Source organism: Panthera tigris, chromosome C2 (assembly GCF_018350195.1).
Source record: "Panthera tigris isolate Pti1 chromosome C2, P.tigris_Pti1_mat1.1, whole genome shotgun sequence".
Lineage (NCBI taxonomy): Eukaryota > Metazoa > Chordata > Mammalia > Carnivora > Felidae > Panthera > Panthera tigris.
Window position 1 is genome coordinate 80,879,673 of NC_056668.1, and position 547,344 is coordinate 81,427,016.

Sequence of the window (547,344 nt, forward strand, 5' to 3'; positions counted from 1 at the left end):
TCAAACTCATGAACCACGAGATCATGACCTAAGCCAGAGTTGGGCGCTCAACTGACTGAGCCACCCAGGCGCCCCAGGAAAATAGTTTTAAAAAGAAAAACAAATGAACAAAAGAACAAAAGAAAAAGCCACAAGGAGGATTAGGTACACTGGACATGAAAACGTACTATAATGCCTTTCTAACTAAACAGTGTGGTATGGGCAAATGAACAGACCAGTAGAAAAGAAGATCCAGACAAAGAACCAAGTATCTATGAAACTCTAGTATGTGATAAAGTTGGCATCTAAGAATACCCAGCTAAAAGGAATACCCAGCTAAAAGGGTTTTTTAATACATATACTGGAATAGCTAGTTAGTTATTTGGAAAAAAGGGTAAACTTAGATCCATACCTTATACCATACACAAGAACAAATTCTAAATGGATCTGAATATACAAATGAAGCCGCATAAATTTTATTTTAAAAAACGAGTGAATTCCTCTTAACCTGGGTGTAGAAGAAAATTCTGTAACTATAACTCAAAATCAAATGGAATGAAAGAAAAGATTGATAGACTCCATAAAAGCAAAAAATTGTACATGGCAAAAAACACCATCAACAAAGTCAAAGAATCTGGGAGAAAATATTTACAACATGTATCACAGATAAAGGGCTGCCATTTCTCACATTTAAGGAACTCATAAAAATTGAGGAGAGGGGCACCTGGGTGGCTCAGTTAAACATCTGACTCTTGATTTCAGCTCAGGTCATGATCTCCCTGTTTGTGGGATTGAGCCCTGAATCAGGCTCTGTGTTGACAGTGCAGAGTCTGCTTGGGATTCTCTCTCTGTCCCTCCCCCACTGGCTCTCTCTCTTTCTCTCAAAAATAAAATAAACATTAAATTAAAAAAAAAAAAGAAAAAAATTGAGGAGAAACATAGATCAAAACCTAACAGAAGAATGGACAAAAGACATGAACAGAAAATATGCCCCCAAAAAGGAAATAAAGGTGATTCTTAAAACATATGAAAAGAAGTTCCTTCTCACTCATAATAAGAGAAATACAAATTAAAACTACACTGAGATACCATTTCTCACCTATTAGACTGGCAAAAATTAAAACGTATAATCACACACCTTGTTGGCAGGCTGTAGGGGAATGGGCACTTTTATACACTGCTGATGAGAATGCATATTGGTATAACCTTTATAGAGGGGAATTTTCACAACATATGTTTAAAACACTCATATGCATATCATTTTTTGACCTAGCAATCCCACTAAGAATTTACCCTGAAGATAAACATCCAACAACACAAAAACGTAAAGGTTATTATTCATAGCATCAATGTTTGTAAAATTAAAAAATACTGGAAACCATTGACATGCACATATATATGGCATACAAGTACTAAGCAGGTATTAAATAAAAAAGAACGAGAAAGATCTCTATGAACTCATATGGAGTGACTTCCAGGATAAATTAAGTGAAGAAATCAAAGTGCAAACCAGTATCTGCAGTACGCGATCTTTTTTATGGGAAAAAAGGGGAATAAAATAACCATACATATGTATGTTCATTTGTGCAAAAAAAAACCACAGGAAAGACAATCCAGAGGTATTAAGATTGGTTCTTCTCAAGAAACAAGACTCTTAACTATAGAGATCTGATGGTTACCAGTAGGGGGTGGGTGAAGGGTTAAATAGGTGATGGGGGATTAAGGAGTGCACTTGTTATGCGGAGCACCAGATGATATACAGAATTGAGTCACTATATTGTATACCCGAAACTAATATTTTTTAAATATTAAAAAAAAAAAAAGACTGGTTACTGTCAGGGGCTGGGTAGGAATGGGTTGGGTAGAATAGACGTAATGAAAATCATCTAATTATACCTTCTGTGTTGTGGAACCATGTTAATGTTTTATATACTCAAAGCAACAACAAAGAAAAAAAGAAAAAGAAAATTAACAATGATGGGGAGGGCAACTAAAATGTGCAAAACAAATGAACCAACCAAATTTCAAATGAATAAAATAGCCTACGCTGAAGGGGGAAATAAAACACAAGTAACTTCTGAACACTATAATTGGACTGTATACTCTCAGACTAAACACAAAAGAATTCTAAACTAATATTAGATAACAGGAAATCAGTTAATAGACTTTCTTTTTTCATGAAGGCATTGGTTAGCAATTCCATGTATTTAAGGATGAAGCAAGTAAGTAAATATATTGTGGATAACGGGAGCCAGTTTTCTCATCGTTGAGAGTTACAAATATGAAGCGGGAGAGAACAGAATGAACCCTATAGTGTTTCACTAGAATCAGAAGTATCAATATGAACACATGATTTTTAAAATAGCAATAAATTGGTCAGTATAGACAGGCATACATAGATCTGCATGTGTGTATATTTACATAATCTATCTCTTAGACTTTTTGGTTGAGAGGGTCTAGAATCAACAATATTCCAGAAGCAATGAGCATATCTAACATGCAGATCTTTGTTTCTAAATACTGTTCACTGCTAAAGAAGCACCAGGGCTCCCCAGGTAAATAGCTGATTATATAGGACTGAGGCAGAGAAAGTACAAACTGGGAACAAAGTCAGAAGTTTACACGAGTCAGCTTGAAGGGGTTCTTACTAGCTAAAAGCAGGACAATCTGAGAATACTTAACGACAGTAAAAGTTTATAACACTTTGAATAAAATATGAATCCATACTGATGTATTAAATGGGGGACAAAGGAAACCTCTTCCTTTCAGTAGAAAGCCAACTAATACAAAAGGAATGATGAAATTAGCATCACCATTTGGCAACCATAATAATAATTCGTCTAGGCAAGAATCAATAATAGATACTAAAACTAGTGGTTGAAATTATGAGGAATAACAGAGTATCTCCCCAAGAGTAACTTTATAATAGAGAAACCTGGTGCACACCACTGTCAGCAAATGAGCAAAATTTTATCACCAAAGTTAGTAATGGGACAGATCAGTATCCTAAGCCTACTGATACAACATACAATAATCACTTCTGTGGTATTCCTGCAAGGAAATCTAGAACTAAAATCTAACCATGAGGAAACATCAGACAAACCCAAATTGAGGGGCATTAAAAATAAGTAAGCTTTTTTAAAATCAGTAATGTGAAAGTCTTGAAAAACAAAGGACTAAGGAACTGTCCAGATGAAGGAAATAGACAAAAGAGTGAAATGTAACAAATGATTTGGAATTTTCTTTTCTTCTAACAAATATGATTGGCACAATTGGTGAAGTCTGAATAAGGTTTGTAGATTAGATAATAGTATTGTTTATTTCTTGTTTGTTTTTAACAATTATAATGGGGTTATGTAAAGACTGCTTTTTTAAAGCAGATATAAACTGAAGTATTTAAGCATAAAGGGACATTCTGTCTGCAGTTTACTCTCAAATGTTTCAGAGAAAAGGATAAAACAAATGTGATAAAATGTTGACATCTGGGCAATCTGGGTAAACGGTACATAGGACATCTCTGTACTATTTTTGCCACCTTCCTGCAAGTCCAACATTACATATATACGTTATGTATGCTTATAAATTTACATATGTGTATACATAAACATATCAAGTTTTTATATATGTTTAAACTAAAACAACTTTTGGTTTTTAAAAAATGTAGATTCCTGGGCCCCATCTCTGAAATTTTGGGTTCAGGAGTTCTAGTGGTAGGTGTTGGGAATCTGTATGTCTAAAGTTTTTCTAGTGGTTATGATGTTTAATCTGGTTTAAGAATCATCCCCTGCCAGACAGTAATAAAAATTTTACTACTGAAGAGGTAAAAAAGAGCACCCATTTATCTGCCATCCAGCTTTCAAAACAAAAACAAAACCCAGTCACAATGGAAATTCCATGTATACCTTGCCATCTACTCATTTTTTTTCCCTCCTAGAGGTAATCATCCCAAATTTGAAGTTTGTCATTCCTATGCATGTTTTCATACATTTATACCATATAAATATGTTCATATCAGCAATAGAATTGTTTTGCATGTTTTCAGACTTTATAAGTGGTTCATAACAAACACTTCTTCCTACAATATAACTTTTCATTCAGCAAGATATATTTTGGTATTTAACATTGATACAGGTAGTCTATTACATTGATTTCATCCAGAAGAGAGGGAAAAACTAAGGATTCCAGAAAAAATGAACATGCACATTCTTTGACCTGATGTAAAATATTCAATTTATGACTATACCACAATTTAAAAAAAATCCATTTTCTTGATGACGGATCTGGGTTCCATTTCTTCATTAATCCTCATGCAAAAATGAACCTCGTATATATTTGTGCATATATAGAATTTCTTTAGAGGAGAAATTGATAGGTCAAAGGGGGTGCATGTTTATTCATTTTCTCTGGAGTCATCAGTTTTTTCCCCCTTTTTTGGATCATGCATGGTTGTCCACAGCAATAGGAGAGAAGGCAGTGTCTACGGGCACAGATGCAGGTATGTGGGCTGATAAATTTGTTGAAGCGTTCTCATTGCTTCTATTTTCTTGGTGAAACAGAGAGCAAGGTTATCAGTTGAGACCTAGGGTGGATGAAGAGCAATTGGAGGGTAGAGGATGTGGAGAGAGGTGAGATACATAAAGGTGATCTAGGAGAATAGGAGATTGCCAGGGAGTGCTATGGGCCTAGGTCTTCGGTCCTACTATTGACAAACTGTTCTTCAGAGGAATTATACCAACGTACACTCTTACCAGCAGTGGATGGAAGTTTCTGATGCTGTACATCTTCACCAATCCCTGTATTCAGAATTTCATAATTTTTGCCAAGTTAATGTTTGTGAATAGTTTTAATTTCCTCAATTTCTCAAGAGTTGAGCTTATTGTCCAGTTGTTTCATTTTCTGTGAATTAGTTAATTCATGTTTTTTCCCATTTTTCTAACAGTTGTCTTTTTCTAATTTGTAGGTTCTCTTTATGCAGTTTGGATAATATACCAGTGTTTACATTATGACTATACAAATATTTTCACTGTTGAGCCTATGACCATTGCTCCTTTCTTCTATGACTATGTGTTTTTCCTAGAGTTAATGATTTCCTTTTCCATCTGCCTAGTTTTCCATATACCTATGATTTTTTCCCCAAATGCTCCAACATGCTTGGCATCCTATTAGAAACAATTACTATGTGTTCATACAGAAGTTCCATCTTTTCGTTCCTTGAGGTCCTCTCTTACTTAGCCGCCTATCCTCTTGTTCCAATCTGTGTTGGTTGCTCTTTGGAAAACTGCATTGGTGGCATTCTGGATCTTCTATTCATCATCTCCTGGGTTGGATTCCAGATTTCCCAAACCTCGTATCTTCTTCTTCCATGGTTTGGCTGGCACTTATTCTCTGGTAGCTTCCCTCAAAATGAGGATATATCTGAATCCTTGAATGTCTTTTTTTCCCAAGTAAACTCTATGCCCAGGGTGGGGTCAAACTCAGGACCCCAAGATCAACAGTTGCATGCTCTTCCAACTGAGCCAGCCAGGTGACCGGCTCTGATCTTTTTTGCTGTGCTTTCAATAAACCCTTTCAATCTGAAGAACTAGGTCTTTAATTCTGGAAACTGTTTTTGTTGTTGTTGTTTTGGTGGGAGGCATTATTTTCTGTTCTCTTTTTCTCAAAGTTGTTTCTGAGTCAACATTTGAATCTGATTTTAGGTGTGGAGCAGATGCTTTATTATGTCTCTATGCTTTTGCATTTGTTATTCCTTCTGCCCAGCATGCAGACTCCTTCTCCTGTCCTAGCAAATCCCTGCTTATCTTTCAAAACCCATTTCTGATATCAGTTCTTCCATGACGAACCCCTCCCTGACCCTAGACTGAATGAGATGATCTTTCCTCTATGCTCAAAGTCTTTTATGGCATCTCTAATGCCATTCTATAAAGTGTTTATATATCTGCCTCTGCCCCTTTCCCCCCACCCCCCACTGATCCTAAATGCTTTGATAGGACAATGTTTATCCATTTCTGTATCCTCAGTGCCTAACAGTGTGTAATGGCATGAATAAATGAATGGATTCAATGAGGGGAGAAAAGTGAACATTTCCTCCCACTACATGGTAAGCATTGCACAAGATAGGTACAATCTCATATGCCTTCATTTAATCCTTTGAGCAAATCTCGAAGGATGTATAAGCAAATTGCTTATACAATAAATATTACCTGAACTTCTATTATGTGCAAGGTTTGATACTGGCCAAAGGATGAAAAAAAAAAAACAACAAAATTTCATTTCTCTAGAAATTCACCATATAGAAGACTTCTTTTTCCTCATATAATTTTTAAAAATTGACAATTCACATACCAAAAATTCACATTTAAAACACACACTTCAATGGCTTTTAGTATATTCACAACGTCATGCAACGATCACCACTAGACAAGATATTTCTTATCTGTATGAAGTGCTGTGTGTATTCTGGGGTCAAGTCAAGGGAGGAGGCAGTCTACCAGGGGAACAAACATTCCAGAGAAAGGAGATGTGCAAAGAAGTAGAGCTGAGACAGCCCAGTATTTGAAAAAAATATGAAAAATACAGAGAAGCTGGAGTTTATGTTGAAGTAGTAGGTTAGACTATTTTACAAATGAGGAATCTGAAACTCAGAGAGGTGAATTAACTCAAATAAGGTCAAACAATTTTTCTTCTACTAACTCAAGAAAAGCTGCTAAAAGACCTTACCCTACCACTACATCATTCCCAATGAGCAAACAGGTGCTAATGCCACCAAATACTGAATTGGTTCCAAATATTGCTTTCCCCCCAGCCTTCTGGCAAGCAGGCTTCATTTTCCCACCCAACTCCGTGCATTACCTAGCACCATTGGCCGTTCAGACCACCATCATTAGTTGAGCAAAAACATTTCTGGTGTGTTTTTGTAGATTCAGAAGGTTAAGGTGACCACAGTGATGCTATCAGAAGGTGCTCTGTCGATAGACAGAAATATTTTGGTCATGAAAGTCCAAGGGGTGCCTGGCTGGCTCAGCAGGTGGAACATGTGACTCCTGATCTCGGGGTTGTGAGTTCGAGCTCCATGTTGGGTGAAGAGATCATCAAAAAAAAAAAAAACTTAAAAAAGTCCAAAATGAAGACTTAACACTTCACAGACTCTGTTTAGCTAAAATATGCTTTCCAGTCCTGTTTCAATCTCTCTGTATGACCAGGAAGAAATTTTACTTTTCTGGACCTCAGTTCTCCTACCTGCAGAGTGACATTAGGAAATCTTGTCCCAGCTACCCCACTGCAAGCTTGCCCAAAGGAATCACTGAAAAAACACGAGGATCTGTACTACCTTCAACATTCTTGAGGAAAAGGTTAATATGCCTAAAAGTAATATGCCTAATATAAAAATGTCTCCAAATTTTTGACCTCAGTTAAACATTCATAAAAATCTTGGCTTATTAGGCTTAAATTCAGTCTAGACTCATCTCCATTTCAACTCTCTAGGAGGGGATAAGTTAGGGAAACTCAGGAGAAAACAGGAGAAAATAAAGTTTTGTCAGGCAGGGGCAATGACTTCTGGATTTCTGGTTTTCCAAGTTGAGGCTGTCCTGTTCTCTACCATGTGAAAGAGCAACCCTCATTCTAGGATATGAAACTGTGGGTGCTACAAATCAGAGGGATGGTGGAAACATGTCCTCCTTACAAAATGCTGGCATGACAAAAGACACAAAGTACAGCAGTGAACAGTTACTTCTCAGAAACAATTTTCAAAGTGACCAGGTGAAACATGCTAAGAGAGTTCACCAGAAGCCACCTTGGCTAAGAATCTTTAGATGCTTGCTGCCCGCTACAGAATCCATGCTAAAACGTTTGTGGTTTTGCAGTAGGACCAAGGAATTGATATGCCTGAAAAAATTACACAAAAAGCTTTACTAACCTTTCAGAGAAGAGCAAGATTAAGTACCCCTGCCACTCTCATTTCTCTTAGAAGATGCAAATTTGAATTACTGGAAATAAATACCAATTAGGGGCATCTGTGTAAATAATCTGAAGATCATTACCTCTTGGTCTGCATAGGTTTATATACACACAGTTTTCATTTATGATTCTCCAGTACATTTTGGTAGGAAAGCATCTACACTCAGTTTATCCCACTCCAGGAGCAGTAAAATCCAATCCTTTTTTAGAGAGAGGAAATTTGAGAATATTTGAGAGCAAAGCCAGAATTCAAATAACTGCAATATCTAGGTAAAAATGTATCCATTCTTTCTCCTCTGGACAACGAATTATTTAAGGAGATCTCCCTCTCCAAAAGAAAATATTTTAAAGCTCATCAGCTCCTAAGAAAAGCATTAAATGTGTTGCCACTGTCTCAACACCCTACTCAATTATCTTTCATATGGACTTCAAAACAGCCCTTCAAGATTTGGTTGTTTTCTTCTCTTTTCTTTCTTCCTTCCTTCCTTCCGACTGATGAAGAAACTTAGGCTCACAGATGCTGGAACGTTCTAAGCCACACAGCTGGGGGCAGAAAGGAGGAAGGTCTGAGTTCTAAGCCTATAGGCCTTCCACCTGCCAGGGCGTCCCAAACAGGAATTACCTGGGAGTACTTAAGGAAAATACAAACTCCAGGCTCACAGTCAGTCTTCAAAGAAAGGGGCCTGGAAACATGCTTTTAAAAAGACAAACAAACAGACAAAACAAACAAGCCGTGCTCCCTCCTACCCCTTGGTTAATAGAAAAGCTTAGGAAAGACAGTACATCACGACCCAGCCAAGAGATCTGAAGCTGTTCCATTTTCATCAAGAGACCCCCAACGTCCCCAAGAACTCTTATTTCTCTCGTCAAGCCATCACCCCCACTAAAGCCCCCACAAGTCCAGATCTTGGAATCATCTTCTGCCCTTTCTTCACAACTGAAACCTGCCAATTTTCTTCTTCCCTGCAGAATTTTATTTCCTGGCTGGGACTAGGCTCTAACCACCAGACTTCCAGCCGGGCCCAGGAACTCCCAACCGCCTCCAGCCCTTCTGGCTCCTTCCCTAGCCCCTCGGCTCGGGCTGCTATCAACGCAACCCTGCCTCTTCCGTCGGTCACGTTGTTTCCTCCGCTTGGAAGGACCTCTTTCCTCTCCGGGCCCTTCCCAGCGGTTGGGGAACTCCTACACAGCCCAAGCGCCTCCGCTTCCAGCCACCCTCGCCTCCCACCACCCCTGCTCTGGGACCGAACCCGGCCTCGAAATCCAGCAGCAAGCGTCCATCCTCCTGGCCGCAGCCCCTGCCCCCTCCCCGCTGGCCTCCCCACCCGCCACCTGGCTTCGCAGCGGCCGTTCGGGAAGCCCTCGGCACTTCCCAGAATAGAGAGCAGCTGCCAACGTCAGGCTGCCGCCCGCCGCGGGGTTCCGGGCGCACGGGGTGCGGGCGGAGGGGACGTGACTACGCTCTGGCCTTCCGTCTCCCCCAACGGGCCGGGAAACTGAGGCCCAGGGCTGGCGGCAACTTCTCCAGTGTGCACAGTCCCGGGCCCCAGGCGTCCCGACCCCCGTCCGCGATCCCTCGACCACACGCGCCGCCCGGTCGCCCCGGAGAGCCGGGCGAGGAGCGGGTCTCCGAGCGAGCGCTCCGCCCGGGACCGCGCAGGGCGCCAGACGCGGCCAACTCGCCGCGAAAGTTGTTGTCTTCCAGCCTGCCCTCGCCTCTCACCTCCGAGACACACCTTCCCGCGGGCCCTGGCAGCCGCACTCTCACATCCGGTCCACCTTGCGCACACCCCTCTCCACGCTCTCTCACGGCCCCTCTCCCTCCCACGCCTGCAGCGGGCGGCCGCTCCCCCGCGCCCCCTCGTGCACTCCCACCCGCGGCCGGGGCGCGCCTTCCCCGCCCCGCCGCACGCCTGGCCTCCGCGCCGCGCCCGCCCGGGCTTCTGGCGCCCGGGAGCCCCAGCCCCGGGCCGCGACCCGCTTCCGCCCGCCCGGCGGGCGGCAGAAGCCAGGGTAGCCGCGCGGGGGGCGAGGGGCTCGGCTGCGCGGGGCGGGGAGGGGGCGCTCGCTCGCTCACTCTCGGCTGCGCACACGCCCGTACAAACTCTCACACAGACACACGCGGGGTGCGCTGCCGCCGCCCGCCGCTGCTCCTCCTCCCGCCACCGCCTTGAGAGGGAGAGAGAGGGAGGCAGAGAGAGCGCTTTGTCCGCGCGCCGCCGCCCGGCCCGGGACTCTGCCCCGAGGAGGCAGCCGCGCCGAGTCCCCGCCTCCGCCTCTGCCCCCGGGCGGGCCGGGCCGGCCGCGGTGGGGGGAGCCAGGCTGAGGGTGGGGGTGGGTGGCGGGCGGGCGGAGGGCGGGGAGGGGGGGCGGAGGAGGAGGAGGAGAGACGAGGGCAGCGGAGGAGGCGAGGAGCGCCGGGTACCGGGCCGGGGGAGCCGCGGGCTCTCGGGGAAGAGACGGATGATGAACAAGCTTTACATCGGGAACCTGAGCCCCGCCGTCACCGCCGACGACCTCCGGCAGCTCTTCGGGGACAGGAAGCTGCCCCTGGCGGGACAGGTCCTGCTCAAGTCCGGCTACGCCTTCGTGGACTACCCCGACCAGAACTGGGCCATCCGCGCCATCGAGACCCTCTCGGGTGAGCAGTCGCCGCTGCCCCCTCCCCCCGCCTCGCCCAGCTCAGGCCGGGACGGCGCCCGGAGGGAGGCCGAGCCCGGCGGGCGGCGCCCGGCGGGGGCTCCCGCGCCCGCACACTCACTTCCACGCACCAGACCCTCAACTCTCGCCGCCGGCCCGCTCCCGGGACGGCCCGCTCCCCTCCCCCCACCGCTCCGGATTCCCCCCTTGCCCTCCCAGCCGCAGCCCTGGGGCGACCCCCGTGCGGCTCCGAGGGTGCCTGGGGCTCGCTCGCTCTCTGGGGGCACCCCTCCTTCCCTATGCTCCCGGGCTGCTCTCCAGAGTTTCCCCACCCCCATCCTCAGAGAACCCCCGTTCCCTCTCTTCCCTGACCTTCGCGTCACCCCCTTTGTCAGGGACCCCCTTCCAATCCTGCATCTCTTTCTCTCTTGACCGGACCTTACCCCTATCCTTGCCTCGTGCCCGGGACCTCTCGCCCTCTGGCGTCCCCTGAGCCGCACTCTCCTTTGGAGCCCCCTCCCCACCTCGCCTCGCGGTCCCCCACTTTCGGCACCCCCTCGGCGCCACCCTGATGACCCCCTCCAAGGTTTCGGGACTCCCCCAACCCCAATCCCTGCACGACGGCACATCTCTCTCGGTCCTCTCCCGAACCTTAGTCCCCTCTCGCTCGTCTCTCAAGCGCTCCTATTTTTCTCTGAATTTTTTGTCCGATTTTATTGAGAAGAACTCGGGGCTGGGGGCTTTCCGCCGCCTGTCCCCCCGCCTCCCGCTCGGCCAGAAGCACCTTTTTACGAGGTGCCCTGTCTCAACTCGGTGGGGGCCCGGGCTGAGAACCGGGAAAGAGGCGACCGGGGGGCCCGCGAGAGCGCTGGAGCCCAGACGGGAGACGGAGAGCGACACACACACACTCGCGCGCGCGCGCACTCACCAACTCTCCCTCTCGCACACGCACCGCTCGGAGCCGCGCTCGCCCCAAGGCCGGGAGCCTGTGCCCCCCGAGCCCCGGCCCGGCGGAAGACCCTTCCCCACGGGTGCGCGGGGTGGGGGCGGGGCGGCGGCGAGGCCAAGGTGACACCCTGGAGCCGGCCGGGACTGGGCTCTCGCAGCTGCGGCCCCGGGGTGGGGGGAGGTGGGTGGGGGGCTTCGGTGCGTCTTCTCCGGGCCACCGGGTGGAGAAGTCAGGGAGGGGAGCGCAGCGGAGCCCTTGGGGCCCGGGTTAGCGGAATGGAGAGGTGGGGGCCGGGAGAGGAGCGGGGCCGCGCCAGCCCTGCAGCTTGAGTTTCAAATGAGCTCATCCTTTCAAATTGGCGCCGCTCTTTATTAAATTTGTTTTTCCGGTAATGCCACCCACAGCTATACCTGGGGTCGGATCCGGGCTCGCGCCCTTCCCACCTCGTCCCGAGACACGGGGCGCCCACCTTGCTTCCCACTGGCAACCAAGTTTGCCCAGCTCGAGCCCGGTAGGAGACCCCTTGAGGGCGCCCGAAGGCGGAGCCCGAGCGTGGAGTTCTGTGCGTGCCCCTCCTAGACCCCCGCCGGTTTGATCTAAGGAAGGTTCTGAGTGCTTTAATTTCTGTTTTAAAGGTAAAGTGGAATTGCATGGGAAAATCATGGAAGTTGATTACTCAGTCTCTAAAAAGCTCAGGTAAATATATTTTGCTTAGTTATTTTGTGATAGGGCTTAACGTATAAATACCACAGTACACTCAGTTTTTTTTAAATGTGCTTTTATAGTTAAAAAACTGCTTTTGTTTGTTTTGTTGGTGGAGATAACGCAGTTTAGAAAGTTAGATTTTTTACTTTCATTATATAAGGTGTTTACTGTACTTGGAAAATATCTGGTGCCTTATTGGGGGGTGGGGGGTGGCGAACTCTAGCTGTGTGAAATTCGCTGGGACCGTTAAACTTGTTTATCAAAACTTGCCTCCCACCCCTCACTCCCACCCCTACCCCCAGCACAGTGGCTACAAATGCTTGTCAAGACTTCCTGTGAGATGTTAAGAGTAAATATTTACTTTGTCAACTAAATTGCTTAACTAAACTTCGCGATTAATTAGTTTTCTTTTTTAGATAGCTTAATGTTGAATAATAAAATAATTCAGTAAGAGGTCAGTATTTTGCATAGCACTGTAAAGAAGTGGGTTGTTTGGAATGGGTGGCAGTTAAAAAGCCAGACTTTTTTAGTCCCTGAGACTACTGAATATTGCTTCTGAGCGTTTTGTTGTTGTTGTTGTTGTTGTTGTTGCTTTTGAGATATGTTTGAAGCTAAACAAGTATCTCTATGAGTTCTGTAGCTACATTTAAGGGCACTGTTGTTAATGAAGGAGTAAAGAATTTTGTGGAAGTTGGATTTCTCCACAGTGATTTGCCTGCAAGAGAAATATCTCTGTGAGGAGAGAATGAGGGAGAACATCTTTGTTTAAAGCTTATTGTGGACTTTAAATTGGGCCCCTTTATTACTCATTCTAGATTTTTTTTTTTCTTCTCCCATGTGTTGTAACTTAGTTTATATCCCGTTCACATACATTTCTTCACCATTAGTCATTAAGTAGCTGGATTGAAAACTTTTAAGTCTTTGATTTGCCACCTTTACATTTTCTGATACTCAATAGTGCAACCACTTACTTGATTTTTGCCAGGATTGAATAGATTCTAAAACAAACCATAATAATTTTATAAATACTTAGATGTTTTGTTGAAGAGGTTTTAAAGAACTGTGGGCTCATTTTCAGATACTTTTATTTTAACTAAGCAACAGAATATCTTCTTTGAAAATGATTGTGGCGTATCAGAAAGCTTATGCCTTTAAAAAAAGGCAAAAGTTATGATTTTCAGTTTCAAATGAAATATAAAGCTAGTTTTTCTCTCTAGGAACAGATGTAATGTGTAGCTGATTGGTTTTTCAGTTAACTCTTCTAAATTTGTATACTTCTATATATATATGTGTGTGTACTTTTTTTTTACCTGAGAAATCCAAGTTGAAGCTTTCTGATGTATTAAGTATTTATTAAGAAATTTAAATCACTCATCTTTTACAACACTTGAAAATTTGATGAAAATATTGAACAAGGTTTGAAAGAACCACCTAAAACATTTGAAGGGCTATTATTCTATAAATGCCTAATTCTATTGGCTGTATAGCTGTTCTGAGTCCTTTTTTGGGTTATAATTAATAAAAAAAAAATCACTAGAATTTTAACTTTGGTGAGTTGGTGTCTCATTTCATGTTATGAAGTGCATTATCTCATGTTGCAATGTAAGTAAAATACTAATTTAAAGTTACTAACATCTCCTAAGACTTCTCACAAGTATACTTCTTCTAAACTTTTTCTTTCAAAATGCAGGAGTTATTTGCTGTTAGCCAGAGTGTCATTTAACTAATTTTGTTGTGTTTATGTAAGAGTTCAGAATTAAAAGCATGTCCCCAATTTTTAGTATTAGTTAAATAAAGAACAAACTAGGACTTAAACAGCCTTATTAGTACAAGATTTCTTTGAACATGTGGGCAATATAAAATACCTAGGAGGTAGATTAAAATGCGCTGTGTATGATTCACTACACTGAGGACGTCTGACATACCAAATGTATGCATAAGCTGCTGTTTTAGAGGGTTGCATCATTTCTGATTGGATGGCTTTACTCTTTTTTTTTCCCCCTTTACTTTATTGGTTTAAAATGCAGGAATTAGTTACTTGTTCTGCAGGCTAAGGGAGAGATGTCTAATGACTGGTGTTGTGTACTGAGCTCAGACCCCTGGGATGAAGCAGCTGTATGTTCTCATGTACAGGGCACTACCACGGTGCTGGCTTTCAAAAAGCAGGGTACTGTGACATTTGAAACCAAAGCTTTTATGTTATATGGTGACTATTTTGGTGTTCCTTTGTTGCATTTCCATGAAATTTAACAAGTTAGAAGCAAATTTGTCAGCGTTAAGTCAGTTCTATATGTGGTTTTTGTGTTAGTTGAAGTGAAAATGTGAAGAAAACAATTCATCCTCATTGCTTGCTTACTTAAAAATCATTCAACAACTGAGTGCTCATTTTCTTTATATTGTTCTGATTTCTTTCTGCTCTCAGGAATGAGTTTTAATATTTACATTCCAAATAGACTTTTTAAAGCTAATGATAATTTGGGAGGAGATGTTTTTATCTTAAGTTATGAAATTATTGGCATGCCATTTGCTTACCAATTGGGTCTTTTGTTAAATGTCATTCTAGCATCATTTTATATGTGCTATTATAGTAGACAGACTATATAACCATTATATTCTCAGGGTCATCAGAAGTAGAAGACTCTTGTTTTTTTTTTTTTCTTTTTGGCACATGTGTTTCATTCTTATTAGATGCAAATTATTGTAATGTAAATCATAGACACACCACCTATTTTTTACTTTCTAAGTTGGTTTCAGGCTCTGCTGAATAAAAATCTTTGGATCTTTTTTCTCTATTCATATTTCTTGGTAGTGTATATGAATCAAAGATTGCTTAAAGAGGAAGAAACTGGAAATTGGTTTAAAAATCTGTTAAAAGTTGTGGGAAATGCCTTGACAGAAATTTCATTTTTCATGTTGACTTTTTAGTTGGAAAAAAATATATATGTACATGTCTGTATATGTACCTACACACTTGCACACGCATACACACACACACACACACACACACGCGCGCGCGCACCCACATCACATATATTGTTTGGAGCTAGAACGTACGCTAACCTGAATGTGCTTTGTAACTAAAGTTGAATGATTCTGTGAGAAACAAAACTTTCAAAAATGTGATTTCTGCCCACTGCTAGGAAGTAACCAAGTGGTGTAGACATGCTTTCACTGAGATGGTGTGAATACTATGAGATAGTGTAGGAAAAAGCTATGAATTTGTCTTTCATGAGTTAAAAATCAGTAATTGTGTTGTCTCCAATGCAAATGAATTCAGTCTCCTATAGGAATGTTAAAGAAAACAGTATCTCAATTGTATTTTGCTTGTATGTACTACATTGTGTATAGTTGAATTAAATACCAAAAAGAAAAAAAAAAAACAAAACAAAAACAAAAAAAACCCATCCAACCTCAATCCCTTCCTGCAACAAAGGCTTTTGCTGCATCAATTTTTAATTTTGAAAAGATTTTTTTTAGGTTAAAATTATATGGTAGGCTTCTATTTAAAGAATTTGTTGAATTAAAAATTGATGCCTGAATTTAATTAAATAGATTCCATGTGTGGATATAATGTATATTAATATAAAATACATGTCAAACTGTAAGATAACTTTAATTTGGCTTTGAGTTGGACATTACATTTCCCATTTTAAAAAAAGCTAATAATTTTTTCATATGGTTCTAGGCTATGCCATAAACAATTACACATTTTTGTAACCTTTAAGAGATAAGTATTAGAATTAAAATAGAAGCAATAAAAAAAACAGTTGATAATTCAGGTGGTAGTGTAGGTTTAAAATTCAAGCTTACAAATATTAAAAAACTGGTCATTTGATGTTTTTACCTTATTTAGTTAAATATTAAAAGCCACTGAAATCTACAAATCAAAATAGTTTTTATGTACTGCTTGATTTTCCAATTTGTCAAATTCATCTCCATTTTAAATTTGTATTGTAGCAATTTATGAAAGTTTTAAATGGCTACATAAACATTAATTCTAAAAGGTGATTTGGTGATATGTGATGCATTTGTCAAATTGTGTTTTTTAAAATAATATTTCCTTGTAATTATGGCTGGGTATAAGATGACCAGTAAGGGATGGTCTCAAAGTTTTATTTTTTATTATTTCAACCTGAGATTACATAAAGATGAGAGAAGATTAGTAATATTTGTGTAGCACCTTTTATACGTAATGATATAATGTATTTTCTTTAAGAAGAGTTTTTATAAAGGACATTAGGCAGTTTGGAACTAATTGCATATCAAAATCAACATTTCACTATTTTGAGTAAATGTTTTTATTTTATGGAGGTTGATCCAGTTTTTCAAGTGGGGGGGTATGTAAATGATGTTGAAATGTGCATAAAAGGATAGGAACTTGGGCACATTTATTAAAAGTCAAAACTATGAAACTCAGATTTCTACAGGAACTATTTACACATATTTGATACTTCTCAGCTTTCTAAATATTTGCTGTCTATCGCTGAATCACTCTTCCAAGTCTTCTAATGGAATTCTCAAAAGTAGATGAGCAATTGGTCAGTTGTGAGAGGATATTATTTGAGCTAAGTGTGTCATCTCTGTGATTCAGTGGGGTGTGTGCACATGGGTGTCTGTGTGCGTGTGTGCTTTGTGGGGGACAGTAGTTTCAGACAGATGGCATCAGGAGGGAAGAGAAGGAAATCTTTAACTGAGCAACGATTGCTCTGGATTTCAGTCTTGACAGGGCAAATGAAAATTGCTAGGTGTTTGAACTTTGTGACAAAGGGAATCAGTATTTGCTTTGAGTGATGCATGACTCTTATAGGTGCTTAACCTTGTGGAAGCCAGGGCTCAGGTACCTGTGTGGCTTCTTCAGTGAGCTTGCTGCTGGGAGGACCATCCAATGCACAATCTATTCTTCCTTTCTTTTGCTTGGATATCCCTTCTCACTAGTAGAGTTAGTTAGCTCAGTGACTCTGTGAAGGCTCTGATGATCTATAAGCCATTTTTATAAATGCTAGAAAATTAAAGATTTGAGTATGCATTTTCACTTAGGAATTCTATACTGTGGAAGACAGTAGATTATTTTACATAACAAGTACTCTGACGGAATCAATTTCATTAGAAGCATAGTATTAGACTGGTTTCTTTGGAGACTTAAAAAAGTTGAACTATAAGTTTCAAAATATATTTTTAAAAATTCCACTTAGATGCCACCAACGTGTCTTCATTGTTCTTTTCTGCGTTGAAGAACAGAGTAGTGTGACTTGGCTGAGCCGGTTTTTTAAACCAGTTTCCTAAATCTTTTAGTCAAAAGCATCATGTCTCAAAAGTTATGATTGACTTCTTAATTTGAAGGATGGGATAGTTCTGTTGAACAAAACATGCCCAAATAGTTTATTAGTCAAAGTTTATCCTTTTTACACTGAAATTCAAGTCCAATTACTTTGGGTAGTCATTCAAAACACTATCACTGAAGAAAAACATAGTAGCAAATAAACAACAAACACCTACTAGTAAAGATAACAGTGCTTCCTCCCAGTTATCATCATTAAAATATTTTAAAAAATCTTTTACTTTATAATTTAACTTCATGCTTACAAAGTTATAATTTTCATTTGGTGGCATGGACTCTATGGGTTCTATTTTGGGCAGCAAAATTGCAGAGTGCTCAAAGCATTATTTTTAAGGTTTTTCTTTTCCTGTTTTGATCATGTACTTTGGTCTTTCCATAAAATAGTGAAGAAAAATTATTTTCTTTTATAGAAAAATTCAGATTCTGTTGTGCTTTGGCTTCTAAAGATGAGGGAGAATATAGTAATTATTTCTTTAATTTGGTGTAAAGTTTGGTGGCATATGGAGGTAAAGATTAAGTAGACCAGAGAAAATGGATGCTTTTGCACTCATAGCAGGCAGTCAAATCTAAAAGCTAACCCAGCTAACCCATCATTTAATAGATATATGTCTCCTTCCCAAGCCTCTATTTCTCACTGCATAATAAGGTTGCATTTTTGAGATACATTTTGTTCATTTATTCCTGGATTTCCTTGCTATTTATCTGTTCTATACTTTATTCTGAAGATGTGAACATTAGTTAGAATTGTTTACTCTCAAGAACATTTCATAAAAGAGGTGTTTTAATAAGTCCAATAAATGAAAAGAGTTCTGATGCATATTTTAGACTTTCTGATATTTACCTATATCATAAGAAATGTTGTTACCTAATGACCAGGAAAATATGCATAGGACCATTGCAGTGAGAATAGTATTTTCAGTTTTTCTCATTATCATATAATTAATGTGTGCCTTAGGGGGAAGCTTCGATTTTTAATTTTTGTTTTAAATGTGCTCAGAAAGGTGGTTTCATGATTCCATGCGTTGATATGTGAATAATGCTATTGTTATCTCAGAGAGATACACATATTTTTTATGGGCCTGCATCTTATATTCATATAATACTGATGATGTCCCAGCCTCTTCACATTATTTCATTTATTCCAAATAATTATGGGAAGAAGATGGGACAATTAATATCATCCCCTTTTTCAGATGAGGAAACTTAGTTTCAGAGAAATTTAATAATTTGCCTGAGGACACATACCCATTAAATAGTAAAGCTAGGGCTAGATCCTAGTCTTCTGATCCTCAGTCCACAGTGCTGAGACTTTTTTTTCTTCACTTGTTTAAATTAAAAAAGTCAATCTAAGTGTTGTATGGTTCAAAAGGTGCCATTCAAGAGTAATGGAAATAACTGAAAATAGATTTGTTTGTGAATGACCCTTTGCAACAATCTTACTCTTACATCATTCTGAATGATCTGTACTTTGTTATTTTTTTTAGGAAAAAAATAATTAGAACAGTCAATTTAAACATTAACAGCAGCATTACCTCCTTTTATCACCATGTTTGCCCATAGACAGAAATGGGGTTGGATTTTACTGTTGTTGTTACATTGCTTTTTTCAGTGGCTGCATTCCTTGTGTTAAGAAATAGAACACTGCCAGGGAAGATGTATCTCTCGACATCTTGAGCCGCACGCATTAGGCAGTGAGCTGTAGCCCTGGTTAAGACTAGAAGCCATGTGGAAAAGGAAAGTCTAGCTTAGGGAATTGCTTGGGTGGGTTTTTCCCAGGTTTTAACCAACCCATTGCTGGAGATCAGGACTGTGTTCTGGTTTGTTTTCCTGGTAACTGTCAGATCTTTCCCTAGATTTGGTGTTTCTCTGCTTCAGTTTCTGTACAGAATCTGGCCTTTGGCTTCTCCGTGGGGATGGAATGAGTATTAGTAGGACAGCATCCATGAGGTTTTCAGAGTTCCTCATTAATGACATAATCACTCAAAAACATATACTAAATAAGCATGTTAGGTACAGTCCATTTCCCCTTAATTGTAAATTTTTCCTGTATTTATCCTCTTGTTTCCTTTAACTGTTTTGTGCTATCATATTTATATGGTGGTGGAGGGAGGAAGGCATGATCAAGAAAACAATAGGTGAAAAGATTATTTTCAACCCCCCCCCCCCCCATTTCTTTAAGTTAGTATAGTCTGGTGTAGGGTGTTGCATGTTCTGTGCACTTCTGACTTGGAAAATGGGCGAAGGAAGGTAACTAGTAGTTAAAAAGCAGCTCGAAGGGTGGGTGATGTGTATTGAGGAGGGCACCTTTTGGGATGAGCACTAGGTGTTGTATGGAAACCAGTCTGACAATAAATTTCATATATTGAAAAAAAATAAAATAAAATAAAAAGCAGCTCTTGTCTTAGGTGCTACACCAGGCCTTCTGTGTATCTTATTTTATCCTCACCACAGCCGGGGAAGATCTGTACCTCATCCCTTTTACAGATAGGGCTGTGAAGCTTCTGACTCAAAAGCAGCCCCTCCTTTCACCTGACAAAACCTGCTTGCTTCAAAGAAGCAGTGGCCCTATTGCCTTTCCTGCCTCCTAATTGGAACATAGTAACAGCACTACTCCTCCAGCAGGAGCTGTGATAATGTTTGCATAGGTCACAGGGTAACTTTGTATATTTTTCCCAATGCAGAACAAAAAAATCTACATGTATACAACAGATATGCTGAGGAAGATAAGAGGCTGAAGTCCACTATATATTTAATTTAATATAATTGAGAAACAACTGAAAATGTTAGTCATAATTGGAGGGCACTTTCTGAAGTAGTCTTACTGTAGGGGCATTAGTAATTATAAAAGATAGATGTTTTAAAAAATCATTGTGGCTGAAAATGAAGTGTAAAAAAAACCAAGACATAATGTGTATGCATTGTGGGGAGAGGTCTGTATTCATGCCTTTGGCTCAAGTATATTTTCTTAAATCCTGAAAAATACAGCCTTTTTTGTCTAGGACCTAGAATGTTGCACAAAGTTTGGCATGCTTTCATTTTTATCTGTACATAAAAATGGCTTAGAGAAGGAAAATGGGGGATTCTCACAAATTGCTTTTCATAAGATGATTCATCTTATTAACATTAGAAAATTTTAAACCTTTTTGACACATGAAAACAGTGAAAGCACAAGGAGTAGGAAGATCTATATGTTCTTTTTGATACAATATTGAAACCTACTATACAGTACATTGGTGACTTTGTTTTAGGTAAACAAGGTGGAAGTTACAATCATACTGTCAATGAAATAGATATGCAAGAGTTGTGCATCTAGATTTAGATGTTATTTTTTTGATAACATAACTTTATGAACTTAATTATAATTAAAAATAAAAATAATGACTTTTCTCAGTCAAGAACCTCTAATAGAGCTTAAAATGTTATCAGAGAAGACCTTTCTATTAACTTGCTACCTCTTCTCTTTACTCTTTCTTTGCCTTCAAAAAGCACACCAAAAAAAAAAAAAAAAAAGGTAATTGAACGGGGATTCTGTGGACAGGTTAACCTCAAGCCAATTCACAAAATAGAAGATACTTTGAAAAAGCTCATGTGAGGACAGGCTGTAACTAACTGTGTTATATGGAGACCTTTTACTTGAGTCCCTCCTGATCTTTGTGATTTTAACAATGCATATTTGAGAAATGAATGTTTTCCTTGTCATTGTGTGGATAAGATTTTGGAGTAAAATGTGCATCTTTGAGAGAGTAGGAGATAGAAGATTAGACAGTTTAACACTGAAAAAAAAAATGCACTTTAACCTCTTCAGTTAGAAAGAAAGAAAGGAGGAGGGAGGAAAGGAAGGAGGACAGGAGATAGGCAGCCATAGGAACACAGGTGACTGAGTGGACAGTGTCATGTAGCTTGTTCATTCTCTAATTCCAGAGCATGGGGAAAGACTGGTACTCACTGATAGTGTGTACAAGACAGTAAGTGATTCCAGCGGTGACAGCAGGACTGGAAATCTCACGCAATTTGTTCTTTTCTTTGACATTTAAAAACTCTAGGAGTATGTGGCTGGCTTGCCCCACAAAAGGTTTTGCATTTCTTTCTATGAGGCCCTGTACTGGCCACTTCCTCTCTCTCTCTCATTCTCCTTCCTCTTTGCATTTCTGTGAGGATGGCTGGGCAGGGCTGGAAGGTGCTTGGTTTGTAGGCCTGCCTCCAGCTGAGTGCCCCCTAGGTGGCTGGGTTTGGGGAAGCCAGGAAGGCATGTGTGCGCTTGCTCAGTGTGTTGGAATGTATGGGTTCTGTGGCATATGCTTACCCGGAAAGTGCAGCAGGCAGGCAGACAGACAGACAGACAGGCGCACACACACACACACACACACACCACACACACACACACCCCACACACCCCCCACACACACCCCACACACCCCCCACACACACCCCACACACACATTCCTCAGTGGTAGTGGGGGTCAAATGTTGGCTTTTTGTGAGGAGTTGAAAGTTTGGGAAGGAATTTCCCAGTGTTGAAAGTTTGGGCTACTTTCCCGCCCCACTAAAGTGCGATTGTATTTATTCTTTGTAAAGGGAAAACATCTTGGGGTGCCTGGGTGGCTCAATTGGTTGGGCGTCCAACTTCGGCTCAGATTGTGATCTCGTGGTTTGTGGGTTTGAACCCCGCATCGAGCTCTGCACTAACAGCTCAGAGCCTGGAGCCTGCTTTGGATTCTGTGTCTCCCTCTCTGCCCCTTCCCCGCTCACACTGTGTATCTCTCTCTCTCTCTCTCTCAAATAAATAAACATTAAAAAAAATAAAGGGAAACCTTTTTTGTTGTTTTTTATTTTTTGAATACTGTTGAAGGATAGAAAAAAAATTTGTGGATGCATAAATAATCTGGCCCTTCTCCTAGATCTAGATGTACTCTTTCCTCCTTTCTCTTCATACTAATAGTAATGTCTTTGAATAAAGGACACTGAATTTTTAAAATAAGCTTTTGAAAACTTTGAGTTGTGCTGCTGCTAAAGATGATAAAATCAAGGATCTTTAGAAACCAAGTTTTAAGCTCAGAAACGTAGGATTTAGTCTCCCTCTGAAGGAGTAGATACTCCTCAACCGAAATACTAGTTGGTGAATATTATTTTTATTTGTTTGCCCTTAATATTTTTTTTTAAAAATTTTTTAACGTTTATTTATTTTTGAGACAGAGGGAGACAGAGCATGAACAGGGGAGGGTCAGAGAGAGGGAGACACAGAATCCGAAACAGGCTCCAGGCTCTGAGCTGTCAGCACAGAGCCTGACGCGGGGCTCGAACTCACGGACCGCGAGATCATGACCTGAGCCGAAGTCAGCCGCTTAACCGACTGAGCCACCCAGGCGCCCCTGCCCCTTAATATTTTTAAAAACTTACATTCGTTTTTTTATTCACAAAAAGTTTGAGATGACAGAAGTGCTGGTTACTCAATTATTTTAAATAAAGGAGGTAGGGATTTAATTTTATGAAGTAGGTAAGTGAAACCAACGTTTTGTTTTAAGGGTTCTAAAAGATTGGGAACAGGTGGTTTGTTCTAATATAATTCTTTTTACATCTTAGGAGATTTGCCAGGGAAGAGTTAGCTCTTTGGCTCATTGATTTTTGTATTAATGGTTTGCTGTGCATGTCTGTTTCAATAATGATTTCAAAACAACAATTTTGATATTGAAAATTTGTGGCTTTAGTTCAAATGTAATGATTATGGTGAAGATGTTAACACTACAGCCTTAAAAATTTCCAAGCCAAAGTGCTTTTATTCCTTATGGCAGTACTTTTAACAGTATGTTCCACAAAGCCTTAGGATTCTGAGGAGATGTCAAATTTATGGGAAGGAAGGAGTGGACAATGTACCTGGGAGACCCTGGCTTCTTAACTACTTTCAATCAGAACACAGCTACATTCATTGCTGTTTTATATATTGGAGTTCAGTCTAGAATTGGGTTCAGAAAATGGATTTGCCACTTTGAGAAATAGTTTGAAAGTTATCTGTCATATAATATATAATTTTGGGCCTTGAATCCATTCCTTGTTCAGGCATTCCCGAAGATCCAAAGCTCTTTCTTGAGGAAAGTTTAGACCCTACCTTTGCTACTTCTGAATCTACTTTCTGTGGAATGGCCTGTCACTTTTGCTTTAGTAACAAATGTTTGTTTTGCCAACTGCATGCCAGACTACTAAATCTTTGGATTTTTCTATAATCAATAGCATAGAATGTTTGCCTGTCAGGAACTTTCTAGGGAACTCCTTGGCCAGTGGTTGCACTCCGGTTCTCAACAGAGCCATTAGCGTCAACTGACTTTGTTGAGTGATGGGTCTAGTAACATGGGATCCACTCACTCATCAACAACAAGTTTTTGCTTCAGGAGGTCCAAGCAGGTTGGCCCACCTGCCTCTTCTTCAAGCAGAGCATCCCTACTTGATATGGTATCAAGCAAGGTATATGGTGTGGTTCTAGGTATGAAGCAGTGATCTTCAAAATATTTTCGACTGGTGTGAATGGACTCCTAAGAAGTCAGAAAGGACATAAACCATTATACTCTAATACATCCTTGCACAGTATCAGTTCTGCATGCATGAGTCTTGTTCAAAAACAGGATGTTACTTCAAACAATATATATTATTCTCTCAGTGATTTCTTAACCTGTGATCAAGGACTCTTGGGGGCAGTCCTTAAAGTCCTTGGACTTTGCTTTCTGTGTTATTTAAAGAGCCTCTTAGATGGTTTTCATGCTGAGAGAGAGAGAGAGAGAGAGAGAGAGAGAGTGTGAGAGAGAGACAGACAGACAGACATGCACATGGAGGCTTTCCCCTCTGAGCTCTGCTCTTTGCCCTGTACTCCATTGTTCCAGCTTCCTGAAAACTGGTCTTCGAAGATTGCTGATGTCACATCATATATCCAAGTTTTGTTGTAAGACTGTTACAAGAAACCACCATATATTTACCGGGATCCACACTCAAATACTGGCAGGTGATATAAGGGGTAGTGAGGGGAGGGGTTTCTATGAAGTACAGGATGGCTATCTCTTCAGTGGGCTTCAGCCAGCTACTACCATGTGGAAATGTAAGGCCAGTGTTCTCAAACCTGGTTTTTCAAAAGAAGCTGGAAGTCAGAGTTCTTATGTTAAATATTGGCAACAATTCAAACATTTTTGTAGATACTGTGAGGGTCAAAAAGATGATAACTTGTGGGTTGAAGCTGGCCCATGGCTTGCTGGTTTGCAGTCTCTGCCCATGAAAATCTGCAACTTCTGTAAAATACTGTTGAAGACTCTCTCCATTATGTTTAGTATCTCCTACCCTTAAGGCTTGTCTGGGAGTGAGAGGGAAAAGTTCTTCTCTTCATAAACTGGTTAAACTTGTATGTCTTATCTAATGATGATGATGGCTCTTTGGGAGCTCATTTGCAGCAACCATCCTTAGTCTAGTTAGTTTTCTGGAATAATTTTTTTCCATTATAAAGTACCTTATACTTTTGGGGCGCCTGGGTGGCTCAGTCGGTTAAGCGTCTGACTTTGGCTCAGGTCATGATCTCACGGTCCGTGAGTTTGAGCCCCGCGTCGGGCTCTGTGCTGACCGCTCAGAGCCTGGAGCCTGTTTCAGATTCTGTGTCTCCCTCTCTCTCTGACCCTCCCCCGTTCATGCTCTGTCTCTCTCTGTCTCAAAAATAAATAAATGTTAAAAAAATTTTTTTAAATAAAAAAATAAAGTACCTTATACTTTTAATTTTATGTAATAATTTATTGTGTTTCTGTTATATTAAATCATCTGAAATCCTTTTTTTTTTTTAATGTTCATTTTTGAGAGAAAGAGAGAGACAGCACTAGCAGGGGAGGGGCAGAGAGAGAGGGAGACACAGAATCCGAAGCAGGCTTCAGGCTCCGAGCTGTCAGTAGGTCACAGGGCTCGAACCCACGAACCGTGAGATCACGACCTGAGCCGAAGTCAGGCGCTCAACCAACTGAACCACTCAGGCACCCCTGAAATCCTTTTGTAAATTTAGAATGTATGTATGCTGAATATGTGACAATCTTAGTTTAATGTATATGCTATTTCATAATGCCTGTTCATGAGAAAAAATTAGTCCCTGTTTTCCTATAATTGGAGGAACATATTTCCACATAAGTTTCAATTATACACTCTCCAGTTAAACACTGGGCCAACTATAGGTAATGTTTTAAACCACTTTCTAAGAAAATATGATTCTCATATGTCTGGCAAACATTTTTTTAAGTAAGAACTTGAGTTCTGCCTCCAAGTGAACATCTAGGATAAGGCAGGTAGTTTTAAAGCATAGAGTGTACTTGGCAGGAAAATTCAGTGGTGAAAAGTAGGGCTTTTAAATATTTTGAAAAATGTTTTGGTTACTCTTGCACTTTCTTGTATTTAAGTTGACAAAATTGAAAGCCATATAGATGCTGCTTCTAGGTCCGGGGTGCAGTAAATACTCATTAAGGCCAAAGTAAATGAAAACTACCAGTTACCTAAGGGACCTTACCAAAAAAAGCCAAAAAACAGACAAAACCACCACAAAACAAAAAAGCTGCTAGGACAGTTGGATTAGCATTTTAAAAATGTGTCTTTTTATTCTAAAACTTACATGAATGAAATAGCTCATTAGCAGTCACTATAATGGTGAGGTAAGTATATGTCTTGGAGAATGTGAGTTCTCAGTTCATCTATGGTAAGGCACAATAGAGTGACATGTAGGTGTCTGGGAATTCAGGATTTCATTTGGCTTCCTTCATTTGTAAAGGATCGAATGGTCATCGGTTCCATTAAAATAGCCAACTCTGTTTTTTGGACTGGTCTTTTGAACCTTACCATTTTGAAGTTCCATGAGATCTTGCTCTTGTCTTATTTTTTAATTCCACTGCTGCAGCTTGAATGCCTTGAAAAGTGGAATGAGCTGCTCATTAAATATCTTTCAAGTTTTAAAAATTAAAGCCATAATGTATCATTAATAATTTGCTTTTATTTCTTCTTTTTATTTTCAAATTGAGGGCAGGGAGAAATAGCAGTTCAAAGTTTTTACTCTTGTGAATGGGTTTTTCAGTCTTTGTACTGAATCTTTGGCTTAAGTGGAATGAAATCTTCATGGGCATTTTACGTACAAAGGCCCTTTAAAACATGAGGTATGTGGGGAGCCTGGGTGGCTCAGTTGGTTGAGCGTCTGACTTTGGCTCAGGTCATGATCTCACGGTCCGTGAGTTCGAGCCCCGCATCGGGCTCTGTGCTGACAGCTTGGAGCCTGGAGCCTGCTTCGGATTCTGTGTCTCCCTCTCTCTCTGACCCTCCCCCGTTCATGCTCTGTCTCTCTCTGTCTCAAAAATAAATAAACACTAAAAAAATAATTAAAAAAAAAACACCAAAACATGAGGTATGCTGCAAAGAACAGTTGTACAGGGCTGCAAAATGAGTATTGGAAAGCAGAACTTTAGATTTAGTGTAACCAGAATAAGTTTTGCAAATCAGTCTTTTTAAAAAAATTAAGGGTGGGTTGATCTTAGTATTGTTAGACTCAATGTGATTACACAAAAATACAACTTCCTCTCTAGGTATTTCTTTCTCCAACCCAAATTACATTAAAAATCTGCTGGGAGGGGTGCCTGGTGGCTCAGTCGGTTAAGTGTCTGACTGTTGATCTCGGCTTGGGTCTGGATCTTGGAGTCGTGAGTTCAAGCCCCGTGTTGGGTGTGAAACCTACTTAAAAAAAAAAATAATAGAAGAAAAATCTATGTATATTTTTTAAGAAACAAAAACAAACCAAAACACAGAAATAGCAGTCCTCTTATTTCAAGATAGTAGGAAGATACAAGCAAGTTAAGTTGTGTTTTTATGTAGTAACTCAAAGATGATCAAGTTAAGCAGACAGTATCTGAAGTTGTTGTGGGAAAAAATAGACAAGTGCAAAAAATGGCAGAATTTACCAATGGCTGAGATAATTCATACCCAAGGAAATGAATGATCTTAAATGTTAATTGCAAAACAAGATACTGTCAGCTGTTCTGTATTAGTAATCTATTGATGCATACAGATTACCCCAAAACTTAGCAATTTAAAGCAGCAAACATTTATTATCTCTCACATTTTCTGAGGGTCAGGAATATGGCAGCAGTTTAGCTGGGTGGTTCTAGCTCAGCATCCTTCATGAGGTTGCCATCAAGCCCGCTCATGTGGTTGTTGAAAGGCCTCAGTTTCTCTGTAGCTGTTGGCTAGAGCTTTCAGCTCTTCACAACACGGGCCTCTCCTGAGGTCTGCTCACAGCATGGCAGCAAGAGTAACCCAAGAGAGCTGACCCCACACTGCCTTGTACCACCTAATTAGTGAGTTGCACATCAGCACTTCTGCCTTATTTTGTTTGTCAGACATGAGACACTAGTCTACCCCATGCTCAGTGGGAAGGAGTTACTCAAAAAGAGAATACCAAGAGGTGGGAATCATTGGGGGGAGCATCTAGGATTTAACTAAGTCAATCAGGAAAAGTCAACAAATCAAAGAGAGACTTGCTTAGTCTGGGGCGTATACTGAGGAGAATAATCTTCTATTAATACTCAGCCCCTTTTGGAATAAAATGAATTCCTTATAAAACACCAGTAATAACAATTGTGGATTACTGAATCCTTTTATAATTCTTATTTAATTTTTCTCAACACCTTCTAGGGTGAGGAAGACACTACTGTCCTTATTTCGCAGATTAGGGAACTGAGGCCCAGACTGTTCACATTACTTAGACGGGATCGTATGTTTAACATTCAACCCGAAGTGTTCCCCCCCGCCCCCGCCTTTTTGACTCTTTCTTTTCTCTCCTCTAAAGAGTGAGTTACTTTCTCTTTTATAAAACGCAACTTAATTTTTTCCTTTCAGATTCATCTGAAAGAGCTGAGTTTTTAAATGTTTAATTGAAAAGTTGAAAACCCTGTTCTTGTATCAATAAAGATGTTAGCTACTTTTCTGCCAGCAGTAAAATAGCCTTTTTGCTATTTTTGTAATGGGTGAGGTCTGATTTCTCCAAAATTGTGCCATACTGTGGTTAGCCATAGTCTACAAGAGGAAAATATATTTACCCTTCTTTAAAATCATTGGTTTTCTAAGAAATATGCTATTTACCACACCAAATCTGAGTAAATCTTTCTGAGACAAAATGCAGTGGTCACTTTGATACCAGACAAGGCCAATTCTCTCCCCCACTAAAAATGCAGAACATCAGGCCTTCAGATCTTTGGTATCTACCTTTATTATACATTTATCTCTTGAGGAAATTTGATAGTGTTTTTGGTGTTAGTCATATCCATATTGGTGCTGAAGGGTTCACTCTGTAGCGGTGTCTTGCTAAACTCATGCAATCCTATCAACATTGCCTGTAGAATGTCCTATGACTTCAGTCAAATATAGTATTTTAATAGGCCCATCTTTAAATTTTCATTGAATCTTGGTGCTTACTTTACTTGCATTGTGTATTCCCATAACCCATTTAACCTTTTCTCCTAAAGGTCCTGATAACATGATAGTGTGGAGTGAGGAGTTCTTTTGGTTCTTTCCTTCTGAATTTGTGTAGACTGAGGTTTATGGAGTGTTAGGGTCCTTTAGGAGTTACTGCTCTCTAGGAAAGATAGATACTTTTTATGTTGTTAAAAAAAAAAACCTTTGGGGTAAATACTGAATTTTTTACACACTGTATATTCTAGTTAAACAAAGTTTATTCTGAGTTATCCTTTTTGAGAGAGGATTGCCCCTGAGTGGGTTCTTGACCCCTCCTTAGTTTAAAATCTTGATGTATTTTTTTTTCACAAAACAATCAAATGATTACATTAAAAAATTTTTTTTCGGGGCGCCTGGGTGGCTCAGTCGGTTAAGCGTCCGACTTCAGCTCAGGTCACGATCTCGCGGTCCGTGAGTTCGAGCCCCGCGTCGGGCTCTGGGCTGATGGCTCGGAGCCTGGAGCCTGCTTCCGACTCTGTGTCTCCCTCTCTCTCTGCCCCTCCCCCATTCATGCTCTGTCTCTCTCTGTCTCAAAAGTAAATAAACGTTAAAAAAAATTAAAAAAGGGGCGCCTGGGTGGCGCAGTCGGTTAAGCGTCCGACTTCAGCCAGGTCACGATCTCGCGGTCCGTGAGTTCGAGCCCCGCGTCAGGCTCTGGGCTGATGGCTCGGAGTCTGGAGCCGGTTTCCGATTCTGTGTCTCCCTCTCTCTCTGCCCCTCCCCTGTTCATGCTCTGTCTCTCTCTGTCCCAAAAATAAATAAAAATAAATAAATAAATAAAAAATAAGGGCTCAGAAACTGAGCCCTTATTATAAAAAAAAAAAAAAAAAAAATTAAAAAAAAAAATTTTTTTTCTCCAGAGATTTTAGAGAGACCCCCCCCCCCCCAACTGCTTCAGTGGAAGGACCAAGTTTAAGATTTATTTCAGATTTTTGTCATCTTCAAGAGTTAGGAGTTTAAAGGTGAGCATGAACAATTCTGGGAGCTCAGAGGACCAATGTGATATGTAACTCTACACCTTTTTTATTATTTCTGTAATGTTTAAATGCCAGTAGATATTTGCCCAAAGAAGTGTATTTTTTCTTATTCTTCCTCAGTGACTTATCCTCTTGTTATAATCCTAGCCTGGGGAAGAGGGAGGAGGGAAACAGTCAGAAGCCATCTAGTGGGCTGAAGTGCCTCAGATGACCTGCTTGGATCTCATATAATCTCAGTTATTCCTCCTCAAATTGCCTCTCCAGTTGGTTTGTTTTCCAAGTCTTAGAAAAGCAGAATTGCAGGTAAAAGAGAATATTTCCTGCTTGGTCACGTGATGGAGCCTGGTTCCTCACAGAGCCATGTGGGTGTCTCTACCTGCAAAACACCTCAACATAAGAGCTGTCCATATAGTTCCAGTTAGGACATCATTCCTCTGAATGTCCCTGGGTATGTGTAGTGGCCCTTGTGTATGGTTGTGTGTTTTTTGGAGACTTACATGTCCTGGTTTTTCAGAAGTGCTTCTGGGCTAATTCAGTTGTTATCTGACCCTCAGACATTCACTATTGTGTCTAACAGCCTAGGGACCACATAATGTAGAATGAATGTTGTTGGGCATTTTTCATCATCAGATGCATCGGGTCCTCTCTGAAAACAGAAGTATCAATTTTTCTGAATTTGGTTGATGCTGTTCAATTCTCAACCTGAGTTTATGGTTTGAATTAAATACATTGAAGCTTCATTGATGCAGGTTAGGGAAGATCAATGATAATTCATCAAATGTCTGAATGGGCAGATTTTTTTAAAATTTATATTATCTTCAATTAAGTATTGCAACCTGAGTAACAAAATTTTGCTAAAGAGCAGTCCTATCAGACCTTTTTATTGGATATAAAAAATGATTTCTATTCATCATATCAGTTATATGTAAATACTTCTGAAATGTGTTTAAATAGCTTATACTCTTGAGTACTTTAAATTTCCCTCTTATGATCTTGTTTGTATTGATTCTTTGGTTGAATAAGCACCCCTTCCCCTCTTTTTAAGAAAAAGGTAGAGTAGATTCCAGTTTTGTGCTATAACAATTAGAATTCATGACATTTCACTCTTCAGTGGGTTATAATATAATCTCAGTTTTTTGTAGGTTTCCAGTGCCCTTGAGATGCAAATAATTTAATATCTGAGTATTATCCTGTCCTAGAAGAATTTAGGATGATGCCTTTGTAATTTTCACATGACAAAAAGCGGTTAAAAAAATCCATCCATTCAGAAGAGAGTTCAATTCAAATCATGGCAGTCCTGTGTCACTTAATTGCCAGAAAATGAAGGTAATTTTGATCAGAGTAATTACACCTTAATAAAATGGAAATACCTCTTTCAGTACTTTTATTTGGTTAATATTCATCAAGAAGAATCTAATAACCCAATAGAACTTTAATTTGGGGGCTGTTGTAATATTAAAAAAAATTTTAACATTCATTTTTGAGAGAGACAGAGTGAGTCAGGGAGGGGCAGAGAGCGAGGGAGACACAGAATCTGAAGCAGGCTCCGGGCTCTGAGCTGTCAGTGCAGAGCCTGATGTGGGGCTGGAACCCACAAACATTGAGATCATGACCTGAGCTAAAGTCGGACGCTTAACTGAGTCACCCAGGCGCCCCTAATTTGGAGGCTGTTTAAAGTATCCAATAGAACTTTAGTTTGGGGGCTATTTTATTCTTTTTAATTTTTTTTTTAATTTATTTTGAGAGAGAGTGTGCACACACACATTCAAGCTGGAGGAGGGGCAGAGAGCGAGAGAGGGAGGAAGGGAGGGAGGGGGGTGGAGAATCCCAGGCAGGCTCCTCAGTTTTAGCACAGACCCAGAACGGGGCGGTGGGGAGGGTGAGGGTGAGGGGGTGCTGGCTGGATCCCATGAACTGAACTGTGAGATGATGACCTGAGCCAAAATCAAGAGTTGGATGGAGCCTAATCGACTGAGCCACCCAGGTGCCCCTGGGGGCTGTATTAATATTTGATCATTTGACATTTGATTCTGTACTACCTTTACAGGTAAAATTTAAATACATTTTAGTTTTGAAGGAAATACTGTGGGTAACTTCTAAGATTGAGCCTAGCAAGCTACATTTTTAGAGATAGGATGATAACCTTCAATATCCAGCTGTTAAGTAGAAGAGGCTGCCTGGGAGTTGTGTTCTAGTGGGAGGTATAGAGCCTGTGGTCTCCTAACCCCTACTACATCAACACTCCAAAGGGTACTTCCGGTGTTTAACTTCTACATTCATTTCAGTTCTTCTAGCAACGAAAAAGTGTTTGTGGGTGTTTTCATCTTGAGAAAAGCTTTTACTTCTGGATTATTTTCTCTGTCAGGGGTCTTTAGAGACCTAAGCTTTGTTGATAGTGCTTCAATCTGGCTGGTGGGTAAGAGTTCCATACCTAGTTGGTGATGTTGCATTTGGTTTTGAAATTCACTGCCTGCCAGCTCTCAATACCTCAGGTGAATGTCACATAATGTCCCAATAATTTAAAAAATGTTTTTGAGACTCAGTAAGGAATTCAAGTTATTTCAACTCAGAAGAGCATTACTTGAGCACCTACTGTGTGTTTAGCCAGAGTGCAGGGCACGGTATATAGGATGCAGAAGAAGCCAGCCCTCAGTCTCCACATTAATGAGCTAGGTTTGGAGGAGTCTTACTCTTTCCAAATTCACAGAAGCAAACCACGAGGAAACTGCTGCTTTTCGCCCTTACTGTCCCTGTACCAGCTTAACGGGTTACCATATTTCTGGTTAGTCAAGAATACTTCTCAGATGTCTGTGGTGTGTTAAGTTTGGAAGAGAGCAAGACTCTCAACCTGAAATTGAACCTACCCCCACCTTCCCCACCCCACCTGTATGCATCCCTGGGTGCATTAGGTTTCCCTTTCAGATTACATTTTTTCATCACTTACTCCCAGGTATTCATCCACACTTATGTGTGAGGCATTATGTGTTAGGCAATTATTGTTGTAAAAAGTACAAAGGTAGATAAACCATAGAATCTGCCTTCAGGCTGGTAGTAAAATTAGCCTGTAGTTCCTGATCACACCTCTAATGCCCAAGGACAAAGTCCAGGTGCACCCTCGTGGGGCAGGAAGTACACTGCACTGCTATTGTTAAATTTGTTTGGGCAGTGGAAAACTGGCAACTGGGCGATCCCCTTGAAGATACAGGTGTAAGGTCCTCTCCTGTGTAAAGATCCCCCAGCTCCTTCTGAAATGTTCCTCTCAGGTTCTCACTATTTCCTCAGCCGTCACCAGCCTGACAGTGTAGTTATCTGTGTGCACAGCAGGCCTGTCTGATAGTCTCCTCACTGCTCTAGGAAATAATGATTTACTCATGGTGTGTGCCCAGCCGTCACATAGCTGGTGCTTGCTAATGGTAGAAGTGAATTGTCCGATTTTTATCGTGGTTTAACTTTAGTAACTCAAATGCTTAGGGAATGGTACATTCTGATAAACTAAGTCATCTGTGGTAACTGATGATTAAGCAGAAAATCCTTTCTTTGGCTTGCACTGTTGAAAGCCTTTCTAAAATCTTAGATCTCACCGTATGGAGGAGTGGTCTAATATATTAATCATCAAATTAATTTAGAATAAAATTAATTTAGAATATTGTTCAGCTAGAGAAACTTTAAGGCAGTCCTTTTGTGTGGTCTTTTGACCATCAGTATCACCTGGAACTTGGTAGAAATGCAGATTTTCCACCATAGCCCAGGCCTCCTGAATCAGAAATTCCTAGGTGGGTCCAATAATCTGTGTTTTAACAAGGCCTTTACGTGATTCTGATACACTGAGTTTAAGAGCCACTGGTATAGGTCAATTGTTCTGAATCCTGGATTCGTATTGTAACTACTTGGGGAGCTTTATTTGAAAAATGAAGTCCCTGAGCTCATCTCCAGAAATTCTGATTTATTTGGCCTGGATAGGCCTAACATACCTATTTTTTAAGTGCCCCCAGGTGATTCTGATGTCCAGCTAGAGTTGAGAACCAGTGATGTAGGGGTGGAACAGAAATTTGGAACTTACTCCACATTATCCTCTGCAGCTCTCTTAAAAAATAAATCCGGGGCACCTGGCTGGCTCAGTTGGAGGAGCATGTGACTCTTGATCTTGGGGTTGTGAGTTCGAGCCCCACACTGGGTGTAGAAATTACTAAAAAATAATAATAATAAACTTAAAAAATAAATCAAAATAATTCTTCTTTCACCTAAAGAAAAATTTACATTTATATTTTGCTTATCAGGGTCTCATTGAACAAGCAGTCCCTATTTTTCATGTCACTGCCTTAATAAAAAAGCAAGTGTTTTTATGCCAGTGGTATTTTCCCACAGGAATAATGTCATATTTGGGTGTTAACTTCCTGATCAAGGCCTTGGCATCAAATAAATCATAGATGGGACCAATAATATATCATAAAATCAATGATACAATAATTATAAACCTCTATGGTCATTTAAAATCATAATATTATGCTCCATGTCCAATAAAATCATCATAAATGTGGTGTGCAACCTAGGATTGCCCCAGATGTCTCAGGGCCATAGAAAAATGCATGTGGTTGTGGTAAACACAGTTTCCTGAATCTATTATGTAATAAATATTTATTAACACTATTTGTATGTACTCTTAGAATTTGGAGAGGAAAGATTCACATAGGCTAGGTCTCTAAAAATGTCCAAGGAAGTCTTGGATGGATGCCTTTTCTACCAGTAGACTGATCAGGAGTAAGCTTGAGGGTAGATAAAAATACTGGGGTCCAATCACCGTCTGCTGTTGGTGGAGGTAGTTAATGTGGGTGTTTCTATCCCTGAAAAGCTCTTCTTAATGAAAGGACTGATCTAAGATTTCTCCTCTTGGCCTTAGTTCCTTCAAAGTTCTGCCTCTCAGCCAAAATAAAGGTAAGAGAAGAAATGATGTGATCAGTACACTTGACATTTGACTGAAAAGCCGTAAGTTGTTAAATTGTTAAGGCCTGCTTTTTGAGGGAGAGACTTCAGATATTCTCTTCAGGGTGGTCCAGTTGGCATAGCGAGGTGAGAGTATGGGGGAATGGTGTGGTGGAAGGATCCCTGGACTTGGGGCCTGAACACCCAGTTCAATCTGGCTGCGCTCCTTAGCACCTGTGTGACTTTTTTTTTTTTTTTAACATTTGTTTTTGAGAGACGGGGAGGGGGAGGGGAGAGGAAGAGAGAGAGGGAGACATAGAATCTGAAGCAGGCTCGAAGCTGCGTCAGCACAGAGCCCAACATAGGGCTCAAACTCAAACCGCGAGATCGTGGCCTGAGCTGAAGTTGGATGCCCAACCGACTGAGTCACCAGGTGCCCCTTGTGTGGCTCTTGATAGAACACCTCTCTGAGCCTCTCTCTTTTTTCTTGTAATGTGAGCAAGAACACACCTTACTCCCAGAATTGTAAGGATTGAATAGGTTAATATAAATAATTGTACCCAGCAAGGGAAGCTTTCCATAAAAGTTACTTTAAGTAGTTGAAATATTGACTGGGGAAATAGATGAGGAATTCTGTCTGTATAATGCCGCTCTTGACCCTCGAGTAGAAAGCCTGCTTCCTGATGGGTACTCAAGCAGATAGAGTTCTGGGAAGCTAGGGAAAACAAGGTGCAAATCCTTCCTGAGAAAGACAATAATAACGTCCATAGCTTGGGTCTTGGAAAGGCCCAGGAATGGCTGGAGTTTGAGTGTGTTGTCATACTTGTAGCCAGGTCTGCATGTTGACTCTGAGCGCATTGTCAGTTAGGGATCTTGGTGACTGTCTGTTGCTCAGTAACTAAAGTGTTGTTTGGACCAAACTGTTGTTTCAAACTTTTCATGGCAGGTATTCCCTGTTGATTCTGAGCTCAGTGGTGTGCATTGATATCAACTACTATAAAATAACCGCAAATTCATAGTGACTTAAATGAATCCACAGTGACTCAGTATACAGGTACTACGTTCTAGAAAATTGTAAAGCAATTATCCAATGTACTGCTAGGGAAGATTATTGCCTGTTATATTAGTCTCAATGATTTTTTTTCTAGCTCAAGTGTTCTCCTTGCCCTTGGACTCTTGTTTCAAGAATACATTAAGTTCTTTAACTAGAAACAGTTCTTTAATTTTTAATATGCTGCTTATTCAAACAGAAGTAAAGGAAAGTAAAAAATGATGAAGGAACGTAGTACTTCTCCAAGGTTTTCCATAGATTCCTAGAACCCAAAGAATCCATAGACCTTAGGGATTACCTAGACCGCTCTCTCCTCCTACTGTCTCTCCTTAATGCCCAGAGAGGTAAAAAAAAAAATGTTACATTGGACATTAATACAAAGTCATTCTCCTCATTGTCATTGCGATGCTTTTTCTTCTACCTCACACAGCCTTTAAATGAGTTCTCACAAAATTTTTTTTTTTAATGAATATAATTTATTGTAAAATTGACTTACATACAACACCCAGTGCTCATCCCAACAAGTGCCCTCCTCAATGTCCATCACCCATCTTCCCTCTCCCCCACCCTCCCATCCACCCTTAGTTTGTTGTCTGTATTTAGTAGTCTCTTGTGGTTTGCCTCCTTCCCTCTCTGTTTGTATCCGTTTTTTTCCCTTCCCTTCCCCCATGGTCTTCTGTTCAGTTTCTCAAAATCCACATATGAGTGAAAACATGTGGTATGTGTCCTTTGACTGACTTATTTCACTCAGCATAATGCCTTCCAGCTCCATCTACATTGCTGCAAATGGCATGATTTCATTCTTTCTCATTGCTAAGTAGTATTCCATTGAATATGTAAGCCACATCTTCTTTATCCATTCATCAGTTGATGGACATTTAGGCTCTTTCCATAATTTGGCTATTATTGAAAGCACTGCTATAAACATTGGGGTACACATGCCCCTATGCATCATCACAGAATGGGAAAAATTTGTTTTTAAGTAAAGCTAAGTTCAGGAACAAAACAGTATTTTTCATTTTCTTGAAGAATTCATCAACCAAGATGATTTAGTTTTTTTTGTTTCCTTTGAGATGCATTTCAGAATAGCACTGGTATACCATACAATCCAGCAATTCCGTTTCTGGGTATTTACCCAAAATAATTAAAAGCAAGAACTTGAACAGTTATTTGTATACCTATGTTAATAGCAGCATTATTCACAATAGCCAAAATGTGAGAGCAGCTTATATTGACAGGGGCGCCTGGGTGGCTCAGTTGGTTGAGCATCTGACTCTTGATTTCTGCTCAGGTCATGATCATAGGGTCATGGGATCAAGCCCTGTGTCAGGCTGAGAGTGGAGCCTGCTTAAGATTCTCTCTCTCTCTTTCTCTCCCTTCCTCCCTCCCTCCCTTTCTCTCCTTCTGCCCCCTCTCCAGCTTGCTTTATCTCTCTCTCTTAAAAAACAAAAAAAGTCCATTGACAGATGAATGGATAAACAAGATGTGGTATATACATGCAATGGAACATTTTTCAGCCTTAAAGAGGAAGGAAATTCTGACACATGCTATAACATAATTGAACCTTGAAGATATTATGCTAGGTGAAATAAGCCAGACACAAAAAATAAAATACTGTATGATTCCACTTGTGAGGCGCCCAGTGTATTCATGTTCAGGGAGACAAAGGAGAATGGTAGTTGCCAGGGGCTGGGGGAAAGGGGAGAATGGGGAGTTACTATTTAGTAGGTACAGAGTTTCAGTTGAGGAAGATGAAAAATTCCTGTAGATCGATGGTGGTCATGGATACACCAGACTACCACTGTATTTAATACTGTTGAACTATACATACTTAAAAATGGTTTATAGAGCGCCTGGTGGGCTCAATCAAAAGAACATTTGACTCTTGATCTTGGGGTCATGAGTTCAAGCCCCACATGGGGTATAGAGATTACTTCAGTTTTTTTTTTTAAATGGTGTAAATGGTAAATTTTATGTTCTGTATATTTTGTCACAGTAAAAAAATGTTGGGGGAGAAAAAGAGGTGATCTTCCAAATAAAGTCAAGACTCTGAAAGACTTAAAAAAAAAAAACAACACAAGGAAGGGAACTAACTGGCTGAATGAGATGATAAAGTCTGGTGGAAGGAATGCTGGTCTAGGCTCTAATTCTGGTTCTGTCTTTAACCAGCTCTGTGACCTACCCATTTGGCCATTACTTTTGTCACTTTGTCATCAAAGTGAGGTTGTCGGCTAGGTCATGTCCAACCTTCCTGCCTGCTCTAGAATTCTGTGAGTCTATAAGTCCTTTGCAAAGAAATACTTTTTTAGGAACAACTACTCGTGTGAAGGTTAGGAGCCAGACACATCTGTGAAATGAGGGCAGCTCAGTTCTCTAGGATTTGTTCTGACCAACCCTTGACTCAGGCATGTTTGAAAATATAGTAATCTTTGTAATCTGTCCTTCCTGCCACGCTGCTCGGAGGCAGGACCAAAACTCCAGAGTTGTCAGATTCTAGAGCTGTATTTTAATGTACCTGCTTTGATACCAGGCCCAGAGAAAGGGGCTGTTTCTCCCAATGTTTTTGACAGAGTGTGGCATCAGAAATCAGTTTCTGGGGGCACCTGGGTGGCTCAGTTGGTTAAGTGTCTGACTTCAGCTCAGGGCATGATCTCATGGTTCATGGGTTCGAGCCCCACATCGGGCTCTGCGCTGACAGTGCAGAGCCTGCTTTGGCTACCCTGTCCCCGCCCCCCTCTGCCCCTCACCTGAGCGTGCTCTCGTTTTCTCGCTCTCTCCCCAAAATAAATAAACATTAAAAAAAAATAGTTTCTGCCTTCAAAGATAGAGCTATTCCTCCTAAGTTGTCTTTATTTTCACTAATCGATGGAAAAGGGTTCTCTCTTACCTGGGCTAGTGTATCAGTTATGTAAAAGTTGTTTCTTTAGGCTTTGGAGCATATAGTTTTGTATGAAGTTAATCCTTCCTCTTAGGTTTCACGCAGACTTGTGTTAGCAGAGCTTTGCTTTTATTAACCATACACAAGCTGATTGGCAGGCTGAAGCTTACCTTTAGCACACTGTGAGTGCCATGTGTGGGCAGCATGTGGATATGTTGGGTGAGAAGAGGTACAGACAGCCTGGCGTGAAAAATAGAGGCCATTGACTGTGCTGGTTGTTTATATGGATTATCTCCCATCTCTCGATAGCACTGTGAGGCATGGTGGCAACTTTATTCCTCAGAAGAGAAGATAGAGAGGTTCAGGAGGATTGCCACTCTCCCAAGGCCACCAGCAAGAAAGGTGACAGACCTTAGATCTGAACTTCTGTCTGATTGCAAAGCCTGTGTAGTCTTTCTGCTATATGACACTTTCTAATATAGGAAGACATGTAGCCATGCTATTTGATAATGTAGAACTGAAAGATTATTCCAATTCAAGAAGGCAGTAATAGAATCACTAACTAGTTTCTGTTTTTAATTTTTATCCCCATAAGGCTGAGATCTGAATAATCTGTGACTGGTGAGCCATGTTTGTGATAGCTGTGACAAAAAGCAGAACTATTCTTCCATGCCCTTGTATCTTAGGACAATAGAATATTCTATTCCTCTATAGAATGGAGGAGCAAGTGCTGTAGGCTGCTTAGGAGAGGGTCTCAGGTGGTTCAGAGCTATCCTAGGAGTCTAATGCTGGTAGTTCTTCATAAGTCTATTTATGGTGTCTTTTAGGAATGCTTATGGTGTGACCAGATACTCTTCTCATTTTTTTGCACCTGTGTATTTCTAAGTAATAGTGACTCTTATTCCATCTATTTTTAACTTCTCCTCTAACAGTGTAATTTATTATAGCATAGGACTTGGAATTTATCTTCCCTTCCTATTCCACTCATTAGTCATTCATATAGATTCTAACAAGTCAAGAGAAATAGAAAGAATGCTATTTGATATTACTAGTTGAGGTTGTGTCCCCTTTGTGTGTTCCTCCCTCCCCCACCCCCACCCCCCAGTATTTTTTCTTAAGGCTAATGTGGTATCTGACAAATAATTTGTGTTCCATGGATGAATTTGATGAATAGGTGAAGGAGCTTGCAGTTTTATAGAGAATCGCTGTTTACGTCTTTGATAACACCTATGCTAAATGAATGTATATGTAATCTCTGTCTCTGTCTTTGTCTCTCTCTCTCTTTACTTTTGGTATTGGGGGAAAAGGGCAGATACCCAATTCCAGAATTAGTTAGACTTCTATTCTGTAAATCTGTGTTTGGAGTGGTCATAATTTGATGGTGTTTGAAACCAATAAAATAACGATCTGCTTTTTAACAGGATTCGCTATGATTTGATGAGTGATTTGTCTATGATCATGCATTCAAGCTGTTGGCAATAATAGTAATGTCTTTACTAAAATGGAATTCAGTATGAGAAGATGAATCTGAGTTTAATGAAGTTCAAACTTAAAGGTATAGCCACTCCCATCTTCAAATACTCAAATAGTCCATATATATAGGAATATCACACCCACCCCCATCTTTCCTTCTCATATTTTCCCACCGTAGGAGACCCCCATTGTCAAAGATGCCCTTTGTTTCTGGAGCAAAGCTTCAGAGGAGGAGAGAAGAGAAATTGGGAATTTTGAGGGCCTGTTCCTGGAACTATATAGCCTCCCTGTTAAAAATTTTTTTAGAACATATTTCTCTGTAGAAGCAGTATTATGGGAATAATTGGTTATATGATACTGTGAGCTCTTAATGGCTACTTAGGATACTTAGGTGGGTTTACAAATCACCATTCTATTAAGTTTTCCATGCCCTTCTCTCCCTCTTCCCACTTTTACAGTCCTACCTAGGATGAACCTCCTGGTGAGCTGCTAGGTCCTATGAAAGCTGGGCCTCCAGCTGATGTCAGCCCATTCTGATGTGCACATTAGGCGTAGGGGCTCTGTCATCTTTATCTGTGTGTCTCTAGCTCCTAATTTGGTGCCTGGCACAGAGGACATGCTACCCAATGCTTGCTGAATTAGGTTAAATTTAAGGAAGAAAAACATTTACATTCTCTATTTTCATCCTCATCAGTTTCTCCAGAACTTTCTTATCTAGAACTTGTCAGCACGAGAAGTAGAATATGGAGTGGGTTTATTCACTGATCCCTTTATTTACTTACTCAGCAAACCTTTATTGGTCATCAGGCACTACTAGGCTCTAAAAACATGGCAGTGGACCAGTATGGTTCTATTGCCTGCTCTCTTGGAGCTTATAGTTTGGTGGTGGGAAAGAAGTGCCATCATCAGGAAGGCATTCACTGGGTTGGGTGGGACGGTTACTGGAAATACATAAAATGGCTATTTAAAAAATACAGGGACTGGCTTTGAATTAGCCTGTGTGTCTGATGGCAAAATCTCTTTTCTTCTTTTTTTTTTTAATGTTTATTTTTGAGAGAGAGAGAGGTGGAGAGGCAGAGAGAGGGAGACACAGAATCTGAAGTAGGCTCCGGACTCTGAGCTGTCAGCAGAGTCTGACACAGGCTTGAACTCACGAACCGCTAGATTGTGACCTGAGCTGAAGTCGGATGCTTAACCGACTGAGACACCCAGTCTCCCCACTTTTCTTTTTTTAAGTTTATTTATTCATTTTTGAGAGAGACATAGCACAAGAAGGGGAGAGGCAAAGAGATAGTGAAAGAGAGAGAATCCCAAGCAGGCTTCATGCTGCCAGTGCAGAGCCTGATGAAGGGCTTGAGCTCACGAAGCTGTGAGATCATGACCTGAGCCGAAACCAAGAGTCATACGCTTAACTGACTGAACCACCCAGATGCCCCCAAAATCTCTTTTCTTAAATATCAGTGATGAAAAAGTGACTTTTACAATTATTTAGAATTGTCCTTAAAAATAAACTAATGAAAGATGTGATGTGGGCAGTCTGTTTTTACATTTTGTTTGGTTACAGAGTAATGCCCATTTACTTTCTTTTTAAATAAAGTCTTAAAGTCGTAATCTGCAATATTAAAAAATAAACTTTTTCAAATATTCTGCTAGTAAATTATTAATTCTTTGAGTTTTCTATTAAGGCAAGCTATCAGTTTTCCTTGCGCCTGGTGACTAATTCAGTTGCTTATTATTTCTATTCATAGTTCCCCAATCTTAGGTAAAACTGAGCGGATTTAATGTGAATAGCTTCATCAGTTTCATACAGGTAAAAAAAAATCATGAAAAAGAAAGTTAAGAAAATCATAATATAAAACCAGCAAGATAAAGGGTGATTAGGCTGGTGCCTGGGTTCAAAGAAAGTGAAATTTTTTCTTGATATTCTCTCTGTGATGCAAGATTTCTTTCTATAGATTAGTAAATTTACATGAGCTGTTTGAGGAGATTACATTCTTACAGGTCCCTTAAAGCTCTTTATTACGTACAGCCTGAAGCCCAGTCACTTCTTCACACTTGTTTCTGTGAGTAAATGCTTTATTAAATGTAAAGGGGCTTTCAAGATAAAAATAATTCTGTTTGTGGATTTTTGGGGAGCTTCTTTCTAAGACAAATGTGGGTAAACAGTACCTCCTGTCAAATCGGCCTATGTAAGGGATTCAAGCACACCTGGTAGCAAAGAGGTTTAACCTAGTTTCTCAGATAAAAACTTGAGGCGGAGGAAGGATGAGGAACCATCCAGGTGAGCTGAAGAGCTGTCACCTTTAGCCTACTTTCCCTTTGATGGAGAACTTTATCCTCAGGTCAGTTAGCCTCCTCAGCCCACCTATTAAGGTTCTTGGTCGCAAGGAACAGAAACTCACCTCATCTAGCTTAAGCAAAAGGGAGGATTTTTTTGCTTACTTAGCCACCTTGCAAAATGAGCTGGGATGACATAGGTCTTAAGGACCTTCAGAATGAGGGACTTGAACACAGCTGTAGGTCTCTGTTTGGCTCCTTCCCTCTTTGTTACCACCTTTTGTCTCTGCCTATCTGTTAGTGTCATCATTTTTCTCTTACCTCAGATGGGCTTTCTTTACATGGAAGGTGGTGCCACATTCAGTGTCAGCCTGTGGATGTTTTAAAGCCTGTGATCTGGGAGAAAACAGCTTGTGTTCTCTACAGTTTAAGTTTGAAAAATCTCAGTGAAGAATTCTGATTGGCCTGGCCTAGGTCATGTGCCTGTGACAGTTTGTACAGCCAAAGGGATGAGATATATGATAGGCTTGGCTTGTATCCCACACCCAGGGAGGTCACACAGACATTGCCCTGAGGGAATTGTTAAAAACAGCCAGAGCAGTTTCTTGCTTTTTTAGTCCATATAGGACCTAGTTCAAACAACTAGTTAAGATTCTTTCTCTAATTCATTGAAAATCATTTAAAGTATTTTGCTGTTGTTGTTTTTGTCAGGTTATGGACTTTACACCCAACTAACCTGTGGTTCCTCTTTGATTTTACTCTGTTTTTTCACAAGAGCACAGACTAGCACTCTGTGCTGTAGTGTGTTCTTGAGAATTATGGTTGATTTGACTAAATGAATACCACCGGAGTAAGTAGTAAAACCTTGGTTTGCGAGCATAATTTATTCCAGAAATGTGCTTGTAATCCAAAGCACTCATAATATCAAAGCGCATTTCAAGAACCATTGGCTCAGTTGTGATCATGTGGCATTCAGCATCTCATACCACTCTTATTGCAACACATCGCTCATTTATCAAGTTGAAATTTATTAGAAATGTTTACTCATCTTGTGGAACATATGCAGAACAACTTACTTGCAATCCAAGGTTTTACCGTATATGGAGGCATAGAATCATAAAACTTGAGTGGTGAAAGAGATACTAGATTCCATCTGCCTTTAATAGTTTCACATATATTATGGGGTCTCCAAAACACAAAAGACCCAGAGATAAGAGAGGGTGGGTACTTACAAATGTAGGCCCTATTCTGGGAACTGAGGATAGTGATATGAAACAGATAAAGGTCCTTGCCCTCGTGACAGTAAATTTTTTCTTTCAATATTTTATTTATTTTTGAGAGAGAAAGAGACAGAGTACAAGTGGGGTGGGCAGAGAGAGAGAGAGAGGGAGACACAGAATCAGAAGTAGGTTCCTGGCTCCGAGCTGTCAGCACAGAGCCCGACATGGGGCTCAAACCCACAAACTGCGAGATCATGACCTGATCTGAAGCTGGATGCTTAACCGGCTGAGCCCCCCAGGCGCCGCCCCCCCCCTTATATTTACCTAAAGAAAAATATTTATGTTTTTTTTTTTTTTTACCTTAAGAAAAATCTTTACAGGCTAACTAAGGATGCCAAATTTCTTTGATATTTGGCTGAAATCATACCAGGTTAGAACTTCTCTTTTAAGAGTGGGCTGACCCAAGGGCGCCTTGGTGGCTCAGTCGGTTAAGCTTCCGATTCTTGGTTTTGGCTGAAGTCATGATCTCAGTGTTGTGAGTTCGAGCCCTGCATCAGGCTCTGTGCTGGTGACGTGGAGCCTGCTTGAGATTCTGTCTCTCCCTCTCTCTGCCAATTCCCCACTCACACTGTCTCTCTGTCTCTCTCTCTCTCTCTCTCTCTCAAATAAAATAAACCTTAAAAAAAAGAATGGGCCGACCCAGGAACAGAACTGAAGCTCTGATTGTCAATATGTATCTTTGAATAATTGTTTAAGAAGCCAAACAAATTATTAGAGAATGATGTTTGTTTAGCAGATAAAATCTTTTGAGGTTATGGTGTCTGTTGGAGAAAATAAATAAAAAGAGGTCTTGGTGGTGAGAATGACTAAGAGCTCAGTCTTTGAAACTGACAGACTAGGACTCCAATCTGAGCGCTCTGCTTGCTGATTTGGTAATTCAGGCAAGTTGCTAAATCTCTTCTAGCCTCACATTCCTCAGCTGTAAAATGAAGATATCTGTTTCTTTATGGCTTCTTGGTGAGTGTTAAGTGAAAGTTAAACAGTTACTTTTTTTAATATTTTTTTTTATTGTGGTAAAATGCACATAGTATAAAATTTACAGTTTTAACCGTTTTTAACTATACAGTTCAGTGGCATTAAGTACATTCATATTATTATGCAACCATCACCACCATCTATCTCCAGAACTCTTTCATCCTGCAAAACTGAAACTCTATACCCATTAAACACTAACTCCTCATTCCCCTCTCCACTCAGCCCTGGCAACCACCATTCTACAAATAGTTACTTTTTTATAAATGGTAAGATCTCAAGAAATGTTAGCTGTTATCCCTCTAGATCAGGAGTCAGCAAACTCCAGCCCACAGGCCAAGTTTGGCCAGCAGCCTGTTTTGGTAGGGTCCTTGAGCTAAGAAAGGTTTTTTATATTTCTAAAGGGTTGTAAAAACAAAGCAAAAACAAAATAAGAAGAATATGCCACAGAGTATGTAGCCCACAAAACCTAAAATATTTACTATCTGGTCCTTTATAGAACAGAAGCTGTTCTAGATTTAATGTATGTATATATTTTATCATGGGGTTCTTTATGAATCTGATTAAAAATGAGTGTGTATGTGTGCATACTCTTCCATGTATCTTACGGGGGTTATATGAACCTTTACCCTAGACCATGAATTCTTAGTGGGGCCATGTTGCCCCAAGGGAATGAAATTGGTTCTTGAAGGATAAGAAATGTTAGATATTATAAGGATTTGCGGCCTTCCAAAGAACCACAGTATGTAAACAGATATATAGTGTACCTCTGGTATTAAAATTTCTTGGGGAGAGGGGCTGGGGTGATTAGAACAAATGTCTAGTTAGGTGGTTAGGCTTGTTAGGGGAGTGATAATGATAAAAAGTTTTAGAAACACTGCCCAAGACTGAATTCTGGAAAGAAAGACATGCATCTCTTTTAGTCTCTGAATATACCAGCATTTAACAGCAGATCTAGAATATTTTCTTTGATCTGTTAAATTCGTTGTAGCATAGTTGAGTGAATGAAGCCTCTGATCTAGCTCAGTGATCCATTCTGTCTAGAAGTTGCTTTCATAGCAAACTGTATAGCACTAGAAATTAAGTTCTTTTTAACCTTAAATAAGTTAGTGAAATGATTAATCTTTCTGATATAACAGATGGTTCTTGCTTACTAGAATAGCATTTTTATTCTTATTTTTTCTTAGACTTGTTTTTTACGCAATAAAATGAGTGTAGGTGTAAAGACCTCTAACCTTATATCTCTCTGTAACAGTTATATCAACTCTAAGTTGAAAAGAAAACACAGATATATCATTATTTTACCTGAAAAAATTAAGTCGGACTTAGAATATACAGATTTTGATAGCAGGCCACTGAAATGTCAGGAACTTAAGTGATCCTGATCTTGCCTCACAGGCAAAGACTGTCTTAGGTATCTCTGTATCCCGAGAGCCTAGGACATGGCAGGTGATTGGTGAGTGTGTTTCTGGTACTGACTATCCTGGTGATATTTCTGTACGTGCTTCATGGTATCCTGGGGTTGTTTCTACCAGCAGGTTACATTCCTGTAGATACAGTTCTACCTGTCTCACTTGGGTCCCCAGGACCAGTTGGTCTTTCCGCCTCTGTCAATAGAGTTTGAGGATGATGAACAGCAGGGCATTGTTCAAACAGCAGTCATTGCACAGAGAAAGTTTTGATGGTATAACAAATGCTAATGTAGTAGTGCCCAGCTCTGTGGTTGACTGAAGAGTGTGGTGTGGTGAATGGTACCGAAAAAGGCAGAGCCAAGGCTTCATGCCCCGTCTGGGTTGGGAGCTGGAAGTGGTGTCTGGAGAGGGGGACCTTCCATTCCAGCCTGAGTCTCTGAGGGAACAGCCTACAAGACCCAACAGGCCATTACTCAAATAGCTCTACTAATGTTTCCCTTGGGAATCAGGAGCTATCTACCAAGAAGACCTTTATGAACATAAAACTTGTCTCCTGGTACATATTCTTTTTAACATTTCTATGTGTCTACCATATATGTATCTGCTTTCATATAAAAATATCAAAAAACATTATAAAACTTCATAGGGAATTAATATTCCAGAAGAATTAACATTCATTCATATCCTGAGCCCACTATTTAATGAATCCCTGGGAAGACTTACATTATAGATGGAGAAGCATAGTTAGGCTATTGATTGGGCATTAGCCACTTGGGCCAGTCAGATCTTGGAAGTTGAAGTGTTGTCACATAAAATTATACAAACCAAGAACTAGCTGCAGAGGCAGTGGCCTATGGTTAGAATGACAAAGTGATAGCCCTCTTTGGGTCTCCTTGGTTTATGTCCCAGAGTTTGTAATCAACTGCTGGAGTGGAGTCTCTGGGAACCCTTTGTCCTGCTCTCAAAGATGAGAACTCTGGTGACCGTGGCAGTCCCAGTGGCCCTGGGGCTCCCCGTCACCTGAAGTCCTTCTGCACCTCTGCAGAGCTCCATGCAGCCCCAAGGGGCCCACCACTATTCTTGCTGAGGGCCAGGGTGGAATTAGGCCTTCTCAGAGTAGAGGCAACAATCTCTTTTCAGTAAGAGTCCAAATGTTCAGACACCTATATATGTGAGGGGCACACTTACTTGTATTACTGTTCATGGGTCCGTTGTTGGTTTGCAAGTATTTCACATGTCTCAAATTTGAATCAAATGTATGATAACCTCCAATCTTACAATTATCCTTTTCTATAAACCTTAAATGGCCTAGTTTCACTATGACATTTTAGTGGAATTAAACTTGAACTAAAAATTATGTAATTAATTACAACTACTAATTGAATCTAGCCTGTAACTTGATAACACAAGGCCCCCAGCTGACAGGTGGTTAATCCCTACTGCATAACTTCTTCATATGTGTTCCTTAAGATAGGATTTAAAACAAGACTTTTGGTAAAAATCTCAAGTGAGTGTTATTTGGTGACCAGGCTGGAAAACCAGTGACTTCCACCTCCCAAGCCCTCAGCCTGAGGTCCTGGTCTACCTTCACGGAGACTTCCCTCTATGAAAGTCTTGCAACCCATGAGGCTTGCACGTTTACATATTCTAGTTACTGTGTGGACACAGTTAGTCATGGAGCTATTTTCAGACAAGATCAGTGTAGCCGTGCCCATTGATTTACATTCTGAGCTTCTGGGGATGGACTGAAATTACTAGGAATAACCATTGTTTGATGACTACCTTGTAAGTGCCATGGTGTAGTGAAAAGGCTTCTTTCTCAAAATGAGTGTGTGATAATATAATTTTCAATATGAATGAATGTGAACTTTTAAAACATGCTACATTGGAGGGGCGCCTGGATGGCTCAGTCAGTTGACCGTCCGACTTAGGCTCAGGTCATGATCTCATGGTTTGTGGGTTTGAGCCCCGCGTCAGGTTCTGTGCTGACAGTTCAGAGCCTGGAACCTGCTTCAGAGTCTATGTCTCCCTCTCTCCCTGCCCCTCCCCCAATCACACTCTGTCTCTCTGTCTCAAAAATAAACAAATATTAAAAAATTTTTTTCAACATGCTACATTGAATAAAGCCATGGTCAAAAGATGAATGCCAAGCAGAGATGGTGTGCAAAACTTATTTCCAGACTATCTGAAGCAAACATATGGTGCCACTGGTCTAGTTGAGTGTCACTGTGGTGGAGAGGAAAGGTGGTAGGTTTTGGAGTCAAATAGACCAACGTTGGAAATTAGCTGTTTTCCTAAGCAGGTTGGTCTTCAACCAGTTTTTACTCATTCAAAAGAAAGAGGGGGAAGGCTAATAATTCTCTACATCATCAAAAAGTTCCTGGCACATGAAGTTCCTGGCACATAGAGGGTGTTTTTAGCAGTCTTCTGTGTTGGGGCGATCTCTTTCACTCTTCTCTCCCCAAAAGAAGAAGGAATGACTTGTCTTACTCTACTGAGTCAGGGTTTAAATTTAGTAAGATCCCAGAGTCAGTACATATATGTTTTAAATGGTTATGTGAAATGTGCCTAATATTTGAAATGAGCCGTACATGATTCATGTTTTTAGCAATCTATATATTCTGCCCAATTCTAAAAAAAAATTTTTTTATAAGACAGTTAATTCATTTCTTAGACACACTATGAACTCCCAGGACCTTATCCCACGAATGCAGTCCTGGTTAGAGCTCTTCATAGAGCCTTGAATGTTTCAAACCCACTAACCTCATTTTGTACATTTCCCAAAAGCAAGCACACACACACACACACACACACACACGCACGCACGCACATACATACATACATGCAATTTATGATCCAACTTTTGGGAACAATGTTAAAACAAACAAACAAAATTCTTAGAAAGTTGTGAGGTGCCTAAAATAGTTTGATTTTTAAATGGTTTAGGAACTTTTCCCATAAGACATGGTGCTTGCTGCTATAAATAGAGGCATGCATGTGTGTCCAGAGTATTCTCTGTAGTCCCAGTGCTTAAGAGGATCAAGAAGTCAGTTGTATTATCTTGATATCCAAAGTCCATTGTGAGCTTTTAACCCTGTTAACTCTAAACTTAAAAAAAAAATTATTTTAACTTCACAAAACCTCCCAATTGAGAACATTTCACATGAGAAGTTTTCAGATATCTTGTCACTTTCCCTTTTTTTTAATTAATTTATTTATTTTGAGAAAGAGAGCATGCAGGGGAGGGGCAGAGAGAGAGAGAGAGAGAGAGGGAATGAATGAATCCCAAGCAGGCTCCACACTGTCAGCGCAGAGCCTGATGTGGGGCTCCAACCCATGAACCATGAGTTCATGGCCTGAACTGAAAACAAGAGTTGGCTGCTTAACTGACTGAGCCACCAAGGCACCCCCTTTCCTTTATTAAGGGCAAAACAACTAGTCCCCTACCCCCTTCACCATTTGCATCGCCACTAGGATTTTCTAATGGGCTTTGATAATTGTTAAAGCTGGGAGTTGGGTACATGGTATCTACCTACTTTCATATTTTTTTCTATATAAATTAGAGCAGATGCATTTTTAATAACTCAGACTAGCCAGAATTCACCTTTTTTTTTTTTTTTTTTTTTTTTTAATCTATGACTGGAGTAAGGTGGTGGTATTATTTTCTTCAGTCTCCTTGGGTTGTTCAAGGTAAGGTATTGGAAAAGAAAAGAAACTAAAAATAATTAGGTATGAGATCCCTAAAGTGTACATACTATTTTAAGATTTCTCCAATATCAGTTCTCTAATAAGCTGAGAGTTTCCAGTCTGAAGCTACCTAAAAACTTCTGGAAAATGTGGGTAAGAACCATATTTAAGTATGGCAAGATGACCAGTGTAGTGTAATTGAAGGGCAGAGGACTTGGAATCACACGTGAGAGCCAAGGCCTGGCTTTGCCACTTACTAGCTAAAGGGTCCTTGGGCATACCACCCAACCTTTCTAAGCCTGTTTCTTCAGCTATAAATTGAAGACAGTATGTGTTCTACCCCTTAGGAGTTTCTTTTTAGCTATTACTATTATACAGAGGCTGGTGAGTTACCCATTTATCTAATGTGCACCATCATCTGTTGAACCTAGAAACTGGGAATATGTAGCAATAAAAGCAATCACATAGGTAATTTATTCTCAGGTAGCTCATAGACAAATGAAGGGAATACAAAAATACACAGAAAAACAAATACCACTTTTGAAGATATTTTTAAATAGTGCAAAATATGCCCAGTACCAGCTGAATGCATGTATTGAAGAAAACAAACAAAAATGGTCCACCATATATGCAAACAAAACTAATTTCTAAATATCTTCAGTTTGTCAAAGGTCTTTAAACTTCCTATCCATCTATAGCCTTACCTTGATCATATTTTCTCTAGATAAACTCACTTGGTGTAAGAAGCTGTATAGCTACTTAAAAAATATTGTCCTACAAGAGGTACATGAATGCATTCTCCTTTCCACAGAAGAGCAAATAGATGCCCCTTCAACTCCCCATCCCTACTCTTAGTCCCCTTCATCCCTTCCCAAGTATAATCACTCTTTCCTTTTGGTATCTGCCCTTCCATACCTTTTCTCTTTCTTTACACATGCATATATGTATCCAGAGAAAAATACATAGTGAAGCATCTGTTTTTCTTTTGTTTTAAACAAGTGTTGTTACACTAAGTGGAACATCCTGCAACTTGCTTTTTTCACCCAACAACATGTCCAGGAGAACTTTCCATGATCTGGCTCATTCATTTTAACCTCTCTGTGTCCTCTTCTGTACTGGTTTGTTTCACCATTTGTCTACTGATGGACAGTTAGGTTGTTTCCAGATCCAGACCATGCTGTCTACACATGTTTGTAATATCCTATTGAAGCATCTATGTAAATTCTTCATGTGTTCTTTAGGGTAGGTATCGAGAAGTAGAATTGCTGTGTTATAAGCTATATACTCTAAACTTTGACTAGTTAATGGCAAATGGCCCTTCCAAGTAAAATGAACACTATTTTTCACACTTCAGTTTTTGGCCCACCTCCTCTGAGCCACTTAAATAGTGAAAGATTTGCAGAGTATAGTGATGGTGGTCTAGAGTAGAGCAGCGCTTCTTAAATTTAATATGCAGACTGATTACCTGGGGGTTTTGTTACAATTCAGATTATGATGTAGTTTGAAAAGGGGCCCACGATGCTTCATGACTTAAAAGCTCTCAGGGAACACAGACACTGCCGATCAGGGACCACACTTGGAGTAGCAGGAATTTAGAGAACAGATCTCACTCCAGCTTGTTTCTCTGTATTGCCGAAAGTTACAGTTTTTATGGGCATGTATGTCTGTGCCTTGACATGTGGACACGAGCTGTGTCCAGAGGAGGCTCTGTTTTGCCAGAGTATTTAAGCTCTGGCCCTAGAGGTCTAGATCTTAAAGCCCTGTGAACATGTATAGTAAAATGTTGACGGTTGTTGAAACTGGGTGATGGGTACATATAGGTTCCTTGTACTGTTGTCTGTACTTTTGTGCAGAGCATTTTGTAGAGATGTTCATAATATAAACTTTAAAACAAAAGAAAGATCCTTTGAAAACTGAGTTGCTCCTAAAAATTTTCAGCTTGGTACATGCTGTTATGCTTTTCCTAGATTTCCTCTGGTAGATGATGTGAAAGTATTTTATGTTAAAAATAAGTGCAAAAAGAACTTTGTTCTGTATCTACCTACCTTAGCAGCTGCAGTCAGATTCCCCCTTCACTATTCAGAGAGGATGCCTTCCTCATTCAGAGAGGATGCCGCGAAATACGACGGATACCACGATCACAGCATGGTAGTGTGTGCGTGTGATAGCATGATAGCTCTGGAGGTACTTTGAGAGCCTCAGGGGTCAGAATGTGCATGTGCTAGTTGACTGGTGGTTATTTGGAACACTATTGGCAGGATTCTGAGGTCTTCTCAGGATTCAGCAGGGAAAAAAAAAACTCTTATGATTCATTATTAGCAATGTCTGTCAGGTGTGCTGGATTAGAGAATGATAACACAAAGGCTGTCTGTGGTTGGTTGACTGTAACTCAGTGAAAGCACTTGTTTTATAGTTGAGAAAACAAGACTCAAAGAATTTCATTGATCTGCTGTGGGTTCGCGGTTAGCGGAAGAACTAAGCCTCCGGATTCCTAGTCCGGTTTCTTCCCGCCGTTCCATTTTGATAATGGAGATCCAGTTAATGCTGAAGGGAACTTGCATATTGAAGCCGTTCGGTAGAGTAGAAGGAGCCGTTTGTCTTTTAACTGGGTGATCTTGGGCAAATGGCTTAATCGTAAGGAAGAGTATAGTCTGATCTTACAGAGGTAATTGCTGTCTTTTTACTTGAACAGCTAGGAAGCTCAGAGCCGAACTTGCACCTTTGCAGTAGCCACTCTCTAGTCCCCCTTGGCCTGCATAATTGTATTCTAATCCTCTTTTCTCTTCCAGCCGGCCTCTGCCTTCATTTCCTAATCTGATTCCATATTTTGTAGCTCTGATGTATTTGTTTCATTTTTATTTGTTTTATTGTATGTCTTTACCATAAGCTGCCTCAAATATTTGTGAAACAGATGGTATATGAATAAAGAACATTGGAATGTTTGAAAGAGTTGTTATTGACAAGACTGATGGGGATGAAAATAGTGTCCTAGTTTCGAGAAAATGTTGGTGTCTGGGGTATCTGCTCTTTTTTACTCCCTGGTCCTTAATGGACCCATCTTGCTCACTTCCACCCCCTTTCTCTCACTGTGGCTTTGCACCCCGAGCAGTGATGGCTTCATCTCCACCCTCACCTGAATTTACAGATACACGTCTATATTTCTGACTTCCCTCTTACCAGATGGCTCCATCTGAATATCCCACAGGTACCTCAGCTCAGCATGTTCCAAATGAAGCCCTCATCTCCAAAAACGAAGCATCCTTTCCCCAAAACGCCCTGTGCCTGGATTCCAGTGGCACCACCATCCACCTCGTTGCTACAGTCAGTGACCTGTGCTCACTTTTTACTTTTTACATTCTATAATCCACTACATCTAATCAGCATCTAAGACCTGCGACTTTCACTTCTGCACAATTTTGGGGCCTATTCGCTCTTCTCCATCCTTTCTGTAAGACCCTTTGGGGTTTTCATTATTATAGTAATGAACACTCAGTCTCCTTCCTGTTTTGTTCCCCCATTCCAGCCCATCCTATGTCCTGAAGTCAAAGGTCTGCATTTCTCTTCAGGCTGAGGTTCAAGTTACTTAGGCCTTTCATACACTTGGCTTTGCTAAGCTTATTAGTCTTATGTTTTGCTGTTCCCCAGTCTTGCCCAGAATGACCTTCTCTTTCCTTGTCCTTTGATGCACTCCAGTCTGCCTTTTTAGACTTGGCTCATCTCTCTTTCTCGGACTTCTTCAAGCTTCTTGCTTCTCAAGATCCTGTACACATCTCTATTGTAGATCTTACTGCTCTGCGACACATTCTGGCATTTGATTGGATGCTGTTTGAGGGTCTGGATTGTGGCTTTTGAGTCTGTACCTCTTGTGTTTAGCACTGTATGGATGACACATATGGTAAGTGCTCATTAAAATGTTTGCTGAATGAAGGCATTACATTCTTGGAACTCTTTTAGGAAACAACACTAGTAATAGTAGTCACATCAACAGCTATTACTACCATTATTTATTGAGCTCTTACATGCCAGATACTCTTCCAAACGCACAATCCTTTGTGGTTAGAAATTAAGCTAGCCTTATTTTACAAATAAGGAAACTGAGACACAGAGTTAAGTAACTTGTCAGAGTTTACCCAGACATAAGTGGTGGAGTCAAGATTTGAACCTAGGTTCCCTCTTGACTGTCACATATGTTGTCTATGAGACCTTATCTGTGAGAAGGCAGGACTTCACCCAGTAGTTACTTTTTGAAGTCACTTCTATCAGTGTGTGATTTTGCAGTATAGGAAAACAAGAGGATATTGGAAACCTAGTGAATGTCACTGATGCCATGTGAGCCCTATATAACAGGCTCTTTGCTTCACTCCCTTCTATTCCGGACTCTTCACTCTCCTCAGCTGTGTGGATTGGAATAAGGCTGCTGCCACAATTCTTTGCTTTTCTAGAAAGCACACGTTCTGGAGCTCCTCCAGAAAACTGTGTTCAGCACTGTATTAAGGAGAGGTGGAGAGTGGCAGGCTGCCCTCACCCCAGCGTATCAAAAGAGATTTGTTTCTCCCCTTAATCATCAAAGTCAGGACTTCCTGGAAGGGAGGGCCAGAAGTGAGAAGTCTGAGATAGTGAATGGAGCTGGACGAGTATTTGCCTTTGTCAGATCACTTACGCAAGTGTGCTCGACACGTTACAAGTATGACAAAGGGCTTCCAGAGCACTTGCTTTTTAGAGTACTCAGACTGCAAGGAATTACGATTGAGCTGATGCATTGCCATGATATGAAAAAAAATTATTTAAGCCTAAGAAGTTACATTAAGAAATTAAAACAAGAAAGAGAATGTGGCATGAAAATGAAATGATAAAAGGAATTGTAAGAAATTGTAGGGATAAGGCCAGTTGCTCATTTATCCATTTGTGATGATGTTTCTTTCTGCTGTATAAATAAGCCCCTCTTTGATTTCGCGGACTTGGTTTTTATGTTGGGAATTTAAACTTACCTAAAGTCCGTTGTTGTTGTTGTTGTTGTTGTTGTTGTTGTTGTTGTTGTTGTTTTTAACTAATTGATTTTAGATGTTAAACACTACATTTTAAAACTATATATTTGGAAAATTTTCTACTTAAAATCTTAACCTTTTTCTTCATTATGTTTCCATTTGAATGTGTAATCTGGACTTGAACTTTATATAGGAGCAATTTATGTTTCTTTAGCACTTCTGCTTTTTAAATTACTTACAAATCTAATAGATCATTTTATCTTAGCCAGACATTTAAGTTTGTTTTTTTTTTAATGTTTATTTATTTTTGAGACAGAGAGAGACAGAGCATGAACGGGGGAGGATCAGAGAGAGGGAGACACAGAATCTGAAACAGGCTCCAGGCTCTGAGCTGTCAGCACAGAGCCCGACGTGGGGCTTGAACTCACGGACCGCGAGATCATGACCTGAGCCGAAGTCGGCCGCTCAACCGACTGAGCCACCCAGGCACCCCCATTTAAGTTTTATAGTCTGGGTGTTATCATAGTGATTGTTCCTTCTTAATGATACACAGAAATGGGACTGATCTGTTTTACTAATCAGCACACAGAGCAGTTAAATGGCTCAGTTATAGGAGCCGGGTCAGTATCTAGGTGGTGTAAAGATTTGGCCAGCTGTCTTTTTGCAGTTTGCATGCTCCCCACCTCAGTGAAGGGATTTACAGGTGTATTGACCTGGTTTGGCCTACCGGGTGGCAATCACATGATTCGCAGTTTTTGAGAATCTGATTGAAACTGTAACAGAGTCAGCAGGGCTCCCCCAAGCACCTCCTTGTTCCCTGGCTGGCATTATTTAAATTCTGGAAGTTGTGAAGCAGGAACAAGGTCTTCTGCCCATTTGTTAATAGATGGCCTGGCCAGTGACATTATTGAGAGCAGGCATTTGGAAGGATAAAAGAGAAGGAAAGAAAGGGAAATGTAGGGATTATCTTATTGTGATGATAATAGTACAGTGCACTGTATACAACAGACGTAGTACTAAAGTACTTATCCTTAAAGGGAAGAGGAGAATCTTTCACAGAATCACAGGGAACAGATACTTGCAAAAGGGTGAATTTGAAATCTTTCAGATACCGTGTGCAAGCATGGTAAAGACCAAACTCTGCAGGGGCTGGGCCTTCTTCCTTCCACAAATGGAATGTATACACTGAATAAAACTTACTAATGGGGAAAACTAAGGCTCACAATATTCGTTATTTAGCAAACATTTTTGAGTATCTCCTATTGGACAGGCATTGTGTGGGCACTTGTGATATAACTTGTGAATGAACAAAACAGATAAAAATCTCTACCCTTGAAGAGCAAACATTTTAGGGAAGTAGAAAATAAATACATAAAATCTGTGACTTAGAACCTTTTGGTTCTGTGGTAGAAACAGAATTAAGCTGGTTTAAGCAAAATGAATTGCTGCAGGGATGTTTCTGATAAGCCATCTTTGGGACAGAGGTCTACTCCAGATCAATCAGATATGGACCCAGAGACAGGGTTCCAGGACATAAACATAGCCTCTAAGAGCCCATTCCTGAGATGAAGAGGCAGTTCTTGAGAGTGTGGGGAGCAGTACACTACTGAGAGGCTCAAAAATGTGTCTATTAGAGGCTTTCTATTTTTCCAGTTCTGTTGCTTTCTTTCATTACCAAGGATGAGTCTTGCAATGCAAATAAGCTGATAGGATTTGAAATGTACTGTCTTAAAAACTCCCAAGTTTGTGGGGCGCTTGGGTGGCCTAGTCAGTCAAGTGTCTGACTCTTGATTTGGGCTTAAGTCATGATCTCATGGCTGTGAGATCAAGCCCCGTGTCGGGCCCCATATTGTCCCCCACCCCTCACCCCCACACTGAGCGTGGAGCCTGCTTAAGATTCTGTCTTGCCCTCTGCCCCTCCCTTGCTCGCTCGCACTCTCTCTCTCTAAAAAAAAAAAAAAAAAAAAAAGGCTTAAAAACTCCCGAGTTCAAGACTGCTTACTAAAGCTGTAGGTAAATAGGGAAAACAAGAACATAGGAAGCAGAGAAAAGGATTGAAATTGCTGAAAAGAGAACCTAAGTTATCTGGAAGGTTTTGCAAAGTTTACCTCCTTGAGCAAATGTTTTAGTAGTTTTGGGTAGTAGTCTTTCTAACATGAATTTCTCACTTTCCTACTTCTTAATAATGAACATATTTTAACTGTAATACATTGATTACTAAGGTTCTTTTCAAGTTTTGTAGACCTGTTTTTCCCTATTCTAAATGGTCTCAGACTTCTTGCTTTTTAATTTCTGCAGCTGTTCCTTGGATTTTGAAATGTTTTTCCACCATGTCATTTGCTACCAGTCCTTCTCAGTTGCTCTGTGACTGCCTATGGGAGTTCCTTCTCTCCTCCCATAATGTATAGTTGCTGCTAATTAAGCCACTTCCCGGTGTCACAGGTGCTGTGGCAAATGCAGTAGACCTCAGGGTGAGTCTTGAGAGTCCGCTAACTCGCCAGGATATGCAAACAAACCATTTAAGCTTCTCAGAGTCTTCTCTTCCTAATTTATGATGTTGGAATACAGGTACTTTCTCTATAGGATCGTAACCAAAGGAGCAAATGAAATATTTGCCAAAGTACTGTTAAATGTGTAAAAAAAAAAAAAAAAATCTACAAATAGAAGCTACTGCTACTGCTGTCACCAATATGATGGTCTCTGTTCTCTGGTTTTGCTTATCCTGCCACATCCCATTTCCCCGAGAGAACTAGAGAGTTTCTGGTAAATCACTAGACGTGTTCCCTAGGTTTGGCCAGTCATACTTGACCAGTCCTGAATCCTACTCTGTGGTTGTATTCCTGCAGACCAAAGATGTAGACTTCATTTTCTGATGTCAATTATACACCCACCCACCACATCCCTTCTTATGAGACATGGGTTTTCTTGGCATTTGAGCTGAAGAGGGAGACAGTCTTCCTATTCTACTTATTGAGGGATGTGGAGAAGGGAGTTGTTTCTCTTCCGGGGGTAGCTGGACTTTGCCTGGTTTGTGTGGGCCTCTAGTCTACAACAGCTGAATTGTGGAAAAAAAATATATAGTGGCTGCTGCTATAGGCAGTTACCACTTTGTTAGAGATAAAATATGAAAAGATGGTTCATTCATCCTTATTTTGTGGTTTTTGCCTAATAGATAGTAAGCATGGCAGAGACATAGTCCTCTTGGTTCATGTGGTTTTGTGACTGAGATGAAATCATTTCTAATCTTTGAGGCTGTGGTTTGTCTGTAAAATGGACTTGAGAGCAAATCAAGGAATGGCCTTAAAACTGAATACCCTTGTTTGATCATGGCTTTACCATTTAAGAGTTACAGGTTCTTAGTAATGTTTGCCATGTCTCCATAACTTTGTTTTTGTGGCTTCAACCTTTTAAAGATACTTATTGATCTCTCAAAGCCTCAAAGTGAAAGTGTGATGCTCCACCACTAGAGGGCAGTGCTGCCTTAGTCACATGATCTCAACCTGCAAATAGCTGAATTTGAAGCTCCTCCCTTGAGTCTTCCACTTAAAATTTCTATTAGTTCTTTATATATGTTAAATATATATAATAAATACAAAATACAATAAATGTACAGAATACAATAAATAACTGTATGTAAGTAATATGAAATGATCTTTTTTTTTAAGTTTATGTATTTGTTTTGAGAAAGACAGCATGAGCGGTGGAGAGGCAGAGAGAGAGGGAGAGAGAGAATCCCAAGCAGCCTCCATGAGGTCAGTGTGCAGAGCCTAATGTGGGACTTGAACTCACAAAACCATGAGATTATGACCTGAGCCAAAATCAAGAGTTGGATACTTAATCAGCTGAGCCACCCAGGTGCCCCAATATGAAATGATCTTTTAAAAAATACTTAACTTTAAAAAATAAATATTTAGCATATAGCTCTTTGTCATGGTCTTCACCAACTTGACCTGAATCCTAGAGTAAACCACCTGTCCCATAGTTTTGTGGTTTATCGTCAGCCTTTAGAGGAGCTTAGGATCATAGCACCTCTAACTACATTATCTACATCACCTAGGTTTCTTCTCCCTGCTTCATTTATGGAGATGCGCTGTGTCTGGACTAGGATGCTTACATTAATGGAGATATTCTTGGGAAAGTTTTCAACTTTACTTGTTCCTTTTTATGCAGAAGTTAAAGAGCTGAATAAACATTTATATAGTGCCCTAATGCTACTAAGAATATAGAAGCACCTTTTTCTCTTTTCCCTGCATCATAAGGAGGTCCTTTCTCTATCACCTGATTGGAAAGATGAAGTGTAGCCCCTCTTTGTGTTTTTCTCAAGTCAGAGTGTATTGTTTTTCTTTTTCATAGACTGACAAAGGTATCATAAGAACTGAGGATCTGGGGCGCCTGGGTGGCTCATTCGGTTAAGCGTCCAACTTCGGCTCAGGTCATGATCTCACAGTCCGTGAGTTCGAGCCCCGCATCAGGCTCTGTGCTGACAGCTCAGAGCCTGGAGCCTGCTTCAGATTCTGTGTCTCCCTCTCTCTCTGACCCTCCCCCGTTCATGCTCTGTCTCTCTCTGTCTCAAAAATAAACAAACATTAAAAAAAATTAAAAAAAAAAAAAGAACTGAGGATCTGACATTTGCCCACATTTCATATTGTCTTTTTTAAGATAAATTTCTAGAAGTGGAATTAATGAGTCAAAAATCATAAGTATTAGGACACCTGCTAATTATTGCTAAATTGCTTTCCAAAAAGGTTGTACTGATATATATCCCTCCAGCAATCTATGAACGTATTTTTTCATTGTACCACACTCCAGAATTGGGTTCCTCTTTCTACAGCCTTCTTTTAAAAAATATTTTAAAACTGTAAACATTTGTTTCTATAAACATTCAAATACTGGTGATCAGTATTTCCAAAGATGTATTACTAAGTTAATGAGAAATTAAAAAATTGTTCAGTGGTCCAATAAATTTTTTAAATGTTGCATACTTGCTCATTTTTGAAGATTTATGAAGCACACATGCATGTTAAGGCTCTGAGAAGTCATGTAGTAAAGAAATCTATTTAACTCGGTGTTTCCCAATATTATTTATCTAATTACAGAGTCTTCTTTTAAGAATAACATCTGATAATATCTTATGAAAACAGGATTGTATTTTGGAAAGTGGTGATAGCTCTTCTTGAGGCATTTAGGAACCATTATCGTATTATAAGGATTTCTTCTCAAGTTGTATTCATCTCTGATCTTCATTCTGGAGAACAGAACCCAGAGCAGCTTGATCAAGTAGAAGATAATTTATTAAGATATATAGATAGAGCACGAGATGGTTGGGCTGACTGAAGAAACAGACTCTGGGTTGAGCTACCAGGAATTCCACAGAACTGGCCGGCCAGGGGAGCTGCTGCCTTTGCTACCATCAGGAAGCTTCCGCCAGAGCTGTCTCTGCCAAGATGGGAAACCACTGAGTCCACATTTGTGTGTCTCTGCTCAAGCAAAAAGAGGGGTTGGGGGTGTGGTGTTTGGGATCCTATTTTAGGGAGGAGGGATTTTACGCTATGGTGAACTATCAAATATGGAGAGAATGTTTAAAAGACTTTTGGCAGCCGCTGTTGGAAGACATCCAAGAGGACTAGTTGTGTAATGTGAACACCTCTGGATGTAGGTCAGAAAATTGGAGTCTAACTCTAGCCACTTAGCAGCAAAATGACCTTGGGCAAATCCATTTCAAACCTGTGTGTTCTCATCTCTTCCGAGGGGATAATAATTTCTGCTTATCCAACTTAGTCTTGGAGTAAAGGTAAAATAAGAGTAACAAGTGTGAATGTACCTGGAAAAACTATAAAGTATGAAATAAGTGAAAGGTATTTTTTCACACCCCAGATATGTCTCTGGACCAGGGGTTGGCAAACTTTTTATGTAAAGGGCCAGATAGTCTTTGCAGGCCATATAGTCTCTTTCTTACCTACTTAGCTTTACAAAAGGAGCCGTAGACAATATGTAAGTGAATGAGTGTGGCTGTGTTCCAATAAAATGTTATTTATGGACACTGAAATTTGAATTTCATGTAATTTTCACTTGTTGTGGAATAGTATTCTTCCTTTGATTTCTTTCAACCATTTTTAAAAAGTGAAAAACATTCTTAGATTGCAGACTGTACAAAAACAGGTGGCTTGGTGGCCTATGGTCCATACTTTGCTGACTCCTGTTTCAGAACATCATACTGAAAATACTTTAAAACGTAGAGTTATTTTGCCTTATTGTAGTTAGCAGATAAATTTGTGGCTTTTTCTGATATCGTCTAAACGAAGAGTGTGCTGTCTTCATTGCTGTCTAGATTGGACTTGATAGTAGCTGCCTCTTTGATAGTAGAATTAAGTTAATTTAGTTGGCATGTATGGAGACGGGGGTACATTGAGGTGAGAATATTCTGTGCAAGTTGAGTTTCCTACCCAGCCATTAAGTTCTTAGGACCTCCACATTTTCTCTCTTATCTTTTTCTGTGCCTTTGTTTTGGGAAAGGGATGAGCAATCAGGTACTTGTTTTAGGGAAAATGCTAAAGTCACATTTGGTGCCATTCCCTTTCCATGCCCACAGTTCATGCCCCCATTCCTTCTTCTAGAATGTTCTGTATTTGGAGAAGAAGTTTTCCCCCAAAGTCTTATTTTATTAGTCTTTGTAGTCTCATTATCCTTATTGGAAAACCAGAACCAGAATGTTTCCCTCCGTGGTCCTTACGTCCTAAAGAAGTTCCTTCAGTCAACAGAAGCCCACGATCAGTTTTAAATAAATCAACTAAGGTAAAAAAAAAAAAAAAAAAAAAAAAAGCGATCCTGTAGAGCAGTTTTGGTGGCATGCTTCTGAACTAGCTTGGTTTAGAGTTTGTCACCTAAGTACTTCTCTGTGCTTCCTTTCATTTAAATGTACCTTTTTCAGTTTTTCTCTTTTCCTTCTAGGTGGAGGCAGAGAGTTGAGGGTGGTGTAGCTATATTGAAATCTAGAAGTGGAAAGCAGAGACATGGGGGTGGCAGTGAAGGTGGGGGGTGGGGAGACGTGGGAGCAAGAAGGGAAAGGGGCAGTCGGAGATTAAGATGGGGGGAAGACGTGCTTGCCTTCCTGGTTGTACTGCCACTTGGTGAAGCATGGGAGGGTAGAGGCTACCTTTGGAGAAGGGCAGTGCATCTTATGAGTATATGTGTGTTCATATGAGCTTCACTTTCTTAGCTGCTGCCATATAGACTAACTGTGGGATTTACTGATTCAAAGAAACTATATTTAATTTTGCTTTGCCTGTATCCCTTTTATTTGGGCTTTACTAAATATAGCTGGATGGAAGGGAGGGAAGGAGAAAACAGTGTGTAGAGCAGAAGTTAAAACACGCCAGAGCTTTGGCAGCTTTGGGACAGAAAAATAAAACTTTAAACCTGCTTTCTATTTTGAGGCCATCACAAGATGTTTTGTGCTTACGTTCATTCCTAAGTCATAAACAGGGGTAGGAGGGGCTGGGGGATTAAGTAAGTTATCTCTTGAAAAATATTAATTTGAAATTGAGTTAAAATTAGCAAAGGGAAGAAAGGGGAGGAATAAAACATTGGACTCAGCCTATTTGGAAGCAAAATAATAAACACCTCATGGGGGTAGAAGAGGCATGCAAATTTCCTTCCAGTCTTTGGCCTCTGCTCCTGCACAGAGCCCCATTGTCTCTGAGTAGGGGGCAAGACTGAGTGCTGGGAGAGCTGACTTGGCAAGTAAGGCCTGTCAGTGAATTTTGACACAGGTCAACCTCTTCTCCTTAAGGCTGGGATCTTAGAGTCAATATGATTTCCGATTAATAGGCACTAGCTCTCATACCATGAACCAGTTCATTGTAATATAATTATCACATACTAGATGTGGTAATTGCCTATTTTTAGGCATTTCTGTACTGGGAATCCTGCGTGGTGAGGATGGTCTCTAGCAAAGCATTCTCTAGTCCTATGAAACAAGGCCCCTTCTGGAGAGGAGACTTCCCTTCCTAGAAACCTACTGGTGCTTTGCAGATAAGTCTTTCCACTCTTGCCAGGGCCTTTCAGCTTTGCTGAAGGTAGGAGTGCTTACATAGGCTTTGGTTTTGGGTTTCCCCTTCAGGTGCCACTTGCCCCTTAGGATATATTTGTGGGTCTGCCCTAAGTAGCCAACGCTCTCCTTACTTGCACAGGTGCAGAAACATAAGCAGGAGAAGCTGTGAACGAAACATGTATGCGAAAGCCTCAGCCAGCTACCTCCAGACCCAGAGAGTCTATTTTGTACTTAGACCGTCTTGTAGTTGACCTTCCTAAAGCATAGCCCTAGTGATGACACACTCCTGCTCAAAAATCTTCTGTAACTATACACTAGAGAAAAGGCTGGAAGGGAATGTGCCAAACACATTAATAATGGCTTTCTCCTTGTGATGAGCTTCTTGTGATAACTTTTATTTACTTTATGATTTTTAGTCTTTTCCAGTTATTTTCACAAAAAAATATATAATAGTGTTTTTTGGGAAAACAATTTTGTGATGATTAAAAAGCACCATTTAAAAACCTTTAGTGGCTCCCAGTTGCTGATCATAAAACTCCCCACCCAGCATTGAAGGCCTTTGCAATACTGCTCCAGTCTGTCCAACGTTTCCTCCTCCTCTCTTGGTCCCACCTTCCAGGTTACAGTAAAACAGAGCTACTCATGTTGCCAAGTACATTTGGTGCCTTGTCTTTGCTTGTGTTCCTCCCTACCTGTCAATTTTCCATTCTTCAAACTGATTTCAACTTCTTTAGAGAGTATTTTTATCATGTGCTCCTTGTAAAAGACTTGGAAATAGAAAAATACACTTGATCTTGGCCAAGAGGCCGAGAAGTGATGGAAATAGAAATATACAAATAACAAAATCCTTAATCCCACTTCCTACAGATGCACTCTGTTAACATTTTGATATATGTCTTTGAGAAATATTTTTGAGCTCTGTAGCTAAGAGTGGTCTAGCACCTCTTAGATGTCTGCTACAGACTTCATGTGCCAACTTGTGCTGTTATTCTTACCTGTCTTACATCCATTCAGGATTTGAAGTTCCTTGACTGTAAGTATAGCTACAGGAGTGATTTTTCATCTTTACAACCTCCACAGGCTTTGAGCACAGTGATTTTCACATAATAAACAGTCTCAAATCATCTAATAAATCATATGAGAGTGATATTACAAGCATGTAGGTTCAGCACAAGGCGTGGTAACAAACACAGACAAAATGGTTACATTATGAATATGATGCTGAATATATTCATAAATAGTCACAGGAAAAATACAAAAACCATAATATTGGAGGTGTATCTGGAATTGTTAAATGACTAGGGTCCTACTGAGTTAGGACCATTTGGGTACATTGCATGAAGGAGATTCATCTTTGAAGGAAGGAAACACTTACTTGAGGCATCTGTATAGATCATTGACTCTCAACCCTGGCCCACATTGGAATCATTGGGGAGTTTTTTTAAAATATCCGTGCCTAGGCTGAATCCCGGGCTATTCAGTTAGAGTCTTGGGTGGTGGAGGAGGGGGCTTAGCTGTTTGAGAAAGCTGTCCAGGTGATTCTAGTGTGCATCAGTGATTGAGAAGCACAGTCAAGGCAGAGAAATCTTCCTTTAAAAAAAAAAAGTAAACGTCTTGCTGTGACATTGTTAGAGAAACGAGGAGGTGGTCATCTTGACGATGGGAGAGCTCTGGTGTTGGTAAGAAGAGCTGGTGCAGATCATTCTGTGCTCTGTGTACTTGAAAGCATTTGGATAAAATTCATCTGTTAGCTTTTATTAAGATAATAGCCTTGGGGTGCCTAGGTGGCTCATTTGGGTAAGTGTCCAACTCTTGATTTCGGCTCAAATCATGGTCTCACGGTTTGTGGGTTGAAGCCCCATGTTGGGCTCTGTGCTGGCAGCGTGGAGCCACCTTGGGATTCTCTGTCTCTCTGTCAAAAATAAATAAACTAAAAAAAAATACATAATAGCCTTTATGCATTTCATTTTACCCAGACTTCCCCCTCACCTTCCAAATGCTGCTTTGTTCTAGAGCATTAACTGAAATAGAATACAGCTCATCCAAGTTATGTTATCATGTTTACCTCTATTATATCAGAGGTTCTTCCAAGGATTTGGCCCCTATTCAAAAACTATCAAAATCATGTTTACTCTCAGTTATGATTTTTCCCACTTTTGTGTCTTTTTTTTCACATATTAAAGCCTAACACTGCCTGCCCAATAAAATAAAACAAGAGACCGCCAAGTGAATTTTTCTTCAAGCTTTTCTAAAACCACAAAGCATGGTGGAATACCTACTGCAGTTTATCACGGGGAAAAGGAGACCTCAGTCCCTTGCTCCAGCTGTCAAGTAGCCACACACCCTAGAATAACACTTTCCACTGTGTGCCCCCTTGGATTTAATAGAGGAAATGTTATTTTCCTGAGTTGTACTTTCATGTTCTGAAACATGTTTGCCTGTTGTCATACAGTAGTGTTTAAATCCAAACCAAAGTGATTTTGTTGCAATGGAAATATTTCAATTAATGTTTATAGTTGGAACATATAAACAAAACTTGAGTTGAAATTAGTTGATTAATCATTGCATTCCTGGGTGCGGGGAGAGTTTTGTTGAACTCTATCAAGGGAAGGATTACTGTGTTCTGTCTGTGAGGTCCTTCCATGAAACTTTTCCTTGGGAAAGCCTGGGTTTTAGTGCTGCGTGGTACAGGATATTTTTCTTTTGGCAAAAGCAGAACAACCAATACCACTAAGTAAAATATGCCAGCACTTGGAACAGGGATGAATACGTCACACCTCTATCAGTAAAGGTGCAGTTCTTACCCTGAAATTCACACACACACATCCTTCCCAGTAAATGCAGGAGTCAGTTATTGAGACACCAGCTCAGCGGCCCAGAGTGATACCTGCCATGTCTCCTTCCTTCTTTTTCTTTATGTCCTCTGACCATCACCTCGGTCATGTTTAGTTCTTTAAACCATTGAATCACCCAACTTTTCCTTCACAGATTCTTGCCGTATGCATACACCTCTTCTTTGCGAGTACAGGAATAAACTGAACATATTCTCACTCAAGTCACCTTTTATGCATTCATTCTAGGACCATATTTTTGGGAATGCCAGCCTAAGTATGCATCATCAAAAGGAAATAATTACGGCCATACAGGAGAAATTTTCCTAGGCTTTTAAGGTATGGTAGGATAGTACCAAAATGTCTGGAGAAAAATTTTATGCATTCAAATCTTGTTCCAAAAAAGTATTAAACATAAATACAGAAATTCTTGAAATATAAGCAAAAAAACAGATGAAGAAAACAAAAGGAAAATTAAGGTAGTATACTCAAGTGAAGACAGAGGGAGAGTTTGGTCAGAGAACTGTATATGACAACATGCTACATAGTTATAAAAGTTGGGCCGCAAATTCAACTCTGAACTTTCTAATAGGAAAGCAAAAAGAAATGGCTGATTTTTCGCTCCCAAACTAGGGGGGAGGGGGAGCCCCTTACTGGGCCATCTTGCTGCCATGACGAATGTCAGGTACCCCAAATACCCTCCAAGGATGACGGTTCCTGCCTTGGTTGGGGGATGGGTGAGCAAACACCTAAACAATTTTAAAATAGTGTGAGAGTAAAGTAAGAATCTCCAGAAAAGGCAAAATCCACAGAGACAGAAAGCAGATTGGTAGTTTCCAGGGGCTAGAGAAGGGAGAGTGGGGCATGACTGCAGATGGGTACTGGGGTTTCTTTTGGGGGGCAGTGAAAGTGTTCTAAAGTTAGATAGTGGTAATGTTGCATAACCTAGTGGGTGCACTAAAAATCCCTTTAAATGGATGAATTTTATGGTATGTGAATTATATCTTTTTAAAAAAAAATTTTTTTTAACGTTTATTTATTTTTGAGACAGAGAGAGACAGAGCATGAACGGGGGAGGGGCAGAGAGAGGGAGACACAGAATCAGAAGCAGGCTCCAGGCTCTGAGCTATCAGCACAGAGCCCGACGCGGGGATCGAACTCACGGACCGTGAGATCGTGACCTGAGCTGAAGTCGGACGCTCAACCGACTGAGCCACCCAGGCGCCCCTAAATTATATCTTAGTAAAGCTATTATTTTTAAAAAGTTGAACATTGCAATTATAAAAGTAAAATAACAGGAGGAAAATCAGCTCATGAGTCCAAGATTCACATCTTCTACAAGATGCACACTTCTAAGGGACAGTGTCACTGCTTTAAGGAGGTTTGGGTCTATTGGGTAGAAATTAGACTGTGCCGCATCTCTAAATTTCTTTCCATTGTGAACATTCAGTGTTTGACTAACTGTAAACTTTAAGTTTATTTATTCTGAGAGAGAAAGAACAAGCGGGGGAGGGCCAGAGAGAGAAGGGGAGACAGGATCCGAAGTGGGCTCTGTGCTGACAGCAGAGAGCCTGATGCAGGGCTTGAACTCACGAACCATGAAATTATGACCCAAGCCGAAGTCAGACACTTAACCGACTGAGCCACTTTTGACTAAACTGTAAAAAAAAAAAAAACTATTAGGTTAGGAGACAATTGGGACATATTTGAACACTGGTGACATACTTAATAATATAAAGGGATTATATACTCTTCATTGTTAGTACATGATAATGGCATGGTGGTGAGTTGTTAAAAGTCTTCGAGAGATGCATACTGAAGTATTTCTAAATAGATGCTGGGATATCAGGGTTCAGCTTGAAAATGATCCTGTGGACAGAGTATAGATGAAACAAGGTTGGTCATATATTGATAACTGTCCAGGCTGGGTCCTTTATGCTATCTCTCAACTTGTGTGTGAGTTTGAAAATTTTCACAGTAAAATGTTGAGACCGATTTTATCATTCTCTGTGAAATACAGAAAAATCTAACAACATAGCCGGGTTTCTTGCTCATGAGAAATTATGCTGTTTGCAGCACCTGCCTCATTTGCTGATTTATGGGTGACTTCTGAGAGATTGGAAGCCTGGGTGCTGGCTCTAGGTCACACATGGAAGTAACCATGAAATTCTAGTAAGGTCATCTGCAGCTTTTTCAACCTTCCCTGTGCTTCTCAGATAGTGCTGCATGGGCTGTGGAAGGAATAGTTGCTGCTCTTCAGAAAGGCAGAGGGGAACACTTGTATCTCTTAAGGGTTGTTTTTCTCTTTAGGTTTCCTTGACTCCCTTTTCTCCCTGCTTTTCTGTGGAATTTGAGTGCTAACGTACTCAAATTTAATATCTTCTTGGGAGGGGAGTTAAGAGAATAGCATTTATCTTTGACCTCCTCTATGAACTTGAAACCCATGCAACTAAAACCATGCCCACACCCCTAAGACTGGAAAAAACAGGGTCATGTTGACAGTGGCACATGATTGCAAGTGAATGCCAGCTTCTCTTGTAGTAATTTTTTCAGGTACTTTTTGTTCTCAGGAGAGATTGAAGCTGGCCATTTACATTTCCTTCTGTGATTCTAAAGATTGGAATTGTTAGAGAAACATTTATTACATTGATATCCCAGGTGTTACATTAGACTGGGTGTACAGGGTTCTGTACATGTACTGAAACTCGTTTTTATGTTCCACAAACATTTGTCTACTGTATGCTAGGTGTGTCCTCTTTACAGTGGCTTCCATGGGAGCTGAATTCTTATACTGGTTTTGGATTCCCTCATTAGCTTCTCTAAAGAACCAGCTTTGGGTTTGGGAACAACACTGGCTTTCTGGTAGTTTACAAGCTATATTTAACTAAAGGTAAAATAAATGGAAGTGCTTTGAAGTACAGGCAAATGTTCTACCACTGACCTGTATTCCCCAAAGTGGTTTGAATTGTTGAAGGTGCCAAGCGACTGTGATGTCACCGTAGTTGGAGATGAGTGTTTTGCTTCATAATAGTTAGGGATAATATCGCTTGTGATGTCATTGAAACGTCTGAATCTCTACATGACTTGGACTTGAATGACAGAGTTCCAAGGCCTAAGATAGTTTTATATCTGTCCATCTTAGTTCTCTAAGCCAGGTTTTCCCTCGAGCTTGTCTTGTTGGCAGTGCTAATTGGCAGCAATGCTAATGAAGCGCAGTCCCCGGCACTGTGAACACCTCTGCTGCTTGCTATTCTTCTCCTCCAACTGTAGCAACAACTTCCCATCTCCTGAATGGATACCTGTGCCAAGTTCTTTGCATGCACTACCTCATTTAATCCTCAAAGCAGCCTTGTGAGGTTGGTGGCCCTCTCCTTGTTTTCCAGAAAGGGGAGTCAAAGCTAAGCAAGGTCAGATGTCTTTCCACACCACTGGTTAGTGTTACATCTAGGAATCAACCCAGGTTTTCTTACTTTTAAAGTCCATACTCTGTTCTATAAAGTGAGTTCCCTCCTCTTGGTGTTTGGTAAATATTTGCTGAATTGATTCGTATTCTGGATGTTGGACAGAGCTTTTGCGTATCTCCTAAATTTATATGAGATGAAATGGTTAGGAGTCTATAAGAAATATTGAAGGCATTACATGAATGCCGGGAATCTCTGACCAAACCCATGCCTAGACATACGAAGGCCAACCCACCATACTGTCTTCTGTTGCCATTCAGAAGTGTGCCTTCTGCTGCTGCATCAGGGTTTCACAAAGTGGTCTCAGTGCCTAAGGCAAACTACTCACATTTTCTGTGGGAAGGAAAATTATTGTTCTTGGGGGAGGTGGCCAGTTAGCCTAGTTGGTTTTGGAGCATCGTGTTACTGAAGGTTTGTCTCTTCAGATATGAGCCAGTTAGCTTGGATGCATAAATAGCTTCTGTCACAGGCAGGTCAGGGTGTGTGTGGGTGAATAGATTGGCTCTATAAGCGCTAATCAAAAATCAATCAACGAACATTTACTGACCATTTGCCACATGCCTGGCACTATGCTAGGAGTGCTGAAGGATTAAGGAAAAAAATGTGTGAGATACAGCCTCTCAAAGGTTTACACCCAATTGGTGCAAATGTGACTCACACAGAGAGAAAAATATGAACACGGGAACCATATCTGTGTGGTTTTTTTCATCTTCTCATACTCAGCAACCAGCTTAGTGCCTGGCACATCATTAGAATGTGATATTTTTTAAATGAAAGTGCAGAGGAGAAAGATTAGTAGCTTTTTTGATGGCTTTGTAGAAGTTGGATTTTAGCTGGACATTTAAATATGGATACAATTTAAGGAAGAGGAGAGGGGTGGGAAAGTGGGAAGGATATTCTAATTCCAGGAGACATTGTCAACGAGTACTCTGGAAAAACAGGAGTGCATGTACAAATGTGCCCAGAAAGAGAAGATACCAGTTTTGCTGGGCCAGAGATATCACTGGAACCCTGGAGTATCTTTAGTATTGGATGAAGACATTCAGATTTTATTCTGTAGCTATCTGAATTTCTGATCAGTGGAAAGATATGATCAAAACTGATGGCCACGGATGGAATGGACTGATGGGTGGGGAGGCCAGTTAAGAAGCTACAGTTACATTTAGGTGTTTGGGTAATAAAGACCTGAACTAGGATATTGACAGAAGAAGCTGAAAGAAAGAGACAGATGGAAGAGTTATTGTGAAGAGAGAAGAAACAGTGCTTGGTGAGTAGTGACTGGCTATGTGAGTCTAGAGAAGGCTAGGAAGAAGAATAATCAGAGATGGTCCAGTGATGCTGAACCAGGGATCTTGGGAGAAGGGCGATGGTACTGTTTTATTAAGTGTAACATGGAAATCAGAAGAGGGAGGTGGGTTTGAGGAAATAAAGTTTTAAATTCGAGGCACTGGGACACATTTGCTTAGTAGTAGGAGAGGATAGCTGTGCCCTGCTGGTGTCTTTGGACTGGGCAGTTGCCTTATCTAGGCATGGCAGGATGGCAGATCCGTGGGTCCCCCAGGGATGACTTGTTACCAGAAGTGATAAATTATTTATAAATAAGGGTTATTTGAAGTGATTCTATTAGATAATAGATATAATGTTTTTTGCATCTTTCCTAGTAATATTGGTCCTCCCAAAATGGGAAGGAAGACGTATGCTTTGAAGCAATTAGTGAGAAATGAGACTTGGAGGGGTTGGGTGGAGGGGGCAAAAGGCCCCTGTCAAGCATAGTGCATCCCTGTAGGTGCTTGAAGTGATATCCGTTGTGGATGTGGAGGCCATGCCTGTACGTGCTTCCTGAGAAGAATGTTGTGTTGCAATGATGATTCCTGTGCTCAGGATCATCAAGTTTTATGAGAGTGTTTTTGATAGGTACAGCATAAACAGGAAGAGTTGGATTTTTCTTCACATGGAGTCTTTGATTCTTTAACAACATCAATTAATTAAAATGTGCAGTGTTAAGACTTCGATTTGTCTCTCCCCAACCACTCTGCATTATCCCTGTAGTGAATACAGAACTGAAGCATAGTAAATAACTTTCATAAGTCTTCATTCTTTCTCTTTTTTATTAAAAAAATGTTTTAAATGCTCTTCTTCTCGGGGTGCCTGGGTGGCTCAATCAGTTCAGCATCTGACTCTTGGCTTCAGCTCAGGTCGTGATCTCGTAGTTCATGAGTTCAAGCCCTGTGTCGGGCTCCGCGCAGAGCCTGCTTAGGGTTCTCTCTCTCCCCCTTTCTCTCTGCGCCTCCCCCACTCACGCTTGTTCCCCTCTCTCTCTCAAAATAAACAAACTTAAAACAAAAATGCTCTTATTCTCTTTAGACCCTGAGGGATGTATGTAAAGTATATTCTGATTTAATTTCATTGACAAAATGAAATTTCTCATTAAAACAAAAGTGAGGAAAAAAATGTTCCACCTCCATTGGAGTATAAGTTTGTGATTACCTACCTGTTCTCCAATATTAGAATATATAGAAACAAATAGAAGTGTTCTTAATGAATTCACGTTTTCCTCTGATTTAAGAACGTCAGTCCACAAGTTCATTAGTTAATAATTTTTTTAGCTTTATCAATCCAACAGTTCTATTCTTTTTAATTTTTTTTTAATGTTTATTTTTGAGAGAGAGAGACAGAGTGTGAGTGGGGGAGGAGCAGAGAGAGAGGGAGACGCAGAATCCGAAGCAGGCTCCAGGCTCTAGGCTCTGAACTGTCAGCACAGAGCCTGACTCCAGGCTCGAACTCATGAACCGCGAGATCATGACCTGAGCCGAAGTTGGACGCTTACCGACTGAACCATCCAGGTACCCCCCAACAGTTCTATTCTTACACATGGCTCAGTGATGGAGAGCAGGAAGAGTAAATACAATATTTATTCTGCTGGGTCCTAAATGTACAGAGCAGCATATGCGAGAGAAAAGGTTCCAAAGGGTTAAATAGGTTGTTGCCAAACCATGCCATGAAATCCTTTGCAGCCATTAAAATTAATGGTGTAGAAGAATATTTAAGGACCTGTACAATATACTACGTGGAAAAGATTGCAGAACAGAAATTGTATGATCCCATTTTCTTTTTTTTTTTTTTTAATTTTTTTTTTCAATGTTTTTTATTTATTTTTGGGACAGAGAGAGACAGAGCATGAACAGGGGAGGGGCAGAGAGAGAGGGAGACACAGAATCGGAAACAGGCTCCAGGCTCCGAGCCATCAGCCCAGAGCCTGACACGGGGCTCAAACTCACGGACCGCAAGATCGTGACCTGGCTGATGTCGGACGCTTAACCGACTGCGCCACCCAGGCGCCCCTCACATTCCATACTTTTAAAAAATGTTTCAGTTTTGTAACATTTTTATTAGAAAAGTGATAAATACAGAAATTAGAAAATTAAGACCACTAGTGATTCTATCACAAGATAACCACTGTTAATTATTACAGTTGTGTACGTGTTTATGAAAATGGGATCAGGGGCGCCTGGGTGGCGCAGTCGGTTAAGCGACCGACTTCAGCCAGGTCACGATCTCGCGGTCTGTGAGTTCGAGCCCCGCGTCAGGCTCTGGGCTGATGGCTCGGAGCCTGGAGCCTGTTTCTGATTCTGTGTCTCCCTCTCTCTCTGCCCCTCCCCCGTTCATGCTCTGTCTCTCTCTGTCCCCCAAAAAAAAAAAAAAAAAAAGTATGGAATGTGCACTGAATTACATAAATTTCAAAGGAAATGGCATGCTTTCAGGTGGTGTGATGGTTTGCTTATCTTCGGATGACTGAATTAATAATGGCCCACACCCTTCTTCCCTTTTTTCAGAAAGATGATGTTTTGAACAGTGTTGACAGAATATAGGATGCCTGGAAGAGTTAGGTGCAAGTAGCCCAGGGAGAGATCTCATACATTAGCATATATAGAGGGTCTGGATTGGAGCAGAGGTACAAGGATGGCAGGAGGACAGGAGATCCAAGGGGACTGGTAATGATGTTTTCTCAGGAGATGCTCTTTCCCATCTTGGCATCTTGTTGCAGTCTGGGTAGGTGGGAGTCGTCAGCGGAGGAAGAGATCCTGGATTACAAATGTGAAAATTCCTAGAAATCTTCAGCAAGGAGTAGGCATGATAGCATCAACCCTTACTGAGTTTTCTACGAGTTAGACCTTGGGCTAAGAGCTGTGGATATACAGTTGACCCTTGAACAACATGGGTTTGAATTGCATGGGTCCACTTATGCAGTTTTTTTGTACTACGGTATTGTAAACATATTTTCTTTATGATTTTTAACATTTTCTTTTCTTGGCTTACTTTATTATAAGAATACAGTATAGAACTCATATACAAAATATGTATTAACTAACTGTTTATGTTATCAGTAAGGTTTCCAGTCAACAGTAGGCTATTACTAGTCAAGTTTTTGGGGAGTCAAAAGTTGTACCTGAATTTCTGACTGCATGTGGTGGCGGGGCAGGGGGGTCAGCGTGCCTAATCCCTGCATTGGTAAAACGTCAGCTGTGTTATTATTTCATTGAATTTTCACAACCATACCGTGATTTATAGGTATTATTATGAGTTGCATTTTACAGATGAGGAAACAGTGGCTCAGAGATGAAATACCTTACCCAAGGGCTCACCATTTGATAAGAAAAAGAGTCAAGATTTGAATTCAAGTCCATCTCACTCTAAGAATTTATAGGGGACGAGATGCATGTTGTTCCAGGTGAGATGATTCCTAGGCTGAGGGAATTGCTCTCTTTTGCTTTGGAAGGTCTCACAGTCATCCAGAGAGGTTTATAATACATAGATTAAAGATCAACAGATAATAAATTCTCAGTGTCAGAGTGTGGGCCTATGTGGGCATTTCCTGGAGGATCCTTCACCTTTCAGCTTTCCAGTGCTGTTGAGGGAATGTTCCCCACAGAAAAGTGTCCTCTCATGTTTATACACCCCATGGAGCATAGAAGCCAGGATAGTGATTCTGAAAGTGTGGTCCCCTCACCATCAACTGGGAATTTTGTTGGAAATGCAGGTTTTAGGCCTCACCCCAGATCTGTTGTACCAGAAACTCTGGAGCTAGGTCCTGCAACATGTATGTTAAGTCCTCCAAGAGATTCTGATGCAGGCTGGTTTGAGACAATTGAGCTAGGATATAGCCCCACTTTTAAAGAGTTTATAGTCACATATTAAATCAGCGAGAGGGATAAAAGCCAAAATGCCAGTGTGGTTTTGGTGTACTTTTAATTTTTGTTGAAGATGTGTACATGCCTGATTTATCTCAGGAACAGGCTCTTTTCTCCCTGAGCCAAGCTAATTCATGTTCTTGGCTTGGTGTCAGGGACCCTTTTAACACACCGCAACTTTGCTAATTGTAATAATGCCTTTGTCTTTCAGTGAGAGATGATATCCTGGCTAATTCCAAGTCCAATTATAAGCCCTAATTCCGCCCCCCCCCCCCCCCCAGCCTCTCCACACTGGTTAATGAAAGAACTTGAACTTTTCTCTCAGAATTACCCAGAGGAAGAAGTGATGGTCATAAAACAACAACAGCAACAGCAACACCTTGCATTCCAGAATATTATTAGTTTCCAGAGTTTTTAAATATGTACCTGGAAGGAAGTGGCATGGGAGTTACCATAGAGATTCCAGGATAGATGGTCACAAAGACTTCATGAGGAAGAGGCCAGTCTCCATTCAGAAAAGCAATTCGCCTGTTCATTTCATTGTTTACACTTCCTGTATCAACCTTAGTTACTTGTTTGCACTATGGACTCCAGCATAAATTATAATCATTAGTGTCTAATCAGTTGATTATATGTCCTGATATCTCTGAGTTGAATCTTCAAATGAAGACCCCCACTTCTTGTTTGTTTTTTTGTTTTTTTGTTTTTTTGTTTTTCCGCTCTTGAGATGTTAAGGCCAGGAGTCTAATAAATAAACTACAAGGTAATTATATCATTTATAGCACAGCCTTGGCATGTACATGTTTAGGTTAAATTACCATTTTCAATACAACCAAGCAGGAAAAGGGAGAAATTCTTGAATTACTCTACATATTTTTAAATAATTTGGATGGCTGGTGAGAGGTAAAAGCACCTTATGGAATTTCTGAGGTTATCAATGACTTTGGTGTTCCTTGTGTCAACAACTTGGGGAACAGGTTTCTCAAAATGTGATTTATCAGACTGATTTTTAAATTGTGTGGGGATAGCCAGACCTGCTGGAACAGGGTTGCCAGACATGAGGCTGTGTGGGTAGGCCTAGGTGGGGTGACAGTTGGTATATTCTAAACCAAGGCTTGGGGAATTCAGCCTCTAATAATTGTTACATAATATGCTCTACCGCTTCCTACTGCTGGCCTAGAATTTGCTGGTTGGGAATTTTTAGAAATAAAACAAATTCTACAACTTGGAAGAGAGCTTCTGTATAACCTATTGCTGGGGGCAGGGGGATTGATATATTGTTGCCATTTGACTTTCCACCATAGTAACGGCCACAGGCTTTGTGGTGTATTTTTCTGTTTGCTAGTTGCTGCTTCTGGTGTTAAGGCACAAGGTACTTATTTACTGACACACTGAGCACAGGTAGGCAGTACATCACATATCTGATGGTGTGTCCATTATGCCAATCCATTAGTCCTTCCTTTGACTTTTTTGCTGGTGCTGAGGGAAAGCTGAATAGGACTGCTTAAAAAAGTGATAGGAAGGAAACTTTTATAATTTATGTTTATGATACTCTCAACCTGTTAAAGAAACTAGTTGTCCATATGTATTTTTTTAACGTTTATTTATTATTGAGAGAGACAGAGCATGAGCATGGGAGGGCCCGAGAGAGGAGGAGACACAGAATCCAAAGCAGGCTCCAGGCTCTGAGCTGTCAGCACAGAGTCCAGCGTGGGTCTTGAACTCACAAACTGTGAGGTCGTGACCTGAGCTGAAGTCGGACGCTTAACCGACTGAGCCACCCAGGCACCCCTGTATGTATTTTTTTACTGTTTATTTTGAGAGAGAGGGTGTGCATGCGGGGGAGGGGTAGAGAGAGAGGGAGAGAGAGAATCCCAAGCAGGCTCCATGCTGTCAGCGCAGAGACCCACACGGGGCTCATTCCCACAAGCCATGAGATCATGACCTGTGCTGAAATCAAGAGATGCTTAACTGACTGAGCCACCCAGGTGCCCCAGTCCATATGTATTTTTTTAAATCCTGTAAGAACAGAGCACCTAGACCATAAATACCGAAGACCATCTCCAAGCCCAGGGATGGTGTCTGTACCAAAACATAAGGATAGTAAAAAGAAGTGATTTCACAGTATTACTAGCTTTCAGAGCCTTTAAACATGTTAACATCTTAAAATCAAAATTTCTTCAGAGCAGTAAAAGTGTACTTGTTTATACTTTGTATGTCTGAAGCTACAAATAAGCAGATAATTAATGTTGAAAGCATAAGAATCCTAGAAAATTAAAATGTAGTAATTTCATTGGTACTTGCTAGATAATTGATAATTCCATGGGTAAATTGTCCTTAACTGCTAGTGACTTGAAAATGATTTATTTTGGAGTTTTCTGTGTCTCTGACTTATTTCTGTGTTTTACCTGGTTTTGCTTTTGTTTTTTATTTTGCTTTGTGCGCAATCACCCTTCCGAAAGAAGGCAGGTCCAGGATGAAAAAGAGCCCACACTCAAATTTAGCACAGCCACCTTTGGGTACCCAGATCTTTACAGATCAACTTTTCAACTTGAAGCATCAAAGAGATCCTTTTTTTGTCCTGCTTCCAGACATTAGGGCATTTTCTCTTCTCCCATAAAATATTTTGGGTAATTTCTATAGGAATCTTTAGCTCTAGAATCTATCATTTAAAATTTTTTTTAATGCTTATTTGTTTTCAAGACAGAGGGAGACAGAGCACGAGTGGGGCAGGGGCAGAGAGAGAGAGGGAGACACAGAATCTGAAACAGGCTCCAGGCTCTGAGCTGTCAGCACAGAGCCCAATGCGGGGCTCGAACCCATGAACTGTGAGATCATGACCTGAGCTGAGGTCGGATGCTTAACCGACTGAGCCAGCCAGGTGCCCCTCTAGAAATTACCATTTAAGTGGAAATCTAAAGCTGGGCGCCTGGGTGGCTCTGTGGGTTAAGCGTTGACTTCGGCTCAGGTCTGATCTCACTGTTCGTGGGTTCAAGCCCTGCATCGGGCTCTGTGCTGACTGCTAAGAGCCTGGAGCCTGCTTTGGATTCTATGTCTCCCTCCCTCTCTGACACTCTGCTGCTCATATTCTGTGTGTCTCTCTCTCAGAAATAAATAAACATTAAAAAAAATTTTAATGGAAATCTAAATAATAGCTATATTATTATATTATATCTATAAATAGCTATCGTGCATAACGTGGTATATGTTCTTATTAGCTTTATCCCCACTTCTGTTCCACTCCTATATAGGCTTCCTCCTAGAGGCTCACAAAGCGTATAAATCCAATGATGCTTCATACCCATGTGAGACCTGCCTTTTTTGATCCAGAAGGGAGACATTCAGTTTAAGCTAGGGGTCCAGTGCTGGAAAGACTAGTAAGGCTAGGAAAGCTTTTGAATTATATCCTACCCTGGCTGGCCTCCCCAGTGCTGCTCAGGAAGATAATTAATCACCATCAAGTAGATCAATACTATTGTTACCGGGGGGATGCAGAGTTGCCCGCATGAGAAGCAGCTCCATGGCAGAGCAGTACCTGCCACTGAAAGCCCCTGCCCTTCGAATGCTGACGTTTGGAACCAGGATATTTTATGTCCACAGTTACTATGAACAGTCAGGTACACCTGGCCCCAGTAGCTCTGAAAGATGGCTTTCTGTACCATCGAATGCCCCCCACTAACTCCGGATGTCCCCAGGCAAAATGTGTCATGCCACATACACTGTCTTTTACATTCTATGGAAAACGGGCTTATGTTTCAGAATGGGATGAGCTTAGTATTGACTCAGGGGCAGAAAGGGTGGCTTTCCCAGCAAACCGTAGCTGAACATTTTGGTGTTTTCAGGTAGGTTTTGGAATCACTGTCTCTGGGGTCCTTAGATGATAGAGTAGATTCTCTAAAGTCTGGAGTGGTTTAGCTGTGGTACCACCTGAAGGAAGGTCATCTTCCCAGACCTAGGTTCTTGGCTCTTCAGTTAGCAAGGAGTGTAAAGGAACGGACATGGCCTTGCCAAAAAGAGAACTTTCAGACCACCCACCAAACCAGAGGTAGGCTAGGACTTTTTTTGTATGTACAGCCTTCCACAGCTCATGATTTTTATTGCCACCCAGTGGCATTTGCAGTATAAAATGGTGCCAGTGATATTTCAACCTGTTAGGAAACAGCTAAACTGTGTATTGCAACCAGAGCTATTTGTTTGGTCAGCTACTCCAGGCTCTCATTTTTGTGGCCAGTGTTTTGTTTATGAGTGTCCTCTCCTCTATGGTTTCCGGCTTCAGCGACCAGGGGTGGGAGTTGTGGGGGTTCGGGGGAGAGGACAGACAGAAGATGGTTGGGCTCATTTCATTTCCTGAATCATGTTAGGCGTTCTTGCATTTCTTGGTTCCATCTTGGCTGGGCAGCATTTCCCACTAGTTTGTCAGACCAGCTTTCCCAGCCACCTCCGGGGGCGGGAAGGAAACCCACACCTTGCTCTGTGTCACCAGTTAACAGGCAGAGTTTTGTTCAGTAAATATTTATAGAACCTCCCTACTAACCTCGAACCCTGCGAACCTTGTACCTTTGAAAAGTTTATTCTCCCTCCCCGGCCTCCCAAGTAACTGTTTGGACCTGGGCAGTACATCTCAGAAGGACAGTGATAGTGCCCTTTATCTCAGGCTGGGCACCACAGAAACACATCCTTCCTGATCTTAACCCTGAACTTGGTGTACTGTGCCCTTTTTTTTAGGGTGAGAGAGCATTCATGGGAAAGGGGCAGGGGTAGATTGTCTCTCACGACTTCCCCCTTTGATTTGTCAAGTTAAAACCTGTGTGATCAAAGGAAGTGCAGAGCAGTGTATGGAAAGGAATAAGCCTACAAAAACCCAGTGAACTACAGGCTGTCCTGGCCCCGTACATAGCAACAATAAGATTACCAACCTCCAAGAGCTGTTAACTTGTCCGTGAAAGAGAAAGAAATTAGATACAACCTGAATATCCAACAATAGGGAATTGGTTAATAAACTAGATTTTATCTTTAAGAAATACCACATTGAATCTTTAATGCTGTATAAAAATGTGATATGTGGGAGAGAAATGGAAAGCATGATTCCAGTTTTATAAAAACAAAGAAGGGAAAGCATCAAGTTGTTAATAGTTTCCTTTGGGAATATGAGAGATTTTTAACCTTCTTTTCCGATTTCCTGCAGTGAACATTTGTTACCTTTTGTTCTTTTTGTTGCAGACTTGTATGCAAAAGTACATAAAACACATAGATGATGTTTAATGAATGAGTCTAAAGTGAATACCTGTGTAACCACTACCCAGGTCAAGAATGTTAAAAACGGCATTACTTTTATCATTGGAATACTGATAATAAAAATTTTATTAAAAATTACATTTCTGGAGGCCCTCACATGGCTATGGGAGGAATAAAATAAGACTGTATGTGAAAGTGCTTATGCTTATTAAGTCCTAAAACATCCATCACACATAAGCAGTCATCTCTCTCCTCTGAGGTGCCAAATAGGACAGGTGCACATGAGCAATAAGTCATTGCTGAAGTCTAAGGCTGCTTGTGTCATACAGAGATTTGCACTGAAAATGTATCAGTGATACCACTTGTCCTTATCTGCGTGTTTCTTCCCTCACAGGGAAGTTCTGCTGCACAGTCTTGGACACCAGGAGAGGTATTTGTGATGGACTGGATGTAAAAACCTTTTCCCTTCATTTTAGACTGGATACCCTTGGTTTTCTTTTGATTCTTTGGGTTATTGCATATGGTGGAAGAAGGGTGTGTGTGTGTGTGTATTAGTTGATTTCACCAAAGTCAGAATTCCAAGCAGTAATTTTTTTTTTTTCTTTATTGAATTATCTAGTCTCTCACCTCTTGATTTGAAGTTTGATTGGAAACAGGCAATGAAATCGCTCATAATTTAATCCCTTCATCTGTTATTGTTGTCAAGACTGCTCTGCAATTTGTTGGGCCACGTGCAGAATGAAAATAGGAGGACCTTTTTTCAAAAACATGGGAAAAGTGTTGTTAAAGGTACTAAAATATAAAGCTTTTCCCTTTCTTCCATGGTCTCTTTCTTGACTTGTCATAGTGTATTTTATTTGCTATTCAATGTCATTCTAAATAAGAGAATTTTATGGGGCGCCTGGGTGGCTCAGTTGGTTATGCGTCCCGACTCTGGTTCAGGTCATGATCTCATGGTTTGTGGGTTCGAGCCCTGTGTTGGGCTCTGTGCTGTCAGCTCAGAGCCTGAAGCCTGCTTAGGATTCTGTGTCTCCCTCTCTCTCTGTTCCTCCCCTGCTCACATTCTGTCTCTCTGTCTCCCAAAAATGAATAAACCTTAAAAAAAATTTAAAGAGAAATTAAAAATTTTTAATTATTATGAATTTTAGTGTTTACCTTTATTTAATACGATGCCAATTTATTTTATTTTTATTACGTTTAAAATTTTAATTCCAGTGTAGTTAACATACAGTTATATTACTTTCAGTTGTACAATATAGTGATTCAACAATTCTGTGCAATACTCAGTGTTCATCATGATTAAGTATAGTCTTAATCCCCTCCACCTATTTCCCCCATCCTCCACCCTACCCCCTTCTGGTAGCCATCTGTTTGTTCTCTATAGTTCAGTGTCTGTTTTTTGGATTATCTCTTTTCCCCCCTTTGTTCATTTGTTTCTTAAATTCCACATATGAGTTTAAAATGCAAATCTGAGCATTTAATTCATATGCAGAATCACCAAAATTATAAAATTTTTATTTCATAGCTCATACATAGCTCTTACTAGAACAGTGGAAATACTGCACCAAACTAACTTGGCTGTTTTTATTTCACTTAATATGTGCATGTTCTAGCAACACTACCTTTGGCTTACTGATAAAGGAGTGCCCTATCTTTTCCTTTCTTTTACATCAAACATCATTTTCAGTGTAAGGGGTAGCTAATGTGGGAAAGTAAAATGAGTGAAAAAGGATATTATAGGGTTCCTTGGTCATTCATGTTTCTTAGGATGGTATTGCCTTCTTTCCACCTTCAAAACAAGCTCTGGTGCCAATGGAAAGCATGCTTTCTTAGGTCTGCACCTCCACTTACTCAGTCATAGACATTGCATGCTTACCTTGAACTTGCTCTGAGTCCGGCTGAAATCGTACATGTGGTGGGTCCACTAGAATGCTGTGTTCATAGGACGTCATGAGTGCTGTATGCAAATGGAATGACAAGGTATGGCAATATGCAACATTGCATGTATCTCCTCTGCTTGCACACCTGCTCCTGTTGGACTTCACTTACAAAGCCCAGATTCAAAGACAAAATTATTAAGAATTCCTGTGTAGTACCAGGAGAGCATTAAACCAAGCACAGGCCCTTTAGAGTTCAGGGCCCTGAGTGACTGTACAGGTCGCCATGCCCAGGAAGCTGGCCCTGACTATTGTTATTTTTGTAATCCTAATGACTGGTTCTTGTTTCACCCTTCCCATGGTTTTCTATTCTGGGTTTTGAGTCCTCCTTATCTGTGATCCTGTTGGGCCCAGAATTCTGTTCGTGGTGAATTCTAGGTTTTTTGACAAAGATAAATAGCAGTTACTCGTAGTACAAGGTACACTTGCTGTTAATACCAGTTCATTTTTCATTATGTGTTTATCAGTCAGACACATTAGCCCAGGGATTCTGAATAGGAAAGAAAGAAAGCTGTGTATAAAAGGTCAAGCTCTTAGAATTTAACAAGTTTAATAATAATCAACATTTATAACTAGCAGCTTCAAAATTATACTTTTGCTGGTAGCAGGGTATTCTCCCCGTGTTACTGTTGGGTTTATAAAATCGTTGGTGGACTGGTAAGATGTTTGCAAACCAGTAACTTTCTGAGCTTATCTCTGAGACGTTTTTGGAGTATTTTGCCCCTGCACCTTGGATAGAAGATTCCTCAGAAAATATTCAAAAATTCTTTACATTTGTAACTAATCTTGATAGTCTGTTGAGTAAGTGGAGGCCACAAGCCTGGTTGTTAAGAGCACAAATTCTAGGGGTGCCTGGGTGGCTCAGTCAGTTGAGCGTCTGACTCCTGCTCAGGTGATGATCTCATGGCTCTCGAGTTTGAGCCCCACGTTGGGCTCTGAGCTGTCAGCACTGTAAGAATCTGGAGCCTGCTTCGGATTCCTTGTCTCCCTCTTTCTCTGCCTCTCCCCAACTCGTGCTCGCTCTCTCTCTCTCTCTCTCTCTCTCTTTCTCACAAAAATGAATAAACGTTAAAAAATTTTAAAAAGCAAGCACAAATTCTGGTTGGACAGACCCTAGTTCACATCCTGGCTCTACCTCTTATGAGGTATATAACTTTGGGCAGGTCACCTATGGTTCTGAGTGTGGGTCCCTCACTTATGAAGAGGCAATAATAGAGTAGCTTAGGTCAAAGGATTTTGCTTGATAATATACAGAAAATGGGTTAGTTTGATATTTGACACAGAATGGGCATTCACTTCTGACTATTATGCTTAGTAGTATATACTGGAAAAAAAAAAAGACTACAAATGACTGTAAAGTTAGAAGGCGAATAATATAATTATTTTCAGATTAACATATGGTCTGGTTTTGTCAGAAACCCAGCAGGTAGACATGAAGCACAAAGGAGGAAATGGTATTGTCTGTATGAAACAGAGTGTTTGAGAACAGAAGTTGTGAACTGTTCGTTTCAGTATCCTCAGCCCAGCACAGTGTCTAGCACATAGTAGGTGCTTAATTAAATGATGAATGAATAAATAGGTAAATATTTTATTTTTCACCTTGTATGACATCTGTCCTTCTAAATTTACAAATAAACCAAGAGATAGATATACTTTGTGGTTTTCTGTGTGTTTTTTGCGTTTTGATGACAGAAAAAAAAAAAGAAAAAAGACAAAACCTGGTGGCATCTTTACTTTTAATAAAGACGGGATAACTGATAATTTCCCATATCTGAATACAGGTTTGATCTCTGAATCCTGGGCTCAGTGGCAGATGGTCTGAGCCTCCACTAGGATCTGGGCTGCACTGTGGGCCTGGACAGAAACTGAAGCTCCATGTGGTTGCTTACCTGGGCTCTGGAGTCAGCCTTCCCTACAGCTCCCGGGCCGGGCCAGAGAAGCCGTCCCCATCATGCATGCAGCGTCAGAGATGTTAAGTGTGTGCTCCCAGCCAAGCCCAGCTGCATTCCGGCAGGTGGTGGTGATTCCTAGGGAGACAGGAGAAAGCCAGGCTGTCATTCAGATTGAGGGAAGGTCTGTTTGCCTTTTGATAACAAAGCCTTTAGGAAGATAGTTGAGCCATAGGGTGCAATTTGAAGGACTTAAATTTAAATGAAAATAATTGACAAAGTAATTCAAAAGCCATGTTCTAATAATTTATAGACCAGAGAGGCCCTTTTGTATGTGATTTTCTGCCAATTCTATTTAAATCCTCTGCACTTTAAACATCAGAGGATTAGTGACCTGGAGAGGTGTTTTCAGCTTTGAAAATTATGGAGTAAGTGAGAGGCTTTTGACTTAGTACAGTTGCAGTTGCCCCTCAACCCCAGTTTACAAGTGTGCTACAGAAATTCATGTTCTGCAAAAGTATGTTTTTCAGAACAGTTAAATCTCAGACACGGGTATTTATATTTGCCACTAATGACATGTGAAAACATGTAAAAGGGTAGCTTTTACGGATATTTTTATTATTTGAAAGTGATATGATGCCAAAATAGATTTTTATATTATTTCTGAACTGGGTTTTGTGTAGATCCAATTGACACATTTTTTTAGGAGTAGAAGGGAGCTTTTAATCTCGTTTATATTCCCTCCTACCTTATTGAGAAAACTATTTTTTTTGTTGTTGTTTAAATTCCAGTTAACACAGTGTTATATTAGTTTCAGGTGTACAATGTAGTGATTCACCACTTCCATACATCACCCTGTGCTCATCCCAAGTGCCCTCCTTAATCCCCATCACCTATTTAACCTCTCCCCTCCCCTCCAGTAACCATCAGTTCTCTGTAATCAACAGTGTGTTTTTTGCTCTCTTTCTCTCTTTCTCATTTTTTCCCTTTGCTTGTTTGTTTTTTTTTTTTTTGAATGAGGAAAAAACTAAGGGTCATTAAGGATTAAATATCCTCTTAAAGCTTGACAATCTAATTTTTAAAGATTATATTCAACAAAATGACTTCCTATTCATTTTTTGTGCAACAGTGTTCTCTGTGAAGGAAGCAGGAGAAATCTTGCACCCTTAGTTGGTGAATGAAGTAGCAGGAAGGTTTGCTGATTGCTTTTCCATGGACAGAAATGCAACTGCAAATGATAGAGATGAATGATAACAATAGAACTACCCATGAGTCTTGAATCTGGGTTGCTAAGACTTTATGTAATAAAACATATTCATGGGGAGAATTATAGCAGCTGCACAAACCGGCAACTGGTTCCTGTGCCTGGATTACTCTCCTTTTTCCTTCCTTTTCTGGTCATGACCTGCTCACCCTTCAAAATGCAACTCGGATGTCACCACTTCCTTGAAGCCTCCCTGACTGCTCTGGGCCGCTTCTTTGCGTTGCTTTTGTACATTAGATGTACTTCTCAAGGAAGGAGCACTTTCCACAGTGTTCTCCCATTATTGGTGTTTATCTTTTGTATTGGATTTATGAGCCCTATGAGGGCAGAGTAACCTTTGTGGTCTAACCCCCAGTATATTGCCTGGAAAGTAATAAGCACTCAAAGCTTCTGTTGAACATTCAACTACCAGAAGGCAACACCGAAATAGGTACCAGGTGGGAATATTTTGTGTTGGTAGAAATGAATTTATTTTAGATTTTCTCCTGTTTTTATTTATGATTTCTAAAAGCAATCCATTAGATGAGAAAAAAAGATAATACTCAACATGGGCAATAGTGTAGTAAGAGATACTCATACATTGATGATGAGGGTATAAATTGGCGCACACCCTTTCTGGGAAACTATTTGGAAATTTGAGGCTTAAATATGGGCATAACCTTTGACCTAGTAATTCTGTTTCATACAATTTGATTCTAAAATAATAAGTCAATCCAGTGTTTTAAAGCATAATCAAAGGAACAACAGTTATATGTCAGTTATACCTCAATAAAGAAAATTGTTTTTAAAGTCCAGCAGCAACAGCTTTCTGATATTATGTGATCCACTGCACGTATGTAGTGAGTTCCTAAGAACTTGAGGTGATGATGATTAACTTCTTAAAGTCCTTCTTTTATGTTCACCGTATCATCCAGCCCATTGCCTTGCATATAGTAGAGTTGAATAAATACTTTTAGTGAGTAAATAAATAATTCCATACATTGAAATAAAAAGCGTCAAAGCCTTAGAATAATGTAACCATTACTCCTGACACCGCCACTGGGTTTAATAACCATTAACTGACACACTTGTTTCCAATCTTATTTTTCTTTGTTTAGGCCTTTACAGTGATACAACTAATACGTGCACATTCTTCACACATAGTGCTGTATAGTCTGCAGAATGATTTTGTATTTTATCTTCTCGTAAGCAAGTCAGAAGTATCACCCCCATTTTACAGAAGGGACAAATGAGGTTTAGAGCTGAGCCAGGATTAGAACTATCACTTCTGACTCCTGGCTCAGTATTCTTTTTACTATAGGAGTCTTTGGGAAACTCTTAGCAGACTGGGAGTACCTAGAATGTTTATTAAGGGAGGGTGTGCATCAGTTCCAGAAAGATGTTGACAGATTAGAAGGAATTTAAAGAGGAGCCAACACTGCTGGAAGGAAGGACATAGGAGAGATGAAAGGAGCTAAATATGTATAGCTTGGCCAAAGGATGATTAAAGGGGATATGATAACAGTCCCTAAGAATGTGAAGGATGTAAACATCATGGAAAGAGAAAAATGTATTTAGAACCAATCAAAGCAGTGTATAGAAAGAAATAAAAATTAATGCTAAACATCAAGAAAAGCTGTTTCATGGAGAGACTTGCTAGCTGGTAAATGGGAATCCCAAGAGAAGTATCAGAAGCCCCATATATAGGAGGCATTTACGACTGAGCTTTCCTGCCTACATTTGGGGAGGGCTTTCTAGTTCTAATTTTGATGACTGAGATCATGGCCCTTCCTAGAATGGATTTGCCACCCAGTTTCTGATTGCACAGTTTTGCATATCAGGGTCAAAAGAAAGAGTCTTGTTACACTCTTGTAGAAGCCAAACTCAGGCACGTCCCCGGCGTCATGCAGTCCAACCTTGCTGACTGTCCATGAAGCCTAAATTGAAACCCTAAGAGTGTAGCTGTTTTAACTCTGCCATCAGAAGTTGAGTGATTTCCTCCCTCCATGGTGCCCCCTGCTGGGCATTTCGGGTTGTGTGCAAGAGGAACCTCCTTACTAGAAAATGAACAGCCACATTGGGGAAGCAAGTAGAAACCTTCTGAAAGAGCCTGGGAGGCACTGCAGTCCTTCTCCTTTGAACGCAGTAAGACACTGACATTGCATGGGTAGGGAGTGATCTTGCACATATTGCGTGTGTGAAGTCATGTCCCCAGGAGAGGCACCAGAACCCATGGGGACATGAAATAAAATCTGAGGCTGAAGCTGTAAAAGGTATTCACCATTCAGGGGCGCCTGGGTGGTGCAGTTGGTTAAGTGTCCGACTTCAGCTCAGGTCATGATCTCATAGTTTGTGAGGTTGAGCCCCATGTTGGGCTCACTGCTGGCAGCACAGAGCCTGCTTCAGATCCTGTTCCTCTCTCTCTCTCTCTGACCCCACCCCTCACTCTGTCTCTCTCTCAAAAATAAATACATACTAAAAAAAATTTTTTTAAAGACATTCACCATTCATTGGGATGTAGCCACAGAATTATCTCTACCCACAGGAGTCATGCAAGAGAGATGTCTAAACTAAACAAGAATTTAGAGGGCACTCTTAAAAGGAGGAGAGTGATATTTAGAATGGGAAAAGATCAGAGGTCTGTGGGGGGCCCTTGGAAGGAGCTGGAAGGGACTGAGACCTGCAAGAGTGGGCCACCCTACCTCTGAGTCCACCTGAGGCTGGGCTCAGTGCCATCTTAGACCAAAAGATCAAAAGGTGCCAATGTAGCTTCAAGCTCCTGGTGCAGGAGCACCCAGCCTTAGTGGTGTGGTGAATTTGATCTAGAAAATTGAATAGGACTGAGAATGGCAATCTGGAGTCTCTTTGGGGCCTGTAACAATAACACTAAGAAAACGTCCTGTGAGGGAGGGAAGATTCTTAGAAATCAGACCCAGCAACCTGGCCAGGCAGAACTGATTTAGGACTGGAGTTAACAAGCGTATGCTTGTTGTTGGTAAACTACCCTTTTCTTCTGCCCTTGCAGCCTTCTTCAATGCTACTATTCCTTCCCGTTTATTCACTCACTTAAACTCAGTCAGCCCCACTTCACAGCCAGCGAGGAACTCAAGGGTGAGGATCAGGGGGACACTGGGTAGTGGCAGAGCTGTGAGTATAAGCCAGGTCTTTAGGTTTCTAGGGCAAGGAGCTTCCCCTCTGCTGCATAAAGCTTATTATCTCCTCCCAGGGGAACTCTGTCATTTAGTTTTTCTTTCCTGAGGACTTGGCATCAAATCAGCCACAGATAAGACAAACAGTGTCATAAGCAAGGTAGGAAAGCTATATACTCCTTAGCAATTTATATTTATACTCTGAATCCTTTAAGATAGAATTTGCTGTGCACTTAGGTTATTAAGGAATTTCAATATATTTTCACATGTATACATTGTCATAAAATGCAGTTCTGTGACATAAAGCACATTAAGTTGTTTTCTTGAGCAGTCACTGTGGTTCAGAATTCTGTCTGTCCTTTTAGAATAAGGACTGCCTTTTGTGGCTTGAGAGCTTGCTGTGTGCTCTTTCATGGATGGGTGGTATTAGGGTCTTCACTGTACCCTGTGAGGGAGGAGCAGCTCCTCTCTCCATTCTGCAGCGGGAGACTGAGACACGCTGGAGTTGAGTGATTGGCCAAGGTCACAGGGTAAGTGGCAAAATCCGGATCTGAACTCAGCCATCTGGCTGCCAAGACCTTAACCATTGTACTGTGCTGTCTCTCACAAGAGAAGGCCTTTGGAGTTACGTTTTAGCCTGAATCTCCTAAGATCTGTCCAAGAAATCTGAGTTTTGAGTTAACTTCCCTGTCCTAAGCAACACTTAACATTATTCTAGTTCACGTTAATGCTGCCATAGAACACTGTAGACAAGTGTCAGCACACTTGTCACCTCATTGGAAACCCATAAAAGTAATTGCCAGGTGTTAACACACACTTAAAAAACAAAACAAAACAAAACAAAACACCTTTAACACTGCAAAGGCGAGCATAGTCTCCTAGATCTACCCAGTGTATAATTCTTTGCTGAAAGTAAATGGAAGGGATGGGTAGAGGCACTGAACCATTGAGGTATGGGTTTTGATTATGCTCTTAAAGGGAAAGGAAAATACATATAGGATTTGGAAATCAGAAGACATTAATTTGAATTTGGACTCTCTTGTTACTCTGTCTTTACCCCTGGGCCAGTCACTTTATCTCTGAGTGTGTTTCCTCATCTTTAAAATAAGATTGGTAATTTTCACCCTACCCACCCTCACAGAGTTACTGTTAGAATTACATGAGATAATATATGCAAAAAGGGTTTAACCTGCATAACTGTGCAGATACTCATTATCTTGAGGCTCAGAAGTCCGGGAGAAGAGGTGCTTGAGCAGAGGTGGGAATTTAAGTTTCTCTTGGCTACTGTGTTAATAAGGAAGTGTGCACCCTCTTGTGGTGAAGTGTGGGGTGAAGGGAACCTTCTGAAAAATACTGGAATATTGCTATTGGAGTCTTTAAAATTTGTCACTAGAAATCCTTTCCCAGTAACGAATATACACACTCTTTCTAAACAGATCCTTCAATTTCAGTGTGAATAAATTGGTTTGTCTTTACTCAGTTTTGTTTGCAAGTGAGAGATAACTACATTTTTTTTCTCCAATCAGAATAAATGTTATGTTTTCCTCCATTTCTTTCCTGTTCCATTCATAGAGTCTTGCTGTGTTTTTTTTTTTTAATTTTCCTAGACTACTATATTTTATTTTGGCTTTCATTGTCTGTTTGCATTTACTTTTTTTTTTTTTTGCTCTGATTTATTATCTGTTACATTTTTAGTGTATAGTTAGAGTATATTATGCCTGCTTGTGCTAACAAGGGCCTCTGGCACCCACCGTATAGTAGATACTCAATAAATGGTCTTGAAGGGATGCTGACAATCTTCTTAAGCTTTTCCTCAGTTCCTTTCCCTTTTTTACCTGTGGGTATCCCATTTTCCTTGACATCAGTTTTCTTGGAATATACAGAGATAAATTAAGAAGTGTGGCATTGCACTCACTCACCATTATTTTTCTCCGTTCCCTTGCTAGTAAAATGAGGGTGTGAGAATAGGTGATTTCCAAGGTTCATATTCTGTAGGAGTAAGGAAATAAGATGACATTCCTTGGCAGGACCTACGGAGGTTGTGAATGTCTTATTGTGCTTGTCAGCTTTATTATATCCTCCCTCGGTTCCGAGGCAAAAAAAAGGGAGGGGGCATCAGAACAAGGTATAGTGAGTGGAAGGAAGGGAAGGGGTGGGTTGAGCAACAAGATAAGAGAACATTGTGTGTTGGGGTGGGGGTGGGGATTAACAGGACAGTAGCAGCATTCCAGAAAGAAGCTGTAACATCCTGAGCTATGTGAAAATTTTTCATAACTTATGCACATTGTATTGTCTGTGATGCTCACAGGGGATTATCTGACTCAACATCCTTTATTCCCACACATTGCTTACATTAAATTTAGGGGAAAAAAATCTTTCTCTGATTGACTTATAAAGTCCCTGATCATGTAGCAGTTCAGACTACAGCAATGCTTTTTAATTGGCTTTATATGCTCTTCATTTTACTAAAAATTTCTTCTTCAAACCTGATTCTTTGAAAGCATTTCATTGGTTTTAGAGGACTTAGTACGCAGGTATCGCAGATAGAGGCCAGTGTCCTTACAGGGAGGGACCTTGTAGTGTGGGGAGGGCGCAGGGGAAGACTGCCTTGAATTTGGTCTCCGTTTTACAATTTCAAGATTCATACCAATCTAATAAAAGACTTGATAGTCAAAGTGTCAGGTGAGTGACATGCTGAGAAGCACTGTAGCCCTGCACTGTTACTCTTGGCTAGCCGATAGTCTCTCCCCCTGGAGAGGTCAGGTTGCCGCTACAAGATTGCTTGGTGCGTGGTGGGCAGTTAATTAGTTTCATTAATTGAACAGATCTTTTTTGAGTTTCACTCTGTGTGCCCAGTACTGAGCAAAATGCTGGATTTAAGACAAAATCCTACCTTTCAAGGCCTTATACTTCCAACAGTGAGCCACATAAGCAAATATTATAGCCACGTATGCTTGGTGCTGCAGAAAAGGGACGTACACGGTGCTTGGAGGCAGAAGGAAGAGATGAGCATGTACTGTGCCAGAAGTCTCCTTCAAGGAGAGTAAGAGTTTCTTGGAACAAGACAGAGAATGTGTACTCTCTGGGAATTGCAAAGAGTTGAGAATGATCTTTAACACTTATTGTCATTAAGCCATAAAACCTGATGAGAAATGGAGCCCTTGAAACTTACTAGCTGTGAAATCTGTGAAATGCATGGTGGCTAGTTAATGTATGCTCTCACCTGGAAAATGATGCAGCTGTACCATCTGCTCTTTGGGCTTCTCTTCTAGGTTCCATGCTGTACAGCAGCAGTTTTCAAACTTCTGGTGTCTGGACTTTATGCTCCCACAAATTATTGGGGACTCCAAAGAATATTCACCATATGATATTCACCATATGTGAAGTTAAAACTAAGAAAGTTTGAAGATATGTATTAATTCACTTAAAAACAATAGGGGGCGCCTGCGTGGTGCAATCGGTTAAGCGTCTGACGCTTCATTTCGGCTCAGGTCATGATCTCACAGTTTGTGAGTTTGAGTCCTGCATCAGACTCTGCCTTGACGCTGACGGTGTGGAACCCGCTTGGGATTCTCTCCTTCTCTTTCTGCCCCTCCCCCGCTCTTTCTCAAAATAAATAAAAATGAACTTAAAAAAAATAACAATAGTAAAACAATTACATGTTAATATAAATAATGCTTTCTTAAAAATAGCTATATTTTATAAGGCCAGAAAATTGAGAATATTGGCTTTGCTTTTGCAAATCTCCTTAATGCCTTGCCTAAGAGAAGGCATATACATTTGCATATCTGCTTCTGCCTTCAGTCTGATATATTATTTTGGTTGAAATACATGAAGAAATCTGGGCTCATCCAGATATACAGTTGGAAAGAGTCTTTCAAAAGCCTTTTCAGATAATTGTGGATATTCTTCTTTGATACTACATCAAAAGTTGATTTTTTCTTCAAGGTTAGTTGCCATATAGTATCTGAAACCATACCAATGAACTTTAATATTCTGTTACATTAGAATCTTTTACTAATGCAGAAATTTGTAATATCATACCTTAGTTGGTTAGAAAATATTGGTTCACTGGGTTATTCAGATCTTCCACATGTTGACGTGTTATATTTTACAATATCAAAAACTCACAGTCGTTGGTATCATGACCAATCTCATCTCCGAAGTCTTTTTTCTATTATTTTTTTAATGTGTATTTATTTTTGAGAGAGAGAGAGACAGAGACAGAGATAGTGTGCAAGCAGAGGAGGGGCAGAGAGAGAGGGAGACACGGGATCCAAAGCAGGCTCCAGGCTCCGAGCTGTCAGCATGGGAGCCTAATGGGGGGCCCAAACTCATGAACAATGAGATCATGACCCAAGCCAAAGTCGGATGCCCAACCGACTGACCCACCCAGCTGCCCCAGATTCTTTAAATGTTGGTAAGCTGCAAGCTCATGATGGTAAAATACAATTTTCCCCAAATCCCGCTTTTTGCTGGAAAGGTCATATTCTCATCATTAGCAGCATGAATACTGTCAGTTGTCTTCTGTGAAGTAGCAGTTCCCCTTCATTTATTTTCAAGAGCATGTCAGGTACCCAGTTCTGAATAGTTTTCAATTCTGAATAGCTGTGGTTGCCTGTCAGGCGTGTTTTGTTTTGTTTTGTTTTGTTTTGTTTTGTTTTGTTTTGTTTTTTCAGATAGAAATGGTATTCCATGAAGAAAGTGGCTATTGCAGCTCACAGCTCAGTCACACAAGTTCTTTTCCTTGAGACACCATCTTACTTCAGTCTGCAAAAGCGCTTTATGTGTCCTTTCCATTTGAGCACGCAATATTTTGGAAGACCAGTGCTCCAGGGTCAGGATTTTTAAAAATTAGTAATTTTTGACCAGTGGATCAAGGGCTCTCTTAGGGAATACAGAACAGTGAGAATGCAATGGCTGTTGGTACATTTTGGTGCCATTGCCTTTATTCATGCTAAAGTTTCAGCAGGTGTACCTATGAATGCTTTTGCACCATATGTGCAAATGCCAACACAGTGAAAAAGGCAACATTTTGGTATTATTAGGAAAATAGTTTTAGCCTTTTGCAACTGCTGAGTCTCAGGGATCCCAAAGGTCTGCAAATCACACTTCAAGAACTATGTGGGGGTAGTGGTTAAGAGCATGAGGTCTAGATTGCCTGTGCTTAATGCCTTTCTGCTACTGATTAGCTGTGTGACTTTGGGAGGATATTGAACCTCTGTGTGGCTGTTTCCTCTCTGTAAAATGGGTGTAATAATAGTACCTACCTCATTAAATCAGTTAATCAGCTTAATAGTTAACCCATCAGTAGGTAATGATAAAACTTTATTACCTAGTTGATTGATTATCTAAGGAAATGCTGAGTTGCCCAGAAACTGCCTCTTATGTTAGTCTTCCACGATGCTGGAGATGTCCACCATTATAATTAGTTTTTGGTACCCTTATGGTGGTAAAATACTATTAACTGAGTTAAAACCCACATCCTAGTGAGGATAATGTATCAGCTAACAATTTAGCAGGGGGTTGGTTTATCTAATTAACTCAACACTCTTGCCAATGGAGTCAAGACTGAGGGAATGGAGAAGAACAGTGCTTGATGAAGGGATGGGGATGAGAAAATCCACCCCCAGGAGCAGTGAGGGGTCCATTGGACACCTAGCTCTCTGGGGAGGGGATGAATGCCTCCCATTCATTGGGATTGGTCCTGATCACGTCTTTGTCCTTCGTGAGTTGCACACATAGTTCAGGCATATGTAATGTAAATGCCCCTCCCTGTGCATTCTCCAGTTCCGTCCAAGACACAATCATCTCTGGGCGGTACAATAAACTCATTAGTTCAGACCTGACTAATGTTGAACTTGTGACTATTGGGAGGTAGGTGGTGCAATGCACAGAAAAGAACATGAGCTTTGCAATGAGGCATGTCAGGACTCAAATCCTGGCTCTCTTGTAAACTAGCTGTATGGCCTTGGGCAAGGGGTGAACCTTTCTAGGCCTCGGTTTTATCTCTGTGAAATGGGGCTGCCATTACCACCAGAGGGGGTTGCAAATATTAAATGAGATAGCTGATGGTAGGTATTCAGTAAATGCCTATGACCTTCTCCATGCCATCTTCATTTATCTCCAGCTCCACCACTGGTAATTTATATTAAGGCTCTAACTACTGGTCAGTGTCATCATTGCTTTTTTCACTTTTATTAAGAAATTGAGTTTTTGGAAAAAGGTTGATACTGTCCTGGAAGGATTATAATGTGGCTTCTTCTCCAGGGATTTCCAGTAAATATTTCACAAAACCATGAGCTGTCTTCTTCACTGTTTCTGGGGACCCCGGAGGTGCTCTGATCCAGAACCCCTTGGCTCCAAGGGTCTGCCCTTTTGTTCACCAGCTCAGCCTGGAAGTAGCCCCGTTATTGTTGAGTTCATCCCAGCCACTTTCATGCTAGCTGCCCAAAGTGAAGAAGCAGAAGGAAGCCATGTGTGGGACAGCTGGCACACAGCCACCTCTCCAAAGTCCGTCCCCAGTCACCTGTTCCCTCCTGATTGCCACCCACACTGATTCTTCCCCAGTGCCTTGTCTCTCTGGCTGTTCTTAGAATCCTCATTGTTCCTGGAATGTCTTTTATTGTTTCTAGACTCTGGGTGGCTGCACCTTTTTTTCCATATCACCCTTGGTGAGTTTCAGAAAACCTTATGGTCATTAACGAATCTATTTTCACCGCCTCCCCAGAAACAAGCCTCTTCCGTGTTACAGATCAAAGAACCTATTACTGACACAAAAGGAATCTAGCCAACTGGCCTTCCCCGCCACGGGAGGCAGGCCCCATTCTAATCTTGCCTTGGCTTTTGACTTGCTGTGTGGCCTTTGTTTCCTCATCCAATGATAATATCTACCTCACAGGAATGTTGTGGAGTTCAACAAATCCTAAGAACTGTTCCTCTTCAAGGCTGAAAGATCAGTATCTCATCTACTACAATGCCAGAGAACTCAAAGCACTTCGTAGGAGTCTAATCTGTCCCTTATCTTGGTAAGGTAGATTAGTGGCAGGTGTTGTGCCCACTTTGTACCCTTACAGACATGCCTTTCACCATCCAAACTCACAGGAAATTGTCTATCTGAATGGATACTAAAGACTGATGTACTAAGCAGGCTTTGTGCCATTTCACTCTTCTGTTTGTATGTCTGATTCCACTTTAGGTCAGGGGTGGAGATGGTCTCCATTGACCGTGGTCCTTTCCTGGTCTCCTTTTTGGTTTCAGTCCCTTTTTCTCAATACTTTATCTCTTTGACCTCTTGGCAGCATCTGGCACTAATAATGATCACTTTTTCCAAAACTTGTTTGTGATGTTATACCTTCAGGATTCTGCCTCTGTGACTTACCAAACCTGGTCCCTCTCACCTGTTGTTCGTCTAAGTAAAGGCTGAGGTTAAAACCTTTCCTCAGCATAATCTCAGAGGTAGTCTCATCCATTTGCAAGGTTTTAACCAAAACCAGTGTTCCACTTCTAGTCTTAATTTTTTTCTTGCTTGACACTTGTTAGATTATCTGTATATCATGCAGATTCAATATGTTTAGAATGGAATTTACTGTCTTCTACCCACCAGAAAAAAAAAAAGTAAGTCCCTCTTCTGGACGAACTTAATTCTGTCATGGCCTCCACCATTAATTCAAACATTGGAGTCATTTACGCTCTCTTTTTCTCAGCCCCCACATCTAAACTGTCCCCTGTAAACATCCTCCCCACCCCAGTGTTCAGGCTTGCATCATATAAAACATGCCATATTGTATCACTGGTTCCCTACTGGGTCCCTCTACCACCATTGCCAGTCTACTGCATTCAGGTTAGCCATCTGGTGAAAAGTACTTTCAGACCTTTCTATTGCCTTAAAGCAATTGTAATGATTAACTGTCGCTATGTAACAAACCCAAACTAAGTGGCATAAAACAGCCACCATTTTTTTAGACTCAGAAATTGTCTGGGTCAGGAATTTGAAAAGGACACGGTGGGTTGGCTTGTCTTTGCTCTGTGATGTCTGGGCCCTCTGGTGGGAAGATTCAGAGGCTGGGGTGTGACTTGACATCTGAGGGTTTACTTACTCACATGTTGGGCGATTTGATGCTGGCTGTTGGCTGGGTCCTCAGCTGGAGCTGTCATCCAGAACACTGGTCTCTCCATGTGGTTGCTTGTGCTTCCTCACAGCATGGTGACTGGGTTCCAAGAGCAAACATTGATAAGAGAGGCAGGATACAATCTAGCTTCAGAAGCCATATACTGTCACTTTTGCTGTGGTCACAGGCCTGCTGGATTCAAGGGAGGGAACATAGAACGCCATCTTTCAATGGAAGAAGTATTCAAGTCACATCATAAGAACATGTGGATGGTTTTGTTGCTGTCGTCGTGGAAAATACAATCTGCCTTTAAGTTAAGACTCCCGAATTAATGGGAATGCTTTTAATTATGGCCCAGCTTACCTTTTAAACAGAACACGAGAGTTTCTACCACACATGAGCACTTCTCATGTGCCAGGCACTGTGTTGAATGCACTGTGTGCATTCTCACCTAATCTAACAATTCTGAAAGTCTAGATGAGAGAACTGAGGTTAAAGAAGCTTTGTCAAGGGTCATCCAATTAGTACATAGCTGGGTAGGGTTTGAATGTAGAACCTTTGACTCCAGTCTTAACCTCCATGGTGTCTCCACTTATCAGGCAAAAAGCCCAAGTACAGAAAGAGATGGGGAAAATGATAGCCGTTATAAAAGTTTACTAGGAATTAGTTTTAATTTAGACACTGACCTCCCCACTTGGCCAGTTGTAGTCCTGCAAGGTTCTCAACTCAAGGGAAGGAAGACTCTTGTTGGCTGATAGTTCAGGCCAGCTTAGTCCCTGGACTGCACTGGCCCCTGTGGATGGGAGCCCAGGGAATGATCTCAGTGACTGTCTCTGTGTCTGCCCTTTCAGGCCTCAGCCAAACTGTTCCACTCATGTGCTCTCTGGGAAGCTTGCTTTCTCTTCTGTTCTCTCCCATCTGTTCATTCCTTCCTGGTCCCGGTGCCCATTTAGGCCTCCCTGCCCCTACCGTGTGTTCACTTTGACCTCATCCTCATTGCAACCCCATTGCTCCCCTCCCCACTTTTTTTTTTTTTTTTTTTTTTTTTTTTTTTTTACCTGGATGATGCCTACTCTTTCTTCAAGGTTCAGCTCAGGTTTCTACTCCTCTCACTCATGGCTGGTTGTGGCCACTCCTCAGAGCTCCCAGAGTTTCCTGTACATTCTTGTAGAATGGTTTCCCCTCCATTCTGTACTTACCTGTTGTTTCGTTCCATGTGACCCTTACTAGCTTGGGAGTTCCAGCAGGGAAGAAACTGCCATTCATCTTGGAGCCCTCAGTGCCTGTTAAGAGTTGAGCGTATCAGAGACACTCAAATCCTCCTGGGGTGGTTGGTGCCGTGCCTGGAACACCAGCGCTTGCTCATGTCTGTTAATGGATTGACTGAGGTGGGTGCTACCGACAGAGGTATTGGGGTGGGAAGAAGCTTCAAGGATCTTGAGACTCAGAAGATGTGGCTTCTTATCTACAAAACTGTTGTGTGTCTTTGGACAGATCACTTCTCTGGGATGCAGTCTTTGAGATGAAAGGGTTTCCTCTAAGGACCTTCCCAGCCTTAATACTCTATGAAGATAACTTTATCTGATAAGCTTTTGACTATCTATACAGTACCATGGAGCTAAGTAGTGAGTTCTAAGTATTGGAAATACGATCCAATATCATTATTTCCTAAGGATAGGATTTAGTTACTTGCACAATTTTGTTTTTTTTTTAATTTTTTAAAAATGTTTGTTTATTTTTGAGAGAGAGAGAGAGAGAGACAGTACACGAGTGGGGGAGGGGCAGGAAGAGAGGAAGACACAGAATCTGAAGCAGGCTCCAGGCTCTGAACTGTCAGCACAGAGCCCGACATGGGGCTTGAACCCACAGATGGTGAGATCATGACCTGAACTGAAGTCAGATATTTAACTGACTGAGCCACCCGGGCACCCCACTTGCACAATTTTGATTGTGCCCTTGGTGGGGGACTGTGGCTGACTGGATTTGATAGAATCATAAACACATCCACAGTCCATAAACCCTTTTCCTTTCCCACATAAACCTCAATGGATCCTAAATCTCATAACTTACAAGTCTCCATTGAGTTTTATTGTCTTCTCTCCAGGTTAGCCAGTAAGAAACATTTAGCAATTTTTAACTCTTAATTATCAAAGCAAGACAAAAGGACATACCCTTTGGAAAAAAGACAAAAACAGTGTTTTTATGGCTAACAGTTTTATAATGAAGTCTTGTTTTGAAAGCATGCCAACATAGTAGGTTCTTATGACTCAGTTATGTACATATATAAGATGTACATAATTCTGTGTACATTACTATCCATTTACTGTATGATTACGGTATGTGTGTATGCACGTGTATTGTGTGCATGTGTGTGTTGGGTGCACACGTACAGTCGATCCTTTAACAATGCAGTTTGATCTGCACAGGCCTACTTAAATGCTTACATGCACATTTTTTGTATTGTAAATGTACTTTCTCTTCCTTGAGATTTTCTTAGTATTTTTTCCCTATCTTAATTTATTATAAGACTATGGTATATAATACATAGAACATACAAAGTATGTGTTAATCAGCTGCTTATGTTGTCCTTAAGGCTTCCAACCAACAGTAGGCTATTAGTAGTTACAATTTTGGTGGGCCAAAAATTATGTGCAGGTTTTTGACTGTGTGAGGTGGAGGGTCAACACCCTTAATCCATGCGGTGTTCAGGGGTCAGCTGAATTTACACAATTACACAGCATCAGGCCTGAATTCTCCACCCACCAGCCCTGATGTAAAGAGGCCACAGAATTTTCCAGTGAGCTTACATGTGAGTACAGCTGAGGGTCATTTCCTGGAGCTTCTTGTAGAGCCTCCATCATACTGATCATTCTTAGCTTGATTATCCCAGTCTGGATCTCACAAGCCTCTTACTTTACTTTTCTGTCTCCACCCTCCCACTATATCACCTGTTTCCAAGCTCACTCTCCCTCCTCCAGAAAGCACAGAATTGGCATAAAATTGAAAACTTAATAAATCTGTCAGGGTTGCCCCTCATTAGAGTTTCATTTCACAGTTGAAGTGTGAAGGAAGGCAAATACTGTATGAGGTTCTTGTTACAATCCCTTCTTCAGTTTTTGAAAATAACCCACGAAGCTGAATTACTCTTATCTTGTATCTTGCTCCTGTGGCATGTCTTGACAGTGATTTCCTCTTCTTGTGCCTCAGTTTCGCCCCCTACAGAATGGGGATAAACAAACACCGCCACCTGGAAGTTCCTAAGGGCCGCCAAGGAGGCTGGTTAGTGGTGAGTGAGTGGTTGGTAAATAGAAGGCATTATCTGCCACCCAGAAGAAAAGTGCCTCACAGACAGACCCAAAGGCTGCCCTGACTTGCCAGAGGAGCATTCTTTGTAAGCAGGAAGAGTCCGGAAGGAAGCTAACTTGGTGAATTTTCCCCAGGGTCTGTTGGTCCTGATGACAGGGAACTCACAAGGTGGGTGTTCCTGTCTTTTCAGATGAAGGTGAAGGGAGTGGTGGTCAGAACGGGAGGAGGAACACAGGTACCTGAGAGACATACTTGAGGTTTTGACTGATAAACAGCATTTTATTAGTCTGAAGGAAACCAGTGTGAAGTACAGTTTTTGGAGGAAGAATTGATTTCCAATAAAATCTATAGTTCATTTGCTGAGATGAGCAGGTAACAAAATTCAAAGTTTTAACCATAAAAATAAAATGAAGAGACAGGAAAAAAAAAACCCACCTGGAAGAAGAAGAGAGTATGAACCTATCCTTTCACATGTGATTTTACCTGGTTAAAATTTACACACTAACTTTTTGTTATTTTGAATAAGATCCTTGGAGTGTTTTGCTCTATTGACAGTACTTAGGAAGTGGCACTTGAGAATGCTTTGTGACATCTACCCACTTAACATATGCGCGCGCGCACACACACACACACACACACACACACACACACACACACAGCTTCTAGGTGTCCTCAGTGAACTTTCTTTTCTTTAACCAGGCTACCCATGGAGTACTCTGCCAGGTCTGTATTAACTGCACTTGGATGTGGCCTGTTTGTAGCCCACCTTCTCACTCCAGAGGTACTCCCTTTTTGGTTTCAGAATTTGTTTCTGATCGTGCAGAGCATGTTCCCAGCCCTGCCACATAGTCCAGCATGAGCAGTTCTGTAGCTCTGAGCCTGTTTCCTTATCTGAAGAGTGAAGTTATTCTGAGATTTGGAAGCAAGCTTCTTCATAAACCTTTGGAGAATGTGCCCTGAAAGATTTCAGGCTCAACAACTGTGGGTGAAGTAGCTTCAGCAGCATGACCTCATGCCCTGTGTCCTCTCACGTCATCTAGGTAAGAGCTGACGTAGGCAACGTGCTGAGTGTCTTGCTGGTTTGCTGGAGAAGGCTCGCTCTGCTCAGCGGAGTCAGGTGCATCCCTGTCCAGCTTCCACTTGGTGATGTCATGTTAGTGGCTTTAAATTAGCAGTGCTAAGAGTATTTACACCACGGAAAATGGCGGAACTACAAATTGCTGCCCTTCCCACCGGGTTTATGTGTCAGTCAGTGGCCCTTGGGTCCAGTACAGTTTGCCTCTCTCATATGAAGTCGTCTTTGACAAGGCCCACTTATTTGCAATCCATCCTTTACTCCCCAGTCAACATTCCTGGTCACTTCAGAGTCATCACTGTCTTGTTTCTGTTTCACTCCTAGAAATGTCCATGCAAATGAGATGAGGCACATGAAAGAAGAGGTGGCCTTGGTGTCTTGAGCCTGTGGTGGCAGCAGATTCCCACACTCCAGTGATAGACATCGTCATTCTAGCAAACCCAGTCCATTTTGGGTTTTACATTATTGTTACCCAAAGATAGGTGGTATTTCCCCGTCTTGTTGAGCTTTGTCATGCCCCACTATCTGCCTCACAAATAACTGGAATTGCAGATTACTGCCCAGCTCAAATGCCTGCAGTGATCTCCCATAGCCTGCTGTATTAGTGCAACGCCTCACCCAATAAGATAAGGCCTCTGCAGTTGTCCCAGCCTAGTGTTCATCTGTCTCCTCATTGGGTGTACCCATTGGCCCTTGCTTAAATGCAATCTATTATTTCTTCTCCGTACCCAACCTCACGTGTGACCATCACAATCCTATCTTGGTTCATGCAGAATATCACCTGGCAAGGCATGACTGGGGGCCTGGTTTCCCAAGGATGGGGCTCCTTTAAGCTGCAAATGGCAGCAACTTGGGAAGGTCTGGGAAGCCCAGAATAGCCCATAACAAAGGAAGTTCTTGACACCAAAAGATGCAAAACCATTATCTCTGGTGTTACCTTGCCCCTTGTTCATCTTTCTTGCTTCTCAGGTTTCGATCATGGCTTTGCTCTTCCCCTCTTCCTGCTTCAGTTTTCCATTTAGATTTCTTACCTATCTACCAGTTCCGGGGCGGGAGGGGGGGGGGGCAGTTTCTGACTTAATTTCTGGCAGAGTTATTGCTTTGGCCCTTGAACTACACTCAGCATTCTTCCTTGGCTCTAATATACAACACCTGGCCTCCTGGGTGCAAGGGTCAGTTTTTTTGTTTGTTTGGTTTTGGGTTTTTTTTTTTTTTTTTTTTGGTAAAGAGCTAGGTAGTAAATGTATTGGGCTTTGTGGCACATGGTCTCCATCACAGCTACTCAGTGCTGCCATCGTAGTGGCAATATATGTGTAAACAGCATGTTTACAAGGCATACAGAAATGGGAGTTTCAGTAAAACTTTATTTACAAAAATAGGCTTTGAGCTAGGTGTAGCTTGCCAGCCATAACTTTCTGGCCTTACTCTAGTCAAACACTTGTTAATATCCACTTCTTACACTTGTTCATGTAACTGTTTGCCAGCCTGGATACATGATGTTCGTTCCTGTAGCCCATGCAAGAGATCATGTCCGGGACATGTCAGCTGGGAATCCTGCAGCCTCGGACTTGAGAGTTCTAGAGAACATTACTTGTCTCATTTAATCTACTCGCGAAGGAGTACTAATTCAGAACTGGTGAGAAGCCAGAGTACTTCAGTACTACCGAAATGAAAGTACTGGTGACTTGGACATCAGATCTATGTTCAGATTCCTGGCTTGTATTCTGAGGGCTAGTGTGACGTAGAGTAACATTTCCCAAATTTCAGCCATCAATGTTTTCTGCTATATCTCCACCACCTGCATATTAACTAGTTTATTTTCCTTTAAAGTGATCCCCCCCTTTAAAAACCTTAACGTAGGGGTACCTGGCTAAGCTCAGGGGTACCTGGCTGGTTCAGTCTGTAGAACATGTGACTGTTGATATTGGGGTCATGAGTTCAAACCCCACATTGGGTGTAGAGCTTACTTAAACAAAAAGCTTAAGGTAAGTTTACTTTTAAAAGAAACTTTATATTATTTATCTAAATGGAAAATCAGCCCCATTTGCAATAAATAAAAAGTAACCATAAAAAATAAAATACACTGTGAATAAAAGTGTAGCTACAAGAAATCTAGCTACTGTTACTTGTTGAAAGGTTCTGAACCTGACATCATCTGCTTTTTTAAAGAGAGAGGAGCATTAGTATTGGAGAGGTATTAAAAACCGTCCAGCTGCAGCCTCAGACTTTTTCCTTGATGTACAGAGAAATATTAGAAAATAAGGCAAATGTGATATGTTGTTTTTTATTGCTGGATCTGCTCACCTCCTGCAGTTACTGCGTGGAACCATTGGTCTCATGTTCCACCTAAAAATACTACCAGAATGAAAGGACTAATGACTTGGGCATCAGATCTATGTTCAGACTCCTGGCTTCACCTTGGATTCCCCAAGTGCAAAGTGAAAGCAGTTAATACTTATTTCACCTTCATGCATGCAGCAGATAGGAGCCACATAATGACAGGGCCAGGCTGAGCAGCAGTGTGGGGCTCTTTTAGGCACCTCACTTAGTGTTCATAGGATACCCACCACAATGCCAGTCCCTCCCATGGGCACTGTTGTCCTTGGAACCCTGTGACTTCAAAATGTCTTGTGCAGTTCTTACGGTTTCATCTGTGAAATTTCTATAATCGGCCCCATCACATCACAGCTGAGGGACCTTGGGCAAGTTACTTTCATTCCCTGCCAGCACGCTGGCCTGTGTGAGAATTAAACAAGATGGGTGTGGGGCACCTGGGTGGCTTGGATAAGTGTCCGACTCTTGATTTCAGCTCAGGTCACAATCTCACCGTTGGTGAGTTTGAGCCGCACGTCAGGCTGTGCTGCACTGGTTTTATCCTTGGTGGTACCTTGGATGATAGGTTTTGGTGTCCGGTCTCTTCCTCGCCTCCTGGACTGCGTTCCTGGAAGGCAGAGAGTAGGACAGGAGTCTTTCGTCTACATCACCACCCCTTTGCATTTACAGCCTGTGCACACCTGTCAGTGAAGGGAATGGGAAATGTAATTCCTGTTCATTTTGACTTCCTTCTCTACCTCCCGAGGCTGGAGCCTTGGCCTTACAAACTCTAATGGATCTCAGTAGCCCGTGTGGAAAATACTGGTATGGTAGACGAAGCTATGCCCATTGGTGCAGGCCTGGGATGAAACTGTGTCTGCTTGTCCTCTGCTGGCTGCGGGTGCTGGAGGATTTGTATGTGTCACCTCCCGCAGTCCCATTCTGCACCATTTGCCCTTAAGCCGGTTAATTCTCTGCCATTTCAAAGCTCACTCCCCACCTCCTGTGATCCTGCTGATTCACAGTCTTTCCTTTAGAACTTTTGTTTGTTACAGATGTTTTTACAAGTTCTTAGCCATGGGGTTCTTTTCTTCTAGCCTTTACAAACCATTTTTCTTGGCTCACAGATTAAAGTCTGTCTATCTGTGTCATTGAATGAAGATTTCTAAGACTTCTCTGAGTCTTATTCTCAGGATAAACCACTCACAGCATAGAAATTCTTCCTTCAAAGGTTTTCTTCTCTTTTCTTTTCTCTTCTCTTCTCTTCTCTTCTCTTCTCTTCTCTTCTCTTCTCTTCTCTTGCCTGGACAACTTAGTTCTAGTAGATTTCTATGGGAGGAAGAGACATCTGTGTGTTCTTGAGGGAAGACAGCAGGCAGGACTGGAGAATTCTTGACACAGAGGAGGTTCATAGAAGAGGCCATCTGGCCCCAAGAAATTAAGTAGCCTGCCATAGTCGTATATCTGGGTGGTGACCCCATGCTCAACAGTCCTGGTGCCTCACCACTCTGCCTGTGACCTCCCAATAAACTGGGGTCTAAAGGCATCAGGAAATGAGCTTTCTATCAGAGCTCTCTGTCCATCAGAGTGCTGCAAGGAACGTGGCCAGAGATGGAGTGGCCTCTTCACATTCAAATGACCTGTCCTGCCCAACGTGGGTTGAATTGAGAGGTCCAATTACGTGGGTTTACAGGGCAGCTCCTTCTGATACCTGTTCATTTGTTTATAGTCATCCCTTGAGGATGGAAAGTGCTGGGTAATGAGGTGTGGAAATCACAGGGAGCAGAGTCTGGCTGGGCAGAAAAGATGTAAACAGCGGGTGGAGATAAATGCAACAAAGAAGGCAGAGCTAAGGGCTGGGAGCACTGACCTTGCCAGGATAGGCAGCCTCCCCCCAGTTAAGGTAAAATTTTAATGCTGGCACCTACTGTTAACCAGATGATACCTGGAAATGAAGAACGTCCCCTGCCCTCATTCTGATGATCAGCCAACTCCGATGAGGTTGGTTTCCCCATGTACCAGCCTGGCCCTGAGTAAATACCCTCCATAACCAGATCAGGGAGCTCAAGACAGCCAAGGGTGTGCTCCCTGGTGCTGCTCCTCTACACCCTCCCTGAAAGAAGGTAGGAGCTGAATCCCCTATGAGGATAGGTTGGTGACATGGATATGGTGGCCAGCCCAGCAGTCCTGGCATCTAAGGAGGGCTGCAAAGTAAGCCAGCCTACTCTCCAGAGTTCGGTTCTGTGTGCTGTTAGCAGAGGCGTTAAGGAGAGACCTCTGAGTTTTGTTTTGTTTCTGTTGAATATAGAAGGAGGAAGATAAAGGAAAAGAGGCATATCCATTTTCAGCACCCAGCATATTTTAAGATTGCACTACAGACCAAACGTAGATCAGTGTTTGTTAGATAGCTGCTGAAGAAAATATCAATTAATCCAAAACACGGGGCACCTGGATGGCTCAGGCAGTTGAGCATCCAACTTCAGCTCAGGTCACGACGTCATTCATGGTTTGTGGGTTTGAGCCCATTGTCAGGCTCTGTGCTGACAGCTAGGGGCCTAGAGCCTTCTTTGGGTTTTGTTTCTCCATCTCTCTCTGTCCTTCCCCCGGTTGCATCCTCTCTCTCTCTCTCTCTCTCTCAAAACAAAATAAACATTTAAAAAAATATTTTAAAAAATCCAAAAATATGTTGGGAAGAGGAATCCTTATTGGGATAAGTAAATAGTCTTCTAAGGGCATTACTTTGATGGAGGCATTATTTATGTGGATTAAAAAAAAAAAGTGCTAGTGCATTTGTTTAAAAAAATCAATTGTAGGGGCACCTGGGTGGCTCAGTCAGTGGAGCGTCCGGCTTCAGCTCAGGTCATTACCACCTGGTTCATGAGTTCAAGCCCCGCATCAGGCTCTGTGCTGACAGCTCAGAGCCTGGAACCTGCTTCTGATCCTCTCTCTCTCTCTCTCTCTCTCTCTCTCTCTCTCTCTCTCTGCCCCTCCCCAGCTCATACTCTGTCTCTTTCTCAAAAATAAATATTAAAAAAATTTTTTAATCATGTTATTTAATCCTACCTTTCACTAGCCTAAAACATAAAACAGTCTTACTATTTTTAATAGATTTATCTATTGTAATCTCAATAGGTATGGTAAATACCTGCTAGGAACAGAGAAGTGTATTATAATGGTAGCTGGTGGCACTTAATTTGTTGGTTAAATATGCCTGGCAGCCCCATGTCAAGGAGAAGTGAGGAAGGGTCAGCAGATTTCCCCAGTGGTGGTGTGCACACGGCTGCAAGAAAGGGTATAATTAATGCTCATACCCAGATTTTCAGAGCCTCAAGGCTCTTTTCTCTGAGGAAGGAAACCAGCAAGAAGAAAGAAAGCAACAGCTTCTGAAAAGAAAGTTAATGCTGATGGCTGTGTTTATGTGTCTCCAGTGTTTCACCCTGGTGGTCACCAATCCTGCAAAGGGCCTGACGTTTCTTTTCTGGGTCTTGGTGGAAGGTTTATCATTTTCTTGTTTCAACTCAGGAAATAGTTCCTGCCAGCATCTCTAGCCTGCTCTCTTGACCTTCCTTGGAAGCATTCTTTGCTCCTCTCAAACAATGTGACCTGGCCACCGTGCCTATGTATACCTCATTGCCTTGACTAGGAAGGCGTTTCTGGACCTTTCTCTACTTGTGACCTTGCTTCTAGACCCCTTTACACTCCCAACCCTTACCTTTGTTCACGTGGCCCACTCTGTCTCCTACTGCTCAGGACTTGGCTGAGGTGACTCTGGGGGCCCTTGCTGGGTTCCCCTCCTGCCTGTCTGAGCACCCTGGCGCCCTCCAGCATTACGCAGGCCTGTCTTGTAGCAGCGTGGCTGAGAGCGCACTGGCTTCTTGAGTGGCGGTCTTCCCAACCAGACTGTTGGTGCTTCATGGTAGAGGACTGGCTCTTCATTGGTCTGATGTCTAGCATAAATGCTCAGCAAGTATTTGTCAGGTAACTGAAATGAGTGGGGTTACTCAAATCCAGAAGTCACCTTCTAGAATCCTGAAGTAAAGGAAGAATTCTGTCAAGTTCCCCAGTGAAGTGAGGGAGGTTCTTCAACATACAAAGAACGATCGACCTCATAAGTAATTAAAATGCAGGTAAGATAGTACTTTTCATCTCTGAATAGGCAGAAATAAAAAAAATGATAAATGTGTTTTCACATATGTGAAGAAACATCACTGCATTTGTATTTTAACATTATGTGACCCAATAATTCTACTCCCAGGGGCTCATCTTCCAAGATACAGTCACACATGTGCAAGATTAGTAGCTGGCCAGATAGATACTAATGACAGCGTTTAGGTTTTTGTTTTTGTTTATTTGTTTTGAAATAGAAGAATAGAAGCATTATATGTCCGTCAGGAGACCAGTTAATTATGGTACTTTCATAAAATTGACTATTCTACAGTCATCAAAAAAGAATAATACAATTTTATGTGTTTTAGTATGAAACAGTCTCCAAGTGAAAAAAAGTGTATACAGAGCACTAACATTTTTATTTGGGGGAAAAAAGAATATATACATATCTGTTTACATATAGAATATTCTGGAATTATTTTTTAAAAATTGGTATCAAGAACCAGAGGGTGGAAGAATAGGTACAGAAGGGAGAATTGTTCTACTATACCCTTGGGTATCTGCTGAACTTTGTGCGTAGAGTATCTTCCTTCCTTCCGTCCTTCTTTCTCCCTCCCTCTCTCTCTGTCTCTCTGTCTCTGTCTCTCTCTACTATTTTAGAGGGAGAGAGAGAGAGTGCAAGCCAGGGAGAGGGGCAGAGGGAGACAGAATCTTAAGCAGGTTCCATATTCAGCTTGGAGCCCAACACAGGGCTTGATCCCACAACCTGGGGTCATGACCTGAGCTGAAATCAAGAGTCAGGCACTCAACTGACTCAGCCACCAGGCACCCCTGTAGTAGTTGTTTCTAAAAAGTACATTTGTTTGAAAGAAACCTGTTGAGCAGTAGGTGTAAGTGTTCAGATTTGCTGAAATCTGCAGAATCGCTTTAAAAGTCACCGGGAAGAACTCTGTAATACAAACACTTTTCCTCCTGATGTTCCCGCACACCCTCCCACCCTCTAGCCCCTGCCTTTGAAGTCTCTCTTACTTACCTGTTTCCTAGTCCCTTGTTCTAGAAGAACCTTGGACCATTCTCTACTGGTGTCTGCATTAAATCAAGCTGAACATGGCTGCTTTTCCAATAAATGTGCAATGCCTTAAGTTTCTCTCACCTGCTGTTAAAGCATGTTGCTTTAAAAATATGAATGTGGGGGGCGCCTGGGTGGCTCTATTGGTTAAGGTTTCAAATCCTAGTTTTGGCTCATGGTTCCATGAGTTCGAGCCCCGAATGCAGCTCCATGCTGATAGCACGGAGCCTGCTTGGGATCCTCTGTCTCCCTCTCTGTCTGCCCCTCTTTCCCTCTCAAAATAAATAAACAAACTTGAAAAAATTAAAATATGAATGTGGGCTCTTCAGAACTATTTAGATCAAAGTTGAAATAACAAGTAGAGTATCACTACTATACTAATTAACTGACATCTGAATTATGGGCCAGAACTCTGTTTCTGTGTAGTGGAAATACAGGCTTTGATCTGGTGGTTTTGACATCAGTGGAATTCCTTGGAAGCAATTATAGTCTCCTCATTCACAGTCCCATGCCAAGACCAACATACACCTATAGGAAATGGGCAAGCTCCTACTTAGCTGTGCGATACCCTCCGTTCCTAGTAAATATCATGAACTAACATCACACATTCAAAATCCAGATACCAGAGATTGTGCAAGAGTAATGCTGACAGTAGTGAAAGTGTGAACATAACACTTCTGTAATAAGGTAGAAAAGGGAATAAATGGGGTAAATTGTGGCTGTTGGAGTAGGCTATGATACAAGTACTGTCAAAACCCCTCTTTTGGGATCGCAAGCCATCCAGTTATAAAACACTGTGGACTCTGGGGACACCTGGGTGGCTTAGTCGGTTGAGCCTGCCAACTCCTGATTTCAGCTCAGGTCACGATCCCAGGATCGTGGGACTGAGCCCCTCATCAGGCTGTGCGCTGACAAACAAATAAATAAATAAAATGACATACTATAGACTCTGTCATCTAACTTATTTATTGATTTGTTAAAAATTGTGATGGCAAACAGGGGTGCCTGGGTGGCTCAGTCGGTTAAGCATCCAACTTCGGCTCAGGTCATGATCTCACAGTTCATGAGTTTGAGTCCCGCGTTGGGCTCTGTGCTGACAGCTCAGAGCCTGGAGCCTCCTTCAGATTCTGTGTTTCCCTCTCTTTCTGCCCCTCCCCACTCGTGCTCTGTCTCTCTCTCTCTCTCTCAAAAATAAAAAAAACATTAAAAAAAGTTTTTTTTAAATGTGGCCCAAACAAAATGCAAGCTTTGCTGAATTGTTTGGTTTGTGGGGTTTTTTTTCCCCATTTCCATTTGTAGCTTAGATTCATGAGATATCTCTTCTGTTTCTTACCTTTTCTTTGTTACAGTTTTGTTTTGCTGCTAAAATGGAGTGAATTTTAGTTTGGAAAAGCATTTGGTCTATTATCTTGTCTAACTGTCTCATGTCTGAGGCATTAACCAGAGAGGTTAAAGGACTGGTCCAACATCTGTCTGATAATGTGTCGGAAAGGGAGCGGGATTCAAACTCAGCTGGGTGCACCTTCCACTCTGCTTCTCTCTTGTGCTGCAATAATGGCAGTCTCTGGTAACAGAATGTTTTATTAGGGATGGGGAGAATGATTGAGTTAGAAAATCCAGGGAACATATTTAAATTTATATTTTTTTCTCAAATCATTATTTCCCTAAGAAATCAGGTCCTTTTGCTTCTAGACATTACTATATAAAGTGTTTGCATTTCCACAAGTTTCTAAGGAATTCTATAAGTTTTGTATTTTCTACCCAGGAACAAAATTGCTCTCACCAAAACACAATAATCAGGGTGCTCTTAGTTTGCCAGTTGTACTCCTCAGCTTCTAAAATTATCCTGAAATGGATTTTTTAGCCTGACTTCTAAGGTGACTCTGTGTAACTTCAGTAGCTTCTGTCCTGGCTCACTGCTAGTGACATAGTTGTGACTCACCAGATGAAGTCAGATTCATTGACATTTCCTAGGAAAACCAGCTCTCCTGGGCACATCAGAACCAAAGCTGGGAATGAGAGAATGTTGGAGGCTGTTGTGCATCTCTCACAATAGCCCTACTGCCCACTTCATAGTGTGCACGCAGTTCACGGAATGCTTTTTCATAATTCCTAGGGGTGGGGCAAGGGACACATTAAGAGGGGAGGGCAGTTGCTCATCACAACACTAAGGAGACTGGGACTCTGTGAACAGCGGAGGGGAGGGCGCTCACTTATCTCTCTTCCCTACTCCAGTCCTGTTGCTGAGGACCTGACCCCAGGCAAAGGAAGAAGCAGGGTCCTGGGGTTGGGGGGCAATGCTGGGCTGCATCCAGGGAAGGGGAAAGAAATGGGGAAAGGAATTTGAAGCTGTGGTCACAGGACCTCCTATGGCCACCTTCCGAGCCAGGTAGGTTGTTCACCTTTATTCAAGTCAGGTGTTGAAGCCTCTGTGCCACTTCCCACTGATGGATCCTGCTGGGGCCCACCCAGCCAATGGTGCTGGCTTAAGAGGAAGTGATGAAAAGTCAGGAACCAACCGAGACAGATGCTCTGTTTACAGTCTTTGTAAAACAGGGAACTCAGAAGAGAGTGAATCAGCAGCTGGAAAGAGTTCTGTGTTTAAGTGCCAGAGACGTTAACCCTGTCATGCACATTCATTTGTTCATTCATTAAGTTTACGGAACGACTCCTGTACAGGCCACCAGGCTAGAAGCTGTGGCTGTGCAGGGGTAGTGATAGGGTGCGCATAGTTGAGGAAGGATACAGTTCACGAATCTTGCGTTTCTATTAGTACTCCTGGGAAAAGTTCTCTGTGCAAAAATCTAGCCTCTCAAAATTGGTTATAAATCAAATTTGTGTATTTGAAGTTTTCTCCCTGCTCATTTGTTTCATTTCAGAATTGATGTAAGGTGATCACAAAATGAATCCTTTTTAAAATAAGAGCAATTTATACACTCTTTCCCTAGTTTCATTCATATATTTTTATTTTTTTTTAAAGCTCTGCATTTTCTTTTCTTTTTTTCTTTAATGTTTATTTTTGAGAGAGAGAAAGACAGCACGAATGGGGGAGGGACAGAGAGAAAGGAAGACACAGAATCCGAAGCAGGCTCCAGGCTCTGAGCTGTCAGCACAGAGCCCAATGCAGTGCTCGAACTCACAGACTGTGAGATCATGACCTGAGCTGAAGTCAGATGCTCAACCGCCTGAGCTACCCAGGGTCCCCTCATTCATATGTGTTAAAGTTGACTATTAGAGGATTTAAAAAGCAAATTGCATTCTATTCAAATCATGTAATTTTAAGAGCTAGTGATTTTCCTTTCTTTTTTCATCAGTACTTTATGAGATACCAGTTGGTCACTGATTTTTTTTTTCCTTTGTATCCTGTGAACTGTGTTTGTCTTTTTATTGACATGTGTGAAAAGTTGGTTTTCTTACTTCTCTCCCAATTTTGATACAAACTTTTCCCATGACCTTTTTTTTATCTTCTCCAGAGCATCCTTTTGTATAGCAGAGAAAACTTTAGTGGGTCCAGTGCCACGGGGACTGCAGGTACAGCTGCAATGAAGAATACTGTGCAGAAATAGGTGCTTAAAAATACTTGGTTACTTCTAGCTAAACCCTAAAAAATTTAAGTTAGCAAAAAGCAGAATTAGCCTTTTTCCTTAATTGTTTTAGATCAAGGCACCAGCTTTAAAGTGCTTTCTTGTTTTGTTGAAATTAAGTTGAGAGTCCTAAGGCTTGCTGGGGTCAGTGTTGTCTCCTTTTTACTCTCTAGAACCTAAGCATCATGAGGATATTGGTTGTTGTTGTTTGCTAATATAATGCAGAACCTAAGACAAATGCTTGGCATACAGCAGGTGTTCAGTGAACGTTTGCTAAATGACTTTGGAAAACTTTTAACTTTAATCTTAGAAATTACCCTGTTCTCCAAAATCGGATAAGATGTCCTCTATTTAATCTCCTGTCAGAACATTGGGTAGGGGTGGTTTGGATTGCTCACACCATCCCATCTCCCAATATAGGTGAGAGGTTACTCTTTTTTTTTTTTTTAATATTTGTTTTTAAGTTTATTTTTAAGAGAGAGTGTGTGTGAGCAGGGCAGGGGCAGAGAGAGAGGGGGACAGAGGATCCAAAGCAGGCTCTGTGCTGACAGCAGAGAGCCGTATGTGGAGCTCGAACTCACAGACTATGAGATCATGACCCGAGCCGGAGGCAGACACTTTACCAACTGAGCCACCCAGGCTCCCCGTGAGATGTTACTCTTGTGTGAGATGGTGAATCCTACTTGCTTTGCAAGGCAGGGGGAGGGAATTCCTTTGTGAGGGAGGAATATGTGACTTGGCTGACCCTTTCCTGCCTTTCTCTGCTTATTGGGATTTAGGGCTATAGTGGAGATGAATTTAATTTTTCTTAATCATTATCATGACTATAATGAAATGATCAAAGTCTTTTATAACTGCTGGGAATAATTCCTTCTTTTCAGAAGTAAAATGTTGTTGGTTTATCACTCATTCCCAGACTTTGAGGACTCAGAACTTCTGGCTTGAATTTTTGTGTTAATTGTGAAACTGTTTCTTCGGTAAGTCAAGGCATGCTGACGCATTTCTTGTCTTGAGGGTAAAAACACCACCTCTATGTGAGTCATTACATCTAATCACGGGAAATGTATGTAGTGGCTACTGTGTTAGGAAATATCTTGTCCTATATTTTTCGGTCCGCAGCCTATTGCATTGAGTCGATGAGCATAAACTGGAGTGGAAAAAAAAACCAAGTGGCTTGGTTGAAGACCAGTCTGTGTCTTCAGTAAGCACATATTCCTCTTATAGTTGGAAGTTAGAATATGGGATGGAGTGAGCCAGGAAAAAGAAGCCAGCTGTCAGCAACAAATGCTTCTGGTGAATTTGCTGATTGCTGAGCACCTGCTCTGCTCCAGATGTTGCTTTGGCTGTGGAGGGGAGAAAAAACGAAAAAGGACCAGGTAGGAAGGAAGGAAGGAGCGGGACAGATTTGTGTGCTGTTTGGAAAACTAACGAAAGCAGTTATTGAAAATGGGTTGAAGAGTTGCTGGAAGGATGTCACAGTTGTGGGTGACGAAGCATGTGGCTCCCTTTGCCTTTACAAAGATGATTTTGTGTTTACCATGCACCACACAAGGCAAACATTTATATACTCAGATTATAACTTGTGTTGCATCGTGTTTATGTATATCATTTATCTTGGCTCAAATTATGATGTGTAAATATGTGTTTTTACCCTGGTTAGTCTTAATTACAGATAATGAGTTTGAGGGTCTTGTAAAGAGTAACTAATCACTTCTGTAGAAACACAGTTTGGTTTTGTTAACTGGAATCTCCATCACAGCCGAATGAAAATATTAAGGAAAATCCTTACTCTGTTTAGATCTTGAAAAGCTGGAAGTTGGTGTGCAGAGTTTTAGTTCACAAACACTCAGCCTTACCCTCTCAAAATCTCACCTTCCTGAATTCAAATTCATGTTTGTACTCTGGCACACATAAATGTTCTAGCCTTCTGAGGACCTCGTCTCCCTGTCTGGGATCCACTCTGCCTTTCCCCATACAGCCATCTGTATTTGGGAGAGGGTTCTCAAGCTTTATCATGCCTCATGAGGTTCAGCACAGCCCTGGATTTGCCCAGTGTTACTAAGCAAAACTATGAGGCAAATCTTTCCTATACTTAGTCCCACCCTCAGGCCTTTACAAAGAGGTATGTATGGCTCCCAGCCATGGGCCAAGAGACCCTGCCTGTCAACCAGGAGTCAGCTGACCTGGTGAAGGAGTTTACTAGGTAATGCCTTTGTTACCTTTTCTAAAAGGCATTTGTATGTAAGTAAATTCTTTTGAGGAGCAAAGAGTGAGCAGCTTTGGTGAAGTTTTCAAAATAACCCTTCCTAGAGGAGGTGTTTTTGGTCAGAGTCCATAGCGAGGTTGACACTGAATGGGAAAGGCTAGATAGAAGTCCAATCCTAAAACCCATTTTCCTAGAATTTGCCTGAAAAGGCATATCTTGTCCAAAATTCATTGCTCTGTGTGTGTGTGTGTGTGTGTGTGTGTATGTATATGTGTGTGTGTGTGTGTGTATATATACATGTGTATATACACGTGTTATATATACACACACACACATACACACATATACATACATATACATAAAGTGTAAATTTTGTTACTGGTGAATCAACAATTCCAAAGCAATGTTTTAGGAACAAAGATTTAAACTTGCAGAGCACAAGTCAAAAATATCACTCCCTACCTGTGAGATGTAGACAGGGCACTCATCAACTCCTCAGTTTACTTATCTGAAAAATGGGGATAGCAATGCATACTTCATGTAGGGGGTGGTAAGGCTTAAATGAGACACTTATTAGAATCCATTAAGGTAAGTAGTAGTGGTTTGAGGATAGCTTCCTGCTGAAAATACTGTGATGAGTGTTTCCGGTGTACCTCTGAACCTTTATTAGACTTCCTTAAATAAAATAACTTGTATGAGGAAGAAATAGTGTTCAGTGAATCACATGGAGAAGTTCTGGTAAAACTAGAGCTAAATCTATTTTTTTTTTCTCTGTCATGTCACAAAATGAATTAAGGAGGGAGATGGTAGATGGGAAAGGTGGCATTATCTGTAGGAAATTGTACACAAACCTTGATAAGAGTGGGTCACAATTTTCCTGTGTTTTTTTTTTTGTTTTCATTTTATTTTAATTTCCTAAAGAAGTTTTTGGCAAAGAAAAATATTAGTTTTTCCCCAAATAATTGTTTAGATTTTTTTCTCTTTCTTTAGTTCAAATTGTTCTACTCTTTGCCACCATTCCAGTAAAAGGACCCCCTTTGCCAAAAAGTGAATATGAATCAAAAAAGAGAAAGTTTTAGGTATTGACTTCTTTTTTTTTTTTTTTAAGTTTATCTATTTACTTTGAGAGAAAGCAGGAGGGGCAGAGAGAGAGGGAAAGAGAATCCCAAGCAGACTCCGTGCTGTCAGTGCATAGCCGGATGCAGGGCTCGAATTCATGAACCATGAGATCATGACCTGATCCTAAACCAAGAGTCTCAGACACTTAACCAACTAGGCCACCCAGGCACCCCTTGACTTCCTTTTTACAGAGCTAAAATATCGAATTTCTGAGAAATCTGGTTGTCTGCTTTACTAGAACAGTATATGGTCATTACAGCGTACATAGTAAATCCTGCTGATTCCTTTTTTTTTTTTTTTTTAAGATTTGATTTTTAAGTAATCTGTACACCCGACATGGGGCACAAACCCACAACCTCAAGATCAAGAGTTGCATGTTCCACTGACTGATGGAGCCAGCCAGGTCCCCCATACTGATTCCTTTTAACAGGAGATTATTTTAACCTTACAATTTCCAGAGCATTTGTAGAATCCTGCAATTGAAATGAAACTTAATGATCTTTTAATGCAAATTACACTCACTGTACCCCTTCCCAGTAGGGGAATTACTTCACCATCTTGCCCAGGAATAGCAGTCTGGCCAGTCTTCTCATGAACATCTAATCATCATAAATCATCCCATTCACTCTTCTCTTTCCCCTTCTCCCTGTTTCAGCAACAAGTAAGAATCCCCAGTGTTTTCCTCAAAAGGGAAATCTGGAATTGTGTTAGCAACTTCTTAAAAAGTCAAGGCCTTTCTATAAGCTAGTAGACTGGTTAGGAGGGTGTAGGAGATTAAGTGAGTTACAAAGTCTTGGGCTACTGCTTACCATATTCACTGACTTTTGTCCTGTTCAGACAGTGGACTTTTCATGAGCTCCTGCCTCTGAATGTCAGGAAGCATGAGTATGTTGGGGCCACTTGGGGATTTATGGTTTTGTGGACTTGAGTTTATAGAGGAAAGGAAGTTGTCAGCTTTATAACTGCAGTTCTTCTGGCTCAAAACCCTTTGTAGTAGGTCACCACAATAATACCTGATTTAATCTTTTTATGATTTGGCCCATAACACTGTTAATATTCACAAAGACTTTGATCACATAATTTTTCTTCCTAAAAAATCCCTAAACTTTTTTTTTTCACTTTTTAGCAGTTTATATATTGAAAGCATCGTTTTCTGATAACTATTATAATACATTTATTTTAGATCCCATAGAGGCAAAGGCAATTGTTCTTAATAATTTTGTAACAAAGTGACTAAACAATTTGTTTAATTGACTTTTTAATCATTCCCTGTCCCCTGCCTGTGTGTGTGTGTGTGTGTGTGTGAGAGAGAGAGAGAGAGAGAGAGAGAGAGACAGACAGACAGACAGACAAAGACAGAGACAAAGAGGGGGATTTAAGTGACAGTTGGGTAGAGGATTGGACTTGGCTATCTCTGGTGATTCATTTGCTTCCCTGAGCAGCCCTAGGTCGTAGTTCAGTTTAGCACAGAATATCCCTTGTACAGACTGTCCAGAAGTTCTGAGTTTAAGGTTTAAACACATACTAAGGAGTGCATGGGATACAGCACTATACTGACTATAGCACTATATGCTGGGGGAGGGCAACAGGAGAATCATGGTGGGTTTAGTCTTAGCTCTCGCACAGTCCTTGGAGTTGGTTAGCATACTTGCCACTCCATAGGTAATCCATGGTGCTCTAATTTCCCTCCAAGGTGAGGACTGTGTGTCATCTGATGGCACCCAGAATGACTATGGAAACAGATGGGACCTAGTTAGGTAGAATTCTTCATTGAACCCCACAGAACTCTTTCATAGGACTCTACTTTCTATGTTGCCTCTTTTGTCCACAGTTTACCTGGGGATTCTCTAGTCCCTAGATGACCTAATTTTCAAATGGAACCTGAGATCTTATAAGCTGGGTTCTCACATTTGTGTTAACTTTGTTCTCCACTCAAGTCCCCATCATGGTTAAGGCTTGGGTTAGAGTTCCCAAGGTGGCTGATCAGACTTGTGGCTCATTACCATATACCATTATCCTCTGCACATGCAAGCATGTGTTTTACCCCCAATATAGGTAAAATGGTTAAACTTTTTTTACCCCCCAAATATAGGTAAAATGGTTCTTCATAATCACAGAAATTCCATGACAATTAAATATGATTGTATTTCCCAAATGCTTGGCCACTTATTTTTAAGCTACAAATTCTACCACACAAAATAATTTCTGCCAGGCTATTGAAATTTATAACACTGGACATCTAGTTTATCTGAAATTCACTCAAGTTGGAACTTTCTATTTCCTCTGGGCATCTACACTACAAAGATAATAACATTTATAAAAAGTATTCTGAGGCACTTAGATGTTGAAAAGCTCTATATACCATCAACCAGGTCGGTTAGAATTAGATGAGCTGGGGTTAAGTGTATTTTGTTTTGTAGTTAAGATTTTATAGTCTGTACGTGTATACTGCAATCACTGATTAACCAGAATATAGAATTAGAGTAGCCAAGTTCCCCAGTCCATCCCCAAGATGGCTGGAGGGCTGTATTACCCCTTTCCTGGTAGTGTGGAGGCCGAGCTTGTTTCCTTTTCTCATCCTAAGTGCTTGCTTGAATTATGAGAGTGGGAAATTCTAAATTCCTAAATCCCAAAGCCACTAGGGAAGACCCTGTTTGTCTACATTAAAGAGTACCCTCTGCTTGACTATGGGTCTTGCTCTGCTTTTCATTAAAATGAAAAAGAAAAAAGTCAAAACCGTGCTCCTTACTGCCCTCTTTACTCTTGTTCCCCTGTCCCCCTTGGTTTTTGGATCTCTTTATTCTCTTTTAATCTAGAGCAATGTTTGGATTTTTTATGACATTGACATTTTGAAGAGTCCAGACTAGTTGTCCCCTAGAAGATTTCATATTGTTTCCTTTGCATTGCTCTTTTTTTGTATAGTACTTTTTTTACGGTGGTAAAACATACATAACAAAATTTGCTCTTTTAGCCATTTTTAAGTGTACAGTTCAGCAGCATTAAGAACACTGATGGTGGTGTTGTACAACCATCGCCACTATTTTCAGAACTTTTTCATCATCCCAAGCAGGAACTCTGTACCAGTAAATACTAACTATCTGTTCCCTCTTCCCCCAACCCACTGATCTAGATCTAATTAACTTAGCCAGTATAAAAGTCTGGGTGGATTGTCTTAAAATTGGTAAAAATCCAAAACATTCCTTCATGTGAAAAAAAAGTTAAAAGGAAATAAATAGAAGACCTTAACAGATGGGGCACCTGGGTAGCTCAGTCGGTTGAGTGGCTGACTCTTGACTTAGGCTCAGATCATGATCTCATGGTCATGAGATCGAGTCCTGCTTCAGGCTCCGCACTGGGCATGGAGCCTGTTTAAAATTCTCTCTTTCCTTCTGCCCTTGCCCTGCTTGTCTCCTCTCTCTGTCTCTCTCTCTCTCCCCCTCCCTCCCTCTCAAAAAACAAAACAAAACAAAACAGACCCTAACAGATTAACTTTAGTGTATGTATTGCTGAAGCGGCCACACTAACAGATTAACTTTAAAAAGCAGTGCATTGGGGCGCCTGGGTGGCTCAGTCGGTTGAGTGTCCGACTTCAGCTCAGGTCACGATCTCGCGGTCCGTGAGTTCGAGCCCCGCGTTGGGCTCTGGGCTGATGGCTCAGAGCCTGGAGCCTGCTTCCGATTCTGTGTCTCCCTCTATCTCTGACCCTCCCCCATTCATTCTCTGTCTCTCTCTGTCTCAAAAAAATAAATAAATAAATAAAAATAAAAAGCAGTGCATAGAATACAGTTTTGATACGTGCTACAACATGGATGAACCTTGAAAACATTATGTGAACTGTCATAAGCCAAACTCAAGAGGACAAATACTGTATGATTCCACTTACTGAGATATCTAGAATAGACAAATTCTTTAGTCCTGTTTTTAAGGTAGACTGAAGGCGTCAAAAGCATGCATATAAACTGCCGGTGTAACATACTACTTTTGATGAAGGGAGAAATGCATAAAGTTTGGGCAGTTTGGCAACATAAAGAGATGGGGAAGGAGACAGTAACTGGGTCGTGAAAGGGAATTTGGATGTGGTGACAGGGAGTCAAAAACGGCAAGAGTAACCAGTCATATTTGTGCTTTAGAAAGTCACTGACAGGGACACCTGGGTGGCTCAGTCGGTTAAGCATCTGACTCTTGATTTCAGCTCAGGTCATGATCTAGTGGTTTGTGAGCTCGAGCCCCACTCGGGCTCTGTGTTGATGGCGTGGAGCCTGCTTGGGATTCTCTCTCTCTTTCTGTCTCTCTGCTCCTCCCCTACTCACTCTTTCTCTGTCTCTCAAAAATAAATAAACTTAAAAAAAGAAAAAGTCAGTCAGTCACTGGCAGCCCAGGAGGGCTGGCTGGGAGAGGAAGGAGTGCAGTACTGGAAGACAGGCCAGCTAGGAAGCTGCTGTAATGCTTCTGGGCAGTGAAGATGAGAAACATCATTATGTGTGTTTAGGGAAGGTTGATTTCTTTTTTAAAATAAAGGAACTGTGAGATTATTCCTTTTTTTTTTAAGAAACAAAATTATTTTCTTAAAACCAATAATTTTCCTGAGTTATTGTGTATGTTTGGCTTCTTTAAGCAGGGCATACTTTTATGGATTTCAAAAGGGAAAGAGGGTAAAGAACCATTCCCTCTTCTCTTGACTACCTGGCACAGGAGAAATAAACAGTTGGCCTTCCAGGGTGGGGTCAGGGGGATCCACATCATAGGCATGCTACAGCCAGCATTAGGAGTGCTTTTCCCAGCCCTGGGGTGCCATGTTCTGCTTTTACACTAGACACTTGGCCCTGTGCTGGACAGAAGACTAGTAAATAAAGAGCTTGTCCTTGAGGAAATTACCATCAAGCAGAAGGTTGGTGGGGGAACATGACAGCCCCAGCAGAAAAATAATTACAGCAGAGAGTGAGCTGTTATAAAAGCTGAAGAGTGCAGAGGAGACAGTTCTGCCTGGAGACGCCCTGGAAGCCTCTGCACATGTGAGTGGGGTTTGAAGGACATGTGGAAGTCCCTCCCTGGGGGCTGAAGGGGACAAGCATCCCTGGCCCCTGAGTAGGAGGCATAGCATCCAGATCACGCTGTGGAAGTTAGCAGAACTCACAGGTCCTGCCCACTCCTGATCCTGAAAGATAATAGCTCAGGATAATCTTCCCAGTTACCTAAGGATCAGTGTAATTGGTTCTCCTATAGTGATCTCCAGTTCCTTTTTCAGTTCTCAGTTCTTTTTCTTTCTTTTCATCGAGACCTAAGATTAGAGATGCCACACACTAGCTTTTTTAGGGATTATTTCTCCTGGAATCGTGATTAATGAACATTCCAGTTCCTGAACTGATTGCCTGATGTGCATTCTTTACATGAGGCATTACAGGGAAACATTATTGTTTCAGACCCAGTTAGTTAGGATTTGCAGTAATCTGGATCAGAGTTTGATGGCTTATACATTAGGAACAGAGTTTGCTAAATAAATTAGTATTCTGTTAAATACGATTTCAAGAATACCTAACCTAGTTATGGAAAAAGTGAGGTGTTTGGTTTTTGTTCTTTCCTTTTTTTAATTTAGTAGGTTCTAGTATACTTTTCAAAAATAAATCTTGTATATTCATTAAAGCAGACTTAGTAGGAGTTTTAATTGTTAATTTTTTAAAGCAAGTAAGGCATGAGTACATTCTCGTTTTTTAAAACAAATGACAGAAGTAGCTAAAATTAAAAGTATATGTCCCCTTTCACCAACTGCCTGTACCTTCCTTTTTTTATGCGTTTACAAGCACATTTAATAGCATGTTGTATGTTTTGTGCACTTAAAAAACATGATCTGCCTTGGGCACCTGGGTGGTTCAGCCAGTTAAGCGCCCAACTTCAGCTCACATAATGATCTCACAGGTTCGTGAGTTTGAGCCCCACATCAGGCTCTCTGCTGTTAGCACAGAACCTACTTCAGATCCTCTGTCCCCTCTCTCTCTGCCCCTCCCCTGCTTATACTGTCTCTCAAAAATAAACATTAAAAACATTAAAAAAAACCAAGATCTTCCTAATCTATAATTAGCTCTTTTCTTACAACGGCATGCAGTGGATGGTTCCTTATGACCGTGCCTATATGTCGACCCCATTTTTTTTTTTAAGTAATCTGTACACCCAACATGAGGCTTGAACTCAAGACCCAGAGATCAAGAGTTGGATGCTCTACTGACTGAGCCAGCCAGGCACCCCTGCTTCATTCTTTTTATTTATTTATTTTTTTAACGTTTATTTATTTTTGAGACAGAGAGAGACAGAGCATGAACAGGGGAGGGGCAGAGAGAGAGGGAGACACAGAATCAGAAGCAGGCTCCAGGCTCTGAGCCATCAGCCCAGAGCCCGACGCGGGGCTCGAACTCACGAACCGCGAGATCGTGACCTGAGCCGAAGTCGGACGCTCAACCGACTGAGCCACCCAGGCGCCCCACTTCATTCTTTTTAAAAGGTGTATAATGTTCCATCTTGTGGCTGTCCTGTGATTCATTTACTCATTTCCCTGTTGGTCAGTATTTAGATTGTTTGCCATCTTTGCCGTCACAAACAATGCTATGGTTGTCTTTTTTCAAATCTTTGTGTTCATGAATTTCTTCCAGTAAGACTTATATACTAGTAAATTCTTGGTTAGTATTTAGAGTTGATGTTTATATTTGGAGATTAAAAAAAATAGTTTTCTTTAGAAATATTCAATTTCTTAAAGATATTTATGAATGACATATCGGATAAAGGGCTAGCATCCAAAATCTATAAAGAACTCCCCAAACTCCACACCCGAAAAGCAAATAATCCAGTGAAGAAATGGGCAGAAGACATGAATAGACACACTTTTCCAAAGAAGACATCCAGATGGCCAACAAACACATGAAACGATGGACAACGTCACTCATCGTTAGGGAAATACAAATCAAAGACGCACTGAGATACCACCTCACACCGGTCAGAGTGGCTAAAATGAACAAATTAGGAAACTATGGATGCTGGCGAGGATGTGGAGAAACGGGAACACTCTTGCACCGTTGGTGGGAATGCAAACTGGTGCAGCTGCTCTGGAAAACACTGTGGAGGTTCTTCAAAAAAATAAAAGTAGAATTACCCTATGACCCAGCAATAGCACTGCTAGGAATTTACCCAAGGGATACAGGAGTGCTGATGCATAGGGGCATATGTACCCCAGTGTTTACAGCAGCACTTTTCAACAATAGCCAAATTGTGGAAAGAGCCTAAATGTCCATCAACTGACGAATGGATAAAGAAGATGTGATTTATATATACAATGGAATACTACTTGGCAATGAGAAAGAATGAAATCCTGCCATCTGCAGCAACGTGGATGAAACCTGGAGGGTATTATGCTACGTGAAATAAGTCAGAGAAAGACAGATATACGTTTTCACTCATATGTGGATCTTGAGAAACTTAACAGAAGTCCATGGAGGAGGGGAAGGGGGGAAAATAGTTACAGAGAGGAAGGGAGGCAAACCATAAGAGATTCTTAAATACTGAGAACAAACTGAGGGTTGAAGGGGAGTGGGGGAGAGGGGAAATGGGTGATGGACATTAAGGAGGGCACTTGTTGGGATGAACACTGGGTTTTGTATGTAAGCCAATTTGACAATAAATTATATTTAAAAGAAGTATTCAATTTCTTGCAAATTCTGATGTCTTTTCTGTAAATAGACTTGTGACATCTTCTGTGGAGCATTCCGTTGAGCCACTACATGGGATAGTGTCAGCAGTTTTATTGTGAACTATTGCCAAAGGCAGTGTCAGGAAAGGGACTTCATAGCATAGAGGTAGAAATTAGTTCTTGGTTCATCTTCCTCCTTCCTATCCTGATACCAGATTAGAGGTTCCATAGACTGGCTTGCCCTGTGGTAAAGCATGAATGCACTCTCATTTTTTTAAAAATTAGAAGTACTGTGTAGGATCTAGAACATAGAAGTGCCCCACCTTTGCATTCAATAAAAACCATGAGAAAACCGGAGCCCCTGATTTACTTGTTTGTTTTCATGTTTCCTCTGTGTACCTCTCTTTCTTTTCCTCTCTGCATGAATTGTTAGCATTTCTTTCTGGGGCTATTGCCCAGATTAAAGCCATGGAAAAACTTGTGGCTGTGTGTAGTTCCTCTTTGGTACCTCTGACACCAGAAAAAAAGAAAAAGTAATGGCAGGTACACTTTTGCCATTACATCCCTTTTCTTACAATGCCCCAAAATGGATATTTAGGGGAATCAGATGTCAAGTCCTTCCATTAAAATATACCTCTCTATTATTTAAATGCTGATTTGTGTTTTCTTTCTAGGATCTGACATATTCTTAAAAGATAGAAAAATTCTTATGCTTCCATTTCTTTCCTTTTCCTATGTAATTTTAATGTTTACTTAAGAAACAATCTAAATCACTTAGTTATCAGACCAGCAGGATGTCCCAGAAAAACAGAAAAATCCTCTGACTAAAAAGGTGAAAGAAGGCCCAAGGGGGATGGGTTGAATGCACTTTGGTACCTCCAGATAATATAAAATAGAATGAAGTCTCTGTCAGCATGGGAAGATCTCCAGGATTATACTGTTCAGGTGAAAAAATCATGCAGAGAGTTTGTAGAATATGTAAATATTTCTGTAAGAGGGGGGGAGAAATAAGAATATTTGCATTTGCTATTATTTGCATAAAGAAACTGAAGAGTACACGAGTGATAAGTAAAAGTGTTTATTTCTGGTAAAGGAAGGGAGTGGGTGGGAGTAAGACTTTTTCTAGCACACCTTTTTATAGTGTTCTAATTTTTAAATTATTACTCTATTACTTATTCAAAGAATAAAGTAATTTTCACATTATTAGGTAAAGGGTGAACTAAATCTGACCTCATTTAAGTCCACTATTTATGTGACCTCACCTGTCACATTTGAGCCTTAGTACCCACTGGGGTCGGGTCAGTTGCAGGACCATCTATTTGGGGGAGGAAGGTACTAAATTCTATAATTAGAATCTGTATGGTAATTTAGGTTCTAACTGCTTTGGCAAGAAATTGAAAAGGCACATCTGTATTTAAGCTGTTTCACTTAGCGTATTCACTCTTGTTGGGTTTATTCTTTTTTTCCCCAAAGTAATTGAAAACCTTAAAACATGATGCTCATGAGTCACAGCTGGAATCTCTTGCCGATGCCTCAGTAAACAGTGAGAAAGTGAACTCAAGCTATGGTCTTGAGACATTTTGTTATTTGCTGAAGTCTGTGTCCTAGAGAAAGTGTTATAGTCTGAGCTGTCATTTTTACAGGAGCAGGAAAATTCAGATCCGAAACATCCCTCCTCACCTGCAGTGGGAGGTAAGCCAGTGTCACCTGTGTGTTTACCGTCTTCCTGCCCTCCATCCTCATCTTCCTTTTTAATAGGTCAGCAAAACCGCTCTCCCTCTGTGAGTTCCCTGGGGAATTAGAGGTCCTCATACCTCTCCACAAAGCTCCTGCGTGCTCTGTCTCCTTTTTCAGTATCCTAATGTACGTGATCTGTCACAACTTTAGGGTTGTGCTCGTCTTTTTTGTTGTGCAAGATGTGTGCTTTGAGCCCTCCTGTTCTGTCTTCTCAGGCACCAAGCACTGACAAACTATGAAACAAAATGTATACCTGGTTTGTGATTTTTCGGTCATGATTTTGTAAAAGACTTTTTACCTTTCCAAGTTCTGATTTTGGAAAAATAAGATCAGTGGAAACCCAATAAAAATAGAAGATTGTTAGTTTGAGTAGGTTTTTTGTTGATTGTGAATGAGTTGCTATGAGTAATAGTGAAGATATAGTTTCAGAGTTGTAAAACTTCTTATAAGATTGCTACCTTAAAATTCAAGAAGACAGAATGTGAGGAGTGGCCTCATTGCATTATTTAAAAACAAACTGCCCCAATGTTTATTTCCAACCCAAACAAAATCAAAACAGCCTTAAAGGAAATAGAATGTTTTGTCTGACATTTTTATTACTTAAAAAAATCCTTTATTATGGAAAATTTCAAAGTAAAAAAAAATATATATCCCACTGCTTTGTAAAATAAGGAGATCCCTAGAGAAAAACAGAAGGAAGAATGGTTAAAACTTGTAAGAAGGACAAGTAAACCTTGTCCTTTATTCTGCTTGTCCTAAAGCATTGTGCCCCAACCATCACGATGGATGTGGTTATTAACAGTAAGACTCTGAAATTCTGCTGTGTCACCTTAGTGGACAGATTACTTGAGAGCTAATAACCAAGTGCAAGTCCCATATATTTATTCATTTTTAACTGTTTTGATGGAAGACCTGAAATATCAATTTAATTAGATTATTCCTGTAACTGTCCTTGTTTTGTTTTAGTTCATTTGCTGGGAGATATCACTATACTATTTTTGTGTGTGTGAGTACAATCTTATCTTCCTGTTCTGACATGGGATCTCTCTTTTTCAGGTGCTGGATGGACTTTTGGCTCAGTATGGGACAGTGGAGAATGTAGAACAAGGTATTAAGTGAGCAAATTAGCCTATTGAATTTTGAGTGGGATTGTTATCTGTTATAGGCTGGGTCAACTCCAAAGACAAATAGTAAATTCAAATTCTTTTGAAACAAGCTTTCTCTGTTAGAGATATTCAGATCTTTTTATCCATATCTATATAATTTATTGTTTCAAAGAATATGACTTTCAGGTTTGGTTTATATATAAAGTATATATATATTCTGTTAATGTGCTCTCAAACACTGTCAGGCTGGGGTAAGCTTAATTCACTTGGAAGTAATTGAATTTATGCTGTCACAGTTTTCCTTTTCCTGGCTAAGAACAACAGATCACTAGTGTCTTAGACTGAGTGTTTCTCAAGGAGTAGGACTCCTATACCAGAATATCCCACAGTGCTTATGAAAATGCACATTCCTGGGGTTCACCATAAACTGACAAAGTAAGACTCTTTGGGGCAAGAGTTGATGAATCTGTATTTTAAACAAGCACCCCCAACTGATTTTTGTGTGTACTCAAGTTTGAGAGCCACAGGCTTAGGACATCAGTGTTGGACATCCACAGAAAATATATACCCTTCTTTCTGCTGCTCTGGCTTATATCATCTAAAACATGAAATGCTATGATTTTAAACAGTAAAAAGTTTTTCTTTAAAAAGTTTATCTTTTTAAAGAAATTGATACCTCACATAGCTCTTTAAGAGTCCCCGAAAAGTAGATTCCAAGCTCCTGATGTGGCAAGCAGTAACATGTGATAAAGATTTTTTTCTTTTGGCCTAAAAAGCAGAATGTGAATGCAGTTATTTACTGACTGTGAAGCCCTGGGAAAAGTCACTTAACCCTCACTGACTCAGTTTCCACATGTATAAAATGGGGAGAATAAATTCTATCCCTTCTATATCGCTGAGTAGTTGTGGCATCCAAAGTGAACCTGTATAAAAATTTGTAGGCAACAGAGTCCTATATAATCTCAAGGGATTGTTAGGATTCACTTGGGAATGAATAATCACAGAGAACCAATTGTCTGATATGCAATCTGTTCTATCTGCCAGTATAATTAAAGTAATCATTTTAAAGTAGTAATTATTCAGCTGTTCTCCACTCCATGAATATTAAAAATATTATTATTCAATTTCATGCTGCTGACTGCCCATGCCCAAAGGTGAAGGGAAAGAGCTCAGAAAGAAGACATGATTTACAAGGATTCTGTTTCTCAGTTCTTGTTATTTCCCTCAACATGGAGAAGAAGACATTCTAATAAGGATTGGATGTAGTAGGCAAGATGGCCTCACAGACATGAGCCTGTAAAAGTTACTAGCTAAGACAATCTTATAAATTCAGGACACTGCCATGCAAGGAGGAAATACTGCAGGTCCCTGGGGCAGTGACAGCTCCTAGTGCACCTGTGCCCTGGAGACCATCCAGTTTCCAGCCGCCTCACAACTACAGGATAGAAGTGTTGGGCTTTTGTTTTGTTTTGTTTCATAGGTGATTCCTGATTCAGCAGGAAAATATTTTCAGTAGAGTTTTAAGAAACTTTTTAGAGCTTTTATGTCCAGCGAAATAAATTATTCGAATGGAGCTCAGTTCTTTCCAGAATCACAGAACTGTCTGATTTCCTGAAGACAAAGGTCTTTGAATAACAGAATATGACTAAGAAGTGAGAACAAAATCTGAGAATCTGAGAATCCTAGTGGATAGATTTATTCAGGAGGTTCAAAGCCATCCCTTTCTCCCTTTCTGGGAGTCGACAGCCTCATCTGGAGCACTAGAAAGCAGCAAATAGGAACCCTCTGGTACATTCTGTGTGTCAGCACTGAGAGAGGACGGTTGTGGGCTACTCATCCCCTGTTTTGCACTGTGAGAACTTCTCTGGGTAAGTGTGAATTAGAGGCAGCAAGAACACTCCTGGGCAGAGCCGGGCTGGGCTCAGCATTTATGACGTGTAAATCTCAATATCACCTCTTTCCTGAAGACTGTGCATCCCTTCCCTTTGAAGGTTGCAGCTGTTTTGAAGTTACTGAATAAACAATATTTTTGACTGTGGTCTTTAACCTCTTTGAGAGTCTTATGGAGATTATAAACCAGAAAAATTCATATATCCATCCACACATTTGAATCTTTGGTTGTGGTGGAGGTGGGGGGAGGAGGAGGTGTTCGTGATGGTGGTGGTGGTGGTGGTGGTGGTGTGAGGTTATAAAAATTCTGAAGCTCTAACATGGATCCAAATTAGGAATCCCTATACTACAAGGTTTTATTATTACTTTGGAAAGCAGCTTCATCATGGTTTTCTTGAATTAACTCTATCATTAACTTAATATGGTTAACTCCAAGTCTCCCAGGAGCTTAAATATTTTTTTAAAAAAATTTTAGTATTTATTTTTGAGAGAGAGAGAGAGAGAGAGAGCAGGGAAGGGTCAGAGAGAGAGGGAGACACAGATTCTGAAACAGGCTCCAGGCTCTGAGCTGTCAGCACAGAGCCCAATGCAGGGCTTGAACTTGTGAATGTTGGGATCATGACCTGAGCCAGAGTCAGACACTTAACCAATTGAGCCACTCAGGTGCCCCATAGCTTAAGTGTTTTTTAAAGGGAGGATCTGACTTAGTCATAGCTACTTGTTTTGGGGGAAAAACAGAATTTTTGGTTTAAGTTTACTGGCTTAGATTGAGAAAGTTTTATCTTGACTTCTGAATTTATTTTTAACTTCTGATTTTGGAAGAAGAGGCAATTATGAACCAAGATAAGCCAGCTCACAAGAGTTTAATATTAGCCACTCTTAGAGTTTGTGTTCTCTCCTTCAACCAAATGACTTGCAACTTTTCTTTATTTATTATACAGTTACTAATTTAACTCAGAGTCATGGAGCTCGGTCAAAGGGAAACAAAAATATTAATAATTCTACTTTAGGAATAAATGAAGAATTAAAATACTTTCTTATTTTGTATGTATATCCAGTTATTTAAAGATAAATGCAAACATAACAGACTTCTACCTTGATGGTGGTACAATAAATTGACATAAACTTTTAGGAAAGTAATCTAAAAATATGCATTAAGAAGCATTATGTTCCATTACCCAGTTATTTTTCTTCATGATTTAGCCTAAAAGAGTAATTCAGAAGAGAACACAATTCAAATGATATTTGCAGTAAAGCTGATTTTTAGCAACACGACTTAGAATAGCAAATATTGGGAATAACTCATTTGTCAACAATTGAGGAATGGCTTGTCAAAAATCATGGCACAATTACTAAAATTTTGTGTAGACATTAGAAATGGAAAATACAAACATAATGAGCATATACATATGCACATGCAGTGGTATTATAAGTAAAAATACAGCTTTGAGCTGTATATACAGTTGATTACAGATATGTATATACAATTGATTACTATTTATGAATGCACATGAATAAAGATAGAGATTCAGATATTGTGGAGTTAGGGTGATGAGTTTTTTGTGCATTCTTCTCTAAAGTTAGTCTGTTTACATTGAGCCAGAGGGTGACAGCTTTTTTTTTCTATGACAGTATAGTTTTTGCTTCTTTCCTAGTCAACACAGACACAGAAACTGCTGTTGTCAACGTCACATATGCAACAAGAGAAGAAGCAAAAATGTAAGTGGATTTGGGCTTCTTTCCTTTTAAATTTTTGGAGGGTTGTCTTTGAATTCCAAAAAGATGCCTACCTTTGACCTGCCTGAGGAGCCTCAGGGCATCTGTGCATGCCTTTGACAAGTCAGTGGAGCTTAGGGCATTTATAATGGGATGGCTGTTTGTTGGTTGTACAGAGACTTTATCGTGAAAAATGTTGAGCCTTGGCATCAAAACTGAGGTGGGACCTGTGTCTGGACATGGTCACGAATAGAGGCACCAGCTCTGTGACATTCTGTCCCTGGTCCCTGTTGACCACAGAGCTTTTACCTGGAGCTTCCTCCATGCACTATGAGGAAGAAGCACACGCCTATTTCTGTCCACACTTGGTGAAGAGATCATGAAACACCCATTTTTCCTCTGTGTAATATTAAAAAGGGGACCCGTCCCCATGACATCAGCAACAGGGGGAATTGTCTGGGAGTGGTTAGTCAAAGATCACCTGGCTTGGGTTCTCATTCCTAACCTCCATTTACTTCCTAGTCCCCATGCATGAGTACCTTGTTTCAATGATGGTTAATTTTGAGGTTGGCAATTAATGGGCATGGGATTGAGTTTTTAAAACAACTACAAGAAAACACGTTCCTTTTTGTAGGAGGTCCTTAAAATGAAATGCCTGTCAGGTCATTGTAACTACAGTTATGGTCACACATGTTTCATGCATATGGCATAACCTTGGTTCTACATCCCAGAATTATAGTTTTATTTATTTTTCAAGGTTTCAGCACACATGAAGACATATTTAACCCATCCTCATACCACTAGTCTTTAAAAAGTTAATTTTGCATTGAAAAAGGCAATAGATCATTTGCTGTTGACTTTAGCCACACACATATAAGCAAGATATATGCCAGGAACTCACCTTTAGAGTTTGTATCCAGCTGCCACTTAGGTAGGACCTCCCATAGGTGATATTACTTTGTTGCTTTTATTGAATTCAAAGGTGCTGCTTTGTAATAAATTCACAAACACTAAACATTAATATAGTAGAATAGCATTGTTGTTTTCACATATTGCCAGAAAGCTTATGAAAAAAATGTTCTACTTCCTATATAATTTTAAAAATTCAATAGTGGGATATCATTTATTCCCTATCAAATTGATAAATAATTTTAAATAATACTCCAGTTTTGAATACTCAAGAAACAAATGCTGTCTTAACTGCTATGGGATAGTAAGTGTTGAAACCTTTACAGAAGCACACTGAGGGGTACTTAATAATATTGGAATTCTGCATTCTTTCTGACCCAGCAATTCCACTAGGAATTTGTCCTGTGTGCAGCTGTAGTTGCAAAAATGCCCACGACACTTAATAATAGATAAATAAAAATTTTTATTATGACATAATAAAAGATTGGATATAGATATATATCTAACGATAGGGAATGAGTTGCAAAAACTATGATAAATCAATAGTGTTAAACAGCCAGTAAAAATTAAATTGCAAGACATTTAGTGACTTGGAAAATGTTTAGAGTGCTAACTCTTTTTTAAAGATTAGAAAATAGTATATGTAATATTAATCCATGTTTATAAATGATAATTATATTTAAGAAAATAAAGATACAGGATGGACTAAGATTTTTTTCTAATCTGTACTTAACCATTTCTGAATTTTCAATGATAAATATGTATTATGATCAAGCTGAGAAAAAAAGTGAGTCATAATTTTATACTAGTATTTACAAAGAGTTTTTGATGAGGAGGATACAGCCTCAGGCAGTGGAAAAAAAGCAGAATGCATAGATGTGTATCAAGTCTGACCAGGCCTATATTTTGTGATAATTTAACTGTTAACCATCAGCTCTGAGGGAGCAAAGCAGGCACCTGCCTTGCTCACCAGGCTCTCCTCAAGGGGTAGTGCTGCTCAGGTAGGCAACTAGGAAAGCAGACTGATTGACCCCGTCCACTGGCCTGAGGGTCTTCTTTGACGTCAGGGTCTAACAAGGCTCACTTGCTGCTGCTGCGTTTCAGAGCCATCGAGAAGCTAAGCGGGCATCAGTTTGAGAACTACTCCTTCAAGATTTCCTACATCCCGGATGAAGAGGTGAGCTCCCCTTCGCCCCCACAGCGAGCCCAGCGTGGGGACCACTCTTCCCGGGAGCAAGGCCACGCCCCTGGGGGCTCTTCTCAGGCCAGACAGATTGATTTCCCGCTGCGGATCCTGGTCCCCACCCAGTTTGTTGGTGCCATCATCGGAAAGGAGGGCTTGACCATAAAGAACATCACTAAGCAGACCCAGTCCCGGTACGTGCCTCCGGGGCTTCCTTTGCTTCCTTCTGACAGGCCCCCTGAGTGCTGGTGGGCCCCAATCATCCTAGGTGGCTATCGCTTGCATCAGCAGGGGGGCTGTGCTAAATGGGATGGTGGCTTCTCAGAACTACTAACAGACTAACAAAGCTGGGGACTTCACGTGCTTTCATGCCAATAGCCTAAAGGTCATACCCTGAATTACTAAAGGTTCTTAAAGCGGCAGAGAATTAGTCTCATAAGCTTACTAGTGCTTGTGAATATATCACTTTCTAAAACAGCAGAGGTATGGGGCTGAACTCTGTGGGATCCCAGAAAGCAGTTACCTTAGTTCTTACATCCTCTCTTGAGTTGGAGCCCTGGATGGTAGTCATTCTTTGAGATCACTTAGGTGATCCCATAAATAGCTACATAAAAGGAGTAAGCGAGTCTGCTGTATTGAGTGAGAAATGAAGTATATTAGCCTCTGTTTAGTCATCTAAGGAGATGGAACTGGTAGTAGGAGTTGTAGTGGTTTGTTGGTTTTTGTATATTCTTAAGAACACAGCCTCATGTAACAAAGTACAGGATGCAAAGACCCCTGTTCAAGATTTACCACTAAATGTATAATCTTGGGGAAAAAATTAACTTCTCCGAGCATTAATGTCTTGTTCTGTAAGCCAGGATTATTGTTAGAATTAGGACAGCCAGGCAGACTGAATGAAATAATTGCTATGAAAGCATTTAAATTGCAAAACACCAAGTTACTGGCGAACATGAGTTCCTTACACGGCCTAGTGCACTTTATTCATGTCATTCAATGAGTATCTTGTAACCCGAAAGAGAAAAAACACTGTTTTCTTCAAAGTGTCTGAGTTACTGCCAACTAATGGACACTTACAGGTATGAGTCTCAAGTTCATGATCATAGCAGTGAAATGATGACCTAGTAGAAAGAAGTACTGTCTGCTGTTCCATTTATTTTAAATTCAGCCCTTTCTTCCCCTGCAAGTTTGCTTCACTGCAAAAGTAATTTTTAGTTGTATGTCTTTTTGTTCCAAAAATTTCTTAAAGTGGCTTCAAAAGTGCAAAAAGTTTAAGTAGAAGTGTAACACGTTAGTTCTCAAAGTATGTGCCCATTTTTTTTACACGTAGGTCAAAGACTTGGATCTGGGCTTTCTAACAGCCAAAATAAGAAGGGATATGATCAATTACGTGATTTTCAGAGTCAACAAAAACAAGTAGGGCCACAACAACCCCACGGAGTCTGATAAAGTCATCAAGCTTTTGAGTCATTAGTTTTAAGAGCCTGGAAGAAGGCAGGCTGCCAGGGGCAAGGAAACCAAAAACTTAGGCAGAGAGAGGGCATGCCTCTGTTTTTAATCCACACTCAAATATACAAAGCTTGCTTGAATTTGGTGTTTGGATTTGGATTAACATGTGGCTTTTAAAAGCTACAATCAGTGCAGAGACTGGCACCATGCCAGCATGCAGCGTTACCCTACTCCCTTTACCCTTTGCTTCTATGATCATTTGAAAGACTACACAAAATACTTCATTTACCAAACTGGCTTCATTACCAACTGGGCTCAGTGCCTTTGTCCCACAGCACTCCTGCAAGGAATACTCCCTTCTAAATGAAACTGCAAAGTATTCAAGTTTGGCACAAGACCTCCTGCACTGCTTGCCACCTTATTGAAGAATGGCATTGGTTGCAAACGTGCTAATGACACTTCATGGTCTCTGTCCTTTTGCTGTACGTTGGCCCGTGCGACGCTTTCTCAAGACTAGGATCCTGTCCCAGATGACATTGTATTATGGCTTCTGATTCTTTCCCTACAGGGTAGACATCCATAGAAAGGAGAACTCTGGGGCTGCAGAGAAGCCCGTGACCATCCATGCCACCCCAGAGGGGACCTCTGAAGCCTGCCGCATGATTCTTGAAATCATGCAGAAAGAGGCTGATGAGACCAAATTGTAAGTTTGCATGTAATGCCCAGATCACTTAACAGAGAATAAGAGTAAGTTCTCAGCCTTTTAAGACAAGAAATTTTTTAAAAGCTGTAATTCTGTTATTTAGTAAAGGGACCAGAGGACAGATTATTTTTAAGAAATTTGTTCCCGGGGCGCCTGGGTGGCTCAGTTGGTTAAGCGTCCGACTTTGGCTCAGGTCATGATCTCGCGGTCCGTGGGTTCGAGCCCCGCGTCGGGCTCTGTGCTGACAGCTCAGAGCCTGGAGCCTGTTTCAGATTCTTTGTCTCCCTCTTTCTCTGACCCTCCCCTGTTCATGCTCTCTCTCTCTCTCTCTCTCTCTCTCTCTCTCTCTCTCTCTGTCTCTGTCTCAAAAATAAATAAAAACGTTAAAAAAAAAAAAAAAAAGAAATTTGTTCCCAAGAAGGATACAGTAGGAAATAGATGTTTTATGTTTATAATATGGCTGTTTCTCCACTTACATGTTTCTTTTGGTGACCTGAAGCTTCCATCACCCATTACTAACATCTGTTTGTAGAAACATATAGATGCGTGCTAATGTTGTGCAGTGACAGAAATGCTGTATATTTGCACTGTTCAATGTGATAGCCGTAGCTGCATGTTGCTACTGAGTGTTTGAAATGTGGCTAGTGCAATGGAAAAGCTGAATACTTATTTTAATTCATTCAAATTAAATAGTCACATTCATGGCTAATGGCTGTCATACTGGACCGTGCAGGTATGTATGGAATGTACCTTGTCATCAAAACCCATCAGTTACTGTTCCGGAAAACGTTTTTACCACCATGTTGCACTCGTGTAAATTTTCCTTAAGTAATAGAAACTGGTATCCAAGTAACTACTCTTCTTCCATCTACTTCCTTCCTTTTCCGTTTTTTACAAAATACTTCTTAGGATTTCTGAGTGTCATACCAATCTGAATGGCAGGTATGGTTCTTACTAAACCCGTTGACTTTGTATTGTAAACGAATTAATGTTAATGGAATAGACAGCATAACGAAAAAAGTTCTGTCATTTTGGCAAAAATCCATTTATGGGTAGTTTGACAGAGAAGCAGTGAGGGATGAATCAAATATAAAATTAATTTAGCAAATACAGTAATCTCAAATAAGAGTGTTTTAAAACCAAGAAGATGGAAGTAGTCCTTAAAAGGAAAACAGGAAAACATTGCAAATCTCTTCTCGGATTTCATAAGGGACTCTAACATAGGAATTATTACTTATGAATTATTTACTCTGGGGCTTTCAAAACCCCCCAGATACCATGGCTTAATTTGAATAAGCCCCTCCCTCAACCAGGGTATTGAAAACTTTTAAAAATAGCACCTTTTTTGGTCCCTCAACCTCTGTACAAGCAACTTAGAATATTCTAATTAATCAAAAAGACTGAGTTATAAATTAGATTTTTAAGTTTTTGTGTAGAGCCGACATAGAGTTGGAACATCTTTGAAATTAATGTTTTTGAGTGCCACAGTGTGGTAAGCCCTGTGCCCGGAGATGAGGCTGTAACCATAAGCAAGACCCAGTTCTTGCTTTCATGGAGCTTACAGTCCAGTGGGAGAGTCCATTTGCTAAATGGATAGTTATAGGTAATTAAGTACAGCCACAAGAAGTGTGAGAGTAGAAGGTGGTTGCCTGTAGTTGAGACCTAATCAGGGTTTTCAGAGAACAGGAAGAGATTTTGGGGGCTTCAGAGAAGACCTCCCTGGGTAAGGACATTTAAGCTGAGCCCTGAGAGGGATGAGCAGAAGGTACAGGATGTAGAAGAGGGATCCTAAATTTTCTTTTTATTCATTTATCAAGTGTTTGTTGAGCATCTACTATGTGCCGGCACTGTTCTGTGCGCCAGTGAACAAAGCCAACAAAAATCCTGCCCTCTGAATACATTCTGGTGGAGTTTCTTTTTTACTGTTCATAGTAGCAATGCATCTGGTACATGCCTTTGGTCCTAACTAGCAAAAAAAACATAACAAGTGACTTTGAAATTAAGAAACAATATTGTTCTGTAACATAATGAGAAGTCGAAAGATGGGTGGCTCCAGGGTCAGTTGAATCATGGACTCAGAGACCCACAACCTTTCTTTCTACTTTGTCTTCCTCAGAGGTATCTGATGCTCCCGTGGTGATGACAGGATGGGTATAGTAATTTCAGACCTTGTGTCCCCACAAAAAAAATAGTCAAAAGTTGAAAGAGAGGGCATCCTTGTTCCTTCTGTTTTGAACATTTTTTGGTTCAAAAACACATAAAATTTATCATCTTAACCATTTTTTAATTGGGGTATAATTGATAGATAACACTATATTTCAGTTATCCAATATAATTATTGAGTATTTGTATATATTGTGAAATGATCACCACAATAAGTCTAGTTAACCTGTGTCATCATACATAATTATAATTTTACAATTTTTTTCTTGTGATGATAACTTTTAAGATTTGCTCCCTTAGGAACTTTGAAATATTCAATACAGTATTATCTATAATCACCATGCTGTACATTATATCCCATGACTTATTTATTTTATAACTGGAAGTTTGTAACTTTTGACTCCCTTCACTCATTTTGCCCACCCCTCATCCCCTACCTCTGGCAACCACTAATCTGTTCTGTGTACGTATGAGCTTGTGTTTTGTTTTAGATTCCACATGTAAATGAGATTATGCAGTATTTGTTTTTCTCTGATTTATTTCACTTAACCATTTGTAAGTGTACAGTTCAGTAATGTTTTATATATTCACATTATTGTGAAACAGATCTCCAGAACTGTTTCATCTTGCAAAACTGAAATTGTACCCATTGAACAACTCCCCTTTTCCCTCTCCCTCTAGCCTCTGGTAACTACCATTTTACTTTCTGTTTCTATGAATTTGACTACTTTAGAGACCACATATAACTGGAATCATGCAGTATTTGTCTTTTTGTGACTGGCTTATTTCACTTAGCACAATGTCTTCAAGATTCATCCATGTTGTAGCATGCGAAAGGATTTTCTTCCTTTTTAAGGCTGAATAATATTCCATTGTATGCATACATCACATTTTATTTATTCATCCATGGATAGACTTTGGGTTGCTTTCACCTTCTGGCTATTGGGAATAGTGCTGTTATGAACATGAGTGTGCAAATATCTCTTTAAAATCCTACCTTCAATTCTTTTGAATTGAGAAGTGAGATTGCTAGATCATATGGTAGTTCTATTTTTAATTTTTGGAGGAACCTCCATACTGTTTTCCATAGCAATTACATCATTTTATAATACCAGTAATGCACAAGGGATTCAATTTCTCCATATCCTCACCAGCACTTGTTATTTTCTGTTATTTGGATGGCAGCCAAAAGAACGGGTGTGAAATAATATTTTGTGTTCACAGTATCTCTTTGGTTTTTACTTGCATTTCTCTGATGATTGGTGAGATTGAGCATTTTTCATATGCTTATTGGCCATTTGTATACATTTTTGGAGAATGTCTGTTCGAGTCTTTTGCCCATTTTTAAAATCGGTCATTTGAGGGGGTTGCCTGGGTGGCTCAGTCGGTTAAGCATCCAACTCTTGGTTTTGGTCAGGTTGTGATCTAACAGTTTCGTGAGTTTGAGCCCTACATAGGGCTTCTTGCTGAAGTTCAGAGCCTGCTTGGGATTCTGTCTCCCCCTTGCCCCCCCCCCCAACATATGCTATCTCATTCTCTCTCAAAATAAATAAATACACTTTAAAATTTTATAAAAATAAACAAAATGGGTCATTTGATTCTTTTGTTGTTGAGTTGTAGGAGTTCTTAATATATTCTGGATTTAATCCCTTATCAGATATGTGATTTGCAGATATTTACTTCTTTTCCCTAGGTTGCCTTTTCACTCTGTTGATTGTGTCCTTTGATGCACAAAAGTTTTTAAATTTGATGTTGGATTTTTCTATTTTGATGTTTGTTGTCTGTGCTTTTGTGGTCTCATGTCTAAGAAATTGTTGCTAAGTCTAATGTCATGAAGCTTTCTCCTGTGTTTCTTCTAGGAATATTATAGTTTTACATTTACATTTATTCCATTTTGAGTTAATTTTTGTGTATGGAGTAAGATAAAGGTGTAGCTTCATTCTTTTTCATGTGGATATCCTGCTTTCCCAGCACCATTTGTCCTTTTCCCCACTGTGTTATCTTGGCACCCTTATCAAAGATCATTTGATCATATATGCAAGGGTTTATTTCTGGGTTCTGAGTTCTGTTCCATTGATTTCTTTGTCTGTCTTATTTAATTGTAGAGAGAGAGAAAGCACATGAGCAAGGAAGAGGGGCAGAGGGAGAGAAAGAGAGAATCTCAAACAGGCTCCACACTCAGTGCAGAGCCCAACACGGGACTCGATCGCACGACCCTGGAATCATGACCCAAGCCGAAATCAAGAGTTGGATACTCAACTGACTGAGTCATGCAGTTACCCCTATTTGTCTATGTTGATGCCACTACCATGCTCTTTTAATTACTGTAGCCTTGTAATATGTTTTGAAATCAGGAAGTGTGAGTTCTCCAACTTTGTTCTTCTTTTTCAAAATTGTTTTGACTGTTCAGGGTCCCTTGCAATTCCAAATGAATATTTCTGCAAAAAATTCCATTGGGATTTTGGTAAGGGATTGCACTGAAACTGTAGATCACTTTGGGTAGTGTGGACATTTAAACAATATTAAATCTTCCAATTCACGAACATAGGATGTCTTTACATTTATTTTTGTCTTCTTTACTTTCTTTCACCAGTGTTATATAGTTTTCAGTGTATAAATATATTACCTCCCTGGTTAGGTTTATTCCTAAGTATTTTATTCTTTATGATACTATTGTAAATGAAATTATTTTCTTAATTTTCTTTTCAGGTTGTTCATTGTTAGTGTATAGAAACACAATTGATTTTTGTATGTTGATTTTATATCCTGCAACTTTGCTGAATGAGTTTATTCTAACAGTTTTTGTTTTGTTTTGTTTTGTTGGAAATTCAGAGTTCTCTTTATATAAGATTATATTATCTGCAAACAGAGTCTTTAGATTTTCAATTTGGAATTGAATCAATTTCAATTTTTATTTCTTTTTCTTACCTAATTGCTCTAGCTAGCACTTCCAATACTAAGTTGAATACAAGTGGTGAAAGTGAGTATCCTTCTCTGATTCCTGATCTTAGAGGAAAGCTTGCAGTCTTTCAGCATTGAATATGATATTCACTGTGGGCTTTTCACAAATGGCCTTTGTTAAGGTAGTTTCCTTCCATTCCTAGATTGTTAAGTGTTTTTATCATGAAAGGGTGTTAATTTTTTGTCAAATGCTTTTTCTACATCAAGTGAGATGATCATGTGGTTTTTGACCTTCATTGTATTAATGTGGTGTATTACATTGATTTTTATATATTGAAACCACCCTGCATTCCAGAAATATGTCCTACTTGGTCATAATGTATCATCCTTTTATGGTGTAATGCTTTTGGATTCTGTTTACTTGTATTTTGTTAAGGACTTTTGTATCAAAGGATACATCAGGGATATTGGCCTGTAGTTTTCTTTCCTTGAAATGTCTTTGTCTAGCTTTGGTATTAGAGTAAAGCTGGCCTCATAGAATCAGTTTGGAAATGTTCCCTCTTCTTCAGTTTTTTGGAAGAGTTGGAGAAGGATTGGTGTTAATTCTTTTTTTTTTTTCATTTTTTTAATGTTTGTTTTTTTGAGAGAGAGACAGAGCACAAGCTGGGGAGGGGCAGAGAGAGGGAGACACAGAATCTGAAGCAGGCTCCAGGCTCTGGAGCTGTCATCACAGAGCCTGATGTGGGGCTCCAAACCCCCCAAAGCACAAGATCATGACCCAAGCTGAAGTCAGAGGCCTAACTGACTGAGCCACCCAGGTGCCCCTGTTGGGAGGTTTTTAATTACGATTCAGTCTCCTTACTCATTATTGATCTGTTCAGATTTTCTATTCAAGGTTCAGTTTTAGTAGGGTTTGTGTTTCTGGGAACATCCATTTCTTCTAGGTTATCTATTTTGTTGATGTACAACTATAAATAATATTCTCTTGTAATGATTTTTATTTCCATGACATGAGTTACACTGTCTTCTCTTTCACTTCTGATTTTAGATATTTGCGTGTTCTTTCTTTTCTTAGTTAATCTAGATAATGTTTGTCAGTTTTGTTGATCTTTTCAGAACAGTTCTCAGTTTTTCCTTTTTTCTCTCTCTCTTTTGCTTATCTTTGCTCTAATCTTTATCATTTCCATCCTTAAATTAGCTTTGGGTTTAGTTTATTCTCTTCCTAATTCCTTGAAGTTGTTGATTTGAAACCTTTCATTCTGTTTCTTTGTGTTTTTTTTTTTTTTTAAATCCATTCAGCCAATCCATGTCTTTAGATTGGGAAGTTTAATTATTTTACATTTAAAGTAATTACTCATCAGAAAGACTTACTATTGCCATTTTGTTGTCTGTAAGTCTCATAGCTTTACTGTCCCTCATTTTCTCTCTTACTGCTTTCTTTTGTGTGTTTTTTTCTTTGTTCTTTGCTTTTTGGGTGTTTTTAGTTATACTTTGAGTCCCTTCTCATTTCCTTTTATGTGTATATCCTATAGACATTTTCTATGTGGTTACCATTGCAATTACATAAAACATCTTAAAGTTATAGGATTCTATTTTAAACTGATAGCAACTTAACTTTAATAATATTCAAAAACTCTGCTCTTTTACAGCTCTATCCCTCCACTTTGTTATTGATGTCACATATTACTCTTTATGTATTTTATACCCACTAACAGATTTATCTTTTTTGAAATGTTATTTAAATTCTATGCATCAGAATTCTTATAGTACAGGTTATATTCTATTTGTGTGTTTACTTTTACTAGAGAACCTGATATTTTCATATGGCTTTGTGTTGCTGTCTACTGTCCTTTTTTTCCATTAAAGGACTCCTTTTAGCATTTCTTATAGAGCAAGTGTAACAATAATGAACTCCCTTAGCTTTTGTTTATCTGGGAAAGTCTTATTTCTCCTTCATTTTCAAAGGACACTTTTGCCAGTTACAGTATTCCTGGTTGATGTGTTTTTCTTTAAGCATTTTGAATATATCATCCCACTCCCTTCTGTCTTGCAAAGTTTCTGTTGAGAAAACTGCTAATAATCTTATGGAAACTCCCTTGTATGTGACTAATCACTTTTCTCTTGCTGCTTTCAGGATTCTCTCTTTGACTTTGGACACTTGAATTATAATATGTCTCAGTGTGGTTCTCTTGGGTTTTGTCCCAGTTAGAGTTCTTTGAGCTTCTTGAATCTTTGTGTCCATTTCTTTCCTGAGATTTGGAAAGTTTTCTGCCATCTTCAAATGAGCTCTCTGCCTTCTTTCCTCCTTCTGGGATTCACATGAGTATCCGTTAGCATGGCCCATAAGTCCCTTAGCCTTTCTTTGTGCTTTTTGGGGGCTTTTTTCATTCTTTTTTCTTTTTCCTCCTTTAACTTCCTGATTTCAAATGACCAGTCTTCAAGTTTGATCAGTCTTTCTTCTGCCTGTCAAGTCTGCTTGTTGAACCTCTTTAATGAGTTTTTTTGATTTGGTTATTATATTTTTTAGTTCCATTATTTGTTTTTATAGTTTTTATCTTTGTTGATATTCTAATGTTTTCATGCATAGTTTTCCTGATTTTGTTTAGTTGTCTGTCTGTGTTCTCATTGAGTAGCTTTCTGACAGTTATATAAATTCTTTGTCAGGTAGCTCATAGATCTGCATTTCTTTAGGGTTGTTTTCTGGAGTTAAATTTTGATCCTTTGATTGGGCCATGTTTCCCTGTTTCTTTGTATGTCCTTTAATATTTTGCTGGAATTTGAACATTTGAAAAAACAACCATCTCTCAGTCTTTGTGTACTGGTTTCATTCAGGGGAAGACCTTCACTTACCAGCCCTGCTTATGGTCTTAGGGATTCTCAAACCTTTTCTCATCTCTTTCTTCCCCTGGTTTCTGACTGTAGAACTGCAGCTCTAACATACTGCTCACTTCTGTTTTCAGTGCCTTCCAAAACTCTAGCACCAGTCTCCTAAGTGCTCCAAGTCAGCAAGACAGAAACCGACCCCTTGGTGGCTCCTAGATAAGACATATGTTGAATATATGGTCAAGTCTTTGGTTTCCATCCCATGGGAGGATTCCTGATAAGGGGTATTTCCTCCCATTTGCTCCTAGCTATGCTGCATAGAGGAAGGAGCATGTACAGGCACACCAAATGCTGTAAATTTTCCTACTCCTTTTGCTAGAATCCTTTCTTGGCTTTACAGTGGCCAAGGTGCTATAGCTTCTCAGCTGATCTCTAGAATTCTCACAGAGGTGTTCTAGTCTCTCTGTTGTTAACTTGATGTCTCTGTGGGGTTAGGAGAACCTGTGGCTTCCTACTCTGCCATCTGGCTGGTGTTCTTCCTTGTGTTTTTTAAGAGCAAGGAAACCTTCCTAAAGTCCTGTAACAGACTTCTCCTCTTACTTCCTTGGCTAGATTTGCCTCATGGCACCCACTTCCAATCAGTCTCAACAAGGGAATATATTATTATGATTTGGTTTATGTTAATCAGAACTCATGTACTCTGGATCACCATTTGATACCTAAACAAAATGGCTCCCATTTGTAAAGGGAACAAAAGTGGTTTAATAGCTATTAGGAGACAACCAATGTGCCCACCATAAGTGTTAAATTGTTGTTTGTCTCTTTTAGAGCCGAAGAGATTCCTCTGAAGATCTTGGCCCACAATGGCTTAGTTGGAAGACTTATTGGAAAAGAAGGCAGAAATTTGAAGAAAATTGAACATGAGACAGGGACCAAGATAACAATCTCATCGTAAGCCACCCATTCAGATTAATTGTGCCCAAAATGGAAAACTTGAGCATTTTGATATGCCCAACTCCTTCATCTACTTTTCCTTAAAATGGGAACATAATTATAAACGATGTAAATATATCTAACACCATCAAAACAAATACATAAATAGTTACAGTCAGACATTTTCTACTATGGATATGAGCTAAGTCACCTCTAAGACGCGAGATCAGATGGCAAGTATTTGATAACGACAGTGTGTGGTGAGGGAATCCAGTTTTCTCCCCACGTCCTCCACCAAGACTTGTTTGTGATCCTTCTGGGATTTTATTTTTCCTTTTGAAAAAAGGAAATCTCTCTTTTTTCCCGGTGGCCAGCTTGCAGGATTTGAGCATATACAACCCTGAAAGAACCATCACTGTGAAGGGCACAGTCGAGGCCTGTGCCAATGCAGAGGTAGAGATTATGAAGAAGCTCCGTGAGGCCTTTGAAAATGATATGCTGGCTGTTAATGTAAGTGCCAATGCTTTCTTCTCTACTGGTTTTCACATGTGTTTTCAGGCAGGACACAAGCCTCTCTAAGAATAGTTGTCATTCAGCTGGTGAGGAAGTGCCTTAGAATAGATCTGCAGAGTTATTCCTGCCTTCCTGGGGCAAGAGCATTAAAACAAGCAGGAAACCAACTAGTAAATTATGATAAATGCACTGGACAAAATAGTGTGAAGCTATTAAAATCTTAACTTTGAGGATTATAAAATGACGAATTGCTTACGATATTCATTAAGAAAAGAGCAGATAGAAGTGTATTTAACTAGGGTTACAGTTATGTAAAATAGTATGGAGCAAAATGGAAGGCTACCTACAAAAATAAAAACAGCTGGTATATTAGGAAAGTGGGATTTTTTTCTACTTTACAAACTTTCTGTCATGTTGTCCTGTTACTTTTTAAATTTAAAAATGCTTCAAAAGTAAACTCTGATTTTCATCCCTGTCTTACTGATGTGCACTTCTGGATCACCCGGGAAATGTCAATCACCTTGGCTGTCCCTGATTGTTCCGGCAGACGTCTGGATTTGGGCTTGTCCTTCCTGTTACTGCTAACTGATTCTCACTTTACAATGGGGAGACACCAGTCTGACCTTCAGAAATCTTAAAAATCTCGTCTGTCAGCAAAGCCCAAGCCCAACTCAGAGGAGTCATTTGTTTCATTGTTTTTTATTATAATGATGTTCTGACATAAAAGAGGAAAGGATACTGCAATAAGTCGTTATATGCCTATAGTCCATCTTCAGTGGTTATCAACTCATGGCCTGCTTTGTTTCACCTAAGCCTCCATGTGCTTTCCCAGCCTCCCTGAATGACCTGGAAGCAAATCCCAGACCTGGTGATGTTTCATAGAGGAGTAAATGTTGACAAAGAGTTACGTAGGCTAAAGCCAGTGCCATCAGTGCACCTCTTTCTAAGGACCCTCCTGCTCAGGTCAGAACACTATCCCCTCCTCGCCCCAGCACCCCCTTAGCAGCCCACATCACATATGGGACATGATGAGTACAAGATCACATTGTCACCTTCTCCCCGTTTGTGTGTATTTGTCTGTGGAAATATCCTCAGATGGCATCACTGTCTTCTTTTGGACTCTTGACATCATATGATGTCATCCAGAAAAGCTACAAAAGGGTCTGGGTGCTCTAAGTATCTCCACTTAGCGTATCGTTTAGATTCATTCATATCTGTACCAAAGTCACGCGTTGACAGATGATTAACAGAATTACTGGATCTTATATATCAAATGGGGTAAAGGTTAAAGAACCCATCTCTCCTATTCCAAACATCCTAAAAGAAGGCAAGTTAATGGGTGACCCTAGTCACAGATAAGAAAACAGAAAATGTTAGAGAACTGCTTAGTGTTCAGGGAGATGAAGGTAGGGGCAGGGTGGACACAGCCCAGATGACTGCATCCCTGTGCAGTTAATACCCACCCCCTGCCTAGGTGAGCATCCCCATGTTGAAATGTGAAATAAGTAAGCAAGTGAGATAATCACAACACTCGCAACTAAATGGTGAAAAATTCAAAGTTGTGAACCATCCTGAACCTGAGAATGGAGTTTACATGTGTTATGGTATCCTAGTGAAAGATCTGATCTTTCTCTGGATAGAGTTGGAAAAACATATTAACCCAATATTTTTTAAACATATTCATTCCACAAGTATTTATTGAGTACTTACTATGTACCAGGCACTGAGCACACAACACTGAGGAATATAGTCTCTGTCCATGAGGAAGTTATGATCTAAAAGGGAAGGGGCAACTATACAGGCAAGTCAAATACCATGTGATGAGATTTCAAATATTATTTGAAGGAAACACAGGAATGTTGGTGGGGGCACACAGAAAGGTCACTGGAGTGGAGACCTTTGGAGTGAGGAGACACCTAAGCTCAGGTGAAACCCACATGGCAAGTAGGACTTAGGTCAGGAGGAAGAGAAGCAGTTTCCCTGCATGATGGATAATGTGTGCAGAGGCCCAGAGGGGAGAGAGGAGTGGGACTGGGCATGGTGGGGATGAGTGGTTAGCAGGAGAGAAGATATGGTGGCCTGGGTCCCCCAGAGGAGCGTTGTTGGCTGTGTTAAGATGTGTAGACACTCTCAGAGAAGCTTTGAAGGTCAGCTTGAGGTTTGGAGAGCCCACCCCAGCAGCAAGGGGGTCCGTGAGGCCAGGGCAGAGCTGATTAGGAGACCGGACAAAAGATGGAGGTTGACTCAGGCAAGCTGGGCCTCTCTGGTCTCCTCCCCTCATCTTTTTCTCCATTTCTGTTCCCAGCAACAAGCCAATCTGATCCCGGGGTTGAACCTCAGCGCACTTGGCATCTTTTCAACAGGACTGTCCGTGCTGCCTCCACCAACAGGGCCCCGAGGAGCTCCCCCCGCTCCCCCTTACCACCCTTTCGCTGTAAGTAGCTCAGCACCCAGAGGTTTGCTCATGTTCTGGGCACCCCCAGGCAGCAGCGTTACTCTGCTATGTTGAACCAGCGAGCTAAAGCTTTAATTTGGAGGCTGTGCTCATAAGTGATTGTAGGATAAATCCAACATTTCTTAGGACTTCTTCCTAATGGACAGATAAATATTATTAAAAATCCTCTAAATACGTGCTCTGAAACATAGTATATGTCATACCTAGGAAAGAAACTACAGTGCTAGCAAATTCACTAACTAGAAGCCTATTATAAAAAAGGAAATTTGAATTTCTTAATTCAAATAAGAATCATGAGTATTGTTCATTTATTAAAATAATAGGGTACCTGGATGACTCTTGAATATATATATATATGTACATATATATATACACACATATATATATTACATATATTTCTCGCCTGTGTCTACAACTCAAATGCATCATATTTTATTAATAGACATTTTTTAAAAGAAAATAATACACAATATTTGTTTCTAAACAGCACAATGCCTGGCATTTAGTAGGTTCTCAATAAGTATTTACTGAGTCCTAATTAACAACAAAAGAAGAAATGTGAATGTTCACAAGTTTTCTAATTGTTGCTTCCATTTACAAGCATTATAGATCAATACGTTATCAAATTGGGGTTCAGGATACTTGACAGCTTTTTTTTTTTCACTCCTAATTCTTCTGTATACGTATTGCTTATTTTTTAAGCAAACTTTCTTTCCTCCAACGTTCATACTTTGTAGTGGGAAGAATTAGGTTGATGAACGCTACCTTGGCCACTCTTTTCTTTTGAGAGGTGGTCCCTAGTGTAGGCATTGCAGTGTGAGCATTCCTAGTAGCTCTTTGGATTATTTGTAGAGAGACTGAAACCACTGTGCTCTTCTGCCAAGAATATACAGACATGAACAGGCACCCACATTTTTAGTCACAAGAATGTACACATTCTGCAGTCTTGTTTATGTACAGATCTTCTGAGCCATTTCTAAATCTTCATACCATTTCTTTGGAGTTATATCCATTTTCTCTTAAACTAAAGGATGGGGCCCAGTATTGAGCCATGTGTGTGGAGATGAGAGCCGGGATAAGTGGGATCTGGGATGTGACAAGAAGGATTGTGGCAGCTGTGACAATCATGTGTCTGCTCCAGGGACTTAGAACAGTGATGACAGGTGCCTGTCCCCAAGTCTTTGCTGTGAGATTTAACAATGACCAAGCTTGGGACATTTCAGTGGTGTTGAGACACATCTCCTTTTCTTAGGAGAAAGGCTGTGTCTACTGCCTACAGAAGATAACCTCAGAACTTGAGATAAACAGTGGGGGAAAGGTATGTTAAAACAGGCCACTTCTAAAATTGGTAATCTGAGGGGGTAAGCAAACCCTTACTCTGAGATTTGGCACAAGGGCCAGACTCCCCCACCACTTATTTTTGTAAATAAAAAAAATTTTTTTAATGTTTTATTTACTTTTGAGAGAGAGAGAGCACACACAGGGTAGGGGCAGAGAGAAGGGGGGACAGAGGATCCAAAGCGGGCTCTGCACTGACAGCAGTGAGCCCAGTGCAGGTCTTGAACTCATGAACTGTGAGACTGTGAGCTGAACCAAAGTTGGACACTCAACCCACTGAGCCACCCAGGCACCCCTGTAAATAAAATTTTATTGGAATATAGTCATGACCCTTTGTTTATATATTGTCTATTTGTTTTTTTTGCTATGATGGTGGAGTTGAGTAGATGCAGTTAGAAACCTTGTGCCCTGCAGAGCCTAAAATATATATTTGGCCCTTTACAGAAAGAGTTCACAGACCCTTGAAATAAAACCAGGGGAGAAGCTCTCATGTGATAGCAGGATATTTTCTAAACTTGAAAATAAGGTTTGCCAGTTGGAAAGCTCCTTTTCATCTGAGATTTTCACTAAAACAGTACAATAACCATTTTACTAAATAAAATACATAGTTCCTGTTCTTCATCAAATAGATTTTACTTTCTTTATGAAGCTAAAAGCCATGTGGTTCTGATCTTGATCACATAGATCAAGATTCAATTCTAACCACAGCACATAGTTGCCCCAACTCTCTGTGACTCTCCTTTCCTGGGGCAGCTGTTGAAGTGCAGAGCCAGGGAATGGAGGTGGCCATCACTGCCTACCTGTGCAGGACCTAGGACAGGTCCCCAAAGCCACACCTGCAGTGTGTGCATTGCAGGTTGATGGGCCCAGGCATCCTGAGGACAGAGTGGGGTGGGAGCGATAGGCATGTTTTAAATACTTCTATTATTTTCTTGTCATGTAGGCTTTCAGATTTTCAGAAACCTTGGGTATTTCTTTCCTTTTATGTATCACAAAACACCAGTACTTTTGCTCTTGGGATCCAAAGGTCAGGAAGTCTCTGTACCTCTATACGTGGAGCTTACACGTGCCAAGGTTGGTCTCTAACCTCTTCAATTTTGAAAGCATATGTGTATGTATGAAAACTTACTATTCTCTGGTTATAAAAGTAATATGTACATAGCATTTAAGAAGCAAATAATACAGGGGTGCCTGGGTGGCTCAGTCGGTTAAGCGTCCGACTTCGGCTCAGGTCATGATCTCGCGGTTTGTGAGTTCGAGCCCTGTGTCGGGCTCTGTGCTGACAGCTCAGAGCCTGGAGCCTGCTTTGGATTCTGTGTCTCCCCCTCTCTGCCCCTCTCCTGCTCATGCTCTCTCTCTGTCTCTCAAAAATAAATAAATGTTAAAATAAATTTAAAATAAAAAAGAAATAATACAGAAATGTAGAAAGTGCAAGTTTTTTCTCAATGTAGAAATAACCAGTGTTTGCACATATGAGTGTGTGTACATATAATTTCTAAATGTTAAATACATGCTACATGTACCTAAAATATATATATTCAAGGCATTCACTCTGCTGTGGAAATCCTTGTACGTTGGCTCTTTTATCCAGTTATTTCCTCAGAATAAATTCCTTGAAATAGAATTGCTGAGCCAAAGAATATATAAATTTTCTACATGATATATAATTATAAAATACGTAAATGTTGATACATAATACATAAATTTCAATACATGGAGGATGTATACTACTTTTCCCTCCCACCAATGTGTGATACAGATTTTTTCTCCCATACTCTCATAACCCATGTGATTATCCCTTGCAGTCTGATACTTCATACATTTCTTTTGTTATTATGAGGCTCAACAGTTTTTACTGGCCATTTTTTCCCCTCTAATGAATTGTCTTTCTATATCCTTCGCCCATCAGTCTTTTGAAAGGCAGTATAGGTTCTGGAGCCAGACCACTTGCATTTTAATCTGTCTACTATCACTTGCTGTTTTTAACCTCGGACAAATGCCTTAACCTCTTTGCATCTCAGTGTCCCTGTCTATAAGATGGGGGTGGTAATTGTATATATCATGGTGTTGTTGTAAGGGTTTTTGCGTAAGTTAAAACCTGCACATAATTCTTTCTGTGTAAAATTAGTGCTATTGTCATCATCTTTATTTTCCATCTTTTTGTTACTGATTTGTAACAGCAATTACATATTAAGGCCATTATCCACTTGTCATACTGTAAGTATTTTTCACCAGCTTGTTATTTCTCTTTGCTTTATTTGTCGTGTCTTGTGCCATAATAATTTTAAATATATTTTGGACAAACTATTGTATGAAGAAAATTGTAAACATGTCCCGTGGCCTGCCTTCTCTTACCCAAATTTTACCCAATAACCACTCCCCCCCAAAGTATAGCACCTTTATGTTTCCATTTTTCAAAAATGTTTTCTAAGCATATATACAATCATATTATTCAAAACTATAAGTGGAATCATGTCATACACACAGAATTACAAGGGTTTTGTTTTTGTTTCACTTATTATGGGCATCTTTTCACAATTAAACCTAATTCTCTTTAATGTCTACATAGTATACCATTGTATGAATTTACTGTAATTTTTCTAACCAGCACACTATTTTTAGACATTTGAATTGTTTCCAGGTTTTCTCTACTACACGTAGGGTCAAAATGAATATTCCTTTTCATAAGTCTTTGCACAATGTGTGAGTATTATCCAAAAGTAAATTATCTAAGACTAGGATTATTGCATCAAAAGGTATATGCAATTTAAATTCTCACAGATTTCTCTTCACCAGAATTCATGTAGAAATTTTAAGAAGTAAAGTAGTTAAATCAGTGACGTTTTGTATTTTGGCCTTTGGTGTCATGCTAAAGAAAACATGTCCCATCCAACACTGTAAAGGTATTCTCCCATGTTTTCTTATAATAATTTTTAATTGTTGGATTTTGAGGATTGTTATTTGTATCTGTAATTCATAGGGAATTTATCTTGACTTAAACTTTGACAAAAAGATCTTTTTTTTTTTTTTTCCAAATGGATAGCCGGTTTTCCCCAAATCACTTCTTGAATAATGTACCATTTAATCACTTAGTTTGAAATTCCAGGTGTCTCATACACTAAATTCCCACTTAGTTGTCTTCCTGGACTCTGCTCCATTCATCTCTTTGTCTATGCTATAATTACTGTAGTTGTATACTCTCTTCGACAGCTTTAACAGCAGGATTATTTTTTTCCCTAAAAGAATGAATTGGAGAGATGACCAACTTTTAATATGCTTGGGAAAATTAAAGAATATGTAACTTTTCTGTTCCTTGAAGATTTTATCCATAAAACATCTGGGCCTACCACCTTTTGGAGACAAATCATTTATAAACTTTTCAGTTTATTATAAATTATTAACTTGGTTTTATTGGTTTTTATTTGTCCATAAAAGTATTTGTTTCATCTAGCTTTCACATGTGTTGGCATAACATTGTACAAAGTGGACTATTGCCTTTTAAGTCTCCCAACTTGTGTATTACTCTTTTGTAATTCCTAGCATCATATATTTGTGTTTTCTTTTTTTCCTTGACCACATTTGCCAGGGCTTTGTTTGTTTGTTTGTTTTTAATTTCTAAGTAGTTGATGGGTTCTTTTTTGTTATCTTGCAGTTCTTTTCTATACTTGGTATTCAGACAGTGTTATGGCAGCATTTCTGATTTTTGTGACCTTACTCATGCATGGTCAGTATTTTAATTCGTGGGCATTTGGAAGGATGCACCTTCTCTGATGGGCTTGAAGTTGTGTTTATAGCTATAAAAGCAAGCTTCTGATTGGTGGCTCATATCCTCTATCTGATTATTTTTATCTGTATGACTTATTATGGGAGGAGTTTGCTCTTCTCCCACCATGATTATGGTTTTGTCAGATTCTTTATTCTAATAAGTTTTATTTCATGTATTTTGGTCATAGCACTCTAGAAATAATCTGGAATTTTATTCCAAACTGTTCAGCTTCTTTTCCTAATGAATACACAGTCTCATAACCTGTGGTTTAGAATTAACTAAACTGTAACTGGTTACTTTGTCCACTGCAGATGGTTTCTTGTGCTCCATATCCTCTCATTTTTGAGTTATTTGGGGGCTTTTTTGTTTGTTTGTCAGGAATGCTTCCTTATACAACTTTTTTCAGCAATTGCACTTATGTAATATAAATTCTAAACCTTTCTAGATCTGAAAATGCCCTTCTTTTCTTGTCCCTTCACATGAATGAAAGTTCAACTGGGTGTCTAGAATTTCTAGAGTAATAGTTCCTCTACAACTCTGAAAACATTACTTTTAGTATTTTTTTTTCAGATAAATGTGCTACCAGCCTGATTTATTTCGTAGATTGCTTTTTTTCCCTTCTGTCTGTAAGAGTTTTTTTGGTTTGTTTGTTTTGTTTTGTTTTTGCCTTTTTTTAGTATTTTGCCTTTACACTTGAGTTCAGAAATGTGAGTCTCTGCCCTTTGATCTGAAGATTCAGGTCTTTCTTTGCTTCAGGAAAATCTTTTGCTTCTGTACTTCATGTTAGTATTACTTCTCCCTCCCTCCCTCCCCCCACTTCATTTTGTCCTTCTGAAATTCCCACTTTATGGATTGTAGCTCTTCTTCTCCATTCTCATATCCAGTTCCTTCTTTTTGTTTTGCATGGGTTAATCTTCTGATGCACTGATGAACTTTTTAGGAGTGTCTTTTCTGCTATTTATACAGCCTTTGTGGACTTTTTCCTTTCCAAATCCATCTAGGTCTCTCATTGATCTTTTCTCATAGCAGTATACTTACAGATGAATGAAGTCAAATCAAATTTTTTTTAAAAGTTCTGTTTTCTGAATGAATTCACTTGGGTCATTTGTTTGCCTTGCTCGGCTTTGCTCCCTTCTTCCATGCTCCTGATTCTTAATACACATCTAATAATTTTAATTGTCCATTCGTATACTTAAATAAACTCAACAGAAGGCATATTGGAATCCTTAGGGGAGTTTTTTCATAACATGCCATGGGCCCCACCTGAACCAGTGAATTCAGAATGTTCCAGGTGGGGCAGCATTGGGGGTAGTAGTTGAGATCTTGGGCTACAGAGTCAGATACAGATCTGTGCTCAAGTCTTGGCTTTGCCTCTTGCTAACTTAACAGTTTCTAGTTTTCCTCAGCTCCTGAGGTTGTCCCTTGAGAACACACAGAGGTGGATAAGCAGCCATTGTGGAGAGGCCCTTTGACAAGCTGGCGTAGAATGGTGTACCTTCTGAATCTTGGAGAGCCTCTGCCCATGACACTGACCCCTCTGGCCGAGTCCACTCCATCCCCCCAGGCCCATGCCCACATTCCTGGTTCCTAGGGAGAGCATCCACCGTCTTTGCAATGTGGCATCAGTCTTTCTTCACAGTACAGCTGTTTCAGTATTTGAAATTTGTATGCCTGACACTTGCTCTGTCCACTGCTCATTTCCCAGCCCTCACTCTTCCCACCCCTCACTCTTCCCACCCCGTGATTTCTTCATGCTTCAGTTTGTCACCTAAATCATACATCATGATTATGGTCATACATAGCAGCTTGGGACTAAAGACTCTGAAGTTCTTCCAGGAAAAGCAGGTCCAACTGTTTATAATTGCTTTTTAAATTTTTACTAATGCATTTGATATATACTCCTCTACCTAACCCCCCCCCCCACCGAAGAGTGAAGCATAAAGGAAGAGCAGACACCAGTTTCCCTCAAACTGAGAATATAACACAAACCGGTGGATAATAATGACCACCCACCTTGCAGCCTCTGTTGGCAGGGGGTGGGGACACACTTGGCAGGGTCACCTTTACTGTAACACCCCTCCCCCACTCCCTAGTGTCATAATGCTTCTTAAATTCTTAAAGATAGAGGAGCTTTTTCACCACCCCCTCATCTCTCTGGCATTGGAATTCTTATCTTGGGATTCACCCTAAGACCAAAAACAGCTCATGTGGTTCCTGGTGGCTTCTAAACCTTCAGATGGAGGGTCTGTGGGAGCAATACATGGGGAAGGAGGCGTCTAAAAAAATAGTAATTAAAAATAATAAAAGAGCTTCTCCTTTGTAAAATAACTAGGGACTCTCAAACTGGGACAGTGAGACCGACTGCCGTGTTGGGTTGGGTGGGCTTCCTTGCCGATCTCCCCCTCCTTGGGCTCTTGGTTCATCAGATGGCTGCAACCTGTTTTCCCATTAAAGAGAACATTTATTCAAGTCATCAGCGGGTGATTTCTCTGACGGTTGTGATGAAGCGTGTTTTGAAAACCTTCCTCCAGTTGAGATTGTAGACTCCATCCATAGAAGGTTGGGAAATCGTGTGCTTTAAGCATACATTTCATTATAAATAAGTACTCTTTTAACACTAACAATTCAGTACTACAGTACCCAATGATAGATCCTTCCACTCCTGTGACCCCACTCAGTGCCACGTAACGTCCTTCAGGGGCATCCATGGTACTTCATAGGGTCAGATCCAAGTTCAGACCAAGGCCCACAAGCCCTGTGTGATCTCAGACTGCCTGCCCCCCATCGTTTGCAGCTTTTACCCTACCGGCCCCTTTTCTGTTTTTCCAAAGGCCAACCCCTGTCCTAGCTCAGCACCTCTAAGAATCTTGCTTACAATGTTTCCTTCCCCAGTGCCTTGTGTGCAGTTCCTTCTCCTCCATGGAGCCCAACTCAGAGGTCACCTCCTCAGAGAGTCTTCCTGGGCCGCTCCAGCTATATTTGGCATCCCAACCCTAATCTCCACAGCTTTGCTTCCTCACGTCGTCCTGTTCATTTCTTTCACAATACTTGTCTGTCTCCCCAATAGGACGTAAGTCCCATGGTAGCAGGGACCTTTTCTGTCTTAATAGCTGTGTCCCCAGCACCTAGAACAGTGCTTTGTATGTGATAGGTGCTCAGATATCTTTTTCATAAATGAATGAACGATTGAAGGAACCCTCACAACATATTAGAAGATCTAATTTCTAAAAGATCTAGATATTTTATTTTCTAGATCTAGACATGATATTTTAACCCATTTGTGGATGAGGCTCAGAAGAGTTGAATAAATTATTCCAGCTTGTATGGAGCTGATGATTCAGACTCAGGTCTTATGAGTATTCTGATTCCGAAAACCAACTTACGTACATAAAGCCAGCACCTCTGCTGGAAACGATCTCCTGACTGCCAAGTTTGGGATTCTTTCCCCACAAGTTTTCCCACTGTAGTAGCTCGTGAACACAAGGAGGAGTGGGGAATTAGTCCTTTTAATACTTTTATAGCTAATTCTCTCTCCTAACCCAAGTGGTAGGTCTAAATTTGATACAGTGTTTATGTTGGGAGTATTCAAACCCAGAATAGGAGTCACACTGTGGCTGGTCTATTCTTGGTCTCATGTGAGTTTGTGGAGGAAAAGGCAAGTCACAATTCAAAAGAATTATTGCTGCTCTGAGGCCTGAAAGAAAGGATGTCCTGCAAGAGGAAATGGAGGGGGAGCAAGGGGAAGCATCCTTTCCCCAAGGTAGAGCTTTGAGCAGAAAGCCACAGAAATTCTCCCTTCACCCTCCATGGCTCAGGACAGGGACCTGCAGGAAGGGTCTGGAGCTGAATGCCCTTCAAGGAAGAAGCAGGACCAGGTAAGCCCTCTTCACTCAGCTTCCAGTCAGAAGTGGAAAGTGCCAAGGCAATGCTGGTCTCATAGCACCCTCTTGTGGGTGTGAGGTGTCACTACAGCTTCCTTCCAAAACCTGAGAGCAAAGGCTTGCGTCTACACAATAGTTCCTAAGCACAGCCCTGTGATCACCTAGGCCCACAGTGGGGGAAGCCCCTCCTGCAGTGCCCATGTCTCCTCTTTCCCGAGGCCAGAAGTCCACTCTCCAAGCTCAGAAAGGGAAACCCTTTCATTTGGTCCCTAGTGTTATAAGATGAAGTTGTGATATGGAACTCAAAGTCCATCTGGAGATCTGGGAGACTGAGAACACAACGGGATTTGTTCAAGGGCCCTCCAACAAACACTAGACCCCTGTAAGAAGCCTAGGAGGTCATCTTGCAGGGCTGGTCCACAGACATTGACCCCGTGGTGCTCTGAGCCATTCACCTCCTTTCCTGTAACAGGTGTGCCAGCATTTATGTGGCCTTATGCAAAGTGCAGTTAACTAGACTGTGGATTCTGTCAGTGTCCTGTCTGTACGAATGTATGATATCAGACCTATTTCTGTCTTGCAGGCCTGTTATGAGGATGAAGAGTTTGTGAATAAATTACCTACCACAGTGCCTTGTATATTAGATATTCAACAAAAAGCAGCTACTTTTTTTTAAGTTCATTTATTTTTATTTTTTTATTTCTTAAATTTTTTTAACATTTATTTTTGAGACAGAGACAGAGTGTGAGTGGGGGAGGGGTAGAGAGAGAGGGAGACACAGAATCTGAGGCAGGCTCCACCCTCCATGCTGTCAGCATAGAGCCCGACACGGGGCTCGAACCCACAAACCATGAGATCATGACCTGAGCTGAAGTCGGGCACTTAACCGACTGAGCCACCCAGGCACCCCATAAGTTTATTTATTTTTGAAAGAGAGAGCAGGGGAGGGGCAGAGAGAGGGAGAGAGAGAGAATTTCAAGCAGTCTCTGCACGGTCAGCGTGGAGCTCGACGTAGGGCTCGAACGCACAAACCGTGAGATCATGACATAAGCTGAGATCAAGAGTCAGATGCTTAACTGACTGAGCCACCCAGGTGTCCCAAAAGCAGCTGCTTTTTAAATGTTATTGTAATAGCTCTTTTGTTTTCTATCCACATTTGTCTTCCTGTTCCCTCCCGGCCCTCCCTCACACTCACACATGATGCTATTTATTCACTCATTATCACTCCTCTCTCAGCCTCATTTTCAATCCCTCCATTCTCAATCTCTCCATTCCTTTCAAAACTCTCTGAGGGAGCTCACAGACCTGGCTTCCCAGGAGCACATTTGCTGGCCGTGAATAACTCCAGATTTTGTCCTACTGTCTCTGTGCCTTTTAATCCACAGTCCGTGGCTTCCCAGAAAATAGAAGCCACTGGGCCTGCCTGTCTGAGGGAGGGCAGGTCCAAAGAGTTACTCCCGTGGTGGTAAGTTCCCAGGGGCCTAAAGCATGGTGCAGCTTAACCGTGATAAACATTCAGCCAGGCATTCAGTGCTGCGGTGGGAGAAGTGGAGCAGAGATCTGAGCTGCCAGGGACCAGGTGGAGCCAGGTGACGGTACGCAGAGCCTGTGCTGTGTGCGGGAATCTTGCCTCCCTGAGTTTGGAGAATGTCCCTGTAGGCAGCTGCTGACTGACCGACTATTTCTTTCATGCTGCAGACTCACTCCGGATACTTCTCCAGCTTGTACCCCCCTCACCAGTTTGGGCCGTTCCCGCATCACCACTCCGTAAGTGCCCCTCGGTTCAGCCCGTCGGCCACTTTTCCCTCTCCTTTGGCGGGTACCACATAGGCTGTGGTGGACTGACCAGTGAATGTCCTGGCGTGAGTGCTGGGTCCTATGTGTCCAGGGCTTCTTGTGAGTGACACCAAACTACCCCAACAGTCAGCACTCCTGCCAATGCTTACAAATCCACAGGTGGCAGGAAATGGGTACATACGAATGATCAAGAGATAAAATTAGGAGATAGTATTTAGCAAAGAAGAGCATTTCTAAAGGTCTTTGAACAAATGGGGTCATGTCATTCCCACAGACCCCTATGGGGACGACCCCTGTTCTCTTTCGGCTGTCACCATGTGGCATGGTCACGGCAGGTTTACTTATCTTCTTTCGAACCTGATGTCACTCTGGTGAAGATACCAGTCATGGCTACAAGGTGTGCAGAGTTGTTTCCTGTTCTTCTAACAAAGTGCCTCAGGACCCTGTCCTCAGGCCAGGTATATTTAATAACAGTATTGATTTCTTGGATAAAGACACAGGAGCGAGCAGTACTTATCACATTTGCATATGACAGAAAGCCTGTGAACAGACAGCTTTCTGAATCCAGCAAATTCAGAGCTGCTCAAGAGGAGTTCCCATTTCGATTGTCATGTAGTGCTCCCTGTGCCCAGGTTTGTTCCTTAGGCCTCACACCTGCAGCTCCTAGGCCGCAGGAGCATCCCATGCACCATTTTGACCATTTCCTTGGGTATTAGGGCTCCCACAGCACACAGCTCATCGTAGATGCTAGGTACCTGCTGAGTGCCTGATGGAACAACCCAGTGGGAATGATGTCTTGTCTTGTGCTGCCCTTCCAGTACCCAGAGCAGGAGATTGTGAATCTCTTCATCCCGACCCAGGCTGTAGGTGCCATCATTGGGAAGAAGGGGGCGCACATTAAACAGCTGGCTCGATTCGCTGGGGCCTCCATCAAGGTAAAGCTGCTCTCCACAGCCACCTGTTTCCCGCCTTCTTCCATCACCACCTTCCCACCCCATGTGCCTTGTTCCTTCTGCTAGTCCTGAGCAACGCTGACTCCTTCTGGGGACAGACTCCCACAGGATCTGGCAAATTGGCCCCCAAGATTAATCCTATCTGCTCTCATCTTTACCTCTCTCATTCCTTTCTTGCTCAACTAACAACTGAATTAGAAAAATTTCTAGTAACAGACAAGCCAACCCAGTCCTGTTTGGGCTACCATAGTCTTCTTCTTAAGAAGATAAAGCAAAAAAAAAAAAAAAAAAAAAAAAAAAAAAAAAAGAGAGGAAGGGAGGGAGGGAGGAAAGAAAAAGGCTGAGGGTTTTTTCCCCAACCTAAGGGAGCAGACTTCAGCAGAGCATCATTTTCACTTCGCTGTTATCAGTGCTTTGACGCTTTAGTTAGTCTCTCTGCTTCACAAATTCTCAAGAAAGTAGTTGGGATGAAAAACTCTTTGGAAAGTGATAAAATTGTAGGTAAACAAAAGCTGGTATCACAGCCGGACAGGCAGTCCTGGGACTGCACAGAGCGGCTCAGGAAGGAAGGCCCCTTGATTTATGGAAATGGTGGTGAGTGTAGTTACAGACCCACATCCTGCCCCTTCGAGCGCCATGTGAAGAAGCGCCCGAGAAGCTGAAAGGGAAGGATTATTCGACCCTGGTCCTGCTCCAAGCCCAGCTATCGGCTCTGACTCACAGGCAGAATGCTGAGCACGTCCCAAGCCTCATGAAACTCTTTTGAAAACAGAGTTTCCGTTGTTACGTAAAATAATTTGCTACCATGGGACAACCCGGAATTCCGAGCGAGAAGTCTCATGACTTGGAGAGAAAGAATGCTTGCGCTTTCTCCACAAGAAGAGCTGGAATTTCTCCCACAGCAAGTGTGCTGAAGAAAAAGCAAAAACAAAACATTCTGAGTAGTACAGCACAAGAATTGCAGCGAGACCGTCAAAGAGTATTATTTGGGCAAATCATTTCCCGTCTCAGGCCTCAGCTCTGTTACCTGCCAAGCGCAGAGTCTAGGCGGGAGCCCTGAGGTGCGGGCGGACTGCAGTGCAGCACACGGGGGGCCATGGCTTCTAACAGGCTTGTTGCAGCTAAGACCCCAGTCCACATGCCGGCAGCCGTGGCAGGACAGGTACAGCGTGGAGGACCACTGGGCCGGCTGCCCCCAAGGGCCTTTCCCTGTGTCCAGTCATGTGGCCTGAAATACCGTGCAGGAGACAGAATGAGATGATTTCAACTCAAAGGGGCTCAAGGGATTATGACATGAAATCCTCTCTTTTTCCCTGGGAAAAGTGGGACTTAGAGAGGCCCAGGGACCAGGCCAAAGCACGCAAGTGGCAGGACTGGCCCTGACCTCATCGGTTGTGCTGCCCTATAGTGTGCTGAACACCACTGGGACTGGCTGGAGCACTCCCTTCCCACTTACTGTTGCCCGTGAGGAACAGGGCCCAGAGGGTTTCACTGAGTGTTGAAGGTCACGAAGGTAAAGAATACAACAGCTGACATTTGACCAGGTGATGTGATCTCTGGTCCAGTGTTTTTCCACCTCAGCAACCTGAGTGCTATACCAGAGTCACTCCCTGCTGGCCTTCAGGAAACTAAGAGAGAGGGCAATCCCTTGGGCTCCACTCCACGGCGTCCCCACCATCCTTCTATGTCCCAGCAAGGTTGAGCAGTGGTGTATCACCTGACTCATGGCCTCTGATGGGCAGACACAGCAGGGCAGGACCAGGGGAACAGAACGGGCTCTGCAGGCTGGCAGTACCCCATCATCCTTTATGCTGCACACAACATCCTGCTTCTCCAGCTGCTGCCTTCTTTCCCGATCCCTGCCTGTCTCCATAGCAGTAAAGGAGAGAAAACCACAGAAGCCAAGTATTGGTGAGACAAGCTTTCTACTTTTAAAAATCAGACCTGGCTTTGTTATTTTCAACAGGACTGAAGAAAGCATTTTCTCTAAAGCAAAATGGATAATCTCACTCTAAAGAACCCTCCATTCCTGCTTTGCTTGTCTTCAGGGACCACAGCTACAGGCACAGGGAGATGCTCCCAGGGCAGGGAGAGAGCTGTACACTTATATGTGGGAGCTGAGTGCTGGCAGGGGCTGGGTTGAGGTGAGGTCGGGAAGATAACACCCCAAGATGCCTGGGTCACAGACAACAGCTGGGCTCCCGTCACTCTGCCCTGCAGAGCATCCGGCAGGCTTCAGAATGCCACACAAATCTCCTGAGCCTTACTCCAGCCTGTGCTCACCCTGGGATCTCAGCAGTCACCTCCCCTCCGGGTCCTGTTTGTTTCAGTGATAAAACAGGGTTCTCCTTCCTGGTGCTCTCGAGGGAGTTTGCCGGTGGAATGTCATTCCAAAGCTGCAGGAGCATACGAGTAGCTCTTGGACTGCTGGTCTTGGCTGGTGAATGTCAGACAGTTGTACTAGCCTCACGCTTGACTCATTCCTAAATGGTGTACCCTTAACTCATTTTAAATTAACTTTGGTTTTGCTACACTGTTTTCCTTTTCAAAGCTACCTTAATGATTTTCAGAATAAGGCAGGGTATGCAGAAAAGAATATAAAATGAGTCTAACGACAACAACAAAAAAAAACCATGCTTGCTTGGTCTGTCATTGAGTTGTGTTACAAGAGAACTCAGAATCACAAATAGAGCAGATAGACTCACAAATAGAAGGCAGCATTGAGCTTGCCAGATTTCACCTCCAAATTTCACAGATGAGGACATGGAGGCCGGGGAGGGGAGGGATTTGCAGAGCAGACACTGGGACCAGGGTGACCTCATCCTTGCTCTGGTGCTGTCACACTTGGTTCCTGTGCCGTGGAGGAGCTGGTTCTGGCCACTCATCCTCTAGCTCAGCTCTCCCTTGCAGCCAATTGCCTCTGTGAGCTGAGAACTAGAACCAGGGGCGCCTTTCCTGCAAGTTGGCTCCACAGTAATGCCTCTGTGGACTTAGCCCTTACCCCCTCGGGGCCCTGGGTTGGGCTGGCTGAGCCTACACCTCCTTCTTCCTCCTAGAGCTCTTGACTCCCTTGGCTCGGTAAAAGGAGGCCAGTCATTGCAGGTGCTCGGGGCAGGGACGGGCAGGAACTCCTTGCACTGCTTCCAAGTCTGCCTGGATGGTCAAAGACCCAAATTTGATACTGGGCACTATGGTGGTATCTTCCTAAGACCCAGAGTGAAAGCAGCAGTTGCAAAGGCAGAAACCACACCATAATCCCTTGCTAGTATGTGAGAGGGGACTGGGGACCACAGCCCGGCAGCAGCATTTTCCTCTTGCCTTGTAAACTGCAGATTGCCCCGGCGGAAGGCCCAGATGTCAGCGAAAGAATGGTCATCATCACCGGCCCACCTGAAGCCCAGTTCAAGGTCAGTGCCAGGGGCCACCTCAGCCCTGCAGTAGCTAAGGGCCTTTAGCAGGTGGCGGCCATCTCAGAGGCATGTTCAAGACTTCTTTGAGAGGCCCAGCCTCGATTTTTCTTCCTGCTGCTGCTCACTAGTCTCAGACTCATGCTGTCTTGCCTACCTCCAGGTTGTTCCCTGGAGCTCTGCTTCCTGGAGCACTCCTTCCCTTCTCTCTCATGGAAATGTAGATTGTCAGTGCCTAGTTCAAATGACACTCCTCTGGGCTATCTCTGACCCCTTAGCCACAGTTTTGAGGATAAGTGTCTCAGACTCCTTTAGTATTTTATACCCTTCAAGCTGTGGGGGCATAACCATAGGGTGTAAGGGGAAAGACCAGTAGCTTGTTGGGAGTTTGGTCGGATGCATTTTGTTTTTGCCCTTTTTTCTCCCCTGGGAAAATTATAAATTGAGTTTTCTAAAAGAAACATATTTATAAAAGTATAGTCCTTATCATTAAAAATACTGAAAATTTGAGAAAACATTAACACATGTGAAAACATTTAAGAATAATAGCCCTTCAGCTCATGAGTGGATAAACAAAATGTGATCTATGCACTCAGTAGGAAATTAGCCATAAAAAGGAGCAAAATTCTGATGCATGCTACAGCATGGATAAACCTAGAAAACACTGCATGAAGTGAAAGCAGACACAAAAGGCCGCATATTATGAGAGTCCCTTTGTACGAAATGTCCAGCAAAGGTAAATCCAGAGACAGAAAGTAGGGGTTGGGGAAGGGACGAATGGGGACTGCCTGCTAGGTATGGAGTTTTGCTCCGGGGGACTGGGATGGAGATGTCCTGAATAGTGGTACTGGCTGCTTAATGTAGTGAATACACAGAAAACTCCTGGACTGTATACTTCAAAATGATGAATTTTAGGCTGTAAGAATTATATCTCAATTGTTAAAGTTTTTTTGCTTTTCTTTGTCTTAAACCATAACGTCTCAGCTTCCCTGGCTGGAGTTAAGACATCAGAAAGCATCCCCAGTCACCACCTACCTCGCCTCCATCCTTTTGTAACCCGGGGTCTAAACATACCATGATGGGAGGAAGTTAAGAGTCCCCTGGACAGGTTCATTCAGCCAGGCGTTTGTAGGTGCTGTAGATAAGGGAACTAAGACCTAGTTCTGCCCCATCACCACCACCCCCGGCCCCACACGCAAGCTTCCAAGAGGCAGCGGTCAGGTACGTTCCTTGAGTGTGGCAGGAACAGCCAGGTCTCTGAAGGAGGGAAGCAGGGTACGCAGCTCCCCCGTGGTGGCCCCAGTGAGTTCGGGGCTGGGGGTGTGCAGGCCTGGGCTCCCCGGCCGGTTCTGGCAGCAGCACGGCGAAGCGGTCACGCCTTGCTCTCTCAGGCCCAGGGGCGGATCTTTGGGAAACTGAAGGAAGAAAACTTCTTTAACCCCAAAGAAGAGGTGAAGCTGGAAGCGCACATCAGAGTGCCCTCTTCTACAGCTGGCCGGGTGATCGGCAAGGGCGGCAAAACCGTAAGTTTGCTCTGAGCTGGCTTCATCTCCTGGGCCCATTCCCTGCCCCAGCCTGACCCGATTTCCTTGAGACCCCCACTGGCTCTGGAAGGACATTCTTCCAGAGCCAAGGGCCCCGAATCCGTGGTACTGGGCCAGGCCACCAAAAACACCAGGGTTCTGTGCCTAGAAATAGGACATCTCAGCTACATGCTGGGAAGTGAAGGTCCTCCCTGAAGAGGAGGTGGCTGCCTCCTGCCCCCTTTAAACCCACACAGAACAGCAGGAAAACACTAGGGAATAGAGCTCCACCCAGTGTATACCTACTTAGCAGACTGTCATCTTCTCTAAATTCACGTTCAGAGGCCTGCAGGGTCTGGAGTCCTACACTCTCCCCTCACTTTTCAAACTTTCCATCCTGCAGATTCTGTCTTCTGGCTCTTTCCCAAACCTGCCCACCTGTTACAAGGGAGCTAGGTTAGCAACCGCGTGGTGGGTAAAAAAAAGGAAATACTTTAAAACAAAAAACAAAAAGCAATGAAGGTTTTCAACATGAAGGTGGCAGCAACACAAAGTAATTTGAAAAGTGCCAGAGGATCAATTCTGAAGCCTGTAGGAATGAGCAGATAGTTCTGTCAGACACAGAAGTGATCTGGAACATGACTTACGTGGTGGGGATATGACATCCCCCTTACGTGCATAGGGGATATGAGCCTATGCACACTAGCAAGGTGACAGTGTTGAGTGGCAGGAATTTGAGGGATCTCTAGAGTCGTATGTGTGTGCACGTGCACACGCCTGCTATTTGCTTTACACAGAAATTCTTACTAAGGACTCAAAGCTAAGTTCTACATACAGTGAGTCACCTTTATACAAAAGAAGAAAGTTGAATGGTTTGTGGATTACTCCCCACATCCAGGAATGTGACCAGTATCAGAGGGCACACACCGGCTCTAGGCCGCTTGGGATGCCCTAGGCAAGAGAGAGCAAATGGCCCATGGGGGATTAGACTCCTGAGCCCTTTGATCTCCTATTTGGTCGTTTTAGAACCTGTCAGTGAATTCTGTTCATCAAGCCAACACTGCCCCCCAGAGACTGTGAGCTGTCCACCGGGCCTTGCAGACCCCACCTGTGTGTTCAGCACCCTGCCAGGGCCTGGGGTGAACCCCGGACAGTGTTGGCTTGTTGAGGCTGGTGAGGAGGAGCACCGGAGTGCAGGAGGTGGGCTGCAGGTGAGGGAGAGCAGCACGGGCTGGCCACTTCCCGCAGGTGACCGGCACGGAACTGGAGTGGCAGGGAGAAAAGGTAACAATCCAGCGGCTGAAGCAGCATAAGTAGGACTCGGAGGCAGGGACGAAAATGAAGAGCAAGCATCAGAGCAAGGTCTGATTAGAAAGGAAACTTTACTTTGGTGATTTTCCTTCCTTGGTGCTGGGAGAGCCTGGGTCACTGCGAGCGTGTGCAGGAACCACACTGTGGAGACTCCAGAATAAGAATTCAGCCCCAAAAGGAGCTCCAGGCAGTCGGAGGCTGGACCCTCCCTGGGCCTCCCATTGATCCCATGTGATCAGGGACTGGGAAGCCCCCAGACATGTTCTAGACTGAAGGAAAGGAGAATAGCCTCTAGCTGCCTTGCCCTCCAGCACGCCCCTCTCCCACTGCCTCCTGACCCCACTTTTCTCCCTTCACAGGTGAACGAACTGCAGAACTTAACCAGTGCAGAAGTCATCGTGCCTCGTGACCAAACGCCGGATGAAAATGAGGAAGTGATCGTCAGAATTATCGGGCACTTCTTTGCTAGCCAGGTACCTGTGCTGTGAGGGTCTGGTGTCTCGTGCCGGTCTCTTTTCAGTTCTGAGCTACTGGTGGCCTGTTGGGTTGGCCGTGCCCTGCACACACACCCCACGACAGATGGAACCTCTACCTGGCTCTACAGGGCAGGGGAAATTGTTCCACACCTTCTCAGCCCTGCTCTCCCCCAGGCATGCTAGGGGAGCTTGAGGAAGAGGCTAGCACTTTGAAGTCAAGCCAAGCACATCTCAAGCCCCCTGAAATGCTAAAGCATGAGGTCTCCCCTTCCTCTGCCGTCTCCTCAGGCCTCAGTCACCACGTTCCCCTGGCGGGAACTACATACCAGGCAAGGACCCTGCCTCAGGGTGCCCCAGTCAGGCTTTGAGTGCCAGAATTCCACTGTTAAGAGTTAAACATGCTCATTGCTGGAGACCTTCATTTCTCTGCTGTCCTTCTCCATCTCACCATGACCTGCCCCGTCAGAGCACAGGGCCACTTCTGTTTCATTCAGAAGGACCAGTGACCTCCTGGTTCACTGGCATCATGTACTCCTGGTTATTTTTGACGCCTTTATATACATACATTTATATACATACGTATTATATACATAACATACATTTATTTATTGAGAGAGAGAGAGAATCCATGTGTGGGGGGGGGGAGGGGCAGAGAGAGGGAATCCCAAGCAGGCTCCACACCATTGGCGCAGAGCCCAACAAAGGGCTTGAACTCAAGAACCAAGAGATCATGACCTTGAGCTGAAAGTAAGAGTCAGATGCTTAATTGACTGAGCCACCCAGGCGCCCCTCTTTTTGATGCTTTTTGTTGTTTGGGTATGGAGATAGAGCAGTCCCAGTCCTTGCCCTAAACGAGTGAGGGGGGTCAAAGCTTACACTAAAGCCTTGTCTGAGTGCTCCACTTGCTCTCCCAAAGCCATGCCAGGGGACCTGTGTGGGCAAGGCACTTGCACACAGCTGCTCTCCCGTGCCCCTTCCTCCAGCCAGAGCCCCGGCCACACCTCCCTCTTCTGCCGTTGTGTCCCAGCTCCTCAGGTGCCCTGGGAATGTGTGTTAACTGCCAGGTTCTCACAGGCGTGCAGCCTCAGGGTTCTCCCTGTACTGGAGTACTGGGGTGGGGTGAGGGGTCAGGTTTGGGCTCACATGTTTTCTCTAGTGCAGGATAGAGTGTCTTGGCCAGTTTCTCACTTCTTCCTCATCCCATTTCTTGTCCGTCTTTCCCAGCATCACACTCGTGTTCTTCCTAGTGACTCCAGAAAGGTGGGGGTGGGGGGGAGGGAAGGGTTAAAGCTGCCATGTGTATAGTGGGAGGGGGATTGCTGTCTGACCTCCATGAGGCCCCCTCCTCACTGGTTCCCTGGCTCTGCTGCTTGGCTTATCTGTCCATCAGCCATTTGGAAGCTTCTGGGCTCCCATCTCCTTATTCCACACCCAGCTGCCTTGAAGTAGGGGTGGGGGGAACCCCGCCACTTTAGGCAGAAAAAGCCCCCGGAGTGAGGGCCTCAGCGGGTAGACAACAGTTTTCTGAGCTTCCCACTTCCTTTCCCCAAGTCCCAACCCCACCCTCCCACCCCCCGACCCCCACTGCTTGTCCTCAGAACCGGGTTCCTTTTTCTCCCCTGTCCCCTCCTCTCCCTTGCTGCAGACTGCACAGCGCAAGATCAGGGAAATTGTACAACAGGTGAAGCAGCAGGAGCAGAAATATCCTCAGGGAGTCGCCTCACAGCGCAGCAAGTGAGGCTCCCACAGGCACCAGCAAAACAACGGATGAATGTAGCCCTTCCAACACCTGACAGAATGAGACCAAACACAGCCAGCCAGCTCGGGAGCAAACCAAAGACCATCCTGAGGAATGAGAAGTCTGCGGAGGCACCGGGGACTCTGCAGAGGCCCTGAGAATCCCAGGGGCCAGGAGGATGGTGGGAGGTCAGACTGGGTCCCTGCCCGGCCTCCTGCCTTCCCCCAGGGCCTCTGCAGGCTTCCCAGCCATCCACTGCACCATCCACTCGGATCTCTCCTTACCTCCTACAACGCTATCCCTTTTAGTTGAACTAACATAGGTGAACGTGTTCAAAGCAAAGCAAAATTCACACCCTTTTCTTTTTGTGGAAATTGTCTCTGTACATGTGTGTACATATTAGAAGGGAAAAGATGTTAAGATATGTGGCCTGTGGGTTACACAGGGTGCCTGCAGCGTTAATATATTTTAGAAATAATATATCAAATAACTCAACTAACTCCAAGTTTTAATCAATTATTAATTTTTTTTTTTCTTTTTAAAGAGAAAGCAGGCTTTTCTAGACTTTAAAGAATCAAGTCGTTCTTTGGGAGGTCTAATGGTTTAGTAAGGAGCTTCGAGACCACCCACACAAATTCACCCGAGGGGAATCTCGGAAGGACACTCACAGCAGTTCTGGACCACCTGTGTATGTCAACAGAAGGGATACCGTCTCTCTGAAGAGGAAACTCTGTCTCTCTTCATCCCTGTCTAGCTCACACACCCATTTCTCTTTGCTTCACAGGTTTTAAACTGGTTTTTTGCATACTGCTATATAATTCTCTGTCTCTCTCTGTTTATCTCTCCCCTACCTTCTCTCCCTCCCCTTCTTTTCCATCCCCATTCTTTTTAATTCCCTCATCCCTCTTTCTCAATTCCCAGTATCTACGCACCCCCCCAGGCAAAGCAGTGCTCTGAGTATCACATCACACAAAAGGAACAAAAGCGAAACACACAAACCAGCCTCAACTTACACTTGGTTACTCAAAAGAACAAGAGTCAATGGTACTTGTCCTAGCATTTTGGAAGAAGAAAACAGGAACCCATCAAACCAACCAACCAAACAAAGAAAAATTCCACAAAGAAAGAATGTATTTTGTCTTTTTACATTTTGGTGTATAAGCCATCAATATGCAGCGAAATGATTTCTTTCTTTAAAAAAAAAAAAAAATGGAGGAAAATAGCAATTTACACGAGGTCGTTGGCCCAGGGCGTTAAATTTACAGATTTTTTTAAACGAGAAAAACACACAAAAAAAGCTACCTCAGGTGTTTTTTACCTCAGCACCTTGCTCTTGTGTTTCCCTTAGAGATTTTGTAAAACTGATAGTTGGAGCATTTTTTTATTTTTTTAATAAAAATGAGTTGGAAAAAAAATAAGATATCAACTGCCAGCCTGGAGAAGGTGACAGTCCAAGTGTGCAACAGCTGTTCTGAATTGTCTTCCGCTAGCCAAGAACCTATATGGCCTTCTTTTGGACAAACCTTGAAAATGTTTATTAGAAAACAAAAAAACAAACAAAAAAAAAAGATGACAAAGAAAAACAGAGAGAGAAAATATTGGAGATGTCCTGAATTTCAATAGGGTACGCGCCATTAGGGCTTTTTGCGCTAAAGGATGAACATGTACTGGTTTATGTGAACAAGCCATTTTACCACCAGACTGCAATGCCAGTTTCCTCTACTGCAAACAGTGTTCTGTGACAAAAACAAAAAACAAAAACAAACAAACAAAAAAAAAAAATGAAATATATCCAGCTAACAAGATCCTGGTGTCTTGGTCTCTTATTTTACTAAGCATTGCCTGTCCCAAAGTGTCAGCAGAATTCCAGCTCTGAAGGACTTAGGGGAATGGGCAGCCATACTGAGGAGGCAGACTTCTCCAGGACACTTTCTGGAAGAAGCTAAACTAAGTCAGTGGTGCTTAAAGTGTGGCCCCCAACTGGCAACATCAGTATCACCTGGGAACTTGCTGGAAATGCAGATTCTTGGGGTCCACCTTGAATCAGGAATTCGGAGGGGCCCCTCAGTCTGCTTCAGCAAGCCCTCTGGGTGATTCCTGTGTATGCTAGAGGTTGACAGCCATGGAACTGGAGGGACGGACTGGCTGCGTGTCAAGGTAGGTAAGGCCAGCCCCTAGCTTTAGGGAACTGTAAACCTGGCCAGCACGGAGTTGATTTTTATGTGGGGGAGTGCAAGAGCATAAAATGGCTGACAGTTCAAGGGAGGAGGTAGTCATCCCTCCCCGGAAGCCTAAGTTGTAAATATTCCAGGAGATCAGACAGGCAGGTGTAACGTTGGATTGGAGGGCGGGGGGTGCGCTGTACTGGACACATGAACGTATTGTGAAAAGGTTGGAGGGAACGTCCCTGCTCCATTTATGAGCCTTCGTTCCTAGACCTGTGGGGTCTACTAGAAATGGATGCTAGCAGTCCAAGCAATCTTAGGAATTGCGGTGAAACTTGACTGCCAGTGGGGGTCAGTCAGGCTTTTGGGGGTGATCAGGGCACAGCAAGGACAGGTGGAGGGGAGCTGATGGGACTGCAGAATAGCCACGTCCCCCTTGCAACAAACTTCGAGGGCTCTCGAATCACTTAAAATTTGTTCCTCACTGATGTCCTGTCCCCATACCCCACTGTCTCAGAATTCCAATTTCTGTGATGCTGTTTGTACTTTTAAAGTTTCTGGCACAACGATGCCAGCTGATCCTCTCCCTGCTATGGCTGACACGCATACAGGCAGGAACAGACTGTCCATTCCTGTGGCTCCACCATCCCTCCTCCTCCATTTCAGACTCCAGCCCATTGCCCTCTCAGAGGGAGAAATCAACCACAGGTTGACGGTGCGAGAGAAGCCACAGGGTTATTTCTGAAAGCTGTGCCCTGGGTTGAGGGGTCTTTCTTAGATGAACAGAGAAACAGCACATTTAAAGGGCTTTAAATATAGGACCATGGGCCTGGTAACCATTCCATCAAGATGAGAAATCAGGGTGAGAGAAGACACAGGAACCTCCAAAATGCACTCTTAGCTCTACTTCTCTGGTTGCATTCCTTGGCCTTTAAAATTGCAGGTGGCACAATCTGAGTTTTAACTCTAGTTCCTAAACTACCCATTTGCACAATCGTCCCCGAACACGTGAGAGAAAGACAGGGAAAGGAGTCCTGAGGTGATGCCTGCCCTGCCCCGGTACAAAGCACCCAGAAGTTGTCCTGGGGTTACAGAAATGAAGGGGAGGTCACATGGAGAGGAAGGAGACAGCTGGCCTGGTTCCTAAGCAAAAATGTTCTCCCCACAACCCATTTTCTGAGAACCTCAGTGCTGGATGAAATGCTGTCCCACCTTCCTGTAAATAACAGCTTTGCGGGTATGTACTGGACCCTGATGAAGTAAATGCTCGCCAAATGGGCGTGAGCTCAGACTGTTGCAAACTTTGTATCCATTTCTTTGAATCCCAGACTTCCTGTCTTGACAAGACGTCCTGACATCCCAGAAAGTCCTAATTGCATGATTTTATGCAAAATAAAGGACAGTTGTTAAATGGAGACTTAATAACAGAGGGGTTTCTTCATTAGCCTGCACTCAAAAAGCACTCCCCCCACTCCATTGCCTTGAATCGAACCTCTTTAAAACCCATGACCCATGGTGGTTTTGAAGGTGCTAGCATCTCCCTAGACTGGGTGAGTAGCCTTGAACATCCCTTCTGCCCTGGTTACATTTCCCTCTAACTAGGCTTCTAGGTGTTCTTGTTTCTTCCAGCATGGAGCTCTGGAAAAGGATGACAGAGATTGGTTGCAAATTAGCAGAGGGGTCCGGCATGGAGGGGGAGCTTAAAAACAGGAAAAGAAGAACCCAAAGAAAAGTTTGGAGGGGTTTTGACAAAGAATCAAAGGAAGTGATTAGCCTAGGACAGAAGGAAGGCATCCTGACAAGAGGTGAGGAGGGGAGAAAACACGGACTTCTAAGGGAATAACCTGGCACCAAGTGAGGATGTGAGCGACTCAGTGACTCAGCACTGACTGGTGGGATGAGGACGCGAAGAGTATGAAAAAGAATTGGGCCTCATCTTATTCCTACACCTCTGGGGAAAGATGCGGGCAACAGCGGTGGGCCCAGGCTAACAATTAATGAAAGAAGCCCACAGTGTATATTTTTAGAGACTAGCCCAGCCTGGTGTACGCGCATCCAGATGTCTGTCTTAAAGCCTCCGGAGGTTTCTTTGGCCTGCTAAGCACACGCGTCTAGTAACACTATTAGCATATCCCCCAGTCAGTTGTCACTGCTGCCTTTTATTTCCTTTCTACATTCCCCTTAAGGTGCTGCTGAATCGGAATTTAAAACTTTCCCCATATGCAGGTTAATTTTCTATTTTAGCTCCCATCAGCCACAGAGTCACTGTCTTTCTAGAAGCCGGGATTGCTCTTAATAACTCTTCCTCTCTCAGAAACAGCAGGCAAGAGCAGGATACCTCGTAGAACAAAATTATATTCTACCTTGATCTCAGTACCCTCTGTAGTCTTTTGTAAAAGCAGTGATTCAGTGATACATCCCCAGGCACTTGGTTTGTTTCCATTTTAGGGCACTGCCTCTCATCTCAGATACAGCTGACCATAAAGTGAAGAATATATTCATTTGTCCCCAATAACCTCTAGTGACCAAACTATGAATGAAAAACTAAACAGTCTGATCCCTATCAGTTTATCTGTAATTTCAACAGTTTCCGATATGAAAGATTCAGTGACTTCTATGACTCATGAATGTCCCTGCTTCTCCCATAGTTACGAAACTGCTTCCAGTCACCCTCTGTGAAGTCAGTAAAACCTATCCTTTAACCCTGGATTCACAGAACAGTAGTTATGGCAAAGGACCTTAGAGATCACTCAGTCCTCTTGACTAATGTAGAACATGAGTCATAGAAAATCCTCAAATCTAATAGCTGAAGGCACCATGGGGGAGGGGGCGGCAGGCAGGTCTGCCCTCGCTCGGCCCCTCACGGCTCTTCCTTCCATGATCAGAAATCTCTCCCAGCAACCACCCACACACAGTGCCTGCTCTGCCTTCCTGAAAACAACCTTCCTACTGTCTGCAGACAACTGCCTGGTCCTCCCTTCTCCCAGCTCCTCCAGGCCTCATCTCTAGGACTTGCTTTCTCTCAGCTCTTCAACACCATCTTGTGGAGAAATACAACCGGCCCCTGCATCATCCACCTTCAAGTGCTACATAACTGGTGGTAGGCATGGGAGGCCTTGCTCAAGAAACAGGAAGAGGCTGTGGAGGGAGCGGGACAGAGCAGAGCTCAGTGTCACCAAGGGCTGTCCTGAAGGGGGGGACTGGGACTCTCCTACCATAGCTCCCTTTACTGGGGTCTCACTGCTTCATCAGAGAAAGCTCAGGCCCAGAAATTTTCTCCCTGCTTGCCTGTACTCTAGCGGTATAACCTTGGAGACCTGTCTCCTTATATATAAAATAAAAGTTTAGGGGCACCTGGGTGGCTCAGTTCGTTAAGTATCCAACTCTTGGTTTCAGCTCAGAGGTCATGATCTTATGGTTCATGGGTTGAGCCCTGTGTTGGGCTCTGTGCTGCCAGTGTGGAGCCTGCTTCAGATTCTCTCCCTCTCTCTCTCTCTCTCTCTCCTGCTCTCTGTCCCTCCCCCTCTTACACACACACTCTCTCTCCCTCTCTCAAAATAAATAAACTTTAAAAGTTTAAGCATAACAAAGTCCTTCCAAGTAAAAAATGGCTTCTGGTGGGGCACCTGGGTGACTGAGTCGGTCAAGCATCCAACTTCGGCCCAGGTCATGATCTCACCTTGAGTTTGAGCTCTGCATCAGGCTCGGCTGACAGTTCAGAGCCTGGAGCCTGCTTCGGATTCGGTGTCTCCTTCTCTCTCTGCTCCTCCCCATCACACTCTGTCTCTCTTTCTCTCTCTCAAAAATAAACATTAAAAAAAAAAAAAGCCTACTGGTTACCAGCCATCAATGTTTCTTCTCATGGTTTCTTGTTAAATATTGAACAAAATGATCGGGTGCCTGGGTGGCTCCATCGGTTAAATATCAAAAATGATGAAAAGAGCACCAAAAACAGAAAACCAACTAAACAAAAAGCAAAGGGAAACTGACAATAATTATAAGCTCTACAGAACTATAGTGGTTCCGTATAGCTTATACATACAACCTTCAATGCATGCCATGGTCTGGTTTTCATGGAACCACTTTCTTAAAAGAGAAAAACAATGCATACCTGCCATCTCCAGGATGTACCCACCACTTCCCACTTCCCGTGGGGCGGAATGCAGATGTGGAGGTGAGAGCAGGGATGGAGTAGGAAAGGCCACCTTAAAATGCAAAGTGGCAGCCAAGTGTGAAGGAAAGCTCTTGACATTATGATGCTGCTACATCAGACTGGAGGGCTTAGGCTCAAATCGGTACCTGAGAGAGAAAACTGGTTTTTAAGCCACTGCTATTTTATGATCTTTGTTATAGCAACAAAGCAGTATCTTTATACAACCAGACAAAGAGATTTGGACCTAGATAGATTCTGGCATATATTTTTGGATAGTACTAAAATTCTAATAGGATACAGACCCCAAAAGAATGATTTACAAAACAAAATAACAAGCAAAAATGAAGCTAGTTTCAGCTCTCTCTGCTCCACTACAGAGTGCCAGAAAGCACGTTTTGAGAAGAAAAAGGGCCGTGACTCGAGAATTTGAATACCCAGTCATCTTTCAAGTGTGAAAACTTCAAAAAAGTTCTGTTTGCAGGGGCTCAGATAATATTCCTATGTCTTTAAAAATATGTGAAAAGGTTTCCAACTAAAGCCAAATAAAACCCATGTTTAAAAAAGACTAAAAGCATCGAAACCAATTAAACTAGAAATGCTTAAATTGTTGCAAATCTACAATTATAACTAAGTTTAAAACAATTTCAGCATCAACATTACCCTTGAAGAGGCAGCAAAATACAGTAATAATAAAATCCCAAAACTTACGTTAACAAAGACCAAAAATGTATGAAATATATATATGAGGAAAGGGTGGGGGGGGGCGTCAAAGTGTCATAAACAGGACAAAATTGATAACTGTGACAAGGTGCTGGCTGCAGAACCAAAATCCATGGTTTCCTCTTTGTAGACACCCAACCCCACTGTCTCCTAGTCACCCTTCCCTGGCAGACCGTGTGGACACATGACTGAGCACGAGATCTGGGCCACTGCTACCCTGGCCCATTGAAAACTACCTCCACGACCTCCCCCCATGGGCTCTCTGCTGGCTGGCCAGACCTTAAGGATTGCAATAAGGGGGTTGGCAACCCTTTTCTGTAAATAGTAAATATTTGAGGCTTTGTAGATAAGACTATGAGGTGACACACACGATGCTACCTATCCCTGAGAAGGGAAATTTGGCAAATTACATATGCTAGGTATTTGACCCAGCAATTCCACTTCTAGGAATCTATCCCAAAGAGAGGTCAGCTAAAACAGAAAGTGACAGGCACAAGGCACCTGCACTGCAGCATTATTTGTACCAAAAAAAGATTGATAGCCTAAACATCCATCATGAGCGGACTGGTAATGAGGCACAGCCTCCTGAAACAATGGGTTATTTTGAAGCTATAAAAAAACTGAAGAATGAGGGGTAACTTATTTTGTAAAATAGAAGTTTTTTGAAAAATCAAGCATGTGGTTATTTTTTAATGTTTTATTGGTTTTGAGAGAGAGTGAGAGACCGTGCTAGCAGGGGAAGGGCAGAGAGAGGTAGGGGAGAGAGAATCCCAAGCAGGATCCGTGCTGTCAGCGCAGAGCCTGCTGTGGGGCTCAAACTCATGGGAACTGTGAGCCAAAATCAAGAATTGGATGCTTAACCACCCCAAGCATAAGTATTTTTAACGTGGTATTTTTACTAGTGTAAAAAAGAATTATGAATGCATATATGTCTAGCTGTATTTTCAAAAACACGAAGATTAAGAGATGACAGGTTATCTAAAGGCACCTGGGTGGCTCAGTCAATTAAGCATCTGACTCTTGATCTCAGCTCAGATCTTGATCTCAGGGTCATGAGTTCAAGCCCCATGTTGGGCTCTGTGCTGGGCATGAGGCCTACTTAAAGAAAAGAAAGCTAACGAGTTATCTCGACAAGGAGAGTGAACAGGTGAGGCAAGTAAACTGTGAATGTATCTTATATAGTTTTGCTCTTGGACTAATGTTTGTTTTACATAATTAAAAAAACAAAGCAAAAAGCAATCTCTCAACACCAAGAACGAATTAATCCAACTGTGTATCAAGTTGATGGCATAATTACTGGGAGAAAAAAGTAAGTGATTTTAAGAGGGTATTTTCACTGTGAATCTCTAGTGAGACATGGCCTAAAAATAAAAGAATTGCAAAGAAATCTTAAGCTGTATTTAGTGGCCTAGTTGTTATGCTGGTATTGATATTTTGAAATTATTTAAGTATACTACGGGGTAAAACAATTATGTTGATGTTGTTAGCAACCAAGATTTTCAAGATTACAATATAAAATCAAGAAAAATCTGATACTCTTACCTTGGAATTGGAAATCAGTAGAACACTTTTTCCCTTTGAAGAAAAAGTAAAGGCCTAGAAACACAAGTTAACCCAGTAGTAATCAGCATTAATAGTGCCCAAATTCTGGTCTCTAACATTTCTCACTAAAAGAAATCCTTCAATAAATGGCCAATTCCAGGTCTGGAGCAGGAGATGTGTAAGATGAGCCTTTATCATACCAGTTAAGCGAGAAAGCCATCACAATCAGACTTGTGGGATTCTGTCACAAGGACACGGAAACCTAAAATAAGGCAATTTGAACATCAAAGAGTAATAATGAGTCAAAACATACATTCTTTCCTGTATGAAATGCATCTCAGGGTAACCAAATAGTTAATAAGTTTCTTTTACAGAAGAATTCAAGAATTCGGTGAACACAGAGGCAATGATAGAATTTGTAAAGTACCATTTTGGGCCTCTTCAAGAAATAATGGGTCGGCAATTAAATTTAAAACCAAGACGAGAAAGACGGATAGGAACCCTTACAGCCCGACCACACAGCTCACAATCTTAGCACCGCTAAACACCAGACATTTTGTGCCACAAGATTCAGTACAACAGGACACTAATGAAGTGTCCTTATCCAATTCAACCTGAATCCAATCAGGCCTCTAGATTAAACTTAACCAGTTTATATGAAATACAAGTGCTTGGAGGAAATTGTCAAACACTACCAAGCAGCTATAAGCCAAATCTGGAATGTGGGATCTTCCACAGGAAAACCCAGTTTCTCAAATAATAGTACAAGAAGGGAGACTATTGCTGAATAAGAGTCTCAAGAGCTACCATAATCAAAGACAATGTATACATCTTATCTGGAACCTTCATTAGATTTCTGATACCACTGTAACTACCCCAAATTTATTCTCTCACAGTTCTGGGGCCAGAAGTCCAAAAGCTAGGTGTCAGCAGGGCATTGTTCTGTGGAAGGCTCTTCCAGCTTTGGTGGCTCCAGGCTTCCTTGGCTTGTGGTAGCATCACCTCAGTCTCTAGAGGCTTCTGTAGTCTTATTGCCTCTTTTTTTCCCCTTAAACTCCAAAAACAGGTTTACAAAGTAGAAACTAACAGCCTATCCAGACCACCATTATTAACACTTGGTATCTTTTTCCAGATTTTGTTTCAGAGATGTGTAAACAGAATTTTTTTCCACAAAAGTGGGCATAAAATATAAACACTGCCTAGGCCCATTTTAATACCTCCTCTTCTTCTGTCTCAAAACTCAGTCTCTTGCAGCGCCTGGGTGGTTTAATTGGTTAAGCATCTGACTTCGGCTCAGGTCATGATCTCTTGTGAGTTCGAGCCCCGCGTCAGGCTCTTTGCTGACAGCTCAGAGCCTGGAGCCTGCTTCAGATTCTGTGTCTCCCTCTCTCTGCTCCTCCCCTGCTTGTGTTCTCTCTCTCAAAAATAAACATTCAAAAATCAAAAAACAAAAAACTCAATCTCTTATAAGCCCTCTGATTGCACTTAGGACCCACCCAGATAATCCAAGATAAATTCCTTTTCTCAAGTCCTTTAACTTAGTCATCTTTTGACACAGAAGGTAATATTCACAGGTTCCAAGGATTAGGATATGGGCCTATCATTTGGGGGAACACCATTCAGCCCACTGTATATCCTCATTAGAAGAACATAATAAAACATTTGTTAAAGGATCAGGAAAATTTGAATATGAACTATTAGATGATATTAGCAAATCCTTATTTTGTTAGATGTGAAAAGGACACAGTTTTTTGTTTTTGTTTTTTTTTTTAATTATTAGGGAGACATCCTTAAGTGGTTAGGTAGAATGAGATGTTAGGGTTTTGCTTTAAAATACTCCAGACTCTTCCCTCCCCTATGAAAAAGTAAATCAAGATTAGTCATATTTTAATAATTGCTGAAAAGGGGGTGATGACTGTGTAGGTCTTAGGATTCCGGTAGTAAAAAGTTTTTTGTAAAGTAGTTGGAAAAAACGTAAAATTGTCCACTAAAATTAGACAGTAAATGTCTCAGAATGAACTTATCCAGAAGATCTACACATGAAAAATATTACAAGACTTAAATCAGTGGAGGGGCAACTGGGTGACTCAGTCTGTTAAGCCTTTGATTCTTGATTTCAGCTCAGGTCATGATCTCATGGTTTGTGGGATCGAGCTCTATTTTGGGCTCTGTGCTGACAATGTGAAGCCTGCTTGCAATTCTCTCTCTCTCCCTCTCTCTCCGCCCCTGCCCTGCTCGCTCTTTCAAAATAAACTTAAAAAAAAAAAATCAGTGGAGACGCAGATCATCATCTTGTGCAAGCAGAAATAAGTCAAAACACCAACAGGTGACTTTTTAAAATACACCTAACCTTAACTCCAAAATTTTAATTAGGAATTTCTCCTAAGAGAATAACCCACACATGGTGCCAGATGGTGCAACAATACTGGATAAAGTAAATTATGTTATAGCCATATTCTAGAACACTATGCAGCAACTAAATGATGTCAATATTTATTGACCTGAAAATATGTTCAAGATAAATTAAGTAGAAAAGGAGTTATATAGCCATATAGAGTATGATTCCATTATTTGTTAATAAAATATACGTGTGAACATGTACAACTCACACCTTTATTTACACATATCAGAAGGGGCAGTATACCAAAGGCCAGGATATATACCAAAATGTTAATATTCAGTTATTAACTCTGAATGGTGAGTTTGCAGAATTCTTATTCTTTACCTTTTATCAGCATTTCATTTTTCTACTATGAACACCTATTACTGATACAATTAAAGAAAAATAAAAGTGTGGCTACAGACTTTATGATCACCATATGCCCTAAAGAGGCAGTGGGGGGTGGGGGAGACAGTGCTTCCCTTGCCAATGTATTGTTGAAAGTTCTAAGAACTTTATATTACTTCTCCTGGCACTTTCCAAAATGTGTTCCATAGAACAGTTCCACGGGTGTCACACAAAGAAGGGTTCAATGTCCAAGTTTTCAGAAATGTGAGGTTAAGACATTAATCTGTTGTTTGCTAGGCATTCCAGGAGGAAAAGACATGGGTCACACACATTCTTTGGGCCACAGAACCTCTTCTTTTACATCCTACATAGTAGTAATAGGACTTGTATTTAACGTATTTTAGGAAATGCCAACATATAAACCTGAAGAAAAAGGACTATTTCCATACTTACATTGAGAATCTAAAAGCTTCTGGCCCATTTTTCCTAGACTTAGATTGATTCATCTCAAAATAGTCCCAAACTTATTATATTTTTGTGGTCTCAAGCTTTATAGTTTTAAATATAATTTGCATCCTGCCGTCAGGTGATTTAGAGCCATGTTTTTTAAACTGGATTTCTACCAGGTGTTGAGAAATCAGCTTGGTGGTCACAAAGTACACTTTTTTAAAAACTGAAATAAAACTCAAGAGTTTAGTAAGGGTAATGTCTTTGTGAGACTTTTGTGTCCACATATAATCACATAAAAAAAATATATATATATATAATCACATAAATATATATATATATATAATCACATACACACACACACACACACACACACACACACACACTGTGTACTGGTCACAATAAAAAATGCCAAAAAAATTTTTGCCTTAAAAAAAATTGAAAGCCACTGAACTAAAGACATGAATTTATTGGTAAATGAGTTAAAATCAACACCTACTGATTTGATAAAACACCTATTCATCTATTGGTAAATAGATAAAATCAATACCTATTTCAATACACCCAAACATTTCCTTGTATATGTTAGGTGAATTAAAAGAAAAAGAAGTTATCAAAGCAGTATAGCCAGCTAGATCCCAGACTTACAAACAAGTACCAAGTGTTTGAATATTAGGTGCTTAGAGTTTTTCCTCAAAGTAACTAGAGATCAGGTTTCCAATTAGTTCACAAAAGCCAATTTAAACTATGTAGCTTAACTATAGTACTAAGGTTATCACAGACTTAAATTGATCTTATTTATTTGTATCTGAGGTTCAATAGATCTCTAGGGACACATTCTCTTACACCCACACCACGGTCCCAGCACCCAGCAACGCCTTACAGTGCAGGCAAACATCCACCACTCGACGTGCACTCCCCAAGTTGTGCTTAGGATTTCAGGAGAGGAAAGGATCAGAAGTTCTAATAGTCTTAGGCAACTGAGGTAGACTATGGGGGTCTCCAGAACATCTTCCAAATGCCCCAGCTCCGTGTCCCTCCCACCACATCCCAGCTCTGGAATAAGCTCAAACATGAAAGACGCTTACCAATGGTTTTTGTGTGTGTTTTTCCCATCTTTACGAATCTTTAGGAGAGACTGCCTACTAAAAACGAACGGTGGTCCATTCTACTTTTTCAGATCCCCAAACTACTGCAGTTTAAAATATATACATCTCACTGGCTTTATGTTGATAATTTGCTACCAGTAAGATCAGCTGTTGATTTTATCACCTGACTGCTTTTCTCATAAGCTGTCTAGATATAAAAATTCTATTACCAACAGGTTTCTCTGCACCAAGAGAGACAGGTCAGTGCCTAGAGAAGCACGGCCTGTGGGATCTCCTATTAAATCCAGGAACTCAGGGTAAACTAGAATGCTATTCTCTAGCTTAACGCTCTGCTCTTCCTGATCTCATGATGTCCTGGGAGATAATTAAGAGCCATCCTGAAGAGTACACATCAGTGGAAAGCTCAGTGAAAGCTGCTCGAACAAGCCCCTGGGATACTCGTGTAACACGACTGCGTCACTCACCGGGACAGAATACAAACCGCCACTCCTCACAGGATGTACCCAACACAGAACGGATCTTAACAAAGGTGCTCAATTCTCAGGTGAAACCTAAGACAGCCAAGCGGGCACCAGGTTTTTAGTATAAGGCTGACCCAGTCAATCTCTCGGCTTTTTGGCTGTGTCAGCCGCCTGATCCCAAGACTCACCGGTACAGCTCCAGCAGCCTCAGGAAAGGGCTCTGTGCAGCCTAAGCTTGAGGCACGAGCAGCTCACTCTTTTCATCACCATCAAGCACACGGCCTCTGGTGTGCCTGTCAAGTAGGCACATCAAGTTCAGTGCAGCCCCAGGTCCCATACCATGACTTCCCCTCAAGGGAAACCCGCTACCGGACCCTGCCTCCACCACCAGCGGCCGCGCCCTCCGGATGGCAGACACATGGATTCACGAACACGTGGCCAATATTCCCGGTTTTACACCCCCTTGCTTTTGTGCACCAGGGCAAGTGTGGGAGGTTTAAGTAAGGGAAGGGTTAGAAATCATCTCAGCATATCCTTTTCAGGTTCTGCCAGACAACCTTTATTACATCGGAAAAAGCAACACTAGGCACTAGATCTTGCAAAATATGTTCTGACCAACTCTAAACTTTCTGAAATTAAAAATGCGTAACCACTGTAAAGTTTTTAATGAACAAAAAAGTTAAATACAAACTTTCATATGCAAAATAGATTATTGTATAACTGGCAGCCTCACAGCCAAGTACTAAATTTTCTTCCAAATTTCCGTGGGGGTGGAATGGGGGGGGGATGTAAATCCTAATGAGTACAAAACTTAATTTCGGCTTTATATATAGAAAAAAAAAACAAACTTTGAGGAAAAATAGCTTTTACATTGAATAGTATCTCTTGAAATAAACAGCCCAGGCCAGCCCTTACAATTCTGAGGTTTATACTCAACCAGATCTGGGATGAAAATTAAGCTTTAGGGTTTATAGTTACTTCAAATCCAGTTTCAAGAGTAGCCAAGTCAGCTCATTCCCAGAAAGAGCAGTCTCTTTAGGATGACCACCACTCTTCTGAAGACTCCTGGATCGCCAGAGTTCCTAGGCCACCGTTCCACTTTTCCACGCCCCCAGGCCAAGGCCTTAGTGTCCGACGTCCTCTGAAAGGCAATGAGAGCCCTACCCAAGGAGAAGGCGTTTCTCCTCTCTGGCACTTCCAAGCCTCAAGAACGAGAGCTCCAGCTTCAAGTTGGCAGTTTCTGCTCCAGCCTTCGGGAAGTTAATTGACACTTCCTTCCTCCCCCCACTGATTCCCCTCCTGATCTTCAGCTGGGAGTGGAGCTTGATTAACATTCCTTTCAAAAATAAATAGTTCAAACAGGTAATTCAGAGTTAACTGTGGAGCAGCAGCAAACAGCCACTGCCATTATGTTTGTAAATGAGTGAGCGAATGAACACACGTGAACAAACACACAAAAAACAAATCATAGAATAAATCCTGCATTTCCCACATTCATAGGGGAAAAAAAAAATCTTAAAAAAAAAAGTGTTAATTAGCGTTTGTTCTTGTGTGGGTTGAATAGTCCAGGGCTCTGAGCAGGCACAGGCTCACACACAGGGTCCACGCACCAAGGCGGGCCCAGGGTGCAGGGAGACGCCTGCGTGCGCGTCCTACAGCCCAGTACCTGTGAGCCAGCAGGGGCGATGCGGGGACTGTTGAACCCACGATGCATGAGGTATATGGAAACATCCGTCCTCCGTGAAAGAACCACCAGCAGCTAGAGGGACTGGGCGGGGCATTCTCACAGCAACTGCTGATGAAGGATTTCCCACACCATCTTCTTCCGGAAGAGAGGCATCTGGTGCTGCAGAGGACCCACAAACGACACGTATGTTACACATTACCGTGCACAGCGTCAACCTGCAAGTGTAATCAAGTAAATAACCCATGTCCTTTCTATAGCCTTGACTCTCTCATGTCATGGTTCAGACTTACAAAGCCAAAAAAAATGAGGCTATAATGTTATTATATTGCATGTATCATAAGCATCTGTACATGCTAAGGAAAATCTGAGCAGGATACAGAATTACACATAGACTCCAACAACTACCTCATAACACAAAAACATGTGCCAAAATGGAAACACCCAAGTGGTGGCATAATACCAAACTTTTCTACTTACGTACATTTTCAGAACATTCTAAAATGAGTATCTTCTGCTTTTTTGAGAAACAACATGAACTTTATTTAAATAAAGGAAAAAACATTAAAAATTTTCTGTTCTACCAAATGTTGTACACTGTCAATTCTGTTCAAATGGCAACTTCAGCCCTTCAGACCTCACGTCAGCAGGTTCAGAGAGCAAATAACTCCTTGTATTCAGAAGCATCAAAGAACAGAATGCCTTAATATTCTGCTTTAAGATCATCACTGCAGGAGCCAATTTTCAAAAGCAGCAGCACGCAAGACAAATCCAAATCACCTGTAATTCGACTAGTCCTCTTTTTAGTGAAATCAGAAGTTCACACCCTTGAGGTACTCCTGATGTCTCATTATAATAAGATGAATACACCACTTTATTATAAACTAGGGCTTTCCTACCTGGAGGGGCCTAACACATCTTAACACATGGATGCGTAAGTTATTTTAAATAGCTCGAAACCTGTAGTAAAAAATTACACATTTATTCTTAGTAAAACTACTAAAACTAACCAATTAATAAGTGCCTTTATTTTAGACTAGAGTTGTCTTAATTCAGCATGGGAGCCCTAGAAGCATGAAATAGGGTTATTAGTCCTATTCAATAAGTACAGTTTGGTAGACAACATTTATCAAAATGAGGTCTCTTTAGGAAAGATGTGTCTTACAGGGGGTTGTCTTCAGTTACACAAAGGTCGAGAATCCGCTATTACAAATTAATTCTCAAGAGTTCCCAACACACTCTAATAATCCCTGCCCAAATGGAGAACCCCAAAGAACCAGCACAGAAGGGAAAAGCAGTATTTGTAGTCACAGCTTACACCTGTGGCTTAAATTCTCTCGAGGCCTGATTTTCCAGAGGGAAAAATCTTACATGCCTCCTCCTTTGGCTAGAAATATCAGTAATACTCAGGAGTTAGAGAGCTCCAGAGTCCAGACATATGCAAATTGTCTCACTGGTCACCAAAGACTAAACATAAGAGCAGTGGCAGTGACAAACCCGGATACCAGCAAGAGCAGGGCCATGGCCAAGGGTTACGGCAGTAACAACAGTGGCACAGCCACCGTTATTAAGACCTTAATGTGACCCAGGCACTGGTAACATGCTCTAAGTTTATCTGGTTTAGAAACAAGTAAGTAGGTGAGGAGGGATCTTCACTCACCTGAGTAAATGTGATAGGTCTGTCCCTAGAGATATAATCTGCATATTTACAAGTAAACATTCCACAATCACTCCCATTTAACTGTTGAGGAATCTCCTAAAATTACAAAAAAAAAAAAAAAAAAGGGGGGGGGGAGAAAAAGGCATAAAATTTCATCACACACAAACTCTTTTGACTTCTTACAAATATTCCCGTGGATAAACAATATTATAAAGGTGTACGTTAAAGGTACTACACAAACAGTCTTTATGTTGTATAAAAACCCTAACCATGACATGAAGTATGTGACCCACACAGAAAATATTTTTTTGGAAAGAAAAAAAAAAGCAAAGTGAGAATTCCTTCTCTCAGCTCTCATATCAAGAAACCAAACTGAAAGAAAGTTTACTACTAGGAACAGGAATTCTAGTCAGAATGGTTTCAGAAGCACTTTATAACTTTTGAAAAGGGCTAAACGTAAGGAGCACCTGGGTAGCTCAGTCGGTTAAGCTTCCGACTTTGGCTCAGGTCATGACCTCACAGTCTGTGGGTTTGAGCCCCGTGTCGGGCTCTGTGCCGGCAGCTTGGGGCCTGGAGTCTGCTTTGGATTCTGTGTGTGTCTCTCTCTGTCCTCCCCGCCACTCACACTCGGTCTCTCCCTCTCTCAAAAATAAATAGGGGCGCCTGGGTGGCGCAGTCGGTTAAGCGTCCGACTTCAGCCAGGTCACGATCTCGCGGTCCGTGAGTTCGAGCCCCGCGTCAGGCTCTGGGCTGATGGCTCAGAGCCTGGAGCCTGTTTCCGATTCTGTGTCTCCCTCTCTCTCTGACCCTCCCCCGTTCATGCTCTGTCTCTCTCTGTCCCAAAAATAAAATAAAAATTAAAAAAATAAAAAATAAAATAAACATTAAAAAGTTTTTTTTCTGAAAAGGGCTAAATGTGGCACAATCAGAAACACATACAACACAATGAACCTACTTGAAGACTGCACGGTTTAGCTTCGCTGGCCAAGAAAATAGGATGAAAACTTTCAACCCCCACAACTACAAGCAGGAGAAAGAAAAAAGCTTCTTGATAGGCTTTAACTAACCAAGATCCTGCTCTGATGGCTCAATTTTGTCCTAAGCAAGAGCCCAGCTTCCTGCAAGTAGTGCTAAAGGCATCATAAACCGACCTAAGTGAGGTAAATTCACACACTGCCCAGGCCTCTGCTGCCCTGATCTTGGCCAGACCCTACACACTTTGGCTGCCGGCTCAGCGGAGCACAAGACAATAATAAGAGAGAGTCTGAACCCCTGCTGGAAAACATTCTAGATGACAACAGCTAATTTTTATTCAAAGAAATACAGAGGATTATTGTGAAAAAAGAAGACTGTTTGAACATGTGTGACACCCACGCACATGGTAGGTAGCTCGTGCTTTTCTCCTGAGCACAGCAGCTCTCACAGAGTGGAGAACTATGGACACTGATACACAAAGGAAGAGAAGTTGTTTTCTTTTTTTTTTTTTTTTTTTTTTAATTTTTTTTTTTTAACGTTTATTTATTTTTGAGACAGAGAGAGACAGAGCATGAACAGGGGAGGAGCAGACAGAGAGGGAGACACAGAATCTGAAACAGGCTCCAGGCTCTGAGCTGTCAGCACAGAGCCCGATGCGGGGCTCGAACTCACGGACCGTGAGATCATGACCTGAGCCGAAGTCAGACGCCCAACCGACCAAGCCACCCAGGCGCCCCAGAAGTTGTTTTCTTTATCACGTTCCCCACACGAACGTGGCATTCGTCCTAACAGACTCTCCTTATATCTCTCCTCAGGAAATTTCAAGGCTCAACCTTTAAATCATTCAACTTAGAAAGGAAAATCCTGTGGGACAGGTGAGCCATTATACACAGGTGAGGGCTAACATTGAATTCATGTGGCTTACTTTTAAAAGAAGCCATTAGGACTCAACATGTATGCAATCTCCAACCCCGAATGAGATTCAAATCTGGCAAGTATAATACAAAGCGTATTCACAAACAGCGTACTTGACTCTTTTGAGAACCTGTGGCACGGGACCCTTAAGATCTAAATAAACAAAATTCTCAGAGAAGTAACAAGAACTTTAAACCTTCATTAGCACCAAACAAGAAACGTGGCTGACTTTAACGTATTCGCTTTTCTGAGAAACATGCTAGCATGCAGTTAACGTTTACAACTTAAACAAGAAATAAAGGCTAAGAAGCAGACATCTTAGTAAAATCTTGCCTTTCTAAAGATTTAGAAGTAGGTAATAATTCTTAAGAGTACACTTCAGGAGAATGCATCCCTAAGGGTATGAGTGAGTGAGGGGAGGGAGGAAGCCAAGTCTACTAACAGGCCTCTGTCACTAAATGCAAGAAAGCACTTCAGATACAGACGGATCATTACTTACATGTGGCTTCATGCTGTAGTGGGTCCACTCTAAAAGATTTAGATCAATATTTCTTTTGGTCTTACTTTCATCCTGTAAATACTGACTAAAAAAACAACAAAGAAGGAATATATTGATGAATGCCTGTGGAGACTTACCATTCTGATTACAAAGGACATTACAAACGATGTTAACAGACATGCTATTCACAAATCCATCTCCATTAGCTTTTTTAAAAATGTGATTGCTTCCGGTTTTTAAATTGAAGTTTTTCCTTATAAAAACTGTACATGCTTTAGAAAATTAAAACCTGTAAAATGTCATATGCAAAAGACCTTATAATAGCCACTCCAGAAGTAATTACTATTAATAGTTTGCTGTGTATTCTTCTAGCTCTCCACCCCTAACACACAATGTAAAAACATACACTTTATCCTATTTTTATAAGGACTTCATTTTACAACTCGCTTTTTCTCACTTAACGATAGACATAAAATGTGGTGGGGGATGGGTGAAGCAGGTGAAGGGGATTAAGAGGACACGTATCGTGATGTGCACAAATAATGTTCTATAATTGTCAAATCACTTAGGTTGGCTGTAGTGCACACCTGAAACTAATAAAACACTGTATGTTACCTATGCTGGAAGTTAAACAGAAAGATAAAACAGAAGGTACCTATATACTTGTGGTAAGCACAGCATAGCTATAGAGATGTCAAATCACTAAGCTATACACCTAAAACTAATGTACCATTATATGTCAACTGTACTTCAATTATAAATAAATAGATTAAAAACAACGGGCCTAGACTCAAAACAAAAAGAAAAACAAAAAGAAAAAAACAAAAAAAAAATGTCATTGCCATGAAAAACAAAAAAAGGAAGACTATTTTAAATTAGACTAAAAAGACATTAAGTCCATATGTGAAACTGACTGGCTTCCTGGATTTGGAAAAAACTATAAAACATACCTGAAGAAACCAGAACATGAACCATATGTTACATATGACCGATTGCTAATGTTCTTAAGTGTGATAATGACATTGTGATTATGTAAGGAAACTTCCTTGTTCCTAAGAGATATATACTTAAGTATTAAGAGTGATTTAAGGGGCACCTGGGTGGCATAGTTGGTTAAGCATCTGATTCCTGATCTCAACTCAGGTCATGACCTTGTGGTTTGGGGGTTCAAGCCCCACATCAGGCTCTGCGCTAATGGTGCAGAGCCTGACTGAGATTCTGTCTGTCCTTCTCTGCTCCTCCCCTTCTTGCGTGCACGTGTGCACTCTCTCTCTCAAAATAAACAAAAAAAAAAACTATTTACAAAAAAAAAAAAAAAAAAAGAGTGATTTAATTTTATCCAGATCTCCCAAGGGTCATCAAATTCAACCCAGGCATCTGGGTTCTCACCCTAAGCTGCATGAAAAGTAAACCAGCATGGGTTTGCTAGGGCATGCACTCTCAGTGGGAGCATTACCAGCCCCAAGCTGTAGAAATTGGTTCTGGGAAGGCAAAAATCTTACATATTTCAATGGTTTGTAGCCCTCTAAACCCAACAAAACAAAAAGTCTTATTCCTTAGCACTATTTTGTCTTGCCATGGAGGAATTAAATTTTTCTCTGGGCAGGGGAACTAATAATACAAAAAAAGTTCAGAAAAGCTGAACCAGGAGCATCAGGAAAGGGAGAGGAACTCGGATACCCACAGGAGGTGGGGGGGGGGGCAGAGAAAGAAGAAGAGTGAATGTAACAGAAGTATGATTTTTTTGTAACTTTTTTGTAACTGTAACAGCAGCTTACTTTGCTGTATGATTTCAGTGAGAACATTTCTGTGTATGTGATACTACACATGTGTATGTGCACATGTACGTATGTGTGCACATTTTATATACATCCTAAACAAAACAGACTAGGAGGAAATAACTGCTTTATAAACAATTTGGTGTATCTTCTGATTTTTGTAAATCTTTTTTCTCTTCTGTTTAAACTTTCTATTCAAGATAAATACCTATAAATAAAGGATCTTTTACACTAAAATAATATTGAAAAAGAGAGAATTGAACTGTTGTTAATAACAAATTTCCTTGTCGTTCATTTAAAAGGCTCCTTACTTAAGTATCCTTATGAAAATTATCCAAGTATCTTTACTAAAATTACAAACAAGAACCCCCATTTGTGTCTGGTGAGCCAAAGGGGTTCCAAATAGACTGCTCTTAGTGAACTACTTCCTCACTGTGAAAATCACGTCAGCACGTTACACAGCTAATAAGTGGCTATGGTTTAAAGGCAGGTTTCTAGCAATTACTGTTTGAAATAGTTGCCTACAAACCATATCCATATGCTTGAATTTAAAAGTTACCTCTTGGTTCTGAGATGAACCCAACCATCATGGAAAGCAGGGACATGACTGGGTTTAAGAATCAGAGAAATAAGACTCTCTAGCTAGGGGTGCCTGGGTGGCTCAGTCAGCTGAGTGTCTGACTCTTGATTCCAGCTCAGGTCATGGTCCCAAGGTCATGGGATCAAGTCCCCATTGGGCTCCAAGCTGAGCATGGAGCCTGCTTAAGACTCTCTCTCTTTCTCCCTCTGCCCCTCTCCCTCACTCGTGCTCTCTCTCTCTAAAATAAAAAATAATAATAAAAAAAAAAGACTCCCTAGCTAACAGTTCTTTAGAACATTCAGAAGAATGTATCAATCCCAAAGAAACCTAATTCAAATCACAGGATTCTAATAAGATATATTTTATATTATAACACATGATAAACTTGTTTCTAATGATGCTACTAAATAAAACTTCTCAGTTAAGATCAGATATTAGGTTCTTTTTCGACAAGAAGATGAATTCAAGTCAATTCCTGAATAACCGAGAAGATAGCCTTCACTTAACATTAGACCGTCACCCAACAGAGCCTCCTAGGATTGGATAGAAGATAGACCACCTAACAAGAGCATAATGACCAAACAGTGAAGTTTTTTAGCCTTTACTTACAGGAGAATCTCACAGATCCTGTGGCCCTTTTGTCCCATAGAATCCAGATATTTGAGACACCTTTTTCGTAGGTCTATCACCTATAATGGAAAATTACAACATCCAGAAACATCTTAACCACAACAGGAGAATTTTATTTCTAAAAATAAAGCCTCTTTTAAAAAGTCAATACACATTCAACATAAATGGATGTCTAAGACACATTTTTTATAAAATATCACAGATGATATGAGCTTCATTTCTATAAAGTTATATATTTCAATTCCTGGAGAAAAGCCTAGAAATTTACCAAAACATTAGTGGTCTTCTCAAAGTGAAGAGATTTTTTTTTTTTTTTTTTTTTTGCTTTTTGCTTTATATCTGTACTTTTCTATAATAAATCTGTACCTTCTTATAAACAAAAGTAAGGAAATCAAATAAAGAGCACATATGTGTTACTAAAACCCTTTCCTGTCTTCCTGTATGCCATCTAGTTTTCTAAGCTGTTCAACTCAAGAACAAAAAAGGACTCTACAGAGTACACTTTATATGTACTACTGGACTTTAACTGGACAGAAAAGGGTAGATTTCATTATCCAAGAAAACAGCTATTACAGAGGTGCCTGGATGGCTCAATCAGTTAAGCGTCTGACTCTCGGTTTCAGCTCAGGTCAAGATCTCATGGTTTGTGGGTTCCAGCCCCACATCAGGCTCTGTGCTGACAGCATGGAGCCTCTTGGGATTCTCTCTCTCAAAAATAAGTAAATAAACATTTATTATTTATTTATTTTTTGTTTTAAAGTTTATTTCAAGAAAGGTAGTGGGAGTGGGAGTGGGGGGCAGAGAGACAGGGAGAGACAGAATGCCAAGCAAGCTCCGCACTATCAGCACAGAGCCTGACATGGGGCTCAATCATGACCTGAGCCCAAATCAAGAGTGGAACGCTTGATCAACTGAACCATCCAGGCACACCAATATATAAACATTTACAAGAAGAGAGGAGGGGAGGGAAGGGGAAGGAAGGGGAGGGAAGGGAACACAGCCATTATATAAACTCCAACAATTACCCCTCTCAACTTACCACCAGGCTCCAATGTACCTTCCGATGAATAGGCACCAGAATAAGTTCCTGTTCAAAGAGATTGACCCCTTTGGTCCATCTTTTCACTGCTTGGTAACCACCAGACTTTAATTTGGGATAGAAAAAAGTACTGAATGCATGAAGTGCTGGATACCCTTGTTTTTTGTTTCTTTCCACCAGAAGATTCATGTAAAAATTAATGACCTGTAATACCAAGGGAGTAAACATCAGAACACAGCAAGTACATTACCCAAACTACATTTCTACCTAACTGAATTAGGATGAATTGGAGATAAGAAGCTCCAAGAAAAGAAGGTACTAGAGATGGGGATGAAAGGGCTGTTTACTGCAGAAAATGGAAAATAAAAGATAATCAGGGCAAAATGGGAGGGACTAAGAAGGAGTGAAATTGTACTTTTGAACCATGAGCCATGGGAAGGAACTCAAGGAGAAAGTCTGCAATAATGAAAAGGTGTATGTAACTATATCACACACAATAATATGCAAAATATGAAACAGAACTGAATTTTACTATTCATAAATTTTACTATATATAAAAATATTAACAGGAAGAAAATATACCTAAACATTAACATTTTGTTTATCTTTGGTGGCACTTTTGAATATTTTTCTTTTACCTTTCCTGTATTTTCCCAATGTTCTATAATAAATATATAACATTTATAATGTAAAACAAAAATTCTAGTTTTACAAGAATGTGTTTATGGATCATTAGTCATTGGGGGAGAGAGAAGGCAGGCAAAGGGGGAAAATGCAGGGACTTTGGGGAGTTAGGGAAAGGAAAGCTAGAAAACATGCAAGAAGTAAGAACTCATTTTAGCTAAGTATGTAAGGATACAAGACGACAATTAGGCAAATCTTTGCAGTTATCGCACAAATAAAGAAAAAAGACATTTTACATATACATTTATGTGCAATGGTCAATCTATTTATTATTGAAAAGATAAAATGGCTCTAATAAGAATTCATCTAAAATGAAATATCACTTGCTGCTTCCTTCAACTCATCAGCTACACCCAAGGTTTATCAAAATGTCACTGAACAGGCACCTGGCTGGCTTAGTCTATAGAGCATGTTGACTCTTGATCTCAGGGTTGTGAGTTAAACACCATGTTGGTCATAGAGTTTACTTAAAAACAAATAAATCAATCTGTAAAAAAAAAAAAAAAATGTACTGAAAACTACCAGTAAATGAAGTGGTGGATGAAACAAAGCACCGATGCAGAAGAGGAAACCATTATTAATTAAAGGCAACAAATAATCAGAATTGACTACCATTTTAAGGTTTGAAATGTTTCTGGTTTGTTTTTTATTTTTTTTTTTTTTTATTGTTTTGAGAGGAGGAGAGGGGCAGAGAGAGACAGACAGACAGAGAGAATCACAAGCAGGCTCCACACTGTCAGCACACAGCCTGATGTGCTGACGTGGGGCTCAAACTCACAAACTGTGAGATCATGACAAGGTGCCCATTTTGTTTTGTTTTAATGTTTATTTATTTTTGAGGGAGAAAGATAGACAGAGCATGAGCAGGGAAGGGGCAGAGATAGAGAGGGAGACACAGAATCTGAAGCAGGCTCCAGGCTCTGAGCTGTCAGCACAGAGCCCAAGGCGGGGCTCGAAACCACAAACTGTGAGATCATGACCAGAGCCGAAGTAGGACACTTAACCAACTGAGCCACCCAGGCACCCCATGAAGTGTTTCTGTTTTAAATGAAACTAAAAGTGTGTTATTATAATTGGGTAGAAATCACTTTGGCTGTGGACAGTAACGGTTAAGCATAATGACAGAACAGGGAGGGGAGGGAGAGACAACTTACTTCATCATTGAGCCAATGATAGTTCTTCAAGGTCTGTATATCTCCTCGAGTGATTCGCAACTTGAAAGCGCTACTTAGGATCTCATCCTGTGGGCCATGACCTAGGGCATTACTGATCTCCTTTTCCATGTCCTGAATTAGAAAGTCCAGAAGTTATATTTTAAATAGAACCAACAGTCAGATTTCAAAAGTCTGAAATTTAAAAAAGCTTTTCATCTCTGTAATACAAAGTAGATTTACTAATGGTTATAAAAACTGTTAGTTCAATTACTAGCTTCTGGAAACAATAATTTGGTAATAACATTTATATTTATAATTTCAATTATCTCACTACCATTTACTGAGCACTCTGAGCCAAACATGGTACCAGATGCTGAAGCACATCATTAATCCCTGCTTGTGGGGAAAGTATTATCACCATTTTACATAAGAAGTAAAGCTCAGAGGACTTAGGTTACATGTTCACAGTTATTAAGACCCCAGCCTGGAACCCAGGGGTGTCTAACTTACTAGTCTTTGCTCCTTTCACAATACTCTTAAAGTATTTTGACACTTTCCTTATTTATCTACTAGACTTTTATTTAAACATAGCAAAGTAATAAAATTAGGACCCGTAAGAGATGATACTATGCAGTTTGGAAATGAAGGAAATAAGCAAACAGGGAGAAACTGGAAAACAAGGCACTGGTCCAGCAACTGAGTCCTCACTGAATAGATGGCTTCTTTACTCTGAAGAATTACACAGATAAACGCATATTCAAGCTACTGAGACTGAATCTATAAACCGAATAGAAATTATTTTCATTCCAGTATTTTAAATCCTGCTTCTCCCACTACACACAATTGTGCTATTTTATGGATCTCTCCACTTGCATGTCCAATATACAGTAGGTGCTCAACAGGTACTCACTGCTTAGGACTGACTACCACCTACCAATACAACATTGGAAAATAAGCCACAATGTGGGCTCACCTTTAAAATGAGAATTTACAACTATTTTCATTTCCTTAGTTTTTCACTAATCACTTTTAAAAAATACAATGAACTCATTTCTAATGCTAAACTCATACTATATAACCCAAAATATTTGAAGGTTAGGAAAAAAAATTTACAAAGAACCCATTATATTCTGAGATATGTGACACATATGTCTGCTCACATTTGCTGAACATTAATCTGATCCTTTAGGTCACCTTCACAGATCACTAATGATCAATGTAACCAGTGAATGGACAGCCCTTAGGCCTGATTTGTTTCATACACTCATCCCTAGCCTGGAGAAACGCCTCAAAACAAAACATTTGTTCAAGTCTTGAATAACTGGGGCTACTTAAAAACACACCTCTTATTCTGATCAACACAAGAAATAATACCTCTGTAAGTTCAAGAAGATCATCCATCCTTTTATCCCTCTCTTTGCCCGAGCAATGTTTTTCTTTTGTCTCAAGTATTGACATTTTCCTCCTGAGTAAGCCATTGCTCCCATTGCCCAGGCGGAGTCGGGCCGACACCTCTTCGGATAGGTCAGGTTCCAGTTGGTGTCCCCTCCTCTGATCAAAAAAGTTTCTATATTCTATTGACATGTTTGATATTTACACATATAAACATACATAACACATGAAACATAAAACAGTGCCATTATCCTGAAAGAAGAGAGAAAGCAAATCTCCCAAATAAGTAAAGGAGATTTTGTGTATCTATCTCTGCAAGATGAAACAAAAAAATGTTCAAGACCTAAGGTTCACAGGACACCTCAATTACAAACCATGAAAAAGAACACTCATCACTTTCCCTGGAGGCAGCAAGGAAAGTATTTTCAGCTCTCTTATGTCAGTGGAAAAATAAGACGGTTATAGGACATTCTGAAATGTTTAAAAAAAGCAAAAAAAAAAAAAAAAAAAGACCCATAATCCCATCACTCAGAATAAAGCATTACGATCTTTATAATAAGTAAACTTGTTCTATTTCATCTTTTAAGAAAAATAATTACTCATATAGAAAAATGTACATTTATGTACCACTTAATTTTTTGTAAAATTAACACCTATGTAAGCACCATTTGGGTCAACAAATAGAACTCTGCCAACATTCCAGAAACTCTGACAATATCCTTCCATATTGTGACCCTATGTAATGTTTAATATTAAATTTCAGTTATCTAGTAGACCAACTTTTAAAATTAAGAAACTGAGTTACAAATAGAGCTTCAGACTAGGACCACACTAGTCTCAGCATGCTTAGCCTGTACTCTTCACTCTAGCTGACTGCCAGGTATACTGGTCCTAGGAAACTAGCAGCTGCTGGCCCCTCCCCACATTCCTGGGCAGCAAAGCCTTCAGGTTCAGCAAGAATAGAAGCAAGAGATAGTCGGGTTCTTTTGTTTGTTTTGTTTTGTTTTTAATGTTTATTTATTTTTGAGAGAAAGAGAGAGACAGAGTGTGAGCCAGGGAGGGGCAGAGAGAGAGGGAGACACAGAATCCAAAACAGGCTCCAGGCTCAGGTGTCCGCACAGAGCCCAATGAGGGACTCGAACCTATGGACCACCAGATCATGACCTGAGCTGAAGTTGGATGCTTAAGTGACTGAGCCACCCAGGCGCCCCAGCAGGATGTAGTTTTTAGCCAGGTTCCAAATATGCTCCCTCTCTTTCCTCTCTCAGGCTTAGTTCCTCTCTTCTTTCAGTTTGTGCTCCATAGGTGATAAATGCTAACTCAATACAAAAGGCTTCGCTCCAAATTACTGGGGATGGGGAAGTTCTGAGACCTAGAACTTAACGAATGACTTAGCCTTCAGACTAATTCTTACAAAAAAGTCTAATGGGAGAAGAAAAACTTGATTAAACTGGTACTTCACATAAATCAGTGTCCCAAACTCTGGCATTTCCATGTATCTAAAATGTGAAGTAATCTAAAACTTCAAGCTCGCATTTAATTTAGTAATGTATTTCTTTTGGATACAGAGTGTTTAGCAAAGCGCTCTACTACTATTGTTTAAAATGTTAGTGTTGGTATGGGGATCACTGGAACACTTTTTGTTCCAATACTTACATAGAAAAACATTAAATCCAATTAAGCCTAAGACTGCTAATATTTTCAAATAAATCTGAGATCTTGACTCTGAAAAGAAATCCTGAACCTATTTTTCCTAGACACATACGGTTTTAAAAAATTCTCCAAAAGAAGCCAGGCAACACAGATTAAGGGTTGGGATGGAGGCAAGTTGGTCTCTCTCACAAAAAAAGGTGAATACCATACAGAGGTAAAACCCCAGGAATTCAGAAGGAAGCCAGAAGTTGTGTATCTTCAATGCCTGCTGCTTTTTCAAAGAAAACAACAAAACTAGAAATCAAAGTAATATTTTTCATCTTTCTTACTTGTCATGAGCACCAAAACTTTAATGTGAATCAGCTGAAAGAGTAAAATGATATAAAATTGAACTAGGGTTTCCACTTACACCTTCATTTTCAAGTCTGAGTCCAACTGTCCTCTCTGTATCAGAAATTTTCCCCTTTGAACAACACCTGAGGAAAAAAATTGGGAGAGTGTAGACTGGATATATACTTTTTAATGTTTATTCATTTATTTTGAGAGAGAGAGAGAGAGAGAGAGTATAAGTGGGGAAGGGGCAGAGGAAGAGGGAGAGGGAGAATCCCAAGCAGGTTCCATGCTGTCAGCGCAGAGCACGACACTGGGCTCAAACCCACAAACCATGAGATCATGACCTGAGCCGAAATCAAGAGTCGGACACTTAGCCGACTGAGCCACCCAAGCACCTCTAGACTGGATTAATTTTAACCTGTAAATGATACACTAGTTTTAGAAATAAGACTTAATAATTTGTAAATAAAAACTGCCTTGAGTTTATCTAGTCCTCTAAGCCAACAGTCAGCAAAGTTTCTGAAAAAGGATCAGATAGTAAATATTTTAGGCTGTGCAAGTCTTGTGGGTTTTTTAAGTAATCTCTATGTCCACCATGGGGCTCAAACTCACGACTCTGAGGACCCCAAGATCAAGAGCCACATGCTTTACCACTGAGCCAGCCAGGTGCCCCAAGTCTTAGAATTTTTGTCACATTTTCTCAACTTCCATCATAGCTTAAAAGCAGCCAGACAACATGTAAATGAATTAGCATGAATGTGTTCCAATAAAACTTTACTTAAAAAAATAGGCAGGTGGACCAGATTTGGACAATGGTCCATAGTCTACCCCAAACTCTGTTATCAAGGAACTATCATCCAAAATACTAAGGGCACACAGAACTGCCTTCACTGTTCTTATACTAGAGGTGCTAATGCCTAAAGATGCCTACCACAACCACACTCCTATCCAAGTGGTACCTGCCTGCATCTCCCAACCCCTAAAGCCCAGAAGAGAAGAGCACCCTCTGAGCTAGGGTGGGCATTAGACACAATAGCTACCCGTGTACCCATATATGCTAACCAGCTACCAGAGCTGAGTAGAGTTCTTAAGTCTTTAGACATAGTTATTCATAAAAATAGCTTACAAAGAAAATAATCCATCAAAAGAAAACTTAGAATGAACTGAACCATGTACCTCTTCTCACTTCTCACTGAGCATAGAGGTCCCCTTGTTTCAACAACTCTATCTGTGAAGATGACAAAGAAAAGATTGAATGTTTCCTTTATTAACCAACCATATAGCTAGAATTTCAACTTATGCACTTTCCAAAGTATCAAGACATTCACTTATCATTTAGTGCCGTTAGTGAACAGCCAGTGGAGAAATATGAAGAAATTAACAAAATAAATATTAAGAAACTAACTCTAGGCTCACAAAATACTTGCTATGTAGAAGCTAAGAATAACAATCAAGAGGTATTTTATGAATCTACTTCATCTTGAAATCGCTTTTTTACTAAAGTACTTGTACTGAATAAGACCAAGTCAATGCCCTGGGTCAGACAATGTTTTAAAGTTTGGTACACCATCTTTCACTAGCACATCATTTCTCAATTTCGTATGCACATGAACTAAGGTCAATACATGGAGACAGGGCTAAATCTGGGAACTCACACTGTTTTGGAACAAACTGAGTTGTTTTGACTCCGTGACTTTGCTCTTCCCCCCAGCCTTTGGTCTTTAATGTGTCCATGTGACTTCTTTGAGAGCTTAGAAACATAAAAAGTGAAGAAGGTCAAATACAAAAGGAAAGTCCATCATAAATATTCATGATCTCTGACTGACAAGCTTCTCGAAATAGGAGTTATTGATTACCCTGTAACTTCGAAATTATGAGAGGATGCAACATAGTAACATCTGGGACTTGGATACAAGGAGTGTAATCCTGATTCTAATACCTCAGCCAAGTTACCTAACCTCCAGTTTCTCTGTAAAATTGGATGTTCTCAATCCCCAGCACCACCCTGACTAAAAAAATCTCAGTGTGGTAAAACTCAGGTTAAAAGATGAAAAATTTTAAATGATATAATGAAATGGACCCTGAAACCAAAAGCAGGGCTGTAAACGGCAAAATAGTTTGAGGATTTTGCCAACATGACAAAAGCAAAAGCTCAGGAAGCATACTGCTGCTTCCAACAGTGGCTAATCAAAACGGAGAAAATATTAACACTCTGCCTAAGAGAATTAAAAAAAAAAAGCTCACAGCAAAAGTTAAAATTCCTAGACAAATAATCTTCTGCTATTTGTACATTCAACAAGCTAGACAGTCCCGTGACTTTTTCACCTTCAACTTGCCGTTACATAATTTCCAGGATCTTCCCCACCCCCACTGTGTATTCTCACACCACTTGTTAGAATTATCACCTGTGCCTCAATCCTGAGCTCATATATTTTTTGTCCCTTTTTTACAGGCTAATATAAGGCCAGACATCAGCTCCTTCTGCCACTGTCATCTATTTGCCCAAAGCACTAGAATATTTAATTAACAAACAAGAAGCCTTATAAGGAAAACTTTCTATGACCTGGGGTGACTTGAATCTTGTCTCTGAAGTGGAGGACTTCCAATTGTGCAAAAATGCATTCACTAACATGCCACTGGGACTGTGTGTATATCTGACAGAGAAGCTGGGGTGGGAGGGAGAACTGGGCTGAAAAGGGGAAGGAGGGAGAAAGGGACAGAGAAAGACAAGAGATTGTGGGAAATGTGTGTGCTGGAGTGTTCGAAAAACCTCTCTGCTCAGTAAGAACCTGACTTCAACCTGTAATTCTACTTTTCTATATCAGGGTTTCAAGAGTTCATGTGAACAAAAGAATCTAAAGCTGACAGAAAATTCTGTTTTGCAAAACCACTGCTGTGTGTCTCATTACTAGATACAACGTTCAGGCATAGAACAAGGCTAATCCTCTCAAAGCTAACCTCTTTTTTCAACAAAGCCCTTCTCACCAATCCCCTCTCCAAAAATAAGGAAAAAGATGTCTGGCAAAGCATTTATTTTGTTAGCTCATTTCTACCTGTGATAAGTTGAAGTTACAGAAGGAACAGAGTTTCCATGACCACCTTCTTTAAGTCGCTCCAATAACCTTCGGTATTTCTCTCTTTCCTCTTTCTGAACACCCTAAGTAAAAGAAAGCATGTTAGTTAAGTACTGTAACATTAAACCTATCATTAAATCCTAAACAGAAACTAAGAGGTCAAATGCCGCCCACAAACATGTTTTATTTGTCAGCATTTTAAAAATTTCTTTGAGTTCCCAACTTTATAAATCTGAAAAGAAAAATCCAAACATCTGGCCTGTTTCAAAAAACTGAATCAGCAATGTGGAGCTGTGTAGGGCTATTCTCCTTCGATGGGCCATTCACTCCAGCCCACTTCACTCATTTGTGTTACCTGCTTAACTCAGATGGCATCTAGGTTTTTGACAGCAGTTTTTTGTCAACCACAAAAAACTCAATGGAAATAATCCAACCTGCATATTTAGAACATTCAGCTTCCACAGTGAATATGGTCTCACTAAGTCACCAATGACTTCCATGGCCAGACCCAGCATACACTTCTTCAGCCCTCATGTTACTCGACCACTGTCTCTGGCATCTTACCCTGCTGACCTCACCTTGCCTTCCTAGACTATACACTCCTGATTTCTTATCTTCTTAGTCTCCACTGCCAATTATTTCTCCTTCTGCCTGCCCTCAAATACAGGCAGTCTGCCTGTCATCTCTTTTCACACTACATTCTCTCCCTGAGTCATCTCTCCCTTGATTTATTGAACACCGATACACGGAAGATACAGAAATGTGTCTCTAACCCTGCCTTCTTCTTATAACTCCCATCACCTATATCCAAGAGTCTACAGACAGGTCTTGCGGTTTCACAGGCACTTTAAACAATGTCCCAAAACTGAAGTCATCAACTTCCCCCTACACACACTGGGTATCTTGGTCAGTGACCAAGACTGAAATCTGAGACTCAGGCTCTTCTCTCTAGCTTTGTATTACACTTAACCAATGAAAATGTCCTTGCTAATATTACCTTCTAATATTTCTAGAATATATCCTGTGTGCACCTGATATATATTTGCTCAGTCTCATCTCTGACTTCTCACCTAAGAGGTACTGAAGCCTACTTCCATCCCTTCCTCCCTCTGCTTGCCTCTGTTGATTCACCTAGTTAGGCACAAGCTCCGAGAGGATGGGGGCTACATTTTATTCAATTTTTGAATTGAACTGAATTGAATTTGAATTGAATTGCTGACAACTAGCACAACACCTGAGCCTCAAATAAGTAATTCTTAGACAAATTGAACTAAGTGGCTCAGAAAACCATCCAGCGAAATGTCCTGAGAAATGCCATGGATACACGAATAATTCTAAATTTTCCTAGAATAAGCAAAGATTTCAAGAGGGAAGTAAAAAGAAGACTGTTGATGAAGACATCATGCTAAGTACCCTGAAAAGGGAAGGAAAAAGCAGACGTGTTCACCATTTACTTCTCTTAATTAGCCACAGTTATTACACCTTATGAAAGAAACAAGTTAAAATAATTCAAACAGCAAAAAGGAATACAATCTCCTCTCTTTCTAGCATGATTCCTTTTTCTGTCCCACAGTGAAAAAGAATCTGAAAACTGACTAACTTATATACGTATAGAAGCCTCCAGAAGTATCAGTGGTTACTTGTTTAGCATCAGACATGGTGGTGGGGCCGCGCACTAAAAGGGAGACTGGGAAATTTACAGTGTACATCCTTTTCGTACCTTTTGAATTTTGTACTCCAGTACACATACTATTTATTCCCCTAAAAATTCATAAAATATTTTTTAAAAGAGATCAGGCTAAAACGGCTTACCTCCTCCACAGTACAGTGAGGACGCCTCAGACCCTTGCCAGCCTCTTCAGAAATCATCTCTGTTACAACCTGTTCCTGAGGCTTCCAGGTTAAAGAACTTTCTGAAGGGCCTTTGCTGTGGCGACGGCCACCGGGTCTTCTACTATACCCTTCTGAGTTCAAAGTAAAACTGCGAGACAGAAAAAAAGAAAAAGTTATCGCCAAACTGCTTAAATTGCCATCATTTAATCTCCCAAACCATCCTGTGATTAAGCTGTCTGTCCTAGGTTGAGCCTGCTCCTGGCAAACCAGAAAACTACCACTCACAACAGTTAAATCTGTCTCTAAAGTGGAGGGCACCCCAGCATTCCGCCCTGGAATGTCTGTTTGCAGCCAACAGGGCTGCCACACGGAAGCCTCTGCCTTCTTCCTCATGCTCACATGTCCAACCACAACTCTGGATTTAGCTGTGTTATTACACATACCCTCCTCAGACACTACACTCTCACTTTAGTCACCTGCACCAGTGGCATTACTGATTCGTGTGACTCCCTGTTTACTGTGTCTATCCCACACTAAACTTCAAATTCCATGAAAACAGAGATGACATCCTTTCACCACTGTACCCTAGTACAGGACCTAAGCCAAAAGGCACTCAGTAAATATCCACTGAATGCTGAATTAATGAATGCTAAAGAAATGGAAGCCATGAAGCCCCCACCCAGTCCTTGTTGCTGGTGACAGAGCCTGCTTCTCCTGATGTCATCAGTAATGCGTCAAACTGGTATCATACCCATCTTGATGAGATATTTTAAAGAAGATAAACCACTGATGTAGTATTTTTACAAAATGAAAAAAAACAAACAAAAAAACACTGCATAATCTTGAACAAACAATAAGTAAACATCAGACAAAATTAAAGAACGTTCTACAAAAGAAAAGCCTTCTACTCTGTAAAAATATCCATGCCATCAAGGACAAAGAAAGGCTAAGGAATTGTTCCAGATTAAAGGAGATCAAAAAGACATGAAAATTAAATGTAATACATGATCCTGCACTGAATCCTTGACCAGAAAAAAAATAATCTCTATAATGGAAAAATTTTAATGAGATTATAGAATAGTATTGTACCAATGTTAAATTTTCTGATTTTGTTAATCTGTGATTACGTAAGTGAATGTCCTCACTCTTAAGAAATAAACACGCTCATGAGCTTATGATTAAAGGAGCATGAGCCTAAGACTTACTCTCAAAAGCTTCAGAAAAAAATATTAGGTATATATGACAGAGCACGATGAAGCAAATGAGGCAAAATGGTAATAACTGGTGCAAGAGGTGGAGGGGCAGAGAGAGAGGGAGAGAATCTCAAGCAGGCTCTATGATGTCAGCACAGAGCCTGACACAGGACTCAATCTCATAAACCATGAGATCATGACCTGAGCCGAAATCAAAGAGTCAGATGCTCAACTGACTGAGCCACCCAGATGCCCCTATAGAGTTTTAAAATACATAAAGACAAAATACATGAAGCAAAAACTGACATAACTAGATGGAAAAATAGACACATCCATAATTATAGTAGAAAACATCAACACTCCTCGGTCATCAATCCATAAAAAGGTAGGTACAAAATCAGTAAGACCCCAGTTGATGCTTATGGTAATTCTCTACAACAACAGTGTAGACTATATGCACATAATGGTAATTTTAGAGTGGAAACACATCAATCACAATTTGTACATATAATTTTGGAAGACATAGTGTGCCATACAATGTCTCCTAGGAATGTGTTTACTCTGCAAGGAAATTAAATGTTGTTCTACAATAAATGTTAGCGAATATAAAAAGAAGAAGAAGAAGAAGAAGAAGAAGAAGAAGAAGAAGAAGAAGAAGAAAGAAAATCAGTAAGACTGTAAAACATTATCAGTCAACTTGACCTAACTGGCAATCTAGAACATTCCACCTAAAAATAACAGAATACATATTCTTTTCAAGTGCACATTGAACATCATCCAGGCAGACCATATTCAGGTCATAAAACAAATGTTAACAAATTTTAAAGAACTGGAATTATACTACAGTATATCGCTGACAGTAACGGAATTAAATGAGAAATAACAAAATGATATTTATACTTTCTCTCTTAACCCTACAATCAGCTATTTATTCAACAAAGTGAGAACACAGAAAGGAGAAGAAAATTACTAATAAAAACATTTCATAAAACTGATGTGTTTAGTATACGGAAACTTATCATGGTTTCTGCACTTTCTATATGTATATTATGCTTCCAAAATAAAGTTTAGGGAAAAAATTAAGTTTAGGGGAGGTGGGGGGGGATGGGTGAAATAGATGATGGGGATTAAAGAGTACACTTATGACGGGGAATTGAGCAATGTGTAGAAATGTTGACTCACTCCATGGTACAGCTAAAACTAACATTAACACTGTATGTTAACTATACTAGAATTAAAATAAAAAACTTAATAAAAAAATAAAGTTTAGAAGTGAGCAACAAATCTTTTTTAAAAGGTTTTCAACATCAGATGCTATAAGCATATGATGATATAGAAAGAGTAACACACACCTGAGTTCAAATCTCTCAACAGCTGTATGATATCTGGCAAATTACTAAACTCGGAGTACTTCTTAACAAGATTACATAAAAGAATAAGTTTCCATTTACAGGAAGGCAGAATTTAACACTTACCCAAAGGAAGGCAGGACTCTACGAGGCTGATCTCGGGTTACTGTCACTCTGATCTTTGGATAGTCACTTATTCCATTAGGAGATTTATTACCTATTTTTAAAATGCATTTGTAATTGTAAAAAAAAAAACAAAAAACAACAACCCAACCCAAAAACCTGTGAATAGTCTGCATTAGAAAATCTGTGAGCAGACTACATTGTAGAACTAAATACCCTATTCTTTCAAATTCTATTACTATATAGCACAGAGATCCAGTACAAATTGTAAAAAGTTGAAGGAAAAGCAATAGTGCTCAGTTTGCCTTGGACCTCAGACCGTAAAAATTCACAGGCAAGCTCTTCAAGTTTCACTTGCATCCTGGGACCATCAAGAAGCATGGGGAACTCAGTGATTACAAACTCCCTGTGATCTAATCAAATTGAGTGAGTTGTTCAAATCATTTCTTCTTCCCAAGAAAACAGAAGTTATTATTATTATTTTTAAACAGAAGTTATTTTTAAATGAAAACTTGCTATAGGCTACTACAGTTCACTGGAAGCTTCCAACACTTATGAGATGGTTACTATACCTCAAAAACAAGTAACCACACTTTCATCAGCCCCATTCACTGCTGGAGCTACTATAGAGGTGTAGAGTCTCTGAGGACTCCAAAATGTAAAGAGATTTAAAACTGAAAGTTTTTTCATTTAAGTCTGTAGCAGCAAAACTTAAACTGACCTGAATTCGTTTGCAAAATCTGATTTGAACCACTGTTCAATCCTAATGGATTGTTAACAATATTCAATAAACACAACATATCTAAAATATGAAAGATTCTAATTCCCAAGCCCATCTTCAAGGGTTTCAGATAAGAGACTGTACAAGAAAGGTGCCCTAGGAATACCTGTGTTTCTCTGACTAGGCTACACAAATACACAGAAACATAGTGTTGGTACCTCAGGCACAAGACAAAGGTATCATCCCTTCCATATGTCCAACTTAATAATAAATAACTTTTTTAATAGTTTTTTTTTTTAATGTTTATTTTATTTTTGAGAGAGAGAGCATAAGGTGGTGGGGAGTGGGGGGAGCAGGGGATCTGAAGCAGGCTCCAGGCTCTGTGTTGACAACAGAGAGCCCAATATGGGGCTCAAACTCATGAACTGTGAGATTCTGACCTGAGCTGAAGTAGGATGCTTAACTGACTGAGACACCCAGATGCCCCAAAGATAAATAACTTTTAATATTTATATATTCAAATGATACGAATAGATTATAAAATCTAATTTGTATTGCCTCTAAAATGAAAGACTGCAAAAAAAAGTATCATCTTTGTTCCAGGTCTTTTGGAACTAGATTCTCAGACTCAGGGGTATGCATTTACTCCCCTTTGCTCTTCTCTTCTACCAGAGATACTTTACTAAAAAAGTTTGAGTAGCACTACTGTAAGGTTTTTGTCATTTCCTCAATTTCTTCTATTTTTGATCTCTGAACCCACAACTTTCTAAAAGCTTTTTTCTCTTTCTCTCAAACTTCATATGCTGTGTGACAGAGATCACAGCATTTTCAGGAGTCTGGATTCTTCCTATTCTTCCCCATGATAGAATTTTATACAGTATGTACAATAATTACAATTCAACTTTGGGCTCCAACAATAATATGGAGATTCGTAATCCATAAAAATATGAGAACTGGAAACTTAAAGTTGCTTCCCAATCAGATGATGTTCCTCAAAGGCAGGGTTTAATTATTTTGTTATTTGTTTTATATTTTGTTATGAAAAGTTTTAATTATTGTTTTGTTATTTTGTTATTCTTGATAACTTAACACATGCCTAGCACAGAGTAAGCTCTCAGGAAATGTTTTTATTTGTTTTTTTTTTTATGAATGAACCTTGAACTAAGTCACATTAAAGACACTGATAATACAAATAGAAAACACAACCAGTAAATTCAATGACAATTCTAAAAGAAAGCTACTTCATTTTTAGAATGGTAGAGACAATATGTCTATGTTCTTATCCCAACCCAAATCAGTGTTTTCCTTTCATATTCTCAAAACTCAGAAAACAGAGGCAGAAGGAGGTAGAGGAAAGCAGAAAGATTTTTGACCACCTCACCCAGTTTCAGCATGTTGTTCCAGGATCCAGAACCTGTCAGTTCACAAGATGAAGAATTCGAAAATACCTTAAAATCAAATAGAACCACCTCTGTAGTATCTAAATTTTAGAATTTAAGTAAGTTCTTAATATCTTAAATATTAATATCTTAAAATCTTAATATCTTAATATCTTAAAATCACTCTATTGGTGATTATTTTGCTAGCTCACAGAAGAGACATCATTAGTGAGACCAAAGGTTTAACTGGTGAAGACTCACAAAATTATGTACAAAATAAGAATTCTAGGTTCTTTACATATAGTCCTTAAATAAGAAAAGCAGATGTATTAGTAGCTGGGCTCTTTATAAATATTTTTTAACTGCATAATTTCTTAACTTTTAAATTCTTGGCCTTTATATCAACATTAATAAAGAATGGTTCTGGGGGGGGGGAAAGAATGTTTTTGGAATCAATGTTTCTGGGAAAAAGTCATTCTACTCATTAATTCCTAAAAAGAGAATATTTCTTTTTTTTTTAATAAAATGTTATTTATTTAAGTAATCTCTGTATCTAACGTGGGGCTTGAACACACGACCCCAAGATCAAGAGTTGCATGCTCTCTGACTGAGCCAGCCAAACATCCCATAAAAAGAGAATATTTCTAAAATTTAACTTTAATGATGAAGTACAAAAATCAGTAGCCCCAATGGAACCCTATCCCCACTGACCTCTCCTGAAGGGGCCACATTCCGTGTTCCATTACAAGCAGAAGTTACCATGGGCTTTGTGGTCAGCTGGAATGGGAATCCAAATAAGCTGGCAGCATTGTAGAGACTGGTTTTCACTTGGTGAATGAAATAATCTAGAAAATATAGTATAGATTACATACACATATAGAGTAATACACTTCTAGCAAAAAATTAAGAGTATGTCTTAGAAAGGCCTCTCTCAATCTTTATTAGAAGTCCTACTTTCAATCACTGAGATAAGACGGTAACTGTAAAAGTAATTTTTCTCCTATCTGAATAACTGAAATTCCAGCATTCCAGCATTTGGAGGTCTTTTTGTTTTGTTCTTTGAGTTGCTTTTTGGGTTGTTTTTTTTTTTAAAGTAAGCTCTAGGCCCAACATGGGACTTGAACTCACAATCCCAAGTTCAAGTTCAAGAGTCGCATGCTCTATTAACTGAGCCAGCCAGGTGCCCCATAATTTTTGTTTTTCAATAAAATATCTCTTCTGGGATGCTATACAAACATGAAATTATCACTTCAGCAAATCACATACTAATTCATAAAAAAAGTCCTAAAATGACAACTTTTTAAAAATGTTTATTTAGAGACAGAGAGAGAGCATGCACAAGTGGGAGGGGGCACAAAAGAGGGAGAGAGAATCCCAAGTAGGCTCTGCGCTGTCAGCAGAGCCCTACACGGGAGCTCAATCTCAAGAACCATGAGATCATGACCTGAGCCAAATCGAGAGTTAGACACTTAACAAACTGAGCCACCCAGGCACCCATTGAAATGACCACTTTTAAGCAATGAGTTCTTCAGAATATATAAAATAAATAAGCCAGAGAGATAGGGGCATAACTTAACCTGCAGCATATAGACACTAAACGTGGCAGAATCCAACAGGAAGCACTATAATTTACTCACTGGTTTGTTTTTACTTCCTGGGAAGGTAACAATACACTCCTAAATAACTACTTACTAAGTGCCTATTATACATTGGCTACTTCCAAGGTGGAAATTAGTGAAGTATAAAACATGTAGCTCTTAAACATCACTGATGAAATAAGGCTATTCCTCTACTGGAGAAGACATGTTAGATCTGATGCCCCTCCCTGCCACCAAAAATAAAGATTACAAAATAAGTAAGTAAACAAATAAGGGGGAAGGGTAAATTTCAGTACTTGCCCCACTTCCTCTTTTTAGGACACTACCCCTTTCTCATTTCCTACACTGTTGATTGGTTGTCTACAATTTCCTTTCTATTTCCCAGTTAAAGTATTTTAAACCACTAGCTTGAGAGAGAAAGAGACCATCAATTTAGCCACCCTCTGCTAAATTTTTTTAGAGGAAAAAAAAGCCTGAAACTGAAATGGTGGCTCTTAAACAACAAGCACTCCAGAACATATAAAATATAAAACAGAAATAGAAAGATAGGGGAATAACTTAAACAACAGGGAGATGGGGCACCTGGATGGCTCAGTCAGTTAAGCATTCGACTTCTGCTCAGGTCATGATCTCACGGGTTCCTGGGTTCGAGCCTCAAGCAGTGCTGAGCCTGCTTGAGATTCTCTCTCTCTCCTTTGCTCTCTGCCCCTGCCCCACTCGTGAGTGCACACATGCTCTCTCTGTCAAAATAAATAAATAAACTTAAAAAAAAATTCCAGATTATCCCTCTAGTAATGTATCTTATATTCTGCTGTGGTTTTTTTTTTTTTTAATGTTCATTGATATTTGAGAGAGAGAGAGAGCACACACGTGGGAGGGGCAGAGAGAGAGAGAGGAGGACAGAGGATCCAAAGAGGGCTCTGTATTGACAGCAGAGAGCCCAATGCAGGGCTCAAACTCACAAACCATGAGATCATGGCCTAAGCTGAAGTCGGATGCTTAACCGACTGAGCCACCCAGGTGCCCCTCTGCTGTGTTTTCTTAAGTGAAAGAGTAAGAGTTTTAGAGATTTATGCTTAACCACTAGACTGTCATTCAGGCCCCAGAGGGCATAGTATACTTGTAATAAGTAACATAGTTAAATAATGGATGCTAAAAAGCATTGTAATACTTATTTTCCTACAAATTTGTCAGAATCTGAGTATTCCTTTTTTTTTTTAATGTTTATGCATTTTTGAGAGAGAGAGAGAGAGAGAGAGAGAGAGCATGAGCTGGGAGGCGCAGAGAGAGAGGGAGACACAGAATCTGAAGCAGGCTCCAGGCTCTGAGCTGTCAGCACAGAGCCCGACGTGGAGCTCAAACCCAGGAACCATGAGATCATGACCTGAGCTGAAGTCAGATGCTTTGACCTCGACTGAGCTACCCAGGCACCTCAAAATCTGAGTATTCCTAGAGACTAGGCCAAAAAAATCTAAATGACTCAAAAAAGAAAGGGGAGGGGGGAGAAAGGAGGACAGGAGAGGAGAAGGAGGAAGAGGAGAGGAAGAAGGTAGACGGCCTATAAAATGGGGATAAGACCACCTTACTTTCTTCACACTAGACTAGGTTAGATCTCTTAAAACCCCTCTGATCTGTAAGATCATAAGTCTGAGATTCTAAGGTTCCCCTTTTCTTTTACCCTCCTTTCTTCCTCTCTCAAAAGCAACCAAGAGAGTTGTATTATCCAACACAGTTGCCAGTGGCCACATGTAGTTACCTAAGTTTATATTTAGTTAAAATTAAATTCAGTTCCTCAGGCACACTGGCCCCATTTCAAGTGTTCAACAGACATCATCACAGAGAGGTCTATTGGATGCAGTGCTGTAGACCTTTACAAACTCTGCCAATAAGTATTATATCCTCTACCCACTGCTTCCCCCTTGGTTCCCATCTATAATTTCAATTCAGAAATTATAATACATATTTCACGGAATCATGGAGGGAGAGATCTTTAACATGGAAGTCCATGAAATAGATGATTACCCTTATTATTTAAGGAACCTTCTATAATATCGTCAAAGTTCTTTTGTTTTTCTTGTTTTGTTGAAGTATAGTTGACACACAATGTTTTGTTGGTTTCAGGTGTAACCACTGTCAAAGTTTTTTATTTATATAAATAACTTACTTACTTATATTTTTGTTTAAAATTGATTCATGTTTTTTGCTAAATAAATGTATTTGAAAGGTAATTTTATACCACTACTCTAAATGTAAAGAAACATTCTTTGCCTTATAAAGAAATGAAAACATAAAAATGTTAAGTTCTAGCTGGGCCTATTAAAAGAAGGGAGAGTCACATGTAATAGCAAGTAATAAAAACATACTAGCATTAAATCAGGATATTCTGCTTGAAATAATCAGAAAATTAAAAACAACTGAAAAGGATACAACATTTTACTATGTAACATAATTCACATGTTACTTAATGCTATGAAATGCTGTATCCCCTAAAATCCTTTCCTAAACTGATACCCATCTTGTGCTTTGAGAAACACTGTCCCAGTGAATTTAATATAAATTCCTCGCACTCAAAGTCCTCTTTAATTTGACATACTTCTCTTTAGCCAACTTCTCCCCTGAATTCTATTCACTATTTCCTAAATTGCACAACTCTTCCATACTGTTCCCTCTGCTTAGAATGCTTTTCCTTCCTATTGCTCTGCTGATATCCCATCCACCCTTTAAGATCCATCTTACACACTAGCTCTTTCATCAAATATTTACTGAGACTTTTAATCAGCTGAAAATTGGACAGTATTTTGTTACTATCTTTCTTATTTCATTTATCACATCCCTACTGACATTAGTAATAATTTATATGCTTGCCTTATACCCTCTACTATACAATTATATACCTCCACAATTGTAAGGTCCTTAAAAATAGAGATCCTGTCTTACTCATTTTTCTATTTCCTGTAGAACTTAACACATTGCTTAGCAGTAAGACATGCTTAATAATTGCTCATTGGATTTAAATGAAATCTTTTTTTTTTTTTTAAGTTTTCTTTATTTATTTTGAGAGACAGCAAGAGAACCAGCAGGGAAAGGGGCAGAGAGAAAGAGAGAAAGAATCCCAAGCAGGCTCTGTGCTGTCAACACAAAGCCTGATGTGGAGCTCGAACTCATGACCATGAGATCATACCTGAATCCAAATCAAGAGTTGGACGCTCAACAGACTGAGCCATCCAGGTGCCCTGGATTTAAATGAAATCTTAACAGACATTTCTACTCTTAACTACCACATCTGGAGGAGATCAAAATTCACATTCATTTTTGAGACAGAGGAAATATTATTATTGCACTCCATTTTGCCTTTTTTCCTTTAATCTAGTTTTATTCTCTTCTATCAAGCTATGTCTAGCCCTCTGGATCCAGAGAAGTAAACAATTTGGGGCAACACATTAGATTCATTCACTCAGCTATTTGAACTAGATGACTCAATTTGAAGTAGTTTTTACAGTGTTTTTTCCTCAAAAATAAAAAGCACCTTTTTTTATAGGAAGATTCAGAATTTTAAAATACACATTCAACACACAGGCTTATCTATCTGGAAGGATACTTAAGACCCTGATTACAGTCCCTAGAAAGGATAACTGAGTAGAAAAGGGACAGGAAAGAGACTTACTTTTCACAGCATAAACTTTTTACCTTTTGAATTTTGTTCCATGCATATACTTTTCCTACTAAAAAAAACTAATTTTTAAAATTCATATTCAATACCTAATCTTGGTCTTTTGGCTGGTATTTCATCAGTGTCCACTGTAGAAAACAAAGTGCTGAAAAGAAAAAGAGAAAAAAATATATATATTTACATATACACACACATATCCATTTCTATAAGTAAACCTAATATGCATACAACACACCCCCTCCATCCACGTTGTCAAAAAATGAGACTCAACTGATGTTTGAAGAGAAAACACTCCTCTGTAGTAGGCCTTTACCATTTGAGGACTTAACACTCTTGTTTAAACTATTTGAAAGAGACCCAAAACTCCCTATCAAATGATAATCTGTAATCTGGCTAAAGTACAAACTTGAAATTGGCCAGAAATCATTTGGCTAGTAAATGAACATAGGTGACAGCCTAGGACTGGTCTATCCTTTTTCTCTCCAGCAATGATTTTAAAACAACAAATAACTTCCTTTTGAAAGATGACAACATCTCCCCACCCTCACAAGAAAAGCCATCTTCTACTTTACTAGAAGCAGACAATATAAGAAGCCTTAAAATATAGTTCTTAGCCATAAAAGGTGTTACATGTAACTGCATTTTTATCATGGAAACTATATTACAGTGGTAATAAAAAATTGGGGAATTCAGGAAAGTTTTTGGGCCTATATATACCTCAAGAATGTTAAAAGCTTACGGTATATTATAATCATCTTTCTAAAGATAATTATAATTGATCATTTTTACCAAAAAAAATTAACAGAATAAATCCCAGGAGAATACCATTCAGTTAATAACTTTGAACATCCCAGTAAGACCTCCTGGCTTCATTTTGACTGAAACATGGCTTACATTGTGAAGAATTGTTTTAGATAAAGGATGTGTGGTGAAGAACAGGGTTTTGATCTCCAAACCATTGTTTCACTCACTGGCAGGGATTCACAGCAGAAAGAAAGGACAAGGAGAGGAAATTAATATTCTCTTATTCAATAAATATGTACCAAGTACCTATCATGCACCAGCCTCAGCACAAGGCCGCTGAGGTAGAATAAACAAATACCACCCTTATAATATATTAAGCATCATTTAAGGCACTTTACAACATGCTCCCAAATGATCCTCTTATCAACCTCACAAAAAGGTAGAAAAGACTAAGTTGAAACCTTGGTTTCTCTAGAACACATGATGGAATGTAGCCAACAGCCTATTTCATCAATGATCTGCATTTTCAGACTCATGTATTAAATCATCTTGCTCTCTCAAGCTCCAAGAAACTATCCTTCAATAATCCTGGGCTTAATAAAAAATGAAATTAACACTTGGTCACTAAAAGTTGATGGGGGAGTAGAGAATTGGTATGGTCTTTTATTCTCTAGATTAATTCTCAAGCAAGGGGTACACACTATGAAATGAGACAAACCAAGGGGCAGATACTGAGTAAGAACAGTTTTAGTTTCCCCCCAAAATTTTTAAGCACAAACTAGTGATCTTTTTAAAGAAATGAGACACCTAATTTTCCCCCCTCATATACTAACTCTAAAGCACAGAACCATCCTCCCTCCCTCCCTCGCAAAACACACACACACAGTTTGACAGCTGTTTCAGAACAAAACAGCTGCTGTTCTTTGGTGCTAAGAGAACAATTCTTGTAGTCAAAACGGCTTTGGTCAAGCTATGAATCTCACTTCCTTTAGCTGCACTTATTGCCTACATATGACACTTGGGAGTGTGCTGTGTAAACAGTGAACCACAACACAGACACTATTCCTTCAATTGTTACTTTTCAACTAACGAAAGAGTAGCAAGATACAATAAAACCCCATTTGACAGCAATCAGCTCGGACTCTGACAAGAACATCAAAGATCCTAACCATCACGGTGCACTCCAAAGACAACTAGCTCGTTCCATCAGCAGTAGCCGCATCGCACAGCGTGGAGGGAGCGACTACGTCACCAGGATACCCGCGACTCGCACCTCCACCGCCTTGGCCTGGACAACTGTTTCGGCAGAGCAGGGCCTGCCTGGCTGGATCAGCGCTCTCGGGGCCGAGCCCCGGGTGGGGGAGGGAGTACAGCCAGGCTGGCGCTCGGCCCCCTCTCCTCTCACCTGTTCGAGCGCCGCCTCTTCAGGAGGGCCCGGGCAGGGGGCACCGGCCGGTCACAGAAACGGAAAATGGTGCCGAGAATCCTAACCAGCCATTTGTACATACCAGGCCCAAGCAGCAGCGGCGGCCGACACACCCCGAGAAGCAAACCCCAGAGCTGTCGCCGCCGCTGCCGCCTTCGCCGCCTCGGCCACCACCGCCAAGGCTCAGTCGCCGACTTATGACGCGATTGGAGGGCCCACAGATAAAACGTCCTGAGGGCTATAGGAGGCCCCCGCCTGCCACCACTCCTGACGTCACCTCCTCCTGCCGGACCGGAAAGCATCTTCGTCCTCAATCTGCGCACGCGCAGCTTCACCCCGTACCACATCCCGAACCTAGCAACCAGAATGCGTGCGAAACTGTCTCGGTCCAATCGTTGGCGAGATCGAAAGGGCTGTGGGCGGGGCTTTCTGTTCGGCGTAGCCAGTCGTGAGACGGCCCGCCGGACAAGGCCCACAGGCCACAACAAGTGAGGCTTCCTCACCTGGGAGCCAGCGCTCCGGAGGCCTGAAATATACTGTAGGTACTCAGTAAATGTTTGTTGAGGGCACAAAATAAAGGTAGGTCAGAACAAATGTTTACCCTGCTAAGTGCCCTTTGGTTTGCATATACCTAAGGTCTAGTACTTTACGACGTACTGTCATGTTCGTTTCTCCCAGCAACCTCAGGCGATGGTGAGGAGTCTTATGCCCATTTTTAATAAATCAGGAAATCAAGTACAGAGCGATTAAGTAATTTGCCTAAAGTCACAAAGCTAACTAGTGGCGTAGCAGGATTGGAACCGGGATCTGAGAACCAGCGCCAGTCCCTCTCCTGTGAGGCGAGTTTACTGGAAGAGACATGATTAAAAATTACAAGATAATTGTGTGCAAAATGCAGTAGGAGCCAGAGAAAGGAAAACTACACCTTGGAGAGGGATAGGGAAGGGCATAATTCAAAGAAGGCTTCACAGAAACTTAAAGACAAGAGGTACCTGTGGCCTAGTACCTGCTAGTCTCCACCCCTGGGCTGGCAGGGAGTGCAAATTAACTCTCCCTGTTATCTAGAGGTCATACTTCTGGTTAATTATCAATAAGAGAAAAAAGTCCCACCCTATTTAGGGACAAGAATATCCAGTCCCCTCCCCCAAACATTGCTGGAATCCTTTTCTGGCCCCACAAATCCATCCCTGACTACACTTGACCTTTACCTCTGATTTAGTTAAGGCCAGACTTCAGGCTTCCTTGAACTTAACACAGGCACTCCCCATTACAGCCTCATCCTGTACTCAATAAAGTGTTCTGGAATTCTGGTGCAAGATACCACCTAGAGCTCCAGAACCACCTGTGGCTATCACCACTCTGGCTTGGGCATATGGGAGGCAGTTCCTAGAGAGTGGAACCAAATCCTAAATGTGGACATAGGCCCCTTCCTTAATTCTCCAAAACACAGTTAACACCAGACTGGTTTTTTTTTTTTAAATTTTTTTTAATGTTTATTTATTTCTGGAGAGAGACAGAGACAGAATGTGAGTGGGTTAGGGGCAGAGAGAGAGGGAGACACAGAATCCGAAGCAGGCCCCAGGCTCTGAGCCATCAGCACAGAGCCCGACGCGGGGCTCGAACCCACGAGCTGTGAGATCATGACCTGAGCCGAAGTCGGACGCTCAACCGACTGAGCCACCCAGGCACCCCAACACCAGACTGTTAATGAAAGTTTGAGAATAGAAAGACCAGAAGTTTTGTGGGTTTGTTTTTTTTTAAGAAACTGTTTCATTTCCATCAACCCTATTCCATTTTGTTTGCCATTGTAGAAAAGCAGCTTAAGACCACTCGGTGTTGTTCCTATCCATTCAGTGGTCTAAGCAGTGGGAGCTGCAGAACAGTCTTCACTGGCAGGCTGAGCACTCCGGTCTTCAGTAGAGGACTGCTGAATAGGCATAGAGGGCACCTGCACACCTTCAGTTCAGTCTGCAACTTCAGGTTGAGTAGCAGTGAACTCAGGAAGCTGCTCTTCCTTTTCAATCTCTTCAAGATCTCTGTAGAAGAAGAGACAGGTAGGACCTGATGGTGCCACAGATGTGCAGAACTTCCCAGGCCAGCATCCACCACATCAGACCCACTGAGTGAGCTCTCTTGTTGTAAGCGATAGCAATGTCTATATAGCACATAGGAGAGTTTGTGTTACATGAGCGACGGTAGCCAGGTTAACATAAGATGCCTCTGTGAGAGGCTAGTGGTCAGCCCTGGGATCTGTAACCACCAGAAGTCTCGGTTCCAGGAAGGCTGCCTGGATCTACTTAGTGAAGTTTCCAGGGGTGAAGCAGCCAGCAGCAGGGAGTGGCTCCAGTAGCAGCAGCAAACTTCAGCACAGCTCTCTGGCCAGTGTTCCCAGATGATATGACACTGACATCAGCTGGGTTTTCAAGGCTCCAATGGCACAAGCTGCCAGCAGAAGCTTCTCTCAGGTTCTCTTCAGATTTATGATGTAGATCCCATCACTTTTCCTTTTGTAGGTGTACTGTTCCATTTGGAAATCAAGGTTAGTGCCACTTAAGTGGGTTCCTGCTGCAAGGAATTTGAGGACATCCTCCTTCTTCATTTGCAGGCCATCATGGGCTCCGAACATTGTGAAAGTTTGCTTTAAGCTATGATGGGAATGTAGAACAAGACCGCTGTGTGGCCCCTCTCTGGGTAATTTGGAAAGCAAAGACCAGAAGATTTAGAAGTGGCTATTATCATCCATAGTCCATTGCTCATTGCCTCCCAGAAGGACTTTACTCCCCTCAAGGTCATCTCTCCACTCTTTTACAAGCCGCCAACAGAAGAGAATTTTCTCTCCACCTCTACTCCAACCTATTTCAGGCTGGACTCCTGGTTAACTTAAAAAATAGTCTACCATGGCATTATTATGCACAGCACTTGAGCTGTGTCCCATGTGTCCATTCCACTATAAAAGATGGCCTTTGCCTTCACTGAACCAAAAAGAACACTCAAGCATTGCAAAGGGATTTTCGGAGACAAAAGAGCAGTCTCTGTTCAAAACATAAATGGGAAAACTGCAAGGTGCTTTAGAATAGCAGCGTATCTCAGGTTTTGGCCACCAAGATTTAAGAAACATTGACACCAAGTCTCAGGCCACTCCAGTACAACACATTTTTTTTTTCTCCCTCACTAATAGCACCTGCGCATACCTAATGCTGAAATGTTAGACCCCCTCTATGAAAAGTGGAGGGCTTTGGAATTACCTCAGTCGAATCTCTGGGCCTCATCAGGAAGCAATAACTCTCGAGTGTAGCAACTGCCAGCCACCGCCTGCACCTGACATTTTGCCACTTGGTGAGCTCGCTGTCCTATCATCCCCAGGAGAGGCATGGGCCGATGCCCATCCAGCGGTCAAGGAGTGGGACCACGCTTACTCCAAACCCACCACTGTTGCACCCATTCCTGGACTCAGGAACTCTTCACCAGAGGGCTAGAGGAGAAAACCAAAGCCATATGGAGAAGTAAGGACATTGAGGTTTGGATAACTTGCACCCGTGTACTGTTGGAGGGGCACATCCTCATTGCTTAAGTTTTCATTAGGCTATCCTAAACGATTGCCCAATTTTCTGAAAAACAAAATGACAACAAAAACTTTGTTGACAAAAAACAACAAAAAACTTCTCCTCTTCCCTCTTCCCCTCTCCTCCTCCTCCTCCTCTTCCTCTTGCTGAGATCCTCTCCTTCAAGCCTTTCCAGGGCCCATCCCAATTTTCCTCAAAACCTACCTCTCCTCCACAGAACAATAAAGACCCAGCCCTCCAATTCATTGCTCAGTCTTGAACATTTTCCCTTTACCAGCATTCTCAGAGTATTAAAAGATTTATTGTCAGCTTTGGTTTTGCTGACCCCTGCCCGAACTCTGGTCCATTTGATAGAAGTAGATTGAAGCCCATAGGTGAGATGCTGTTGGTTTGGGCTTAATGTACCTAAAATCCAACATAGCTCATCACCCTAAATATTAATTTCCTTCTGGGGACCAACTCTGGTATTCAAGAAAAACGTATCCTCCTAATAATGAGGACTTTGATCTTATTCAGTCTAATAATAACCTTGGCCTTATTATCCCAAAGCAAGTGTAGTTCCTTGTCCTAGATTTTATTAGAAAAGTTGCTCACATTAACTTCAGGTTTGGCCTGCCTTGTGAAGAAGTATCTGAGCCTATTTTCTAATCTATAAAATACAGTTAATCAAATCTGCCTCTCAGATCTGTGGGCCAGTTAAATGTGCTTACGTATGTGAAGGACTGACTTCAGTATCCAGCATGGCTAAGTGCTTAATGTTTCTCTTCCCTCTTCTTCCTTCAGTTATCTAATAAGCCATTTAATTTGTCAGTTCCACAATCCTACACTTTCCTGCATTCTCCATGGATCCGCCTTTTCTCCTCTCCAAACCCATCAAACGTACTATCATTCAAGGCCTGATCACTTCTCAGGCCTTCCCAAAAGCCACCTCCTCTTGTATTCTGTCCCTTTTCTATCTATTTGCAGGGTGATCTCTCTTGTGTTGTCTTTTGTTGTTGTTTTGTTCTCTGATGTGGCTGTTGTTGCTAAGGAAGGTAAATTTATAGTGTTCTTATTTATTAAGGAAAGTAAATGTATAAATTAAATTTGTGGTTTTCTGTTACCATATCCTAAAAGTGGTTGGGTTGATTTTAATCAAATTCCAGACGTTTGGAGTGATCTGACTTCAACTATGGGTACAAGATTCTCATGACCAGTGCTTGGGAAGCCAGCTAAGTAAACATAAAAACAGAAATCTGGTTCTAATAATAATAATATTTTAGATTCAAATAAATCTAAAATATGTGGTACCAGCGTTCCTGAGTCACTCAGTCAGTTAAGGGTCTGACCTCGGCTCAGGTCATGATCTCACGGTTCATGAGTTTGCGCCCCATGTCGGGCTCTGTGCTAATAGCTCAGAGCCTGGAGCCTGCTTCTGATTCTGTGTCTCCTGCTCTCTGCCCCTCCCCAGCTTGCACTCTGTTGCTCTCTCAAAGATAAATAAACATTAAAAAAAATTTTTTTTTAATAATAAAATAAAATACGTGGTACCAACGGATGTTCAATATTGGCACTACCCCCAAATTTTTTATTTTTTGAAATGAATTTTTAACTAATAAAAGCATTTGCCTCTGTCTTGCCAGTGTGCATACAGGCCTTGCTAGAGCCTTCTATCCTTGAAATGCTCTGGGCAGCACTCTGCAAACAAGCAGTTATTGAAAGCGCTGGACTTGCATTTATTTTATTTGATACATTGTTTGTAAGGAAATCATGGTTTCTTTCTTTCTTTTTTTTTTTTTTTTTTGATGTTTATTTATTTTTTGAAAGACAGAGAGAGACAGAGCGCCAGCAGGAGAGGGGCAGAGAGAGAGGGAGACACAGACTCCAAAGCAGGCTCCAGGCTCTGAGCTGTCAGCACAGAGCCGGAAGCAGGGCTCCAACCCAGAAACTGTTAGATCATGACCTGAACTGAAGTCGGAAGCTTAACTGACTGAGCCACCCAGGTGCCCCAGGAAGTCATGGTTTCTAAAACAAGGTAGCTCTATTCCATGAAGAATACTTCTTAGGCCAGGAAAGTAGTATACAGACATTTTCCCTCCTGTTATGTAATAAACTACAAAAAAAAAAAGTTAATAAGCTAACCTAAATGTGTTATTCTCTCTATATATTATTTCTTACATTTGTTATATGTTATTGTGGCATATATTATTTATTATGTTTATTTGTATTACATGATACTAATATATTAACATACAAAGAAGTGAACAGGAAAAGAAACTTACGTTCTTGCTGCCTTGAAGATAAAATCCACTATCTTAAGCATGGCATGCAGAGTGCCTCCTACCCTGACTTCCAGTTAGTTTATCATTTCCCTATGCATCCATCCAAACTGGCAATCCACACTTCTTTTATAACTCCAAGTTTGTTCCCTCTGCCTGAATTGCTTTTCCTCTACTTTCTTCACCTCACAGGCTCCTACCTAGTCTTTAGAATCCAGCTCAAAAAAGGATGTCCTGTGTGAAGCTTTTTCCACGGCCCCTCCCCGTGGGATTCCCAGCAACTTACTGCTTCCTCCTCGGTTCTATGGAAGGTGTATCCGTAACTCTATATCAGTATTACTAGTATCATTAATATGTCTGTCTCCTTGTGAGAAGGAGCCATCCCCTATTTTTTCCTCATTATTTTTTTTAAATAGAAGCTTGAGAAATGTTCAATAAATGAAGGAATGAAGACATGAAACAAATACATGGATTAGGGGAAAGTTACCCTGATCTCCTTGTAGAAAACGAATCAAGGAAACATTTATTTCTCCAAACGTGGACAGCTAGTGAGATTGTGGGGTCACTGAAGCAGATGAAAGGACAAAATTCTATGTGATAGTGAGTCATATACCAGCTTAGAGCATTAAACCAGGGTGAGAGAGGACATAGGTCACCTTTCCTGACAGCTGAAGCCAATGAGAGTTATAAAAACACCTCCCTTCAGTTCATTACACTTCCATACCTGTTTTTCCTGTCCACGCATTTGGAAGCTTGCCTGCCCCCTTTCTAATCTGCTCTCTGTAGCAAGCGATTTCTAGGTTAAGAAGAAGAAAAAAAGCCAATACATAATACTAAATTGGAAATGAGGCAAACTGTGTTATTCTTGAGTTGTGATCATTTTTCAGAATCATCGTATGAAGAAAATTGATTGATGATGATGATGAGAAATAAAGACATGGCTTTCCTCAGGATACCTTTGAGTAAATGTTAACATTCAAATAGTTATGAGTTACCCCATCTTTTGGAACTTTGAAAAATTTTAGTTACTTTTTAAATGTTCATTTATCTGAGAGAGAGAGATAGAGAGTGAGCAGGGGAGGAGCAGAGAGTGAGAGAGACAGAGAATCCCAAGCAGGCTCTGTGATGTCACCAAACCCTGAGATCATGACCTGAACTGAAACCAAGAGTAGGACAGTTAACCAACGGAGCCACGGAGGCACCCCTAAAAACTTTTATTTTGAAACAATTATAGATTCACGGAAAGCTGCAAAAATAGTACAGGGATGTCCCATGGACCCCCAGTCAGTTTCCCCCAATTGTAACATCTTACATAACTAGAATGCACTATGAAAGCCAATAAATTGACATTAGTACGATCTACAGATCTTATTTACATTTTACCAGTTTTACATGCACGTGTGTGTGTGCGCGCGCGCGCACGGTTCTATGCAATCTTATCACCTGTGTAGATTGCTGTAACCCCCACCACAAGCAGGCGACAGAATGAATTCACCTCTCAAAGATTCCCTATTCTCCAATTCTCCCTCGCTTTCCTCTCCCTCCATCTTTTGAAATGCTTTCTGTTTTTTCATATTTGATATTTCTAACTCTCTCTTCTTGAGAGGATGGGTCCTCCCATTGATACCTTGTGTTATTTTGAACACTGGAAGTAGAAAAGCACAGACAGCTAGGAAGTTGTAGGAAAACTTGTGTGCCTACTGGCAGGAAAATCAATACTAACACAAAAAGCCCTCCCAACAGAAATTATTCTTATTCCCATAATTGGCTGGTTTCCAGGAAAATGTACATTGGCTCTGTCTAGATAAAGACTTGGCGTGGTACTAAACTGATAGGAGCTCAACAAATATTTATCAGACAAGTACACTGACCCAACAGTGCATTCCACAACAGGTTCCTAAGAGAATGTGGAACAATTCTCCATTTGTTCCAGAGGGCAGTTGTTACCAAACCAGTAAAGCTTACTGTAAATGGAAAACTAATAAAGCTAGCAGGCCACCTATTTGTTTTTCCTATTTATGTATCCCTAAGTTATTTCTCCAGCAGGAGACAAAAAAAAAAAAAAATACACTACAGTACTGACTAAAGTCATTTACCTGAAACATCACTGCTATCAGGTGCCCTCCATTCCTAAAATCCACCTGACCCCTCTTCTCAGCACTGTGCAGACTGCCTTCTGACAGAAGGGAAAGGTGTAGACTGTGTAACCACTTAAGTAACATAGTTACCAAGTGCTGAGTGAGTTTACCTTGGTAGCAGACTGTAACGCTAAGAACTTTACTCATATTAGCTCATTTAATCCAAATAACAGCCCTGTGAGATACCTGCTTTTGTTTTCCTCATTTCACAGTTGAGAAAAGTTAAGAATGGAAATGTTTTGCTTCAAGCCACACAACTAGTGAGTGGAAGATGTGGGATTTGAACCACTGCTAGCGGGTCTTGGCCTTCATTAGGTCTGAGGTGTGACACAGAATCCATATGCAATACTCTGAAAAGCCCCCCCCCCCCCAAGCAGGGGAAATCTGATGTACTGATTCTTTGGGAAGCACTGCTGGAATCTACTTCCCGCAAGGAATCCCCTGCTATTCGAATGGGATGCAGACACAGAAAACCGATAAACTTCTATGAGAGATAACTTTGCTTCATAAATGTGTATTTCAGGTAGACAATGCTAAATGACTAGTGGCTTTTGCCTGATGCCCTGGGTAACAATGTATTATTTTTTTTTTAATTTTTTTTAACATTTATTTATTTTTGAGACAGAGAAAGAGCATGAACAGGGGAGGGTCAGAGAAAGAGAGAGACACAGAATCTGAAACAGGCTCCAGGCTCTGAGCTGTCAGCACAGAGCCCGACACGGGGCTTGAACCCACGGACCACGAGATCATGACCTGAGCCGAAGTCGGCCGCTTAACCGACTGAGCCACCCAGGCGCCCCACAATGTATTCTTTAAATTGTTTGTGTCTTTCTTTATAAATGCATGTTTCAGCTCATCAGACCACCGCCCCCCCGCCCCCCCCCCCCCCCCCCCCCCCCCCCCCGCCCCATAAGCCTGAGTGACTGCTACAAGCCCTTCCACCAGAAAGGTAATTAAATTACCTCATAGCCAGGAGAACACAAGTTCAGTTACTTCCAACACTGAAGTGGATGGATTCTGGCAGAACTCTCTATTTAAAGCTTTTGCATTTAATTTTCCTTTAGAAAGTAGGAGGCAAGGGTGAGGGAGAGATAGGCTCTGGATAGGAAGAAATAAAAATATGTATAATGCCATAAAAATGTTCCTTTAATCTGAAGCGTATCTGGACAAATACAGGTATATGAATGGACTTAATGAAATGTTCTTAACAAAATATAAAGACTGCCTGATGAGGAATGTGTGTGTGAATTAACATAAAAACTAGTTTTGTGGACACAGACCAACAGAATACTCATTGATTTGTTTCACTCACAAGAACAGGGAGGCAAATATCTCAGATCACACTTGATTTCAACATACCAAGCCAAGCCACTAATAAACCGCCCACAAAGAATGAAACTATTTTGAACTCGTCATTCTACAAATACACATTATAATATTAAGATATGCATAAAATTAAAAAAAAAAAAGATGTGCATAAAATTGTGTAAGGTAGAAAGTACTCGACCTTCCACTGAAAAGAGGAGGAGTCAAATATCCTGAAAGGGTTGGGACCCGCCTGCAGTCCCTCGGGAACTTCCTGTTGTCACCACACCTCTGGTGTAGTTATCTGAGCTCCCTCTGAGCAAAGCCCTCAGTGGAAACTCCAAGGCTCTGCAAAGGAAATTATTCTTGTGAATGTGACACACACTCTCTCCAGTTTCCATATGCTGAGATTATCCTTCTTCTTCAGTTTGATCTGCTTGGTGAAAACAGGTAGGTCATTTAATGAATGGTTTACTTAATTATTTAAAAAATATTATTTTATATTGTCACTTTGCATTTTATCAGCCCACTCCCTTCAGTGGACTTTTTGAATCTTATTTAGTCATTGTGAAGGAAAGAAGATACGGATTAAATGAACTTTCTAACCCTGAACATTTTTTTTTCAGTAATGAAAGAAATTATTATTCCTTTGAATTAACTTCTTCTGATGTATGAAAAATAAATGTGTTGGGAAATCTAAAGGTTATTTTCTTTCATAGTTAAGTTTTCTGTGCCTTTCCACCTCTATGAAATAAAATCATTTATGTTGTAGAAATTTTAAGTTTTGTTGTATTGTAATATCTAATACATAGAGGATAGGTTTTTATAAGCTTTCATACACTGAAGGTTTATTTAAATTATCTTTTAGGAAAACATAGTCTTATTATGTAAACCCCTTGGAATTGTGCCTAGCATATTGATAACTTAAAAATTATTAATGATAATGAATAAAAATTAAAACAGTGATGTACAGGGGCATCTGGCTGGCTCAGTTGGAAGGGCATGCAACTCTTGTTCTCTGGGTCATGAGTTTGAGCCCCACGTTTAGTGTAGAGATTACTAAATAAATAAAACTAATTTACACAATTACACGCAATTAAATTACACGCAAGATAACAAAAATAAAGTGAAATGCTGTTTTATTTTTATTTTAATTAATTAATTAATTAATTAATTTTTGAGAGAGAGAGAGAGAGAGCACGAGGAGGAGAGAGCTGCAGAGCAGAGGGAGAGAGAGAGAGAGAGAGAGAGAGAGAGAGAGAGAGAGATTGAGAATCCCAAGCAGGCTTCACGACCCTGGGATCATGACCTGAGCCGAAATCAAGAGTGGGAAGCTCACCTGACTGAAACCCCCAGGAGTCCCTGAAGTGAAATACTTTTTAAAAAGAAACTCAACACTTCTCAGCCTTCTTAGGAATCCAGTTCTTTTTCACATAGTTTATGGTAAAAAATTGGTACAGTTTTTTGAAGGGAAATGTGTTACATACAGTATCCATAAAAATGTTTATGCCATTTGAACTACTAAAACCATTGCTGAGAATTCATTCTAAAGAAATAACTTTTGAAAGGAAAAAAACTTGGGGCGCCTGTCTGGCTCAGCTGGAAGACCACGTGACTCTTGATCTCGGGGTTGAGACTGCAAGCTCTACACTGAATGTAGAGATTACTTAAATAAATAAAACTTAAAAAAATAAGAAAATAAAAGAAAAAAACTCATCTAGGAAGATGATTCTAACTATGTTATTTATAATAACTTGAAACTAGATATAGCAGAAATGTTTCTACACACAGTAATGGATCAAGTATCAACTTTTTAAAAAATGTAGCCTTTAAGATTCTGAAGCTATGCAGAAATGTGCAAACATGTTTATAAAATAATGCCAAATAGACAAAACAATTCACATTTATAAGTCAACAAAGATAACAGCTATGTTAAAATCACGTATGTATGTCTGTAGATAAAGTTTAGGAGGGAAATGGAAAAATTAGCTGTATTAGGATTTCAGGCTTATAAACAAATTTTTCTCAATTTGTGCTTTTGAAGCTGATTTAATAGTAAATTAAAATTATGCTAATGATGATATTTTTCACCGAGAAGTCAACCTTTTAAGAAGTGTGTGTTTATAATAATTTTTAAATTTAGAAAATGAACATAAATTTAGAGATAGTTTTAGGAGAGCGGAACTAACCCTGACACAAAAGCCTGATGATAACTTGTGGGTACTTTCTTTGAATCTCGCATTATGGATCTCTATACATAAAGTTGGAACTTAATGTTTTTGTGATCTGCCTTTTTACTTAACATCTCATCAGCAAGGTCTTTTTTAAATGATTCTAGAAGACTTACTGCTGAATGACAGAATCTAAGGAGAGACACAGCACAATAAACTTCTGTAGCTAGAAGGAAAAAACATAATTATAGCTGTAAACTAAATATAGATTTCTCAGCATCTGCAAAACCATGAACTTGCAACTTCCAGGAGAGAGGGTTTGAATAATAGGCACCTGATAGTGGAAATTATTCATCACAAGTACATCGACTTTTTGTTTTTCCCCTTCTTTAGCTTGCCGTCCAAAAATCAACAACTATTAAGATGTGATTCTGAAATGCAGAGAATATAGGTCATTCACTTTTGGAAATCTTTGTTTTGCTCTAACCTTTGTGATATCATGGCAGGAATATTTGCCGTAATTTTACCAGTGAATAAAGCAATCGCTAGCAAGCTCTAGTGTGCACCAGAATCGCCTGGGGATTTGTTTAAAATGCAGACCACCCTCAGAGATCCAGACTCGGTGGGTCTGGGGCGAGAGCTTAAAATCTGCATTTCTTCTAACAGACCTTCTGGTTTTTCAGCTGCAGGTGGTCCAAGGAAAAAAGTTGATAACTATTTTTCTAAATTAAGGCTCTTGTCATAAATATATTTTAAAGTTACTCTTCTGTCAATATTTTGGCTTATGGCAAATTTGTATAAAACTATGTAGATATTTGCCTAGGAGAAATAGCTTAGTGCCAAAAAAACAGAGAATTATTTCCTCAGATTTGAAATCCTCTACAGATAATTTATAACTCCATTTTTGGTGTGTGTGTGTGAGAGAGAGAGAGACACAGAGAGACAGAGAGACAGAGAAAGAGACAGAGACCGAGAGAGACTCCTTCCCTGACAGGGAGACAAAGGTGAGTAAGGGGGTGGAGTGTGAATGTGCATATTTATGTACATGATTAAGAGAAGAGAGTGAGGAAATCTAGTATCTCTTTTGTTTTCTCAGTTGTATTCTTAAAAAATGCTGGTGGTTCGAAGCAGATATGTCCAACCAAGAGAGCATTTTGCCCATATACTTCTTGCCTATAGTTATTGGGGTAAAAAATAAACAAGAGGGGCGCCTGGGTGGCTCAGTCGGCTAAGCGTCCAACTCTGGCTCAGGTCACGACCTCACAGTTTGTGAGTTCGAAAGCCCCCACGTCAGGCTCTGTGCTGACAGCTCAGAGCCTGGAGGCTGCTTCAGATTCTGTGTCTCCTCCTCTCTGCCCCTCCCCAGCTCAGCTCACGTTCTCTCTCTCTCTCTCTCTCTCTCTCTCTCTCTCTCTCTCTCTCTCAAAAATAAATAAACATTTAAAAAACAAACAAACAAGAGATACTCCACCAGGTTTGGCCCTAGTCAACTGTGAATGTTTCTGTTGGGGAGCAAGAATTTCCTGTCCCCTTCAAAGTGCTTCTAGCAGGTCTAAGAATCAAATCGACAGGAGACAGATTAATAGGAGAAAATCAAATTCCATACAGACATGGAAATTCCAAAGACAGGCAAGATGAAGCATATCTATCATTCTCAGCTAAGGAGAAGGTAGGGGTCTAGGAATGAATTCACAAGAAATGAATTCACAGGAAAATGAAAAAGAGTTAAGTGTTTGGTAAACATGTTTGCTGGACCAGTCAGAAACAATGCGACACAGAGAATTTTTATTATTTTATTTTATTTTATTTTGTTTTGTTTTGTTTTATTTTATTTTTTTATTTTAGAGAGGGAGTGTGAGGGAGAGGAAAAAAGAATCTTTAGCAGGTTTCATACCCGAGTTCGGAGCTGAAAGCAGAGCTCCATCTCACGACCGTGCGATTGTGAGATCCTGACCCGAGCCAAAATCAAGAGTTTCACACTTAACCTACTGAGCTACCCAGGACATACAGAACTTTGATCAAAGAGGCCTTGCTAGGTTACTCCCCATCTACCACACCTAGTTCATAACAGAAGGGTTACCTATGGTGATAGCTCTCTTCCTGGAGTAGGTCTTCTATCTAAATCCTTTTAGGGCGTTGAGGGGGAGGTAAAGAGCTTTTTCAGAATCTGCTGCGTTTTGATTGTTTTGTACCTGAAGATAATCTTCATGCCAACGTGGCCTGTTTGGAGGCAGCCTGCCCTTGGCCCCTACACTTCACCATCTGGCTCAGAACAGGTTTTTGTGTTTTTGTTTTTAATTAAAGTTCATTTATTTTATATATCTATATCTATCTATCTATAGAGAGAGAGTGTTAATTTCCAGATTTAAAAAATGTGATAGAATTTCATGGTAGGTAGATATTACTCCCCTCCCTCCCTTCTACTTCTGTTAAAAATAGGAGTTCAACTCATATTCTGATCTCTCCAAGGCAGTTTCTGGCCTAAAGGGATTTTCATTTCTGGGACTTTGGGAAATTACTTCAGAACATTGTTTTCAGGCAAGCATTAAAATGTGCTCTAGTGTGGGTTGCTGGAAACATGCTGGCTTCACCAATTAACATGTGGTGAGCTGTGTCCCAGACACTGACTAGTACCCGTTGCCCAGAATGCAGAATCCTCAACAGTGTATCCCTTAACCTTGGACTCAGTAAATATTTCAGGAAACATCAAGTCAGTATGCCTGACTGTGGACCTCAGTTCTAAAGAAGGTATGAGCACATCTGTGTCATGCTGGGGGGTAAGAGAAATGATTGCTTGAGCAAGCCCCGGAACCCAAAACTTGAAATAAAAGAAGTGTGAGTCAGGGCCACACTTGTTTCACTTCCTGACTACATACCATGCATCAAGATTAAATTAGGTGGAATTTCACGCCCATCGCTTGGGTTTGGTCACTGGACTACAATTCCCCAACCATAAATCTAAGAGAAACTGATACTTTTCTTTCTAATCAGTTGACCCAGCCACATTGAGAGGCTTAATAGGAAACGACCTGTGCTTATTGATTCTCATAGAATCTCAGAACTTTCTCTCCCCTTGCCCACACGTACAATTGCTTCATCAGTGGGTTATTTCTGTCTACAGTTCCATCTTCTCTTTTCACCAACTCTTTGGATCTGAGTCAGGAGCCTCTGCCTTTTTTTTTTTTTTTTTTTTTTTTTTTTTAGCCTCTGCTTTTTGTAGAAGTTTTCCCCAGGCAGAAATGTGGGAAATGAAATCCATCCCCAAAGCAGGTAGAAACTAAAAAGCTAGAAAACTGTGTGTGACACCAGAACAGCATGCTCCAGGGCAGTAGGCCTTCTGAAGATAAAGCAAAAGTATCCCTTGGAAGCTTCATCAGAAAAGGAGTGGGGTTGTCCGTGATCAATCCGAGGGAATCACACTTTTGTCTCCAACTGGGACTCAGATGAAACAGGTCAATCCAGGGAAACAAATGTCTGTTTAGTCTCTTGTATCCTAAATAAATACAGCCAGTGGTTAAAGTTCATGTCCTTCCAATCAAGAGGGCGTTTAGTCTATCCAGTACAGTTTTCTCTGGCAAAGATAAAACAAGATAACAGCTATAAGTAGTTCCTAAGCCTGAGAATAAGAGTAGTTTACTTTGCACAGGAACAGCCACAAACCCTCCTCAGAAAGGCTGACTGAAATGGGAGTTTTATTTAACCTCCAGTGGTACGAAATGGAGGTCCATCGGGGAAAGAAAATGAAGCTGGTTTTGATATTGACACAAAAAGAGAAACTTCTGCCCAGTTACCTCCAAAAGACTTTTCATCTTTTCACTCTGAAAAGTTGGAAATTATAGGAACCATTTCTTAAAACAGTTGTATTGAGATATAATTCACATACATGTAATTCACCCATTTAAAGTGTACAATTCAGTATTTTTACTACATACACAGATATATGCAACTCTCACCAGTCAATTTTAGAACATTTTCATGACCTCCAAGAGGAACCTGATACCCTTTAGTTATTGCACCCCTGTGTCCCCATCTCCCTTCATCCTCCAGCCCCTAGCAACCACTGATCTACCTTCTGTCTCTGTAGATTTCCCTATTCTGGATATTTCATGGGAATGGAATAGTATGATTTGTGGCCTTTGGTGACTAGCTTCTTTCACTTATAATGTTTTCAAGATTCATCCTCATTGTAGCATATTGTTGCAGGATTTTTTTACCTCAATACCCGGGGTTCATTGAATAGCTGCTTCGAAGAAGGAAGAGCAGGACACAAAATGAGCAGCAGGAAAAAGTTTATTAGAATATAATATCAGAAAGGATATTCGAAAGTGAATGCCCACAGCTATAGGCAAGGGTCCTTGTTTTATAAGGTTCTGGTCAGCCCTCCCATCCCTACCCACTTGTTCCTTCTTAGGCCCTAACCCTTATTGGCTTGATAGCTCTAGGTGCTGGGTTGTCCATCCTGATTGGCTCGATTCCGTTGTATGAAGGGTGCTCTATGGCCATATCATTCCTGTGGGTCATAAGTTTTATGATCTACTACTTGTTTTTAGTCAGGTCTTTTGTCAAATTCCAGAGGGGAACCTGAGGGGGAGTAAGTGGGTCTGTTACATTCTTAAGAGGACCCTTATGCCTGAGGGAGTTTGCTGTGGTCAGATACTCCCAGCATTGTTCCAAAATATGTGTTTTTCCCCACCCAGGGACCTCAGGTTCTAATTTTTCCCCCTCTGCCTAATGAATCCTACCTATCTTTTCTTATCATAATATGGAACTATGAATGTTAACTAAAGGATATTTAATAAGCCAAAAAACCTGCTTAACATAAAGGTGACAAAACATCTATTTGGTCAACATTTTAATTCCAAGAGTAAAGTATGATTATGTTCAGATCTTTTAAATAAAATTAAAAGAAAATTTTAATTTCTTGCTACATTAATTTTTTTGAGATTTGGGTTGTCTTTGGTCAGTAAGACTCCCCTGGAAATTTGTTTTCCTAAATAGAAGCCTCATGTCCTTTCAAACCAGCTAGCTTGCAGATCTTAGAATTTTGTGTCCAAAAGGAATGCAAGAGATTAGCTAAATCTCTAAGGAATGATGAACCAATCTCTCAGTGTGAGAAAAGGGATGGCCCAAATAATTTATTTGTTTTGTCTTGTTAATGACAGAGCCGGAACCAAACCATGTTCTCTGACCAGGTAGAGCACTGTTACTAATATGCTTCCCTTTTCCAAAATCCTTCCAAAATGATGGAAGGAAAGTAATTGGTACTTACTGAGCACTTGCTTTATAGCAAATCCCACGCTAAGCAATTTACTTATTTTATTTAGCCTTCACAACAACCCTTTAAGATCAGTACTATGTTGGGGAGCAAGAATTTCTTGTACCCTTCAAGGTGCTTCTAGCCAGACCAAGAATCAAAATGACATGAGACAAAAGAAAATCAAATTTAGGGGCGCTTGGGTGACTCAGTCCATTAAGTGCCTAACTTGTGATTTTGGCTCAGGTCATGATTTCAGGGTTTCATGGGTTGGAGCCCCGTCTAGGACTCTGAGCACTGGCCTCAGGGAGCCTGCTTGGGATTCTCCCTGTTTCCCTCTCTCTCTGCCTCTCCCTGACTCATATTCTGTCTCAAAATAAATACATAAACTTAAAAAAAAAAAAAAAGGAAAATCAAACTTAATTTAGTACCTATGGAGAATCCACACAGACATGGAAATTCCAAAGGACAGTCAGGCAAAATGTGGTATATATGTCATTCTAAACAGAGGAGAAGCAGGTATGGGTCTAGGACCTCAAAAGGAAGAAATGAATTCACAGGAAAATGAAAAAGTAAATATTTGGTCATCGTGTTTGCTGGGCCACTCAGAAACAATGGGGTAGAAAGAATTTTGGTCAAAGATGTCTTACTAGGTTCCTCCCTGTCTACAGTACCTACTTTATAACATAAGGTAGTCATCTATGGTGATAGCTATCTTCCTGGAACAGGTCCTCTATCTAAATTCTTTTTAGGCAGTTAAGGGGGAGGTAAAGAGGTTTTCCTGAATCTGCTTTTTGATTGCTTTTTAACTCAAAATAATCTTCATGCCAAGTAGCCCATGTTGGAGTGGACTGCCCTTGGCCCCTGCAACTATTAACCCAACTCATCTTCCACATCATCAACAACTATTAATTTTTAAGCATTTACTGTGCACCAGTGAATGCTTGCCTTATTAATTAATTAATTAATTAATTAATTTATTTAATTCTTTTCTTTCTCTCTTCTTCTTCTTCTTCTTCTTCTTCTTCTTCTTCTTCTTCTTCTTTTTTTAATTGAGAGAGAGAGGCAGAGAGAGAGAGAATCCCAAGCAGGCTCCAGGCCCAGCTAGGAGCCTGACCCAGAGCTCAATCTCATGACCTGACAGAAATCAACAGTTGGACGCTTAACTGACTGACCCACCAAGGCACCCTGCAGCTAATGCTTTAGATACTTCATAGACATTATGTCTATTTCTCACAACAATCCTGACAGCAGGGCTAGGATCAGGGTAAAGTCAGTGAGGCACTCACCAGGTGCAAAATTTAAGGGGATAAGGGACACCTAAACTCAATAATCAAGATAAATTATATTTATGATTTTAAAGCAATAAAAATTTTATCTTTCACGATATTTTAATGCAATGTGCAAATGCTATTTTAATATTTAAGTGATATTTTACTGCAAATAATACTATGAATATCATTAATAATGCATTCTCACAATGCATAACAAATGATTTGGATAAGTGATACTTTTTTGGCATAAGTGATATTTTAGTGTAATGTCTTTGAGAAATGAAAATCCATGCAAATAAGTCAATGATGAAAAAAATCAAAATTTTAATAAAGATAGACTGTTTTACAACTCTGTGTTATTGTATAATGGAAAAGGTCATTTCCAATCAGCCAGCCATTCCTGGGTCTGTGCCATGTTTCTTTCCTTGCTAGGTGGTTTGGTTTATGAGAGTTAACAATGATATATAAACAGTCTGAATAACAAAGGGCTATATCTATGATCATGGCTTTAAGTTTACTTATTTATTTTGAGAGAGACAGAGAGAAAGAACGAGCTGGGGAGGGGCAGAGGGAGAGGGGGACAGAGGATCCACAGCAGGCTCTGTGCTTACAGTAGAGAGCCTGAAGCAGGGCTCAAACTCATGAACGTTGAGATCAAGACTTGAGCCAAAGTTGGACGCTTAACCAACTGAGCCACTCAGCTACTCCTATGGTCCTGTGTTTTGACTGACTGTAGAGGTTTTACAAACTTTCCCACCGATTCAAAATCTGGGAGGATATTTTGATAAGTATATATATAGTTTTTTCTCTTTTGCCTCAGGCTCAATATGGCTCAGCAGAGCACTGCCTGACAGATTGGCATTACTATGGTCATTTTACACATGTGAAACTGAGGCTCAGAGAGGTTAGATAATTAATTACCTGAGGTCACATAGCTAGGAGGCAATGGAGTTGACTTCAAGTCTAGATCTGACTCTAAAATCCGTGCTTCCAAATCGGATTTGGGTATTATGTTTATGACGTTAGACCAGGTTGTCAAACTTTTTCCATGAAGAGCCAGATAGTAAATATTTTCAGCTTTGTGGGTCATTGGTCACTTTTACAATCATTCAACTTTGCCTTTCCTTATAACAGGAAAGCAGCCATAGACAATACATAAATGGTCACGGCCAACTTGGCCTGTGGGCGACCATGCATTAGATCATAACAAAATACCTCAGGCACAAATATGTTATTTCTGAAGATGTTCTATCCAGATTTCTTTGACATCCTATCCTACTCTACTCTTATCTCTGGCTGCTCTCCATAGGAGTCTGAATTCCTCATTGGATAGGAGATATCACCCATCCGATTGTTATTTTCCAATTGTTAACAGGAACTGGCACTTCAGAGTAATTGAATTTCAAAATAAGCTGAAGAGGAAAGGCCATGTTTTTCCGGCTTCCAATAAACTCTAATAGAAGAGGTTAAGCTTTAGAAACCAGTTTAACATGTTCTGGGTTACTTGGTTAAAGGCTCTATTAATACTACTTCTGAGTAAACTTGACTTTGTACCAAAACAACACAATAACCAAAAAGAGGTTTGCTTTCTGAATTATTTTAGAAATATAAACTAGAAATTAAATATAAATAAAAAGAACTATATTTATGAGGGTAAAGCAATTTAACAAATTTGCTATTCACAAATATCAGGTCCTTGCATGCCCTCCAAATTGAGAATTTGGGACCCAACATGTCAAGTTCCTGCTCTAGGTGCTGGGGCACAATAGTAGACAAAAAACAACACAGCGTTTACCCTCAAGGAACTTAAACTAACTTGTAACATGTCCAAAGTAAACTTAAACTAATTTGGAACATAATTCCAAATTAAGATAAATTTATGTCCAAAATAAGATAAATTTAATATTTTCCTTTAAAATGTTACTAATTCTTGAGGGGAAAATAATGAATAACCTTAGGTAGTTTTAAGCAGAGAACATCAGAAATGGAATGGATAACCCATTTTTGTTTGCGTATTATTTTGCAGAGCTTATCACCTGCAGACATATTTTTTACATAGTTTCAGTCATAATGCATGTGTCACTTCATACTCCATTTATGTTATAAACATGACATCATACACTATTTGCAGCGTTCAGATGGATCATTCTGAATGACTGAATAATGTGTTAACAGGTTGATATTCGCTTCTTCATGCAACGTTTATTGGTGCCAACTCTAAGCCAGACTCTGTTGTTGGCACAGGGTATATACAACAATGGATAAACAGATCAGTTATCTTGGAGCATCTACACGAGCAGGGGAAATTATTTCAGAACAAAGAAAGAATGCTTCAGGCGTGTGGTAGGAAAAAAGCAAGTAGCATATAAGGGACAAAGCTCTCTAGAGTGGAATTCAATATAAGAAGAAAGTAGAATAAATAATAAATCCTGGGGGAAAGAATACTGTTCGAAGCCAGGTCGTCATTTAGGCCTAGGAATTCATTTATGGATATGAATAAACTTAGGAACTATATTACCCATTAACCCTTCTTGAAAAGGCAGTAATATTTAAAAATAAATATTTAAGACTCTACGTAGAGTTCTGTGTACCCACAGAAACAGAGAGTTTCTGTTCTATTTACTCAGAGTATCTATGCTACCTCCTCATTTTCTACCAAGAAAGACAAGAAAGTTTAACACACGTTCCCTTTCACACCTTCTCTGTTCCCTCCTTCAGAACATACACACACATTTTAAAAAAATGTTTATTATTTATTCTGAGAGAGAGGGAGGGAGAGAAGCAAGTGGTGGGTGAGTGGGGTGGGGGGGGGGGAGGCGGGGGCTCAGAGAGGAAGAGAGAGAATCCCAAGCAGATTCCACACTGTCAGTGCAGAGCCTGTCACGGGGCTTGATCTCACAGACCGTGAGATCATGACCTGAGCCGAAATCGAGAGTAGGACACTTAACCGACCGAGTCACCAGGTGCTGTTTAAATATTTATTCTGAAACTCAAAAAGGAATCACTAGATGAACTAAAAAGAATTTTGGAACTAGTGAAAAGCAGGAGGTAGACACTGGATCAGTAGGGAGAAGTACTGAGTGTGCTGATACCATCATCATTTTTTTAATTTAAAAAATTATTTATTTTTTTAACGTTTATTTTATTTTTTGAGACAGAGACAGAGCATGAGTGAAGGAGGGGCAGAGAGAGAGGGAGACACAGAATCCAAAGCAGACTCCAGGCTCTGAGCTGTCAACACTGAGCCCCACACGGGTCCCGAATCCACAAACCATGAGATCATGACCTGAACTGAAGTCGGATGTTTAACCGACTGAGCCACCCAAGCATCCCTTAGATACTGTCTGTCACTAACGCAAGGACTAGAGCAGAGTAAGGGAAAACAACTGTTTTGACCAAGGACAGCAGCAGGAAACATGGCAGAAGTTAGAAACGTGCTCCCCAGTAGTCTGAAATACAGCTTCCAGATCCCCAAGAATTCTTGCTAGGGGTTCACACCGGTGGATAATGAAGTCTGAATAAATATACCCATGTTTGGAATCTGGAGCAGCTCTGTATGTAGTCTGCTTCTGGCCTACAGTCCACACATTTACATCCCATGAACAAAGATGTGGGTATTTCATATCAAGTTATAAAGGTAAACACCAGAAAAATTAAAGCAGGCAATAATCTTCCCAGTATGAGAAAGAATACGTAAATGAGAACAACAGAGTGAGACAACAGGGCAATCCATATGGCAACAGATGGTAAAGCAAGAATGCACTAAAATCAGAAAACATAGCATTACAGTATTAAGTCCATGCGTGTCAGCTGGGGTCCTCCCAGAAGCAGACACCGTCACGGGGCTGGACACACGAGCGATCTACCTGAGGAACTGTGTGGGAAGGACAAAGGAGGTGGGGGCAAGCAGAGAGAGCCTTTCCCCAACAATGCACATCTGACATGCAGGAAAGCGGGGGCGAGGAAGGATTGCACAGGAAGAGCTCAGCACAGTTGTGAGGATCCTTCAGCCAGGCTGATGGGGTGTGTCTGAGCCAGTTATTGGAATCTCACGTGAGGCAGGAGGAGCCTGCCTGGCCTGGCTCTAGTACCCCACTGTGGGTACTCAGTCACTGGCTGGGAGCGGCCTGCGGGAGCCACGGCTTCATGTGAACACTGTGGAGTGGCCGGAGGCACAGGTGACTCAGCCGTGCTCCCTGCAGCAGGGTCTAGTGAAGGCAGATCTGAGCCAGGCACTTCTATGGCCTCCACACCAATTATGTCTGTTAGGCCAATAAACGTGAACTCACCTATTTTGTTTAAAATATTTTATTATTTTTTTTATATTTGAGAGAGAGAAAGAGACAGAGTGCGAGCAGGGGAGGGGCAGAGAGACGGAGACAGAATCTGAAGCAGGCTCCAGGCCCTGAGCTGTGAGCACAGAGCCCAACGTGGGGCTCGAACACCCAAGCAGTGAGATCATGACCTGAGCCGAAGTCGGATGCTTACCTGACTGAGCCACTCAGGTGCCCCTCATGTATTTTGTTGGAAAGGGTTCTCAGATTGGGCCATAAAATAAAACCCAGCTAGATGCTATATGAAAGATCCCTTAAAACACAGGGATTCAAAGGTTACAAAGGATAAAAACACGGTAGGCAAATGCTAACAAAAAGACGGTCTAGTTATAGCTTGTAATATTATTTGGTGGAATTCAAGGCAAATAAAGCACATAAAAATGAAGAAGGGTATAATACCTGAAATATTAAGTCTAGGTAATAAAAGTAAAAATCTATGAAAATAAAACTTAATAGTTTGGGAACTTGAATTTGTCCTTCAGTGTAATGATGTTATACTTTGCTAAAGGGATCTTCCATTCTTAGTATTTAAGTACATTATTTCACGATGATGTAAAAGAAGATTCTTGATTCCCAGACCAGGTGAAACTCCCCGTTTAATCCTCATTTTATACCATATTTCTTTTAACATGGCATACATCACAAGTTGCAATTTCATACTTGTTTGTGTGTTTTACTTCATTAATGCCTGACTCTCCCTCTAAAATGCCGCCTGACCCAGAACCTAGGAGAAAGCAGACTCTTGTTGGATGAATTGCACATTTCTTCCGAGGATGAGAGAAAATATATATAAAGCTGTTATAATATTTTGTACTGAGAGAAAGGAACGAGGAAATCCATTTTTCACTCAGTACTTACAATGGGCTTTTCCAGAGCCCAATGCATGCATTGAAAAATACATGAAGTCAGAGTGGTTCTAGCAAATGAAAAATAAATATCAACTTGTTCCGGAGGCTCCTGGGTGGCTCAGTCGGTTAAGCATCCGATTTCAGCTCAGGTCATGATCTCACAGTTTGTCAGTTCAAGCCCCACATTGGGCTCTTTGCTGTCAGCACAGAGCCTGCTTTGGATCCTCTGTCCCCCTCCCTCTCTGTCTCTCTCTCTCTCTCTGAAAAATAAATCTTAAAAAAATCCACTTGTTCTGTCCTTTTTGCCTTTCAGTAACTGTCCGTTGTAAAGGGTCTGGTAAAGGCTCAGCAAGTCAAGGAGGTTGGCTGAGCTGTTCCATAGACATGAAAGGTGTGGCGGATGTGCTGAGAAATAGCTCTGGCCCAAACTTTACGACTCTTACCTGAGCCTTCCAATGACTCAGATATGTGACTTCTGACACACTGGCCTAATATTGCTCAAAACAAACAGATCTCTTCTTTGGAAGGGGATCTCTCCCTTCTCCAGTATGACCTCATTTGTGATTAATCTGAAAGCATTCCTTTCTGGGGCAGGTAGGTGGCAAGTGAAAGATGGCATGATTTCCCCAGGCCACCTGGTGAGTCAGTTACACAACAAGGAACAAAGCCCAGTTTTACTGATGGCTAAGACCAAGAGGCTCAGCCCTACCTCATGACACCTCCTGTTCAGTAAAATGACTAATTAAACAGTCAATTATGTGCTCTGGGTCTTGCTCTACAAGCACCAGACAAGTTTCAATCCACATTCTCTACGAGCATGCAATCTACAGGAAGAGAAAAATGGAAGAGGCCAAGAGATGGAGAAAATATTTACATAGGTGAGTGAGTAATTCTGGCATTTAAGGCACAACATAGTGACTGTAGTTAATTATACCGTACTGTATACTTGAAATTTGCTAAGAGAGTAGATCTAAAATGTTCTTGCCACATACACAAAAATATGTAACTATGTGGGCGCATTAACCTTATTGTGGAAATCATTTTATAATGTACGCATATATCAAATCATCATGTTTTACCCTTTAAACTTACTCCAATGTTACTTGTTGACTATATCTCAATTAAGCTGTGGGAGGGGGGAGGACAGACAATTGTAAGCATGCCTCACTGTATATACTACTTGCCAGTGTAGAGCAAAAGGAGGAATATGTGAGTTTGGGGCTCAATTTTTAACCAGTATTTTCTAGGGTGAGGGATTTCAAAGCCTCAATTTTTAACCTTCTATTTGAGCTTCTTCTGCCTCTTCTATTTTGGCACTTCATTCATTGCTGAGTATCCAGAGCCTCTGCAAGAAGTTTTAAATAAAAGAATACATAGGGGAGCCCGGGTGGCTCAGTCAGTTAAGCGTCTGACTTTGGCTCAGGTCATAATATCATGGTTCTTGAATTGGAGCCCCACGTCTGGCTCTGTGCTGACAGCTCAGAGCCTGGAGCCTGCTTCAGATTCTGTGTCTCCCTTTCTCTCTGCCCCTCCCTACCCACCCCCCTTTAAAAATAAATAAACATAAAAAAAAGCATACACAAATGGACCCAGGTTATTAGAAAGGGTAGAGGGGCGCCAGAGTGGCTCAGTCAGTTAAGCGTCTAACTTCAGCTAAAATCATGATCTCACAGTTTGTGAATTAGAGCCCCGCATCGGGCTCTGTGCTGACAGCTCAGAGCCTAAAGCCTGCTTTGGATTTCTGTCTCCCTCTCTCTCTGCCCCTCTCCTGGTCTCTCTCTCTCTCTCTCTCTCTCTCTCTCTCTCTCTCTCTCTCTCTCAAAAATAAGCATTAAAAAAAAAAAAGAAAGAAAGAAAGGGCAGAGATGCCAGGATGAAGTCTGTTCTGAGGCTCAGAATGAGGGAAGAGCAATTCCTGGGTATGTAAGTATAGATTGACTGAGAATAAGGGCCCAGGACAAATGGTTCTTAAATTTCTACTGGAGGAAGACACAGCAGGTGTTTCCCAAGGTACTCCTGTCTCCTTTTGGCCAGTCGCAAGTCAACAGTCTTCTTCTTCTATGCCCTCCCATGAAGAATGGTCATCCATAGGACCTTGCCCCCTCTACTGAATAGCTAAAGGACCATCTCCAACTTGTACCTAGGGACTGTTTGTTGTTCCACTTCACCTCCTTCTGGACTCTTCTCTCTCAGCCAAGTAGGATGGAGGAGAGTGTGCCCTAATAGTTTTAAATCGTTTTTGTAATTAAAAAAAAAAAAAAAAGTTTTCTCAAACATCATATTGTTGGGTCTGTATGCCAATGTTGACCTGAGCTTTCATTTGATTGAGATTCATGATCACGGCCTTATACAATGTTGCAAAAGTAACACTTTATTTCAGTACTCAAGGACCCCAAAGCCCTCCTTCCTTCCTAACTCCTCTTTCAAGTTGCATCTTGATCTTTAGTTTATTTCCAACTTCCTGTTCCCTTTCAAGCAGATTTAAGCATTCTTGCCTACCTTCATTTTCTGATATCAGAACTTGCAACCTCCCTCCTGCTTTGCATGCTACTGATACGGCTCTTGCCCTTTCTTTTTCCCTTTTATTTAAGCCTTTCTTTGAAAATAATTTTAAACTTACAGAAAAGCTATAAGAACTCTTTAAAAATACACAGAACACCAATAATCCTTTACATGGACTCAACTACTGCTAACATTTTGCTACAAATGCTTTATCATTTACTGTCTCTCTTTGCCTCTAATTTTTTTTTTCTGAGCCATTTGAGAATAAGTTGGCCATTTAGTTATAGATAAACACTTTAGTTGTATTTCCTAAGAATTCAGATTTTCTCCTACAAAACCACTATATAGTTATCAACCTCAATTAATGTAACGCCAATACCATAATTTTATCTGATTTAGTGTTCATAGCCCAATTTTGTCAATTGACCCAATAATTTCTTGTATAGCAATTTTTTTCTTCCATGGCAGGATCCAGTCTAAGACCAGATAACTGCACTTATTCATCATCCTACCTCTTCAGTCTCCTTTAATCTAGAGCATTTCCACAGTCTTTCTTTGTCATTTATGACATTGATGTTTTTTAAGAATAGAGGCCTTTTTTATTTTTAATTTTTAAAACTTTTTTTCTTGAAAAAAATTTTTTTTTTTTTTGGTGCCATAAGCCCCCTTCCCTGGCAGCCTGGCCACAGCTACATCACACCCAGCTCCTACAGGTCCTTTAAAAAAAAAAAAAAAAAAAAGAATATTCCTCATTTTGTGTTTGTCTGGTTTTTCCCCCATAATTAGGTTCAGGTTAATACATTCCCCACTGGAATACGACAGCAAGAGGCACATGTGTCCATCTGCCCCTCAACGGTAATGTTTAGTTTGACAACCTAGTCAAGGTGTTGTTCCATTTCTCCATTGCACAGTTACTACTTTCCCCTTACTCATTAGCAGTCTGTGGGAGGAAGTTTGAGGAAATACACATGTGCTCCTTCTCAAAATAACCACCTCCTCAGTTTAATTCTTGCATAACCAATTTATTATGATGGCTGCCAAATGATGAGTTTCAACCCCAGTGTTCACTCCACATTTACCAGCTGGCATTCAGCACTACACCTTAAGAGTCCTCCTCTCTCTTCCATTTATTTGTTTCTTTGCTTGCTTATCTTGTTTCTTTGCTTGTTTATCCTGTTTCTTTGCTTGTTACAGAATCGTGGATCCGTTGTTTCCCTAAAGGTCTATAGTTCATTACTGTCCTTAATTATTTTGTGCTCAAATTATCCCAGATCTGGCCAGCAGAAGCCCCTTCAAGCTGGCTTTCTAGGTCCTTGTGACATGTTTTTAAACACTCGCTTACACTCTGCCACGACAAGATGTTCCACCTTCATCATTTGCTTTTCTCCACCTCATCCCCAACCTTTCTCCTAAAGCCATCCTTAGAGCTTACTCAGCAGGATGAATGCTAGGTTGCTTGAGGAACAAAGAAGGATAGGGTCCAAGAAGGCACCGTGGTTCAACTGTTTCAGATGCTACTGAAAGGGTCAGGGCAAGGCACATCACGTTCTCCGCTGTTGTCCCAGGCAGGTGCTCTAGACAAGGAAAGAGGTGTTTGGACCATGCAGATACAGTTACTGAGACCTCTACTAGGTGCTGGGCACTGTGAGGGATACATGGATTACAAAACACCATTCCAAGGAAGTGGGCCAGCAAGATAGACACACATGTACGTAAATATCCATCATGCACCCCTGAAAGTGTTTTCATTTTGCTGTCAATGAGACATACACAAGGTTTTGGGGAGTTCTGGGATGAAAGAGTATTAGGGCTGGGAGAGTTGGAGGAGGCTTCATTGGGGTGACTTTTGGATTAGACCTTGAAGGACAGTAAGACTTGGAAAAATGGTTTTCCTGCTGAAGAAGAAGTCACTACTTATGTGTGCTGAATAACGTATGACTTTGCAACTTCATTCAACTAGATCCAGCCTCCTGCTGGGTGCTGTAAAGCACAGAAGGAACTCCAGTGAATGTAGGGCAGCACTCTTGTTTGACGCCCAGCTAAGGAAAGAATTGTCATGCCATCTAATTTTTATTTTCAGACACAGATGAAACATGTCCTTCATTCACCAAACTGAGCTTTCACAGTGCAGTGGTTGGTACAGGACTAAATGTGAAGTTGATGCTCTACACCAGAAAAAATCTGACCTGTGCACAAGTCATCAACTCCACAATTTTGGGGAACTTGAATGTGACCAAGAAAACCACCTTTATTGTCCATGGATTCCGACCTACAGGCTCCCCTCCAGTTTGGATGGAGGACTTGGTACAGAGTTTGCTCTCCGTAGAAGACATGAATGTGATTGTTGTTGATTGGAATCGAGGAGCTACAACTGTGATATATAACCACGCCTCTAGTAAGACCAGAAAAGTAGCAGAAGTCTTGAAGAAATTTATCGACCAGGTGTTGGTAAGAGAGCATTCTCTGACATCATTCAGGGGCAAATTGAAGCTGGCCCATTATCTGGAGATTTAAAACCAAGAGATAGCTGCAGTGAACAGAGGGACTATTTTAAAAACCTGAATAAGCCCCAGGGAAGCTAGACTGAACGCCTAGAGGGAAGGCCCATAGATATGGTTGTGCAAGTTGTGCGCTGCACATCTAAGGGAGCACAGCTGTCATTGTACATGTCACAGATCTATATATTTATTATGATATTGTCCCACCAATAACAGTAAAGTGTCCTCAGGAAGGGACATCTTTTCCTAATTCACATAAAGGTGTCTTACGGGTCAGAGAGATTTTTGTCTAGGGGTTTTCTGGCTTCACTGTAGAGAGATTCCTCATCTTCTATAAGTATTCCTTTTCCTAGAAAAGCCTAAGATTTACTGACCAGATTATCCAAAAACCAAAACTGATGAACATGGTCTGATGAGAGATTTGTGTGTGTGTGTATGATTTATATTTTTAGAAGACTCACAAAGATTAAATAGATCTTGAATTTTATTTAGTGATCTATCTCATGAATTGCCCCCCTTTATAAAAACAACAACAAAAAGTTACTTTATATCAGGACTATTTCAGAGAGAATTAGGTCAGGTGGCCACTGTGGCCAGAGGGAGCAGAAGTTTCACAAAGCTTTCCACTAAAGACACAGCCCTGGGAAAGTGAATATTAAAATGACTCATGACAGGCTGTCCCAGCAGACTGTGGTCAGTGTCGTCCCCCACGCCCACCCCTTCCTTTCCTTCCTTCTCTCTCCATGGAGAATTCATTAACTGAGCCAGCCTGAAGATAAAGGAGGTTATCAAAATGTTTCTTTGCCCTTCTCCTCAACTGGGAGGGATTTAAAGATGTCTCAGCTTGGTTTCTAGCAGAAGCATGAATAGAGACACCATGGCATAAAGGTTAAGGCACAGGCGTCGAGTTGAACAGACTGGTTTGACTCCTGCTCTGCCCCTCTCCAATTGCCTGATATTGGGCAGGTTACTTCGACGCTGGGCCTCAGTTTCCGCATCTGTATAATCAAAGAAGAATGTTTACTTTGTTGTTGTGACATTTAAATGAGCTCATAGGTATAAGTTGCTTAGAAATGTTTCTCCAAAGAAGTGTCTTCAAAGTCAAGTTTAGGCAATTTCTCCAAATGTTGTCAACTCCATGGCCCCTCACAATTTATAACGATGGACCTCTTAAAATTCCAGGTAGAAGGAGCTTCTCTTGACAACATTTATATGATTGGAGTAAGTCTAGGAGCCCACATATCCGGGTTTGTTGGAAAGATGTACAATGGGCAGCTGGGAAGAATTACAGGTAAGGCTTCCTGTGAATGGACATGGGGTAGTTGGCCTGGGCAGGATGTTCACTGGGAGATCATGATACAGACAATTCAAGTCTTTGGGTTCAAAGCCAGCTCTTCCAATTATTTAACCTCTCTGAGTGTGTGTCCTTTTGTGCAAAGGTGAAGCCATGATAATACTGACTTCAGGTTATTATTTAATAAAATATGTGCAAAACACTCAGTAAGTTGTATATGCCATAGAAAACGTTGGTGGTAACTTTATTTCTCTTATGGTTAGGAATAACAGCTATGTCCCATGGGGATTTGATCTGTGCTGTCCAAACAGCGATCTTCCTTTCATTTAATCTAATATAGCCTGAACTACATACGTAATATGTTTCCATCCCCAGGCACAGCTGGAATCTCATGATAGGAAAATGAGACGGGAATTTTGATAGAGGGGTTTACTCTCTGAATATCAGCTTTCAGGACAAAGCTAAATGAAAACTCAGAAACAGCAGGTGAAATCCCAAACAAAGGTTCCTTTGCTGGGTTCTCTTGCCTACTGCTCCAGTAACTTTCCACAGCTACAGAGGATGGGATGAGGGAGGCTTTCTGTTTCAGAGACTCAAGTCTTCTCCCCCCATTCATACCCTTCCCAGAATCCATTCTTACACACAGAGAACTATTTTCAATCTAGGAAATCCGGAGGGTAGTAGACAATGAGGAAGAAGAGGTTCAAACCAACTATACTTGTGAGGTAAACTTTTAGGGCCACTGTTTCTAAATGTGCTTCCTGGTACCCCTGGGCAAGTCATTCTCTCTCTCTCTCTGTGTCACATGTGCGCGTGCACACACACACACACACACACGCGCGCGGTCACGCGCATCATGGATGTCTCCTTTAGCCCTGCTATTTGAGGTCACATTGTTCTGTTTTTCCTGGATATTTTCTCTCACTTTCACACCAGGGGCCAAGGCCTCCCTCATCTTATTTACCTGCTTTCCTCGGGAGGCAGAGCGCTTTTTTACATTTTTCACATTATTATTATTTTTGTTTTAGACTGCAACATGTCCTTTTAAAAAATTTCATTTCCCTTATGGGATCAAAGGACAGGTAGCTTGAATCTGCTTGTGTCCCTTATCTGTTGGGAACTCTTCTTCTGGTGGGTGGGACTCTCCCTGAGAGTGTGTTAAGAACCTGAACAGCTCTCCAAAAAAAAAAAAAAAAGTCCTGATTTTTAGTGTCTGCTGATCTCCATGGTCTGAATACTCTCACCACTGCTGATTTCAAGCTACCAGTCTGACATTAATAACCACAAAGTTTGGGAAGAGATGAGCAAAATCTGCCCTCCAGTCCTGGGCCTGGAGGGCTCCAGCCCACCACTACTTCATTCAGTCTCACCCCCAGCTTGGTTCCCAACAAACATGCTCCCATGACTATTGTGAATGTGAGTGCAGTGTAACCTGCTTTCTGACCGTGGAAATTCCCCAAGCCAGTCTGCCTTCCACTCTGGGCCCACGTGGCCTGGACTCAGCTAATGGTCCACAGCTCAATTTTCTGTGGCCCCTGACTTTCCCATGTCCTCCGGATTCCTCATCCTCTCTGATCCCCAAAGTCAAATCTCAGCTGTTCTCCAGAGCGGCTTCAGGGGTGAAGTGTTCCCCTTCTCTGCTCACCTTCCACCACCTTTTCTGACTGGGTTCACCAAATTGTAGAGTGGGAACTTGGTCTGTTGCCTAAGGATGAAATTCATACCCAACTCCCCCAATTGGATGGTTCTGCTTTTAATTATCTGGCCTGTAATGGCGGCTTTTTTCTTCCATTTCTCTTTCTTCTGACATTTTGTTTTTTCTCTCCAGGCACATCTCCTGGTTTCTCAGTAACTTCTTAGTTTTTCTTTTTTTTTTTTTTTTTAAATTTTAAGTAGGCTCCCTGCCCAGTGTGGGGCTTGAACTCACGACCTTGAGATTAAGTCTCATGCTCTACCAACTGAGCCAGCCAGGCACCACTATTTCTCTTTAGCTTCTTTAGCACAAGATGGCAGAGCATAAGTGGATTTTAAAATATTCCAAGTACCTACATCACTTGATAATATATTACATTTGCTTCTCAAACTTAAGGGTGTAAAAAAATCTCCTTAGGGGTGCTGGTTACAATGCCAACTTGCTGAATCAGCACTCTGGGGGTGGGGTCCAGAAGTCTACTTAAAAAAAATTTTTTTTAATGTTTATTTATTTTTGAGACAGAGAGAGACAGAGCATGAATGGGGGAGGGTCAGAGAGAGAGAGGGAGACACAGAATCTGAAGCAGGCTCCAGGCTCTGAGCTGTCAGCACAGAGCCTGATGTAGGGCTCAAACTCACAGACCGTGAGATCATGACCTGAGCCGAAGTTGGAAGCTCAACAGACTGAGCCACTCAGGTGCCCTTAGAAGTCTATTTTTAACACAATGCAGGTGGTCTGAACACCATACTTTGAGAAATGACCATAGAGCTATGCTGTCCAATATAGTAGCCACTAACTAACTACATGTAGCCACTGAGCACTTGAAATGTGGCTAATGCAAACTGAGATGTTCTGTAAGTGCAAGATACACACTGGATTTCAAAGACTAAGTAAAAAGAAAAGGATATTAAAAATCTCAATTTTTGTATATGGAGTATATGTTGAAATGATAATATTTTAGATATGCTAGGTTAAATAAAATGGGTTAGATACAATGTGTTATTGAAATTAATTCTCCTCTGGGTGACTGGGTGGCTCAGTTGGTTGAGCGTCCAACTGATTTTGGCTCAGGTCACGATCGCAGTGTCATCGGATTGAGTCCCGAGTCAGGCCCTGTGCTGAACATGGAGCCTGCTTAAGATTCTCTCTCTCCCTCTGCCTCTCTCCCTTGCTCACAGACTCTCTCTCTCTCTCAAATCAATAAATAAAATTTAAAAAAATAAAAAAATTAATTCTCCTTAATTCTATTTACTTTTTTAAAATTGGCTTCTAGAAATTTTAAAATTATATACGTAGCTCACATTATTGGACAGTGGTGCCTTAGAGAGTTCATGGTGAGGTTGGGGATGGGAATATGAGGCCCCTGAAACCGCATGCAAAATGTCAGCTGTCTGTCCTGGGGAGAGGTATATTTTGGATGTCCAGGGAGAGGTCTAGGACTTTCATCAAATTCTCTAACTGGTTAATACTGTAATAAAAGCCAATGAGGGGCACCTGGGTGGCTCAGTCGGTTGGGCATCCGACTTCAGCTCAGGTCATGATCTCACAGTTCATGAGTTTGAGCCCCATGTCAGTCTCTGTGCTGACAGCTTGGAGCCTGGAGCCTGCTTCAGATTCTGTGTCTCCCTCTCTGTCTGCCCCTCCCCCACTCATGCTCGCTCTCTCTCTCTCTCTCTCTCTCTCTCTCTCAAAAGTAAATAAACATTAAAAAAAATTAAAAAATAAAAGCCAATGAGCACTATCTAGACACTTTCTTGGTGATCTTTAGGCAATAAGAAAGAGCTCCATTTTCTCATTTTGTTTCTAGTCTATAATAATCTCAAAATGTTCTGGATTCAGATCTAGGAGTCCTTTTATATGTCTTCTGAGGTAGCCATTGATTCCACCTCCATTTTGCAGATTAAAAAAAACTGAGGCTCAGAGAAGTAAAGTGACCTGCCTAAGGTCATACAGCTGGTTGGTGCTAGGTTTGGGGCCCCACGTCACATCTGTCTGACTTCAATGGTCTCTGTCCACACAAAATATATCGCTTATTGGGCACTTTAACTGTGATTTTTGGCTGACATTGTAAGCTGATTATTTGCTACGAATTGTCACTAAGGTGATCATATATCCAAGCTCACTATCCCTGTCTCCATTTGTGCCTTCTGTCCTGACATAATTGTCAATAGTGCCCTCATCACTCTCAAATTTGCCCTGGTTTGAATGTTATATAGTAAACCAATTTATCTGCTATAGATCCAGAGGTTGCTACAAACTGGGGCTCTGACTGTTCATTTCCTTAGACCAGAAGGGCTTCCTGAGCAAACTCTTTCCAAGATTATGAGTTTCTCACGCTGTGTTGAGGATGTCCTGCCGACTTGGGTGTCTGGGTGTTCATCCATCTCACATCAGTTTCAGTTGAGAACCAACCAAGGAAGAAGAAAAGCTGGAGGGGTGGGGAAGAGAAAGATAAGGAAAGGAGGCAGATAAAGACAAGCCTCAAGGAAGCAAAGTGTTGGCAGAGGAGAAATAGAAAGATTGAGGCTAGAACCAGGGAAGTCGAGGCAAGAATGCTACCTCTTGGATTTTATATCTAACTCCAGGGGATGGAAGATGCTATTTAAAATGTCTTTCACAGGGGGCGCCTGGGTGGCACAGTTAAGTGTCCGACTTTGGCTCAGGTCACGGTTCGTGGGTTCAAGTCCTGCATTGGGCTCTGTGCTGACAGCTCAGAGCCTGGAGCCTGTTTCAGATTCTCTGTCTCCTTCTCTCTCTGCCCCTCCCCCACTCACGCTCTGTCTCCCTCTGTCTCAAAAATAAAAAAAAAAAACATTAAAAACAAAATTTAAAATGTCTTTCATAGGTTAAAAATTTTGTTAAAATTTTTTAAAATATTTATTTATTTTTGAGACAGAGACAGAGCGTGAACAGGGGAGGGGCAGAGAAAGAGGGAGACACAGAATCTGAAGCAGCTCCAGGCTCTGAGCTGTCAGCACAGAGCCCGACGCGGGGCTCGAACTCACGAACTGTGAGATTATGACCTGAGCTGAAGTCGGACGCTTTACCGACTGAGCCACCCAGGTGCCCCGATAGGTTAAAAATTTTGAAACATCCCTTGAAACATTCTTCATTCCAGGTAGGTTTCTAGTAAGCTGGGTTTTGAGTATCTCTGGTGTTTTCCTGTTATTGTTTTAAAGTTGTTAGCTGTGGTTAGAACCTGGCAGGAGCTGCACTCTTGTTTTTCCAGCTGATGGTTAGGAATGCCCAGCTAACAGTGACCAAGGGCAAGAAATCAGCTCAGGCATTTATGGAGTGGGTTAATTCTGCAGGAACTGACACCCATTTTTTATCCCTCTTTGATACCTGGCCTGACCAGTGAGTTTCATACTTTCCCACTGAGCTTGCCAAACCCAGTGCAATGAAACCAAGAGCTCCATAGAGAGAGTTCGTTGCATTGTGAGGCTGCTACTCTGGTTAAAATACTTCAACTCCCCGAACCTCAGTTCATGCATCTGTAAAATGGGAATAATGTCTACCCTGCCTCCCTAACAGGCTTGTGATGTGGATCATATGACTTAGGATATATGAATAAAAATTGAAACTGTACAGGAGTTTTATTAATAATAAGAAGGAAAGGTTGAGTGGGGTTTCTGGATCACTTAAAATAGAATCAGGATAAGTATAGCGTCTGCTTTTTATATGCACCTTCAGGTGCTTTTTCCCAAGGAACCAGTTTATCCCCATGTCCCTGGTCCCCACGTCTGTGTGCTCCCTGCTATTGAGCCCTGCACAAGATATAGCTCCTAATGGGGTCTGGATGCCATTCTCAGAGGGCACCACCTCTGCTGTGGGAAAAGGCTACGGGGCTGTAGAAAGGAGGCTGACAAAGCAGGAAGGGAATGCGAGTGCTGGCCCACACGAGCGTGCCCTGCAGCCTACTTGCCATCCTCATGGAGAGGGATCAAAAGCCTGGCTGCAGGTGACTCATGGCGTGGGGCTACCAAGCCGACTCCGTTTTCTTTCCAGGTCTCGACCCTGCGGGCCCTTTATTCAACGGGAGACCTCCCGAGGACAGATTAGATCCCGGTGATGCACAGTTTGTTGACGTCATCCACTCCGACATTGATGGTAACATTCCTGTCCTTGTGGGTCAGTGAGCACCCGGCTCCCAGACTCCTAAAGAGTCTCCCCCTGAGGGGATCCTCATGCAGGGGTGGATCAGGTTCTTCCAGATTCCCTCTTTTCCTGCGGGGCAGGGTTCCAAATCCACCCAGGTATTGAAGGGACACTGGTTTAATGCAGGCATGCAGGATGTCTTGCTGGAGTGGAGGTTTCCCATCAACTTTTCTTATTTTTAAAGTGACCATCTTGACCAATCAAGGACAGGGTGATTTTCACACTGTGTGGACAAATGTTTCCACATATGCAGCAGGGTTTGGATGCATGATTTCCATTTTTTGGGTTTTTCTTGGGTCTTTCTCGTTTTCTTAAGCTGAAAGATAAGTTCCAGTGTTGTGTCTCTCTCTGGAGAGCGATTCTGAGCCATGTTTAGCTCTCCAACTTTCTCTGGATCTTCCTGGCCATTTCCATCTTTTATGGTGCTGATTTCATAGCTGGGATTTGGTATAGGATATAGGGTTTGGGTGATGTTAAAGGTGAGTCTTTATATCCAGACGTCTAGGACAAGAACTAGAGTAGGGACCTCGGAAGGCTGAGGGGACAGAGCAGAGTAGTCTTTAATAATACACCCTCTTTGTGATACAGCCACCTGAAAAACCCTTGATCACCTATCATGGGCTCTCTGATGTGGTATTCAGCAATTGTTGGCCTTAAAGGAAACAGCTGCATTCTTACGACACAGTTTGCAAAGCGTTACCTTACTTAAGTGCAGTACCTCGATGCCATTTTAATGCTTGATGGAATAGAGTAATTTATTTTTTATTCTTGGAGAGAAAGTGAATTTTGAGGAAAGAATAAGCTCTGCAGTCAGGCAGGGGTGGACTCAGATCCCAGGTTTTGTCCTTTCTAGCGGGATCATTTCATTCTGTAAGTCCTCTGAACCTTAGTGTCTTCATCTGTAACTTACTTCACCTGAATTTACCAATGGCCACTTTTTGGACAGTGTGAATGTTAGAGGAAAGGTGTATAAAAGGTATAAAAACCCCCACAGACACATGTAGGTTCTCAATATATAACAGGTATTATTATTATTGCAACGGTACACTATGTATACATGTATAAATAGTCTTTTAATTCAAGTATTTGACCGATTAGTTTGTAGTTATAAGGTTAAAAAGAATAAGCAATTATTAAATCAATCTATATTTTTCCTGGTCCCCGTTTTCTAGAAGAGTTCCACTTAAAAAAATTTTTTTCTTACAAAGTAAAAGTTCATTTTTTCCCATTTCTTTCTTTTTTTTCTTCATTTTTTCCCCCGTTTTTTATTCATTAAAGTCTGGCACAAATGCAGTTAGAGACCCAGGAAACACTGGCAATTAGAAGGTTCCAGCCAAATATAAAGAAGAAGCATACAGTTTTATCAGACTTGCTGTGAATGACTGACCAAAACTCCCTTACATCTTGAGAAATATTGGAAATAGGTTCCCCTACTGTCTTTATAATCTCCTAGTTGGAAATCCCTGCTTCCTAACTAACTAGCTGGGTAGGTTTGAGCAAAATATTTAAATATGTAGAACAACAACAACACAAATGCCTGCCTATATCCTTCAGGCAAATGAGCTACATGATGTGAAAAGTTCAAAAATAAAACCATAATATATTTTCCTTTAGCACTGGGCTACAAGGAGCCATTAGCAAACATAGACTTCTACCCAAATGGAGGATTGGATCAACCTGGTTGCCCCAAAACAATATTGGGAGGTAAGGGCAAATACTTTATATATTGTATAATAGTGGTTTTTAAAAAAGGCATATTTCAAAAATCTGATATTATTCTATGGGTAATAGTTTTTAATAGAAAACAAATCATCTGAGAAGATAGAGATAGTATAAATATAAATGAAAAATGAAAAATTATTACTCAAATATACTACTTAAAAAAAAACAAAACATTGCAGCATTATAGGCAATAATGAAGATACGGAAGCAACCCAAGTATCCATCGATAGATGAATGGATAAAGAAGATGTGGTATATTTACACAATGGAATATTGCTCAGCTATAAAAGGGAATCAATCAAATCATTTGCCACAACATGGATGAATCCACAGGCTATTATGCTAAGTGAAATTAGTCAGAGAAAGACAAAGGGGAGATGGGTGAAATGGGTGAAGGAAATTAGGAGTACATTTACCATGATGAGCACTGAATAACGTACAGAATTGAACCATTATATTGTACATCTGAAACTAATAACTGCGTATGTTAGTTATGCTTCACTTAAAAAATTTTTTTAATGTTTTTTATTCATTGTTTTTGAGACAGAGAGAGACAGAGCATGAACGGGGGAGGGTCAGAGAGAGAGGGAGACACAGAATCTGAAGCAGGCTCCAGGTTCTGAGCTGTCAGCACAGAGCCCGACGCGGGCTTGAACTCACGGACTGTGAGATCATGACCTGAGCTGAAGTCGGACGCTTAGCCGACTGAGCCACCCAGGTGCCCCAATTATGCTTCATTTAAAAAATAAATTTAAAAAATAAGTAACCATAACCATATGATTAAGAGCTATTATGAATTATTGCTCTCTCATGAAAAGGTGTGTCTTTGACCTAGAAATTCCATATCTGGAAATCTCTTCTAGAGAAATAATGGAAAATGTAAACAAAAATCAAAGTGCAAAAATATCTGACATAGTATTATTTATAGTAGCTGCATTTTAAGAAATAATCTAAATATCCAACATGGAAAATTGTTAAATAACTATGATATGCCCACACAAAGGAATATAATTGCCAAAAAGTCATATTTTCAGATTAATGAAAATGCTTACAATGGGATGTTAAGTGAAAATGACACAAAACTATACAGTATCATCCCAATTTGTTTTTTAAATGTGTATTTGTACATGTGTAAGTATAGAAAAAAAGACCAAGCATAAATGCTGCAAATAATTATTAGGGGTGAACTGTGGATATTGGACTTCTGGGTGATTTTTGCATCATTATTTCCCATTATTTTGTATTTTCTAAACCAGCATGTATTATTTTATAATAAGAAAAACTTCACAAAGCAAAAAAAAAAAAAAAAAAACGGTAGATGGCAACATAAAAGTAATAGTAGTATTTTATTCCGATAAAAAACCCATCCCTAGGTGCTCTTAATCTGTATTTCATCATTGCCAGAGAAAGTTAAACAATCATGGATATGATTCTAGAAAAAGGTAATCTTGTTACAAAACGGTAGCTGTATATGGCCCCATGGGGACGTGGTGTTTGAAAATGATCCAGATGAAATGGCATAAGTAGGGTCAACCATATTTCACCATAAATGGTGTGTGTTCAAATCCTGTCCTGTAGGATGTAGGGTAAATACCTCTGAGGAGCCAAGATAATGTGATTTGCTTATAAAGGCCATTCTCTGTATTGTTATCAACATCGTTGTTTTGGCAAGTGAAAGTTCCAGGAACAATAAGTAAATATTGACTTGTCAGATTTGTTCCTGTCTGGCTTGGTCCCATGCCAACCCAAGTTTCTCCTCTCTTGCCCTAGTTTATTTCTGTCCTTCACTGAGCTCCTCTATGGGCATACATAAGTGGACTGTGCGGAAAGAAGAAACATTGTTCTGACTCAAGCAACAGTGCTTCTCCAAACCACTAGCTCACAATCATAACTCCTTTCTTATTTGGTTCACTGTTTCCTACTCAGATCCTCACCTCCTCTGATTACCCATCTTTGGGACCCAGTTCCCCTTCATCATCTGACCCATCAACCTTCCAACTACCTCTCAGTTTTGTGTGCTGCATTGCTTCATCATGTCCAACTCTCCTGACGCCGTCTCCATGCCTTGCTGGCCTCCTGTCTCACCACTGCACCACCTGGCACCCGCCAGGAATTAACTAGAGGCTTGCCTCTCGCCTCTTCTTGCCCATTCATGGCTTCTGGTGCCACCTCCTATTGTTCAGTTCTTCTCATTCCACCCTTCACTCTGTAGCAGAAACAGAGCCCCTGCCACTGGGCTTCTCTCATGAATGTAATCCCATTAGAGACCCCCTTAGGTCTCTGCCATGTCAGCCACCACCTTGGCTTGAGAACATTCCGGAGATGTCACGGAGCCTGGTTAATTGAGTACAAGGTCCAGGAAAACTTGGTTACTTCTCCATGGCCCTCAATAACGTCACAGAATCCTCATGTTTATCTCTTGCCAACTCCCTACAATCACTCCTCATGCTTCTATCCTGAAAATCTCCCCACCTATAAGAGGTGATCTAGATTTGCCTTTTTACCTAGATTAAAGATCTCACCTGAGGGAGCCATTCTATGTATCCTCATTTTAGTTTACAAGGTCAGTCTTTACATTCTTGTTTCCTTCTGCCCCCAAGGTGGAGGCATCCCCCATCCTTTTTCAAAGCTGTCTCCTGTGCCTACCCTCCTTGGGGATCTTCCTCTAACAATTACTCCTCAATGGCCCCTTTCTCTGATGTCTTTACTAGTTTAAATGTGCTCTGCTGAAAATCTCTGGGAAAACTCTGACTACCATTGAATCTTTCTTGTTATTTTCACTGACAAAGGAAGGACACAGGTTGAATCCTGATTCAACCACATAATAGTCGTGTGACCTTGGTCAAGTCATTTAAGCTGAGTCTCAATGTGCTACTAGGTAAAATGGGGATGATCACGCCTATCTTCTTTTATCCTGCCACGTGCCAGTATGAATGCTGATCTATAGGTTTTTGTAAGGGTTAAATGGAAGCTGTTAGCACAGTGCTTGGCCTATAGCAGACAGATGGTGAATTGTGTGTGCCTATAATGTGTGACATATTATTGTTAAATGCTACAACTGCTCTACTCTTTCATCGTTCCCTTTATGATCAAGGATTGCAATATTTTAAGTGTGACCATCAGAGGTCCGTGTACCTGTACCTTTCTTCTCTGAGAGAGAACTGTGCTATCACTGCATATCCCTGTGACTCCTACCGGGACTATAGGAATGGCAAATGTGTCAACTGTGGCATGCCACAAAAGGAGTCCTGTCCCCTGCTGGGTAAGTCCAACAAGCAATTTTACCCTCTGATTAACAAATAGTTCATTTTGGGTAGAATCCGAGCACCACTTTACTATCTAAAAATGGGCCTGAAAATTGTGTGCTTAAAAAAGAATTTACTTAGCTTTTTCTAGCTAATTTGTTCTGTGAAATACTCTTGAATGTCCTAATCAGAAACCGTGTTAGAAAAGCCATTTATATACAATTTCAGCTAGAGGGCAGTACAACCTCCCTGGACACTCTAGCATAAAAAAGAAGGTTCCAAAGAGTTTCCAAGCCCACCCAGGGCAAAGTCACCTTATATAGCCTGCTCCCATGGGGACAGAACCTCTTCACGTACACAACCTCTCTGCTGGGGGAAGGTCACAGTGAGCTCTGACTCTCCTGTCAAATGAGCCTTGCAGAATGATCCCTCCCAACAAGCCTTGTCTGTAGATGCCCTCACGCCGCACCCTGGTTTCTATGTGCACATTCAGGGCGGGGTAACAGATACTGCAGAGGCTGCTTGGGTATTTGCTAAGGGTTGGTAGAAATATTCCAGATGGTGAGGACTAGAAACGGGATGATGATGAAAATTTTCTGATTGTTCTAAGGAAAAATCCAAGTTAACATTAGAGCATGCTACAGACAAGGGGTTCTCAACCTTGGTTGTGCAGAAATTAATTGGAAAGCTCTAAGGAGCTTTTAAAAATTACCAATGTTTCCATTCCAGATCAATTAGTCAGCATGCAAAGGCCATTCTCTAGGGGTGGGGACAGAAGAGAGAGAGAGAGAGACACCTCACTGATGTGACTCAGCTTCATTCCTGCAGGCACAGAAGTGAAGAAGAGTCCCCTGCTGGTTGACATAGTCACTTAGCACGCTCAGGTTCTGTGGGATTTAGGGGCCTAATTGTAGTTCTTCAGGAAAGCACAATGCTTTGCAAGAGTGATGCTATTTTAGGTATAAACCTGAAACTGCTTTAATCTATAAAATGAATGTATTACTGAAAAATGTCAGCGCTATTCTTAGCCTACCCAGTGTGTGAGAGAACCAGCACGCTACTGAGAACTAGGGTGATGTAATGTCAGGGAAAGGCAGGAGGAGCCACTGTAGTGTCATGTTGCCTGTCCCAGCTCTGAGGGACAGGGCAGCGAGCAAGATATGGTGGATGCAGGGGAGGCAGGCCCTGGTGGCCCTGCAGGTCCACCCCCACAGGGGTGGGTACGAGGGAGATTGTCTTGGTGGTGTGGGGGCTCAAACTCACTGCTCTCACTACCTCCCCAGCTGCTTTTACATTTATAGAATGCATGCTAATGTTACATTTTTTCCAACTTGCTTTACAGGCTATTATGCTGATAATTGGAAAGAGTATTTAAAGCAGAAAAAGCCTCCTATGACTAAAGCGTTCTTTGACACAGCCGAGGAGAAACCATTCTGCAGTGAGTGGTGGATGTGGTTGTTTGCTTTTGCCCAACCCCCCCCCTTTTTTTTAAGTTTATTTATTTTGAGAGAGACAGAGACAGTGTAAGTGGGGGAGGGGCCGAGAGGGAGGGAGAGAGAGAATCTCAAACAGGCTCCGTGGTGTCAGCGCACAGCCTGATGTGGGGCTTGAAGCCACGAAACCGTGAGATCATGACCTGAACCAAAACCAAGAGTCAGACACTCAACTGACTGAACCACCCAGGCACCCCCCAAACCCCTTCTTTTTAAAAAATGGCTGAGTCTCAGCTTCCTGGCTACCTCTTGGCAAATGAAGGGCAAGTTAAAGTGTGGATTTTGGAACTGGGAAGACTTCGGTTGAATCCTGACTCTATCACATAATAGCTGTGTGACCTTGGTGAAGTCATTTAAACTCTTTGAGTCTCATTGTCCCGCTAGGTAATAATGCCTATCTTCTGGGTTAAGGATTAAATCTCAACAAATCATAATTATTAGCTTCATTGGATGGCTATTCATTTTACTTTTTTAATTAAAAAAATTTTTTTAAAGTATACTCTATGCCACACACAAGGCTTGAACTCATGACCCTGGGACCAAGAGTGGCATGCTCTACTGACTGAGCCAGCCGTGCACCCCTTAGATGGCCATTTTACTCACTAAGATCTTCCAGAAAATTTGCTTGCCCCCCAAAAGACATGACATTTCAGCTAGGTAAAATCAGGTGTCAGCTACATCTGTAGGTCAGTTTCAGCTCCAAAGCAACCATGATGACCTTCTACAGACATTGAGAGCTTGGGTATTCCAGATGGGGGCTAAGTGGGGCAGCAGATGATGAGATGTCCTGGGAAGTAGGAATTTTCTTGGGCAGATGGATGTCTTACAATCTTGTCCCCCTTTTCACTTTTCTTAGGAGCAACTCTTATAAAAGAGGGTGCAGATCAGTGGGGTTCCTTCCTCCTTTGGAGCCATGTGTGGCAGCCCAAGGATTGCTGTCTGCCTGGTCCAAGTGAGGCAAGTGCCTGAGTAATAGTGGGCCATGAAATGGCAACTCCAGGGTGGATCTTATTCCTTTGTGGGCCCAACATCTCCTGAGCTTCCTTCCCTTCCTATATTTCTCAGGCAATATTTGTATACATGTACCCATATATTTACCACTTTTTTGATTATCATTTTTTTCATGTATTTCGTAGATACAGGTAAGTGTGCTAATGATGGGAGAACACCAGAGCATGAGAAGAACTCAAAGAGGCAAACCTGACTTAGTCTAAGGGTCAGTGAAGGTCTCCTGGAGGAAGGGACTAAGCCAAAACCTGAAGGATGAGTTGGCAAAGGGGGCAAAGTAAGAGTGTTCGAGTGGGGAGAAGGCCCAGGAGCAAGAGGCAGCCTGGCAGTGCAGGCGACACACATGGTGTGGCATGACTGGGGAAGAGATGATGGCGGCTGGTGGACATGGCCCAGATTGCAGACAACCTTGTCAGCCGTGGAGGTTCTCTACATGGCCACCTGCTTGGTTTATTTTAAAAGGCAGGGAATGCAGTGAACCAATCATACTCAGCAGTAGGCCACCTTATCCTTAGTGAATAAGGTGGAATACCAATCCAACTGTGATGCCCAAACATGACAACTGGAGACCATTGGATTCTGCCATCATGAAGGCCATCTTTACCAAAAAGAATGGAAAGGAATTTTAGAAAATTCTGCCCAGATCTTTGCAGAGAAACTAGAGAGGAAGAGAACAAGAAACTCAAGTTATGAAGGAGGTTGGGTTTTTAGGAATTGACCTATCAGGAGAGCAGTTGAGAGTCTCTCTCTCTCTTACTGTGCTCTCTCCTTGTTTTGCAGTATATCATTACTTTGTGGACATTATAACTTGGAACAAGAACATAAGAAGAGGATCCATTACAATCAGATTGACAGACAGAGCTGGAAACACCACAGAATCCAAAATCAATCAGTAAGTTGGGCTGGGGTAGTTCACAGTTTGCTATTTCCTTTTCTGACTGGAGAAATTAAATCTCAAATATATCTACTTTCTTACTTATAGGTCTGTACTTATCTTTGTTCTACAAAAACATAAGGGGGCATTTTTCTTAGTTGCTTCTCATGGTTCTTGATCTTCTAGGCTCTGTACAAATGGAATTGGTACAGGGATTTACTTTCTTTCCTTCCTTCCTTTCTTTCTTCCTTCCCACCTCTCTCCCTCTCCCTCCCTCCTCTCTCCTTCCCTTCCTTCCTCTCCTCCTTCCTTCGTTTAAACATTTAATTACCAAAGTCATCCTTGCTTGCTGTGAAGGATTTATACAGTAAAGAAATATGTAACATAAAAGTGCAAATACTTGCCCCAGCCCAACAATCCCACATCTAAAGGCACTCACCCCCACACACATTTCAATCTTTTTATGCGCTCATAATATACATATATATAAACATGTAAATGTATGCTTCTCAAACTCAGAAAATGTGATGTGCAATAATAGAAAATTGGAAACACACTAAAAATCTAACAATGGGAAAATGGTTACTTAAATATTCCCATATAATAAAATACTATTCATAGGTTAATTTTTGCAACATATTGAATGAAATGCTTATAATATGCTAAATGAAAAATCCAGGATATTAAATTATATAAAGTACAAAATTAGTTCAACAATGTAAAAAAAAAATGAAAAAGAAATATGCCTAACATGTTAGCTGGCCTTTGGGTGGTAGGAATATGAGTGCTTTATTCAGCTTCTCTTTACTTTTCAATTTTATATGATATTGTATATATAGAGTTTAAAAATAGTTAATCATTTTCATCAATTAATTTTATAATCAGGAAAAAGGGGGGAAATAATTCAAAGAAATTTGAGGTTCATTTTATTCATTTACTCAGGAAACATTTTTGGGGGGTCCTGTTATCTACTAGGCACTTGGGTTGTCTGTTGGCTTCACTCATAGAGGACCAACTAGAATGTCATCTGAAACTGGCAATTGCCTATAGGTTCACCATGTAGATGAATAGAGAAGGAGTGTGTTGGTGGCCTGGAGGTGACTTTTTTTTTTAACATATCCTTGGATGATAATAACAACAGCCTTTCTTTATTGAACTAAACACATTACCCATGCTGGCTAATGCAATTCACACTAAAACCCTGTGAGGTGGTATTATAATCTGTATTATATACATAAGAACACAGGCTTAGAGAGGCCAAGATCACATGCCTTTCAGCACCAATGTCCCCAAACCCAGTGGTGCTACATTTTCAGGGAGGGCGCGGCTAGGGGGCGCATCTTGAACAACCAGCGTCAGGTAGTTTATGGGCTGTGATCTTCAGTAAGGAAGCTGGGCAGAGACCTCATCTGGAGACTCTAAGAAATAGCAAGGGAAATTGTGCAGTTCTATGAGAAGTAGTGACCTACAAAATTTGGTTATTCATGCCAGTAACTGATTACATATTGGCTTTACATGTCTTAGCAATTTTAATTTTATGTAGTGAATTTCTCCCAACTAGGACTTCCTAACTGCAGAGGGGTTTTTTTCTCGATTAAGATAGAGACCTTAACCTCTCTATTTTATTCATGTTTAGTTGTTCTTATTTTAGTCATGCTTGTGAAAAGTCATCACCAATCAGAGAATATATGGAAAAAAAGGAAATGGTTACTCTATTACGTGGTGAGATTATCTCTACCCTTCTATTTTTTGCAAGGTAAACTATTAGATTTAGTGTTTAGTATTTTTACAATTTAAGAAAAGGAAAATAATATCAGAGTATGTGCCCTAAGTTTATTTGGTCTTACCAGACTATGGGTACAAATATAGTCACATTCAAGAATATTACCTTCCTGGTGACTCTCCCTGTATCCATGTTTTGGATGTATTTCTTTTTTACTTTATAACCTTTTTTTTTTAAAATTGAGATATAATTCACACACCATCAAACTCACAGTTTTAAAGTTTACATTTCAGTGGTTTTGAGGATATTAACAAAATGTGCAAACGTCATTACCATCTAATTCCAGAACATTTTTTTAAAGTTTATGTATTTATTTTGAGAGAGAGAGAGAGAGAGAGAGAGAGAGAGAGAGAGAGCATAAGCAGGGGAGGGGCAGAGAGAGAGGAAGAGAGAATCATAAGCAGGCTCCGCACTGCTTATGAACCACAAGATCATGACCTGAGCTGAAATCAAGAGTCTGATGCTTAACCAGCTGAGCCACCCAGGCGCCCCTCCGGAACATTTTTATCAATTCAAAAAGAAACCCTATACCTGTTAGTAATTCCTCATTCCTCCTTCCTCCCCACCCCCTGTCAACCACTAATCTGCTTTCTGTCTCTATAGATTTACCTATTTTGGGAATGTCATATAAATGGAATAATATAATATGTGGTCTTTTTGTGTCTGACTTTTTTTTGCTTAATGTTTTCAGGATACTATAGCAATACTTCATTTTTTTTTTTTTTTATATATTTTTGGGACAGAGAGAGACAGAGCATGAACAGGGGAGGGTCAGAGAGAGAGGGAGACACAGAATCGGAAACAGGCTCCAGGCTCCGAGCCATCAGCCCAGAGCCCGACGCGGGGCTCGAACTCACGGACCGCGAGATCGAATACTTCATTTTTTTTATGGTCAAATAATATTCCATGGTATGGATATGTCCCATTTTATTTCAATCCACTGACCTCTGGGTTATGAGCCCAGCTCACTCCCACTGTGCCATTCTGCTCACACATACCACATTTTATTTATTCTTTCGTCAGTTGATGGACATTCGGGTTATTTCCACTTTGGGGGCTATTATGAATAATGTTGCTATGAAAATGTGTCTCCATTTCCACGTAGACATACATTTTCATTTCTCTCGGGTATATACCTAGGAGTGGAATTGCTGGGTCATATGATAACTCCATTTCACATTTGTAGGAAATGCCAAAGCAGCTACAACATTTTACATTCCCACCAGCCATGTGTAAGAGTTTCAATTTCTCCACATCCTCGCCAACACTGTTATTATCTGTCTTTAAATTTTGTTCTTTTTAATTGTGATTGAAAAATGCAACATAAAATTTATCATCTTAATCATTTTTTGAGTGTACAATTTAGTAGTGTAAAGTATATTCACATTGTTGTGAAACATTTCCAGAACTTCTTCATCTTGCAAAACTCAAGCTCTATACCCATTAAATAACAACTCCCCCATTTCCCTCTCCCCCTAGCAACTACCATTCTAGTGTCCCTATGAATTTGACTACTTTAGATACCTCATATAAGTGGAATCCTACAATATTTATCTTTTTGTGATTGGCTTATTTTACCCAACATAGTATCTACAAGGGTCATCCGTGTTATAGCTTGTGACAGGATTTCTCTTGTTTTTTAAAGGCAGAGTAATATTTTGTATGTATATGTCACATTTTGTATGTCTTTATCACAGACATATCCATCTTCTTTATTGTAGCCATTCTAGTGGGCATTATGGTATATCTCATGATTTTGTTTCGCAATTCCCTAATGATTAATAACATTGAGGCTTTCATGTGCTTACTGGACATTTCTAGATATTTTTTTGGGAAATGTCTATTCAGGTCCTTTATTCATTTTTCCCCCTTTTATTTATTTTTGAGAGGTCGGGGGAAGGGCACAGAGAGAGGGGAACAGAAGGTCCAAAGTGGGCTCCCCTGAGGGAGACCAATTCGGGGCTCGAACTTACAAACGATGAACTGTGAACTAGGAGATCACGACCTGAGCCGAAGTTGGATGTCCAACCGACTAAGCTACCGAGTGCCCTCATTTTTTTCCCTTTTAAATAGACTTCATTTTTTAGAGCAGTTTTAGATTCACAGCAAAATTAAACAGGAAGTGCAGAGATTTCCTATATACCCTCTCGCCCACATACACACAGCCTCCCCGCTATCAAAACCTGATAATAGGGTGGCATACACAGTTACAGCTGAAGCATCTACATTGACACATCATTACCCAAAGTCCATAGCCTACATTAGGGTTCACTGGTGGTGGTGTACATTCTATGGGTTTTGACAAACGTGTAAGAACATATACCAACCATTATAGGATCATGGAGTTGTTTCACTGCCCTAAAAATCCTCTATGTTCTGCCTATAATATCCTTCTCTTCCCTAACCTTTGGCAGGGAATGGTCTTTTTACTGTCTCCATAGTTTTGCCTTTTCCAGAATGTCATGTAATTGGAGTCATACAGTATGTAATCTTCAGAGTGGCTTCTTTCACTTAATAATAGAATTTAAGCTTCTTCATTTTTTTTTCATAGCTTGCTAGTTCATTTCCTTTTAGCACTGAATAATATTCCACTGTCTGAATGTACTACAGTTTATTAATCCATTTTCCTGATGAAGGACATTTTGGCTGTTTGATAATTCTGAATAAAGCTGCTATAAACATCCGGGTATAGGTTTTTTTTGTGTGTGTGCCTTAGTCACTTTATTTTTATTTTTAAAAACAGGCATTTATTATTTTATTTTTATTTTTATAGTTTTTGAGGAGGGGGGCACAAGTGAGCAAGAGACAGAGAGAGAGAGAGAACCCCAGGAGGGGGAGAGAGAGAAGTGGGGCTCATCCGAAGCAGGGCTCGAGCTCACAAACCATGAGATCATGACCTGAGCCGAAGTCAGATGTTTAATGACTGAGCCACCCAGGGGCCCCTCACTCACTTTAAAATTGAGTTATCTTTTTATTGTTGATTTGCAAGAATTTTTTTTTGTACTCTGGACACAAATCCTTGATAGTTTTAGGTCTCACTTAGGTCTTTGATCCATTTTGAGTTCACTTTTGCATATAAATGATGTAGGATGTCCTACTTCATTCTTTTGCCTTTGAATATCCAGTTGTCACAGCACTATTTATTGAAAAAACTATTCTTTTTCTGTGAATGTCTTGACATCCTTGCCTAAGTCAGGTGACAGTGAATGGGAGGGCTTCTTTCTGGACTCTCAATTCTATTCCATTGATCTATACATCTATCCTTATGCAAGTACCACATTGTCATGTAGCTTATAGCATTACTGTGGCTTTCTAACAAATTTTGAAATCAGGAAGTGTGAATCCCTGAAGTTGGGTCTTTTTCAAAGTTGTTTTGACTATTCTGGGTCTCTTGAATTTCCATATGCATTTTAAAATTAGTTTGACAATTTCTGCAAAAAAAGAAAAAAGAAAAAAAGGCAGCTGGGATTTTGATAGGGATTGTTTCTGTCCCCTTAGGTGGTAGGAAGTTTTACTTGGAAATCATTTTTAGTTCACCCCTCCCCAGAGAGTCTCCTATTCAACTCCCCTCCATGACTGGCTTTGTTTCATGTCTGATTGCACTGCACTGAAAAAGACAGCTCATTACTAACTTTGAAAAAAGGCCAACAAAAGTGAATTTCAGTATTTCTGCCTTCACATATTTTTAAGGTTCCTCAGTATTCTTTACTTTCCTCTTAGTTCGGTGTGATTCAAAAGGGTTTTAGTTTTGTTTTTGCTTTAATTGTATCCACCATTAGGAGTTTCCAGGGTGGTTAGTGTACCTACTACCAGACACAAACATCTGGCTCCTATTATAGGTTCGCTGGCTCTTGTTCCCTTTATTCTTATATGAACTCAATACCTTGGTTTGTGCCTCCCCGTGTATTTCTGGACATCCCTCCAGGTGGAAGAGGGGGTCCTACCTGTATTCAGAGACAAACTTCACCAGCTCCAAGAGGTCTTTTCCCTCTCCTGCCTTCCATCTACCCCCACGGGGTTTTGCCATCTGCAGGGTGCCATCACCCTCTCCTGAGTCTCTGCACTCTTGTGGCTCCACAGCTGCTCCTGGAGAGGGATCCAATTCAGGATCACTGACTGAGGTTGGTTATCCTGTCTCTTTAGTCTTCACATAGGAATAGTTCGTCCATCTTTCCTCGACTTTCCTGACTTTACAGGTCAGTTATTTTCAGAATGTCTTCCATTTGGGTTTGTCTGATGCTTCCTCATGATGACATTCAGATCATGCATCTCTGGCAAAAACTGCATAGAAGTGATGTTATGTTTGGCTCCGTGTGTCCTATTAGGAGGCCCGCACTTTGGTTCATTTCATTAACTTGGATCAGTTTATTACGGTGTTTTTTCGCCCCAGTTTCTCCACTATGCAGTTACTGTTTTTCCTTGGTATTAGTAAGTATGTTGCAGGGAGGTACTTTGAGACCCATTATTCCTAAAATGTCCCATTATTCCTGAAACTTTTACCCAATAGTTTTGATGTTTTGTGGTTGGATTGTTACTATGATGGTTGAATGGTGATTTTTCAAATTCATCATTTAGGAAAAGCTTTCTTTTCCTCCCATTTATTTATTCATTTATTTGGTTATATCAATATGGACTCGTGGATTTTTATTTTATTTTAAATGTTTATTTATTTTTGAGAGAGTGGGAGAGAGAGACGGAGACAGAGTTCTGAAGTGGCTCTGTGCTGACAGCAGAGAGCCCAACGTCGGGCTTGAACTCACGAACCATGAGATCATGACCTGAGCCAAAGTTGGACGCTTAATTGACTGAGCCATCCAGGCGCCCTGGATTTTTATTTTATTAATGGAGACTTATAATTAGGTACTAACATTATTTATTTATTTTGATATTTAAATTGTCTCAAATCTGGCCATTAGAAGCTCTTCAAACTGGGTCTGCACCCTTTTTTTAAAATGCATTTTTTGGGGCGCCTGGGTGGCGCAGTCGGTTAAGCGTCCGACTTCAGCCAGGTCACGATCTCACGGTCCGTGAGTTCGAGCCCCGCGTCAGGCTCTGGGCTGATGGCTCAGAGCCTGGAGCCTGTTTCCGATTCTGTGTCTCCCTCTCTCTCTGTCCCTCCCCCGTTCATGCTCTGTCTCTCTCTGTCCCAAAAATCAATAAACGTTGAAAAAAAAATTTTTTTTTAAAAATAAAATGCATTTTTTATTGTGATGGAAACATATAATGTAAAATTTATCATCTTAATCATGTATAAGATGTTCAGTAGTGTTAAGTGTTCAGTAAGTGTTAAGTAAGTTCAGTAGTGTTAAGAATATTCACATTATTGTGAAATAAATCTCCAGAACTTTTCACCTTGCAAACTGAAATTCTATACCCATTGAACAACAACTCCCTTTTCTCTCTCCCTCCAGCCTCTGATAACTACCATTCTACTTTGTTTCTATGAATTTGATTACTTTAGACACCTTATATAAATGGAGTCAAACAATATATATCTTTTTGTGATTGGCTTATTTAGCGGAATGTCCTCAAGGTTTATCCATGTTGTAGCATGTGACAGAATTTCCTTCATTTTAAAGGCTGAATAATATTCATTGTATGTATCACATGTTGATAATCCATTATCCACTGATGGGCATTTGGGTTGCTTCTACCTCTTGGCTCTTATGAACGATGCTGCTATGAACATGGGTGTGCAAATATCTCTTGGAGACCTTGCTTTCATTTCTTTGGGGCACATACCCGGAAGTAGAATTGCTGGATCATATGGTAATTCTATTTTTAATTCTTTGAAGAGACCCCATACCATTTGCCATTGTGGTCGTACCATTTTATATTCCTAGCAACAGTGCACAAGAGTTCCAATTTCTCCGTATCCTCATCAACACTTCTTCGCCATCCTAATTCACGTGAAGTGATTCTGTATTCTTTTGAACATTTCCACCATTCTGTGAGCATTCCTTACTTTCTGGCATACGGCTTGTTGCAGGATCACTTTGCACTTTCCCTGACCTAGCCCTGGAATCAACCATTTCTCCCGGAAGCCTCCTACCCATTCCTTTTAGCGAGGATGGTATTTAGAAACTAAAATCTGGGCACCTTTCAGATTAGTTTTACTTGTGGCACTTTTGCTCCTCCCAGGACTCAACACATGATTCTAGTGAGGCTGGGGTGACACACACCCCCTCACCCTAATCCCCACCTCCAAACTGATGATTCATTTCTAGAGCAAGTCCCCCATTTCTGAACCAGGGGGCTCGCCATGGTCTACTTCTCCAGGTCCCTAGAGGGACACTGACCCAGTGAACCTCCCCAGTGGATATTCCATAGGCTCAATTTGAGATTCCAACTGTAGGAAGCATCACATACATAGGAAAAAGTATTGGAACTTAGTATTTAGCTATTTTATTTGAGAGGCATGACTGAAAAAAATATTTGCTTAAGTATAACTTCTAAATTAGTATCTAGTTGGGCTAAACATATACATATGCATCTAGCAATGCAGTTTAATGGAAAGATTATAACTTTGAACTCTGAACTGAGTTTGAATCCCTGCACTGATTCTGATAAGCACTGTGACCTGGGTGAGTTTAAGCTCTGCAAGCATCTGTTTCCTTGTCTGTAAAATGAAGATAATAATAGTCATCTTGAAGAATTTTTCAGGGGAATGGAGACATGTGTCAAGAAATGAGGATGCTATCCGGTATATAGTAGGCAGAGCATGCCTCTCTTATGCCATAATATTTCATCATTCCTGGGGCCAGCAGCTTCACTTATGCAATTCTCTGAAATCCAGCAGACTGTGGGGTCAAGGGACCACCTGCTTATGAGTGATTTGTAGCTTTTGAAACTGTTTTCTTTCGTTAGCAATCTATATCCACTTACTTCATTTCTTCTCTCCAGTGAACCTGCAACTTTTCAGAAATACCACCAAGTGAGTCTGCTTGCAAGATTTAATCAAGACTTGGATAAAGTTGCAGCCATTTCCTTGGTGTTCTCTACAGGGTCTACAATAGGCCCGAAGTATAAGCTCAGGATTCTCCGAATGAAGTTGAGGTCGCTTGCCCATCCAGAGAGGTGAGCCATCAGCAGTGTTTGACAAGCTCTGGTTTTCCAAAGATGCTGTTGGTTTCTGTCCAATCTCCTTGGTCTGATGTTTTAGTAGGACCTCATCAATTACAATGAAGGAAGTGGAGGGTTTTCAAAAAATAGACTTGATAAAGATGAGTAGCCCCATAATTTAAGACAATTTTACTGGTAGGAGCTTAAAGATAAATGGCCCAATTAATCCAAAAAAATAATGTTGCTACATGCTTACAGTTATATAATTCTTCCCTAATCACTCCACCCACACTGCTTGCAAGCTGGTATATGTTGTGGAAAAGAAAGTCTCATATAATCTGGCAAATGCACAGCCTAGTATAAAAAAAGGTACAGAATAATTGGAATATTTTATTCCATGGATACAGTATAAAAGTACTACTCCAGGTTGAATTTGATAACTGCCCTGAGAATGTGCTTGTTCTTAGGAAATACACACTGAAGTATTACGGGGTAAACAACCTATCTTCATTGGTTCCAAAAAAATAAGCAACAGAGTGTGTGTGTGTGTGTGTGTGTGTGCACGTGTGTATGTACAGGGAGGACAGAGTCAAAGGGGGAGAAAGAGCAAAGCTGTGGTGACATGTACGTTTTGTGACTAATGCCACTCCAATGTATAGTCCTAGCATACAATGTATGGACAAGACAGAAAATGCTGTGAGCATTCAGCACTTTATGCTTATTGAATTCTTTTTAAATTTTAATGTTTATTTATTTATTTTGAGAGAGAGATTGTAAGCAGGGGTGGGGCAGAGACAGAGGGGGAGAAAGAGAAAGAATCCCAAGCAGGCTCCATGCTGCCAGTACAGAGCCCGATGCCAGGCTTGAACCCACAAACCCTGAGATCATGACCTGAGCTGAAAACAAGAGTCAGAGGCTTAACCTACTGAGCCACCCAGGTGCCCCTGGATTCCTTTTTCCTGAAGGCAAACATTTAATAATGCAAGTTTCTTCTAAGAGGACAGTCATTACATCTTAAAACCATGAGACTTTTCAATACTTTTTTTTTCCGGATTACCAAAGGAATATATGTTGATTTTATAAAATCTGGAAAGTGCAAAAAGTGTTAAGAAGCAGAAAAATACCATCCATAATGTTATTATTCAGGGGCAACAACTGTTATTTCTTTCTAACCTCCTTTCTATCATTGCTTTAAACCTGGAAATAGTTAGGTGGTAAATAAAATTTTATACCTCATTGTTGTTGATGTGGGCTATGCTTATTTACCATAAGCACTTTCCTGTAATGTTAGAAATAATTGCTCCACAATTTTATAACCTAAGGATATAATACAATTTATTTTTCTAGAATGGGATATTTTTACTACTTGATTGGCAAGGATATCCTGTCTTATTTTTACAGGCCCCAGTTGTGTCGGTATGATCTTGTTCTGATGGAAAACACCGAAACAGTCTTCCAACCTATTCTGTGCCCAAAGTTGCAGATGTAACATGTCGGGACACATGGGCACCAGTGACATCAAGAAAGCTACAACTACAGGCTTTCTTAAAGCGTCACCTCACCTTTTCCTCAAGGCACATGGACGTATGAATAAGCAGGGTTTTTTCCAGCAGCGTCCCATGGATGTCACATTGCAAAATGTCAAACGACCTTGGATTATGGAACAGTCCTGGGAAGGGAGCCCCTAAGTAGGGCAAGTCAGAAATAGCCAGGCTCCCAACAGCCCAGTGCCTTGTCTGGCTGCGTCCTGGGGCCTCGTTTGTTCTGGCCTGTCAGTTCTGCTGCCAGTCACTCAGGCAGCTCTGCTCGTCAAGCATCTTAAAGGGAAGGTCTAACAGGAGACCTCACTCTGGACTCGACCCCACATGCCCTGTGCATGCAGAAAGGAATGGAGACTGACCTACCTCACAGGGCTGCTGTGTGGGTTCGGGAGGCAAGTCTGTGAAGGGTTCTTTGAAATCCCATGGGGGCCACATCTGTGAGTGGTTTGATAAATGTGAATATGCTTTTATTTATTTTGCTTTGGCTTAGCTAATATGCAATAAGAGAGCTCCTCCTTATTGACAACAGCCTGTCTCTTGGGCTGTTTGCTCTGGGAAGGCAGGAAAGCCACACCCCAGCTTCCCATCTCCTCTAAAGTGGGTTGGTGCTGGAGGAAGTGGGGACAGAGAGACAGCAAAGGGGGCAGCTGCTGGGACTAAGATAGTAAGTGGATAAGGGAAGAAGGGCAGATGAAGACAGTGACAGCCTTGCTTACAGTGACAGTGGATGGAGAGATAGGAGAGAAACAAATGGAGCTTGTTTTTCAGTTGAAGTGAAGAAGGGTCACTTTACAGGCCAATTCTCATTTTAAGCAATCCTTAAGAAATGTTTATCTTTTGGGGCACCTGGGTGGATCAGTTGGTTAAGCAGCCAACTCTTGATCTCAGCTCAGGTCATGATCTCACGGTTCATGAGTTCGGGCCCTACGGTGGGCTCTGTACTGACAGGATGGAACCTGCTTGGGATTCTCTCCACCCCCCCCCACCCCTCCCCCACTCTGGCTCTCTCAAACTAAACTAAAAAAAAAAAAAAAGAAATGTTTATTTTTCTTTGTTACTGATGGAATTTGTGGTTATTTGAAGGAAATTTAGAAAATACACAGATGCAAAAAGAAAATATGCTATCTACAATCCACCTGTTGGGGATAATTAAGGCAAACCTTTTGGAATGATGCTAACTTGTGTTGCTAACAGGTGAATTCAAAGCATACACTGGTTTGCTCTTGGAGCACCGGAGGCCTCCAGTTTGAGAAATTCTTAGGCTTCCCCAGGAGTAGGTATGATCAGTGAATGTAAATTGACAACAGCAGCTAAAACAAGAGACGTTGGAGGGCCAAGGCCAGAACAAGGGACGACCATCCCAGGACCAGGGTGCCAATGCAGGCAGTCACAGGGGCGGGCACCACCCAGCCCATGACTGTGGCCACTGCAGGCGGGTTCCTGGGATTCCTGAGAGTCACAGGCTCTATAACCTCCTCCTTATCCAAGTGACTGTTCTACAGCTTTCTGTGAGAATACCCCTTTTAAAAGAAATGGACTCTTCATTTTATAAACTATAGAGCTCTGTAAATATATTCCTGTGTGGCACATCATTTACAGATTTCTACGTGTATCACATACACTCTTCACCTCGATGAAGGGTGCCTAAAGTGAATGCCTGATCTTGGAAAGGAATGAGGCTTCGAGAAGCTTCTGTCCACTTGGATATCATCTCACCCTTCATCCCACTTCCCACATTTCTTCAGCAATTTGTGCACAGACAGATCAATGTGCTGATAGGCCCTGATTTCTTTTTAAGGTTCTACTGGTCCCAAAAAGCCATTTCTTTGTCCTTTCCCTTCCTTGTAGGAAGGGGGCCAAAACAACAGTAGGAAAACATTACGAATAGCATTTCTATCATTTATAAACTTCTCAGGCTGGAGGGTCTCTCTCAGCTTTTTTTTTTTTTTTTTTAATGTTTATTTTGAGAGAGAGTGCAGGAGAGAGGCAGAGAGAGAATCCCAAGCAGGCTCTGCACTGTCAGGCAGAGCCTGATGCGGGCTCAGTCTCATAAACCATGAGATCAGTACCTGAGCTGAGATCAAGAGTCAGATGCTTAACTGACTGAGCCACACAGGCGTCCCTTTCAGCTTCTTCCCTAGTGTCTCCTAGCATAGTACCTGGCTTACTGGGGAATGGGTGGATGGATGGACAAATGGATGAATGAATAAAGGAAGGAAGTTTGTTCCCTGGATGGAGATGAATTTCAATGAGTCTCACATGATTTGGAGAAATGAAAGCAGTTACAGGTGTGGCCACTCCCTTTGTAGATTCTCCCAAGGCCCCTGAACTTCCTGCTCTCCCTTGTCATCTTTGTTTCTTTTCCCCTCTCTTTGTCAGAGTGTCTGTCTGAATCCCAAATCCAAGATGCAATTAAATTGTAGTCTACCCACTTCCCTCCATCTTCACCAGTTGTCTTCTACTGAGTTTTGTTTTTTTTTTTTACATTTATTTGTGTGATTATTTGATTAATGTCTGTCTTCTTCACTTGACTGCTCTGCAAGGCAGGGGCCATGTGCCCACTGTGGCACCTACGATGTAGACTGTGCCCAGGAAATATTAAATGAACACTCGCCATTATCTTCGGAGCCCTTAAACCGTGTCCAGTTCCCTCTACTCCCAGCCATTGCTCATTCCTGAGATGCCCACCCTTCTCTGCCTTAGCCTTCTCTCCCAGCACCTTTTTTATTATTGTTTCTATTCTCTCTGGAGACCCATGCCCCATTTCCCAGTCTCCCTGGGAAAAAAAAGAGAGGTTGGCTCTTTCTTCACTCATCTTAGAACCTTCCAGATGGTCCTGACACCATTCTTCAGCAAGCCCACCTGTGCTGAATGCAAAGAGATTTTGCTCTCTCCCACTTTCCTGTTTCAGTGCCTCAGCCAAAACCCTCCAGGTCCTTCCAGAATTCCTGGATGACTCCAAGCTGTGGTCTGAAGTCCCTCTTGCTTTCCACAACTCCCTTCTGCCACCTGCTTTGCCGTTGACTTTGTATGTGCATCGTCATTGCTTTTATTATGTTATATTGTAATATATTTCTGTGTCTGTACCCACTCTGAAACTGTGAGCACAAGAGCAGCTGCGGGTTATTTGCTGCCCTAGTACCCAGCACAGTGCCAGGTACAAAGCAAGTGCCCAATAAATGTCTGCCAAACAAAATGGAATGGATTCATCTTTACAATTTGAGGGAGGGAGTCACAGCCACTCGGATTTAGACATCAACACTTAACTGTGGTGCTTCCCAAACCCTAAACTTCTAACTTCTCATCCTTGGATCCCTGCTCCATGCTCTCAGTCCTGCAAAACCCTATCTTTGCCAAGGAGACCTTGGATAACACTAACAGAAATCTACTCATACTAACCCAAATTTTACTAGAGAGGACTTGTGGAAACCCGAGAGCTGAACCATCAGCCTTCAAGAAGAGCAGGGATGGGGGCAGCTGAAAGCCTTTAGCAAGAGTTCATGGACCTTTATTAACCCTGTGCTCTGCCATGAGTCTCTCTGACTCAGCTCGGTTCTCTCACAGGGCAGCTGTGGACCACTGCAGTCATTAGTACCATTGTGTCCCCAGCTATTCAATCACTAGGTGGCCCAATTCCAAAGTCCAGGGAGAGGAGCCAACCCTTAGATCCTCCTCTTGGGGAAGGTGTCCATCCTGTTCCAATCAGTTATGGTTGGAATGGGGATAGGGAAGCTAAATCATGTGGTCCTCGAGCTACTCCTTTCGATTGCTCTGTGCAGATCCAATTAAGCCAGTAAAGGAAGTTGAGCACTATTGACAAAGAGCCTCGGTGAGTGCCTGGCTAATTCACTCTCACTGGAACCTCTTGCCTTTTCTTCCCTCCCGCTTCCCTGAGCCATTGGAACCTACCTGCTTGTCCAGCATGTGTCCTTGGTAGGGGGTCACCGTTGTCCTTTGTCAGGCTGCCTGGGCATGTGCTGTAAATGAATGGTCTCAACGGAGGCTGGTGTAGCTTGCAGGTGGTGCGCCAGTGGGTTAGAGTTAGCTCTGCAGGTGCTGGGTCAGGAAGACAGATCAGCGTGGAGGTGGGTTGGGAGTGAGAAGCGCAGTCCAAGCCTTCTTCCCTAAGCAGACAGGTTGAGCAGGAGAAATCAGAATAGGAATCCGGGAGAGTGGGGCAGGTCAGGCAGCAAGCAGAGGCTTGGGTAGTGAGCCTGAGGAAGTTAGGTTTCCATCTCCCAAAAGAGTTCTGTTAAAGGTCTCTTACCAACGCGGGTCAGTGGAATCCCACAACCTTCATGTCTCTTTGCTGGGTTTTTCCATGGACTTGGACTCTGTACACTGGTTCCTTTTCTAACAGGGTTTCTTGGACTCTCAGGACACTTGTCCCCCCTCATCAACATCCCTAAATAAACCATCTTGTTCTCTGGTTCCATGATTTCCTTACCAGGCTTCTGATCTCAGTCCTCTCTCTCAAGAAGGTAGCATAAGGTAAGAGGTTAGGTTCTGGTGTGTGACTTCTGTTGACTTAACTCTTCCTAAGGTCCCCTTTCCTGGACTGTAAAGTGGGACTATTAAGAGTCCCTGCTTCACAAGGGGTGTTACGTGGCATAAATACATTTATGCATGCATGTAAAATGCTTACCGTGGAGTCTGGAGTGTACTAAGTTCTCAATAACTATCAGCTGCCGTTACTTTCCAAAGTCTCGGTGTCTCCCTAGGAGATCTTCTCATCTCCCGTTTCAACTCTCTAGACAGATGACCCCCAGATCTGAATGCAGTTAGAGCTCTGGATTTTCACCTGCTTGTTGAGAGGCAACAGGGCAGAGGAAAGAGCACGGGCTCAGGAGGGGCAGACAGGGGCTTGAGTCCTGTTCAGCACTCACAACTGTGGCCCTCAGCAGCATTCACAAGAGTGCCTTCCTCTGAACACCTGCTCATCCACTCATCATCAGTGGATTAATGATACTTGCTTCTCTGGAATTGAATAAGCTGAATAAGTCACGTCCATTTCCCTCATAGCACCTATTATTCTCTATAATTATAACTCTCACTGGAGCCTCTTGCTGTCCCCCGACCAAAGGGAAAGTCAAGTCCTTGACAGTAGAAGCCTTGCCTTCTTGTTCACTACTGTTCCTTGTCCCAGTACACTCCTGGCATAGGCTCAATAATGTTAATTTTTCATTTACTTTCTCTCCTCCTATATTCCTTTGACTTCTCAAAATCCATATGTACCAATCCAAACAACTAATCATTTCTTCACTAGACCTGACCCACTAATTTAACAAACATTTGTTAAATGCCAATTTTAAGCCAAACACAGGGCTAAGAGTTGGGACAAAAGACAGATGAGACATTTATTTATAGAAATGTTTACTGTAGGGGCGCCTGGGTGGCTCAGTTGGTTAAGCGTACGACTTCGGCTCAGGTCATGATCTCGCGGTTTGTGAGTTTGAGCCCCATGTCGGGCTCTGTGCAGACAGCTCAGAGCCTGGAGCCTGCTTCAGATTCTGTGTCTCCCCTCTCTCTGCCCCTCTCATGCTCTGTCTCTCTCAATAATAAATAAACGTTAAAAAAATTTTTTTAAAATGTTTACTGTCTACTGGGGAGGTGAATAATGACATAGTATTTGCAATAATAGTAATACACTCACAGGGAACCCCCCACACAGAGAAGGAACAATCTGACTGTAGGAGCTGGATAAGGCTTTTCAGAGGGGGTGACAATTGTCCTGGGTGGTCATGAAAGAGTAGCAATTTTTCTGACAGAGATTGCCAGACAGAGGGAAGAGTGTCTTTAGAGACATGAACTAACATGGTGCATAAGCTCAGCTGGAATGGAGGGCTTGAGGGAAGAAAATGAGAATGAAATTGATAATTTCCCCACATTTTTAAAGTGGAAAATTTCCAACATATACAGAAATAGAATAAACGGCATAAAGACCTACCTGCATGTGCCCATGATCCAGTTTGAACAATTATCAATTCAATGGCCAATCTTGTTTCATTTACATCCCTACCCACTAAACTCCCATCCCATTGTTTTGATGCAAATCCCAGACATTGAATCATTTCATTCATAAATACCTCAGTAAAGCATTTCAGTAAAGCATACCCCCCTTTTTTTCCCTTTTTACAGATGTGTCGTAGTACAGATATACCCTATCAATGCGACTTGTTTGTTCGATGTTCATCCCTGATATGTCTATGGTGACTGCACTGCACTATATCAGGATATACAGACTTGGCTCCCTCTTTTAGGAAGCTACTTAGTGTTCCTTTTGTGACTATTTCACAATTAACGTCACCAGTCCCCAACTGATGGGCATTTAAGTTGTTCCCAACCTCTTAATAACAAAACAAAGCTGGGAGAATACCCTTGAACCCACACCTTTGTCTGCGGGCGTATCTGTAGGTTAAATTCCTGGACGTGGAATTGCTAGGACCTGGTACACTTCAAATTCTGACAGGCACTCCCTATTTGGCCGAAGAGGTGCTTTGAATGATATGGTGAGGGTGCTTACTCTCTGTTGTCTAGGCTCGTGGCATTTTGGGGTCCTCTCTGCCTCTTCTCCATGTAATCAGTCATATGTCCTACCAGCTCAGCTCCTCCTTGTGTGTCCATCCTCTTCCCTTCATTCCCACTGCTGTGGTCCTGGCTCAGCCTGCATCCTTTTTTTTAACCAGGACAGTTGCAACTACCAATTCAGAATGTATTTTAATCATCTGCCAGAGCAAATATCCAAAAATGGGAACTAAATCATTCCCTTTGGTGTCTCACCATGTACCATATTGAAAAATCCACCTCCTGAGGCAGCTTCCCAGTGTTTTCCAGTTTGTCTCCAACTTCTCGCTCATTTCTCATACAGTTTAGGCTTCACAAAACTGGACTCTGGTGCCTTACTTGGGCCCCCAGCTCACCTTCTCCCTCCTTTCTCTGTTGTGGAAGTCCTGCTCATCTTTAAGGTACACTCAAACCATGCCTCCTCCATGAATCCACACAGTGTAGGACCACTAATTTTGGACCCAGGTTGACCTGGATTCTAATCCTAACACACAAACTGTCTCTTTTAACATCTGGAGTCCTCTGCTCACGAGAGGAATACGTTTTCATTTGTGAATAGGATTACCAGCTTTGGGCTTATGAACGTCTTAATAGTTGAAGGCCTCAGAGATACATGTTTTCTAGGATACCTAAGACCCCTTTTTACTGTTCTTAAAATGATTACAGCTGCTACCCTTAAACCTCACTTAACAATGTCAAGAGCCTTATCAATAACAGAAAGTTATCCACATAAGGACCCTTCTAAATATAAAAACAAGAGCTGTGGTCATAGCCAAGGCTGCCATCTTCCTGAGGAATATTCCAGAGATCAGTTTAGCTGATAATTTAGAATCATAGGTTCATGGCTTGAATCAGGCACAGCAGACCTAGAAATTATGATGAGAAATCTTACCAGAAACGTTAACAAAATAAGCTGACTCTGCCGCCGGAGCTATCAGAGACTAGCAAAGATCTTGAGATGCCCTAGCTCAGGTGGTCCTAGACAACAGTAATCAGGGCTTTCTTCTGGGGGGATGTCACTTAATCTGAGGCTCAGATTTTTCAGTTAAATAAAGACAGGGCGCCTGGGTGGCTCAGTCAGTTACATGTCCGCCACTTGGTTTCGGCTCAGGTCATGATCTCACAGTAACGGGTTCAAGCCCTGCATCTGACTCTGTGCTGACAGCGCAGAGCCTGCTTGGGATTCTCTCTCTCCCTGTCTCTCTTTCTCTTTCTCTCTCTCTCTCTCTCTCTCTGCCCCTCCCCTGCTTGCTTTCTCTCTCTCTTAAACATTTTTTTAAAAATAAAGACAAAAATACCAACCTTGTGGGATAATGGGCATATAGTAGGCGCTGAATAAAAAGTAATTTTCATCATTTTGTGGTGACTATGACCCTCCCACCGCACTTGATTGGAGCACTGGCTGTATTTGCTTTGTATCACAGCTGGTTGTGGACAAGAGTATCTTGAGCACTAGACTGCAAGCCCGCTGTGGGCAGGGCGCGTGAATCACCCCTGATCTCCCAGCGCCTGGCAAAGAGCCTGCAAATAAGCAAAGAAAGAGTCAAAGGTAAACGTGTAAAAAGATGAGCGGATGGGAGGTCAGACGCACCCGTGGAGCTGCCCGAAGACAGGGTTTCTCTGGAATCTCGACCTGCAGGCACAACTTGCGCAGCGCAGGCCGGAGGCGGGGCCTGGATTCGGGGGCGGGGCTTGGTGCGGACCCCGCCCCGGTCCGTCCGTGAATACGCTCCGGAGGCATAGGCCAACGCGCAGCCTCGCCCGGCGCTGCCTGCAGGCTCCTCTGTGGCCCGGCGGGTCCGGTCGCCGGCGCCGAGATGCGCCCCCTGCTTGGCTTCCTGCTGGTCTTCCTCTGCTGCACCTTCGCCCTGTACTTGCTGTCGACGCGACTGCCCCGCGGGCGGACGCTGGGCCCGGACGAGGAGACTGGAGGCAGGTGAGTGGCGCGGGTGGCGAGGGCCGCGGTTCGGGTCCGAGGAAGGGAGACAGATACGAGGATGGGGTCTTCGAATCGGAGATTGGGTTCCAGGATCGGAGGCGTCGGGGGCCGGGGTTCAGGTCTGGGACTGGAGATCAGGGTCGGTGTCCTGGCCGCGTCTGTCCGGTCTCGGGCGGGCGGGGTGGATGGGAGTTGTGGTCCGCCCGGACTGAACCTGCGCTGTGCTGGTTGCGCGGAGTGCAGTTTCGGCGCGCTATCCGTGGCTTTGCTCGCAGGGCGGTGATTTGCCGAGGGAAACGCGGCGCCTCATGCCGGCGGCACCGGTTCGCGCACCTCTGTCTGCGCCGTGGCATCACCACGGGAGCCGGGTGCCGATCGCCTTCCCGGCCCAGCCCTGACCCGCATTTTCAGCCGACCCTCGCCCTTGTGTGGTCCCGCAGCCTCATCTCTACGACCGCTTTCGGCCTCACTCTGTCGTTCTTCCCACCTCATCTCACTTCCGTCAGCCCTGCCCTTGGGACTCTACGGCATTCGGCCTGCAGAAGTGTTGCAAGGACCTCTTTAAATATTCACGAATTAATTATCGGAGCCGCCCCTCTTCCTGAATATCTATCTCTACTTTCCCCCTTCTCATGACCATCTGGGTGGGGCTGGAGGCGGTGCAATTCCTACCGGGCTGGTTTGCCGTCAGTGTTGCATACTGTTCAAAAAGTTTATGGAAATGTGCCTGCCACAGCATGGCGTTCACAAGAATGTTACTGATATTTGAATAGGAGGGTAACTTTTCGGTTACCCTAGTTGGGAGGTTGGGAAGGCTCTGCTGTGGGTGTCAGACACACTAAGAGAAACATTCTGATGAGAACTAGGAGGGTGTGCTCATAATTGATCATTGATAGATTCAAGGGTTATTCTTATGTCAGAGGCAAGGTAGCCTTTACACTGTCACCCTTGTACAGGGTTCAGAATGCACTAAGGGCCAGATAAAGAGCGGGGTGAACAAGCAGCCTCTTTGAAAGGATTAGTTCAAGCTTGACATATTATCAAGAAGGTTATGTTTGTGGTGTGGGACAGATATACTTTCCAAGAGAATCTTTAATTGGCTTGTTAGTGACTGATAAAACAGTCTTTTACCTAGTAACTCAGGAGCAGTGTGAAGTTTTAATTGTCCTTGGCCTGAAGTTTGTGGGGGAGGGGGTGTTCCAGGAAGGGAAGGCAGTTTAGGACATTTAGTTCTTGCCTGAAAATTAATCCATTTGTCTCTTAAGAATAGATCATAAAACCTGAGAACTAAAAGGAAACTTAACACTCATTTTTTCTATAAGGAAACCGAGGCCCAGGGACTAGCCTGAGATCACACTACTGGACAGTAGCAGAGTTGAGATGTTAACCCAGGTCTCTTGCTTCCAAAAGCGGGGCTCTTATGTCTGTGTCTTTGGAAAGAGGACACAAAGGACTTTTCTAGGTGCTAGGCTGATCTGGTCTCATGTTTCCATCTGCTTTTCCAAATCCCCAGGTCACTGTGGTTCCCCTCAGACTTGGCCGAGCTGCGGGAACTTTCTGAGGTCCTTCGAGAGTACCGGAAGGAGCACCAGGCCTACGTGTTCCTGCTGTTCTGCAGTGCCTACCTCTACAAACAGGGCTTTGCCATCCCTGGCTCCAGCTTCCTGGTCAGTGCCTTGCCCTCCTTCTGTGTGTGCTAGAAAGCTACCTTCTGTCTTATTTATTTATTTATTTATTTTTATTTTGGAGAGAGAGAGAGCCTGTGCACAAGCAGGGGAGGGGCAGAAAGAAGGAGACACAAAATCAGAAGCATGCTCCAGGCTCTGAGCTGTCAGCACAGAACCCATTGTGGGCTTGACCCCACAAACTGAGAGATCGTGACCTGATCTGGAGTCGGATGCTTATCCGACTGAGCCACCCAGTGCCCCCCCCCCTTTTTCCCAATATTTATTTATTTTTGAGAGCACAAGGTGGGGAGGGGCAGAGAGAGGGGGCCAGATGATCCAAAGCGGGCTCTGTGCTGACAGCAATGAACCTTATGTAGGGCTTGAACTTAAAAACCGTAAGATCATGACCTGAGCTGAAGTCAGATGCTCAACCGACTGAGCCACCCAGGTGCTCTGCCACCTTCTGTCTTTGTAGAGTCCGCCTCAGGCTGCAAATCATATGGTCCAGAGCTAGACTACTGTGGCAATGATTTGATGACAGCTTCCCAAGTGTCAGACACTTTCACAGTTGCCTCACTGACCTTAGTTAATTCTCCTAACAGCCTTATAACGTGGGCCTGATTATCACACTTTACAAATAAGGAAACAGGCAGTGAGAAGTAACTGTCCAAGTTGACAGTGAGGAGGGGCAGGGCTGGGGTCTGAGCCCATGTCTGCCCAGCTCCAGAGTCTCAAATGTGCTGTTTTTGTTTCTAAGGCATTGATGGCTGTGTGCTGTCCTGGACACACACACACAATCTGAGCTGGCTCAGCTGTTCCTCCTCAGAGCTTCCATAATCTTCTGATTTTGGCACTGTTTTCTGTTATTTATTTTTTTAAAATCCGTTTTTTCCACCAGTCTTTGAGCTTTTGGCGAACCAGGCCTATTCCTTACTCTCAGCTTTGTATTTCTTTGCCTGGTACAGGGAAGTGCCTTCACAAATGTTCGATGAACAAATGCAAGTTGTTCATGATGATGCTAGACTGGCGAGGCTGGAAGCTTCTCTGGTGTGGGGAGGAAAAGTTATTTGGAATTCCCAGACGGCCCCCAGCACTCGGAGCCGCAGTGCTGGGCCTAGACATGTGCTCTAGTCGCGGGCTGCTTCTCATCCACCCCCACCTCAGATTCTACAGAAGAACCTTGCTGTGCTCCCTGCAGCGTTTTAAGCTGCTGCATGTAAATATGTGTATATTTTAGGGCTTGGGGTGGGTTTGAATCCCAGCTGTGTAACCATGAGCCAGCCCTTTAACTTCTGCAACCCCATTTCCTCATCTGGAGAACGGGGATACTCACACAACCCCCTAGGACTGTTGCGTGGCGGAACTGAATGGAACGTGGGCATAGAGCAGCTGGCTCAGTGATGGTGCCTGGCATGCAATGGCCTTCAGCATTTGTTGAATGACTAAGAGACTGAGCAGGAAATCCCTGAAAGCTTCCTTCTGTCATGTTTCTTTCTCCTGCCCTGGCATGGAGCCTCCTCACCCCAGGCTCAGCTGGATGCACTTAAGCAATCTCTTTGTTGGAAACTGGAAGAAAAGCAAACATGTCCATGCCGAGAGAGACAGGGGAGGTGTGTGGTCCTGGAAGTCAGGGGCTGGCTTCTTGGGGTTGCCCCTGTACCTGCCCTCCCTCTTGAGCTGATCCCTCTTCAGGGCAAAGAGTCAGATGCTACCGGAGGGTGAATCCTGTCTCTGCCTAGTGTGAGCTTGGGCCTGATACTTAGTCTCTTATCCCCGTAGAATGGTGTAAGGATGGCAGATGACACAGGGTCATCATGAGGATTAAATAAGACATACAGTCAAGCACTTAACATACAGTAGGTGCTCATCAGACCCCCACCTTCTCACTTCTAACTTCCCCTTTTACTTTCTGTCTTGGATCCCATGTTGACAGGGTGATGTCTACTGGCCAAAGTGTGTTTAGGGCATACCGGTTCACTTTCCATTTTTGTTAATCTAAGACTTTGGTGAGTGTCAGCTAGAGCTCTCATCAACATGGAACCCCCAGTGTTGTGTACCACATAGATGTAATTCCAGCAAGAAGCAAAGAAGGAAGATGTTTTATATAGCTTATGTGGTCTTATTGAAGGAGAGAATTCATGGTTTGTGTTCATTTAAGATAGTTAAAATAATGTGTGAGTTCCATTTCTCCCTTCTTGGAGCACCAATGTTTGCAGGACCTACTACAACCCAGGCAGCAGGCTGGGGGCTGTATACACTGTTATCCCATTTAATTATCACCTGCCTTCTGAAGTGTTAATCTTCCCTGTTTAAAAGGTGAAGAGACCAAGGCCAAGATTGGAGTTTCCAGCTCTTCCATCACTTTTTGTTCACACCTTTAAAATGGGAGTTGAGGGGGGCGCCTGGGTGGCTCAGTTGGTTGAATGTCTGACTTCCGCTCAGGTCGTGATCTCGCGGTCCATGAGGTCGAGCCCCGGGTCGGGCTCTGTGCTGACAGCTCAGAGCCTGGATCCTCCTTCAGATTCTGTGTCTTCCTCCCTTTCTGCCTCTCCCCCATTCGCACTGTGTCTCCCTCTCTCTTTCAACAATAAATAAACACTAAAAAAAAATAATAATAAAATAAAATGGGAATTGGGTTTTGGTTGGGAAAATCACTAAAAGAGGGGGAACCTATGACTCTTGGGCTCCAGTACAAGGTGGCTGGTAGCCACCAGATGTTCTAATGGCTGAGGGTTTTGTTTTGTTTTTGCAGAACATTTTAGCTGGTGCTTTGTTTGGACCATGGCTGGGGCTTCTGCTGTGTTGTGTGTTGACATCAGTGGGCGCCACATGCTGCTATCTGCTCTCTAGTATTTTTGGCAAACAGCTGGTGGTCTCCTACTTCCCTGATAAAGTATGCCTGCTGCAGAGGAAGGTAAGCGGAGGGGCCACAACTGAGTGCCGGGCCCTGGAGTGTCACCTCAGGGCGGAGTTTCCCACTGTGCTCCTCCACCCTGCTTTGGAGCTCCCGGGGGTTCCTTTTGATGTGATCAAGAGTCACAGACCTGGGATCAAATTCCAGCCTCATCATTACCAGCTCTGTGATTTGGGGCAAGTTCCTGACTTCTTGGAGCTTCAGGTACTTTCATTTAAAAAATGAGGAAAACATGGGGCGCCTGGGTGGCTCAGTCGGTTGAGCGTCCGACTTCGGCTCAGGTCATGATCTCGCGGTCTGTGAGTTCGAGCCCCGTGTCGGGCTCTGTGCTGACAACTTAGAGCCTGGAGCCTTCTTTGGATTCTGTGTCTCCTTCTCTCTCTGCCCCTCCCCTGCTCATGCTCCGTCTCTCTCCCTCTCTCTCTCTCTCTCTCTCTCTCTCTGTCAAAAATAAACATTAAAAAAAAAAAATTTAAAAGATGAGGAAAACAATCTCTACTCTGGAGGGTTGTTGGAAGATTCAGGAAGAGAATATGTGAAGTATCTAGAAAAGTGCTTGGCACTAACAGATTGTCATGTCTAGAGATTCTTTCTGCTTCTTAATGACCTTGTCTTTTTTGGCTACAGGTGGAAGAGAACAGAAACAGCTTGTTTTTTTTCTTACTGTTTTTGAGACTTTTCCCCATGACACCAAACTGGTTCTTGAACCTCTCAGCTCCGATTCTGAACATCCCGATTGTGCATTTCTTCTTCTCTGTTCTGATCGGTAAGAAGCTGGTGGGTTAAGTCTGTGTCTTCAGCATGGTCATGTTGGGGGCCTGCCCTGGGTTATCAGCCACATGGGCATGTGCCTGGCTCTGGCCTCTGATTAAGATCTGCCTTGAAAAAAAGAGGTGGTGCTAGTGAAGTTCTTTGTTGCCTTTTGACAATTGTATGACCTTCAATAAGCTACTTACCCTCCATGAACCATTTGGCCAGATGAGGGGCTGGGACCAGAGCAGTGTTTCTCAAAGTCTGTGCCTTGGTTCGCCTTTATCAGAGTGGTAATGTGCTAACATCCTGTAAAATCAGTGACTGTTGTTTTCTCCACACTAGAAGTAAACCAACCCTACTTTAAGCCTAGGCAAGGATTGCCTCTCTTAAACCTACTTTAGAGCATGGAGGGAAAGACTATTCAGGGCTTCCAGGTGGAACATAACAAATCTGTGGTTGAACAACTGCTGTTGATAGGGAATTCTTGAGAGAAAGTAAGATCTTAAAGCAAAATTGACCACAGCTCATTCTGGTCATTTTGGCTTTCAAACAAAGTGCCTCAGTACCTCAGTTAGCAGCCTGTAATTACCTAGGTGGCAGAAGGCTTGGCAAGACTCTGGAGACCGGGGCTCCAGTCCCCCTTCTGACAAGCTGTGTGACCTTGAGTACTCTATGAACTTGAGGCATCTACTGTAGGGAAGGAACAGGTTGTTAGGGGGTCCCAAACCAGTCAGAGTCTCCGGGGTAGAGGTCAGGAGAAGCTATTAGAGTTTCCTGGGTTTTACTCCAGGCCCAGGTAACCAGAATCTCTGTGGGGAGCCCAAGAATGTGTTTTTAACAGCTTCCCCTGGGATTGTTATATAACCAGCCTGTCTGCTACCAGTCAGACTTTTGGGATCCAGTGGATTTGATGATCGCTTAGAGACAGTATAGAACGTGAAAGTAGTACTATTTCTAAGAAACGTGTTTTTCTCTTAGCATGCTATAAATCTCATAATACTGGTACCTCTCATTACTTAGGCTGTTGGATGCTCAGAACCCAGTTTGGGGCACTTCTAGCAAATTGGTGAACCTTATACTTTTTGTACTAACTGTATCTCCTGATTAACTTATTCTTGACTTTTCTTTTTCCTATTAAACATTTTTTGTCTTATGGTAGTATATATGTTTTTATAAATCATCTCAAGCCTGTTTGTTAAACAAGGCAGTTGTTTATGGGAAGTGAGGAAAGGAGGGGAAGGAGTAGAGAGGGAGGGAAAGAGGTAATGTGCTGAGAGGTCAGGAGTTAGGCAAAAAAAAAAAAAAATTCTGGAGTCTGGGTTGTGAATTCCTGGGGACATTTGTGAAGGGCTATTATTTTTTATTTTGCTGCCCCTAGTAACAGGCTCTTTCCCTTTTCTTCCAGGTTTGGTCCCATACAATTTTATCTGTGTGCAGACAGGCTCCATCCTGTCAACTCTGACCTCTCTGGATGCTCTTTTCTCCTGGGAAACGGTCTTCAAGCTTTTGGCCATTGCTCTGGTGGCCTTAGTTCCTGGAACCCTCATTAAAAAATTTAGTCAAAAGGACCTGCATTTGAATGAAATAAGCAACACTAATCATCTAAATAGTAGAAAGGACACGTGATCTGGGTTTTTGGTTGCCATGTCCTTGGACTTTGTTGTTTATTTGTATAATGGGTGTGGTCCTGTGCAGCCCGTCATTGTTTTTTAATTACCCTCAACAGGTGATTTTGGACACTATATATCTGTGTGCAGTGTTTTTATAAAGGACGCTCTGTTCTAGAAGGTGAACTGTATCAGGTTCTCAAACCAGTCCTGGTTTAGCAGGGTACTCTGTGAAACGGATGGCCTTCTAGAAAATCCTATTTGTATTTTGTTGAAGAACAAGGAACTCAGGATGGTCTGTTGTATTTGTCTCTCAGCAAGCCCCGCGCTGCTTCAGGAGAGGATGCTGATTGTCCTTAATCCAGAGTGCCTCTTCTGCAAAGTGATAGGCTGTTGTGACAGGTGTTCTGTTAAATCCCTAGTGGATGTTACTGGTGTAAATGATGTGAACCCACATCACTGACATTACCTTTTATCCTGTTAGTCTCATGGAGAGTGTTTTCTTCTGTATTTTTTTTTTTTTTTTTTTTTTGCAAATGACCTACCTCTTCCATAAACCAAGGGGAACTAGCTGACAAACTGCATAGAACTTTCACATACAACTCAAATGCACAGTGATTTCTGTGATGCTTTGTGTTCAGATGCACTGATGTTACCAAACATGTCAAATCTCTTGGTTGCGTGTTCTGACAATTCAGCTGATTGCAAATAGACTATTAAATATGAATGCAGCAAATTCTGCATGTTATGGGTATATTCTGGGGACATTCTTACCTGTCTGAATGGGGCAGGGCCCCTTGACTCACTGGAACCAAATGACCTGTCGGTACATTTTCTAATCTGTCCTTTCTGTGTGGGAATCCTGTCTCTGTCCTGCTAGGAGAATGGATTCAGTACACTCAGCTATCAGCCAGCATAGCCTCTGAATTTTTTTCGTTTTGTCATTTGTCAAGAATAACTGAGGAATAATTCTATTTTATCTTTTAATCCAAGGGGGAGAACTTGGTTTTGGATTACTGTGTTGTGTTGTATTTTTAATGATCTGTAGCTGCTGCTGCTGCTTACAGCTGCAGTACTGAACTGGCACAGACCTGGGTTAATGCTTCCAAGTACAGGAGGACCTTGGCACCTACACTGACCATCTCTGGGATCCTGTACCATACAGGACTAACTCGTCATTTCTTACCAGAACCGTTGCTGTTGGGCATCCTCTGCTGGGTTTTGATTTGGTGCGGCCAAGAATCTTGCCAAGGCTTTCCCTCAAGCCACGTGTTCTGCATGAATTCTTGAGAATACTCCTGTTCAGGAGGAAGAATGAATTCCTAAGCAGTGTTTTTTGGACAAGCTATGATCCAAAAAACACGACAAGGACTTCATTTTTAAAGGCATATTGCTTTAGAAGAAGCATGCTTACAGGAGCGGGGGTGAGGAGAAGGCTGTGTGAAATCTGTGGCTCTTTGTGTTCTGGAGGAGCAGGAGGCAAGGGGAAGCCAGTATGTTTTCTACACGACTGCAAGTGTGTGCCCTTTATCAAGATCCTTATGTTTGTCTCTCTCCCTCTTGCCTCGTGATTTTGCTACACTGTGCCTTACCAGTTGTGAGTTTACAGGCAAAGCAATTTCCCAAATAAATGGATATAAACGTTCTGTATGGGGTGTGTTGTACATGTTGCTCACGTTCAGTTCCCCTTGCCAGCAGGAATCAGGATTGGCTGAAAATCAAACAATCCAAAATGGTGTTTTAGCATCACTCTCAGGAGGCTTCTTACCAGTATGATTCCTTAGAAGCCAGATTTTCATTTTCACCTTTTCCTTCTCTACACTTACTTTATAGTGGAGTCACTAATGAAGAGTAGCTGCAAGATGGGCAGCAGGAAGGCCATGGGAAAAAAGAAGGGCACGTGTCCACCACCAAGAGGAAACTATTAAGAGAGGGATGGTTGTCCCCTCCTTCTGTAGGTGTGTCTGAAACCACAGCCACAGAAACCTTCTCCACACCCGGCTTTCCTGGCTGCAGGCCACCCTGCATGTGAAGTTTTCCTTTCCCTACAGCTCTGACAAGTGCTGAGACCTGTGAAGGCAGCTTTCGGGACACAAACAGAACCTGAGGAAAAGACACGACCAGAAAGGAGTGAAGCACGCTTTTTGTTTAATTCCATGCATTGGTTTGCTTCGATAGTCGCTCTTGTTCCCATCAGTGTACAATTATTCAGTACAAATGGAGCTGGCATCAGAAACCACAGGGAGCAGGGGACTGACGGTACTGGACGTCCAGGGAGACAGATGAGGAAGCTCATTTTGAGACTTAACCCCAAAAAAGAATTTGCTCCAAGTTGATAGGAACTCAAATTATTGCAATAAAGAATCAGAGTGGGTCTTCCCACTTCCAGAGTCTGAGAAGAGGGCACTGGAGGTGGAAAGCCACTCAGATGATACAGTCAATAAGGGATATCTTCTTGGGGCACCTTGGTGGCTCAGTTAAGCATCTGACTCTGGGCTTCGGCTCAGGTCATGATCTCACAGTTCCTGAGTTTGAGCCCCATATTGGGCTCTGTGCTGACAGTGTGGAGCCTGCTTGGGATTTTCTCCCTCTGTTTCTCCTTCTCTGCCCCTCCCCTGTTCTGTCAAAATAAATAAGGTTAAAAAAAAAAATTGTGAAAAAAAAAAAGGCTATCTTCCTAAGAGCTTGCACATTCTGGCTGCAGGGTCCCTCTGTGTATGACCATTGGAGGACCCCGTCTGTCAGGTCACTGGGCAACAGCCTGGGGCCAGGAGGCAGCATTCCCGAGTGTGGTGAAGTGGCTCCAGAGAGTAAGCCTGGGGGTCGGGGGTCTGCCGAAAGTTTTCTTACAGTGGACTTGCATCTGCCTAGGGGCTTGTCTCTACGAAATCCTGCCATCATGTTCTGGTCATGTGACAAGTTAACAAAAGCTTTAGTCCAACTCCTTTGGCGTAACCCTGTTTTTCAGAGCAGTGCTTTCAGAGCTCCCCTCTTGTGCCACCTGTCCCTGAGAAATGCTCCAGGTTCCAGAAGGCTCTTCCACTTGGCAACCTACTTCATTCCAGTTTGAATAGGCTCTTGCAGTACTGGCTGGAACATGCAAACAGACTAATGTAATTCTTACGTGCTAGTCTGTGAGGTTGGTAACATTGGTGATATGAGTATAGTAAGTAGGACATTTATTCTATGAAATCAGCAAAGAAGAAAAATCTTGCTGCCTGGAAAGGCACTAAATTCATACTGACAGTACAAGTCAAAGTCTTAAGAATATCACACTGTTTTGATACATTAGCCTCACAGAGTCTAAGAAAGAAGCAGGTAACTGGGACCTAACTTTAGCTTTCTGTTTATAGAAGGGGAGGGAGGAACATGCCTATTTAACACAATGAAATGATGTAAATGAAGAGACACTTTGGAATTCAATCCATCAGTGACTGGAAATTATTCAGTTGGAATTGTAGTCCAAAAGGGCGGTGGGTGGAAGCAAGTGGCCTTTTTCCTGCCAGTGGTGCTGACCTCCACAGCCACAGGGTGGGCTCCAAAAGGAGAACACTGGTGTGGTCCTGTCATTGTCCCTTCAGGGCTAACTCAAGATCTCAAACCACCTTGAGAAAATTGTGAGGTTCGAGTTGGGATGCTGAAATAGATGTCCCCTTTTCCAATCAAGCTGTCATTGTTTCTCCAAGTGCTGTGTTATGAGAGGTTCTGAGGCTGTGTCCGGGCTGGGTGGGAACGAATATGGCGATCAAGAAATAACATCAGTCTTGGGTGTTAGGGTGGAGGTGGTAGGTGGCGGTATGTGATAGTATATTGGCTTCTGGTTTCGTGGAAAAACAAAACAGCAAACTGTACTGCAGAGCAAGGCAGGAATCCCTTGCATTCCAAGTATGTTCTATCCTAGAGAATTCGGTTCCAGGAAGTTCAAGTAGGAACATTTTACGAAAAGGGGGAACACTTGAGACAAAAAGGCATGGGGATAAAAAAGTAAATTAGGTGATCAGTGAGGATGCATTCACACGGAAAGGATGTGTCAGGGCTTCACAGTAGGGGAGGGCATTTAAAATTGGGTTGGTACCAGGAAAATTCCAAATCACCGTATCTATTACTTAGGATAAGAGGGAAGTTTAGCACAATGAGGCCCTGAAATATATGTCCAGTACCTAGTACGTCCTACAAAAAATCCTTAATTCTAGAAGGATGGTTTGTTGATACTAAAGTTTTAAATATCTGAACTTCAAGTAGGCTATACCAAATCCTTTTTGAGTAGGAGCTCCCCCAATCTTGCAAACAGGTCTAAACTTCAGTGGTGGTAAGGTCTATTATGATTTCGAAGTGAATGTTGGCTTCTCAGTCCCTCTGCAAAGCAATTTTAATAGGAATTGTTACCAGAGGACATGATCTAGAAATAGATGAAAATCAGAACCAATGTTCATCTGCAACACAAATTAAAACTCGTTATCTTGCAGTCAGTCAAAAACAGATGCTAAATGAATGTGGACACTGATCCCAAGGGGGTTAAGCTTTCCATCAACAATGAAGCTTGAAATCACAGTCTTTTGAGGTTCCTTAAAGCATTGTGGCACAGTCCTCAGGACTGAAGGATCAGCTCTTCAATTTCCTGAGCTCTAAGATTCAGCACTCTTCAGAGGATGTGGAGCTGTTCTCCAAGAAACACACAGGGATTCAAAATTGTCCTGGTTAGCTCAAGGCAGGCAGTGAAGGGCAAGGCTGGGATAGAGAAGGCATTTCTCTTTTTAACCTAGACTATTTTTAACCTAGACTTTTCTGAAGCCTCTCGTCACTTCTACTAAAAATAAATAAATAAATAAAAGGGTTCAATGTGGAGCTTTATTCAACTCTCAACAATACAGTGAATGACTCATGATTCAACACTGTCTACTACCCTAACATGCTTATAACAGTTAACCCAGGTAGGTATATGGCATTATCATATTTGGGAATTCAAAAAACATCAAAGTTATGAGGTATCAGGTGTGGGTTTTCGAGGAAGACCATCACTGAAAGATGTAAGACAGAAGCTGACCCTCCTGTTTCCTTTTGCCACTACAGGTGGGCAAGAACTGGACGAGCTAAAGTGTGTTTTATGGTGGAGAGAAAGGGGACATAGACTTGTTCCCAGAAGAAATGAACCAGAGAGATTCATAGTTTAGTGTGGTCTGAAGTCTCAAGAGATGAACTCTCAGTTCCCAGAAGAAATGAACCAGAGAGATTCACAGTTGAGTGTGGTCTGAAGTCCAAGGATGGAAAATATGGCCTTTTAAGGTACTTTTCCGGCCCGATCACCCTCTAAGTGAGTAGGCCTCCTTCTAGAATGCCTCTAGTCTTATTACGGGATGACATCATAGCTAGGCATTTTATGTCAATGTCATGATATACATATTCTTTTTGTTTGCTTGTTTCTTTTTATGTTTCCCTGCTACTGCCAGCCAGGAGAAATAAAAAGCTGGTACTATGGGACCTGGAAAGAAGGAGATGACAAACTGTGCTGCCCGCTCTTGAATCTGCCTAACCCATGGGCCCCGGGCAGCAACTCTCAGGTCGGCTCCTCCCAGGGGACTAAATAATTCTCTTTTTGCCTCTAATGTAGTCCCATGATTTTATTTCTTAAGAAACTTGAGAAAGTTTACAGCTTTTGAAGTATTTGTCCATCCACTCAGTCATCTGCCCACCCGGGAGCTTTCAGGATCAAGTCAAAGCCACAGTGCATCCACTGGCCTCCAGGGCAGAACCCGCATCCTCAGATGATTGTTGTTGCACACAGAAAATGAGGGAATACAACTAAGATGAATACCAGGGAGCTCCCAAATGGCAGTTCCATTTTCATTCCTTCATAAAAATCATAAAAACCCATAATTATTCATGGTTAGCAATAAACACAATCATTGTGCTACACTGTAAAGCCACACCTTCTGATCGACAGAAAATGAGAATGATAATTATTATAAAACAAAATAACAGTGATAATAATGCCATAACTTAAGATCTTTCATGTAGTCCAGCTACAGAATTTATACAAAATGGAATAATTTAATGCAAACAATACTGCTCTCTGTATAAGTTAAACATTTTCCTTCATCTTACCTAAGAGCTATAAATTATAGACACTAAATTTTAAATCAACGACTCAACATAAAGTGTAAACACATGGAGGGATCAGACAAGCAAAGGAAGTGCTCTAAATTCCCTCCACCTTTCCTTTTTGGCTGATGCAATCGGCGACCCCCAGCGGAGGGCAACGTTTTCATCTTTGTTGGAAATAGTTTAATACCTGTAATGTGTAAGTCTTTCCTAATGTCCAACGTGATGCAGTGTCAAAGAGTCAAGCCATGTTCTTCAGGTCTTGAGCCTAGAGAGGTTGTTTGACAGTAACCTATCTTGGAGACAGAGATGGAAACTAGGCCAACACCCGTTTTTATATAAAATTCTAGATAAAAATTTCCTTGAAGCTGAGGCATGATGAAATTCCTTGGGATGCTTTTCAAAGACTGTGACCCCAGAGACAAGCCAGGACCTCATGTCTTGGACAATGTAAAATCTCTCTAATTGCTGCTCAGCATCAGTTGTTCTTTCTATAAATTTCCAGATTCAATTATTCTAACTGCATTGATCCAAAGTGCAGTAAAATACACTTTACCAGTTGCATTTAACAAAAATGCTACTGTAATGTGGGAGGGGTTGACTTTTACAAGTTGCTTATGCTGCCTTTATCCTGATAGTGGTAGCCAGGCACTAAAGCTTCCCAGATAGAATGAGTTAATGAATAAAAACAAGGGGGTGGTTCGGGATTGGACTTTGGACAGACTCACACACACGCTAGCTGCCTTCAAAGTCTGTTCTGTTTGAATCAATATGACTCTAGTAGACAAGTAACCTGGTTCCACAGAGGGGTGATCTGATCTTCTTCACGTAGCTGAACTGAGACATTGTGAGAATGCGCTTTCACAAATTCCACATTTGCTTTTCTAATACTGTTGTAAATTTCCTTTTTCTCTTTTTGGCACCCCCTGCCTTTTTTCCTAAAGGAAGTGGTCAACAGGTGGAAAGGAAATAGGCTATACGAAAATGGCACTTGAGTCTGAAAAATCAACACATTGGTCAAGGTAACACATTTGTCAAGGTAATGACAATGACAGCATTAAAAAGGGAAGCATTTGTCAAAGACAAGGCTTGATGCTATCTGTAAGTCTCACTACCAAATGCTGCTTCAAGTTCTTAAAATGAAATCAGCTTCCAGATGTGTAGTTGTCTTTTTTCCTCCTAGAGGAAGCACATGCCCTCAAGGACCTTGGGTGCAAGTATCTGGTCATCAGTCTCTTCTAGATCATTTCCATCACCCATGTGGGCAAGCTGGTTGAACTTAATGTGGTCTGTTCACAAGTTACCTGGAATTGCTTTTCTTTGTTTTCTAAAATAATCAGTATGTCTTGCTCTGGCTCTTCTTCGTCTCTTATGGCCAAAAGAACTGGTCCCCATTGTTCAAGTAGCAATAATATCTCCTGGCCCCACAAATTCCCAACGATGTTGCTCCTAAATTCCACTTCTTTCTTTTTTTTCTTTCTTCCTTTATCTCTCTCTCTCTTTTTGCAAGAAATTATTGTGTCTGTCTCTATATCATGTATAGTTCACTCTTTACAGTACAAAGTGTTAAAATGTCAAACAAAAATAAATATCAATGTTACAGTAGCTAGAATATTCAATAAAATAGATCCCTGCCATTCTTGATTGAAATGTTCAGTGAGACTTAATTTCATTTGGATATTTTTTTCCAAGAGATTTGCGAAGTCTCATGTTCCTGTTATTGCAGCTCATTTCTAGGGGTAAGAAAGAGGGGGCAGCTCTCTTCCCAGACGAAAAAGCAGGGAGAGAGTGGGAAGAGTCTGGGGGTGGGATGGATCTGAAATGCCAGTATAGTCATGAGATCTTCAGGATGGGTTTTCTTTCATTACCAAGTAGCAGAGTTGTAGTGTTTATTGGTCCTGACTGTGGCATCAGAACACTCTCCATCTGAAGAGTCACAGTCCGATTCTTCAAACTGCATAGGATTCTGCAAAGTTGAGACAAAAGAAAACCTTAATTTGTTTGGGAAATCACTTAGTAAACATGTATGGAACACTTCCCAGAGGACAGGCACTGTGCTGGGTTGCTGGCTATGATACATGAGACCAGGTCCTGTCCTTGCAGGGCTTCTGGAGAGACAAGACATATAAACATGACATGGCCTTATATGTGGAATTTAAGAAACAAAACATATGAACAAGGGGAAGGGAAGGAAAAATAAAATAAGATAAAAACAGAGAGGGAGGCAAACCATAAGAGGCTCTTAACGACAGAGAGCAAACTGAGGGTTGCTGGAGGGAGGTGGGTGAGGGATGGGCCAAATGGGGGATGGGCTCTAAAGAGGGCACTTGTTGGGATGAGCACTGGGTGTTGTATGTAAGAGATGAACCACTAAATTCTACTCCTGAAGTCAATACTAAACTACTATACTATATGTTAACTAACTGGAATTTTTTTTTTTTTTTTTTTTTTTTTTAAATTAGACTTTGTCCTTTTATTTTTTTTTTTTTTTAATTTTTTTTTTTTTCAACGTTTTTTTATTTTTGGGACAGAGAGAGACAGAGCATGAACGGGGGAGGGGCAGAGAGAGAGGGAGACACAGAATCGGAAACAGGCTCCAGGCTCTGAGCCATCAGCCCAGAGCCTGACGCGGGGCTCGAACTCACGGACCGCGAGATCGTGACCTGGCTGAAGTCGGACGCTTAACCGACTGCGCCACCCAGGCGCCCAACTAACTGGAATTTAAGGAAAATCTTGGAAGAAAAAAAAAAAAATGATGATGTCGATGATGATAGCAATTATAGCAATACCACCTCAGCCCCATTTACATAGTGTTCACTATGTGCCAGGCACTGCTGTAAGTGGTTTTCATCTAGGGAATTCATTTAATCCTCACAAGCACCCTAGGAGATAAGTGCTGTTAATCACTCCCACTTTACGGATAAGGAAACTGACCTACAGGGAGGTTAGTAGCTTGCCCAATGCTGCGGTCAGTCAGTAGAGAACTCAGGCTGGGACTGGCATCTAGGCAGTCAGATTCCACGTGTAAACTTACAACCACTCTGCTATCCTGCCTTCAAAGGCAGCACTGGACAGGCATTGAAGTGTTCCCTGTGCTATGAGAGCATCATCCAGGGGACATGGAGAGGGGAGGCTCATACCCTTAACCACAAGGGAGATGGGGTCAGGAGAAGGAGATGTTTGAGTTAAATCTTAGAAGAAAGGATGCCCGAGCAGTTCGATGTTTGTGCCTCATTTAGGAGAACTGCCTTTATTTCAGGGAGCTCTGTGGATCTCTGCACTTCTACTTACTTCCAGGAGGCAGTTGTTTTATCTTATACCCTAAATGACTTGAGTATGCTCTAAACCCAAAGAGCTACAGTGATCAGAGGAGAAGGGAGGAGAAGCCCCACCTCGTAGCCACGTTCCTCCGCACACAGCTTGCCCAGAGACATCTGCGTCTTCACGCGGCGCACGGCGCACTCCTTGTCAGAGAGCCCATCTGAATGCGAGGATATCTCAATGGGGATCTCTGGCGTCTGGGACAGCAGATCATCTAGCTTCTCCGCCAGGCGGTCTTCCAGTTTATCCGCTAACTCATCAGGACTGTTGGAGTGGTCGCTGGTATTTCCCTCCTCTCCATCAGACACAGAGAAATTCTCAGAGCTAAAGGTTGAATACGACTGGCAGCTGCTGATACAGCGATGGGGCCTAGAACCACAAAAAACCAGAGGACCTTAATCACAGGAACAGCTACTGTTCTTAGACCATAGCCTTGGTGAGAGGTTTTCTAGGTTTCTCCCTGCCCCCGAGGGAGACTCAAAACTCCAGGTGGATAGACACTATTAAATTTTATAAGACCAGTGCTCTAACCCCTGAGCTATGGAGCCAACACTATTAAATTTTAAAGCAAACGAGAAGGAAATTTGCATTTCCTGTTCATTTGGTTTGTATGTTTATGTGGCTAAACAGTACACTCCACTGTTGATGGCTACTACTGGTCTTTGAGAAACTCAGCAGCTCTGATCACAGTTGTGTACACGCATGCATGGTATGGAAAAGTTCAAACTGAAATTCAGCTGCTTATACACAGACCTCCCAGATTCTTACAGGTAAACGAGTCTTGAGAGATTCTTTGGTCTAACTCATTTCTCAGGCCATAACACTAGAGCCAGACAAGGAAAGTGACTTGTTCCAGGCCACACCATCAGAGAAGGCAGAGCTGCAGCTTGGGCCGGGTCTACGCATACCCTGCTCAGTGTCATCGTCTACCAGCTGCATTTCCCACTGGGCATGGCGGCTGTGGAAGGCCACGTGTGTCCGTCCTGTCAGCCAACCCCCAGTGCAGATGAGCTTGGAAGGAACGTTCCCTCTGCAGCTATGGCCACTGCCTAGTCAGCTAATGACTGATTCCTGTTAACATGTGGGTTTAGCTCAGATGAGGCAAAATCTGCAGGGGGTGGGGAGCAGAGGGAGAATTTGCAAAAGTTCTTCAGTTTTTCCCCATTGTTTATAAGTAGCCTAGCAAATAAGAATGCTGTTAGTTCATTTTGGTTTCAAAAGAAAACAAATAATAAAAAGAAGACTGACTTTTTCCTCTGCCATTGTCAGATCTTTCTGTATCTCTTAGTACAAAGTGATTTTGATGGCATACGATCTGAGCCTCGCCAATGACAAGGTCAGGTGATAGGCTACAAGGCTGGGGGGATCAAGGACACCTGAAAAGAGCCTGTGGGAGAAGGAAATTAAAGTAGGACTTACACAACATCTCAAGGCTAGGAATCCAGAAAAGAGATAGGGAGCAAAATGTTATAAAAAGGAAAACCATGCAGTAAAAACATACATATAATTTGCATCATGGCCAACAAGAAAGGCGGGAAGCCATTAGGTGGGCTGAGTGTATGGTGTGTCATGGGAACAAAGCTGGGAGTCACGTAATTGTGATGTCGGTAGAGTGAGTTCAGAGAACGAAAAGACATTTTACTCAGATTCAATCTCACTGCATAGGAGAAACCAAGGAGGCAATAAGGCAGCAATAGCAATGTGGCAGGAATAGCTCAGGGGATGAGAACAGATTTCAATTCTTTGTACAGCGTTGGGACCCAGAATACAATTTACCAAAGGAATCCCTTGGTTTGCAGAGAATTCCTGTTTCTGGGCAGGTACACAAACCTTTCTGGCAGATTCTTAGAGCCATATTCTTCAAGAACAGAATGCCTAATTGCAGAAAAGGCTTTCTTGGAGGAAAACTACCTTCCCCACTCCTACATAAGGGCAGCTCTTTTCTAGAAGTAGGGGGATGTAGTACTTCTTTAATTTACAATGACTATTTCTGGCTAAGCACGAAGCTAATTTTAAGGCTGGGTTGAAGGAGGACTCAACCTAATTAATTATACTTAACTTGAGGCATAAAATCCAAGGCATGGAGAGTGCTATGGACTGAACTGTGTTCCCTCCCACCTCCACCCCAATTAGTATATTGAAGCCCTACCCCAGTGTGACTGAATCTGGAGATAGGCTCCTAGGAGATAATTAAGGTTAAATGAGATCATAAGTGCAGGTCCAAAATCCCACGGGACTGTGATCTTATAAGAGGAAGATATTTTCCCTTCCCTTCATTCCCTTCTCCACCTTCTCTGTCCCATACTCCCCCACCTCAACCCTGTAAGGACACAGCAATAAGGCTGCTGTCTGCAAGCTAGGAAGAGAGTCCTCACCAGGAACCTTGATCTGGGACTTCCCAGCCTCCAGAACCGTGAAAGATAAATTCCCATTGTTTAAGCCACCCAGCCTGTGGTATTTTGTTATAGCAGCCCAAGAGACTAATAAAAGGAGGTACACCAGAAACGAATGATATTATCCACAAAACAGCATGGCCATCTCTCATAAAATTCCCACTACATTCTCAAATGCACATTGAATCCATATTTATACTCCTCATCTTGAAGTTCCTAAGAAATGAATTCTGATGAACTAGAATCTGCTGTGCATAGCCAGCCGCCAAAATGTGGCAATGGGAAAGGAAGAATTGTGAGTTCAAATCTCCCTACCAGGTGGTTGTTCGAAGGTGATCTGTGACTGAACAGGAGGTATGGCAAACTCAGGATTTTCCCCATTACAATGAAAGCAGTCACAGGTGTTTATTGGTTTTACCTCTGTCTTCGTGGAAATTCAACTTCACTATCTACTTCCCCTTCTTCTTCTTCTGAGGAGTCATCTCCACTCTGAGGAGAACAAGGGGAGAGTTTTACCTCAATCTGTCTCTGTCTCTCTCTCTCTCTCTCATACACACATACACACACACACTCCATATAAAAGATTTAATTATAATAAAAAGGCATTGAATAGTAGTTTGCTGAATGTCATCTTTAAACATATATAAACATATATTTATTCATTCAGCAACTTTTCCTCAGTGTCCATGATGACTGGGTCTGTGCTCTTTGCTGGAAGACACACAGACCTGAGTAAATGTGAGCCTTGCCCTCAGGTAGGTGAGGACTCCATGAGACTGTCCAAGGTGAGCGATGAGGAGGGGAAAGTAGAGACAAGGTCTGGATTTGGCGGCAGCCTTATAATTATTGTTATTCATGGTTCCAGGCCCTGACACAGGGACTCCACCAAGAAGTGATCTTTCAATTCTTCAAAACCTAACAACTACTTTCCCCCTTTTATGTCACCAGTCACCTTTTCACTAATATTATAGTTACTATGCTTGTATCATTTGCACTACTAAGGCATACATTATTTGAGGGTCAGGCCATATCTTGTATTGTATTTCTCATTCCACCATGAATACCACACTGCATACACTGCACTAAACAGGTGCTCAGTACATTATTGAGCCCGCATGTTGGCCAGGATAAAGGAGCTCTGCTTGGGACATCTGAGGCCTTGTGACTGCTAGGGCTCTGAGGTTCATCTGGAAGTCTGGGTAAGTGTCCTGAGAAGATGATCTTCCTTCACAGGAAGAGTCCATTTCTCTTTGAGGACATAAGAACAGTCACACTTAAAATCAGCTGTCCTTACCCACAGAATCATGATGCACTGGATTACTATCACCCCTTGTGAGGTGGGTAACTGGGCCCAAGTAATCGTACCAAAGTTTGAGGGTAATTTACTTTTAAAGTCAGGGTTTTTTTTAATTTTTTTAAAAATGTTTTTATTTATTTTGGAGACAGAGAGTGACAGAGCATAAGCGGGGAAGGGGCAGAGAGAGAGGGAGACACAGAATCTGAAGCAGGCTCCAGGCTCTGAGCTGTCAGCACAGAGCCTGATGTGGGGCTCGAACTCACAGACTGTGAGATCATGACCTGAGCTGAAGTCGGACGCTTAACCAACGGAGCCACCCAGGTGCCCCTTAAAGTCAGTTTTAATATTCCATCACTCTTACCAATTTGTATTCTGATATGCCTGTTTGAGTAGTAAAGACAGGCATGGGGTTATACTGACTGCCGAGATGAGCATTTACCCTAGGCATACCTCGGAAGTGTATCCCGGTCGAGAGAAGTTGAACTGTCCTGTGGGAGTGCTGTTCCAGGGAGGCCAAATGTATGGGGTATGTGTTTCCTGGCCCGTGGGCCCAAAGAATGCATCAAAATGGCATCAGAATGGCTCAAAGATACATGTTACTTGGGAGGGGACTAGGGTGACTGCTAAAGGGTGTGGGGTTTGTTTGTGGGATGATGAAAATATTCTAAAATTGGTTGTGGTGGTGACTGCATAGCTATGAATAAAAGCACTGAGTTGTACACTTAATAGGAGAGCTTTATGGTATGTAAATTATATCTCAATAAAGTTGTTACTGAAAAAAATACATGTTACTGGCCATATAGGGAGTAAGAGCACCCAAAACACAACTTAATCTCTGGGAATGCTTAGTCACTCGGGAGAAGCACTCGAGAGAAGAAATACAGTTCTGAGAGAGTAGCCCTCAGCTTCAACTTCTTTTTTTTTTTTAAATTGAAGTGTAATTAATTTTTATATAAGTTCCAGGTGTGTAACATAGTGATTCAACAAGTGCATATATTATGCTATGCTTGCCAAAACAAGTATAGTTATCATAGGTCACCTTACAAAGTTATTACAGTATTACTGACTATATTTCCTATGCTTTACTCTTCATCCCTTGTGACCTATTTATTTTAGAACTGGAAGTCCGAACCTCTTAACCCCCTTTACCTATTTCACCCATTCCCCCACCCCCACCCCTTTGGCAACCACTAGTTCTCCACATTTATGAATCTATTTCTTCTTTGTTCATTTGTTTTGTTTTTTAGATTCCACACATAAGTGAATGATATGGTATCTGTCTCTTTATGTCTGACTTATTTCACTTAGCATAATACCCTTTAGGTCCATCCATGTTGTCACAAATGGCAAGATTTCATTCTTTTTTTATGTCTGAGTATATCCCATTGTATGTATGTATGAATATATGTATGTATGTAAGTGTGTATGTGTGTGTGTGTGTATAAGTGCACACACACACACACACACACACACACACACACACACACCATATCTTCTTTATCCATTCATCCATTGATGGACACTCAGGTTATTTCCGTATCTTGGCCATTGTAAACAATACTGCAATAAACACAAGGGTGCACATATTTTTTCTAATTAGTGCTTTCGTTTTCTTTGGGTAAATACCCAGAAGTGAAGTTACTAGGTCATAGGGTGGTTCTATTTTTAATATTTTGAGGAACCTCCATACTGTTTATCATAGTGGCTGCACGAGTTGACATTCCCACCAACACTGCACATGAGTTCCCTTTTTTCCACATCCTCTCCAACTTGTTATTTCTTATCTTCTTGATGCTAGTCATTCTTTTTTTATTTAATGTTTACTTATTTTTGAGAGAGAGACACACATACACAGAGTGGGCGTGGGGGAGGGGCAGAAAAAAAGGGGATGACAGAATCTGAAGCAGTCTCCAGGCTCCATGTTGTCAGCATAGAGCCTGACATGGGGCTCGAACCCACAAACTGTGAGATCATGACCTGAGCTGAAGTCAGATGCTTAACCAGCTGAGCCACCCAGGCATCCCTGATTCTAGTCATTCTGAATTATATGTCAACTTCTTTTAAATGTCTAGTTGACCAAAACAAGCTCATTTACATTTTAGACCCTTTCATTCCTTCACCTGAGCTCCTGCTGAATGTTGCTGAAGTGAAGCATTACTGAAGGACTGAGTGGGTATCTGCCCTGTGCTAAATACTTTTCATACATAATCTTATTTTTAACTCATTAGCAAAATGAGCTAACATTTTTGGAAGATTGTTATGTTCCAGGCCCTGTTCAAAATGCTTTATATGTATTAACCCATTTAATCCACATCAGCCAGTGAGGCAGGGGCCAGTATTTGCCCCATTTATAGACAAGGGCAGCATAGAGGTTCTAAATGTAAGAGCCTTGCTTTGAACTCATTTCTCTCTGGCTCCCAGGCTCATGCTGTTAACCACTATGGTAGACTGCCTCCAAGCTAATAAACCCTAGGCATCTAGTGGGTGAGGAGGAGAAGAACAGGTTTGAATGACAAAGAACTCGCTGGGTCATGATGGTTATTAATAAAGGCAGGGCTTTCCAAAATATACTGTTTTTCTTAATATTTTATTTTTTCTTAAGTAGGCTCCACAACTAACGTGGGACTTGAACTCATGACCCTAAGTTCAAGAGTCACATACATGCTCTACCAACTGAGCCAGGCAAACCCTCCTCCAAAATATATTATGAAGAAGGCTAGTTCCATGGGATATTAATAGATGTTATTTTTAAAGCCATTATGGCCAACTAGGTGAGGAAAATGCTGGATTAAACAAGGTACAGTATGATTTTTTTTTTTTTCCAGAGAGAGGGTACAAGTGAATGAGGGGCAGAGAGAGAGGGAGAGAGAAAGAATTCCATGAGGGGCAGAGAGGGAGGAAGAAGAGGGTGAGAGAGAGAAGCAGGGTTCAGCTGATGCAGGGTTCCAGCTTACCCGAAGTGGGACACATGCTCACCCAAAGCGGGGCTGGAGCTCACCGGATGCGGTGTTCAAACAGCTGAACTGTGAGATCATGACCTGAGCTGAAGCCCAATGCTTAACCGACTGAGCCACTCAGACGCCCCTGTATGATTTTTTTAAAGCCTAGGATTTGCTGATGTGCACAAGGAATCTCCAAGAGAGGACAGAGAATACTGTTTTTCAAACTTGTTTTATAATGGGACCCTTCCTTCTTGCAACATCCATCATGACTAGGCTAGGGTAGTTCTAGTTTTGATTACAGATCCCTGGTTATCTATTATCTATTATCTATTATCTATTATCCCTGGTTATCTATCTATAACTTATATATATTTGAACCAGTCCTCTGGGGTCAGTAGTTCCCAAAGTGTATTCTCTCTATCACTTAAGCAGTGTGGCAAGAGAGCATCTAAGCTAAAAAAAAAACCCTTCTGTTTATGCTTCTGCCATCTCATCCTTTTACAAAACGGACACGTGTTACACATGTTTTCCAATATGCACCACACGACAGGCTCTAACATTCCATGAAGGCCGTGGCACACACTGCTGTTGTCATTACGGCTTACCTTTTGCAGGGGCCTTGTGTTTCGAGGTAGCACTGGGGGGGTGACGTGATGAGGGATGCCAAGGGATGATGCAGACCTACAGCCTTTGAATTCATTTTCTTCCATTTTCTCAGAACCCTGGGCATTTTCCGAGAGGGGATTGTGTGCTGGTGACTTGAAAAGGTCAGGTCTCCTCCCCACTGGCTCAGCAGAGGGTATGTCTAAAGAACCACACCGCTCTGGCCTGCACTGGAGGCAGGGGTCATAAGGGTCAGCCTGACAACAGCCCCAGGGGCCAGCTGGGCCCTCGTCAGGCTCAGAACTTCTCCAGCAATCTGCCGCCATGGCTGTGGAGATGAGGTCAGGGCTAGAGCCAGGCATCTGTCTTTGAGCATGGTTGCTGAGTGGGCTCCGCAGGGCTGCTGCTGGGCCAAAATACCTCAGGTTGTTGGCGCAGGTTGCAATGTCCTGTCCGTGCATGTTGAGTCTGGGATGGTGACTCTGAGGCACGGCAGGAGGGCATTGCTGGTATTGCTGCTGCAGAGGATTATGGTGATGGGAAGAAGGGTACTGGGATTGAGCTTGGTGTACATAAGTGGGATGGGGTGAATTTTCTTGCACTGGCTGGTTTTTCAAGATCGCTGCAAAGTCACTATGGCTGCCTCTGCTATTCCCTCGGCGGTGGCGGGGTTTGCTCCGATATCGGCTCTTGCTGCTTGAGGTGGACATTTTGGGACTTCCAGACAAAGGGGATGCGGCGGGAGCCACCTCCATACTGGGGATACCTTCAGATCTCAACAGATCTGGCCTGGGAGAAAACAAAAGGTTGAGTTTTAAACGTATGAAAATACACATTCAAGTTAGGGGAAATGTAACCCAAACCTTAAGATACACACACACCCTGTGATACAGCAGTCACGTAGGCAGGGATTTATCCAGTGGAGACAACAGATGTGCATGAAGATGTGTGTCTGAAGATGTTATGTTATACCATAGTTTAAAACACCAGAAAATTAGAAGCAACTTAGATGTTCACCCATAGAGGATTTCCTTTATTCCTTTTGGATATTATTCTGTGCCTCACTAGCTAAGGTGCTCAATCCCTTTAAATTCTAATTCTACCCTATAGGCTTCTTAATCTCTTCCTTATAATCTCATCTATCAGCCTGGTGTCAATATGCCAAAGCATAGGCATGGGTTTGCCCATGATCAGAAATCTGTCTGATGATGGATCTAGATAGATCCCACAAAAGATCACAAATCACAGGGGTCTGATACAAGAGAAGGAAACCTCAGATTAATTAGGCAAGAGGCTAAGCTCAAGGATCTTGGTTTAGACATGGTCTCCTGGGTCTGGGACTATGTCCATCCATCTCTGTATGGGAGGGGCATTAGCAGGGAGCCCTGCTCACACTCAGTACTCAAAAATGTTTAAGGAAGACTGAGAAAGGGGTGGAGCCAGAGGAAGGGGAAACAGTACGGAGCCTAGGAGGTTGAACAGACCCAGCAAGAGAAGGGCCAGTGAGGAGTGACCTGGCATTGTCCTGGCTCCTTATGGGAGGAGGTCCTCTCACAGTCCTGTTTTCAAGTGCTGTCTGGGCTGGTCATGTAGGTCATGTGCAAGAGGAAGCCAGAGCTTGAAGGTAAACCTCACACACACTGATTCCAGGGTGCACAGGTAAACAATAGCTGGTTTCTGATTGATGAATGGGTATGGGCAGAGACTTGAGGATATCAGGTAGGACCACTACATCCTTCCTTCTTTGGGACCAGATAGACACAAATCAGCAAATTACAGAGCAGGAAGACCCAAACTTTTTTTAAACAACAGAATCTTTTTCTTAAATGAATTATGAAAAATTCAGTATATAAAATAGATATAGTAAGAGAACAGACTGGTGGTTTCCAGATATGGGGAGTAGGAGAAGATGGGTGAAATGGGTGAAGAGCATCCAAAAGGTGCAAACTTCTGGTTATAAAATATATAAGTCCTGTGGATGTAATGTACAGCATGGAGACTATAGTTAATGATACAGTTGATCTTTGAATAACAGGCACGGTCAAAAATCCAAGCATAACTTTTGACTCCAGAAAACTTAATAATAGCCTGCTGTTGACCAGATGTCTTACTGATAAGATAAATAGTGGATTCATACATATGTTGTATATTATATGTATTATATACTGTATTTTTAAAGTGAGCTAGGGAAAAGAAAATGTTAAGAAAATCATAAGAGAAAATACATATACCGGACTGTGCTGCAAAACATTCACATATAAGTGCATCTGTTGGAAACCATGTTGTTCAATCGTCAGCTGTTTCAAATATTGCATATTTGAAAGTCTCTAAGAGGTCTTGAAAGTTATTATCACAAGAAAAAAATGTATTTATTTATTTAAAAAAAATTTTTTTTAATGTTTATTTTTGAGAGAGAGAGACACACACACACAGTGCAAGTGGAGGAGGGGCAGAGAGAGAGGAAGACACAGAATCCGAAGCAGGCTTCAGGCTCTGAGCTGTCAGCACAGAGCCCTACGCGGGACTCGAACCCACAAACTGTGAGATCACGACCCGAGCCGAAGTCAGACACTTAACCGATTGAGTCACTCACGTGCCCCCAAAATGTAATTATTTATGCTGAATTATTTATGCAGATGAATGGATCACATAACTAGAGTTCTGTGATAATTATTTCAAAATATATACATGTTTATTGAATTGTTACATTGTACACTTGAAACTAATATGATGTTTTATGTCAAGTATATCTCCCGCCCCACCCTACCCCGCCAGATATAGTGGAACAGTTGAAGAGGGGTGGCAGAGTAGAACCCCCTCCCAGGGCTCCCGCTCCTCATCTTCTCTACTTCTGCAGTAATCCCTGACACCTCTATGCGGGCCCAGGGGTGTCTCAGACGTTGCTTGAAAACCACAGATACAGTCCCGTCTTCACCTTATGTGAGGAGGAATCCAAAGCCCAAGTGTCTCATGGTCTCACAGTGCATTACTGGCAAAATCCAGACAAGAAGTTTCTCCTAATTTCCAGTCTGGCTTATCAGAGATTCAGAGGACAAGCTTAAAGGTACCTACAAATCACTTGGGGCTTATTAAAATGGTTGAATAGGTCAGGTTTGGGGCCTAAGAGTCTGCATTTCTAATAATGTGAGCACACGAGCAGGGGAGGGCTGAGAGAGAGAGGCAAAGAGCGAATCCCAAGTAGGCTCTGTGCTGACAGTGCAGAGCATGACACGGGGCTCGATCCATGAACTGTGAGATCATGACCTGAGCTGAGAAATCAGGAGTTGGATGCTCAACCGACTGAGCCACCCAGGCGACCCAAGAGCTAACACACTCTCAGATGATGCTGAACTGAGGACCGCATTTGAGTAGCTAGGGCTCACCGGAAATTAGTAGGTATCAGGTTGTAGGAGATGGGTTTTTCTTCTTTCTCAGGAGGACGGTTCAAGGCTCATCTTAGAACAGAAGTTCCAGGTAACACTGGTATATAATAATGTGGGCAGGGTATTGTGCTGCTATAAGCGTCTTCCTGCCTCAGATTCATGGTTCTGTAGTCACCTGGCCAAATTGTGCCAGAGAAAGTATGTGAATTGAGGAGGTCCTGGGGCTTTTACTGAGGCAAGAGAGCCATCCAAGGCCCAGTTATGGGTATCTACTTACACAGTGACTGGCCAGGGTGGGACCTAAAAGAGAGCTGAGGTAGAAGTGTCCCGGGGCACTGGGTGGCTCAGTTGGTTAGGCGACCAGCTTCGGCTCAGGTCATGATCTCACAGTTTGTGAGTTTGAGCCCCGTGTCGGGCTCTGTGCTAATAGCTCAGAGCCTGGAGCCTGCTTCAGATTCTGTGTCTCCCTCTCTCTCTACCCCTCCCCTGCTCATGCTGTGTCTCTCTCTGCCTCTCAATAATAAGTAAACGTTAAAAAAAATTAATAAGTGTCCTAAGTCAGGTGAAGCCTGCTTTTATTGAACCTAGCAGTACAAATAACAATGTCACAGAATAACAATGATACAGCACTTCACCATTTACAAAGCACTTTATAATGTATAAAACACTTGTTTCCTATGATTCATTTTCCAATATTCATTTTATAGATAATGGCACTGAGGGATCCTACAGGTTAATTGGCTTGTATCCATCACAAAATAGGTTAAATGCCAGGACTCATAACTCAAACCCCAGTCTTTTTAGCTCTTCCCCATTCCAAGCTTCTCTTTATTATGAGGTGTTTAGACTATTGTACTGGATTATACTTACTTGTGATAGGCTTAGTGGATCCATACTTGAACTCCGATTCTCTTCTTTTTAGTCCCCAACTGAACCCAGACTGACACACCATAGATGGTGGATGGTTTTTCCTCTCTGATCTCCTCAAAGGTCACTGGGCTTCTAACTTAATCATTGGACTGTCCAAATAATCTGAAACTGAAATCCTTCAGGGGCAAGTAGAACTCTTTGCAGCTCAAAGACCTGTTCCAGGTTGCCTTCCTGGATGAGTTCAGTTAGCTTGGAGACTAAGCATCTGCTGATGATGGCAAACTCTTCCAAACATATTCCTCATAGCCAAAATTAAAAGTAAACGTGAGCTCATACTATTTTCTCCTCCAAAGCTCTCAGTTTTATCTGTAGCGGAATGGAGGTAGGAGCCAGAAGGTGAACTCTGTCCCTGATTAATACAGCAAAACAAAGAGGTGTTGGGATCTTCAGAGGTTTTGCCAGGTGCCATCTGCAAACAGTTTCTCAGAACTGACTAGAAGGTGGTCAGGGGTGGTAAGTAAAAGCAAAATTGGAATTAATCCATGTAGTTACTCCTTAGTAGTTTAGATTTCTATTAGTCATGCTATGGTAGAATGGCCACCATTCTCAAAGCCTTAAAATACATTTTTGGTTTTAATTTTGTCCTTACTTTGATCCTTACTGCATTGTTCTCAAGTCTCACCATTAGGTCTATACCCCAGGTTTAGGGACATTTCTCTCCCCTACATTACTTGGCTGGAACAGAGTCCATTCTCCATTATTTGGGAGGAATGGGGATCTAGCAGAGCCTGATAATAAAACAACTGACTAGAAGAACATTCTAAGATTAAAATAACACAAGGAAAATGTGCCGTAATTAGTGGAAAGGGCAATCTTTTAAAAAATTATTCAAAAACTAATTTTTAGCACCTATGGTTTATAATTTTATCTTAAAATTTTTTTTTAACATTTATTCATTTTTGAGAAATAGAGTGTGAGTGGGGAGGGGCAGAGAGCAAAGGAGATACAGAATCCAAAGCAAGCTGCAGGCTCTGAGCCGTCAGCACAGAGCCCGAAGTGGGGCTCAAACTCACAGACCATGAGATCATGGCCTGAGCTGAAGTCGGACGCTTATCTGACTGAGGTACCCAGGCACTCTTCACATTTATCTTTTTAAACTTCACAGAAGTCCCATGCAGGAGTAGAAATGACGGTACCCACACGGTTGGGTATAGGTAATTATCAAAGCCCCTCCTTTTGTTTTTGGTGGTAGATTTATAGACACTTACTACATTATTAAAAAGAACTCAATGAATAAATAAAAGTGGGACATACATGGACCAATGTTGCATAAAACAAGAATTATGATGAACCCAATTATGTGTGCTATGGGTCAAAAAAAGAAAAAGAAATCTCATGTGTGATCGTTATACCATTTTACCTATGGGGTTGACAGAGGTCAAGTGACGTGACCCACATCATGCAGTTTATCAGAGGCAGAGCTGGGATTTGAATCTAGGTCTGTCTGGCCCCCAGTGCTTTTTCTTTTCACTATTCCATGCTAAGTCAATAAATATCTCTGTCCTCAGACAGTAAAAACTAGACTCCTAGAGTTTGTGACACATTCTCTCGCTTTCCCATCCTGTTTTATCTAGAGGCAAGTGTGCCAATGATGAGCTACGGAGTGGACACACCAACCATGATGTGATAACGTATATTTAGGGAGATATTTTCCCATTTCTCTGAGTACCAGGTTGGGACAGTGTCTCACCGTTTGGTCTGCATCCCTGATTTATGAGGCGCACCTTTCCTCTTCATGAGTTTCTCCATGGCGTTGGGGTGGATTATTGGACGGACGGGGTGTCGTTTGTAAGTTCCAGGGTACTTCTTTTCTACTGCTTGCTCACGCCTGCAGAACGAAAGGAAAAGCCACATCTCAGTCACTGCAGACAGATGGGCAGAATGTTTTCACAGGCTAATTCCACTCACAGATGCCGGGCACACTTAACAGATATATGCTCTTTGAATTACAAGGTTACTATTCAGGTTAAAAAGGGGAGAAAAGATATGAAATTCAACTAATGTGACTTAACTGTGCTCTTCTACTCTCAGGTGGACTCAGGGGCTGACCTTCCCTCCCCCAACACACCTCATGGGAGACACAATGTGATGGTAGATGACCTACTTATTTTCGGTTGCTGTTTTGGTCAGGACCAGCGGGTTTTCTTGCCCTTGTCAAGAATACCTTAAACCACTTTCATCAGCCACCTTACTTCCCTGTGGGGGGGCAAAAAGCTCCCACTCATCCACACCAAGCTTTTCTAGAAATGAGGACTCTTTCTTGGGGTCATTCAATAGGGTGAAGTTGCAAATGGCTATCAAGTGCCCATTTCTCTACGACGAGCTCTGCAGCAGCTCCACCCAACTGAAACTTCTTCAGGGGAAGAGACCTGCACACAGCACATCCCTTAGGGAATGTTGGGTAATTGAATAAAGTATTTGCTATTTTTAGTTTTGAGTAGTAGCAGTGTGGAGGAGCAGTACATTTCTGCTGATTGGTAGACCCGACTCAGTAAGGACAGACAGAAGCCTGGATACATACTTAATGAGCTCCTTCTCCCGCATTTCCAGCTGCAGCATGATGGCACTCAGTTCCATGTATAAATTATTAGCCCGCTCAAGTTTTCTCTCATAGTGTTCACGAATATCCAAAGCATGCCTATCAAAGAAAATACAGCATCAGCAAAGCTGGCTACCTTGGGGGAGAACAAAGAATCACACTAATGAAATAAGAACCAGGATGGTTTATCTCAAAAACATGGGTGTGGGGCGCCTGAGTGGCTTAGTTGGTTAGGCATCTGACTTCAGCTCAGGTCATGATCTTGCGGTTCACAGGTTCGAGCCCTGTGTTGGGCTCTGCGCTGACAGCTCGGAGTCTGGAGCCTGCTTCAGATTCTGTGTCTCCCTCTCTCTCTGCCCCTTCCTGGCTCACACTCTGTCTCTCTCTCAAAAATAAACATTAAAAAAAAAAGCATTGGTCTGAGTGTCATCTAAATTTAAGGATGCCCTTTTTGATGTAATGACTCTGACAAGTTGGAGTGGGGGATGGGAAACCCAAGCTTTCACTTGGTTTATCCTTAGGGGTCACATCGAGCTATACAGAATAGCCAGGAGGGCCACAGATAAAATCTGAATGTGATTTGTGTATAATTTGTAGCCTTTGTGCAGTGTTGACGGTATCTTAATAAGAATACTATATGTTAATGGGAATATGCAATCAAGGCTGACCCCATGACCTTGCACTTATCTGTGGTACACATCTTGCCTAATACAGTGGCTATCTATGATTGTGTCTTGTACCTCTTCATTGATCATAAGCACCTTGAGACCAGGCGCTATGTCTTATAAAGTGCTGCCTTCCAGGTCACCTAGGACAGGCACTGAATGAAGAAAGAGCATTGCTCCAAGAGTGTTTGCTGCAGAGATATAATAAAGGAGGATAACAAGATTGCAGGGAGAAGACAGAACAGCAGTATAATGGACAGCTAACTTTTAAAGAGAATTAACAGTAAGTAGCACAGGTGAAAGGTGTGTACGAGGCAAAATGGTGATTCACAAGGAGAGTTCCTGCCAGTATCTGAAGATCTAGGGACAAGAAGAGATGGGAAGGACAGAGTGGCAGACCTGAGCTCTTCTCTGCGCCTCCGAATCAGTTCTTCATCTAATCGGTGTATACAGGTTCCCTCACTTTTGATCTTCTCAAAGTGTTTTTTCACCTCTTCTCTCCATTCAGCCTGGGTAGGACAAATTAGACTTTGTTAATAGTCTAGGAGTGTTAATCCCTGATAGAACCATGGGGTCATGTGCAAGATTTTTTTTCCCTGAATGCTTTTACTGAAGAGACTTAACAAATAAATGTTCAATAACTATTAGTTGATTACGGCAAAATACCTCATGCTCCGCTATCTGCACGCCCCACCCCACACACCATGACCTTATTTTCTGTATTTAGTCCAACATGTGATGCTGTCTCTTTTTCCAGTTTTCTTGTAATACTGGCCACCAGAAATATCACAGCTGGCATACTAGCCATCACCCCTGGAATAAGAGCTCAGTTTTAAGTGAAGATGGTGGCTGAGGTGACCTGGTTAGAAAGAAAGGCTCTGATAACCCTCTGTATAAGTATATGCTAGTGAGAATATGATCATGTTTACAATTGGCTCCAGAAGTCCTCTTAGGTTCTGTTTATGAAAATACCTTGAAAAAATATTGGTAGAAGACCCAAGGGGAAGGAACAACAGGAGTTGGGAATAAAAATATAGGAAATTATACAGGAATTTGGGTGTGAGGGAAAGAACAGGAAAGGAGAAAGAGTATGGCTAAACTATTTAATAGTTGGACAAAATTTTTAGAATGGGGATAAATGTCTAATATGTGAGTTCAATTGTTCAAAATGTGAGCCCTTTCCAATTTCCTAAACCGTTAGTAAAGTCTCTGACATTCACCTTGACTTTGGATGAGTGTTTTTGTTTTTTTAGACATAAAGGAGAGGTGCTGAACTTCACGTTTGGGTCAATGACAGGACAAAGATAGAGAAACAACCACAAGATGGCAGGGATGGGGCCCCAAAATTTTAGAAAGGCAGAACCAGAGGGACCAGGAAATTATAAATTTCCCAGGAATTCACAGAAGCGTTAGGACACGGGACTTTCCACAGAGCATGGAATTCCAAGCCCATTTTATCTAAATTTTAGGGAATAGAAAAACCTCTGCTGCAATATAGTCTACAGGCAATTTCTAGAAAAGAGCTAAAAGAGATGTTTCCTCAAATTACATATAAACTACAATCCCCAAGAAGCTAATGAGACTAAGATAATTTCCAGTAAAGGCTAGACATATAACTAAATGCCTCTAATTACATATTCTTCCTGTGGAGCTATTCTATTACTTTTAGATTCATGTTTAAAATTATTTCTCTAGATCATGGAAGAAGTTATGCTTAAGTAATTGTGAAATTCCAGAAGGTTTCTCCCCAAATTTGCTATTTCTCATTTAGTTTTTAGAGGAAATCATATCATACGTATTTAAAAAGTGATCATCCTGCTAATCTATTTATAATACGCTAGACCTTCCTGTATCTCTCTATATATGTTGACTGACCATTGGAGAAAGATTTCTGTCAATCAGCTGACTTTTGGGCACCAAACCTGCCGAACAACGTCATCAGAAAGTCAAGGTCATCAGAAAGTCAGATCCAGAATGCACTGCCCATTGTTTGGTAACAGTCTTTGACAGTATCTAAGCAATAAATGCAGGTTTGGTTGAGCTCCTAAAGTAATGCTGTTCTGTCAATCATCAGATCAAAGTCTGAAGTAAAAAGAATATCTGAGCCTCAAGAAGCCTAAGATCGGGGTGCCTGGGTGGCTCAGTTTGTTAAGCGTCTGACGTCAGGTCAGGTCATGATCTCACGGTTTATGAGTTCGAGCCTCACGTTGGGCTCTGTGCTGACAGCTCTGAGCCTAGAGCCTGCTTTGGATTCTGTGTCTCCCTCTCTCTCTCTGCCCTTCCCCCCACTTGCACTCTGTCTCTCTCTCTCTCTCTCTCTCAAAAATAAACACTAAAAAAAAAAAAAAAAAAAAAAAAAAAAAAAAAGAAGCCTAAGATTGACAATCAAGAGATGTTAGACCAAAAAAGGATAAGGGAGCTGGCCAGGTCTGGGCCTTAAAGTGTCCTCTTTTGTGCAAAAACATATCAGTAGATCCTAGTACAATACCTAAAAAGAAGGGACCAGGAAAAGAAACATCTCCCTCTGGTGGTCAGGAATCAGATGTCACAGAATAGATTTTTTTTTTTTTTTTTTTTCCATTTCTTGAGGAAATAAACCCTTTTGAAGATTGGAACCTATTAAAAAGGAGATTTCCAAAAAGAAGTACCCCCTTCCCTATGAAGACGGAACAAGATATATGGGAAAACACCAGTACTGATTAATCATATATTTTCCCAGCAGGTATAGTGTTACTGGTAGATGTTAATTTTGGACTTTCACCACATTTGCTTAGAATCTTTACATTATAGGAGTTCCAATTTGCACTTAATCTTCAGTGCAGACATGTCTGGGTATATCTGAAAAAATGGAAGGTGGGTAGGCCTGAAACCAATTTGTAAAGACTGAGGTGCCTCGGAGAGAACATATGGCATGAGAGAAGGAGGAATCCTACATGAACCTGACCTATAACAAAGCCACGATAAGAGTGGAGAAGCATTTCCCATTGTTTCATTAAAATGCCTGTAAAACACTGGGCCATAAACAGCACTGCTCTGTTACCTTTAACAAAGTGTAACTCACCAGAGAAAGGAAGAGGTCATTGTGTAAATAGAACAATATGCAGCTTTGGAATCTTGAGAATTCCAAGCTTCAGTTACAGCAGGAAATGGCAGCACTCAGTGGGTGATGGCAGTGCCTTAAAGATACGGCAGCACCCAATGGATGCCAGCTGGGGACTATGGTCTTGTGGCAGAAAACAATGCTAACCCATAAAGTAATATCTAGCAGATACTAGGCAGGAGACTACTGTGTCTGGCCATTCAGTGGAAAGCAGAGCAGATGTTACAATGTATGAAGTTACTGAGATCCCCACTCTTTACTGGGGATTCCCCCAAAATGCACTGGGGGGGCAGTGAAGGGAGGGAACACGAGGTGCTTCACAAGGTATTCTTGCATAAGCAGGTAAGGGAAAAATCTAGTGACACCTAAGTTATTACCATTAATGGGATCCTTTAAAAATTTTTTTAAATTCTTTTTAAAAAAATGTTTATTTTTGAGAGAGAGAGAGAGTACAAGCAGGGCAAGGGCAGAGAGAGAGGTGGGGTACAGAGAATCCAAAGCAGGCTCTGCTGACAGCAGAGAGCCTGACGTGGGGCTTTGAACTTAAGAACCACAAGACAGTGACCTGAGCTGAAGTTGGATACTTAACCAACTGAGCCACCCAGGCACCCCAACTGGATCCTTTTAATGTCCCGGATAAGGCCTGGGAAAGGTCACAACATTTAAAAGGTTTTTGTCTTCTCCAGCCTTCCAGTTATTCAATCAGTAGATTGAATATGTAAATTCATAGAGACAGAAAGTACAACAGAGATTACCAGGGGCGAGGGGAGGAGGGAATGGGAAGTTATTGCTTAATGGGATGATGAAAACTTTTGGAAATTGTGGTGACAGTTTCACAATGTTGTGAATTTAATGAATGCCACTGAACTGTACACTTCAAAATGGGTAAAGTGGCAATTTTTGTATTATATGTATTTTACCACAAATTTTAAAGAGGAAAAAAAGAAGTTGAGCCAGCTCCAGCCTCGCTGAAGGAAGAGAGAAGCAGGACCGTAGGAGGCTAAGTGGCTGGAAACCATAGATTCTGAATCAGAAAAGACTTAGAGGTCATCAAGGCCAACCCTTTACTGGCACATGAATCCCCTTTACTGCCTTCCCAGGTAAGTAAGTGCCCAGCCTCTGCCCAAGTACCTACTTGCTCATGAGAAAGCTCTTTTTTTTTTTTTAAGTTTAAAAAATTTATTTAAGTAATCTCTACATTCCATGAGGGGCTCGAACTCATGATCCCAAGATAAAGTATTGTATGCTGTTCCAGCTGAGCCAGCCAGGCGCCCCATGATGAGATTACTCTTGAGGAGCACAGTCTGTCCCTATAATGAGCTTGGTGTATGCAACTCCCAGCCCCTGAATTTGAGTGGTCACAGTGGTACTCAAGAGGGAACCAGATGGTACAAAAAGCAGAGGGTGGTGGGAGAACTTAGAAGCAGGGCACGTGGCCCATCTAGCAGCAGGGATCTGGGACCCCCGATAAAATGTTTCCTAAAGACTGATATCAAATGCAGTTGAATACCAGGAACAATAATTGCCTACTGGGAGGAATGGGTTATTGTCTAGGAACAAGGCAGTGGCTTTGGCAGAATCGAATACTGTACTGAAATTGGTTGCTTCGTTCATCTGTTCTGTGTGTGCTGCATCTTTATATGTGTGTAGGCTGAGCAACAGCTAAAGCAATTTCTCTCAGAAAGAAGTCAGCTGGGCTCTTGCCGGTGCTCTTGCCTGACAGTTTTGGTGGAAAGTGGAGACCTGTGGCTAACCACTGCTGATTGATAACTGATGCTGACAGGGCTTTGTCAGCAGGCAGGAGGAGGGGAAGCCTCAGGTACGAGGGGCACAATCAGCTCTTCCCCTTTGGGGTGGCATAAAACCAAGGCACCGTGAAGAGGAGTTCCCCAGCTGCCATCTTATCTGTCTCAGGAGCTCGACAGCATGTAACAACCTGGAGGAAGCTTCATTTCCGTAGCTTTGTGGGCCATGAATAACATCTTAAATCGGATAGTTCTTTAGTTTCCAATACAGTTGCATTTCTGTCTTCTCATTTGATCCTAGCTAAAACTCCATAAGGAAGAGAAAAGATGATTATCTTCATTGTTTAGATGAGTAAGCTGAGGTTTAGAGAAATTTAGCAACTTGTCTAAGATCATAGGACAAGGGCTTAGACTCAAGTCTGTTGCTTTTCTGAGTACTTCAGTACATAAATTCAGTTCATAAATACTTTATCAGTAGCCAGAGATAGTCTGAATTTCAAACCCAGAGACAAATCAGCTTGTAAGTATCTGAAATAATTCTAGGAACTAGCAAGGATAGCAGATTTGGGGCTATTTAAGGAGAGGTAAAATTTCATGTTGGGAGAAAAATGTAGAAGAATTGATGAATATTAAAAGATTTCCAATGTAATGTTTTCCCTTTCCTTTCTTCCCCCACTTCTTCCCTTCAAGAATATGTTTATTTATTTACTTTGAGAGAGACAGAGAGAGAGAGAGAAAGCATGAGCAGAGAAGGGGCAGAGAAAGAGGGAGACAGAGAATCCCAATCAGGGTCTGCACTGTCAGCACAGAGCCCGATGTGGGGCTCGATCTCATGAACTGTGAGATCATGACCTGAGCTGAAATCAAGAGTTGGACCTTAACCGACTGAGCCACCAAGGTGCTCCCCAAAGAAACTTTTCTGAGTTCAATTTTACTCGTAAAAGTGAGTTTGTACAAATAAAGATACCAAATGTGGGTGCTTAGTTGCATGACATTGTACTTTGCATAGGGTGGGTACTCAGAAAATGCGTCACTGGCTTCATAAGTGATGTTCTGGGAGCATTCAGGTAAAATCTGTCTAGAATTTGAAGTTTTCCAAGTATATACAGTTATGCGGTCTCAATGGCTTGTGAGTTAGTACTGTCACCAAAAACTGCTTTTCCAAATTCTGGCATATATACTTTTATGGTAAGGGAAGCAAAGCTGTGATTGAAATCATATCCTAAAGTCTGAAAGACTCCCTAGAAAGTACTTACTATTACTCTCTTTCATTTCACGAAAGGGCCTAAGTCTTTTTCGGAATACTAACACAAAAAGAAATTGGGCAGATTTCTTTTCCAGTGGCCCTTATTTATGTGTATTTGAATAGAGAGGTCATGGTTTTTGAAAGTTCTAAGGGAGTTTATTGGAATGCACATCAAAGGACATAGGAAATGATATGATAAAGTCAACCCCCCCTACATCCTTGCGTTTTCTCTGAAATCAAACACTTTGCTTACATAATAATTCCTCAGAAACACTACAGATCTGTGGGGGCAATCCTGACTATTTAAAGACACAGTTGTGAGGAGAGCTATGTTTGTGGACCATAGAGTGTGTGTTGGAACTTGGGGCAACAAGATAAAAGTCTCTGATTTATCAGTCCTTAGGCGGTCCGAGATAAAACAAACAAACAAACAAACAAACAAACAAACAAAAAAACCCCCACCTTGTATTTTTATTAAGGTATCCCCTAATGTCTGATGGGTAGAGTGTCTGCATTTATCAGACATGTGAGAAGCAGGTACTCCAAGCCTCGAGTCGGGCCAGGTCATAAAGCATACTGGAGGGCTTGTTGAACTTGTAGGGATGATGCCCCTCCCAGTGCGGTACTCTTTTCAACACATACTTTCCTGGTAGGTACCCTCATCACCCACTGGAGATGGGTGGAGATGAGGGGTAGACTGAGATACCAATTGTTAATAAAACGTCTTCTCCGAGAATGACTCTTTTAAGTGATACTGCAAGTGAGTGCAGAGATGGAATCCTTATGATGTTACAGCATTTTTATTCAACAGTCACAAATTGTTCCCCCTCTGCACCCATGCCCTCACAGAGTGCCGGGGCAGATTCCCTCGCCAAGAGGTGAAGTCTGCTTCTCATCCTGGGGTTGGCCTGTGACTTGCTTTGACCAAAGAGACATTAGCACGCATGGTGCACACCTAGGCTTGAAAATCCCTTGTGCCCTGGGTCTTGCTGTCTTACCGAATTTGTGACCCTGATAACAGCTTGTGAACAAGCCCAAGCAGGCTGCCGAGGGACAAGAGGCCACGTGGAAGAGAACCGAGGTGCTCTTGGTGACAGCCAGCCAATCACCACACTTGTGAATGAAGCTGCCGAGAACCTGCCAGCCTCCCAGGGGACCCAGCAATGGACTACAGATATGTGAGTGAGCCCAGTGGAAGCCGGCAGGAGAACCGCCCACCCAAACTGCAGACCCACAGAACCATAAGCTAAACTAAAGCTTATTGTTTTAAGCCATAAGTCTGGAATGGTCCGTAAGACAGTAAAGGCTAACAGATACATTAAATTACATTTTATCTGGGGCACCTGGGTGGCTCAGTCAGTTGAGCGTCTGACTGGCTCAGGTCATGATCTCACAGTTCTTGGGTTTGAGCCCCGCATCGGGCTCTGTGCTGATAGCTCAGAGCCTGAAGCCTGTTTCAGATTCTGTGTCTTCCTCTCTCTCTGCCCCTCCCCCACTCGCACTCTGTCTCCCTCTGTCTCAAAAATAAATAAACATTTAAAAAATTACATTTTATCTGGTGCTCGTGGGTGACACATAAAGGTAGAGGAAAGGTTCTCTCTGGGCCTGATTCTATCATGGGCTCTCTCTCTCTGGTATTTCACTTCCCTCCTCTGTACTTTAGCTTTTCCCCTTCAAGGGAAGCAATCTTTTCATGAAGGTCAGCAGTAATTTTTTTTTTTAATTTTTTTTTAATGTTTATTTTTGACAGAGAGAGAGTGACAGAGCATGAGTGGGGGAGGGGCAGAGAGAGAGGGAGACACAGAATCCAAAGCAGGCTCCAGGCTCTGAGCTGTCAGCACAGAGCCCGACGCGGGGCTTGAACCCACAGACCGCGAGTTCATGACCTGAGCCGAAGTCGGACGCTCAACCGACTGAGCCACCCAGGCGCCCCTGGTCAGCAGTAATTCTAATTCAAATATATTCCTCTTTACTCTTCAACCGTTTCACCACTATGAGGATGACATTCCAATACATGTTCCTTTCAAATGAGATAATGATATATCTTAAGTGTTTAAAAAGCTCCAAAATTTCCTCTGTGTGAGGGATCATAATTACTGCTTCACAATGACTAGGGCTGTATCATTGTTACAAGAATCGGAATGGTTCTGAGTTACTCTTTCTCGTCGAGACCTCCCTGTCTGTGTGTTCAGTACACTCGAAGAGAGTTTCCAGACTCACCTGAGACTTGAAGTAGGTTTCTTGTGGGGTGGCAAGAACATCAGCAGAAGCGATGTCTAAATGCATGAGCGTCTGTCGGAAAGAAGGCCGGTTGCGAGGTTTACTCTGCCTACAAGTTAAAAAAAGACAGCTTGTGCACTGTGGAAGTTGGATCCAGGAGGATAAAGATTTTATTCTGCTTTATAAAAAACGTTTTTGGCTCCACACCTGGCTATTTCTCAGGCAGTGTTCATGCACTGAGGAGCAAAAGGAAAATGTAATTATGAGAAACCTATAATAATAAAATGGAAATCTGTAGGATCAGTGACCTGTTTGATAATAATAGTCCCTTAGGGCAAGTAAAGTAATAATAGTTACCATAGCTATCATTTATTAAGGCCTATTGTAGCAGGATATAACAAATTCATTATTTATAAATAACTCCAAGTCCACCAGTCTTTAACCAGTTGATTTGTTCCAAATCCATATTAGAGACTTCCCTGAAGTTTTAGAGAAATTTTAAATTTGGTTTTGAGGAAGAAGGTAAAAGAGAATATTGGGAGAAATATATTTCTTACCATGTCTGTTTCATAAGGATTTTGAATCCATCAGGGCAAGTGGAAGGAACTGGAAGGTGTAGGCTATTGCTTCCAACACCCCAAATGATGGCTGAAGAGTCCACATCTTTGTAAGGGATCTCTCCTGTCAGCAGCTCCCAAAGCACCACTCCAAAAGACCTACAGTAGTACCAGGAACAGGTACCAAAGACACGGCAGAAAGACTGGTTTGTATTTTTGTTCTCTATTCATTTTTAATCAAAAGTATACCCAGTTTCAAAATTCTAATACTGCCATAAGAAGAACAGAAACAGAAAAACTCTGAAAAACAAATTCAGTAAGGGGTAACCAACGCTGCTAGATATGAAGACATATTATAAGGTTTTTATAATTAACTCTGGCACGTGAATAGACAGCCGGACTCCGTGAATGTAATAAAGATCCATAAATAGGCCAAATACATATGGGATTGAGTATGTGATAGAAGCGACATCCCAAACCAATGAGGGAAAACAGACTACACAATATATGCCATTGGGACAACTGGGGGAAAAATTAAATCTATAGTTCATCTTACATCAAGATAAATTCCCAAAGAATCAAAAATTCAAATGTGAAAAGAAAAAATGAAGCCATAAACATCCTGAAAGAACACATGAGAAATTTTTTTCTTTTTACTAATCTTACAGTGGTGAAGGCTTTCCAGTTATGAAATCCAGAAGCCATAAGGGGAGAGCATTTTCAAAAAAATCTAGCATGGAGAAAGAACACCATAAACAAAATAGCAAAGGTGAAAAGTACCTGTAATTCCTATGCACAAAAGGCTAATCTCCTTAGTGTATAAAATACCCTTATAAATTGATAAGAATAAAGATCAGAAAGTTTAGCAAGGGATCAGAATAGTTCACAAATAAGGAATTACAAATGGTTTGTAAACATATGAAAAAATGAACAACCTAACTTATGAGAGGAATGTGCATTAAAGCCACACCCAAGATACCATTTGTTACCTAGACGGTTGGCAAAAATCCAAAAATTTAACACATTTTGGTGGTGAGACTGAGAAAACACTTATACATTTCTGTTGGGAATGTAATCGGTATAATCCCTAAGGAGGATGCGTTGGTAATAATTACCCAAATTACAAATGATCCCACATTTCTACTTTATCTTATTCTGGTGTTACATGTAATTTTAATATATGCTATTATTTTGTTTTTAAGGCTAAAAGTTAATAGTAGCCAATTTTAAGAATGGAAGAAAAGTAACTACAGGGAAATATACTATTAATAGTAAAGATTCATAATCTCAAAGGAAAAACTGGTAAAGATTTTAAAAGGCCCAAAAAAAAAAAAAGCATAGCTCATAGGGACTGTTTATTAAAAGGGCAAATAGTCCTATTATATACTTTAGATAGCTCTAAAGCACATAAACTGTATTACAGCAAAGTATATCACTGATATATTCAGTGATGGTCTGAGTCACCAAGACTAAGTAAACTTTGTTTAATGTATTTTACTTAAGAAGTTGAGAATTATATAATATATTTCAGAAAGACTTTGATACTAAATGCTTATTTGAAGTAAATTTTCGATTTTCCAGAGAGTTCAGCACATTCTGTGAAAGTCTCCAAAACTGATGATTTACTAAATACATATTCACCCTATTATCTCTCAATCCTTCTTAACACATTCATCGTTACACTGGTTAGTACCTCAGATAAGAGGAGACTGAAATCAGCCAGGAGTGAGGGACGCTAAAGAATATTTTGGGAAAGCAGAAGAGTTGAAGGAGGAAAGGTCTAATAGGGTGAAGTGGGAGAGGCTTTCTAGTTGGGACAGATGGCACCACTCACCATATATCGACTTTTTCAGAGACAGGTTCATTGCGTATCACCTCTGGTGCCATCCACGCGACTGTGCCAGCAAAGGACATCTTGGTACTTTTGTCACTGAGTTCCTTAGATGTACCAAAATCTGAAATTTTTACTGCATCTGTGTGAGTCACCAAAACACTTTAAAAAGAAATAGAAAGAACATCCAGATCATTAGTACTAATAAACACCATGACTGTAATTGGCAACTTAGTTTGCTGCCTCCTACTTGTGGAATTCAGCTTGTGAGTTCCAATATTACTGGGGCATCAGCATCACTCAAACATGTGAGGCAGCACAGCATAGTGGGCTTTTTCTACCTGGTTTGAGCCTGCCTCCACCACTTACTGGCTGTGTGATCTCTGCTACCTAATTCTCCGAAGCCGGTTTTCTCATTTGTAAGATGGGGACAATTGGGGTCACAGTATGTTCTCCAGAATTCAAACATGCAGAAAACTCTGAAAATAGTATATAAATATTTTCTCATCTATATCAAGCAAACTCATTTTATTTATCTGTGGCTCATTAGAGAGTGTTGTCCTAGACTTTGCTGGTGGTGTGAGGTAATGCTATCTGATATCCTCTGACTCTAAGAGTTTTGGATACGGAACTATGGGCCTATAATAATGGCCTTCATGGAATTTTCATTTGAATTAAATGAGATTAGATATATAAAACACCCCTCCTCTATAAATATCAGTTTCCATCCTTGCCAGTCTCAGACAAATCACTAAGAAAAACACTTCTTTTAAAACATTTTTTAAATAACGGCCAACTAAAATCATGCATGGAACCATGACACTAAAAGCTAATAAGGAAAAGCTGGGACACATTTAGGCTTAAGCAGATTCCACACAAGTCGTGTTCTCCTTTTCACAGTATTTATCTGAAATGTTACCTGGGGAAAATTGCTCTTTTAGCCTTAAAGATGAATACAATCTGGTACCAGTTGAATCCAAAATAGTAATATCCTTACACACCAGACTGAATTCACTTGAAATAACCTGTTTAGAACTTCAGAATATTCATGAGTTAGGGTTTCAGAGGCTTAATGATATAGAGACCTATTTTTAATAATAAGAAGGCTTAATATTCAGAGTATCAGAATTGAGGTGGCTAGAAAACAGGAAACTTCTCTACCTCCTCCCTTGTCTGAACCAGGGACGTCACATTTGCCCCCCTCTCCATCAGTGTCACATGGCTTACTATTTACCAGGTTTACAACTGCTTTAGAATACCTTCATCCACATCCTACACCTGATTTTGCACCTGATATGTAAAATTTACATAATTTGCACACTTTGATTTAATGGTGTTAGTCTTGGTGAAAATGCGTAAGGATTTAGGGGCACCTGGGTGGCTCAGTCGGTTAAGCGGCCGACTTCGGCTCAGGTCATGATCTCGCGGTCCGTGAGTTCGAGCCCCGCGTCGGGCTCTGTGCTGACAGCTCAGAGCCTGGAGCCTGTTTCAGATTCTGTGTCTCCCTCTCTCTGACCCTCCCCGTTCATGCTCTGTCTCTCTCTGTCTCAAAAATAAATAAACGTTAAAAAAAAAATTAAAAAAAAGAAAATGCATAAGGATTTAAATATTATGGGGTATCTGGCAGAACTGATGGTATATACCATGAAAGTCAGAAAAGGCGATAAGCCCCTAGAAAGAAAAATACTAGACGCTTCCTCTTCTGTCTCTTTTGTGCTGCTCACTATGGGATTTCTTGGCATGAGAAGAGGGAATGGACATGGGGACAGACTAAAGAGCACATGAGGTTGGAACTTTTGTCAGGTCTTCTCTGAGACAAAGCTGGGGTCACACAGCCTAAGATTTAATGCAGGTCATGGAATCTCTCTTTACTACAAGCCAGACTGATCTTTGTCTTCTCAAAGTTAGCCTGGAATGCAAAGAGGCCAAGGCTGCTGGAAGTTCAGGGGAATACTGATAATGGAGGGAAAGGCTCATTGGGTGACTTATTACTCTAATCTCTAAATGAGAGGAGTTAAAGAAAGTAGCATGTGATTTTATATATTCTAAAATTTCCCAACCTCTTCCTCTAAAGTGAATTCTCCAGGAGAACAAGGTGGTTAAGAAGGAGACCATTCAAAGAGGACTTGGGCAATATTTTGTGTCCCTTATGTGTATGTAGTGGATGACAAAAGCAACAGGTTGTGTAAGAATGTGAACATATGCGGGGCGCCTGGGTGGCGCAGTCGGTTAAGCGTCCGACTTCAGCCAGGTCACGATCTCGCGGTCCGTGAGTTCGAGCCCCGCATCAGGCTCTGGGCTGATGGCTCAGAGCCTGGAGCCTGTTTCTGATTCTGTGTCTCCCTCTCTCTCTGCCCCTCCCCAGTTCATGCTCTGTCTCTCTCTGTCCCAAAAATAAAATAAAAAACGTTGAAAAAAAAAAATTAAAAAAAAAAAAAAAGAATGTGAACATATGCAATGAAATAGAGTTCATTTGCAAGTAAAGCAGGAGAAGGTTGTTCAGGGAGCTAGTGACTATGATAAGCACCAATGAGAATCATGGTGACAAATTAGAGCTGCTTTGAAGTTTATAATCGAGGATTGATTGGTGTCTTCCATCGAGAGGATTCACTGAATCCTTCACTTTCACATGATGAGGTAGAATTTAGACTTTTTGGTCTAAAAGTTCTGGGTTCAAGTCCTAGCTCCATGACTTCAGGCTTTTCTAATATAAAATAAGAATAATTATACTTGTTGCAGCTGCCCCACACAATTTTTGCTAAGATCAAAGCAAATGTGATGATAGATATTGAAAAAAATACTGTAGACTATGAAAGTGCTAATTTTGAAAAGATTAATTCCTCTCTGCTTCTCTAAACCAAAAATGTGATGAGAAATAATAAAAATAATGTTTAAATATAAGAGCTACAATGAAATCTATCATTTTATCAGTTCCTTTCTTCCTTTCATGCAGTTTGCGGGAACTGAATTAACACTCCTCTTAAAGTGGTTAGTGAGGGCCAAGAACAGAAATTACTAGAAACAACCTGTTTCTCTTAAATAGCCAGTTTATATTATCTTATGGATACCATGAACCTTGAAACTATGTATTTCCTTCTTTGCTTAGATTCTACGAAGGTCAAAGCCAAATCCATAGTCCACCTCTAACAACTGTACGGAATCCTGTGGCATACATGTTGTGAGCAAGCTTTAGTTCTAATGCTCGTATTTTCTCTTTGCCTCAGTCTCTTATTTATCCATTTTTATCCTGTTGTATACATCTTTGAAACTTGGTTTCTAAAACTTGGGTCTTTGGGGAAAACACTAGGAAAACGACAAAGCAAGCCATTAGATGGGAACATTTGGCATTAATTATCTGAGATAATGGAAAGTGAATACTTCAGTTAATAAAGAATCTTGTTTCACAGTTGCACAATCAAAATGCAACCAAAAGGAGAAAACTAGTGTCAGGTGCCTAGAGCTATCTGCCATTTAGGTAAGTCAACTGGTCAACAATAATCCAGAAAATATGCAAATAGGGTACCCTCCATGCTGATTTAAACTGAACTGAAAGTATGATGCCTGAAAACTTCAACTATGCTCGATAAAATTCCTTATTTTAAAGCAATACAACAAAATGGCTGAAAAACTCACTTAGGTGATTTGAGATCACGGTGAATAATTTTATGGAGGTGCAAATAATTCATTCCACTTGCAATTCCTGTAGACCAGTCCACTAGCAATCGGGGTGTGATCTTCCTGCCAGCTCGCAAAACCTCATAGAGTTGTCCGTGGGCACAGTATTCCATGATGATGCAGTAACATGGGGCCTGAGTACAAACACCCCTTTCAAGAAAACACAAGCACGTTTATAAATACACACATACATACAAACATACATATATCCGTATTTATATTTTAAGAATATTTAATAAATGTACTAATTAAGACCCAGTTCTTTACCCATATAATTTTTAAAAGGCATAATCTTTCCCGATTCATCAATTACCATTAAAACCCCTCTGGTCTACAGGCTTCCCTGTTATGCGCATAGACAATTTTCATTAATTTGATTCACTCCAGATTATCTCTGTTTTGTGCTGTATCTGGTGCTTTTCTGTGGGTCCATTCCATTCTGGAACAAAGAGCACCTTTCCTGAGACATATGTAGGCCAAGGATTATGTTGTTTAGATCTTTAAGAATAATTTAAATATCTTCCTGTTAAAATTAAATAGAGGGTTTTATATATAGTGTATAGGGAGAATTCAAATAAAACATTGCTATTTTTACTATTAATAATTGAATTTTGAATTTGCCAAATTTAAGATAACTAGACTGAGGACCCCAAAAAGAGTTAATTTTCTGTATTATATAGTCTTTGAAAAACATTTCTGTTTTAAAAATATTTAAAAATATTTTTTAATGTTTATTTATTTATATTTGAGAGAGAGAGCAAGAGGGGATACACAGTGAGAGAGGGAGAGAGAGAATCCCAAACAGACTCTGTGCTGTTTGTGTAGAGCCCGATGTGGGGCTGGATCCCACAAACCATGAGATCATAACCTGAGCCAAAGTCAAGAGTTGGACCTTTGACTGAGCCACCCAGGTGCCCCTAGAATAAAAACAATACTATACAATGTATCACATATCTATGTGGTCTGTGCTTCCATCAATTCCTACATCTTCCACAAAGCCTTTTCTGATTATTCCAGTCCAAGAAGATCTTTCTCTTCTATAAATTCCTATGCTACACAGGAGCCATTAGTTTTTTATATGCAATTTTCCTCTCCCCATACAGACTATAGGCTCCTTGAAGGGAAGGTCTTGGATTCTTTGGATTCTTTTCTTTCTACCATGAGGCCTAGAAGTTCACAGCAAGTCCTTTGCAAATTTTTTATTTTTTGAGAGAGAGAGAGAGAGAGAGAGTGAGCAAGTGGGGTAGGGGAGAGGCAGATGGAGAAAGAGAGAATCTCAAGTAGGCTCGACGCCCAGCATGGAGCCCAACCTGGGCTTGATCTAACAACTGTAAGATCATGACCTGAGCTGAAATCGAGGGTCAGATGCTTAACTGATGGAGCCACCCAGCCACCTAACTTTGCAAATATTTTTTTCTTTTTCTTTCTTTCTTTCTTTCTTTCTTTCTTTCTTTCTTTCTTTCTTTCTTTCTTTCTTTCTGCAAATATATGTTTTTAAGTTTATTTATTTATTTTGAGAGAGACAGAGACAGCACAGTGGGGAAGGGGCAGAGAGAGAGGGAAATAGAGAATCCCAAGCAGGCTCTGCACTGTCAGCACAGAGCCCGATGCGGGGCTTAATCTCACAAACCATGAGATCATGACCTGAGCCCAAACCAAGAACTGGAAGTTTAACTGACTGAGCAACCCAGGTGCCCCATTTTTGCAAATATTTCTTAGCTTCAACTTAACTTTCTCTGCTGATAAAATCCTTCGCAGAGACACGTGCAGATGCAAGGGGTAGGAAGAAAGGAACTAACATGGAAGAATACCTTTTATTTGTCCAGAATATTTCCATGTTTATTTGTCTTATTTAATCTTCCCCAAACCATTGCACAATAAATATGACCTTCCATTTTTACAGGTAAGGCTCAGAGAGGGAAAGTGACTTGCCCTAGATCATAGACCTGTGACAGGGCTGGGATTCAAATCCAGTCTAACTTCAAAGCCCATGCTCTTTCCACTCACCATGTTACAACTGCCTCCCTTTTTTGTTTTTTAACTTCTGTATCCATAAGCATATTGGGGATTCCTATATTAATGCTCCCTTAGAAAAGTGGTAATAGTCATATCAGCCCTACGTCACACTTTTGTTCTGAAGATGAGAAAAGAGAAGAAAAATTATCGTATGCAATGATATGATGATGAGAAGATTTAGAGGCCATGGCTTGTGATCATGTGAAAGTCTTATAACAAAGGCAGGTCATGAAGAAGAGTAATTACTCTTCATTTCCCCTGCCTTCATATGCCTGTCAAATGCCACAAAGCTGTTTCTATTACTCTCTTATCATTTTCTAAGCTACCCAGAATTCCCACCCTCATTTCTAATGAAAATTTTTTTCAAGTTCCTGTTACTTTTTAGGAGACCTCAGTGGAGTACAAATATACCACAACCATAAGCAGGCAATTTAATTTTCACTACAGAAAAACAATGAATAGGCAGGAACAATGTAACGTGCTCAAGGATATCAAAATAAATATTTGTCTGAAGCCACTCAGCAGCCTATTCAAGTATGTTTTAACCTGTCACACAAACAGACAGAAAGGGTAACAGTGATATGTTATGTACTTTTCATGTTTCTTGACTAATGAATGAGAAGCAATCATTCCATCAACCCTGTACTATGACAAGGCGTCTTAGTAGCTATAAATAGCAGCTCTATAATCACTTCTAATTGCTACCTTTTCTTCCCTTTGGCACCCGATGCCATTAGGAACAGTCAGGTTGGGTTTTTTCAAAGATTGCTTTCAAAAAACTGGGGAAAAAATACATAATTCTTCGCTTTCACTTCCCCTTCTGTATACAGTTCTTAACTTCAAAGGAAGCTGTAGGCACAGCAATCAGTATCCAGAGAGACATACTGAAATCTAATCATGCCTTCATATCTTCCAGACGGTCCTGAATGATTCATTGGCCAAGCAACACATGGCACAGATGGCTGCGAACATAACACTGCACAATGCCTCAAGAGTGTGGTGTAATGGGCCAGGGACACAGTCTCACTATTGTTTTCCATGTAGAGGTAAAGACTATTCAAGCATCTTTGGCCTATATAATGGGGTCCCGGCATGGCAATACTTGCCCAAAATGCTGAAAACTGCAAATGTAGGTAGGAGGGTCAGAGGAGTGAGGTGGGGAAAAGGTTGTGAGGAAAAAGGAAAAAGCAAAAGAAAGGAAGGAAAAATAAAGCTTCTCACACCCAATACTAAAGGTAGGACACATTTCTACCTTTAGTTACTCAGGACATCTTGCTAGAAAGCCTTCATACCTGGGACCTACAGCCCAGCTCACTTCAGGACGCCAAAAAGCCATGCTAATCTATAGAATATTCTGTGTCTCAAACTCAGTATCCTAGTAATCTAAGCTTAAAAGTTTAGTTAAATGGAAGTTAAATGAAAGGCCCTGCCTTCCACTTAGAATGTAGCATACTAGAAGTGATGATTTTCTCAGGGAAGGAAAATGAAGGAAGGAAGGGAGTCTCTGACAGTCTGTCTACAAATAATCCTTCAATTGTCTTTTGAAATTTATCATCTTTGGAAAGATTATAATTCGTCTCTATAGTATTTCATTTTCATCTCATATCCTCCTGCCCTAATAGGACAACAAAAGATCGAATCATTACAACAACTGAAGCTCTCTCCCATGTCCACTGTATTGATGTGCCTTCCACAAGGAAATAAATCCAAGCATTTCAGTTAGTATCCCAGCTGAATGCTTCTCTTCTTTTCACACCTCTTTCCCTTTCCATAAAGGGGTCTTGTTTGGGAATCAAAACTCAACATCAATACTCACTTAAACGCATTCTACAAAACTGGTACCCAAGATTTCTATTCCTTAGTTGAGGGCTGTGATTCCATTGAAATATCATCACATGACCTGTTTACCTTTATAATGAAAGTTTTATCAAGAAAGGATCCCTCTTGGGGGCTGGGAAAAGTTCCTCCTAGTTTAGGGAAGGGGAATTTGTATATTATTCCACTTTTAGCTGTAGCCTCATCAGTCATACTATTTTCCAGGATTGAAATACATATATATATGTATGTATACATACATACATAAAATATATATATTTTACACACACACACACACACACACACACACACACACACACACATATAAAATATACCAAGAATCTCTAGTTTCTAAACTTTCCTTCTACCTAAAGGCTAGCTTTCCTATTCTTCATCGTCCTTCCTGTAAAGTCACTCACCATTCATTTGTTGAAGGCTAGGGCAGAATTTGGAGGTTGGCAAGACAGGGAACTCAAGAGAAAGGTACTGGCAGAAGAGATTACACATATTTAGAGTTCAGTACTGCTAAATTTGGGGAATTCAGCAAATTTACCTTTGTGCCTCCCCTTTTTACTAGTGGTTCCTGCTAATATTATGAAAATAACAGTCTGAACTAGAAAGATATATTCATATACTCTTGGAAATGACTACTTTCTGGAATGAGCATAGCATACAACTTACTATGCTTGAAAAGGGATCTAGCAAAACTTGAGGCAAGGAGAAATACTCCGAAGGTGCCTGTTATTACAAGTTAATATTTAATAAGGGAGGCTAATAGAAACTAATAAAAAAAAATACCTGTCTGTTGCACAGGGACCAATTGTTCTGTGATCACTTCAGACATTAACTTTGTTTTCTTAAGTGAATTTTAAGATGTACAGGTTATCTTGAAGTGACTTCTGTCATCCCACTAATAAATGGGGTTGATTCATCAGATCTGACTGCTTCGCAAAAATCCACCTTCTCTCTCTCCGTCCCATGTACATCCTTTCTGAGAAGGGTGTACTCTGGCAAAAAGAGCTGCTAGATTGTAAGATCCTTAAACCCATGACTTTCATTGAATCGTTCTTTGGTATCCTCCCCAAACACCTAGCGCAGTATTAAGTCTATAGAGTATTCTTAATATGTCTTTCCAAGCAGGAACTCATATGTAGATACTGGGGCAAAGAAAATCTCTCTATTTCTTTTTTAAAAAAAGCCTTGACCTACTTGAAAGCGATGATGTTAGGGTGCTTCAACTTCCTCAAATGCTTGATATCCGTCTCATTCTGTTCTCTCACTTTCTTGATGGCCACCTCCTCCGCTCGGAACTTGCCCAAGAAGACAGCTCCTTGGGCTCCACTACCCAGCCACTGCAGCTCTGAGATCTCCTCAAATGGCACTTCCCAAGTATCTAGGCACACAAGCGAGAAACAAACTTAGAGGGATCTCAGAATTTGCTCAGGGACCATTCTACAAGGCCGCTCCGGAGGTACCAACTTCAGCATCACCCAGAGTGATCTCTGCACTTTGACTCCTACCTGGTAACTCACCAAAAGATATAACCTTTCTACAGGTCTTGGTACTACAGATCAGATGTTCTCACATATTAGTTTGTATCAGTTTTTAACCAATGGAATCATGCAGATCAGAGATCTCCAATAGACTCTCCTCCAAACGAAACATATTTTGATATTCCCATGGCCCCACCTCACTTCAAGCTTCCATGTTCGATCCACTTATTTTGTCTCTATACCACTATCCCTACTCCATCACCCGTGGTACGTGTTGTTTTATTCCTCTTTGAATTTCGAGGCAGATGTTCAATTAATCCTTGCTGAATGAATTTTTAATGATACTCTCCCAAGGACCTAATTATGCATAATATTTATATTAATATTTACCTTTTATTGAGTACTAGTGTAGTATAGAGCTTTACATCTCATGTGCCTATTCTTTCAACAATCTTATAAATCTGGCCTTATTATGGTTATTTGTAGATGAGAAAACAGAGACAAGGAGATTAAGAACTTACCCAAGGTCATAGAGCTGGTAAGTGGCAGAACTTGGCCCAGAACTCAAAAATTGGCTGATTCCAGGGACAGTGCTTTTTCCACTGTACCACATTGCCTCTCGTTAAGTAACTAAGAGGGTCATTAGCCATGATAGATTTACTCATATAGATGCACTATTTTCAAGCTTCTCTCTTTCTTAGATTTCGATTTTTTTGCACCAAAAAAGTAACAGGGGTCATTTCTAAGTGGCAACATTATTGATGATTCATATTATGTTCTTTATCCTTTTCTGTATTCGTTTTTTTTTTACCACGAGCCTGTAATACTTTTATAGTGAATAAAATGCTATTTTAAATAAGGCACTTCAAAAATTCAATCAATATGTGCTTTAATCTCATGGAACTTAAAAAGAAGAATATGATCCATTGATGCTTCTCCTTGCCCCACTTTTTATCAGTGCATTGTCACTACACTGCTAAGAAATAAACATCAAAGTACCCGAAGTCCCATGGAGTGAGGAGAGGATGATGACAATGTCAAAGGTTATGGGAGATTTTCATTAGATCACCAATCACTAAAAGGTCACTGTTGGCAGAACATTGAACGAGGTAGTGTTGAGTCAGCTTTGAAGATATTCTGGTCTTGAAAGCAAATCAACTCACATCTACTATGGTGATGAAGCAGCAGAAAGAAGTCATCAGTACCTAGAAGGGAAATGTATTTCCTTCTTCTCTAACTTTCTCAACCTTAAGAGAAAAGAAATTCTGTAAATTCTTAATAAGATGTGGCTTCTCATTACAGCGGTCAAAACATGACCTTCCATATGATTACATAGAGCTCAACAAATAAAAGGGAGGGTGGTTGATAGCATAGGTATTTAACCCATTTTTCTGCTATGAGCAGATTAAAGGTTTCTGCTCTATTGAAGTTAGATGGATGTTATCTAAAAACAAATTTCTCTAAAACAGAAATAGCTCACAATTATGAAGTCACCACACAAACAAATGATACCAAGTAAGATGTGAAGGGAAAGAGTAACTTAAAGCCTTGACTGCTTCGAGTATCTTGCTGGCTTCGAATGACTGACAGGAGTTAAGTGTCTCACACGTTCTCACTTCCATCCCCAAGGGCTTATCAGTGCAGCACACACAGGACCCGGATATCGATGGCATACTGTCAGAGGGGTTTAGTGGTTAGGTGTCCAGTGAAGAACTAAACACAGTTTCATTTTGGCCATTCAGGGCTCAATAAAGTACTCTTACTGGATTCTGGGACAAGAACATACGGGGCAATATTTTTCTGAGAAACTTCATAAATGCCCAAGTTATCCTAATTTTTAATATAATAACTACTAAAATTAGATATCTTTGGGTGTTTTTCCCCCTATTTACTCAATTTTTATTTACTGTTAAATGCTAGAAACACTAGAAAATATTAGAAAAAACAACAAAAGAAAGTATTTTATCTGCAATCCCATTCTGTATTCAGTTTTCATCTAACCTTCTGGTCTTTGCTTGTATGTATATAGCTGTGTAAAAGTTGTATGTGACATATAACCTTTTCCACTTTTTTCATGTATTGTGTATTTCCCATGTATTTACAGGTTTTATTATAGGCTTTAATAGTTGCTTACTGTACCCTTTTACCTTTTCTTTTTCCATCTTTTTGTTTGCTGATTTAAATTGGATACTTTTTTCTTTCTTTATATTATTTCCTCAAAATCAGTCCTTAGGTTAAAGAGTATAGATTCCTGGCTCTTCGTATACCATTCAAAACTGCCATTCAACAGGATTTCGCTAGTTTTTGCTGACAGTATTAATGTATGAGTGTGTTCCTTTTACTTTAACTTTGCTAGCAATGAATATTGTCAATAGTCTTTTTGGTTCTAATTTATTTAGGTGTAAAGTAGTGTTCTATAAGTTCACACTACTTTGATTGCCAGTCATATAGAATATTTTCTCCACATCCGTTTAACACTCACATCTGCTGTGCATGAATGGTCATTTTTATCTGTTGTGCATTTATCTGCTGCGGTCTTACAGTTCTCTAAACTGGAGGGAGTTTTCTATTTCTTCGATACATATGAAAAGAATATTTTTAAAAAGACTTTTTCTTTGTATTTTACTATTTTTTGAATGAAATATTTTCATAGATGCATGTCATTTCCCTTGAAATTTCTTCTACTGCCCAATCAATCTTCTAAGAGTGATCTATAGTTGATTTTATTTTAAGTTTAACCTTTATATCCATCTGGAGTTTATTTTGGTGTATGGAGTGAGGACCAAGGCAAGTTCATTTTTTTCATATTGTTATTTAATGATTCCAAACCAATTTGTTAAATAATTCTTTCTTTTCATATCATTTTATACTGTTTATATTATAATTTATTATATTTTTAGTGTATTTATGTTTTTAAGCAATCTCTATGCCCAACGTGGGGCTCAAACTCATGACCCCTAGATGAAGAGTTGCATGCTCTACCGACTGAGCCAGCTAGGCACCCCTATGATTTATTATATTCTTATTTTTAATGTTTTTATTTATTCTTGAGAGAGAGAGAGAGACAGAGCATGAGTTGGGGAGGGGCAGAGAGAGAGGGAGAAACAGAATCTGAGGCAGGCCCAGGCTCCGAGCTGTCAACACAGAGCCCGATGCAGGGCTTGAACCCACAAACTGCAAAATCATGACCTGAGCTGAAGTTGGACGCTTCACCGACTGAGCCACCCAGGCACCCCTAGTATATTTTTAAATAAATAATTCCTATTATTTATTATTTTTATAAAATGAGAAATAAATTAAAATACAAATGATAAATACATTTGACACTCAAATACCAAAAAGGTTGATGATTCAATACTAAAGGATAAAATTTTCCTGTGCTAACAGTAGCTCATGCCTGTGTTATTCAGCTATGTTTAGCCAATTCTCAATTATCCATAGAAAAATAGAGGGGACCACACTGGAAATTCAGGAACCTTCATATACTTCAACCACCTTCCCATTAGTCTGTTTACTGGACAGAAGTATCAGAAGTAAAAGTGATTGATGTGGTTTAATCCTCTTGTCCCATCCCAATGTCCCTGTCAATATCTAGTTGGCAGCCAACGAATAGGAAAATGATAGAAAAAAGAATGTTAATAATGAGGATGTGCAAAATTGGAGGCTCCCGACAGTTGATAAGCGACCAACCTGGCTGTGTTCGGTTCAGGATTAGTCCCAGACTTTCTACTGCTTTTATATCTGTTCATTGGTACTATTCCCCAGCTTTTATCTTATGATTCATCACTATGACTACTATTTTAATTCCAATATCCACTGTGATCCGTAACCACATGCCCCCCCACTTTAAGGCATAAGTTCTCCTTAGTTTGTGTTCAGACTTCACTATGACAATACTTGCTATAAGACTGGGAACTATTTGGCAGTAAAAGATTTCAATTACACATGCTACCTTACTTGGACTTCACTACCAAATACTAAATGAGAGATGAAGATGTCATTAAAATTTTTGAAAAATCAAGTGAAATTTCCTTGTAAGTATACCAAATGCAGAGACACATCTGTTCTGTGGGCTATCCTCTGGTTGACTGTAATCCAGGATTAAAGATTAGCTCCCTGATCCCAGAGCTGACGAGGGAAAAAACTACACCTAGCTTCTGGCTAGTGAATCTCTTTCACGGCCCACAGTAACACCAGCCTGCAGTGGGGTATCCTGTCATCTGCTGAGGAGTTAGGCAGCTATAATCTGCCTTGTAAGCTTAAGCTGACCAGGCCGGTTTCTTATTTACTCTTGAAATAAGCCTTTCTGAAAGTCACATAATCAATTGGAAGACAATTAAATACAAGTTTACAGGATAATTCAAAAGTTTGTAAAGCTCCTGTTGACAGACACATAAGATGTATCCGTTGCTCCTCTTTATGAGCCTGAACCTACATTTGGGTCCTGAGACCTCCAAATTACCACCAAAATAATTATTAGACTGGACAAGTTAAGACCCTAAAAACCAAACGCAGTTCATCACATAAGCAGATATTAGTAGGTTTTATGTCTAAGTAGAGAAGAAGGAACTTTTAAAGAAGTAATAAATTGAGGGCGGTTATCTCTGGGTTGTGGGATGACAAGTGATTTTTATTTTCTTCTTTGTGTTTATCTTTATTCCCAAGTTTTAAAATAATAATACTGTTTAACGTAGAAACCCCTAAAGTTTGTGTGACAAGGGACAGCTTTTTAACTTCCTTGAAGGCTTAAGACCATAGCGGGGGAAAGAAAGGTGGAATGTGCAGGGTGAATGGGATGGGAGGATGTATGAAAGACAGAGAGAGAGAGGCAGACAGACACATCCTGGGGACTGACAAAGAATTACTGCATGGAGCAGGAATGGATATTGTGATTGACAAATCCTGGAAAGCACACCTGGGATCGACAGATTTGCCAACAAATCCTGATACACTTATGGGAAAGGGGTATAGAAGGAGAGGCTGGTATTGGTTAAGAGAAGGTATTTCAGAAATATGAGAAAATGAGAAAAGAAAAATGAGACAAGTGGTGACTGATGTCAACTGGCTGTTGTGGAAAAGCCAGCAACAGTCTCGACTGAAAGAGATGAACGTATTTTTAAGAGAGTCACAGAGTCCAACATGCAGTTATAAAATAAATAAAACAGTATCATTTCTGATCTATATTTCCGGTCCTTTCCAAAATGTCTTGATGAGAGAACTGTTAACCCAATCATTTACATGAGGCTACCAAGATACCTATCAAAAGCCTTAAAAAGCCACAAACCCTCTTAACCCAACCACTCCCTCTTCTAAGAACTTATCCTAAGGAAACCAAAGACATGATAAAAATAATCACAGACATAATCAAAGATATGTGTGAAAATTAAATAATAAACAGATGTTCATTGCAGTGTAGCTTATGATCACTAAAAACAGCAAACTGCCAAGCGATTGAGGATTGCTTAAATAAATCTTAGCACATTCATGCAATTTAATATAATGCAAGCATTAAAAATGCTGAGGAAGTATGTTTCATGATATGGGAAATGTTCACAATGTGAAGTGAAAAAGCGTAACTAGTTTAACTCTGTATCTATTAAAGCACACAAACACACACACAATAAGACTAATATATATACCAAAAACATTAATAGTGGAAACTAGGGATCACAGATAAATAGTTTTACTTTTTGGGGGAAACTTACCTGTAAGTTACCAATCTTTCTACATATATTACTTTTGATACCAGGAAGAAAAAAATTCTTTTAAAGAATATAAATGGAGTTATAAAGAACACTAGGGCCATGTGTTCTCTTCAGATGCATAATGCTTGAATCGGTATATATGAATATGTAAATTACACAATAATGAGAGTTAATTTACTTTTCCAAAAGCTGTGAGATCTAGACATAATAATGCTTCTCAAGATTGGTTAGATACTTGTTCTTTCCTCACAATGTGAGCTTTCTGTGACCTGGCTGTAAGAAAATGATTCTTTTTGGGGAGCCTGGGTGGCTCAGTCAGTTGGGCAACTGACTTCAGCTCAAGTCATGATCTCACAGTCTGTTCTGTGGGTTCGAGCCCTGCGTCAGGCTCTGTGTTGACAGCTCAGAGCCTGGAACCTGCTTCAGATTCTGTGTCTCCGTCTCTCTCTTCTCCTCCCCCCATTGTGTTCTATCAAAAATAAACATTTAAAAAAAATAATTAAAAAAAAAAAAGAAAATGATTCCTTTTTACTACAACCTACGATAGGGCAGCAATTTTCAGGCACAGAACCATGTGGCTTCTGTCTGGCTTAGAATCAACCCAGTGGCCATCAGACTTTTTGACTGAATAAATTTTCAATAAAAAATTTTCCATAGGCTTCATGCCCAGCGTGGAACCCAACGTGGTGCTAGAACTCACGACCCTGAGATCAAGACCTGAGTTGAGATCACGAGTGGGACGCTTATCCGACTGAGCCACCCAGGTAACCCCTCAACAAAAAATTTTTAAACATGCATTCACTATGTGATTTATTTATAAATTATGTATCTGTACAGCTTTATTCAAATACCAAATATATATGAAAACACGCATGAAAATAGAAATTTAAAATGATGATAGGAGGAACAGGAGCTCTAACATCTTCTTCCTCATAACGCTGTGGATTGTCTTTATGTACCTAACTTGACACCACTTGACTGGACAGCTGCAAAAGATGGGCTTCAAAAAAAAGACCAACCAAATGTGAATCTGTTCCAGTCAGAAGGTTTATAGGAGATTGGTATGGGGTATTCATCTGATACTAGTTTTCTTTTTAATTTATTTTTTTAATTTATATCAAAGTTAGCTAGCATATAGTGAAACAATGATTTCAGGAGTAGATTCCTTAATGTCCCTTACCCATTTGGCCCATCCCCCTTCCCACAACCCCTCCAGTAACCCTCTGTTTGTTCTCTATATTTAAGAGTCTCTTATGTTTTGTCTTCCTCTCTGTTTTTATATTATTTTTGCTTCCCTTCCCTTATGTTCATCTGTTTTGTATCTTAAAGTCCTCATATAAGTGAAGTCGTATGATATTTGTCTTTCTCTGACTGACTAATTTTGCTTAGCATAATACCCTGTAATTCCATCTACATAGTTGCAAATGGCAAGATTTCATTCTTTTTGATTGGCACCAGTTTTTTAAATCAAAGGTTGTCCAGTGAATGGTGGTGGTATGTTTATACAGGAAATGTTTCCCAAATCCACGCTCTAACTTACCTTGCTGCTGCAATTTGTAATCAGTGGAATATGCCTTGCCAATGATATTCCATACAGGCCTCAAGCATCCAAACAGTCCTTCCAGAAACCCACCACTGCCGCTACCCGACCTGCTGAACTGAATCTTGATGTCTTCGGTTCCACTTGTGCTCTCTCTGTCCGTGGTGTTGCTGTTCCCCTGAGACACGGCCATTTCCGATTCATCTTGTTCCCTTAGCTGAAGAATGCTGTTCTCAAACTGGTCCCTGGAATCTTCGCTCACACTCGTCAACACTGTTGTGGTGATGGGGCTGTTCATGTTCTCGGTTAGCTCTGCGTGTACTCCCCCCTTTTCCTGCGGGTCCTTAAGAAGCTTGGGTGAAGGGTGGCTCCCCGTAGGTGTGAGCTCATCTTGTAGTCCATTGAAGGTTCTGTTTTCACTCAAGGGTAAGTGTGGGGAAGAGGAGCAGCTCAGGTGCTCCTGAGGGTTGGCCATCGTGCCATGAGTGTGCCCAGGATCCTGAGATGACACTCAGAGGATTAGGAGGACAGGGTTCTGATGCAAGAGAGGGCTCCAAAACCTGGGAAAACAGGAGGAGGACATGAGTTCACCCTTCCTTTCGTCACCCACACTACTACACTTCTGTTTTTAATAACAAGAATATTGAAACAATGGGGATTGGTTAAATAAATACATCCACATGATGGAATACTGTGCAGCAATTAAAAATCATGCTGTAGAAGAGTATTTACTAACCTGAGAAAACGTTCAAGACATGTTAATATAAAAAACAGGTGAGAACAATATGTATAACATAAACCCTTACATTTTTTAAAAATTCGTATTTAAATTCCAGTTAGTTAACATACAGCATAATAGTAGTTTCAGGTGATATAATATGGTGATGCAACACTTCCATACATCCCCTGGTGCTCATCACAAGTGCACTCAATCCCCATGATCTGTTTAAACCATCCCCCAACTTTTATTTGAAAAGACACATAAACACATATTTGTGTGTGTGTAAGAAAAAAGACTGGAAGAATACACTCCAAGAATTAACTATTGTTAACTACTAACTTTTGTTAATTCTAGGTGGTTAGACTTGGGAGAGGCTTATGTCGTTGTGTTTCTCAAAATATTCCAAGCATTCTACATTAACGTGTTGCTATAAAGTGAATGTTTGTGTCCCCCTCCTCCAAAATCCGTATGTTGAAACCCAATTCCCAATGTGATAGTATTTGGAAGTGAGGTCTTTGGGATGTGATTAGGTCAGAAAGGTGGAGCCCTCAGAGGATTAGTGCCCTTATAACAGAGATCCCGGAGTGAGGCATCTGGGTGGCTCAGTTGGTTGACTGTCTGACTCTTGATTTCAGCTCAGGTCATGATCTCAGGGTTGTGGGATTGAGCCTGCTTAAAATTCTCTCTCTCTCCTCATTCTCTCTTGCTCAAAAAAAAAAAAAAAAAAAAAAAATACTGGAGAGCTCCCAGTATTTCCTCTTCTGCCATGTGAGGACACAGTGAGAAAACAGCTGTCTCTGAACCAGGAAGGAGGCCCTTACCAGACATATAGAATATGCCAGTGGCTTGATCTTGGATTTCCTAGCCTCTAGAACTGTGAGAAATACATATTTGTTCTTTGAGCCACCTGGTCTATGGTATTTTTGTTATAGCAGCCTAAACAGACTAAGACATATATATTAGGTTTATAATCAGAAAAAAAAGTTTCCCTTCCCAAACAGAAATTAAATATCTTGATACACACACTTCTATTAAAAACTATATCCTGCTCATTTTTTCCCTAATTTCTTTAGTGTTTTATCTATTGGGGCATTGTTTTGCTTTCTAAAGTATTCATTAAGTCATTTAGATAAGTGTCTTCTGTACGTGACAAGATAAATTCCTAAGATATAAAATTTGTTTTTACTGTACTAAACCAATTCTGGGGCACAGACTAAGCCCCAGTGCTTTAAACTTATTAATTGCTTTTGATATGTCCATTAGCACCAATTTTCCAGGGAAACCCAACCTCTGAAAAGAAAGACATGGGATTGCTCCAGATTGTCCAGATCATGCAAATTCAATCTTAAATTTATTCAATGTATGTCTATTATCAGAAATTTACTTTCTTTACAAATCCCTATATAATAGTTATTCCTTTCTTCCTTCACTCTGTATTAAACATCTAGAATACATTAGAAGTCAGGGTATGAAGATAATCTCACTTTACAGAGGAAGCAAGAAACAGACCAACAATGACTGACAGCATAGTGCTTATAATGAATCAACCACGTGCTCTAGGGGCACAGAATAGGGAGGGATACTTTCAGAGCTAGCTACCCAAAGGTGGTAACTATTGATCAGTGTTGGAAGTATAGAACCTCATCAGGCATGCAGGAGAGGGGTGAGTGAGAGAAGACGGAGAGGGTGCCACAGGTGTGGGGAAAGTATGAACGAGGGCATGGAGGCATGAAAGACTATGGAGTATATGAGAAATCGAAGTGGATGGAATGCAGGTTATATGTATACATAGAAAGATAAGAATGGAGAGAAAGTCAGGGTCTATGTTATAAGGAGCTTTGTATGCTAGGCTAAAAGACTTGGATTTTATGCTGAAGGTGATGGGGACTCAATAGTATCCTATATTAAGGTTTGTGGATAAAAAGAAATTATCCCTATTTTATTAATTTCTCATCTGCATTACGGAGACCCAAAATTTTTAAAGTTTTTTTATTTATTCATTAGGGGGGAGGGGCAAAGAGAGGGGGAGAAAGAGAATCTCAAGCAGGCTCCCAACTGTCAGCGCAGAGCCTGATGCAGGGCTTGATCCCACAAACTCTGAGATCATGACCTAGGCTGAAATCAAGAGTCGGACACTTAGCCGACTTAGCCACCCAGGCACCCCTCTGAGACCCAAATTTTAAGCCTTGTTTTCATTGCCTATGAGGAGCTTGTGTGAATGAACCAATGAAAATACCATATCCTTTGAAGTCTCATTCATTCATTTAAACATGTATTGAGCTCCTATCACATGCTATACAATGTGTTAGGCATTAATGAATGATACATATGTTTCTACTCTATAGGAACTTAAAATCTAGAGGGAAAGACCAAATGATGAGAAAAGCCATATGGTTAGATATGTAGCACACAGACATGAACAAGGTGCCATGAGGGCTCAGGAAAATAAACATCAAATATGTCTAGAGATGTCATAGAGGAAATGCTGTTTGGGTTGGAGGGTAAACCAAGTAAAAGTGAGACCTGACATTCCAGGAAGTCAAAGTTGGGTGTCCAACTTTGGCTCAGGTCATGATCTCATGGTTTGCAAGTTTGAGCCCCACATTGGGCTTTCTGCTCTCAGCAAAGAGCCCTCTTCGATTCCTGTCTCTCTCTCTCTGCCTTTCCCCTGTTTGTGTGCTCATGCTCTCTCTCTCTAAAAAAATAAATAAATGTTAAAAAAAATAAAAAAAAGAGGTAGGACTTGAGATGAATCTTTGAAAAGAGGATGATTTGAGATCCATAGAAGAAAGGAAGTCAGGTTGGCTAAGGGAATTAGCAGAGGCAAGCAGAAACCACCTGGGCATGTGTGAGAAGTTTGGTAACTCAGAAATAATGGAATAGCCAGCTAATGTTGGGGAGCAGTTAAGGTAATGCCTTTCCTTCATATATGGGTTCTGAAAGTTCATAAAATGATGCAGATGATTTTTCCTTTAAATAAATCAGAGAGATGAGGTTGGGTTGGATGAGGTTAGCTTAGAGGTGGACTTAAATTCTAGGGAATGGAGAAATTTGGGAGCTAGGAAGCTGCCTGGGACTATAAGGTTGGGGGGAAAAGTAATAAAAAGAAAAGCTGAAGCCCTCTGTTACAGCAATAGCTGTTTGCAGAATTGACCCTCATTCCTGTCACCCTATCCTCCCCACCCCATTCCTTTTGTGCTGATCTCTCAGCTTTCACATTACTGATCCCTTCGTTTTGTTTTCCTGCTGATTTCTTGCCACAACCTTGAGCTCTCTTGACTTTGCCCTCTCTTACCTTGCTCTGATTGAGGTCTTTTAAGACTGCTGACTCGATACTATCTGCCCTGGCCACTGCCTCAGCAGTTACTTCCAGTCTACCTTTCCCAGTTGGGACTCATGGTTATGCTATACAGCACAGGGTGTACATCGTGCTTTTGGCTCACATCAGACTTCAGGGTAATGCAAATACCCAAATGAATATGTGAATTTCAGCCAAACACCTATTTGTGCAATTTGTTCTTTGAATCAGACTATAGAACTTTATGTTAATTCCTGGTGAATTTCCATTTTTGTCAGTTTGTATTCTGAGTTTCTCCCTAATGACACCACATTGTAATGAGTTCATGCACTAAAAGTTAGAAAAATATGTTTGTTTTGTAACCTTTTCCTACTTCTAAGAGGTTAAGGGTGCACGTGAAGCAGACTAGTCCCCCCTGGCACTGGGAATGAGTCTAAGGAAGAGAACTTCAGCATGCTCATCAACTTGGTTTGATTTTTTTTTTTTTGAAGTTTATTTATTTTGAGAGAGAGAGAGAGAGAGAGAGAGAGAGAGAGCACATCAGGGCAGGGGCAAAGAGAGAGGGAGAGAGAGTCCAGGCAGGGTCCATGCTGTCAATGCAGAGCCTGATGCAGGGCTCAAACACACCAACCGTGAGATCATGACCTGAGTAGAAACCAAGAGTCAGGCACGTAAACTACTGGACCACCCAGGTGCCCCTTGGTTTGACATTTATCAAGGAATGTCTAGCAAGGAATATGGTCCAAACGACTTGCTTTACCTATGAGAATAACATTCATATGTTCAAATTCAAATTCCTATGATATTGCTGACCTGCTCAATGCAACAGCTAATCAGTGGCAGAGCTGGAAATGAATTCTCCTTCCTCATCCTACAGTCTTTCCCTAGTCTGGTTGTTTGTTTATTCAGACAGAGAGATACAAATAGCTGTGGTATCATGATCATTGATGACAAAAACAATAGTAATTCTCATTGTTATTTTAGATGCACTAAAGACACTCTCAAGAAAGCACAAGTATCCACCTAGAGGGATGACTGTACCAGTCAACAGAGCCACGACAGGCCATCCAGCTACTGGCAACTCAGCAGTGCTCTGGGAGGGGGCACAAGCAAGGGGAACCTCAAGGCGTGTATAAAGATGTGTACAGTCCAAGAGGCTTCCCTCTGTTCACCAAGAATATCAGGTCCAATCTCAACCAACAAAGGCAGAGAAATGGAGAGGCACAAGAACAAAGGGAAATAAATCATTCCGTGACTGTCTTAAAATATGAGCAGAGCTGACTACGTTTAAGAAGAGTGTAGGAGGGTAGAGATAGCTAAATTTTACCTGTGTGTATGTGAACACACCCACACACTGCCACTGCACAGTGAAGAAGCTGGTAAGTGCAAACAGGCAACACAGGCAGCCCCACTCTAACTGCTCCTTTGCCATCTCAGTGCCTCTCTCCCTGTCCAGATTTGGCTCAGGCACCCTCATGGCAACTGTTTGGATCTTTTAATTCATGAGAAGTCAAAGCTAGTATTGACCAGAAAATATTAAAAATGAAAACAAAAAAAAATGAGGCAAAATCTTTAAACATTGAGAGTCAAATGGAGAAAGATAAGGAAGAGCAGGAGGGTAAAAGGGAAAGGTTGGAATGTCACCTTTCTCAGTAGGAAGCTCTGTGAGCAGGGGTGCAGGGGAGGTGATGCTGCTGTTACCTTTAAGGGCTTTTGAATCTGCCAGAGGCACAAGGTAGTGCTTCCATATCTGCCCTCCCGGCACATTTCCCTTGCCCTGTGAATTTCTCAGCTCCAAGAGGAGGAAGTGGTTTGTGCAAAATTAGTAGGTAGGGGCTGGAGACGGTAGCAGCTGTGCATTTGCCAGGGCACTGCCAATTTCTGGAAATTACCTTGGCTTTGTGCCAAAATGGATTCGGCACAGAGAAAAGGGAATGGAAGAAGCGATGTGGCCAGATAGCCCTTGAGTTCTTGTGTTTTTCTTATATAATACAAAAATTTCCAAGTTGCTAATAAAGGGTACTTTTATAATAGATTAGGTTTTGAGTTTTATACCATAAATATGAGTATGTCAAAGATTTTGGAAGAATTTGCCCCATAGATAAAGTTTTTGGTATAACTAAAATTGAATAAAATTATAAATTAAGAATTATTGCTGAGATTTCTTGAATGGCATTAAGCTATCCCCAAGCTGTCTTCTCTTTGCTTGGCATTTTCTGGCCTTAAAATAAATCCAACTCTTCCATCTCTACAATTCATATAACAGTATCTAGGGCATAAGAGACATTTCTGCTACTAAGGCATCATTCCCATTTTAAAACTGGGATTAAGCTACTTGTTTGTAGTAATAACATAAAATTGATCTCCCCAGGCTAGAGGTCTGTTAATAAGATCCTGATTTGAACTTAAAGAAAAAAATAGATAGCTTTTTCTAATGGAACATAAAAAATCATAAGTATGTGATTTAAATTAGATCAAAAGAGTGGCCTACACATCCCTACAAAGCAGCTCCAGCCACTTCTCATCCTGCAAGCAGCCCCAGCAGGGACCAGCACCACTGCAAAGTGACTCCTGCCCTGGAGAGGGGAAGGTAACCACACACACCAGTTCCACTACAGCCACAGGAGGCAAACCTTATAACTGACAGCGTGGAGAGTGCCCTGCCAATCAGTACATCTGTAGCCCCAACATACAGTCTGGGGGCAGTCATCTGATCCTACTGCTGGCCTTGCCTACCAACAAAAACCTCTCAAAGGCAGCATAGGGAGAGAGCCCTGGAGTTCAGGGTCACTGCAGCCCAGGCAGAGGGATTGGAGGCCGGTATCCAGTTTGTCTGCAGGACTGCCCATCAATGAAAGCTTCTCAGGGGACAATGTGGGGAGAGTGTCCTGCATTTGATTGTGGCCTGGGCAAATGAACTGAGGGCACGTATCTGGTATTACTGTTGACACTGACCAAATACAAGCTTACAGCAGCCCCAGACCTGCCCTTTAGCACAGGAACCAAACCTGGCCCACGACAGGCAAAGTGGGCCATTGCAGCTAAATGGACTGAAGGCAAATGAGGCTCAGCCACAACAGTAAGGTGCACACAACCCACATAGGAGATTCCCCTGAAGTGCTGGTTTTGGTGAACAGCGGACACTATGCTACAGGGCACAACAAGACCTCTTCTTCAAAAGGCCACTATTTTTTCAAGATCAGGAGACATAAATGACTTTCCTAACACACAGAAACAGACACAGAGAGATAAAATGAGGAGACAGAGGGATATGTCCTAATGAAGGGACATGACAAAGTCACAGCAAGAGAGCTAAATGAAACAGAGATAAGCAATATGCCTGATAAAGAACTGAAAGTAATGGTCATAAAGATACTCACTCAACTTGAGAAAAGAGTGAAGGATCTCAGTGAGATCTTCAACAAAGAGATAGAAAATATAAAAAAGAACCAATAAGACATGAAGAGCTCAATAACTGAAGTTAAAAACACACTAGAGGGAATGAGGAGCAGATTAGAGGAGCAGAAGAACATATCAGCTACCTGGAGGACAGGGTAATGAAAAGCAATCAAGATGAAAAGCAAAAAGGAAAATGAATAATTAAAAATGAGAATAGGTTAAGGGAACTCAGTGACATCATCATGCATAATAACATTTGCATTATAGGGATCCCAGAAGAAGAGACTGAAAAAGGAGCAAAAAAATTTATTTGAAGAAATAATAGCTAAAAACTTCCCTAATATGGTGAAGTAAACAGAAATCCAGATCCAGGAAGCACAGAGAGTCCCCAAACAAATCAACCCAAAGAGGTCTACACCAAGACACATAATTATTAAAATGGCCAAAAGTAGTGATAGAGAATTTTAAAAGTGTCAAGGGAAAAGAAAATAGGTACATACAAGGGAAACCCCATAAAGCTATCAGCTCATTTTTCAACAGAATCTTTGCAGGCCAGAGGGAGTGGCATGAAATACTCAAAGTCCTGAAAGAAAAAAACCCTGCAACCAAGAATACTCTATCCAGGAAGGCTACCATTTACAATAGAAGAAGAGACAGAGTTTCCCAAACAGAACTTTGAGAATTCAACATCACTAAATCAGCCTTACAAGAAATGTTAAAGGGAGTTCTTCGAGTATAAAGAAAAGCCTATAATCAGAAGAAAGAAAATTATGAAAGGAAAAAATTTCACAGGTAAATAGAAACATAATAAAAGTAGTAGATTAATCACTTATAAAACCAGTACAGAGGTTAAAGCACAAAATAAATAAAATCAATTATAGCTATGAAAATCAGTCAAAAGATTCACAAAATTAAAGAATGTAAAGTATAAGATAATATACATAAAACCCACGTGGGGCGAGAGAATAACAATTTAGTGCTTTTAGAATGAGTTCAAACAGAGGCATCTGGGTGGCTCAGTCGGTTAAGCACCAGACTTCAGCTCAGGTCGTGATCTCACATTTTGTGAGTTCGAGCCCCACGTCAGGCTCTGTGCTAACAGCTCAAAGCCTGGAGCCTGCTTCAGATCCTGTGTCTCCCTCTCTCTCTGCCCCTCCCCTGCTTGTACTCTGTCTGTCTCTCTCTCTCTCTCAAAACTAAATAAACATTAAAAAGTTTTTTTCTTACAAAAAAGAATGAGTTTAAACTTAAAAAAAGAGTTGTCTACAATTGCACCTTACCTCTAACTTGCTCTCTTAACTGGGAATCGTCTACTGAAACTCCTATTTGAAAGGACAATAACCTCATATCAACCAAATTCACTGACCTACCTCATTCCTCATCTTTATAGTATTTCATTCAACAATCATGCATTCAAAAATATTGCTTCAGTGCCTAAAATTTACATATATTTTTCATTAAGATTATGAATACTTAATAATATTGAAAGTATGCTATAGCCAACAAAATATAACAATTACAAAACGGCAAATTCTCCATGGTAATATTGCTTTCTGAATACTAGTACATATAAATACAATCATGATTAAAGCTAAAATAATTTTTATGTAGGTTTTTTAAATAAAATTTTTAAATGTTTACTTATTTTTGAGATGGAGGGAAGGGCAGAGGCAGAGGGAGACAGAAGATCTGAAGCAGACTCTACCCTGTCACCACAGAGCCCGATGTGGGGCTCTAACTCACAAACCATGAGATCATGACCTGAATCAAAGTCAGACACTTAACCGACTGAGCCTACCAGGCACCCCTATTATTATGTAGGTTTAAAAATGAATAAAGATGCTTTATTTTCAGAGTTGTAGACTATAAATTTATCAAGAAATAGAAACTTGTGAGGATTCAAATATGCCTTAAATGCTAAATGCCTCAAATGCTAAACATATTTCTTGACTAAAGAAATGATTTCCCCATAACTTCATAAGTCTTTAATAAATAGTATGGACTATGGTAAGTACAAATATTCCAGAATAGAATCTACATTTTCTGACCTAAATCTGACTTGTAGTAGCTAGATAAGTTTACTTAAAATGTCTTAAATAGTAAGATATAGACATATATGCCTTTAAATATACAAACATTAATAAATACAAAAATAATTATATATGCATTCCAAGAACATAAGAAAATAGGTTTAAAAGGTCAACAGTGGTTATCACTGTTGTTCTTTTAAATGTTTTATATTTCCCCAAATTTCTAGTATTAGCATGCATTACTCTTTTAGTAAGAAGTTTTCAATCCAAATATCTGTTGCTTTATACACATAGACTAAAAGCTTTACTACTTTTGCATATACGAAAAATCATATGAAATGTTAAGGACGTTGTTGAGAAACCTAACTGTCAGTGTTTGCTAAGGCTTGCAAACAGCTTAAGAATAATTATAAACTGAAAACAAAAGAATAAAAACAGATGACAACGAGGAAACAAAAGTTGACAACTCCTATTTTGTTTTTACCTTTTTGACTAGTAAGGATCATAATCAAGCTGGAGAAGGTAGCATAATCATGACTAAGAGACTGGAAACTCAAGACAGATGAAGAGACAAGGGTGTATCTAAGTGTTGTGATTATTTCCAACTTCTAAGGTCAAGATGAATAACATGCAAAGGCACTAGAACTCTTGCATTTAGGATCACAAAAACGCCCTTTGGTAAAGGATTACCTTTAGGAACTGTGAGCAAAACAGCTATCCGTGGAAAAGTAGAAGATAGAGAAATACCCTAATTAAAAAAAAAAAAAGGAAAAGGAGGCTTACAAAATACGTAGAATTATGAACTTGAATTAGTCCCTGGTAAAAGCTTCCAGTACACAGTAAGCACTAAATGAATGCTAGTCCCTTTTCTTCTTTTCTTTGCCTATTAGTTTATGCCTTCCCCTTCTCTTTTTGGATATCTATGGCTCTAAGATAAATAATTCATCAGACTGGTGGATGCCAGAGGGAGGTGGGGAAATCGGCAAACTGGGTGATAGGGAGTGAGAGGTACAGGCTTCCAGTCATGGAATGAATAAGTCATGGGAATACAGTCAATGGTATTGTAAGAGCGTTATATGGTTAACAGATGGTAGCTACGATAGTAGTGAGCATAGCGTAGCATATAGAGTTGTTGATCACTATGCTGTGCACGTGAAACTAATGGAACACTGTGTCAACTCTACTATCCTTCAACAAAAACATAACAAAAATAAAATAAAATTTTAAATGACTAATAGCATAAAAAGATAAATAGTTCAGGAGGACAACTGAAATGACAGTGGAAATTAATTTAAAATTATTATTTAAGGGGCGCTTGGGTGGCTCAGTCGGTTGAACGGCCAACTTCGGCTCAGGTCATGATCTCGCGGTCCGTGAGTTTGAGCCCCACGTCGGGCTCTGTGCTGACAGCTCGAAGCCTGGAGCCTGTTTTGGATTCTGTGTCTCCCTCTCTCTGACCCTCCCCCGTTCATGCTCTGTCTCTCCCTGTCTCAAAAATAAATAAAACGTTAAAAAAAATTTTTTTAATTATTATTTAGAATTAAAATTATTTTTAAAAATTTGGGCTATAATGCACACTTTAAAATTATTTCCCAATCAATCAATTCAGAACCTTCTATACACTTCATGATATGGAGAGCAATATTGTGAGGGGATAGGAGGGAAAGCACTGTAGGAAGATAGACCTGGATTCAAATCCTCATCATTAACTTGCGCTGAACTCTCTAAACCTCAATTTCATTATATCCATAACTGGTATAACACCAGATCCCACGCACTTAAGAGACTAGAGAATTGCATGAGATCATGTATAGATAACACACCCAATACGCACTGAATCCTCAATACTTGCTAACTATCCAAGTCTTTAACTAGAAAAACTAGAATAAGAAGACATATGTCAATATGCTCAATACATATGTGAAATCAAGGGACATGAGAAAAAGGGAAAATGGAAGGTAAGTTTTTCGTAAGTGGAAAAGTGAGAAAAAGAGGAAAAGAAGGCGGGGAAAGATCAATACACTTAGAAACTGAGACACATTGAGCTTTTTACATTCATATGAAATTATAAATGAAGACACAAAGAATCAATAAACAGAGACATGGGGTCAAAAGGGCAAAAGTAAGATGGAAAACAGAAGAGGATAATCTCAAGTGTATGCAGCTTCTTTTTCATATTTAATTTCCTTTGTCTGTAATTTAATTATAGCAGTTATTTTTATTTTTTATTTATTTTTTTTACATTCCAGGGTTTAATTAAATTGAAAAAAGAGGGAAGGCTGTATGTAGCTATAGTAATGTTTAGGAGAGTATCAATGCTATGTCATTTCAATATTTGGGAGAAAAAAATTGCCATGTTTCTAAATTGCTATGTTAAATTAGGAGTTAATTTTATTGATTCAAGAAAATATCTCTAGGAAAAGGCTGCTTATACTTTAAACAAAAGGGCAATTAGAACATAAGAGAATCATTGCAGAACCATGGTCCCAAGGGAGATCATGGAATGTTCTTCCCTAGAGATATGGATGGTTTCACACCATGTTAGGTGCTCTGCCTTTCAGGGATTGCCTAACCCCACTCTTGTGTCACCTAACTTTCAGCAATGTTACTACCTTCAGGCAGTTTGCCTTCACTTTCCTAAGGAAGGCTTATGTCCAGGGCAGAGTCTAAAAAGTTTGCTGTAGCTCTAAGCCTAGAGAACTCTGTACAATGGCAACTTCCCACAAACTTAGAAAAATTATAAAAAATAGTCCTTACGTGATAAATTTAATATTGTAGTAAAATGAGTGAGCTCTGGATTCAAACTCTCTGGGTCCTAATGCTGATTCTGTCCATGGGAAAGTTTCTTATCTTTGTGTGCCTCAGTTTCCGTTACCAAAAACCCTCATAGGGTTGTAATGAGGATTAAATAACACTTGCGGAGTGCTTAACATACTACCTGGCACAGAGTAAGCACTCAGTAAAAGTCTCCTATTTATATTTTAAATTAACAAACATTTTATTTTTAAGTAAGAAAGTATATGCTTATTAATAATAACTATATAATTAAAGGAGTAAGATCAAATAAAAACATATATTTTATTTTAAAATTTAATTTAACAGTTAAAAAGGCAAGAAAGACTTTATTTAAAACTATTGCAATAGGGGCGCCTGGGTGGTTCAGTCAGTTGAGCGTCCGACTTCGGCTCAGGTCATGATCTCGCACTCCGTGGGTTCGAGCCCCGAGTCAGGCTCTGTGCTGACAGCTCAGAGCCTGGAGCCTGTTTCGGATTCTGTGTCTCCCTCTCTCTCTGACCCTCCCCCGTTCATGCTTTGTCTCTCCCTGTCTCAAAAATAAATAAAACGTTAAAAAAAAATTAAAAAAAAAAAAACTATTGCAATAGAGGAGAGGGACAAAAAGCAGGAGGATTTGTAAACATTGGGGTAAGCTAATGAAAAATACTTGGAGGACTGTGAGGTGTGAGAAGTGGGAAGTTTGGTCAACGAGATTAGGCCATCTATGAAAACATATACTTTATTATTATTATTAATTTATCTTTTTAAAATTGAAATAGAGTTGACACAATTCATACAACATAGTGATTCAACAACTCTATATGTTATGCTGTGCTCACCATAAATGTAGTCGCCATCTGTCCCCATATAACGCTAGTACAATACCATTGACTGTATTCCCCATGCTGTACCTTTCATACTCATGATTTATTCACTCCATAACTGAAAGTCTGTATCTCCCACTTCCCCTGACCCATTTTGTCCATCCCTCCTCCTGATTTCTGGCAACCATTAGTTTGTTCTCTGTATTTATGAGTCTGTCTCTGTTTTTTGTTTGTTCATTTGTTTTGTTTTTTAGGTTCCACATATAAGTGAAATCACATGGTATTTGTCTTTCTCTGCCTGACTTATTTCACTTAGAATAATACCCTATAGGGTCCATCCATGTTGTCCCAAATGGCGAGATCTCATCTTTTTTTATGGCTAAGCAATATTCCTGTGTGTATGTGTGTACACACACATATATACACACCCACACACACATAAATACACACACATACCACATCTTTATCCATTCATCTAATCAATGGACACAAATTGCTTCCACATCTTAGCTATTGAAAATAGTCATGCAATAAACATAGGGGTACATTTATCTTTTTTAATTAGTGTTTTCATTTCCTTTGGGTAAACACACAGTAGCGGAACTAACTACTGGATTGTATGGTATTTCTGTTTTTAATTTTTTGAGGAACCTCTATACTGTTTTCCACAGTGGGTGCACCAATTTACGTTCCCACCAACAGTGCGCAAGTGTTCCTCCTTTTCCATATCCTCACCAACACTTTTTATTTCTTGTCTTAAAATTTTTTTTAATGTTTATGAGAGAGAGAGAGAGAGAGAGAGAGAGAGAGAGAGAATGAGTGGGGGAGGGACAGAGAGAGAGGAAGACACAGAATCCAAAGCAGGCTCCAGGCTCCAAACTGTCAGCACAGAGCCTGATGCAGGGCTTGAACTCACGGACTGCGAGATCATGACCTGAGCCAGAGCTGGATGCTTAACTCAGGCAACTCTATTTCTTGTCTTTTTGCTTCTAGCCATTCTGACAGGTATAAGGTGATATCTCATTGTGGTCTTGATTTGATTTTCCTGATAATAAGTGTGTCTATTGGCCATCTATATGTGTCTATTGGCCATATGTCTATTGGCCATCTATATGTCTTCTTTTGAAAAATGTCTATTCAGGTCCTCTGGCCATTTTTAAATCAGATTGTTTTGTTGGTGTTAAGCTTTATAATTTCTTTACATATTTTGGATAATAACCCTTTATCAGATATTTCATTTGCAAATATCTTCTCCCATTCAGTAGGTTGCCTTTTTGTTTTGTTGATGGTTTCCTTGACTGCACAGAGAATATTAAAACAATTTGTCCTCAGTTACTTCATGGCTATAACTTTGGAAAAAGAAAACCTTAAGGTTGTCCCAAAGGATGGCTATTTCAATTTTATAATAAAAAGAACTTTCCTTTCTTTAGAGAGAACAAGCAAGCGAGCAGGGGAGAGGAGCAGAGTGGGTGGGGGGAGAGAGGGGGAGAGAAAAAGAAAGAGAGAATCTTAAGCAGGCTCCACAGAGCCCAACACAGGGCTCGATCCCATGACCCTGGGAACATGACCTGAGTTGAGATCAAGAATCAGATGCTCAACTGACTGAGCCACCAAGGTGTCCCATAAGACCTCTTATTTCCAAGGGGTTAAGTAGAGCAGCTTAGCCCAGAAATAAGTAATGGCCTAGCCTGCAGGATTTGACATCACTATTCATTGGCCTGAGGCCCTGAGTCTCCTCTGACTATTCTTGTAGTCTCTATGCATTTTCTAGTTTTCAAAGAAAAAAAAATCTTTTTTGGATGTAAGTTGAAGAATTACAGCTGTTGAGACCATAATAATCCCCAAATTAGGAGACAGTATGAGTAGCACAAGTTAGTACTTTGATGTTGAGGATAAACACATAATTAATAATTACTTCTTATAAGTATCAGAGTCTTAGGATACACATTAACTACATTTGTTTACTATGTCACCTGTATCTTCCTTTGTAGATGAGGTATGTTTCTAAAGAACAAAATAAGCAGAATCCAATTAGAGATTAATTCATATTCCAAATGTGCTGGGGACGAAATTGAAGGAAATTTTTTATGTTGTGTATAATCATTTTTCTGACTTAGGATTTTCTGAAGTATGTGTGAATACTGCTTGCATGATGAGCAAGCAGTAGAAGCAGGCACTATCACTGAAGAAGGACCCTATGTTAGCCCAGGCCCTAACAAATGGGGCAAGTGAGAATTTAATGAGACTGCTTACAAAAGTCAGGACAGAAAAAGCAACAGGGATGGTATTATGCCCCAAAGCTAGTAACAGCCAGTAGGCTTTAACTGGGGAGGGGAAAGAATGCTCACCAGAACCTGGAGAGTGTAGCTATACAAGAAGGTCATCCAACAAGAGCTGTGGCCTTTGGTAGAGGGATGCAACCATGGTGCACTGACCTGATAAGGAGAGAGTCAGTGGAGTTAATATTGAACCACAATTTCACTTTCCTTTTGCTTTCAAAGACCCTGCAGGTGTTTGCCAATGGTTGAACCCAACAGAGAACCAGAGGACGAGAAAGTCCACTGATGCAGTCCAGACAAGTCAACCTCCAGGGACACAGAACAGGGTGATTTGAGCAGGACAGAAAGTGGATCTGATCCTAAGCCCCACACCAGTGGAGATCCTGCTGCTACAGGTAGACACATAATGGTCAAAGCTGGAAATGCAACCCACTGTGCTGAGCCTCAGCTATTAAGAGGTCTACATCTGGCTTCTGAATTTTTTGGTTTGGTGAGAAAATTTGAACTCTGGTATCAGTCATGGGCTCTACAGCAGTTGGGTGTCTGTTGGACAACTATTCCTTCCGCCTGGGCTGAAGTATGGGGGGTTTTTTCCCTTCTAAACATGCAAAATTCTATCCATGAGTCTCAATACTATGTAATATGTTCCAAAAAAAAAGTATTTCATCAATAAAAACTAAATGATATATAGATACTGTGATTAAATACTTATAGCGGAGGCCGTCTACTACACATGGGTTCTGAAAAATGGGCATCTTCATAGGACTTATGTGAGTATTAAATGAGATAATAGGCATGAAAGAGCTTTTTAAGCTATGAAGTAGTATTCTGATGCTAGTTGTTCCTATTAAAATATATGCCAACCATAGGGAGGTGAGGGATAGTGTACTGCTTGGTAAGAACTCATTGGCTCTGCAGTCGGGAGCTACTGTTTATGACTCTCAGCAAGTGAGAGAGAAGAGAAAATATTTTTTAATAAAATTGTATTATTAAAGTTCTATTTTCCCATTAAATTTACTGTCATTATTTGGACTATTTAGTTGGATAGTAAAATATAACAGAAGTAGAGATACGAATATAATGCATTCAATACTTGTTTTATGCTATATAACATTAAACCAAATAATACATTGCCAGCTTGGTATAACAGAGCTATTGGAGAGCATCAGTAAAAGACTTCCAAGGGTATATTTGGAATTTCCCACAAAGCACTAGGTCCTGCATACTGCTCCTGGGCAAGTCCTACATGTACTTGGCAAACAAGAAGTCAACAGGGGTCCTTCTGCCTTCCCTGCATCACTTAGGAATGATAGAACCATAGATTGTTAGAATTGCGGGGAGCAAACGTTAGGTCATGACTCCCATTTTTCAACAGAAGTAACTCATTCTCATTAGTTTGTCAATTCACTAGGAGAATGCAAGTATCATTTATATCTGTACCTCATCCCTCCTCTTTCCCTTCCTTCTAGCTTCAAAATTTAGTTCAGAACCTGATATAATATGATGCAGTTTACTTTTTGGATGGGAGAACTTTACATACACACCAACACACACATTCACACAGAGAGAGCAATATGAAAAACAATATATTAAAATCAATAGCTAACATTTGTTGCCACTCATTCTTCTGCCCATGTCACCTGTATTAACTTTTTTAATCCTCACATCAACCCTTTGAGAACAGCATTATTACTAACCTGATAAGAACTGATAAGAAAGTGATGCACTGAGAGTTCAAATAATTCACTACAACTACTAAGTGGTAAAGACAGGAGGTGAACCCAGCTCCAGTTCCAGTCCCAAAGCCTGGGCCTGAGCTTTTAGTCCAAGCCCATGGCCCCACTCACAACACTCTACTGTCAATATTCTAATGGGCTTCTATTTAATTAAGAAATGTCTAAGTCAGAAAAATATGGACTTGACTCATGTTTTGCTTCAGGCTGAGGTTCTACATTTAGGATAAAGCTAAAACTTCCTGGTAACAAATAAAGATAAGTGGAGAATTCTAAAATATGCCCATCTTCTGTAGGGTTGACTCCATTATATTTTAACACTAAACCTCTATGCCTGCGCTGTCTAATACTGTAGCTTCCAGTTACATGTGGTTATTTAACTTAAAATCCATTAAAATTAAATTAAAATTCGGTTCCTAAGTTGCTCAGGTCCATTTCAAGTGCTCAGGAGCCACATGTGGCTAGCGGCAACCATACCGGACAGTGCAAAATAGAACATTTCCGTCACCACAGAAGGTTCTTTGTACAGCTGTGCCCTGTGTGTTTTATTCACCTGAACAGATTTGTTTGTTGTGAGAATTAATAAGTATTGTGGCTTCCCTTTGTACATGAGGCTTTGCTAAATGCATAGAACTCGATTACTTCTTTTATTTTTTTTAATTTTTTTTTTTAACATTTATTTATTTTTGAGACAGAGAGAGACACAGCATGAACGGGGGAGGGTCAGAGAGAGAGAGAGGGAGACACAGAATCTGAAGCAGGCTCCAGGCTCTGAGCCATCAGCACAGAGCCCGATGCGGGGCTCGAACCCACGGACCTCGAGATCATGCCCTGAGCCGAAGTCGGCCACTTAACCGACTGAGCCACCCAGGCGCCCCACGATTACTTCTTTTAAAATAACAGGTTTGCTCTCATATTTTAGTAATGCCTGTGAATTAAATGCTTTAAATACATCTCATCCCAGTGATGGTTTGCCAGGATTAAATCTGAGATTTTTTTTAAAAAAGATTTTCCAGGAGACCATAACGAGGTGTCCAAAATAATGAAAGGAGCCAAAGGAATAATTTTCTTTTTTTTTTCCACCCAGAGTCCCTTTTATTCCAAGGTAATATTAACATTCAATATCCTTCCAGTACCTTCTCTATACCCATCCAGACATGCACACTCACATACAGACATATGCAAAATCTCATCTTTTGAAAATGAAGTGTATTGTACATATCATTCTGCAACTTGGCCTTCTTGCTTATCACTGCATCATGGACACCTCTCCAAGTTGGCAGATAGCAATAAAATATATTTTTTTAAATAGCTGCACAGTCTTCTCTAGTATGGATGTGGCATAACTAATCTCTCCCTGATGGCAGAAACTGATTTGGTTTCCAGTTTAGAGCACTGGAAGACACTGAGGCAAATGAGCTATAACATGCATCTGATCTCTACCTCCTGATGTTTGCTTTTCAGAGATCCTCTGAAATTGGATGGTTAAGTCAAAGCATATGTATATATTTTTTTATATTGCACAATAACTTTCAAAAATGGTAACAACCGAATATCCAGCCAGCAATGTGTAAGACTGCCCATTTCCTAACATGCTTACTAGTAATGGGTACTTTCTTTTTTTTTCAATATATGAAATTTATTGTCAAATTGGTTTCCATACAACACCCAGTGCTCATCCCAAAAGGTGCCCTCCTCAATACCCATCACCCACCCTCCCCTCCCTCCCACTCCCCCATCAACCCTCAGTTTGTTCTCAGTTTTTAAGAGTCTCTTATGCTTTGGCTCTCTCCCACTCTAACCTCTTTTTTTTTTCCCCCTTCCCCTCCCCCATGGGTTTCTGTTAAGTTTCTTAGGATCCACATAAGAGTGAAAACATATGGTATCTGTCTTTCTCTGTATGGCTTATTTCACTTAGCATCGCACTCTCCAGTTCCATCCACGTTGTTACAAAGGGCCATATTTCGTTCTTTCTCATCGCCCTGTAGTACTCCATTGTGTATATAAACCACAATTTCTTTATCCATTCATCAGTTGATGGACATTTAGACTCTTTCCATAATTTGGCTATTGTTGAGAGTGCTGCTATAAACATTGGGGCACAAGTGCCCCTATGCATCAGTACTCCTGTATCCCTTGGGTAAATTCCTAGCAGTGCTATTGCTGGGTCATAGGGTAGGTCTATTTTTAATTTTCTGAGGAACCTTCACACTGTTTTCCAGAGTGGCTGCACCAATTTGCATTCCCACCAACAGTGCAAGAGGGTTCCCGTTTCTCCACATCCTCTCCAACATCTATAGTCTCCTGATTTGTTCATTTTGGCCACTCTGACTGGCGTGAGGTGATATCTGAGTGTGGTTTTGATTTGTATTTCCCTGATAAGGAGCAACGTTGAGCATCTTTTCATGTGCCTGTTGGCCATCTGGATGTCTTCTTTAGAGAAGTGTCTATTCATGTTTTCTGCCCATTTCTTCACTGGGTTATTTGTTTTTTGGGTGTGGAGTTTGGTGAGCTCTTTATAGATTTTGGATACTAGCCCTTTGTCCGATATGTCATTTGCAAATATCTTTTCCCATTCCGTTGGTTGCCTTTTAGTTTTGTTGGTTGTTTCCTTTGCTGTGCAGAAGCTTTTTATCTTCATAAGGTCCCAGTAATTCATTTTTGCTTTTAATTCCCTTGCCTTTGGGGATGTGTCGAGTAAGAGATTGCTACGGCTGAGGTCAGAGAGGTCTTTTCCTGCTTTCTCCTCTAGGGTTTTGATGGTTTCCTGTCTCACATTCAGGTCCTTTATCCATTTTGAGTTTATTTTTGTGAATGGTGTGAGAAAGTGGTCTAGTTTCAACCTTCTGCATGTTGCTGTCCAGTTCTCCCAGCACCATTTGTTAAAGAGACTGTCTTTTTTCCATTGGATGTTCTTTCCTGCTTTGTCAAAGATTAGTTGGCCATATGTTTGTGGGTCTAGTTCTGGGGTTTCAATTCTATTCCATTGGTCTATGTGTCTGTTTTTGTGCCACAAAGGAATAATTTTCAAGTACCTAAGCAGTTTCAACAGTCATTTGTGGAGAATTCAGAGTTGAAATTGTGTCATTGCTATTTTCATAGTTACCCTTCTTTGAACTCTCTAATCACAGGATGAGTGAAGGTAAAAGGCAGAGAAGTAGGAAAAGGCTAATGGAGGGAAGAGTGAACACAACCAGAAGTTGCTACTAAATCACCAACAGCTCTTGTCACTTCTCAGAGATGACTGCATTACAGATAACCAGGATAAAAATTCCAAGAGGAGCAAAGAACTCTAGACTCTGGATCCAAGGTCCAATTCTAACTGAGAAGTAATTAAAATCACAATAAAATCCTATTGCATTAGACTTTTAACATTGTTCTGTTCTCCTCACTTAATACTGTTTTTGCTCACAGAAGCAGTCCTAAGTTTTAATTTTTTAAGATAATGATTCAATCCAGATGATACCCTTCAAAATGTATGATAGAACATTTTGGGCTTTACCAAGAATAGAAATTTGAAATTGGCAAAGATCAATCATTTTCACCTGTCCCATGTCATTGTTTTGGAACGTGAATTTGACTTTATGCTAGAGAGTAATCTAAATCTGTTACTTAATTATTCATTGGGGTAGTTTCCATTTCTATTCCCAATATATAGCTGAAATTTGCAGACTACTAAAGGATCCTTGATAAGTCCCATCTGTTCAAGGTGAGGATGACAAAGAAGAACATCAATAAATATTAAATATTTATTCTAAGTGTTAAAAAATAATAAATGAATAAGACAGTTCTAATGGAAAGAAAAATAAATGTCAAATAATAACTGTGACAGAAACCAGGATGTAGTCCCTCAATACAAAGATTAATATTACATAGGATGGAATTTAAAGATGTATTTCACCGTCTCCTTTCAGAAATTATAATCTGAACTCATTACAAGTGCATGTTTTAAAAATATCTGTCTCTAAAAAGCGGTGCATAAATCATTTTTTTAAAAAAGAAAACATTAAAAAATTCCCAATACAAGTTACTATTTGAAATAATACTGGTAATGGGGCGCCTGGGTGGCTCAGTCGGTTAAACGTCCAGCTTCGGCTGAGGTCATGATCTCATGGCTTGTGAGTTTGAGCCCCGCGTCGGGATCTGTGCTGACAGCTCGGAGCCTGGAGCCTGCTTCAGATTCCGTGTCTCCCTCTCTCTCTGCCCCTAACCCACTCGCATTCTGTCTCTCTCTCTCTCAAAAATAAATAAACATTGAAATAATACCGGTAAATCTATTTACAAAATGGAAAATCCTTTTGAAATCCTAATGATTGCTTTATTATTGTACTTGTTTCATTAATTTGAGTTTTCTTCTGTTTCAGTGTCTGGTTTGAAGCCACTAGTCAACTCAGGAGCCATCGCTTTTCATAGCTCTTGGTAAATCAGCCTGAGTAGTTAGTAAGTATATCCTTATAATTTGTCCTGGGCTTAAAACCAGATAACCAAACTTGTTAAAAATATGTGCATAATAATAGCAATTTTTTTAACGTTATTTATTTAGTTTGAGAGAGAGAGAGCACATCCGAGAGAGAGTGAGCAGGGGAGGGGCCAAGAGAGAAGGAGAGAGAGAATCCCAAGCAGGTTCCACATTCAGCATGGAGCCTGACATGGGGCTGGATTCCACATTGTGAGATCATGACCCGAGCCTCACAACTGAACCAATATCAAGAGTCAGTGGCTTAACCCACTGAGCCACCCAGGCACCGTTAGCAATTGGGTTTTATACGAAGGCTTGAAGAATCTTCTTATAAGTAAACTATAAGGGTTGGTACATGGACTTTATGATGTCTATTCTGGCTATGTGAAAGCATCCTCCCCCTTTTCTGGTTCTCAGTAACTACTGGCATGTTTAGCTGTTCTTAAAATATAGCATGATCTATAGCCACAACACCTTGTAAAGTGAGGACAAGAAGAAACAACTCTACCCAGAGAACGTGCAAAATGCCAGTGGCCCTTTTGGCCTAAAAGGTTGTCTGTGACAATAGCTTTGAAGGGGCTGTAATTATTCTTTTGTGACTACTACTTCCAAAAGGAATAGATACAACATAATCATCATCTGCTTCCCTTCATAATCCATTAAAAAATCTTATTCATGTGTTAAGCTTGTTTTTTATTAAACTTTAAAACCTTTATCTTATCACTAACAATATTATAAATGACCTCTTAAATACGTATGTTTCTTTCTCTAGAAGAGAAGCTTGCTGAGTGTAGGGGCTATCTTATAACCGTTTTCCCCAACACCTAGCATGCAACCCGACATTAATAAAGTTCTTATGAATTAATGAATTGAGGTAAAAATGCCTTCAAAATTTTAAAGTAACACTTTAAAAATTTTGTTCCAAAATGCTTTCATGCTTAAGGTGATGGACGTCTATAATTCAGAATTTATGCACCATGAGTTTGTAAATATCAACCTGTGTTCATTTATACTGATGAGTCTTATAAGTTCCAGCCTACATTCCTAAGGCAGGACACACATACCCCTTGAATCATTTTAACTGATTCTGATCCATCTTCAACTTCACACCATCTTTCCCCAAGATTACCACCCAGAATTATGCTCCAAATGTAACTGCTCCCATGGTTGTGGATTAAGGAGAACATATTGTTTTTTATTTCATTGCTAGACCCTTTCTGACGATGACCAACATGTTAGTGGGTCATGAACATACACTGCGTACATCTCATCAGTGAATAACTTGCCATTACTACAAAGTTCCTCTCAGAACTGTAATGAATTAGAGCATAATAAAGACCAATATATTATAAACAGTTGCTTTCCCCATGTGAATTACATTATGCTTATGATGTGTTGTAATAGGAAAGAACGTGGAGTTTCAAGTTGGAAGATCTTATTTGAATCCTAGCTCTGCCATATATTTTTTAAACAAGTTATAGAAATACCTCATTTGTTCATTGGCATTAATAAACTTCTCTTTTAGGGTTGTTGTAGATGCAAATCAAACTAGCAGGTGTGTTTTTAAATTTACAATAGTCAAGACATGGAAGCAATCTAAGTGTCTATCAGTGGATGAATGGATAAAGAAAATGTGATGTGTACACGCACACACACACACACACACACACATACACTCGAATATTCAGCCATAAAAAAGAATGAACTCTTGCCATTTGCAACAACATGGTTGGACCCTGAGGGCATTATGCTGAGTGAAAGAAGTCAACAGAGAAAGACATACCATATATGACCTCACTTAGACATGATATCTAAAAAATAAGACAAAAAAACCCAAGCTCTTAGGTACAGAGAATAGACTGGTGGTTGCCAGAGGTAGGCGGTAGTGTGGGCAAAATGGGTGAAGGGGGTCAAAAGGCACAAACTTTCAGTTATAAAATAAATAAGTCATGGGGATGTAATGTACAGCATGGTGACTACAGTTAATAATACCATTTTGCATATATGAAAGTTGCTAAAAGAGTAAATGTTAAAAGTTCGCATCACAAGATAAAAAATTTTAGAATGATGCATTAAAATAAATGTTATTTATTGTGATGATCATTTCACCATATATACAGATACCTAATCATGATATCATATATCTGAAACTAATAAAATGTAATATGTCAATTATAACTCAAAAACAAAACAGACATTTTATTGAGTGCTTACTATAAAGACTCTGAAGTCTTTAAATGGTTTCTTTCTGTCATCTTGGCATTTCTCACCAAGATACGTTTAATTTCAATGGGAAAATAGGAACATTTCATTCTATACTCACACTCTCTGATTTTTAAAAAATCATTAAATAAGAATCCTAGCTAAACCTGGTAAATTGAATACAATCTCTAGTTCTCCCCATCCCCACACCAAACCACACTAACATGAAAGTAAGGCAAAAAACAAAAAAACAAAAAAACCCCAAAAAACAAAAAAACCCAGCAGGCAATAAAGTGGGTGAATCTCAAAAGCACTATGCTAAGAAAAAAAAAAAAGCCAAACACAAAAGGCTACATACTATGATTTCACTTATGAAATTCATTTATAGCACAGACAAAACCACACGGACAGAAAATACAACAATGGTTATTAACAAGGGCAGGGGAGGGGGACCGACTTGGGTGTTTTCCTCCCTAACTCAAGAACTGAGATCTTCAAAAGGCATTCTGAAAGCAAGGTCCCTGAGCTTCCCTGAGCAATGGCAGAACCACCAGAACACATCGATAGCCTTCCAAAAGGCTCATTGGAAACCATCAGTGTTCTAAATACACTGCTTTTCCTGACACTTTTACCAGAATGCTTTTGATACAGACAAAGTTCATTTTGGTATGTGAATTGTAGCATTCATATTGCTTTACAACTTTCCACGTGTGTATATGTTAGAATTAATTTTTAATTAGAACCCTTTAGCATCCTTTGAGATAGGGGTGCCTCAAGGTATTTCTAAATGAAAGTGAATAAGCATGAGTCTAGAGAATAAAAGGAGATAAGAATTTAGCCTATCAAGCTTACATGTCTGTAAAATCTAAAAACCACCCCTAGAGTTTTCCAGCTCAGAGTCGGTGTTGAGTTAAAGGTTATGGTAAAGATCCAGGATCTGGTGGCAGAAAATGGTTAAGGAAGGAGACACTGGTTATATCCTGAGGGTTCAGAGACAGACACATAATCAGCCCATGAATCTTTTCCCTCCCTTACTGAGGCAAATCAAAGTGTCCTTCGCATAAAATCTAGGGTTTCTATCATCCTTTTATTATTTTCTTTCCTTTCCAGGCTTGCTTTCAGAATGAATATTTTTTTTTTAATTTTTATTTGAGAGAGAGAGAGAGAGAGAGAGAGAGAGAGAGAGCACACATGAGCAGGGGAGAGGCGCAGAGGAAGAGAGAGAGAAAATCTTAAGCAGACTCCACACTCAGTGTGGAGCCCAAAGCAGGGCTCTATCCCAGAACCCTGGGTTCATGACCTGAGCCAAAATCAAGAGTCCAACACTCAATTGATGGAGCCACCCAGGTGCCCCCCAGTATGATTTTTTTTTTTTTTTTTGAGAAAGAGAGAGAGGGCACAAGTGAGCAAGGGGCAGAGAGAGAGAAAAAGAGTCTGGGGAGAGGCAGAGAAAGAGAGAGAGAGGGAGAGAAATGGAACTCACCCAAAGTGGGGCTCATGCTTACCCAATGTGGGACTCGAACTCACGAACTGTGAGATTATGACCTGAGCTGAAGTCAGATGCTTAACAACTGAGCCACCCAGGTGCTCCTCAGTATGAATTTTTAAATTTTATTTTACTGAATAAATTCTGGAACATACCCCACATCTCTTCTGGGGTGATCCCACCCTCCCTACTCTATAATTTCCAACTTCCATTGCAAGATTTTTCCACAGAGCCCTTTTTCACTTGCCCAGCATAATGAAAGTAGATTCATCGGTGAGAATGGATTTTTGCAATGAAGCATCCTTTCAATCTTACTAGACTAAAATGAATTGAGCACCAAAAATTTAAATATGAAAATAAATCATTAAATTAAGTACCTTTGAGGAACCACAAAGCCCTTATACCTAGTAGACTCAATGGCCTTCTTCTCATAATCATAGAAATAACAATAGGGCTAGGATGTTCCACTAATTATACATAACTTAGAAATTAAGCCACTTACAATGCCTTGGACAATCCAGGTTTGGGGATTAGTGGCTTTTTCCTTCAGCCTACATATGTCTAATCCTGTGGGACAAAATTAAAGGCATGATTGGTTGTGCACACAGAGAAGCTCAAAGAGCCTGATTATTTTTTAACCCCAGTAGATTCAGCTTCTGATTCTGATTTATTCTCTTTTTCTCTCTTTCCTTACTCCCAGTCTAGGCAAAATCAAGAGAAAAGCCAAATTCCACAATAGCTAGGGTTTAGTTTGAGAGTCAAAGGGGTAGAATAAAAATGTATTTAGCATTCTCCTAAATAGGCCTGCCATGTTACTGGCTTTATTTCAAGACCTTTCTTGTTGACATGGCAGTATAATTTAATTAAGGGAAGGTGCTACAAAAAGAGAAGTTGAGAACGAAATTGCTGGCTAGGGATGACTAAATTGAGAGTCAAGTGGTACCCTAGGCTTCCTGTTTTTCTGACTTCAAACTGTTTTCGGTAATTTTCCCTGGGGCCCTCCAGTCTTTTTTTTGCTTTTCTGCTACTGGACTCTCACTGCTTTTTCACCCGTGATCCCTACATTATACAATTCTAGGAGGCCTCATTCCCAATGACAGCCCTGCTTTTATTATTTCTCTCTTCTGCAAATGATTCTCAAAGTTGAAACTATTTCCCACAAGATCCACTGATGTCAACTGGCTGTTTCACTTCGGGGAATTACAACCAAGTGTTTTAAACACACGAGTAACACTGTAAAGGAACTAGAGTAGTCCTTCCAATACCCTTGCTGCAATAATCAGAATATCTGTGTCTCCCCAAAGTTTGTATGTTGAAATCCTAGTCCCTAAAAGTGATGGTATTAGTAGGTGGGGCCTCTGGCAGATGCTGAGGTCATGAGAGTGGAGTCCTTGTGAATGGGATTAGTGCCCTTATAAAAGAGGCTCCAGAGAGATCCCTTGCCCTTCTGCCATGGCAGAACACAGCAAGAAGTCTGCGACCCAGAAGAGGGCCCTCATCCAACCATGCCAGTACTCTGATCTGACTTCCAACCTCTAGAGCTGTGAGCAATAAATTTCTGTTGTTTATAAGCTACCCAGTCTGTGGTGTTTTGTTACAGCAGCCTGAATAGACAAAGACACTCACTTAGTAACCATGCACTGAGAGTGTGCCTGACAATTATGATGCCACGGATGATGGACTAGAGATATATTAGACCATCCTACCCTCGAGGAGCATTCAACCTAGCGTTTCAGATAGGCGAGTAAAGAAGTAACTACAGTACAGGGTGGAACTAAGTAAGACTTTAAGAGCTGAGATTCAGCTAGAATCTACAGGGCTGTAAAATGCCCAGCACAGTAGATGGCAATAACTAACTGAAATAACTAACATACTGTGTTTTAGTGCAATAACTAAACTGGGGGGTGCAATAACTAACTGAAAATATCAGGGGAAATCTCCATAGAGGAAGAAAAAATGTCATCAACAAAGTGGGGTCATGAAGTAAGAGTCACACCAGCAGAGAAGGGGTGAGGATGGGGGAGCTGTTTGGAGCACACATACGTTCCCATCGAACAGAATTTCATAAAGAAGAGAATGGAGGGTGGAACGGATTCTGTGAGCAATTCAAACAAATAGCAGCACTTACAGACTGAACTAAAAAAAATTAAAAGAAAAAGAATGGAGGGCAAAAAAATAAAAGGCATTTTCCAGGAATAGCAAGCAGTCTGGAATAGTTGGAACATAAGGTGCATGGAGGGCAGTGATCAGCACAGCTATAACTATAGGGTGGTGTTGCATCATGGAAGGTTTGGAATGCTGAGCTAACAACTCTCTTTTCTCTGATCAGATGAACTTGGCTTCATAAAAACCACGACTCATTACTCATGCAATGATCAAAAAAACGTTTGTTCAAGACCACAGTAATTGGAATGAGCAAAATATGCAGTTTCTGAAATCATGCTATTACTCTAAATAACGCTTACATACCTTATTAACAAAATAGTATTGTTTGGGGCATAAAACTGGGGTAGTTGCCTGTAGTACATTCATTGACACAAACCCGTTCTTCAGAGCCACTTCTAGAAATCTAATGGTGGCCAGAAAGGAATAAACATGCTGGCCTTTGAGCAAAAAGGAACATGCCGTAGGAAACGTTCAACATACTGAGAGGCACTGCTAGTAAGAACAGCATCTAAGGGCTTCTGACAATTTTATATGTTAACAGGACCAGCTACAAAATTTGCAGGACCACTGCCAAATGAAAATGCTAGACGCTCTGTTCAAGAACTATTAAGAATTTCAAGACAGGGGCGCCTGGGTGGCTCAGTCGGTTGAGCGTCCGACTTCAGCTCAGGTCACGATCTCACGGACCGTGAGTTCGAGCCCCGCGTCAGGCTCTGGGCTGATGGCTCAGAGCCTGGAGCCTGCTTCCAGTTCTGTGTCTCCCTCTCTCTCTGCCCCTCCCCCGTTCATGCTCTGTCTCTCTCTGTCTCAAAAATAAATAAACGTTAAAAAAAAATTTTTTTTTTAAATAAAAAAAAAAAAAGAATTTCAAGACAAAGATAGCAGAGCATTAAGCCATGTGCGGGGCCCTACGGTTATACACCCATGAAGCTGGTCTGATTGCCAACTGTAACTTTTAATGATAATCCACTTAGTTTACACAGCCTGGGTTGTGTAAAGCAGCTCTCACATTCAAGTGTGAACTTCTGCCACCAATTTACTCCTTAGAATTTAACCCAACCCCATCAGTCTGCTTTCCTCTCAGCCTTTGCCGGCAATGGTGACTACAGAGAGCCTGTCTTAGACAAGCACTAGCTTCCTCACCTATTCTTATAATGCCATTCTTCTGTACGCTGAAAATAGGCCCTCTCTCTTTAATCAATTTTTAAAAAATATTTTAATGTTTATTTTTGAGAGAGAGACAGAGTGCAAGTTGGGGAGGGGCAAAGGAGACACAGAATCCAAAGCAGGCTCCAGGATCTGAGCTGTCAGCACAGAGCCCGACATGGCTGGAACTCACGGACGGTGAGATCATGACTTGAGCCAAAGTTGGGCGCTTAACCAACGGAGCCACATAGGGCCCCTCTCTTTAATATTTTATGTTTAAAATTTTACCTCTTCATAAAGTCTTCACTAATAGGAGGTAAGGTAATAAGTTCTCAACCACATCCAGGACTTAATCTTAAATCGATGCAATATTTAGGCTACTATTTCTGCAGAGTGTAAATAGAGCTACTACCACTACTGCTGATATTGATGAAGGTGGCCAAGCACCTAGGTTCTATGCCGGAAAATTGATCAATGGTGATCCCACTGCTACACGACTTCCTTGTTCTTTATATCTTAGCCCTATTCCTCAGCACGTTGACACTTTCCCCAAAGGAAAGAGGAGAAGAAAAAAAGACTTAGGTCAGCCAATTTTGTTACTTGTTAATAGGGTTGGTAAGAAAAAAACCTGCTAATGACTTAAATAAATTAATTTTTTATTAATTACAGCTCCTGAATTATCTGTGCATTTCATTTATTCTCCCTGACCCTCAATGGATAAACTGACCATTAGGCTCATCTCTGTCAATTAGTTGGTTGTCCTAGGCAATAAAATCATTGAGAAAAGGCATCATATCTTTTTGAGGTGTATTAGTACATCATATACATAGCGTTAGCTGTCAACAGAAAAAACTGAAACAGATCATTTACTGTAGTTGTGAATTCTTCCAAACTAATATGTGTATTACATAGAGCCTTAGGCTTCCTGCTATATTATCCGAGTGCAAGTTGTCACATTGTTCGTATACTACCATCACTGAAGAACTTCAAACAAGACCCTTCAGAGTGCTAAGTGGGATTAATTTGTTTAGACTTCACCAGTTTCAGAACATCTAAACATCTGAATCAGATATTCTGAACTGATTTGAATTAAACTCTTTGTATTACATTACTACTGTTTGTTTAAGCTACATAGGAATTATTTTGCTCTACGAACAGTTTCCAATGTACTATATATGTAGCTGATGTTTGGCACACAGTTTGTCTTTTTTTTTTTTTTTTTTTCATTTTGCCTTTCTGTTTTGGATTTGAGAAGACAATATACTACTGTACTGTGAATATGAGAAGAAGGCTTTTTCTTTTTATATGCAGAAGATATATCTAAGTACCTGAGAACATTTTCCCTTCTGAGTCACAGCTTAACAACATTAGCAGACGCAGTTCAGCCAGAGGGGAATTGAATAGCAGCTGAGTACAGTCTAATAATTTACACTGGGGAAAGCCCTTGGAATTCAGAGGCACATTGCCCAGCTGGAGAGACAAATCTAATCTCTGCTAATGATGTTCCTCCTTCTCTTTCCTATCAGGGCTGGGCTTTTTACACATGCGCACATAATTATATATGCACACTCAGAGTCCAGTGAAGCCAAACAACACAGCACCCAGTATTAAATTACACAGTAAGACTTCCAGGCGTCATCTGGCTTCTATATCCTGTCCAATAAAATGCTGTCCATGTTCATGTTGTGGAGCTGTTAAAGGTCTCAAGAGTTCAAAACCATATACAGCTAAATACTAAAATTCAAAAGTGATAATATTATGGTGTTATTTTAGACCGAATATAATAAGTATGACTTCTTAAACTGGCTCAAGTGAACGAATACATATTAAGGAGACGGACACATGGACTTTGTCCTAAAAAAGACGTGAGACTGTTGACAAAAATGCACGCAATACAATAGGGAAATAGATGAAGGGAAAATAAGACTGAAAGGTAAAAAACAAAAAACAAAAAAGCCAAAGTAAAACCAGTGGACAAAGTAATTTGTATGCTAAAAACTGTTAAAGAAGGTACAATTTTGGACCAGAGCTTTCTGTGGATCAAATGAAAGAGAAAGACACAATTAATTATTTGAGTAAGATAAAAACACACCAATTGTCCAGATGAAGCAGTTGCTACTCGTACTAAGACCTGTTAGGCCTTTTTTCCATTGATCCACACAAAATGAGGAAGATAAAATAGCCTCAACAATATGTTCACAACAAATACAGCAGCATCTTTCCTGGGACAGTTTTCAGGACGCCTCTCCCTACAAGGTATTCCAGAAGAGCAATGCTTACAGCAAGATTTTCCAAGCACTTAGAAAATCTGATTTAAACCAGAAGGTCATGGACTACATCTTCTTCAGGAAATCTTCCCTGATCATCATTTATCATTCAAGCTTTCAAAAAAACTGAGTTGCCGGAATGCTAATATTCTGGGTTTACGTGTAAAGGGTAGACCCATAAGTCATAACAATCAACCAAGAAGAAAGAGCTGATATCCTCCAATGAAAATTCAGAAATGTGACCAGAATTAGTGTCTCCAAACCTCATTTCCGTACAGAATTCGACCAAGAAAAATAAACCTGACCATGTGGTTATAACATTATAATGTATAACGTTCTTTACACTCTGATGAAACTTTATTTTTTTCAATGTTTTTATAGGTATTTTTTTATACAAAGCCCTTTGCAAATACCATCAATTATTTTAAAAAGAATGAAGCAATTGAATAGTTAATACCTCTGCTGCTTTACTGAAGTAAATGGGGAGGGGGAGGGGGGAGGGTCACCATCTGGGGCTATAAATTATAATCCTGCTACATGGTAATGGATGGAAGGCTGATCCATGAAGCTCCCCTAGGAGAATCCATCTATCGGTGCAGCCATCCATAGAAGGCACTGAAGAAAAGGGCGGCTCCAGGTCCAGACAAGGGACTGCTGCAGCAAAAGGATACAGAGCTGGCTGATTTTCAAAAGCAACTCTCAGACATCACCCCCCCTTCACCCATACCCAATTTCTGAATTCAGGAAATTACAGGGGAAATTCTCATACTTTAAATACTGGCAATTAAAGGGAAAGCGAGGATTTGAGAAGTTCTGGGCAAAAAAAATTCTCAAGTGAAAAAGACAAATGATTGATTCAGAGCTGCTTCCCCTATCTTTAATGAACTTCCAAATATGTCTCGAAAAGAAAAAAGTGACATTATTTACCATAGAGTGAAAACTACTGAGAGGGGAGACTGGCTGGCTTGTTGGTAGAACATGGAACTCCAACTCTTGATCTTGGAGTTGTGAGTTGGAGCCCCATGTTTGGGTGTAGAGATTACTTAAAAAAAAAAAAAAAAAAAATATATATATATATATATATAATATACACATTTTATAAAAAATATTTTTATAAAAATATAGAGAGAGTTTAAAAAATATTTGAGAGAGAGAGTGCACGCACACATGCAAGCAGGGGAGGGGCAGAGAGGGAGGGAGAGAGACAGAATCCTAAGCAGGCTCCACACTCAGCACAGAGCCCAACATAGGGCTGGATCTCAAAACGATTAGCTCATGACCTGAGCGGAAATCAAGAGTCAGATGCTTAACTGACTGAGCTACCCAGGCACACCAACCTCCCAAAAATAAAATCTTAAAAAAAAAAAAAAAAACTTCTGAGAAGTTAACCTAGCAAAAAGCTTCATGATTTTGCATGCATCTGCCTGTATAAAGTTTTACATCCCAAACAAGGTGCCCTAGTAGCTGGTACTTCTCTTTTGCCTCTTATCTCAGGCTAAGGGATTTGTTGCTTTGGACAATTTCCTCCAAATATGATAATTTCATAAATGATATGAGCAAGTAAGAAAACAAAAGGCAGAAATGATCCTAATAAGAAGGAAAACAGCGCTGAGAATTCAGTTTATAAAAATAATCAGAAAATTACAAGTGGAAAGAAAAACTTACAGTCAAGATACTTTTTGAGGTCTTACACTAAGCCTTAAAGGGCACCTGAGATCATTTTTAGAAAAAGAATCCAAGGGCTTCTGGGGGGTTCAGTTGGTTGAGTGCCAGACTTGTGATTTCTGCTAAGAGCATGATCTCATAGTTTGTGAGTTTGAGCCCCGCATTGGGCTCCTCACTGTCACCAGGGAAGCTGTTTGGGATTCTCTCTCTCTCCCTCTCTCTCTGCCCCTCCCCCGTGTTCTCTCTCTCTCTCTCTCTCTCAAAATAAATAAATTTTAAAAAGAAAGAAAAGAAAGAGAATACAAATTAGAAGTGCTAAAACAATATGGTTTTTTGGTATGTTGCTTAAATTCCTAAAGCTTAAACCTATCACATCTCCTAAGATACTCAAGGACTTTCCCAGCCATTCTCACATCAGCTTTCACCACAGCCATCTGAGAAAGGCATGCATCAGATTTGCCACTGAACTCACAAGACTGCATGGAAAAACTCTCATTTCTGTGAGGAAGGTGACTGCTTATCAGATATTTTCTATTCAGCTCATTCATGATTCAACAAATTCTTTGTTAATCACCTACGGTGCTGGCTCCGTGTCAAGCAATGACGAGGAAGCAAAGATGAACAAGGTGGTGGACTTACTCTGAAGGAGCTGACAATCTATCAGAGGATAAATAGATAAATAAATTATTGAAAGATGATGCTATTTAAGGGCAGAAAATGGATGGATGGACGCTAAAGTATGGGAAAGGTTACTATGGAGAGACCGGGAAAAATCTGAGAGTTATTTAGAAGATAGGATTGACAGGACACAGTGACTGGCTGGGTGTGATGGGTCAAAGAGTTTTCTAGTGAGGAGGACTACATGCTGCCACTAATTGAGGCATAAAATCCTGAACAGGTGACAGCATGGGAACTTCAGTGAGAAGGTAACAAGCTATGGTTTCCACTTTCACATATTCGATCAGGCAAGGCAGCTGTAAATGGAATAAGGAAGTAGCTAAACTGAAACTGGGACAAAGGGCTGCAAACACTGTTGAGACAAACATTAAGAGAAAGGTTTCACATCATTGTTATACTCATATCAGTTATACATTTTATGGACTCACTTTACCCTTAGCTTGGTGACCAGTATTATCTCTCAAGGGTCATTTTATCATTTTCTTTTATCTCTTTCATGATCCTCCCGAATCTACCAAAAAGCTCTTCACCCTCCCCCACACCACACATCATACACACAAATAATCTCCTCCTACTCTTTCCTAAATCCAAGAGTGTTCCTTTCTTCAAATCCCTCTGTCTTCCATGAGCCACTTTCTGGGTCTCTTCAAAAAATCAGTGACGGCTAATGGGTACGACAGTGAACACAGATAATAAGCTACTTTTATCATTTAAGGCCAAGTCCATATTCCCATTTGTTATTTACACCTTTATTGTTTCATTCCTTCATTTAAACTTTGAATAGTGCACTTCTGAAGAGAACACTACTTCTGAGGGCTATGACTGTCAAGAATTAGGACTGTCTGATGTTAGGGCAGCACTGTTCCTAAGGCCTTACAGAGCAGCTCCTATTTCTATGAATATTGGAGTATATTTGCATTGACCCTGAGAGTTTAGGTCCCAGGGAAAATGATTCTGATTCTGCATAAATCTGCAAGGGATAAGAAGCATGACTGCACCAGTACAAGAAAGAAGTTAGCACTGCAATTCAAGAAATGTTTCCTGAGTGCCCGCTGCATGCCAGGTGCGTACGATGCTTCTTAGAAGCTATGCGGGGGTATAAAGGTGTAAAGATGGCATCCTCTTTATCTTTTGGTATCCTCAGATATTTCATGATTAACAACAATGGTCCTTGCTCTCCAGAACTCAAGTCCAGTGGAGGAGATAGCCACAAACATAAATGAGGGCAGGCCATGATAAATGCTTATAACAGAGGTGCGAAGTACAGTGGGATAATAAATAATAGATTCTTCTTTCTGCTTTGGGGAACAAGAGTCTGTTCATCTGTCTTCACAAGGATACGAGACCAACAGTTTGAAATCTGGAGAGGAAAATGTCTTTCTCGTTGATGCATCCAACAAGCCTTAATATTTTTGAATCTACAACAGATAGGGAATTAAGGTTGGACCCCTGGATGGCAGGCCCGAATCTGCTGCCAGGTGCTCCTTCTGAGGTCTTGGTGATTTTTCAGAACAGACAGCATTGCTTGTCACTCTTTACTACAGCACACCATTTCCAACACTCCTTCTCCCACATCTGTGCACGTGCCCCAAACCCCCTTGAGTCTATTGGCTTCTCTCATCATGGCTTCTGTACTGCCTTCCTCTTCACTATCCACCCCACACACAGGAAAAGGGGTGACCCTAGAGCCTCCAGCAAGTAATTTCACAGGACAAAAAGGCTGCAGATTTCCTTTAAATGCAGCCCTTCCAGAAGGCAAGGATAGGCCAGGCAACCTTTCAAAGTCCCCTTGGCATATGGGCAGGCTCTACTCCTGTCTCATGGTCATTGCCACTGACAGGCCTGGGACCAAAGCCCAACAGGAATATAAAAAAGTCCCTGGCTCCAATCCATTCCCCAATCCTCATGTGAAGCAGAAAAATGTGGTTTTGTGTCTTTTTGGCCATATGACTTCTCAGATAGAAGAATCAGACTGATGACTTCCTTTCCCTCCCCTCTAAAAAGGAGAACAAAGAAAAAAAGTCTTGAAGCAGGGAGCTTCTCATGAAGTTTTAAGGAGATATTTATACATAATTAAAAGGAAAGATTTAGATTTTCCTCATCAAAATCAAAATAAGTTTATCTATGTTAAACCTAAATATTTGCCATGCTAAAAGATGTTCCATATTAAAGCATTTTTTTTTACTGTATAATAGCATTTGATACTACTCAACATTTATGACTTCAGTAATTTTGCAGTTTAATGATTTGGAAAGAAGCTACCAGGAATCAGGAGTCCCCACTGTGTCATAAATTAGTTGTTTGGCCTTGGGCAAGTCACCTAACCTCTTTGGGCCTCAATCTCCTTATCTGCAAATGGAAGGAACCGGACTAGAATGGTCTCCAAGGTCCCTTTTAACAATTAAAAAAAAAAAAAAAGAAAAAGAAAAAAGTTCTGCCAATATACAGAATCAGAACAATCAAGAACGGAAAAGGATATCTCACAACTGATTCGCTCTCTCCATCACTGGAAATGCTCAATCTGTTAGAGAATTCTAAGACTCCCAAAGAAGATTGAACCAAATGACCTCTCCTATGTCTTTCAGTCATAAGATTCTGTCAATCGATGGATTACTTCTGAAGATTATAAAGCAATTACAGAAAAAGATTAATTTAATAGTACAGGCGGGGAAGGGGAACACCATCTTCTAGGTAAAATAAATGCTTGCTGTTACGGTAACAGAGCAATGACAGGTATAGCAAGTCACGGTGTAGCTAATAGGGACTGTTTGTCTTGGGCCAGGTTGCTAGGTGGTGTAAATAATTGCAAACACAACACCCAGCAATGAAAAGGTCTAAATGTCTTCAGTCACTCCACTGTGAGTATATAGGGTTTCATCACATAAAGCCTTCTGAGTGCCAGGCAGAAAAACTAAGGAAGGACAGAAGAGGATCACAACTGGGTCTCATTTGTTTGGGAGCATACAGACACTCCCTGCGGTGTGCTCCATTGGTCTATGTTCTTAGGGACATATGTCAAGAGACTGGCAAAAAATAACAATAATCCCTGCATTTTCTTACATTTATATATTGAGTGGAGTTTCCAAGGTAATTCCATATATTTTAATTTCATTTCAGCCCCATAATAGCCATGTAAGGTGAACAGAACAGGTGTTATCGACCCTCCACTGAGGAAAACTGAGGCTTACCAAGATTTAGTAGCATCCCCCTTCCCCAATAATGGGAAACAGATCAAATCCTTATTATATCACTTTCAACTCCCTGAAATACTTTTGTCACAAGAGGTCTGGCAGGATAGATGTACCTGTTTGTGATTTCAGTATATTTGCATATTTCAGGAAATAGCTGAGGAATGAATGGAATACTCCCATGGAATTTCAGGAAATTCCTTTTAAAAAGGAAACCAACAACAGTCTTCAATCGTAATGGTATTTTAAAACTGAATTAGAAATAGACATTAAATTAGAAATGCCTGTTGAATCTGAAAAATAAAGGGGACCAAAATTCTATAACTAATCAAAACAAATTTAAGTTCTTATATAGCAATGTGATTCTGGAAACATGTAATGTATACTGGGAAGAAAAAAAAGCAAAGCATTTTAAATAGGTGATAGATATATCAAGAAACAAAATCTTTCTACAGGAATTATATTTAAAAAAAAAACAAATTTAGATTGGATAAGAATTAAACAAAAGATTTAAGTCTTAAATATAGCCCATGTTAAAATAAAGGCAGATTTTTGTATAAAGTAAGCATGTAAACCACTTTAAGCCTTAGAAGAAAAACATACTAACATCTGTTAAGATAACTATTACACTTCTACGTTTTACATATTTTATTTCATTTAATCTTTTTACCTTCATGAAGGTCAATAGCATCACCATTTATAGATTAAAAACTAAGGCTCTGAGAGGTTAAATAACTTGTCCAAGGTTATAGGACATCCAATTTCAAGCTGGGTCCTTTCAGAAGGTTACCTCTCCTTAGAAAAAGTATATTTAGGGAGCCTGGGAAGCTTAGTCTGTTAAGTGTCTGACTCTTGATTTTAGTTCAGGTCATGATGTCACAGTTGTGGGATCAAGCCCCGCATCAGGCTCCATGCTGAGTACTGAGTGTGGAGCCTCCCTGGGATTCTCTCTCTCCTCTCTGCCCTACCCTGACTCATGCTCTCTCTCTTTCTCAAAATAAATAAAAATAAACAAAAATAAACATTTAAAAAAGTATATCTAAAATTTTCAGTTATATTTAGTTACTAGAAACATAAGAAATTTAAAAATTAAAGTACCTCAGTCATTTGGGCCTCTGACTTCAGCTCAGGTCATGATCTCACCATGCATAAGTTTGAGCCCTGCATCTGGTTCCGTGCTGACAGCTCTGACCCTGGAGCCTGCTTCAGATTCTGTGTCTCCCTCTCTCTCTCTCTCTGCCCCTCCCCCATTCATGCTCTCTTTGTCTCTCAAAAATAAATAAACATTACAAAAAAAAGAAAATTCTATGAGATTGTAATTTAATTCACTCATCCTAGTGACATGAGTTTTAGAGTCAAAAGAATTGGGTTTGAATCCTAGAATCCTCACGTGAGCAGCCAAATGATCTGAGGTAAGCCCTTAAATTCTACAGGCCACAATCCAATATGTTCGTCTTTCATTCTATATATTTATGAAATGTCATTACTGGATGTTATGCTAGACATTCCAGGGAAAGAAAGATACACAAGACATGGTTCTCTGTACTCGGGGAGTTTATTTGCTTTAAATCTACTTTGTTAAATCAAAATCTCTTTCTACATTATTTTAAACATTAAAAAAATGTTTATTCATTTATTTTGAGGGGTGGGAGGAAGGGGCAGAGAGAGAGGGAGAGAGAGAATTCCAAGCAGACTCGGCCCTGTCAGTGTATAGCCCAATGTGGGGCCCGAGCTCATGAACTGTGAGATCATGACCTGATGCTTAACCAACTGAGCCACCCAGGTGCCTCTGCAGTTGTTGATTATTAATGTTCTGTGGATAGTGACTGGTTTTGCCTCTAACTGCATATTCATTTTGACATGTCAGCATTCCTTGTTGCTTACATATATATGTGTTCTTTGAATTTTCCTTATAGCATCTTACTCGTTCCCTCATTAATTCCATTCTCTCCATAGCCAGAGGGCTTTTCCAACATGTAATTCTGAACATGCTACTTAACATTGTAAAATCTCTGGTTCCTAAAATAAAGTCCAACCCTCTTGGCATGATTTGCTTCTCTAGCCTCATGTTTGATACAGCCCTGCAATTCACCAAATTCTTTTTGTTTCTCTGAATTCACTGCCCTCTCCCTCACTTCTGGGCACTTGTAGTCCCCGTTGCATGCAATTCACTCAGTACACTCTTCCTGCTCACCTCTTGCTTTTAGGGCTCATGTCTGTTATCAGTTTCTTCCTGGATCACTCAAGTCTGGGTGAGATGCTCCACTTATGTCCTCCTCTAGCAGCCTATACTCATTTACCCCTTCCCCTCCTCCCCCAGTAGCACGTATCTCTATATTACAATGACTCTCTGATGATCTCCCCTACTAGACTATAAGTTCTGTGAGGGCAGGTGCATGACTAGGTTGTTCACTACATCCCCAGTACACAGCACAGCATCCAGCACAGAGCAGTCTTTCAAGAACATATTCTTAAAGCTGCATTACCTGCATGGTCCAAGGATAATAACAGGAGCTTTGTTATACAAATCCTTCTCAAGGACTGTGATCCACCTCACCCACCCTACCCCTCCCCTACAAAAAAAAAGCACAGGTTATACTCAAATAGAATATGTGTACTTCCATTTTAGGCTTCTATTTTACAGAGTCAGAGTGAAATATTCAACTAATCTGCTTTTTAAAGGGTGAACAGCTCCATAAAATGGCCATTCCTAGGAGAGATGAAAGATGGTTTTGTTTTACTTTGTCTATGGCAAGGGAAAGGGAATGGGAGCAGAAAAAAGCATGAAGAAGGGAAGAGAAGGGCAGAATCATGAGAAATGGCCAGAGCACACATGCTCAGCCTTTCATTCAACCCTCACTAGGTTCTATAATTACCCTCATTACATCCATGAGGGGGGGGACTTAACTTAGGGGTGTTCAGTAACTTAAAAGGCATAGATAGCTAATAAATGGGACTGCCAGGACTCAACTCTCTGACTTCAGAAGCCAAGCTATCAACCATGTTAAAAGAGTGGAAAATGTAGAAAAATTAGAAAAACTCTGTTTAAGCAAGACAAATTATTGACAAAGCTTGGTTTCAGTAGTACTGATTAAGTACCTAGTTTACCTTTGCTAGGGGTATGTAAGCCTGAATTTCTCTTGAATATGAACATGTGACTTGGAACAATTTTGATTTGGCTTAACAGAGAGAGGATACTTTCTTACACTAATGTCAATAAGGTCTTTTCTAAGAAGGTCAATTCCTTAACCAGAATATATTGCCTCTGTCTCTCAAGGAGGTGAAAAGGTGCTCTCTCTTAGTAGTTTATACCTCTGAAAGAACTAGTAAGACACACATTTTAAAAGTGTAACATTATAAAAGCATCTTAATGGTATTACAAAAACTTGAGAAATACAGAAAAGATAATTCTATCACCCTAACTCAAAAAACTGTGGTGTATTTCCATCAATTTTTTACTCGCAGGGCTTGATCTCATGAACTGTGAGATCATGACCTGAGCCTAAATCAAGAGTTGGATGCTTCACTGACTGAGCCACCCAGGTGCCCCCAAAGAATCTTAAACATAATTCTTGAAACTTTTACTCCTAATTCTTTTCTCTTACCAATACATATACATATTTTCATCTCATTGCACAGATTATATCACCATCATCTAAAAATGGCAGCATACATTCTATCAATTGGCTATTAACTGAGTTAACTCCATTTTGCTTTGTTCCGTAAAATCACTGCGAACACTGAATTAGTGGATACTGAACCACACTGTTCCTAGGAGAAATACAGGGGTATGGTTTCTGGTCATTTCTTTTTTATTCAGAGAGAGATGGTACAAGTGATCAAGGGCAGAGAGAGAGAGAGAGAGAGAGAGAGAGAGAGGGAGAGAGAGAGTATCTCATGAGGAGCAGAGAGAGAGAGGGAGAGAGAGAGAACTGGGGCTCACCCGAAGCGGGGCCTGAGCTCACCCGGAGCGGGACTTGAACTCATGAACCATGAGATAATGACCTGAGCCTAAGTCAGATGCTTAACCGACTGAGCCACCCGGGCGCCCAGGCTATTTTTCTATTAAAATAATTCTGTGATGAATATCTTTATGCCTAAAACTTCCTCCTCTTTTAGGAGTATTTCCTTAGAAACTACTGATAGTTATAATTTTGGCAAAGCCTGCTTAATGCAGCAGTTCTTGGAATGGATCATACCTAGATTCTTCAAATCCTCACTACTTACAAAGTGTGGGCCTAGGACTAGTGTCATCAGCATCACCTGGGCACTAATTAGAAAAGCTGACAAAATCACCTGAAACTAAATGAATTAGAATCTGGTTTTTAACAAAATCCTAGGCAGTTCCTATGCACATGAGAAGTCAGACAAGTTCTATTAACCAAGGATTCTCACATTTTAGTATGCATCAGTGTCACCTGTCAGCTGTTAAGACACAGCTCCCTGGGCACCCTCCACTCCCAGCATTTCAGATTCAGAACATCTGGGGAGTGGCCTGAAAATGTGTATTTTTAACAAGTTCCCAGATGATGCTTGATTGTTCTGCTTCTAGGACCATACTTTGAGAACTGCTGTGTAAGCTGCTTCAGGAGTAGGTCTCTTGCTAGATTTATTTATTCATTATTTTTTATTTTTAGGTAGGCTCCATGCCCAGCATGTAGCCCAACATGGGGCTTGAATTCATGACCCTGAGATCAAGACCTGAGCTAAGATCCAGAATCAGACACTTAACCAACTAAGCCACCCAAGCACCCTGATCTTGTAGGATTTAAACTTGAAGTTTTCAAACTGGTAATACATCTTTTTTTTTTTTTTTTGAGGGGGAAGGTAGGGAAAAATAACTGATGCATTTCAAAAGAAATCCTCACTGAATAGGGCCATGTTTGTGGAAGCGAGCTAGCTAGTCAGGATGGTTAGACCTACTCATGGCTGGTGGGGGGAGGCCAATACGGATGGGTCAACTGAGAAACAGAAATAGAGGGAAAAAATTATTTTTTTTCCTTTTGTTATTTAGGCACACTTTATTAAAAATCTAACATTAAAGTATCTGAAAAAATCTTATTGAATAGTTTTCATTAACTATATTTTATGGACTACATACAAAAATAGAATCTGGAGAATCTGCTTGGTAAAAAGTGTCAAAGAAAATCTTTTCTTTTTCTTTTTACTTTTTCCTGTGATAATATACAGCAATGAAAGGATAGGTCCCCAAACCAGGCCCTCAAGCTTACTTTCTGGATCTTTGGCAAATCCTTAGCTGCAACCACCCAGGAATAAGCCAGAAGAGATTTCCTTAGAAAATGGAAGTCCTGAGACTACAGTTTCCTCATCCTGAGTCTTCATGTAAATCCCCATGCATAACTCTTCTCCGGCATAAAGACATCTCTGAGTACAAGCCATATGCATCTCAGGTAAATCACAATTGCCATTTCACATTGCTCTTGAGCTTGGCGAAGCTTTAATAAGTACAGTCAGTCTCCTGGATAGGTAACTCCCTTGGAATGACTTCCTTTTCCTTACCCTAGGGACCTTTTTGCTCTGCATTAATAATGAGGTTCTCTTGGTCATTCCTTTTCACTTTCCAGACATGGCCCAAGGCTTTTAGAATCTGCATGGCTAGCTGTTCTTTTGTTTTTAAAACTATTCCATGGGCTTTTAAATAGTTAGCAGGAAAAAGACAAAGGCTATTTATAAGACCATCTGTGGCAAAAGCAGTTCTAACTCTAACAAACACCACTATCAAAGGTGTTAAGATTCAGTTAAAGGAAACCCTTATCAATGTAAATAACCTGTGATCAAAGGAGAGCCTGTCAGTGATGGGGACCGTCTACTGTTTCAAAGTGTTATGGCAGAAGCCCTGATTGGAGAAAAGATCGTAATAGAAAATATAAAGGATTATGTGATTGTTTTCTCTTTCTCAAAGAAATCTGCTCTGGTCTCCAGGGCTCTGAGAACACTTAAGGGTTAGATTAGAGCCTAACTTTGATCATTAACATAAGCAGTATAAAGCAAATGTTCAGCTATTTTTGATTAGACAAACAGATGGAAGGGGTTCTGTTCAAAAATGGCCAGAAACAGGAGGAGGAAGATGAGGAGGGGGATGGAGAACCTGGCAAAGGAGTAAAATTTCTTTTCAAATTGGCTCTTGAGCCCTAGCAGCTGTAATATCAGGTGGGTATTTCCCAGGAGTTTCTATGCTTACACAAAGATTCTAAACGAATCTATAATTTCGGTCTAGAAAGTAGTGACTGGAAATATCCAAAGGCATGTTACATCTGTCTCTTTTTGGTGTGCGTATGTATTTGAATTTGTTACGAGGGAGGAAATAATTGGTGAGTAATTAGTAAAATGCTTAATCTCACTTTAATCAAAAGATTATCTTCCCCGGAAAACTCAATCATGGCTTTGTATTTTGGTGGGCTTGATCTCACTGGTCTCAATTATCCATGGTTATCCGCGCCTGCAGATAGCCTACTGTGTCCCATTAGAGGCAGGCAGGACAGCTACCACAAATGCAGGCACAGTGCCTCGGGGGTAATAAGTAGCCTCGGTGGACGTATTTTGCAAATTGAACCCTCTTTAGTAATAGCAACTGTGACAGCCCTCTTTAGGACTCTAAATGAATCTTTTTTTTTCTTCCCCAGTCTGGTTCCCAAATCTACTTGGTTTAAGATGAGAGCTGCCCTCCTAGCTGCCATTTGCCTATGGTGAACCATCAGCCCGACCAGTCTCCTTGGGCTCTGCCTACCCCCTCCCCCCCCTACCCCCCATTCAGTTTTTTCTATCACCTTTCTCCAGTCCTTTGTGTTTGACTATTTCTTAAGTCCTTCACCCTCAATCAACTCATTTTTCCATTTTTCTGGCCTTTTTGGAATCTAGAGTTTCACTGAAATGTCCTCCTTGTACTGTTCAATTCAACTATCACCCCAGCCCAGGAATACAACACAAATTAGCAGATTGAAGACAATTACCATCTATCAGTGGGAAGTCCTACATTGTTTTCCCCTAATTTTTAAACAATTAAAATTGCACAGTTACTACACCTTCCTCTTAGGGTTGCCCTGCAATACACGATTGCTTTTTGCAAGACATAAGTATTCCAACACATGTAAGTATTGTCACTAAATGGATCCCACTATCTGAAGTTATTCCAGCTGTTAGGACTAGACATTGGACATCTCGGCTTGACTACTATACAAATGAAAAAGAATATTTTCTTATATTATTCTAGATCATAGATGATACTATTCTAGATTGATGAAATAAACACAGAAATACATGAAATAAATACAGGAATGGAAAGGATGCTTTCTGTTTTGTAATTTTTACATTTTATCTGTTTCCTTAAAAAAATCCACACTCAAAACACCAATCCACAACCAACTTGTTATTTGAAGAATTCTAGAAAGAATAATTTTCAAAAGCTAGCAACTCTCATACAAAATAACAAAATCTTATTTTTTCACAAAATCTTATTTTTTCAAAGACTGGTTGTACCACTTATGGATTTAGTGGCTTCATTTTCTTAATTAGTGTCGTCTTTCATCATGCTTCAGCCTGATTTAAAGAATGATAGGCGATAGTGAGAGATGGACAGAAAGAAAAAATATCATCAATTTTGCTTCTTAAGAACACTTACAAAAGTCAGATCAGGGAAAAGGCTGTAACACACAACCAAACTCGGTTTATTAGATTATCTGTTGCCATATTCCTTATTAGCCCAGACCACCAAATCACGAGTTTAGTGGAAGCTCTCTCTTGACTGCAAAGAACAATGGCCGAGACAAATAACATTTATAAGGTCATGGTTAAAGGTGGCAAGGTCAGATCTCATCAGGCCTTTATTTCCTACTTATGAGAAGTCCATAGGCAGATCTAAGTGATTTAACCTTTCTATGTCTCACCCAGATAGCTCCATCTGAAACATTTCTGACATTTTCCCCTCCTCGTCAGCTACAGCAGTATCCCATGGGGGTTAACACCTCTAGAAAAGTACTATGAACGAACTGGAATAAAGGTAGATTTTAACCAGATGGTCTTAGAAGCTGTCACTTGTCTATTTGATGTTGGTAATAATGAGATTCCAAGAACCCTACAATGTTAGAATTAGAAAAGACATTTGAGATCACTAAAAAAATTCTATCTCATATTTTCAAATGAAAGTTGAAGACAAATTTTAAAAAGCTCAAAGAATTGTCTTGCCAAGCATGACCTGATAGTGCTCCCTAGGTCCTTACTGCCACAGTCTGGTTGTTTATCCACCGCATCATTGTGCCTTATAGCAGGCACACAGAAAGCACATTGATTTTATCCATTTTAAGTAATCTTTTAGATAATAAGCCAGGTAAATGGTTGCATTAAAAAAACCCTCATTATTAAAAACTTTACAAGGGTTTGATTCACCCTGTGTGCAAGGTGGTGCATGTAAATCTTCTGCTAAAGTATAATAAGTAAAAGAAATTTAAGCCTACACTGGCAGTTCCTTGCTCGATTCATCTGAATACTAGAACACATCCTCCTCATTGACAATCACTCACCATGAAGTGATTCTCAGTGGTGACATTATGAAAGGACACCCCCCCCAACACACACACACACACACACACACACACACACACACACATCCACATACATCTATCCTAATAGGGCAGCAAGCAAAATTTGAAAAAGTTTCTCAAGTACCACCCCTGCTCTGGACTCTACCCAGCAGAAAAATCACTAATCCACCCCACCCCACCCCCAAAAACGGTACTCATACAATAAACAAATGTAGACAAAAAAGTGTCTACTCTGTGTCAGGCACACAGGCTGTAAAGTGAATGAATCCTAAATATTCACTTTGAGTTTTAATACTTAGAAGCAGCACTCTTTATATACCCATTGTGCCTGACTTGGTCAACCAATGACCCCTTGGTTTGATGGTTCCTTAATCTCTCTGAATCTATATATGCATATACAGCATACAATGAGAAAGTCCCTTTAAAAAAAATTTTTTTTTACATTTTAATTAAATTATTTTTTTAAGTAGGCTCCACACCCAATGTGGGGATTGAACTCATGACTCTGAGATCAAGAGCCACATGCTCTACTGACTGAACTAGCCAGTTGCCCTGAAAAAAAAGGCCCTTTTTTACTTTACTCCACTCCCAGCACTCTCTATTCCTCTCCCACCTTTACTTTTCTCTTTAACATTTATCACTGCCTAAACATAATTTACTTCATTGTTTGTCTTCCCCAAGAGGGCGAGAATTTTTGTCTGTTTTTTTTTTCACTGCTGTTCTAGTCAGCACCTAGAACACATACGAAATGCTCAAGAAGTATCTGTTGGTTAAAAGCATGCCAACATTTTGACACCTGCCAGTTCTATTTGATACATCCTCTTTTCCATTATAGCCTCCTGACCATTCCCTTCAATCATTCTCTCATCCCTAGTATATTGCCCCTCTGTCCTTGTAGGATTTTTCCTGCCAGTTATATGTAGGCACAGTATAGCTAGCCTGGGCTCCATGATTAACTGTCACATGATAATCTTCATTTACACACACCTTCTTATCTTTCACTGCACCTGCCATACCAACACTTAGCCCTATGTTACCTCCACCACCCAACTTATCTTACTGTATTGTCCAGTCCAGAGCATTGCAAGAGAAGACCTTAGAGTCATGCTAAGACTGGACCAATGACAAGTCAAGGTAGACCTCAATGTTCAAAATCCATGGTATACAAAAGAAAGAGAATGGGACGAAGATTTAGAGCTGGATTTGAAAACTGTGTATACTGTGCACCACTTGGTATCTTTGGCTGAGTCAGCAACCTTCCTGAGCCTGTTTTCTCATCTATACAATGGGGATAGTAGTACCTACTTCATATCATGAGGATATTTTAAATGAAATAATGTATGTGAAAGGCCTAGCAGATTCCTAGGCATGTAGAAGTTGCTTAATAAGTGTTAGTTTCTTCTCTTCCTTTAATGTATTTCACTAATGTCCGATGATGCCCTATTTGAAAATGACTAATTCTTACTTAGCAAGAAAATCCATGCTTTCTGGTATGAACCTTCTTAATTTTCCTCTCTTACCTCCTTTCCATATAGAATTTTATATCTTCACTCTCTGCTCCTGATTCAGAAGCAGTGTCCTTCTTTTTTTCTACAACTAACCCTCTATCCACACCAGTAGTTTTCAATCCTGGCTGCACATTAGAATCATCAATGGAGATGTCTGGGCCCCACCACAGACCAATTAAATATGATTCTCTGGAGGTGGGAGCATGGTATCAGTATTTTTTTAAGTTCCTGGTAGGGTGCCAAGATAATTCAGTGGGGGAAAGAACAGTCTTTTCAACAAATATTGTTGGAACTGGATATCCTCATTTAAAAGAAAGTAGTTGAACATTTCCTTATACCATGCACAAAAATTAATTAAAACTGGATCATAGACTTAAATGTAAGAGCTAAAACTCTAAAACCCTTTGAAAAAACATAGGGATAAATCTTCATAACCTTGGGGTAGACAAAGTCTTCTTGGATAGGACACTAAGAGCACAAATAACAACAACAAAAGTGAAGAAATTGAATTTCATCAAAATTTAAAACTTTGGTGCTACAAATAATATCACCAAGAAAGGAAAAAGACAACTCACAGAACGAAAAAAAGTATCTGCAAACTGTGTATCTGATAAGGAACTTGTATCTAGACCAAATCAAAGACTCCTTTTTTTAAGTTTATTTATTTGTTTTGAGAGAGAGAGAGAGACAGTGTGAGAGGGGAAGGGACAGAGAGAGAGGCAGAAAGAGAGAATCCCAAGCAGGCTCCACACTGTCAGCACAGAGCCCGACATGGGGCTCAAACTCAGGAACCGTGAGATTATGACCTGAGTCAAAATCAAGAGTTGGACGCTTAACCAACTGAGCCACCAGGCATCCCAGAACATATCAAAGACTCTTAAAGTCAATTATAAAAAGAGAAATAACTTAACTTTTTAGATGGGCAAAGGATCTGAATAGACATTTCTCCAAAGAAGAAATACAGAGAGCCAATAAGCACAGAAAAAAATGCTCAACATCATTAACCATTAGGGACATGTATACAAAAACACGGAGATAGCATTTCAAATCCACTAAGATCACTTTTATCAAAACTATAGATAGTAAGAAGTGTTGACAAGATTGTAGAAAGATCGAAAGCCTCACATACTGCTGGAGGGAATGTAAAATGGTACAGCTGCTTCGGGAAACATTTTGGCAGTTCCTGAAAATGTGAAACAGAGTTATCATGTGATCTAGCAATTCCACTCCTAGGTATATACCCGAGAGAAATGAAAACATATGTTCACACAAGAACTTGTATGCAGATTTTCATAGCAGCATTATACATAACAGCCAAAAAGTAGAAACAGCCCAAATGTCCATCGACTGATGGATGGATAAGTAAAATATGGTGTATCTGTACAGTGGAATATTATTCCACAATGAAAGGAATGAAGTACTGATGTATGTTAAAACATGGAGAACTCTGAAAACCTTATTTAAGTGAAAGAAGCTAGTCACAAAAGCCTGTATAGTATATGATTTCATTAATACGAAATGATCAAAATAGGCAAATCTATGTATAGAGAAAGTGGATTAGTGGTTGCCTAGAGCTGGGGGGTTGAGAGGAGATAAGGAGTGACTGCTAATGTGTATGAGTTTTTGTTCTATTTTACATTGATGAAAATATTCTAAAAGTGATTGTGGTGATGGTTGAAGAACCCTATGAACATACTAAAAACTACTGAAAAGGAAACAGAGAGAGACAGAAAGTTCCCCAGTTAATTCCAATCTTCACAATACTATATGTGAATGGTATCTTACCTTCTAGATTCCTTGGGAGGAAATATGGCATCTTCTAAATCTTTCTCTCACCCATAGCCTTAAGAAATAATAACCAACACAGGAGGGTGATATCTTTTGAATGACTTTTTTTTTAAATAAAGGAGTTTTGTTGGTGAATGCTTTTATTTTAATCAAAATTGCAAGAGTCAGGCTGTCACCTGGCAGCATTGGTCATCTTGGCTATCTTGATTCATTTGAGCTCCCCAAGTAGTTAATTCAGCTGTAGCACATAAAGAGAGGGTAGGTAGACAGTGTAAACCAAACTGACCAGTTCTGCCATCCAAAGTACTGTAGTTCCCTCATATACCAGTAGATGTGGCCTCTGGCCCTTAGGAACCATTCTTTTGACAGTTCCCCAGGACATGGCTCTGGTTTGACTGACTTTGTTTACTAAATAAATTAATTCCTACTTCTGGAGTAGCTTCAATTTTGAAACAGAAAGCCATCTATTGACAGTCACTGATACACAGGATTTTATTGTTTGATATTAAACAATTAAGAGTTATTGTTTTTCCCCCCACAAGTACATTATACAGGAAAATAAATATAATCTAGAATACAGCCACTAGGAGTGGAGAGAGAGGGAGATTCTATATCTACTCTGTGTCTTAAAGGGATAGTTTTACTTTAATAAATGCAAAGGGCAGACTGCATCTCCCTCATGGAAATAAAGCTCTCTCAACAAAATGTATAGAAAGACAATATCTGATGAACATTCCTTGAGTTTGATTTATATAAATACACTTTTTCAAAAAAAAATCCTAAGAATTTAGTCTTTTGATCCAGCTGGGGTCTAGACTTCAATAATTTGAAACAACTTTGCAATTGCTACTTCCAACAAAGTCTGAAGGTACGCAAAAGAAGAAAATGATAAAATGAGTCTAGATGTTTGCAAACACAGGGGAAGTGTGTCATTTGTTCAACTCAGCGAATAAAAGATGGCAAAATATGAAGCCATAGTTGTCTGAGTACAGGACAAAGATCTGATTTAGAATCAGGCAGAAGTTTTCCCTTCTATAGCTCTAGGGAGTTCAGATGGACTCAGAAAAACCATCTGATCGAGGGCAATGTCAAGATGAGAAAAGAAAATTCCAAGCCCTTATATGATTTTGAATGAGTTAACAGTTGGAAGACTCACTAGTAATTCCAAATATATCGTTACGGTCCTAGCTTAGAAGCCCTATTTCATGAGAAAAGATTATAATATGAAAATCTCAGAACTAATTGATTATACGAGGTAAACATGACAAGCCTGGATGATAAGAAATTAACGGACATTTTGCTTTCCCTCTCACTGAAAAGAGTGGCCAGGTACATGCTGCCCACTAGAATACAATTTGCTCAAAGTAAGGGAGTTAGAAAATGCTATTAGGTTATCTGGGTTGAGGAGCTGACCCGGGGCCGAGCATGGGGCCGAGCATGTCACCGTGTCACATCCCTCTTCTTTACCATCACTACTTTCACCAGAATAATCCAGAACCTTGGAGAATAAATTAAATCACAAATGCTAACTTTTTGCCAAAACTCCAAGCAAAGTATCAAACCAACTTAATACATTGGAACCTAGCAGAACTTTTCCACGTTTGCCAAACACAGCCGAATGAACTATTTTCAGCTCGGAGTTCATCTTCAGAAAAGATGTGCATTTCTGTGCAATATAATGATGGAATATACTGAGAAACCACTTCTTATTTTTCATCGAGGGGTCTCTTAAAAATCAGAATTTAAGGATAATTCCCCTTTTGTCTCTGGTGCCGGCTTTCAGGTTTTTAAAAATATGAAATGCACAGCGTGACATAAAGAGCTGCAAATATGTATAAATACACCACGGTAGCTCCCATAATAAAAGCTTATTGGGGGGAAAAATGGTCGGGCAAGTATTCCTCTTCCCCCAATTGCAATCTCAAGTCCCAGACCGGTACGCAATTACGAAACAAAGGGGAGGTGAAGGGTGAGAAACAACAGAAAAGGCAGCAGAAAGGAAGACAAGTACTCAGCAAGCCTGAGGCTGCTTGGTCTGGCTGGCCCGGCTGGCCCCAGCACCTTTCTGGGACCAGTTCCGGGCTTTTCCTCTAACATAACCCACATCATCTTCTCAGAGAAATAAATCTGCCTTTAAGGGAAGCCAAGCTAGCATTCAGAGGTAACGTGCAGAACCGTAAATGAAAAATGTCCACGTCTAGCAGGCAGACAAGCCAAGGAAAACCAGCTGTCAGTTTCGGTGGCTCCTAGCTCTAACGGGGTTTCAGGTTACTCTTTGCCTCTGTCTCTCTTTCTCATCCTGTCTCCCTCAGTAATATCAGCTTTCTAATCAACTCAAATCTCAAATACCTTCTCCAGCTGTCCTTGGGAAATAAATGCTGATGAAACAGAAAAAAGAGTAAGATACTCACAACAATGAAGAATTCCTACACATGCCGGTCCATTTTCTTGCTTTAGAAAGATGGAAGGTTAATTTAAAAAGCCTTGCAGAATTAGAAAAATAAGGGGGAGGGGGATTCCACCCACACAATCCTCCAGCCCACCGCAAAGAAGCCCAAAGGCTTGCTGACGTCACGGATTCATGAATGGATGTAAATCGGGCTGGTTTAGGATTCCGCACAGACTTCGCTGTGGTGTGTGCCATGAAAAAGAAAGGGAGGGTCCAGAGCAGACCCGACCAATAGGCTTCAGGCACTCATGGCCTGCCTTCTTTTAGAAGGAATCTGGTCACAGAATAAACAGAGCCCGCCAATCAGGCGTCTGCCACTGCCATAAGACAGACTGGCAGCTCAGGGTGGGGGTGTGGAGGGGGGGAGGAGGGCGCTCGTGTGCGTGTGTGTGCGTGCGTGTGTGTGTGTGTGTGTGTGTATGTAGCTGTGATAGTCATGAAAACATTATTATTGCTATTGAATGAAGGAATCAAAATAGAAATTCAGTGGAATCAGTGCTACTAAAAATCCATATAGAAGAAATCACAATCTTTTATTTATTAGAGCTATTTTCTTTAATTCCTTTCTTGCTGTTGGGCAATGTGCCTGATCTGATGGGATAAAAACAAATTAGAGTCAGGGAAACAGTCTCTAAAACTAGTGACCAGTAAGAAATGTATACCCTGTACATCAAGGCTTGTAAAAGCAAAATAGTAAGGAAATGATAATGGGAATAACCTAAGGATTAAGATACAGAAATATATAAGGCAATATTATGTAACTGTAATTAATTTTTAGAACAATATCATCTTTGTAATGTATCAAAAGTGGGTGTGGAAGAGTGATTGCCTGCTACATTTAAATAAGGTAGGTAAATATTTCCTCATTAAGATACAGCTCCAAAAGAGCTCTTCATGATTCTTAGAGCAAATTTTGGTTTTAATAAGGTACCTTATTATTAACAGCAAAATCAGCTATATTAAATCCTCCTAGGAGCCCATGACATTTAAAAAATTGTTTAATTAAAAAAATCTTACCAGCTTTACTGAGGTATAAATGATATACAAAGAACTGCACATACTTAATGTGTACAATTTGGTGAGCTTAGAATTATGCAAACACCCATGATATCATTACCACAGTCAAACAGTAGACATATCACAGGGTTTCCTTGTGTTCCTTTGGAGGTTTTTTGGTTTGTCTTTATGGTAAGAATACTTAACATGAGACCTACCCTCTTAGCAAATTTTGAAGTGTACAATATAATACTGCATTGTTAACTATAGGCACTATGTTATAGAGCAGATCTCTAAGAACTTACTCATCTAGCATAACTGAAACGTTATATCCATTGAATAACAATTCCTATTTCCCTCTCCACCCACCCCCACCCCCCATCCCTGACAACCACTATTGTATTCTCTGCTTCTAGGAGTTTGACTATTTTAGATATCTCATTTAAGTGGAATCATACAGTATTTGTCTTTTTGTGACTGGCTTATTTTACATGGCATAATGTCCTTCAGGCTCATCCATGTTGTTGCAAGTGGCAGAATTTCTTTTTTTTTTTTAAGTTTTTTTTTAATATCCCCCTGTATGTATACACCAGATTTTCTTTATCCATTCATCTGCCTATGGACACTTGGATTGTTACCATATGTTACCTATTGTGAATAGTGCTACAATGAACATGGGACTGCAGATATCTCTTGGAGATCTTGACTTCAGTTATTTTGGACATATCCAGACGTGGGATTGCTGAATCATATGATAGTTCTATTTTTAATTTTATGAGGAATCTCCATACTGTTTTCCATAGCCACTACACCATTTTACATACCCACCAACAGCATACAAGGGTTCTAATTTCTCCAAACCTTGCCAACACGTGCTATCTTTTTCTAAATAATAGCTATCCTATGAGGTGTGAGGTGATATCTCACTGTGATTTTGCTTTGCATTTCTCTGATAATTAATGATACTGTGCACCTTTTCATATACCTATTGGTCATCTGTATGTGTGTCTTCTTTGAAGAAATGTCTATTCAAGTCCTTTGCCCATTCTTGACACTGGTTTTGGCAATAATTTCTTGAAATAACATCAAAAGAACAGGCAACAAAAGCAAAAATAGACAAGTGGGACTACATCGAACTAAAAAGCTTTAATCAACAGAATGAAAAAGGCAACCTACAGACTAGGAGAAACATTTGCACAACACGTATCTGATAAAAGATTAATTTCCAAAATATAAGGAACTCATAAAACACAACAGCAAAATAAAGAAGTCATAACATTTCTTTACTCTTTATTTTAAAATTGTTAGAAGTTACACAAAAGTGGAAATTAACATAATTCCCTAGACCCCATCATTTCACTTCGCGATTACCAATACTTTACTAACACTGATCACAAGTTTTTTTTTTAACTTGGGAAGCCCTTGAAACTTGAACAATAGTGGTTAATATGAAGCCTTGGTTATGAGGTGTCCAGTGGCCAAGAACATTCTGAACAGAGATCTTACTCTATCTCTTAATCAGACTATTTGTACAGCTGAGAGAAGGAGAGCAGTTGCCTGTTTCTGCGTGGCTATGGAGGCTTCAAGCCTGACACTAGTATTACACACTGCTTAGCTCATTTGGAAAAACAAAATGAAACAAAACTTTCCAGGACTATTTTATACACAGCAAAGATGTTCAGGGCACTGTTCTGTATACTCCAGCAATTGACCATCACTGGCAGACAACATACTTAACAAATTTCTCTAAAGGAGCTTATTGTGGAATAGGACTATGGAAAATATAGACCAAAGAAGTTTACCCCTGTTTACAGGTGTGCTCAAGACAAATGCAGTACTGGTACATTCCTAGTAGGCCTGAGTGCAACACATTGGCTTATATCAATATGTACGGGTACTAGGATTATTTTAGAATGCATGAGTGGAAAGGAGATGAAGAATATACATCTCTGGCTCTTTTAACAGCAATCAAAACCAACCAGGATACACTAAAAGAATCAGATTTATAAAAAATTGTTTTTCTTCCAAAATAACCCAGACTAATAGAAGGAGGCAATCTCTTTGTGGAACATGTCAACAAGATGGCCAATTCTGCTCTAGAAGCTAACACATTTGCTGTAAGGTTTGACAACAACATCATTACTCAACAAGTCTACCAGGGATCAGGGTAGTCTCTGATGCAATTCAGAAGAAAACAGTCTATAAATTGTTCTAAACACAGCCACCTAAGAAGTTGGCTCAATATGTAATCTGGAAAATAAAAACTAGCTGTCTCTATGAACTTGCCATTTTAGTAGATGAATTTGATCTAGGTTAGCGCTTCCCTGTACCACAGAAATATCAACTGAGCCAACAATTTCTCCATGTTGAGTATCATGGGAAATCATCTGGAAGATAAGTTATCTCCCCAAATTACAGAAACTATAGAGGCCATTCTTGGAGGAAGTTATTGTTGTTTTTGGAACAGAAGGAAGGCAGGGAGAGGGAGCCATGAAAATGTCCATTCTAGAGCAGCACTGCCTAAGAACTTCCTGTGATGATGGAAATGTTCTGTAATTTGCACGAATACAGTAGCCACATGTGGCTGTTCGGCATTTAAGATGTGACTAATGTGACTGAGGAGTTGAATTTTAAATTATATTTCAGTTAATTTAAACTTTAAATAAAATAGTCACATGTGACTGGCTGGTACCTACTGTATGGGACACTGCAACTCTAGAGATATCAAGCCAAGTCCCATCATCAAAAGTGACTTTTTATTTCAGTGTGTGGGCATGCCAAGTGTAGAGGACTACAAAGCCATCATCAAGGTAAGTAAGCACTTTTAAGAGCCAAATGAACCTCAGGGTGCCTGGGTGGCTCAGTTGTTTAGTTGTCTGACTCTTGATTTCAGCTCAGGTCATGATCTCATGGTGTGTAAGTTTGAGCCCTGCATTGGGCTCCATGCTGACAGTGTGGAGCATGCTTGGGATTCTCTCTTCCCCACTCTCTCTCTCTCTCTGCCCCTCCCTCATGCTCTTTTCAAATCTCAATAATGACTGGAGGATAACTCTGGTCTTGTTTCCCAATAAGATATTCAAATCTCATTACTAGAAAATGACCTAAGAATAGAAGTTAAGGTACAATTATTCTGCTATAAAAATATAAGCTCTTCTACGGATGGTTTTTTTGAGAAAAATGGTCTTTTATAAAGGAAAATGACTCATTTAAGCCACAATCTAAGAGAAGTTCAAAGTGTAACCCAGTGACAATTTTTGTCAGAAACACCATGAAAAAGAATGAGGATAATGACCTCAAGGCTAATGCATGAAGATTCGTATTTCTTCCACAGGCACCAGTGTGTAGTAGTTAACAGCTAGTAAAGAGATCTGGGTTCAAATCCTGACTCTGTCACTTGTTAATTATGTAAGTTCAGGTAAACGGGAGGTTCAATTTTCTCATTAAAATGGAGGTAATAATAGGTCATGTCTATCATGTGAAAGCTAAATAAAATAATATATGAGAAGATTAGCATAGAACATGTAATATAGAAGATATTCAGCAAGCAATACTAATAGTTTATTAGTATAGAATACTAATGCGTATTCTTATTTTACTGTTGTTATTCAAATACCATGGGACTTTCTATTCTCACAAGGGAAATTTCAACAACTCTGCAGATCCAGGGATAAACGCCACAGAGAAAAACACATGTTTATTTTGCTTAGAATAAGCTTGAACAGCTCTTTGTAGGAAATTCTTAAAAATATGTACCGGTGACACATCTTCCAAGGAAAAGCTCTTCCAAATCATTTTCCTTTGGAAGATTGCAGGATAGTTGCTGAGGTTCTGAAGCTGAGAGGGGTAAAACCCTCTGGAAGTTAAGCCAGGTGACCAGCAACTCTCTTTATCACAAAACAAACACAAAACAATGCTAAATTTTTCTAAATAAAACTGCGGTTTATATACAACAGTTTGAACTAATATGGGAAATAATCTGTCTACTAGGTGACAATACTGGTCAAAATTCTTTACTTTCATATAAGAATGTAAATTCTAACTTTGCCTATTGTCAAAGCATATGGTTTGATAGCATGGACAGCAATGTCAATATGCAAGATTCAAATTTCAATATTCAAAGACTTCCGCGAACTGTTAATTCAATTTTGTTGTTATTGTTGCCGTCTGGTTCCCATTAGATGCCTAGCTGAGAAAGTGATTTTTAAGAAACATCTAAGGAATTCTTTTAAGTAGCACTAAAATTTATCCTTGTATCAAGTGAGATAGATCATCAGAAAGCTACATGTTACCTAAATATCATTAGCTTAGTGCCTCTTAGCAGAATCACTGTCACCGAGTTCTATCACTTTCATGTTATGGCCTTGCTTTTAACAAGAATTATTATAAGGAACAGCAATATTGATTATCTTGCACGATGCCTCCTATGCAAGGAATTCACACACTTGTTTTAGAACTTAATACCAGGGAAAAGCTGAAGAATTATTAGGCATCCACATTTTCAATAATAACAATGTAATCTACTGAATTTCCATTTTTCTGTCCTTCCGGTGGGGAGCTCAAAGTTAACTTTATACTCAAATCTGTCTATCATTCAATCTGTATATCTATATCTAATTTATTTTAGCTTTTGTGGTTAGCATATTTGCCTTCTCTTTCTTGTTTTGGGTTTAATTTCCCTTTTATTAACCGTATTGTATATATACTTCATGATAGGGACTTCAAATCCTTTTTGAAACAGACTATAAATAAAAATGTATACTAAACACACATCTATTAACTTTAAAAAATATGGAAGTCTCATGTCTATAAATTCTACAGTCAACTTTATGATAAAAGAAAACCCTAAAGATACACATAATTATGGCAAACTTTGAAAAATATTCTGAGTTAAATGGATTTGAAGTCTTTAATATTTTTTATCAAAGTATAATAAAACATCTAGTTAGCTGGAGAAGAGCAATTGCTTAGAGATTTTATATGCTATAAAATAAATCTTTATAATAAATCTTAACAGCTTAATGAAGTTTTAATGTATTATCCCTGTCAAAAGGATGACTACAAAGGATGTAAGAATTCTTCTCTGATCAATAATGAGAGTGCACCGAAATAAATCAAAAGCAAATGGATTTCTCAATTAATAAAATATTTAGCATCCCTGAAATACACCATTCCATAATATACAAATTCTGGCAAGGTACCACAAACCTAACCTTTGTGAGACTAAAAATACTATCTTGAGTTTATAAAGGCATTTCCATATTGCAAAAGGAAAAGGAAAATTTCTGCATTACTTTACTCATCCACATAGAATTCATACTGCTTCTGAGAGGCCATGTAAACCATCTAACTTCTGTTCTTCTGAACCTGTTTTAATTTCCGCCCTTCTTTAGCTAGATACAAGTTGGCATTTCCATTTTAGCTTCATAGTGCAAGCAACAGAACTGAAGAGCCAAACATAGGAAGAGTGAACATCTGCCATTTTGTTTTTAGTTTGCTCCTGCATCTTCTGCATTTGAGAGCACAGTCTCTCCACCACATTCAGTCCAAGTGGTTCAGAGGGAGCTGAAGCCACCAGAAGCTAGGGCTCCAAGAGCGAACACATGGCACAAGGCTGGCATTGCCTTTTGTACTAAACTATCTTCCTTACATAAGTGTGTTCTTTTACAGTATGGGATATCTAAATTCCAGAAATAATGATCGGGAACAAATCTGGTCGTTAGACATTCTTTGTAAACAATCCTGCACTTAGCTTTATGCTTTACAAAGTACTTTAAAATAGGGAAGATATTAGTCCTATTTTATATGTGAGAAAACTAAGGTTCAGGGAGATCTAATTTAGCTCTATCTAAACTCTGTAACCTATTGCCTCTACTTTTAAATTCTATCCATTACCCCTTGTCCCTCCCCCATTAAAGACCTGTCTACATTCAATGACTAAAAATTAAAAGTGAACTAAAAAAGCGGCAAAGCAAAGATTAAAAAAGCCATCTCTTGATATCAAGGAGCTTTGGTGAGATGACCAACTACACAAAATGGTGAAGGTGCTAAATCAGTGGGGCAGAAAGGGATGTTTTACTAGAGGATGGAGAATAGCACTAGAAGGAAGTTAACTGACATTTGGGGGTGAGAATATTCTTGCTTGCATGGGACTTTCCGACATAATGCAAAATGTTTAGCGCCCGTCCAGACCTGTAATAGCACCAGGCTTTGTCATAGTTAAAGAAGTCCCCCATGTGTGTCTCCGTAGGCACGAGGGGATTGGGACTGACTGCCCTACTTTGAGACCTACAGGTTAGGCTATAGAGTGGTGCTCTCTGCTGCCCTCTGGTGACATACAGAGATAAGATAAAAGCCCCTAGCAGAAAAACAGGCCCCATCCTTTGGAGAAAAATGTCCCAAGAGCAAAGAAACACCAAAGCTGCCTGATGTTAAGGCTTAGCAAGAGCTTTGGAAATGTGGGGTGAGGCTGAATAAAGGCTGGGAGCCCTCCTCCCGGTCCAGACCATAGCTAGTACTTGCCGTTTGCTTGTCTTTGGCAAATTGGCATGTTTGTAAAGGGAATAAAGGCTTGTCCTTAAGCAAACACACATTGTCCTTATGCTGCAGTTTGCCCAGGGCTTGAAGTAGGTCTTCTCTCTCTGATACAATGATTATTTGGGACTGGGTGGTTACAGTCAGTTATAATAAGGAAGAAAACTGGAACTGGACCTCAAAGAGGAAGGATTTGGGGAAACAGGATACGAGAGAACAAGGACAGCTGTTCCAAGGTAGCTTATATCAAAGGTAAAGCTGGTAAGGCACACGCTAGTGCTTTTCATGCCAGTACAGGATCAGCGTGTACAAGTGCAGTAGATAAGGAACTGGAAGTCAGAGTGGATAATGCATTAACACTGAGTCAGTAAACCATGAACTGTTTTTAAAATGAGCCTTACACAACTATCCGTGAATAGGCTCACACTATACAGATTCACACTTGATACTACAGTCAGTACCTTATTATTAACACTACTGAAGGGAGTAGAGAAGATAAAACCCAAGGATATGTCAGGGAAGTATCTGTTTTCAAGTTTACTCATAAATATAATTATATGTGATGTCTTAAAGCCAAATGAGGAAGCCACACTGGGAAAACTCTTGGTTTTCTATTACCAATGATTACATGCTACCCCCCAAATAAGGTAATACTATCTTTACTGCGAGCAGTAAAAGACAGCAGCTGCTGCTAGCAGCAACCTGCTCCCAATCAATCTACCTGTCTTTATATAATATATATTTTAAAAATGTTACTACTTCATAGGTTCTTATCTAGTCTGCTTGAGATTGAGAATTAGGGTTTGACATGTAACATTCACTAAACAAGCAACAAATAGAGCAGGGTGTTGGTGGGGGGAGGTATGAACATAGTGCTTACTTAGATGTCCTGAAAAAATCAATGCATAAATTAAATACACACATTTTTATTGAATGCCATCTATGTTTGAGATAGCTTGACACGCACTGTGGGGTGTATATGTAGGGATAAATCACAGACCCTGATCTCAGCCTATTTCATTAAATAAGAAGCACAATAAGCAGCAAAATAAAAAAACTGTTATTGTGGCTTAAAATAACAAAGCAGATGAGGTGCCTGGGTGGCTCAGTTGGTTAAGCATCTTACTCTTGATTTCGGCTTAGGTCACGATATCACGGTTCGTGAGTTCCAGCCCCACTTGGGGCACTGGCAGTGCAGATCCTGCTTAGGATTTTCTCCTTCTCCTCTCTTTCTGCCCCTCCCCTGCTCTCTCTCTCTCAAAATAAATAAATAAATAAACTTAAAATAACAGAAAATAGAATCTGTCCCCCAGTATTCAATCTCTTCTCTTTCCTTTTAGGTATACAACGCTTACCCCACCCCCACTCTTAAAGTTTTAGGTGAGTACATGCTATGCTCCTGAAGACTTTATTCTACTGACTATGGATGTGACCACATGACTAAGTTCTAGCCCATGGGAAGTCAGTAGAAGTGAGGTCTGCAACTTCCAGGTCTTCTTATCCATGAGGCTAAGCTGCTGGTCCTGGAGTGTCTTCCTTCCCGTGCTGAGTCAGCTTCTACCATGCACATGATGAAACCACCCACAGGCAATAGCAGAGGAACAAAACAATGAACTTTGGGCTTTGATGTTCTAGTGAATCAGTGTTGTTTATCTGTACCACAACACCTGCCTACTTTAGGATTGTTAATGAAGGCTGAAATAACAGCCTTTCTTTTTTGAGCCACCAAATTTTGTTGAGACCCTTACTGCTGTTTAGCCTTATAGCCCAACTAATGTCTCTTGTTACAAGGTGTTATATGGTTATTTCCTCAACGAAACAGAGAAGAAATAATTGTTCCAAACATCTTGAGAAGAAATGCTGACTCAGAGGATCAAGGACCTACCTGAAAGAAACCTTAAAGGTCAAATCTACTCTGTCTTTTTTTACATATGAAGAAATTGAGGTTGAGATTTGTCCATCGTGTTTGAATTTGTGACAGAGCCAGGAATTGATCCCAGGTCTCCTGAGTGTTTTTGTAGTACACTATCCTGTCTATAAAATAACAGTGACCACTAATGGTACCTCTTTCTTTTCCTGACACAGTTAAGATTCACTCAGTACCCCTGGGACATGGAAGGCTATCCCCAGTTCTAAAGGAAAGCCAACAAGAATTTTTTAAAGTCACATTTTTTTGCCTCAAAGGCATCTGAAATCTAACACAAGAGAAAATTCTAGAATAGCTATATGGTACTACTAAAACAAGGATGAAGAAACAAAAACATAGACCCAAACAATTAGCGATCCAGCAACCTATAAGTGGAAATGGTCATACAAGAATTATATAAGCAGTTTATCTCCTGATAACAAATCCTCTGAAATTTAGAAAATATGATTGGAAAATACTTGAATCAATTCTTAATTGCTCTATTAAAACCTAATTAAACATGCCAGGGCCTGAAAATACATTTTCCATTCTTACAAAATTCCTTTTACTCTTAGCCCAGAAAGTTGTAATGCTTTAAGTTTTTAAAAACCACCCCCAAAAGCCACAGCCTAGGCATCTCTTCTGTGTTGGCTAGTTAACAACAGCCATCCTTTACCAGAAACCTCTTTGGTAAGCTATGCTGTTGCTGAGGAGGAAGAGTTATGCATACGCCATTGTAAGTGCACAGTCCTCCACAGAGCGCTGAAGTGAGCAGTTTTAGGGAGATACGAAAGGCAAGAATGCAAGGAGAGGGTTGGTCCCAGTTCAGAACAATCTGGTCTCTCTGCCATCAAAACTATCATTAGCTTTCAATAGGCCATAGTAGCAAAACCCACAACTGCAGGGCCTACTTTATAGTCTCCCTCCTGGCTATGAAACATAATATCTACCTGTCACTGTAGTTTGGAAACAAACACAGTTGTATTTCCAAATCCCCTGTTGTAGTGTTGGTCGTCCCTGTCATGAAAGGATCACAGACAATGCTTATTCAACTTCAGGGGGAGTATTAAGATCTATAGAAAATTATTACAAATACTCTTGGCCCTGAATTTTAAAGTTAGCAAAATGAAGCCCCGCTGAAGACCACCCATAAAGAAGCAGTGGCCTCAAAAGGCCACATTATCTTAGCATGTATTTTTAGTGTATTAAATTAATCAAAATTCTTTCTGTACTAAATAGTCATCGTTCAAAAGGCCACTCCTTGGGGCACCTGGGTGGCTCAGTCAATTAAGCGTTGGACTTCAGCTCAGGTCATGATCTCGTGGTTTGTGAGTTCGAGCCCTGCATTGGGCTCTGCACTGACAACTCAGAGTCTGGAGCCAGAGTCTGGATTCTGTGTCTTCCTCTCTCTGCCCCTCCCCCACTCACACTCTGTGTGTGTGTGTGTGTGTGTGTGTGTGTGTGTCTCAAAAATAAAGAAACATTAAAAAAGAAATTTTTTTAAAAAAAAGACAATAGGTCACTCTTCTGCAAAAGAGGCTGGTGTCTTGAAGTTGCTTTCACTATAAATCTAAAAAGATGTGTGTGAGGGGAGAATAAGATTCTAGAAAAAAAAGTAAAACATACTCTAATTAGTAAATATTTGAAAAACAAAATGCGTTTTCCAAGGAAGAGTATTTGTTGGAGTTTACTTCTTAGCTGGACTATGAAATACTCACAAATTTCATGCTGAATGTCCATTTCTGAGTAGCTTTCATCACAAAGCTCTTCACATTTAGGGCTAGTTTCCTTATACTGTCCCCTATAAATGCCTGGTTACATTTTGAAGCAAATGAAGTAATGCTTTCTGCTGCTGCCACCTAGTGCAAACTTGAAAAATATGCCTGAAAATTTTTATTTTTTATTTTTTATTTATTTTTTAATTTTTTTAATGTTTATTTATTTTTGAGACAGAGAGAGACAGAGCATGAATGGGGGAGGGTCAGAGAGAGAGACACACAGAATCTGAAACAGGCTCCAGGCTCTGAGCTGTCAGCACAGAACCTGACGCGGGGCTTGAACTCGCGGACCGCAAGATCATGACCTGAGCCGAAGTCGGATGCTTAACCAACTGAGCCACCCAGGCGCCCCGCCTGAAAATTTTTAAAGACAAAATGCAGTATATTACTGAAGAATAATTTATAAGTAGACTGAGATCAATGGTATCATGTTAATTAAGCTACTGATTATTCCAGAAACTTGAATGAAGATCAATAAGTTAGTGTTGCATAAAGAGGGTAAATAAGCTAAGAATAGTATTAGGTGGCTTTGTCAAAGCCACAGCTTGACAGATACGTTTTCTCTAATCGATCGTATATACAAAACATAGTCTATTCTTTGGTTGAGAAAAACCCGACTCAGAGCTACCAGAAAAATGAAGAAGAAAATATACTTTTACAAATTTGAACAACTTTGAGTTCAAAAATTACCAGGGTAGATAAACAAACAAATACAGTAGGGGGAGGAGGAAAACGTTCATGAACAGGCAATTCACAAAAAGAGAGATGCAAAGACCAATGAGAAAAAATGTGTAACTTCGGTATCAAAGAATGGCAAATTAAAACAAAATGAGATACCAGATTCTCCTTGCAAAGTGGCTAATATTGTTTTTTTACATGTGGTAATATGCCACTTTGGAAAGGATGTGGGAAAACTCTTTCTTTCTTTCTTTTTTTTTAGCATAGTTGACACACAACGTTACATTGTTTCAGGTGTACCACACTTTGATTGGACAGCTCTGTAAGTTATGCCATGTTCACCAACAGTGTAGCTACCATCAAACAGACACTCTCACACACCTCTGATGGTTAAATAATTGTTACAACTTTTTTGGAGTACAATTACTTGGCAAGAGGTATCAGTAGACTTCAGGTGTAAATACCCTTTGGTCCAAAATTCACCTTTAAGGAATTTATTCTAAACGAGTAATCAGGAACTTGTAAAAATGGTCTAGCTATAAATATTTCATTACATAATCATTTAAAACAAAAATAATTTGGAACATTAGAATACCCCTAAAGAGAAGATTTGTTAAATGTATTATGGGAAAACTATACAATAGAATATTTAAAACCTTTACAAATTATATACTAAAATATATAAAAGTATTCATGACAAAGTGTGAAAAAAGGAAGGTAACATGATAATAGGTACTATGTGACCCAATATCTATCTATATATGTATGTATGTATGTATGTGTATATATACACATACATACACACACATATACATATATATATACACATACACACACATCTAGAAGAATATATATAATATTAACCATGGTTATCTCCATATGTAGGGAGAGGGATAATTTTATTTTTTTCTCCTTTAATCTAGATTTCTCAATTATCTATGAAGTACAAATGTATTACTTTTGGAAAAAAATAAAAATTTTAAAGTCACTAATTTTTTTTCTTCTAAGATTTTATTTAAATTGAAGTTAGTGAACATATAGTGTACTATAGGTTTCAGGAGTAAAATTTAGTGATTCATCACTTACATATAACACCCAATGCTCATTACAGTTGCTAATTTAATAATTCTCAATGTTGTTAAGTCAGACACTCAACCAACTGAGCCACCCAGGCACTCCCTCCCCCTGTAATTTTAAAGGAGATATCAAATTTCAAGACACAGATGGCATGGAAACAATTTTGTAATATACCATGCTGTAGTAGGTGATATGTCTTTTCACTAGAATGAGGAATGGATAAAGAAGATGTGGTGTATACACACACACACACACACACACACACACAATGGAATATTACCTGGTGAGCAAAATGAATGAAATCTTGCCATTTGCAACAATGTGGATAGAACTAGAATGCACTATGCTCAGTGAAATAAATCAGAGAAAGATAAATATCATGATTTCATTCACATGTGGAATTTAAGAAACAAAACAGATGAACATGGAGAAGGGAAAGAAAAATAAAATTAGATAAAAACAGAGAGGGAGGCAAACCATAAGAGACTCTTAAACACAGAGAACAAACTGAGGGTTGCTGGAAGGGTGTTGGGTGGGGAGATGGGCTAATTGGGTGATGGGTATTGAGGGCACTTGTTGGGATGAGCACTGGGTGTTATATGTAAATGATGAAACACTAAATTCTACTCCTGAAACCATTATTACACTATATGTTAACTAACTTGGATTTAAATAAATGTTTTAAAAAAGAATGAGAGATGGTCACAGTTGGCATAAGCTTTGTGGAGGTGGGAGAATTTGGGACTAAAAAAGCCCTACTGAGAAGGGGTGTGTGTGTGTGTGTGTGTGTGTGTGTGTGTGTGTGTGTGTGTGTGTGTTGACTTACTTTGTTTTGCAAGAAAATAGAAAAGTGAGGATGGCAACAGAGATTATGAGATGAGTAGAAAGGAAGTGGGAAGCCCCAAAAAGGGGCACAGTCACCTGGTGAAAGAGAATGACAGCTGGAATCACAGAGAACACAAGAGGTTTAGAGAGCTACTGTGGGAAATGCAAATAGATACCAATTAAAGGTCACCAACCAACAGTAAGGAACCTAACTGAGGATGAAAGTAATCAACATGGCAGCAGAAAAAAATGATTAGGGAAGTACTCTGGGTTGGGCCCCAAGAAGGAAGAGCCAAAGATTGACAAGGGGTAGAGGAAGTGATTGTTGAAACGGCTAATGATGTTCCCAGCTGGATGAGGCATAAAGGGAAAGGGATCGGGGATGTATTCAGTTTGGCTACCATGGTGTCTACTACATGTATGACACATGGTAGAACAGTATATGTTTAAGAAAATAAAAAATGAGGAGAGACTGTAGAAAGAGAGAGGTAAGACAACTGATATAACTGAGTACCTACTATCAGATTCTTTGGGCACAGATAAATCTATCATCTTCCGTCTCTTTTGCCTTCTCCCTTGCCATATCCATGTCTCTCCCTTTCAAAAATTTCCTATGACTTACCTACTCACTTTCTTGTCCTTTGCCACCAAACTTCTTGTAAGAACACTATCTGCCAGGGCTGGCAGAACGAGCCCTATGGGCCTCTACTCCTCCTTCCACACCCATGGCAGATGTAGCCAGTAGATGATGGCACTTTTTCCATTGCCACAGACCATAAACATATGTAAAACTGAACAGCACTAGCAAAGGGCCTTGTATATGGTAAGCATTCAGTAAAAATTCACTGAGTGAATGAATGAAGGCATGTCACACGTTAAGGTGGATTTGGGATCTATCACATCTATTAGTTGCCCTTCTTATTCTAAGGTCTTACTAAAACTTGAATACAACCTATGTAGGTATGATTGAAAAGGAACAAATAATAGAACTTTTTATACTGTATCTGTGACCTTGTGAAAATGGGCTCCCTTTGTGCTACTGGCAATGGCACCTTAGGCTCCCCATATACAGGAAGCCTTTGCTCAAGGTCAGTTTACCTAGCTGTATGTCAAGTTGTTTCCAGCTACAGTATTTTCCAGCCTGAAGGTGTGTTTGGGATTAGGTATATCTTTTATCTTCCTTGCTTTTTGCTTTCCCATATTTATTCATTTTTCCTCCATTCTTCTAATTCAATACCCTCCTTGGTGTCATCCATTTGTAGCACAGAGGATAAAAACAAACAAAACAAAACAAAAAACTCTGAAACAAAAAACAATGGACCACATTCTTTTTTTTAGGTACAGAAATTATCTTTGGTGAGGCATTTAGTCCACCTTGCAGATAGTATTTGCATGATCACCATGTCCATTGAGATAGACATATTCTTTAAAAAAATTTTTTCTAATGTTTTTTTATTTGAGAGACAGAGTATGTGTGGGGGGAGGGGCTCTCATGACCTCTGCTTCCTAATGTTCACACCTTTGTGTGATCCCTTACCTTAAGTGTGAATGAGACTTACTTCTAATCAATAGAATACTGAAAAGGTGCTGGGATGTATGTGATTACATGCACATAATTATGTGATGATGCTGTATAAAACCCAAAATGCCTGTCTTGCTGAAATGTCTCTCTGGCTAGCCATGAGGAAGCAAGTGGCCATGTTGGGAAACCCCACATGTAAAGGAAGTATGATGGCTTCTATAAGCTGATAGCACCCTCTGGCCAACAGGTAATAACAACCAAAGGGGAAAAAATCCCAAAACAAATTCTCAGTCCTAACCCACAAGGAATTGAATGCAGTCAACAATCACAGGAGTACTCCAGTTGAATCCAGCCCTGGCCAAACCTTGATTGAAGCCTTGTAAGACCATAAGCAGAAGGCCCAACAAGGCCATGTTCAGAGCCCTCTTCCACAGAAATTGGGGCAATAAATGTGTATTGTTCTAAGCCACTAAGTTTGTGATAATACTGTTATCAGCAATAGAAAACTAACATACTCACAGAACTCAGCACCATCCCAACTAGAGACAACTTGGTTTATACTTACAGAAAGCAACTAAAACCCTCAAGGCACACTTAATAAAGATTGTAATGGCATACCCAATTAATAAAGATTGTAATGGCATACCCTAATACTCCTTTTTAAATATATAATAGCGAGTAACATAACAGAGCAAACATCCTACCTGATGACTCAAATAAACATGGTTGCAAACCTAATATTTTGTTAGCGACAGTCAAAATCAGTAGCAATGATCACAGTGCTATGTTGGTTAATAAGGAGAATTATGAAAAATATGGGAGATACAGCCCTTGCCTTCCACTATACTTTGTTTCCTAAAGTCTTATCTATGTTATCTGAGAGTTTCCTTATAAAAAGGTTTCATTCCCCAGTATGTTTCTAAAATAGCAAAGTCTGTGGCATAGATAAGACACGCAGAACAGCTTACGGCCTGCATTCAAAACTGTACAAGGAGCGGATGAGTGGACTGGTTATGTACTGCAGCATAACAAATTGCCCTGAAACTCAGCAGCTTAAAAAAACAAACATGTATTATCTCACACAGTTTCTAAAGGTCAGGAATCTGGGAGCAGCTTAGGTGGGTGGTTCTGGCTCAGGGTCTCAGGAAGTTTCAGTCAAGCTGTTGACCAGGGATGCAGTTCACTTACATGGCTGTTTGCAGGAGGCCCCAGGTCCTTGCCATGTGGACCTTTCACCAGGGCTGTCATCTGGGTGTCCTCGTGACAAGGCAGCTGGCTTTCCCCAGAGCAAGTTATCAAGAGCAAGCAAAAAGCTGCAGTGCTTTTTATGACCTAGTTTGGGGATTGGCAAACTTTTTCTTAAAGGGCTAGACAGTAAATATTTTAGGTTTGCATGCCATGTGGTCTCTACTGTAACTACTCACCTCAGTTGTTTTAGAGCAAAAACAACCATATATAATACATAAACAAATGGGCCTGGTACAATCCAATACAACTTTACAAAAATTGGCGGCCGGCCTACGGACCGTAGTTTGCCAAGCCCTGCTCTGGTCTTCAAACCTGTATTCCCTCATTTTCCCTTTATTCATTAGAGGCAAGTCATTAGGTCCAGTCCACCCTCAAGAGGAGAGGAATCAGGCTCTGCCTCTTGAAAAAAATACAAACATTTGTGCACATATCTTATAACTATGACAATGAACTGAACACATAACAAGCAGAATGTGGGTTAAACATTGCAAAAGTTTCCTAAGGCTATTGTAACAAGTTATGCAAACTGAGTAGCTCCCAGTTCTTGAGACTAGATGTGTGAAACCATGGTGTGTCAGCAGGGCCATGCTCCCCCTGAAGGCTCTAAGGAAGAATCCTTTGCCTCTTCACAACATGTGGTGGCTCCCAGCAATCCGTGCCATTCCTTGCCTTGTAGCTGCTTTGCTCCAATCTCTCCCTTTGTCTTCACATGGCCCTTTCCTCTATGTGTATCTCTCTGTGTTCTCTCCTCTTTTTGTAATTTAACCCACCACAACATACAATAGTGTTTCCCTCCACATTCACATTCATCTAGAACTTCAGATGTGACCTTCTTAGGAAATAGAGTCTTTGCAGATGTAATTATTTAAGTTAATATGAGGTCATACTAGATCGAGTGGGCCTTAAAATCCAATGACCAGTATCCTTATAAGAGGAGGAAAGGATATACATGTAAGCCCTAAAATATGTAAGGGAAGTTCCTCAAAATCCTCAGGATAAAGTACTAAGTCCTTAACTTGGCACATGAAGCCATTTTTAAAGCAATCCTACCAACTTGTCTGTCCTCACTTCCTGCCTCTCCTAGTTCTAGGCTCCAGCCAAAGTGAACTGCTTATTCTCCTAACCTACAGGCTCCATGACCTTCCTGTTGCCTCTGCCTAGAGGCACCTGTCAGCCCTTCCTTGCTGCTACTATTCTCTAAGGATTTGTTCAAATATCCCTTCCTTCAGAAACCCTTGATGACCTTTTTGGATCTGTTGGAGGTCCTTCCTCGGTTTCCACAGCACCCTATGCATATATAACACATTTCTATTGTAATGGCTGGTGTAGAAGTTTCTATTCTGTACCAAACCCTAAGAGTCTTAAAGTCTGTAACCGTGTCATTTTCATTCCTGTGTCCTCAGCATTTAGAAGAATACTTAAACAGAAGGTGTTTAAGAAACATTTGTTGGTTGAATAAAGTTACAGATTTTTCTTCTTATAAATTCTTTTTTTAAGTTTATTTATTTAGTTTGAGAGAGAGAACAAGAGAGCAAGTGGGGGATGGGCAGACGGAGAGGGGGAGAGAGAATCCCAATCTCCGCACTGAGAGCCCTGCCATAGGGCCGGATCCCACAAAATGTGAGATCATGACTTGACCCAAGATCAAGAGCTGGATGTTTAACCAACTGAGCCAACCAGGCACCCCTGTTCTTATAAATTCTAAATCACAGGATAAAATCTCTTTGGGCTGGGATACTTTTAACCCAACTTGCATGAACACAGCAAGTTGGATTTGATATTCCAATAGCTACTTTTATGACAGTCCTTTTAGGCCTGGGCATGGCAATGAAGACCTATTGATGCACAACTGGCCTGCATCTAGCACATATAAGTGCAGGTATGCTGATAGATACGGTTCATTTTTTAAAAAAATTTTTTTAAGTTTATTTATTTTTGAGAGAGACAGCACTAGCAGGGGAGGGGAAGAGAGAGAGAGAGAGAGAAGGAGAGAGACACAGAATCTGAAACAGGTTCCAGGATCTGAGCTGTCAGCACAGAGCCTGATGTGGGGCTTGAACTCATGAGCTGTGAGACCGTGACCTGAGCAGAAGTCAGAGACTTAACCGACTGAGCCACCCAGGCACCCCTGATTAATATGGTTCTTAATCCCTTCTACCACTCTCTACCAACCAGGCAATAGGAACTGTGAAGTAGTGCTGAATAGTCTACTTTTAGAATATATAAATCAAAGTAGAAATGTGCTTTGTCTGACTTTTTTCTTTCTTGATACTTGAAGGCCCCTTACTTTAAGCAATGGAATTCAGATATAGCAAGAACATTTTTTATTTTTATTGAGATAATAGCAGATTCGCATATAGTTATAAGAAATAATATGGACAGATCCCTTGTAAATGCTGTCCAGTTTTCCCCAGTGGTAACATTTTGCACTATAATAAAATATATATCGCAAGCAGGATAGTGACATTGATATGATCTGCTGGCCTTATTTATATTTCTCCAGTTTTACTTAGATTCAGGTATGTGTGTGTGTGTGTGTGTGTGTGTGTGTGTATTACAGTCTATGCAATTTTATCATCTGTATAAGTTCATTTATCCACTTCCACAGTTAAGAAACTGAAGAGTTTCAAAAAAAAAAAAAAAAGAAACTGAAGAGTTTCAACACTGCAAGTATCCCTCATGTTATGCTAATATATGCATATATGCTAATATAGTATAATTCTACCACATCCGATGGGATGTGTTTTGTGTTCTTGTCATATGTTTTCTATCTGCAGTTTTTACATTTTATAAGAAATGACATAATGTTAATAAGTAGACTATGATAATTTAAGGATACTTAGGAAAATCTCTGGAGCAAATACTAAAAATATTTGAAAGCTATAGCTCAACAGTCATTAGATGAATTGACATGAATACTACAAAATATCTGATAATCAGTGAGTGAATCAAAGAAGGAAATGGGGCACAAATTCCAGATAGGATAAATAGAAAACAAAGGAAAGGCACACGTAAGTGCAACCAGATCAATAAATGCATAAAATATAGATGGACTAGAAGGTAGAGACCGTGAGATTGGATTAAAAAAGCAAGACTCAACCATATGCTATTTATAAAAAAGACACCTCAAATATAAAACCACAGACAAGATGGGAGTGGGGGAAGGGGAGACGTACCATGGAAATACTAACCATAAAAAAGCTGGTGTGACTGTATATTATCAGACAAAGTAGATTTCAAGGCAAAGAGTATTAGCAGAGATAAAGGGGGAGATTTAATAATAATAAAAGCAACTTAATCAAGAAGACCTAAGAACCCTAAATATGGTTGTACTCAACAACAGAGCTCCAAGTACAAAACTGACAGAACTAAAGAGAGAAATAGGTAAGACCACAATCATAGAGATTTTAAAACACCTTTTAAATCAAAACCACACTCAGATATCACCTCACGCCAGTCAGAGTGGCCAAAATGAACAAATCAGGAGACGATAGATGCTGGAGAGGATGTGGAGAAACGGGAACCTTCTTGCACTGTTGGTGGGAATGCAAACTGGTGCAGCCACTCTGGAAAACAGTGTGGAGGTTCCTTAAAAAATTAAAAATAGACCTACCCTATGACCCAGCAGTAGCACTGCTAGGAATTTACCCAAGGGATACAGGAGTACTGATGCATAGGGGCACTTGTACCCCAATGTTTATAGCAGCACTCTCAACAATAGCCAAATTATGGAAAGAGGCTAAATGTCCATCAACTGATGAATGGATAAAGAAATTGTGGTTTATATACACAATGGAGTACTACATGGCAATGAGAAAGAATGAAATATGGCCCTTTGCAGCAACGTGGATGGAACTGGAGAGTGTGATGCTAAGTGAAATAAGCCATACAGAGAAAGACAGATACCATATGTGTTCACTCTTATGTGGATCCTGAGAAACTTAAGAGGAACCCATGGGGGAAGGGAAGGAAAAACAACAAGAAAAAGAGGTTAGAGTGGGAGAGAGCCAAAGCATAAGAGACTCTTAAAAACTGAGAACAAACTGAGGGTTGATGGGGGGTGGGAGGGAGGGGAGGGTGGGTGATGGGTATTGAGGAGGGCACCTGTTGGGATGAGCACTGGGTGTTGTATGGAAACCAATTTGACAATAAATTTCATGTATTTAAAAAAAAATGAAAAAAAACCCCACCTTTTTTAGTAACAGTACTACACCAAAAAATAAAAAATAAAAAAAATAACAAAAAACAATCAGTAAGCAGATTTAAACAATACTCTCAACCATCTTGATGTAATTGACACTTAGAGAACACTGCACTCTGTGCAGAGAAGTCTCACCCACATAGATCTTACTCTAGGTCTTAACATGGATCTCAAATTTTCAAAAGACTGAAGTCTTTTTATCTGTTTTTTGTATATCAATATCTTTCTAAAAAATCACTGTAATACTTGGATACTAAACAACACACATCTCATGACCCATGGATGAAAAACAAATCACCAGGAAAATAAGATTTCAAACTAAATGAAAATGAAGAAAGCGTATCAGAATGTGTGAGATACAACTAAGCCAGTGCTTAGAGGAAATTTTATAGCTTTAAATGTGTAGTTTAGAGAAGGACTTAAAAGCAATGATTTGCTTCCACCAAAAAAGACTGGAAAAATTAACTAAACAAACTATTAAAAAATAAACTAAATCCAAAGAAAGAAGAAGAAATAATAAAGATAAGAACAGAAACCAATGAAATTTAAAAACACAGAAATTTAATAAATTTTCTATAGCTAATTTTTTTTACAATATTAATGAAACTGTCAATACCTTAGCAAGACAGATGGGGAAAAAAGGAAATAAAAAACAAACTGTGTTAAGTGAAAGGAGTCAATCTAAGAAAGCCACCTACTGTATGATTCCAGCTATATGGCATTCTGGAAAAGGCAAAACTATGGAGACGGTAAAAAGATCAGTGGTTGCCAGAGGTTTGTGGTAGGGAGGAAGGATGAAGAGGTGGAACACAGGGGATTTTTATGGCAGTGAAACTGTTCTGTATGATACAATGCAAAGAACGAGCCCTAATTAATGTAAACTATGGACTTTAATTAATAAAAATGTATTGTTATTGGTTCATCAATTCTACAAATGTACCATGCTACTCCCAGATATTAATAATAGGGAAAACTGAGTATAGGGGTGAGGAAGGATATGGAAACTCTTTGTGCTTTTTGCTCATTCTCAGATAAACCTAAAACAGCAAAGAAGAGTCTATTGATTTAAAAAAGACAAAAGTAAAAAATTGCCATTAGGAATGAAAGAAGGGATATCATGTCAAATACTGAAGACACTAAGAACAATACAAATGTTATGAATGTTTTGCCAGTATATGCAACAATTTAGATAATATGGACAAATCTTGAAAAATGTAAATTACTTAAACTGACTTAAAAAGAATTAGAAAAATCTAAGTCTCCCCATATCTATTAAAATAATCCATAATGAATCAAATTCATAATAAAAATCTTCTCTCAAAAAAAGCCTCCAGGCCCACATGGCTTCACCAGGGAATAAAAGATCAAACATTTACTATCATCACTATCACGACCCACTACTGCCAATAAAAAATAATATGAATTCTAGGGGCGCCTGGGTGGCGCAGTCGGTTAAGCGTCCGACTTCAGCCAGGTCATGATCTCGCGGTCCGTGAGTTCGAGCCCCGCGTCAGGCTCTGGGCTGATGGCTCGGAGCCTGGAGCCTGTTTCCGATTCTGTGTCTCCCTCTCTCTCTGCCCCTCCCCCGTTCATGCTCTGTCTCTCTCTGTCCCAAAAATAAATAAAAAACGTTGAAAAAAAAATTAAAAAAAAAATAATATGAATTCTACACAAACTCAGAAAAAGGGGAAGAGTAAAACACTTATTAATTCATTCTAGAATGTCAGCATAACCCTGATACAAAAACATAACCAAGACATCATTAAAAAAACAAAGTGACAGACCAATATCCTTCACAGATACTGATATTCCTCATTGCATCCCACATAGATGCAAAAATGTTCTTCCAAGCACCAGTAAATTGAATCTAGCGATTTTTTTAAGACACATAGCACAACATGACTGAAATGGCAGTTCTCCCAAGAATGCAAAGTTGGTTTAATGTCAGAAAACCCAAACAATGTAATATATAACATTAAGAGAATAAAAGAGAATAATGATACAGCCATCTCAATAGATGCAGCAAAAGCATCTGACAGAACTCAACACTGCTTCCTAATAAAAATTCTCATAAAACTAGGAACAGAAGAGAAGCTCCTCAAACTGATAAAACGTATCTACAAAAAACCTACAGCAATACCATACTCATGATGAAACATGAAATGAGTTTCCTCTAAGATTGGGAACAAGGCAAGGATGCCCACCCTCACCACTGCAATTCAACATATATATGAAGCGCTCAGGACAAGACCTGACACGTAGGTGTTCCGTAAATGTTATTAGCTTCTGGGTCGTATGAGGTGTACGCTCAGCTTTAATAGATATTACCAAACAGTTTTCCAAAGAGGTTGGTGTGGACTGTTTTTAAAATGATGATCTTTTTCTGTTTTTAAAAATTAAAATATTAAAAGGAGTCCACCACAATAAACATTGATCATGTTTTTTGCACATTACCTTTCAGGGTTTTTATTGCCTGTTTATCAATGAGCTAGGATTGTGGTTTTTATGCAGTTTTGTATCTCACTTTTTAAACTTAACATTAAGGGGCGCCTGGGTGGCTCAGTCGGTTGGGGGTCCGACTTCGGCTCAGGTCATGATCTCACGGTTCGTGGGTTCGAGCCCCGCATCGGGCTCTGTGCTGACAGCTCAGAGCCTGGAGCCTGCTTCAGATTCTGTGTCTCCTTCTCTCTCTGACCCTCCCCCGTTCATGCTCTGTCTCTCTCTGTCTCAAAAAGAAATAAACATTAAAAAAAAAATTAAAAAGAAATAAACTTAACATTAAAACATAAACATTTTGGGGCACCTGGGTGGTTCAGCTGGGTCGGTTGAGCGACCAACTTCAGCTCAGGTCATGATCTCACAGTTCGTGGGTTCTAGCCCCGCATTGGGCTCTGACAGCTCAGAGCCTGGACCCTGCTTCTGATTCTGTCTCCCCCTCTCCCTACCTCTCCCCAGCTTGCACTCTCTCTCAAAAATAAATAAACATTAAAAAAAAAATAAAAACAAAAAAACATAAACATCTTCCCATGTTTCAAAAAGCTTAAAGACTTACTACACATGTGTGATTTGAATAAGTTAGGAAACTTACTTTGTTCTTATTCACAAATTCTGAAAAAATATTTTGTAGTCCATCAAATATTTTTGAACATCATTTATAATGTTATATAAATCACATCTTGTTATGAAATTAATAGCCTCTTTTTCTTTTTAAAACTTGCCTCCGGTTTTATTGAGATATAATTGACAAAAATTATATATATTTAGAGTGTACATGTGATGGTGATGGTTTGATACACATGTTCATTGTGAAAGGATTACCACAATTAACACATCCATCACCTCACATAGTTACCATTTGTGTGTGTGTATATAGTGAGAACATTTAAGATCCACTTTCTTCGAAAATTTCAAGTACTCAATACAGTATTACTAACTGTAGTTGCTATGCTGTACATTGTATCTCCAGAATTTATTCATCTTACAATTAAAAGTCCGCACCCTTTAACCAATGTCTTCCATCTTTCCTACCTCACAGTCCCTGGTAACCACAGTTCTACTCTCTGAGTCTCATGTTTTTAGATTCCACACATAAGTAAGATAATACAGTATTTATCTTTCTGAGTTATTTTACTTAATATCCTCTGGGCTCATCTGTGTTGTCCCAAGGGTTTCCCTTTTTTATGGCTGAATATTCCATTGTATATATACACCCCACATTTTCTTTCTCCACTCATCCATCGATGGACATATAGGTTGCTTCCATATGTTGACTATTGTGAACAATGCTGCAATGAACATGGGAGAACAGATCATCTCAAGATCTTGATTTTATTTCCTTTGGATATATAACCTCTAGTGGGCTTGCTGAGTTGAATTGTAGTTCTATTTTTGATTTTTTAAGGAACCTCTACACCATTTCCCATAATGGTTGTACCAGTCTTTCTTTTTCTGATATTGAGCCACTTTTTACCGTTAGGTAAAATTCTAGCTTTCATCAGTGAGTTTATGTTCATTAGAGGTATGGAATGATAATTTGCTTGATAGTGCCTATTTTTAATTAACTAATTTGAGGACCACTGTTATAAATGATTTGAGGGGCTCCTGGGTGGCTCAGTCGGTTAAGCATCCAACTTTGGCTCAGGTCATGATCTCATGGTTCATGACTTTGAGGCCTGCATCGGTCTCTGCTGACGGCTTGGAGCCTGGAAACTGCTTTGGATTCTGTGTCTCCCTCTCTCTCTGCCCTTGTCCCGCTCATGCTCTCTCTCTCTCAAAAATAAACATCAAAAAAAAAATTTTTTTAAGTCAAAAAAATGATTTGAAAATATTATTGGACAATATTTTGTTTTTGTTTAATGTTGTTTTAAATTTATTTTTGAGAAGGAGAGAAAGAGCGCATGCGAGTGGGGTAAGGGCAGAGAGAGAAGGATACAGAGGATCCGAAGGAGGCTCCACTGTGAGAGGACAGCCGGTTGTGGGGTTCCAACTCATGAACTGTGAGCTCATGACGTGAGCCAAACATGGATGCTTAACTGACTGAGCCACCCAGGCACCCCTTGGGTAATGTTTTTTGAATTATATTTTTAAAATATTAAAATGTATCTTTGTCATCAATACAAATTTTCTTTTTGAGGAACTTAATGCAATATAACTTTCTTTAAGCAGCGCTTTAGAATCTTTTCACGATATTAATCTCTGGTTTATAATATTTCTGACCATTATTTATGCAAGTATTTTTCCAGTTTATGAAAAAAATATTGATTCCTTTTAGTGAAACTGAAATACGATTTCAATTTTATATGTTTTTTTCTTGTGTATACTAATAAACTTAATACTTAGTACTAAAGATTTTGGGGGGAAATTAATAGAGTCAGAAATATACTTATGTGAAATCTTATTTAATTCTTCCCTTGAAGATGTGGCACAGATTGTGTGTTCCAAGGGTTTTATTTGAATCAAGTATTTCTTTTGATTTTACAATTTGCTTGACTTTTCTAAATTTTGTTATGAAATTAGCCTTGCATTATTTTCTCTCTTATTGTGTTAGCGTTTTTGGAAATAAATTATCTTAAGAATTCCCATACCTCATTACTGAGAAACTGTACATTATAAACCATGGCTCTACCCCTTTCAAGCTATGTAACCTTGGGCATGTTACATTGAATCATCTGTAAAATGGAGACAGGACAGTGGTGGTGGTGATAATTAGAATACCTACCTACATGGTCATTATAAAGGTTAAACAAGATAAGGCATGGCAGCCCAAAGCACAATGCCTGGCTCACAAATGTTTCCTAATATTTTAATCTAGTCAGTCACTAAACCCAACTGATTCTAAATATCATTCAAGTTTATGCCCTACTCTTGGTTCTCACAGCCTTTGCCTTAGGTACTTTTCATGTGTCACCTGAACTGTTAACAATACCCCCTTTATCTCCCTACTTCTAATCTCTTTACCCTTCAATTCACACAAGAGTGATCTTTGTAGAACAGTCTGATTATTTCACTTCTCTCATGAAAATCTTTTGATGACTCTCCATCACATAGAACAAAGTTTCCCAAATTTTATTCACTCCCGTACTTCTTCCCAAGTGTTGCAAATGGTTTCTTTACCTGGACTGTTTTCCCCATCTTTCTCCTAAAGAATTTATTCCTCATAATTTATCTTATTTTATCTGCAAGAAGGATGTTGCCTAATGTAAAGTGAAGATTTTATTTCAGACCCTTTTTACTTAAAAAAAATTTTGTTTACCTGTAATTTACACACATGAAATGCACAGATCTCAAGCGTTCAATTTAATAAGTGTTGACAATTCTATACATCCATGTAACTACCAACAAAATCAAGATTTAGAACATTTCCAGAACTCTTGAAAGTTCTCTGATGACACTTTCCAGTAAATAAAATATCCTCCTCTTCCCTTCCCAACAAAAATGTTCTGACAAAAAAAATTTCTTAGGGTCACCGAACCATAATTCTTCTCATTGATATTAAAAGTGCTTTGCATTACAACTTGCATGATCATTTTTATGGTCCCATATTACCGTGCAAAGTTAGGATGATCTGTATTTTTAAGTATTTCATTTTACTTCTTTTTTGGCATTGTAGCTCTGTGTATGTGTATGTGTATGTGTGCATGTACCTGTATGTGTTAATGGATACCCTAAAGCAGAAGTCAGCAAACTACAGCACATGGGCCAAATCCAAATGGCCTGTTTTTATAAATAACACTTCATTAGAATCCAACCCTAATTCATTTATATATTGTCTATGTCTGTTTTTGTGCTACAAAGGCAGAGTTAGTTGCTACAAAGACCATTTTGCCCACAAAGCCTAAAATATTTATTATTTGGTCCTTTACCGAAAAAATTATCTAACCATTGCCCTAAAGCATTGATTCTTAAATTCTAGTGTATATCAGAATCACAGAGAGATTATTGTGCCACATCCCCAGAGTTTTTAATTCAGTTAGGTCTATGGTGGAACCAAGAGAATTTGATTTCTAACAAGATCCCAGGTGATCCTGATGCTGTTGGTCTGCCAACCACACTTTGGGAACCACTATTTGAGAGATTACCTTATATAATTTTAATGTATTACAGTCTACCTCCTATTATACTACCTCATTTCCACCCTTTGTACTCTTGTTGTCACATATTTTGTTTCTTTATATGCTCTTAACTCTACTGTACGTTATTATTTTTGCTTTGAACAGGCCATAACTTTTTTTTGTAAATTAATGCACAGTAAAATGGACTTTTATGGTGTACAGTTCCTACAGCTTTTAACTTATGTATGGACTCTTGTCACTGCTACCACAATAACTTCCTCTGTTAAGGGACCTAGTAGAAAAGAAGAGCATCAAAGTATTAAAAAAAAAAAAAAAAAAGAATCAAAAAGAAATGCTAGAAATAAAAAATACCAAAATGGAAAAACTCATTTGATAGATGTAAGGGTCATGCTATTGAGTGAAGGTAACTTCTGTACCAGGTTGTAAAATTTTCATGTTTTCTATCTTTTTCTTGATTCAGTGAACCAGCACTATTAACATCTACCTACATGTAGTGATTTCCAATTTGTTATTTATTGCTGCTAATGTGTATCTTGAATGATTTCTTAAGTGTATTGTCTGAACACTTTATTTAAACTTTCCAGTTGGAAAAAATTTCAACTTTCACTTTTTTTTTTTTTTTTTGAGAGAGAGACAGCGCAAGTGGGAGAGGGGCAGAGAGAGAGGGAAACACAGAACCCAAAGCAGGCTCCAGGCTCTGAGCTGTCAGCACAGAGCCCAATGTGGGGCTCGAACCCATGAACCATGAGATCATGACCTAAGCCAGAGTTGGACACATAACCAATTGAGCCACCCTATTTTTTTTTTTTTTTTACTCTCACACTTTCTCAGAGCAGCCATATAAGCCATCTTATTTTTCATGTCTGTTTATATGGACCCTATTATCTAATAATTTTCTAGATAATAGATTATACAAGCATCCTTTTTCAATTTTTTATTAAGATTTTATTTTTAAGTAATGTCTACACCCAACATGGGGGCTCGAACTCACAGCCCCAAGATCAAGAGTTAAATGCTCCACAGACTGAGCCAGCCAGGTGCCCTTCAATTTTTAAATTAGTAACTTTTTATAGTCTTCTTTTGATAAATTTGTTTACTAGTGTATGACCCCCTGGTTCTTTTAGGGAACTTCAGTGAGAAAAGCTTATAGTTTCTTAAATACTTGGTAGCCATTGTGCCTCCACCCCCACCATCTTATTAAATTCTGAAAGCTATAAGGACAATGGAAAGACAGCCTACAGGTGGGTTCAGTAGCTCTGAAATCTTCCATTCTGATTATAATAAAGGATCAGGCTGATAGAAAAGAGATCAAGTTTCTTTCAGCTCCCAGGTCCAGGTTAATAAGCAGTAGAGTTCAATAAGCATCCATCCATTTGACCCCCACAGCCCCAGATGCCTTCTGTAGTACTTCTTATCTGTTTATCCTACCTTAATATAGGCTAAAAATTGGTTTTCAATTTTTAATGTAAAATTCTTTTTATTGTCATTTACACTGTTATCTTGCCTCTACCTATTTGCCTAAGTATCTCTCTCCCTGTTTTTCTTTGATGAGTTGTGTCATAAAATACTGTGAGGGCTATGTTTACTTTGTGTTGCATTTATCGAGAAGTACAAAAAAAGGTTGTTCCTTACTTTCCAGGTGTTCCATAATTGTCTTTGATGTGTATAAAACATCTTGTGACAATCATTCTTAAGTTTGTATTGCAAATACATTTTAAATGAATTTTACCAGCATCCAGCACACCATTTTGCTGGTATACATCTCACAATATGACATTCAAGATTTATTCCTTAAAATTCCAGAATAATGCTCAAAGGAATCTATTATCTGGTGATCATTCCACTTGTTGTCCTGGGAAGAAGGCAGAGTGAGATATTATTATCTCATTTTCCAGATGAGGAAGTGGAGGCATAGAGATGATTAAATAGGACATCACATGTAAAAGTATCTGTGACAGAGCCTGGTATATATGTCGTTGTGTGTGTGTGTATACATATACATACAGACACACACATACATCTTTTGCAATGAGGTGAAGGGTATATTTTTTCCTCTTTACAATAATATATTTACTTACCATCAAAAAGCAAATTGGTGGCAGGTCTGAAATTAAAGCTACTTAACTTCTAGTCTAGTCTTTCTAGTAAGCTCTATTCAGATGACACAGATGATATTTCCCTATCTGGCTAATAGCTTTCCATAATCAGGACAAACTAACATCTATTACTGTAGTTCAATTTTAGAAATATAATCCAGAAAAAGATGTGGTATATATACACAATGGAATATTACTTAGCAATCAAAAAGAATGAAATCTTACCATTTGCAACAATGTGGATGAACTAGAGTGTATTATGCTAAGCGAAATAAGACAAATTTGTCAGAGAAAGACATATCATATGGTTTTACTCATATGTGGAATTTAAGGAACAAAACAGATGAACATAGGGGAAGGGAAGCAAAACTAAGATGAAAACAGAGAGGCAGACAAACCATAGAGACTCTTACATACAGAAAACAAACTGAAGGCTGCTGGCAGGGTGTTGGGTGGGGGATGGGCTAAATGAGTGATGGGCATTAAGGAGGGCACTTGGGATGAGCACTGGGCGTTACATGTAAGTGATGAATCACTAAGTTCTACACCTGAAATCATTATTACACTTTATGTTAACTAACTTGGATTTAAGTTTTAAAAATCTTTTTTTTTTTTTAATGTTCATTTATTTTTGAGAGAGACAGAGACAGAATGCGAGTGCGTTGGGGGCAGAGAGAGAGGGAGACACAGAATCTGAAGCAGGCTCCAGGCTCTAAGCTGTCAGCACAGAGCCAAAGTGGGGCTCGAACTCACAAGCTGTGAGATCATGACCTGAGTCAAAGTCGGATGCTCAACCGACTGAACCACCCAGGCGCCCCTAAATTTTAAAAATCTTTAAAAATGTATCTATACGAATCTATCTAGAGATATAATCCATAGATATCATAGGCACACTTCCTTAAACTTTGTTCTTTATACATTTCTTTTTTAATTTTTTTTTTAACATTTACTGCTGAGAGACAGAGACAGAGCATGAGCAGGGGAGGGGCAGAGAGGGAGGGAGACACAGAATCTGAAGCAGGCTCCAGGCTCTGAGCTGTCAGCACAGAACCCCATGTGGGGGTCAAACCCACGAACTGCGAGATCATGACCTGAGCCAAAGTTGGACGCTTAACCGACTGAGCCACCCAGGCGCCCTGTTCTTTATACATTTCTACTGGCATTACATATCATTTCGACTTCTTGAGATCTCTTTCCTTGAACAGAGAGAGCCTTGGGCCAAATTTTGGTTTAGGTGAAGTTTGGCTTTGTTTTCCTTCTACCTTCTTTTCTGGTTCTTCTATTTCTTATGTGACAACTCATATTCCATGAAAATCAGTTCATGGGCAGCAACAGCAGGCAGAGGAATATAATTAGGACAGGGAACCATGAGTCAGAAACTAGAAATGCCACAGAAAAGCATCTCCAGCAATTAGGAACTGGGAGGAGTGAGGGCAATCTGAGTGAAGTAAAGGGTTAACAATTTGGAGTTTGACAGGCAGTGAGGAAGCAGGGCAGAGCAGACCAGCAGAGTACAATGCTTTGCACCTTCAATCACCCATTATTTCTTTTACTATGGTGAATTCCAATCTAATATGACATTGACTTAGAATCCTACTAGTAGTAATAATTCCAACAGTTGGCTGGCTGACCAGTCATTTGGAGTGAAGTGTGATCACAGTTCTTTGGCAGAGGGTTTTCTTTATTCTGGTTGTTGAAATAGACGCAATTATATTAACTCACACTAAAGAGGGAGAAACTGATCGTTAATTTATTGCACGTCTCAAAAATAGTATGTTTTGAGGAAAGAACCAAAGCAACAACTTCTCCAAGTATATTCTATGGCATACTGACTCCTGCGGTTTAGCTGAATGCTCCAGAGGAAAACAAGGATTCTGTGGTCAAAAACTTAGGGAAATGTTACATGACCTTCTTACTAGAAACATCAACATATTAAAGATCCTGAGAAGCCTTGTAGTAAATATATAAACTCATTCAATTTTATTTACTTTTGTGGTTAGTGCTTTTAGTGTCCTGTTCAAGAAATCTTTGCATACCCCAAGACTGCAAAGATATTTTCCATTGTTTTTTTCTATCTTTCTGGTTCTGGGTTTTATGTTTAGATCTATAATCAATGTCTATTTAATTTTTGTGTATGGAACGATAAAGACATGACAGTTCTTTTCTTTCTGTCCTATAGGAAAATCCATTTGGTCCAGCAACATGTTTAAAAAGACTCCCTTTGTCATTGAACTGATGTGCCACCTTGATCAAATATCAATTGACCTTATATGTGTAGGTCTATTTCTGGACATTCTATTCTGCTCCCTTGATATATTCATCTATTCTTAGAGCAATAATTGTTGATAACAGTATAACAATATATAACAATAATAACAGTTGATAGCTTTTTTCATTTTTTAAATGTTTATTTTAGAGAGACAGAGCACAAACAGGGGAGGGCCAGAGAGAGAGGGAGACACAGAATGGAAGCAAGCTCCACGCTCTGAGCTGTCAGTACAGAACCCGAAGTGGGACTCGAACCCATGAACTGTGAGATCATGACCTAAGCCAAAGTCGGCTGCTCAACCGACTGAGCCACCCAGGAGTCCCAATAGTTGATAACTTTATAGTTAAGTCTTAAAAGCACATATTATAAATCATCCAGCTTGTTCTTTTTCAAGATTTTGGCTATTCAATATCCATTACATTACCAGATAAATTTTAGAATCAGCTTGACAATTTCTTCAAAAACACCTGCTGGAATTTTGATAGGAATTGCACTGGCTCTATAAATTTATTTAAGGAGAACTGGCATCTTAACAATTTTGAGTTTTATAATCCATGATCATGTTTTTTTGTTTGTTTTTGTTTTTTAAGATTGTTGATTGGTTGATTTTATAGTAGGCTCCATGCCCAATGTGGGGCTTGAACTCAGGACCCTGAGAGTAAGAGTTGCATGCTCTACCAACTAAGCCAGCCCAGTGCCCCAGTGGTATTTTTATTGAGCTTTTTAATTGTCGTCTTTCATTTTTCTCAGTAATGTTTTGTATTTTTCAGTATAAAGGTCCTTGTGCTCTTTTTAAAGATTCATTGCTATGTATTTGATATTTTTAATGGTGATATTTTCACCTATTTTCTAATTGTTTTATCTGTCCTAATTATTTCCAATATAAGTTTTTATATTGACTAACTGGTGACCTTGCAAAATTCATTAATTAGTTCAAATAGCTTTTTATAGATTCTACAGGGGTTTCTGTATACACAATCATACGCTATGTAAATAATAACTTTTGCTTCCTTTCTGGACTTTGGCCTTTTATTTCTTTTTCTTGCCTTATCATACTGGTTCTATATTAAGCACCTAATATACATCATCTCATTTAATCTTTACAACAATTCATTGTTATCGCTATTTACATAAGGCAAGAAAACTGAGACTCAGAAATGTTCAGTAACTTGCCCACTCAAGATTGCACAACTATTAACAGATCTAGAATTCAACCCCAGGCACTTTTACTCCAAACATGTACCAGTGACCCCTAGCTTATGAGTTTGGAAAACTGAGAGGCACAAAAGCCAAAAAAAATATTATCAAATTAATAATGGGAAAAAATCCCATCAAAGGCAAAGGATATGAACAATTCACAGAAAAAAAAGCAGGTTTCTTTTAAATATGAAAAGATGCTCAACCCCGCTCATAAGGAGAGATACACACATTAAAACAATGCTAAAATGATGCAGCCTCTATGGACAGAAGTATGTAATTATTGAAAAATTGAAAAATATAACTACCATGTGATTCAACAATCTCACTTCTGGGTATATATCCAAAAAAACTGAAAGCAGGATGACCTCAAAATGTTACCTGCACACCCATATTCATAGCAGCATTATTCACAACAGCCAAGAAGCAGAAATAATCCAAGTGTCCATCAATGGACAAATGGATAAACAAACTGTGGTATACAATGGAATGTTATTCAACCTTAAAAGGGAAGGAAATCCTGTGATTTGCTATAACACAGGTGAAACTTGAGGACTTTACACAAAGTGAAATAAGCCAATCACAAAAAGACAAAAACGGTGTGATTCCACTTATATGAGGTATGTAAAGTAATCAAACTCATAGAGATAGAAAGTAGAGTGGTGGTTGCCAGGGGCTGGAGGGAGGGGGAAATGGGGAGTTGTTATTTAGTGGGTATAGAGTTTCAGTTTGGCAAGGTGAAAAAGTTCTGGAGATCTGTTTCACAACAATGTTAATATACTTATTACTGTTGAACTGAACACTTAAAAATGGTTAAGATGGTAAATTTTATATTCTGTGTTTCTCATCACAATTTAAATTTAAAAATTATTTTTAAAAACTTTAACAAATTTTATTATGAATTCTAAAAAAAGCTATGCTGAAACCATTTTTTAACCTATCAGATGGGCAAAAATCCAAAAGTCTGATAACAATCTCTTAGTTGGCAAGGATATGAGAAACAGTATTTTTTATTCACTGCTGGTAGAGTACAAATTGGTACAAACCCTGTGAAAGGCGACTAAGCAATATTTATGGCACCTTTTGTTACAGCTATTATACTGTGATAAATTTAATCTTGGAGATATATTGTATGCATGTATGAAATGATATATGCATGGGTTATGAACTTCAGCATTATTTACAATGGGAAGATACTGGAAACAACCAAAATGCCCATCACTAAGTGACTAGTTGGATAAATTACAATACATCCATACAATGGAATACTATACAGCTATTTAAAAGTGAAGACATTAAAAAAAAATAAAAATAAATAAAATTGAAGACATTCAACATATATTACAAATTAAAAAATTAATAACAGTATGTGTAACAGTATTTGTAAAAAGGAGAAAAGAATCTGTGTATAGTTTTATATTTCCCGGCATGTACATCAAGAAACTCTGGAAGGATACATGGAATAGTAATAATAATAGCAGTTTGGGGCCCTGAATGGAAACTGAATGGATAGAGGACTGGTAAGGAAGGAAGACTTTTCAATGCACAGTTTTCTGTAAATTTTGGTTTGGGAGTCATGTGAATATATCACCTATTCAAAAAATTAACTAAAAAACTTCTATGCTTAAAAATAAATTTTAATGGCACTGACATTAATATATTCATAAAATGAGTATTTACGAGGTGTCTACTATATGTCAAGTAGGTACTATCTTGGACACTGGCGATATAGCACTGAACAAGACAAGCTTCTTATATTCTAGTGGGAAAGAATGTATATGTTGATTTTATTTAAAAAAATATACACACACATATAATTCTGAATATTATATATATTCATTCATATATAGCATGTACATTTGACTATATGTCGTATGTGTGTATACATATATATTTTTTCGATAAAATGAATAAATAATAAATAAATTTTTCGATAAATGAATTCATTTTTCGATAAAATGAATAAATAAAAAATAAATAAACGTTAAAAAAAATTAAAAAAAAATAGTGCTAGGTAGCTATTTTTTTTTAACTTTTTAAAATTTATTTTGGAGACAGGGAGAGACAGAGCATGAACAGGGGAGGGTCAGAGAGAGGGAGACACAGAATCTGAAACAGGCTCCAGGCTCCGAGCTGTCAGCACAGAGCCCGACGCGGGGCTCAAACTCACGGACCGCGAGATCATGACCTGAGAGAAGTCGGCGAGATCATGACCTGAGCGAAGTCGGACGCTTAACCGACTGAGCCACTCAGGCGCCCCGGCTATTGTTAAAAGTCAATTAAGGTAAAGGAAAAAAGGGCAATGTGGCAGAAGTTGGGCGGTAGTGCCTCAGAAGAGGAGGTATTTGAGTAGAGATCTGAATGAAAAGAAGGAAGAAACAATACAGGGAAGAGCTTTCCAGGCAGCAAAGACCCTGAGGCATGAACAAGTTTGCTGTGTTCCAGAAGCAGTAAAAACACTTACTTAGCTGGAGCAAACTGTGTGAAGGGAACAATGGTAGATAATGATGTTAAACAGATGGTCAGAAGGTAGATCATGTGGGCTTTGTAGGGCAGGAGCAAGGGTTTGGATGTTAGAGGCTCTTACAGAAGGTTTTTAAAAATATCTGAAAGGAGCCCAAAGGCTAGGAAGAAGGTCGAGTAGGAGGACCCTGACCTCACCTTGTCCCATGGATGCAACCAGATAACATTCACATCAGTGTAAGTAACCCAGAAAATGACCCGAAGACTGGCAGAGCAAACTCTACAACTAAATGTAAAGAAGAGGCCACATCAAAGAGGATAGGAAGGTCAGAGACGCAGTGGGAAAGCTAAATGGACCCACAGGACTGTCTGCCGGAGGGAGGGACGAGTGATCTCAGAGAAGGGAAGAAATAGATGTCATAGTGTCCCGGTGTCATAACCTGGAAGCCCACAAGGGGAAGATGAATCCCCATAACATTTGGCTTTGAAAACTAGAGGGGCTGGATTTTGCAAGTACTTACAACCAGTGGGACTTAAAGTCTGGAATTTTAAAAATCAGTGAGCTCAGTTCTGGGGGAGCTTTGGAGAGTGATAGGAAACTGCGCTCTTACCCTTAGAGAGACAGCACAATGAACAGCTCAGGAAGATACAACATGGAAGCAGTAGTTTGAAAATGCCTGGGGCATATGGGAAGGAGAGGTATTTACTCATCTTAGAGCCTGTCCTGGAGAGTTAGGGATTATAGGGAGACTCCTGCAGGAACAAAGGAGCTGGCAGGTGCTATTTCCCTCACCTGCCCCCCGGCATAAATACACAGTCACCTGCACAGCACCAACATTCCCTACCTAGCTTGCTTACACCAAGCCCTGGCCCCCGTTAGCCAAGCTTGCCTCAGTCCAGGTGCTGCAGGTCCCCTCCCCAAGACACCTGAGCAAACCTTGCAAACACCATGTCTTCTGACCCATGTACTTTATGGAGCCTCAATCCTGACAGCAGGAGCAGTGGATCCCCTTTCATAGAGGCCCCGCACACACCTTGTTAAAACTGCATGCACCACGTCCATGTATTTTATGGATTAGCCCAGCCAGTCCTGTTCCCAGCAGCAGAGGCACGTCCCTTCTTCCCATGTCCAAATCTTGCAGGCACTACAGCCTTGCCCCGAAGCATGTTGCAGATCTACCCCCTCCAATAGACTTTCCTTTTTTTTTTTTAATGTTTTATTTATTCTTGAGAGAGAGACAGACAGAGACAGAGAGAGACAGAGAGAGACAGAGAGAGACAGAGCAGAGCATGAGTGAGGGAGAGTCAGAGAGAGGGACACAGAATCCGAAGCAGACTTCAGGTTCTGAGCTGTCAACACAGAGCACAACATGGGGCTCAAACTCACTAGCTGTGAGATCATGACTTGAGCCGAAGTCGGATGCTCAACCGACTGAGCCACCCAGGCGCCCCTAGCCCCTCCAACAGACTATCAGTTAGAGTCCATTCAAACCAGGGCCACAAGCCTGGCAGTGTGCAAGCAGCCCCGACAGGGGCCAGCACCAATCCAAAGAGACTCCTGCCCTGGGGACAGGGAAAGATACACACACAAATCAGACTATGGCCCCACAAATGTGCTGGGGCAGACAGCTGGTCTGATTGCAGGCCTCCTCCAACAACAAAAACTTCTTAGGGGACAAACAGGGAAAGCACCCTGCAGTTTGGTGCTACTACATCTCTGGCAAATGCCTGGTCTGACTAAACTCAAGCCAAAGGCAGCCCCAGATCGGCCCACTAACAACATAGGTACCAAACCCTGCCCACAACAGGCAAAGAGAGCCATTGGAGATGACTGGACTGTGGGAAAAAGCAGCTCAGTCACAACAGCCAAAAAGTAGCATGCAACACAATATGAGACACCCCTGCAGTGCCAGGTTCTAGAGAGGACACTGCATTGTAGAGCACTACAGGATCTCTTCTTCATAAGGCCAATGCTTTCAAGGTCAGGAGACATAGCTGACTTTTCTAACACATAGAAACAGACATAGAGAGTTAGACAAAATGAGAAAAGAGAGGAATATGTCCCAAATGAAAGAACAGGATAAAATCACAGCACGAGAACGAAATGAAATGGAGATAGGTAATATGCCGGTAAAAAATTTCAAGTAACAGTCACAAAGATACTCACTGGACTTGAGAAAAAAGTGGAGGACATCAATGAGACTGTTAACAAACAGATAAAAAAGAACCAATCAGAGATGAAGAAAATAATAAATGAAAATAAAAATCCAGTAGATGGAATAAATAGCAGACTAGAGGAAGCATAAGAATGAATCATCAATCTGGAGGAAAGAGTAATGAAAAAGCTGAGCAGGTGACAGAACAAAATTATGCAAAATGAGAATAGACTTAGGGAACTCAGTGACTCCATCAAGCATAATAACATTCATATTATAGGGATCCTAGAAGAAGAAAAAGAAAAGGGGGCAGAAAATTTATCTGAAGAAAAAATAGCTGAAAACATCCCAAATCAAGGGAAGGAAACAGAAATTCAGATCCAAAAGGCACAGAGATCCCCCAACAAAATCAACCCAAACAGGTCCAAACCAAGACATATAGTAATTAAAATGGCAAAAAAGTAGTGATAAAGAGAGAATTTTAAAAGAAGCAAGAGAAAAAAAAGACCCTTGCATACAAGGGAAACCTTGTAAGGCTGTTAGCAGAAATTCTGCAGGCCAGAAAGGAGTGGCATGATATATTTAATGTGCTGAAAGGAAAAAAATCTGTAGCCAAGAACACTCCATCCAGCAAGACTATCATTCAGAATAGAAGGAGAAATAGAGTTTCCCAGACAAACAAAAGTGAAAGAAATTCATGACCATTTAACCAGCCCTACAAGAAATGTATGCTTTGAGTGGAAAGGAAAGACCATAAGTATGAGTAAGAAAAGTAGGAAGCACAAAAGCAGTAAAGTATATCTGTATTAATCAGTCACAGGACTCACACACACAAAAAAGGATGTAATGTATGACACTATATACCTAAAACGTTGAGAGGAGGAGGAATAAAGAATGGGTTCAGACTTAAGCAACCATCAACTTAATATTGACTTCTATATGCAGAAGATGTTTTATATACAGACCTAATGGTAACCACAAATCAAAAACCAGTAATAGATATGCAAAGAATAAAGAGCAATGAATCCAAGTATATCACTAAAGAAAGCCAACTTATCATGAGAGAAGAGAGCAAGAGAAGGTACAGAAAAGAATATGCTGCCTACAGGAGACTCATTTCAGACCTATAGACACATGCAGATTGAAAGTGAGGTCATGGAGAAACAGTTATCATGCAAACTTATGTGAAAAGAAAGCCAGGGTAGCAATGCTTAAAGCAAACAAAATAGACTAAACAAAGACTGTAACAAGAGACAGAGAAGAACACTATATAATCATAAAAGGGGACAATCCAACAAGAAGACATAACAATTGTAAATATTTATGCACCCAACATGGAAGATCCTATATACATAAAACAGTAACAAATATAAAGGAACTTATCAATAGTAATACAATAATAGTAGGGGATTCTAACACTCCACTTACAACATCAGACAGATCATCCAAACAGAAATCAATAAGGAAACAGTGGCTTTGAATGATACATTGAATCAGATGGCTCTAACAGATATATTCAGAACATTCCATCCTAAAAAAGCAGAATACACATTCTTTTCAAGTGCACACAGAACATTCTCCAGAATAGATCATATATTAGGCCACAAAACAAGACTCAACAAATGCACAAAGATTCAAGCCATAACATGCATTTTTCAGACCACAACACCATTAAACTAGAAATCAACCACAAGAAAAAAATCTCAAAGACCACAAATACATACAGATTAAATTACATGGAGACAAATGAAAATTAAAATACAATGGTCTAAAACAAAAGCGGTTTTGTTTTTATTTTAATTAACAAAAGTGGTTCTAAGAGAGTAGTTTATAACAATACAGGCCTACCTCAAGAAGCAAGAAAACAACTCAACCTAACCTTACACCTAAAGGACTTAGAAAAGAACAACAAACAAAACTCAAAACCAGCACCAGCTGAAAGAAGGAAATAAAGATTAGACCAGAAATAAATAATACAGAAATGAAAAAACAGAAACAATAGAACAGATCAATGAAACCAGGAACTGGTTCTTTGAAAAAAATCAACAAAATTGATAAACCTCTAGCCAGATTTATAAAAAGAGAGAGGGAGGACTCAAGTAAACAAAATCAGAAAGAGGGGAAATAACCACCAATACCACAAAAACACAAGGAGAATATTATGAGGGGCGCCTGGGTGGCTCAGTCGGTTAAGCGTCCGACTTCAGCTCGGGTCATGATCTCGCAGTCCGTGAGTTCGAGCCCCGCGTGGGGCTCTGTGCTGCCAGCTCAGAGCCTGGAGCCTGCTTCCGATTCTGTGTCTCCCTCTCTCTCTGCCCCTCCCCTCCTCATGCTCGGTCTCTCTCTGTCTCAAAGATAAATAAAAACATTAAAAAAAAAATTTTTAAAAAAATTATATGACAACAAATTGGATGATCTAGAAGAACTGGATGAATTCCTAGAAACACATAAACTACCAAAAATGAAGAAGAAATAGAAAATTTTAACAAACCAATTACCAGTACTGAAATTGAATCAATAATCAAAAAACTCACAACAAACGAAAGTCCAGGACCAGATGCCTACACAGCTGAATTCTACCAAACACTTAAAGAAGAGCTAATACCTATTCTTCCTAAACTTTTCCAAAAAATAGAAGAGGAAGGAAAGCTTCCAAATTCATTCTATGAGGCCAACGTTACCCTGACATGGAAACCAGATTAAGACATCACCAAATAAAAGAACTACAGGCCAATATCTCTGATGAATATAGATCAAAAACCTTCAACAAAATATTAGCAACCTGAACCCAACAATACACTAAAAAAAATCATTCACCATGATCAAGTGGGATTTATTCCTGGGATGCAAGACTGGTTCAATATTCAAATCAATCAACATGATACATCACATCAACAAGAGAAAGGATAAGAACCATATGATAATTTCAATAGATTCAGAAGGAGCATTTGACAAACTACAACACCCATTCATGATAAAAACCTTCAATGAAGATTAGAGGGAACATACCTCAACATATTAAAGGCCTCATATGAAAAACCCACAGCTAACATCATACTTGATGGGGAAAAACTGAGAGCTTTTCCCCTAAGTTCAATAACAAGACAAGGATGTCCACTCTCATCACTTTTATTCAACATAGTACTGGAAATCCTAGCCATAGCAATCAGATAAGAAAAAGCTGGTAAGGAAAAAGTAAAACTTTCGCTATTTGCAGATGATATGATACTTTATGTAGAAAATCTGAGATACTCCACCAAACAACTACTAGAATTGATAAATGAATTCAGTAAGGTCTCAGAATATAAAAATCAATGTACAGAAATCCATTGCATTTTTAAAGTTTATTTATTTTAAGAGAGCAAGAGAGCAAGCATGGGTGTCAGAGATACAGAGAGGGAGAGAGAATACCCTAAGTTCATACTCACGAACAACGAGATCATCACCTGCACTGAAATCAAGAGTCTGATGCTGAACTTACTGAGCCACCCAGGTGCCCCTAATCCACTGCATTTCTATATACTAATAATGAAGCAGCAGAAAGAGAAATTTAAAAAACTACCCCATTTCAACTGCACCAAAAATAATACCTAGGAATAAACTTAACCAATGAGGTGAAAGACCTGTACTCTGAAAAGTATAAAACATGGATGAAAGAAATTGAAGATGACACAAAGAAATATAAAGACATTTCATGCTCATTAATTGGAAGATCAAATATTGTTAAAATGTCCATACTACCCCAAGTAATCTACACATTTAATGCAATCCCTATCAAAATACCACCAGCATTTTTTACAGAACTAGAACAAACAATCCTAAAATTTGTATAGAACCACAAAGACTCTGAGTAGCCAAAGCAATCTTGAAAAACACAACAAAACAGGAGATATTACAATTTCAGACTTAAGTTATATTACAAAGCTGTAGTAATCAAAACGGTATGGTACTGGCACAAAAACAGACACATAGATCAATAGAACAGAATAAAAGGCCTAGAATAAACCTATATTATATGGTCAATTAGTCTTCAACAAAGCAGGAAAGAATATCCAATGGGAAAAAGTCGCTTCAACAAATGGTGTTGGAAAAACTGGACAGGTACATACAAAAGAATGAAACTGGACCACTTTTTTACACCATACACAAAAATAAACTCAAAGTGGATCAAAGACCTAAATGTGAGGCCTGAAACCATAAAAATCCTAAAGAGAGCCAAGGCAGTAATTTTTCTGACATTGGCCATAACAACAAAGCAGAATACACATTCTTTTCAAGTGTACACAGAACATTCTCCAGAACAGATCACATATTAGGCCACAAAACAAGTCTCAAAAAATGCAAAAAGATTTAAGTCATAACATGCATTTTTCAGACCAAAGATATGTCTCCTGAAGAAAGATAAACAAAAGCAAAAATAAACTACTGAGACATCAAAATAAAAAGCATCTATACAGCAAAGGAAATAATCAACAAAACTAAAAGACAACTTACTGAATGGGAGAAGATATTTGCAAATGACACATCCAATTAAAGGTCAGTATGCAAAATATATGAAGGACTTACACAAGTCAACACCAAAAAAAAAAAAAAAATTCAATTAAAATATGGGCAGAAGACACGAACAGGTATTTCTCCAAAGACGACATACAGGTGGCCAACAGACATAAAAAAATGCTCAACATGACTCATCATCAGGGAAATGCAAATCAAAAGCCCAATGAGATATCACCTCGCACCTGTCAGAATGGCTAAAATAAAAAACTCAAGAAACAACAAGTACTGGTGAGGATGTAGAGAAAAAGGAACCCTCGTGCATTGTGGGTGGCAATACAAACTGGTGTAGCTACAGTGTAAGACAGTATGGAGGTTCCTCATTAAAAATAGAGCTACCTTGGGGCGCCTGAGTGGCTCAGTCAGTTAAGTGTCTGACTCTTGATCTCAGCTCAGGTCATGATCTCAAGGTTTGTGAGTTCAAGCCCCACATGAGGCTCTGTGCTTACATCGCAGAGCCTGCTTGGGATTCTGTCTCTCCTTCTCTCTGCCCCTCCCTTGCTGTGCTGTCTCTCTCAAAATAAATTAACTAAAAAGTTTTTAATTAAAAAAAAAAAATAGAGCTACCATATGCTCCAGCAATTGCACTACTGGGTATTTACACAAAGAATACAAAAACACTAATTCAAAGGGTTACATGCACCCCTATGTTTATTGCAGCATAATTTACAACAAATTATAGAAGCAGCCCAAGTGTCCATTAATAGATGAATAAAGAAAATGTGGTGTGTGTGTGTGTATGGATGGATCTAGAAAGTATAATGCTAAGTGAAATAAGCCAGTCAGAAAGAGAAATACCATATGATTTCACACATATGTGGAATGTAAGAAACAAAACAGGACCTCCTGGTTGGCTCATTTGGTTGAGCGTCTGACTCTTGATTTCAGCTCAGATTCATGATCCCAGGGTCCAGCATGGATCAACCCCCACATTGGGGCTCCAACATCAGGGCTCCAACAGAGCCTGCTTGGGATTCTCTCTCTCTCTCTCTCTCTCTCTCTCTCTCTCTCTCTCTCTCTCTCCTTCTGCCCCTCTCTCCCCTGCTTGTGAGCTCTCTCTCTAAAAAAAAAGAAACAAATATACAAAGAAAAGGTAGACAAACCAAAAGCCAGTCTCTTAACTACGGAGATCAAACAGAGCAGTATGGCGGGGGGGGGGGGGAGGGATGGGTGAAATAGGTGAAGGAAATTAAGAGTACACTTAGCATGATGAGAACTGAGTAATATATAGAATTGTTGAATCACTATATTGTACAAGTGAAACTAATATAACACTGTACATTAAGTACGTTGGAATTTAAAAAAAAAGAAAAAGGGCACCCTTCCTACTCAGCTCCCATGAAGGGAGGGGGGCATGACTTAGCAGACACCTGGGGATGAAGAGAACATCACCATCCTGTGGTTCAGGGTTTGTGTGAGGTCCCAAATCCCTTCCATCCAGGAGCAGTGAACCAAAGTTTCATCTGTGGCCTTGTGTCCTTTCCTAGCACCAAAGAGGCTTCCAACCAGACCTCAGGCTTAGACAGAACCCTAACTATAAAAATGTCAATTAAAAATAGAAAAACAAATGAAAAAATATCCAAAATGGTCTTACGATTCAGCTGGTACACCCTTGTATGGCCTTCCAGGTTGTTAAAAGATTGAAAGAGCTTCTTCCCTGGCAATAGAGCCACCTGCCATGCTGACTCCCTTCCTAGGACCTTTCCACCACTGCCCACCAACAACCAACAACTATAAGTAACCTGGCCCAGGAGAGGCTATTGAGTGGGAGGAATGAATCAGCTCAGGAACCAAGAATCATGGAGATTCAGCAAGCTAAAGGGTGAGTAAATGTTTCACTTTATTACAGTCCTAGAACCTGCTTAGGACAGTGTGTCTTGGGCTTCTATTCCACCCATGGTCAGTTGGGGCCAATTACCATCATCTGGGCTTCCGCTCAGTCCTGCAGAAATATGAGGCAGTCTAGAGAAACAGACTGGATGTCCCTGAGATCTGAGATAAAGACAGAGGAAAGGGGAAACCTTGTGTACTTACTTCTACATAAACAATGTGTATCCTCAGCACTCCTTGATTGATTTGAAAGGCTACTGGCTAACAGGTGGCATTTATAACTTTTATATATTAATGACATCAAACTTTGTTTCTATATTAAAAGTCATAAAATTGTCCTGTACCAGGAGTGTTTTTTTTAAAATACACGTGGCAAAACAGAAAAAGAAAATATCAACTTCTCCAACACCAAATGCAAACTTAACATTCTTAGAGCCGCACTCAATAAAGTCAATGTTTGTGTAACGATGTGTGTAGTTCCTGGAATCTTTATCAACGTTGAACTGCAACAGCTGAAATACAACAATTCCAATTTAATATATGAAATTTTATTGTACTGGGAATTTAGACTGGGAAATTAGTATGCATGTCAAAATCTTAAAACAGATTTCTACAAAGTTGCATGAAATTCCTAAAGCTGCTTGCCATTTCCCTCTATTTCACCAAGTCCCTCCCCTTTGAAAACACTTTATACTGTTCTTAAATCTAGGCTCTCAACAGCTTATTACATTGTATTAAGTTCTACTTTATTTTCATTCATTTCATTTCTTTGGATCACAAAACCCCCAGTTTATCTGAAAGACTATTAAATATTTGCTAACATAAACTTGTAACATGAACCTGAACTAAAGGAAAAGCCGCTGGAAAGAGCACAGGGGAGAAATCTAAGCACTACCTAAGATTATTTCTAGGTATTATTTTCTGGCCGCAAACATCTTCACTCAGCCAAAGACAAGACATTAAAAGCCATCTTATGCAAGCAGGACCCGTTTTAGCAGAACACCTGCTGAAAAATTTCATGGTGTTCCTCTTCATTTTTTAAAATGCTGAAGCTTTCTTTTAACTAAGTGTAGTTACACAAGATTTACACCAGGCAAGACCTTATTTTAATCTAAGATGGAAATTATTCCCACCATCTTTCTACATTGGAATGTATTTTTTAAAAAAATTACTTACACCACACAGCAAAGTGAAATCTGGACAGACAGCATGAAACTACCGGCAGCCACCTATTTCCTCACAGACTAAACTTTGTTCCCTTCCTGGCTGTTTCTGGATCAGGTTCACACTGATACACGTTTACTGTGGCCTTGGAAGCTACCACCCAGTGGAGCGAGGTGGGAGGGTTTGTTAATTTAACTACTGCTTGACCACTATTTATCAGCAGCTTCTTTAAGGTCGAGTTCAACGTGTTTAAAGAGACAAACGCAAGGAAGATCATAAGGTGAGCCTGAAAAATCTCTTAATCTCTGATAGTTGGGCTTTGGTTTCTGAGGACGTTCCTTTCCCATATGTTCCTGGGGGAAAAACTAATGTAGTCGTTCCTCTGAGCTTCAAAAGCCGTGTTTTCTTTTAATAAAAGTTTTCTCTTGTCCTTAGAATCTATACATTGTGCAATCATGGCAAAAAAGAGACCAGAAAGTTGCTTCTCCCCCACCTTCATTCCCTCTCTTTCACTAGTTAGGGGAATAATGCAGAGTTCTTGTTAAACTTAGTTCTTTCTGACATTGAAACCACCTGCTTACCTAAGAGTAAAAGTGGATCCCGAATTCTGTTCTTGGCAAGATAAAATGTTATGCTGCTTCATCTTCTTCCACATCCCCAAGCTTCTTTCTCTTCTGAGCTACTGTATTTCTGTAATTTGTAGCATTAGCTGTTGAAGCAGAAACCATTTATTATGTACTTACTGCACTAATCACTTTATAAACATTATCTCATTCTCTTCTAGGCAACATATTTGGGGATCATCTTCAATTCTTCTTAGTCTGCTTCTCTATCCAATTAGCCCCTTCTCTATCCTGGTGATCTTCTGCAGTTAGAACTGTGGTAGGCAGAATAATGGTCCCCCACAAAGATGTCCATTCTCTTATCACCAGAAGCTGTGAATATGTTACTTTACATGGCACAAGGGACTTTGGCAATGTGGTTAAGGTTAAGGACTTTTAGATGGGGGAGATCATCCAGATGGGGCCAATCTGACCACACGAATCCTTTAAAAGCAGTGAGCCTTTCTCAGCTGTGGTCAGTGAGGACTGGACTTGCTTCTGCTGGCTTTGAAGGGGAAGGAAGGGAACCACTAGAAGCTAGAAAAGGCAGGAAAACAGATTCTCTTCTAGATCCTCCAGAAAGAGATGCAGCCCTGATGATACCACAGTTTTAGCCTATTGAGATCCGTGTTGGATTTTTTTTTCCTAATGTTTATTTATTTTGAGAGAGAACACGTGTGCAAGTGGGGGAGGGGCAGAGAGAGAGAGAGAAAATCCCAAGCAGACTCCACCTTTCTAGGGCAGAGCCCACCTCGGGGCTAGATCCCATGAACGGTGAGATCATGACCTGAGCCAAGATCAAGAGTCAGGGGGCTAACGAAGCCACCCAGGCACCCCTTTGTGTTGGATTTCTCACCTACAGAACTGTAAGATAATAAATATGCATTGCTTTAGTCCGCTAAGTTTGTGATAATTCATCACGACCGCAATAGAAACATAATACAGGTACTTTAATTTCAAAATTAATTTCCTTTGAAAATATAATACCAAAACTGAATAGTATACTCCAAATGAAGTCTGATAAAGAAAAAACTAATTGTGGAACTACTAAGTTCCTTATTCTGATGCCACACTTGGTGGACTCCTTATCACACCAGGTGCCTGACTCTACCCTCATTCTTTCTTTCAACTAATTTTGGAGATGAAATGCAGAGCTTTATGTTCAATTGAAATTTCACCTTATTTGTTTTAGCCCATCCTTCCCAACGATTAAGATTATGTTTAATCATGCCTCTGTACTGTCATAGGAAGTACCTTTTTAAGCCTAACTGCATTTACTTAATTCTCATGTATCCATCAAGTTATTAGTAAATAAACATTGACCAATCAAGATCAAAAACAGAGTTCTGAAATGGAGGACAAATTTTTGTTATTAGAGATCTTCAGTTTGACACTGATCATGAAACAAAACTCTTTGGGAGGCGCCTGGATGCTCAGTTGGTTAAGCATCCTACCCTTGACTTTAGCTCAGGTTATGATCTCATGGTTGGTGAGATCAAGCCCTACATCAGGCTCTGAGCTAACAGCATGGAGCCTGCTTGGGATTCTCTCTCTCCCTCTCTCTCTGTCTTTCCCCAATGCACGCTCACTCTCACACAATATATACATAAACATAAAAAAGGAAACTTCTTTGGGTACACAAGTTTGATCAGCTACAAACCACCTACTCTCATACAGCTTACTTTTTTTTTTAATTTCTCACACATATCAAGAGAATAAAATGCCTTAATAAATAAAGATGTGTCCACAGCATACTGGAAATGGAGATGTGGTTAGGTTGATATGAGCAGTTTTTGTTTTTTAATAGTTTGGTGCTGTCTCAATGATTATCATTTTCTTTGTTAAGAGTTTACAAACTATCAGGGTGCCTGGATGGTTCAGTCAGTTAAGTGTCTGACTCTTGATCTTGGTTCAGATCATGATCTCATGGTTTGAGAGATTGAGCCCTGCCTTGGACTCTATGCTGACAAAGCAGTGCCTGCTTGGGTTTCTCTCTCTCCCTCCCTCTCTGCCCCTCCCCAACTGGCACTGTCTTTCTCTTTCTTTCCCAATAATTAAATAAATAAATAAGCAAACAAACTTAAAAAAAAAGTTTACAAACTATCAGTTAATTATTCTTTCTAGAAGTCTACTTGAAATTAAAAGAAAGTTTATCCAATTGAAGGAAGTGACAACTAATTCTGTCTCAAAAGAGGATATGTGAATGGAGAGGGGGATAGGGGAAACACTATGAAAGAAGGCATGGTGGAAGGAATGAGCACAGGGCACCCTTGGGAGAGTATAAAAACCCAGCTGGTTAGAGCGATAGTGGTTATTGGAAGGTAGTGTGAACTGGGGTTGAAACATATGATGTAGTCTTAAAAGGGGGACTAGGACTTCAACTTAACACAGGAGAAAATAGAAAGAAGTAAAAGATTATTTTTTAAAGTTTATTTTTGAGAGAGAGAGAGAGCATGAGCGTGTGTGCCCAAGTAGGGGAGGGGCAGAGAGAGGGAAAGAGAGAATCCTAAGCGGGCTGCATGCTGACAGCATCAGTGGGGAGGGGGTGCTCAATTCCACGGACCTCGAGATCATGACCTGAGCTGAAATCAAAAGCCAGGTGCTCAACCGACTGAGCCACCCAGATGCCCCAAGAATTAAAGGATTTTAAAGCAAGAAAATGAAATAATAACAGTAGTGCTTTAATAGCCTAATTGAAAAATGGGAAAGTATATGAAGAGTTCACAGAAGAAAATGTAAATGGCTCTTAAATACATGTAAAGACACTCCACCTCATTTTTAATAAGAGAAATATAAATTGAAGGTACAATGACATAATTTTAAGCTATATTTTAACCTATCAAATTGGCAAAATTCAAAGTCTCATAAGACACAATTTTGGTGAGGCTATAGGGAAATAATAGAGGATAAAATGGTGGAAACTCTAAAATGCAAATTGGCAATCAAATTATGAATGTGCATTCCCTTTTACCTAGTAGTAAATAAAAACATACACATGTAAAATGATGTATGTTGGTGGATATTCACTACAGAGAGAATTGTTTGCAAAGGTAAAAGGGGTCAATCAGTAGGGAACTGGCAAATCAAATTACAGTACAGATATCCAATAAGACACTAGAATTTAAAAAAAAAAAAGCAACTTTGTGTTATTGATTAAAATAATGAAACTATAACAAATTTTAAAAAAGATAGACCAGCATATTTTGAATGCAACTATTTGTGTATGTATGAAAGAGTATGTGTGTGTATGATATGAGTTATGTATTCAGAGAATCTCTTAGGAAGAATATCCAAGAAACCAGAAACAATGGGTCGTCTTTAAGGAAGAGACAGGATAGTTATAGTTCAGAGGTATGAAGGAAACTTCTATATCCTTTTGTCTGTTTTGAATTCTCACCAAAGTTGATATTACCTATTTAAAAATTGATAGGTGTCCTAAATAGCAATGTTGTATTCTGGAATAGAAAAAAGTATAGTAGTGGGGTGCCTGGGTGGCTCAGTCAGTTGAGCAGTCCAACTCTTGATTTTGGCTCAGATCAAGATTCCAGGGTCATGGGATCGAGCCCTGCATCGGGCTCTGTGCTGAGCATGGAGCCTGCTTAAGATTCTCACTCTCTCTCTCTCTCTCTCTCTCTTCCCCTCTCCCTTTGCCCTCTCCCTTACTGTCTCCCTCTTTCTCTAAAATAAAAGAAAAAGTACAGTAGGAAAAAGTCTGGTGAAAACTTACAGTCTGGATTTTAGTTGTCATGCACCAATGTTAATTTCTTAATTTTGAAATTAAGCCAAAGCCAAACAAGCCAAAGTTATGAGAGGTGTTAACATCAGGAGAAACTGAGTGAAGGTACCATTTTTGCAACTTTTTATAAACCTAAAATTATCTCAAAAATAAAAAATTTCATAAACCAATAAATAAATATTAAACACTTATTAGGGCAGTTGCAGGGGCAATGGCTTGGAGAGAAGAGGGATTAGAATCAAAGAGGCCAGATGGGAAACTGGGAGTAATCTTGACATGAGGTGCATTAGGGTAATAGTTATGAAAATACAATGAAACGAGCTAATGTGGAGATGAGATTCATTTCAAAAGAAAAAAATTCAACAAAATACTTGCAATAGCAGAAAGCAGAGATAAGATCAGTGATGCCAGTGACAAAAGATGGAACTGAGAGGAGGAAGCTTATTTAAAAGGGAATGAAGTTCATTCATTCATTCATTCATTCATCCATTCATAAGTATTTGCTGGTACCCTCATGCCAGGCTCTATGCAAGGCACTGGGGATATGAATAAGTTTATAAATGCCAAGTAAGAAGTGACCCTAAAATGTCCAAGCTCAATTGTCCAAAAGGCATTTGGACATTACAGGGTGACAGTCCTGGTAAGGGCACAGAACTGGGGTAGCTGAGAAAGATGACAGAGACTGAGGACGAAGAAGCGAAAACTGAGCCATGGGACAGAAACACAATTAGGGGGAGAGAGGAGTAGCAAAGGAGACAGGGAAGGAATGGTCAAAGGGGATAGAAAATAAGTAGGACATGGCAATTTCCTGGAAACCAAGATAAAAGAAAGATTAAAGAAGAAGGGTTCCATCAAATGCACTGTTCAAAAAATGAGGGTAGACAAAAGTCCATAAGACAGTTAACAAGAGAAATAGCTGATGGCAAAGGAGGTCACTCAAGAGAACTTTTTCACCTTCAGTAAAGCCTAAATGGAACCCAAATTACCCAAATTACAGAAGTCAAAATTTTCTTACAAGAAAGCACTTCTAATTTAAAGGCCTTTGGGAAATGAGATCCCATCTATTATCATGCTTCTCAAACTGAGATACTTGAAACCACAAAATAGATCTGTATGCAACATCAATTTTGTTTGGAAGAAAATATATTGAAACAGAGGAATGCAAACTATGCATGAGCTCTGAAGACAAATCCTGAAATTTCAAGCATAGAATGTCTTATAGGAGGTCCCCTTCCAAATTCTAGGGCTACAAATTCATTCTCTGCTTCTTTAAAGGGGTTCTTGGGCAGAGATCTGAGAAGCACTGATGTAATGGCCAGCTATACTGAAATGTACCCTTTCTACTGAAATTCAGGATACCTAGAACTTAAAAAATAACTTTATGGGTGGCTCAGTCAGTTAAACATTTAACTCGATTTGGGTTCAGGTCGTGATCTCATGGTTCGTGAGTTCAAGCCCTGTGTCAAGCTCTGTGCTGACAGCTCAGAGCCTGGAGCCTACTTCAGATTCTGTGTCTCCCTCTCTCTCTACCTTTCTCCCTCCCTCCCTCCCTCTCTCTCTCTCTCTCTCTCTCTCTCTCTCTCTCAAAAATGAACATTAAAAAAAAGAAAATGTCATGGAAAAACTATCTAGGGTTAGTGATTTTTGTAAAATCAATGGTCTACTCTGATGTCATGTGAATGGAGAAATTATCATCATTTCTTATCCTAGTGCAATTCTGATACTTAAGAGATTTTTACTGTTTAAAAGAAAATCAACTTTAAGAACGGTTAAAATAAACCAGCTTCTTTTCTAAGTGTTTGGGTTTTTAAACTAAAAGCTATATAGCAAACACCTCTCATATTCCATCTTATATACACTCCCTTACATTTCAAGGCTAAGAAAAAAAAAAAAAAAGCTAATGCAACGCTAAACCTAGAATATAGAATGACAGCTCTCACAAGTATTTCATTCAGCCCAGGCTGTTGGCTCTCATGATTAAAAACAACTAACAACTATGGGGGCGCGTTATCACTTCTTAACACCACCCATGGCCTATAACTCTCTGCGGTCTCATTTTAAAGGAATTTTGACATTATCATATTTCGAGAAAGCAAATCTGAATTGGTAACCTAGGGAATAAACAATACATTATTTTCTTTTCCCACCTGACCTTCATAATCATGAGATTGGTAGAATTCTCAATGATTCCCTTTTCGTCTTAAATATATATTCATGGATGTGAATTGAATACATGCACTTTGAATGTCAGGTAAGTGGAATTATTAATACCACCATGCAATTTGGTATTGCCTGAAAGAAATGAAGCATGTTTCTACAACCAGCAATTCAACTCTCAGGCACACCCCCTAGCAGAGCTTTCAACTGCCGTGCCATGGTGCCCAGGTAGGCAACAAACAGGTTACAGGTGTGCCCAGATATGGCTCTCCTCAGCTCTCCAGCCAAGCAGAAGCTCCCAGGCCAGAGACACGGCTTTGTTCTTTTAAGGCAGCATGTGAAACAAACACTACCTATCATTTCCTATGTGTGCCATGACATGCAAAAGGTTGAGAAACATTGACAGAGAAGTTCTTGCACATGTATACCAGATACGTATACAGGAATATATGTATATATAGGAACAATGTTTGTAGTATCTAAAAACTGGTGCATCTCAAATGTCTATCGATCAATTCATCTGCTAATAAATTCTGGAGTACTTGTACAATGCAATATTATACAGCAGTGAAAACTAATGAGCAATAGCTATGTGCATTGACACAGATAAATACAAAAATATAATTCTGAGTAAAAAAAAAAAATTCCCAGAAAAACACGCATGATAGGATTCCATTTTTATGAAGTTCCAAAACATGTTAAACTAATCAATATACCATTTGGGGGTACACAGTGCGTGATAAAAACCACTGAAAAAAGAAAATTAACAAAAAAAAAATTCAGAACTTTAGTTACCTCTGAGGGAGCAAGAGAAGTTTGGGAGAAGAGAGGAATATATACGGTATATTGGAGGTAAAGGTAACAGAGCTTTTTTAAAACTGGGCTATAGGGAAATGTAATATGTTTTCTACATAGTTATTCGATAAACCCTACAGATATTTTATAAACATTGTGTATCTACTCAATATTTAATAAGCATATTTTATAAGAGCCCTACTTTGTCCAAAAGTAGATAGTGAATGCATGTGCTGTCCCTGTAATAGTATGAAGTACATGGAATGGTAGGGAACAGAAAGCATGAAATTCTACAGAACACTGCAGGTCAGGCCCTGAATCTTTCACAAAGGCCCTACAGACTCACACATGAGTGCAACAATAAGAGATTTGAAAGCTAGACAGTAATTAAAATTAAAACAAAATTTAATATGCTATCATTTTATGAGGCACCATATACACAAATTTTAACATTAACTAAAATATGGATTTAAAGAATCAGGACCGAATAAACTGCCAGCCTGTGGATGAATAACTCCTCTTGCTATTTTCTAAACAGTCAACATTTCATTGTGTATTTAGACCACACAAAAGACATTTACAGAATCACAATACTTTAATTCATCATGTATATCCAGCAAATGTTTGCTTAGTCAAATGCCTGTCTGTTTGTCAATGTCATTTAAGGGCAGGTTTATAAAGCTTCAAGAGCAAGAACTGGGTCTGTTTCAACTGATATGACTCCCAAGGAAAGCACAATGAAAACATTTTAAGAATTCTGTCTGTCCTCTGTCTCCTTTTATTTTAAGGACTAGACAGTGAAAAGCCATTTTTCTAAGCAGTGGATATTTTGCCAATATAAAAGTGATATAAGCACTTAACCTCCAATAGATACACTTAACCTCCAAATTAATTAAATTTATTATTTTTTATTTGAAATATAAAAGAAATCCAGTTTGAACTCTCCCTTAAAAAAAAAAAAAACAACTAGCAGCAGATAGGTTAATGTTTACACAAAGCCAATTTTTTTCTCTTTGTTTTTTTTTTTTTGCCTTTAAAGTTTAATGGGTGAATGACCTTGCTGGAATTCCCCGTCAGTTCTGGAGTATCTGTTTGGAAATTTCAAATAGAAACTACTTTCACATGATACATTCGAATGGTATGCCAAGTGGTATCTGTCTCTGCACCTTCAACCTGGACGTTATATAACAGATGAATAAACTTTACACAAAATGAAAGGCTTCTTTTTCTCCTTATGCTATTTAAGAAAAGATCACTTAAACATGTTTGGCGTTATATATTTATAGAGCCAGTTACACATAGAAAACCTTCACATATTTACCCTGTTCAAGAAAATTGCCCTTGATACAGCTTCAAGTTATCAAAGACAGACCAGTTTTTAAGCATGTCAAACACTGAACATTTCAGGCTGAAATGAGAATCTGAGCCAAGAATTAATTCCTGTTAACTAGTAAACATTAGTTATACAAGTAGAATAACTATCTTAAAATCTAGATAATATAAGTCATTTTTATTTTGCTTTATTTTGGAATTTCTTAAAATACTTACTTTCACTGAGAGGGAGTTATCTCAGATTTATTGTGTAAGGCTTTGGACACGCTGCCTTTTCCAGTGTGTGGCAATTATGAAACTAACTCGAAACCACCAATAATCAATAGGGTCATAAGTAACAGTGGGGATGATTTAGAACAGAAACAAAAGACTTCCCCAACAAAAATTTTCCCCACACCTCTTAGTTTCACCCTTGGCTCTTCTCTACCTCATTTTCAGAAGATGAAAGTACATTAAATGTTGCCTAGGATTTTAGCCCAGTCATCTATCCTGCTGTCAAAAATTGGTTCAGGATAGATAAAAATGAAACATTTCACAATCTGAGTTTCTATAGAACTTGTCAGTGTCTCAGAAGTCGAGATGAAGGGTAGAGTGAATGGGGAAAGACTATCAGGGAAAGTTCAGGAGAGGAATCACTGCATTTGAACATTGTCCCTAGACTATTTCTCTACCATTTTATAATAGTGCCTGGAATCTTCTCATTACAGGTTTCTTAAAGAATTTTAATCCATTAGTATGACATCACAATAGTTACAGGATAGAATTAGAAGCCATTGAATTGTTCCTCTTGCCCAAGCTCACAATGTTTCCTGTCCCTACCTACGTCTAGTTAGGAAGAACAATGAATGGGATAGTAATTCAATGTCTAACTGTGGCCCTGATTTTTCAGAGGAAGTTGGAATAAAAATGTGATGGCGAGAGGCAGGGAAGAAAGAAAACTTAATCAAATTTAATGCTCTCAAGCATTCCCCCTTCCATCTCCACGTCCCTATTCCCATCTAGTTAGCAAAAACGAAAAAAAAAAAAAAAAACTTTTGCTATTAGTTTAGAAATATTAGTTATGTAACATAAACAATTCATAATTATTTCCTAACCTTTACATTCCAAAATGCTTTCTTTAAAAGTGGTGCAGGGGCGCCTGGGTGGCTCAGTCGGTTAGGCGGCCGACTTCAGCTCAGGTCATGACCTCTCGGTCCGTGAGTTCAAGCCCTGCGTCGGGCTCTGTGCTGACAGCTCAGAGCCTGGAGCCTGTTTCAGATTCTGTGTCTCCCTCTCTCTGATCCTCCCCTGTTCATGCTCTGTCTCTCCCTGTCTCAAAAATAAATAAAACTTAAAAAAAAAAAAAAGTGGTGCAGTATAGGGACACCTGGGTGGCTCAGTCGGCTAAGTATCTGACTCTAATTTCAGCTCAGGTCATGATCTCACAGTTGTGAGGTTGGGCTCTGCACTGGGCGTGAAGCCTGCTTAAGATTCTCTCTTTCTCCCTCTCCCTCTGCTCCTCTCCACTCATGCTCTCTTTCTTTCTCAAAATAAAAATAAAAAATAAAATAAATAAAAGACGCAATGCAATATGGACAGATGTCTTAAAGCATATTAGTAAAAACAACGCATCTCAGGCAAGGGAGGGGATTTTAAGAACACCTTTTATGATTTTTAATATATTTTGGCACACATATATTTATAACCAAAAAGATTCCAATAAGGTTATTTTCATTTTGGAAAATAAAAAATATAAGCCATTCAATGCAAAGATTTTTATGTGATGTTACCTACCAAACAGTAAACTCTTAAATGTAAAAAGAAGTGTTTTGGCTTCTAGGATATAGTTTCATTTTCACAAATTATGGAAAGTATATTCAGAGCCCTTTGTTGTCGTTGTTGTTGTTCAGAGCTTTCTCTTCTTGACCTCCTTTGTCCTAATGACTCCCATATTGATGTATTCTGCTCAGACCTCTTTTTTCTTCTATGGTTAGTCTTGAAATTTCTTAATCAAAAACAGTAATAGCTAATGTATATTAAGCCAGACATTGTTCTGAACACTTTACCTAATCAATTTAATCTTTACAACAACCCTGGGAGATACTTCCAGTTTAAAAACATACTGTTATCCCCACTTTACAGATTAGGATCTGGAAACAGAGGTGGTTAATACCCCATTTGCAACAGGGCAGAGTAGCAAAATTTGTGTTTTAAATAATTTGCTTGTCTTTTCCTTTTCCTTTGTTGTTGTTGTTTTTTTTTAAATCTCTTTAGGAAGTATTCCCAAAGGAATGATACATGGAGAAAAAGGGTATGTGATTTTGTTATTTTCATTATGTATCTCCATGTTTTTTTCCCAGGATTTTTCTAATGCAGTGATTCTCAACTTATTGTCTCTGGACCAGCAGCATCACCATTACATGGGAACTTGTTAGAAATGCAAATTATCTATCAGGTCCCATCCATCCCTACTAAATCAGAAACTCTAGGGTAAGGCCTACCAATATGTTTTTGTTTACACACACACGCACCTAATTTTTGTTAAATTACTCCTCTGGAGTGATTCTGATGCATATTAAAGTTTGAGAACCATTGTTCTAAAGGGTAATATAGCCATCGGTTATGCAAAAGATCCCATTTGGCCACATATTTAATGTACTGAAGTGTAACTGCCTATCTTTTACTAATTTTATTGCATCTCTTGGAAAGGGACACTCATTTCCACAAATATTTATTAAGCATCTACTATGTGCTTGAGAATGAGTGCTTGAAGAGCTAACCGTCTAGTTGGACAAGGAGAAATGTATTTTTTATTATTTTTTTAAATGTTTATTTATTTTTGCGAGAGACAGTGTGAGTAAGGGGAAGGACAGAGAGAAAGGGTGACAGAGGATCCAAAACAGGCTTTGCATTGATAGCAGCGAGCCTGATGCAGGGCTCAAACCCATGAACCGTGAGATCATGACCTGAGCTAGAGTTGGAGGCTCAAGTGACTGAGCCACCCAGGCGCCCCTACAGGGAGAAATTTAATAATTACAATGCCAGGTAGTAATTCAGTGACAGAGATGCACTGATGCTGAGGGGAAGTAAACTGTAGTAGGTTATGTCTTGATCTCTTAGGAATTGCTGTACTCTACCGCACCATTTGAGAAACGTTATTTTATGCCAGTATATCCTACCCCTCACCCAGGGCCCATGCCCCAAATCAGGGCATTACCATAGCAGCACTCACTGTTATACAGTGATTAACAAACTCAGCAAGGTAGTTCCTCCGTGGTTAGAATCCAGAGCCTGTGTAGAGAAAGGAGCCAGTGTCTAGAGTTCCTAAGAGTCTAAAGAGCTTTCCTATTCTACTCCACAGGTAACTTGACAATAATTCACCCTTTTCCCACCACTATCTCATGTTTTTCATGATTGTGTCAGATAGTTTCCAAAATATAAAAACTTTCAAATACCCTCTGTACCCTTCCAAGTTCACATTCTCCTCCATAATACTTTAATCACTATTCTGAATCTAGTGTTTATCAACCCCCCCAAAGTACTATTTTTCATCTTTATGAAAATGTATAAGGTGCTTTTGAAACTTATTTTACTTAACATTCCTTTTTGAGATTGATCCCTGTTGAGGTAAGAAGCTCTATAATGCATTGGTGAATTTATGCCATTGAATGAATAGCCCAGCAAAGTTTATTCATCCATTTTCCTCTTGATAGATGTTTGGGCTATTTCTTTTTTTCTTTCTCTTTTAAAATAGTGATGCAATAAGGGCATCTGGGTGGCACAGTCTATTAAGCGTCCGACTTCAGCTCAGGTCATGATCTCATGATCTCATGGTAAAGGGGTTTGAGCCCCATGTTGGGCTCTGCACTGACAGCATGGAGCCTGCTGGGGATTCTCTGTCTCCAGCCTCCCTCTGCCCCTCCCCTGCTTGCACACATGCATGTGCTCTCTCCCAGAAATAAATAAGCATTTAAAAAATAAAACAGTGATGCAATGAACATTTTAATAGATCACTTCAGCAAATATGAAGGGCCACCACATTTTTAAAAAATGTGTCTGAATCTTCTTTCCCCTTTTTTATAGTTTATATTTCTCTGCTAAAATTCTTCATCTGTTCATGCATATGTCCTGCCTTTTCCACTAGATTCTTTAACATACTAGTCACAATTAAAGTTCCTGTCTGATAGTTCCAACATGAATCATCTCTGGTGCTGGGTCTGTCTGTTGCTTTGTATCTTAAAAATACATATATTTTAAATATATTTCATATATTTTTAAATTTTTGATTTAATGCCACACACTGACTACAGAATAACCATACAAACTAGGGAAAAGAATAGTAACTCTTGGAAAAATGTGCATGCCTATTCTTCTGTCCTGCAACCAGGTAAACTGAAATTCCAAAGAGACATAATCTAGTCAGTAGGTGAGCTGGTTTTATTGTTGCTATAGTTACTTTCTGTGCCTCTTCCTCCAGCAGTGGGCAACAGCTACTTTGTGCTTAGTGTGGACCCCAGGATACTCAGGTTTTATTCAGTGTTCCTGCTCCACACTCAGCTTTCAGTGGTCACTGCATGTCTGTGCCACAGAAGGGGTTCTTTCTCTGCATCCTTGCCCCTTCTGAAGAGATAGACTGCTGTTGTTTGTTACTCATTGTTAAGTGTATTCGTTCTCTTGGTCTGGACTCAGTCTTAGGCAGGCCCTATACGTCTATGCCTCAGGTATAGACACCCCCAACCCCCCGTGGCAGTGAAACTCTGCCTTGTATCTATAAGGGAACACTGCAAAAACCCCTCCAGCACGCCAGACCCCATACTAACCACAAGTAGTAGCAGCAGCTAATGGTGGAGAGTTTCCTGTACCTCCCAGCACAGAAAGCTTTTGCTTCTACCTTACCCTCAGAAGCAATGAATCTTTGCCTGGACCCTGAAAAACAAAGTTTCCTGTCCCTTCCCCAGTGGCTTAAGATTTTTGCTTCACACAAGAAAATTATTGGTGGGGCACCTGGGTGACTCAGTCGGTTAAGCATCTGACGTTGGCTCAGGTCATGATCTTGTGTGAGTTCAAGCCCTGGATCGGGCTCTGTGCTGACAGGGTAAGATGGCTAAATAGGAAGCCCCAGATCTAGTTCTCCCAATGAGACACTAACTTAACAATATATGGTCTAAAAGGCCTGTATGTGGCCTCCAAAAACCAGTTAAGAAGTTGTAGTACCCCGGAAAAACTCAAACCCAAGAACAGCCACATTGAATGGGTAAGAAAGCCATTTCATTTCACCTGTTGTAGCCCTTCCCCCAAGGTGGTACACTTCTGTGTGATCAGAAGTAAACACCCAATCCACAGCAACTCCATCAGAATGAGAAGGACAGAACATTCCAAATATTCGAAAGACTGCCTGAGAGACTGGTTTGTCTCATCTGACTTGGAACGCTGAGGCATACTTTGGATGGATGCCTTGGGGTCACTGGAAATGGGAGAACACAGAGTTGAGCTCTTGCACCAGAAAGCCTACAATACCACAGATGAACATCAGAGCGAACAAAAGATTACCAACTCCTGAAAAAGCAACTGGAGAACCTTTCTAACTGGCACGCAAACAAGCCCAGAGAAGATGCATACCCATGCCAAGTTTGAGAAGTCTCCAGAATCTTTAGTTGGCTGACTGATGAGTCTCCCTGTGTATGAAGCCAGTCCATAGAACCGAGAGAGGTAGCTGTTTTTTCAAATGCACAAATCCCAGCAAAATTCCCTGAAGAAACAGAAACGTGGCCCAAAGTCAAGGGAACAAAATAAATCTTCAGAAACTGATCCTGAAGGGATGGAAGTGCATGAATTACCTGACAAAAAATGCAAAACAATCATCTTAAAGATGTTCACTGTGCTAAAAGAGAGCATGGTCAAATAAAAGAAATTAGGAAAATGATGCATGAACAAAATGAGAACACCAACAAAGACAGAAACAGAAATTCTAGAGCAGAAGAAAACGAATGGGAAAATCCCCAAATATGTGGAAATTAAACAACACACTCTTAACCACGGTCAAAGAAAAAAAATCACATAAGAAATTAGAAAACACTTTGAGACAAATGAAAACAGAAACACAACATACCAAAATTTATAGGGGGCAAGAAAAGCAGTATTAAGAATGGAGCTTATAGCAGTAAATGCCTACATTTAAGAAGAAGAAAGAAAGAAAGAAAGAAAGAAAGCAAGAAAGAAAGAAAGAAAGATTAAAAGTTAAAAAAAATAAAGAAGAAAAAAGATCTCAAATCAATAACCTAACTTAAAGAACTAGAAAAAGAACAAACTAAACCCAATTAGCAGAAGGAAGGAAATAATAAAAATTAGTGCAGTAATAAACAAAATTTGGAAAAAATTTAAAAATCAACAAAATGAAAGGCTGATTTTTAAAAAGATCAACAAAATTGACAAGTCTTAGCTTCATGAAGAAAAATAAAAAAAGAGAAAATTCAAACAAAAATCCAAAGTGGAAGAGGAAATACTACAACTGATACTGCAGAAATAAAAAAATCAGAGAGTACTATGAGCAACTATCAACTGTGTACCAACATGTCTCCTCATATTCTTTTTTTTTTTTTTGAGAAACATGGAACATAAACGAGTTTTCAAAAATACACATTTTCATTATTTCTCTAAGTCTAATGTTGGTTCAGTTCTCCTCTTTCAATCCTGAAAAGCAGGGCAGAACAGAAGATTTTATTTCAAAAAGTACTGTTTATGTCCAGGTCAAAGATAGAAAGGAGAAAGGTAAAAAAGAAGAAAAAATCAAATAAGAGCACATTTTGCCAGTGGAACCCCACCTAGCTAAATATTCTCATCTTTTGCTTCAAAATACCAGCCTTGTTTAACAAAGTACTGCAGTTAACTGAAAGGCTTGCAGTCTACACTCACACACATCCCCTGTTTATCTCTGACCTACAGTGATCTCCACAATTCTCAGACTCAGTTTTAAATGGCAAAAAGACAAAACAGAATTGGGAAAGTATACATCACATGAACACAAAGGCATGTACTCTATGATGTCCCATTTAACTTCACACACACACAAATACACACACACATGCACGCACATACACACCAGGTAACTTTCATTTTGGTTACTATATCGGTGAAAGATTTCTTGAAGTCTAATTCATCTGCTTTACTCCCAATCCTTCACCTCAATTCAATTGTTAATTATATAAAAGTCTATTTCTTTTTTTCAAGTTTTATTGATATAATTAACATACATAACCTTGCATTGGTTAAAGTGTAGGGCAATCATTTGATACATGTATATACTGCAGAATGAAAACTCTTTTTTTTTTTTTTAAGTTTATTTATTTTGAGAGAGAAAGAGTGTGAGTGGGGGAGGGGCAGGGAGAGGAGGAGACAGAATTCCAAGCAGGCTCTGCATTGTCAGGGCAGAGCCCTACACAGGGCTCCAACCCACAAACTGCGAGATCATGACCTGAGCTGAAGTCGGACTTTTAACCGACTGAGCCACCCAGGCGCCCCTGAAAAATCAATTTCTAAGTTGCCAATTCTCTACCTCAAGAGGAAGGAGGCCATAACCACTGGAATCTCATACTATCTCATGATTAGAGTCAGAGAAACTAGAATAATTAATGTCCTGGTAGGTTTCTTTGACAGTGGACTTTCAAAATTATTCCATTACTAAGTTTGAATCAACCTTGGAAATGTCCTGCACACAATATAAGCATGGTGGCCATGACTGTCATCTCTCAGATGTAGCAGAGGCTTTATTATGGATAGACTGTTCATGTTTTATACCAATGGAGAATTTCCTAATACAGATAGCAAGTTCTTTCTAGGAGAGTAATTTCATGGGAGCACCTGGGTGGCTCAGTCAGGTAAGCATCTGGCTCTTGATTTTGGCTCAGGCCAAGATCTCATAGTCAAGCCCCGAGTTTGGCTCTTCACTGACAGCATGGAGCCTACTTGGGATTCTCTCTCCCTCTCTCTGCCCCTCCTGGACTCATGTGTGTGTTCTCTCTCTCTCTCTCAAAATAAATAAATAATACATTTTTAAAAGAAGAGTAATTTCATGACTTCCTATTGTTAAATCAAGTAGGTTTTCTGGGTTTCTATGTATGACCCCAATGTCTGTGACCTGTGCCACAGAACAAAGTTCATTATTCCAGTCCAATGATCATTTCTGATCAAGTTAAATTCTTTAATAAGCCAAATTTACAACTTGCCTCTTGTTCTGGGTGCCGGGGAGAAACAATGCTGAATAGTGTGTCAGTCAGAGGTAAGTACCATGGAGAAAAATAAAGCAGGGAAGGGGAAGAGAAATGTCATGGGGTGGTGATGAGTTTACAATTTTAAATAAGACGGTCAGAGAGGGACTTATTGAGGGGACAAACCGTGACGTGAAGGAACTGAAGATGAGAGATTAAACCCACAAAGATATCTAAGGCAAGAGCATTTCAGGCACAGGGAATATCAAGTACCAAGTTCCCAAGGCAGAACAGAGATTTGTGTTTCTGAGGGTCAGCTAGGAGACCAGAGTGGCTGGGGCTGACCATCAGATGATCGAGAGATAAGGGGAGAGCAAAGGCAGCTCAGGTAAGGCCCTGGAGACCATCATAAAGACTCTGGCTTATAAATGGAATGAGATGAGAAGCAACTGGAAGGTTCTGAAGAGAAGAAATTACATAAATTAGAAGAATGTACAGTATCTGAAATATCTAAATGAAAAGAGTGGTAGCTGTGGGAAGCATTAGTCTGCAAATATTTACTGAATCCATACTATTTACTAGGATTTTCCTAGGCACAAAGCCCAACACAGGGCTTGAACCCACAAATCTTGAGATTATGATGTGAGTCAAAGTCAGATGCTTAACCGACTGAGCCACCCAGGTACCCCTAGAGTTGTGTTTTTTGAAGATGACTCAAAAGAAATTAGAGTTGTATTTTTAGATGACTCTAGGGGCACCTGGGCGGCTCAGTCGGTTGAGCCTCCGACTTCGGCTCAGGTCATGATCTCTCAGTTCGTGAGTTCGAGCCCCGCGTCCGACTCTGTGCTGACAGCTCAGAGCCTGGAGCCTGCTTCGGATTCTGTGACTCCCTCTCTCTCTTCCCCTCCCCTGCTTGTGCTCTGTCCCTCTCTCTCAAAAATGAATAAACGTAAAAAAAAATTTTTTTTAAAGATGACTCTAAAAGCAATGAGATTAGAGGAGTAAGGAGTGTGTACAGCAGGCCAATCAGCTATTAAAGAAGTGAGGGCAAAGATAATGGAGGTGTAAATAAGTGTAGTGGATGTGGGAATAGAAAGATGTGGAGAGTTTGAAAGACACTTAGGAGGGAGAAAAGACAGAATATGATGATGGATTAAATTCCTGAGAGTTGAGGAAGAAAGTCAAGAATGGCTGAGGTTGCCTACTTTTCTTGACTTTTTGTGTAGATAGATCCTATCTCCTTCACAGAGAGAATATAGATACCGATGTGATTCCTTCTGCAGAGGAGGAATAAGAAAAAGCTGATCATATATGCTAATAAGCCTATATGCCATTGCTGCCAATTGTTATACACAAATTGCACAAGTTATGCAATTTGTTGTTTCCACTGATGTATGAAACTTGGCTATGACTGTTCAGCAAAATGAAGCAGCTGGATTCTACATCTTAAATCTTCTGATAAATATTCATGTTGCTAGTATTATATAGATTTATATAATACAAATTATATATATGATTTAAGCACGTTTACATTATACATGCTTACAAAGCAGGGAACATCAATGTTTTCTACAGCATTCCATCAAAGCTTAAGTAAATAATCCCAAGGCACCAAATATAAATTTTCAGTACACTATAGCACTAAAGACTTAGTTCTTTAAAAGTCACCTTATTCCTACCAATGCTGTCACCAAAAAAGTGGATTATCTGTTTTTAGGAAAAGTTGAATAATACTGGTGACTTACTTAAGTCATTAAAGATAAATTTAGTCACTCAAAGAAAGACAACTTGACATTTTCTCTTTTAGAGACCATCAAACTCCTAGTCGTGCTAACTATATTCTCTATAGCCTGTCTGCCTGGAGTCCTCAAACAATTTTAACCCAAATGGGAGTTTTTTGTTTTCCATTAGGCCAAGAAGACAAAAGCAAAAGATTTTTAAAAGAAAATACATTTGATACAATCTTTCTACTAGTATGAGGTTGAACCAACCTTAAATGTTTTTAACATTTAAGAGTTGATGTGTCAGAGTTGATGGTATTAGAATATTAAATAAAATACCCAGAAGGCCTAGAGGCTTTCTTTGTGCTCTGAAATGAAAAAAATCTCATTAATTAGGCTAAAAATCAGAGTGATATTAATCGTCAATTCCTTTGTCACAAATAGCAGTAGTATGAAGTAAAAAAGAAACGGTGTCCTAAGAATCCAAATGGGTAGAAAAGCATTAATGCTAAAATAAGACACCTGGATCAGCGACTACAACTCATAGGAAAAAAATGCATTTTATTTATGACGAAGTACACAAATACAAATACACACACATTCACACATACATATTACTGTACTCTTACTGTGTGGGATGCAGGGTGAAATTTTTTGCTCTATGTTCCTTCACTTAAAAAAAATGCTGGTCACAACTTAGTAGGCAAATGTTGTGAGCTACGAATGTATTACAACACATAACTGCTCTAGAGGAATATAAATGCTAACTTACAATTTTAGGGAAATTTACAGTTTTCTTCCTTCTTAGAATTAGCCTGCAAGAGTACTCTGAGTACTCAGTGAAAACAAAAATTAACATAGCCTTGTTCCCATGTATGTATCCTGGATGTGATGTCCACTTTCAATGTGCTTAAATCATCTACATTCTCAGACCCAAGACCTGAGGGAATGACTTGTAACAGGACTCTATGCCCATACTGCACATTTATATAAAAGTCCTTTTTATATACATTATTTCATTTGACCCTCACAACAACCCTGGAAGGTAGGCAGGGAAGATATTATCAGATTTACTTTACAGATGAAATTAAGGTTGAGAGGGTATGTGACTTTCCCAGTTACAAAATATCTAGTAAGAGGCAGAGAATAAGCATCATTAACTTTTAGGTCAAGGGCTCTTCTCTCTAAGCCACTGACAATATAATCTGACCTCAAATATTTTTACCACTTCACTCTCACTGCTTTTTGTTGATTCAGGTTTTTATAGGCTACAACAAAAGACCTGATTCTAAACTTATCATGCCCAGTTTATGCTTCTGTACTGATGAAAACTATGGCCACTGGACATATATTCCTTTGGAAGGCACTGTTCCTTGGCTCCAATCTGAAGGAACATAAGCAATATGAAAGACCGTAAAGGCCAAGGAAATTGAAGAGAAATCAGAGGAAAGGATATAAAATGGAATGCTTTGGTGGATTTTAGTCCCTGTAAGCTTTTACTTTTGTAAGAGGATTCAATGAAGAGCTTTAATGCAGATGAAACTTGAGGCTTTTGAAGAGGGTCTAAGTCTTGATGAAGTTATTCAAACTCAAATCTTGAATGCATAATGATGGAGGGCCCCATGGTCTTCAAAAATGTGTACTTGATGTTTAAAACACACACACACACACACACACACACACACACACAAATTCTACTAGCAAGCCTAATCAATTTTTTTAAGGGTTCTGAAAAGCTTTAACTCTTTGGCCAATAATTAGTCAGACTACCAGATACCATGCTGAAAGAATAGAAAGAGAAAACCCAAGTGAAATAAAGAAAAAGAAAAGGAAACAAAGATTTTAAGAGATATAGTATACAGAATGGCTAAATATGCTCACTGGCTTATCTAATTAATATTCTTCAAATTGCAGAAATCAAACTTCTTATAGAACCAACCGGGGCTGTAGTCAGATAAACTGACTTAATGATAATTTCCTGAATCTCTCTGATCACTAGCCACGGTATTCGATAGTCTAAAACAGCTTTTGATCTTTGAAAGCATGGCCAAAATATTTGTTGGAAGAGACAGCATAAAATAAGGTTGCTTTTGTGGGGTACAGAAAGAAACTGAACTAGGAATATTATGGTTTGAAAATATTTAACAAGGGAGAAAAGACAACACCATACAGTGGAAAAATTCAGACCAGTTTGCAGGTTTTAATGAAAAACATATAGTAAATCTCACGGACTACCTTAGTACTCATTGTTTCTTTTTATTTTATGTCCTCCTATAAACCTGCCTTTTTTCCAAGAAAACTTTTAAGCTTTTAAAAATTAACAATAATAATAGCAACTAATATATACTGATTCTATACTTTGTGCTGGGCACTACTCTAAGAATTTTATGTAGATTAATTTATTTAACCCTCACAACAATCTTATGAATTTGATAATTGTGTTATCCTCAATTTACAAAGGAAGAAACTGAGGCACACAAAAATTAAGAAAATCTGGTAGTTTACCTGGCTGATAAATAGTGGAATTAGGATTCAAACTCAGGCCCTCTGTCTCAAGACTATCAACCTACACCCACTAATATAAAATTGGTTTCAGTGCAACAAAATCGACCAAGACTAAGGCTTTCTTCAAATCAGCATTCTGCCATGTCACAATCTTTCACTGCATGTTCTGATTAGAAAGGATAGTGACTAATTTCAGTTTCCAAACAGGAGTAATGTAGAATCAGTTTCAGCAGTCACTACTCCAAAGTGACATCCTGCAGGAATGTCAAAGGACTTTAAAAATAACATACCACTAAAATATTAATAATGGTAGGGGATTATAGGTGATTATTTCTCTTTTGGTGATATATAAATATAAATATATATATATGTGTATATTTATATCACCCCAAAATGTATTTCTGTATTCTAGTTTTTGTCAAGTGGACATGGGTCACTTGTATAATAAAATAAAGGCTGTTACACATGTCATCACCATTATTAGCATGGATATATATTGAACTTACAATAGCACTTGGCCCACTCACAATTTGCTGTTTCTAGCATACTGTGGGGTAAGATACCAGTTAATTAAGCCTATTAGAACTATCTTTTTAAAAAAAGTCAATAAACTGACTAAGGACCTAAGAAAAAGCCTATGGGTTTTGCATCTTAAAATTTGGCAAGTCAGGTAATTTTTAAATTTACTTCCTGGTTTAGGTAAGTTGAGATTAGTGGATAAGTGATTGGTGGATAAGTTAGCTATCAGTATTTAATGACAGGGATGATACGGGCACCTGGGTGGCTCAGTTGGTTAAGCGTCCGACTTTGGCTCAGGTCATGATCTCGCCGTTCCTGAGTTCAAGCCCTGCATTGGGCTCTGTGCTGACAGCTTGCAGCCTGGAGCCTATTTCAGATTCTGTGTCTCCCTCTCTCTCTCTGCCCTTGCCCTGCTTGCGCTCTGTCTCTCTGTCTCTCTCTCAAAAATAAATAAATATTTAAAAAAACTTTAAAGACAGGGATGATAGAATGTATACTCATACTGTGATAAATACTTCATTGCAGTATAAAAAGAAATTGTTAGGATTTGAAAGGAACCTTTATAATAATCTAGTACAACCTCCCATACAATGAGAATCCCCTATACAACAGTCCTGATGTTCAATGTTCAATCTCTGCTTAAGCAGCCCTAATGACCTCAAGTTCACTGCCTCTAGACACAATCTGCTCCCCTGCTGACTAGTTTCCTACCTTTATTTGGCCTCAAACAACAGACAAGTATGCTTCCTAGCCTACAGTTTCTCCAACTCTTCCAAAGTCTTCTATTTTCTGAACAAAATGGTCCAGTCCCCTCCATCTAGATCACCACAGTTATCCTTTTACATAATCACAAAACTGATTAAAAACAATTCTTGTGTTCTTCAAGGTATAAATAACAATGAAATCAGGTTCTGTAGAATAATGTCTTGTTAGTTAGTGGATCTAGTTCATCCATCTTGGTCATACACAATTGGAAAGGTAGTAAAGACTTATGGTCCGAGCTCAAATTCAAATTGAACAGCCATATATTTTTGAGTGCTCCTTTCTTTTCTCTTCCCCAAAACAATACCACAGAACAGAATCTTAAGACATACCTTCATCCATAATCTTACATGTAGCTAGATTTTAATTTTCTCTCAGGCTTCTATCTACCTTGCCATCACTTGAACTTGTGAATGATCTTAAAACATCCCAAATTCTTTAAGTTGCTCTCATAATCATGAATTAGCCCATGACAGGCCCAGCTCTGAGGTCTTAAAATTCTGACTTTTTCTCCTGTGCTAACTGGGTATCTTTCTATCCAGAACTTCTGGTTTTACAGAAAATTGTATATACATTATATACATTATTATTGTATACATTATACATTTATATACATTTTATATACATTATGTGTAAAATAAAATATATATGCATTTTAGAAATCCATATCTATATGCATAGACAAACACATATACATGTATCTTCCCCAATTCTATGTTATCTACATGTAACTTTCCTGTTCACGTGCTCCTTTCTTTCTATGTGTTACCTTTACCATATCCATCTTGACTCTGGAAAACACAGTCTACCCTTGGATTCAATTCATTGCAAGAAAAGGAGTCCAACTCTAGGCATCCTGCCCAATGATTTCCACTTTGTGGCTTGTAGTGATTAATCTCATTGACCTCAAGAAGCAAAGCATCATTTAACTTAAAGGATTATATGCAAAATACTCTGCCAAAGTATGTATAAAACACCTAACATACCATAATCTGTTCTATTGCATTAATCATGACTCAGTCCCCCTGATAAGTGGCCTTCATTTTGATTTCATGAAATACACAATCGGTGGTATCATAGAGGTATGTATCTTACAAAGCCTATTCTTAAGCAAGTTTCAAATAAAATCCCTTTACTAATGAAATGAAGATTATTATATCTTTAAATTTCTTGTATTCACCTATTACTATTCCAAATTTCCCACAATGAAACTGTGGAAAGACAAAGATGGCTAGAGAAGTAAATGTCACGAGAAATTTTTGCTGAGTCCCATGACAAATAATCAGTCACTTCAAACTATTCTTTGTGGTTTACTGATTGTGCTAACAGAGAGAATAAGCCATTCTTTGAAATGTTTTAAACCAGCTCTAAACATCAAGACAAAGTAAAAGAATAACTAAGATTTGTTTAAAGAGTAGAGTCCTTCAATTGCAATTCAAATAAAACAAAGTCCATCACATTCAGTAATACTGAGAGGCTCAGAAGAACCATGCCTATATAATGCAAACCTAGCTTGCAAACAAAGGTAACATCCATATTACCTAGTGAGGTCAGCAACATGCTATAAATTCTATGTGAGTATAAATTCAAGATTAAAAGCCTATAATAATATCATCAAACCTTCCATGCAGCTCTGACAAAATGTTACCTCACTTAGGCAACCCTACTCCCTCTGAATGATGCAAATAATTATAAGGACAAAAGTCATAGGAATAGTTGTTGGCTCCCATAATTCTTAAATTAGGCTGAAGCCTTGTCATTTGTTTGTTCTTTAGTATTATAAAAACATGTTCATAATTGAAAATTCAATCCACCAAAAAGAGTACACAGAAAAAAATATGTCATCTTCCTACTGTAAACCTATAGTCCCATTTACCAGGAGTACCTGTCAATAGTTTCTCACATAGATTTAAAGAAATTTTACATGTATATATATAAATGTATGCTTTTAAAAACACAAAGTGAAAACATACTATACAAAGAGTTCTATATCATTTTTTTCTCAGTTAACAATATATCTTAGAGGTTTTGCCATATCTCTGCCTATGAATTTGCTTCGTTCATTCTAAGAGCTACAAAGTACTACGTTGCATGAAGGCATTTATTTAACCAGACCTCTGCTGAGGGATGTTTAGGTTATTCCTACTTTGCTTTTTTAATTTTAAATAATATGGTAATGATACCTTTATATACAAATTTTTGTATGCAAGCACAAATGTATATGAAAGATGAACTCCTAGAAGTACTGGCTGGTTTTGGAATTGAGCAAATTCTAAAAAAGCAGTCAGTGTGTCTACAAAGGAGACCAGGAAAAACTATAAGTTTAATGCTTAGTGATTAAAAGATGCTGAACATGATCACAAAGTTAGAAGTTAAGGATTTGAAAGTTAAACTCCTAAGCTAGGAAAGGTGAAATAGGAAAAAAACCAGAAAGCTGACCCCTGGGACAGAAAGATAAAAGGCCTGTAGAATGAATCATGTAAGAGATTTTTTTTTTAAAGGAAAAAAAAATAGCATAAATAAAGCAGGATAAAGGGTGAAAAAAAAGAACTTTTTTTTTTTTTTTTTTTTACTTTTCTCGCTTTAACCTAACATATAAAGTAAAATTGGCCAAAAGATTTGGTACATATATTATTACAGAGCCAAACTTGGATGTGAGATGATTTAAATGACTATCTGAGGCCCTATTGCTACAGGGTATCCCCAGGTTGATATATTCTATCAGGCCCTAATGTCCTGAGGGATCTCCCAAAATAAAAGAGGGTAGAGCAGTAATCTTCCAGGAATAATATAACTTGCCAATCTCTTTAATTTCTGATCAATTTTATAGGGAATGGTAATAATTGCCTCATATATACAGAACAAACTTCTCTCTGGAAGGTCTAGATTAAAACATAATTTGAAGAGACTCATTCTACATTTTCCAAACACAATCCTACAATTACCTAGACCGATCCAAGGCCGTTCTATTTCTCACCTAACATAAAACATAGTCAACAACTTACCTTTCCCAAAGTGCTAGGATTTGAATGCCACAATACAAATTGATTCATGTTTTTGTCCAATAATGGTCGGTGGATTTCTTTAAATGAAGTCCATGTTAGAGTCCATTGATATCAGTGTTCTGCAAAACTGAAACCTCAAGAACGTCAATGCACATACTTAAGTTACCACTTGGACACTAACTTACTATGAATAATAGTTATGATAGTTATTATTATGAATATAGACATTTAGATATGCAAAATCAGTGAATATGACCTTGGACAGCAGAGTGAGGTGGCAAACTATATTTTCAAGTAAGACATTACTATTAACAAAATCTAGAGGATCTCAAAACACTGCTTTGTACCAAATTTATATGTATTCTAAAGGTGGCACCATAGTGAGAACATGTAAAGATGGTAATGATTTGGATACCAACACTTTCCAGAAATTGGGAAAACAAGTTTTAAAGGCAGGCAAACTTTTTAAATTTAAATGACTATAAAAATGTATTTACATGTCTACTTTCTAGGTTTTTTCAACCTATTTTTAAAAATATCTTGAATTTCTTTTTTACGATTTTATTTTTAAGTAATCTCTACATCTAACACAGGGCTCAAACCCACAACCCTGAGATCAAGTCACATGCTCCACTGACCGAGGCAGCCAGGTGCCCCTTGGATTTTTAAATCTAAAAATGCTTACTAGTTTCTTCTCTGTAAAAACAAACAAAGGCATACATTCAGGTTCTCCTATTCCATTATATCCAGTCTAAAAAGATTCTAGAACCTCTTAGGAGCTACATTAGACAGCACAAAGCCCATAAACACAATCACTGCATCCAGATAATGATTCATGCCCAGATCCCATTACACTGCCTGATGTGTCCGTCCTCCACACTTTTTCTCATTTGACAATCGAAACCAATCTGGTTACAGCACCTGTTCTTTAGGTCTGTGCCCATTCTTCATCACATTTAAGACACCTAAACAAATATTTTATAGAGAAGACAATTTAATCTCCTGGGAGTCATTCTTTTGGATGCCTCCTACAACTGTGTGTAAGGAGTTGATGTTATGTGAACACACCAGGTGAAATCTCTGACTGGACTTTTATAAATTAATATTTTCATCTTTGTTATGAAATAATTCTTATTTACCTCTCAAATGTAAGAAGTACCCCAATATAAGAAAGAAAACATGGAAAAAGCAGAAAGTAGGTTACATTGCTGAAAAGAAAGCACTTATATCACTAATTAAAATCTCCGTGCTACACCTGCAGCTTACCGTTTGATGGCCACCTCCCCCACCTACCCCATTACCTGGAAGTTCTTCCCAGAAAAGTAAAAGAATCTGAAAGAAGCTAAATTAGTCGCCTTATCCTCCACGCCCACCATCGAAAATATTAAGACAAATATTTCTAAATTGCAATAACCCCACAAAACAACAATCGTGTTCTGAATACTCCTTCAGCATCCTCGTAACTCACAGGCTAGCAAACTAAATTGGAGTCACTTCCACACTCAGGTAGAGATCCTGAAGTTCGGGAGAAGTTTTCCCTTCTCAGTGAGAATCTGGTTCGTGCGTTCATATTAAATTATTCATTCATCCAACAACATCTAAAGAATGCCCAATAGTGGCAAGGCATTGTCCTGGATTAAGAGGTGAAGTACCTGTCCCCTATTAACAGAACGGAGGCGGGGGTCGGAGTAAGAAATGAACTCTAGATCTGCTCATCTCAATGCCCAGGCTCCACCTCTAACCCCAGAGCGCCAAGGCTCAGGAGCTCATGAACCCCCGGCGATGACCAATTCCTGAAGTCTCAACCTGTATTTCCTGGACGACCTGGGTCCTCACAACCCGGTTCCCAAAGTTCCTCGCACCCCTGTCTCCCCGGGCAGTCCCACGGCAAGGAGCTTTTCTTCCAGCCTAACGCAAGCCACCTCTCCCTGCCCAAACTGGGGCCTGCAGCAAGCTAGGCCGCCAACCTCAACTTCCACCCCTGACCCCGTCCAAGTTTGGCCCGCAGGTTACCTGCCCCGGATCCAAGGTTCCAGGATGACCACAGACGCTCCGCCCCTCCCATCGCGACGCCCTCCACCACCAGGGACCGCCTCCAGGGCGTAACTTCCTGTGCATCACTTCCGGCCGAAATTCCGCTAGGCCAGGTAGTCCCTCTCAGCGCCCAGCCTCGCTAGATGTCACTTCCGATTTCTTCCTCGGTTTCCCCCGGATCCCAAAGCGCTCCTGATCCTATTTATCGGGTTCTCTTGCGGCCAGCTTTTTTAAACGGTTGTATAATCCAGCTCGGAGAAGTTCATTTTTTGTTTTTCAGACTTCTTTGCCAGCTTCTGCAGGCTTCTGAAGTTTCTTATGCTCCCTCTGTGTCTTGAACACAGATTGTTGTGATTTTTCCGATTTCTCTGCGCCGTGGAGTGCTTGGGAGTGTGGGCAGCTGTGCTGCCAAGTTCCGAATGCTGCCTCTCACTTGTAAGAGTGTTAACTTTGGCAAGTCACTTAACCTTTCTGTGCCCGTTTTTTTGTGAAACAGAGATGATCTTCGTACCTGGAACATGGAGGGGGTGTATTTCTTGAGATTATACATGTAAAACTCTGGCTCAATGAAGGCTTAACCATTAGAAGCACTCTCTTGTTTCCTGTTGGAACATGTAAGTAGTTAGGAAAGCTGGAACCGATTTTCCTGTTATCTGTTGTATCCTCAGCATGTAATCAAGTGATTAATGATACTTGGTACCTTCCTCTGAACTGTGAGCTCCTCCAAAGGTGGAATTTTGTATAGGAACATACTTCAGCCCTATTTGAAATCACCTACCTGCTTGGTTATTATGCTAGATACTGGGAGAAAGGTGAATAAAACCCAGGTTCTTCCCTCAAAAATATGGAGATAATAAATCGTGGAAGAAAGAAAGTTAACCTAGGAAAAAACTGGAGATCAGTTGAGGTGAGAATTTATCCTTACAACAAAAACCTCACAGAATGTTAGAAGTGAAAAGAACTTTAATTTAGTTGACCTCTTGATGTTACTTACAAGTAAGGAAAACTGGATCCAAAGAAGCAACTGACTAAGAGTCACACAATTAATGGCAGGGCTAGGACTAGAAGTGGAGTCTCAAAATCCTCACTACCTTCCTCCATTTCCCAAATCTGCCTCAAGGTGTTAATTAGGTAAAAGCAGGTTCACTTTCAAGACCTTCACTCTTAAGTGAAAAGGACTAGGAAAATCCCAGTCCAGGAGAGGCAGGAGCAATGTAACTTAGCAGATGTCACATGATTCTGAAGGAGCAATGTAACCTAGCAGATATCACATGGTTCTGATGATCATCTATCTGAATGTTCTGGTCTGGCACTGCTGAGTTCATTTCAAACACAGTCCCCTCTCGCCTGGCGTATTTCTTATATTTACCCAGAACTGAGGGATGAAGCATCCACTCCTGTGAGTTCTATCTTGTTTTAATTGGCTGGATAAGAATAAGTAACTGATCCAAGCAGTAACCAAAGGTTAACAGAAAGATTGTGAATGCATTGCCAATGATTTAACAAAATTTTATTTAGACTTCTTTATTGCTAGGAATTTCTCTTAAATATTTAATCTTTGTTCTAGGAATATTGACAAAGCTAGCATGGTATTATTATTGAAATGTCAGTAATAAGTCTATGTTCCAAATAATCAGGTAATTCCATAGACCCATAGAATAATGTAATTGGTGTGGATGAAATTTAAAGTTTTTTCCAACTCAATCACTTAAAAAAGTCAATGACATTTTTAGTGTATCTATGGACCATAGGTATTAAATAATCTACTGAAAATCACAGTTAGCCAGTGGCAGTCAATAGAGAACTGATCAGAATCTAGAATGACTAGTTCTGACTAGAATCTAGAACTGACTAGTTCTAGAATCTAAGCCTCTTGATTCCATTCATTCATTTATTCATTCATTCAGGAGAGACACCATGCCAGGCATTGGGATACAAATATGAATAAAATAATCTGCCTTCGAGGAACTTCCTATCTGGTGTGGGAGGCAGAACTTATTTTTCTTAAGATTTTATTTTTTTTAATATAATTTATTGTCAAATTGGCTTCCACACCCAGTGCTCATCCCAACAAGTGCCCTCCATTAAGTAATCGCTACATCCAACATGGAGCTCGAACTTACAACTTCGAAATCAAAAGCCACATGCTCTGCTGACTGAGTCATCTGGGCACCCCAGAGAGGCAGAACTTTTAATGGAAAAAATAATTCAGTGTTAATATTATCATAGGTTCATCTAGTTCCTTCTTTCAATCAAAATAATTTTGCCCTTTTGCTACCAAAATACTATAACTTGATAAAAATAAATGCAAAAAAATATGTTTTAATTATATGTAAAATCTTTCAAAGCACATTTTTAAGAGTTTGAAACAATCACAATTCACATTGGTCTTAGAGTCAACATTTGGGTTCTAAGCCTACATCTGCTATTAACTAGCCACGTGAACTAGACAAATCACTTCATTTCTCTGGGCCTCAAATTCCTCTTTAAGGTCCTTCCTGGAGTAAACATTTTCTTGTTTTGTGTAGTAGAAAACAATGTGTATTTCCCACTGTGACTACTAGGTGAGATGCTTTCTCTTCCTCCTTCCCTCCCTCCCTCTTCCTTTCATTCCTTCCTTTCTCTCTCTCCCACCTTCCCTCTGTCCATCTCTCTCTCTCTTCCTTTCTCTCTCTATCTCTTCCTCTCTTTCTCTTTCTTCCTTCCTTCCTTCCTTCCTTCCTTCCTTCCTTCCTTCCTTCCTTCATCTGATGAAGACATCGTTACACTGCCTATCTGAACAACCATGTATATGGGTAACAACTGAATATCCCAAGACTTTGGGAGATAACAGGCCTTTAAATGTTTGTTGAATGAGTGAAAGAATGAATAGATTTTAGGATTATTTCTGGGCCCTTTTATCCCTACTATTACTGCCTTTTCTTCTATTAAAATACTCTTTTGAAAGATGTGGTGGTAGAAAGAGGAAGAAAAGAGACAATTGATAGGAGTTGGGTTGGACCCTGCATTGCATCTCAAAGCAAACATCAGTGTGCTGTGGTATTTATAGATGAAATCCTGTAGTGTCTGAGATGTACTTTAAAACAATATTGGAAGGGTTCAGATGATAAAGATTAGTCATATATTGATATTTTTGAAGTTGGGTATATTCGGTTTCATTATATTCTTTCTATATTTTGTATATGCTTGAAAATTTCCACAACACAAAGTTAAAAATAAAATCATGAGTGCATTTCCCTTCCTCTAGTCAAGACCAAGTTCAAACTATCCCATGGGATCTCAATTTGGATGCTTTAGGCTGATGTTACAGGAAACTTGTCACAGACTGTTTTTGAGTAGACACTGATATGAAGATGGGGATTTTTATTAGGAAAGGGCAGGAGCAGGGTTTGTCTGAGGAAGATGTTGAACTGCTATTCAGGTCAAAGGAATCTTCAGCCTACTTGGGAGAGAGCTGTAGAGTGAGTGATGCCCATCAGAGTATCCTGTGGCAGGTTGAAATGGCCCTTTGTATTGGATGCTGTCTGCCTCAGGAAGGGTATAATTTCAAGCAAGGCAGCTCTCTGCAGCTGAGATAGACCCCAGAGAATCTGAAAGCTGGGGCCTGCCTGATGGCCATACTCCCTGGAACTGTGCAGCAAGTCCTTCCTTGAAAGGGAATCTGGGCAGCACATCTTTGAGGCTTCCACAAAACATAGCAAAACATTTCTTAAACATAGGGGATGTGTTGACTTCTGTCAGTGGACTGTCATGGCAGTCATCAGGGTTAGTTGTTCCAGCAACTCAGTGATATCATTCAGGACCCATCCTTCTTCCCCTCTCTACTCTGCCTTCAGTAGCATCTGCTTCAGCTTAGGACCAGCTTCTCTCAACATGGCAAAATGACTATAGCAGCTCATCTCACATCTACATATTGCACACACTCTCAGAGGGGATGGATATGCATTCAGTAATTCCAAGGTGATTCTCAGGCTAGAAAAGAGCAAAAATATACATTCATTTCTAGACTTGACACTCTACAATACTTATCTTTTCAACTGTAGAGCTTTACACTACTCACCATTAAATGTCATGCTGTTACAAACTCACCCTAGAATTCTGTATCAGGATAGGCAGGGTACTGCTGCAGGAAATAAACAATATCTTTAAACAACGCAAATTAGTTTCTTAATCATGCTAAAGGATTAGTCTGGGTTTGCAGAGGGACTCAGCTCATTGTAGTCACTGGCAAACCTAGACCAGTTGAACAACCACTGTTGAATGTTGCCAGTAGCGAAGCCGAAGGAAAAAAGAGTCTGGTGAAGCACCATTGACTTAATGCTTCACGTCTTATTGGCTACAGTAATGTCACATGACCTCACTTCAAGTGGGCAGGGAAGTGCACTCCTACCATGGGTAACAAGGGGTGAAAACTAGACTGTTTCTGAACAGCAGTGACGACCAGTACAAAGCCAGCTCTGTATTTTACATCTCACTGACACGAACTCATCTAGAATCCAACTCTGATAATTTGTGAATAAAATATAAAGCAGTAGGAAAATTCCTCAACAGTTTCTTTCATTTAATTCTATTTAATTCTATTTTAATGTGAGCAATTATAGATGTATATATGAAATTATTCTGACATTATTAGTTGCTCAGTTTGGAAAGTGGTTCAAGGTAGAATCAAGTCAAGAACAGTGCAGGGGCACCTGGGTGGCTCGGTTGGTTAAGTGTCTGACTCTTGGTTTCAGCTCAGCTCATGATCTCATGATCGAACCCTGAGCTGGGCTCCATGCTGACAGTGCAGAGTCTGCTTGAAATTCTCTCTCTCCCTTTTTCTCTGTCCTTCCCCTGCTTGTGCATGCACTCCCTCTCAAAATAAATAAATAAATTTTAAGAAAGAAAGCTTCCCAGAGAATTTTAATGCACATCCTTGGTTAAGAAAATCTCATGAGGGAAATTTATGGTAGTCCACTGCACCGTTCTTTTTTCTTTTTAATTTTAAAATTTATTTATTTATTTTGAGAGAGAGAGAAAGAGAGAGAATCCCAAACAGACAGCATGAAACTTGGTGTGGGGGCTCCAATTCACAAACCATGAGATCATGTCCTGAGCAGAGATCAAGAGTGAGCAGAGATCGAGAATCAGATGCTTAACCAACTGAGTCAACCAGGAACCCCTCTCTTTTTTAAACTATTGGGTCTGCCCAGAATCAGAACCTCCCAGAGTGAGTGCCAGATGTGTGTATTTTCTAGGTGAAGGAGATTAAAAGTTCAATTATCTTTTTTTTATGTTTATTTATTCATTTTGAGAGAGAGAGAGAGCACTCACATGCAAGTAGGGGAGGGGGAGAGAGAGAGAGAGAGAGAGAGAGAGAGAGAGAGAATATCCCAAGCAGGCTCCGCACTGACAGCCCCAGTGTGGGGCTCTAATTCATAAACCAGGAGAGCATGACCTGGGCTGAAGTTGGATGCTTAAACTGACTGAGCCACCCAGATGCCCCCAAAAGTTCACTTATCTTGATGAGCACTGAGTAATATATGGAACTGGTAAGTCACTATATTGTGTACCTGAAATGAATATAACACTGTATGTTAACTACACTGGAATTTAAAATTTTTTAAATATTTTTAAAAGGCCATATGTTTAGAACAACAAAACAAAACTGGGAAAGGATATTTTCCCACGTGTCCACAGTGTTATTTCTCATTGATAAAATTACAGATGATTTTCTTCTTTTTGTCAGCCTACATTTTCTACAGTATTTTCAAAATGCTAGCTTCCTCCTCCCCCTTCCTGAGTTAAGATCTACTGTCCCATAATACTATGAAGAAAGCAGTATGAAGGCAGGTACCATATCTGTTTTTGCTCACATTGCATTAGCAGTGCCTTGTTTGTATAACTGGTCAATAAAATTATGATTGGTTAGATATTCATAAAACATAGTTACACACAACCCACAGCATGTCCACAAGGATTCCATTTTCTCACCTTGTTCAATTTCTCTAGGAATTTCAACACAACATTTCTCTGACCCTCTGATATATTAATCCTTACAAAACTGAAAGAAAATTAATTTGGCATATCTTGTTCTGAGTGAACATTATATATTTTTGATAATCACCACTTCCTTTTCACAAACTATTTCCTTAATGAATTCTTCTGAAATTTCATAAGGTATTAATTTAGAGCTCACCAATCTGCAACATCTTTTATCTTCTTGCCTATTCAAAAATTGAAACATTTGCCCTCCATTAGTTTTCTGCTCCCTTTCATTTTCCTTGAGATTTCTCAAGGCTATAATCATGTGGCTTAACATTGAGGCACTTTGACAGGAAACCTGGAAATACATAACAGTTGCTAGACATTTGATAATTCTATTAATGGAGGTATGAGTTATGACAACCTGTTTTATTTTGACCTTAAAAATTCATGTTATATTAATTTGCAAACTGTTATTCAAAGCAGATGGGAATAAAATCCTAGAGGAAAGACACAATTTAATCCATCTCAAAAGAACATAATACTAATAATGGCTAATAATATGACTATTTTTCCTAAGTGATTTCCATAAGCCAGGCAGATTCTATTTAGAATTCACTCAGAAAGGAAGAAGGCCATGTTTGGTGACAAAGAAAGCACAATATAACTCATGAACAAAAAAATAATAAAAAATAGACAACAAGAACTGGCACGGATTTGGAGAAATTGGAAACTCACATATTGCTGGCCGAAGTGTCAAGTGGTACAGCTGCTTTGGAAAACAGTTTGACAGTTCCTTAAAAAAGACATATACAACCCAAGTGTCCATTGGCAGATAAATGGATAAAGAAGAGGTATACACACACACACACACACACACTGAAATATTATTAAGCCATACAAAAGAATGAATGTTGGAGTGCCTGGGTGATTCAGTTGGTTGAGCGTCTGACTTGATTTCTGTTCAAGTCATGATCCAGGGTCAGGAGATCAAGCCCCATGTTGGGCTCCGTGCTGAGCATCGAGCCTGCTTAAGATTCTCTCTCTCCTTCTGCCCCTCTCCCCGGCTTAGGCACTGTCTCTCTCCCTCTCTCTCTGTCTCTCAAAGATAAATTTTAAAAATTAGAAAAAAAAAAGAATGTTGCCATTTGCAAACACATGGAAGGAGCTGGAGAGTTTAATGCTAAGTGAAACAAGTCAAACAGAAAAGACAAATACCATATGATTTCACCCATATGCAAATATACAAAGCAAATATACAAAGGACAAACTGGTGATTGCCACAGGGGAGGTGTGTACAGGGGTTAGGGAAAATAGATAAAAGAGATTAAGTGTACATTTGTAATGAGCACTGAGTAATGTATAGAGATGTTTAACCTTTATATTGTACACCTGAAACCAATATAGCACTGTATGTTAATTATAGTTCAATAAAGAAAATTTTGTTTTTAAAAGTTAAACATAGAATTACCATATGACCCAGCAATTCTACTAGGTATATACCAAAGAGAATTAAAATCCTAGTTTATGCAAAAACTTGTACATGAAGTGTTCATAGCAGCATTATTCACTGTCGTAGACTCTGGCTCTAAAGTTCTCTCTTGTCTAGCAAGAGAGTGGGACACAGGAACAAAAGCGAGAGATGGCTAATGTCTGGGAAAAGACAAGAGCCCCGAATAAGGGCTCTTGCCCTGTGTTTATTCAGATCAGAAGGCTTACAAACGTGATAGGCGTGTACAAAGAGACAAAGAAACTGGGAATATTAACTTGGGGATGTGAGGAAAAAGGGGGTTTTTGAAGATATACAGTGTTTGGGGGTTTGGGTCAATATAAAACAAAATCCTGGCGCCAGGCAGATGGGTAGGTGGTTTTTAACGGCACACAGGAGGTGCCGTGTCTGTTTAACTTAGCTAGCCTAGGGGATGAGACAGATAGGGGAAATAACCTCAGGGTTGACAAGGCACCTTTTTTTTGTTGTTGACTGTCTCTGCCCTGGGCTGCTTTGCCTGCAGCACAGAGGTGCATAGTCCAAGTCCCCAATTTACCTAACCTGGCCCTATCCTCCTGTGAAAGCAGCTTTTCTGCTATAGTACTAAATTGGGGGTGCTTCTACCCTGAATATCTTATCTTGTTTATTTCATATACCTATGTATTGGGCACCTTTGCGCCTGTTCCTATTTAGGCCTTTGCCTCTCCCTCTCAATTCTGGGGGCTCTGCACCCCTTCTCTATTTTGGGGTGCATTTGCACCTTCATATTCCTGGCACCTTTGTACCCCCCTATTCTTGAGCTGCCAATATGGTTTACCTAAACTTGGGTGTGAGCATTTTGTGGCTTTGTATTTCCTTATGCCTTGTTAACCCACTGGTGTAAGCCGGGGGATTCCTAAGCTTATCCTCCACAATTCACAATAGCCAAAAAGTGGAAATAACCCAAATATCCATAAATTGATGACTAGATAAATAAAATGTGGTATATACATACAGTGAACTATTATTCAGCCATAAAAAGAGATGGAGTACTGATACATGCCACAACATGGATGAATCTTAAAAGCATGCCAACACAGGCTCCAGAACCAGACTTTCTGGGTCCACACTTCCATTCCACTTCTTAGTAGCAAAGTGGCCTTAGGCAAGATAGCTCTCTGTGCCTCTTCTATAAAATGGTGATTAACAATGATGCCTTATCCATAGGGTTGTGGTGAGGACTAAGTGTATTAATACATGCAAAGCATTTAGGGCAAAGCATGGCACATGGAGAGAATGAAATATTAGTTATTTTATTTTGTATTATTGTGTTTATTATCCTAAATGTACTTAGCTGGAGAAACCACTTGAATCACAATATGGTGTTAGAATTGAAGACAATGTTCTATAGAACATCTAAATGAGAAAAAAAAAACTTTTCTACCTGCCTATTTCAAAGGAGAAAACTTGCACAATTTTAAGTGTTAAGCCTTTTCTTATGAAACATCAAAAGCTCATTTTTCAAAATGTCCTTTATTACTTTGGTTTGCATCCTATCAACTTAAAGGGCTTTGTCCACCCTCCCCCAGAAAAATAATGTCAGGTGGAGGCTGCATCTTTTCTGTTTATTTTAATTTATAAAATATCCAGTAACCTTTAGGTGTAGCTATTAATGCCCAAATCTTTCTTCTCATGATAATTCATATGGAAAAGCTGGCTTGTGTGGTTTTTTTTTTAAGCATTAACATTTCTCCATTCTGGACAGTTTTGCTTACTTTTTAGGAAAAAAAGAATCAAATGTGACCTAACATAAACTATGAATTATGATTCAGAAGAGTGGAAGTCATTGCCATTTCTGTGGCTTCAAATACCAAGATTGCCTGGCTGCCTGTGGTACTCAGGCTGACTTTTGTTGCTCTGCCCCATAAAAGGGCGTCTACTGCAGTGACTGCATGGGGCTGTTATGGGTTGAACTGTGTTCCTCAAAAAGCTGTAAAGTCCATGAGACGCCTGGGTGATCATCAGACTCTTGGTTTTGGCCTAGGTCACAATCTCATGGTTTGTGGGTGTGATACCCATGTTGGGCTCTGTGCTGTCAGTGCAGGGCCAGCTTGGGATTCTCTCTCTACCCACCCCCCCCCCCACTCGCACACTCTTGTGCTCGCTCTCTCTCTTTCTCAAAATAAAGAAATAAAGTTAAAAAAATAAAAAAGATGTGACGTCCTAACGAGCAAAACCTGTGAATGTGACCTGATTTGGAAATAGGGTCTTTGTGGATGATCAAATTAAGATGGGGTCATTTAATATCCTTATAAAAAGGGGAAATTTGGACTCAGAGATACACCCACACAGAGAAAACACCACTGAAGTTTGCAGTTATGTTGTCACAAAGCCAGGGAACTACCAAAAGCTAGGAGAGAGGCCTGGAACCAACCCTTCCCTGAAACAAATGAAAACATTATGCTATAATGAAAGAAACCAGGCATAGAGGCCACATATTGTGTGATTCCATTTATATGAAATATGTGGAGTAGGCAAATGTGCTTAATGGATACAGGGTTCATTTGGGGGTGATTACAATGTCCTGGAATTTGGGAGTGGTGATGGTGTCCACCTTGTGAATATACTAAAAATCACTGAATTGTACACTTTAAAAGGATAAATTGCATAGTGTGTGAGTTATATCTGAATTTAAAAAGGAGTAAACACAAGTTTGGGAAATATGAATATGATCTGATTGATGCCAGGCCATAAGCAGCCCTCACCAAAAAGCTGAGATTGTAATGTGGGAGACAGCAGTGAATAGATTCTCAGTTCAGTTTTTGGCTACATTCAGTTCAGATTTGGTTGCAGTGTATGTGCAAGAGCTTTAAATCTGCACAATAATACATCATTGATCTTTGGCATTTCAACCAGTCAAGATAATTGACAAGACTGAGTCTTTTTTTTTTTTTTTTTTTTTTTTGCCGCAGTTAGGACTTCTTTAGGAATCTTGAGTGTGTGTGTGTGTGTGTTATATCTCCAAGGCTCAAAACTTGAGCAAGCCACTTGAAATTATTGAAATTGTCATTACTAATATTATTGGTACCATGAAGAAACTATTTATATCCCATCTCTTATTTCAAGTACTTATGTGAGCAGCTTTTCTCCTCAACTGTCAGCCAACTTCACTGTGGAAGAGTATACTCACCGCCCATTTCTTCTCTGTATTAGTTAGGACAGGTTAGAATTCTTTAACAAACAGACCCACACTTCCTTCTCATGCTGGTTCTAGTCAGCAGGCAGCTCTCCTCCACAAAATCATTTGGAAAGTCAGGCTTCTTCTGTCTATGGCTCTATCCTTCTCTGAGGCCTAGTGCCCATTTATATCCCACAGTGAAAGAGGAAAAGACTTGGAAGAGAACATGTGAAAGATTGTATCACTCCAGCTGGAAAGCAATATTTTCTGTTGTGACAGAAAAATCTGATTAGCTTTCCGGAGAATGCTCTGGCTTCATGGCACTATTGAATAAAGTTTCACAGCACAACACCAAGTTTACACAGTCATCTCTGTTCCTACTGTGAGTACACATAGGCGTGATCTAGCACATGAACTTCTACATTTACATTCTTTTGTCTTTCTTAAAAACCTCTTCCACTCAGCCAGTAGAGCATGTGACACTCGATCAAACGCACACAAAACCTCTTCTGATTAACCGATCCATTTTCCTAAGTTGCAACACAACAATGAAAATGACATAATAAGCAAAGCACATGCAAAATGAAGGAAGTGCCTTAGCCAAGAGGAATGACATGCTATTAAGTAGCACTTAATGAGACAAAGTAAATGAGAAGGCAACTTCAGAATATAACAATTCATTGCAATGATCAAGAGACTGTCAAACGGTCACACAGTCTGTCAGCAGCAGCATGGTGGCACTTGCTGGCTTGCCACATTCCCATAGATTTGGTCTATAAGGAGACCAAATAGATTTAGATAATTTATTATTTACACAGACAGTAAGAGAAAGATCAGCATGGTATCAGCTCCCTGCATCCCTAATTCCACAGGATGACACCGAACAGTAGGGGCTAGACGACAGATCCCAGGAACTGCTGTGGAGGAGCGGGGCAGGGTAGGCACTTATAGGACACTGACAGTGAGTGCCCTCTTAAATTTTGCCCAGTGGGTGTGTCACTGGCTTACCTTGGTCCCTGCCCTGTTGAGGAGCCTACTCTAAACTATTATTAAGCAGTTCAGTAGATTTACAAAGAAGTTTGTAGCCATACCAAAGGGGCTGGGGAGCACAGGCAGAAAGTTTGGCATTCAACCAAAACCAGGGAAATAGATGAGAAATGACCAATAGCTAACACCTCCAAGATAGAGATGAGAACCTGCCTCAAAACAGCTCCACACCATGCTCCTCTCCCCTTGATCCAGGAAGAATTTAAGGCCATTCAGAACTGTTAAGTCTTGCCTACAACAGCCTTTGTGGAGACATTCCAAATTGCTAGGATGCCTCTGTGGAGTTGTTCCCCCAGAGGCCAATATCGGAATTGAGAAGACAAAGCTGAATTTATTGCTTCTTATAATGAGGGAAAGCTATGTTCCTCATGCAGTTTCTCCAAGCAGAGCAGACTGTTGATCTTACATCATTTTTGAGCAAGGTGGAATTCAGGGACTGGCAAATTTTAAGGGGCATTAGAGAGTGATGTCACCTGTAGGAGCTGATTGTTGTTGAAGGCTGACAGAGGCATTTGCACTGGGTTGTTTGTAAATGGCCGGCTATTGGAAGGGAAGGCTGTCCTTACTACGCTGTCCTTGATGGGTGGATACCTTCAGACTGCTGCCTGTTTCCAGGGCTTCAAGGCAATCCTACTTTCCTAGGAGTTGGAACCTGTTTTTATTTCCATGAGGCAAAAGAATATGAAAATAGTCCCAGTGAACAAAGATATTCCATTGTGTTCTTTTCCTCTGAAACTTCCAGACTGCTTTCTGACCACTTGATGGACTGTGGAGACCACCAGAGGCCAATGGAATCTAGAAAAACCTTGTTTCAGTGGTGAACTTTTGGAGGGAAGGGGCTGGGCCTCATTTGTCTTTAATCTCCTGCCTAGTCCTAGCATATAACAGGTGTGCAATTCACAATGAATGAAGTACTAGAAATCACATTCCTTAGAAATGACAGAAAAAGAAAAGAGAGGTGTTTTTTTTTTCTTTTGTCTATGTTTGTATCTATATGAGATTAGATGTTAACTAAACTTACTGTGGCAATCATTTCATGAGCTATGTGAGTCAAATCATTAGGTTGTACACCTTTAACTTACATAGTGAAGTAGTCAAGTATATCTCAAGAAAACTGGGGGAACTGTTTTAAAAAGAAAAGAAAGAGAAGGTTTGGTTATCAGACAAGATACCCATGCATTTCACTAGGTTGCCCTGTTACAGTAAGACAGGTAACATTAATGGTTATGTCCCCGGTTGGTACCATACAGATTTAGGTGAAACGCACGGTGCGTGTATTTTATGTGCCAAGTGGTTGTGTCATGTCACGTAATTGTCAAGACCCCAGGTATCTATTCCTGTTAAGAAGGATCATGAAGATGAAAACTGATGAGGACAGCTCTACCAACTTAGTGAACCCTGAAGTTATCCAGAGAAGGCAGCCTCTTTGGGCCAGTGTTGTAAACTCCGACTTGCTGGCAACTGCACCCATTTTCCACCGTCCTCTCTGACCTAGGTTGTGATGGGAACCACTCCGGAGAAAGAGAGCACAAGTGTCTGCAGAGCGCGGGACTGGGGTCCCGGGAGGAGGAGGAGCGGGTGGGAGGATGCGCAGCGTGAGGTGGCGCCGGGCTCCGGCTCTCATTGGCCCAGCGGGCGCCCCTCCTCGCGGGGCCGGCTCCGCGGCGGCTGGAAAAGCGGCAGTGCCCAGGGGTGAGAGGCGCAAGCGACCTCCGCGACCGAGCAGACATGGCCGAGTACACGCGGCCGCGGAACTGGCTGGCGCTGATCCGCCTTCGAAACCCGCCGGTCAACGCCATCAGGTAACGGGCTGGGTTGCCTCCAGCCCGGGCACGGAGGGCCCTTCGCCGCCTGCCTGCTCCGAGGCTTTGACTTTCCCCTGCTGGATTAAAAGCAGAGAGACGCCAACACAGACAACCGCGGCGTATGCCAGGGCCTTGTGCATAGGTTAGCTTGGTTATAGGTTAGCTTGGTTAACGTTCGCAGCGAACTCCTACCGGTGTTTCACTGGTGAGGAAACTGAGGCTCAGAGGCAGGCAGATGGCCTCTAAGTGGGCGAGCTGAACTCCAACACGGGCCATACGTGCCAGTTTCCTGCTCTTCTACTTGCTGGCAGCTTTGACTTCTCATGTGTACATTCTGTTCTAAAGGTACAATGCCCGCTAGCCCTTGACCTCTCACTTCCCAATCTCGAATACAGGCTGCCCTAATAAAGTGTAACTCATAAGATATAGAAATCTGATGATAAAGTGGCTTCACATTTAAAAAAAATAAAGTTTCCTATTAATGCCAAGGCAGTGAGTAAAGGTGAATTGTGGCCTGGACAGAAATGCAAAGTTCTTTCTCCTGATTTGTTCTAAACTTAAAGGCTTTAGTGCTATAGTGGAGGATCCATTTGGAGTAAGCCTAGTTAAGTAGCCTATGGAGTAGACTGTGCAGTTTATCTTCTTTGATTTCCTCATGGAGCACCTTCGCCCCTTTTATTATTTTTTTTTTCTTTAAAAAAATTTTTTTTAAGGTTTATTTATTTTTGAGACAGAGAGAGACAGAGTATGAACCGGGGAGGGTCAGAGAGAGAGGGAGACACAGAATCTGAAACAGGCTCCAGGCTCTGAGCCATCAGCACAGATGCCTGACGCGGGGCTTGAACTCATGAACCGCGAGATCATGACCTGAGCTGAAGTCGGACGCTTAACCAACTGGGCCACCCAGGCGCCCCACCTTTGCCTATTTTAAATTCTCCCACCTACGTGTGCAATGCGCTTACGGCATTGCTTTCAAAACTGAGATTAATGCTAGTTGTTTTTGTTTTTGTTTTAATTAATGAGGTTGTTAGATAGGTTTGGTCTTCCATATCTTTGGAAAAAGGATAGTGATCCATCAGCCCAGGATAGAGCCGTCCATCCTCGGAGAGTAGGATTAGCCAAAATTAAAATTTACAATGAATATATAAAACAGGGTGAAAGACCTTTGGTCAACATTCTTAGCACATACCGCTGGAACAAAAGAGAGACTGGATTGAGGAGACCTGCTAATTTTACCTGAATTTTTATCTTGGTGTCATCAGATTTGATTTTACCATATTAATATTATAATTTTTATTTTTCAGATGAGTTATTGCATTTAGTCATGCAAAAAAAAGTGCAGCAATAAAAATCATACAAGGATGATATGTCCACTTTCATGCCATTCTCAGAAAAAAAAGCAAAATAACTTATTTTGGTTTTGATGAAGAAAAACATAATATAATTACATATCCATTTTGGACTTGTCTGTATTTTAATTTTTTTTTTTTAACGTTTATTTATTTTTGAGACAGAGAGAGACAGAGCATGAACGGGGGAGGGGCAGAGAGAGAGGGAGACACAGAATCGGAAGCAGGCTCCAGGCTCTGAGCCATCGGCCCAGAGCCCGACGCAGGGCTCAAACTCACGGAGTGTGAGATCGTGACCGGAGCTGAAGCCGGACGCTTAACCGACTGAGCCACCCAGGTGCCCCAACTTGTCTGTATTTTAGTTAGAATTACTAAATATTAGGACTCTGCCTCAGCCTCTGCTCATAAGAGGAAACCATGCCCATCAAGAACTTGGGGGAAACGTTTCACAGTCTAACACCCGTAACTAGAAATATTTTCTCATAGCTATTTTAAACGTTTCTAGTCGTTAGCCTGCCCCTTCCCCTCTTGTAAGAGAAACGTTTGTATCTACCTCATAAAGTTGTGGTGAAGTTTACATATGCTGGAAGTCATAAACTGGCATGGAACATGTGTTGGCTGCCATCATTGCAAGGCCCTCCAGCAGGCCCTGCTGCCTGGGGTTCATTTCAGCTTCCTCAAGTTTTCTCTACTTGGGGATACTTTCCTGCCCTTTCTTCTGTCTTCTTCTGAAGTTATATATGTGGCTATTTTCTTCTCTCTCTTTTTGTCAGCTTCATCATTTTCCATAATTTTATCTTCTTTTCCACTTAATCTCCCCTCTGCCTCCATCCTTGCTGTCACTGCATCTAGTTTATTTTGCACCTCATTTATAGCATTTCTTAATTCACTGTGACTATTTCATAGTTCCTTGATCTCTGCAGCAATAGATTCTCTGCTCTCTTCTATGCTCTTTTCAATCCCCGTTATTAATCTCAATCCCCGTTATTAATCTTACGACCGTTATTCTAAATTCTTTCTCAGTTACATTGTTTATAACTGTTTTGAGCAGTTCTCTGGCTGTCATTTCTTCCTGGAATTTCTTTTGAGGAGAATTCTTCCGTTTCGTCATATTGGCTAGTTTTCTGTCCCTTATGTGTTTTAATAGCTTGTTATGTCCAGGGCCTGGCCGTTCAGAAGGTGTTTTTGGAGTGTGTTTTGTGCTCTCTGTTGAGACTCTGGTTGCTTTGTCTCCCTACTCGTAGTGGTGGTTTGGAACTTCTACCACGTGTGCTATGATTTGTTCCTTGAAGTATCCCTGGAGAAAAATTTTAAAAGGGGGGGTTGTGGTGAAAAAGGCCTTATCCTATACAAGGAGAGAAATGACAGGGCGGGGAAAAGTAAAAGAAAAAAAATTGCCCAGGAAGACAATCAGAGAAACTATATGGCCAGTCCAGAGAGAGAGAGAGGAAAATAAAAAAGGAGATACAGAAGAGGTGTTAAAAGTATAGATTAAAAAAAAAATGTCTGTTTAAACAAACCAACAGCCAGAATAACCCGACTAGAGAAAGGAAGAAATAAGAGGAAGAAAAGAAAAAAATATGTATCTACATATACACAGAAAATAAGAATTGACCATGAATCAAATCAGAGAATGTAAATCCCCTAGACCAATATCTGACAGTGCCTTGGAACTAGTGTCTGCGCTGGTCTGGAGGGGCTGTCTGGTTGGTCAGTGTCAATCTTGCTCTGTCAGATGGCCAAGTTACTAGGCATGCAGGGGCGTGTTTTGGTGTAGGCAGGTCCCGCCTCCACTGCCGGCCCTGATCCCTGAAACCCCACCTTGTTGGTGATGGAGAGAAAAATGGCGACACCCCAGTCTCTCCTTCCTGGACTGGGTGTCCCAAACCACTCTGTTTAGGCCCTCCTCACAGTGCCACGTGGGTGTGAGTGGGCCACTGTGTCCTGTTCCACTGTCTCCTGCACCTCCCTGGTGCTTGGCTGGGATTCAAACCCTTATGTCATAAAGGAACTGGGTGCCCCGGTTCTGGGGTAGTGTCACCACCCACCCAGCCGACAAAGGGCCTCTAGCTGGTGGGCGCCTGCAGGGTCTTTTGTCCTTGGAATGGCTATTTGCCTTCTTCCCACAGCATTCAAGGGAGAGGATTGCTCTCTCCCACTGCTCCTGGGAGCTAGCTACCTAGCCTGGGGCTGACTCCCCTCCTCTCTAGGTGCAGGAACAGGGCAGAGAAAGCCCCACGGTTAGAAACTGGTTCTTTCTCCATTTTTTCCATTCCCTCATCTGTGGTTTTTCTGTTGTCCAAATACAATCCTACACTTCCACAGCCTCTCTTTCTCTTCCTTTTCTCCACAGAAGGGGATCCCTCCCCTCCGCGCCTACACCACCCATTTTATCTCTACCAGTTCGTAATCATGCACCTATGGCTCACCATGTTGTCCCTGTGGGCCCCTGGAGATGTTTCTGTCACTCCGTAGCCCGGATTCCTGGAATTCCATGTCTTCTGGCCTCAATACTGCTGTGTTTGAGGGGTGAGGGAACTTCGGGTCCCCCTACTTCTCCACCACGTTGACTCCTCTCTCCCCAACTGCTCTTTAAAATTCTCCCACTTCTTAAATGAGAGTGCATCCAGAGGATTTACACTCAACTCCTTTTGCCTTTGGCTGACTCATTCAATCTTGACTATAGCTCTCTTTTATAGATGACTCCCTCATCAACTGAAACTTAGCAAAATCTACTGCGTGCCCTTTTTTCCCCAGATCTTGCCTCTGCCTCCTAAATTAGTTAGTTTTAGCTTTGGCTGTCAGTGACAGAAAACTCAAAAGAGTAGTGGATTAAACAAAATAAGGTTGATTTCTTTCATAGCAGTGTCTTAGAATGATATGATTGTTCCACAATCATCAGGGTTCCCAATTCTGTTTATCTTTTGCTCTGCCATCCTCATTTCAGGTCTTCCACCTCTTGGTCCATGATGGCTACTTATGATCTAGCCATCACATCCCCATTCCTGCCAGAAAAGGAAAAGAGAAAAGCATACCCAATCCTTTAAGAACTCTTCCCAAAGTTGGATATACCAAATCTGCTTCCATCCTATTGACCACAACTTAATGCCTTAGGCTGACTTTACTGCATAACAAGCTGGAAAATGCAACCTTTATTTTGGGCAGTCATGTATCCAGCTAAAAACTAGATGCTTAATATTTTGAAGGAAGTGGGGAAGGTTGGATATTTGGGGTAGTTTGAAGCCCCTGACACATCTCTTGGGTTGTTTCTTTTAGACTATTTCAGTTTTCTTATATTTTGCCAATATGACAAATTGAAAGTAATTTCTTCTCACTGTGAATGTCCACATCACTTTATTTGTATTTTCATTACAGCACTCATCTTAGTGTGACATTTTGTCATTTCCTAGGATGTTATAAGCTCCTTTCAGTATACATAGAAGATGTACAATGATATTTTTAAATTGATTAGTGCTGCTTCTAAGTGGCCAAAGTTACAGCAAACTGTAGGAAAATACTATTTTTTAAAAATTTTAGGGGCGCCTGGGTGGCTCAGTCGGTTGAGTATCTGACTTTGGCTCAGGTCATGATCTCGCAGTCTGTGAGTTCGAGCCCCGCGTCAGGCTCTGTGCTGACAGCTCGGAGCGTGGAGCCTGTTTCAGATTCTGTGTCTCTTTCTCTCTCTGACCCTCCCCCATTCATGCTCTGTCTCTCTCTGTCCCAAAAATGAATAAACTTTAAAATAATTTTTTTATTCATTTGGAGCACCTGGGCGCCTCAGTCAATTAAGCATCTGAATTCAGCACAGGTCACGATCTCATGGTTCATGAGTTTGAGCCCTACATTGGGCTCTGCGCTGACAGTACAGAGTCTGCTTGGGATTCTCTCTGTCCCGCCCTGACTCGCTTGCTCTCTCTCAAATAAATAAATAAAAACAAGAAAAAGCTTATTCATTTATTTAGTCCAGTGCTTAATTCACAGTTGACATGTTTATTATTAGTTGATCAAATTAGTGAAAACTGAATAGTGAGTAACTAGGGTTTTTATACATTGCGTGTGTGTTTCAGTTTTCATTATTAGGAAAGGGAAAAAGTCTGAGATAGTATAAATTTAATTCTAATGCCTCGTGTAATTTTTTTTTTCTTTTAGTACATCTGTACTCCATGGAATAAAAGAGGGACTGCAGAAAGCTATAACAGACCATACAGTAAAAGCCATTGTGATTTGTGGAGCAGATGGCAAATTCTCTGCAGGTAACCAGTCTCTAACTCTTTCTCATTATCTTTGGAATCCACAGCCTGAGACCGATGCTGCCTTAGCCGTCCCTGTGGGTAATACCGTAGGGTGGGTAATGGATATGGGAGACTTGAATGGGAATGGGAAACATTGCAGAGAGACAAGAGTCACAGAAAGACCCAGAGAAGACTTTGACCTTGCTCTCTTTTGTATTGGATGAGCCTTTGGAGGACACCCAGGCTTGATGGGTGGTATACCTGCTAATATACACCTGTTGGTACATACCTGCTCTGCATATATCTCCACCCTATGGGAGCTTGGACGAATCCCTGTAATCTCCTGAACTCTTCAATTTCTCTGTTTAGAAAGTGGATAGTAGTATCTATCTTAATAGGTTTTTGTGAGGTTACATGAGATATATCTGAAAGTCCCTAGTGCAGTGCCTGCACCAGAAGATGTTCAATAAATGTTATTTTTTATTTCTTTCTGACAGAGACTTGAAATTGAATTCATTTTTCTTCTTTAAAAAAATTTTTTTAACGTATATTTATTTTTGAGACAGAAAGAGACAGAGCACGAGCAGGGGCGGAACAGAGAGAGAGGGAGACACAGAATCTGAAGCAGGCTCCAGGCTCTGAGCTGTCAGCACAGAGCCTGATGTGGGGCTTGAAACCACAAACCACGAGATCATGACCTGAGCCGAAGTCAGACACTTAACTGGCTGAGCCACCCAGGCACCCCTGAGTTCATTTTTCTTCTAATAGTCACCCATCTCAGTGACCATGACTCTCTTTATTGGGTTATTCTATGAAGATGCAAAAATACTGAAAACATATGGCAAAAGAATCTGAAATGGTGATTCAGTGGTATTTGTAGTAGCTTTTCTTCTTTTCCCAAATGAATATATTATGCCTTTTGTCCTATATGAAGGCCTGTGTAATGTTACTGTAGCCAATGGAATTTAATGTATGTTAATTGCAGCCTGAGAAGAAATAGATATTGGAATCATGACAGTAAAGAAATGTAAAAATGATAATCATTATAAAATTACCATTTATCTTGCCTGCTATGTGCCAGTACTATATGGGTTATTTATTTATTAATAATGAAAACAGTAGTATTTTTACACATACTTTAATCCTCAGTAAATCCTACAGTCTCCATTTACAGATGATAAGGATCAGCCTGAGAGAGATTAAAATAATGTGCCAAACATTAATCAGTTATGAAATGGCTTACTTGTTGTTTTGAAACTTCAGGTCAGGGGCACCTGGGTGGCTCAGTCGGTTAAGCGTCCGACTTCGGCTCAGGTCACGATCTCGCGGTCCGTGAGTTCGAGCCCTGCGTCAGGCTCTGGGCTGATGGCTCAGAGCCTGTTTCCGATTCTGTGTCTCCCTCTCTCTCTGCCCCTCCCCCGTTCATGCTCTGTCTCTCTCTGTCTCAAAAATAAATAAACGGTAAAAAAAAAATTAAAAAAAAAAAAAAAAAAGAAAAGAAACTTCAGGTCAGAAGCCCAAGATAGTGACTTTGCACCATGGAGAGAGGGATCCCAATTATGGAAAACTCAATATTTCTTTGTAAGAAAGAAGGTAGAAAAGGGAGAATGTAGTTAGAACTCAGGGATAGAAAAAAAAAATTCTCCTAGAAAAGCATTAGAGGTGGTTAGACTTAATGGGTTTACATAGAACAATTGGAAAATATACATTCTTCTCAAATTTGCAACATTTACAGATTTGACCAGATACTGGACCACAAGAACTTGTCTTAATAAATTTTACTTAGAATATGTTCTCTGACAGCAATGCAATTAAACTAGAAATCAATAACAAAAATATAACTAAAAATACTCATATGTTTAGAAATTAAATTCATTTCTTAATAATCCCTGAGTCAAAGTGAAATCATAATAGAATTTCGAAAATATTTAGAACTGAATGATAGTGAAAATGCAACATATATAACTGAAGGATACAGCTAACGCAAAACTTAGCAGGAGATTTATAACCTTAAAGGTATTTATCAGAAAAGAAAACAGACTGAAACATAACGAGTTAAGCATCTATATCAAGGAACTAACCAATGAACTACTAGACCCAATGAAGTAGAAGAAAGGGAATAATGAAGAGGAGAAATTAATGTGATAGAAACAAATGTGATTCAAGACTGTCAAAAGTTAGTTCTTTGAAAGACTAATGAAATCTACAAACCTCTGGAGAGATTGATCAAGAGAAAAAGGGAAGGCACAATGTATATAGGGAATGGCAAATGGGATATCACTGCAGATACTGTAGCCATTAAAAAAGATAATGAAAATATTATGGCTTCCCAATATGACTCAAGTGGAAATAAAAAACCATTAAAGAAATCGAATCAGTAATCAAAAATCTCACAGAGTAAATTCCAGCCCCAAATGACTTTATTGGCAAGCTCTAACTGGAAAGTCAAGGAAAATATTATTTGAATTTCACATAAATGTTTTAGGGAATAAAAGAAGAGGGAACACTTCCCATATTAGTTTCCTTGGGCTGCCATAACCGATGACTTGTGGAGGGTAGAAGTTCAAACTCAAGGTATCTGTATGGTCATTCTTACTCCAGAGGCTCTAGGGAAGACTCTTTGCTTGCCTCCTCTAGCTTCTGTGGTTGCAGGCAATCCTTGGTGTTCCTTGGCTTATTGCTTTTATCACTCCTGTCTCTTTCCATGGCCTTCTCGCCTGTGTCCAGATTTCCCTGATCTTATATAGACCCACCCAAATCCAGTATGACCTCATCTTTACTCAGTTATATCTGCAAAGACCCTATTTCCAAATAAGGTAAGTTTCACAGGTTCTGTGTGGGCACCATTCAATCCAGTACTCTTTCTAACTCATTTCATGATGCTAGCATAATCTTGATACCAACACCTATCAAGGCCAGTATGAAAAAGCAAAATTTACAAATGAAATTTGCAATGAAAGGAAAGCAAAATGAAAGGCAAGCTTCATTCATAAACATAAGTATAAAAATCTTAAACAATATATCATAAAATTGAATCTAACAATATATAAAAAGTGGAAGGTATCACATTTCTCCCGGAAATTCCAGATTGGTTGAACATTATAAGATTAATGTAGTTCATTCTATTAAAAGATTACAAGAGAAAAATCATATGAATTTTTTAAGAACTGCAGAAAAAACATTTGATATCATTTGACATGCATTAAAAATAAAAATTTTTAGTAAACTAGGTATGGAAAGAAAATGTCTTAATCCATTTTTGAAAACCTATAGAAAACATCAGATAAAATGGTAAGTTGAAAGCCTTCCTGGGGCACCTGGCTGGCTCAATCAGTAGAGCATGAGACTCTTGATCTTGGGGTTTTGTGCTCAAGCCCCACGTTGGGTATAAAGATTACTTAAAAATGAAAAAATCAAAACAAAACAAAACAAAACTTTCCTTCTGAGATAGGAGCAAGACGAGGCTAGCTACTCTCCCCATTTCTGTTTGACATTGTGTTTTAGGCCCTGGCCAGTCCAGTAAGGCTAGAGAGACAAATGAAAGGTATTGGGATTGGAAAGGAAGAAACAAAACTTCATTATCCAGAAGATATGATAGAGTTTGCAGAAAAATCAAAATAATCTATTAGAAAGGTATTATAATTAATAACTTAGTAATTTTGCTAGATATAAAATCAATATCCAAAACTTTATTGCATTTCTATATGCCAGAAATAAACAGTTAAAAAGTGAAATCACTGTACTCTTGTTTGTGCCTTGGTTTCTGTAAAATTGGGATACTAGTACTAACCTTATGCTGCAAGTAGAAAAATGTAGTAATAACGTTTAAGAATGTGGGCTCTGTAGTTAAACTGAGTTCAAATCCTTATTCTACCAGTAATTAACTGGTCATATGTTTGAACTAGTCACTTAACATCTCAGAGCCTTAGCTTCCTGACCTGTGAAATGGAGATTGTTATACTACTTAACCTACATATTAAGAAAATCAAATAAGAGAGTATATGAAACTACTTAGCACGGTGCCTGATGTAAAGTATTTATCCAATACGCACTAATTGCTATTATGACATGAAAAATCATTTAAATCTAAACTTACAGGATTGATAGGCCTGAGATATCTGGTTTTTCTTGAGCCAAAAAGGAATAGAAATAATAACTAATAACACTAGATGCGAGTGTGAGTATGATGGATCGGTGAGCAAAAAAATCATAATCTTGGATTGATGCTGGGTAAGGTACAGGTAGAAATGAAAAGTTAAATAGGTTGATATGAAAGAATTACTTTAACTTTTTAACTCTTGCCAAGCTTAATGTTTTCAAAGAACAGATAATTCTATGGGGAAGAGTTCAGTATAATGTTATGTGAAAAAAGGAAAATATGAAAAATGATGTTATAGAATGCTTTCAATAATGTTAAATATATATGATAGCAAACTTTCATTTAATTCTCTCCTAAGTCACTGAAGATAGGTGTTATGATAAAAAAGTTGCATAACTTACTGAAGGTCACAAAGCCATTTACATATATGCATTGGGAAACAATTAAGAATTCACAAAAATATTACACTGTTATCTCTGTGTGGTGATTTTGGGGTGATCCTTATGTTCTTTATTGTTTTGTGTATTTTTCAAATTTTCTATAATGCATGTGTTATTTTTATAATTAGGAAAAGAAATAAATGTTGCTTTTATTGATCATAAAAACAATCTATTACAAAAACATAAAACATATAACTCACAAATATGTATGTGTTTTATGCTGAGGTTTTATGTTGTAATGATTTATGCTCTTAACAAACATATAATAAGGTTGGTGAGCAATACTATACAAAAAAAAGAAGGGGAGGGAGGGCTGGTTCAACTTCTGAATCTCTATTCCCCCTTCTCTGAGGCTTTTAATTTTTTACAGGTAGAGTTACTACCTATCATATGGAAGACAGATTTTAGATTACAGGATTCCTGATCAAGGTTTGAGGATTTTCTCTTGTAATGTTCTACATTTTCCAGGTTATTTTTCCTTCACTGTGTGTCCAGCCAAAGAATTAAATGTTTTGTGGTCCCAAAAAGGTCTGAAATTCCTTGAGAGTTATCTGATACCTTATTGTCTATAACAAAGTCCAAGTCTCTCCACCTCTCCTTTTCCTTGTCTGTGTCCTTAGGTGCTGATATCCACGGCTTCACTGCTCCTAGAAAGCCCGCCATTGTACTGGGACACGTAGTAGATGAAATACAGAGAAATGAGAAGCCCGTGGTGGCAGCTATTCAAGGCATGGCTTTAGGAGGGGGACTAGAGCTGGCCCTGGGCTCTCACTATAGGATTGCCCATGCAGAGGTAACCGCTAAAGCTCCATATGGGGCTCGGTGTGGGGGGCTTTTCTTTAAGGCGATGTCTAAATGTTGTATAAGCCTCAGTGGTGATCATTTTGAAAGGCTAGCTTCCTGGTTGACAACTCTTATGTATTTTTAGCACTGGTTTTTCAGCTGCTATGCATCAGCACAGTGGTAGTAGTTATTGACATGTTGAAAAATGTCCATTCCATGAGTAAATAGCTGTTACCCTGAGCCCCATGACTGTCCCTTTGCTTCCCTAGCCCTAGCCCTTGGGTCTCCCCATAAAACACAAACCAAAGGGGAACTACTGGGTCGGTACAGGGCCCCCACGACTCTGCTCCAGTAGTATGACCCATGTCATGTTCCGCTGAGCCATGCTTATGCAGCATGAGGTATAAAATATTTTGACTCTCATCCCTGAGTATGCATACTTATTTAAATTTTTATTTCCTCAAAGGTTTTGGTTTTGTGGTCCCTTGTCATTATTAGTACCTTAGAAGACAATTTCCTATTTGAAAATAGCACAAAATTGTAAATCCATTTGTTTCTGGAAATAGATTTAATTTGGACTATTAAGTATGTAGATGAGGTCTGTGATACCAGTCTCAGAATGGTAACATTTTGTAAGTAACATATTTTTCTAATGATAAAGATAATGTTGATCATTGTGATAGACTAAAAAATACAGGAAAGTATAAAGATGTAAACTAAAATCCCCATAAACTCACAGTTCAGAAATAACCACTATTAATATTCTATTTTATTTTCTTTTGGTCTTCTTCCTATGTAATACATTTTTCTTATAGCTTTTTTAAAATTTATTTTTCTTTGCTGTCTTTAAAAAAAAAACACCTACAGGGACACCTTGTTGGCTCAGTTGGTTAAGTGTCTGACTCTTGGTTTCCATTCAGGTCATGATCTCATGGTTCCATCTGTGGGATCAAGCCCCAAGTAGGGCTCCATGCTGTTAGTGTTGGATCCTCTCTCTCCCTTCTCTCTGCCCCTCCCACGTGCTCTCTCTCAAAATAAATGAACTAAACACACACACACACACACACACACACACACACACACAAACACAAAAAAACACCTACCTTTGGAATTATATTGTATTTCATTTGTACTCCATTTTTATACTTTTTATCATACATTTTATCATATTTAACCTATTTGTTTATGCATTCTGCCAATCTGTTTTAGAGAGTTTAATCTATTTACATGTAACACAATTACTAATAAGGAAGTACTTACTTCTGCCATTTTGCTATTTTTTTCCTTTGTCTTATATCTTTTTTGTTTCTGAATTATTCCGTTAATGCTTTCATTTGTATTAAATAGATATTTTCTATTACCCTTTTCATTTTCTTGTTCCTTCTCTTACTATGTATTTTTGAGTTATTTTCTTACTGGTGGTAAGAAAGTCCTGGTGATTACAATTAACGTCTTAATTTAAAACAATCTAGTTCAGATTAATGACAACTTAATTTCAATAGTATACAAAAAAGTTTGCTTCTATATGGTTCCGTTACCCACTACTTTAATGCTGTTATTGTCACAAATTGTATCATTACACATTTGTATGCCCATTAACACATTTTTTTTAAATATGAAATTTATTGTCAAATTGGTTTCCATACAACACCTAGTGCTCATCCCAACAGGCGCCCTCCCCAATGCCCATCACCCACTTTTCCCTCCCTCCCCCCTCCTCAACCCCTCAGTTTATTCTCAGTTTTTAAAATTCTCTTACGGTTTGCCTCCTTCCCTCTCTGTAACTTCCCCCCCCTCCCCCTCCCCCATGGTCTTCTGTTAAGTTTCTCAGGATCCACATAAGAGTGAAAACATATAGATTTTTTATTATTGCTTAATGTAGGGGTCTTTTAAATCAGATAGGAAAGAAGAGTTATACAGAAAAGTTTATATTAATTTGTCCTTTATATTTACCTAAATAGTGATCCTTTATCATTGTTTTTTATTCCTTCACATGGATTTGAGTTCCTGTCTAGTGTCCTTTCATTTCACTGTGAAGGATTTCTTGTAGGGCAGATGTGCTGGCAACAAATCCAATTTTTGTTTTTACTTCAGAATGCTTTAATTTGCCTTCATTTTTATTTTTCTAAAGTTTATTTATTTACTTTGAGAGAGAGAGAAAGAGAGAGAGAGAGAGAGAGAGAATGGGGGAGGGGCAGAGAGAAGGAGAGAGAGAATCCCAAGCAGGATTGGGAGTGTGGAGCCTGACATGGGCCTCGAACCCATGAACCACGAGATCATGACCTGAGCCAAAATCTAGAGTTGGATGTTTAACCAACTAACCCACCCAGGTGCCCCTTGTTTTCGTTTTCAAAAGCTAGTTTTGCTGGATGTAGAATTTTTGTTTGACATGTTTTTTCTTTTAGTGCTTTGAATATGTCAACCTACTGCCTTTTGGTCTCCATGGTTTCTGACAAGAAACCTGCTGTTAATCTTATTGTAAATAGTCTTTAAACATATCATTTTAAATGGCTGTATTATTTTGTCTTATAGGTATACCATAATTTATTTAACATTTCCTTGTAGCATTAAATTTTTTTAATGTTTATTTATTTATTTTGAGAGAGAGAGCAGGGGAGGGCAGGGAGAGAGGGAAAGAGAAAATCCCAAGCAGGCTCTGCATTGTCAGCACAGAGCCCATGAACCCTGAGATCATAAAATGAGCTGAAATCAAGAATTGGACACTCAGTCAACTGAGCCACCCAGGCACCCCAGCATTTTAATTTTTATAAGGGTTTATGAATAAAGATATATATCCTAAGTGCTCCTTTTTCTGTGTCCCTCTTAACATGCCTTCTGCACACTGAGTGTAGATATAAGTTATAAGCAATGATAAGTCAGGGGATGGGGATGAACAGTGGTGGAAAAATTCTTGACTGACTGTTAGGAATGCCTTGTGTGAGAAACTCTTAAATATTCCAGGTATTCTGGAGCTCTTGGAATCACAATGTGGGTAAATGACAGTCTGCATTTAAGCACCCTCCTCCTCCCATCCTGTACCTGTAACAAAACTAACAGAACTTTAGCCACTTTTAAATAGCCAAGAGAGGCATGTGGTAAGGGGTTTGAACTCATTCTCTTGCCTGGACTGAGGTTGCTGTCTAATTTTTTTTCTGTAAGAGCTTTATTGAGATATAACTCAAAAACCATATAATACATTCATTTAAAGTGTACAATGGAGGGTGCCTGGCTGGCTCAGTCAGTTAAGTGTCTGACTTTGGCTCTGGTCATGATCTCATTGTTCCTGGGTTCAAGCCCTGCATCAGGATCAGCACTGACAGCTCGGAGCCTGCTTTGGATTCTCTGTCTCCCTCACTCTCTCTGCCCCTCCCCTGCTCATGCTCCCTCTCTCTCAAAAATAAATAAATAAATAACAAAAAAAAACCATTTAAGGGGCGCCTGGGTGACTCAGTCAGTTGAGCATCCAACTTCAGCTCAGGTCACGATCTCGCAGTTGGTGGGTTTGAGCCCCATGGTAGGCTCTGTGCTGACAGCTCAGAGCCTGGAGCCTATTTCTGATTCTGTGTCTCCATCTCTCTTTGTCCCTCCCCTGCCTTTGCGGTCTCTCTCTCAAAAATAAACATTTTTAAAAATAAAAAAAACATTTAAAAATAAAATGTACAATTGAGGGCTGCCTGGGTGGCTCAGTTGGTTATCTGACTCTTGATTGGTCTTGATCTCGGGGTTGTGAGTTCAAGCCCTGCACTGGGCTTCACGCTGGACGTGGAGCCTACTTAAAAAAATAAAAATAAAGTGTACAACCGAATGGTATATTAGCATATTCACAGGGCTGTGTAACCCTTACCACAGTGGATTTTAGAACATTTATTATACCAAAAAGAAAATTCATACCCTTTAGGAGTAACCCACCATCTCCCCTCTCCCCCAGTCCTAGGCAACCACTAATCTACTCTCTGTCTCTATGGGTTTGCCTATTCTAGACATTTCATATACACAGAATCATACAACATGTTGTCTTTTATGACTGGCTTTTATCACTTAGCATAATGTTGTCATCGTTCACCCATGTTGTAGCTTGTCAGTACTTCATTCCTTTCTATGGCCAAATAATATTTCCTTGTATGGATATACCGCATTTTCTTTATCCATTCATCAGTTGATGAACATGTGAATTGTTTCTATTTTCTTGGCTTTTACGAACAGTGATGCTAGGAAAATTTGTGTAACATTGTGTGTGTTGTGTGTGTGTGTGTGTGTGTGTGTGTGTTTATTATAGTCATCCTATTGGATGTGAAATAGTATCTTGTTGTGGTTTTGATTTGCATTTTCCTGATGGGCTAATGATATTGAACATCTCTTCATGTGCTTATTGGCTATTTTGTATCTCTTCTTTAGAGAAATGTCTATTCAGATCCTTTGCCAATTTTTTAAATGTTTTTTATTTACTTTTGAGAGAGAGAGAGAGAGAGAGAGAGAGAGAGAGAGAGAGATTGAGAGAGATTGAGTGGGGAAGGAGCAGAGAGTGAGGGATACCCAGAATCCGAAGCAGGCTCCAGGCTCTGAGCTGTCAGCACAGAGCCCAATGCAGGGCTCAAACCCACGAGCTGTGAAATCATGACCTGAGCTGAAGTCGGAGGCTTAACCAACTAAGCCACCCAGGTGCCCCTCCTTTGCACATTTTTAATTGGATTGTCTTTTTATTACTGAATTGTAAAAAGTTCTTTAAATATTCTACATACATGATTAGCAAATATTCTCTCCTATTCTGTGAGTTTTCCTTTTAATTTCTCGGCTTCCTGGCTCTTTTAGGGCTCCATAAAGCTGTTTCTGGACAATATAACTTTTGTTGGCTGAAACAGATCACAATGGAGTCAGAGAAAAAAATATGTAAGAAGTGAGAGATGTATTTCAACATGAAGACTTAGGGACAGCACAGCTCTGTTTATGTTGTTAACCTAAGTAGAGAGTGTGCACTAATTTGCCCTGTAAAAACTTTTTTTTTTTTAATTTATTTAAAGTGTCAGGGTGCCTGGGTGGCTCAGTCAGTTAAGCGTCTGACTTCTGCTCAGGCCATGATTTCAATGGTTGAGGCTCTATGCTGATGGCTCAGAGCCTGGAGCCTGCCCCTCCCCCACTAGTGCTTTGTCTTTCTCTCTCTCTTTTTCTCAAAAATGAATAAACATTAAACATTTTTTAATTTATTTAAAGTGTCTTATTTATTTTGAGAGTAGGGGGAGGGGCAGAGAGAGGGAGAGAGAGAATCCCAAGCAGGCTCCACACTGTCAGGGCAGAGCCAGATGCAGGGCTTGATCTCAGGAACCTTGAGATCAGGACCCGAGCCAAAATCAAGAGTCGGACGCTTAACCAACTGAGCCACCCAGGCACTCTCGCTTTTTGTTATGTATTTATTTTAAGAGAGAGAGTGTGTGTGCATTGCTCTGCAGAAACTCCTGAAACAGTGTTTTTGAAAGTGTGGGAAATCCAGAGGAATCCTCCCCTTTACTCTACATGCTGTCTCATTCTAATGACCTTTATGCCTTCAAACTTTAATAGGCTCAAATTGGCTTCCCAGAAGTCAGACTAGGACTCCTTCCTGGTGCAAGAGGAACCCAGCTTCTCCCCAGACTCATTGGAGTTCCTGCTGCACTCGATTTAATTACCTCAGGTCAGTACAAACCCTGACAACAGCTGTCTAGAGCAATGCGAGGAACTGGTTTAAGACTTAGAGAAATTCTGGATTGACCATTACCCACTCAAGTAATCTTAAGAGGATACTTTAATTTCTTTGACTATCAATTTTCTCATCTGTAAAATGGAAGGAGTACTTTCCCTGAGAGCTTCTCAGACATTACCATGAAGATCACATGTAAGTGCCTCCCAAAAAAAATTTCTTTAATGTTTATTCATTTTTGAGAGACAGAGACAGAGCATGAGCGGGGGAGGGGCAGAGAGCGAGGGAGACACAGCATCTGAAGCAGGCTCCAGGCTCTGAGCTGTCAGCACAGAGCCTGTTGTGGGCTCAAACCCACAAACCACAAGATCATGACCTGAGCTGAACTTGGTCGCTTAACCAGCCGAGCCACCCAGGCACCCCATGTGCCTTCTAAATGAAAGTGTTTACAGAGCACTAATTATAAGTAAGATTTTATTATAGCTCACGTGTCCATGCATAAACACTTGTATTCACATAGGGTGCATTATATGCAGACTCAATTTAGAAATTATAATGTACATGAGAATTAAAACCAGAATTGTCATGGAAAGGTTTGAAGTTATAGTGTGGAAATGACTGAATTTTTCATTTCCCAAGTATTAAGATATTAGCTACAAATGAAAGTTCTCTTTCCATAGGGAAAGTGAACAATGCAACAATAGAAAACATTTAGAGATCCTGGATTTACCAAATCCTGTAAGACTTATAAAGAGATTTCCAGTTGAAGTAAGGTTGGAAGAAAGAGTCATGTTTTGATTGACAGTGTTTCTTCTCTCTATATTTCTGTGGGTCGGGAATTTGGGACCAGCTTAGTTGGACTCTAAGCTCAGGGTTTCTCATGAAGTTGTAATCAAGACATTGATTAGAGCTGTAGTTGTCTGAAAACTTGAGTGGGGCTGAAGGATCTACTTCCAAGATAGCTTCCTCACATGGATGGCTAGTTGGTGCTGACTGTTGGCATTTCTTCTCCACATAGACCTCTCCCTAAAGCTGCCTGAGTGTCTTCACAATATGGAAGCTGACTACCTCTGGACTGAGAGATCCAAGAGAGAGCAAGGCAATAGCTGTGATATCTTTTAGGACCTAGCTTTGGAGTTATGCACCATCTTTTCTGATTGATTATGTAATATATATATATATATATATATATATATATATATATATATATATACATATACATATATGAAATTATTTATATAGGTCTTCCCTATTCAACATGGGAGGGGGCTTGAACACCAAGAGGTGAAACTCACTGGAGCCACTTTGGAGGCTAGTTACTTCAACTTTATACTCACACATATGCCTATCTATTATGTATATATATGTATATATATATGTATATAATATGTATATACATACATAGTAAGTTAGATATATATGTAAGTTACATATTACTATGTATAGACATAGTAAGTTAGAAGGAGATAAGTGCTAAGGAGAAAACAAAACAAAGTGGGAATATAAAATGTTAGAGATGGAGGGGTAGGTAATATTTTAATATAAAATGTTAGGGATGGAGGGATTAAAAAGGCTTTCCTACTAAATGACATCTGAGTAAAGACCTGAAAGAGATGAGGAGGCTTATTATGCCAATATCTGCAGAAATGCATTCCACATGGATAAATAGCAAATGCAAAGGTTGGAAGTTTCAAAGAAAAGCGAGAAGGTGGATACAGCTGGAGTGAAGTGAGGAAGGGAAAGAGAGGTAGGGGATGAAGTCACATCATGTAAGGCTTTGAAGAGTATACAAAGACCTTTGGCTTTTCTTCTCAATGAGGTAGAAAGGCATTGGAGTGTTCTGAGCAGAGTCACATGCTCTCATTTGTTTTTTAAAGGATCACCCTGGCTGTTGAAAATACATTAATTAGAGGTAAGGCAGACACAGGAAGGCTGATTAGAAGCCTGCTACAGTCATCCAAGGGACAGATGATGAGAGCTGGGACCTGAGCGGTAACAATGTAAATGGTGAATCATGGTCAAATTCAGCATATATTATGAGGGTAGAGCCAGCAGGATTTTGTGATTTATCAAAAAAGTGAAATGTGCAAGGAAGAGCAGAGCGAAGGATGATTCTAATGACCTGCGCAGCTGGAAAGATGGTGCCATTTTTGAGATGGAGATTGCTACTGGCAGAGTAGGATGTAGGGAGGAATCACAAGCGCTTAGCTGGGGGCATGTTACGTTTGAGAGGTCTGTTAGACATCCAAGTGGAGATGCCAAGTAGACAGTTGGACAGACTGGCCTGGAGTTTAGGAGAGAGGTCTTCTGATCTCCTCTCAGACTCCATTTTCTCAACAGAAAACAACTACATGGTTGCCTTGAGGAATAATGAAATGACATAACATGCTTCTGGTACGGTACCTGACACATAGAAGACATTTTATAAATGGTAACTGTGGTAGGCAGAATAATGCCTCCCACCCCACCAAAGTTGTCTGTGTCCTAATCCCCAGGACTTGTGAATATGATGCCTCACATTCAAAAGTGACTTTGCAGGTGTGATTAAATTAAGGATCTTAAGATGGTAGATTACTTTGGATTTTCCAGGTTGGTCCAGTTCATCACAAGGGTACTTAGAAGAGGAGGGCAGGAGGTTAGAGAGGAGACAAGATGCTACCAGCTGGCTCTGAAGATGGAGGAAGTGGCCACAAGCTGAGCAACGCAGGCAGCCTCTAGAGGCGGGCAAAGACGATGCAACAGATTCTCCCTTAGAGCCTCCAGAGGGAACACAATTTTGCCGACCTATTTTAGACTTCTGATATCCTAAACTAAGATAATAAATGTATGTTGTTTTAAGCTGCTCTGTTTGTGGGAATTTGCATAAGAAACTAATACAGTAGCTATTAATAATGATGCTATTACGACTGTTGCTGTTCGGTTTGGAAGGTTGTTTTTTTTTCCCCTAACCGACTATGCTAAAAAAATTGTTATTGAAAGTTGAAGATCCCCTACTGATGTTAATGCTGTAAAAACACCGGCTTTGTAGGCACTGCCCCCGTAGGAAGTTAATAAGTAAACAGATTTAAATGAAATTAATAAGTAAGTAGCTAACCTTTTCTGATCTGAAAACCATTAGAGAGGTAATTCTGGAAAGTGGAGCAATTATAGCAGCCGCCGTTGCTTTTCCACAGTTGCCTGAAAATGCTACCCGGAAACAGCTGAATCTTTAGCAGTAACCACAAAAGATTTGCTAGAGCACCTTGCAATTCATTCCTTGATGTTCTCTGTCCGATCAAGTGACAAGAACTAGTTCCCTGCTCTTGCTTCTGCTTCATTTTTTATGGCTCGTCCTCCTTGTTCACTGAACAGCACACAAAATCCCTGCCCTGTTCTCACAGAGCTTTGCTCTAGCCCATGAATTTCTTTATGGTCATTCCCAGGACAAGGATACATTCAGGCTCTAGACGCTGAGGGGATGCCTCTTACCATCTACAATAGTGGGGGAGAAGTTGTGAGTGGCATCTTTATCCTACCTGCCTTTCAGGTGGGTTAAGTCCAGGTGAGTTTTCTCTATATTTGAGCAAGAGGTTGAGGGTGAATTTTAGTAGCCGGGGCTCCCAGGCAGTGATAATATACATCAGCAAGTATCATTCTGTGACTAAAACAAACAAAAAAAACTTAACACTAAACCCAAAACCTATAAAGATATTCTGTGACTTTAAAAGAGTGAAACAAGCACTGGGTGTTGTATGGAAACCAATTTGACAATAAATTTCATATATTGAAAAAAAAAGTGAAACATTCATATGAAACGGATTAAAGAAAATGACAATTTTAGAAAATATTCTAAATTAGAAAAGAACATCTATTATTTGTTAAATAAGAACACACTATCTGGAAGCAAAACATTTGCCTAAATAACTTCTTTTAGAAGCAATAAAAAGAAGATATGATCAAACAGACAACTCAGTCAGCAACATGGAGGATAAACAGAGGCACATTTATGGAATTCGGTGAAGTCAGAAGAATTTAACAAAAAGATACATAAAATGTAAAGGAAAGCAGCAGATATGGAAGGTATATAATCAGAGTCTCTGCTATGAATAATAAGAGCTCTCAAAGCATGAAGCAAAGATGTGATAAGCAGTAACCAAAAGAAAAAATAGAAGAAACTCTTCAGATATGAAATGGAATCAGAGACCATGTTTCAACAGGCTCACCATTTTCCTGGAAAAACTGATGCGGAGATATCAATTCCCTGATGTATTTTGGTAAAGATTTTGAACTTCCAGGAAATGGATCCTGCAAGCTTCCAAAGGATAAAACAAAGCAAAAGATTACTTTCAAAATAACTAAAATCACTCAGCCACAAATAAATGCTAAATGTATGGAACATTCATATACGATCCTAGTACCCACGCTCCAACGCAGCAATAACATATATCAGATTAGATAATACACGACCCTAGTACATGAATGTGTCATACATTTGTCATATATTATCATCATTTTATTTTTTTTTCAACGTTTTTTTTTTTATTTTTTTTTTATTTTTGGGACAGAGAGAGACAGAGCATGAACGGGGGAGGGGCAGAGAGAGAGGGAGACACAGAATCGGAAGCAGGCTCCAGGCTCCGAGCCATCAGCCCAGAGCCTGACGCGGGGCTCGAACTCACAGACCGCGAGATCGTGACCTGGCTGAAGTCGGACGCTTAACCGACTGCGCCACCCAGGCGCCCCTATTATCATCATTTTAAAGACTGTGAATTCTATTCTAGGATTCTATACAGTCTTTAAAATGATAATCTAAATCAGAAGTTCTTATAGTGACTGGTCCAGGGACTCCTGGGTATGCCTAAGATCCTTCGGGGCAGTTCATAAAGTCAGAGCTACTTTCATAACAATAGGACATTATTTGCCTTTCCACTCATTCTCTCACACATGTATACTAGAATTTTCCAGAGGTTGTTGTATGCCACATGATGTCAGAACAGATAGAATGAAGAAGCAGATAATGAGAATCCATCTGTCTTCTACTAAGCCAGATTTGAAAGAAATTTGTAAAAATGTAAACTAATGACACTCTCTGACTAAGCTTTTAAAATTTTGAAAATAGTTATTTTGCATAAAAATTTATTCATGTTAACATCAATGTTAACATTTATCGTTGTTATTTTAAAGTAATACAATAAACATTTTAAAGTTCTCAGTTTTAACTTAAAAAAATTTTTTTTCGTGTTTATTTTTGAGAGAGTGAAAGACAGAGCATGAATAGGGGAGGGGCAGAGAGGGAGATACAGAATCCGAATCCAGGCTCCAGGCTCCAAGCTGTCAGCACAGAGCCCGTCGCGGGGCTCGAACTCACAAATCGTGAGATCATGACCTGAGCCGAAGCTGGACACTTAACCAACAGAGCCGCCCAGGCACCCCAGTTTTCCTTTCTAATACAGTAAATACCGATAGAAATAATCTACATAGGGGCACCTGGGTGACTTTATGTTTAAATAAACATTTTTAAAAATTAAAAAAAAAAGAAATAATCCACATAAAAGCTTTTTAGAGTCCTCCATTATTTTTTATTTATTTATTTATAGGTTTGTTTTTTTTTAATGTTTATTTATTCTTGAGAGAGAGAGAGAGACAGAGCATGAGCGGGGGAGGGGCAGAGAGAGGGGAGACACAGAATCCGAAGCAGGCTCCAGGCTCTGAGCTATCAGCACAGAGCCTGACGTGGTGCTCAAACTCACAAGCTGTGAGATCATGACCTGAGCCGAAGTCGGACACTCAACCAACTGAGCCACTCAGGTGCCCCTGGAGTCCTCCATTATTTTTAAGAGTGCAAAGGGATCCTAAGATTAAAAAGTTTGAGAATTGCTAATTGAGATCTCTTTTCTTAGACACAGAAACCACAATACAAAACTGTGTATATGTGGTCCAAATTAGAAAATAACATGAGTCTATATGTGTAAAAAAGACTTATTTTTTCTTTCAAATCATGGGGGGGGGGGTGTTCTAAATCTTATGAAAGGGTAGTTAGAAAAACTAAGTATACTAAACTTCTTGTCTTTAATAAATTAAAGTAGAAATTGTTTTAATTTACAATGTTATGATAAGTACACTTTTAAGAAATGTACAGTATGTTAAGTATCTAAATGTAAAATTCCTAAGATGATGCTTATCCAACAGACTACAGAAATTCAAAGCACAGAAAACAGTTCATTCTGCAAAAGATGAAATAGAAAGGAAGCAAAGCAGAAGAAAATATAGGGGAAATTATAATAGTGTGAAATGAGTCTGTAAAGCCTAAGGTTTACAAAAATTGAAGCATGTGGGGGAATATTGAGGAATTTTGTGTCTCTGTTTTTATCATTAAGTCTGGAAGGCAAGTGTATCTTGGGGGAAATCAGGAAGAAATCTGGCTGCTTTGACAAAAAGAAATGAAGTGAACTAGGATTGCCTTTTCCAAAGCACTGCTGCTTATAGAAATATCACTATTTTTAACTTGATGAAGAGAAGAAGTAAAAACTAAGAATATGATGGATTTTGATTTGCATAGAAAAGGTCACAGTGAGTTAGAAGAAAACTAACAGAATCATACACCTATCTTTTTACATTGTCTGTACAATTTTAGGGGGACTTTAAAATGACATCTGGAAAGGATTCTATGTAGGCAAAAATGTTCTAAAGGTTGGAAAAGAAGCCATGAAAAACATTGGAAAAAATTGAGATTACCCACTTTGAAGAAGAGAAGTCTGAACTTTGGTTACCCTGGGTCTCCTTATAGTAGCTCTAGTCAGGGGTCTTATTAAAGTCCATTGGACAGTGGTTGTTGTCTACACTGAAGTAGAAAGAGAAAAAGCAAGCTTAAATCTGAGCCTGAAGATTTGGGTTGTATATACAGAGCTGCGTCTTTAGGCCCTTGAGACAATAAAAGTACCTAGAATCTCACTGACTAAGAACAGTAGTGATACACCTGCACTTTTGTGAAATCCAGGCCAGAAGAGACCATCACAGCTGAAGGAATTTTCAGTGCATCTTTTGGGTAGCTGACATTTCCTACTAGTTTCCCCAAACACCCTTTTAGTACTCAGGTTTCCATTTTCCATTTTGTCTGCAGGCTGCAGGCTGGGCACTCACCCCTCACCCAAGTGATCTTCTACACAGGAGATGTGACCCCTGCAGCCACTCATCCACTCTTCACCGCCTTCCTCACCCCAGGAGGAAATCTGGGAGCCTGTTTTCAAAGGCACTTCCAGAAAACTAACCAAATAATGTTTTTGCAGAGTGACTCCTGCCAAAAATCATTGAACTGTCTCTCTAATCAAGAAAACCTATTTCTAACTCTCTGAAGCGCTACTAAGAACCAGGAATGGAGGGGTTGTCTCAAAGATGGCATCCACTAACACTGTAAGAGCAGCAAGGACTGTGGAATTATCGCCACCAAGACTGATCTGATGATCACTTTCACAAGGCAAGATGTTACTGGCAAGAAAGCAAGCAAGCCAGGTGTTATTGTTTCCTTTCTTCTTGACCCTGTGATAAGGGATGCTTATATCCCTTAACCCTCTACTTCAGAATATTCAGATTAATTTACATATTTACACCTGGTGAAGAACTCAGGAGTGATGCTCATCAAACTTTTTTTTTTTAATTTTTTTTAATGTTTATTTCTTTTTGAGAGACAGAGACAGAGACAGAGCATGAGTGGGGAAGGGGCAGAGAGAGAGGGAGACAGAATCTGAAGCAGGCTCCAGGCTCTGAGTTGTCAGCACAAAGCCCAACATGGGACTCAAACCCACGAACTGGGGGATCATGACCTGAGCTGAAGTCAGACATTCAACTGACTGAGCCACCTAGGCGCCCCTCATCAAATTTCTTAACACCCTAAAGCTGCCATTCTATACTTGGAGGCTGCCAGTGCCACCACCCGACGCTAGATGTCGCTAGTTGCCGCTTAGTGTCATTACCCCAGGCTAAAAACCCTCTATGGAGCACTCCTCTCACCAAACTTGGGGTCATGGGCCACACCCTAACTGCGTGGACCTGAAGGAACAATTGTCTGATCACTTCTGCTTCCCTTTTAGCTTCTGCAATAAAAGGCAGGGTCCAAAGCTCACACAATAGCAATTCCACAAACTTAGGGTGGGGTTGAGATGCTGGGTTGGCAAAAAATGACAGAAGTCCACCCATTTGTCCTGTGTAATTTTGATAACTTACATAATGTCAACTTAATCATTAATTTCCCCCTGTTTCCCAGCTCTATTTCTGTTTTAGGACTGTGTTTATTTGTTTTTTTTTTGTTTTTTGTTTTTTGCAATCAGTGTTGGTATGTATGTTGGTGTAAGATAGATACTGCTACTGCTCTACTGTTACTACCTCTATTATTATTAGCAAAAAACCAATCATCACTTTTATAGAGACTTATAGTTAACAAAGTGCTTCTATAGAGATTTACAGAATATAAAGAAAATGTATTATTCTCAGTTGATACTCAGAATTACCAAGGTAAGCATAATTTTTCCCATTTACCTAGGAGGAAGGTGTGGTCTCTCTACAATTCTTCATCATCACACAAAGAGTAGAAGGTAGAGCTGAAGCTTGAATTAAGTTTTCTGGTTACCTCTGCAGTGACCTGTCTACTACTTTCTACCGTGCTACTTACTTATTTCATTTAGGAATAGATGTTTGTATCCAGGAAAGATAACCTTCCTTACCAGAGAAAGTAATGCTTTTGCTTTAATCTCACACAGTTCTCTGGGTTTGTTTTATTTTGTTTTGTTCTAGGAAGACACATTTTGGCAGACGAAGCACTCAAGCTGGGCATTCTAGATGAAATTGTGAACTCAGACCCGGTTGAAGAAGCAATCAAATTCGCCGAGAGAATTTCTGGTAAGAAGATAATAATGAAAATAGCGCAAGTTTGGGAGCAAGCTAAACTTTCGTTTTAATAAGGAATTCCTTAAATATCTTATGGTAGATCCATGCGATAGAATATGATACAACTTTAAAATGAATGACAAACTACGTATTGATTTGGTATGAATGCTATGATTTAACCTACTCTTAAGTGAAAAGCGTCACTTTGAACAGTGATTCACCATTTGTGCAAAAAGGAAAGGGGGATGGGACTGAATGTCTATATGGAGAGAATGTGTATTGTAACTGTTCTTCTACATATAAGATATTTATGTAAAGATTCACAAGAAATGGTTCATGGTTGCCTCTGAGAATGGGGCTGGTCAGCCAGGGAAGCCATTGGAAGAAGACTTTTCATTGTTTACCGTTTAGTACCTTTTGATTTTGTTTTGAAATAATGAATTTTCTGTAAGAAATAATTAAAATGAAAACAAGCAAACATTTCAGCAACTAGAAACAAGCCTCTCTAATTTACCGCAATAAAACCATAGTTTTGTCTCAGTGAGCTTGTATTTTCTTTCTGTCACTGGTTTCTCATTTTGTGGGTTCATGGCATCCCTTTAAAAGTTCTCTGGAGTGGCACTATTCCTTTTCAATTTATGGAGAGCAGCAGCAAGATGGAGAGGGTTAAAGAGTGCCAGAAAAAATAATTGGGAGCAGTGTTGGGTCACAGATAGAGCAGCATGTTCATCTTTCTGCTTGGTGGTAGGCAATGGCTCAGTGTCACTCAAAGGCATTCCTTTGAAAAAGCCATTCTTTTGTTGACCCCAGCAGGGACCAAACGCTTCCCTGAAATAATCTTTCTTTTTGTGGCTCTAGCCAGTTGCTGTTTCAATGCAATAGGAAAAGCTTGAACTGGAGAGTCCAGGACCGTGGAGAGAAAATCCTGGTGACTCATAAAGAGAATCAGCAAGTCTTTGCCCAAAAGGGAATGAGTTTCCTGGTGTCTTTCTCTGCCTTCCAGTCTTCACCAACTTTTCATCACTGATTTCATTGTGCCTCCTGGCAGAGCTTATAGTTTCGTTAGAAGTCACCCGGCTGACAACAAAGGCTATTTGCATTTGGAAATCCATTCGTGATTTTTTGGCTTGAGGCTTATGATAGACCCATGTCTAACAGTTACACCTGTGGCTTTAGGTTGTAAAGAACTAGGTTTCCACAGGAAGTTCTTGTCCTTAACTGAATTCCCTAGATTGAGATTTGAGAGTTAAGTAACTAAAAGAGATAGATGAGGATCATGGTCTTTTTACAGTAAACTGTAAAATGCTCTGTTTTAATTTTTGTAATTTATTTAACTTTTAAAATAAATTTTAAATTAGAAAACTAAGCATTAAATTACTGTTTATAAAATGTATAAAATGGTTTTTTCAATCTCAGTAACATTGCACAGTTTTTCCACTTGGTGGCGTCCAAATATTGAGAAGGAACCGTGCTTTATTTTATTTTATTTTTCTTTATTCTTTCTTTTTTTAGGAATCATCTGCTTTAAAATTTAGCAATTCACCTGTTAACAGCAGGGAAATGGTTTGGGGCTTTGGGAAATTATGTATAACTATTTTAAATTATAATTATGAAAACTATACCGAAATATGTAACATTGTGGATAAAAATGTCCAAAATATAAATTTACATATATTCTATATTTATAACTACATAGAGTATGAATATAGCCCCAAAAGTAAAGGAAATATGCAAAAATTACAATAATTTAATTTCTCTCAAAATATTTCATAAGTAATCTTTGCTTCTGTGTTTATTTTTTCCAGCTTCATTGAGGTATACTTTACACACATTAAAATCTACCCATTTCAAGTATAGAGTTTGAAGAATTTTTATAATTGTTTGTAGCTGTGTAACTACTATCACAATCAGTATATAGTTCTATTACCCTAAAAAAAAAAAGTATTTTTATGCCTCTTTTCAGTAGATTCTCTTCCCTGCCCCTTGGCCACAGATAATCAGTGACCTACTTTCTGTTACTATAGTTTTTGTTGTTTAGAATTTCATATAAAGTTGGAATCACAATATAGCATGTAGTCTGTCATGTCTGACCCCTTTCACGTAACATAATGTCTTTGGTATTCATCCAGGTTGTTTCATGTAATAATATTTCATTTTTTTTAATTACCTAATAGCATTCATTCCACAGTATGGATGTCCCGCACATTGCTTATCCCATTTATTAGTTGATGGACATTTAGGTTGTTTTCACTTTGGACCTACACAAGTCTTTGTAGACATATTTACCTTTCTCTTGGGTAAATACCTAAGAATAATGCTACTGAGTTGTATAGTAAGTATATATTTGGTTCTTAAATGCTTTTTAAACTTGATGGGTAATGAAAAATTCACTAGTGAACTGGAAGATACTAATTTTTGCCAAGCAAATTGGAAAAGAAAAATAATATGGTGAGATTGAGCTTAGACAAGCTCTTATTGTACTGCTTGTAATACATCTCCCCTAAAGGCAGTTTGGCAGTTAGGTACTGAGACTTGCTCACATCTTTTGACTTAGTATTTCTATTCTTAAGAAGTTATCATAAAGAAATAATCACAGAAGTATACGAAGATTTGTGTACAGTGATACCCACTGAAGTTTATCATCGTAAAATACTGGAAACAACTCAAAAACCTAATTTAATTTTAGGGGATTAGTTACATAAAAGATGATAGATCTCAATGAAGCAAACTAATCAGCCATTAAAACTTCCATTTTTTAAGGAATTTGAAGAACTTGGGAAAATGCTTATGTGTAATGCTAAATAGAAAACAGCCAGGTAGGAAATTGCACAAATGTGTGTGTTTATGTCTTCATGTGCATATTTGCATGAGGAAATAAACCAAGAAATTTTTATCACTGGTTGTGATAGGTAATGAATTTTTATCACTGGGTAGTAGGTAACGAAGACTTCTGATTTTTTTTTTAAAGGCTTATCTTTTCCTAATATCTGAGTCATTAAATTTACCCAGAGGAAAAATGGATGCCTGGCCAGTGTGGAGGAGATGCAGGAAGAGGTGCATTTCTCTGTAGAGAAATGAGCTCAGGACAGGAAGTCAGGAGACCTGGATGATATAGTCTCAATCTTCTATCGATCTTAGTAAATTAGCTTTTTAGGGTTTATCAATAAAAGGAAAAGATTCAATAAAATTAGCTGGTTTCAGATCCTGTTCTGAGACCTCCCAGGCTCCAATGGTTGAGCTACAGTTTTTGGTTCTTGCTACAACCTGGGCAGCTCCACTGTGTGTCTTTTGGGGATTAAGGCTTAGAATCCCATGGAAAACTCTGGGAATTTTACTATTTGTTGCTGTTGTTTTTAGAATGAGTTCCACTGTTTGGAAGCCTATGATTCCTTGCTGCTGCTGTAATAGGTAAATGCCAGAGATACAAGGTAGAGAAATAGTGCAAATCAACAAAGGACTACTTGAAAGAATTGTATGTACATTTGCCATTCATTATCTTACAAAATGCATAGCTTAGAGAGGCTTATTTATTTTGCCTTTCACTTTCATTTAAGGTCTTGTGTTTTTCCTTTCTTTTTGTTCCAGGCTTTCCCCTCCTCCTCCTCCTCCTCCTCCTCTTCTTTTTCTTCTTTTGGGTCTTTGTTTGCTTTTAAATATAGCTATTAGTATGTTGTTATTTGCCAGAGCAAAAATGGTGGATTGACTTGAAAGAGAGGCTCCACAAAAATCTTTTATAAACATATATTTATATTTTATAATAGGTATTTGTGAGTATGAGAAAAACCACTGAAGTGTAAACTTTAAAATGGTGACTTTTATGGTATGTGATTTATGCCTCAATTTTTGAAATACATGTAAAATGATTGAGTTCTCCTTTCCCATTTGTAAAACTATTTCACTAATACAGCTTATTCCCATTCCATCCTGGCAACTCACACCCCACGCTCCCACCCTCACCCCACCCCCACTTCCCCTGATGAAACGTTGATTTAAAAATAATAACATGGAAACCATTAAGGAATTTCTTTAGTTTCAATTTCCAATGGTCAATGTTACAATCAGCAGTTTGGAACCAGTTATGGGTGGGAGGGGAATATAGGAGGTTAGCATATATCTAAAAATATGATTTGGGAAGTAGCTGCAAATTTCTCTGCAAACTTAACATGCATCCTGGAGAGTTGACTGTGAAAGTTAATTAGCTTCAGGCATCTTAATGCTCTTGTTATATGAAGCTTCTCAGACTACTGCAGTGCAGTGCAATGGATTTAGCAGAGCAATTCCAAATTACTTGGCCAAACCAGATTGCTTTGCTAAACTGGGGAAGAGAGGGTCCTGTAAAATGCTATTTATTTGCACTTGCATTTGGCCAACAGCCTGCTTATTTCCAGACTAAGAATTCCCTGTTCCCATGTGCATGCTTCTGGTGTGAAGCTGAAAGTGTGTGCTGTTATTCAAAGATGAGCACAGGGGACATCCAGCTGGGGGCCTCAACCCAGGAACCTAATGCTGTTTTTGTCCCTGTAATGAATCCTGGTTCTGTTACTGTTACTGCACCGTGTTAGCCATTTTTAGCGATTCTAATTCTGCCTAAAGACTTTGGTCTGTTTATTCATTTCAATTTTGTGACTTTAAACAAATCTTACCTGGTTTCATCGCCTTTTTCTCCATTTTATCTTCTGCTTTTTGTAATTTTTTTGCTCTCTGTGAACATTTATATACACATGTCTCACAAGAGCAGAGTGACCCTGCCTCACATAGACGGCTGAAGCACATGTCTAAATGGAGCTTCCTTTTTCTGTGATACCCAAGTTCTGAGAGTGACCTCCTGTAAGACTGGAAAAGTGCAGTGGTTCTGTCTGTCCTTTGCAGAGCTTCTGTGACAAACACAGCTTACTGTTTGTCAGAATTGGAGGAGTCAGTCCTTTATGTCTTAGGTAACCATTTCTGTAAATTGCATGTTGTGTCTCCCTTTAAACTAGGTGGAGAATATCTTTCTGTCAGTTTTCCGGAAAGAAAAGAGGGAAAATAATCACTTCTTTATTTTTCCTTTAGGAGGGTGATTTGCTTTTTTTTTTTTTTTTTTTTAATCACAACTTGAATATTCTTCTGCCTTAGAATACCTCAAAGAATTAAGGGAAAAAATGTGAATGGGTCAAGGAAATAATGCAATTATAAGCATATTTGAATCACTAATTAGTTCCTCCCCTCCCATTTTCCTGGGCAGCAAATGCTGGTGCTGTCCTGCCCATACTTGCCTCTCTTACTATGTAGGCACAGCTGAGTGAGTTTAAAACTACCAGGATTTTCAAACAACCAGGTGTACAGAAACACACACTGAAAACACCACACCTGTAGACCCAAAGGGGAAATTCTGAAGATATTTTGTTCTAATAGAACAAATTTGTAAGATAATAGCTTCCTTTATAGTTACGGCAAGAAAGAGAGAGGAAATTGAGCAGGGAAAAAGCATCTATATTTGTGCCCTGATCCAAAACTCTCCAGTGGATGTGCTCAGCTTGGCCCTAGACTGGTCTGGACAAGTGCCATGGTAGTTCCCAGAATGCCCATCTGCAGTCTGAGAGATTCTGAGTATCCCCAGGATAACAGCATTATGCTGATCAGCAATAATTACTGCAGTAATTACTGCACACCACTAAGCAGGCTTCTCTTTTTTCTTCTCTCTCCCTCTTTTTTCTTTCTTTCCTTTTCAGTTTCTGGCCCGGGGCAAAGTTTGCCAGGAGCTGCAGCCATCCTGGATACGCAGTGGCTGACCTAATGCTCTACTCCTGGACTTTCCAGAGGCTACACCTCAAAATCAAGTGTTGAATTTTTAAAAATATTCATGTGTAGGCCCCACCCTTAAATATTCTTTTTTTTTTCAAAAAATTTTTAATGTTTATTTATTTTTTGAGAGAGAGATAGAATGTGAGCAGGGGAGGGACAGAGAGAGAGGGAGACACAGAATCCGAAGCAGGCTCCAAGTTCTGAGCTGTCGGTACAGAGGCTGACGTGGGGCTCGAACTCATGAACTGTGAGACCGTGACCTGAGCTGAAGTCGGATGCTTAACTGACTGAGCCACCCAGGCACCCCCCACCCTTAAATATTCTTAACTGAGCCTGCAGTGGGGCATGGGCATCTGAACTTCTTAAATTTCTTGGATAACTCTGATGAGTACTATGGTGTTGGAGTCAGTCCTAATGAGACGGGAACACTGGTAGGGTCACAAGGACAGAGATCCAGCGCTCAGACTATGTAGGTGCAGCTAAGTGAATTTAAAATTACCAAGACTTTAAAACTACCAAGTGTATAAGAAACACACTCTGAAAATATCGTACCTGTCCCTGGCACAGACTGCCCCAGCTGCCTGTTTGTGCTATAACACTGACAGCTCAGCCCCCTTTCCTCCTACACTTGTCCTCCACATACTTGGCCCTTCTCCCTCCTCTCCCCACTGACCATTCCTGTCTTCCTTTTGGGCCATCGGGAATTAAATCAACTGTAGGCCCTGGAAAGGTCTCCATCCTTCTCTGCTAAGCTTGCCTTCCTATAAGTTGAGGATCAGGCTAATACATTGCATAATTGAGCAAATAATTGGAAACCTGTTGGGTAGAGTTCATGTCCTTCCAACAATAGCAGGGCAAACAGGGACCATATGCTATCCACTGTCTTCCCCTCCTTTCTTGAATCCTGTTATTAGCATCATATGGGAAAGCATTAATTTAAAAATCCATTATTTTCAATTCTACTTAGTAATCATGCATTAAAGAAGTATTGTTGCCTCCTAGGTTAAAAAATTTTTTTTGAGATTATACAATGCCTCACAGATAAATTTACATGTGTACATGGTTAAATCCAAACCTTACTCACTCTCCCCTGCACACATAATAACACACCAATGCCAGACAGGTTCACGTTCATATACCTTTTTATGGTGAAACTGCTTTATAAGGCCTGGTAGGTTTTCTGTCTAATTAACTGAAGTGTACCTTCTTGATATAATGGTGTATCCTTGAAGAGATGGTAGCACTTTTTAAAAAAAACAGTCTCTGGTATAGTGGTTTAGACAACAGTTTTCATAATATGTTACACGTTTATTCTTTTTATTTCAAGATCTGATAATGTGTTTCTTATAATGCAGTTGACAAGAGAGTTTATTATATTGCAGGTGACAAGAGAATTTGGTTATTTCTGTGACATACATCTTAAAATTATGACTGATAACATTATAACAGGACATAACAGGTTTTTAGGAATTTTATGTAAGTATATTCTAATATATAACATATAATGTAATGTTTTCATACACATTGATTCTTTTATGCAAACTTTAGAATCATTCTGTTGAGTTTTTTTAATTTTTTTTTTTTTTTTAGCATTTATTCATTTTAGAGAGGCAGAGAGAGACAGAGTGTGAGTGGGGGAGGGGCAGGGAAAGGGGGAGACACGGAATCCAAAGCAGGCTCCAGGCACTGAGCTGTGAGAACAGAGCCTGACTTGGGGCTCGAACTCACAGAGAGATCATGACCTGAGTTGAAGTCAGATGCTTAACCAACTGAGCCACCCAGGCGCCCCAAATTTTTTTTATTTTTATTAATATTATTATTTCAAGTAGGCGCCATGACCCCCGTGGGGCTCAGACTTATGATCCTGAGAGCAAGAGTTACATGCTCTACTGGCTAGCTAGCCAGGTGCCCCCGTTGAGTTATTATTTTTTTTAATACAGAACCACAAGGGTTCTAATGAGAAATTCATATATAATATATATGGAAAATATTTATATTTTCATGCTATTAAATGTTTATATCCAGAAACATGAGTCTGTCTTTATTAAGGTCTTATTATATGTTCTTCAATAAAATGGTATAGTTACATTCTTAAAGGTCTTGTATATTTCTTGATAAATTCATTTCTAGGCATTTTTAAAAACAGCTTTAGTGATGCATAATTCACTTTATAGAGTTGCACAACCATCGCCATGTATCAGTTTTAGGACTTGTCATTACCCCCAAAATTTCCCTCAAGTCTTTTTGCAGCTTACCCCCCTCCTACCCCTGGCCTTAGGCAACCACTGATCTTTCTGTCTCTATAGATTTGCCTTTTTGGACATTTACTGTGAATGGCATCATATGATATGTAATTTTTTGTATCTGGCTTCCTTCAGTTTGCATAATGTTTTGAGGCTCATTTGAATTGTAGCATGTATCAGTAGTTTGCTGATAGTATTTTGATTGCTGAATAGTATTCGAATGTATAGCTATACCACATCATTTTTTTTATCCATTCATCAGTTGATGAGCTATTATGAATAATACTATTATGGACATTTATATACAAGTTTTATGTGGAAATATGTTTTCATTTTTCTTAGGTAGATTCCTAGGAGTGAAGTTGCTCAGTTGAACAATAAGCTTATATTTTTAAAAAATTACGAGACTTTTTAAAGTAGGTATACTGTTTTAGATTTTCACAAGTAATGTCTGAGGATTTCAGTTACTCCACGTCATCACCGACATTTGGTAGTGATGTCTTTTTGATAGTAGTCATTCTAGTGGGTCTATATTAGTTCTCTCTAGCTACATAACACATTACCCCCAAATGTAACTGCTTAAAATCAAACATTTATTATTTGGCAGTTTCTGTGGGTCAGGAATGTAGATGTGGTTAGCTTGGTCCTCTGGTTTAGGGTTTCACAAAAGATTGCATTCAAGGTGCTGCCTCTGGCTCTTTTCACCTCAAGGCTTGAATGGGGGAGAATCTGCTTCCAAATTCATTCAAGTAGTTGTTAGTAAGATTCAGTCCCATAGGGTGTGTTGGCCCTGTTCCTCCTTGGCTGTTGGCTGAAGGTCTCCTTCAGTTCTTTGCCACATGAGCTTCCCCAAAGGGCAGTTCACATATGGCAGCTGGCTTCCATTAGAATGAACAGGTGAGAGAGCAAGAGAGGGTGAATGAGACTGAAGCCAGTCTTTTTGTAACTTAATCTCAAAAATGACATTACTTAGAGACTACCTACCACATTCACTATGGTTTGTTTGTTTGTTATCACTGTGGTTTGAATTTGCATTTCCTTAATGACTGATGATATTGAATACCTCTTCAATATGTATTAGCCATTCATATATCCTCTTTGGTGAAATATCCCTCAAAATTTTGCCCATTTAGAAAATTGAGTTGTTTGCCTTCTTACTATTGAGAGACAAGAATTCTTTAAATACTCTGGATACAAATACTTCATTAGATATTTGGTTTGTAAATCATACTAGTCTTCTGTTGATAACAATTACTGCAAGTTTCGCAGTTTAAACAACACCAATTTTTATTATCTTACAGATCTATAGGTCAGAAGTGTGGTGGGAGGTTTTCACTGGCCTAAAATCCAGTGTCTGCAGCTGTACTCCTTTCTGGAAGCTTTAGGGGAAAATCTGTTTCCTGCTCAGTCAGGTTGTTGGCACAATTCAGTGTCTTGTGTTATAGGACCAATATCTCCAAGTTCTTGCTGGTTGTAAGTTGAAATGAATGGCTTAGAGGCCACTGAGTTCCCTGATTCTTGGCCTCTTACCTCCACCTTCAAAGCCACTTCATCACCAACAGGTCAAATCTTCCCCATGCTGTGTCTCTCTTACCTTTCCTCCTCACCAGTGTCTCTCTCAACATAGCTGGGAAAGGGTCTCCTCTTTTAAGGACTCATGTGATTAAGTTGGGAACATCTAGACAATAAAGGATAATCTCCACATCTCAAGTTCTTTAACATTCATCATATCTGTAGAGTCCCTTTGCCATGTAAGGTTACATACTCATAGGTTCTAGGGATTAGGAAGTAGACATGGGGAGGGGGGCATTACTCTGCCTGCCATACAAATATTTTCTCCCAGTCTATGGCTTATCATTTCTTTTTCTTTTTCTTTTTTAATGTTTATTTATTTTTGAGACAGAGAGAGACAGAGCATAAGCGGAGGAGGGGTAGAGAAAGAGGGAGACCCAGAATCCGAAGCAGGCTCCAGGCTCTGAGCTGTCGGCACAGAGCCCGACGCAGGACTCGAACTCACAAGCTGTGAGATCATGACCCGAGCCCAAGTCTGGATGCTCAACCGACCGAGCCACCCAAGCACCCAAGCATTTCTTTTTCTTTATGGTGTTCTTTGAAGTGCAATGTCTTTAATTTTGATGAAGTTCAGTTTATTGATTTTTTTCTTTCATGGATTATGCTAAGAATACTTTGCCTAACCCAAGGTCCTGAAGCTTTTCTGTTTTCTTCTAGGAATTTTTATAGTTTTAGCTCTTCAATGTAGATTTATGATCCACTGTGAGTTAATTTTTATATATGGTTCTAGGTAAGGATCCATTTATTTTTTATTTTTTTAATTTTTTTGCATGTAGCTATCCAGTTATTTCAGCACCATTTATCGAAAAAACTCTCCTTACTTCACTTGAATTGTTTTGGCACCTGTGTTGAAAATCAGTTGGCTCTCATTGTCAGGATTAAATTTTGAACACTCAGTTCTCTTCCACTGATTTGTATGTCTCTCCTTGCACCAATACAGCACTGCCTTCTTTTCTAGGTGTTTTTAAATTTTTGTTACTGTTAGGAACAGAGTTAAGATTATTTTGGATTTAAAATATTCTTAACTCAGAAATATTTTCCTGAAACCTACGGAGAGTTTAATATTTCATCTACTATAACACTGTCTTGGTTTTGGAACAGAAGGAAAATGCAATTTTTATGCCGAAATTAGGTAACTTGAAAATTACTTTGAATCTGTTGAATTCTATCTTGCAGGACTAAGGTGCAAAGATAACAGATATTTTGATATTAGTGTTACGTTAAGTATTTTGATGAATAGCATTTAATTTTGTATTTTGAATTCGAATATAGGTTATATTATTATTATTATTGTTATTATTTGCTCATATTCCCTTGGTACAAGGAACATTTCCGAAGATGTGATTATCTGTCTTATTTCTGGAAGGTCAATCTCTAGAATCCCGTAGACTCTGCAACAAGCCAATTCAGAGCTTGCCCAACATGGATGAAATTTTCAGCGAAGCCCTTTTGAAGATGCGGAAGCAGCATCCTGGGTGCCTTTCTCAGGAGACTTGTGTCCGTGCAGTCCAGGCTGCTGTACAGTATCCCTATGAGGTGGGCATCAAGAAGGAAGAGGAGCTGTTTATGTACCTTCAGAAATCAGGGCAGGCTCAAGCCCTGCAATATGCTTTCTTTGCTGAGAGGAAGGCAAATAAGTGGTCAGCTCCCTCTGGAGCATCCTGGAAAACGGCGTCCGCGCGGCCCATCTCCTCAGTTGGTGTTGTCGGTAAGAACGTAGTGTGGTTAAAGTCATTTTCCAAATCTGCACATATAAAGTGATACCATTTGCTTAGGGCCACTGGGTATCAGACTCTATGCTAAACACGTTACTTGTGTAGCTAACTTATTTTGCACCCCAGCCCATGAATTATCTTCATTTTACATGTGAGGCCTAGAGACACCAACCTTCTCAACAGTAAGCTAAACACAGGTGGTGTAAGGGTCTACATTCGGTCTGTCTGACTCCAGACTCGGGGCATTTTTTACTCATCCCCTCCTCTTCCTTGCATGAATCTCTCACTCCTGGGTTTCCCAACAATGGTTATTACTTCTGCCACATTTCAAGGTATGGTCTGTCACTCTTATAGCTAGGTATTTGGAATGAAGGCTCTGCCTTTCTGGTCCCTGGGTCCATTCACTTCTCGTCATTCAACATCACTCTCCTCAAATCTCTCTGCACCCTGAAACAGTGACCTTAATTTTTCCCTCAGCGATTTTCCCAAACAAAACGTCTTCTTTCCTCAGAAGCCAGCCCTCTGATTAGCTTCTTTGTGCCACTTTCCTAATCTTCCTTTGCTCTTAGTCTTGACCCAAGAATGGTCTTTGGTGGATTTTATTATTATTTTTTTAAATATAATTTATTGTCAAGTTAGCTAGCATACAGTGTATACAGTGTGCTCTTGGCTTCGGGAGTAGACTCCCATGATTGATTGTTTATATACAACACCAGAGCTCATCCCAGCAAATGCCTCATCCCTCAATGCCCATCATCCATTTTCCCCTCTCTCCTGCACCGCCCCCATCAACCCTCAGTTTGTTCTCTGTATTTAAGAGTCTCATATGGTTTGCCTCCGTCTCTCTTTGAAACTATTTTTTCCCCTTCCCGTCCCCCATGGTCTGTTAAGGTTCTCAAATTCCACATATGAGTGAAAACATAGGATATCTGTCTTTCTCTGACTGACTTATTTCACTTAGCATAATACCCTCAAGTTTCATCCACCTTGTTGCAAATGGCAGATTTCATTCTTTCTCATTGTCAAGTAGTATTCCATGATATATATAAACCACATCTTCTTTATCCATTCATCAGTTGATGGACATTTGGGCTCTTTCCATAATTTGGCTATTGTTGAAAGTGCTGCTACAAACAGTGGGGTACATGTGTCCCTATGAATCAATACTTCTATATCCTTTGGATAAACTTTTAGTAGTGCTATTGCTGGGTCATAGGGTAATTCTATTTTTAATTTTTTGAGGAACCTCCACACTGTTTTCCAGAGTGGCTGCACCAGTTTGCATTCCCACCAAAAGTGTAAGAGGCTTCCCGTTTCTCCACATCCTCGCCAACATCTCTTGTTGCCTGAGTTGTTAATTTTAGCTACTCTAACTGGTGTGAGGTGGTGTTGCAAGGTGGTTTTGATTTGTATTTCCCTGATGATGAGCAATGTTGAGCATCTTTTCATGTGTCTGTTGGCCATCTGGATGTCTTCTTTGGGGAAGTGTCTATTCATGTCTTCTGCCCATTTCTTCACTGGATTATTTGTTTTTTCAGGTGTTGAGTTTGGTAAGTTCTTTATAGATTTTGGATACTAACCCTTTATCCAATATGTCATTTGCAAATACCTTTTCCTATTCCATCACAAAAATTAACTGTTGGGACTTCATCAAGATAAAAACCTTCTGCACTGCAAAGGAAACAACCAACTAAAAGGCAACTGATGGAATAGGAGAAGATATTTGCAAATGACATATTGGATAAAGGGTCTCTGGTGGATTTTAAACCTACCCGGAAATGGTAAGCAAAATGTTATATGTGTCAGCTTATGTACAGTCTTCTGGTGGAGGAAGTCCATAGTTTACTGAAAGTGTCAGCTTTCTTAACTCTCACCCAGCTCTCCAGCACCAACCCAGTTTGGAGGAAAAGACCCCGCTCAACATCTTCTCGCCCTATTGTATCAGTCACACTGTGCTCCTTCCAGTCTGGACTCTGCTCACTTTTGACTTTTTTTAATGCTTATTTATTTATTTTGAGAAAGAGAGCAAGAAGCACATGTTCACAGTAGGGGAGGGGCAGAGAGAGAGGGAGAGAGAGAATCCTAAGCAGGCTCCATGCTGTCAGCACAGGACCTAACCTGGGACTCAATCCCATGAACCATAAGATCCTGACCTGGGCTGAAATCAAGAGTTGGACGCTTAACTGACTGAGCTACCCAGACACCCCCCACTTACAGTTTTTAAACAAGGTGGATAGAGAGAGTGAGACAGAGAATTATGAATGTTCCTTTTTTTTTGTGCTTTTTCAGCAGCACCAATATTTATTCCTAGTTGATGTGCACTTAACCTGTTTCTTCTTCTCTATATTCCTTCACGTCAAGAATAATTAATGCAATACAATTGCAAAGGTGAAATAATATATCAGTATTGTGTTGGTCAATCATTGTTTGAGAGTTTCCCTAGTTCCTTGTTGTGAGCCTTTATAAAAAGATTCTAAATTCATGTCTGACATGAAATGTCTAAAAGTCTGAAGTTGTTTTGCTTCTGTTTTTGTTTTTGAGTTTGTTTATTTATTTTGAGTCAGAGAGAGGGGGAAAGAGCTGGGGAAGGGCAGAGAGAGAGAGGGAGAGAGAGAATCCTAAGCAGGCTCTGCGCTATGAGTGGAGAGCCCAATGCAGGGCTCAATCTCATAGTTTGTGAGATCATGATTTGAGCTCAATCTCACAAACTGTGAGATCATGATTTGAGCCAAAATAAAGAGTTGAGTGCTTAACTGACTGAGCCACCTAGGTGCCTCTGAAGTTGTTTTTTTTAAGTGTACCCCATATTGTTCAGAAAAATATTTGTAAAAGCATTTAAGGGGCACTTGCGTGGCTCAGTTCGTTGAATGTCTGACTTCGGCTGTGCTCCTGATCTCAACAGTTTGTGAATTCAAGCCCCATGTTGGACTCTCTGCTGAAAGCTCTGAGCCTAGAGCCTGTTTCAGATTCTGTGTCTCCCTCTCTTTCTACCTCTCACCTGCTTGCACTCTCTCTCTCTCTTAAAAATAAATAAACATTAAAAAAATTTTTTTGAAGAAAAAGCATTTAAAATACATAGATGATAACTTGGATACAAATAAAGTGAGAGTTTGGTCATCTCCCCCTTCTTCATGCCTGTCCCCATACTGCCCTGTACTTGTTCATTGTGACTCAGCCTCCCACTGTACCCAGTGCCCTCTGGAACGCTCCTACAGCCTCTTCTGCTTCACTAATGACTCCTTGTCTGTCTCCTGCCTGAAACCTTGCTTACTCTGGGCACCTCTCTCAGGAGAATGCTACTGCTTCTTTCACGGCCCAGGAGTCCCAGTGGCACTTCCCAGTTCCCTTCTCAGACCATTATCTCTTTCAAGACACTCCTCTGTAGCTCTGCCATCTGCTCTTATCGTTCTGTCCCTCCTCATTACTGTATTGCGCCCCCCACCCCCACCTCCACTTGGCTGAAAATTCTGGTACCTGGCTCACAGTTATCCACTTTCCCCCAAATCCAGCTGCCATCCTGATTGTCTTCATCATCCGTGTGGACAATGCATCCAGTCCTGTTCCTTCCAGGTGCCTTTGCCTCCTCAGATCCAGTAATGTTCATATACTTCAATTCCATGACCCCTACTCATGCCTTTACCATGGGTCTTGTCTTTACCCTGAATATTTCTCCACCTCTGAAATTCCAAATCCAACCTTTACCCCACAACCTTGTATCTTCCCACATCTTTTAGTTGGTTATTCCAACTGCATCCGTTACTTGATCAGCTCCCCTTATGTTGACTTTCTTATCCATTCAGATTTCATTTCCAGGGTCATCATGTCAGCCACACTCTTGTCAGTGACTTCAAACACTCCATGACTTACCGCCCTGTCACTCTGCCGTCTGGCAAAACCCCAACTGCGTACTTCCACGAGCCCATTTCCAGGCTTCTCAGAACAGGGCTGGGCGCTCTCAAAGCCATCAAAAGGGGAGGAGACTGCAGTGGACTAGAACTGCAGAACCAGTAGTGAAAGCAGCCCTTATTCTTTATTTACTTCTGTCAAAAGAAGAGGTTCTTGACCAGATTTAATTCCATGGCAGTTAAAGACAATAGGTTGTTAGGGAAGCAGGACTCCTTGCTGTCTATATGTGTTTAATGAGGAAAAATTAGGAAACTAAAGTCAATATCAATATAATATGTACCTTTGAAAAGGTAATTCCCAACAGTGAAAAGCTTGGCTTTTCAGCCCTTTGTTTGTGAGATCTTGGAGACACAAGTTTGTGAAAAGAAAAATTAGGAGCTAAGAACTTTTTAAAAGAAATACATATTGTGTTTTCATGTATGTTTTGGTTTCAGTGATTAAATGATCTGTGTCAGTTTATCATCAAGCTAAAGAGAATCTAAAATTATGGCTAGGACACTTACAAAAAGCATTTATGGTTTGGATTATGAGTGGATTTGTAGCCAAAGGTCATTTAGCAGATCTCTAAGAGATGAGCTCTGAAGAACTGAACTCTATTGGGGCACCTGGGTGGCTCAGTTGGTTAAGCATCCGACTTTGCATTAGTCCATGATCTTCTGGTGTGTGAGTTGGGCTCTGCACTGATGGCTTGGAGCCCGGAGCCTGCTTCTGATTCTCTGTCTCCTTCTCTCTCTCTGCCCCTCCCCCACCCAGGTGCTCACTCTCTCTCCCTCACAAATAAATAAATAAAACATTAGGAAAAAAAAGAACTATACCTTCAGAAGTTGCCTTTCCTTCCCTGCTCTGTTGTCAGTTCTGAGATATCACTTACCTTACGCTACACTTTACAAATTGCTTTCACACTACATTTTGTTAGTCCTTGTTGTCTCTGTGAGATTATAATTTCTATAATGGTAGAAATGTTATGTGGAGCTTGAGACTGAGAGCCGGGAGGCCAGGGTTTTGAACTCCATGCTCTACCTCCTATTTACCCAGGCTAAAGTTTAGGATACAAGTTGCCATAGCAGTGAGAGCTATCCAGCCTTCTTGCTACTGAGTGAAATGCAGATGTTTATTAATTTTGGAAAACTAAACGTTTTCAAATAATGTAATATATTTGTTATATTAAGTAAGTTAATACAATTTGAAAATTAAATATATCCCAGAGAAACAATGATTTCTGATGACTGATAGCATTCTGTATTCAAAAGCAATCCCAAAGCTGGTCAGTGGGTTTCATCCACAATGGGTTTCATCAACAAAATGGTTTCATCCACAATGGGTTGGTTAGGTAACAGATAACCTGCTGCTGTAATAGATAATACTGGTTTAACACAAAGATTTATTTCCTGCTTGCTCCATATGGTCATCTAAGACCAGTTTTTTTTGTTTTCTGGTTTTTGTTTTTGTTTTTTTTTTTTTTTTCCAACTAATGGCTCTGCCATTCTCCTTTGGAGAGAGTCAGTAAACTTTTTTTGTTAAGGGCCAGATAATAAATATTTTAGGCTTTCTGGGCCATATCATCTCTTTAACAACTGCTCAACTCTGCACACAAAAACAGCCATAGATAATATGGAGTCAAATTAGTGTGGTTGTGTTCCAATAAAACTTTATTTATGGGACTGAAATTTGAATTTGATATAATTCACATGTGTCAGAAAATATTATTCTTTTTTGTTGTTGTTGTTTTCAACTATTTGAAATGCAAAACCATTCTTAGCTCACCGGCAGTACTAAAATAGGCAGTGGGATGGATTTGGCCCTCAGACCATAGTTTGCCAGCACCTGCTCGACAGTCTCCTCCAAGGCCTTACAGTTGTTCTCTGCATCTTCTACATCCTGGTAGTAATGAGGGATCTTGTGTGAATTGTTAGAGTTCTTTACATATTTTGATGCAAGTCCTTTACTAGATATATGATTCCATGGTTCTTGTTATTTTCTTTATGGCATCCTTTGAAGCACAAAAATTTTTAATTTTGATGGTGTCTAATTTATCTATTTTTTTCTTTTGTTGCTTATGCTTTTGGTATCATGTCTAAGAAACCATTGCCTTATCCAAGGTCATGGAGATTTACTCATAAGAGTTTTATAGTTTTAACTCTTCAGGCTGTGATCCAATTTGAATTAATTTTTGTAAATGATGTGAGGTAGGAGTTCAACATCATTCTTTTGCATATGGATATCCTGTTGTCCCAGCATAATTTGTTGAAAAGACTATCCTTTCCCCCATTGAATTACCTTGGCACCCTTATCAAAAATTGATTGGCCATAAGTTATGAGATTATTTCAGAACTCTCAATTATATTTCATTGCTCTATTATGTCTATCCTTACACCACACTGTCTTGAATACCATAGCTTTGTCATAAATTTTTAAATTGGGAAGAGTGAATCCTCCAACTTTGTTCTTCCTCTTCAATATTATTTTGGTTATTCTAGATTCCTTGTATTTCTATATGAGTTTTAGGGATATCATGTTAATTTCTGCAAAAAGCCAGTTGGATTTTTGATAGGGATTACATTGGATCTTCAGATCAATTTGGGTAGTGTTGCCATTTTAACAATATTAAGTCTTCTGATCTATGAACATGGGTTGTCTTTCTATTTATTTAGGTCTTCTTTAATTTATTTCAACAATGTTTTCTGTTTTTTAGGGTACAAGTCTTACAATTCTTTCTTAAATTTATTGTGAAGTATTTTATTCCTTTTAATGCTATTGTAAGCAGATTTGTTTTCTTAATTTCATATTCAGATTGTTCATTGCTAGTATATAGAAATAAAATTGATTTTTGTATATAGATCTTGTATAATGCAACCTTGCTGAACTTGTTTATTAATTCTAATAGTGTGTGTGTGTGTGTGTGTGTGTGTGTGTGTGTGAATATTACTGAATGTCCCATCCTCTGGAGCACTTAACACAGTGCCTAATCTTAACTAATATTCAATCCATTTGTATTTCTTGAGAGCTTGTTTGGAGGTTCTAGCAGCTACTCTATACCCTTGACCAAAGAACAGTCCTTCTGTATCAGGGAAGGTTGCCCTCTTCAACCAAGAATGCGGCTTCTATTTGTATTCCTTGAATTGATCTCTTTAAATGCCCCATTGCCACAGAAGCCTCTCATTTACTGAGTATTTTCCAGTTCCCAACATCACTGAATCATTCTTTCTCTGCTTCACTCTTATCTCCAGGCTTGGGAACAATGGGCCGAGGCATTGTCATTTCTTTTGCAAAGGCCAAGATCCCTGTGATTGCTGTAGAATTGGACAAGAAGCAGCTAGAGACTGCCGATGGGATAATAACCTCCGCTTTGGAAAAGGAAGCATCCAAAATGCAGCATAGCAGCCACCATTGGTCAGGACCAAAACCCAGGTTAACTACGTCTATGAAAGAGCTTGGTGGTGTAGATTTAGTCATTGAAGCAGTATTTGAGGAAATTAACTTGAAGAAGCAAGTCTTTGCTGAATTGTCAGCTGTGTGCAAGCCAGAAACTTTTTTGTGCACCAATACTTCCGCCCTGGACATTGATGAGATTGCTTCTTCCACTGATCGCCCTCACTTGGTCATTGGCACTCACTTCTTCTCACCAGCTCATATCATGAGGTTGTTAGAGATTATTCCCAGCCAATACTCTTCCCCTACTACTATTGCCACAGTTATGAATTTATCAAAAAAGATTAAAAAAATTGGAGTAGTTGTAAGTAACTGTAAGGGATTTGTTGGCAATCGAATGTTAAAGCATTATTACAATCAGTCATATTTCTTGTTAGAAGAAGGCAGTAAGCCAGAAGAGATAGACCAGGTGCTAGAAGAGTTTGGTTTCAAATTAGGACCTTTTAGAGTGTCAGATCTTTCTGGATTGGATGTGGGTTGGAAATGTCGACAAGGGCAAGGCCTTACTGGACCTACGTTGCCTCCAGGAACTCCTGCCCGAAAGCGGGGCAATGAGAGATATTGCCCAATTCCCGATATGCTCTGTGAATTAAGACGATTTGGCCAGAAGACAGGTAAGGGTTGGTACCAATATGATAAGCCATTGGGTAGGATTCACAAACCTGATCCCTGGCTTTCTGAATTTCTGTCACAGTACAGAGAAACCTATCACATTGAACCACGCATCATTAGCCAGGATGAGATCCTTGAGCGCTGCTTATATTCACTCATCAATGAAGCATTCCGTATCTTGGGAGAAGGGATAGCTGCTACTCCAGAGCACATTGATGTTGTCTATTTACATGGGTATGGATGGCCAAGGCACGTGGGTGGGCCCATGTTCTATGCCTCCACAGTTGGGTTGCCGACGGTGCTAGAGAAGTTGCAGAAATATTATAGGCAGAATCTTGATATTCCACAACTAGAGCCCTGTGACTATCTGAAAAAATTGGCTTCCTTAGGAAACCCTCCTCTGAAAGAATGGCAAAGCTTGGCAGGACCCCCTAGCAGTAAATTGTGATTCAGCCTTCCAGGTTGTGCCTCACATGCTGACATCAGGTGATGCTCACTGAATTTCACTGAAATTAAATCTGAAAATCCAAAGTAAGATTGCTCTGAAATACAAAGCAAAAGAAATAATTGGTTAGATAAACCTTCTCTTTGGGTCTTCTGTCTGATTATTCTAATGGGTCAAATCTTTAGGAGTGTGCTTCCTATGCCTCTGAATCTGTCCCTATCGAGTAAATTATTTCAATCCCACTGAATAAACTGTGTTAATACCAAAATAGCTAAGGAAAGAGACTCATGAATAAGTTGAGGCTTCCAAGTGCTTTGATCATTGGAGAAGGGTGTCATCAATTAATGACTGAAAAATGCAACTAAGCCACAAATTCATTTTATCTCTTTAAAACTCACACACATGGCACTGGTAGGAAATCTTATGGATCTGTCATTCAACAAACATCCATTGAGCACCTCCTGAGCATCTTGCACAGCATGTGGCAAACCTGGAGTCCAGAGGGGCATTAATCCAGCATGGAAAGCTGTGATGAAGTTTAGTCCATAGTCTGCGAGGTGGAGTGGAGATAGTTGGCAGGGTTGAATCAACAATGAGGGTCTTTGTGAGTGAGAATGGAAAGTTGCTCAAGGAGAGGCAGAAGTAATTACCAGAAAGAGAGGAAGAGTGTCAAAAGCATAACAGTATTAAAGTGGGCAAAACACAGTTGAGAAATAGTGAGGGAGTCAAGTACTTCACACTAGAATGGGGAACTCAGAGTAGCTTGGCAAGTCATACTTGGTGTATTACTTCCATCTACAGCCCAGTTACATGTGCACAGTTGTGCTTGCTGCTTGTAAGGCGCTCAGTAATGTTTGTTGATAATTTCCGCAGGACCAGGAGATGTCTACAACCTATCTTTCTTTTCTGTGCATGGAGACGAAACAGAAAGTAATCATTATTGATTTAATGTAAGAAGGGATCTTAGAAAACATCTAATCTCCTCTGATTCTATGATAAAGTAATGATGCCAATTTCCCGGTCATGATGAGCTTTGTGATGCCGGATATGCAAATTGTTGAATCTTGAAAAGTCTGACATGACTGCAAAATAAATTCTGTATAGTTTTGTTATAATTATAAGAGTTCTCTTTATACTTTTAATGGGCTGGTCAATGCAAAAACTTGTACACAAGTGTTTATAGTAATGTTCTTCATAGGAGCCCCAAGTTGGAAACAACCTAAATCTCCATCAACTGGTGAATAGATGAACAAAGTATAGTATAGCTATATATAATAGAATGTTTGGCCATAGAAAGAAATAAAGTACTGATATTTACTACAACATGATGAACCTTCAAAATGTCATGCTAAATGAAAAAAGCCAATCACAGAAGGCCACATATTGTATAGACATTTATATGAAATTTCCAAAGTAGGCAAACCTGTAGGGAAAGAAAGCAGATCGTAGGATGCCTAAGACTGGAATAATTAGGGGCTAGGGAATGGGGAGTGACTGCTAATGGGGACAGGGTTTCTTTTTGGGTTGACGAAAACGTTCTGAAATTATTGTGGTGATGGTTACATTACTCTGTGAATCTACTAAAAACCACTGAGTTGTGTAGTTTTAAATGAGTGAATTGTATGGTATGTGAATTATTCCTCAGAATTGTCAGTAAATAAGTAAATAAACAAATGGGCTCAAGTTGTCTTTTAGTGTGATATAAATGAACTTTCATAGTATTTTCACCTATGAACCCAAATAAAATTATCAAACGTTCTGATAGAGAAATATGGAATGAATATGTTTTCTGTTATCAAAAACAAAAACAAACAAAAACCCTAGAGTGTGCCTTGAATTGTAGTTTAATTTAGAATAATTTTTAAATTGTATGTTGCTGGATTTTTATATAAATTGGTCCTTGAAATTAAAGATAACAATAGAAAAGGGGCGCCTGGCTGGCTCAATCAGTAGAGCATGCAACTCTTGATTTGGGGTTGTGAGTTTGAGCCCCGTATTGGGTGCAGAGATTACTTAAAAATAAAATCTTTAGGAGTGCCTGGGTGGCTCGGTCAGTTAAGTCTGACTTCACCTCGGGTCATGATCCTGCTATTCATGAGTTTGAGCCCCATGTAGGGCTCTGTGCTGACAGCTCAGAGCCTGGAACCTGCTTTGGATTCTATGTCTCCTTCTCTCTCTGCCCTTCCCCACTTGCATTCTGTCTGTCTGTCTGTCTGTCTCTCAAAAATAAATAAACATTAAAAAAATTAAAATAAAATAAAAAATAAAATCTTAAAAAAAAGACAACAATGGAAAAGATTTCTGGGGACACTTGGTGGGGGGCTCAGTCGGTTAAGCGTCCGACTTCGGCTCAGGTCATGATCTCACGGTTTGTGGATTGGGGTCTCACGTTGGGCTCTGTGCTGACAGTTCAGAGACTGGAGACTGCTTCAGATTCTGTCTCTCTCTCTGTCTCTCTCTCTGCACCCCTTCCCACTCACACTCTCTCTCTCCCTGTCTCTCAAAAATAAACGTTAAAAAAAAGAAAATATTTCTGTAATTTCTTGCAGCTTGGTCTGCAAGGTGACTTATTTTCAAATTAATGTTAAAGTGCATGCACACACATACACACTTTTTCTTCTTTAGACACTGAGTGGATTTTATTCTTTTTTTCTCTTTTAATATTTATTTTTGAGAGAGAGAGAGACAGAGCGCGAGGAGGAGAGGGGCAGAGAGAGAGGGAGACACAGAATCTGAAAGAGGCTCCAGGCTCTGAGCTGTCAGCACAGAGCCCGACGTGGGGCTCGAACTCACGGACCGCGAGATCATGACCTGAGCCGAAGTCGGCCGCTTAACCGACTGAGCCACCCAGGCGTCCCTGAGTCGATTTTATTCTGAGTTCTTAAAACTACACTACCCTCTAGATTGGGGCTTTGAAACTAAAGTGTCTATGAGTAGATTTTATGAGTCAATAATCCCTAAAAATTTACACTAATGTTTGTGTATATGTATCTGAGTGTCTTTCTTAGAAGACATACCCTATCTTACATCATATTCTCAAAGTGTCTGTGACCCAGTAAAAGTTAAGGACTAACATTCTCTATATAATGTGGAAAGAAGAAATGGGAGTTCATTTTTTCTTATTTTATATCAAACCTCATTTAAATTTGTTGGGTCCTACATACAACAGTGGTTAATATGATGAAACCTGTCCAGGATATTCTATTTCATCCTTGAAAATGCACTTGCTTAAAAGGCTTATTTTGTTGTTGTTGTTGTTGTTGTTGTTGATAACTTTAAAACTGCCTATCTTAAAAAAAAAAAAAAAAAAAAACAGCTTCTGAATGACATTTTAAAAATGTGTCCTAATGGCAATTGACTCTGAAAAGAACTATATATTAGAAGCACCCTTGAAGCTTTGCCATAATACTCCAGCTTTAAAGATGAGACTAATGATGTTCCTTAAATCAGTAAAGCCACTGTGCAGCTGCAGTTGCTATCTACTTATTCATTTCTAGCAAGAACAGGTGTGTGTGAGAGATAAGGTGTGGAATCCTAAACTCCCTTGATTAATGATGTTTCGGAAGTGTGTATGCAAATCATACTCCACAGCACGGTAGGAACCTGAAATTCCTAGGGTCTAACATTTGTCTTTCAAACAGACACCTAGTTGGCGCACCTGGGTGGCTCAGTCGGTTAAGCATCTGACTTTGGCTCAGGTCGTGATCTCACGGTTGCAGAGTTCAAACTCCACGTTGGGCTCTGTGCTGACAGCTCAGAGCTTGGAGCCTGCTTCGGATTCTGTGTCTCCTTCTCTCTCTTCCCCTCCCCCACTCATGCTCTCTCTCCCTCTCTCTCAAAAATAAATAAACATTAATATTTAAAAATAAAAATAAAGGGGCGCCTGGGTGGCTCAGTCGGTTGAGCGTCTGACTTCGGCTCAGGTCATGATCTCGCGGTCCGTGAGTTCGAGCCCCACGTCGGGCTCTGTGCTGACAGCTCAGAGCCTGGAGCCTGTTTCAGGTTCTGTGTCTCCCTCTCTTTGACCCTCCCCCGTTCATGCTCTGTCTCTCTCTGTCTCAAAAATAAATAAACGTTAAAAAAAATTAAAAATAAATAAAAATAAAATAAAATAGGCACCTAGAAATCAGAAATACTGTAGGCTTACTTAGATTGGCTGGACCTTGTTGGTAGCCACTGATGAGATGAATAGAAACTAAGTTCTCTGGACTATGTTAAATAATAGCTTTCTGTGAGAACAAAATAGACTTTGATTATTGGGACTATCAATGCCATCTACTTATCTTGCCACCTTATAATTTTGAGATTAATAGACAAGTTACGCTGCTTCCTAGCAGGACAGCAACATTATACAACTGTGAGGACACCATTCATACTGTGTTCCAAGGGGTTGCCATTCACCTAGAAATACTGTGAATAGCATCCCCTGGAGTTGGGCAACACCCTGTATTGTTTCCAGGGTACTCTGTAGAGATTTCAAGTCAAAAACTCTTCTGTTTATCGCTCTAAATATTTTCTTTTTAATTTTTTTAATGTTTATTTTTGAGAGAGAGAGACAAACAGAATATGAGCGGGGAGGGGCAGAGAGAGAGGGAGACGCAGAATCCAAAGCAGGCTCCAGGCTCTGAGCTGTCAGCACAGAGCCCGACATGGGGTTTGAACGCATGAACTGCAAGATCATGACCTGAGCTGAAGTCTGATGCTCAACTGACTGAGCCACCCAGGTGCCCTGCTCTAAGTATCTTTCTAAACAAAAGTTAGTTGACAAAAGTAAAGGTAATGTCTCTCTTTAGGTGGGTGTCTCCAATGGAACCAAAGTTTTACAAAGGTTTCGTCTTGTCTGTTCATCTTAGTATTTTTTCTTCTAGCATTCTGACAAAGAGGAACATGAGAGAGATGAGCAGAGCTTTTAATTCTTGTCCAGAGTATTCCAGGGCATTTCAATTGTAATATTTATTTATTGTCTTTCACCAAACTTGAAATAGCCTAGCAGAATGAGTGCCTGAAAGCATCTAATAAGATGACGTGAGCAGAGCTGATGCAATCTCTCTCGTGCACATCTTTCACTGTAGTTAGGGTTATTCCACCTTCTCTAAGAGGCAGCAGTTGCTAATTCTAGCCATAATGTGAAATCCTTTGGATGGGTAGGGCAAAACCTTCTCCAACCCAACCATAGATGCATTTGGATTCCCGAAGCCTGCCAAGGCCTAGAGAGTTGTTTGTTTGTACGTTTTGGCAGACTGTTGGCTGTCCCCCAATGTTTTTCTTCTTCCGTAGTAACGAACTTCTCACTTTTTAGTTGAGCATTTGATAGCTCAAAATACACAATATATTTGTCAGCTTCTCTTGTACCAGTTGTGAACATGTGACTGCGATCTAGACAATGGGATGCAAATGGAAGCATCACATGGCAGCTTTGGGGGACCTCCCTTAAAATTCACATGATGTGCTTCCTTTGCTCATTTATTTTTGGCCCCTCTTCCATTTTGCTGCCTGGAACACAGGTTTGACAGCTGGAGTCCAACCACTATGCTAGGCCAGGAGGACAAAGGTCATGCCTTAGGGATAGCAGAATGGAGGGCTGTGAAGAGGTTGGTCCCCAAAGACCTCATGGAGCAGAGCTGCTACTTCGCCTTCCAACAGTCATTTATGTAAGGGAGAAATCAATTCCTATCATGTGTAAATAAGCCAGTGTTATTGCAGGTCTTTCGTTATCACTGGTAGGGCCAAGAATCAGTGGGTCTTTGTTTTTGTTTGTTTGTTTGTTTGTTTGTTCTTGTTTTTTGCAGTGCCATAGGTAATTCGGATGCACAGGCAGGATTGAGAATCCAGTCTCATTAAACAGGATGTCTTGTTTTAAGGAAAAAAAAAATTTCCCAGTGTGATATGACTTTCAACCTGATATTGAATTGTTCATAAATGTTTATGTTATGTTTCACTTAGAATTGTTGTAGGCAGTTCATGGAGATGCCCAATAAGAAACTGAGAATAGGGTTTTAAATCAACATTTAGTAGGAAACAGCCTCACAAGCCTACTTGAACCTCAAATGGACTCTACTTAGAGACAAAAACACTCAAAGAAAGTTTGCAATATCAGAAAGAAAGGGGTCGACAATGGCACAAAGGAAAAGAAGAGTAAGTTAAGAAGCAGTATCTCTGTGCACTGACCACAAGGGAGGTGCTAAAACTGGAGAACACAAACCTTCTGCTCAGTAGGTCAGAGACCTCCAAATGGAGTGCCCCTACCCAAGGAAGTGTAACAGATGACTCGTAGAGGTACAGGCAGAAAGTACTAGAAATAGGATTGTCTAAAAACAAATTAATCATTATTAATATTTCATGCACATGTAGACACCGTCAGCCTGCCCAGGTTGCATCTCAGACAGCCCTATGTCAGGAGTGAAGTATCCTGCAGGGAGAGGGTGAGTTCTAACACATATAAAAGGTTCACAGTGGCTTCCTCCTCTTTCATTCGCTGCCAGCATATTAAGAAATACTGCAGAATATGTATGCTGGGGTAAGTGGATATTTAGACTTCATTATTTAATCTAACTACACGAAGCCTCACAAAAGATTCCTTGAAAGAAAGCACAATTAAAGATAATGCAACTAATGCAAACAAAGGTAAACAAGAAAACTCCAGAGCTGTTAGGTCTGATACCAGCTTTTTGTCAGGTACATTACAAGGTAGAATTATTTAGTCAGATCTGGCAAGACGTTGATCAAAGAGCTTTGAAACGATCAAAAAAATTATTAGGAATGTTGATTTATAACCTACTATTCATGATGAAGCTTGGCCTAAGTGTGTGCTGTGTCCTATGGTATTAGTTAATAATAGTATGAAACCGTCACCTATAAAACAGGTTTTAACATTATTTCATCATTATCTCATCACTTATAAATTTCTATCTTATCATATTTTATAATGTGTGTACACATCAATATAGTAACAAAAATATCCAATTTACAAACATCCTACATGTTAGAGATGTATGCTAAGATGTAAGTGATCCTTTACTCAGATCCTCCTTTAGAATGAGAGATTTATTGGGGTGCCTGGGTGGCTCAGTCAGTTAAGCGGCTGACTTCAGCTCAGGTCATGATCTTGAGGTCCGTGGGTTTGAGCTCCGCGTCAGGCTCTAGACTGACAGCTCAGAGCCTGGAGCCTGTTTCAGATTCTGTGTCTCCCTCTCTCTGACCGTCCCCCGTTCATGCTTTGTCTCTCTCTGTCTCAAAAATAAATAAACGTTAAATAAAAAACAATTTTTTTAAAAAAAAGAATGAGAGATTTATTTTCCTAGCTGCCAGCAGTGCAGTCAGAAAATGGCCTTCTTTGGGGATTGCCTTGCTCAAATTCACATCTTCTTCCAAAGGGGTCTTGCATCCAATGAGCGCTCAGTGCAGGAGTATAAGTGCCGGGTCCTCTTGTCCTAATTCTGAAAGTCTGACAGCTCTAGAGCTCCCAGTGGCATTGGTCTGAGGCCTTCATCCATACGGCATTGAAGCTCAAGTTCTCCCTCTCCTCATTCCTGCTTCCTCCTCTCTCCTTCACAGGTATGAATCCCAAGAACACTCCCTAAACATTCTGCACACTAATCTCCATGACAGAGTCAGCTTCCCAGGGAATCTAAACTACGACAATGAAGGGGTGTGATCCAAAATGTTTGGAAACCATTGATCCACATGCTACTTGGTACTCATTTAATAGGTTTATTTTGATCTCACATGTCATCATTTTTTATAAATATTCTGGGTGTGCTAGAAAAGAATGTGCATTCTCTGATAAATACGGGATTCTATTGTAAGCTCAAGATTGTTAATTAAATTATGGTTGTCAGATTTTCTATTTAACCCTGATGATGTTTTATCTGCAGTGTGCCCCCTCCTGTGATCAGGGTCAATTACCCATGCCACAGTGGTGACTCCTTTCCTTGGCACAAAGAACCAACAGTGACTGAGTGCACATACAGTGTAAAAAGGCTCTTACTCTGTCCCTGGTGGAAGCATTTCCTCTCTAGGAACCAGGACTTCTAGATCTCAGTGTTAGTTGCTGATACAGTAAGCAAAATTCTCCAAGTGGGTCACTGGCAGTGACGGTAGATGGGTCCATATCGGTTTCCACTCTTTGTTTCCTATAACCTTGTATTCTACCTATTAGGAACATAGCACCACATTAATGGTTATTGATTTAGGGTGTGAACTGCATCCGGAGGACCATACCCCATCCTCACAGATTATCATCTCTGAGCTGCTACCTCAACAGTAACTTCAAAGAGATGTTATTCTATTAGGAAGGCTAATAGCTTCTGGGTGTTGTGGTATGTAACCAAAGTAGGGAACCCATGGTCAAATGGCCACTTCCATATCACCTTTGTTTTAAAGCATGTCCTTTGATGCAATATTATGTGGGCTCTTGTGTCACTGGTTCAGACCCTCTCTAAGTCCTCGGAAAATGAAGCCCTGTAATCAGGAAAGGAAAACACACATGTGGGTGTGTCAGTTTCAGTCAAGATAAATCACTGATCTGCTGACTGAAGAGTTCCAATGTAATCGGGTTAGCACCAAGTGGTTGGTTGGTCTCAAAGGACAGTACAATGTCTGGTGCTAGTTGTACGTTCAGCAGCTAGATTAGCGTTGGTGAGTGGGAGTCCATTCTGATGGGCTCATGAATACCTTCCATCCTGACGGCCAAGCCCACTCTGTTTACAGGCTATTTCTGCCCGAAATAAGGTGGGCAAGGACTGGATCATTAATGACAGCAGGCCTGGCCACTCTACCTACTTGTTTGTTTGATTACTTTTTTGTGGTAGAAGTTTTCTGAATGATATTAACACACAGCTCTTCACGCCTTGTACCCATTCCCAGAGGTCCATCCCTCAGTTCCCCAGTTTTTGCTGTCTCTTATATTCCAATATTTTTCCTTCTAGGCCCTGACCAACCATCTGACCATTTGGCAGTTTGCCATTGCCCATACATATTCTTACCTGAAGCCACTTCTCGCGAGTCTTTTGATTCCTTCTTCTTCCACCATCTGCCATGACGGTTCTGGGATTTCTACTTCGCTGAGTATGTGCCATCACATTCTCCAAGCCTCCAAGAGCCTACTTAGCAGTCTATTAGTAATGTGTCCCAGAGTCTTTGCCTAGGCATTAAATTCTCTATCACGGAGAATGCTTCCATATTGATAAGCTCTCTTTACCAACGCTTATGTCTGCCTTCACCTTGATCCGGCACACTCAGGACCCACTCCCAAACATACTCTCCTGGTTTCTGCTGGTACATGTTGGCTAGTCCTATAGATCTTTGGGGTTATAAAACCTTCCCTTAGTCTCAGCACTGCCCTGAATGGGTTATTTTGTGACTTAACTCTAATTATTTTTCTGGTGGCCAGGAAGGAAGATATTTCCTGAGCTGGGCATGTGTCTGGCAGAACAGAAGCCTCCGAATTGTCTTGGAGCAAAGTGTGGGGGTTGCGGAATCACAAGTCTTTAGAAAGGATGGCAGCTCTCTTTCACAGAATTTTATGTTTTCAAATTCATTGATCCAGATGTCCCCATTCCAAGGTACAGGGTCCCTTTTCTTCCCAATGAAGGCCCTAACGTTGGCAAAGCAGAATTGCCATGAGAATCCAGCCCTCTCTGGAACTCCATTTCCATTGTAATGTAGTCCTCGGCTAGATCCTGTTTTTCCTGCACTGCGACTACAGGAGGTGAGTCTCTTACACGCTGCCAGGGGAGGCCTCTGACACTCACTGTTCATCTTACATTGGTAATTAATGACCTTCACACCTTTTATTGTATTTCTCTAGAGCAGCAGTAGCCCCCAGCAACAGCCATCTGACTCCATGTAATTACAACTTCCTATAAACCTCTCAAATGCCTGAGGTATTGCTCTCATTACCTTCTGTGGATATCCCACCTCAACTTCTCCACTGATGAAAATTTTAACTTTTGCACGGCTACAGCATGCTAGAAGCTTTTGATATTCTACTTACCACCAGTGATGACGTTTTCATTGTCAGTTGCCTGGTTTGTAACGCAGCTCCAAAATCCCATTTTAGAGTTTGCTTCCTGGGACCAGTTCTGTTAGCATCTGTCATAGGCCATGATCCCCAGGAAAGAGACTCTGGTGATGAGATTTCCATGCAGAAGGTCTGCTGCTGAGTGCTCTGGGTAACAACATCTGTAAAGGAATGAAGAAAGCAAGACTCAGCTGAAGGAGGAGTTGAACTGCAAGGCAGGTACAGCAAAGCTTCAGCGGGCCTCCTGAATTTGCATGCCTTTACTCGCTTTCAAATGTGGGTTGTCCCCAGTGAGGCATGGCCTTGAACAAGGTATCTATCTACCTTCAGGTCCTCGGCCTCTCCCAGCAGCCAACATCCCTGGGGGCTAAGGGAGTAAGTGCCTTGGTACTAAAAGGAGGGATGTGGGCAGTGTACCACAGCATTCAATACACAGCTTTGCCATGTATGCATATTACTCTCTTTGTACCTTATCCCTGTTTTGGTCATTTACTGCAGAAAGCCCAAACCCCCAGCCACCTCTCACTTCATCCCTGAACTCTCGGCCCTACGCAGCTCTGTGTATCTCTCTATCTGATGCCTTGTCTTCCTCAACTTTCCAAATCCTTCCCTTGAATCCTCAAGGAACTCAATTCCCAATCAGCAGAATCTTCTCTAGTCTCAAAATATTTTCTGAATATCCCGACATCTCCTTGGCCTAAATTCTTAGGGTCTTCAAGGGGGTCTCCAATGAATGGCTTCACCAGCAAGCTTCCGAATAAATTAAGGAATAAATCAGAAAGTAACTATGGGGGCCTACTATCACCTTTATTAGTGGTACAGTCCAGGTGGAAGGATGTGGGTTTCGGTATGTTAACTCTGCAGATTGGATAGCACTGTACTTGAGAATTAGATCTCCCCAAACAGTGGCTGCAGTACTGGACCACACGTATAGCTTTTTTTTTTTTTTTTCTGAAGCCCTCAGTTACATAGTTTTAAATAATTCTCTATGGCATGTGAGTTGTCTCAGACCCTTTTGCAAACAGGTGAGGAATAATTGGGAAAAAAAAGAGATAGGACTCTCAAAATCAGATAAACAGTAATAGAATGAAATGTGTCATGGGGAAATGAATAATGTAGAACATTAGTATTGGAATTCAGAGAAGGAGGTGGTCACTAAAAAATTAATGCCACTAACCTCAAGGAAGCTATCCTATTACATTTCCTCATCCATTCATTTCCCCAGTCCTCTGGCTGACTGTTCATACCTCCTATTCTGAATTCCATCACTGCCTTCTCCATCCTCCTTCTCAGTTGATGTCTTTGTTTCCTTCCCAGAGAAAATAGAAGCAATCAGAAGAGAACTTCCACAGGCAGCCATCAACACATATACCCACCTCCCTGCATCTGTGCTCATGTATCCTGTCTTCCCTCCTATTTCTGTGTGAACGAACTATTTGTCAAAACCCAACTCCTCCACTCGGCTCTGGATCCCATCCCCTTTCACCTACTCAGATCCGTTCTCCCAGCAACCCTTCCCTCTTTCTTCTGCCCCAACTTCCCTTTCTCTGTGGCTTCTTACCAATCAGTCTACAAACAAGCTGTAATATTTTCCATTAAAAAATATTTTAAAAAACCTTCTTCCTGTCTTAAAAAATCTTGATCCTGTCTCCCCTTCTAGCTCCCAACACTTTTCTTTCATTCATAGTAAAACTTCCATACTGATTATTCTCCTTGCTTCCCATTGCCTTCCTCTTATTCTCTCTTGAACCTATTCTAATCAGCCTTATATCCCCACCACTCTCCCAATACTGCCTGGTCAAGGTCACCAATGCTCTTCTATTGCTGAGTCCAATGGTCAATCATAGTTTTTATCCTACTTGACTCATCGATCATTCCCTCTTCCTTACAAAGCTTGCTTCACCCCGTTCTAGGATCCGACCCCTCTCTTAATTTCCTCCACCTCACTAGCCTCCTTCTTGGTTTCCACTGCTGGTTCTTTATTTCTCTCACCTCCAAATGTTGGAAGGCCTTGGGGCCCAATCTTTAAAGCTCTTCTTTTGTTTATGTACATCTACTCTCTTGATGATCTCAGCTGCATGACTTTAAATATCATCAACACACTGAAAACTCCTAATTTCACACCTTCAGCCTGGACAACTCCCATTTGTCTTGTCTACTTGAAATATACATTTAGGATGTTTAACGGATATCTAAAACTTAGAATTTTCAAAACTGAGCTCTTTGATATCTGTCAGCCCCCACTCCCCCATACAGGCTTTACCTAAAGCTTGTCTCATTCTCAGTAAGTAGCAGTCCCATCCGGTCGTTTACTCAGATTATAAACCTTAGTGTCATCTTTGACTCTTCTCTCTATCTCACTCTCCATATCAAATCCACCAGCAAATCTTAGTGGCTGTACCTGCAAATATATTCAGAATATAAGTATTTACCACTGGTTCCTCTATGGTCACCTGGATCCAAGCTATAATTCCTCACCTAGGGTAAGCGCATCCTCACTGGACTCCTTCCTTCAGCCTTTGTTTTACTATGCCCTTACTGACACAACAGCCAGAGCAACTCTTCTATTCAAAATCCTCCAGTGGTTTCCCATCTCCTTTAGAATAAAAATCAGATTATCTGCAATGCCTCAAGGCCCCATAACTTCCTGGTCTCCTTGGTGTTCTCAGAATATGTCAAGCAAACTCCCACCCCAGGGCCTTTGCACTTCCTATTCTGTCTACCGGAAACTCACTCCCCTCAGCTATCTGCATAGGTTGCTCTCTCTCTCTTCTTTTGCTGTTTCAATGTCACCTTGTGAGATCTTTCTCTGCCTATACCACATACAATAACAACAATTCCCTTCCCCTATTCTTCCCATTTCTTCAATATTGCATTTTTTCCATAGCACAATTACCATCTGAAATATTATATATTTCTTTGCTTATTTTCTCTGCTCCCTCCCCAAATGTAAGCTCCTAGAAGGCAGGCATTTTGGATAGAAACACTGATGATCAATTGTCTGTTTAAAAAGTGTCTAGCACAGCCTAACATAATGTTGTGTAAAAACTAAATTTCCATTGGTCACCTAACTTTTGCCTTGTTTACCCACCCCTGACTTTAGAACACATGATCCAATAAAATGTTTCCTAATTTGTGACTTAAATTTAAGAATGCTCACAAAGAGGGGCACCTGGGTGGCTCAGTTAGTTAAGCGTCCGACATTGGCTCAGGTCATGATCTCACGGTTGGTGAGTTCAAGCCCCACGTTGGGCTTTATGCTGACAGCTCAGAGCCTGGAGCCTGCCACAGATTCTGTGTGTCCCTCTCTCTCTGCCCTTCCCCCATTCGCACCCTGTGTCTCTCAAAAATGAATAAATGTTAAAAAAATTTTAAGAATGCTTAGAAAGAACTAAAAACCAAATTACATTTTGTGGTGTAACTAACAAATTCTCTTTATTTAAGACCATAACATTACATAAAAAGAAATACAAAATTCAAGAATATTTATTAGAATATATGGAAATTTGAAATCTGAAGTGTTGGAGAAAATCTAAGTTTTGCTATACTACTATTTTTTCTATTACCCAAGTAGTCCTTAAGACTATCTCATAATTTAGGCTCTATGTCAGAAAATGGAACAAGCTTTATTAAGTAAAATTTAAATCATTCCAAGAACTGGCTGTATTCAGACTGGGGTTTTTTTTGCACTCCCCACTAGATGGCGCTGCTAAGAAGTTTTCTAAGAAATTCCAATTTAGGGGTTCTCTTTTAACTAAGCAATAGTATATAATTCATATGTTTAAGGATGGTTCTCTAATAACATTTGTTTTTATAACTTTAGACAAAGTATTCTGTGGGCTCCTAGGGCTTGTGTGTGGACGTGATGAGGGTCAGTTTCATAAATAATAGACAATCTGAGTAGGTGGAAATTGGAGATAGAATTTCAGCTGCAACAGCATTTGAAATTATTAAATTCTCAGCAGTCAGCATGTGCTTGGCTTCCAATAACCTTTCCCAGAAGTTTTAGCAGGACTCCTGAATCATAGATTTTGTTAAGTCTATAAGAGTGAGCATTATAATATCATGTCAATTTAAAAACACGGTTACTTATTCTTACATGGTTCATGAAAAGCCAGCTTTATTAACTGTTTAAAATAGGGCAAGAGTTTTTAAAATAGAAATTGAACAGTTGGACCTATGTTTTTTTATATGAAGATATTTTGTCTATTAGGCAGAAGATTCAGGATTTTTTTCAGTGTATAATACACCAATGTAACAGTATGAGGTCCTGATAAAATACAGAAATTAGTCCCCTTGACCATTTCCTAAGAATCACTAATTTCAGTGGGAAAACGCAATGGGTATAGGGAGCCAGGTTCTATAATTTGCTACAGATGTGAGGCTTTCATGGAAACTTAAGGATCAAAGACCTCCTTTATTTTATCCTCTGTGGAAATAAATTTTTGCTGTGAAATAGCCATTATGTTTTATTTTCTAGATTAAAATTAGAGCTTCTTTGCCGTTTACACGTTGATTCTAGTTCTCATCTTTTAATCCTTTTTTTTCCAGCTTTATTGAGGTAATAACTGACATATAACATCATATAAGCTTACAACATGATAATCTGATATATGCATATATTACAAATTATTGCCACAATAATGTTAGTTAACATCCATCGCTTCACCTAATTACCTTTGGTTCATGTGTGGTGAGAACATCTAAGATCCACTCTCTTAGCAACTTTCAAATATACAGTACGGTATTGTTAACTATAGTCACCTTGCAGTACATTAGATCCCCAGAAGCTATTCAGCTTATAACTGGAAGTTTGTAACCTTGATCACCTTTGCCCTCCAGCCCCTGACAACCACCAATCAATCTACTCTCTGTTTCTGTGCGTTTGGTTTTTTAAAAAAATTCCACATCTATAAGTGAAATCATGCAGTATTCGTCTTTCTGTGTCTGACTTATTTCATTTAGCATAATGCCCTCAGGGTTTATCCATGTTTGTCTCGAATGTCAGGACTTAATCACTATTGTTCCTTTCTCCCAGTGTTACCAGAATTGGGATGGAGAAAAGGAAAGGCGTCATTTGCATAATCATTTGCCTAATCATCTACATGTATTTGCATAAGTTATAAATCTATCTGGAGTAAATAAGAGGCAGACCCAATGAGAGAGAGGAGCCTGGAGTGGGGGTTGGGACTTAGCAAGGGTCTTCAGGGATTTTCCTTCAGGAGGAAGGGAATCTGGATGATAGCATCTGGGAAGTGAGGAAAGCCAGACCAGCTGACCTCTTGGCTTGAGGGCGTTGAGGCTTCAGGAGGATACAGACTGTGAAATTGTCCCTGGAAAGAGCAAAAGAGGAAAGAAAAGTCAACAGCATCAACAAAACTCAATGTACTTCTTTCTCTTTTTCTCTAAAGCTGATGTTGCCACTTCCCGGTGCCTCAGCCTGGAGATGAGGCAAGAGGGATCTCAGGGCAGGGGATCAGCAGCTGTTCTGCCAGGCTGCTGGCAGGGGAGGGGCCCCCGGCACACAGACCCCTTTCTTCTTCCAGGAGGGAGTGGGAAGCTGCAGTAAGTGGAGCCTTGTTATTTGGTCTCTCCACCCCCAGTTTTCAGAGGGAAGCTCTCTGTAGCAGTCTGTTTCCCATTCCTGGGCAGGAGAACAACACAAAGAGAAATAATTCCAGCGTATCAGTGCCTCTTTTAACTCTTGTGTAGTTAGGCAGTTTGGCAGTGCTAGCCCAGATCCCAAAGCTAGAATCTGACTTAAGCAGGAGAAGGCAGCTTGGGGGGGAGGGGGGGGCGTGTCTTGATCTGCTGCCCCAGATTCATTTGTTTCTCTGCTTCTACAATAGTTAGTTGAATTGTTAGAGCTGTAATTGCCAAACTTTTAAGATCACACCTTTTTTGGTTGAGAGAGAGAGAATGTATCCTTAATATATGCATAATAATCATTGTTTTAATTACAGAAAAAAAAAAAAACTTCCACAGCACTTACTCTATTGCAGGACACTATTCTTAATATCTTGCATGCGTTAACTCAGTTTTGACAACTCTATGCAGCAGGTATTATTATCTCCATTTTATAGGTGAGGACACTGAAGCACAGAAAATATTCTTTTCCAAGGACATACAAACGCACACCCAACATTTTAACCCAGACAGTTTGACCCCAGAGTCTGTGCTCTTAACTTTTATGTCATGCAATATGCACTTATTTATAATTACAAACATGTGTATACCTTATGAAACATAAACATACATGGATATTTTTAAAGGTAAGGGTAAGAATAAACACAGATAGAATTTCTGATATAGTCTTCCTTTACCCTAACAGACTGTTTTGTGATGTCTCATTTTAGAGACCACTATTTGAGAAGAGTCCCTCCAAACCTTTCCAGCACCAGGATCCCTTTTAAAATAAAAAAGTTCTTGGGGCGCCTGGGTGGCTCAGTCAGTTGAGCGTCCGACTTCAGCTCAGGTCACGATCTCACGGCCCGTGAGTTCGAGCCCCGCGTCGGGCTCTGGGCTAATGGCTCAGAGCCTGGAGCCTGCTTCTGATTCTGTGTCTCCCTCTCTCTCTGTCCCTCCCCCGTTCATGCTCTGTCTCTCTCTGTCCCAAAAATAAATAAACGTTAAAAAAAAATTTTTTTTTAAAAGTTCTGCAAGTGCTCATATAAGAGTTGTACTTTTCATATCTCTTGATTGAGAAAGGAGACTGCGATTTAGGCTATTAAGTAACACTTGTGCTTTTAAATGATTTCTAACTACAACAGCATCTATATAATGTAGAAAACATTCCATATATATATGCAAGCCACCTTAATTTGTCAACCTGCATACAATACTTGGTGTGCTTATAGATTTGCCTACCTCTTATGATGATCCCAGGCCCCAGGGCATACACAACCTCTGTAGATATTGAGATCTGCTGGTGTGACGGAAAGAGTCTGGGTCCAGAAACCAGCCAGAACTAGATCAAATTCGAGTTCCACATATGTGACTTCCACATATGTGACTTCCACATAAGGAACAAACACTTTTGAACCAGGGATTCCTCCTTTGTAAGATTAGGATAACCCATCCTTGCTTGTTTGTTGTAAAGAGAGCCATAAATGAAAAGTCTCTGGTACAGACTGACACAGTAAATCATAGCTACTAGTCTCAGAAGCAGGTCTGCTCTGAACCTGCTGAAGCTTAAAATTCAGGTTGCGGCACTTGCACTGACCCTTCCCCAAACTTTGGGAGGGCCCTAGCAATGTTGTGACTTGTAAATTTGTATTCTTTTTCTTAAAAAGGTCCCTAAAATTATATATATTTCAGGCTCACATTGGACCCTCCTCATTACTACCATACAACCCTTCTGCTCCAGAGGGAAGGCCCCAAGGGATGAAGTACGGTAATGCCAAATGAAGGGCCCCATCCCCCTCATTAGGAGTAAAGGCGAACCTGTGAATGACTGAGGCAGCATTCAAAGCCAGCTCCAGGAGACAGGGCTTAAACAGCTAGCCTTCAAGAACATGTGAAAGTGATAACTATAAGCATTCAGCCTGGGCGGGGGGGGGGGGGGGGGGGGGGGGGGGGGGGGGGGGGGGGGGGGGTTAAGAGGGGGAGGCCCTGACAGGGAGCTGAGATGCTTCCTGACTTCCCTAATCCCTGCATAGCAACCCTATCAGCAGGGTGCCCTTCCCCATCTGCCCAGTCAGACTCAGAATTGCGATCATCTCTTAGTGTGGCCCTGAAGCTCTGAATTATGTCCTAAATTGATGGTTCTCAATCCTGGCAGCATGGGCAAATCCATCTGGGGAACTTTGAAAAAGTATGGATACTTGGGACCACCCCCAGAGATTCTGATTTAATTGGCTTTGGTTGGGAACCTGGCCCTGGTATTTTTATAAGCTCTCCAGGAGATTCCCATGTGCATCAGGGCTAAGAACCACTGTCTAAATCGTATGAGCAGCTTCAGTAGGACAAACAGTGATGTCAGACTAGTGGCCAGCAGTGAAATAGACAGCAGCAGATGGCACAAAACCTTCCCCAGGATGAGCGTGGGCCTGCACCGTGCTAGGAACAAGGACGGCCAAGAGCTATGACTGTCTCTGGCCCACAAGAAATTTGCAACCTAGTCAGGGAGAAATGCACAGGTGGGTTGCTATGATGCTTGGAAGAGGGCTTTTGGTTCAGCTAGGATGTGTCAAGGAAGCCTGCCTGGAGGAGTTACCTGAGTCATAAAGGATAAAGTAACTATCCAGATGAAGAAGAGAAAGGGAATAGTCCTAGACAAAGGCTTTGAGGTATGAACTGCGCAGCGAGTCTGTGACGGCTAATTTTTTGTGTGAACTTGACTGGACCACCTGGGGTGCCCAGAGATTTGGTTGAGTATTATTTCTGGGTATGTCTGGGAGGGTGTTTTTCGGGTAAGATTAGCATTTGAATTGATACACTTAGTAAAGCAGAATGCCCTTCCCACTGTGGGTGGGCTTCCCCCACGAAGGCCCAAATAGAAGAAAAAAGCAAGTGCACAGAGAATTCTCTCTCTGCCTTATGTCTCAGAACTGGGCTATCGGTCTTCTGCATTCAGGCTTTCCTTGCTTTGAAACTGCACCATTGGTTCTCTTGGGTCTGGGCTCCTCAGCCTTCATAATTGTGTGAGCCAATCCTTACAAAAAATCTCAGGGCACCTGAGTGGCTCAGTCAGTTGAATGTCTGACTCTTGATTTCGGCTCAGGTCATGACCTCATGGTTCATGGGTTCGCGTTGGGCTCTGGGCTGATAGCATGGGGCCTGCTTGGGATTCTCTGTCTCCCTCTCTCTCTCTGCCCCTCTGCTGCTCGCTCACTCGCTCTCTCAAAATAAATAAACATTTTAAGAAAAATCTCTTCATGTATTGAAGAACCCTGAGTAATACAGAAGGTGTATTGGTCGGGGTGGGGATGTGGGAATGACATACAATTTGGGATTACTAGAGCAAAAAAAAAAAAAAAAAGGTGAGGCAATGACATTAATTAGGTGGGTGGAGGGGTAAACAGGACACGGATGGGACCATTGAGCAGGCTGGAGGAGGCTGGCAGAGGCAGCTGGACTGTCTGGAGGTGGGCCGGATGAGCAGCCTCTGTGGAGAGAGAGAGGGGCTCAGCTGGCAGTGCGAACTGGGAGAACCAGGAACCTGTCCTGCCCACACGAAGCCCCTCTGGACTGCAAGCTGGAGGAGAAGGGACCACAGGGCTCTGGATAAACCTAGCCGAAGGAGGTGTTAGAACAGGGAGGGGGCCACCTTTGCTGGGTTTGAGATCCTTTGGGTTCATGTAAAGAAAGCCCTGGGCACACCCCTCCCCTAGGATAGGGCTTTTTGACAAACAGAGACTTCAGACCATCCTCAAATTTAGTCCAGCACCGACCCCCACACTCCCACCTACCCCCACTACCCTCCCCCCATTACCTTGGCTGGCAACACTCTTTCCAAAGCCACCTCACTTAGGAGCTCAATAATATGTATTTATTCTCAATAATACATTCTGTTTGAAAGTTTTTTTTTAAGTTTTTGTTTGTCCATCTTGTCTCTGATAATGTTCTTCATGCTTCTATGATCAGAAATTTGTTTCTTCTCCACCACTGGGATAAATGTTTTCCTGTTTACATTTCTGGATCATTTAGCCAGTTTGTTCTAGTTTGTATTTAACGCTCTGATTCAGGATAATATTACTCACTATGTTCCTGGCACTGTGCTAAATGCTTTACATACATTATTAAGTTACTCCTCAAAACTATCTTCAAACATAGGTGTTATAAGTCCTACCATACCAAGAGTAAAAGGAGTCTTAGGAATTTTAAAGACTTGCCATAGTCTGGCAAATGAACTGATTCCAATTTGGTTCTTAAGTACTGCATAAGTAAATGATTTTTATACCAATTTCTGGTTGTCTCAGTAGCATTTATTACTGATTCCTTTCCTCACTGTATTACTTTTGATTTGTCATACTCAAACTCTTTGAATGAATCTATTACATCTGTTTTTTCTGATTTAATTATGTTTTCAATGTCATGCCCTATTGCCTTCATGATTATCACTTTATGTTTTAAAATGTACTAACACAAAATATAAAGTAGGATAAGTCTATAATCATTATATTTCTTAAAATAACCCTTCTTTGGATTTTTTCTTGTTATTATACCAGAGGAATTGTACCCTTTGTTTGTTAGGTACGCTAACCTGCTGAGGCTTTGATAAATCTACAGACTAACCTGAAAATACTATTATATTTACTTTCCTAATTAGGAGCAGGCATAGCACTCAATATGCTACGCTCTCTATAATTTCTCTGAATAATCCTTGCCACAAATTAAGTCAATCCCCATGCATTTAATCTGTTTTTGTTGTAATAGCAACAATAGAAATCCATTTTTATTGTATTCCCTGGTTTTATATCAGCATATATATTGACGTGAACATATAATTCAATGCAATCTATACATAAATATTATATATACATATATACAACATTTTTAGTGTCAGTTCTGTAGCTAAACTCATTACTTTCAGTAATTTTTGGTTGATTTCCTTAGATTTCTAGGTCTGCAATCATGCCATCTGTAAAATAGACACTCTTGTTTCTTCCTTTCCAACATTTATACATAATATTTTCTTCTTGATAGTTACTGACAGCATTTCTAGAACAACAAATCCTGACTGAGAAAACCAATGTGTGTTTCTTTAAGAATAAAATAGACTCTTTCTTTTCCGTGCATACTCCATCATGTTTAGACTGGCAATCCAACATTGCTAACATTGCCTTCATTTCCTGTTTGGAATGGCTGAAGATAAAAATAGTTTGGAGGCAGCTGAAAGAAAAATAAGCAAAAAGGAAAAAAAGTATATCATTAGGGCATTTGGAAGCAATTGTTCCTATTCCCTTTTCCTGGGCATTGCTAAGTTATTTCCTCCATGTGAGCCTCTTGAATTCATCTCTCCTTGGATCCTGGATCCCTAGTGCCACAGTCTGTAAATATGAGAGTCCCTGCCCTGAGGTGCTAATATTTTTCTTGTTACCAGTCCTCCTTCCTGCACATGCTTTCTCCAGAGTAAAGGATATATTCTCATATAAGAAAAATGGTTTTAAACAATGCTGACCAGAAATCCACCTTTCTGATGAATTACTAAACTAAATTCCATATGACAAAAAAGCAATCTCTAAATTATTAACACTTGATTTTAAAATTTTTCATCAGGAAGAGATGAGAATTATAGCCAACAGCTTATTAAAATCTCTTTGGATAAAACTTATATATCCAACATCGTGTGCTATATTGTTTTTACTTCTTTGTACAAGTTTTGCATTTCTGGAATTAAGCATAGTGACTAGCACATGTAAAATATTTTTCTCTCCTTTTGTTAACATACAATCTTAATGTTTTTGTTTATTAATGAGATTTACCTATAATTTGATTTCAGTTTCCTATTCAAATTTTGAAATCAATCATTTTCACTTTATAAAATAAGTTGGTTAAGCTACAACATACACATGCAAACACTCACACATTTAAAGTTTATGTGACATAGGAATTTTTTTGTTCTTTGAAAGTTTGGAAAATTTTCATGTCCACCAGGATCAGGCATCTTTGTGGGCTAACCGCTTATGTTTCTTTTTGATGCTTTATATTTTTGTAAGCAAGCACACAATCAGAGATATAGTTTGTTCTTATTTCTAATCGTATTAATTCATATTTATCCCCTTGTTTTGATTGAGATAATAATCATTTACACACACACACACACACACACACAAACCACTTTTTACTATTTTTTTGTTTGCTATTTAAATTTATGTATTTATGTATTTATTTATTTATTTATTTATTTTAAATTTACATCCAAGTTAGTTAGCAGATAGTGCAATAATGATTTCAGGAGTAGATTCTAGTGATTCATCCTCTACATATAACACCCAGGGCTCATCCCAACAAGTGTCTTCCTTAATGCCACTATCCACTTAGCCCATCCCTGTACCCACAGCCCCTCCAGCAACCCTCAGTTTGTTCTCTGTATTTAAGAGTCTCTTATGTTTTGTCCCCCTCCCTGTTTTTATATTATTTTTGCTTCCCTTCCCTTATGTTCATCTGTTTTGTATCTTAAATTCCACATATGAGTGAAGTCATATGATACTTGTCTTTTTCTGACTTATTTTGCTTAGCGTAACACTCTCTAGTTCTATCCATGTTGTTGCAAATGGAAATATTTCATTCTTTTTGATTGCCAAGTAATACTCCATTGTGTATGTATACTACATCTTCTTTATCCATTCATCCATCAATGGATATTTGGGTTCTTTCCATACTTTGGCTATTGTCAATAGTGCTGCTATAAACATTTGTGTGCACATGCCCCATTGAAACAGCACACCTGTATCCCTTGGATAAATACCTAGTAGTGCAATTGCTGGGTCATAGAGTAGTTCTATTTTTCACTTTTTGAGGAACCTCCATACTGTTTTCCAGAGTGGCTGTACCAGTTTGCATTCCCACCAATAGTGCAAAAGAGATCCTCTTTCTCTGCATTCTTGCCAACATCGGTTGTTGCCTAAGTTGTTAATTTTAGCCATTCTGACTGGTGTGAGGTGGTAGTATACTAATTTGTTTTTGTTTTTTTATTTTATTTATATATATTCTTGTTTAATTAAAAAAATTTTTTTGAATGTTTTACTTTACTTTTGAGAGAGAGAGAGACTGAGCACAAGCAGGGGAAGGGCAGAGAGAGAGGGAGACACAGAATCAGAGAAGCAGGCTCCAGGCCCTGAGCTGTCAGCACAGAGTCCTACGTGGGGCTAGAACTTGTGAACTATGAGATCATGACCTGAGCCTAAGTCAGATGCTTAACCAACTGAGCCACCCAGGGACCCCTTGTTTCATTTTTTTCCTACTCCTGACTTGCTACTTTTTCCCCTCACTAAATACTTTATGTAGGGTTTTAGTTTATTGTGTTCATCTTTACTATTAATAAAGGTCTTCTTTATTAATGATCTTTCCTCCTGATAACTGGGTTGTATGAAGTTTCCCTATATCATAATGCAATAGTTAAGAGCGTGGACTCCGGAGTTAGGCTGCCTGTGTTCAAACCTCAGCTTTAGGCCTTATCAGCTGGGCTGCTTTGGGCAAGTTACTGAACATCTCTGTGCTTCCAGCATTCTCATCTGTAAAGGTGGGGTGGTTCCCAGCACCTAGCTCAGAGATTATTTTTGTAAAGATTATTTGAAGATACTGTGGTCATTTAAAATAGTATGTGGCACATAGTAAGCTCTTGATCAATGTTAGTATGATAGTTATTGTTTTTAATTTAAAAATATGAATTACCTAGTCCCTTCTGTAGGAGTACTCAGAGGAAAGAGGCATTTCTTGTGAGGGGTAGGATGAAGGGGAAGACTGGCCTCCAGGGTTGGTCTCTGGGTGAGAGGTAGAGGAGGATCTATGGTCCCCAAGCCAATACTGTGGGTTTACAGCTGGAAAACCATGTAAAATGTTTTCCAGAACTGGGCCGTGGTGAAATGTAACACAGCAATTTCCAGGTAACTATAGCTTCCACTCCTTCCGCTTTTCCTTTCTCCTCTGCCTTATCCTTACCAGCTTCTCAATCCATTGCTTTTCCCCTTTTCCCCAGTTCAAACCCAAATGAACTTCCATTAAGGTATACATGATTAATAAGATAGAACTTCTATTGTATTTGAATTTAACACTTGGTACAATATCAAGATAAATTAACTTTCCCATGGATTTCTCAGACAGTATGATATAGTGTTAGGTTTTATTTTGTTTTGTTTGGAGGAGGGTTGACGGGGCAAGGGTCCTTCTTGAATATCCACATATCCTCTTACCTATCAACCCAGTGCTATGCATAAGTCAAAACTGGACAGTTTGTTTGAATTTGTTTTCTGGCCAAGGTAAGGGAGTTATGAAGAGATTGAAATAGGAGTCTCTAAATTAATATCTGTAGGAATACGGCGGTGTTTCTGTGAGAAATAAAATTCTAAGCCCTCTTCCCATCTGGGCTTATCTCAGATCACCCTTCTTCCAACTCCCCACTCAGTAAGGAAGAAGTTTTGTTTTTGTTTTTAAGGTTTTATTTTTAAGTAATCTCTACATCCAACGTGGGGCTCAAACTTACAACCCAAGATCGAGCTGCATGCTCCACTGACTGAGCCAGCCAGATGCTCCAGTAAGGAAGTTTCTAATTTGAATGGTCAGAGCCCAAGACATTGATTGGACCATGTGGCAGATTGTATTTTCCTAAAATGTCTCCTCTCTCATGGTCTTCATACAATGTAACATTAACATGCTTCATCATGAGGCAGGGTCTGTGGAGACCAGGGGGAGCCCTCTGGGTGTAGGCAGACCTCCGTAACTGCCACAACTACACCAATGTCACAGAAATGATGTTGCATGACTTTTGAGGCTGCATCGTAACAGTTAATATGACTTCCTGGTAGCTCTCTCTCAGGACACTTAGCATGTTTGGGGGAAGATACATAGAGAGGCCACATGTGAGTGTCCTGACAGACAGCTAACTACCAGACACGTGAGTAGGCAAATGTTTCTCAGATAGGTCCAGTCCTCAGTCTTTGAGTCTTCCAGTGGAGACTCCAGAAATTGTGCAGCAGAGAAAAGTCATCCTTGCAATGCCTCGTCTGAATTCCCAGCCCACAGAAGTTGTCGGAGATAATAATGATCATTACTGTAAGTCACCAAGTTTTGATTTGTTACACAGCGTCAGGTTACTAATATGGGCTGTATTCACTCAACGGTGTGAACTCCTGTGTTCCTCTCTTGTGTTTCCTGTATCACTTCTAGATGGATCAGGCTTAGCCAGTTTCTTCTCATCTCCTACTTTTCTCCTAATGTGCATTTGGGTGAGCAAATAAGCCAAAGCCTGTTGTGCAAACCTGGCCATACAGTTCCCCTATTTCTTAGGCTTCCTCCTCTTTACGTATGGTCAGAGGGCAGTGATATCCCAAAAAGAAGAAAGCCGCACTTAATATTTTACCAGAGAGCTATACATTGGAGTATGTGTGCCTGGGCCATGCTAATAAAGAGGTATTTTGCTTCACAATCTATGATTATTTATTGTGCTTAGCTTCCTTGGAGCCTGGTGGGAAGAGGAGAGGGAAGTAGGAGGCAAGGCAGGGTTGGGGCATTGCTGGGTCCTTGCCTATAATAACAGAATCAAAACATCACTCTAATAACGAATAGTGGGTGGAGAACAAACAGGAGTCATCAAAATTTAAATTTTTTTGTGTTTTTATTTTCTTTTTGAGAGAGAGAGAGACAGAGTGCGAGTAGGGGAGAGGCAGATATAGAGGGAGACACAGAATCTGAAGAAGGCTTCAGACTCTGAGCTGTCAGCACACAGCCCGACACGGGGCTCAAACCCACAAACCGCAAGATCATGAACTGAGCTGAAGTTGGACGCTTAACCGACTGAACCACCCAGGCACCCCAGGAGTAATCAAAATTTAAAATGTGTGAAAGCAGAAGCCAGTTCCTCTTCAAACCTCTAAGGTAGAAGGAAGAGCAGTAGCCTTGGAAACATGAAATATGGTTTCTATTTCTTCTCCACCAGGAATAAATTGCAGAATGAGGAGTTTTATGACCTTGGGCAAGTCACCTCATCACTTTTCTGTGCCTCCACTTCCTGAGTAATAAAAGGGGTGTTTTACTGAACTAATTCTGTCAATCTATGAATCTACACGTTTCTCCTTTCAGTCACTTTCAAAGCTACTCACACCTTCAGCTTCCAAACAGGAACATGTGCGTTTGGATGGACACCCATGGGAGATGCAGGGAGGGCAGGGAAGCCCCAGTTCTGTGCTTTCTGGAAATCACAACAGCTGCCACTGGGGCTTGGCCCTCTCTGTGGGAAGTAGAGGATGAAAATCCTGGGGGACAACAGCTGCCTGGGGAAAGCCAGCTGCCATGAGGACAAAGACTTGCTCCTACCCTTATTTCACCCTAGATGAGCTCTGCTGAGGACTGGAGTAACAGTAATGTCCCAGATTCCACACCCACCCAAGTAGGAATGAGGAGCAGAGAAAGAAAACAAGTCTTATCCTTGCCCTTGACGTTGGAGCAGAGCAGAGGTTCATTTTCCAAATGTCTATATAAAGAACCTAAATGCAGCCACCACAGACATTGCACTTGGAGCCAACTGCATTGGTAATTCTTTGCACCTGATGCATTGGCCGAGGGCAAAAAAGCAGGGCTCCTGGAAGAAGCTAACAGTGCTGTCATATTGCATGTCACCTTCTTGTAACTAATTTCCTACTGACTATTTTTGAGATATAATTGACATATAACATTATATTAGTTCCAGATGTATAACCGAATGATTTGTTATTTGTATAAATTGTGAAATGATCACAGTAAGTCTAGTTTACACCTACCACCACACGTAGTTACCATTTTTTTTTTTACGATGAGAATTTTTAAGATTTTCTATCTTAGCAGCTTTCAAATATACAATACCATATTATTTACTGTAGTCACCATGTTGTACCTTACATCTCCAGGACTTATCCCATACCTGGAAGTTTGTACCTTCGACCACCTTCACCCATTTCCCCTACCCCCCACCCCTTCCTGCCTTTGGCAACCACCACTATGTTCTCTCTGTGAGTTCAGGGGTTTTTGTTTGTTTGTTTTAGATGCCATGTATAAGGAAGATCATATAGTATTTGTCTTTTTCTGTTTGGTTTATTTCACTTAGCATAATGCTGTCAAGGTCCATCCATGTTGTTGCAAATGGCAGGATTTCCCTTATTTTTATGGCTGAATAATATTTTCATACTGACTTCTAAAATTAGAGTATCCTCCATATGGTTTCACTCTTATGTGGATCCTGAGATACTTAACAGAAACCCATGGGGGAGGGGAAGGAAAAAAAAAAAGAGGTTAGAGTGGAAGAGAGCCAAAGCATAAGAGACTCTTAAAAACTGAGAACAAACTGAGGGTTGATGGGGGGTGGGAGGGAGGGGAGGGTGGGGGATGGGTATTGAGGAGGGCACCTTTTGGGATGAGCACTGGGTGTTGTATGGAAACCAATTTGACAATAAACTTCATATATTGAAAAAAAAATAAAATAAAATTAGAATATCCTATTTTTTATCTGCCCTGTCATCCAGCCTCCTGGCCTGTGCTAGACACATGCTCACATATGCATTATAGTAGGGATGTCAGTCATGGTGCCTCCATGCCCACAGTCCCTTCTACAGGAAACTGTCCACTCACAGCTCTTGCTAAAGCTTAGGTGGCTTAAAAAAATTTTTTTTTCTTTTTACCATTTATTCATTTTTGAGAGACAGAGACAGAGTACAAGCAGGGCAAGGACAGAGAGAGAGGGAGACACAAGATCTGAAGCACTCCGGGCTCTGAGCTGTCAGCACAGAGCCCAAAGCGGGGCTTGAACCACAAGCTGTGAGATCATGACCTGAGCCCAAGTTGGCTGCTTAACCGACTGAGCCACCCAGGCGCCCCTAGGTGGCTTTTATATCACATGACTTCCCCTTCTCTTTCTTCAGCTGTAGATGACTGTGGTTGAAAAAGATTCTTGTTCTCAAACTGCAAGGGAAGAGGAAAAGGTAGGTCTATCAAGAACTGAATTAGAAATGATTTACAATGGAAATGAATAGGTGGGGCTGGGACTTTATAGGTCAAAGTTAGGAGGAAACAGACACTATGAGGGAAGAGAAACTATAAGGTGGAACAAACAAAAAGTAGAAAAAATAAATGTGCCGGCAATGTGAGCACCAGCACATGGAGAATAGCAAAGTCCTATTTCCAGAGCACAAGTATGAAGCTCTGTCAACCCCTGTTGCTGTCAGTCCCAGGGCTGCTTTGGTTGCAACCCCAGTTCCTGGGGGCCTGGATGTACCATGGCTTCTGTTTTCGGTTTCTATTATTGTACCATGTACCTCCTGACCTTGAACTTTCCTTTACTTAAAGTACTTGCAACACACACACACACTCACTCACACTCCCTTTCCGTCTCCGTCTCCGTCTCGGTCTCCCTCTCTTTCTTTCTCTCTCTCTCTCTCACTCACCATTCTGGACACACTGAGTACTAAGAGTTCTAGCGTGGGTGCTCTGTGGTGACTCTTGTGCTCTCTGAACAGCATGGTGGGGACATTCAATATGTTGGAGTGTCCTTCAGTGAGAGAGAATGGCTACTAATATATCACAATCATAATGGCAGCTACAACTTCTGAAGTACCTATTTTGTGCCAGGAACTGTCCTTAGCATTCAAAATCATTATCTCACTTAATCACAACAATTCCATTAAAATTGGTATTCCTCACCCTGTATATAGCTAAGGAAACGCTGGCTCGGAGAGTATAAGCGACCTGCCCAGTGACACCAATTAGTGAGTGGTAGAGGCAAGATTTGAACTTAGTGCTGCCTGACTCATGCCAAAGCTCGTGCCCTTTTCACTCTGTTGTGATATCTTCCTCAGGAATTCTGTTAAAACCAGCTTCTCTTGAAGCTGAATTCAGCTTCCCAGAGAGCAGTGGTTCAAGCGTGTTTGGCTTTGATACCTTTAAAAAAGGCAGGCACCTTGCAGTTCAACACAGTCTCCACTGTTCCCTATTACTTTATACCCAGAACTCTTTCCTCCTTTATGTTATTTTCTTAACCCCCAAGGGCTCTGGAGTTTGCAGCCTCTGTGAGTAAGTACAATTTCTTACGTAGAGTACCCAATTTCAGACTTCTTTGTACCATGCCTCCAAGTAACTATTAGTGTTCCCCATAAGGATGACTCTCAGCCACTTTGATCTCCACACATGCCAAAATTAAACTTTTTTTCTTTCTCTATAAACATGTTCCTCCTCCTTCATTCCTTAGCTAATGACTCGCATTGTCCCTGAAACTCCTTTACTCCCCAGAACCAAATAATGTCAAGTTTTATTAATTTTACCTCTTCAGTATTTATACCACTTCTCCTTTCCACTGCCACTACTCAGGCCCTCTTCATCTTCTTCCTTGGCTAGCAAATGCTTCATCTTGGTCTTGTCCCAATAAATTTCTCCTGCAGGCTCATTCCTGAGTTCACATTTAAAATTCACATTTGATCTTATCACTCTGTGCTCAGAATTCTGCAGTGGTGTCTGTATTAGTTATCTCTTGCTGCATAACAAGTGGCCCCAAAATTTAGAGACTTAAACAGCAAAGCATTTATTATCTCATAATTTCTTTGTGTCAGGAATCTGAATGTAGCTTAGCTGGCTTGAGGTCTCTTACAAGGCTCCAATCAAGGTGTTGGCTAGAACTGTGGTTTCATCTCAGGATTCAACTGGGAGGATTTCCTTCCAACATCACTCCTGTGATAGTTGGCAGTCTTCGTGTCCTTATTGGCTATTGGCCAAAGATGTCAGTTCCTTCCCATGTGGGCTTTTCCATAGGACCACTCACAATATGACAGTTGGCTCCCTCAGAATGAGATCTCTGAGAGAGACGGGGAGAGAGATGAAAGCAGCATAAGTCACAGTCTTTGCAACCTTCTCTCAGAAGTGACTTCGTGACTACTTCTGGAGTTGCTAGATCCAGCCCATACTGGAGGGAAGGAATTATGCAGGGTGTGAATACCAGGAGGTGGTGACCATTGGGAGCCATGGTAGAGGCTGCCTATCACAACCTCCCCCTCCTGAAGCAATGGTTTGGCTTTGGTGTTGTGGAGGTTACAAACACATAGGTTTCCTCACCAACATATATCATGCCTCAACAGGAGCAGCTGGGCTTCCCAAATCTGTTTTTTTATGCTTTCCGATAAGTGTTTCCAATGAACAAAGTGCCTCTAGCTTAGAGCTGTTCAAAAACTACTGGTTTAGAGGACTAAATCGAAACTTTGTTGGGCTTCACATGATTTGACCCCTGTCTACCAATTCTGCCTCTTATCTGACCGCTCCTTTAGCTCACATTACTTCCAAGCAAGACAGACTTCCAGAACAGCCCTTTGCCTTTCTTGCTAGCATGCATGCTGTTCCCTCTCCCATAATACATCACTCCCAGCTTGTCTGCATTGCCGGTGTTACTAAGTCACCCTTTTCATGAAGTACTTTTTGATGGCTCCAGGCAGACTTAGCTGTTTCTTTCTTATTCTTCTAGTTTGCTTTGTTTAAACCCCTTAATCAAAGCAATTACCTTTTATACTCTTTTATGATCGGTTTATGTCTCCCCTTTAAGTTATCTCCAGCATCCAACCCAGAGCCTGGCACGTAGGAAACACTCAATAGCTATCTGTGGAGATCAATGAGCCCAGCATTGCCCAAGTGCTTGGGGCCCTGGGTGTGGATGGAGTGCTGACCATAGCCTGGCATCTTCACGGGATGCATGCGGTATCTCAGCTGCCTCATTTATAAACCATGAGTCAGTCATTGTATTCCAGATTGCTCTTCACTGTCATTTTAGCCTTTAGCTACTGACTGAAGTGAGCTAATTAAAGCTGAACTATTTTAATTGCTAATCATCAAGAAATCAGATTTTTTTTTAATGGAAATGGCAGAATGTGTGTGTTTTCCTACCATTAAAACAAGCCGGAGTGTTCTTGTTTCAAAATTATGATAGGTCCATTGCATCCAGAAGTAAGTGTGAACTGTCAGAGCGTAAGGAATGGGTTGTGTTGTGTGGAGCACAAAATTGACCCAGTTCCTACTTCTATTAGTGTCACATCACATCACTCAGGAAAAGTCCAGTGGTTATTGGGCTTGAACACGGAGGATGTTTACTGATGCCCACAGGAAGCTGATTGCTTGGCACGTTAAGGACTGGCCTTTTGCCCTCCCTCTTTATATTCAAAACCTACTCTGGAAGTTTATTTTTTCACTAAGATGTTTTTTATCTATAAAAAGATTTCTCTAGTTGATAAAAAAAAAGTGGTACAAAAGTGGTGTGTCCCTTTCAAATGAAAGTTGAAGAATAAAATGTTGAATTTTGAAAATCATATTAAGACAATCCACATATAATAACCACTCCCACCACTATAAAAACAAGAGAAATGCTATTTTGGACCAGTTTGGGGTCCATCTGTTTTTCTATTTTGCCTCTGATGGTGGCACAATGGGATACTTTGGGGGAAACCTGCCCTTCATGGTTCCATATCAGAATGTTACAGAGGGACCATGACTATTTCTCAATTATGTGTCTGTCATTATTGCGATGTCTAAAATACTTCTTTGGGTCTATAGTTGTTACAGCCTGGGTCACCTCTAGAGGTGAGACATTCAATAAGATTATAAGCAAGTTTATTTAAGTTAGGCTTCTTTTTAATTTCAAAGGTTTCAAAGGAATCTTAGTTTGGGGGCTTTAAGCTTTGAAAACATGTTTTGCTTTTCTACACTATGAATTTTTAGTCATAAATCTTTTAATGTATCCATTCAAAAATATTTGTTGAGAATCTCCTAGTACTCAAAACAATGACAGGCACTGGAAATACACAGTACCTGCTTTACTATTTGAGGTACCAAGTGGTAGGCACAGCATGTTGTTGAGTATGGAAAAAGGAGTGAACTGAGAAAGGGATTCAAGCAGCATTTGAGCTAGAACTTGAAGGAAGGGTAGGAATGGCATGCATAAAAAAGATTAGGCGCTTCAAGACAAAGGAAAGGATGACGGAAGAATGAGGGACGACACAGGCGAGCAGGAGGGGATATTACATGTGTAGAAACAAAACAACAATCCCGTGAGGGTACAGATTTGGTGGCATGGGGAAGAGTAGCTGGAGAAGACATCAGGAGGGCTGTGTATGGCCTACAAAGAAGTATGGATTCTTTTTCACTAGGCAGTGAGAAGTGTTAAGGGTGTTTAAGGCCAGATATGATATCAGATTTTAGAGAGTTCTCTTCTCAGCATTCTGAAGGAAGGATTGGAGCATGGAGAGTCTGTTGACGGGGAAGGTATTTGGAATGCTTGGAAGTGGGAAACTAATACTTATTGAGGATCTGCCATCTGCCAGATCCAATGCTAGGCTCTTCACATATGTTATCATATTTAGTGTTCACTGCAAGTGTATGAGGTATGAATTCTAATTCTCATTTAAGAAATGAGGCTACGTAACTTGCCCAAGATCACCCAGCTAGAGGTGGTGGTGGAGCTGAGCTTTGATGGATTCCACCTGCCTGATTCCAAAGCCGCCCTTCTTTCCTTTATGCTGAAGGGGATGGTGAAGGTCTGAATTATGCCAGCGGCAATGCTAGAGAGGTGTCCTCCCTCCCCACAGAAGACTCCTCATTTAATTGTACCTCATTTGGAAGCTTCTCCAGCTATTTCATCATTCGAATTGCTTTAATATGACAAATTGACCAATTACTAGCAGGTTATTTATAACCATAGTGAAATTAGTTACTTGGTTCAATCAAGCAACCAAAAAGTAACGGATTTGTAATGACTTGATTTATCAAAGTGTTCAGAACGGTTGGTGTAAATAGATGTAACTTACATTAGCATTAGACAAATATGTGCAATAGAATAGGAAGGCAATATCTGATTATTCACAAATGACATCTGAACCAAAAGGATTTTAACCCTAGCTCAATCTGTAACCAACTGGACAAGTCATAGCTTTGAGTGCAAAAAGATGTTCTGGGAAACCTTCTGTTTTATTTTGCTGATAAAGAAACGGAAGCCCAGAAAGCATAAGGGATTTGCCAAGGTCTCCCAGCCAGAAAACAACAGAGCTGAAAATACAGACTTGGACCATCTGTATTTTTCTGATGCCAGGTCCTGGAGAACTTTTCCCACTATGCCTGCTGCACTGTGACAATGACCAGTCACTTAGCCTCTTGAATCCTCAATTTTCCCACAACAAGAGAGAGTTGGTTGGTGGGTGTATCAGTTAGCTTTTACTATGTAAGAGACAGCCCAAAACAACAGGTTTTACACCACCTGTTTTATGTAGCTCCTGATTCTATAATGTGTCCTGGTGGCTGTTCGGGTCAGGACTGGCTCAGCCGATTTCTACTGGACTTGCTCATGCTTCTGTCGTTAACTAGTGGGTCTTGGATGATCTAGTATAGCCTCACTGATAGGGGTTGGTAGACCATTGGCTAGAGATCAGCTGTTTATCAAGTGGGGCACCTTCATTTTCCTCCACAAAGCATTTCATCCTCCAGCAGACTTGATCAAGTTTGTATACCTGGTGCCCTCAGGGTTCTAAGCACAAAAAGAGAGAAACCCCACTGAGCATGCTCTTTGGAAATCTTTGTGATGCCAAGTTTGGTATTCTCTCATTGGCTAAAGTCAGTCACATGATGTGGCAGGCAGCTTGTGAAGTGGTTCCCAATAATTCCTACCTCCTGATATTCATGTCCTTGTGTAATCTCCTCCTGTGTGAGGACTGGACCTCAAGATTGGCTTCTAATGAATAGATTCATTAGACCTCAAGTCAATAGACTGGACCTCAAGATTGGCTTCTGTGAAAGTGATGGGGTATAGCTTCTAAGATTAGGTTAGTGACACTCTCTTTGACTCTTTCTATGTGCTTGCTCTGGTAAAGCAAGCTGCCATGTGTGTACTGCCTTATGGAGTGGTCCATGTGGCAAGGAACAGAGAGAGCCCTCTAGCCAATAACCAGTGACGAACTGAGACCCTCAGTCAAACAGTTCCTTGAAGAACTGAATCCTGTCAACAACCGGTGAGTGAGTGAACTTGGAAGCGGACCCAACCCCCATTGAACTCTAGATGACACCGCAGCCCTGCCCCATACCTTCATTGAAGTCTTGTGAGAAACTTTCAAACAGAAGACCTAGCTAAGTTATGCCTGACTCACAGAAACTGAGTTGTTTTAACCTTGTAGTGATTGGTTATATAGCAATAGGTAACTAATACACATAGCTAAGTTTGGAGTCAGTAGGGAGGGTAAGTATCCAACAGTGTAGTTATAGGAAGAGTAATTATATAAACTATTCACACATATTTGCAAACAATTTACTACGGTTTTCCAGCCTTTGGGAGTCTGAGGTGGAATGATTTTCACTACTTCAACATTTATTCTCTGTGCAAAGAACTGGGAACAAGATGGTGAACAAGACAGATTTCCTGCCCTTAAGGAGCTTACAGTTTGTGGCAGGGGAGGGGAAGAATGGGGAAAGACATTAGTTCAATAATTCCTTCTTTAATTATTTGTTTAAAGTGATATTAAGGGAGAATGTGTATAACAGTCTAGGTTGGTCAGAGTAAAGCTTCTTTGAGAAAGTGGCACATAAGCTGAAGAGGCAGGCAGAAGAGAAAGAGAGGGAAAGAGGAAAATTCCAGGTAGAACGGTGACATTCTTAAAGAGGAGGCAGAAAGGTGGTCAGCAGATATGGGACAAGTTCCTATTTATGATCAAATTGTATCTTATTATGTAATAATGATGTTATGGGTTATGGTTTTAGAGATAAATGCAAAAATATTTATGGATGAAATTATTTGATGTCTGGGATTTGCTTCAAAACAATCCAGTGGCAGGATAGGGGTCAGGAGTGAGTGGAGCTATAAATGA

At 40.3% G+C, this 547,344-nt stretch overlaps 6 protein-coding genes and 2 long non-coding RNA genes across 21 annotated transcripts; 5 read left to right on the top strand and 3 right to left on the bottom strand.

Moving 5' to 3' along the window:
• Positions 1-10,336: 10,336 nt before the first annotated feature.
• On the top strand, positions 10,337-167,000 carry IGF2BP2 (insulin like growth factor 2 mRNA binding protein 2). Of its 4 annotated transcripts, none has more exons than XM_042998598.1 (16): positions 10,337-10,576; positions 12,160-12,220; positions 124,168-124,216; positions 125,318-125,369; positions 128,895-128,976; positions 130,987-131,259; positions 133,083-133,217; positions 141,933-142,055; positions 142,412-142,547; positions 144,856-144,984; positions 155,689-155,757; positions 156,606-156,722; positions 160,073-160,147; positions 161,539-161,670; positions 163,341-163,454; positions 165,103-167,000. In XM_042998598.1, exons 1-16 carry the CDS (start codon positions 10,399-10,401, stop codon positions 165,193-165,195), a joined length of 1,818 nt encoding a protein of 605 aa, XP_042854532.1. In that variant the 5' UTR covers positions 10,337-10,398; the 3' UTR covers positions 165,196-167,000. The 4 variants fall into 4 exon arrangements, with proteins under 4 accessions (XP_042854532.1, XP_042854533.1, XP_042854534.1 ...); XM_042998599.1 differs by having other exon boundaries at positions 128,913-128,976; XM_042998600.1 differs by lacking the exon at positions 144,856-144,984.
• Positions 167,001-179,052: 12,052 nt separating this feature from the next.
• Positions 179,053-210,868, bottom strand: SENP2 (SUMO specific peptidase 2). Of its 4 annotated transcripts, none has more exons than XM_007083644.3 (17): positions 210,586-210,868; positions 208,526-208,581; positions 203,880-204,013; positions 203,171-203,237; positions 201,072-201,162; positions 198,383-198,551; positions 196,550-196,653; positions 195,152-195,246; positions 194,673-194,724; positions 193,573-193,639; positions 191,493-191,669; positions 190,119-190,250; positions 188,281-188,484; positions 187,221-187,300; positions 184,254-184,338; positions 181,865-181,960; positions 179,053-180,366 (listed from the first exon to the last, which is right to left on the bottom strand). In XM_007083644.3, exons 1-17 carry the CDS (start codon positions 210,684-210,686, stop codon positions 180,304-180,306), a joined length of 1,773 nt encoding a protein of 590 aa, XP_007083706.2. In that variant the 5' UTR covers positions 210,687-210,868; the 3' UTR covers positions 179,053-180,303. The 4 variants fall into 4 exon arrangements, with proteins under 4 accessions (XP_007083706.2, XP_042854810.1, XP_042854809.1 ...); XM_042998876.1 differs by lacking the exon at positions 210,586-210,868 and adding an exon at positions 210,350-210,572; XM_042998875.1 differs by lacking the exon at positions 210,586-210,868 and having other exon boundaries at positions 208,454-208,542.
• A 189-nt stretch (positions 210,869-211,057) lies between these two features.
• Positions 211,058-215,276, top strand: LOC122230729. Of its 2 annotated transcripts, none has more exons than XR_006207784.1 (2): positions 211,058-211,144; positions 212,418-215,276. It is a non-coding gene; the product is annotated as an uncharacterized LOC122230729 (long non-coding RNA). The 2 variants fall into 2 exon arrangements; XR_006207783.1 differs by having other exon boundaries at positions 211,072-211,185.
• A 4,848-nt stretch (positions 215,277-220,124) lies between these two features.
• LIPH (lipase H) lies at positions 220,125-265,513 on the top strand. The gene is made up of 10 exons (XM_007083645.3): positions 220,125-220,320; positions 238,334-238,701; positions 239,934-240,042; positions 245,747-245,848; positions 247,511-247,600; positions 250,713-250,880; positions 252,206-252,301; positions 254,145-254,256; positions 262,925-263,098; positions 264,485-265,513. Exons 1-10 carry the CDS (start codon positions 220,272-220,274, stop codon positions 264,570-264,572), a joined length of 1,356 nt encoding a protein of 451 aa, XP_007083707.2. The 5' UTR covers positions 220,125-220,271; the 3' UTR covers positions 264,573-265,513.
• Positions 223,868-272,827, bottom strand: LOC102965397. The gene is made up of 3 exons (XR_006207823.1): positions 272,491-272,827; positions 268,534-268,748; positions 223,868-225,612 (listed from the first exon to the last, which is right to left on the bottom strand). It is a non-coding gene; the product is annotated as an uncharacterized LOC102965397 (long non-coding RNA).
• Positions 272,828-272,914: 87 nt separating this feature from the next.
• On the top strand, positions 272,915-282,285 carry TMEM41A (transmembrane protein 41A). The gene is made up of 5 exons (XM_007083646.3): positions 272,915-273,124; positions 274,641-274,794; positions 277,547-277,708; positions 278,336-278,474; positions 279,867-282,285. The coding sequence occupies exons 1-5, from the start codon at positions 273,006-273,008 to the stop codon at positions 280,085-280,087; spliced, it is 795 nt and encodes a 264-aa protein (XP_007083708.3). The 5' UTR covers positions 272,915-273,005; the 3' UTR covers positions 280,088-282,285.
• Positions 282,286-283,996: 1,711 nt separating this feature from the next.
• On the bottom strand, positions 283,997-454,282 carry MAP3K13 (mitogen-activated protein kinase kinase kinase 13). Of its 7 annotated transcripts, none has more exons than XM_042957169.1 (18): positions 454,196-454,282; positions 452,183-452,309; positions 427,447-427,555; positions 346,579-346,665; positions 331,184-331,743; positions 323,655-323,838; positions 318,573-318,764; positions 314,943-315,101; positions 313,109-313,267; positions 312,552-312,660; positions 304,640-304,749; positions 303,558-303,674; positions 302,727-302,864; positions 296,726-297,512; positions 292,300-292,370; positions 289,560-289,857; positions 288,036-288,133; positions 283,997-285,915 (listed from the first exon to the last, which is right to left on the bottom strand). In XM_042957169.1, the coding sequence occupies exons 5-18, from the start codon at positions 331,656-331,658 to the stop codon at positions 285,780-285,782; spliced, it is 3,033 nt and encodes a 1,010-aa protein (XP_042813103.1). In that variant the 5' UTR covers positions 331,659-331,743; positions 346,579-346,665; positions 427,447-427,555; positions 452,183-452,309; positions 454,196-454,282; the 3' UTR covers positions 283,997-285,779. The 7 variants fall into 7 exon arrangements, 6 of the variants coding, with proteins under 6 accessions (XP_042813103.1, XP_042813102.1, XP_042813106.1 ...); XM_042957168.1 differs by having other exon boundaries at positions 427,447-427,574; XR_006207822.1 differs by having other exon boundaries at positions 285,830-285,915; positions 286,358-288,133; positions 427,447-427,574.
• Positions 454,283-467,549: 13,267 nt separating this feature from the next.
• EHHADH (enoyl-CoA hydratase and 3-hydroxyacyl CoA dehydrogenase) lies at positions 467,550-514,434 on the top strand. The gene is made up of 7 exons (XM_007083606.3): positions 467,550-467,675; positions 473,177-473,280; positions 478,419-478,591; positions 484,135-484,246; positions 493,019-493,123; positions 504,077-504,418; positions 511,559-514,434. The coding sequence occupies exons 1-7, from the start codon at positions 467,602-467,604 to the stop codon at positions 512,818-512,820; spliced, it is 2,172 nt and encodes a 723-aa protein (XP_007083668.2). The 5' UTR covers positions 467,550-467,601; the 3' UTR covers positions 512,821-514,434.
• Positions 514,435-547,344: the final 32,910 nt, after the last annotated feature.

What these genes read in the sequence shown, in the direction of transcription:
- IGF2BP2 (XM_042998598.1), top strand. Translation starts at nt 10,399, where the DNA reads ATGATGAACAAGCTTTACATCGGGAACCTGAGCCCCGCCGTCACCGCC. An exon ending in CGCCATCGAGACCCTCTCGG is followed by an intron (nt 10,577 to 12,159) that starts GTGAGCAGTCGC and finishes TCTGTTTTAAAG; the next exon opens with GTAAAGTGGAATTGCATGGG. An exon ending in CGTTCCCGCATCACCACTCC is followed by an intron (nt 155,758 to 156,605) that starts GTAAGTGCCCCT and finishes CTGCCCTTCCAG; the next exon opens with TACCCAGAGCAGGAGATTGT.
- SENP2 (XM_007083644.3), bottom strand. Translation starts at nt 210,686, where the DNA reads ATGTACAAATGGCTGGTTAGGATTCTCGGCACCATTTTCCGTTTCTGT. An exon ending in TCAGTGAGAAGTGAGAAGAG is followed by an intron (nt 193,640 to 194,672) that starts GTACATGGTTCA and finishes TTTTTTCCTCAG; the next exon opens with GTGTTGTTCAAAGGGGAAAA. An exon ending in TCAGACTTGAAAATGAAGGT is followed by an intron (nt 191,670 to 193,572) that starts GTAAGTGGAAAC and finishes TTTTTTGATCAG; the next exon opens with AGGAGGGGACACCAACTGGA.
- LIPH (XM_007083645.3), top strand. Translation starts at nt 220,272, where the DNA reads ATGCTGAGATTATCCTTCTTCTTCAGTTTGATCTGCTTGGTGAAAACA. An exon ending in GGAGTCCTGTCCCCTGCTGG is followed by an intron (nt 250,881 to 252,205) that starts GTAAGTCCAACA and finishes CTTGCTTTACAG; the next exon opens with GCTATTATGCTGATAATTGG. An exon ending in TCGCTTGCCCATCCAGAGAG is followed by an intron (nt 263,099 to 264,484) that starts GTGAGCCATCAG and finishes TTATTTTTACAG; the next exon opens with GCCCCAGTTGTGTCGGTATG.
- TMEM41A (XM_007083646.3), top strand. Translation starts at nt 273,006, where the DNA reads ATGCGCCCCCTGCTTGGCTTCCTGCTGGTCTTCCTCTGCTGCACCTTC. An exon ending in TATGCCTGCTGCAGAGGAAG is followed by an intron (nt 277,709 to 278,335) that starts GTAAGCGGAGGG and finishes TTTTGGCTACAG; the next exon opens with GTGGAAGAGAACAGAAACAG. An exon ending in CTTCTTCTCTGTTCTGATCG is followed by an intron (nt 278,475 to 279,866) that starts GTAAGAAGCTGG and finishes CTTTTCTTCCAG; the next exon opens with GTTTGGTCCCATACAATTTT.
- MAP3K13 (XM_042957170.1), bottom strand. Translation starts at nt 331,658, where the DNA reads ATGGCCAACCCTCAGGAGCACCTGAGCTGCTCCTCTTCCCCACACTTA. An exon ending in TCTGAAAAAGTCGATATATG is followed by an intron (nt 313,268 to 314,942) that starts GTGAGTGGTGCC and finishes GTACTACTGTAG; the next exon opens with GTCTTTTGGAGTGGTGCTTT. An exon ending in CGGAGGAACGTGGCTACGAG is followed by an intron (nt 288,134 to 289,559) that starts GTGGGGCTTCTC and finishes TCAACTTTGCAG; the next exon opens with AATCCTATGCAGTTTGAAGA.
- EHHADH (XM_007083606.3), top strand. Translation starts at nt 467,602, where the DNA reads ATGGCCGAGTACACGCGGCCGCGGAACTGGCTGGCGCTGATCCGCCTT. An exon ending in ATAGGATTGCCCATGCAGAG is followed by an intron (nt 478,592 to 484,134) that starts GTAACCGCTAAA and finishes AAACTTTAATAG; the next exon opens with GCTCAAATTGGCTTCCCAGA. An exon ending in CTCCTCAGTTGGTGTTGTCG is followed by an intron (nt 504,419 to 511,558) that starts GTAAGAACGTAG and finishes TCTTATCTCCAG; the next exon opens with GCTTGGGAACAATGGGCCGA.